This window comes from Ochotona curzoniae, unplaced genomic scaffold, assembly GCF_017591425.1.
Source record: "Ochotona curzoniae isolate NIBS_2020 unplaced genomic scaffold, NIBS_Ocur_1.0 contig_2318, whole genome shotgun sequence".
In the NCBI taxonomy this organism is placed as follows: domain Eukaryota; kingdom Metazoa; phylum Chordata; class Mammalia; order Lagomorpha; family Ochotonidae; genus Ochotona; species Ochotona curzoniae.
The window spans coordinates 5,463,861-6,040,576 of NW_024465419.1; the positions used below are offsets into that span (position 1 = coordinate 5,463,861).

The 576,716-nt window shown below is 38.9% G+C and overlaps 2 protein-coding genes, 1 non-coding gene and 1 pseudogene across 7 annotated transcripts; 3 read left to right on the top strand and 1 right to left on the bottom strand.

Moving 5' to 3' along the window:
• The first annotated feature begins 12,658 nt into the window (after positions 1 to 12,658).
• On the top strand, positions 12,659 to 82,348 carry PCMTD1 (protein-L-isoaspartate (D-aspartate) O-methyltransferase domain containing 1). 5 transcript variants are annotated; one of them, XM_040972580.1, is made up of 6 exons: positions 12,659 to 12,812; positions 42,208 to 42,638; positions 58,029 to 58,131; positions 70,558 to 70,729; positions 73,188 to 73,311; positions 79,259 to 82,348. In XM_040972580.1, the coding sequence occupies exons 2-6, from the start codon at positions 42,332 to 42,334 to the stop codon at positions 79,624 to 79,626; spliced, it is 1,074 nt and encodes a 357-aa protein (XP_040828514.1). In that variant the 5' UTR covers positions 12,659 to 12,812; positions 42,208 to 42,331; the 3' UTR covers positions 79,627 to 82,348. The 5 variants fall into 5 exon arrangements, with proteins under 5 accessions (XP_040828514.1, XP_040828519.1, XP_040828515.1 ...); XM_040972585.1 differs by lacking the exon at positions 42,208 to 42,638 and adding an exon at positions 64,151 to 64,342; XM_040972584.1 differs by lacking the exon at positions 12,659 to 12,812 and adding an exon at positions 64,151 to 64,342 and having other exon boundaries at positions 42,541 to 42,622.
• Positions 73,318 to 75,208, top strand: LOC121151281 (annotated as a pseudogene).
• Positions 82,349 to 88,358: 6,010 nt separating the features above from the next.
• On the top strand, positions 88,359 to 460,994 carry PXDNL (peroxidasin like). The gene is given in 29 exon segments (XM_040972689.1): positions 88,359 to 88,598; positions 221,571 to 221,642; positions 257,832 to 257,903; positions 280,401 to 280,472; positions 326,913 to 326,984; positions 338,468 to 338,613; positions 338,616 to 338,636; positions 340,491 to 340,608; positions 350,628 to 350,724; positions 350,726 to 350,807; positions 355,458 to 355,670; positions 363,940 to 364,056; positions 365,496 to 365,654; positions 375,917 to 375,966; positions 375,968 to 376,030; positions 377,726 to 377,882; positions 386,444 to 386,543; positions 388,206 to 388,387; positions 390,892 to 391,077; positions 391,080 to 391,311; positions 391,313 to 391,416; positions 391,419 to 391,610; positions 391,613 to 392,357; positions 421,345 to 421,479; positions 423,426 to 423,634; positions 444,408 to 444,522; positions 449,886 to 450,015; positions 460,061 to 460,174; positions 460,860 to 460,994. Coding segments are annotated over 29 exon segments (4,254 nt in total). The 5' UTR covers positions 88,359 to 88,434.
• LOC121151405 lies at positions 314,770 to 314,872 on the bottom strand. Its single transcript, XR_005883165.1, has one exon. It is a non-coding gene; the product is annotated as a U6 spliceosomal RNA (small nuclear RNA).
• Positions 460,995 to 576,716: the final 115,722 nt, after the last annotated feature.

The window sequence follows — 576,716 nt, forward strand, 5'->3', positions numbered from 1 at the left end:
CTGTTTTCTTATCAGCTGTTGAATGTCCTGTAAGTGAAAAGTCAGTGTTTTGCTGCACCTGAGACACCAGCATCTCACAAGAGCACCAAATCAAGTGCTGACTTTCTCACTTCCAATCCAACTCCTGCCAATACACCTAACAAACAGTGGAAGATGGATTCCCTGCCACTCAAGTGGGAGATAGGCTAGAGTTCTTGGCTTGTGGCTTCACCTTTGTCTAATTCCAGCCATGCTGACCATATGGGGAATGAACCAATGAATGGAGGAGTTCTTTTTCACTTTCTCTCTCTTTCTCTCTCGCTTTCTCTAACACTGCTTTTTAAGTAAATAGATAAATAAACCTCATGTTTTTAATAAGTATTTGGTGGATAAAAGCAGATGTGTCAAGAACATCTGATTATGTTGGCTTTATGAGAAGACACCCTCATAGCACAAGGAATGTTATGAAAAACTCAGTAGACTAAATAAGTTTCAGATCGCAATATAGCCTGGCCACAGAGGGTATAAATCTCAATTCAGAAACCTAGGGAATCAGGACTATTCAGTTTTTAAAAAATGTTTTCCTAATTAAGTTAGTTCTGACTTAGAGTCCATGTTCTGTGGAATTAGTGAAAAATTTTAATTTAAGCTACATTGTCAGATCTCTTTTCTCCAGAATAATGAAAATGTTTGGGGGTCTCACATGTGATCAAATCATGTGGGCATCGTGAGCCACCAGGTGTGAGATATGCACTGTCTCTTGGGGCACTGACCCTCTGCTTCTGGGGGAGCTGCTTATCGCATGCTATAATAGAGGGCATGAAGAAATGTGGTGAAGATGGAAACCCCAAGTAGAAAAATCCCATATCCCTGGGTATACCATGCATTAACTTGCCCTGAGGTTTTGTCATCTGCCTCTTGTGCTGCCTAATAAGCAAATTTTGTTGATTAATGGCCCATGGTCCTCTTCCAATCTTACTCTGAGAGGCTTCAGGAGGTTATTGTTACAAAAAGTCTTCTTTCCCCCTTTAAGAAACATTTCTACTTCACCAAGGCAAGAGTTCAGACACTAAAACAAGTTAAGGGGTAGGGGGAAGGTGTAGAATAAAAATATAAACTGGGGCTAGTGTTGTGGTGCAGCAAGTTGAGCCATTGTTTTTCTATCAGGCTGCTCTCCTCCCAATCCCGTTTCCTTTCCTTTAACTGGAAAGGCAGCAGGGGATAGTCCAAGCACTTGTCTCCTGGCTTCCTCCTATTTGGAGAGTGAACCTATGGATGGAAGATCTCTTTCTGTCACTTTGCATTTCAAATAAATACTCTTTAATAATAAACTACTCAGAGATCCAGCTAATCTTTCAGCCTTTTCATTAGAAACTAAGGGAAATTACTAAACAAAAAGTTCTTCAGTTTAAAGTATACAGCTGGGGGCATGGTAGATTAAGCTATCACCTGAAATGCCAGCATCACATACGAGTTCAAGTATTGATTGTTCTGCTTCTGATCCATCTCTCTCTGAATGTCCCTGGTAAGTCAGGAAAGAATGGCCCAAGTCATTGGGTCCCTGCACTCTTGTAAGAGGCCTCAATAAAAAATTGTGTTCCAGTGAAACACTGCTGACATTAGGAAGTAAAGCGATGAACCAAAGGAAAGAACTCTCTCTCTCTCCCCAACCTGCTTTTTAAATAAATATTTATTTTAAAATTGCTTATTTTGAAAGTCAATGTTACATAGAGAAAAGTACCAGAGAGAGATCTTCCACTCTCTGGCTCACTCCCCAGAGGGCCACAACAGCCAGCACCAGAGCAGGCATAAGCCAGGATCCAGGAGCTCTGTGTGGGTCTCCTGCTTGGGTGACAGGGCCTGAGCACTTAGGAGATCTTCTACTGCTTTTTCAAGATGATTAGTACAGGCTGAATCTGAAGTGCAGCAGCTGGGACATAAACTGGCATTCAGAAGAGATACCAACCTTGTAGGCGTTGGCTTTACTTACTGTGCCATAATGCTGGTCCCAGTAAAGAAATCTTAAACAACAACAGTGGTACTATATTTCCCACAAGTAAAAGAACAGTGTTATTTAATTCCTTTTAAATTCCTTGAGGTTTTTTTTTATAGGGGTCTAAATAAACACATTCCTGAAGAGAAATTAAATTGCTTTCATGTAGGAAGCATCTTGTCATGGATCCCTTTATCACACAGCCTTTTGAATAGGGTTCTGAGTTGTGGATCCAACAGGACACACTTCAGATAAACAGAGGAAAAGCTGAGTCACAGGACACTGCAAACGAAGAAGGCATAGAGAACATCACAGGGAGGGCCGCGTGAGAGCACTGTTCACTGGGATTACCAGAAAGAAAAGAGGAAAGCTGCAATGTATGTTGCTCATATTATGCACTGATTTATAGCTGCTCCTGGCAGCCAGGGCAGTGGAAGCAGTGAGTCAACCACTTGTGCTTTTTGGACTACATTTATCATTTAGTCATGACCTTTCAGATTGGACTACACTGAAAATTTTTCCAGAACGTTTGCTGTGGACCAGCTTCTGTAAGTATCTCCTTGAAAGGACAGAGAATTTAAATCACACTCTGATTTAGCTGGTTTTCTTATTAGGAGGAAAGCGTTGATTATCTGGCATAAAGCAAGTTTAGATTTTCTTTTATTTAAACATCTCCGGCCTTTCATCATGATGGATTTGTTGCCACAATTCCCATTTTCAACATCATTTTGAACTACCTATGTTATTTATTGGAATCTTCAAGAACATTCTACTTTAAAATCAGTTTTGATCTTCAAGTGCTTGAAACTACTGTGTTCATCAACATACTTACATCAGAAACAATCTATAAATATGAGCAATCATTTCAGTTCCCAGACTTTGTATTGGGTTTCTTTCCCTATGAAGAAACAGGGCTAGACATTTGGCATAGCAGACCGGCTGCCCCTTAGAAAACTCACATCCAATAAGCTAATAAAAGGGTTTAAGTCCCAGTTCTACATCTTGCTAATGCACACCCTGTGGGGAGCAGCAGATGATCTCATCCCTTGAAGGAGACTAGAATGAAGTTCCTGGAACCTGGCTTTGGCCTGGCCCGGTCCCAGTTGTTGAAAGCACTCGTAGGGTGAACCTGCAAACAGAAGTACTTTCTGATTTTGCCATCTCTCTCAGTCACTCTGCCCTTCAAGTGAAAACAAAACAAAAAATACAGTTGGGTTTACTGACAAAGGAATTCATTGTCTTTATTTCAGAGTTCAAATGCAATGCTTTTTTTTCTCCAAATATGCATGAAAAAATAAACATACTACCTTCCATTACACTGTTAATCACAGAGGTAAACTTTGAAACGGTTTGATCTCACAGTTATAGTTATACACAATATATTTCTTAGTTCTCACAGAAAGCACTGGAGTCATTTACAACTATGTAAAAAGAAAGAATAAATTTTGTCTCTTTATTGCCTGCAGCATCCAAATTCAATGACCACCCGTATCTGGTGGCGGGCTTCCTTTCCAGGCTTAGCTACTATCACCCTTTTTGCATTCTATGTTCTAGCTAAGTCAGATTAATTTCTGCTCTTTGAAATTTTGTCATAAATTATTCATGTCTGTGCTGCTCTTTGATATTCCCTGTCTCTAAAATAGTCATTCTCATTGTCTCTGTAATTTGAAAGTTCTATTTAAATTTCAAATCTTGACTCGAATTTGACTTCTGCCACAGAGCACTTTTATGAGGCAGCAACATTTTATTTGAGTCTTTACTATTATATCATGAATTAATTTTTGTCTCATGTTATTTAAATATGTTTCATTTCTTTAAGATTTATTTATTTATTTGAAGGTCAGAGTTACAGAGAGAGGACAGGAAAGACAGAGGGAGATTTTTCCATCCACTGATTCACTCCCCAAATGCCCATGATGGCTGGTGGGACTGGGCCAGACTAAAGCCAGAAGCCGGGGACTTCTTTGTGGTCTCCCACATGGGTTTGGGGGTTTATGCTGTTGGCCTGCTTTCCCAGGAACATTAGCAGAGAGCTGCCCTGGACACAGAGCAGTCAGGAGTCTGTCTTGGTATCCTGGGAATGTAACATAGCAGCCAGTGACTTTACTGTTTATGCCACAACATTAGCCACTGAATATAAGTTTTTTAAGATAGCAACTATTTATATATTATTATTATAATAAATATTGTTAGCATCCATTAGAGTGTCTCATGAAGTGTTCAATACATTTTAACATTTTTTAGAAAAAAAATATAATCTAGAAATCACATGAGTTAAGGTACTTTTATTTATAGTTTTTTTATATTTAGTTTACAAGCAGAATTTTTTTTAAGATTTATTTTATTTTTATTGGAAGGGTAGATTCACAGAGAGAAGGAAAGACAGAGAGAAAGATCTTCCATTTGCTGGCCTACTGCCCAAAGTGACTGTAAAATGGCCAGGTCCACAAGCAGAATTTTTAAAAGAGATTTATTTATTTGTAAGAGTTGTTGTGGGGGCAGGAGAAAGAAAGAGAGACATGGAGAGAGAGATTTTCTATCTTCTGATTCATTCCCCAGATGGACACATCAGCCCTGGCTGGATCAGGGTGAAGTCAAGGGCTTCTTCTGGTCTCCCAAGTGATGGCATTCACCCAAAAACTTGGTCCATGTTGCATTGCTTTACCATTCCCATTCACTGGGAACTGAACCAAAGGTGGAGCATTTGCACATGCACCAGGCCCCATATGGGAAGCAAGTATCTTGTCTAATGTAGTCACTTTCTTGCTATGCCACAATGCTGACCACCAAGCAGACTTTTTTTTTTTGTTTAAGATTTATTTACTTGAAAAACAAAAAGAGAAAAATCTTCCATATGCTCATTTACTTTTCTTCCTTCCTTCCTTCCTTCCTTCCTTTCTTTCTCTCTTTCTGTTACAGATTTATTTATACTGGAAAGGTGGATATACAGAGAGGAGGAAAGACAGAGAGGAAGATCTTCCATCCAAAATGGCTGGAGCTAAGCCAATCTGAAACCAGAAGCCAGGAGCTTCCTCTGGGTCTCCCATGTGGGCACAGGGTCCCAAGGCTTTGGGCTGTCCTCAACTGCTTTCCCAGGCCACAAGCAGGGAGCTGGATGGAAAGTGGGGATGCCGAGATTAGAACCGATGCCCATATGGGATCCTGGCACGTTCAAGGTGAGGACTTTATACTATCACGCTGGGCCCTCAGTTTAATTTTCAAATGCCTACAATATGCAGATTGGGCCAAGCCCAAAGCAGAAACCTGAAATACTATCTAATTTTCCAAGTGAGTGACAGAGATTCAGGTACCTGCTACCTTCCAGGTACATCAGTAGAAAGCTGGTTAAAAAGCAAGTAGCAGGATTCAACCTGGAATTCTGATATGGGATGCAGGCATCCCATGCAATGGTTTAATACTTGGTGCCACAACACCTGCTTCCAAGTTATAATTAACACTGGGAATTCCTATTAAACATGAGAAATTGACCAAATTTTATGTTCTGAATTTTTATTTGCTGGTATTCCATAACCTTATGTTTCATTTTCCATGTAATTCATTAAAACATAAGCTCCAAAAGGATAGAGGCCTTTCCTTTTCTGACTTGCTCAGTGCTGTATCCCACATGCCCAGCATATCTAAAACCTAATAAATACTTGTTGAATGAATAAATGAACCAGTCAACTATAATGTTTGTTCATGCTTTCACTCAGTCCTCTGTGGGACACCTGCTGTGAGACTATCAGTAGGCAAGGCTTTAGGCTCCTGTTAAACTTCTCGCTATTTATTTGTAAAGGCCTGTCAAGAATAAATATTAACAATGAAACACTGTTGTAAAAGAAGTAAACATCAGATAATATGAAGATACTGCAAAAATTCCATGGAAAATGATGTAAAAGGTAAGTTTACTTTGGTAAAAACCATCTTGAAATTTATGCAGAGTTTTTTTTTTTTCCCATAATACTTACCTTCCACAAACTTTTTGGAGATTCCTTATAGGCATGGCTTTCAAGATGTTTTGCACCTAAATAAATATATTTTAATTCCATCTCTGTGAATTTTTGTGAAGTGTATTAGTATAGGACAGTTAATACAAAATAGAACAGGATAGGAAGGATTAGCTGACTTAGCCTTTGTGAATTTCACTAAGTGGAGAAAGAGAATAGATGGAGTTTCATTTTCTTTTTTCCTTTCTTCATTCCTCCTTTTTCCCTTTCTACTTATTCTTAGCAGAGATGTAATCATTCATTTATGAAATATTACTTCTATGGCACCAGGTCATAAGAAATATAAAAATAGATATATTGTTAGTATTTTTCTATCTTAACAATTAGCAAAAGACTGTACCAATTTGAACATTGCTTGTCATTATTACTTTTCAAGTTTATAATAGAGAGCTGCTTATATCCAGGTCTCTAGAAGAAATTTTGGAATGAAGACAAATTTTAAAATAAATCTGAATCCAGTTGCAAAGTGTTGATTAGGGTTGTCTTTTCTTACATATTAATGAGTTTTGAAAATGGAACAACTTACTCTCTGTGTTTGTAAGTGCTTGAATATCCATGGCGAGAAAGCATCGCAGAACGAGAGGTAAAACTGGAACAGCATATCTGTCAATAAAACAGCAGTACGAGTCACTGTTTTTATCAACTGTTATAGTTTTTAAGTAAAATCAATTCCTTCCCTAAACAATTATTTCAATGAAAAAGAAAAAAAAATCATTACTGAGATCCAGGAAGTAAGCTGCTTGAAGATATAAATGTAGATATTTATAATAGGGAAATAATGTCAGCTTATTATACTTTTAATATTTTTGTAAGAAAGTTAAGATCTGATATGTGAACAGAAGACAGGTTCCAAAGGCAGCCATATACTCAGTTGGTAATTACTTAAATAACTAAGATCAAATAATTAGAGATCTATGTCACAATTTCTAAGTAGTTATTTCATATGCTCAGGATATTTAATACATTATCTTCCTAAACTAATAAGAGAAAAATACACAAACATTTAGTTATTAGATAATGAAAGGACTTGATTGATTTTATAATTCAAAATTTTCTTTCTTATTTTATAGAATCTACATCAATTTATTAAGAGAACAGATTATTGTATATACATCTCTTTAAAAAAAATTGGCCCATTTATTTACATTAGTATGCATGGACAATTAATCAAAACAACAAGGTAATTTCTTAGAGCTATTCACCTTAGGTAATTAAAAGGGTTGTTTGTATCTTTTCTTTTTTTTTTTTTTTTGAAAGATTTATTTATTTTTTTTATTACAAAGGAGCAGAGGCAGAGAGGAAGATCTTCCATCCAATGATTCACTCCCCAAGTGAGCGCAGTAGCCGGTGCTGTGCCTACCAGAAGCCAGGAGCCAGGAACTTCCTCCAGGTCTCCCACATGGGTGCAGGGTCCCAAGGCTTTAGGCCTTCCAGGACTGCTTTCCCAAGCCACAAGCAGGGAGCTGGATGGGAATTGGGGCTGCCGAGATTAGAATCGGTGCCCATATGGGATCCTGGCATGTTCAAGGGGAGGACTTTAGCCACTAGGCCACCATGCCGGACCCTATATCTTTTCTTTATTTTAATGGCCTCTCAGGCAGTAAAGAGACAGTTGATGTAGAAATTAGTAGTAGTTAAGGTCCATCATTAAAATTGTTCTTTTTTTTTAAACTGTTCTTTTAAAATAAGTTCTCACAAAGTATATTTAAATCAATTTCTAATTGGATGTATTCTACATAGACAGGCATATTATACTGGACAGGAATTTTTGAAGTATATAGTTCAAGAAGAATAAGATCAAAAGATTTGGGGAAAATATAATTTTATTACATAAAGATTAATTTATTAGAAAAGCCGAGAGACTTTTCATCTGCTGGTTCACTCCCTAAAAGACTACAACAAGCAGATCCGGACCAGGCTGAAGCCAGGAACATCAACCTGTTCTCTATAGAGATACTAGACACCTAAGCACCCCGGTCACCCTTCACTCCCTCCCGGGCACCTCAGCAGGAAGGTGAATCAGAAGCAGAATATTCAGAGTTCCAAGTAGCCCCCCAATATCTGATGCAGCATCTGAAGCAATGGCTTAAGCCTTAATACCAGAATGCCAGCTCTGAATACTTTTATTTTTAATTTCATATACAATCTATTATTTAATTATTTAAAATGCATGGTTATTAATTTTAAAAAGTCAAAAACAACTCTAAGTTAGGGGGGTGTGGTTTTTCATGTTTTATTTTCCATACATTTAGTGGAGAGAGTTGTAGGGCACAGAAAAGTGTGAACTTTTATGTTTGTTGTCTCAAAAGAGCTAAATTCTTTCAGGTTTCATTTTCTAAGAGGCCTATTATACAAGCATTTTAGGTGCAGTTTTTTTCATAGTTTCTGAAATTCTTAGGGAGTTTCAGATCATAACTAAGTATTTCTAGGAAACGACAGGCATATGATTTTGAAGTTGATATTTTGTTTGAGCTGTTTCAGAAAAGAAAAATAAAGAAATGCTATAAGATAACCGAAGAGCTATCCATAGCAGCAGTGATGCACAATTTAGGACAGTCTTGCAGTGGGGAAAGAACAACTTGTTGTCCTTTTGGTCACATCCATAAACATAGGTAGAGACTTTGACTATGAACCACAGCTGTAATAGCACAGCAACTTATGGTCCAACAAATGGAGAAAGACTCATAAAAGAAAGTTGGAGCAGGTTTTCAAAGAATTATTGCCATTTTTAAAGAAAATGTAAACACTGGAAAACTTGGAATGATACATTTTTGCAAAAGGAAAGCCTGTTTTCTATTAGATTCTTTATCTGTGAATCATGTCTATTTTACATAAAAATGAAGAATAAACCTGAAAAGTATGGTGAAGGGTTTCACCAACAATTCTCAAACTTTCGCATTAGTAGAATCATACAAAGGGTTTGTTAACACGGAATGTGTTTGAATTACCTATACTTTTAAATTCCCGAAGGTTTTGATGCCTCTTGTCTTAGGCCTTGCTTTGGGAACCAGTGATCTAGACTGAGCTGTGTTTTTCAGTTTTCTCAAGAAGGTAGCAACTCTTTGCTGTCAGAAAGCCTAATCCTGAGTTTGACTACAGTGTTTCTTACAACATGAAGTCATCTCCTGACAACAGTAAACATGGTACCAAACAAATGGACAAAGGTTGTCAGTATTTTGGAAACTCCTTTTTGTCTCTGCTCTCAGACTGTTTTCATGTCTTCAATTTACAAATTTTACAGATGCAAAGGTTTATCACTTCTCTAGAAATCAGAGGTTCTAAGAGTCTCAAGCTCCTTCCTTCATTTCCAAATGCCACAAAAACATTAGTGACTTGTACTACATGTCTGTGTTCCCTAAGCCCTCCTCTGTTGAAGACTAATCACCAACATAATACAGGAGGAGGGAGTATGGCTGCCAGGGAGGTAGTCAGTATAGGGTTCTGAAGATGAGTCTGCCCACAGTAAGAAGGTACTTTTCATGAAAGCAGACCCTCACCAGATACCAAGTATACAGGTCTCTTGATCTTGGACCTCCCAGTCTTGAGAAATGTGGAACAAAAACTTGTTTGTAAGCTACCCAGTTTATGGCATTTTGTTGTCACAGCCCTAGTAGACAAAGAGTTATCATCTTCCCCATAGATCAAATTTATTTGTTAAAAATCAATTACAGTTGATAACATTGTTTTTCAAACAAAAAGCTAAGTATAAGTGAAAGTAATTTTCTTTTGGATACAAAGTATTTCTCTTTTCACTGTTACTGGAGAGTGGTAACAGAAGCAATGGGTAGTACTGAAAATAATAAAAGGACAGAAAATGACAAAACAGTGAAGTCCATATTTATCGAGATTTAAGCTCCCCAGATGTTGCAGGGCAAATGAGAGATACAATAAGGACATTTTTCATTTTTCAATAAGGACATTTTCTAAGCCATCATGACTGGAATTAACACTGTAACCATAGCCAATGCCTGTAGTGCAACTCAGAGATACTCTGAGATACTTTGAGGCTGAAGCAGCAAGTAACAATGTCAGTGTTATGCACATGGTCTACTGGGACTGAGGGAATAGATCATATGTTTAACACAATTTAGCTTACTAAACATTGTCTGAATGACTTATGCATTCAAATAAAAAACACTTTAAATATGAAAAACTTAAACCTATACAGTTATTTTGAGTGAAGTGTAACATTGTTACACTGTAGCCATTTTCTACCTAATTACAAAATTGAAGCAACCTAGTATGAGTAATTAAGTTACAATAACAATTTTGATTGCTGTTGCCAGAATCAGACTTACTGCAACAATGGATAGAAAACTTGGGAATAAACTGGGGCTATGTAAATTAATCAAAGTGTAAGTAAGCCTCTTAGTAATCCTAAAAGATGGGCTATTAATATTTAGATTAATCTTTAAGGGCCCTGTGTTGTGGTGGAAACAGGCAATGGCTTAGACTGTGACATCAAGTCCATTGGAGTCTTGAGTATTTGAGTCCCTAAGCAAATACCTGGGCTCCTGCACCCCTTGGGAGGCTCACATGAAGCTTTTCCAGTGTTGAGCCAGAAGATGGAAGACATTTCTCAGTGAAATTCTGCCTCTTGAATAAATAAATTATAAAAAAATACCAGACACTGTACCAGGCCCTGGAAAAAATTAACGAACACAGAAGACATGCACCACACTTTATGACTGCACATGGATTCACTCTCAGAAAGAATATGCAAATGGTGCAAAATGGAGACACAGCTAGAAATGTTTTGAAAAGTGGAGATGGGATGGCACCAGGAGATGTGCCACTGGAAGCTGGAGTTAATAGTTGGCTTAATTGGTTCTCAGCAACTCTTTCACAGGAGTAGTACTTCATGTTGTTTATTGAAAATAATGTTTAGTAGCAGTCTTAGTCAAAAGTGACTTGTGTGGGGCCCACTACCTGCAATCCTGTGCCCATATCCTATATGAGCCCAGGCTCGAGTCCCAGATATTCCATTTCCAATCCAGCTCCCTCCTAATATGCCTGAGAAAGCAACAGAAGATGGCTCATGTGCTCAGCCACTGACACAATATGGGAGACCGTGATAGGGTTCTAAGCTACTGTACAGCCTTATTTAGTCCCAGCCATTGCTGCTATTTGGGGAGTGAACCAAGGGATGCGAATTCTGTCTCTTAGTAACTCTGCCTTTGAAGCAAGAAAATGAGTCATTTAAACAACTGTCTATGTTCAAATTTAATGCAGAAGTAACGGTTTAAACTCTGAAAAAATCCTGTCAGAAGTGAAAAAGAAAAAAAAAATTAAAAATTGAAGGTAAGGGAGAAAACAAAGGAATTCCTTTAAGAATTGTTTAATAATTTTACCCATCTTCCTAATCTGGATTCCCATTTGTACTTATTATGTTTATGGTAAAATAGCTCCGTTAAATGTTCTGTTTGGAACAGCAGAAACCTAATCCTGTAGGGCCAATATATGATCTCATCACAGGAGTGTCCCGGGCCCAGACAAGAGGGCCAAAAATGGGCTAGTCAACTTGTGAGCTACAGGGCTACTCCTGAAGAAGCCTGAACAGATTTTGCACAGCTCACAATTAAAATGTCCACGGGAAATGCACTCCTACTTTAAGCCCAAATAACGTTGAATGGCAGAGGCCCCCGGCAGCAGTTTTGTGTTGTGACTTGAATCTTCCACATGAGCGTGTTCCTTGCAAACACTTGTCCCCAGTCTTTAGGTGAGCAGTAATCTTGGTCTTATCTTAGATAACCTGCAAAGGTAGCCTACAACTGCTACTATTGTACCTGTAGCTGAAAACCAAAACACGAAGAGGACACACGCTAGCCAAGTGTCTCTGACTTACTACCAGAATGGGGCCGAGGGAGAAGCACACAGAGAAAGATCCACGAAAATGGGAGGCTGGGACAACAACTACTGCAACTAGGAGAGCCATATTACCTTTTCAGCTGGAACAATTACACGTCGTTTGCCAGGTGGACTTAATGTGGCAGGACTGGTATTGCTCCCACTCCCCTGACCCTGTGTCTCAGTTCCTCTTTCCAACCTTTCCTTCTTGTACTGGGCTGTGAGATGGCAAAGCAAGTCGGCAGGAACTCGCTCCGCGCAGTTTGTTAAAGGACGCGCACGTGCACCTGTGGGATGGCTCGGCCTACGCACACAAAGCTCTTTGCAGGTGCGCATCCAGGAACCGGGTCGAGAGGCCGAGTTGCCAAAGGAGCGTGTGCGACTGACCCCGGCGCGGGGAGAACTTGTGGACGATAAGCTAAGAGGATCTTAGAAAGTGGCAGCATCTGCGAAAAACCCCTGGCTCTCCAGATAAACCACTCGCAACAGCCATAAAAACATCGGCAGAGGAGCGGGACAGAGACATGACAACCCCAGACAGGATGAAGACCACCTCTCCAAGCTGTCTGCCACAGTCCAGACGCCAGGACGCAGACGGAGAGGCCAAGACCCTGATCTCGCGGGATCTTCTCGCCACAGTGGGCGGACGCCGGCCTCCCTCCAAAGCGTCGCGTTGTTTGGCTCCGGGGGCGGGGCTAGCCCGAGAGGGCGGAGCCAGGCGGGGGCGTCCCCGGGCCTTGTTGACTCGGGCGTCCTGGCGGGGCGGCCGACTCGGCCGCGGCGCTGTGCGCACGCGCAGTGCCGGCGGCGCCGGAGGCCGGGACGCTCGGGCGCTCCAGCCGCGGTCCGGGCCCCGCCCCTCCCCCCGGCCGCCGCGGCGGTGTTGTTGTGGTGGCGGCGGCCGGCTGCGGCGGAGCTCACCGGGGCTTGAGAGAGCCCGGGCCTGCGCGTCGCTGCGGTGGGCTGGACCGACCGCCCTGGCCCAGGTAATGCTCCTGTCCACGGGTTCGAGGTCGTGAGGGCTGGCGGGGCGCAGGGGAGCCGGGCGGGTGTTGTGGGGTCCCAGGGTCGGGGGACCGGGCGGTCAGGAATAGGGGGGACCCCGCAGTCGAGCAGCTGAGGGCCAGGTTGGAAGGTCCTCAGTCGGGGGACAGGACCGAGGAGTCAGGGAGTCGAAGGGGTTCCGGACGGGGCCTTGGGGTCGCGGACCGGGTTTAGGCAGGGGTGCAGGGGCGCAGGAACCGGGGCGCCCAGACCTCTGTTGGGTCCAGCAGCTTGGACCTGGGCTGTGCGACCACAGAGTCCCCGACGCTGGCGTCGTCAGGCCCCCGCGGGCCCCTCAGGGCCTCCTCAGATCCACACGGTGACTTAGTGTTGTTTTGGTTTTGACGGTAAAGAATGCAACCTACGTAGGCTCGGGGAAGCCTTGGGGGCTGGGAAGGCAATCAGGAGATCGGTGCAGGCGCTGATATTTTCTTTCCGACTCTTTCTGTTGTAAGCCTCTTTGCTCCTGTCTGTGCTTATGCGTTGCCTGTGGTATAAGCTTGGGGACCGCAGAGTAGAAACCGAGGGAGCAGTTTTGCAGATCCAAGATTGTGGTGTTAACTTACTTTGTTTTCGTAGTCCTCTTTTTAAAATCGAGAGACTGTAGCTATGTTTTTAACATTACACATCGAAGAAAGTCTACTTTTAGCAATAGGCTTTCACATTTCTTAATTATGAAAGTACTGCGTGCTTTTTAAGCAGGGGGAGAACATGAAGCAGGTAAACAATCAAGACTACTGCCCTCCCCCACTCCAGTGTTTCTCCTTGCTGACTCTCTGGCTAACCAATCTTTGCTCGCGCTGCTTAGCCAATCAGAACTTTTTCTGTGCATATAATGAGTATGCTTTAGAAATAAAACTCGGGCCGTATCGTTTTGTCAGCCAACAATAAATACGTCGCGGAGAGAGCCTACTTCCCTTGAAAACCGTTTCGCTATGTTTTCCTTGTTGCGGAACAGTTTTAGCTTTTAAAAGGGGCTGTAACGCAGTATCTTGAAAGGTTATGGCGGTGAAACTTTGAGAGTGTTCGCGGCCGTGCAGAACGTTTCATACTAAGCAGGTTGAGTAATATGTTTATACAGAGCTTATTGGTAGTTTACATGAAGCCGAATGACTTATAAAACAGGTTACTAAAATAGCTTACTTTTGTGTTTTCCAAAGTAAATTTAAATTCCATAAGGTCCATAAAAAACATTTAATTCTTAAACATGAAGTGGCAGAGGTGTGAAGGAGAGGGTAAAGTGGATAGTTACTTAGAAGTTTGTAAGCCTAAGGGGGAAAGAAAGTGCCATGGAATAGATATTTTGGTACTTAGATCACAGAGAATAGGCTGGAAGAGTGATACTGTGTTGCTTACTGTTAAGGAAGATTGGACGCCAGCAAAGGCTTCAAGTGTCCTGTGTGATGAAGAGCTGACTTCTTTGTTGATTTCATCACTGGCTTGTGTTTATTATAAATGTACTATGTGTTCATCTTGGTGCTAGCTTCCAGGGAAAACAGAACTGAGATAACCACAAATAGCAGCCTGATTCTAAACAAGATAAAACTTGCAACCAGGATAAAATGTGTAGCGTTTTAGTATTTGGGAGCTATGCTTAAAGGAAACAAAAATTATCCATGACTTCCTAGTTACTCTCTTGCTAATCATATGTTCTTGGTATTTTTCTTCTAACAACCTACGTGGTGTTCTCCCCATACTGTAGATTAGTAAGCAGAGTCTCTGAGAAATTTCTTACAGCTGCCCAGGATCCCAGCGCTTTTTCAGTGGTGATACTTGATTAAACTCAGGCACGCTTAATCAGAGAACCCTTGGGTTCCTGGCTCCCAGCAATGAAAATGATCTTATTTTTTTTTTAAAAAAATGTTCCTTATAAAATACAGGTCTAGACTCGTGTGCAGTGTAAATTGTCTAAGGGATAAACAGTGTGAGCCCAGGATGGTATCTTTTGATGAGATTTTTGGTGTAAATTAAAATATTAGGGCTGCTTGATCTTATGTTGTGCACCAAGAAAATGGAGGATTGTGTGGCTGTATGTACTGCTCATTCCTTGTATATTTAGGTACCATTGTAAATTGCTGCTTATTAAACACTTTGACGGATGACCTCATTTCGTTACGTACTACTATGAGGAATCTAACTGAAGTTCCTATATACTAGTATGCTGAAAAAGAATACAAAGAGAGCCCTGAAAAAGTGTAAAAATACCAGAATTTGCTTGTTTCACTTTCAGTATTTTAGTAGTCTCTTAAAAATATCTCATGGCACTTTAGAGTAAGTCATAATATTATGGTATAACATTCTCTTTTAGTTTTCCAGCAGATGTGACAACTATGTAGTTTAAGGAAATATTGCAAATACTGAAATGAAGAAGATGATTACTTAGAAACTTTCATGTAGGAAAAGACTCAAACAATGTTGGCAATTGTTAAGCGTGAAGTTGGGTTCAGATCTAAGAGTGTTTTATGTTAACCTTTGATTATTTCTTGGTTAGGGGTGTGAGTTTTGGGACAAAATGTTTTTATTGACTTTCTGTCTTTTGGGGGTGGGGTGGGGATGCGACTATAATGCTCTGAGTATGTATTTTCTCAGAAATTAATAATGGGCAGCTTGTTGGTGGTGGGAAGAAATAGGAAGTCTATTTTTGCAGTTTAACCTGAAAAAAAAGTCTTTTTTGGGGACCTGTCCTGAGTAGCTAGAAATAAGTACTTGGGTCCTGCATGTGATAACGTCGGTGTGATCACTGTAGTTTAAAAGCTGTTTGGCACCTAAAAACCAATTTGTGTTAAACAGCTGTTAGGAAATTACATAAAGGATCTGTTTTCTGGTAGTCTGTTTCTAAGGAGAAACTAAGGTCGAAGAGAGGGAAGAATAACCTGAGCCTCGATTCCCAAAATAGGCAGAGGGAGATTGGGAATTTTTTTCAGAGAATGGGTAATCAGTAAAGTGAAATGTGTGGATGGGTGTAAAGAAAAATCAAATTTTAAAAGTTATAGTTCTTTGAGATACTTAAGAAGTACCCAGTTCTGATTATTATTCTGTGTTAGTTGTGTCCTGCTGGGGGGTTGAGATGGAGCAATTAACATTTTTCAGTTACCTGTGAGTTCTCTAGACCTTTTATAATAATCACCTATTAGTACTATAAGTCAAGTCTAAAGTTACAAGGAGCTTTCCAGGAGCTGTAGTTTGTGAAGCACTTTGAAGAACTGTCTCTTCTGTGACTGTGTGCAAGCCAGCTGGTCCTTCTTGGCAGCCCTTGTTCATTCTCTCACTGTCTTAAGTTTAGGTGTTAGTTTGGGGTTAGTTCACATGTTCCTGTTTAAGCTGTGTTCTCACCTCTGGGGATTCCCAGGGAGACACACCCTTTCAAGTGCTTACTCCCTCTCTGTGGAAGCTATTTGGCCTCATTTTTTTCTTAAACTTGTTTTTGTATTCCTGGGTAAACACATCACCTTTGGGTATCACTTGGTTTTTTTGAATCAGTAAATCTGAAATTTAAATTTTTTATCTTTGTTAATTTATTTTTTTTCCTATTTCCTTTTTTATATTATTGACCTTAGCAATTATAGAAATTACAGATTTATGTATTTGAAAGGCAAACTCTTCAGATGCTTGTGATGTCTAAGGCTGAGCCAGGCCAAAGCTAGAAGTGGGACTCATTCGGGGTCTCCTGTGTGGGTGATAGAAACCCATCACCCATGTTGTCCTGGGCTGTGTAGTAGCAGCAAAGCTGGGACTCAGAACCTGGCACTCCAGTAAGGACACAAGTGTTCCTGATTCTGTCTCCTTTCTATTTCTCTAGCAGCCGTGTTTGCAATCAGACACATCTGTATTTTAGATTTTGCTATCCATTCATTGTTAATTATTGCTATTGATTGTCTTAAGGGAAATACAGTTCTGATCATGTTACTTGACTGGTGACAGACATACAAAGAAACCTCAGTACACTTATTGGGTACTTCCTGTGTCCACCATTCTTGTAAGTGCTTTGGTCTTGTTTTTTCATTTTTTTAAAGACTTATTTTGCACTTGAAAGTTACAGTTATGGATAGAGGAGGAGAGCTACAGTGAGAGTGAGCGAGAGTGAGAAAGATCTTCCATTCACTGATTGACTTCCCAAATGACTATGGACATAAAGGCCCAAGGACTTGGGCTATCCTCAGCTGCTTTTCCAGATCATTAGCTGGGATTAGAAGTGGAATAGCCGGAATGGGAACTGAAGGACATATGGGGTGCCACTGCCATAGTGAGAGGCTTAACCAGTTACACCATGGCACGAGCCCCTCATTGTGTCCTCATTATTATGTACTATTATCATTGCTTTACCCGATGAAGAAATTGCAGTTTCATGAGTTTGAAGCTGCTAGTGGGGTATAAGAGCTGAGATCTCAATGCTAAGCATGTGTTCTTTGCAAGTCTGTGGTATTCACTGCTATGCAGTTGCTGTGTGCTTGCTGATTGGCTCTGGAATAAAGTCCAGATATTTTCTATCTGTATTATTTGGCCTTAGTGCCCTTTAAAAATTTACTTTTTATATAGTCAGAGTTAAGTTTACATCCTTCCTGTTTTAGCATCTCCAGGAAGAATGTAAACCTAAGTTACGCTGTGCTTTCTGGTTTTTCATGCATTTTCATTTCTTCGAATTTTTTTCCTTTTTTCTTCCCTGGCATTGAAACCCAAGAGGCTGGCTTGTTGTATATTATGTTTCCTTCGAGAACTCCCACTTTCTAGCTTCCCTGTGTGTATTGGAATGGATTCTGCTTAACCTTGGGTTGGTACTCTTTCAGAATTTGTTTTTGCATACTCTAGAATTTATCATTGGATTGTATAACATTTAAAGGCAAAGAGCATGTTTTATTGTTCCTTAGAAAACAGGGATGATCAAGTGTGAAGATGATTCCTGGCAAACTGCTTGCTCTCATTGGCATCTGAGTTATGTTTGATTTCACCATTAGATTCTCAACACATGATTGCTTGTAGGAGTTAATTGAATATGTTTGTAATGCATCGGATTTTCTTGTTATATGTTGTCATATGTGTTCCATTTTGTAGATATTAGGTAGTTATGATACGTTTTTTGAAAAGTGATAAATTTTGTTGGTAACAAATTTTCTTGATAAATTTTCTTGATGCATAATTGAATTCTTGGTATTGTGTAAAAAATATCTAAAATTGACATTCTGATATATATATGTATATATATTTTTAATAATTTATGTATTTGGAAGAATGACAGGAAGAAAGAGAGAGACATCTTGTGTCTGTTCAGATTCTTCTTGGCCTTCCATCTGAGTATAGGATAGGGCACTTCTGGACCCTGCTTTCAGGCAAGGTGGATCAGTGAATTTTTTTTTCGACTAGCTGTTACACAGAAAGGTGGAGGCAGGTTAGAGTCCTGTATCGAGGTTCTGTTGGTAGGAAGGGAGTACACGATTCAGTGACTCACCTTGGGGAAGAAGAATTCTAGTTTTTGTATCCTGCCTTCGGGAAGAACAGGGAACTGCAGACAGCTGGCCAGGAACAGATCAGAACGGTGTTGTGCTTTTGAGGTCTCTGTGAAGTGTTGTTCTTCATTTCAAAGTAGTAAGCATACGAAAGCACCATCCTGGAGTGCTGCTTTCTGAACCCCGATGTGTGTTTCTTGATGCATTTTTCTAGTTTGATGATTATGGTTAAGCTGTTGGAGGGAAGAATGAGTACATGGAAAGACACATTCTAGAATCTGTAGTTGACATTTGAATTGGAAGTGTGGAGATGGCGGTGGTGATGAGTAGCAGTTTCTGTGACTGAGTTCTCTGCAAGATATATTGTTTTGCATAGATTTCTGCAGCTCAGTACTTCAAAGTAATATTTGATGTTTGGAAATTGGCCTCTGGGGCTGTGGTCTATGGTAGGGCTAGTTAGCACAGGAAACCTGTTCATGAGATGAGGTCTCTGTGTGTTATCAGGAAGAAAGGGCCACAGCCTATAATGCAGCATGTTTTATGTGGCCCTTAATTTTTGTGATATGAAATTAATGTATGTTCAAAGATTAGATTTAAACTACTGAAATAAATGAAGCTAAAACCCTTTGGCAGGGCTCTCTAATTCACACTTGCTCTTCAGGGTTTAGTAGGGTACTGGTTTTCAGCAGTTTCCTGTGAATTCTTTGAGACTTTCCTGCAAAAAGCAGCATAGTCATGCATCTTAAGAATATCAGAATTCTTGGGCTCGGCGTGGTGGCGCACGTGGTTAAGGTCCTCACCTTGCACGCCCGGGATCCCATATGGGCGCCGGTTCTAATCCTGGTGGTCCCGCTTCCCATCCAGCTCCCTGCCTGTGGCCTGGGAGAGCAGTTGAGGATGGCCCAAAGCTTTGGGACCCTGCACCCCATGTGGAAGACCCAGAAGAGGCTCCTGGCTTCGGATCGGCATAGCATCGGCCTTTGCGCTCACTTGGGGAGTGAATCATTGGACGGAAGATCTTCCTCTCTGTCTCTCCTTCTCTCTGTATATCTGCCTTTCCAATAAAAGTAAAAAATAAATCTTTAAAAAAAAAAGAATATCAGAATTCTTTAGAACAATAAGCAAATGGCAGGCTTTGAATTGTCAGGATCTTAGTGAATAACAAATGACTAAAGTGCCAGGGGAGATAGGTAAGCAAGTAATGCATGTTCTTTGAGTCCTTCAGACCAGGGGTTCTACAATACTGAGTGTCCTGTAGGCTCTGAATGGCTACTTCGTTCTGGAGCTGTTTTATTAGGTCTTTTCTAATAGCTTGTGTAAGATTTCTCTCTCAATAGATAGTGTGTTATAATAGAATGCTTTGTTTTTGTTATTTTAAAGCATTTTATTGTAAATATGTGTTTTGGCTTTTTTTCCTGCTAGGTCTAAAAACTATTTTGGGGGATTGCTGTGTATAGCTTCTGTTTGTATTTTGTGTTTGTGTTGTCTGAATCCTTATGATTTAGATTTTTGAAATCTGGTTTGTTCTGACCCATTTCTGTTAGGATTGTCTTTTGATCACTTGCACCTCACTGTGCATTGAACGTAACTAAAAAGTCATGTGCTTTGCTTTTCACTCATACATAGCAGTAGGAATCCATGTTAAAAATACTAGGAAAGTATGGAAAAAGAAGAAAAGAAACAGTCGAACAGGGATGTTACCACCCAGCGGGCAGTTAGACTCCTTTAATTTTGAGGGATCTTAATGAAGATACCGGTTAGAAAAATTCAGCTTGCTTTTTCTTTTTTTAGTTTAAAGATTTTTTTTTTTATTTTTATTATACAGACAGATTTACAGAAAGAAGGAAAGGCAGAGAAAAAGATCTTCCATCAGCTTGTTCACTTCCTAAATGGCTGCAATGGCCAGAGCTGAGCTGATCCAAAGCCAGGAGCCAGAAACTTCTTCTGGGTCTCGCATTCAAATGCAGGTCCCAAGGCCTTGGGCTGTCCTCCACTATTTTCCCAGGCCGTAAACAGGAAGCTAGATGTAAGTGGAGTAGCTGAGATACTGATGCCCATATGGGTCGTTGATTGTTGGAGGTAGAAGATTAGCCATTTCAGCCAATGCATCAGCCCCTCCCCCCAAATCCATCTTTATAATCCTTACTGACATGTGAGGTAAATAGATTTGATGGTTGAAGTGTGGACATGTGATGATTGTGTTTTCTCTGACTTGGAATCTTGTCTATTAAAAGTGGAGCTTTAGTGACCAAAGTTATGCTCAGGTCTGGTTTGATTCATGGGAGTTGGTCATGGCAGTTCCAGGTGTACTAGTGGATGCGTGTGTCTGTACACGTCTGTAGTAGCTGAAAAACAAATAGTGTAGAATTTTTGTTCTAATTGTGTATGCTTGTATCTGTGTAGTTCTTTACTAGGCCTGAAGCTGAGAAATGTAGTTCATAAAACAAACAGAAAAAACAGTGTGTTTTATAATATTAGAAGCATAATTTATTCTATTCTGTAACTTATTATTTTCAGGTCTCTTGTTTTCATTACAGTCACTTGAGGAGAGTAAATTTTAAAATTTCCAGTCAAACTTTATACTCATGTTAAGTTGGAATACATAAGGTGGTTATTACCATTTTGATTTCAAGAAAAGCATAGCAGTGGTGTGTAATGCTGTAACTTGAACTATAGCTTCATTCTAAAAGCGTTTATTTTTAGACCACTTTTCCCCTTCAACTATAGACATGTAGTGATCTGAACTTTGATTTTATTTTTCTCTTTCTCTGTGTAAGATTTGTTTAATTATTGGGGACAAGTTACAGAGAGAGAGAGAAAAGGAGAGACAGGTTTTCCACCTTCTGGTTCACTGCCAGCATTGACTCAGGCTGAAACCAGGAGCCATGAATTTCATCCAGGTGCCCCCTGTAGGTGACAGAGGCTCAGATACTTGGAGCCTTTTCTGCTGCTTCCCAGGCACATTAGCAGGAAATTGGACCAGAAGTAAAGCAGCCAGGACATCATTCATCATTCATCGCTGGTTTCGTAGGATGCCAGCATTGCAGGCAAGTTTCTCTTTTTACCTGCTTCACTGCAATACCATCCCCTTAACATTTATTCATGTGCAAAGCAGAGATTGGAAATGAAAAATTATAGTATTTCTGTGTTTATATAATAATACAAATATCTGTTGTAGCCACTCATATGATTGATTTGGCTCCAATGGAGGAAAATCACTGTGGCCTTAATGTAGTTGAACTGCTTCATTGTTTATAACAAACAGTAAGCTCTTTGTTGTTGTCAAACACTTGTTCAGTTATCATTGTGTATTTAATAATAACTGATTTATTGGCCTTTAGATAGTAGTTAATAAAGTGAACACAATTCACAATAATTGTGTTTAGTGGCCGTTGCAGTCCACAGCTCAAGAGGCACCTTTAACATAGACTGCAATATAGAGATGATGTTTTCTCTACTGCTTCAGGAAAAATCATGGTTTCTATGCTTCCTGGCAAAGTGAAGTCAAGATGAGACCCTAATATGTTGGTGCTGAACATTTTTGTTTAACTTTTCATTTTGCCAGATAGAAAGGCAAATATTGCACTTTTTTTGAGGGGGTGGTTACATGAATTAAGGGTCAGTGTGACTTCATTTTCTTGAATCTATTCTTTTTTGGTAAATAATTGTATTGGACTCCCTGGCGCACATGGGATTTGATTGGAGGTAAACCTGTAACTCAATGCCTATTTTGTCCCCTAAAGTTACTTGTTCTTCTTCCTTAGTTTCTCATCCTTGAAAATAATACGCTTAAATGGGATGCTGAAGACTTTTAGTGAGTTAACATGCTTAAAGTATTCTAAAGCTTAATACATAGGCTAAGTGCCTTATTAATGTTATACTAACAATAAAGGTGCTATTATTTTATAAATCATGGTCTAGTTTTTAGAGATTATGAGATCAGTTACTTGGCAGAGGGTGAGGGCCCTCATCCAGTAGCAATAACCATTTATAGCTGCCAAGGCAATGGTTCCACTGGCTAATCCTTCATCACCGAGTGCTGGCATCCCTTATGGGTGCCAGTTCCTGTCTCTACTGCTTCGTTTTTAACGCAGCTCCTGCTTGTGGTCTGAGAAAGCAGAGAAGAATGGTCCCTGGCCTTGGGACCTGTATTCATTTGGGAGGCCTGGGAAAAGTTCCTAGCTCTAGGCTCCTGGCTTTGGTTCAGGTCAGCTCTGGTCATTGCACCCATTTAGGGAGTGAACCAGCGGATGGAAGATCTTTGTCTTTCCTTCTTTCTATAATTGTGCCTTTCAATAAAATAAATCTTAAAAAAATTTTAATTATTTAAGTAGAGTTCAGACTTGGGACCTATGTTATCTCACGTACCTGTTTGGTAGGCAGCGAGTAAGGAATAAGATGGAAGAAAGATCCAGGAATAACAAGGAGAATGGTTATAGTACAGTCAGATAGGCTCTGGAACCACATTAGGCCCAGAAACGTTTATGTCTGTAAAATGAAACAAATGACTTAAATCATGGTTTCCCTAAAAGAAATGAGAGAATATTATAGTGAGAGGCCAAGGCATAGTTGTAAATTTATACTGTGTCTGCTGACCCCTGAGGTGTTCTTTATATTCAATTTCCATTAATGTTGTTCGTAGTGACTGAGTCATCAAGAAATGATTGAGTTACACTGGGTCTTTGCCAAGACTGGAACTAATGCAAAAGCAAGACTTTTTATTAATTTGCTTTTAAACTTTGGAGCTTAAAATGCATTTTTCAGTTATATAATATTAATTTATTTTACTTTAAGTGGTGCTAGATTAAAAAATATTTTACTAAATTTGGATATGTACATTTTTAAAATTTGATTCTTCAAAGCGAAGTAAATTGATACCCCAAGGTAAAGTTTATTGTTTAATAGTAAGGTAAGGCTTTGAGTTCAGAACTCATAAAAGATTTGATTCTTTTTCTTGCTGGTGCCTCAAAGCGTCTTAATAAAGGTCACTGTGTGCTTATTTCTTTAGTAACTTTTAGTGCCTTCTTTTCTAGGGAGCATTACTAAGATCAGTTTTTATTCTTACATGTTGTTGATTTTTTTTTTTTTTGGCTTTTCTATCTTTCCACTCTTTTTTCACTGATATCCCAAAAGTATTCACCTTCAGGGAATATCTCTTTGAAATATACTTTCTCTTGAGACCACCGTGGAATACTATTGCATTAAAGCTTTGGCAGTTATGAAACAGCTACCTATGTCCTGGTGGGGGCCAACAGCTAAAAGAGGTATGGACCATCTTACAATGGGCATTACTCAATTCTGAACTGGATTTACGCAATCAGTCAGAATGAGTCTGTGTGTCAACATACTGCTATCTAAAAAGTAAGGTCAGAAATTAGGAAAGAGTCCTTATTTAATTGCTCCCAGTGGTAGATTACAAATGCTGAAAACTTTTAGTGAAACTAGGTTCAAGGATTAAGGGTTGGTATCTTTTTTTTTTTTTAATTTCAAACCACATAGAATAATTGTCTAATTTGATAGGTACCATACAAAAGGAAGTAGTTTTATTTTCTGCACTGTTTCATTTAACACTTATTGAGTTTCAGAGTCTTTTAGGGTTCTTATTTATAATCATATTAAATGTCAGAGAGCCTTAGACTCTGCATGCATCAATTTTAAGGGAAAATTATGTCAAGTTTTGTTAAGGAATAGTAAGAGCATTTCTGTTGCCTGTATACTGGATGATATGTGGGAGAGTGGAGATGGATTTAGGCTGCAAATGTATATAGTCAGGAATGGATTGTTTCATTTCCTGTGGAGCAACATTTCGCTGAAGAGTAAAAGGTGAGTAAAATTGGAGTAGTGTGGTAGGTAAATAAGGATTCTCAGAGGACTGTTTCATAATGGCTGGAACTATAACCTTATATAGCAAAGGAAAACTATGTTTGCTAATGAGTAAGTTGGCAAATCAGCTTACTTCTAGATAGGAAGGTTATCCTGGATTATCCTGATGAGCCCAGTGTAATCACAAGGGTCCTAAAAATGGAAGACTGAGGCAGAGTGAGCAACCCAGGAAAGTGGGAAGTAAGGAGGGAGTCAGCCCTCCATTAATACCTTTAAATTTAAAAGGAAGGCCATAAGCCAAAGAAAGTAGATAGACACTGGACACCACGGTATAGGGATGCATGTTCTTTCTTAGAGATTCCTGAAAGGAGAAGTCTTGTGGACACCATAGTCTTTGCCTTCTGAGACATGTATGAAACTTTTGACCCAAGAAGCCTAAGGCTGTGTGGGCTTATGTGATGAAGTTTGAGTACTTTGTTAATAGCAGTATAGAAAATGGATATAAGTATAAATTGGCCTCCTTTGGAAAATGGTATTTTATGCAGTTTATTTATTTGAAAGAGTTACAGAGAGAAATATCTTCATCTCCTAGGAGAGAGAGATATCCATCGTCATTTGCTGGTTCGCTTCTCCAGTGATGACAGTAGTAAGGGGTTGGCCAGGTTGAGCCTCAGGAGCCTGGAACTCTGCCCAAGTCCCCACGTGAGTTCAGGGACCCAGGCACGTCTACTGTTGTTTTCCCAAGCAAGCCAGCAAGGGAACTGGATCAGAAGTTGAGCAACAAAGACTCAATCCAGCACCTAAGTTAAGTGGCAGCTTAACTTATTTGTACCACAGTGCTGGCCCCTGGAAAATGATTGCTAAGTAGTTATTCGCACTTCAACAAAATACTGAAATAATGTTTAGAACAAACCTGGTAAAATTAGCATTAATATGTTTAAATTTGAGTGTCCTTTGAGCCCAGCCAGATGGAATTATCTCATTTCTGAAGCTTCTTTCTTATAATAAAAGTAATATTTTGGACAGGTGATTCAAAATAGTATACAGGATACTGTTGATGCTGGGAGTAGGTCTGAAGATCATCTTGCTACAGAAATTAGTAAAAGTTGATAAGATGGTGAGTGACTGAAAAGGAATATACCAAGGAAATGAGGCTGATAGAAAGGAATGTTTGAAAGATGAGGTATCTGGTTTCAGAAAAACTAGATTTGAAGTGATGCTGGAAACCTCTCCCCTCCATGAAACTAATGTAGATATGTACTGAATGTGCTAGAAAGCTTGTGCCTAAGAGGATGATGACTGAGGGAGGAATGGAGAAACACATCCTTGCTTAAATCTCTGAGACAGTATGTTGGAGGAACAAAAGGACAAAGTTAACAGCTATTTAAATTTCTTTCCTAGGAGGCAGAAGCTGAGGTCCTTTCAGTTTGCTGCAAGGAATCTTTCCAGTAACTAAGAGCCTTTTCCTTGGGATGTTACACAAATTCTGAGGTATCAGTTGGAGTAAAGAAGATGATCACCCCATGTGCTCACTGTTACTACATGAAAATTCATCTCCTGTAGGCTTTCCAACAGGAGGGAAAAAGAGAAGAAAAAAAAAAGCCACACTTAATGTGGACACAACAGTTAACACAGATTACAAAAAAATGTTGACCTTGAGAACAGTTTTGTTCCTCTAAAACACATCTGCTTTCCCCTCCCGTGTGCACATGCCTTCAGAGGCTGTCTTTCTGTGTGTTAGTTGCATTGAGCATAATGTGATTATTTGCTATCATTCAGTATTGTTTTACTTGAAAATTATTTTTCTGTTTTGAATAGATAATAGAGTTATTGAGTTATTTGGTTTATGGATTTGACTTTTGCTTCCATGTTCCTGTAACTCTGGTCTTGCCCGGTTTCTTGAGTGGTTTTTGATGGTCTTTCCTTGTTTTCACAAGGCACAAGAGGCAGTGCTTATTCCTATTGTTTATCCCTGGCATCTGGTTGAAGAGAGTGGCTTTGCTATTGGCCTGTTTTTTTTTATCCCTTTGTGAATTTCCAATTTTAGTTTGCCTTCTGTATGTGAAATTTAAGGAGTTTTTCAGTAGTTTTAGCCCTTTTCTAGGTGTTAATCAGAAATTGTTGTGTATTAGGTTAAGCCACTGTCTACAACAGTGGCTTCCCAGTTGAGTGCAGGTTAGAGTCCTGCCTGCTCCACTTCTGATCCAGCCCCCTGCTAATGTGCCTGGTTTTTGAAGCATGTTCCCATTGCTTGTATTCCATTAGCCATTGCAAAATTGTTTTAGATCTAATTATGATAGATTCCGTTTGACTTTAAAGCATTCCTACTTTCATATTTTGGCTATTTCCTGCTTGCCTTTTTGTGTTTTTCACCTTGAAATGCACTGACTCAGATTAATGGTTCTATGTGTAGCTTTAGGAGATATTCCATAATTTCTGACTTATTTTATTGATATAAGGGTTTGTTGTTGTTTAATATACCATAGATAAAACAAGACATATTAGTCAGAAAATACCACTTTTTGTAACTTTCATTTTATGATGTGTTGAGAAGAAACTCATCCACGATGGTAACACTATAGACTCTGTCAATGTGATCTTGGGTGAGTTGTGGTTTGTTCCACAGATGGCAGTATAGACTAGCTGATTTCAGGATTTTCGTTCTTTCTTTAAAAAAAAGGATTTATTTATTTTTATTGGAAAGGCAGATCTACACAGAGGAGGAGAGACAGAGAGGAAGATCTTCCATCCGATGATTCACTCCCCAAGTGGCCCCAATGGCCAGAAATGAGCCTATCTGAAGCCAGGAGCCTGGAGCCTGTTACAGGATTCATATGCGGTTGCAGGGTCCCAAGGCTTTGGGCCATGCTCTACTGCTTTCCCAGGCCACAAGCTGGGAGCTGGAAGGGAAATGAAGCAGATGGGACATGAACTGATGCCCTTATGGGATGCTGGTGGGTACAAGGTGAGGATTTAGTCACTGAATCGTTGTGGTGGGACCATTAAAGTATATTGTTAAATTTAAGTTTAATGGAATATTTTCTCTTAGAACATAACTCATAATGAACACAAAATCACAAAATTTGACAGGATATTATAATTTGATATACTCCATTTGATAAATGATCCTTTCTAAGGCAGGGATGGTGAACTTTTTTCTTCTTTCTTGTCAAGGTCTATTTGGATATTTACAATGTCATTCATAAGCAATATATAAAAATATCAACTGAAATGTTAGACCAATAAAATTTTAAAGGTTTTATTTATTATTATTGGAAAGGAAGATATAAAGATAGGAAGAGAGACAGAAAGGAAGATCTTCCGTCTAATGGTTTACTCCCCAGGTGGCCACAATGGCTAGAGCTGAGCCAGTTCGAAGTCAGGAGCTCGGAGCTTCTTCTGGGTTTCCCACGCGGGTGCAAGGTCCCAACACCTTGGGCCGTTCTTGACTGCTTTCCCAGGCCACAAGCAGAGAGCTGAATGGGAAGCTGAGCCTCTGGCATTAGAACCAGTACCCATATGGAATCAGCATATTCAAGGCGAGAACTTTAGCCGCTAGGCTATTACTCTGGGCCTTACACTAAAACAAATTTTTTGAATTTCAAATCCCATGTGCAGTTGTCTTAGTACAGACAAATGATTTCATTGGAAAATCCACCTCTGTTCTAAAGTTTAACAGATAAATAAGATTATATTCCTATATAAATTCTGTTGGATTCTGACTTAAATTTTAACATTTTTTATATTGTCGCTCATCACCGTGACCTGTGTAGATTTAAAGTAGGTTACGTAGTTTCTGAGTTGAGGTTGATAAAAATTCATGAACTTTCCCTGTAGAGATACTGAATAAAGCTATAATAGCCAAGTAAGAAAACTAGAATAATTTTCCTTAGTAGTTTAATTTTTCATATTTTTTATAGTTTCTAAAAGATGTTGCAAGCCAAATTTCAATAAGTTTCTCTTTTGTTTAAGTTTTATTTGTTTTACTTGAAATAAAGAGAGAGAGAGAGATACAGACAGAGAAATGTCCCATTTCCTGGTTCACTCCCTGGACAGCTGCTATGATCATAGCTGAACTGGTTCAAAGTTGGGAGCCAGGAGACTTCTAGGGGTCTCCTACATGGGGACAGGGTTCCACGGCCTTAGCCTTGCCTCCATTAATAAACAGGGAGCTGGATCAGAAGTAGAGCAGCCAGGACTCAAGCCATATGGATATCTGTACTGCAAATCAAGGATTAGTCTGTTATGTCACCCACTAGCCCTCCAATTCTCTGTTTCTTTCTTTCTTTCTTTTTTTTTTTTTAACATTTATTTTTATTACAAAGTCAGATATACAGAGAGGAAGAGAGAGAGAGAGAGGAAGATCTTCCGTCTGATGAGTCACTCCCCAAGTGAGTGCAACAGATGGAGCTGTGCTGATCCAAAGCCAAGAGCCAGGAACTTCCTCTGGGTCTCCTACGCAGGTTCAGGGTCCCAAACCATTGGACTGTCCTCGACTGCTTTCCCAGGCCACAAGCAGGGAGCTGGATGGGAAGTGGAGCTGCCGGGATTAGAACTGGCACCCATATGGGATCCCGGTGCGTTCAAGGTGATGACTTTAGCCGCTAGGCCATGCCGCTGGGCCCCAATTCTCTGTTTCTGATGTGTGAATTTGGACACAACAGTTACTTAGTCTAAATTTATTGGTTCATGAAATGGAGAAATCTCTTCTACAATTCTCATCTCTTAAGAAAGGCTTTTAGGGCTGCCATTGTGTTGTGGCCCAGGGAACTAATCTGCTGCCTGTAGTGCTGGCATCCTGTTCGAGTCCTGGTTACTTTGCTTCCAGTTGGATATCACTATCTGCTAACACACTTGGGAAAGGAGCAAACTGTGACCTGACTGCGTGGATCCCCTGCCACCTCTGTGAAAGAGCAAAATGGAGGTACAGGCTCTCCAGTTATTAGGCCATTTGGGGAGTGAACCAGCAGATGCAAGATCTCTACCTCCTTTTTTGCTACTCACTTGAAAGTTTATTTTTTTTTAAAGATTTATTTTTATTATTTTTGATTGGAAAGGCGGATATACAGAGAGGAGAGACAGTGAGAAAGATCTTCCATCCGATGATTCACTTCCCAAGTGAGCCGCAACGGTCAATGCTATGTCGATCCAAAGCCAGGAGCTTCTTCCAGATCTCCCACGCGGGTGCAGGGTCCCAAAGCTTTGGGCCGTCCTCGACTGCTTTCCCAGGCCACAGGCAGGGAGCTGGAAGGGAAACGGGGCTGCTGGGATTAGAACCGGCGCCCATATGGGATCCCGGGCGTGCAAGGTGAGGACCTCAACCACTTGCGCCACCACGCCGGGCCCACTTGAAAGTTTTAAAACATTTTTTTTTTTAAAGATGGTTTGTGAATCCTCCTTACATGGATTTTTCATAGTTGTTGCAGTTTCTGGTGTGTAAGTGAGTAATCAGGTTTTACCTGTTAAATAAAGATATGAAAAGTAATGTTTGTGCTAAGCACTTAGATAAGTAACTAAATATAAGATAAGACTGTTTTTGAAATTTTTTTTGTTGAGAGGACGTTTAGCATGTTAAAGTATACTATTAATAAAACTAATTTTACTCTTGCAATTTGTCAATAGTTATAGTTTTTGATGAGCAGCACAATTAACATGAAATAATCCTTTATATGTTTAAAAGTTTCTGAATGTGTTTAGCCAATTTGAAAATAATTTCAAGGTAATTTTCTTGAAATAAGCTAGTCATTTGAACAAAGACTGTAGAGTGAAGCCATCCTTTGAAATACTGTCTGTAGCCTGCCTGTGTCCTACTCAACTTACTGGACCAGTGGTGAAGCTATGTTCAGTGCAACCTGCAGGGTATACATTAGAGTTCAGCAAGCTTTTACAAGCATTTTGGTTGCTCAGTTTGGGTAGTGTGTGCCATTTGAGCTTATTATAGACTCATGGACTCATTGATGGCAATTTGATTGTTTAAATCCTATCACTTTAATGCTCAAGCATTGTTATAATAATGACAATGACAGTTCTTTTTGAAAGAGTTATATAAATTTTTTGTGGATCCTTAGCAAAAGTAATAGATTTTTTTTTTCAGTAAATGCAATAAATGAAATGATGCAACATTTTTGTTTCAAAAGGGTTTCTCTGAGGTCTCAGTCTTCCACTTGTGGGTTCTATCTTGTAGTTTGTCACTTTTGATAATGTGAATTAATAATTACTGCATGGCATACGATCTTTTAGTAAGATTAAAATGTTGCTGTATCACATGAAAAATGTAGAACAAGGAATTTATTTTCATTTATATGATAAAACTAATACTTTCTGTCTTGCCTCTATTCTTTTGTGTTATGAAGTTACATGAGTTGGTGTTAGAACACTTAGGAAACTTACTTATGATACATATTATTGCTGTTTTGATTTTTGAAAAATGTTTGCGAGGCTGAGTTAGAGGGAGTCAGCTTCCGTCCTCCAGTACACTCTGAGTGCTCCTAAAGCTGACACTGGGTAGGTTGAAACCTTGGGAGGTGCTAGACCTCTACCGGGGTCTCCCATGTGGGTGGCAGCATCCAGATACTGTGGGCTTAGCAGGCAATCAAATGGGAAGTGGAGTAGAGAGTTGAAACCTAGCACCCTGAAATCTAGTCCAGGCATCTCAAGTGTCATCTGACTGCTTTGGCCAAAGTCCATCCTAGTGCTTTGTTTTACACAGCCTTTAGTAATGGCCATTCACGGATAGAGTGTCTTGATGCCATCTCGTAAGGCTAAAACTCTGTAGTTAACCTACCCTTTGTTCTTTGTGTAGTGAATAAGCAGGTGACAGCTTAATATGCTGCGCTACATACATGCTGCAAGTGTTTGGAATTACTTAAAGGAATTAGGGAGATAATTTTATTTAATGACCCAGTTTTGCGGATTTTAAAAGAGGCAAATAAAACCAGACATGATAATGCCTTAAAATCATATAGTGTGACAAGGCCTGTCGCTGCATCCCACAGTGTGTCACTAATGGAAACAGTGTTTTTTGATGTGATATGATTTGGTTCATTTTATGACATCCCAGTGGAAGAGGATAGATGAAAATCATCTGAATTGATGTGTGGCCCCCAGTTGTGCATTTATGCTTCAAAATATTCTTTATGTTTGAGTGCTCTTTGTGAAAATATAATATTTCAAACAAGCCCAACTTCAAAAGCCAGACCCAAGAGGAGGTAAAAGTGTGTTTGCTTTTCTTTTATGATTCCCTGTTGATTTCAATACATCCTAATATACATTGTCATTTAGCAAGAATATTTTGGTTTAGATTTTATTCCTGTGTAAAGAAAAGCTAAGCAACTATTTTTTTTTTAAGTTTTTCTAGGTTGTACATGCTACAAGGATATTAAAGAAGAAAAGTGTTAAGGATGGTTCATATGGTACCTCCTATATTTCTAGAAAATGAAGAGATTGTTAAACATTAATCTGCTGCTTCGAGGCAGCTATTCCTGAGATTGATTTTGTTAATGTAAAGATACATGGAACCATTGCGTGCTGGCAGTGCTTGCACTGTGTGGTTAGGGGAGTGTTTAGGGATGCATGTATATTTCTCAATACAGGCCTAAAGAGATCATGCACTGAATTTTTTGTAAGAGAGAGACAGTTTCAAGGTGCATGAAGTCCTGTAACTATAAAAAAATTTCAGCTTGAATTGCTTCATCTTGTCCTTTAAAAATTTTATATTTCTTTGTCAGTTGATCAAGCTGCTTCCTACTGTTTCTTCATCTTTGTGTTCACACTGTTCTCAAGCCTGGGAGGGTTAGAACATTAAAAGGATGAAGGGGGTGTGGGGACTGTTTCTGTGAATAGAGGTCTTAAAACTTGACAGATATCAAAATGTATGCGTCTAAGAAAACCTTCTTTTCTTACTTCAGCTGGAAATGTTCAAGTACAGGGGATGGGGAAGGAGACCAACGGTTTTAGATTTTGAGGTGGTTTAGCAGTTGAAATGATATGCTGATGAGATAAAAATGCCAGAATTCAAGGGAATATAGAAAAAAAAATGTACTTTCCCTTTGCTGCAGTCACTGGGTATGCTCAAATGTGGAAGGACGTCCCAAAGCAGACAAGTGGAACTTCTCAGTGTCTTATCCTTAGTAAGTCCTTAAGTAAGGACTTACTAACTGCTTGCCGAGACCATATGACTGTGATGAATATATTAAATGTGACATTATTTTCGTCTTCTGTGAGTTTATACTTTGAGCAAAAAGATGTGTGAAGCCAGAGACAACTGTACAAGACAGTTAATTTTTGCTAGGTTATGTAACAACTGCTCCCCTTCAACGGGGAAGAAAGTACAAGAGTAGGTGTTTGCTGCTGCCGAGGTGGAACTTAAACTCCATAAGAGGGTGGATGTCTGCGTGCTGCCTGAGTCCAGGTAAGGAGCTGGCCTTATGAAATGCCTGGCGAGTGTAGGAGGACAGCTGCTTAGCCATCTGGAAGCAAAGCAGCTTGCTCTGACTTGAAGTTGATTTTTTGTTAGTCTTTAGTGGTCAGTCCAGCTCTTTGCCCTTTCTTTCAACCTTTCCTGTCCCCTTAGCTGCTTTTTAGTAATTTCAGCTCAGAAGCAAAGAGTAAACAGAGGGACAAACTTACTGGCTGTATAGTTTCAGGCAAGTTAACTTGTGGTCTTCAATTCCTTATTTATAAAATGGGAATACTAATAACTATGTCATTAGTCTGTGAAGATGAAGATGAATAGTGTACTACATTTGAAGTTCTCAATACGAAAGTGTCCAATAAATACTTTCTTTCACTTGTGTGGCTATAACGTCACATTCTAAACTTCATTTTCAAGGACAGTCAAGGTGGGAGAGAAAACTGCTTTTAAATTTTTTTAAAGGTTTATTTATTTTTATTGGAAAGTCAGATATACCGAGAGGAGGAGAGACAGTGAGAAAGATCTTCCGTCTGATGATTCACTCCCCAAGTGAGCGCAAAGGCCGATGCCATGCCAATCCGAAGCCAGGAACTTCTTCTGGGTCTCCCACGCGGGTGCAGGGTCCCAAAGCCTTGGGCCGTCCTTGACTGCTTTCCCGGGCCACAGGCAGGGAGCTGGAAGGGAAGCAGGGCTGCTGGGATAGAACCGGCGCCCATGTGGGATCCCGGGCATGCAAGGCGAGGACCTTAACCACTGCGCCACTGCGCCAGGCCCCAGGCCCTGCTTCTTAAATTTGATGAAATTATCGCTTAAAGACCTTTGTAAGCAAGAACTATGGAACAGCAACGTGAATCCTGAAGTTTGAGGTGTCAAGAAGTAAAAAAATAGTAATGAAATGAATGGTCACACCTAAATTGACTACAAGACGATAATGTGAAATAATGACAACAAAGTATCTGCTGTGCTTTTGGGCATAAACTGGGCTAATAGGCCTGACACATTGGGTTTCTATTGTGTTTAGCTACTCAGGCGGTCTCTGAACTTTATTTTCGAAGGGTTTTAGAGCACAGTGCTAGGCATATAAGGTAGAAGGCACACGAGAAATCGCCCTAATTTGTTATTGTTGCTAAAAAATAAATTAGGGTTTATCTTTTCATTGGCCTTTGTCACCATAACGAAACACCTGAGATCTTCTGAGGTAGAGATTTGTTCAGCTTAGCTTTGAAAGTTCAAATTCTAAGTGTCATGGTGAATGCTTTAGCTCTGGCAAGTGGCCAGGGGCACAGTGTGGGCAGCAAAAGGCTGCTAGTGTGAGCCAGGAAGCCCAGAAAGAGGAAAGAAGAAAGAGACAGACTGGATGGGGTCCCATAGTCCCCTACCTCCCAGTAGCGTCACCCTGGGGCCAACCTTTTAATGGGTGGACCACTGTGGGGAACATTAAGTGTTTGAATTATTGCAGTGTTTGGCATTGATTATAGAGTTAAGTGATTAGTGAATTTTAGGCTGTTTTCTTTCTTTCACTTTTCTTTACTGATATATCATCATTTCCTTTAGCCCTAATATTAAGAGTAATTTTTTTTTTCAGGTAGATAATATTTCTATCGTCAGTAAGCAACCAGCACCACTTACACGACACAGGACCAAAACTCAGATTTCTAAGTACTTGTCTCGATATGCTCCTTATTTAAATAGGCATCACAGTTAATTTGTGTTGGAACGAACTGTTTGAGAACTGAATTAACAATATGAATATAATAGTAAAGTCAGAAGTTAGGAACATTCAAGACTTTTTTCATAGCCTATTAAGTAAGGACCTAATTGTGAACAGTATTTTTTTTTTTAAATTTTGCCTCCAAGTGGAAAACAACTGTGGTTCATGACTGCAGTAAGAACTTGAAGAACAGGAGGAACATTCTTTGTTCACATTCTAGCATTGTGTCTTTTCCTTTAAATAACTGATCTGCGGAGCTGGAGGAGCTCTTTCCCCAACGTGCCGAGAAAGGAGCAGCAAGGAGCAATTGGCTGCTTCCCCCGGGGTGCTAGGAGAGGAGGAAAGTGAGTCAGCATTCATTCTGTTTTCCTCCCACTCTGCTACATCTGTCTGCCATCTGTCTGCTTCCCACCTCCTTTGACTTGTCAGCATTTAGTCCTAGACAAGTCCGCCCTTTACTGCTTAAAAGACCCCATGATACTGAACAAGGCCTTCAGGGGTTGTTCCCTGAACCTCATAGTCTTAAGCCATAAATACAAAACTTGCAAGAATAGCAAGAAGTGTTTGCAACACTTCATAAATCACTTCAGGTGTGCATATGTGAATGTATCCTTTGTTTCCTAACTGCCACCACCTACACCGCCACCCCTGCCTATACTGTGAACTCCATGGAGAAAATGCCAAGGAGTGAAAGTGTGTCTTGAGTAAATACAGCGACTTCCTTCTCAGCATTCACTGCTTAAGCTGCTCAGTTCTTTATTCTGACAATTTCCTGCCTTTTTAATTTTCTCTAAAATTCCTTATTTTGCTTTCGCTGTTTACCGACTTGAACATTCCTATAATTACTTCTTTGTTGGAGAAAGATGACAGGAGTAGAGGGTAATAAAAGTTGTGATCAAAACAATTGAAATGCTCTGACATGGATGGCTGTTCTTAGATAAATGAAATATTCAGATGCGAGTTTGAAATGCAGGGAAATTAAACGTATGGATAATCTTAGGAAGCTTAGAATGTAGCCTTTTTAGTTCCTGGGTGAGAAAATGAGATTCATGAGGTTTGCCAGATTTGTATAGAAAAGTTATCTTTGAAGGGAGGGGCCAGTGTTGAGACCTAATAGCCCAATCTTCCACCTACAAATGCTGGCATCCCAAATGAGTGCCAGTTCATGACCAGGCTGCTGCACTTCCCATACAGCTCCCCGTTTGTGGTCTGGGAAAGCAATGGAGTTTCGCCCAAGTCCTTGAGACCCTGCACCTTCTGCGGCTTCAGATTGCACCTGGCTTCGGATTGGCTCAGCTGTGATCATTTTGGCCATTTGAAGAGTGTATCAGTGGATGAAAGATCTTTCTGTCTTTTTCTCTCAAAATCTGCCTTTCCAATAAAAATAAATAAATCTGAAAAGTTACCCTTAGGACTTCAGTTAGATCTTAATCTTTCTTTTTGTTTTATAGGTCTTAAATTATTAGAAAAGCAGATTTACAGAGAGATGGAAAGGCAGAGAAAGAGATCTTCCGAGTGCTGGTTCACTGCCCAAATGGCTGCAATGACTGGAGCTGAGCCCATCTGAAGTCAGGAACCTCCTCACTGGGACTCCTTCATGGAAATAGGAGCCCAAGGTCTTGGGTTATCTGCTGCTGCTTTCACAGGCCATAAGCAGAGAGCAGAATCAGAGTGGAGCGTCATGGGACACAAACCAGCATCCATGTGGGATGCCAGTACTGCAGGCCTAGGCTTAGTCTTTGCCACAATGCCAGCTCCTGCCTTTTTGTGTGTGTGTGTGTGTATGTATATATATATATATATATTTTTTTTTTTTTAACTTAGAAGAGTTACAGAATGTGAGGGAGAGAGAGAAAGAGAGATATCATTCTTCCATCTGCTGGTTCACTTCCAAAATGGCCTCAATGATGAGAGCTGAGCCGGTCTGAAGCCAGGTACCCTGAGCCTCTTCTGGATTTTCCACATGGGTACAGTAGTCTGAGCAGTTGGTTTTCGCAGGCACAGTAGCAGGGAGCTTGATAGGAAGTAGAGTACCTGGAACTTGATACCTTTGAGATGCTGGTACCACAAATGGAGCTATGCCATAGCAGTGGTCCAGTTTGATGACTGGGTCTGTGATACTTTTTCATAGCTGAGGTGGAATTAGCTCAGAATTGGTAAATGGCAGACATTTTCATCACTTTCATGACCTGGTGCTGTGTTGGCACTCAAAAAAATGTTTCTGTTTTCACCTACTTCAAAGGCAAGTGACTACCACACACAGACACACAGACACACACACACACGAGAGAGAGAGAAAGTCTTCCCTATGCTTGTTCACCCTTCGAATGCTCACAATAGCCAGGAATGTGCCAGGAGCATGGAGCTCTGTCCTGTTCTGCATGCTTGACCTGCGCCCAGGCACTAGTGCCATCACCTGCTGCTTGCTAGAATGCATTAATGGGGAGTTGGATGGGATGTGGAGTGCCCGAGAGCTGAACTTGCATTCCTGTATGGGATACAGGCATTCCAGGCAGCTACTTAACCTGGTGTGCAATCCCACCCTGTGCTGTCTTTTCAGTAATGTTTCCTGCATTCTCTTAAAAGTGATGTATATTTCAACTTAGGGATCATTATTATCAAAATACTGTTGTATTAAGGGCTTTAATTTACAAACTCCCCAGGCTTTCTTTAGTAAAAATTTTAAATAATAGATCCAGTATACCTGTTTTGTGTTAAAAATATGAGTGTAAATGGTCAGTTAATAATAAGAGACTTCGAATGCTTGGATTATGGAGGCTTTTCTTCAGAGTTTCCATAAGACCAAAATGTTTTATAATTAAAGCAGTGAACATTATACAAATATAATTTATAAAAACTAGGTTTTCCTCAGTTTTAGAAGTAATGCATATGATAAAATGAACTGTATCTTTGAAGTTCTGTGGTGTAAATTACTATGTGTTGATTTTCTTCTTTTTGCTCCTTGTATTTTTGCCCTGGACTGCTTTGTTAAATGTGTTTTTATCACTTAGGAAATTATTCCCAATGTGGTTTTTTAAATTGCACTTTTGATCTGTATATGTAACTCCCTTCATTTTACCTTTGCTTATATTTTTTTTCAAATCGTATGTGTCCGGTTTGGAAAGTGAGGTACCTAGGGCCTTGTAACCAAATGATGCAGCATCTGACTTCACTGTGTCCTCAGGCACACACTCCTGAGGGGACTCAGGCCATCAGCTCTTTCATAAGACGGTGACTGCCACCTCGGGCTCTTCTGTTCATCTTTACTGGAGTATAGCATTTACCCTCACTGCCTCCCAAACACAAGTGAAGTATACAGTTGTATTCTCCTTCTTCCACCATAGTTTTAGTTTTTCATTGATAACCTATTTATCTTTTCAAACTTGGCATATAATTGGCAATTATATGTGTTTCTGTCCTATAGTGTGATTTTTTAAAAAAAATTTTTTTAAAGATTTATTTATTTATTGGAAAGTCAGATATACAGAGAGGAGGAGAGAAAGAGAGGAAGATCTTCAGTCCGATGATTCACTCCCCAAGTGAGCACAACGGCTGATGCTATGTGGATCCGAAGCCAGGATCCAGGAACTTCTTCTGGGTCTCCCATGCAGGTGCAGGGTCCCAAAGCTCTGGGCTGTCCTCCACTGCTTTCCCAGGCCACAAGCAGGGAGCTGGAAGGGAAGCGGGGCTGCCGGGATTAGAACCGGCGCCCATATGGGATCCTGGTGTGTTCAAGGTGAGGACTTTAGCCGCTAGGCCACGCCCCCTGGCCCCAGTGTGATATTTTAATGTGTACTCACAACAGCAATTGATCAAATCACTGATTAATCAGACCAGAAAGACCCTGTTGAAATATAAAATCGTTTTACTGCAAATGTGTTTCTTTTTTGTATCTAACAGAAGCTTTGTACTTTTTAACACCTCTTTCCCACTACCCCCTTTCCCAAACTTGGGTAACATCATTCTCTCTAATTATATGGATTCAACTTTATTAGAATTCCACATATCGAGGGCCCAGCGCAACAGCGTAATGGTTAAAGTCCTCACCTTGAATGCACCAGGATCCCGTATGGGCATTGGTTCTAATCCCAGCAGCTCCACTTCCCATCCAGCTCCCTGATTGTGGCCTGGGAAAGCAGTCAAGGACGGCCCAAAGCCTTGGGACTCTGCACCCATGTGGGAGACCTGGAAAAGAAGTTCCTGCCTTCTGGCTTTGGATTGGTGCAGCACTGGCCATTGCTGCTGCTTGGGGAGTGAATTGAAGATCGTCCTCTCTGTCTCTCCTCCTCTCTGTACATCTGCCTTTCCAATAAAATAAATAATAAAATCTTAAAAAAAAGTTCCACATATCAGAGTCATGCAGTATTTCTTTTTCCGTGCCTAGCTTATTTTACTTAATACTATGTCCTGCAGATTCATCCATGTTGTTGCAAGTGGTTTTTCCCTTTTTTAAACTTAATATTTCACTATATACATTCACTGAATATCTCCATCTCTAGACAGATAACATATCTCTATATTTGTATAGATATATAAATTGATAACATTATCCTGATTCATTTATTTGAGGACAAACATCTTGATTGCTTCTTTATCATTGGCAGATGAGACCAGAGCTACAAATGAACATGGGCGTTCAAATGTCTTAACAGATTTCAACTTCTTTGAATATATATCCAGAAATTGGAGTTAGTAGATCTTTTTTTTTAAGATTTATTTTTTTTATTGCAAATTTAGATATACAGAGAGGAGGAGAGACAGAGAGGACGATCTTCTGTCCATTGATTCACTCCCCAAGTGACCGCAATGGTTGGTGCTGCGCCAATCCAAAGCCAGGAGCCAGGAACTTCCTCCAGGTCTCCCATGTGGGGGCAGGGTCCCAAGGCTTTGGGCCGTCCTCAACTGCTTTCCCAGGCCACAAGCAGGGAGCTGGATGGGAAGTGGAGCTGCCGGGATTAGAACTGGCGCTCATATGGGATCCTGGCGCGTTCAAGGTGAGGACTTTAGCCGCTAGGCCACGGCGCTGGGCCTGGAGTTAGTAAATCTTCTGATACTTTATTTTTGCTTTTGGGTAGAATGTTCTCCATCATGGCTGTACTGATTTATATTGCTACCAACAGTGTACAGGTTCACTCTTTATCACCTCTTTGCCAGCATTATCTTTCATCTTTTTTATTGAAACTATTCTAACAGGTAGAAAGTGGGTCTCATTATTTTAATTTGCATTTCCCTTGATGCCTGGGTGTTTTCTCAAAATACTCTTGTTCACCATTTGTTTATCTTCTTTTGAGGATGCTATCTTTAGATCCTTTTACCCATGTTGAATTGATTATTTGTTGTGATACATGAGTTCCTTTAATAATTTATATATTAGTCCGTTATATTTGCAGATACTTTTCTGTGTTGTCTCTTGTTTCTATATTTAATTTTTTTTTTTTTCATTTCAACGAGTGATCTTCTGTCTGCTGGTCCGCTCCCCAAATGGCTGCAAAGGTTGAAGTTGCATGAGGCTAAAGCCAAGAGCCAGGAACTTCATTGAGCCTCCCGTATACGAGGCAGGGCCAAGCCAGCACTTGGCATCCTTTGCTGCCCTCCTGGTTGCATTGACAGGAAGCTGGAGCAGAAGTGGAACAGCTGAGACTTGACTCATGCCCATATAAAATGCCAGTATTGCAGGTGTACCACAACACTGGCCCCTGCTATATGCTTGGGATGAATTGGCTCCATTAATGTAATATACCTTCTCTACTTCCTTTGATAGTTTTGACAGAAAATCTATTTTATCTTAATATCACCAAACTGGCTCCTTCCTACTTACCTGGAATCATTTTCTGTCCTTTTTGTGTATTGTGAAGATTAATGTCAGTCTACTGTAGACAAATTGTCACATCTTGTTTTTTATACATTCAACTGCTCTGTGTTGAGGAGAATTTACTCCATTAGCATTTGAAATAACGGTTGGTAGATATAAGGACTTTTGTGATTTTTGTTGTTGTTGTTCTTCCAATCTTGGTGACTTTCTGTGAGAATTCTATTTTTGTAGTTGTAAATCTACTTTTTTTGTGTGTTGTGTTTTTATTTTGTTTTGGAGATTTGCCAAAAGCCTAACAGGTCAGTGTACCAATATTTCTTCTACTTAGAGAATTCGTATCAGCAATCACAGGAAAGGATGAAGAAACCTAGACAGTCAGGGTGAGAGGCTGTGGGAGGACAGTCGCAGAAGTGCCGTGAGCTCCTTGATGCCGTGGTTATAATAACTCCATGGACACTGGAGATTTTGATTGCTTTTCTTTTTTTAAAGATTTATTTTTATTATTATTTTTTCATTGGAAAGGCGGATATACAGAGAGGAAGATCTTCTGTCCAGTGATTCACTCCCCAAGTGAGCGCAACGGCCGATACTATGCCGATCCAAAGCCAGGAGCCTCTTCCGGGTCTCCCATGCGGGTGCAGGGTCCCAAAGCTTTGGGCCGTCCTCGACTGCCTTCCCAGGCCACAGGCAGGGAGCTGGAAGGGAAGCGGGGCTGCCGGGATTAGAACCGGCGCCCACATGGGATCCCGGGCGTGCAAGGCGAGGACCTTTAACCACTTGCACCACTGCGCCGGGCCCTTGATTGCTTTTCTTAAGGTCAATAGTTGGTATATAACTTGCCAGTGAGGGATGTTGTAACTCTTATTTTTCGCATTGTATATTCCAATTCTTTCTTTTCTTTTCCTGATTTATATGTTAAGAACTTTAGATACAGATTTACTCAGTAACTACCATTGAATATAACTTAAATCGTGTGTTCATTATTTTATATAGAAAATTTTTGTTTACTTGTTGAATTCTAAAGAAGTTCAGTGTGTGTGTGTGTGTGTGTGAGAGAGAGAGAGAGAGAGAGAGAGAGAGAGAGAGAGAAAGAGGTGTTTCAGTGTTTAGGTTATTAGAGTTGTTAATAAAACTTTTTGCCTTGGTAAGTGTTGTGGTGTAGCAGGTAGACTAAGCTGCTGGTTGGGATGCCCACAACATATATTGGAGTCCTAGTTGGAACCTGGTGCTGGTTCTACTTCTGATCCAGTCCCCTGCTGAAGCACGCCTGGAAAGCAGTGCTTGGTGGCTTAAGTACTTAGTTTTTGCTGCCCACTGTGAGTCAATCCGATGGAGTGCCGTCACCTGACTTCTACCTTCAGTAGCCTTACAGCCTTCAGGACTGAACCAGCAAATGGAAAATTACTATTTGTATCACTTTCATCTAAATGCATCTCAACAAACAAACTAATTAACTTGTAGCCTCATTTATCAGAACAAAGTGTATCAAACAAAATCATCTTTTATGTTTGGGCATGGATATATTAAGCTTGTAGGTCCGTTCTGTTTTTTTTGGGGGGGGTTTGTTTTCAACATTAGGTTAATACTTTTCTTGGCATTAACATTCTAAGTTTATTTAGTGTATTTAATAATTATTGCTGCTTATGAAAAATTTTAAGTCATTCAGCTAGCTATTTGTTCAACTAGAATTATTGTACTACAAAGACGATGTAGCTTAATGATTGAGAGTGTGGTTTTTAATCTGAAATTCCTGGGGCAGATTCCAGGCTGTGTCATGTTCCATGGCGGCACAGTCCAATATGGTGACCACAAGTGAAATGTGGCTGTGGAACACTTCTAGTGTGGCATGGTTGATTGTCTGAATTTTAAGTTGCTGCCATAATGCGCCTCATAGAACAGCTGATTTACTTCTCTGGGCCCAGTTTCATCATCTGTACATGAAATTACATTTAAGCCACTTTTTGCGGTTTTATTTGTGCATTATAAATTGATATACATAAAGGTTTAACACAATACCTGGAGGAGATGTGCTTGAGAAGGAGTAGTTAATGATCACAACATGTTTATTTAATGAGCTGTTATTATTCTATTTTGAATATTAATTTAAACCTGTTTATTTTTTATTCTTTCCTTTCAGGATTAACTTATATTTGGAAATCAAGTGCAATATTAAAAGGAAAGCAAACCTCACTACATTGTTGGAAGCCATTTCTACTAATTATTTTAGATTTTAAAGTTTATGATTTGATTTGAATACTATCATGGGAGGAGCTGTGAGTGCTGGGGAAGATAATGATGACCTAATTGATAACTTAAAAGAAGCTCAGTATATCCGCACTGAAAGAGTGGAGCAAGCCTTCAGAGCGATTGATCGTGGAGATTATTATCTGGAAGGCTACAGAGACAATGCTTATAAAGACTTAGCCTGGAAGCATGGAAACATACACTTGTCAGCACCTTGCATTTATTCTGAAGTTATGGAGGCATTGAAACTTCAACCAGGATTGTCTTTTCTTAACCTGGGAAGTGGAACCGGATATTTAAGTACAATGGTGGGCTTAATTTTAGGTAATTTTATTTTTTGTAAAATTCTATTTTAAAAACTAAGATGATTTTGTATTACTTTATGATTATGGGTTTTGTAATATTGTATAAATATGTTTGGATGTATATATTCAATGTGGTTTTCTTCCTTACATAAGTAGAAATGCAAAGGAGCAGTAATCTTATCTTTGCTAGGTGTGACCCTCATAGTTACTCAGTTCCTACATGTGGACATAACTAGCCTTTAGAACTGTTTTCAGTAATTTTTCCTGCTGCAAGTCAGTTGTCTGTTGTTAAAACTGGGCAGCTGGTGGGCAAGAAACAAAGGAATGTTACATTTAATCTTTTTCTGGTTACATTTTCTGTGCTGACATGTAGGCGTAATGTTGGATAGCTAATGATACCCCCATTTTAAATAGTGAGTGTACTGTTTCCTTTGGACATGATTTGTAAAATGTAGAAGTATGTGGGTGGTGGGGCAAATGGAGGGATTAGAGAAGGACACAGTAGAGGGAAATATATGTTCATCAAACTGTCAATATAGTACTGCGTGTGTACTCTGCCAGGCATTTACCTGACGTGAGTATAGAGAAAAGGACAAAGGGCTTTTTTTGTTTGTTCGTTTGTGTTTGGTCCAGCACCCCCCTTTGAGTTTGTGGGGTATTTATGAAGGCTCAGTAATTGTTTAAATCACTTTACATGTAATAACTAAGTAAGTGTTCCCAATGTACATTATTAAACATTACATAGGCTAGTAAATGGAGATGTGGAGAAGAATTCAGTTGAAGTTAACATACCTACAAAGTGACAGCTTGAAAATATAGGATATGGATACAAAAAGAATGAATGGAGAAAATCTACCATAAGACAGTTACCTTGTTTGGAAGACAAACAGCCAAGAAGTTTACATCTCTCAGTGCCACCAGTGACTTTACCTCACACTGCTTTGTGTCATGTGTGATTGTAGAACCTTAAGGCCCATGTCATTGACTCCTGCCATTGAGTTCACAAATTACTAAACGAAGAAAACCCACCTCTCTCATATATTGTTATAGATGCCCTAGATGAAGTGTATTCCCATGTTTTGGGAATGAAGCTGATACAAAATTCATTCTAAAGTGATGAGGATTTTTAAATAAGGAATGATGATTACCTTCTCTAGAAAATAACTATCCCATTGTGCCCAGATGTTCTAATTCATTACTGTTAGTATTATTGATGCCCTTCTCATTCCCAAAGGTGTACCAATTTGGGTCACCACATTATGTGACTTTAAGGCATTTCCAGGATTGCAGTTCCCTGTTTTTGAATAATACCTAGCTTCTTCATTGTCTGAGTTGTGAAATCTGTAATTGCTTCATTGAAAAAGGAAGGTTGGAACTTTGGTTCCACAACTTTGGTTTCACAACAGTCTTGGATGCATAGTACCAGTAGTGGTGGTCTTTTGGCATAGCAGTTACAATGCTGCAGGAAACACAGAATGCCCAGTTTGCGTCTTGCCTCTGCTCTGATTCAGTTTCATGCCAGGGTGCACCCGTGGAGCCAGTAAAGTGATGGCTTAAGCATTAGAGTCTCTGCCACCCACTTGGGAGACATGGTTTGAGATCCAGGCTCATGGCTTTGGCTTGACCTAGCCCTGGCTGTGCTGGATATTTCCACAGGGAAGTGATAAATGTAAGATATTTTTCTCCATCTTTTTCTCTTTGGCTATCTCTTTCTTTTAATTGAAATGGAAATAAAAAGAAATTGTAGCAAAATACTCATTTTTTCAGTACATAAAATTTAGAAGCTTTTGTTTAAATGTGATGCTCTTTTCCCTTACTGAGACAAACTTTTCGACAGGTTGAAATTTGCAGACATTTCTTATATGCATTACCAGAGTGTCTGAAAAGTCATTCTGAGAGTTTGAGATAGTCTTCAATTTAGAACATATTTTGGGGGTAAATAGGTAGAGCTACTTCTTAAAAAAGAGAGGGTCGCATTTTTGGACATGGACATTTCTTAACTGTAGGGGTGTTAGGATTAGGTTCCATGTCTCATGTCAGGCATGGCCAACCTCCGTACACGTTTATGCTGTTTTTCACTTTTCTAGCACCTGCCAACTGTCTCTGTCTGAGAAGGTCCAGCCAAAGGCAGAGTGGGGTAATGTGTGTCATAATTAACAACCTTGCTAACATCAAGGTAGCATTCCCAGGATTCTTGCCCACTCGCAGTTCTCGAGAGGCAAGAGACCTGTGGCCAGATGCACTTGTAGGAAGGCTTCAAGTCTCACTGTTGTTTGAATACTGTTTATTCAAATTGTGGGCAACATGTGGAGATAGATCCTTGTGTAAATGATCCCCAGTGCCCTCGGTATTTTCCTCATATCAAGGACTCCAAGGAGGCATTTGTCTTTGGTTTATGTGCATGACTATGGCCCCAAATGAATATCTAATGGGAACGAGAACTGTACTGTAGTTTCAGATGTGCAAGATCACACATAGATTTAAGTCCTGGTATAGGACCAGAAGTCACTGTGGTACAACATGCTAAGCTGTCACTTATGGTGCTTGGCACCTCATATGATATTAACACTGCTTCAGGTTTGAGTTGTTCTACTTCCAGTGCAGCTTCTTACCAAAGCAGTGGAAGATGGACCAAGGGCTGCGCCCTTGCACCTGCATGAGAGACAGATGGAGTTTCTGGCTTCAGCCTGGCCCAGCTGTGACCATTTAGGACATTTGGGGAAAGAATCTGCAGATAGAATATTATCTGCTTCCTTTTCTGTCTCTTTGTGACTCTTTCAAATAAATAAATGCATTTTTTTGAATTTTGTGGTACAATTTCAAATAGATTGGGATCCCCCCACAACACCCACCCCCAGACAGAATTTCACCATGTTGCCACAATAGTATAGTCAATACATGCATTTTTAAAAGAGAAATATGCATTTGGCAAGAAAGGTAAAACATTCAGGATGGCAAAAAGAATGGTCCAAAAAACTGATTACAGCTAATTTTGAATCTGCCAGCCTTTCTGGAAGCCTAATCTTCCCGCCACCCTGTGTTTGGTTAGTGTTCTTGTGTGTTGTTATTCAAGGGAAAGAACAGATTTTTGAAAACGGCTTAGGACTCGATCCAAGGAAGGCTGCCTCTGATTTTCTGAGTGCACTGAGTCAGATTGGACGGCACTGCTTCACGGTGACCTTGTCTGCTGAGGCTTTCTTACTTTCACGACTCTCAGCCTTTCTGTCCCGCTTCCATGATGGCAACGGGAGGTGCTTGCTAGTTGGTGGGTCCTGTCCCAGTACATACTGAGAGTTTAATATGGAGGAATCTAGACTGGCAAGGGACCACAGGTAACACAGAGAGGAGAGATGCTCCCTGGACTGTGCCACCTTCCTTTACAGCAGCACGTGGGCTGTAATCCATGAGCTTTTGTTGTTCAGTAAGAAGTTAGGCTTTTCTGTAGGAAATTGTTTTAAGGTTAAGCTACTTTTGAGGAAGTTACTTGTAAATTTAATTTAACCTCATGGAGCATGAATTGTTTTGGTTCCTAAGGTATCTCAGACATCCTTTTAAAATTTATTTATTTATTTTAATTTCTTTTAAAGGTAAAGTGATTGAGATTTTCCATCTGCTTGTTCACTTCTCAGTTTGCTTGCAGCAGCCAGACTGCAGCCGGGAACCAGGAACTCAATGTAAACCTCCTACTTGGGTGGTGGCAGCGTAGGCACTTAAGTCATTGCCTGTTGTTTCCCAGAGTGAGCATTCACAGGAAGCCAGACTCTGTAGTGGAGTTAGACTGGAACCTGGACACTGCAGTGAGCGTCCCTAGTCCTGACTGCTGCAGCAAGAACCCATCTCAAAACATCCTGAATTTCAAATTGAAAATATTGTGTTCACCTTTTTTCATAGTTAATCTTCTTCTTAATGGATTCATTTTTCAGTTAATATTGTGTTCTTATTCTTAGGTAACTTTTTTGCAAAAGAGTGTGGGAAAAAAGTGATGTTCCAAAATCTGTACCTTACAAAATGGAATTAAATGTTTGATAATCTCTTTCAGATTCAAGTACATATGATTCTTTTCATTTGCTGTTGTTGCTTAAGTTATGGATTCATTCTCATTTTGTTAAATAACATGTAAAACGAACAGGCTTCTAAAGATCATGGTGATGTAGCACGTTTTACTACTGTTTGGTTTGCCTGCATCCCGGATTAGAGCATTGGTTCTCTGGCTACTCTGCTTTTGTTCCAACTCCCTCCCAGTGCATGTGAGAATCAGTAGATCATGGCTCAAGTGCATGTGGGAGAGCAGCACAGAGTTCCTGGCTCCTAGCTTTGACCTGGTCCAACCCTGGTTGCTGTAGGCATTTGTGTGAGCCAGCTGATGCAAGCTTGAATACTCTGTCACTCTACTTTTGAAGTAAAATACATAAATAAATCCTAAGAAAAACAGGCTCCTTTTAAAACCAAGAATGTGTCGCTTCATTCACTTTATGACTCTTGGTCTCTTAGCTAATTCCTAGATAGGAGTCACTCTAAGGAGACTGGCAGTGTCATTGTAGCACTGTGGGTGCTGATGTTTTGGCACTAAGCCTTCTGTCCTACGGATGAAGCAGTTTTCATGTCAGAAGCTTATTAGAAATATCCAAGGATACCTACAGCTATTGTATTTTCCAAGGGGACTGATCAGTTAAACTTCAGTACTTTAGAAACTTAATAAAAGTTATTTGGAAGGATGTTTATTATGATACAATTTTTTTGAGATCTGTGCATATGGTCTTTAAAACATTCATGAAAGTAAATTTTATCTCTTACCTTTATTTTTTTTTAAGATTTATTTATTTTTATTGCAAAGTCAGGTATATACAGAGAGGAGAAGAGACAGAGAGAAATATCTTCTGTTCGATGATTCATTCTACAAGTGACCGCAATGGCCCGTGCTGTGCCAGTCCGAAGCCAGGAGCCCAGATCCTCTTCCCAGTCTCCCACGCAGGTGTAGGGTCCCAAGGCTTTGGGCTGTCCTCGACTGCTTTCCCAGGCCACAAGCAGGGAGCTGGATGGGAGGTGGAGCTGCCGGGATTAGAACTGGCGCCCATAGGGATCCTGGCGCATTCAAGGTGAGGACTTTAGCCGCTAGGCCATGGCGCCGGCCCAGCTTTATATTTTTTCCCATGAACTTTTTGAAGTAACATTGCTGCCATCATGTTTGTTATTCTCTCTCTCTTTCAGTGAACAAAGCAGCATTTAATAAGGGTGTTAAAGATGGAATCCTGTGCAACATCAGGAGTGGGGCAGGGGCGGGGCCCCAAGAAAGGAAAGACCCCTATTTTCTCGCAGGATTGGACATGGGTTTTTAGCTAACCCTGTATTGCCTTCTCCAGGTGATAATGTTTTCTCTCTTCTGTGGACAGGAAGGCTTAGTCCCCTTCCCTCACATACCATAAAATTTACATATTTTTAAGAATGTAGCTCAGTTACGTTTAGTATATTTATAAAATTGGACACACAAGCTAAACTGCATCTACCCCAATCTCCTCTGTAACCCTAGCACCCAGTCATTTCCTTTTTCCAGTCAGTTCCAGTCATTTGCCCTTCCTGGACATCTCATAGAAATCCAATCATACAATGTGTGATCTTTTGCATCTGTCTTCTTCCACTTAGCAATAATTTAAAGGCTTTTCCATGGTATACCACACACTATTTATTATTGAATAATACTCCTTTATAATGATGTGTATCATGTTTTGTTTACCTATTCATCAGTTAATGGCATCGGTCAATGGACATTTGTGTTACCAGATTTTGACTGTTGTGAATTACGCTAGTGTGAGCCTGCTGTGAAGACTTTGGACAGTCTTCATCTGTCTGGATATATTAGGAGTGGAACCACTGGTCTATAGAGAAAATTTGTTGTTTGCCAGCATGGCTACCCCATTCTATACTTTCACCAGCATGAGAAGTTTCAGAGTCCCCACATATTTTTTTTAAAGATTTATCTGCTTTTATTGAAAAGACAGATTTGAGAAAAGGAGAGACAAAGAGAGAAATCTTCCATCCTTTGGTTCTCTGCCCTTATGGATGCAGCAGCTGGAGCTGAACTGATTCAAATCCAGGAGCCTGGAGCTTCTTCCCGGTCTCCCATGCGGGTGCAGGGTCTGAAGGCTTTGGACCATCCTCCACTGCTTTCCCAGGCCATAAGCAGGGAGCTGGATGGGAAGTGGAGCAGCTGGAACTAGAACTGGCGCCCACATGGGATTCCAGCTCTTGAAATGGAAGGATAAGCTAATTGAGCCATCACACCAGGCCCTTGGATTCTCCACATCTTCACTTGCTGTATGTGTTTTCACAGCCACTTCAGTGGATGTGAAGTGGTATCTCATCTTAAATCTCATCTTTCCTGGTGAACGATGTGGAGAATCTGTTATTGTTGTTGGCTGATTATCTTTGGTGAAATGCCTGTTCCAATCTTCCCAGTTTTTAGTTAGGTTGCTGGTGTTTTTGTTATTGAGTTGTAAATTGCTGTTTACTTGTTTTTGTGAAGGATTTATTTTGCAAAGTGGATGTGGGCTTATTCCTTTCTGGCAGCTGCTTTCTGCAGTTCCTCCCACTTCCTCTTGGCAGGAATGTGTGTCCCATAGGTGACCATGAGCAGGGCCATAGCATAGTGCTCGCCTGAACAGAACCACATGCTTCCTGCACATGTGGCCTGTGCTTGGTGAGGCTCCCCCGGCATGGTTGTGCCTTGCCTCCATGCTTGGTCACTGTGTGGCCCTTGTTAATGCCCACAGTGGTAGGGTAGTGCAGAGCTATGCCTGCTGCAGTGAAAGCTGTCAGTGTTCTTTACATACTCTGGATGTGAGCCTTTATCAGTAATACTTGTATGACTGTCCTCTCCCCCTTTTTTATGTTGTCTCAAGCACTTGTCTTTGAATGTCAGTTCCTCCTGTCCTCTTGCTCCTATTTATTCTATGCAAGTTCTATGGGAAATATTTTCTGTATTACAACAATTTTCAGTTTTTTCCTCTATCCTGTTTTTAAAAAATGTGATTTCTCTTCAGAGATTACAAAATCTGTTCTTGGTGTAGATTTATTTGGGTTCTTTGAGCAAACTGGAACATTGCTCCTGGGCACTGGCACAGTCCCAGCAGAAACACAACTCATCTGGAGAAAACAGCCTAACCGTGAAGATGCTGCACGTGCTCGTGTCCCATTGCGGCAGTCATCGCTCATGGCTGTCCTGGCCCTAACCCTAACTGCTCCTTTGCCGTGCTCTGCTCACGCTGACTGCTCCAGTGTCAGCACCTGTGATGCCAGCCTCAGTCTGTAGCATCCTGTACACAGACCTGCTTAGGAAACACCATTTTTCTTCTAAAAGAATCACATCTTATGCACTTGACTAAACTCCTCAACATTTAAGCTGTCATTTCTCAGTCCCAAACTACCATGCATCGTTTTGTAGTTAGACTCTGTGTAGAGGTGCCAGCATTGTTTTAGTTCTCTCTTTTTCTCACTCGTAGTAAATGTCGAGTAGAAATCATTATTCCTTCCTCTGCGTTCAGTTGACTTGTGTTTATGGATAATGGGACTACTGATTATTGCAAGTCAATAAAAAGTAATAAAAATAAACAAGGAAGTAGTACTGTTTGTAGACATATAAGTTTTTTTTTCTGGTTATATTTCCCCGTTCTGTTTTAGAAGATGCAAGAAAATTTCTCCAGTGATACAAAGTGTTAATCATTCTTTTAGTATCTGAGTTCGTATGTTTTTTATTTAATTTACTTATTTTACTTGAAAATCTGAATTACAGAAAAAAGGAGAGGCAGAGAGCCTTCTTCTACTGATTCATTTCCCAGATGGCTGCAGCAGCTAGAACTGGGCTGGTCCGACGCTGGGAGCCTAGTGCTTCTAGTGGGACTCCTGTGTGGGTGCAAGAGCCCAAGGACTTGGGCCAGCGTACACTGCTTTCACAGCCTGTTAACAGGGAGCTGAACTGGAAGTGGAAGAGCCAAGGACTTGGACCAGCTCCCATATAAGATGCTGGTGCCGCAGATGGAGGATTACCTTGTAAGACCACTGCTCCAGTGCCCTTGAGTTTATATCTTTGAGACTCTCTCTGACCTAGATTGTCTTTGTGGCAAATACTGCAAATTATGTCTTTGAGAATTAATCTACTTAAAATTTACTTATAATCTCCAAAATCCACATTAAATACAGTGATCATTTGTGAACTTGTACAGAGGAATGAAAATTTTTATTTGTCTTTCATTCTGCTTCCTGTCTGAGGTAGAGTAGCACTAGTGTGTTCTGCCTTCTTGCTTCAGCCTCGTACGGAAAAAGTCACAGGATAGAAATGAGAGGCACCAGGGCAGTACTTTGAGTTGACAAGATTTGAATCCAAATCTGGCATCAATTCATGGTAGTCTCAGCCAAGTCTCTAGCTTCTTAAACTCATTTTATCTTTTGCAAAATAAAAACAGACTACTAGAATGAGCTTTTAGTTTAAATGCAGTCTTTCTGAAATGGGCTGTAGCTCCATTCTGGTCTCCGGCATGGGCCCCTTCAGTAGTCACCACCGCCTCTCAGAGTGTGCATTGGCAAAATGGTTAAGTGGGGAGTAGATCTGCGACCCAGAAATTCAAAAATGTTTCTGTTGGGTGTGCGTGTCCCACTGTAGCTTAACTATTGTGCCAAATCCCTTCCCTGACTCTGTTTTGTGATGTATAAAATAACTTTTGACTCTTTATCTCGCAGTGTTAGAGCTGGCACCACTGAATTGCTTTATCTGTGATAGTCTTCAGGCTGGTTTGGCTGATGGGCTGAGAGCTTCAGAGTCCAGCCAGGGCTGCTTGGCTTGCTGGAGCTTTTGGTGCCCTTCCCTCTGGGTTCGGCTCACACAAGGCTAGCCCACCAGGCCTCCAGCATCCTTGGCTTTCAAGGATTCCTTTTGTTGGCTTTCAGATCTCTTTGTATCGCATTGAAAATGCTTTCTTTGTCCTGTTTGGAAAACATCTTTGGCTTTATTGGCCTGTAGTGAATGAAGGCTGGATCTTTCTTTTGTCTCCAAGTAAACTCCATATGGAGGGGGATTCGGATTTTTGGCTTTCAAGATCTGTCTGCTGAGCTGTGGACACATTTGATCTTCCAAGTTGCCCTCACAAGGTGGATTCTTAATATATGGTGCTGGCTTCTCCAGTGTACAAAGTTTGTAGAACTCCTTTTCTGTCTTTTTCAGTCTCTCTGTTTTCTCTCACAGGAGACAAAGTTCTTCCATGTTTTCTTTTCTTGGTAAAAGTTACTTTTTTCTTTCTTCTGAATTAATTACCCAAGGTAGGAACTTGAACTTTGGTCTTTCTAACTTTATTTTGTGAAATTGGTTATATAATCACAGTGCAGAGGTGTCAGTTGGCATATTTGGAAATATTGTCCTCTCCTTTTCTGTGTTATCCAGTTGCCTCCCTATTTAGCAGCAACTGCACAGAATCCTGAGAACTCCCCGGTTTTCTCGTAACACTCACATCATGTTTGTATGAATAACAGTTGACCTAAGGTCAGAAGTTTTTTGAGGAATACAAGGAAGCACTTACTGTGTTTTAAAATACTTCTATTAAATAGTTAAAATTAAGAAATTAATTTTGAGTAGATTGTGATTATCTGAGACTTTCTCCAATTGGAAAGCTGTATTACCTATTAACAAATAAAATAGATCCAGTCATATGCTTTTGTTTTTACTAATGTATTTTAAAATCAAGATGTGAGGATGTCTGTTTTGTACATATCATTTGCCTTACGTCTGGTGTAACCCTTTTAAGTTTGAGACCATAGCTACATTAAGACCCTATGTCAGCTCCTGTGTATACACAGTATCAGTGTATCCAATTAATCCTCTACCCTTGGAATTGTGCATCAGGTTTCTAAACTAAAAGAAGCATGGTGTAGCTGTAACTGCTGCTCCTCATTTGGTTGAGTGAATAAAATAAGCATTATGCTGGCCTGTCTTTTGGTACTTAGCATAAAACTTGCACTGGGATGAAAAAGCGGATGAAAATAGCCTCTAGGGAAAATTATCGTCTTAAAATGTAATTTGAATCAAGATCTGAAACTTTATATTAGCCTTTTAAACTATTCAATATGACATTATAGTTAAATACATTTGTTTCAGTTTATTGAATTTACTTTGATAGAAAGTCTCTATTGTAATGTTCCAGTGTACCAAAGAGGTATGCTAGAACATTATAAAAGAGACTTTTTTTCAAGTCACAAGTTGCTCTGAATGTATTAGACACAAAGATTAGCCAATGAGATGGATACATAATAATGAACTGAGTGTGCCATCTGTTCTTGATATTTGGACATTTAAGCATAATTTACTTAGCCAAGAGTCCATTCTCTGTCACTGTTAGAACCAAAGCTTTACAGTCTTATGTAAACGTATTTCTGAGGCTCCTGTGTAGTAAGAGTGCAGCCTTTACATACCTGTAGGGGGAGAGAGTCCTGGGAAGTGCAGTTTATTTTGTTAATCCTAGCACTTGTTTCATGAGCATTGTTGGTATTCCTTTCCTGAGCCTGTACAGGAAACAGAAGTGATTGATCTTGTTGATTTCAGAATGGATAAGCTCCTGTGGCATGACTCAGAAAAATTTTGATAATATCTTGAATATAACTTTTTCATTGTGACGATAGCATTTTAACAAGTGACTGCTCTTTTGAGAGACTTCTGTGAATATCAGGTTAATGGTTATGTAACTTTGCTGATTCCTTTTTCTTTCTAGCTCTATGTACCTTTGGACTGTTCACATTATACTGTATTCAGAGAAAAAGTAAAAGCTGTTCCTGTGTACGTTTTACCTTTAGTTGTCCTTCAAAAGTTACTTGCAGATCTTCCCAGAGGTGCCTTATCTTACAAAGCTAGAATTAATAACGAAATGTAGCTTACTGGAAGATATTTTTGCATTCCTTTCTGTAGTTTCATGGAAACTAAATAACTGATTCACCGACTCCCTCTTGTGGTAGATACTAAGCATAGCCACCATATTCATTTGTATTAGCTGTTGGTATTCCCTTACCAGTGAAAATGGAGTCGAATAATTCAAAGTAATTTTAAAAAATCATTTATTTTTATTGGAAAGGCAGATTTGCAGAGAAGAGAGAGAAAGAATGAGAGAGAGAGAAAGAGTTTGCTTGATTCTCTCTGCTGCTTCATTCATCAAGTGGTCCCAATGACCAGAGCTTACCTGATCCCAAGTCAGGAGCTTATTGCATGTCTTCCACATGGGTACAGAGATCTAAGGACTTAAGCCACCTCCGCTGACCCTTTAGGTCATAACCAGGGGCCTGGAGTGAAAATGGAACAGCTAGAACTAGAACTGACACACATATGGGATGCTGACATAGGCACCGTTTTAGTTTCTTATGCCAGGTTGCTGGCCCCAAAGCAGATTTTCAAAATTATTTTGATGGAGTTTTATAACAATTAGCAATTTGGCCAGTCCTGCTGTATCCCAGCGATGTGTTAGTATTACCTGAGCTCCTGGGCCACACCTGGAAAGTCAAATATAATTTAATTTGAAAAGTCCAAGTTTTTTTTTTTTCAAGATCTATTTTTAAATTTTTATTGGAAAGTCAGATTTACAGAGAGAAGTAGAGACAGAAAGATCTTCCATCTGCTGGTTCACTCCCCAAGTGGCTGCATTGGGTGCAGGATCCCAAGGGTTTGGGTCGTCCTCCACTGCTTTCCCAGGCCAGAAGCAGGGAGCTGAAAGGAAAGTGGAACAGATGGGATACAAACTGGCACCCGTATGGGATCCTGATGAATTCAAAGTGAGGACTTTAGCCACTAGGCTATTGTACCAGGTCCCAATATTGCTTTTACAGCCAATTTTGAAGGCATATCACAATATGTAGCAGTAGCTTGTTAATTGTCTTGGATTTTGTAGTGTATGAGGCACATAACTTGTCCATGATTTATGTAATTTTCCACAGGGATGCATTTTATACAGTAAGAATGGTCTCTGGTCTCAGATTACAAAGCGCTTGGTAGGATGAACTGGGAGTAGAAACCCAGACATCTGACCTGAAATTTATTTTCTTAACACATTATACTGTTTCACGTTGCCAGAGTCCTTAACCATAGAAGGATCTTGAATGATTTCATCTCTAGAGCTCCTCTAGTTTTTTTTTTTTTTTTTTTTTGAAGTAGTTTTTGCTTGCAGTTGTGTTCTGGAACTCAACCTTACCCAGTGTGCTAGAGACACAATGAACTTAGTTGAAACTTAAGTTGAAACTCACCTCTGGGTGATCTCCACCCCTTCAATCCCAGACTTTGAAACTGTGGAACTTAACAGGAGGCTGATGTGGATGTCAATAAGAAATACAGATATTCCATAGACACTTGATGCTGAAACCTAATAATTATTGATGGTTTATGTATAAGCTCTGGTTGTAGACTAACTGGTGGATGACAATTGGCTAGATTAGATCCAATTTTGAAAGAAGAATATCTCTAGTTTTTATTATAGTGGGATTTTATTATATTTGCTATTACTCTAATAGATTTTTCAACTTTAAAAATGATTTCTACTACACAGGATACATAGATACTTCCAAAGCAGTTTTTTTTATGAACTTTGATTTCTGTATGTTTCTGTTTTCTCTTTAGCTATTTATGGTGGTTATCAATTATTAGCATTTAAAAAAAATATGTTATAAACATCAAGCCTTTGTTTAATGAAAAAATCTTTTTTCATATTGTTGAATTTAAAATAATGCTGGAATCCATTGAATGTAAAAATCAGATGTGTACTTCATTTGGTCTGGTGACCTCAGCTTTTGGCAATAGCTCTGTTAGTTATTTGTTTTATTTATGTGCACATTTATGCTCATTTTTCATCCCTTATACTGATCCATTGTTTTTTGATTGAATTAATTATACATGCATATGATTAAAATACTTTTAGATTCCCTTCCTCAGAAGCCATTATGTGTATCTTTTCAGATTTACTCTTATTTCTTTGTTTTGTTTGATACAAATATCACATAAGTTGTAATAATCTGCCTTGAACCACATTTTACTCATATGGTTAATATGTTTTCATTTTATATCCTAAATAAATATTAGTTACATTGCTGTTTAAATTTTGCCTATTGTTAATGTTTTCCTTTTTAATATTTCAGTGTTATGACTCTTCAAATGAATAAGTAATGATAAAAGTATGCCTTTGTATTATTTTAAAACTTAACAAATCTATCTAAAAATAATAAGTGGTTTTGTTAGTAGATTAACATGTAGTGTACGTGCATATTTGTTTTATGAAACACCTTTGATATGCTACTGAAGTTATTTTTCATTATTTAGTTATCTATGTTAGGGTCGTTTAAGAAACAAAGTTCTGTGAAGAAACCTTAAGCAGTTTTCTTAAGCTCTGAACCTTGTTTCCTGAAGTTGCCCATTTACCTTTGGAAAATAAGCAAAAAAGGAGGAAGAAGAAGAGAACTGTGTCATCTATAAGTAAGGACAGAGAAGCAAGTACCTCTTGACTTAGAACTTTGAAAGTGCAGGCTGCTTTTAAGGAAGTTTGAAATGTGGAATAATAATGTGGTACCATTATTATTTGATCTATGCCATTATTGACCTTCACTGATCTCTGTGCAATCCTAGTTTTCATTTTTTGTAAAAATGATTAATTAGTATAACTGGATTATTAATGGATAATGGGAATATAAAATTTTGTCTGATGGGTTTGTATTCAGGGGATAGCCTTCAAAGGCTAGAAGGGAGATAGAATTCGTTTCATAGAATGGTCTCTTTGTTATTGTGTGCTTAATGCTAAATTAGTGTAATTCAGTTGGAATTTGTTTTAACAAACGATTTGGTTATTCCAAGAGTTTTGTGTTTACTGCTGTGGAAATCCAAGCTCTTAAAATATTCAGGTTCAATACTGTATTAAAAAGTTACGTTATTGTGTGTCCTAAGTTTATTTTTTGACAGTTAATTTTAAATGACATTTTCATTTTACTTTATGTATAGTAATAAGGAGTGATCAGAAGTCACAAGTGATTTGGGACTGAGTGTTTAGATGAAGGTTAACAGTTTGTAAGTACCAGAAGCAGGAGGAGATGCATTTTAAGTTTTATTCATCAGTGGAATTTGTTTTTAAGGAGGAAAACATTACAAAGCTAGTTAATTGTATCGATTGTGGTTTAATCAAGTGACTTTAAATAAATCTCCCTATCTGAATATATAGTTTCAAATAGAATCAGACTTGAAAAATAAATACTCATCCTGCATAATAAGATAGGAATATATACTTATTTTGGTTTAAAGATTGTTATCTGTACATTTTGGTTAAAATTTCATACGTACTTTCAGACCACAGACATCATTTTCCTGTGCCCTTTGTACCTTCAGACGTGGTAATTTATGACACTCATCTTTCGGCGGTGGTTGTTGTTAGGGTACCTAGTGGTTAGTAGAAACAGCTCCAATATACACTGCATTTTTTAATGACATTGGGAAGAAGAGTGTCCACACACGCGTGCGTGCACACACACACACATACACACACACTTTTCCTGGAATACTAATCTCTAACTTGAAATATCATATGGAAAACCTAGTTAGCTGAATTTCAGCAGTTGAAATGAAGCTAACTTAACTTGAAGATGGTATGTTATTTTTGTGTGGGTCATAGGCGAGGAAGTAGTAGCCTTAGTTTTTATATTCTTCTTGAACTGGATAACAGGATGGGGAAAACTGCAAGAGTGTTTGGGGGCTGAGAAACTTCTCTCTTATTGTCCTTTTCCTGGGTCTCTAGTTGCATGTAAAAAGAAGCACCAGTGGGAAATGTGAAGAATGATGAAACTCCAGACTTGATCAACCTTGGAGCCAGTGACTGACGGCCATGTTCTGCTGGACGCTGGGAAGTCCCAGAGGCCTAGGGTGTCATCTTGGCTCTCTAGGAATTTCACAGTTACTGGTTAGGAATGGGGAGGCTGGAGATGTATAACTCCTGTCTGTGGTTTGAGGGATCTCAAAATTATTGAACTTTTGCCAAATGACAATTGAGAAAAATAAAAAAAACTTATTCTTTGATTTAATTTCATTTGGAAAAAAATACATATGTATTAGCAGTCACATCCTATTGGATAAAACAGTTCCTTGGGGAAAACTGTAGTTGAGTTCAACCTATGTACTGTCACAATTTTTTGCTTATAAACTCGGGTAGCTTTGTGTGTGTGTGTGTTTTCCCCTTATATTAGAAAATGTAAATACCTATTTAATTTTTAAATCTGTGGCTAGTAGGTATTTGTCAAAAGCAAGCCCTCTTAATTTAAATGCTCCTGTGATAGATAAGTGAGCAGAAATTAAAAAAAAAATACTCTGTGTGAAGATCGTATTATTGATGTTCTCATGAAAATGCTGCTACGATTGCAGGTCCTTTTGGAGTAAATCACGGGATTGAGCTTCATTCAGATGTGGTGGAGTATGCCAAGGAAAAACTGGAGAGCTTCATCAAAAATAGTGATAGCTTTGATAAGTAAGTATTCTTATCTGCAGTTTCAGTTTGAAAGCATTTAGTAAGTAGGTATTAGTAACATGTCTGTTCTTGAACATGCTAGCTTATGATTAATCTCAAAATGATCAATTGAATACTACCCAACAAATCAGTGCATTATAAAATCAATGGGAGAAAAAATTCGATTATGTTCTGCTATAGTTTTTACCCTGTGTAATTCAACAGTTAATTATCAATGACCTGTAGTAGTTTTTATACTGCTGTCACTCTGTTAATGTTTCAAGATACTTTATACACATATATTCTTTTTTGAGATATAGAGATAGTCATAATTATTGTTTTGGAACTATGGATAGTAAGTTAATAAACCTATTCCCTCTATTTATAACATTAAGGGCGGGATCTGTTAGTATACAAATATTTTAAAATACTCTATTTCTTTGTAATTCCTTCAGAAGAACTGATTGTAGAAGTACAAGGTTATCTTGTAATTGGAGCACAGTTAAAAGTTTTTTTAGCAAGAGGTTGCCTAGAACTCAGTACACTTTCTTCTTAGGGAAAGTACCATAAAGGCTTTGGACCTTGGGCTGGCAAGTAAAGTGCTTGCTGTGTAATCTCGCTCAACTTCCGTGCTGATAACCCTAAGGGTTCTCATGCCTGAGTCCCTCCTGTAGTTTGTCTCACTTCTCTTGTATAACATCTGCTTTTAAAGAGAAAATGTCATAAAAGGGCTACAGAACACAAACTTGGGACACACTCAGAGTTCCAGCTAGGCATTTTTGAAGTGTGACCTCGGCCATCTTCAACCTCTGGCCATAATTGTCCAGGTGAAAAGCTTGGGAAATCTGGGCCCAAACTGAAGGCTCCTCTCTGTAGAGAGCAGGCTTGGAATTCAGTGCTAGGAGAGAAGTCAGAAAGACTACCCTTCTCCCCTGCCATTGCCAGTTGCACTTGGTTGGTTAAAGAATAGAAAGCTGGCACGCTGTAGCAAAGTCCTCAGTGTGGAGAGGAGGGCAAGGTGGTGTATGTGATGGGGTTCATAGAAACCTCGTGGGGGAGCTGGGAAATGCTTAGAGTTGTTCTGTCATTAGTGCATGTGTGCAGGTTAATTGAATTTCCTGCATCAGTTTGTTCATCACCATCCTTGTATGCTTGTCTTCATAATCAATGCTTAGTTTACATTGTGAATCATTTTTTTTAGTGTTTTCTGTGTTGATTCGTATTCTGTCTCTATGAAAAACATTTGACAGAAATAAGTTTCCAGCCTAAGATACATTTGGTAGGAAGTTGAGCTTCTATTTTAAGATCTTTATTGTTTTGTAAGGTTAACATCGTGGTGATTGCTTAAGATGTGAATGTGATTTTTTTTGTTTTTAAAGATTGATTTTTATTACAAAGTCAGGTATACAAAGAGGAGGAGAGACAGAGAGGAAGATCTTCCCTCTGATGATTCACTCCCCAAGTGAGCGCAACAGCTGGTACTGTGCCAATCCGAAGCCGGGAACCAGGAACTTCCTGGTGCAGGGTCCCAAGGCTTTGGGCCGTCCTCAACTGCTTTCTCAGACCACAAGCAGGGAGCTGGATGGGAAGTGGAGCTGGTGGTATTAGAACCAGCTCCCATATGGGATCCCAGCTGCTTCAAGGCGAGGTCTTTAGCTGCTAGGCCACCATGCTGGGCCCATGTGAATTTGTTTTAATTATTAAAATATCAGAGCTTATTCTGTTTCTTGAAATTTAGTAAGTATAGATGTTCTTTGAATTAATTAGTGAGGTTGTATCACCTGATAAGCCCAGCATAAGTTGATACTGCTGAGGGGAAAATGCATTGAATACACCTAGCCTACTGAATTTCCTAGCCTGACACCCAAGCGCACTAGGAAATGCCATTTGTTTCCCCAACATGATCACCCAGCTGCCTGTGTGCCACAGCTACAGCCCTGTCGCTGCCCGGCCTCTTGAGAGTATCAATCATATGTCACACTGCTAGCCTAGCAGATTGAGATTCAGAAATTAAATTTGGTTGTTATAGCATACAACTTTCTCACTGTTGTAGTATTAAAAAATTAAGTTTGAACCATCTTAAGTGAGGACTGTGTGTTTTGATGTTGAAGCTTAATGTATGCATGAGGACCAGTAATACTAGTAAGGGCACCTGTTTAAAGAATTAGTTGTAAATGCATTCCATCTGTTAATGCATGAGGACGGATAATTCAATTTCAGTTCTTACAACTGACATGCCGTACTGAAGGAAGAGAGTGTCTCAGTTTTTAAAAAATTTTCTACCATTATCTTCATGTAATTATGAAATCAGATTTTCTTTGGTTGTATTTCTTGATTTTTATGTTATAATTACTGCTTTATACAAGCTTGATATTCATAAAATGATGAGTCATAAGGTACAATTATAAAACTGATCTAAATGTTTTTGGAATGTTCAATGGTCTTGTTATTTTTGTTATATTCATTGAGCTTTACCAATAGTTTGAGATGGATTCTCACAGTAATTAACACTGAAGAAGACAGCCATGTAGACTGTTGTTCTCACTTTTGAAAGCAGTATTTTGAAGTATTACTTCTAGGTGTTTTGGGTTATAGAAGTAGTTTATTTTCAAAAAGCAGTAGATACAAGGAAAAAATACTTCATTTTTTGGTAAAAGAGTGGTTGGAAGTTTAGTAGTTTTACCTGATTCAATGAGCTGCTTTTGTTGTTCCTGTTACATTACTTGCTTTGGTTGAAACAATTTCATGATCATATTTTTCCTTCATGAAAACTTCTTTCCAATTTTTGTTGAAATTTGGAATAGCATTTCTCCTTATTTCAAACTTCAAAAAGTAAAAATATTATGTGTAAAACAGTTTTAAAATTCCATTTCTAAATGTCTTTATGTTGTAAATGGCTCAGAAAGATATTTTAATTAGCAAAACATAAAGAAAAATTATTTGATATTTGTGTTTCTTACTAGAGTCTTCCTGAAAGCTAAAATATCTCATCTCCCAGTCCTATTTGTTTGTTTGAATCTTTTTTTCCCCAGTCCTCCCAAAAGTCTTATGTTACTTATGAATTGAAGCACAATTTTAACATTTTCTTAGATACTTGTATAGTGAGTCATAGTGAATTCCCAAATGTAGTAATTGGTAGGTGGGGTAGAGTCTATGAACTAACCAACATTAGAATATGTAGTGTGAAATAAAATGGCCTTTTGAAAAGAACACACATTTTTGTATGTGTGTTAAGTTTGGTTCCTGTGTCCTGTAAATAGTATTCCTTCAGAAACAGTTATTCTTATCACCTTGTAATGTTTGTAGTTTTAAGGTTTTTGTGTTTTAGCACTGTATCAGCAAATGGAATAATTTACAGAAGCTATTCTGAATTTTCTATACGTGGAGATGGGAAGGAAGGGAGAGCGTTCTTTGGTTGCTTTTCTTGGGTATCTATGGTACACCTAAATGTACTGAAGTTCTCTTGTAAAACTGATCATTTCAGAGGTTTTCTAAAATATTGGCATACTTTTCCTACAAAGAGTCAAATAACAAATCATTTAGAGTTCCTGGGCTCAGTCATCTTTCTTGAAACCATTGTATTCCACCTGTGTTGTGGCAAAAGCAGTCTCAGATGCTGTGAACAGAAACAGACGTGGAAATGTTTCAGTAATGCTTGACTTACAAGGACACATTATAAGCAGCTCTTATGTCTACATACACACTCTCTGAAATATTAAAGATTTTATTTTATTTTCATTACAAAGTCAGATATACAGAGAGGAGGAGGAGAGACAGAGAGGAAGATCTTCTGCTCGATGAGCCACTCCCCAGTGAATGCAGCTCCCGGTGCTGTGCCGATCCGAAGCCAGGAGCCAGGAGCCAGGAGCTCTTCCAGGTTTCCCAGGGAGCTAGGTGGGAAGTGAGCTGCCGGGATTAGAACCGGTGATCATATGGGATCCTGGCGCGTTCAAGGCGAGGACTTTAGCTGCTAGGCCATGACACCAGGCCCTGAAATATCACTTTTAAAAATAAAAATTCATTATCACTCTGATCTAGATAAATCTGGGTCTTGCATTTGCTTATCATGTTTTTTTTCAAAATCCATATTTTCGATGGGTTTGCCTATAGTTTAAAGCATGTCTTACTCCTATGAGATGAGAAGGTTTAGGGAAGTTAAATGATCAATATCTGCACATATACAGTATAAATCTTATCAACCGTAGTTACTTGGAAGACTATATTAGATAAAGGAGCCCAAATTATAAACTTTTGTAAATACTTTGCAAATGCTCTGTTAGCATAACATGTATTTAGAGCTGTGCATGTTTATATGTATATGTGGTGATTGCGATGCCATGAATGTGTGCCTTGAAGAGCAGCATGTCCTTGCAAGGTGGCAGTAGGTCCTTCGGTCTAGTAGCTTCTTCCCTTCAAAGGAAAAACAGCTGTGTTTGGGGTCATGCTTCAGTACCAGTAGGCAGTAGGCAAATAAATGCAGTAGAATTATAAATTGGGAAATTTTATTCTATATGAATGGAATACCACTACTTCTATAATAGTTTTCCACAAAATAACTAATAATAGAAGTAATGAAAACAGTAGTGAGATGATTAAGAAGTGCCTAATATGCAGTGTCTGCTCTGAGTCTCATCAGTCTTTCTAAATACTTTGTTTTGTCTTAGTTTCTGGAGTCAATGCTGGTGTTCCTAATTCCCAGATGGGGAGAGTGAAAGACAGGCTGTGACCTGAGCCGGCAAGTCATCTTACTGCTTGCCTGCTCTGATAATATGAACATCGCTTTAGTCTAGTAGTCTAGTATTTCTTTCCACTCACTACCCAGGAATTGCAGCCCAGCACATTAGCCCCCAAATATGAATATTGAAGCAACGTTTTTACTTTCATTATTCATTTTCTTCAGATCCGACTTAAGGAATTGTGCTGGTGTGCTTAGATGCATTATAATATTTACATTAAAAAGCATACCTACTCTTCACTAATGAAATTTACTGAAAGCATGCATTTTTTTTTTTTTTTGATTAGGGGTAGTATTGCGTGAGAGGGAATATATTCAGGTTCACTTGAAGTTTCAAATTTTCCTTGTAAAATTGGAATAGTCTTTTTGCAGTTTAGAAGATTTATTTGATTCATGATGCTATCTTCTTATTTTAAATTTTAAGTTCCATTTTCATTTGTGTTTTGCATTTGAAAAGTAAGTACTTATATATTCTGTAAGGTTTTCCTCCCTACAGTAGTCTTATCTCATCTTTAAGGGGATTAAGATGTACTAAAAGCTTGGTTACATGGTCATTCTGTATTAAACATTATTTTAGATAGTTCTCAATTATTTGGCCACTTAATGATAGCATTTTTATATAAATGCAAGAGAGAAACTCATCCAAATAAGGAAATAGAATGGAAAAATCATCCAGTGGGGTTAACTACGTTTTTAGAAGAAAACATTGCCGAAGCATGAAGGCTTGCTTTTATGTAATATCCTTAGCATGTTCCCTGTTAAGTGATCGGAGGATGTTTATGTTCCTCTGATGCTGTTTTCAGTGAACAAGTGACTGTGTTTACCTCAACATATAGTCTAAGGAATGCTTGATTTAAGATTTTTTAAATGCATTTGGAAGAAAAAACACTTGAAAGGGTAAAAAGAAATAAACTTTAATTCAATAGCCTATCTGTAAGAGTAAATGCATGGTATATGTGTGTTTGGAGATCAAGAGTTATAACGTTACCCTTATGTTCCCCGCCTCATTGGGAAGTTTGGAAGTTTTGCCATGTTTTAACAAACTAGAAATGGCTTTTAAAACTTATTGCGTATTTTGACAAAATGTTTTACAAAAAGAAGTTTTCTGATTCGTTTGGCAGGTTGTTTTGGATGAGTTGTGAGAACAAGGTGGGATTCTTCCCATGTCCTTGACGTTTATTTATTGTTTTGGAGTAAAAGATTTCCGTGACAGTCTCCTGTGGCACATGATAAACTAGGTGTGCAAATTGTCAGCCCCCACTTCATCAGTGTATTGAAGGGGAATGTTGTTTTTTCTACTCTCAGTCAGCTCCTAGACCTAGACTATCCGTCTAAGAGGGAAGCTACAGGGCAAGGCTAGGTCACCCTGATCTCCTAGCAGCTTATCAAAAGAATTATATGGGCAAGTTGGAAAGGTCCCTGCTGTGAACGAAACCATCTGTCCATCTCAAGATGAAGATATTTCAACACACACCTATAAAGAGAACTACTGCTAAGGTAAGTGATTAGAATCCTGGTCTTGTTTTGCGCAAGTCTTCATGTTCTAAATCAAGATAACAATGTACTCTCTGTTTTCACATAGCTGATGGTTAGTAGACATTTTGTAGTACGTCAAGTATTTCTCATTCTGCTAAGAAATAATTGAATTGTCAGGATTAAGTCAAATAAATGATTTTAGGCTTGAAGGGGATGGATTTTCATTTTTGTGAACATTTCAGAACTGTTGAAATTTTGGAATATACATATAGCTTTTTGTTGTGGTGTAATATGATCTGGATGCTTGAGCCATTCCTATCAGATATCTGGTTTTGAAATTTTTCATCAAAGAATGTTTTATTTTGCCTACATACATAAAATTTCATGGAACTGTGAAAACATAAAAACTAGAGAAAGACACATGCATAGACCACATATGAAGTATCATTTCTTGTTGGCTTTTAGCCTTTTTCCCCCCATTATGGATTTTGTTTAGTGTGTGGTTGATATGAAAAGAGGAATTCAGATTTCCTTTTATTTTAAAGCTGATTTACATGTTACATGTATGAATTTATAAACAGTATAGTATCATTTTGTTATAAACTTTGAATTTTGCTCACTTATTGTTAGGGTTTTCCAGATTATAAGACACTATACTTCGTGGCTTATAGTGTGTCCTTTGCTTCTAAATATGTGTGAAAACTTACTTAAGTGAGACACATGGATACTTCACAAAATTTAAGAAAAGTAGAATTAAAAGATAAGTTTAGGACCCAGCGTGATAGCCTAGTGGCTGGAGTCCTCTCCTTGCACGCGCCAGGATCCCATATGTGTACTAGTTCTAATCCTGGCAGCTCCAATTCCCATCCAGCTCTCTGCTTTTGGCTTGGGAAAACAATCAAGGACTGGCCAAAGTCTTTAGACCCTGCCCCTGCATGGGAGACCTGGAGGAAGAGGCTCTGGGCTCCTGGCTTCAGATTGGCTCTGCTTCAGGCATTGCAGTCACTTGGGGAGTGAATCAATGGACAGAAGATCGTCCTCTCTGTCTCTCCTTCTCTTTGTATATCTTACTTTCCAATAAACAAATAAATCTTTAAAAAAATTTATTTTGGCACCAGATTTTTAAAAAGATTGCATAGTTTTGTCTTTTTATTTTAAAAAAAAATTATTTATTTGAAAGACACAGAGACAGAGGGAAAAATGCAGAAGTAGAGCACTCTTGGACCTGTTGATTCATTCCCCTGATGGTCATGACAGCCAGGTCTGGATAGGACAGAAGCCATCAGTCAGACATCTCTTTCCTGGTCTGTCAACTGGGTCCTGTGAGCCCATGTGCTTGGTCCCTCAGTGGCTACCTCCCTAGGTGCATTAACAGGAAGTTGAACTGGAGGCAGAGCAGCCGGAACTTGAGCAGGCTTTCTCTTGGGGATCCCAGTGTTATGATCAGTGGCTTAACCAACTCTTCCACAGTGCCAGTCATCAAGCAGAGTTTTTCAGTAATGCTCATTTTTCCTGAGCTTTGCAAAGTCCTATCTTGTGTATGGATTTCAAAATTTCAAAGTCAAAGGAATAAGAAAGTTTATTTTTTTCCCCCTACCCTGAAAGAATCTAGGCATTCTTTAATTCATCCATGATTTACTCAGCTTGATGATATGGTAGCACTGCATATTTCTTAAATAGTTACTTACACGTAAAAGCTTATTTGTAAACATTTACTGGAAAAGTTCTAATCATAGACTGGAAAAATATTAGTAGTGGAGTGTTGGATATTATGTAACCTGTTTGGTATGAATTTATTTTCATGGAATGCTTTCACAGTAGCAGGATGCAGAATGTTTAGCATTCTCAGTTGTGTACCTAGTTGATTTATAAGTAATTCATGATGATTTATATATTTAAAAATGAAGGCTGTGCAGTATAAGAGCTGATCATGAAGAAGAGCTAATGTATTATGAGTAGACAAGATGAATCCGGAGTTAAAGGTGTAATGAATTATCCCCAGATAATATGCTGTCTCTGGTAGACATATTCTTACTACTACTAAAAAAATACTCTTAACATTTCCTTGTAGTGTGCTTGGCATGCCTGAGTTCTCTACTGTGTTCTTGTGTTAGTGAGTGGCAATGTTTTAAAATACCATACCTGCCCTGAGTGTCTCAGTAACCACCATTCTCATATTTTAAAATCGTCCAGCTCTTTTTGATAGTCTTAAATTCATGTAAATTTTCAGATTTTTAGTATTTTGATTAAGTAACTTAAGTATGTTAAATACTGAAGACCTTATATATTTTTTAGTATGTATTTCATTTACATTAGGGGAAACTTGAAAAATCTGATTTTTTTTTCTATGTGGCAATAGATACAAGAAGATACTCATGTTTATCAGAAGGGAAAAGGTCCGAGTTTACTGGAACAATATAGGGAGGCTTATTTGAGATCATTAATTTTAAGACATTTGATTTATTCATTAAAGGCAAGGGTATGCTCTGCTTTTTATTATTTCAGTTTACCTTTATTTGTCATGTTGAGAATAAAATAATGTATTCTATATGAAGTTACAGTTGATAAACAGTTTAGTATATGTGAGCCTCATATCTTAGAAAATACTGATGGTATAATATTTCTTCTTCTGTTTCATTTTTTGGGAAGTTTGTCTTCTACCCTTAAGAAGGACAGTATTTCAAAGAGAAGGAAGGCTTTGAGGAAGTATTGGTAAATCCAGTTTATTTCCGTGAAGTAAATAGAAGAGAAGTTGCTTTTTATTGTTTTAGTGTGACTGCTGAAACAAAATATGAATTACTGAGGTAGTTTCATTTTTTGTGCTAAGTATTGAAACTCTTTGTGAGTTCTGTAGCACAGGTCAATCTGGATTTGCCACATTTTAAGGGGTCAGTATTTTCATGTGGCTAGTGAGTGGTTGTTCTCTTAAAAAAAAAGGTAGTATATTGTCATGGCTTTCTTTTTTAAGTTTTAATTTTTGAAATTCAGAGAGAGAGAGAATGAATGAAGTGAGTGAATGATGAATGAATAAATTTGCCGATTCACTACCCAGGTGACCACAACACAAGGGCTGGTCGAGGCTGAATCCAGGAACTTGATCAGGTCACCCATAACAGTGACGAGGATGTTTTGTCACGTTTCCCAGACCATTACCAAGGAGCTTGGTTAGGAAAGAGCAGTTGAGACATGAACCACTGTTCATGCGGGATGCCAGTATTGCATGCAGCAGCTTTACCCACTATGCCACAATACCAGTCCCGTCTTGTTTTCTTTAGCTCACAACTCATTTCTCTGATCCTTAGGCACCTATCATTTTCCTTCAGCCCTCAGTCTCGGGGAGTCATGTTCCTTTAGAGCAGTTACCAGATTATAAGTTACATTTCATTGATTGGAATTGCTTGCCACTCTATATTCTACCACATGGAGGTGTGTTGCCCACTGCATTCTTGATTATTACACACAGCTGGTACACAATAAACAGCTGAACTGAAGGAGTTGTGTGAGACAAGGTAACTTGCATGTAGTGACATATTTGATTTTATCAATAGGCACTGTATTCTTTCTAGTTCATTTTGCTGTGATGAAAATGTGTCAGATGCCATGAATTTGAGAAGGAGTTGTAGTTGCAAGTTTACCTGTGGTGGTGTTTACTTGGTAATAGTTCTCTGAAATGTAGGGAGATTTTAAGAAAATAAGTGTATTTCAAGTAAATTTAACATTTTTACCAGTGGAAAACATTTTTGGTTACTTAAATTTGCTGCCCACATTCATCCTGAAAATTAAAAGATAATGTAATTTATTATAAAATTATAATTTTTAAGATGAACTTTTATAAAAATGAAGATTTTACATAGATGTTTTTTAAAACTTAAAAAAAAAGAATGCTTATTGTGAACTGATAAATTTGGTATACTAATTTGTGATCCAAATTAATTGCTCAAAAGGCAAGAAATTGTATTTTGGTACAGTTTTAATCACTAAATTCTGTTATGGCCTGTATAACAGTAAAATTAAATATGAGTCCATCACCAAAACAGGTTTAGACTTTTGTGTATGTGTGACAGATAAAAGGAAGATTTCATTGTGAAACAGCCAGGTGTGGGCTCAGTGGAAGCTGGTAGCTGGGAGCTTCAGTTAGGTCTTCCACTTGGGTAGCAACGAACCAATCAGTTGGGCCATCCTCTTCTGCCTTTGCCTGACACTTAACAGGAAGTTAGATCAGAAGTGAAGCAACCGGAACACAGACTTGTGCCTGTATGGGTTGCAAGCATCAACGGTGACTTACTGGGCTGCAGCTCTGGTGGTTAGCATTGTTTTCTTTCTTTTTATGGCGGGACAGCTATAATGGGTGGGAACCATATAAGGTATATGAGAAATGATTACTGTGGCCCTGCCAGAGCAACTACAGGCAAGACTAAAAATTCAATAAATCTGTAGCAGACTGGTTTATAAGTGGCTAATTCTGTATGGTCCACAAATGATATTATAAATGTACAACTCACCCTTGGCAGCAAAATAGATGTTTATTCCTCCAGAATACCGGAGACTGGGACTTTATGAAAAAGGAAACTTATTTTGGCCTGTGTTTTCCAAGGCTGGAAATTGCAAGCTCAGGTGGCTGTGCCTGGTGAGGGCCTCGCAGTGTAAAGTAGCAGGAGCTTGTAGAGCAGGGAGCAGTGCATGCAAATAGGACAAATATATGGCGTGGCTTTATGTTCTAACAACTTGGTCCCTGGAGACCTAGATAAATATTAGTCACTTATTAACCTGGGCTCTTGAAAGCTGACCTTCTGAGATAGGTCTTAATCTCTTTGTAATTATTCCCACTAGTCCCTACCTCTTGAAGAGGCCACCATTTCTGAGCTCCATTACATGGGAGAGCAGGCTTGGAGCTGTGAGAGCCAGGCCATATTTAAACCGTAGTTGACATATAGAACCCTGTGTGGTGTGCCTGGGATTTAAGCTTATCTAATAGTAGAGAGTCCTATGTGGTGTGTTTGAGGTTAAACACAGTAAAGAGCATAAACACGGAGGAGAGCCCTGAAAAATTTGCACAGTGAAATAATGGGTCACAGAGTTCTCCAGAGTAGGGATGCAGAGATGAGCAGAAGGCCCATAATCCCCCTGCCCTTTTCTGCACCAACTCCTTGCTCTTTTCCATCAAACATGTCTTCTTTTAGTGTGTGTTGATAATGTATCTCTGTGTAGTGAATTTCAGTGGAAACTTACGATGTATGTAGAAAGCCTGCTGTTAATTGCCAGAGGAAAGACCATGTTTTAAACAAAGGAAAAATTATTGTGATTTAAGTCAGTGTCATTTTTCATTTTATGCCAAATGTGAATTTTCTTCATTCACAAGATTTTGCCGCTTGGTCACATTGACTACAACAGACTTAGAAGTAAACTGGTAGGAATTTTAAAAACTTATTAATGTACTGAGATTTTTGTGTGTGTGTCTTATGATCTGTTTTCCATTTTAATTAAAATGCAAGAAATAAATTAAAAGAATAAAAAGGATAGTTTGTAAAAGTGTAACACTCTGGACCATTAACCAGCATTGTAGTAGGGACAATGGCCTGAATAATGCGCTTTTGCTTTGAAACCACTTCCTTTCTCTTTGTGCTAGGGAGATCATAGAGGCCAGTCAGTAAATATAACAGTCATTCTGTTCTCCGTCCCAGTTCTATAATTTATTAGTCAAATTTTATTTAAAAAGATTTCCCCTAACTTAGTGTATATAGATCCAAGGTGTGTGATCAGGGCACTGCGTCACACGCTTGACAAAGCTCACCATTTTCCTCCTCAGCAGAAATGTCAACTAAGATGGGTGCTGCACAAATCTTTCTCATTTCCACCACTTCCCTATCGATTTCAGAAGTCACTGGAAGCAGGAGCTGTTATGATACTTCCCTTTTCATGTATAAATGTACAATTTGGAGACATCACAAGATTAGTGGTGTGGTGGGCTTTTCATTGTATGCATTTTTAGGCCTTAAGTGAGCTTTTAGTATGAAAAAAGATTGTTTTGAAAACATGTGTCTAGTACTATTGATAATGGAATAATGGGATTGGTCAGTGCTGAACTTAATGGTTGAATAATATTTCATAATCGTATTTCAGTCCTCTGAATTAATGTTGATAATTCAGTATTTCAAAGGACTGAGTTAATGGTATTTTTTTTAAAGATTTGATATTTTGTTTGAGTGCACTGAGTTGTATACATTTTTTCTGTGCAGATTTGAGTTCTGTGAACCAGCATTTGTGGTCGGTAATTGCCTCCAGATAGCATCTGACAGTCATCAGTATGATCGAATTTATTGTGGTGCCGGAGTCCAGAAAGACCATGAGAACTACATGAAAATCTTACTGAAAGTGGGAGGCATATTAGTCATGCCTATAGAAGATCAGGTAACATGCATTGTTGGACTTCGTTGAGCAGGGAGCAAACACGCTAGTTTAAAATTCAGATATGTTATTTGGTGACATGTACTTTTCTTTTTTGGGGGAGGGTTGTGTTTTGTTTTACTTGAAAGGTAGCATTACAGATAGAGTGGCAGAGACAGAAAGAGAGACAGACAGACAGACAAAGAGTGATCTTGCATCTACTGGTTCACTCCCAAGATCGCTGCAATGGCCACGCCTGGGCCAGGTTGAAATCAGGGACCTGGGAATTCATCCACGTCTTCCACTTGGTGGCAAGGGCCCAAACACTTGGACCATCCTCCATTACCTTCACAAGCACGTAGCAGCGAGCCAGAAGCATTGCAAGCAACTACTTAACACATTGCACCACTGCTAATTTTCTAGGATAGCTTTTCACATATCTGTCTGTATAGAGAACATATCACTGAAACACAGTTATTTATGCAAAATAGAAAAAGAAAAAAAATACTGCAGTGTGGGGGAGCAAATTGATACTTATGCCCAGCTCGTGCCTGGCAAGCTGCTGCCTTCTGCAGCAGTCCTGCCCTAAGAGGTGATCCGTTCAATGTCATGTTCTCTACCAGCTGTTCTTGCTAATACTCCTCAGTTTTAATATTGCACAAATCAGAAAAATCCTTTTTGTGCTTTGGTTTGAATGTTAACTTTGTTTATAAAACAAGGGAACTCTTTTGTTTTTGATGATTTTGACATAGTTGGCTAAGGTGCTAAGGGTCAAGGAAAGTAGGTAACAAGTGAGCTTTTAAAACTTCATTTTCAGTTAAGCTCATTTTCCAGCAAGTTATAAACATCGTTAAATTTAATTTTTCTTGCTAGGGAGTTAAGTATAATCAGTGACTGAAACACTGGTTTATTCAGAAAATGAGTGGAATCTTCAAAAGCAATTTACCTTGAATATGACAGCCCTTCAGAAAAGCTTACAGAAGATGGATTTTATGAAAAGACCATGTGAATTTGGAAAATTTTTTTGCACCAAAGTACACTTAGCTTTTATTTCTGTTTTTCCTTAGAAGTTTTGAAGTACCCTCTTATTTATAAAAGTAGTATTTTGAAGAAATATAATCTTTAATATTCACATTGTCCTGAATCTGAACTGTTGAAAATAGTTGTGGTTTATACAGTAGAAGTGGAATATTTTAAATGACTACAACCTAACATTGTAGCTGAAAAGTTTATATTTTTTGTAAGGTCAGTCTCTTAATAATCTATTGTGTTAGTCATTCACAGCTTAGTGGATGTTACGATTATTCTGTCCTGTGGTCTTTTGCAAAGTATGTGTCAGTGATTACAAAAGGTAGAGTATAAAAATAGTCATTAAAGGTACCAGTTTTGTGGCTTGACATGTTAAATAGGCACTTGCAAAGCTGACAATTCCATGTGAATGCCAGTTTGAGTGTTGGCTATGTTGCTTCTGAGCCAGCTCACTGCTGACGTTCCTGGAAAAGTGAGAACTTGCAGCTCAAGTAGTTGTGCCCATGCCATCCCGGCAGAGACCTGCTTGGAATTGCACACTCCTGGATTCCGCTTGGCTTAGCCTGGACCTTGGTGACTATTTGGGAAATGAATCAGCTGCTGGAAGATTTATTTCTTGTACACTCTTTTTTTTTTCCCTCAAGTTCTTCCTTTCAAGTAAATATATGTTTTTTGAAGATCACTAAAAAATATTCCTAGAAAAATGTTACTTCAGTGCTTTAAAGATTAGAATTTTCAGTTAAACAATCTGTTTTTCTTTGGTGATATATTTTTCAAATATTTATAGTAACACTTCAATTTTATTATGAATTTATGCTATACTTTTATATAAATACCAAGTACAACAGTGGACTGGATTTTTATAACACAAGTTATATGCTAATTCAGTTTGAACAAATTACTTAGTTAATATTGCTTTTTTCTAAAACAGTTAATGAATGTTTACTGAATTGGTAAAAATCTAGTTCCTCTATGACTGTACTTGTGAAATATCAAATTGTAATTAGAATAAGAATCTATTTCATTTTCAAAATGAAAGAGCATAAAATCAACTCATTGATAAAATAATCAAATATGGTTTTATTTGTGTAGTACTTTATCCAAATTACTAAGCATATCACTTCAGACATACTTTAGGAGGTAGTGGCATATGTGGAATATAGTGGTTTCTTTAGAAGCTGTCAGACTTAACCTAACAGTCAGGCTTATCGGTTGTTTTTGGGTATTCCATTTGCATTGAAATATCTGTTTTGGATGAAAAATATTTTATATTTTTTCTGTATTAATTTATAGACATACTTAAGTAGAACCAATTTGATTGCTTTTAAATGTAAGTGGTTATCTAGTTACATAGTTTGCTAAGTCAAAATGATTCCCTTAAAAGACAAATTTGACTTCAAGGTGGTTCTGTTGTCAGAATTAAGCTGTCCTTTTTCTTTATCCTTCCAATTAGTTAACACAGATTATGCGGACTGGACAAAATACTTGGGAAAGTAAAAATATCCTTGCTGTTTCATTTGCTCCACTTGTGCAGCCAAGTAAGAATGATAACGGCAAGCCTGATTCTGTGGGACTCCGTAAGTAGTCATTCCTAGTTTCTGATTGGATTGTGAATTAAAGTGTTCATCTTTTGTGGTTCATGAATTTATTCAACTTTGTTTTTGTTTGTTTGTAAGCCTTAAAATCATATACCAGACACTCTTAGCTGCCTTCATGGAAACAGGACAACAAGTGTCAGATAAATCTGAAAATGAACTTGTTAATCATGGCTCGTGCTGGCATGGAAGGTGGTTTGAGGGCAGCAGTAGTGAGAATAGTGCTGCGCTCCGGCCCCTTTTTCCCTCCATGGTTTGTCTCTGCCCCCTTGAGTAACTTGGCTCCGGGGGCTTCTCTCACCTTTGCCTGCACGATGCCCAGCAAGACCCCTTCTGATGGCCTTCGCTGAACAAGGCTGGGATGCCTCTCTCCACTCCGCCCGCAGTGGAAAGTTAAATTTGAAGAGGAGGGAAGAGAGGAATGTGGACGTGAAGAGAAGGCTCCACGTGGAGCTGAGGAACCAGACCCTAGCAGCTGTTTGGGAACTTGTCCTAGACAATTGCAAATCAAATGATGGGAAAATTGAGGGCTTAACAGCAGAATTTGTGAATTCAGCGTTTCTCAGTTTAATAAACGTAAGCTTGATCTCAGTTTCAAATCTTCCCAAGCTACATAAATTGAAAAAACTTGAGCTCAGTGACAATAGAATCTTTGGAGGTCTCGACATGTTAGCAGAAAAACTTCCAAACCTCACACATCTAAACTTGAGTGGAAATAAGTTGAAAGATAGTAGCACCTTGGAGCCCTTGAAAAAGTTGGATTGTCTAAAAAGCCTGGATCTGTTTAACTGTGAGGTCACTAACCTGAATGACTACCAAGAAGGCGTCTTCCGGCTCCTGCCCAGCTGACCTACCTAGACGGCTATGACCGAGAGGACCAGGAAGCTCCTGACGTGGATGGTGTGGATGAAGAGGAAGAAGATGAAGAAGGAGAGGATGAGGAAGACGAAGAGGATGGGGATGGTGAGGAGGAAGAATTTGATGAAGAGGAGGATGAAGGTGAAGACGAAGATGTAGATGGGGAAGAAGATAAGTCAGTGGAGAAGAATTGGGACATGATGGAGAAGTTGGTGAAGATGAGGATGAAGAGGAAGAACAAAGCAGGAAAGGTGAGAAGAGGAAGAAACAGAGGAGGAAGGAGAAGATGACTTAGACCCCAGGAAACTGTTCAGTATTGCTTGCATTGCTCAATGGATCTGGTAGCTTTGTTTTAAAAAGAGACAGAAACAAAAAAAAAGGTAGCTGTGATACAAACCCCAGGACACCCACCAACCGAGCCAACAAATAGCTCGTATGGCATTCCACCTTCCTCCAGGGAGTCCCTCTTGGTTACCTACCAGGAAGCCTGGTGACTCACCTCAACAGAATTCTGAGTGTTGTTAGATTTTTTGTGTAAAACTTTTTGTAGCGTGGGTAGCTATGATTGGCGAGTCAGCCATCTGTGGCTATCAGTTACACCTAGACTGTAACAGCATTTTTACTTTCTGTACAACAAAAAGCTTTGTAAATAAAATCTAAACAGTTTGGAAAAAAAAAATGGTTTGGGGACAGGTCATCTTGTGGGTCACAGCTTTTCTGCTGTGGCTGCATCTGAGTTATGGCTAGACTGCTAGGAAGAATGACCGAGCCAACAGTCAGTGGCAGCATTTTCCATATTGAGGCACTGACTTTTCCCACATTAGAGTACTGCTTTGGATCCTGGCTTGTCCACATCTGATCCAGCTGCCTGAGAAGACAGTGGAAGGTGGCCCTGCCACACCTGTGGTAGACTAGAATGGATTTCCTAACTGCTGGTTTTAACTTTGCCCGGACTTAACTGTTGTAGTCATTTGGAGTGTGAACCAACAGGAAGAAGATTTCTCTTTATCTCTCTGTGTCTATGCCCATCTCTCTGTTAATCTGCCTTTCAAATTAAATAAGCAAATACATAAAGTTAAGTAAATAAATGTGAAATTTTTACAATAAAAGAGCCAAAAGATAAAATTATTTTAGAATTATAACTGATGGCAATTTTGTATAAATTATACTACTTGGATAGAAATAATAAAAAAGTAATGAAAAAGCTTTCTGAACCAGTTGGCTTTGATAATGGCCTAACCATAAACATCAAATGTGTGTTTATAATGCATTCTTAGAGATATTTAAACAACTGTCTTTCTTTGTTTTTAACTGTAACATACAGAATTCTATTAGTAGAGTAGGATTCTAACTCTTTTTCTTGGTTGAGTTCCCTTTAGAAGAGTCTCCATTGTAAATAAGATTTCATATCACTGTAATTAATGGATGCAGTGGTTCATATGCTATGAAAGAGAAATTTCCATTCTCTCTCATTTTAACGATGTTAACATAAATAGATCTAAGTAATTACTCAGACTGTCACTGGTATGGTTTGAATGACGTTGTATAAATGTATGGAAAATAAAAGCCAGCTTAGTAGAACAGGATAAAATGAAGATTGAGGAGTGTAACATAAAAGAAATTATTCGTATTTGACAAATCTACAGATAAAGTGAGAAGTATTTATTTATTTATTTATTTATTTATTTATTTATTTATTTATTTATTTATGTTGTGATACAGTTCCATAGGCTCTGGGTTTTCCTTCCCCAGTCTTACCCCAGTTCTGTGTCCCGCACTGACTTGCCCTCTATAATTTCAATGCATCATCCTTCACAGTCATAAATCCATCATTCCACCATTTAAGTGTATCCTGACATTGTATGAAATGTTATTATGTCATTTGGGTAATCCAGGGTTGGCATGAGAAGAGGTTCGGGTGAGGACGAAATAGGACTAAACATGAGGGGTGATAGTGGGAGCTATGTGTCAGGTATATGGGCATTCAATATACCATCAACTCTATTTTTGTATGAACTTGAAGGTTCTACAATAAAAAGAAGTCATCATTTACCACCACTGATTTATGAATACAAGCCAGGAATTATGAGTTTCCAAAAGATAAGAGCTTTGTATTGTAATGTTCACACAGTGAAAGAAAAGGTTTAAAAATTGTTATTTGCCTAGATTGTATAAGATATTTGGAGGATAAAAACAGGTTTCCTTTTCTCTTAAAAAAAGTCAAACCAGATTTCTTTTCAGAAGACATTCTCTTAATTATAGGGAATTAAAATAGAAAAGAATGCTTATTCCAAAAAAAACCCCTTGTAATAATACATACATACATTCTTTGCCAAATATATCTTATAGAAATAAAATTTCTCATTAAACAGCCCATTGAAATGGAGTTAAAATTTTTTCTGATTAATCATTAATTTGAATCAGGTTGAAAGGTACTTTTTCTGTGTTTTTGCTGTATATAAGAAATTCTGAAAATAAGGATACATTGTCTAAGGTTCATAAACAAGGGAGACATCATAAATTGTAGAACTATTGGGGCCGGTGTTGGTGCATAGCAGCTTAAACCACTATTTGCTATGCAGAAATTCCATTTGGGTATCAGTTCAAGCCCTGGCTGTTCCACTTTCCATCCAGCTCCCTGCTAATGCTCCTGGGAAAGCAGCATAATGTGGCCCAAGTGCTTTGGCCTCTGTGACCCAATGGGACACCTGGGTGGAGTTAGAGGTTCCTGGCTTTTAAAATCTTTCTGTCCCACTCTCTGGTTCTTTCTCTTTCTCTGTGTGTAACTCTGCTCTTCAAATAAATAACTCTTCCAAACACACACACACACACACACACACACACACACAACTCTCCTACAAGCATTTTTCACTACCACACTTTGACAGATTGTAAGCAGTAACAATGGGCCTGCTCAGTTGCAGTTTTCTGAATGTGCATGACTAACAGCAGATGTGAGTTCTTGTGAGCAAATATGTAAAATACCACCTTCTCTGCCTGTCTTCCAAAAACTTCACAGTGGTGGCTCTATGTGCTAAACTATAGCACTAGTCCCAAGAAGATACGTTTATGGTGGGCCAGGAGGTCTATGCTAAGAAATCTCTGAATGGAACTTAAATGAGTCTTTCGAGAGCACTCTACTATAAGGTTCTAGGAAGCACTATCTGCTACTGAGCAGTGTGTCTGGCAGGTGACTGGGTATGGGTCACAGCTGCGCTTGGAGGACAGAGCACAGGATGTCATGCAGTCTGTGTCCCTGGGCACAGCTTGGCGCTGCCAGGGTCCTGTGGAGAGTACTAAGAGCAAACATGACTTCCTTGCTACTGGAGTTCACAGTCGAAAGGCAAAGATAGGCTCCTCACAAAAAGGCAGTGGTGACATCACACTCAAATCGTAGAGGGAAATTGTGAAGAGCAATGAAGACTGATAGTACTGCCCAAGTGAGAAGAGTTTTGTTTATTTTAAGATATTTATTAGGAAACTTCTTGGTAATGGTTTTGGAAACTAGGATATTATCTTCCCCCCAGTGAGAGATAGAGAATTTTGCCCTGTATGATGTGTGGGAGTAACTCCAGGGAAGAATGCGATTCTAGGAGTTATGAGTGTGTAACAATGAATGGTCAAAGATAGGAGAGATGTGTTTCAGCTCTCTGATGCATTTCATATAAGTTGTCAACGGTAACTAAAAAATTTATGGTGTTTCTTTGAGCTGCTCTGGTGTTTTTCATGGCTTGATTTCTGATAACCTTTTGCCATGAAACAGATCTCACATGTTGCTTTACCGAAGGCAGAAATGCTACTTCCTGAATACATCTCTCTCTGCCTGTCTCCCTCCCTTCCTTTCTCTCCCTTACCCTCCTTCTGTGTGTGTGTGTGTGTGTGTGTGTGTGTGTGTGTTAGAGCGTGTGAGTACATGTGATAGCTCATTTCAGTGTTCAAACTGTGACACCTGTTCCTTTGAGATTTTTGAATAACTGGAAAGATCTTTGGTTACTTAAACATTGAAGAACATCCCAGTAAAATGACAACAGAAGACTAAATCACTGAACAACCCAAAATGACAGGGCCAAATTACTACCTATTTGTATTAACCCTGAATGTACATGGCTTAAGCTTGTCCATTAAATGTCATAGATCAGTAGACTGGATTAAAAAACAAAACCCATCTGTTGCCTACAGGAGGCACATTTCACCAACAAAAATCAGTGGAAACTATATCATGAATTTTGATTTTTTTGTTGTTAGTTTCATCTCTTCAAAACACTTTCTTCTGATTAAATTCTTCAGTGACTCATAGATCATACAGTAGCATCATTTTCTTCCTGAAGGTTCTTGATTTTCTTTTTCATTTCCTCAGCAACACATTAGTCATTAGGTAGCATATTATTTAACTTCATAGTGTTGTTAATTTCTCTTTTCTTCCTGTTGCTGATTTTTAATTTAAGGGGATGTATAGTAACTGTGAAATGGAGGCTAACATATCCAGATGTGAGGATACAATGCAGTATGCATCTCTACTTCCAGACTAAAGATGGGCTCCCAAAGAAACTGTTTATGACAATAGGATGCTGGACTCTCTTCCATTATGCAAACTCACAGTAATAGACATATGACTGTGTATGAAGAACTATAGCAATGATATAGGGGATCTATGTGGGGGGAGTTGGGAAGGGGATAAGAGAAATCCCAGGGCCTATGAAACTGTATCATAAAATGATGATGATGATGATGAATAAAAGATTTAAAAAATTAAAACATATAAAGGATTATGCAGGGTAGTCTTGCCTGTTCTTTCCTTTGGTTATTTGATTCCAAACATCCTGTTTCCATATTTTTATTTGTCATTCCTGAACATTTGTTTATGTGTATTTGTGTGGCAAAGCACACACCTCCAGGCACTGGAATGCCAATCGGGCAGATCTAGGTTGCCTGCGATGTTTGTCAGATGAAAATCAAGAGGTTTTGTACTGGCCATGTCCATAACTTGCTAAGAAATGTTTTCTTCTGAGAAGAAATGAACATATATAATGCTTTATTTATGTTTTTCATGTGTGTGTGTTTGTGTTTTCAGCCCCCTGTGCTGTCAGGAACCTGCAGGACTTGGCCCGTATTTACATTCGACGTACACTTAGAAATTTCATAAATGATGAGATGCAGGCCAAGGGAATTCCTCAAAGGGCCCCACCCAAAAGGAAAAGAAAGAGAGTGAAACAGAGAATTAACACGTACGTCTTCGTGGGTAATCAGCTTATCCCTCAGCCTCTAGACAGTGAGGAGGATGAGAAGATGGAGGAAGACCACAAAGAGGAGGAGGACAAAGACCACAGTGAAGCCATTAAGCCAGAAGAGCCGCCTCAGAACTTACTGAGAGAGAAAATCATGAAACTACCCCTCCCTGAGTCATTAAAAGCTTACTTGACATATTTTAGAGACAAGTAACTTAGTTCAAGGAGAAAGAATACCTGCTGATAATTCCTTTAGTCTTGAACATGTAGCATTTGTTAGGAGTTAGAATTATTTCTTTCATCAGAGTAAATTACAGTGGAAAACAAAAGTATAACTTGTTTCTGTCATTAACAAAAATTATGTATCCAGTAATTAAGAAGAATCCCTTTTATAAAATCTATTTTTCTTTAAATCTTGGGGAAATTGCTGTTTTATCTGAGAGTGATTTGAAAGTGGAATGCAACCATAGCCAAGACCTTGTGTCCTATACATCCTTTTCTGACTCCTTACAGATTTATGGTGGTGAAGGCTGGGTGTAATTTTATATGAAGTATAAGTCATTGTTAAGCATATAAAACTGATTTGAATTGCAGTTATTTGCATTTCCTCTGTGAAAACTTTCTTATCTAGTAAGGAAATCAAAGGCTTTGTAGATCTATTTACCTTACTTTTTTGCAATCACTATTTCTGAGTTGCTGTAGATATATTCCGGGCAATACATGAGTGCAATAATAATAATGCAACATATCAAGTATTTAGCTTTAAAAAAAAATTCATGGAATTCAACAGCCCTGCAACTTTTGCTTTAGAACCTGTTGCCAGAAGACCTTGGCAGGGTGTTTATGTGTAGGGGAATATCTGCTTCTCTCATAGAGATTTCTAAGAGCACAGCAAATAGAAACTAATTAGAAAGTATACACTTAATACAATTCTTAGTTAATATGGACCCTTTACATTTTCAGTATTTAAAATTAATGAGGTCATTTTGACTCTCAAAGTTTTCAACGTCTGTTTAGGATTGTTTTCCTGTAGTTGACTATATAAAGTGTTCAGTGTAAAAGCTCCAGTGTTGTGTGTGACTCTTGATAGCATAGGCTCTTGATAGCGAGTGAGTGAGTAAGCACATGTGGCTGCCACTTTCCTGGACAGTTCGAGTTGCAGGGCTTGAGCAGGCCTGGGCAGCAGATGCACTTTAGTAAGTGAGATTTCCAGTTTATCTGAATATTTATCTCTGACAAGGAGGGCTGAGCTTACTACATACACTTTGGATCTTTCTAGTAAGATAAATATTCACATAAATCGTATGTAGACACCATTTGTTTTGAAAAATCCAGTTCAGAATCACAGTGTAAACTTTGGGACCTACACCAAGTTCATCTGACAACTCACTTTTTAATGTTTTTTGGTTTTTTTTTTTTTTTTTTGGTAGAATTATAATGGTTTTCTTTTACTTTTTTTTTTTTTTTGGCTTAATATGAAATTTACCTAGCAGGTAACAAGAAATCTTATTATAACTTTGTTTCTCTAGTAAGGCCTGCTAAGATAGTATTTTCTGTAACATGCCTCTTCCTGATACATACAGTATGTATTTTTAAAGGGAAAACTTGAGGATATTGCTTATTATCACAAGTATCATTATTATGATAGTTACTCAGATTTGCCTAAGCAAACCCAGTCATTGCATAGTCAATGAGGTTTTATTTCACCATTATGTTTCAAATATTGTTGCAAAAATCTCAGCTCCAGTAATCTCTACACATCTAGAAACAAGTGTTTGAAATAATATAAGCATGTCATTGCCCCAGATAACGGAGGATGTTTTCACGATATAGAAGAGTTTCAGGGAATGTACTACTTCTGGCGATGGGAAGTAGAAGTGGGGATAGCATTACATTTCATTCAGATGATTATCAAGGGTATGTTAAAGTCCCATCGTGTTTCCAGCTGGAAACGGTTTCATGTTGTTGTCATCTGTCAGAAATGTTTATTGTATTTTGAGCTATATGTCTGTTTTAGAAGTGTAGCCATAGATCTCTCCTGTTCACCTGTTTGTATCTAGAAAGCTTGGGGAGACTTCCCATCTTTTCTTATCCCTCATCACCCCAATTTTATTTGAGCTGTTGTCCAGATATGTACAAGCACATGTTCTTAAATGATGGCTTCACTATTTAGGAAAGAGTTTTTGTTGAGCATGTATTTGAAGATTGACTTTCATATTGTCTTTCATTCTCTTGATCTTGGTAAAGTGTACAGTAGATTTTTTCATGATCATTGAATACTTTTTTGTCATTGAAATTTATCTTTTCTGTTTTTAAGTGCATTCATTTTACAGTAGTGATGTTATCATTGAATTCAAATAAAGAAGTAGAAATAAAAAATGAGACCACATGTGAAAGACTTGTTATATACTAATGTAGATATATTAGAAGAAGAGTATTTTGGGATTGTGTTATTTTTACTGAATTCATGTTTATGAGGAGTTTAGAAAGTTTTTGTAAGTGGAGAAGATCAAATAAGGAAAAAGTTAAAATAGAAATGACAATATAGTCATGAACTATTACAGTCAGATTAGAAAATAGTTAATATCTAAGCCTTTGTTTGCATATGCGGAAATGGGTGTGGAGGGGTGGCATATTTTGCCTTAGTCACACAGCTAGTTAGGGGGCTTGAAGTAGCATCAGGTAAATGCCAACAGTTGTCAGTGACATCATACCTACCAAGAAGTCTGTACATCTCTACAGCTTGTTGATCAAACTATTTGGTTCTAATATTAAAAATATGATTAAGATAGCATACATGCATAATGGTTAAAGTAACATACAAGAATGTTGTGTTGATTTCTAGCTGTGTGAGATGATGAAAGTCAAGTCAAGCATGTGAAATCCTTGGAAGACATGGAAAAATATTTTAAATAAACAGTTGCATATAATCATCACTCTTCAATGGCCTGTCTTGTCTTTTTCTCTTTTTAATGTTAAACAGTTTGCATGCACTTAGGGGGTATATGCTGATCCAGGCTATTCAGTTACTTTCGTTTGGGCATCTAATTTTCTTTTGACTGTTGACACCTCTGAAGAATAGGGTCTTTTAAAGTAAAAGAAATAGTGAACCAGTGTGCATGTAGGTAGACATGTTTGTACCTGCTTTTCGGTTCAACTACTAGCATTGCCCCCATACATGAACCCCTTCCCAGCCTCCCTTCTCATCTCCTTTATGGGTCTGCCTTGTGTATGACTGTGACTTCCTTTTGCCTTTGCTACACATCATTTTGTATTTATAAACCCTGTATTACTGGATTACATTTGTACTAGAGTCACACTGAGCTGTGTGTGCTGCAGCTTGCTCATTCTGTATCACCTTCCTAACATCCATGTTAAATATGATAGCTTTGTTACATTCGTGGTGCTTGGTTTATTAATTTTTAAAAGATTTATTTCTGTACACGACTTCAGCGGTCCACTCCTTTGCAGAGTAGTGAATTTCGCCTGGGAGCAGACCCTAATAAAGCCCAGTTTTATAAATTAAAAAAAAAAAACATTTATTTTTGTAAATAAAATTATATAGAGAGAAATATCATGTCTTCCATATGCTGGTTCACTCCCCATTGGCCAAATGGTTGGACCTGACCCAGGCCCAAACCAAAGCGATGAACTCCCTCAGGTCTTTGGTGGGATGCAGGAGCCCTTCTGTGTTACTAGGAAGCTGGATAGGAGAAATAGAGCAGCTGAGACTTCCACCAATGCGCTGATAAGGAATGCTTGGGATGCCAGCTTTACAAGTGGTGGTTTGAGTGGCTCAAACTGAAGCCAGGAGCTTACAATTAAGTCCAGTTCTCCTTAAGTGCCTGGGCCAAAACAGTTGGGCCATTGCCTGTGGCTTCCCAAGGGATATGTTAGTGGGAAATTGAACTTCCAAGTTGAGCCAGAACTTAAATATAGAGACTTTGATATGGGATGTATGTGTCCAAAATTACGTCTTAACTGCAGCACCAAACACTTGTACCCCAGCATCTTACTTTTTTTACTTTGTTGATAAGAATGATTTTTTTTTTTTTTGGAATAGTCATTTTTTTTTCCTTCTTTGATTTGCAGTGCTGGCTTTGTCATAAACTTCATATTTATGCTGTGTGTCTAAATTTTCCATTTGTGTGTGCCTGTGCTAATATTACAGTTTGATTTACTGTAGATTTGTAATATTCTTGATCTGGTAAAATGTCTCTTCAGCTTACATTTCAGGAGTATTCTTTACTATTCCCTTGACTTCTAAAACTTATATAATTTGTATAAAAGAGGCAATAGGTTTATATCATGGAGTCTTCCAGTTTGTGAATATGGTACTTCTCTTATTTAACCCTTAGTAGTAAATAATTTGGCTATCAAGTCTGGTGTCTTTTGTTAGGTTTATTTATGCATGTCTCATGCTTTTTCAGTGTTGTATTCCATTTTGCTCTGCTTTTTAAAAGTTTTGTTTGTTTTTGAAAGCATGGCAGCAGATAGGTACATGAAACCTCACACACACACAAGATACGTTGATTTACTTCCCACTTGCCTGTAACAGCTTGGGCTGGGCCAACCTGAAGCCAGGACCCTTGGTCTCTGACATGGTGGCAGGGCCCCTTCTTCCTGTCCCTGTGACTCTAATGCCTCTAGTTAATGTTGCTTGGTCGAGCAGCAGCTGAGGCTGCGCCAGCCGTCCGCATTAGCTTCCCTTCTGGCTTGAACTCTTGTGTCCATCTTGTAACTTTCTTCACTGACATATTCAAATAAAGCATTGTGTGGCGTCCAGTGCATGGCATTGATTCCAGTTGATGGGTTGTCCCGAGTCAGTCTCTGAGGAGACCCACAGCCACTCCTGGGTGTGTCACAGGTGTTTTTGTCTGCCTTGAGGTTGTTGGTTTTGTACTCCCAGTCAGTAATTGATGGATTTGTTTTTCATTCAGTGGCAGAGATTTCTGAGGTTCTGAGATAAGTAATTTTGCACTTCTAGGAAAGTGTTTTACAAATGCTTTTTTTTTTTTTTTAACCTTTTAAGCTGTAAAAGAAGACAGCTCTATGGGTCTATGGGTCTCATCTTCATTCATCTTCATCTTTTGTGTCACAGACACCCACACAGAATCGTAGGAGTGGGAGTCTCCATCAGAAGAAATGTGTGTTCTTGTTGCATTGATAACCTAAGATGTCTGAACAATATCAAGCATGCATAAAATCTTGCTTTAAAGTAAATCTTATTCAGGGTTAATTTATTTAAAGAAAAAAATTAGGTTAAATTGCCACTTATAATGCTGATACCCCAAATTGCCATCAGTTCCATCCTGGCTGCTGCAGTTTCTTTATTTTAGTTTTGATGACTTTTCATAGTTGAGAAGGATGCATGCCCATGTGGACCACTGATTAGGGATTAGGGGAAAGTGGATGAACCGATTGTTTCCAACTTTTTTTTCCTTCCTGTATCTGCGGGAAGGGGGAAGAGAAAGGGAGAGGGTCATACTGAACATCCTTACTGAATACTGTTCCACTTGCGGTCCAGCTGTCTTCCAATGCAGCTAGAAAAGCAATGGAAGATGTCCCAATTCTTTGAGCCACTGCACCCACGTGGGAATCTTACATGAAGCTCCTGGCTTTGGCCTGGCCAAGGCCTGGGTGTTGCAGCCAATTGGGGAGTGAATCAGCTAATGGGAAATCTCTTTCTCTCTTCCCCTGTAACTCTGCCTTTCAAATAAATAAAATAAATAAAATGAAAATTTTAGTCCTCCTTCCTCATCACATTACTTAAATGTGACCATTTTGCCAAAAGATGGCAGTATTCACCTACAGTAGAATGTAAAGGGACTTTAAAAATATATATACTGCAGAGAGAAGCATGGGTTTATTTTTCCTTGTAAGGTTGATAGAATTTGACAAAGTTATCTCTCCACTAGTTAGATGGTTCTCCTGGTAGGGTCATCTGAGATTGATAAACCAAGTTTTAATTGTTTTTCAGTATTTTAATAATAAAAGCTGTATTTGAAAAAAGTTTTTAATAGCAAAGGTTTTTCTTAAGAATATGTGATAACAGAATGAGAGGAAAAAAAGAGTTTTAAGCTCACGGGGCATTCATTGAAGTCTGAGAGTTTGTACATACACCCCCAGAGAGGGGCAACCCACCTGGGTGGACCATGGCTGCTCTGAACTGCTGCTGAGAAGTTGTACTCTCAGGTCATCAGGGACCTGGTTCTTGCTTGCAGACAAGGTACCTGAAGAAGTTCTTGAAAAGTGGAATTCAAAGATTGGTTTATTTTGATGCCAGAATTATTTGATGCCCTGATAGTTTTTCTCAAGGTAGGGATTTCCCATGAACTTTGTAGGAGTTCTGTCACAGTGATTCAGGTTGCCTCCTTGTAAATGTAAATTTGTGATTTCAGGCATGTAATTTTAAATGTAAAAGATTAAAGAAAGGCGTCAGAAGTAGCTGTTATTAGACATGAGTAGAGCTCAGAGAAGGAAATGAAGCCCTGATTGGCAAGCAGAGTTTGGAGTCAAGATAGAATATGTGTGCCTAGATCGACCAATGAGAACTCTGCCTACCCTTTAGGATCTGGTACTGTTATCAGATAAAACGAACAAACAAACAAATAAAAGCTGGGCTGTAGGCTCTCTACAGCTCCCCACAGCTCCCCCTTTTTGTTTTATTAATCACGGACTGTGCCTGTCTTAGGTGTTCCGGAGTAGGCTCTCCTTACCCGTCATCAGCTAACCACCTGGCTCGTGGCGCCTGGCTTAGGTAGGTAGAGCCTTACCGGATACTTACCCGTCTTTGACTACCAGTCCATCATGTTAAACCATACCTCAGGGGATTCTTGTCTAGTCAAGGCCATGACAACCTTCACTAACAGCGCCTGTTGCTGCTGCTGTTGCTGAATGCGTCTGCATAGAGTGCGAATGGCCCAGGCTCTCAGATCATCACAAGCATGCATACACCAATCATTCCAGCCCACTGCTTAGCAAAGGATAGAACCTTTAACAACCGATTAGTCCATGGTTCCACAAAAGCAATTTCCACCTTGGTAGCATTAATGGTAAGAGTTTGTGTCCACAATTCGGCAAATTATCAAACTGAACAGACATTGGATATGATAAATGGTACATAAAATCCAAGCATTCCAAGGTCTGGATGTCACTGATTGTACTGAGTCCTCATAAGAAAAATTGTATCCCAGGAAGGTGTCATTGGTATAAGTCAGAAACAGATTGGACAAGTTCAGGCCAGGAGCCACCCTACAAGGGTGACAGTGCTCTGGCAGCCAGTCCAGTCTGGCGGCCATGACCATTGGTCCATACAACGAGGGAGGAGCTGACAAACTCCCAGTCACAGAATGGTTCCCGCATTGTGAGCGCGGGCAAAAAAGCAGGGTACCTGACCCATCAGGAGATGTGCCCATCCTCCTGAGCTGTTCCTCTGAAATCGTCCAATGGTCTGGTTCGCCAATAGGATGCAAGGTCTGGTCCCATTTGCCAATGGCCGGCTTTGAAAGCAAGCCAGTCCGTGCAATTGAATTGTCCGGTTTGTGGATGGCACTGTGGTGTTGTCCAGGGGCACCACCAGTAGTCCAATACTCGCATCAGTGTTGAAGATTGGGGGCAACATTGATGAACTATTGGTCACCAGTAATGGCACTGGCCATGCCTTCACGATCGCCCATAGTTGAAGCTGTTGGCTCAGTGTTCCGGGAGGCAGCAGTGTTACCAGCAGGATCACCGGCCCGAGCGTCCAGGGCTTCATCTTGGATGTTTTCTGGCATGGAGGCTCTCACCACTCTTGTTAGGCGCTCTGGTATCTACACAGGAACTTCGGAATCCTGCGGAAAAACACACTGCACCTCGCATCCGCCTCAACACCGGATGCGGGCCTTTCCACTGTTTAGTTAACACATCCTTCCATATCATTTATCTGCCACACATGATTTGGTAACAAACCTCGCGGATTCACACAAATATAAGGTTGAGAAAGAAAAGGAGCACAAGATTGACAAAATGAAAGTACTTTCTGCACCTGTACCGGCATTCCATTCTTCTTCAGTAGCTTCTGCAGTAACTCTGCATGTGTACTGAAGTTGAATTCCCCATATTGTCACCACTTCCGGTGAGCTTACTCTTGTCGCTATCCCGCGAACCTAGCGCACGCTTCCCGCTCAAGGCGGCTCCCTGAGTCTCTGCTCAGTTCCGTTTTACATTCCCCGCTCAAGGCGGCTCCCTGAGTCTCTGCTCAGCTCTGTTTCAAACTCCCCGCTTCTGCGGCTCCCTGAGTCTCTGCTCAGTTCCATTTCACACTCCCCGCTTCTGCGGCTCCCTGAGTCTCTGCTCAGCTCCATTTCACACTCCCCGCTTCTGCGGCTCCCTGAGTCTCTGCTCAGCTCCGTTTCACACTCCCCGCTTCTGCGGCTCCCTGAGTCTCTGCTCAGTCCGTTTTGCGCTCTCCGCTTCTGCGGCTCCGAGTCTCTTATCCACAGCTACGACTTACCTGTAGTTACACTTACCTATCCGAGTCACGGCACCAGATGTCGGGGTCCCTTGGCCAGCAAGTCAAACCCAGACACTCGTTGTCTTTGTGGAACCTTTATTGTAGAGATGACACAGCAAAACCGGTGCGCAGCGGCTGCATAAAGCTGTTCTGCAGTAATTCAATACATAATTAATCAACTGGAGCTTCAGAAAGACAGCTAGGGGCTAAGCGGCTGCAGCTTACACGAACTGTGCCGTGAAAACAACTTTAGAAGAGCCTGTGTGTTTATTTGCACGATGCTGCCTAAAGAGGCTTTTGCTCTGCCAAACTTCCCTTCCTGGTAGTCCTGCCTCCTTTGCCCTCCGCCCTGTAATGTGATCTCCCTCCGCCTGGATTGGCCAGGGGATGCCTCTTTTCTAGCAGCCGCTTTCAGCCACTGCTTAACTTAGCTAGCCAGCAGTGACCACCACCGCTGGGCTTGCTACGCTGGGCTACTGCAGCTGCCACCACTGCTCCCTTGCACGCAGCGCAGCGGATGGAGTCATGGAGCTCAGACTACTCTGCTTCGCCGCCTGCTGTCTCCTGGCGGTCTGCTTCCTGCAGGGGTTGCCCTGCCCCAGCCAGTGCCTGTGCCTTAAGAGCACCGTTGGCTGCATGTACTTGATGCTGGACCACGTTCCTCAGGCACCACAGCCGACCACAGTCCTGTAAGTTCACACAGACTTCTCTAAGCCCCATTCAGAAGCTCTCCAGGTCTTCTGTCGGAGCTGAATATCCCTTAGGTGTAGGATTCCTGATGTTGCCTCTGCCTGCATATTTGCAAGAGATTTTTAATTTCTCAAACAACTTCAAGGGTCTATTAGAAGGTGTGAGCAATGATAGGTAGTCGTGCTTACTCAGCATGCAGCTCTCTTTCCCAACATCTTCCAGAACTTTTCATTGAGAATTCTCACCTTTCTGTGTAAGTTCCTTTGCATTCTTTCCTCCCAGATCTTTGGGATTCAACTGAGTGAACACATCTCTTTCTCGTTTGGAAAGGATGATTTTAATTTCAGAGTGTGGTTCCAGTTGATTATCACTATTGAATTGTTGGGTTATTGTTAGCATGTTTCACCTAGGATGGACTCAAAGCAAGCTGACTGGCAAATGATTGTGTGACAACCTGAGTGCTTAAAAACATTATGTAACTACTTGGATGGATTGGTGTCCTTGGTTGTTATGGTTGAATAGCCCAAATTTAAGAAGCATCAGATCTGAATCCCATCCTACAACCTCTCTGTAGTCAAAGGGATAGTGAACCTGTGCCAACTAATGAATATTTAGATTAAATTAAATACAATCTATGAGATTGTTATTAGATGGGAAGGAAAATCCTTATTATATTTTTCAAGCTTTATCTCACAAGAGAAGAAAACGAAAAATGCTGAGAGATCACACAGATTTCAGGGGTTCTTGCCATGACACAGTGTGGGTGGAGGGCTTCATGTTCATAGAAGACAAGGCGGCTTTTTGTGGTTCACATCCTTTCTTGGGAAAAGGCAAACATGTTAAACCATCTAGAATTTGGAAATACAAATGTTTAAGATTAACACTGTCAGTTTTTCCAGTTGTAATCAGGCAATGAAGATTTTGTTGGGTAATGAAAAGTCCAAGTTGATGGTCTCTGCTTAGAATTACTTCAATGCTCCATTGATTTTCATGTTTATGGTGGGTTTTGTTAATTGCACATCCTTCCTATCACCAAAATAAGTCCTATGGTAAACATGGCATTGTTTATGGCGGGGGTCATTGCTTATGGCTGTGCAGCTACCCAGAGCCCAGGCCTTGAAGTACCTTCAGATGCAAAACCCTCACAGTCATATTGTGAGGATCCCTGCCTGGAAGAAGGTAGCACCATTGTAGAGAAAGGATAGCTTGTGTAATTAAGATAGCCAGCCTCCAACAGCAGCCTGAACTTTTGCTGCCTGTGTGCTTCAAAGAAGAGTGTAGTGCCCATTGGACACACACTTCCAAAGGGGATGAGCAGTGCTCGAAGGCTATTGCCAATGCAATTCTTTCTCTCACTCTCTTTATATATATACATATATATATATTTTTTTTTCTTGGAAAGGCAGATATATAGAGAGGAGAAGAGACAGAGAGGAAGATCTTCTGTCCACTGATTCACTCCCCAAGTTGCTGCAACAGCCAGATCTGAGCTCTAATCCAAAGCCAGAAGCCAGGAGCTTCTTCCAGGTCTCCATGCAGGTGCAGTGTCCCAAGGCTTTGGGCCATCCTGCACTGCTTTCACAGGCCACAAGCATGGATGGGAAATGAGACTTCTGGGACATGAAACAGCACCCATATGGGCTTACAAGGCAAGGAATTTAGCCACTAAGCTGTTGCGCTGGGACCTGCCAATGTGGTTCTAAGGAGACTTCCTCTATATGTGAAGTAAAATGAGGGCCTGCCTGTGAGTCAAGTGCCACCGCATAGGAAATGGGTGTTACCTTTGCTAAGTTCCCAACTTATTGATTTCCTAATCTGTAAAACAGGAGTGCCAGTAATGTTCCCTGTATGGATTAAATTGAAGATTAAATGAGTTTACACATTTTAACTGGTAAATTTCAACATGGTGGAAAATTTAGCCATTATTGCTTCAACGATAATGGACAAGAGTTTGTAACTGCCTCCAGGAACCATTCTGGCAAACTAATTTGAAGGAAGTAAGGGTAAAGACAAACTACTGTGTAAGGAGAATGGTGAATGGCAACTGGACTTCACTCTGCAGTCTATGGGGATGGCTGGGAGTGCGGGGGATAGTATGGGTGCCTCTTGCTCATGGAATAACCTGCTACCTAGCTAATTGGGATCTGTGGGGATTGAGATTCGTTATTCATTATTAATGATCTTATCATAATTTTCAAGAAATATGACAGTCATAGCTAAAATTCCCTTTAAAATATTCTCAGCTAATTAAGTTTTAAAGACCTAAAGACAAAAAATATCCAAGTCCTACCATGAATATTTGAGGTTGCTTGTAGCGCAGTATCTTCAGTTGGTGACCTCTGTGAGAGAAATGGTATGGAAGTTGAGAAATGCCTGTCTCCTGGTGTCCTTTTGGGAGAATCCACTGATGTAGGATGATAGATTTCTTAAAGATTTGTTTGTTAGTCTCCCTTGGCACAAGTGTGGTCTGGGACTGGCTGCACAAAGCCGGCCTAGACTCCAACACCATCTGGTGCTCTGGAGAACCAGGGTAGATGTGGGATGGACTAGGCTAGGTCTCATCCCCTACTGAGCCCTGTGTAAGCTGTGTGTGGGTACGGACAAGTCTTGGCTGGGCTGAAACATCTAACAGTAAGAACCAGATTGGGTTGAAGGCCAGTCAAGAAAGGCCACTGTTCCTACCAGGACAGGAGGTGAACTGAGTAGGGCTGGCTCATGGACCCACTGGTATGCGCAAAATCTGGCATTGGGAGAGGTTCTGATGGAGGAGCCTGGGCAACTCCTGTGGCAGGACACAGTCCCTGCAGGTAAGCACAAAAAGTATGATAGGAAACAGCCCAGAGCAGGCCATGGAAAGGTACCCACTGGCATACATTTGGCATAGGTCGGGGGCAGACCAGGCTGAACCAGTTCACATCACCCACTGGCGAATCTGAGCACCAGAACAGAGTGTGGGTCGAGCCAGGTTTGGTCACGACAAAAACAAGTGCACATTATGACATGCCAAGGTGAGGTGACCCGTACCAGATGTGGTGACAGCGTCCAACAGCACACATGAGAACCAGGGAGGGAGGGGGCACAGCCGGCAGGGGCAATATGGAAGGCTCCCCTGCTGGACGGCGACTTCCACTGGAGAGTGTGGGTTGCGATGGGGGCAAACCAGGCCAGGCAGGGCTATAACACCTGTGGGCCTCATGTGAACTAGGTCAGGGAAAAGCCAGACTGGGATGATTCTTCCGACTGGTGCAAGCAAAAATTAGAGTGGGTGAGGGTTGATTGCACTTTGCCGCAGCATCTGTTGGCAGATGCTGTGACTGGGGGCAAATTCTAACAAGCTAAATTCAGAACCACCTGGAGAGTGCATAATCCAGAAGTGGGAGTGGCCTAGAAGGAAAATAATGAGCTCTTCCCTCTTGTGTTACCACTCCCATTGGAGAGCATGAAAACCAGGGCAGGGCCAGGAGTGGCTAGACAGAAAGGCAACCAACAGCATGTGTGTGGGCTGGATAGTGGGGTTGGTTGGGTTGAACTAGGCTTCAATGTGCATAGACATGTATGAGGGCTGAATGGGATGTGGGACAGACTGGACTAGTCTGCTGCAAATACTGGCAAGCATGGGAACCAGGGCAGGGGGCAGGCCTGGTGAGGGTTATTGTGGGTCGCTCCAACTAGGCTGCAGCTCCCACTGGTTTATGTGAGGGCTGAGTATGTGCTGGGCAGAATCAGGCTGGACTGCAACACCCATTGGTTCCAGTGGAAGACAGGTCTGGAAACAGAACCAATCCAGCAATTGCAACCACCAACTGATTGGGGTGATGAACTGTACTGGGCCCTGTACTTGCAAGTACAGACAAGAATCTGGTCTGGGATCACCTCAGACAAAGTTTCTTTTGGGATCTCCCCAATCGGACTGCTCGACTCAGAACACATATCCTAGCATGGAATGCAAGTGCCAGAGCCGAGCCTCCTCAGAGGCTCAGATGGAGCAACGAAGAGCATAACCAGCTGCACATGGAGGATATGACAGTCTATTAGAACCTGCAGAGGATACCTGGCATCACAACAGAGGACAGAACAAATCAACTACCCCAGGCATATATTGGCAGTGAAAAACTGGGCAAACGGAGACTCTAAGGTGGACTATGTCAATCAGTGGATTCTGAAGCAACTTCATTGTGCTTAGAATGGCTAATTAGCAGCAATTCATAAGTGCTGAACTATCAAAACCACTTGATCGAGACCCTTGGAACATGCCTTACATTAGGGACCTGGGATGGGTAGGAGACTAGGTGGGGCTTCTCCTTTTATCTCCCCCTTTACCCCAGATCAAGGAAACAAACAATGTGGAAATAATAACCTTAACCACTTTCTTGTAGCCCTTGAACCTTTTTACCCTAATTATGTAAAGATTGTCAAAAATAAATCAAAAATAGCAAAAAATTTTATGTATGCATTTATTTATTTATTTATATTGGGAAGGCAGATTTAATGACAGAAAGACAGATAAATCTTCCATCTGCTGGTTTACTCTGCCTAGTGATTGCAATGATCAGAGCTGAACTGATCTGAAACCAGGAGCCAGGAGCCAGGAGCCAGGAGCCAAGAGTGAGGAGCTTCTTCTCGGTCTCCCATGCAGGTGCAGAGTTCCAAGGCTTTGGGCCATCATTTGCTGCTCTTCTAGGTCATAAGCCGAGATCTGATGGAAAGTGGAGCAGCTGGGGCATGAATTGGCACCTGAATAGATCCCAAGGCTTGACAAGCAGGATTAGGTAAATGATCTGCTGCCTTGGTTCCAACATAGGATGATATTTTGAAGTAAGCAGAGTCATGAAGAACCATGACCAACTTGGGCCTGATTAAAGCAATGATTCTGAAAAAAAAAAAACACAAAAAACAAAAAACAGTCCCCACCTATATCCAAATATATTGAAAGGCAGATGCTTGCTTATTTCCCTAGCAGCAGAATCGATGGTTTTTATTAAACCATACCTATATGCTTTGTCACCAAGTCATGCAAACAATGTCAGCAGCATACTTAGCTGTAAATGACTTCATGCTAAGAAAATGGTCATTAGTCTGTTTTATTGTTTTAATTTCCTATATGCTTTTTGCTCATATATATTTTGAAAATTTTAATCTCCAAACAAAAAATATTTTGCTCAGTCCTATGGAGGTACTTCGGAAAGTTTATGTAAAATCAAATTAAAAGATAGTCTTGGTGTGAAAAAGTTTTGGGAACTCATGTATGTGAACATTCTTCAAAGTTCATGGGGCAGCTGGCATTATGGTGTCATGGGTTAAGCTTGAAATACTAGTATCCCATTTGGGTGCAGGTTTGAATCTTGGCTGTTCCATTTCCCATCCAGCTCTCTGCTGGTTTTCCAGGGATAACAGAGAAGACAATCCAAGTGCTTGGGCCCAGGTTACCTATGTGGGAGATCTTGATGGAGTTTCAGACATCTTGTTTTGTCCAGTTGGAGAGCGAACCATGGATGGATGATCTCCGTCTCTCTCTATAACTCTGCCTTTCAAATAAATAAAAAAATAAATACTTGTTAAAAGCTCACGGAGAATGACCATCAAAAAAATTGCACGGATTTCAATTTTTTTTTTTTGCTACTAAAATGAACTTTTAATTCTATTTCTCAATGACCTTTTTAAAGTACACTCGTAGGTAATAAAATTTCACTGTGTTTAACAGTTGATTGCTGAAGGTTGCTTCAAGTTTTAGCTTTAGAAAAATGCAAAGCTGTTCTCCCAATGGTTAATTAGATTTCATCTGAAATGATAGCATATGCTTCCAAAATTTCATTTGCCAAATGACCTACTACCATATAGAAACTCCCACACTTCACATTCTCTCATTTTTTTTAGCCATTTAAGAACATTTACTTGAGGGAGGGAGGGAAGAAAAAGAGGAGAGGGAAAGAGAGAGAGGAGGAGAAAGAGAATACTCTTAGTGATTGATTCCCCACGTGTGTGTAATGACTAAACTAGGAGGCAGGGGAAATAATACTAATAGCCAAGAACAGCATCTAGGTCTCTCAGATGGGTGTCAGGAACCGAGTCACTTCTGCGACCACTGTTACCTCCCTGAATTAGCAGCAAGCTGTAGTCAGAAGCTGGACCAAAGAACTGAACTCAGGAATTCCATATGGGTTTTAAGGGTCTCCACTACTAACTCCCTCCCCAAAACCATGCAAGACAAACTATGCAGAGTTAGAATTTCCAAACAAAAAAATATCTTAGGTTGTACCTTCTGATCTCAGTTACCAGTTGAGTAATGTGGTGAGCTCAGGATTCTTAGGAATAAGAAGAAAGGCAGATGATCTCCGTAACTGAAAGTTGAATCTGGAAAACCATCTTGATTATAAGAGAAAATTATCCAAAGCTGTTTTAGTGACAAAAAGTTTAAATACAGAAGCATGTACACTGTGAAACTCTAAACATTTAAAGGTATTTCCTACATGTAGAAAACATGCCTTGCCCTTTAAATATTATAAAACCCTAGTGAATAGATAGGGCAGGGGAATGGGGAACTGACTTAGGATGGCATGAAAACAGTGTTTCTAAATGGTAACAGTTTCATTTTGTTCAAGGACAAAATAAGATTCCTTCAGTTCTTTCTGATTTCTGTTTCAGCTGTTGTTTTCTTCTCTTTAATTTAACCCTCAGAGGTTACTTTGAGCTTTGAAACATAATTTTTCTTAACATTCTTTTCTGACTGACAACTTCGTGGCTTTAAATGATCATTTGACAGTAGTGACTAGGCCAGACTCTTCTAGCTGTTTCCATCCATTTGACTTCATTGAAGTGAAACATGGTTAATCTGTGTCAAGATGCAAACTTAGCCAGTGGTGCCCTGGTAAGCAGACATGGTACTAAGTGTTGAAGTGCAATTCCTACTGACAGCCTCCTTAATCCTTTAGGGTATACAAACTACTGGAGTAGGAGAGCCCTATTCCAGGAGGAGTGGAAGTGGGGGTTCAAGTGCCTCACAACACTCATGACTTGTTCAGGCATGATTGTGGCAGAGGGGCTGGAAGAGGCAGTTCTGGAAGGAAGTCTGGGTGAGTGTTGATGACACCCAAACAGACTGGGTATAAGAACAGGTGAGAAGAGGCCAGGGTGAAGGAATAGAGGATGAAGATTGGGGGCTAATGGTAACCCCATCCCAGAGTGTGACCTGCCCTTGAGATTTGACAGTCATCTTTCAAGAAGAAAATATGTAAGAGCATTGGTTTATAAACTCAATGAATTCCATTGTATTGATTCTCCCATATATCCTAGATGTTAGGAGAAGTGGTTTGGGCACTTGGTGATGCCAGGATCCATGTCAGTAGTCTGCACATTTCCTCTAATAGCCATATAGTTGATATTGATTGAATAGCTCAAATAGAATGGTGATTTCTGCCCTGAGCTTTGTGTTTCAATTCTTATGGTAGATTCTATAAATGAGGTGAAGGAAATCCTGCTGGGAAAATGGCTTTTGGGAGACTAGCAGCAATAAAAAGCAGGAAAGCTGTGCTAGCTGAAGAGCTAGTACATAAGTGAAAAGTTGGGTAGCAGAGCAACTGTGGTTCAAGAAGAGCCATTTCTTATTCATACTCGTGGAATAAGATAACAGCCAACATTCTAGCTTCTAAAGTTGATGAGTAACGTACATGGTGAAATTGAGTGGCCAGCAAGGAGGAACATATATGAAGACTGGAGAAAATGTGCTAAGTTTTATTGAAATAGCCTCATGGAGAATTTAGGGATTCAGAAAAATTGTATGGTTAGGAAGAAGCTGTGGGCAAGAGAGGCAGTCTTGAGAGTCCCAGCCATGAGACTGTGTACAAACTAAACCCAAGGAAGGAGAGGTTTCCCAAGTAGTAGTTGCAGAATGAGACACAGTTACACACACACAGGTGAGAACTCTGGAAAGCCTTTGACCAAGGACAAATCGGAACCAAAGGACTGTAAGCTACAGTTGTGTAGGCTGTACACTGCACAACAACACACAGTGCTAAAAATGGTGCTGTGTGCAGCTGTGCAGCCCAGTGTTGCTGGCACAGAAAACAAGAGCCCTGGTGCTCTGTCAGGGGATACAAGTATCCCAGGAGGCTTCTCCCCATAGTGTCTAATAGCCACCCCTTCTGTGGAATGTTTAGGCGTTGTCTCTAGTAATTCTCCATCTAAGTAATTAAAAAGGGGTGTGTGTGTGGGGGGGAGTCGAAACTATGCAATCTTACTGTTTTATCTTTAGGCTTACTTTGAAATAAAATTAAATAAAGAAGCCTTGAACACAAGTCCAGCTTAGTTCTTCCTCATTGACTAACTAAATTTTGAAAAAAACAAACAGAACTAGAAACCTGTGTTTAACCTCCAATGCCACAGAGAGCTAATGATCAGATATAATAGACATACATAATCTTTTGTGCAAATGATTTCCAGGCATAAGAATACATCTTCAAATTCATCCACTCAGGCCACCTAGAATGTGAGCTCCATGAGTAAAAGAGGCAGTTGCCTGCATGGTTTGCAAAAATCCTATAGGCCCCAAAGATGGATTCCCCAGCAGCTTAACCAGGCCTGAATATGTTGTGATCTGCCCTGGGGTTAGATCAGCTCAGACTCCAGTGAAAGTTGTTCATCCTGCAAGAATGTTTTGCCCGTATCAATGGGACACGACCAAACAAGTAAATTTAGTTAGCGCCTACTAATGTCTAGCCTCTGATAGAGAAATCTCACAGGAGTGGGATTGTGGTTTGCACAGATGAGGCGAGGTTCAGACACCGGAAGCCTTAGTGAGTTTGTGCATGCTACTCTCTTGCCATCACTCCCCCTTTCCCACACGCGGCCTACTCTGGCTGGTCCTGCTCTTCTACCCTCACCCCCACAGGCATGAAATGCCTTTCCTGTCTGATCATGATCAGCGACCATGTCGTGTGGAAATAGAATTATGAACCTGTCTTCCTGACAGACTGAGTCCCTCCAGGGCAGAAAAGATAGGCATCATTTCAATGAACTCTTCGGGTCTGCCCACATGGGTCATGTTGATTGTGGGGACCAACCCCTTTGAGGCTCTTCTCCTCCTTCTCCTTTTCCTCCTCCTCTTTTAATAAATTTATTTGAAATTCAGAGATAGAGAAAAAGACACAGAGAGAATGAAATCCCAACTGCTAGTCTGCTCCTCGAATGCCTGCAACAGCCTGGAAAAGAAAGTGCGGGACTCAGTGCAGGTCTCTCACATGAACAGCAGGGATGCAATGACTTGAGTCATCACCTGTTGCCCTCTCCCTTGGCCCTTCAATGTGTAAAAGAGCAAGAACCTGGAATTGAGTGTGCAACTGAGTCTCCACCCCAGGCGCTCCACAGGGAAGGGGGATATCCCAAGTGGTATATTAATTATGCCCCATGACAGGCTGTTCTGGGACAGGAGTTGCTGCCTGCATGGCGATGACTCTAGCTGTGACCCTCTGCACTGCCTCGTTCATATGAGGACCAGTCTCTAGAGAATGTGTGGTGTGATCTGCAGGCATGCAGAGAAAAATATCACAAAGACAGACATCTCTGGGGGAAATGAAGTAAGGGAGCAAAGAGAATGAAATGCCAAGAATTCTGACAAATCGACATGAAATACTTGCGTGCTGATGTGATGTTTAATCTTGTAACGCTGTGCGGGTGGTAGTGGAGGGGGAGCCGGCGGGGAGACTTCCAAGGAGAGTTCTGTTTCTTGGATGGGGGTGGGAGTGGTTCTTGTTTTACACCAGGGGAGGCTGTTCAGTGCAGGAGTCAATGTTACATCAGGACTTGTTTCCTGCCTGGCTCAACCCGTGTTGTCAGAGATAGGCGAATTTTTGCTATGGCTTGTGTTTTGAACACTTCTAAAGACAGTAGAATTGAAGAGTTTTTCTCAAAGTGACTTTTGGAAGCAACCACCAAGTAGGGATTATCTCCTAGTCTCAAGGGACTCCTTACTACTACCACAGCTCCCAAGAAAGCTGTACCATCAAAGATTATACTTTGGAATTTACTTATGTACATGAAAGGCACAGTTACAGAGGGGGAGAGAGAAGGAGACAGAAAGCAAAATGAGAGCTCTGTCTTCCGTCTGCTGAAACACTTTCCAATTACCCACAACAGCCAGGACTGATGAGGTCGAAGTCAAGAGCTTGAAACTGCATCTAATTTTGCCTCGTGGGTGCAGGGGCCAATTTCTGTTGCTTTCCTTGGCAAATTAGCAGGGAGCTGGATTAGAAGCGAGGCAGCTGGGACTTAAACTAGCAGTCTTTTGGGATGCCATTTTCATGGTAGCTGCTGCTGTGCTACAATGCCAGCTCCCAATTATGCTTATAAACTTCCTAATAGCAGTTATAGTAATCATTATTTTATTTATTTAAATCTTACATTCATCCAGAAAGAATTTCAAGATGCCATTCTTAGTTAAGAGAGAAGGTAAAAATCTACTTTTTCTAAATCATTTATTTTTCATTTTTGTCCTTGTTTTATTTCTGATCATGTTTTTCTTTTACTATCATTCCCTTTGAACTTTTTGAACATAAAAAAAGACAAATGAAGTTCTATAAAAATAATGCGTTTTTCCTTCTAGGTGTGGTCTCAGCAGATTTATAAGCTATTACTGTATCCTACTCTGCTGGCTATCCAGGTTTTAACAAGAAGGGAGCCTATATAAAGAAATCTGCTATCCCAGAACAGGTCTGATAATAACTGAGACTGAAGGATGTTGTATTCATTGTTGAATTCCCCTTTGCGTTATCTAGTGAACTGGGAAGAGGTTGGTACTGATCTGAATGGAAGAGCAGGAAGCTAATACTACCCAACAGAACATATACGAACACTGTAGAAAGTTGCCTGGATTAGCAGGAATAAGCAGGTTGTGCAAAACTTGTGTATACTTCTGCACTTTGAAGGAAACAAGATCCACTCGAGGGCAGCAGAAAGTCATCTGGCTAAAGTTATCATGGCTTCAGTCCCTTGGTGCCCTCTTTCATTGTTGCCAGATGGCTTTTCCTGTGACGACCTTTGAGTTCCAAGCAGTTGTTTACAAAGGATGCCATTCTGAGTGATTTCATGTCACATCTGTGCCATTTGAACAGATCTCTCACCCACAGTCCTGGTCAACTTAGACCCCGCAGCTGTGAGCAGAACCCTAGTCACACTCAGAGCCACACGCAGAATAAATCCCATCTGAGACGTCTGCATAATTTATGTAAGAGGAAGGCTCTCAGTTCTCAAGTTCAAGTTGAGGGGCAGCAGATCCTGGTAGTTTCTTTGGTCCCAGAAACAGACTACCTGCTGTTGAGTTCCACTTTCACAATTTGTTGGCTGTATGTCCTTGCCAAAGTCACTTCAGCCTTTTGCATCAGTGTTCTCATTGATAGTATGTAGTATGTCTAAATGTCCACTGCTCCTGTGTATGCATAGTGCTGTATTCATTGCAGCTGTCATTTTAGTAAGCAATGGCATTTACACAGGTTTCTTGAAATTTGTCATTTAATGTCTCTTGAAGGAAAAAAAACGTTACTGCTGTTGAGAAAACACTAGAAAAACTTTCTCCTTTGGCATATCTTTACTAAGATTATGAGTACCTGAACTGAAGATTACTGCACAGGAATTGTTTTGACTGTTTTTCCCCAGACTTAAGTTTTGTGAGATGTGAGGAATACGGAGAAATGGAATTTGGAGCCTTGGAGTTTGAGTACGGCAGTTGCTCATTCCCTGAATTGTTTGGGCACTCATTTTGTTATCGTGATTGTCCTGTTCATATCTTAGTGTGGCTCTGTTGGCCCCACTAGGGTTTAGTAAGCAGCATTGTGTCACAGGAAGGGAGAAAGTGTCCTCCGTGTGTCTCCTGGTTATGGTACAGGAACAGGTCCTAGTTGTTCTATCTACGCATGGCAAACTTTTGAGCGAAGTTTCATAACATTTAAAACTACAGCTTGTAAATTGTAATTATTCCCCAGGTCCTTGTTTGGATTTATCAAGATGTTGGGATTTATGCTGCAGGAAAATGCTGTCCTCATCTTTCCCCTAGGGAGATGTGAGTAGGGAAGAAAACTCTTCAGATTTTGTTTTTGTGCTCACAACATCTGTAGAGCCTGGAGTTTCAGAGATGTTAAAAACATAAAGAGGTCTCCAGGGAGGGATAGTGCAGTAATCTAGAAAGGATCAGAATCTTCTGGAGGTCAGGAGGATACCCAGAAAAAGGGGTGTAGGTGAGGTAGAAGCTAAGTCACTCACTTTCGAGCTACAACTTTTTGAGTCCAGGAGAGGCATGAGCCAGTGTTAGTGTTTGTAGGAATAGGTTCATGGCATTAGGAAACCTGGTCTCCTGGCATGGATGTTTATATATCAGAGCATATATGTCAAGACTTGCAATTTGGAAACAGATGTCTCATCTGTTGGATAAGGTATTTGGGTCTTATGTCAGAGCTTGGTTGCTTTTTGGCTCTGGCTTCTAACTCCAGCTTTGTGCTAATATAGACCCTGGGAGGCAGCAATGATGGCACAAGTGATTGAATGCCTTCCAGTCACCTTTGGAAGACCTGGATTGAGTTCCTGGACCTCGGCTTTGGCCAACATTTAAGGAATAAATGAGTGAAGGAGAACACTTTGACTAAAATACATTTAAAAAAATCAAAATTGCAAAAAAAAACCACACTCTTCATTTCATAATCTACCAAAGTAACAGAGAAAAAGGGGGGAACTTTTAGGGTTGGGACCAGCATTTTAACGCAGCAGCTTAAGCTACCACATGTGGTATAAGAATACCATATCTCAGTGCTGGTTGGAGTCCTTGCTACTCTGCTTCCGACCCAGCTCCTGGCTGCTGATACACCTGGTTAAGTTGTGAATGCTGACCTGGCCTAAGTGTGTAAGCCCTTGGTGCGTTTGCGAGATCTGGTTGGAGTTCTAGGGCTCCAGGCTACAGCCTGGACCAGTTGGATTGTTGTAGCCATTTGAGTAATGAACTAATAATACATGCAAGTTTTTTGTCTCTCCCTAACACTTTATTCTTCAAATAAATAGATAGATGGATGAATAAATTTATTTTGAGAAAGACTATCATGATAGTTTTCCGAGTAACTTAATGTTTCTTTGAATATACACTCTTTGCAGTCTGACACACTGTACATCACCTGTCAGTTAGTAGCTGATCTGAGTACAGATGTACTTGGGAAAGCACATTTGTTCTCTTGCCCTTGCCCCTGGAACATAGTATACTTTCTTGAAAAATGAATTAAAAAAATAGCAACTCATGAGTTGTTCTTGTGCTTATGTCTAATTAAAGCATTTTGCCTTCTTTTAAGAAAGATCACATTTAATTATCCTTGAATAATCTCATAGACTTCAATATATTGGAGTCATTTTGAAAAAAAACAAGCATCTATTTTGAACTCTTCATGATTTGCCTTGTTGCACTTTAGATTTATGTTGTAAAGCTACACAGAGTGAAAATGTAGTAAGAAAAATTTGACAAAAATATTTTACATATTTTTGAAACAATAGTAGTGTATATTATCATTAATTTAAAAAATAACTCAATCTAGACATGTAAGCCTGTATTGATTTCCATTGGGAAATTTGTTCTTTGTTTTTAAACTCCAAACTCCATTATTTGTGTGCTCTTCTTTCTAAAACATGCAGCTTGAGTAGATTTAGCTTGTAAAGATAAACCTTTTGCTACTCAAGTTTGGTATGTGTTTCACGTGGGGCAGACATAAAATAGGAGAAGATAACTGCTTACAGTTTCTTTTGATGTGGCATTTTAAATTGCCCATGTGTGATCTCACGAAATATATACCTGTCTTCCTTTGATTCTAACGAAGTTTAAGACCTTATGTAAATCATTCAAGCTCCAAAGCCTCTAGATTTCTTTCCTTCCCTTCCTTTTCTTTTTATTTCCTTTCCTTTTTTTTTTTTTGTTTATTTCTCCCCTGTAATCTGTAACGTGAAAAGTGCCTGCTTTCTGCACTGGTGCTGCTAAATGACTGCTGGTAACTTGGCCTGAACACTCGCATCTTGTCCAGTCAGACCTTTGCCCATCATCTGTGCTTGGGGGAGAGGAAAACCAACTGACCTCCATTGTGGGCCATTCGGAGGACAGATCTTTTCCAGAAATGCTGACATGTATAAGGAGTCTTTGAAAAGTTTATGGAAAGTTTGTATTGTCTTTTAATTTCATTTTCCATTTAATTCCATTTTCCATGAATTTTGAGAAGCCCGCTCAATTATCACTCAAAGACAAAATACTATCTATCTCTATCTCTATCTCTAGCTCTATCTCTATCTCTATCTCTATCTCTATCTCTAGTACTCCAGTGAAGTAGATATCTTTGAAATATGTCTACTTATTTCACTGCCCAAAATGTCCACAACAGCTGGGGCCTAGCTCAAGATGAGAGTCAGGAACTCAATCCATCTCTTACCTGGGTGACAGGAGCCAAAAAAACTGAGATCAAAACTGAGCCAGGAAACTGAGATCAAAAGTGCAGCTGAAGGTCACTGTTATGGCACAACGAATTGGGCTGCCATCTGCAATGCTGTCAAACTGTGTGGGCTCTGGTTCAAGTCCTCCTGCTCCACTTCCAAGCCAGCACTCTGATGATGTGCTTGGGAAAGTAGAGGGAGACATTTGTTGTTAAAGATTAACTAATAACGTCAACCAGAATAACATTGACATTCATTTTGTTCGTTTGAATTAAGCTTTAAGATGTGCCTGCCCTCAAATGTCCTGGTTTTTCACTTATACAGTTGCGATCCTAGAAACATTGTCTTCTGAGGCACTACAATTATTTCAGTAAGCAGCAGGTGTTCGGTTCAGTTATCATTTGGGTATCTCTTCTGTATCATAGTACCTGATCTTGAGTCCCATCTCTGTTCTCTGTTCCAGTTTCCTGCTGATGTTCAACCCTGGGAGGCAGCGAGTGATGGTTCAGGTACTCAGGTCCCCATCACTGAAAAGGAAGAACAGGACCGAGTTTCTGGCTTTTAACTTCTATCTTTGGTCTGGTCCAACCCTGGCTGCTGGGGGCATTTGCAGAATGAAACAGTGGATCAGAGATCTCTCTTTGTGTTTCAAATAAATGAAATAAATAATAAAAGTCAAATTATTTCAGTAAATGAAAGACATATGCACACATTTTATTTATAAATATATTCAATGTTAACAGCAGTATATTTTTTTCCTAAAAAAGGACAGGAATTAAATGAATCACTTATTTTTAAATTGCTTTATACATTAGCATATTACATGTTTTTCCGTATGATTATCCTGTGGCTGTGAAATTTACAGCAACACTATAAAGGGAAGCAGTGCAGAACGAAGGTTCCTAACTACAAAGTAAAAATTTCGTGCCTCCTAATAAGTGTACCTCTGATGCCCGAACATGCTGTTTATTGTGTGTTCGGGCATTGCATTGTCTTTTATTATGAGATGCAATTTGCATTTGTTCTATGTAATGTTGATGTAATTAGGGGCAACACTTATGTGAAAGAGATGCAGGATGCTAAAAGACTGACTATGATAAGAGGAGTACATCAAGGGGGCTCTCTATCATATTTTCTATTTGTTGTTTATGAACTGTTGAAAAGCCCTAAGGTTGTTTTGCTCCTCACAATGATTCTTATATTGTTTCTATGACAAATGTGAACAAAGCCCACGGAATTCAGAAGTGAGGTTGTTGTGTGAGTATATTATGCTGATCTGGTTAAGAGTTCACTGAAACAACAAAAAAGCATAATGTGTTAAAGAAAAATAATTATATTTTGATTGCTAGCATATGCAATTTTGTTTTTCATATTGTTTATGGATTTTTAAAAACAAATTAACAAATATTAAAGTGATGTCTTGTTGAAAGTTAAATTATTTATCAACTATGACCACTTCTAGCTAGGCAAAAAAATGAGAAGGCCTCTTAAAGTTTCTGGTCTTATAAGACTTTTCAGTTTGCTAAACTAAGAATATGTTGAGCGGACATTTCTGGCTCTTGTTTCATTCCTGTTCTATCAACAGATGCATGCTAGGTTCCATTTTTCATTTGCTTTTTTTTAATAAAGGGAAAATAGGTAATCACAGTCTAGCTTACAGAAGAGAATATTATCATAATTATTTTGTAATTTCAATAACTTAGTTTCTAAATCTAAGGAATCTCATTAATTTTAGCACCAGTGATTTAAAGGATTTCCATTCCATTTTTGCCAATTCCTTTCCAGCGAGGCTACTTCTGGCCTTACCAAACAACAAGAATAGAGAACAAATACAATAGAGGCTCATCTATCTCAGAAATCCTATTTCCTCTGGGATTTCTCTCTGGTGCATAGAGATTGCCTTTCCCTAAAATTCAGATGGGAACATATTTTAGTAATGGCTTATCCTTAGCTGTCCTTTTGGCTGTTGAAGTGTACTCTATTTATCCCATACTGAAGATTGTAGACTATTATTTCTATATGATTTAGTTATCAGAAGACATGCTGCATAGGAAACATTGAAATACAAAGTATCCTATGTTGTTTTTTGGGCTCATGGAATGAACTCTGCCCAGTTTTAAAGGGATATGGATGATCTGGAAGCCCAGGCAAAACATCTAGTTAGGATAAGCTATTCCACTGCTGTCCTCTATTTCTTCCCTAAGAACATCTATTCTGAAATACTTTATTTTCTGTTAGTAGGCATTAAGATTTACTGGAATTAGCAACATGTGGAAGCATTTTCTACAGAGTGCAAGAGTTATGAGAGTGCCAGCCTATGCGTGCATACATCATGGTGAGCATAACAAAGCACTTCTCCTTGTTATGCTAGTGCTCTGTGTGGCTGCATGGTGCCAGCCTGTTCTGGTGCACCAACTCATTATGCTTTACCAACTTGGGGCTAATGAAAGTGTAATCAAGATCCAGTAGATCTTATACTAATCTATATGAATTGTTCATTTGTTGTGACTCTTCTGATCCAAGGTTAAACTGTACCCATGATTAGATAACAGTACATTTTTAGATTCAATTTTTAAAATAAAGCTATATACATATCTGAATATTGGTTATTGCTTGATCCAAGAATGCCATACTTATATAAGTTTGCTTTATTAATATTAAAATCTATGATAGTCCGGCTTCTTCAATTAAGTACAGAGGGAGGGCTCAGTAGGGAAATTGTCTGACATATTCAGGCCATTAATAAACTACGAATGCAAGTTTTCTGTCTGTAAGGAAAGTTTTTATGGAATAAGGCTGTGTTAACTCTAGAAGGTTTTTATTGAGTGAGCTTGGCTCTTTGACATACAGCATATCTTGAAGAAGTTGGCTGGAAGCTATACCTCCTAGAGTGAAATTCTTTTCCTTATTTAACATGCTGTGAAAGAGTGAGCATATGTTAGACAGCTTATTCAGTGTAGCTCAATAAATATGAGAAGAAATTGAAAAGCATCTGTCAATATTCTTGTGTGGGACAATTTATTCAGCAAATATTTGATCAGTGAGTACTTTGAGTTTTCTTCCCTGTAGTAAGAATGAGAGAGAACACGAAAAAATTCTGTAAGTAGCTGTACTTTAGAGAGGATGAAATCAAACTACAAAGGGTGGGAGAACTCTGTCAAAAATAGGGAGATAACAGCAGATACAGAGCAAGTGCAAAGAGCTTTTGGGGATAATGGAATTAAAATAAAGAAAATAAATGAAGCTTTATTTATTGGCATAAAATCCATCAGGTTCAAGATGTTTTGTGTCAATGGTATTAGCCATTTGGTCTATCTCCAAGAACTGAGGGTCCTGAGAACTTAATTGTGATTCATGGTTTTTTCACCAATATTAACAGAAGAAAGTGGAATGTTTTAAATTAATATTAACAGAAGAAAATGTTTTTATTTTAAATTAAGAAATAGAAAGATTCAGTAGGAGGCAAATCAGGACTGTAAGTTGAAAGCCTAAGGATTTCACATAAAAATCCTCATAAAGTTGACCTTATGACCACATTTGGTGAGAGGATTGAGCAGGAGGGTTGTTATGTTGGAGAAGAACTCCCTGGGGAAGCTCTTCTTGGCTTTTTTTTTAGGGGGGTGCTAAAGTGTTGAGAAAGTATTATTGTTTTATTTTTCATAAATTCACAGGCAAAATGTCTTAAGCAGCTCAATAACTACAATAACTACTGGCATGACCTTTGCTCTTGACCCATACATGCTTTTTTTTTTTTTGAAAGTATGATTTATAGAGAGAAAGATTCTCCATCTGCCAGTCCATTCCCCAAGTGGCTGCAACAGCTGGAGCTGAGCTAATCCAAAGCCAGAAGCCAGGAACCAGGAGCTGCTTCTGAGTCTCCCATGCAGTTGCACAGTCCCAAGACCTGGGCCATCCTCTACTGATATCTCAGGACAGAAGCAGGGAGCTGGATGGGAAGTGAAGCAGCTGGGACATGAACTGGTTCTTATATGGGATCTTGGTGATTGCAAGGCAAGGATTTACCATTTGGCTATCATGCCGTGCCTAACTCGTCTACTCTTGCCTCTTCCACCTCTTGGTAGCACATGGTTTGATGGTGATGTTCTTCAACACTAGTGAAGTCCTATTTTGCCTCCAATGATAATTCTTCAAGGATCCTTCAGCATCTTGAGCCTATTGGTTTAAAATTTCCACATAAATCTGTGCTCTTGTCCACAGCTGATCTGAGTGCAATGGTTTCAGTATCCATGGAGCAGGAAATTTTCTCCACTTAATTCTGAAGAAATCTGTACACTGGCACAACAGATTAAACTGAAGTTTTTTGTTTGTTTTAAGTATTTCCTTATTTTACTTAAAATTCAGAATTACCAGAGACATGGGGAAAACAGAAAGATCTTCCATCTGCAGATTCACTCCCCAATGAGTGCAATAGCCAGAGCCAAGCTGATCTGAAGTTGGGAGCTCGGAGCTTCTTCCCGGTCTTCCATTTGGGCAGAAGCTGAAGGACATGGACCATCCTCTGCTGCTTTCACTGGATTAGGAAGTAGAGCAGCTGGTACACAAACCAGCACCCAAATGGGATGCTGGTGCTGGCAGACAGGGGATTAGCCTGTTATGCCACTGCACCAGGCCCACACTGCATATTTGGATGCTAGCAACTCATGTAGTTTAAGTCCTGCCTGCTCTACTTCTGATCTAACTCCTGCTAATATGCCTGGGAGGATAGCAGAAGATGGCTCAGTGTTTTGATCCCTGTCTCCCACATGGGAGACCCAAATGGAGTTCCTGATCTGTAGATTCATACTAACCCAGGCCTGGCTATTATGGTCATTAGGGAAGTGAATTAGCTGATGGAAGATCTCTTTCTCTCTCTCCTTTTCTCTGTTTTACTCCCTCTCTGTCCACTCAAATAACTAACTAACTAACTAAATAAATAAACCCAAAAAAGTAATTGTGCAAGTATAACCCATTAATGTGTCTATGGTGTTGACTAATGTTTCAGCTATTAATAGCTCTCTTCAATTAGGGAATGCACAAGATTAACATTTCTCTTGCAAATTGATATGGATGGTTTGGCAGTATGGGCTTAGTTGTCAGCACCATCCTGTAACTTTTGAAACTGAGTGGGCAATTTGTAAATTGTTGATTCTTCTGGGACATGGTCCCATACATTTTGAAAAAGAATCCATGATTTCATCATTATCCTATACAACTTTTACCATCAACTCGGTGTTTGTTTTTAGTACTATTTTAAAAAATCCATTTATTTATTTGAAAGATAATTACAGACACACACACACAATGAGAGCGAGAGCGAGAGCGAGAGAGAATGAAACACAGAGGGAGTGAGATCTCTCACTTGCTGGTTTACCCCCTAAATGACTCTAATGTTTAGGCTGTGACAATCTGAAGCCAGGAGCCAAGAGCTTGTTTTGGGTCTCCCACATAGGTCCAGGGCCATATTCCACTGCTTTCCTAAATGCGTTATTATGGGGGCTGAATTGGATATAGAGTGTCCAGGACTAGAAGTGCACCCATATGAGATGCCAGTATTACAGGTATAAGTGGTACTTGCTGCAATACAGTGCTGGCCCTAATTTTACCACTATTAAATTTGTCTGATAGTGCCTCTAACCAAATATCGTTTGAACACATTTTGTTAGCAAGTTAATGTGAATTTATTTTGGTGTAATTTTTTTTTTAAAATGCATTTTCCATGAAAATTTAAAGACTTTATATGTCAGAACATAGTATTTCTCTTTTTGGTGGACTTTGAGAAATTGTATCTAGTTCATTGTCTTTAATTCTACTGAATTGGAGCCAAGCCCCTCTCCTCTCCTAGGGGTGCTGGTACTGCGTCAATCCCTGGAGGAGTCCTTGCAAACCAGGCAACCAGGCTCATTCCTAGCACATTTACTCCGAGGGCTCTGAATCCTTGGAGGAGTCCTGGTCCCTGAGGCCTTGGGTGAGTTCTTTGGCACCTGTGAGTTCATCTTGCTGTCTTTTCATCTGAGGCACCAGTGGGCAGAGGCAAGTACACTCTGCTGTGTTCTACCTGTTCCTCTGACTCACACAGCGTGGTTAGTAGTGCAGCAGTAGAAAATTGGAATACCTTTCCTGAGAAGGTGACAGCTAAGGATGCAACGACATGAGCTAAGGGAGAAGAGAGGGCAGATGGTGTGGGCAGGAGCAGCCTTGGCAAAGGCTTGAAGTGAAGACAGATCTTTATCTATTTCATCCCACTTCCCACGTGGCTATTTTTCTTACTCTGGAATGGAATATGATGTCAGGGGATAATACCTAAAAATGGGGATTTATTAGAGAGAAACAGTTGCCTTTTGAGCTTATGCCTGGCACAACCATCCTCTTTTTCCTTTGTCCACACAGAGGGGGCTCCAAACATCCATGGGTGAGTGAATTGACTGATTCTGCATATTTTCAGTGAGCTTTTTATAGACCCCTCCTGCTTTGCTTGGGATAAATGGACCCACTCAGTTTCCCCTAGAAATGTTTGTTGTTCTGAGATCCCTGGCATGGTGTGAATTTTCTTGGATGTTTGAGGATATTTTTTGAGGAACTGTGTGTTATTTTCATTTCGATGGCATTTTGAACTAACTACATCAGTGATCCTCAAGATTTTCTGTGCACGTCACTCACTGGAAGAGCTTGTTATAACATGTTCTGATTCACAGTCTTAGAAGGCCAGCAAATCTGCATTTGCAGTAAGTGCTCTGGTGAAAATAAGGCAATGAATCTAGAGACAACAAGTGAAAAGCAAGCGTCAAGATGTCACCTTCCACCCTATGACTGCTGAGTGACATCACTGCCCACCCTGAGTGTGCATGTGCAAGGGACCATGGCTGATCCAAATTGTAATGTTCTCATTGCCACAGATGGAAACAGAAATGAGACAGCCATTGTCTGGCAGCTTTCAGGTTGTCAATGACAAGCATCCTCATTAAAACAGACTATAAGAAGCAGAATTAATCTGCACACATAGTTGGTAGAAGCAGGAGCTTCATGCCATCAGCATTCAGCTTCCCGTGCTCCATTATGCTATCATGGCCTGGCTTTTTGGAGTGTGTGGCTCTCTGTAGGTGATGGAAAGGTGTCAATGATGGTGCAGATTCACTCCAGCCATCTCTTTATTACTGTACTCTGTTCTATTGCCTCCTACTAGAAAAGCAGACCTGTTGCTTTTACTGTCAGGGGTCCACCTGGGTGTGGAACTTCTTGCTAAGCTGCTCATGGAAGAAAGAAGTTCCCTCTCTGGCACTCCCTGTCAGGTTGGTATGGCCACCCTTTGTGAGAAAAGGAGGGCATACTAATTATACTATGAAGCTACGAATGTAAAATATGAATCTTTATTCAAATTTTGATCTTCTCAATGTTACTCCATTTAAAAATTCGTTTTTTTTTAATCTATTAAAGATTCATTTATTTTCCATTGTAAGTTGGCAGAGTCTTCAGGAGACATGTCAGAGGCAAGTCTGGGTGGCACCCCGAGATGGAGGAAACAAGGCAATGAAAGGCAATCTGTAGCAGGCAAGTTCTTAGGGTGAAAGTTTTCCAGACTTAAACAATCTCAGAACTGTAAATAGCAACACGCAGTGTGTTCTTTAGAAAGTAAAAGAGCATACTGTTGGAAAAGAAGAAGACTTGCAAGAACTGAATCATAAATAAAATATAGCTTCTGGCAGTAATTCGAATGCCAAAAGCAAGACATAAGAGCTATTTTCAGAATGATCATTATCTTCCATTTTAAAGTGAAGGCGTGGGAGACTGCAGAGAGCAAGCTGGATTTTGAGTTTTGCCTGCGTCAATTTGGATCTCAGCTCTTCCACTTCCAGCCCTGTCATCTTGGGCCAAATGCTGCTCTACATCCTGGAGCTGTTTCTTTCCCTGTAATAATAGCAGTCAACATACGAATGCTATGCATGTGAAACACATGCACAGAGAGCCTGGGCCCCATGAGCACCCTCAATCACAAAACTGCTGTGATTACTTTGTAATTCAGATAAAGGAGTGAGGAGGGGGTCAGGATGTTACACAGCAACATGTTTGGATGATTCCAGAAGGCAAGAATGGAGCTGAGGGACAAGGCCAGCCATGCTGATGAGGTAAAAAAAACTCTGTAGCTGTCCTCCAAATGTCATCACTCAAGGAATTTCATTTATTCATTTTCCCCAAGTGCTGATTTCAGGCTTTGAGCTTGTGAGCATTTACTAAAAACCCATGCCTTCATGTATGGCTCTGTTCTCTCTCTCTCTCAAGCTGGATAACACACACACAGAAAGAGAGAGAGAGAGAGAGAGAGAGAGAGAGAGAGAGAGAGAGAGAGAGAGAGATGGAGAGGGGGAAACAAAAGAGGGAGAGGAATAAAAAGTTTTACATTCATTCATTTACTCCATAAATGTTTCCAACAGCTGAGGTTGGATCATGCTGAACTCCAACTTGGTATCCCTGTTGGGCATCAAAGATGCAAGTATTTGTATTTGGGCCACTTTCCAATGCCTTCCCTGGTGTATTAGAATGGAGATGGATGGGGACTGGAGTAATTGAAACTTGAACCAGTGCCCCCAGAATAGGATGTCGTGGCTTAATCCATTCTACCACTACATTGATCTCTGGCTTTGTAGATTTCTTCCTTTATGTTTTCTCTGTAATCATCAATAAATTATTCTAGTGTGTGTGCACACAACTAGTGAAAACTGTGAGCTTGGTGCCTTCTAAACTTGTGATGAACAGTGTCAACAGAAACTTGAAGATTGAATATGAACTTGCAAAGTTTTACTGTTGTTTTCTATGAATGGTTGGTAATATATTGCTGAGAATTATTGGATCCTAGTGCAATTCTCAATACATGATGTGTATTAATATTTAACTGTCACTGCAATGTTACAGGCAAGATAATAGCATTACTGCTGCCTCTGAAATGGGGAGATGGGCTCAGAAAGATTCTGTGTCTTGCTCACGCTTATGCTGCTGCGTAAATGCTGGAAAATTGGAACTTATTTTCTCACCGTAGAAGGAAGCAGTGATATTTAACAGAAGCTTAGAGACTAGCATCTCAGATGAGGCTCTTCAGTAGGCTAGTAGAAACTGTGTTGTTAACAGACACTGCGTAGAGCTTTTAAAAATACTTTTTGCTCCAATATAGTCTTCTTTTTTAATTGCATTTTTCACAATCTTTTTCAGGTACTTTTGTGTTTATAAAATGGGCATGTAATTATAAAACACACATTGGAAATGAGAAGTTAAAGCATTTACTTTATATGTTTTCTATTTTCATATGAAATTTTTAAAGGTTTGAATCAGGACTTAGATAAATATGCAGTGAAACACATTATTATGAGTAGTGAAATTGCTAGCTGTAATGTTTCAAGATTGTTGTAAACTATGTGTAATTTTGAGGGAATCAGCAATATTAAGAGCATAACAATGTAAATGGAAGTGTTAAAGATTCTTAGACTTGTGAGATTGTAAGGAGGATATTAATGACAACTTCTGCAAAAGGTGACAAAGTGATTGCAATGCAAAAGAAACATGAGGAGGCTGTTCTGTAGCAGATCCATCCAGTATGGGCTCTGTGTCAACTTCTAGGTGCTTTTTGCTAATGCATCTAGGAGAGCTGTGGATGGTGACCCAAGTGCTTGGCCTTTTACTGCATGCGGGAGACCTAGAAGAAGCTTTGGGATCCAGGCTTTGGCCTGGTATAGGCGGTAATTGCAACCATTTTGGAAGTAAACCGCTAGATAAATGGAAGATCTTTCTGTCTCTCCCCTGCTCTCTCTGCAACTCTGCCTTTCAAATAAATTTTAAAAATAATTCTTTTTTTAAAAAAAGAAACGTGAGACTCAAATCTGAATTGTGGCACGTAGGGACTCCCAGCAAGAAAGTGAAGGGCCAGTGCACAGAAAGTTGTCAATATCAAGAAGGAGAGGATTCTTGCTAAAGAGACTTGATGGCCTTGCAGAAAGCGGGCCAGGGTGCTACCAGGACTTGGGGCCATGGTTTAATGAACCTCATAGGATTCTCACTACTATTGCAAAAGGTAATACATAGAGGAGACCCAGGGATGAGGCTCACGAGAGCCAGAGGATACTGGCAAGCTTGGCAAAGATAGGGAATCAGGTATATACGTCTCTTCTCATAGATGAACTGTAGAATGGAGACTAGCATACCAGAAAGTGAAAATACAATGCATATGCATCTCTACTCCCAAATAAAAGGAGGACTCCCAATGAAACTGTTAAATATAGTTTTTCAATAGGATGCTCAACTTTCTACCATTGCCCACATCTACAGTGCCAGGTAAACAGAATGATGGACTTGTGACTGTTGTTGAAAGATTATACTATTTTTACAATATAGAGGAAAATAATGGGTGAACAGGAATAGTGGGATGGAGGAGGGAATTGATGTGCATGTGGGACCATATCATGAAAAATCAATTAAATTAAAAATAAAAAAAAAAGATTCAGAGAACTGTGTTGCCCATGGACTTCAGAATTGTATTGTCTTCTTCATTTGAATAGTAGCAGTGGATGAGTGTGTTCAGTTGACTTTTTAATTTTTCCAGGTTGGTTAATTTCATGATAAGGTTAATAAACACTAGAACCACTGATTTTCTGCCTATTCTCCACATAGCTGCTTCTTGATGGAGAATTCAGTGTTAATGGCTCCCCGCCCCCTTTTAAACTGTGGAGTCTTTTGTTTTAGTAATCAGACCAGCCTGTAAATTTGCACTAGCGGCCTTTGTGCACGCATAGATGCTAATTTGTAAGCAACCTACCTAAGCAAATAACTATTGCATGAACATATGTTCAATGTAATTAATGCAAGAACCAAACCCATAGAGGCTGTGTTATTCTTATGTGTACGTTAGTTTGGGAAGGAAATATGTTGCTCTGAAACAAATAGCTCAGCATCCTCTTGCTTGGATCAATCCTATGCAGAGTTGATTGCCATAAGGATGTGAAAATATATTGTTGATCTTATTCTCAGATGTGAAAATGTATCATGACATGAAATGTATTTCTTGAAAATTTGGATAAATGTCATATAACAATATGGGAGATTTACTGCAAACATTTTCTGCTTCAATTGTAACTGGTTTCTTTTCTTTAAGATAAAATCATATGTGATCAAATAACAACAATTATGGTCTGTTCTTTCACATCTTCTCTATTTACTTAACTTTTTTGTAAAGCCTCTGTAATGAACTCACATAGCCAGAAGGCTTACATGGTCCAACCTTTTCTTTTTTAAAAAAAGATTTATTTATTTTTATTGGGAAGTCAGATTCATAGAAAGGAGACACACAGAGAAAGATCTTGCATCAGCTGGTTTACTCCCCAAGTGGCCACAATAGCCAGTGCTGGGCCTATCCAACGTTGGGATCCAGGAGCTTCTTCCAGGTCTCCCATACAGGTGCATGGTCCAGGGAGCTGGGTGGGAAGTTGAGTAGTCGGGATACAAACCAGTACCTATATGAGATCACAGCACATGCAAGATAAGGACTGTAGCCACTAGACTACCATGCCTGGCCCATGGTTCAACTTTTAAAAGTCCAATCAATCTAAGGTTGTTACTAGTTACATTTTCACCCCCAAGATAATTTATAAAAAGTAGCAACAAGAATGTTTTTCTGGAAGGTAATAATAATTGTGACCATTTAGGGCCCGGCACGATAGTCTAGTAAATAGAGTCCTCGCCTTGTATGTGCTGTGATTCCATTTGGGTGCTCGTTCTAATCCTGGCAGCCCTGCTTCTTGTCCAGCTCCCTGCCTGAGGCCTTGGAAAACAGTTGAGGACAGCCCAAAGCCTTGGGACCCTGTACCTGCGTGTGAGACCCAGAAGAGGCTCCAGGCTCCTGGCTTCAGATTGGTTTGGCACAGCTCTGGCTGTACAGCCACTTGGGGAGTGAATCAATGGATTGAAGATCTTCCTTTCTGTTCTCCTCCTCTCTGTATATCTGATTTCCAATAAAATAAAAATAAATCTTAAAAAAAAACCCTGACAATTTATAAAACATTTTCATTAACTGGTGGAACCATTGTAGGTGATGCTCCTCTTAATCGTAGTATGCTCAGTTCTATTGCCATTAAGTGAGAAATTGAATCATTTGTGCAGCACAAACTCACTACAGCTTGAAAACTCACTTAACAGTATGAATATTCTGAAATGAAAGAATTTCACTGTTTCATTTGCTAGTAAGCAAAATTACACAGTAATTCAATGTTTTCCCTATAAATTATAGTATAACAGGTTATAGAAAACATTCATTTCAAAATGCTATATTGAAATCACACGGATAATCTTTACTTAATACTTGCTTAAAGTTCTCCTCTATATTGTAACTATAGTTTCATTGCATCAGTATGTGCAGTCTCAAGATTTGCCTGAATATTAAGCTCAGCAGCAAAATACTAATTTTAAGTGACCATCTCTTGAAAGAAGAAAAGGCTACAAATCATTTTTTACATGTTGTATATAAAAATTCAAGGCATGAACAGTTTTGAATAACCAGTTACCAATACAGACCAATCATAAAAATGATATTAAAATTGCACCTTGTAAGAGAGCTTTGAAAAAAGTTCACAGGTTGTAGCATTAAGTGCAGTCACTAGCCTGGAGGTGGTGATCACTAATCTGTATCCAAGCGCTCAGGTTTGAGTCCTCATTCCCTCTCACTCTTAGCTTTCTGCTAATGAAGCTTTGGGTGGCAGTAGGTGATGGTTCAGGCACCTGAGTCCCTGTCACCCACATGGTACAGCTGAATTTATTTCATGGCTCCCGGTTTAAGCCTTCTCTCAGCCATGGACATTGTACACTTTTGGGAAATAGATGTGTGGATGTCTCACAATAAATGGAAAAGGTTGTGAGAAAATGGTATTTGAAGATAATGTAAATAGCTAGAGGGAAGGAACTTCTCAATGTGAAAAATTTTAAAATGCCGATTCTTAGAAGAATGTTAAGCCTAATAAGTGATGAATAAAAGCATTAAATCTTTTAAATGATTGCAAAGTGGTCTGGTTACATTGTACCTCTGGTTTATTCTTGGATGGACTTGGGTTACTGATCGGCCTGTTGAGTGTGTAGTTAATTGGACATGTCTCTTCTTCTCTTTCTTTCTTTCTTTCTTTTTTTTTTTAGATTTATTTATTTGTATTGGAAAGGCAGATCAGATTTATGCAGAGACGGAGAGCCAGAGAGAAAGATCTTTCATCCATTGTTTCACTCTGAAATAGCTTCAATGACCAGAGCTGAATACATCCAAGCCAGGAGCCAGGAGCTTCTTCCAGGTCTCCAATACTGATACTGGAACCCAAGGTTTCAGGCCATCCTTTCCTGCTTTCTTAAGCAGGGAGCTGGTTGGGAAGTGCAGCAGCCAGGACACAGATTGGTGCTCATATGAGATGCAATACTAGCAAGGTGAGGATTTAACCAGTAAGCAATTATGCCAGGCTGTGTGCATGTCTGCTTCTTTGCCTGTCTTTACCACATTCCTCTTCTGTACCACATGAGTACCATGCAGTGGGGTCCTAAGTGCAGGCTTACTGTGGGCCTGGCTGTCTCCCCAGCCATCTCCTTACACCCATCTCTGCGTCTCTGTGGCCAATGGGAGGAAACTTGTTAAGGATGGGGTGATGTGGTGTTTCATTCGATAAGCTCTGAAGTGAGAGGGAAAAGCTAGATTCCCAGCTACATTAATGGCCTTGACCTTGATTCTGAGAGAATAAACTGGCAGTGACAAAACCTGTACTTCATTGTTTGTTGTGAGGATTAGAAAAAAGAATACAGCTGGCCTTCTGCACTAACAGTATTTGGAAAAATAAAGAATGGCATCTTTACGGAGTGTGCACAGACTTTTGTCCTTATTATTCTCTAAGCAGTACAGTATAATAATTATTTGCATAGCATTTACATTGAATTAGGTGTTAAAAGTAATCTAGAGATGATTTAAAGTATCTTGGAAGTGTGCCTGGGTTCTATGCAAATACTGCATATTTAAATCCAGGAGACTTGAGCATCTGCAGATTTGGGGGCCTGGAACCAATGCTCAAGTGCCAGGGGTGACTGCATATGTAAGGGGCTGGCACAGTGTCTGTCACAGCACAGCAAGTCAAATGCCAGCAATTGCTTTTGTTTTCCAGTGTTTATGTTTGCATATATTGGCGATTAATCTCATTATCATCCTGCTGTTTGTAATCCAGTTCATTCTTTTCATATTCCAGGCTATACCTTGTTTCAAATTTTAGAATATCATTATGTTGCTGTTTGTGTTTAAGAAGGACGGATGTAGCAGGACTGAAGCAATGGCTCAACTGGCTAATCCTCTACCTCCATTGCCATCATCCCATATGGGTGCTGGTTCGTATCCTGGCTGTTCCACTTCCCATTCAGCTCTCTGCTTATGGCTTGGGAAAATAGAGGAGGATGACCCAAAGCCTTGAAATCCTACATCCATGTGTGAAACCCAGAGGATGCTTCTGGCTTCTGGTTTGGATCTGATCAGCTCTGGCTATAGTGACCATTTGGGCAATGAACCAGCAGACAGAAGATCTTTTCTTTTTGTCTCTCCTCTGTGTGAATCTGCCTTTCCAATAAAAAGAAATAAACCTTAAAAAAAAAAAAGAGGTGATGTAGCTTACCTCAAACCATCACTGGCACACGAGTGTGCAATAAATGCAATAGCTCATTATTTTGTCTCTGCCTGGTTCCATGGTAACATGAACATTGGTTTGGCCATCCTTGTCTCATTACAGAGCTGTGCCATCTGCTACAGTTCCACAGTCATTCAACCTCTAACTTCTCCTCCTGCCCTCCCATTGCGCAAAGTACCCACAGCCCAGATTCACTAGATTGTTCCGGGGTGAGACAAAGTAAGATCAGTTCTCACATTGTATTCCTCAACTCCCACCTGCCCTGAGCTGGTCCTTGAAAGGAGTTCCTGTAACCCTCAGAGTTGATCTTGACTTTTCCGATTGGTGACGTCCACAAGCTGTTGCCATGGGCCTGGCCCCTATCCCTGCTTCCAGGTCAACCAAATCTGTAGGTGCTGCTTTTATTCCAAGCTCTGCCACTCACCTAATTTGCTACCAGGAATTTCTTCCTAAATATGTAGATCAGAACCTTGAGAAACCTGTGGAGTTCTCTAACCACGTCACCCCACTAAATAAAAATACAGGTACAACTGGTTTATTTCCATCCAGGAAAAGGAGGACTGGGGGCCTGGTAGGACTCAAGCACCATGCAAGTTCACTTGGGCTTCCTCTTCTCCTTGTTCACACCCTTCCCTTGGTGTCTTCTGAATCCCACCACTTCCTCATTTGGTTCACAATCCCCTTATACTACTTGTCTCTGGGATATTTTCTAGTCTCTGATAGGCAATACTAAAATGCTCTGGATTTGTCTCTGTCAGCTTGTGTCTCTCTCCACCTCTGTCTGTGACTCTTCTGCATGCAGACTACCTTCCAATGGGCTGATATATTCGCAGCGTATCTTTTCCCTTAACTTTCCCTAGGCATCGTGGTGTCTGAAGGATAGCTTCTGATGTCTAGAGCAGTTTGCCTTCATCTCTGCTGCAGGCCTAAAGGTGATAGCAGCTGATAAAGTTGATCATGCTGGTATTTGTTGCAGTTATGTCAATTTTTCCCATGCATGACAAATTCCTTGTATAATAAGGACAGGGTATTCTTTCTAATTATCCCCATTCAATGCCTGTAACCCAGAGGATTCCACAGCATTTGTTTCCTAGGATTGGCCTTTGCCAGCTGCTGGGGATGGGTCATGTGTGACTGCACTGTTTCCTTTCTGTTCTTTGTAGCACTAACTTTTATCAGGAGCCCAGAATGTTGCTGGTGTCACTTGATGGGTTTGGCTGGACAGCTTTTTATTTTGGACATATTTTTGAAAACTGAAATGTGCGCCCATGGTTTAAATACTCCCATTAGTTCTGCTGTTGTTTTTGGCTTGCAGAGACAAGACTGAGAGTAGCCTGCTGTCGAATATGCACCACTGTGGTCCATATTTCAAAATCCTATGGCTAACGTCAAGTCCATGTCTGAGATGGAAGATGGGGCAGGCACCTTCTGTGGGGAGAAGTGTGGGATGCAACCGCAGTCCTTGCTGTAGAGATTTTTTTTCTTTAAATTTATTTTTTATGATGTTTACACAGTTGATTAGGGTGGGAAGGGGCGAGGACAAGGGGACAGTGGGTGAGACCACTATTTCCATACCTTCCTTATCTTCTTCCTGTGTCTAGGGTACGTGGAGAGACAAGGAGAGAAGCCACACCTGGTTTCCCAGCCACCTCAGAACCTGGGGATGCTGAACGGCCACATGATGCTATCCCAGGGCCCTGGTGTGGAACATGTCCTGAGGGTTCTGTTCTGCTCAAGAAGTTTCAGTAGTTCTGACATGATGTCACTTTTGCAGATCCAAGGATGAGGAAATCCTCCCAAGGTCTATTGGCTGATATAGATCACCCCAGAGTCTCCATTTGCCCAGAAATTTATGTCAAGCTTGGCAGTGGTTGTTGATCAATTTGTTCTGCCCTCATTCTCCGCTGTGGTACCAGATATCCTCTACAAGCTCCAGTGGACTTTCAAATCCTACATGTGATCTGAGTGTGTTGTCTACTGCTCCTTCTTCAGTAATTGAGGAGGCCACGTTCAGACACATGCACTCCACTGTCAGGTCACAGTTTCTGCCACTCTCCCCATGGTTGGGGTTCTGAGTCCAGCAGTTCAGTTGAGGGGACCCACAAAGAAATCTCATCTGAGGTGATACCACACTTGACTCTTGTGTATACCTACCAGAATGGGGTGCAGCTCATTCTGTCACCCACATAAGCCCATACACTCATACACACAGACTGGTAGTTGTAATTGCTAGGTCAGATCTTTCTCCAGCACTATCTCTTGATTCTCCCCTCTTATGCAAACCAATGGGTACTGTCGCCCAGCCCAACCCTTCCCATCACTAACTTGGCCCTCATGCATACAATTGAAAGCTGCCACCCAGTCAGTTAGTAACCTTTTTTGATCCTTGAGCTACTTGTTGGGGCAATGGCATGTGTGAACCATTTTTGTTAGTGTGTGTATAAGATGGGTTAAATGTTCTCATCTGCTCCTGAACCTCAAATCTCAATTCTGAGGAGCAGTCAGCATGTCTTCCTGTATAAGCTGCTAGTCACCAGTAAACTACATGGAAATGTTTGATGGAGTGAATGAACGAATCAATGAGCTTTGATGTGTCTCTACTAGAAAATGTGCAGTTCATTCCACAATTCCTCTGTGTCAGTGATGTGCATTTTTATTTGCTGTCTTGAGTGTATGTATGTGTATACATGTGTGTGCGCATGAGTGTATATATACGTATATATACACACATAAATACACATATGTAGAATGTACATATATGTATGCATATATAGATACATACACGTGGCATGGTGGTGGTTGCTGCATTGCTGCAGTTCTTGTGTTCACATAAGTGAATACACACACATGCATGTGTGCAAGCTGGAATCCATTGTGGCACTGTGAACTCTTTTTTTCTCTATGAAATTCTCCATCACTTGTTTTGCATGCTGAGAAAGCTGCTTCAGTCTTGCATCAGCATAATTATCTGAAAATGTAGAACCTTGTTTTAATGATCAAATTGTGATTTTTCTCATGATTTCTCTTTTTTCCAGATGTTGAACTTGCATATAAAGTAGAACATAATGAAGTCAACTTTTTATACTTTATTTATTCTTAATATAGCAGAAAGGAATTTGATAGGAAAGTTGAATTCTTATAAGGAGTCAATTATAAGCTTGCTGTGTGACTTTTGACAAGTCAGGTAAAGTCTCTTGGCAAGAGGAAGCACTCTTGGAATGGCAGGATAAGTATTTCCTAAGACCCGTTTCTTCATAAAATCAATATGTGCTTTGGGAAAAACTGAGAAAATAAGCCCTTTCTCCCAAACACTTGCAATATAAGTTCTGAAACTTAGGATTCTGAAAGGTAACCACTTACAGTCTAAGAAACATTTATGTAACCCAAATGCGGTCCCATGCACAGGGCAAAATATTGATGATTGTGCTGACCACACAATACAAAACCAGTAAAAACTGCAGTTTAAAAATGCATGCCTGCATTGACAGTCCTTCTAGCTGATGACATAATAAAATTTAAAAAATTAATTAAATATAACTGCCAAAGAAGAAGCCAAAGAAGTTACTGAGTGGATAAAAGTTGTGATGTATATGGAAGAATAAGAAGACACAAAATGGTTTTATTGCGTGATCACCAGTGATGTTCTCATCAAGTAGGTGGTCTGTATATGCATTCATGTGGAACAGATCTCTGTAGAGTCAAAATAACTTAGAACTACAGCAGAGGAGAGAGATAAACCTAGTAGACAATATGCATATTGGAGTATTGGACTCAGTAGAATTTGAAAAAGATTGGTGTCCAGTAGAAAATGAATGTGAACATATCCTCTGAGGAGACCCACACTCAGAAAAAAAAATAGTTATTGCTGTGATGCGAGACTTCAGTATACTATTAAGGTGATGCAAGACTTCAAGACACTATTAATGATTATGAAAATTGGCCAGCTCATTGTATCACAGTTTTTCACATTTCGAATTTTCTTAATAGTTTTGCTTTCCCCCGTCTCATTTTTCTTCACACTATTTTAAATTGTTAGCATTTTAATAGGTTTATTTATTTATTTGTTTGAGAGGCAGAATTTTAGATAGGAAATGTGACAGAGAGACAAAGATCTTTCATTCACTGACTCACTTCCAAAATGACCATAATGATTGCAAGTGGGCCATGAGCCAGAAACTCCATCTGGGGCTCTCACTGGAGTGGCAAGGGCTCATGTATTTGGGCCATCTTCCACTACTTCCCCAGGTGCATTAGCAGGGAACTGGATGGGAAGAGGGGTAGTTAGTACTGCCAGTTAGCAATCCAATTAGCACTGGATTGGCAGTGCAAATAGTACCCTGGTTTGCAGTCAGTGGTCTAAGTCACTGTGCCAAAATGCCAGCTCACAATTCTGTTTTATGATGCTTGCTTTGTTATGTAATTCATTACATATAATTCATTTCATTATTTAGGTGCAGAATGGCCTTGTGAAATTATCACAGTGTTGATTTTGAATGTAAGCATTGTGCACAAGCATAAGAAAAATGAGACCTCTTCAATAAATGAAAAGATGTCATTTTTGTACAGTTATAATTTTAGAAGATGAAATTTCTCAGAATCTCAGCTCTTTTGGTGACCTCATATGAGTCGGTGTCCTGTCACAGTATTTTATGGATTTTCTCCAGAGACTCGGTTTGCCCGTCACATTTTTGTGGCTTCAATTATAAAGCTGAGTCCAAACAATAAGTGACATATGCTAACATCTTTCACTTTTGACGTACTTATTTATTTATTTGCTTATAACTGTTATACCTGTGTGTCTGTCATTAATAGACCTGTTTAGGCTTCCAAACATATGATATTTTTGTTTTTCTTATAGTGTAAAGTGGCCCATGAAATGCTCTGTTGTCTTTATGTGCTGCTCAAATCTCATTTTAAAACATAACACAGGGCCTGCCCTGTGCAAATTAAGCTGCAACCTGCAGAGCCTGTATCCTGTTTGGTTGTGGATTCCGGCTCTGGCTGCTTCATTTCTGATTCAGCTCCCTGCTAAAAGTGGAAGAGAGTGGCTGAAGTGCACGGACCCCTGCATCTACATGGGAGACAAGGAAGAAGCTCTGAACTCCTACCTTCAGCCTGGTCCAGCTTTGGCCTTTGTGGTCATTTGGAAATAAACCATCAGATGGAAGATTCTTTCTCTAACTGCCTTTCAATAAATAAATAAATTGTTAAAAAATATGTAGCAAAATATTTCTAAGGAGTTTAAAATTCATTTTCAGTCACATTTTCAGTATTTTGAACTTCTGGGATTTTTTGATTATTGGGGATTTTCCTCTTTGGATTTCAACATTGTGGTGTTTGGGATTGTGTCTTTAGGGAGTATGGCCCAACTTGATGTGTAGATTCACTATTTCAAACCATTTAAGAAAATATTTTTCCAATCATTAACCAGCTACGATTATGAAACTTTATAGAAACTTTAGTGGTCTCAAACAAACAAGCAAACAAAAACACAGACTTTGCAAAATTTGTCCAGTAAACAGCACTGGACAAGCAAAAAGCAGTGACAACAAACCTAAGGAGTTGTTCTAATTTCCAGAGTGGCTAGACTGCAATATGTTAAATATTAAAGTTTTAAAAATATTAAATGGTAAACAGGAAGAAAAGAGGGATGGGGAGAGGAATGGAGGAAGGTAGAAAAGGAGGGTAGGGTAGAGAGAGATGGAGAGAAAGAGAGAGAGAGAGAATCCCCATCTCCTAGTTCACTTACCAAATGGCTACAATGAGCTGACGTAGGCTGAACTCAGGAACTGGAAACTGCATCTACGTCTCCCCCATGGACAGCAGGGAGCCAAGCACTTCGCGTTATTTTCTGCTGCTTTCCAGGTCACAAGCTAGAAGCTGATTGGAATGGAAGCCACCAAGAGTTGGCCCAGCCTTCTGACATGGGATGTCATATTAAGCCATGTGGTGACTTAACCATAAGTGGTGACTTTCTAGCTGTACCACAACTCAGGCCCCTTCTATGAACTTTTGATGCACACACACACACACACACACACACACATATACACACGTGTGTGTTTAGTGATATATGTATGAACTGCAATACAGATTCTTTTCACTACATGCTAGATAGCCCTCAGGCATTTAATTACAAATAGATCTACTTTCGTAAAGATATTTAATTTCATTACTGGTAAAAAAAAAATTTTGCTTGACTCTGATTAACTCACTTTAAGCTTGATATGGATTATAATTTGCATTTGCCTTCAATTTTAGTATACAATTTAAATTATTTGTTTTAAATTAACATTTTTAGGATATTTGAACTATATGTAGCTTTTTACATTCTGTGTTTTTGGTTTTATAAAAATTATATTTAAATGATGGGGTGGGTAAGGTGCACTGGTGAGAATGCCCACATCTAAGTTGCAGTGCCTGATTTGAGTCCCTGCTACTCTACTTCCAATCCAGCTACATGGTATTGAGCACCTCAGGAAGCAGCTCAAATTCTTGACATCCTGCCATCTATGTGGGAGACCTGAATGGAGTTTTAAGCTTCTGACTTTGGTCTAGCTTGGCCTGGCTATGACTGGCATTTCATCTGTGGAATGAATCAGTGGATGGAAGATCTCTCCCTCTTTCTTTCACTCTTTTCAACTCCCTGCCTTTAAAATAAGAAGAAAAAATATTTTAAAAATTCAAAGTTCATAGACTCTGTATAGTTACATTTATAAAGAGAAACTTAAAATCACTAAGAATAAGTACATGTCAAGATTGAGTTGGAAATAGAAAACTCAGCTTAAAAATAGAGCTCAAAAAGGGAAAAAGACAGTAAAAGAAAATTTTGAGGACATCTGCTTAAAAAATTTTGAATTCTTAAACAATGAGACAATAGATGTCTATCAAATATGACCATATGATGCTTTCAAAGAGAAAATTATACAGTCTTAAAGTATAATTACTAATCAAGATAATAAATATGAATCTACTGAACATTGAACATTACTAAAAATTTTTTTTTTTTTACCACAAAACAGTGAAAATTAACAAGAACATTTTCTTCATCAAGTCTATAATTTGATCCACTTGGATAAGATCCATTAAATTGTATATCTTGTATTGAATAAAGGTTCGTGAGAGTGCTTATGTCAAGTTGAAATTGCTCTTATCAGGCCCAGACAAAGCTAGAGTGAAGATAATTTTAAGGTGAGAACGCATGCTTGGCTGTCTGAAGGAAGTACTGCCTTAAGGACTTTTTAAAACCCTACAGAAAATTCCTTCTCTTCCTACAGGTGCCCCTTGACTCACATGTGTGCACAGATTTCTGCAGTAAAATTCATCTTTAACATTGTTTATGACTGCCTCCACTCTTATTGTCTCAACAGAACACAATCCCAGGAAAGGCACCTTCCACCATTAGCTCATACCCACGCTGCCCCCACTTACCTTAGGTCCCCAAGACCCATAAGCTTTGTATCCAAGCAGCGTTGATATACATTCTCCCCTGTTTTGTTGAATAAAACTTCCTTCTGCTTGGGCCACACGGAATACTCATCCCATTGCAGTGTTCTGCTCTTTCCTAACAACCACCTGTACTTGGAAGTGTCACTCTAACTGTCACTGCATTTAACAGGTTGAAGTGCTGATAGGAACGATGACGACAAATGACAGAATCGCTCATCTCCAGTTCCTGACACAGAAGCAGAAGGGACAGTTCTGGTGCTACTGGACCAGTAAGTGCCTTCCCGGATGAGACTCTGTCTGGCCAGGGTGGTGGAGTGCTCCTGGCTACCAGAAGCTGCTCCTGGAGGGCATTTTTTCATCCTTGTTGTCAGGAGGGCTACTTCTGGAAAGAATGGAATTCAGAAAAGTGCCTGCAACTTTTCATAGTCTGAAGAAGCTAACTCTTAATTTACATTCAGATTTATGTTTTTGTTTCTAGTGCTACATGTTTTAATGGCCAGTTTTCCAGGCTAGCTTGAGGTAGTGAAGTTATTTGTGACAGAAAAATATAGGTTTTGATTAAGAGAAGATATTAAAAAGTTACTAACAGATAACGTATTGAAATATAAATGACTAACATGTAGCAAAAAGTGATTTTTAAAAAATGTATTATTTTATTTTTATTGGAAAGTCAGATCTACGGAGAGGAAGAGAGACGGAGAGGAAGATCTTCCGTTGTTGATTCACTCCCCAAATGGACAAATAGCTGGAGCTGCACCAGTCTGAAGCCAGGAGCCAGGAACTTCTTCCTGGGTCTCTCACATGGGTGCAGGGTCGCAGGGTCCCTTTGGTCTGTCCTTGACTGCTTTCCCAGACCACAAACAAGGAGCTGTATGGGAAGCAGGGCCACCAGAATTAGAATCAGAGCCCATATGGGATTTCAGTGCATGAAAGCAAGAACTTTAGCTACTAGACAACTGCACTGGGCCCAAAGAATGATTTTTTTGTCCAGTATGTCCTGAAAATGGTGGATGATTTCTACATATTGAAGAAATACTCTTGGCATTTGAGGCTAGAATGTCTCAACATACAAAATAGATACAAAAAGACAAATCAAAGCTATCTAGAATGGAAAATCAAGATGATATCTTTCAATGCATGATGAAATGAGAATAAATTTTATATAATTTATTTTATGCTATTCATCTAAGTACATTTATAAAATATGAGGAAGCTATTAAAAGGAAACAAATATTTCTATGGGCATGAAGATTCATAAATAAATAATTCTAAACTTCATTTTTGCAGAAACTATTATCTTGCCAATATAGATCGAGAGAGAGTAATCTTAATTGTAGAGAGATTTAAGACAATTTGGAGTTATCTTCCTTTTTGATCAGTTAATATTCTAGAAATAAACATGTAAAAGTTAAAATATATTTTATCTACACAGATATTCCTTCAAAAGATGCTGACATATTTGATATTTGATATACATAATTATCTTAAACATATGTTGCAGTATTTTCTGGGATAATGATATTTTTTCATTTGTAACATGCCCTGATGATTCTCTATGTAAAATCCATTGCCTTTTCTGAGCCTAAATACTTCTAGAAATAGTTGTATTGGCAGTGGCTGCTATCTCAGCAAAAAGAGGTGTCTCCAAGCTGGGAAAGCTCCTAAGAACTACCGTGACTTCAGAAATTTGACCTATTTTGGTGTCGCTCTCAAAATAAAGCAGACGTATAACATCCTGGTTGTGATCACATAAATTAGCAATTTTGTTGATTAAAAAGGCAAACATGCATTTTATGAATTAAATCTGTGAACATTTTGTTTTGATTTTCTTACTCATCTACCACTTTTGGCACACCTTAAAGGACATGTCAACTTGGCTGACAATCTTTCTGCCCCATCACCACCAGGATTTTGCTACTTGAACATCTTATTATAAAGGCATCCTTGTCAAGATAGGAAGATGAGATGATTTGCATGGCGATTGGGTTTATGCCATCTCACTGCTTAGACATGCTGGGTGTGGGGGTCAGTTGTACTCTGTCCAGACCATGGATGTCAGGGACTGGCCTTGTGTGCTATAGAAGGAGAAGGGGTTGCTTCCCGTCACCCTTGAAAGTTTGTTGAAATAAACGGACAAGTGATGAGTTGGATGGTGGGAAGAGCTACATGAATTTGCTATGTGCACAAACACAGTCATAAAATGTAATCTGCTAGTAGCCTAACATTATTAAAAAAATTCACATTCCTGGGCCCGGAGCAGTGGCATAGTGGCTAAAGTCCTCACTTTAAATGGGCCAGGATCCCATATGGTTGCTGGTTCTAATCCCAGCAGCTCTGCTTCCCATCCAGCTCCCTGCTTGTGGCTTGGGAAAGCAATCAAGGACAGGCCAAAAGTCTTTGGATCCTGTACCCACGTGGGAAACCCAGATGAAGTTCCTGGCTCCTAGCTTCGGATCAGCTCAGCTCAGGCTGTTGTGGTCATTTGTGCTCACTTTATTTTTAAATTAATTACAGCATTTATTTACAGTCTTCGTTTAGAAGCATTATTGTACAAACAAAATGCCAGCATTCAGTCTTTCACATCTCGATATTCCACCCCGGGAGGTAGCTGCATGAAAACCATTGGAGCTTAAGACTAACATCAAGGTTGGCCCAGCACGCTGACAGAAGGCCTCCTCCAGCCCGCAGGAGTGCAGGGCTCGTCCTGCAGTATCCATACCTTACCACACCTCGGTAGGCATCAGCAGCGGGGGCTGCTGCTACTCAAAGGGTGCCGCATGAGTGATGGTGCGTCTCCCTTACAGCAACCCTTCACCAGACCTGTTAGGAGACTCCCCTCCGTATCAGTGTTCAGTCATTCAGGCGCTGCTTAAGGCTGACTCCCACTTTCATTTGCTCTCACTGGTATCGCTGTTGCTGTCGCTGTCACTGTTTGGGGCAGTTAGACTGTCTAGGGCTTCCTTTTGTTCCTGGGTGGTTGCAAATTCAGTTGATACTCTCTGGATGAGGCCCTCACAGACACCTGCTCAAGGCAGATGCCAGCTTCACCACCTCCACGGCCTGGGCGGGGCTTCTTGAGGTGTTTGCTTTGTCCATAAACTCATTCAGCAAGTCATTTCTAGGACTCTTATTCTGCTTCTTGAAAATCCCCAACATTTTCCAGGCTTCCTGTGTTCCCCCAGTCCTTAGAAACAGGATAGCTATGTAGTGAGAAAGACGGCCGTCCAGCCGGAAGCAGTCTGTCACATTCTGGATTTCATACGTGGGCTGGATGCCCGCAGCAGTCAGCAAACGCCAGCTGAAGCTCAACCAACGGGATATCTTCTTCTCTGTCTCTCTTCCTCTCTGTTTATCTGACTTTGCAATTAAAATAAATAAATCTTAAAAAAAAAATCTCATTCCTAGGGACGGTGTTATGGGAGAATGTACTAAGCCACTGCTGGTGATGCTGCACTGGCTTGTGTCCTAGCTGCTCCATTTCCCATCCAAGTTTGCCGTTAGTGTCCCAAGTGCTTGACTCTCTGCCGCTCCTATGGGAGACGCGATTGAACTGATTTCAGCTTGGCTCGATCCTAGCTGCTGTGACCGTTTGAAGAGAGAACCAGCAAGTGGATGGGCTCTCTGTTGCTGTCTCTGTCTCTCCCTCTCCTTGTGTCACTCTGTCCCTCAGATCAATGGATCTTCAGAAAAGAGAAATGTATACTGCCCTTTTCCATAGAGGAAGGAGAGAGTGGAGGTAAGGAAAGCATGGACACCATTGATGTCGCTTGGGGGATGGTAAATGGTATTTAGGGAAAATCAGTGAGTGTGGAGGACATAAAATGATCTGGGACAAATTCCTTTGGGCCTGCAACAGACAACAGTTCAGAAATAATTCTTTTGGGAACAACAATGCATGACAAAAGCCTGCCCAGCTGTGTTGACAGAGTGGTCTCTTTCTGAGACCTGAGTTCAGTGAATGAAAACTCAGGGACAGGAACAGACATCATATTTTAATTCCTTTATTAGACTAGAAAGTGAGGAGATGGCAGAGGAAAGTTTGTTTCAGCGTCTGTTACTCCCGTATTCCTTTAAAGTAAAATCAGCACACCAGGGCACCAGTTTCTGTCGCATTGTTGCTTGGCAATGGGCTCCCCCTGCTGGCTACTACCGTAAGAAAAAGAAATACTGTGAACACCAGGTGCTGCTCTTCGGAGAGTTTGATCAAAAAGGCCAGTGCCCAACTCCAGCTTCCTGTTCAGAAAGGAATGGAGGTTCTTACAGCCAAATCAGCGTAACTATGGTGTAAAGGAACGAGGTGTGGAATGTACCTTTGAGCGTGCACAACAGCAAGTCATGCTTGTGCTTCTGTCACATGTTCAAAGACAGCTGCTGATACTCCACGGACAGGTGTCATGTGACATGTGAACCAAAAGTTAACTCTCCCGGGAAGCCCACTGCACGTCTCAGCCACAATTTTGACTGCAGCTTGTTCTGTCTCTTATTAGGGAGACTAAAGTGACAGCTCAGATGATTTTTTAGCAAATGCATTTATTACGGGATAGCATATAACAATGCAACAGGTAGATAAACAACTGTGTGGGCTGTCAATATGTCAGGCAACTTGCTGCTGAAAAGGGGAAAGGGACTGCCTGGGGTCCGTGTTTCCACAGTCCCCGGTCTCCTTTACGAGGAGCTGCCGTAATTCAGTGTTGTGCTGTTATGTGCTCCAGGAACTTGTGTAGAGCAGGAGCCTAACAAATGCTTGCTGGATGAACGAGTGGTGTGTGCTCTTACTTCCCATGATACCAGCTGTCAAAAATGTGGTGCAACTTTCAAAGTTTGGGAAACTCAGCTCATTCTCAAAGAACCCTTTTCCATCCCGCAGAAGTCATAGCTGCTTCCTCTGGCTTGTGCTGACTTGATATCTGTGCCGCAGCTTCAGTGCTGTTTGTGGACAAACACAGCAACCCACCTCCAGTGGACAAACACACCCTCTCGTCTCAGCTTCTTGTGGCATTTGGTGCTTTGAGTATTCATCACACTGTTTCATTTATAGTTCATATTATTATTAGGGGCTGGAAGACAATGGAAATAAAAGTGCAATGGAATTTTCTGCTAACTTTCTGACTATCCCTGTACTGTATGCTTTATGACACCAGAAAATAGTTTGGCTGAATTTTTCTGTGTGAATCTTTTTGATGGTCAACAAAATAACTAACAGAACATATAGAAATAAGCCTCAGATCCCTAGTGGCTGGATAAATCAAGCTATATAACTTCAGAATTGAAGGTATGTATTGATTAATTAAGGCTAGATGTGTCTTTTATAAGCTGTGTCTAACAAAAGGAGCATGAATGTTAGTTGACTATATGCAAGAATCGAGGCTTATGGGGTTGATTGTAACATGGTCAGGTTTGAGGTCAATATGTCTTAGCCTTGCTTATTTTTGAAAAGATTTATTTATGCATTTGGAAGTCAGAGTTACAGAGAGAGGGAGAGACAGAGATATTTCATCTGCTGGTCCACTCCCCAGCTGACCACAATAGCCAGAGTTAGGTCTGGCCAGACATGAGCCAGGAGTTTAATTGGGTCTCCCCTTCAAACAGAAGGAACCCCGGTCATCTTCCAAGGCTTTTAGCAGGCTATTAGAAGGGAACTGATTCAGAAATGGAGCAGCTGGAACATGAATCAGTGACCGTAATGATTGACAGCATTGGGGGCATTGCCTTTGGTACTACAATACCAGCCCTTGACTTGTTTTCTTTTAAGCAATCTATTTATTTGAAAGGAGAAATTACAGATGAGGGATAGAGATAGAAACAGAAAAAAAAAAATCTTCCATCCAATGGTTCATTCCCACATTGGCTACAATGGCTGGAATTGGGCCAGGCCAAAATCAGTGGCTTAGAAATGCCGCATGGATTTTAGGTACTTTGTTCAATACCCATCGTGTGTTGGTTTCCTAGGAGTGTTATCAGGGCACTGGATCAAAAACAGAACAACCAAATATAAGGCTGGTGTTGCAGGTGGAGGTTTAATCCTCTGTATCACAACAGCCTTAAGCCTTGCTGATTTTCTGAAGATAAATTGTATAGTATATAAGAAAGGGGGTACAATCTTATAAGATACATATATAGTACAGTAGTTGGTATAGTAGAACACTTGAGCCCACCTGTTGTCTCACATAGTGAGAGGTAAAAGTGAGGGAGAGGCTTCCACATGTAACAACATAAAGAAACATTGTGGAATCCCATTTCTATGTAAAATGAAAACACAAAAGTTCAAAGTAAGAGACTTATGGAGTAGCGCTGTGGTTACTGGGTAAGGGAAGGAAAAAAACTGATGCCAGATAGCAGATAGGTAGGATGAGTAAACCTCAACATCCAATGTACACCATGAAGAGTATAGGTCATAATTGTATGTTGCCTTCATCCTCGCTCATTTAATTGTAAGCCTGCTTTTAAAATCTCTTTTGCTGAGCTTGCTTTTTAGCTGTTAAGATTTTCTCAGCAAGTTTTAGACCTCATTAGATGCCTACCTTACTTATTTTTCATTTTATGTCATTGTAAAGAGGTCTTCCAAATTAACTGCAGCTGAATTTCTCTCTTCTTTTCAATCCATGTGCTTCAGGCAAAAAAAAAAAATCATCAGTGATCCTTTTTGTAGGAGACATATATTATTAAGTATATCACTGAGTTGCTATTTCAGGATAATCATGTGTTATAGATCAGATTAAAAACATAAAAGAGATACTCTTCTTTTCAAGGGAAAAATATAGTTCTGAATAAAATTACATTGGTTTGAAAACATTTGAAATACATCCTCCTTTTTCTATTGCTTAGTGTAAAAACAGGGATTATTACAATTCCTATGATCTTTACTCTTTCATTGAGGACACTCTTTGCTAAGGTTCTATCTGATATTTGCTGTCTCATACTTGGGAAATCTTTGTGTACTAGTAGCTTACAGAAAAAAACGAGTGATCAGCATAACAGTATTTTAAAAAAGAAATTTCTAAAGAAAACCCAACTGATAGCATTTTACAGCTTTGGATAAACTTAAAGGGACAATAGAGGCAGGAACTGGACTATTCTGGCCATTATTTTCTGTTGGGTTTTGTGTGATCAGCAGAAGTCTCTCTGTAGAACAATGTTGTGCTCATTTAATGGCTGTGCTATTTCCTATTTGCTGTTCAGTTGTAAGTAGTCAAACACTCCCACTGTGAAGGCTCACGCTGTGGCTGGAGACAGCCAGGTGTTGGAATGTACCCGTTGGTCTTTGTCCAGAGCGAAGCCAGTGTCTCTGTCTTCATCTGAGAGTCCTACCTTATTGGTAGACTCTCTAACACACCCCTATGTTGTAATGTGGGAAGTTTTCATGGAACCACCAAGTTAACTTCCATGGACAGTCAAAGTCAAGTTGTCTGCCTTGTTTCCAAGTGGAATCTCTAGGGCTACCAGAGTTTGGTGCTTTACTGTAGTTGTAATACCTCTGACAGCGTGAAGGCAATTTTAAATCAGGTATGCACTGAGAAAATGAAGCACAAGGACAGTAAACCTTCCTTCGAAGGTGAGGGCATATCCAAACCCACTGGAACCCATCTGGCAGAAGATTGCAGGTGACAGCACATCGATTTTGCCCTTGATGCTGTAATACATGATCTGCAAGGAAATAGCCCTTTTCTGCCTGAGCTGCAATACAGAAGTAATGTACTTATCTTAGACAACAGAGAGGGGAACCTGGGGCTCAGGGAGTGGGAGAAAACAGTCTCACGTCTGAGAATCCATTTTCCTAAACCTCATTTTCCTTTTTACTTTATGGCATTGAGGGCTTTGGAGAATTATGAAAAAAAAGCGAAAGAAAAAGTAGAAATGTAAACCTCTTCTGTCATCTGCCCTAGTTGTTTTTTTTTTTTTTGTATGATTTATTCTTTATTGAGTCTGGGCATGACTGGAGGATTGAGTTTTGCATTAGGCCAAAAATTCTCATACATATGCCTTGTCATCAGCCCTTTGCAATCCATGGTCACTTGGAATGAAATAGGATCATCTAATACATGCCGTGAATTCCCAGCACTATGTAAAGCAAACATGCCAATTCATTTGTGTACAAGTCACAGAGAAGTCATTTACTGGAAATAGTGGTTAAAATATATAAAGAAAACTTAGAAATACCTTGATTGCAATAAAGCTGATAATGGAATCACTGAGAAAACTGGCATGTCTCAGTGTTTGATATTGAAACATGGTCCCCAATGGTGCTGTATGTCTAGAGTGCTCTGTGCTGTTGCATGCTGCATTTTATTAGTATTTCTAAGCTTTGTACTAATTAAGATGATTCTAGTTCTGTTTACATATTTAGTGTAGTGTGGCCAAAGCATTCTATTATCCAAAAATGTGCTCATGTGACCTACGATGAGCTCTCAATTTTTCTTGGCAAAAGAAAAACAATGATAATTCTATCTGAAAAAATCCTTGCAACTGTTTGCAAATTTTTTTTTTGTTTATAAGTACAAAAACTTTCTCTCTCTCCCCTCTTCCTCTGGTGTTTGTGTGTTTTGTAAACTAGTTCTAACATTTTCTCTGTGTAGACTTTATTTTTCCCTGCTATTAAAAGAGTTGCAAAGGACCAAAGCAATCACAGCTTTGTGTCCCAGGCCAGGGAAAAATTCCTGTGTCTCAACTGCATGTCTATTAGCAAAAATAAATTGTGTGTTCCCAGGCCTACTGTTTTTGAGAAGGTTGTCTATGCTAAGCAACCCAACTAAATGTTGGGTGGGTGGTACGGTAGGAAATGATTGTTCTTTCTGTTGGCTCTTGCATTGTGTTTCTGGGAAACTGATGCACCAGGTCAACTCCGGGTGACAATCCACATGGGGCCTCTCATTCATATTGAAATTCAGGAATGAGTTATGAACATGAATGTGACTTATGTTCCCGAAGGCTCTCACATGTGCTCTGCTCTGCATCATTTGTGGGCTTTCATGTAAGTGTTGTGATCAACAATAATATGTGCAAATATTGATTGAAGTAAATTAAAATGTTGAGATTTTAAAAATGAACTTTAAAAATTCTATTTCAATAACAAATAACTCAGGGTAACACGAGAGAGTCTTTCTTCACATGGGTCACTCTTCAAATGGCCACACAGAAGACTGGGCCAACATAAGCCAGGAACTGGAAAACCACATCCATATGTCCCTGATACGTGGTAGATGTCCATGCATTTGGGCCATCATCTACTGCCTTCCCAATTACATAGGGAGGTGGAGCGACAGGAAATGAAACAGCACTCAGATATGGAATGCTAATGTCCTGGTTGGCAGCTTAATGCCCCGTGTCACAGCTTCTGCCTCTAAAAACCATTTGGTACTGTGTTTTCCCTTCAGGCCTAAGAACACACTCTTCTAAAGGCAGTCTAGGGAAGAGGGAGGGAGAGGCACAGTGCATGTGATTGCAGTTAGTTCTGAATTTGTAAGTCATATATGCTTTATAGGGGAACAGTGTTTTGGCATAGCAGGTAAAGCCACTGTCTGCAAAACTGTTATCCCATATGGACACCAATTGCATCTGCCATCTCCTGATTTCACTCTCCAAATGGCTACAATGACTGTAGTTAGGCCCGTCCAGAATTAGGAACTGGAAATTTCTCCTGGGTCTTCCATGTGGGTGCAGGGACTCAAGGACTTGGGCAAGCTCCACTGCTTTCCAAGTTAGGGTACTGGGTCAGAAGTGAAGCAGCCAGTACTCAAACTTATGCCTATATGGAATATTGGCAATGCAGGTAGAAGCTCTGTTTGCTATGCCACAGCTCCAGCCCTCTGAAATGTTTTTACAGCTGAATTCAGCGTGTTGTGTTTTAACCTCAACTTTCATTAAACATATGTTACCCCTGTGGTGAATATCAGAGAAAATGGAAGATCTAGAAAGCATTGGACATAGCTTTGCTGGTGCTCCTGATGCCACAGCACTTCCCTGAGAGGCCTAACTTGAGCCTTGCTTTTGTTCAGAGCTTTAGAAAATGAAGCTAATAGTGTCTAAATTATCATCCCAGCTGTTTCTGTCTATAGGGTTTGAGGATCTTTTCCAAAGAGTGGTTCAAAGGTCAGCTGGGACCTGACACTTGGTGCCAAGGAGATGGAGATATCCTTCCAATGTCAAGATGCTGTCCTCATAAGGAGGGGCAGTGGAGGGACTGCAGGTGTTCTAATACATGCTCGCTCAAAGACACTCTACACTGGCAATGTACTAGAGACTGATTAGAAGAAAAAGAATTTTGAGGTATAATTATTCCTTGACAGCCATGAAGGAACTGGTTTTAAGACCTCAGACACTGAAATCTTTAAATGCTCAAATCTTTTTTAATATTTGCATGCGTCTTCTGATGTCCTCCCCAACACTTGCGACCATCTGGATTGCTTATATTGACTAGCACAATGAAGCTGCTATGTAGGTAGCTGTTTTACTGTGTTGTAAAGAGAAAAATTACAAGGGAGATAGTCTGAACATGTTCAGGAGAGTCACATCAGCACAGGCCTGATGACACACTCCACGATCCAGGTCATAGCAAGCTGCTCCAACAAGGAATATGGGAGAGAGACTGGAGGTGTCACACGGTGGGAGGCTGCACCTGAGTGTGTCATGCAACATGTCTGGTAAATTCAAGTTTTACTGTTAGGAGATTTCTGAAATTCTTTTAAAGGATTTCTTAAGCTCATGGTTGGTTGGGTCCATGAATTGGAGCATTCCATTGATAAGCAGCCTGTCATTTTGTTGACTGACAGGAAAAGTAAATGAGAAAAGAACTTTCTCATGTTATTCTGGAGATTGATTTACAAACAGCCTTTGTTTAAAGGTTACTTTAGAATTAAAATAATCATCAAATAGACCATGTCTCTCAAATAGATCACGAGGCACTTAATCCTTAAAACTTCTTACAGTGGCAGAGGTTCTTGTTGGAAAATGGTTTTATATAAACACAATGATTTTCAGATGTTCCCTGAAGTGATTTTTTCCCTTCCTGCTTGGCAATATTTAGTGTTAATGAATAATTTATGGCCCATAGATGAACATAATTAATTGGGTACCAAAATGTTTAAACTTATTTCAAAGAATTCACAGTGATTCTTTTTAAACTGCCATTGTTTTCCAAATTTTTGCTTAAACTTATTCTCTTGCATTAGAACTTTTAAAATCTAAATTCATGGTGACATTTGAGTGAAGTTAAAAGAGACAACTGAGAGTTTTAACTCAGACTAGGTTTTTCAATAAAATACATTGGAGTGGGCATTTAGCTTAGTACGTGACAAGCCTACGTTCCACTTTGAAGTGCCTGGGTTTGGTTCCAAGCTCCAGCTCTTGAATCTGGCTTCCTGTTAATGTAGACTCTGGGAGGCAGCAGGTGACGGCTCAAGCTAGCTGCGTCTCATCACTCATGTGGGAGGGTTGGACTGGGTTCCCAGCTCTGTACTCTTGGTCCGTGTGCTCCACTGGCTATTGTTGGCATCTGGAGATTAACCCAGCAGATGGCAGCCTTCTGTCTCTCAAAAAAAATACAGTTCTACAACTGTGATGAGAAGGCAGTCCAGGAGGTAGAAGGCAAAGCCAGGCCATAAGAAGAAGCCTGTGAGAGGTGGGGCTTCTAGCACACAGCTGGACTCCCTTGGCCTGGAGACTTCCTTTGCAGCTTTTGAGCTGTGACTGAGTTGGGAGCGATCCCAGATTGCACCTTGAGTTCATGTCCCAGAACAGAGGTTTGACCTACCCTGAGGACAAACCTCTCAGGATTCTGTTTCCATCGCATGGACCAGAAGAAAGACACAAAACAGCATTCTTTCGTACTCAGCATTCATTTGAAGGGAATCTCTAGAACTAGACACCAACATTAGTATCTGGAGAGTCAGTTCCTACTGCGTAGGGACAGCACACATCTAAGAGGACTTCAAAAGGCTTTTGGAAAATGGAATGAAAAGAGGTTTATTTTGGTATGAAAAGTTGAAATTCGTATCTATGCTGGGTCTTCATAATATTTATGCAAAAATATGTATGGAGAAAAAGGTAAGTATAAATTTCAACATTTTCTTACATCGACACAGACCCTTTTCATGTCATTTTCCAAAAACAAAGAGAAGCATTCCAGTATGTGAAAGTTACAGATAGTTCTTACTGCTTGACAGTTCTAATAGTAGCAATTCTGTAGTAGTGGTTGTGTTATTTGAAGAATCCTAGAATTGGAAGCCCTGGGGCCTCCATTAGCACACTATGTTGTTAGCATATGTGCTGTTGAAGCGAGCACAGCATATCACCTTTTGATGAAGGTATGTAAGTCGCCCTCACTGTGTACCACTCACAGGCACATAGTTACAAATATATGATTACTTTTTTTTCTGATGAAGATACTGAGATACCGAGAGGACAGAAGTGTGCTTTTGCTCCTCTGAGCTTGTTCAGGAAGTCTCAGTTCAGACAGCCCAGTTGCACCCCCTGAAATTAAGCTCTTACTCCTGCTATTTCTCAACAAGGTGACTTTTAAGCACAAATTACTTTTTGATTGTTGGGAATACCAGGTTGAATTCATTAAAAGTGTGGCCTGGGAACAGACCCAAGTTTCTGGCTATTGAGCTAAAAGGCAAGGCTGGTGTGACACCAGCTAATTTTACTTTAGCTCATGTTAAAGTGCAGTCTGGATGTGCTTCCGGTCAGCGAGAGCATCACCGTAGCTCAGCAACCTCCACCTGCTCCTCTTGCTGGCTCACACCTGGGTGGTCAGAGCCGTGTCCGCTCTCTGCCTTCCTCAGGTGCGCAGGGGTGAGGTTAATAGTCAACGTTCAGCTCGGATGCACACTTCCTTCCTACACAGCTTGAAGTTCAGGTAAGTTCTATGAAGGAGAACTGAAACTCTCAATGCTCTCAAGGAAGGCTTGTCCTTACTTTGATTTGACCAATTTGCTGTCACTCCAAAGTAGAGAAACAATGATCATTAACATCTGTGTACATTATTAGAGGAAGGAGAAAATTAATAATGAAATTATTTGGAACTGGTGGTCTGTGAATGTAAATATTTAGTATCAAGTGGAGATTACCGATTTATTTTGTATTTCATTTGCTTTGCTCACATTTGGAGTTAATTGAAGTAAGACAAAGCTTCAGCTTTTTTTTTTCTGAAAAAAAATGTCATTAACATAAAGAGAACAGATTTCATGTCATTCGCGGATTTAATTCTAAGAATGTAATGATACTTCCCTTCTCCTCCCTCCTAATTCCCTTCTTTTTTAATATTTGTGATACCATGTTTTAATTTACTTTATAATCAGAGGTTTAATTCTCCATGAAATAATGAAAGCAACACATAAGGAAGCAGAAAGACCACTGTTGTGCCTGAGTGCAGTCCCAAGGGCTGTAAACAAGAATTTAATTTCATGATGTCAATTTCCCTTGTAAATGTTAAATTTGTGTGTGTGTGTGTGATCTCTGTATTAGCTACCACAAGGCACAAGTAAGAGAAAATCTGTGATGTTTGTCTTTTTGGGTCAACCTTATTTCACTAAGAATAATGGTCTCCAGTTACAGTCAATTTGTTTCAAAAGACAGGATTTACTTTGTTTTTGTGACAGAGAGAGTTCTAGTTTCTAAGCTTCACTCACACAAACTAGATATGGGTGTCTTATTGCTGAGATTAAATTATTTTTTTCAGGTCCAGCATTGTAGTATAGCAGGTAAAGCTACTTCCTGTGACACTTACGTACCCTGTGGGTATAAGTTCACCTTCTGGTTGCTCCATTTTCTATCTAGCTCCTTGGAAATGGGCTTGGGAAAGCAATGTTGGATGGCTGAAGGGCTTAGGCACCTGCACCCATGTGGGAGAACCTGAAGAAGCTCTGAGCTTTGAACCAGATCAGATTTGGCTATTATAGCCATTTAGAAAATGAAACAGCAGAGAGATTTCTGTCTTCCCCGGCCTCTCTCTAACTCTGCCTGGAGTAAAAGTAATAAAAGTCTTTATTTTTCTAAATTATAAAAACCACTTTTCTCAATTTAGAATTTTTTTTTTTGCTATTTTTTCTTAGATCCTTTTAACCTATTGCAGTTTGCCCATTCCAATGTTAACTGGAAGATAGTTTAGATTAACAACAATAAAAAAAATTTTCATATTTGCCTTTTTAAAATTTAATTTACTCCGTCTTTCATGAACATCCTATTTTCTTTTATAATTTCACGCTCTATGAATAGTAAAGTTTCTTATAGCAGCTTTGCCATCTTGACCAATTTAAGAATTTCTGAAAAAAGATCTTCATTTTTGCTTTATATATGAATGTTGGCAACTCAATTTTATGAAAGTCTATCATAAGTGAACTCAAAAATTAGCAGGGTGTGGGAGAATTCATTTATGGCAATGATGCAATGTGGGCAGAAACTAAATGTAGTATATAAAATGGTTTGTATTACCAGCAAACATGGAATAACAAAGATTGAATAAGAAGAAACAAGCTTTTCTAGAAATGTCAGTGAGCGATCCAAGTTGGTGCCATTTACTTGTTCTCTCCCTCTCTCTGCCCCCTTTTTTATTTTAAATTGCAGAGGCAGAGAAGGAGAGAGAGGGGGATTAATATCTTCAGGGGCTGAGACTGGGCGAGGCTGAAACTGAGAACCAGGAATTCATGGCAGAAACTCAACTGTCTGAATGAACACCTGTTGTCTCATAGGGACTGTGTTAGCAGCAAGCTGTAGTCAGGATCAGGAGCACTGCGTTGAACACAGGCCAACTTCAATGTGATATGCAAGGATGCTAGCCAGCACCTTAACCACCGGGCTAAGTGCTGGTCCTTGAGCTGAGTTTTGAAGCAAAGTTGAGTTTACCTGTGAGTGAGGTTGCACAAGGCAGTGTTGGAAAGTAAAATGACAGTGACAATGAAAAGAAAAAAGGAAGGCACACAATTTTCCTGCAGCACTGTGTAGTACCATGTGTCTGTAGTACAAATATTTACTGGAGTTGAAAAGGTTTAGGATGCAGTTGTAGCATGTGGGGATCAGAAAACAGTTCCTGGAGGTTGATCCTCCCATCCAGAAAATCTTGTTTATTATACTTTTACAAGGGGATCTTCAAAAACGGAAATAGGTATTATGAAAAAAGCTGTGAATGGATTTCAAGGTTTGCTGCTGCAAAATTACTTCGTGTAACTTGTGGTAACATGTTGGAATAGGATGTAGTATGGGACACTAAGAAGGTGACATCAGTTTGTAAGAGCTTCTGTCAGAGCAACAGAAATCCTACTAAACTTGGCGCAAGGACAGGTATCAAGTTGATGTTGAAGCCTGAGTTGAAGAATGGTGACTCATGAACCAATGCTTTATGAAAGTTTTTTTTTTTCCCTTGGCGGGTGGAGGGGGCAAGGGCAGCTCCATGGTATAGCAGGCTAAACCTCCACCTGCAGTGCTGGCATCCTTTAGGGACACCAGTTCTGATCCAGCATTCTGCTTATGGCCTGGAAAACCAGTAAAGGATGATTCAAGTCCTTGGACCCTGTACATATGTGGAAAACCTAGGAGAAACTTCAGGCTCTTGCCTTTGAATTAGCCCAGTCTCAGTCATTTAAGGACTGCACTGGTATGGAAGATCTCTGTCTTTTTCCTTCTATCTATATAAATCTTAGAAAGTTTGTGGAACAGTACCTCCAAAGAGATTAGCAACTCATAAAAGGATAACTCACTTTAGCAAAGGACAAGATGACACTGAAAGTTAAGTGGTAGGGCATTCACATCAAGTTGTGAAAACTCATCTAGTCCTTGCCATGATTGTAAAGGATGTGCATTGTAACACAATGCACATTTCAGTTGATTAAGTTTATGTGGTTTTGAGTGAAAAACACCTTATAAAGAAAGATTTATCTATTTGAAAGAATTCCAGAGAAAGAAAGAAGAGGAAAGATATAGAGAGCAAGTGAGAGAGATCTTTCATCCACTGGATCACTATGCAGATGATGACAATGGCTAGGGCTTGGCCAGGCCAAAACCAGGAGCCAGGAACTTCTTCTCAGACCTCCACTTGGGCAGCAGTGGCCCAGGCACTTGGGCCGTTTTCTGATGCTTTTCCTAGGCTATTAGCAGGAAGGTGGATTGGAAGTGGAACAGCTGGTACAGAAACTGGCACCCACATGCGATGCAATCTGGCATCATAAGTGGTGGCTTAACCCTTCACGCTCCATTGACTGAAAAATTAGAACTTGTTCCCTACGGGTGCTAAACTGTATGTCCAGGTCAATCGCAGGCTATAGTAGAACTTTCAAAAGAAATCTAAACAAGTGGGTTTAAAAACCAACTTAAAGCCCATCTCTGAAGAATTGAAACAGGACATGACATGTGAATTTACTGATATGATCCTGAAGACAAATATAGCTGAAGCAGAAGCTGCCAGGAGGTGGGAGTGGTTCAGTTAGAGCAAAAGTCACGGCGATGTAGATTTTTGGATGTTCAAGGCATTTTGCTAGCTGACTTTCAGCAGGGCCAATGGAAGACAGCATCTGCCTCTTAGCAGACTGTTTTGAGAGTTAGCCAAAACTGTTGCAAGAAAACACACAGGCAGACCCCACCAGAGGGCACTTTCCCACTGCAGCCTGCTCACGTGTCTCCTCAAACAAGGACAGCTCTGTGTAGTAGTTTTGGGGAAGAACCACTAGGCATCTGTATTACAGTCCTCATTTGGGCTTTTGTTTTTGTTTTTGTTTTCTATTCTTAACATCCTTCTAGGCAATCAATTTTATTTGGTAAGAATAGAAAAGGCTGCATTTTGAATCCCTTCTTAATGGCTGGTAGGTTCACTCACAAGTGCCATGAACTTGGAAGAGCATGTGGTGTGTAGTGACGTTCATATTTTTTATTTTGTTCTTTTAATATCATATCTAGGAGCATCTTGAAGTCCCTAGATACAATCAGCTAACTGGCTGAATAATTGGTTATAATAGTTTATTTTTTATTTCTAATTTATTTTGAAATCTACAAATTAAAACAACATGTATTTATGGTGAACATATTTTGAGTTATATGACTATAAGTAGGATGGCTAGATTGAGCTAATTAGCATTTGTATACCTCACACACTTTTCACATTTTATGTGATGAGATCTGTTAAACTTCACAATTTCCAAGCATATAACACATTGCTATTAACAACAGTCACCATGCTGTACAACAGATCTTCTAACTATTCCTCACATAACCAGAACTTAATACCCTTTGGACAGTATTTCCCCAGTCTCTTTGTCCCCAGTATACATGTTTAATTTGGTGTTTTAAACATGGTACTCCAGGGGATTCACAATATTCTTTTTGCATTCTCAGATTTTTGGAGTCTTGATTCTGCCACATAATATAATTTTGAGTTGCTATAATGGCATGCTTGACTTAACAATGTCTTTTAATTTTCCTTGGAGCTTTCAAAGAGCTGAGGAGAAAACACTGTCTCTGCTTGATTTATGAGGTGTCAACCTAGAAAATACCAGATGGTTTTGTCTTGTATTTTTGTCTTATATTTAGGAGAAATATTTGTCTGAAATTGCCGGGCAAAATGCCCAACTTTACTGTCTGTGTTTTTTATTTCTCTCATATTAAGACAGTAAGATTATCATGCAAATATCTGTTGATGTTGCTAAGATGTAAATTCCTAAAGGATTAGAGATTATCTGCCCAGCCCGTTAGACCCTCATTTTAGTCCCTTACTCTCATGATCAAAATGTCGTTCTCATTTTTTCAAGAACCAGTGGGACTTAAATATACTGATTTATCTAGACCATAGAGGGAAAGGAATTTAGGGCATTAGAAGAATAGATTGTCTTCAACTACATTCTCTCATGTGCTTTAGTTATTGTTGATTGTTTTTCTTGGTAAATAATTTGAAAATTAGTTTGCTTGAACTCATTGTTAATCTATTCTTCCCCAACAACTAAAAAAATATATCTGCTTATTTAAAAGGCAGAGATAGGCAGGCACACATGGAGAGAGAGAGAGAGAGAGAGAGAGAGAGAGAGAGAGAGATCTTTCATCTGGGTCTCCTACATAGGTTGCAGGGGCTCAAGCACCTGGGGCATCTTTGGGGAGCTGAATTTAAAGTGGAATAGACAGGACTTGATTTAGTGCTTGGATGAGATGCTGCAGTAATAGACAGTGCCTTAACTCAGTGAAAAACAGGGCTAGCCTCATGAAAGTTTCTTCCAAGGCAAAAAATTTTGGAGCGTTAAGGCCCTAAATAAGTTCAGCAATAAGGAATATAGAAGATGTTATCATATTGATCTTTTAAAACTCCATAAGTGAGGGTTCACACTCAGGGCGGTTCAGCCTCCCTTTGCCAATGTGATGAGAACATCATTCCTTGGCTTGAAATGTGCATCTTCATTCAAGTGTGTTTGGCGTTAACTGTAGTAAACACATTTGAGCTGTTAATTAACATTGAATAAAATGGTCTCCTGCAGGTGTATTATTTAAAATTCACTGTGAGCTAAGCAAGCCTTCCTGCATTCCTTTCCAGGTTTTCCTTTATTTGTATTTCATTCTGCTTTGCTCCTTCATCCTTTTCTGAGATGAATTTCCTGTAAGTACAATCTCTATTTATAAACACATGGTATATAAATCTTTGTCTTTGTTCTAATCCTGTAAAAATAGAACATGTTCAACTGAGCACTATTGGATTCAACTTTGACAATGTCTTTAAGCCTTGGACTTCTGCATTATTTCTGAGAATGGAAAGGAGAGGAGGTGGAAGAAAGGACGTTGCCTGTCAACACTCTTCAGGGTGTGGTGTGTTCATTGTAGTCACAAATAACACTACTATAGGGGTTTCTCTATTCTTACAGCTTTAGATTTATTCTAAGACCTGATTTTTTTTCTTAAGGATTTACTTTGTTTTTATTTGAAAGGTAATTATAAAGAGAAGGAAAGACACATATATTCCATCCACTGGCAAACTCCTCAAATGGTTAAAATGGCCAGAGTTGAACCCATCCAAAGCAAGGATTGGGAGATTCTTCCAGGTTGCTCCTGTAGCTGCAGGGAGCTAGAGACCTGAGCCATCTATCCTCTGCTGCTTTCCCAGACCACAGGCAGGGAACTGAATCAGAAGTGGAGCAGCTGGCGCTTGAACTGACATCAGTTTGGGATGCTGGAACTGCTGCCAAAAGTTTAACCAACTATGCCACAGCAGATTCCATAGGAATAAATTCTAAAGCAGTGTTGCTATAAGTCATGCTCATGCCAGGGATAATCACTGAGGATCTACTCTGTGACAGGTGTTTCTTCCAGAACAAAAGAGAGAGAGAACTCAGACTCTGCTTTAAGGAGACAAACTACTCTACAAAAAGCCACAAGGTACCTGGGAGTTACAGTGAATGTAGAATGAGCTGTTACAACACCATTGGGATCCCATGTCTGTTTTTATTTATAGGTACACAGCTATTGCAGTCGTATATTTTTCTGTATTGTTTCATTAGAGGGCTCACCCTTAGAGAACAGACTCTTAGCTTGATCACCTTTGCATCCATGGCTGTAGGAGACACGTTGGCATGCACAGTAGATGACTGGCAAACAGTTCCTAGACTACCTGAGATCTAACCTGAGGCTCCAACATATGGCCTGTGGTTTGCTTAAACTCAGATTAAGTTAAAAGCAATGATTACTCGCCAGAGTGTGATATAATTAATATTGGTTTTAAAATCTGGAATGTGTAATGAAGGCCATAAAAGTAACTAAAATACAGGAAAGCTAATTACGTTGACTTTTTAAAGTAGACTTCACAATTCACAACAGCTTTAGGTGTACAGAAAAGTTGATTGGAGAGCACAGGCAGTTCCTGTGTGCACTATAGCCCCAAACGACCACTACCATGAACATCCTGTGTCAGAGCGGGCAGTTTGTTAGAATCCACCAAGCTCCTTTGACACAGCATTATAACCCCAAGTCCATGGTTTACATTAGCATTTTGCTTTGGGTACAATACCATGTTTTTCTTTGAAGATTTATATTTCAGAGAGAGAGAGAGAGAGAAAGGAGAAATAAACATAGATATTTCTCATTTTCTGGTTGAGCTTCCAAATGACCCAGTTGCCAGGGTTCGCAAGGTCAAAATCAGGATCCAGCTGAGTCTTCCATGTGAATGACAGGGACCTAAGCACAGGAGTCATCTAGTACTGCCTTCCTCTGAGCTTTAGTAGGGAGCTGCTTCAGAGGCAGGGCTGTTGAGTCTCTAGCCAACATGTGTTATGAAATGTTGGTGTTGCAGGCCGAGGCTTAAGCCACTGTGCCACATTGGGCCAGGTGTTGTAAATTCTGTGGCTTTGGACATGGAATCATACAGTGTTGTATTCATTGCAGATTAGAGTTTTTTTTTTTAATTTAGAAATACGTATTTAAGTTTTTTCATGTCTCTTTGTGGCTTGATAATTTATTTTTGTTTTAACTTTTGTCTGAATGTGCCATGGTTTTTGTTTTTATTAACCTGTTGTAGGTTGTCTTGGCTGTTTCCAAACTTTGACACATATGAAGAAACATCCTGTGTGCTGGTTTTATACAAAATTTATTGGGCCCGGTTTTGTGGTATAGCCTATAAAGTTGCTGCCTGAGATATCAGCATCCTATTAGGGCACTGATTTCAGTCCTGTTTCACTTCTGGTCTAATTCCCTGCCAAAGGTCTGGGAAAAGCAGCCCAGATGGCTCCTGCCACCCCTATGGAGACTGGTTGAAGCTCCTGGCTTCATTCTGGTTCAGCACTGGGCATTGTGATTATTTGGGGAGTGAACCAGTGGGTGAAACATCCTTGTCTCTATCTTTCCCTCTTTCTTTGTGACTTTGGATTTTAAATATTTATTTCTTTGGAAGGTACAATGACACAGAATTAGAGACAGAGAGGGGTTTTTCCTTCTGCTAGTTTGTCAGATGGCCACAACATCTGGAACTGGGTCAGCTAGAAGCCAGAATCCAGGTACCCTGCTTAGGTCATCCACGTGAGTGGCAGGGACTCAGGTACTTGAGCCATCATTTATTGCCTTCTAGGAACACTGGCCAGGAGCTTGGTTGGAGGCTGAGGAACTGGGGCTGCTATATGGTATACAGACATTGCAAATCTACCGCAGAACACTGCAGACTTCAAGAGCACTAGGTTTATGTAGGAATACTTTTAAAAAACCATTTTGGCAAAAATCAAGACATATGATTGCTGGATTATATAATAAGAAAATATTTAGTTTTACATAAAAAAAACCCTGCCACATATTTCAAAGTAACTATCATACTCCATTCTGGTGGTTAATTTTGTTTTACTTTTTTACTCAATGTCCTCATCAGCAGTCGTGATATTTAAGCAATGATTTGTGTTTAAGCTATTCTAATATATCTGTAGTGGTGTCTCATGGTTGCTTTAATTTTCAATGAGCTAATGGAATGATACTGAGTATCTCTTCACCTACTATTTATCATCTGTATATCATTTTGGCAAGGTGTTTGCTTAACTTTTTTGTCTATTTTCTGTTTTTCTTATTACTGAGTTTTAACTGGTCTTTGGTTGCTTTGGATAATCATCCTCTATCAGAATTTTTCTTCGCAAATATTTCATTCAATCAATGTCTTTTTCACATAGCAAAATGTGTTAATTTTAGTGAGGCACACTTTACCAACTATTGATTCATTAGTTTTGCTTTTAGTATTCTATATAAGAAGTAATTTCAAAAATCAAAATCATCTAAACCTTCAACGCTATCTTTTAGGAATAGGCTTTCATTTGCTATTTAGAGTAATAATTTAAAAAATTATTTTATTTTATTTGAAAGTCTGAGTTACAGAGAGAGATAGATAGAGAGAGAGAGAGAGAAATAAGAGATGGAAGGACACACAAAGAGATATTTGATCCTTTGATTCATTCCTCAAATGGCTGCAATAGCCAGATGGCACTGCACAGCAGACTGAGTGGTCTTTATAATACATATTAAGTCACTTGCTCACTGGAAACCCTCCAGTTGACTTGTTGTGGTCCTTACAATGGAATTTGCTTTGCTTCCTCTGGCCCATAGGCTTGCTTTGATTGGGCCCTTTCCATCTCCCATTTCCATTTTGCTCTGTCTTATTTTCTACTCCAGTGATTTAAGTTCTTCTTGTCTCCAGTTGCCATCTTCCTACCTGAAAAGCTCACACTTTCTTTCATCCTCCCACCTGCAAGGGCTGCTCTCGGGGTTTAGGCCTGCCAGGCTGCTACAGAATTCCTTTTTCAGGGAGACTTCCCTGGCACCCAAAGCCCATCCATCAGTGGTTATCTCATTCTTCATTGTAACATCTTTCTCTGCAGGAGTCTTCCTAGCACTATTCAATAACTTACAGTGTCTTATAAAGTTACCAACTTCCTTGTCGATCACCCATCCCTGAATCACCCTTGCATATGTTCTAAATACATGGGAGGAGTGGCGGGTCATGTTCCTTATTTCTTCCCCAGCACAAAGTTAAGTGTGTTGGCATGCTATGACTGTTTTTTGCAGAAAGGAATGAATGGTCACTTTAAAAAGCAAAGTATCAAACCTTCTGTAAATTCGGAGTTGCTATAAAATGTAGATGATACAATGGGATAAATGAAGCAGTTCACTTTATTCTCTGAGAAAAACATTTCTGTTTAAGTTTTCTTTTCATGGTTTTCAATCTATTTTTCCTTTGTTGCATGTAATGCGAATGATCACTCAAAGTATTTTCATTCAGATAAACATTGAACCCAGAGCCATGGTTCCCCAAGGTAATACCAGACTGCCACTGTCTTTAATCAGAGGCAGCATGGGACGCAATAGAACCTGTTCCTTAGCCCATAGAGAAATTCATCTCTCCAACTTCTTAAAAAGGGGATGGAGTGAGCAGCTAGAAGAGAGAAAGAGAGAGAGAGAGAGAATGTCCACTGATTCCCTCTTCGAATGGCCCTATCAGCTGGAGCTCACCCAGTAGTCAGAAACTCCATCCTTCTCACATGTGGGTCCCAGTGATCCAAGTAACTGTGTCATCATGTGATGCTTTATCAGGCACGTTAGCAGGAAGTTGGATTAGAAATGGAGGGCCAGGATTTGAACTGGCACTCCCATATGGGAGGCTGGTGTTGCCAACAGCAGCTTAAGCTGCCGCAACACAACACCGGTCCTGAGGTTGATTTTCTTTACAACTTTCTGCTTTATCTGTAAAAATTAATCATTTTCCATTAAAACCATGAACCAAAGAACTTTTTGTTGTTAGCAAACTATAAATTATTAGAATCATATTATGGGGACATTTGAATCAGCAGGCATTTTACTGTCAATATAACTAACATGTATCTTGCATCAATGGTTGAATAATAGGTTAAAAAAATAGCTGGGTAGCACAGAATTGACCTCTCTCTCTTGAAAATGTCCTCATATGGCAATAAAAGTCATTGTGAAGTGCTACATTCCACAGGGCTTTGAGAAGAAGCTATGGTAATACTTACCAGACTTGACTGTGGCTCAGATTTATTTAAGAACAGATGAAAAAAAAAAAAAAGAACAGATGAAATGTATAGTCTTTGTCTAAAAATAGAAACAGACTTTTTTCTTTTACAAGATAAAAATAGGAAATAAGCTTTATTGTTCATCATCAGCTCCATTAAGCTCAAGACACTCTTCTAAGCAATGATTACAGCTGATGTGTCATCGAATATCTTAATTTTCATCGTGAGATATTGCCTCACACAGAGAGAATTAAAAATGCAGACATCAGGTAAGTACGCAAAGTGAAAACAAGATTTATTTAACAGTGAGAGACAAAACCCATTCATGAGTGACTGTGGGCTTCCCCAGATGGAGTACTACCCATCATGGGTATGCATCTCCATGTGACCTTTAATACCCGTATAGTCATCATGGCATCTCTCCTTCTTGGTCCCGAGGGGACACAGGTGCATACTGGGAAGGTGAATGCTTGTGACTGACAGGTGGAGGTACCAGTACATTGCAGCGCTTTCCAGACTACCATCTCACACCTAACTAGCTGTCTGCTTATTCACCTCACATTACAGCCATTTAATCTATCCCCAAATAACTAAGTGTCCTGTGTATAATCTGGATGTACTTACAGGTAATAAATAAATGTTTCGGGGCTAGATTTGTGATGAAGTGTGTTACTCTATCGCCTATGATACTGGCATCACATGGGCAAAGGTTCGAGTCCTGGTCGTTCCCTTTCCCGTCTAGCTCTCAGCTCATGTATCAGAAAGCAGCACAAGCCTGGTCTTTTGTATTGGGCCTGGTTTGTCTGCGGCCATACCATCTGGACGCAGACAAACCAGGCCCGATCTCATCTGGATTGGGCCTGGTTTGGGCCTGAACACGCCCAATCTCATCGGGATTGGGCCTGGTTCACCCTCAACTACTGCAGCCATCTGAGGAGTGAACTGATGAGTGAATGGTCTCAGTCCTTATCTTTTATTTGAAAGGCAGATTTAAAGAGCAAAGGGGACTGGGGAGAGAGACAGATATCAATCTTCTTTTTTCTTTAAGATTTATTTTATTTTTGTTGGAAAGTCAGATATACAGAAAGGAGGAGAGACAGAGAGGAAGATCTTCCATCCAATGATTCACTCCCCAAGTGACCTCAACGGCTGATGCTGCACCAATCCGAAGCCGGGAACCAGGAACCTTGTCCAGGTCTCCCATGTGGGTGCAGGGTCCCAAGGCTTTGGGACCTCCTCGACTGCTTTCCCAGGCTACAAGTCAGGGAGCTGGAAGGGAAGTGGAGCTGCTGCGATTAGAACCAGTGACCATATGGGATCCTGGTGCGTTCAAGGCAAGGACTTTAGCCGCTGAGCCATGGGGCCGGGCCCAAGATATCAATCTTCTATACACTGGTTCATTCTCCAGACAACCATAACATTGGGATTGGGCCTGGCTGAAGGCAGGAGCTGAGAGCTTTTTCTGGGTCTCACATGTAGGTATAGAGCTCCAAGAACCCGGACCATCTTCTCTTGCTTTCCCAAATTATCAGAGAGCAAGGTCGATAGTGAAGCAGCTAGCACATGAATCGACACCCATATGGGGTGCTGATGTTGCAAGTGGGATCTTTTTTTTTTTTTAAAGATTTATTTATTGTTATTGTAAAGTCAGATATACATAGAGGAGGACAGAGAGGACAATTTTCCGTCCATTGATTCACTCCCAAAGTGACTGCAATGGCCAGGGCTGAGCTGATCTGAAGCCACGAGCCTGAAGCTTCTTCTGCGTATCCCACGTGGGTGCAGGATCCTAAGGCTTTGGTCAGTCCTCAACTGCTTTTCCAGGTCACAGTCAGGGAGCTGGATGAGAAGTGGGGCCGCTGGGACATGAACCAGCATCCATATGGGATCCTGGTGCATGCAAGGCGAGGACATTAGGTACTAGGCTACCATGCTGGGCCTGCAAGTGGTATTTTAAACCACTGTATCACAATGCCAAACATAATAGATAAATCATTAAGAAAAAAAAACCCTCAGAAGTAAATATTTAAAACAAAATGGATGAAAATTAAAAGCAGAAAGTCAAGGTTGTATCTGGAAATGAGTGTTGGCTTTCCCATTTGTTACCCAGTTACTTGATCCCGATAAAATTACTCCTATATACACACACTTTCAATGGAAATCTGTGCTCAGTGATTACCAAGGCTTGTTTGCTTTATGTTTGCAGTTATGGGAAATTTACACTGAGAGTCTTCATAAATAAGAAGCTTCTAGAGACACTTGGAATTTTAAGCACATCAAAAGTTAAATATTATCCTAAATATACTACAAGCATATAAATAAATGTGTCCATTTATGGCATTATTTTAATGTTTAATAATTTGATCAATGTAAGAAATATGTGAACTTTAAGAGAGCAAAGTCTTACTTTTGTATTTCCTGTTTTTTTATGCTTTCTCCAAAAATCAGAGTTCTTTTAAAAAAGAAAAATACTTCAGCAAAATACATTTGACAGAATTTATTTGATCAAAGAGTGCTTCATGAAATGGCTCACAGAGCAGGAAGAGGTACAAAGAATTCTGGTGAAGCAATGTGAGCAGTGAGCTTTAGCAGATGGAGCAAGGAAGCAAAGCAGGAATAGGACCTGATTGGCTACAACTCTGCGCACCTGCCTCAGTGCACATAGTGTGGTGGGAGGTCACAGGTGATTGGCTGTTTCTGGCTGAACCTGGTGTCTGTTTATTTGTTTTGAAAATCAACTACAAGACACATACTCAAGTGAAGTTTTGGATTCTAAACTAAGAGCTCTAGGTGCAACCGCATAATAATGGTCTCTTTATTTGCTCTATTTGCTTTAATAGCTTTATTGTCTGAAAATAAACTCTTGTCTTCCTGTAAGTGATCTTACAACAGCAGACAATTGTAAACATAAGCCACAAAGAGAAATTTTTATAGTATCTTGCATTAATGAGAATGTTAATAATATTTATTCTCCCCCCAGTGGGTTATACTACAAGTGGTTATGGGATCCTACCGTATACTTATAAGATGGAACCTTCTATATGCTTTTGCTTTGTTAATTCTTAGTGTACTTAGTTGCAAAATGATCTATGAATTAATAATAGTAAGCCTACAGGGGCTGATATTGTGGTGTAGCATCTCATAAGGGCATCTGTTTGCGTCCCATCTGTGCTGCTTCCTAACCAGCACTTTACAACTGGAATTGGGAAAACTTCAGATGATGGTTCAGCTACTTGGACTTCACACACGTGAGAGACCTAGATGGAGCTCCAGGCACCTGACTTCAATCTGGCCCAACCCAAGCTATTGAATTTGGGGACTGAACCATTAGATGAAAGCTCTCTGTCTATCTTTCTCTCTCTTTAAATATTTATTTATTTTTATTGTATACGCAGATTTACAGAGAGAAGGAGAGACAGAGAGAAAGATCTTCCATCTGCTGGTTCACTCCCCAAGTGGTCGCAACGGCCAGGACTAAGTCAATCTGAATCTATAAGTCAGGAGCTTCTTCCAGCTTTCCCATGTAAGTACAGGGTCCTAAGGCCACAGATATGGAACTGAATGAGAAGTGGATTAACCAGTATCCCCAATGGGATCCTGGAACATGCAAGGTAAAGATTTAGCCACTGAGCCAGCACACTATGCCCTCTCTCTAACTCTTTCAAATAAATCTTAAGAAAAGCAGAAGGCTACAAAATAATCCCATGCTTTTTGAGAAAAGCAACACTGTATAACATTTAGGATGAGCACTTGGGATTCTTAGGCAATCTGTTCTTAGTCTTACTTATTGAATTGTTCTTGTATTTCAGAAACAATTTATTTCTTGAGGCAAACTATTTCTTCCAATTTATGTTGCACTGATGTCAGTAATTCGTTTTCACCACTCTCATTCAATATGTCCTTAACAATCAGATATGGAATGAGGTCAGCCAACAATCATGAATATTCTGGCAAACTTGTGCCCACATGGAATGCTGAAGTGGTAGGTGGTGACTTACCCTGCTGTGTCACAAAGCAGCTCCCTGCCTGTCATATTTCAAACAAAGAAAATAGTACTAGAATATCAAAGATTTAAGACAGTTCAAACAAAGAAGATAGTACTACAATATCAAAGATTTAAAACAGATTTAAGACTGTTCCTATTTCACAATTAAAACTGTGGCTTAGATTGAACAAACGCATCAATGCTACATCATTAGTTACTGACCAAACTAAAACTCAGACACCATCATTGTTTAAATGATCAGCAGTCCCTTTCGGGACTCACCACATACTTATTAGAGAATCTGTATTTCACTTATGTATGAATGCTTATTGACGTTTGGGATGTCTTACTATCTATTAGCTACACTCACATTTACAAAGAGTAAAAAAACAGTTTAAAGAATATTTGGTTGAATATTCTCAATCAAAATTCTTCAGTTGTCCTTTCTCTGAAATGACTTATAAGACGTGCCTGGGAACACCTGGTAATACTGACATTATGGTAACTCATAGTAAATGGGACGTGGCACTTCAGGTGCCTGAGGTAGGGAATGTTCCCCTCCTCCAGGAATGGAGCATGGGAAGATGCTCCCACGATGAAATGAGAACAATGCCTTGACTTTGAATGTGTTCCTGTAAGCTTATAATCTGGAAGTGCTGCTTTGATTTTGTAGCTAAATTTGTCAAAGAGTGATAAAGTTGCTTTATGAGAAACAATTAGGATTTTCTTTGCATGCTTTTAAAAAATTTTTTTGTTTTATTTATTTGAAAGAAATATTTGCAGAGAAAAAGAGAAAAAAAGAGAAGAAGAAATTTCCATCTATTGGTTCATTCCTTCAATGGCCACATAAGCCAGGCCTGGACCAGGAGTTGGGAGCTTTATCTGAGGGTCTCAACAGGGGTGTCAGAACTCGGGCGATCTTCTGCTGCCTTCCTAGGTGTATTAGCAGGGAGCCATATTAGAAGTGGAGAAGCTAGGACGTTAACCCTGGCTCATCTGGGATGCTAGCATGGCAAACAGTGGCTTTACCAGCTATGCCACAGTGCAGGTCCCAAGAATTAGGATTTTCTAATCAGTTTTCTGAAGGTATTTTTTCTTCAAATATCACAGGGTACATCAAAGCTTTTATTTTTGATTATGATATTTTTGGCAATGAAAAGGTAAATTCTGTTTTCTCTCTCTGGATGACTAACACAGGCAATCACAATGGGAGTTACACTATTGATGAGGCCCTGATACTTTCAAAGTGTTGCTGTAAATATAAAGGGTGAAGAAGAACCCTTGGAAGGTGCTTGTTCTGAGGACCTTGTTGCAGATGGTCCTTGATTTTGGATATGCTACCTTTACAGTGATGAGAAAAATAGGAACTCCTTTGAATGTTGGATCTGGGTATTCTCCTGGGCTAGTACTATGTATTCAGTCCTCTCTGGTGAAGCTGGGTATTGGCGGGGAGCGTAGCTCCTGGTCAGCCCTGTGGTCATGAAGGGAACAAACCATGCTCTACAGTGTGCTGTGCACTATGATCTATGTTGGGTTCTGTGGAATGAATGAATCCCAACATTTTCAAACTACGATAGAGTTATCTGGACGTAATTTCATCAGAAGTTCAGCATTTGTGCATGATTGAATGGAAAAGACATCAAATACTCAAATGAGTAATATATGGAATTTTTTGGTGGGTATTCATGGATAGCAAGTAGAACAACTAAGAGTTGGGGGAGTCTGGTTTTGGGGTGTGATGAGCAAGTAGGGGAGGTGAATGGAGAAGCTGGGCAAGGCGTAAATTGAAATATGGCTTCTAATCAATGCAGAGACAATCAAGAAGTTAGAGCACGCAAGGATAGGGTGTGGAAAGGATGGACAGGGAGCTGTGGACTACAGACAATGCATTTTATCTCTCTCATCTTGACTAAGCTGATGTCCAGGGGCCAGGGGTGGGCTCACAGGAAGCCTGTTACTGCCTCTTCCTACTGTGGACTTTGTCCAGACATTGTGTCCCCTACAAACGCCCTTCCTGGCTTCTCTGGGCCAAGGGCTGCTCGCACAGGGCAGATACAGCTTTCAAGGGAATCGTTTGCAGGGAGAACACTCTCCTCCAGACAGACTCCTCCCTTGCCTTCTGCATTGTCAGTTGCTCATCTTTGGTTCATTCATATCCCAGGTGGCTGCACTGTGTAGGGGACATGAGAGTTTACAAAACACACAGCAGAGCGATCTGTGTTCATTCTCACTCTCCTTTCTCCTTCACCCCTGTTAAGCATAGGTGATCCCCACAGGCACTTGTCCTCTGAGACCCCATTTCTACACACTCTCCTTTCCCTGCCTCATCTAACTTCTGTGCCTCCAATCACTGACATAATTCTGCAGATTCCTCAAACATCCATATCTAACCCTAGCTATTCTTCTGAGATTGGGAGAAATATACCCAGCTTCCCTGTGGATTCCTTCACTGAGGTATCTCAAACCCAACATCCCCCACAATGCAGGGTAGCCTGCATTCCACCACTGTGGTACATTCTTTGTAGTCATGTGATCATCAGGTATATCCAGGGGTTGGCAATAGTGTTCCTGTTTGGTCCTTCCTTCTAATCTTTTTTGAACCCGCAGACATTCAATTCAATTCAGCAATTACTCTCTTTCATTGCATCTCCTCTATGCCCCACCCCACCCCCGCCTTGCCGACACTAAGTTTAAGAAGTTCCCACTTGGCTCTCTGCTACCAGCTTTATTTTTTACCCAATCTGTTCCTCTAGTTATCAACTGAAGTTAATTTCTGTAACAGTGAACCTGATCATGTTGCTTACTCCTTTAATATTTCCACAACTTCTGCTTGTCCACAGGGAAGAGACCCAGGAAACTCAGAGGACCTTGGGCTGGGTGCTGCTTCTCTGTCTGGTGCCACTTTGGGCACATCAGCATCCCAGCTCCTTATCTGCTCATTCCATCCCTGTCCATTGGCTCTCTGTTACTCCTGTAGCACTAGGCAAGTTTCTCTCCTGCAATCCTTTCCCTCTACTTGGAGCCACAGTCATACTGGATATTCTAGTCATTATCTTAATGTTTCTTATCTGTAACTGCTAGGCATACAGAAATTAGGAATTAAAGAGTACATCTAGAGTTAACTTTGATCAGTTGATCTCTCAAATTTCATTCTTTCAATCACATTCCTGTGTTTCTCTAAGTTAGCATCATGGTATAATCAGAAGAATGAGGACATTTTTGGAATGTGGTCCAGGAGGGAGACTAATTGACCTTCATAGATTTGTTCTAGATATTTGAATTGAGAGAACAGTTTTCCTCTCCTGTCTTCTGCTGTGCTTTTTTCCCCTCGCCTTTTCCCTCCCCTCACATTCTCTTCTTTTCTGCTTCCCTTTATTTTTTCTTTTTGGTACAAAAGAACTTCTAAATGGTATTGAAATTTAAGTTTATTTGCTGTAAAAACATTGAAATTTATGCTTATTTAGGGTTTTCAAGAAGTTCATGGAAAATGCATATTATTGGAGTCATTATGTGGAGCAGCAGGTTAAATCGTCCCTCGTGACGCCCACATCTCATAGCAGAGGGCCTGTTTGAGTCCTCCTGACCAATATGCTTCCGATGTGATTTTTCCTTTTGTGGCCTTAGATAACTGGCTTGACTGCCTTTCCTTGCCATGCAGAGGTGCCCCTTCAGGCCTGTGATCCTGGGGCCATGGTGGGACAGCTTGGAATGCAGTTCAGCCTTTTGTGTGTCTGTGCCGAGCTGCTGCATTCTCTCTGTGGTGCCTGGCCATGCTAAACGCTTGCTCTTATCTCACTTCCACGGCTGGCAGTGTGAAATTACTTGGGGTCAGTGAAGAGCTGGCAGCAATGGAGAAAAGCACTTGGACAAATAGCTCATGTGTGTCTTCGTACCCTAATCTGTCCTCAGAGTGACATTTGATGTTCTGAAATGTTTCACTAAAATATGTAGAAGTAAATAAAAGATATACCCAGTTTCCAGTGATTCATGACTAATTTCACTTGGATTTAGGTTTACAAAAGTATTAACTGATCGAATATTTGATTCACAGAATATTCAGAGTATTCACAAAATATCAGGATAGCAATTTACTCTTAAAAATTTGAATAACAAAAATAAAATACTATAAGAGTTCTTCAAGAGGTTTACCAAAAATGGAGTGAAAAGATTTCATTTTGGTGAAAAAGCTAAAAATGCACACATACTTTTCTGTTTTTAAAAAAGGGATTTATTTTTTATTGGAAAGGCATATCTACAGAGAGGAGACATAGAGAGAAAGATCCTGTGCCTGCCAGCCCACTCCCCAAGCGGCCACAATGGCCAGAGCTGAGCTGATCCAAAGCCAGGAGCCAGGAGAGTCTTCTGGGTCTCCAACGTGGGTGCAGGTTCCCAAGGATAGGGTGCATTTACATGAATTTTTGAAGACTATTCATATGCGTGGATCACAAATTTGTTTGTAGCAAGATAAAGTTATGTTTTGGCTTCATTTTCTATGAGGCTTTTGAAATATCTTTGTCCGTATAAACTCTTCAAAAGCATTCACATACTCACAAATGATTCACAGAAATGATATCATGTTTATGCCAAATAAATCTGGTTTATATATTTGTATGTAATAACTGACAGGGACATTAGGAAGATAGAAATAAATGCGAACCTCCCAGTTGTAAATATACTTCATAGTATCAGAAAAATCACCAAATATTAAATATAGCCTTTTAAAAAAGTTTACACACAAAGAAATAAATGTCCTACTAATTGGTTTAAGAACAATTTTGTTTATAAATTCCTCCCTTACTGAGTTGAAACTTTTTTTTTGTAGTTGGTGAGCTTTTCACACAAATGACAAGTTCAGGATCTTGTAGAATTAAAAACATCCAACTTTTAAAGTTATAAAATCAATAGAAGCACTCATGCAGAAAATCAGAATAAAAACACTCAAATAAATTCACAAAAAAGCAGAAATCTGTGCCCCTTGGCGTATCTGAGTTGTCACGATAGAAGTTGAAAAATAAGATGCCTCAAACCAACCTGTCTGTCTTTCAGTTTTCTGGCACTGTTGAAACGACATAATGCAACATACTTTTCAAAGGAATTCTATTAAAGCATATGACTGGAGCCAATATGATGGGTAAGCAAAGCGATGATGTGTGTGCCCTTTGGGGGAAATATCTGAAAATACAGGGGCTGGCAGACTGTTGCATTTTATCTGTGGCTGATACTTCTTGCTTTGCTTGGATGGCTGCCAATTTGGTGGGAAAGACAAAAACAAACAGGCTGGAAGGTGAGCAGTTGGGTTGAGGCAGCCTGTGTTTTCCATTCAACCTCTGATTGCTCAGGAAAATCAGTGCATCTCCTCCCTCCTAGATCATGGGGGAGGAGACCCTGTCTGCCAGGGCCAAGTACCTGGTATCCTCCCTTCAGATCCATGAGATTGTGTGTTGTGGTGTTCGGGTTTGTACAGGACAATTCCAGGCTGTTTCTCTTCTCTTTCAGCAATTGTTCTCACTGTCATTCCACACCACTCGGCTATGTAAACAAAGACAACTCATTAAAGAGAACTCGCTAAAGAGAACTGGAGATTTGCCTCTGATTTTTGTTGCTTAGACAGTAGTCAAATATTAGCTTTTTGTTACTATGATGAGATACTCAAGACAACTAACTTTATAAAGAGAAAAGGCTTTGAAAGTTCAAACAACATGATGCTGGCTTTATTTAGGGTTCCATGGTAGATGACATGGTGAGCCAGAAAGTGGAGAGTGGTTTTGCCCAAATTTGCTCTTTCAGTAGACCCCTCTGGTGAGGCCTTAGGCGGTACCTGAGAATCACCTTTAAGAGGTCATCTAGTGACCTACAGATCTCCCACAGGTCCTGCCTCCTGGAGGTTGTACCACAACTGCATAGCACCACCATGGAGAACAAGTTCTTATGTCTTTGGGGGAATGCCAAAACTAACATGTCAACCATAACAAGAAGTCATAATTTTAAAATATCCCCACTAATTTACTCCACAACTACAGTTTAAGAGAAAATGCATTCGCCTTGACTCTCCCTTTGCGGAGTTTTTAGAAGCCTATCTTACTGTTAGCAAGGCATTGAGCATGATGCTTCCGGAGGATTGCCTGATAGCCATTCTCCCAGCAGCATCCTTTTTTTTTTTTTTAAGATTTATTTTCATTTTTTTTTTTTATTGGAAAGGCAGATATACAGAAAGAAGGAAAGACAGAGAGAAAGATCTTCCATCATCTGGTTCACTCCCCAAGTTGTTGCAATGACTAGAGCTAAGTTGATCTAAAGCCAAGAGCCAGGACCCTCCTCCAGGTCTTCTACGTGGGTACAGGGTCCCAAGGCTTTGGGCCATTCTTGACTGCTATCCCAGGCCACAAGCAGGAACTAGCTGGGCAGTGGAGCAGCTGAGATAAGAACCTGTGCCCATATGGGATCCCGGTAGTTCTAAGGAGAGGATTTAGCCACTAGGCCACTCTGCTGAACCCCCAGTAGCATCCTTTAAGGAAACATAGCTGTAACCCAGACTTCTGTCCCCTCCATCTGCTGCTGCCTCTTGAATGTACCTGGTTAACGGAACCTATAGCAGCTCCATTTAGGAGTGCTGTTTGATGTTCTCTCAGCCTTTCTTGGTTCGGTTGCTCTGGGGCCAGCAGCTAGGCACAGGTACTGAGTGTGTGCATGCAACCTGCCAGCTTGTATTTCCAGTCTGCATCATGGCTATTGCTTTTTGTCGAGGAACCTATCAGGTGCTGTGACATCTTTTTTATACACCACAGGTTCATGCCTGAGACTTGTACAATACAAGACAGATGAAGAAGAGAAAAGCATAGAAATCAACTTCAGGGTGCCCACAGTGTGGTACAGAGAGCTAAGCTACCATCTGCTATGCCAGTATTCCATATGGGAATACAGTTCAACTCTTGCCTGCCTCTGTCTCTTACCCAGCTCTTTGTTAATGTACCTATGAAGGCAATGGAAGATGACCTAAATGTTTGGGCCCTTGCACTCCTGTGGAGCCTTCCATGAAGTTCCAGGCCTAGCCCCAGACAAGGTAGCCATTTGTGAATGGAAGATCCCTTCATCTTTCTTTCTCCCTCTGTAAATGTGTCTTTCAAATAAATAAAACACATCTTTAAAAATTAACTTCAAGTAAGTTTTATGCCTCACTAGAGTCTTCACATATGAAGGTACCCACTCACTATGATTGGAGGATGAAGGGGAATGTTATAATGCTAACAACTACGGGGAGAATTTAGCAAGCTTAGGAAGTGGTTTAAATGTGTCTTACAAAGTTCATGTTTTGGAATTTTCATCCCCAAAGTGATTACGTTATGCATGAGTCACTGTTATGGAGGTAGAATCATTGCAAGAATGAGTTTGCTATAAAATCAAGTTCATCTTCTCTCTCTCATATCACACACACACACACACACACACACACACACACACACACACACAAATAAATGAGAGGACAAGAAGGACAAAAACAATATACATGCACATATAAATAAGTATATATTCTTATCCTTCTACTCCCTATAGCAAGGTACTCTAAAGATGTCAGCCCATGGGTATCTTGTATAAATCACCCAGTCCCTGTTATTTTGTTACAGTCATACAGATGGCACCAAGAATGCTAGTTTGTTTAAATCACTTTTGGTGTTTCTGTATGTCACCATTCTGGTCCTCCAGTTGGGGCACATGAGAGGCTTGCTACCTCACGCAGGGGAAGGTTGGCTGCCTTCTGGGTAGTAGAAGTGCCTTCCTCAGTTTCCTTTAGCTTGAAATGCTCAGTGTTCCAAGAAGCCATATTTTGCTGCAATGCTCCCGGAACTCCGTCAGATGGTACCATGCATATAGCCACTTGTGCATCAGCAGGAATGGGAGCTGATAGGTTGAATCTTTCCCTTTTGCCCTCCAGAGGTACAGTTCTGAGAGGCCTTTGGAAAGCTCTTCCGAGTGCCTTGGCCCACTGCAGAATGTCTTCTCAGATTGGCTCTCCTCCTGTCCAGCTCACTCCTCCTCTTACACCTGCTGCCTGGGCTTGCATTCAAGAACAAGCTGCCCGCAGTCCCATTTTATCTCAAGCTCTGCTTTCAGGAGAGGCTTTACTATTACACCAAGTTGTGGAAGAGCAGAAATTAAGAGCAGCATTTTAAAAAGTGAGACAGATTCAGGTGGAAGGCTTCTTTTTTCTCACTGCATTTTTGTTATGGTGAATATGAAGCCTGTTATGAACGAGAGAACAAAACGTTATCATTGCTGATGCAGCTGAACAGCCTCGGGGTCCTGGACAGCTCCCCAGCCTTCTTAAAGGATGTAAATAACATGCTATCTGATTAAACCTGATTCTGACTTTCTGTCATTTGCAGGCAAAATAATTTGTAAATGATTCACTCAAACAAAGACTGGGACTTGCAAATATTGATTAATTTTTTTAAATTCTATATCTCCTTACCGATGCATGCTGTGAAGATCTTGCAGGAGCACAGGTGCAATAACTTTTGACCTGCCCTTGAATGTGCCTCATATTTTCCTGCTTCCCACATCATCATTTATTTTCTGTAATAAGAATTATATACCAAAAGAAAAACCCAAAAAACAGAGAAAGGAATGACACACATGCCAAGTTCTTATCCCATTGTTCTTAGGACTTAGGAAATATCTTTTATTTTTCACAGAGCTTTTTCCTCACTAGAGAGATGTTATCTTTCATTTCTTCAGTGTTGTTTCACTGCAAAGATGTAGAAGTTTGCAAAAATGCATAGCAAGAAGAAATTAGATAGCTACACCTCAGTTTAACTATTCTGTCTGATTGAAATTCAATTTCATTCTGTGGATTCAGCAAGAATAAAAAGAGCAATTATGTTTTGTGCATATGGGCATCTGAATACAAGTTGTTTTAGCATTGTGTCTTTGTTGAAAGGTGTGACAATGCGGCCAAAACCACAATGGCCCCAGGGTACAGCTGTCATAAAACATCTACTAAAAGGCAATTGCTTCATTAAATACAAAACTTTCCTTAGATTATTAGGCTCTTGCCAGATGGGAATTCCGTATTTCCGAGGCACTTGCATGGAATTTGTTTCTGACATTGTGAATGACTGAATCCCAAGATGGAGATTTTGTAACGGGGTTACAAATGCCAGTCTAGGAGTATTTGTGTGATCGCTAAGTGTCAAGCTGGTTTGAGGTTGAGCAGCTTACAGAGCCTGACACAGAGTATAGGTCATGCCAACACAGTAGGGGGTGGTCCATCAAAAAAACAGTCAAAACAAAGAAGTGTGAAGGGTGGGGCCGGGTGGGTGTGGTTACATCATGGGGGAACTGCCTTTGGAAGGGGCTAATGCTGATTTTTCAGAAATAATCCATTTCCCCTAGAGCAGGTTGTTATCATACAGAGCAAGCCTGGCCTCTCTCTGTCACAGACTTCCTGTCTCGCACACACTCTTATCCTGTGGCTTTGTCAAAAAGACCCTTCCAGAGGTCAGAAGAGGGCAGTGCCATGATCCTTAGTCTCCAGACTGGGAGCCGAATAAAAGAGCTTTTGGTGATAGCAACACAAAGCAGACCAACACAGTGTGGGTAAGCCAGTTCACTTTTCAGTTGTGTGTGTTGCTCAGGGAGGTTGCTGAAACCTGATTCAGGGCGCTGCTGTGTTGTCAGGTGACTAGGGCTCCTTTCCTTCCCAGGGGACATCAGAGAAATCCTTAAGCTCTGAATGTTTCAATGACCTCATTCATAAAATTGGAAAGTGAATGAAGATTCAGTCTTATTTTTTTAAAAGTATTTACTTATTTGAGAGGAAGAGCGAGTGAGTCCCCATTGGCTGATTCACTTTCCTAGATGCCTGAAGCAGCTGGGGCTGGGCCAGGCCAACACTGGGAACAGGAAATTCACTCTCGATTTTCCATGGGGCCGGCAGAAGCTCAACTATGTGAACTTTCCTGGGTCTACATTAGAAGGAAACTAGAATCTGGAATGGGGTGGATCTGAGAGCCAGGCACCTTGATATGTGATGGGAAGGTCTCCCTGCTCTGTTGCATGCCAGCCTGAAATCATTTCTGATGTCTCCTGCTGTGTTTAGTGTTATTCTTGTCCTTCCTTCTGCATGAGCAGGTTAGGGAGCTTTATTCTTTCGCTTGTAAAGCATACTTCCCAGGAGCATCTTTCTTTCAACTACAAACAAATGCCCCATTTCAAAGTATATATTGAACTTTTGACTGATATCAGGTACCTGGTCATATAATTTCATAGTAGGCCAAATGAGGTGGCATTTCCAAAGTAAGGAGAGTATCCAAGTAAAACATTTGAAGGACAATTTGCAAAAACATGGTCACAGCAAATATATGTTTGTATGTATGTATATAAACAGGAGTGCATGAAAAGGAAACAAACCGAACGAGTGATATTATCTTCTGGACCAGAAACAGCCAGCCTGGATGGAAGGTGTGTAGGTCTTGATGAGAAAATATTAAACGAATAAAAGTAACCAAGCTTTATTGTGTCTTTCAAAACTGCAACACTGAGCTTGTTGACATTATTGTGAGGTAGGGTAGAAGTATCTAGAAATGTATTCTTCCTTTACAGTACCTCTCATTCAAGCTTTCATTAAGTCACCATATGACATCTCATATTCTTCTAAGGATCAGTGGAGACTTTATCATGAGTTGGGGAAAATGGTAAAATTATCTTCAATTAGTGCTGGCCTTGTCATACATATCCTGACAGTAGAAACTTAGGAAAAGTTTTTAGGTTTTTTCCTGGAGTGGTTGGATACACTTTCTTGATAGTTCTTAGGATTCCTATGGTCCCGCATGTGGTACAGCGTGTCCAGCCTCTTCTGTCATGCCAGCATGCCAGCTGGGTGCCTGTTTGAGACCCGGGTGCTCCATTTCCAATCCAGCCTTTTGCTTATGTGCCTAGGAAAGCAGTGGAAGATTGTCTACATGTCTGGTTTTCTGAATCCACATGGAACCCCCTGAAGAAGCTCTAGGTTCCTGGCTGTGGCTTGGCCCAACCCTCGCCATTGCAGTTAATTTGACAACGAACCAGTGGATAGATTTCTGTCTCTCCTCTTTTCTGTGTAACTGCATTTCAAATAATAATTTTAAAATTAAAAATCTAAAAATAACATGAAATCCATGCATATTTTTTCCAAAATTTGTGTTTTTCACAAACCTTTTGAAGATCCCTTGCCTACCTGGACTTCAAATACTATTTTGCAACAAAAGAAACTTATCTTTGAATTGCATCTCCCACAAAGTTTTTGAAACATACTTGCATTCTTTCCTTGTTCATCCAGGAGACCTATTTTAGTTTGTATATAACAAATTTCATGTTTTTCTTTTGTTTTTAGCAATTATTTTTCCCATCTTGACTATCTTGGCCTCCTATGTACTATTTATCCTTGTATTGTTGTGTGCAAACATTACTCCTTTTGGGTTTTTCAGATACTCTCAGACTGATGTCATCGTATTAAATAGGGTTCAGTATTTAACAATCTTGATATTTAAACTTGAATATTTCCTCAACATTATACTGAAGAAACCTTTCTCTCTTTGGTGCTTTAAAAGAAAATAAAAAGCAGGGACATTTTTCCTGAGTGACTGAAGGATCTGTTTGCTACAGATACCATTAAACGGTTGGCAGTTTAGTAGCAATGCCTTAGTGCACTCCCGGAGATTCCATGAATGCTGCAAAGATGGTTAGGAATAACATGGCCATTTTGCCAGATCAGTGTGGTGATGTCTTAGATTCATTAACAGTGCACTGGAGCCACTGAGCAGCGATCAGTCCATGCAGCAAAGGGGGAATTCGCATGCACAGAAGAGTGTTTATTAAATCTAGCACAGCCCAGAGGATAACAGCAAAAAAGGGGCCCCATTTATTCCATAGTTATTATATACTTAATTGTCCTAGTTATAACACTCTAATCTTAACAAAGGGCTATCACTGTGCTATTTTGTTAAACATTAAAAGGCATTTTTGGGTGATACAGATGATCCTGTTTTTGCTGTTTTCCTTCATATGTAAGCTCCAAAAAATTCATTTTGTCACTTTCATTATAAGGATTTTGCAAGCATAATTGTATGGAGAATTAAGTGAACCAGAAAAAAGTTAAATTTATTTTTATAGTTTGCTTTAATCATAATAAAAACAAGTGACTTTATTGCTTGGATGTGACACCTAATATGGGAATATATTTCAATCCTAATTAAGATAAATATCCTACAATAGTAAATGCAGATTTTGTTAATCAGCACTTTTTTATACTACAAATAATTTCTTAGGGAAATGTATTTGCATTCATAGCAAAGTCTTTATATTTGCATTATATAAATATACAAATACATACATATGTGTTTACTTTGATGACAAAATGATAAACCCATTTTGATTAAACAAGTTTTTTAGCATGTTTGTTTACACTTTAATGAATTTTTCATGACGGAACAATTGGTCCTCAGCACACACAGGCCTACAGTTGTATCCTTAGAGCAGCTGCTATCACGGACCACAGCCGTGTGAGAACAGGTTGGCCACTTGCCTGACTAGGATGGTTGATATGAAGCTGCTGTCTCTGGGTGATGATTAAGGGTATTAAAAGTGTTTCATTCCATCCTCAAGTTCCCTGGTTTGGACTCAAAGTTAATATCTTCACTCTATATTCAGCCAGCTGCCTGCTATGATAAGATTGCCTAGGCATTTAGAAGTTCTTTATTTAAAAAAAAAAAAAGATGGGCATATCACACCTGAGATAAGAAATGCCTTGTGGTACTATGGATTTCAGCTGAAACATTTCAGTGTGGCTAGCCTGAGGACAGCTGTGCCTTGGCAATCCCTAGGTTCATGTTATAAATACCTCATTGAACATTTAAGCTTATTTAACAAGATCTTCTAAAGACAAAGGGACTATGCATTTCATACTAAGTCATTTAAAGGTAAATTTAAATCACAAAAGTTAAGTATGCAGAATTTTTAGATGATTGCATTTTGGAAGACAAAAATGACCTTAAAATAAATGCATATTAGTGGCTTCATTGTGATCCTTTGGTTTAATCTCTCAAACCTTTCACTTCTATGGCCTACGGTACATCATGAAGAATAATATTCAAAAATAATGCTCTGACACCCTCCGAAATTGTGAATAATTCAGAAATGTTATATTTTATTACTTATTATTCATAAGACATTGGTAAAAAAATTCAAAATAGAAATTTGATGGAATAATTCCACAGTTTGCTAGAAGTGCAATAAATCTGACTCTATTGTTTGCTGAACAGAATTTGCTGTTAAATTTACCATACAATGGAGATTAATTTTACTTATACTATGGAGATAGCACTGTTGCTATTTACTTTGTAAAAGTTAAGGAGATCTGTTTGTGTATTAATGTTGACACAGGTAGGCAAAATGTAAACAGTTATTCAGCAAATGTTTACTGAGTGATTGCTATCCCCAGATGCTTTTCTGGGTTCTTGAGAGACATTGGTGAACTAAACAGAAACATTCTTGTCCAGATGTGGCACGTATGCTAGCAGAGGGAGAAGGAAGATAAAGTAGACCAGTAATACATAAGCGTGTGTCCTAGCATTCTGGATGGAAGTAAGGCAGTCAGTGGTTCATAAGCAAAATCATGTAGCCAAGTTATTACTTTTTGACACATCATAAAATTATTTTTAAAATAAATTCTTTAAAAGGAGACGGTCTTACGTTTACTTGAAAAGGATGAAGAAAGTCATTTGCTTCTTCACAAACTTTACCATCAGAATATGTACTACACTTTGGGAAGCATAGTTCCTGCTAGCATCTTTGCTGGAACTCATAGAATACAAAGTCCTTTTCTAAAACAAAAGGCCACTTAACAGAAAGATGCTGACAAAAGAAATTAGAGAATAGAAGAAATGTAGTAGATTCTAGAAAGCAGAGTTCTTTGATTTCTGCTGTGTCTTCTTCCTTTTAATTATTTCTGGAATTTCATGACAAGCTTTCAACTGTATTAGAGTTTCAAAAACTTTACAATCTGAGGATAGGTTTTATGTATAACTGGAGCAACAGATCACACCTGACATGACTGAGAGACATGGGTCCCTTAGAATTTTGTCTAAGTTGTGTTGTTTGCAAACAGTGATGGTTTAGCCTTCTGCTTTGTTTTGTTTTGAAGTCTTATTTTTATTTAATGACCCTGACTAGGAATTCTAGTGCTATGCTGAATCAATATGGTGACATCTTTGTCTTACTCCTATTCTTGGAGGAAAATCTTCAGACTTTTCATCATGGAATGGATAACTGTGGGCGTGTTATCAGTGGCCTTTGTGCTGCTGAAATAGATCGAATTCTAAAAGAATGATATTCACTTCTTCCTTTCCTCCCTCTCTCCTTCTCCCCTTCGCTCCTTCTCTCATTATTTCTCTCTCCCTTCCACAATTGTTCTCTCTCCCTTTCTTTCTCAGGTAAAGGAGACATTTTCACATTTACTTTCTTGAAATGAAAGGAGAACTCCATGCTTTACATACATTTTATCAATGTACAATCAACGACAATATGTATTTCATCTTTTTACTGAGCATTTGAGTAGATGCTGAGAGGAGGCATACTAAAAACCTACATTTTTGAGGCTGATGTAGTGTAGTAGATTAAGCCACTGCTTGGGACACAGGTCTCCCCTTATTGGAGCATTGCTTCAAGTCCTGGCCACTCAGCTTCCAAGCCGATTTTCTTCTTTTTAAAAACTTTTTTTAATATTTCTTTTTTTACATTTTATTATCATTATCATTATCATCATTTTATGATACAGTTCCATAGGCTCCTGGTATTTCTCTTATCCCATCCCCAATTCCCCTCCACCACCTCGTTCCTCTATAACATTACTGAAGTATAGTTCTTCATACACAGTCATATGTCCATCATTGCAGGCATGGACAATGGCAGACAGTTCAGCATCCTGTTGTCAAGATATAGTAAACAGTTTCATTGGGAGTCCATCTTTGTCTGGAAGTAGAAATGAATACTACATTGTATCCTCACATCTGGATATGTTAGCCTCCATTTCACAGTTACTGTACATCCCCTCAATTGAAAAGTCATAGTACAAAATCAATAATAGAAAGAAAAATAGAAATTTACAAGGTCATGACATTGAATAACAAGCTACTAGATATGACAATCTCCATTACACAGCTACTATACATCCCCTTAAGTGAAAAGTCACAAAACAAAATCAGCATCAGGGAGAAAAAAGAAATTAGCAACACCACGAAGTTAAATAACATGCTACTAAATGACTAATGAGTAGCTGAAGAAATGAAAATCAAGAACCTACTTGCAGAAAATGATGCTACTTTATGATCTATGAGTCATTGAAGAATTTAATCAGAAGGTGTTTTGAAGGGATGAAACTAACAGAAAACAACAAAACCCGTGTGATATAGTTTCTGCTGATTTTTGTTGGTGGAATGTGTCTCTTCTAGGCAACAAATAGATGGGTTTGGTTTTTGAAATCCAATCTACTGATTTATGACGTTTGATTGAGCTTAAGCCATTTACATTCAGAGTTTAATATGTATGGTGGTACTTTGGTCCTGTCATTTTAGGAATAGGTTGTTCATTGGTTTAGTCTTCTGTTGTCATTTTATTGGGATGTTGTTCACATTTGCCTTTGGTTTTGTTTGGTGCTATTCCTCTTCTCTTTTAAGAGAACATCTTGCAGTATCATTTGTAGGGCAGGTTTGGAAGAGGCAAATTCTTCTGACTTTTCTTTACTGTAGAAAAATTTTATTTCAAAGACAAAAAAAAGCTTTGCTAGATATGTTGTCCTAGGCCAAAAATTCTTTTTCTTTTAGAATCAGGAATATGTCACTCCATTCTCTTCTTGCCTGTTGAGTTTCTGTGAGAGATCTCCTGTGAGCTTAATTGACATTCCTTTATACGTCAATTGATTTTTTTCACGTGCACATTTAAGGATCTTTTCCTTATGTTCAATTGAAGAGAGCTTGATAATCATGTGTTGTGGGGAAGATTGCTTTTGATCAAGCCTGTTGGGAGTTCTGTGCCCCTCCTGGATGTTGTTTCCCAATTATTTCTCTAGATTAGGAAAATTTTCCCTTATTATTTCATTAAATATATTTGTAAAACCAGTTTCTCTTTCTGCACCTTCTAGGACTCCCATAACTCTTATATTAGCTTCTTAATAGTGTCTTTCAATTCTTGAATACTTGTTTTGGCCTGATCCAGCTCTGCTTCCAGCTTTTTGTTTACTTCCCCCTGATGACAGGAAATATCTTCCAATTCTGAGATTCTTTCTTCTGCTTGCTTCGTTCTATTTTGAAGACTCTCCACTGTACTTTTAATTTGCTCTACTGTGTTCTTAATTTCTGAAATATCAAGCTTGATTTGCTTTATTGCTGCTGTTGCTTGTGTAAAATGTTCCTTAAATACTTCAAACTCTTGTATGTGCTCCTCATTGTTGATCAGAATGAGTTTTTAGAATGAGTTTTCTGAATTCTGTGTCCCCCATTTTCTCAATGTCTTCCTCAGTTAACTCTGAGGTTGGCAAAGGGTTTTGCTCCTTTGCAGGGGAGTTTTCAGTAATATTCATTGTACCTTTGTCTGTTCTTTTGCTCTTGATCATTGTACTTCTGGTTAGTAGAGTCTGCTCCTTGGGGCAGGTTTCTAAGCTGTGTCACCCACAGGTCTGCTGGTTGATTTTACTTATTGCAGTTGGTACACAACTCTTTGCTTGCAGCCCATTGTGACACTCCCTCCAGCAAGTTCCAGGTCTAGGATCTTATGTTAGATTTCCACAAAGAACTCTGTAGCCCCAACTCCTGGCTTACCACTCTCTACCTCCTGTGATACCATGTTGAGACTGCACCGTTGTCTGTACAACCTTTCTCCCACTTCCAGTTGGAGCAGGTCCCAGAATTAGAGAGACACCAGGTGTCCTATATAACTAGGTTGCTGGTGGCACTGATCTTGTCGGAACCTGTTGGCCAATAGGCTTTGGTGCCACATGGACCTATTTTGACCGGTACAATGCCACAGTCACTATTATTTCTCTGTGGGACCAGTGCAATCCATGGAACTCAGTGAATTATCGCAAGCGCAGTACATGTGCAGTTCACTGTTGTCCCCTGCAGTCCTAAAGCATTTGCCACAGTGTAGAAAATGGCACCTGATGTACCATTACTAGAGTTCTTGATCTGCTGGTCGTTAGATCTGAGGGCTACCCAGCCCTGTCTTGGGTGGAACCTGTAAAATGGCATGTTGCTTTAATTCACTGAGTCAGCAATGAATTCACTCCCAGCTCAGTGTATGCTCAGTCCTTTCTCTTGCCTTTGCCTCCTTACCCAAAATGGTGTCCAATTCAGCTCTTGCGGAATGACTGGGCTGTGAAATCCACTCTGTTCTCGCATTGCCCATCTGGGATCTGCTGCTCTGTCTCTGCTCCTGGTCAAATCAAACAGACCAGCAGAACAGACAGTTCTTTATCTGGGTTCACCTCCAAAGTTCCCAGTGAAAGTCCCTTCCCAGCTGGTTGCTGGTGGAATTCCGGCTGCTGGTGGAGTTCAGATTACTGTTAGCTGAATACCTGCTGTTAGCTGGAGTATCAGTCACTGCAACACTACATCATCATGTCTGCTGCTTTCCTGTGTCTGTCCAGGTACTCCTCTGCTGTTGTTCTGTCCTTTCCTATTTCTTGGAATGTGTTCTCTGCTTCATCCTGATTAAATGTTTCTCCTTATGTTTAAACGCGTCCTTACCCTATTATGCCATCTTGATTTTTTTCACCGGTTTTCTTCTAATTCATTTGGGAAAACAGCTGAAGATAAAAGTGTTTGAGTCCTTGCCACCTATGTGGGAGAACAAAATTTATTTCCAGACTTTTGTATACAGTTTGGCCACACCTGGCTGTTGTGGCCATTTGGGGAGTGTATCATGGGGTAGAATATCTTTCTTTTCCTCAGTCTAGCACTCAGTTCTTCAAATACATAAGTAAATCTTTAAGTAAACGAAAACAAATTTTTTACAAAACTAGAGTTGAAGAAACAAAATTATCAGGATGGGTATTTGACTGGAAGTTAAAATGTAAATTAAGATTCTGGCTCCCATTGTCAGCTGACGTAGACTTTGGGAAGTAGAACTGGTGACTTAAGTAGCTGATGGAGTCTCTGTCACCTACAAAGGAGACCTAGACTGTTTCTGGCTCCTGGCTTAAGTCAAGCCAAGTTCTGGCCATAATGTGCTCATTCAGTAAATGCACCCAGGTAGGATTCCTGCCTGTCTTTTTTGTCTCTGCCTCTAATAAAGCTTAAGATCCCTAAGCGTATCCCGTGATGAGCTTTTTTTTTTTTTAAAGCTCAGAAACTTGCAGCTATTTTTTTTTCTTTTTAAGATTATATATGTATATATATATACATATATATTAACATTATATACATATATACATACATATATACATATACATATTATATACATATATACATATTATATACATATATACATACATTAACATATATGTATATATATTTATTGAAAGACAGTAGAGAAGAGCGAGAGGGACACACACACAAACACACACACACAAGCACATCTAGTGATGGGTTCAGGTCCTAAACAACCACAATAGCTGGGACAAAATTAGGAGACAAGAACTGGCTGCTAGTCTCCTGTGTGGGCGACAGGAAGCCAAGAACTTGGGGCTTTGCTGCCTCTCAGATGTGTGAGGAAGAAGCAGAATGAATAACTGACACTTGAACCAGGTATGATGATGAAAATATAACCTCTCTCTATTTGAACTCATGATTCCACCTTACCTTAAAAAATGTGGAATTTTTTGGGCCCGGCGCAGTGGCGCAAGTGGTTAAAGGTCCTCGCCTTGCACGCCCGGGATCCCATATGGGCGCCGGTTCTAATCCCGGCAGCCCCGCTTCCCTTCCCGCTCCCTGCCTGTGGCCTGGGAAAGCAGTCGAGGACGGCCCAAAGCTTTGGGAACCTGCACCCGCGTGGGAGACCCGGAAGAGGCTCCTGGCTTCGGATCGGCATAGTATCGGCCCGTTGCGCTCACTTGGGGAGTGAATCATCGGATGGAAGATCTTCCTCTCTGTCTCTCCTCTCTGTATATCCGCCTTTCCAATGAAAAAATAATAAAAATAAATCTTTAAAAAAAATGTGGAATTTTTGTTAACTCCACAGATCAACAGTAGCTTCTTCTCTGATCTCAGTTCTCAGAAACATTGTCTCATTTCCATGTAACTGCTAATATAATCCTGCATATGAAATTACAAGTGTCAGTTTTTCAGCTTTCAATTTTTAGTTTCTTTTCTGAACATTCAGTTGTTCTTATGCCAAATCTTCATAGATGCAACAGACAAATATTCTCTGTAGCTGGACTAAACGAGGACAGCAAGGCAGTGTCTCGTCAGCAGGTGTTCCTTCTCCAGATAAAGTGAGACACTGTGTGGAGGGCATTCACAGAACCTGAGGCAAGGAGACTGGCAATCCCGAGGCAGAGTTATGTAACCTGCCGGGCTGCTGGGCAAGATCACATGTCCACTTAGTAAATGCACAAATGTCCAGAGAAATGACTTTGGATAACTGCTGTCAAGAACTCTGAAGAATGTTCACTCCTACTGTGCTCCAACACTTGACCCCATGCCTGAGCCTTTCTTTCCCTAAGGGTTTCTCTGGCCTGCCTGTGCCCCCTTATGCCATATCATGGTCAGGCTGCCAGCACAGGCTGCCAGAGCAGCTATTTACTGGGGTCTTAGGGCATCTGGCTGTAGGTTCAGGTACTGACAAAACACGCATATTATGAAAGCATTGCACATGGATTTCACAAGATTTTTTCTTGTACCGTGTAAACTCAACTTATCATTTTTCTACAATTTTTTGAAATATTCTTATTTTTATTTATTTATTTATTTGTAATTTTAAATCATTTTAAAGAAGATTTATTTATTTTTATTGGAAAGTCAAACATACAGAGGAAAGGAGAGACAGAGAGGAAGATATTCCATCTGGTGATTCACTCCCCAAGCGGCAGCAACAGCTGAAGCTGAGCCAAATTGAAGCCAGGAACCAGGGGCTTCCCCCAGGTCTCTCATGTGGATGCAGGGTCCCAAGGCTTTGGGATGTCCTTGACACTTTCCTAGGCAACAAACAGGGAGCTGGATGGGAAGTGAGGCTGCCAGGATTAGAACCAGTGCCCATATAGAATCCAGGTGCATGCAAGGCAAGGCAAGGCAAAGACTTTAGCCATTAGGGTATGACACTGCACCCTATTTATTTATGTTTTAAAGCTAGAAATATGTTCCTGCCTGTGGTTCAAAGAGTGATGAGTAGACTTACAGAATGATGTAGATATTAAGGGACAACATTGTCCATAATGCTGACTATTCATTAACACCTGAGATCTGTTTTTCAACTGTTTGAGTCTATAGATATTTCTCTACTTATGCAAATTTTACATGGATTACATTAGAAAATTTGTATGTTTCTGTTATCAAGTTTGTGCAACATAATTCTGGAAACAGTATTTTCTATTTTAATACATGTGAATACCATTTTGTGAATAAGTGCTTGCGTGTACACAGGTGATACTTTAAAATGGAATGAAGGTGGTTTGATGGGAACGGCTCAAGTGCCCTCAACACAGTGCTGGTGTAGAGATGGAAATGTTCTCAGGCCTGGTTTGATCAGATGTTGTGTACTCACACACGTCTTGGAGTTAGGCTAAGTCCCTTAGGGTATATGCACCAGTATTGCATTATTATTAATTAGCAACTACTAAAAACATTTAAGAAAGAAAAAAGAAAGTGTTCTTTGACAACTAAAAAGCCTTTAAGCCCAACTCGTAAGACAACTGAGCCTGGGCCCTGCTCTCACCCTTGTGAAATCACGTGACCTCTGCACAACTCTGCCCCATCATGATTTTGGAGGGGTTAGAACAAACAGACCCATCAGAAGTTCAGGACAAGGGATGCTCATGTGATACAATTCCCTTTTCGTTCCTGTAACATCATCTATAAACTCACAGATTCAGCACTTTGTCTACGAGGAAGAGAAAGAAAATTCTAGTGTTTTTCTCAGAAAGAAGAAAAGTCTGATGTGGGAACTGGTGGGTCAGTAGTAGTTATTCTAGGGATGATTTTACTGAGCTTAGGAAGATGAACAACCAATCTTCCTGGATCTCAGGGACCTCATCTGTAAGATTTAAATCATTTGAGAAAGCACCATCTGAGGATTTAAAAAACGGAATTAAAATGTTTGGTCTGATACAGAGAATTTTGAAATCTATGCATACAGGAGTCTATGTAAACTTCATTCCTCAGTGTAACGCATTTCTGTCTGTTAGATTTTTGAATGTTCTTTACTGATTCTAGTTACTCGGAAAAAGGGCCTCCGTTATCTTCTCTTCCCTATCTATGAACTCTCGCATTCATATTATGTGTTTGTTTTTTTCTTTTGAATTGAAGGCCTACATTCCTCATTCCTTATCTTCTTTTCTGCAGTGACAACTCTGTCGTTTGCAGTTTCCTATGCTTAAATTCACAAGCATATAGTTTCTTTTACATTTGTATTTCATCAACTCTGTTTCCCTTTCTTCATGCTTTGTTCAGCTTCAATTTCTCTTCACTTTCTTGCTACACAGCATGTGGTACCTGCCCATGGAAGATAACATGATAAACAGCCTACAGATGGAGCCTTCACAGAGCTGGGTTTTTCCTTCCTAGCCAGTTCCTGGACCCCTCCTACATGCTTGCAAGGCCTTGAGGTTCTTCTCTGTGCTGGACCTTTCCATGTGAGGCATGGTTACTGCTCATTGTGCTCTGACTTAACTATGTTCTCTCTTTCATCTGAATTCTGAGAGGATACGAAGTTGCTTTTGGTTGATGGGTTCCCGAGGACTGGTACAGGAAATGGGCCTTCTAGACATATGTGTTGATGAATTTTAATGAGTATGGGAGTGAGTAAATAACATGAAGGTTTTAATTTACATGTTCATGAATTTCTAGGCAAGTTACTTGTTGATTTTTGCTACATGACAGACCAAAGAATACTTAAGTGGATTCAGAATATGTGGCGTATATATCTAGTGGAATATAATTTAGTCTTAAAAAAAAGAGAAAATTAGGGCTATCAACACAGCATAAGCTAAGCTTCCACCTGTGCTGCCAAAATCCCATACAGATGTAGAATCATGCCTGGGCTGCTCCACTTATGATCCAGTTCCTTACTAAAGGTTTGGAAACACAGTGTGGCATGGCCTAGATGCTTAGGCACCTCACTCACCTGAGAGACCCAGTAGAAGCCCATGGCTTCTGTCTTTGGATTGACCTACGTCTGGTCTTTGTAGCTGTTTGGGCATTGAACCAGTGGATGGAAGATCTTTTTTTCCTCTCTCTGTAACTCTACTACTCTCTCTTGGTCACTCTATCTTTCAAATAAAAATAAATACAATCTTAAGAAAGAAGAAAATACTACTATCTGTCTAGAAAAAATTGGGCCTGGAAGACAGTAAGTGAGTGGAGGCAGCCATAGAAGTACAAGAACTGTGTTATTCCACTCACAGGATGTATCTAGAACAATCATATTCATAGAAGCAATGAGCAGAGTGGCAGTTGCCCAAGTTCCAGGCTGTGGAGCTTGAGTCATAGGGTAGGAAACGGGGAATCATTATTGAACAGGTATGAAATTTAAGTTACCTGGGATTAGCAACTCCGGAGATCTGCTAGTTTAATCAGCAATAAAGTATGTACACTTCACAAAAATGCAGATGTATTACTTGTAACATAAAACAAATAAATGAAATAATAAAGAGGCTAGAGCTCATGTTTAATATTCTTACCACAGGCAGATCAAAACAAAACTACAAAAGAGTGAAAAGAAGCTTTGGAAGGGATGGCTGTTTAGTATCTGGATGGTACTGCAACAGTGAATGCAACAATGAATGCAGACATCCAAACGCATCAAAAACACCAAAGTTGCATGATTTTTTTTTTTGCAACTATACCTCAATAAAAAACAATCTGGGCAGCAATGAGAGATTTAAAATGAGGACTTGCTGTCTATGCCTTCAATGTCACATCCACTTAAACAGCAGGATGATGGACTTGTGGTTGCTTCTAAACAGTTGTAGTAATTGTAATAATTATTGTAATAATGTAGGGGAAAACAGTGTGGGAGAGGAAAATGGGGAGGGTGGAAAGGGAAATCCCTGAGCTTATGGAACTGTATCACGAAAAAAAAATTTAAAAAATCTATGAAAATAGGTAATCATGCAACTGAAAATTAAGTCAAGAATATATTTCAATAAATGTAAATTGGCTTCAATAAATAAATATGAGTTTGCTTGTATGGTAAACTTATGATCCTGCGTTGGCCTGTGTCTCTATTAAAGGACTGTTTACTCCAGTGGCACAGAAATAGCAAAACAAACCTTCAGAAAGGCAGAGAAGCTCAGTTCTTATTGAAGTGGAATGATTCATAGAGATTTATTAAAATAGCATATTTAATACATCTGCTTGTGAGAACTAGTTTAAATTTCAGGCATCATAAGTAGCAGAACAGTCTGTGTATATTCAGTAATGGTGCCACTCTCCTTGGAAATGCTACACAGAGCAGAACCTATTGGAATGCAAGGGGTAACCTTCCCAGTGCTGACAGCCCTGATGACTGCCTTTGACAGGTTTTCATTACGCCTCCAGAATTGGAAAAGCACTATCAAGATCTGCTTGATAGTCTTGTTTGTGAGAGACTCTCAGAAAGTGGAATGCAAGGAATCTTTATTGAGTTCTGACAAATCCAAACTTCTAAAGTAAACTTTGAAATTTAAATGCATATTTTTTTAAATGGACTTCTTTGTGTACTTTATTTGCTTTTCTGGAGTTTATTCTGTAAACTCAACTTCAGAATCTCAAGGATGGATATTTAGCCTAGTGGTTAAGGTATTCATGTCTCACATGTCAGTGCTTGTGTTGCATTCTTGACTCTAGCTCTGGCTCCTGACTTCAGATTCCTGCTAGAGAGGAACGTGGGACACAGCAAGTGATGGCTCAAGTGATTGGCATCCTGTACCCCTGTGAGAGATTTAGACTGAGTTTTTAATTCCCGATTCATTCCTGGGTGTTATGCGCTTTAAGGGGGGATGACAGAATAGATAGGAGCTCTCTCTTTCTTTCCATTAAACAAATTTTAGAAATAATACAATAAGATTTTCAGCGATGTTCTTCCACTTACATATTGGGAAAACCATTACAATGGAAATAGCCATTGAAATAATTATGGTGTTTAACTAAAACGAAACTATTATGTTAGAATAAGAGTGGTCCACTTCATGTTTTGACCTGGTTGAAGTCTACTAGGAGAGTCTTTCCCACAGTCTACATGCATTGCTCTGTCTCTCGAAGCTCTTGCTTCCTCAGTGGAAATCCTGCTCTGTTAAGCTGCATTCCTCCAGTGAGCTAAGCAGACTACAAGTTCTTGGAGGGAAGGAATTTTACCTATTCCACCTGTATGCCTAATGTCAGTTTTGGAAAATCTTCAGCTAATCTCTTTTAAAGAAAATTTATTTAATTGAATGTAAAGATTTATATATAGAGAGATATCTTCTGTCTGTTGGTTTTCTCCCCAGATGTTTGCAAGCTAGAAACCAGGAGTTTTGTTCTGGTTTCTTTTATGGGTGGCAGGTGCTCAAACACTTGAGTCATCTTCCGTTGCTTTCCCCAGGCCATTACTAGGGAGCTGGATTGGAAGTGGAGCAATGGGGACATGAATTAGTACCTAAATGAGACACTGGCATTGTAGGCGGCAGCTCTGCTATGCCACAATGCCAAGCCCAGCTGTTGTCCTTTTGATATTGTTTCTGACGCTTTCATGTTTTTCATTCTATCTGAAAGTCCAACTAAGAATGTATACATATATGAAGCTCTCTTATTTAAAAATTGCACACATATGTATAAACATACACAAACCCTGCTGGTTTTATATATAAACATGAGATATAATATAGACATGAATACAGATATAGATATTAAATAATGTTTTCACTAGGAGGCCTTGTTTGAACCATTTATTCTGTCTTTGCCAGGGGAAAATAAATTCAATAAATATTTACAGATTTAAAGAATAAATGAATTAATTTCTCCATTCAGTTGTAGGGGATGAAGTAAAATATACTCATTTATTTCGTTGCAAATTTTTTTTAAGATTTATTTTGTTTTTGTTGGAAATTCGGATATACGGAGAGGAGGAGAACAGAGAGGAAGATCTCTCTTCCGCTGATTTATTCCCAAGCGGTCGCAATGGCCCGAGTTGAGTTGATCTGAAGCCAGGAGTCTGGAGCCTCTTCCAGGTCTCTTACATGGGTGCAAGGTTTCAAGGCTTTGGGCTGTCCTTGACTGCTTTCCAGGTCACAAACAGGGAGCTGGTTGGGAAGCATGGCTGCTGGGGTTAGAACATGTACCATATGGGATCCTGGCAAATGCAAGGCGAGAACTTTAGCCACTAGGTTATTGCACCAGGCCAGCAAGATTTTTTTTTGAAATCCTTTTAGAGTGTTTCATAATACATCTTTTGATTCTTTTTAGAAATACCCTCATTTTTTTTAAAGTGTTACAAATATAAATGAGTCATGACTCCTAATGCAGACAATATTCTCTTTTATACAAATTATCTCATTGGGTAAATTCCTATAAGATAGTGATTGGAGGGGCAAATATGTGGTCTATCAGTTAAGGCTGTGTACAGGACATCAGCAAGTAGTTTCAGTGTGCTTGGACTGGGTTCCGGTTCTGCTACAATTCTGGTCTCTTGCTTGTGTGCACACTAGGAGCATTCACAGTTATAGTTCAAGTGGTTGTGTACCTGGAGCCAACATGAGAGACCTCAGTCGAGTTCCTGGATCCTGGATTCCTCTTGGTTTAGCCCTAGATTTTTGTGTACCTGTGTACTGAGTTGGCAGCTAGAAGCTTTCTCTGTTCTATCGGGGATGGGGAAACTTTTTCCTATTAAAGACCATTTGCATATTTATAAGATTGCTTGCTGGCCTTATACAATTATCAACTTAAATGTAGCCTGTTTTAGATTTATTGAATTTCAAATCTCACTTCTCTTTGGTGTGGGCAGACCAAACGATTTTAAGAAGCTTGCACAGATCCTGGTCCAGTTGTTCTCCATCCCTGGATTCTATCTGTTGGTCTGTCTGTGTCTATCTCTTTTTGCCTCTCAAATAAATACAGTTTTAAATGTTATTAGTTGAATAGGCCATACATACATATTTAAAGATACATTTACTTATTTGAAAGGCAGCATGACACAGAGAGAGAGATAGAGGAGGAGAGAGAAAAAGAGAGAGATAGAGAGGAAGAAGCTGAGAGAGAGATAGAGAATCTTTCATCTGCTGGTTCACTCCCCAGACAGCTGCAACAGCTAGCACTGAGCCAGACTCCAGGCAGGAGCCCAGAACGCTGCAGGGATTTCCCACGTCTGTGGCAGAGATTAAAGTGCTTGGGCTGTCGTCTACTGCTTCTCTAAGGACATCATCAGGGAGCTGAATCAGAAATTAAGCAGCTAGCACTTGAACTGGTTCCTTGATACAGGATGTGGGTGTCATAGGTGCCACAACTCGGATCGCAGAAAAAAAACTGTTAAATAGAAAATTCTACAGAGTATGATTCTGAGTGTAGAATAGAAGTTAATATTAAGAGTAGATAGTACTTGTTGCCTCAAGTTTCTTACTGGGTGATGCAGTGCCTGGCTGACTGGGTTTGGGTGTCAGTGCTTTCGTCAAACTAATCAGACAAAAATGTTTTTGATACCACATTTTGAGATACCCAAGGCTCAATTTGGAAGAGTTTGCAAGTTGTGACATGTAAAAGAAAGAAGAGCAATGATAAAATCAAATCAAATTCTGGGATTTAGGGCAAAGATTATTATTCTGGCCTATTGAAATACATTAAAGTTCACCGGTAAATCAATGATCTGTTTACCATAAAGGCTGAATGTGGAGTTGTAGGGGAAATATTCCGATATGTTTCCTTTGGCTGCATTCTGTGCACAGCTGTTAATGGGAAATATTGTCATCCTCTGTGACAGGAAAACTCTCAAATGGAAGAATCTGTGCTGTGTGATTAAATTATACCGGTATGGAGCAAGTTTGATTAATGCACTCAATTTAAGTTACTTACAAAGCATGAAAATTAAAAGAAGTTCCTTGAGAGCTAAATCTGTAATGGCAAAATGCCACACATGGTTCAGCAGCATTGCTCACTGGGTACCTGATACTATTTGAACATTTAACCTTAGCTGATTAATGAAGACTTCAGTTGGCACTGGCTGTGGTAAAGTGCAGAAAGAAATGCTGCTGAGAAAATAGTTTTCTGGATCTAGACAGAGGAAATGTGATAATATGAATGAAGCAATAAAAAACACGGTGTTGGGTTAGGTCACTGGTCTAGTGGTTAAGGTACCACTCTCAAGTGTTGTGTCATATCAGGTTAGGTGGGTATGATTTCCAACTCTGGCTTCTGACTGCAGCTTCCTGCCAATGTAGACCCTTGGAGAGAGAAATGATGGCTCAAGTAATTGGGTTCCTGCTACCCACATATGAATCTGTATTGAATTCCTGGCTCCTCTCTTTGGCCTGGCCTAACCTTGCTGTCAGGCATTTAGAAGAATGGATTAGCTAGTAGCAATTCTTCTAATTCCCTCCATCTCAAAAAAAAAAAAAAAAAAAAAAAAGCAGGAGGAGGAGAAGAAGGAGAAAGAGAAAGAGAATGAGTCTACCTAGGTGCTAAATTATGGGGTCATCTTTTGTGGCCAAATGGATTATGTTGACATAGAAATCAGAGTCAAAAAACTTGTGCTTAGTTGCTATATTTCAAAATATATTTTGAAATTGTTTGAATAAACTTGAAATCTATGGAAAAAGTGGGTCCTGCTTTTGAAACTGCTATTTCAATCACAGCTGTGAGAACTTTAACCATCAGGTAGATTCTTGAAGATGTCAATTTGCTCTTGCTAACAGGTGTATGATATGAGAAATATTATTAAATAGTGTGCTAGATGCAGAAATGCACTTACATGTGTTAAAGTATTTTGCTCAATATCACAGTTAATAAACTATGCACCCTAAATACTATGCTAGAATATTTGTCTGGCTTGTCAGCAGAAGAATGTGTTACCTGGTTTGGATCTGCAAGTTCTAATAAAAACTGGGAGATTTATCTGCATGGTGCGTTTAATGCAAATTATCAACCCTGCAACTTCCTCAAAAAGTTTATTTTTCAAAACTCCACCACTATTCTCATTCAATTCCTACCTTAAATTAATTTCCTTGGTCTCTGATGTGCAAGGGTCACATTTCCACATCAGTTGTGGGCCAGGATGTTCCAATGGTTAAATGATAGCAGAGTCAATGCTGATAAGCAAATAAGTCATCCTGAATCTGGTCTGAAAGTTGGTTTTTCTTCTTTGAGCATGCTGGAGAAGAAAAATGAATAAAGTAGCACCACTTGCTGCTACAGAATTATGTCTCTTAGGCAAACTGACCATATTGTTTTGTAAAATTGAGAAAAAACAGTAGGAGGATAAATGATTCTTAAGGTGTACCTGGATTGGAAAGGAATATTCCTTTGTAAAATTTATTTGAGAGGCAGAAAGACATAGAGAGACAGGGAAAGAGAGAAACACACAAGGAAGTTCCACTTGGCAAAGACCGTCAATGACTGGATCAGAACAAAGGTGGAATCCAGGGACTTAACGACATGAGTTGTTGCTGTGATGTCTGAGTGTTGGCATTAGCAGAAGCCAGGGATCAGATTCAGATACCCTCAACTGGCATCTTGCTAGCTAGGATGAACACTCACCCTAACAGGAATATTCTTCATTAGTATGTTTCAACTTTTATTGGCAAATAGGTTGATTAGTTGATGAAGAGGCTAGGGAATCAGGAATTTAAAAACAACCCAAGATGAGGGCCAGCTGTTGTGGTACAGCATATTAGCCCACTGGTTGCAATATACACATTCCATATTGGAGTGCCTGTTTGAGTGCTAGCTACTCTGCTTCTGATTGCACATCTGAGAAAGCTTGCAGAAAAGCAATGGCTAATGATCTAAGTGATTGGGCCCCTCTCAATCATGTGGGAAGCCAGGATGTATTTCCTGGCTTCTGAGTTTAGTCTGGGTCAGACTCAAACTCAGCAACTGTGGCTAGTCGGGTTGTGAATCAGGAAATGGAAGATCTCTCCCTCTCACTTTCCCTCTCCCTCTTTCTGTGTCATTCTGCCCTTCAAATTCATAATAAAATAAAACAAGCTTAAAGATATGACCTCTGATAATTCTGGGCAGTCAGGGCTGGTAACCACCTCCATCTTTGAACCATTTAATTTGGTTCTTCTTACGAATTTTCGCTGTTATCCCAAGATTCCAGGTACCTGTAAGTCACACAGGAAGCCTTTGTTTCAGTGGGAGAGGGCAGCCACAGGGAAAGGGAGAGAAAGGGTAGAGGAAGATGGCCAGGAGAAGGCATGGAAGGCAGGGAGAGAGAGAGGGAGAGAGAGAAAGGTTTCCTGTCATAATGACAGGAGGGACTCTAAGGAACATGTGGTTGGGAGAAAAAGAGAGAGAGGAAGAATGAGGTGGGGGAGAAAGAAAGAGCGAGAAGGAGCAAGAAAGGGTGGCAAGCAGGCAGGAGTGTGCCTTTATGGCCGGGGCGGGTATCACAGGGCAGTAAGGGATTGGTGGATAGGGCTGTGGATGGGCCGCGAGGTATTGGTGGTAAGCAGTAACTAGGGGGAGGGGCTGCAAGGGATTGGTGGATAGAGCTGTCAAGTGCCATGAGGTTACACACAGCAGATTGGTAAAGAACAGGGTTGCAAGGAAAATGGCCCCAGTTCAAAAGGCAGGGGTCTTATCAATGATCAGGACTGATGTTTGAGTCATTTCTCAAAGTTCTAAACATTTAAAAGGATTGTACTTCTGAAATCTTATCTGAGAAACTTGGTCCTTGTCTTTCAATCAAGCTGTAAGAGAGCATCTCAACTTTCTTTGGTAGAAAAACACATTCAGAGTTGGAAAATTTTTGTTTGTTTAGCATCACAGAAGTTTGTTGGTCAAGAGAATCATCATTAATGTAAATCAATTCTATTGGTAGTCTTTAATTACCAAGGTACAGTGAAGCAGAACTGTAGAGGTGATATTCATTGCTTAAACAGCCATCAAAAACTAAAATCAGAGGATCACCTCATTGGTAAAGTGGAATAGAGTAATGACCTTATGCATTTTTTGTGTGTGTGTGTGAAAAGTAAACCTTGAAATGTCTGACTCATCTTCTGAAACAAGGGGAAAATCTTGACTGCAATGGAATACTGCATTCAATTTATTGTGGAATGATAGTTATCACAAACTATTCAAAACACTATTTGAAGACTTAGTTCTTATGAAAAAGGAGTTTATAATGCAGGTTTGGGGAAGTGTTTTTAGTGACTCATTGCTTGAAATGTCTATGTATTCAGAAATTCCTGCCTTGTTTATATCCTTAATATAATGTTATCTAGACTTGATGAAGATAAAAATGGTCCATGGAAATATATATCCATCCCTAGAAACTGAAAGTCTAATGATATTAAATTTGCATTGTCTTAGGTGGGAAACATATTTATGAATGTACTTTTAATCATACAGATTTAAGAAAAATATTTATTTTTTAGCAGCAGGAACTATTCTAGATAAGTAATTATCTTGAAAGCACATGTGATAGTAAAATCTGTTTCTTTCTCTTTATGTGTTTCTTCACACCACAGAAAACTACAAATACTTCAAAGAATTGATTAAATTTAGGTAAATTAATTTTGTTGCAAAAATTGCTGTTGATATCTATGCATGCTTTTTTGCTTGTTTAATAATTTGTGTTTACATGAGCTTTTGAAGATTGTTGTATGCTTTGATTTAAAAATTTTAAAAGATTTATTGACGTTTTGAAAGGCAGAATTATGAAGAGCAAAAGATACACACACAAACACACAGAGTCTTCCATCCACTAGCTCACTCCTCAAATGGTTGCATGTGGTCAAGGCCTGGCCAAGCTAGGCGTGGAGCATGGATCTCCATTGCGTCTTCTACAAGAGTAGCAGGGACCCAAGCATTGGGACACACACTACTGCTTTCCTGTGTGCATTAGCAGGAATCTGAATCAGAGGTTGAGCAACTGGGACTTGAAGGCCTTGAACTTGCATTCATATGGGGTGTCAGGTTGGAGGTATTATTTTTCCATGAACTACTTATTTTTGTATTTTTATTGGAAAGGCAGATATACAGAGAGAAGAAAATAGAGAAAGATCTTTCATCCAGGGGTTTACTCTCCAATAGGCTACAATAGCCAGAGCTGAGCTGTTCTGAAGCCAGGAGTCAGCAGCTTCCTTCGGGTCTCCTATACTGGTACAGGGTCCCAAGGCCTTGGGCCATCCTCTACTCTTTTCCCAGGCCACAGGCAGGGAGCCAGATGAGGAGTGGAGCAGACCAGATACAAACCAGTGCCCATATGGAATCCCAATGCATGCAAGGTGAAGATTTTAATCACTAGGCTATCACAGTGGCCCTCCATGAACTTTCTGATGTACTGTTGTTTATTTATGGGCACCCGTAAATATAATGAAGCCAGTAAACTTATTCGTGAATCTTTTTAGGACAAAAATAATTACCTTTTCCATTTCCTTATTTAGTTTTGGATGTATTCTTGTAAGTATAAATATAAATCTGATGGACTTTCTTCATTTACAATTTTTATTATATCTACATCTATATGTTTTTTTATTTCTGCTTTGAAAAGGCAAGAAAATCGCACAGACTTTTCACAGTAGATTGTGTAAGTGTGTGGTTATCTTATGCATATGCACACGTGGGTACATATTCATGCATGCATGATTGTGTGTGAATATTTTTATATGTGTCTATGTGGAATGTGGGTATACAAGTGTGTGTGCCCATATATTTCTTCTTGCACAGAGAAGATCATGAGCCTAAAATCATGACCAGCAAGAAGCAGGTTCTGTGTTCTGCTCTGTGCAGGAGCTCCTCCTATCTGAATCAGGGTCTTTGTCAGTGAGGGCTGCCACAATAAACACAGGTCAAACAGACCAGGCAGATCCAGTAGAAAAACGTTTCTCACAGTCTGGAGGATAGAATTTTGACATCACATTGCCAGCATGGCTGGGTTCTGGAGAGGACTCTCTCTTAACATGGGGACAATCACTTTCTCTTCGTGTACTCATGTAACAGAAAAGTCCTGTGTCTCTCTCTTCTTGCACTATCACCAGTTCATTGGATGAAGGGTACACCTTCTGACATTACTTAACCTTCACCATTCCTTTAGATAATCCCTGTTTCAGGTATAGGCATATGGGAGTGTAAAGCTTTAGCACATGTATTTTTGAAAGGGGTACAAATCAGCGTGTAGCAGTCAGGATCTCCTCAATTGTTAAGGAGAAACAAGAGCTGTTTCCATTGTTGTAGCGAAGGTACAGCATCAAGAATTGAAGTTGATCATGGCAAAGTAAAACATGTGGCATTTTCAATGTCATGCCTGAATTTGCACCTTTGTGTATTATTTCAAGAAATTGTGAGCTAAAGTTTTATTCACCTTTAAATGTACTTCTTTGTATGAGTTCTGTTCCTCAGGGAAGCCTTAAAGGCTGGTTGTCCAAACCACTAGCCTGTGAAGGATACTAAGTCAGAGTCAAGGGAACGTGGAGTTGGAGATCAAATAACCTTCCAATTATTGCTTTCCCCGGGCACTGAGTTCTTGAAGATTTTCAACTCTCATGTTCACTTGATTTCAGATTTGCTTTAGGTTTTTCTAGCAGAAGGAATTTCACATTTCCTTAAAATAACAAGTTGGGTCACTGAAGTTGAAAGTGAAGGGGAACAACACCCCAGTACAAATGGCTGCCGTCATTTGCTTGGGAGGGAATGTCTAATGAGCACTCCTTCCTTCATTACTGTCTCTAAGAAGATCACCTATTCAACACAATAATGCTGGGAGTAAGACAAAATATGTATCAAGGCATACAAATTTGTTACTGCAATGGCTTCCTGATATAATTAAAAATATGTGTATCTCTACTTCCAAATCAAAGATGAACTCCCAATGAAATTATAGTTATCTTTTTTGGTTTTTTTTCATTTCATTTTTAAAATTACTGATTACATTGCATTATGTGACACAGTTTTATAGGCACTGGGATTCCACCCACCCCTCCCCAAACCCTCCCCCCATGGTGCATTCCTCCACCTTGTTGCATTACCACAGTTCAAATTCACATGAGATTCTTTCATTGCAAGCATCTACCAAGCATAGAGTCCAGCATCTTATTGTCCAGATAAATTCAACGGCTTCTTGGGGAGACCATCTCTGGTCTGAAGGTAGAGCCGGCAGAGTATCATCCCTATTAATTAAAAGCCCCAACATAGCATTAGCAACAATTTATAACATTATGGAATTAATTGACATAGTATTGAGTAACCAATATGTTAAAAGAAAAAAAAATCAAGTTCTTAACTACATCCTGTGACTTCTTCATTGTCATTTCAATTTTAGTTTATATACAACTGGGTTCTATACACCTTAAAAAGGTTATAGATTATTATTCATCTGTCTCGTGTCTATTTTCATTATAGTATTTAGCATTTTATAGTGTTGAAGCATAATTTTGCTGAACTTGGCTGTTTTTCAGGTAGTCTAGACTGGCTTATAACTCTGACAAGACATATATCAACAGTTTAGGTGAACAGTTTTAGGAGGGGTGTGCAAAGAAATCTTCAGTACCCTAGTGAGGAGTAACTAATCTTTGTGTCCCACCTAGTAAGGTATAAGTGAATCCATGCTGACCATTTCCTGTCTGATTCTAAGCTTTCCTTGTTGTTCTCTATTTATTCTAGATTTTTTTGTTTGTTTGTTTTGAAGGGTTTCCGGAGCGATCCTGATGGTCATTGCCAGAGAGGGTAAGGACCCAAAGTTGGAACCTAGCAAGGAGAGAGAACTCCCCTCCCTATTCCAGAAGGAACTTTACTGCTCTTCTGTTTCTGTGGACTGCTCAGGGCTCCTGGCTGTTGTTCTGGATCCTGCGAGGAAGGATTTGGACTTCTTCTATCCCATGTGGTAGATCCAAATGGAGGTGGGTGACCTCAGAGTTCTCAGCCTCCGAAGGCTCTCCAATTCATTGTGGTCTGCTTGGCAGTCGGGTTGTAGTCCTCGGTGCTTGTACTGATAGTCCTTGGTGAGGATCTGGGAGTCTTCAGGGTTGGGATACAAGCCTCCTCCTGTCCACCCGCTCTACTCTGGGGATTCTCCCCACCCTCCACTCCACTCCATGCGTATAACCTCCTGTTAAGAGGTTGTCAGGATCACTCTTGGTTCCCCCCATATGCCTTTGTAGTTTTACTATTGTCTAATGCTGATTAGAGTTTGTTGTCCATAAGTTACCAGTTATGATCCTGATAGGCTTACTTCACATAATCCTCACACATTCTAGGGAGGTGGACGATTTCTCTGCTCTCCCTCCCTATTATGGAATAGCATAGGGCATTAAAAGTATATTAGGTTTTATAGTTCTTTGATGTAGATCATAAGCAGTCTGGCTTACATTGATTGTTCATTCATTGGTTACATCACAATATCTTATTGCATGTGAGATAGGCTGTTGGAGGTTGAGATAATATTACATTTTACAGGTACTATTTTTCATAGTGACATCATCTCATCTTAAATTAAGGCAAACATGTGGTTTCTAACCTTTTGGGATTGGCTCATTTCCCTTAGCATTATGGTTTCCAGTTGGAACCATTTGCCACAAAGAACTGCATCTTGTTTGTTTGTTTTTTTAATAGCTGAGTAGTATTCCATGGAGTAAAGGAACCATAGCTTTCTTATCCAGTGTTCTGCTCATGGGCATTTCGGTTGCTTCCAAGTTTTTGCAATTATTGATTGTGCTGCTATGAACATAGGGGTGCATGTTGGTTTCTCGTGTAATAGGTGTTTTGGATATATTCCTAGGAGTGCTATTGCTGGATCATATGGTATGCAGATTTTGAGTTGTTTGAGTGTTCTCCAGACTGATTTCCAAAGAAGCTGTACCAACCTGCAGCCCCACCAGCAGTGGAGTAGGGTTCCCTTTTCCCCACATCCTCACCAGCAAGTGTTGTTGGTGGATTTTTGAATGTGAGCCATTCTTACTGGTGTTAGGTGGTACCTCATCGATGTCTTAATTTGGATTTCCCTTATTGCCAGGGAGCTTGAGCATTTTTTCATATGTTTGTTTGCCTTTTGGGTTTGTTCCTTTGTGAAGTGTCTGCCCATTTCTTGAGTGGTTTGTTTGTTTTGGTGTTTTGATTGTTCTGGAGATCTTTGTATATTCTGGAGATTAACTCTCTGTCGCCTATGTAGTGTGCAAAGATTTTCTCCCATTCTGTGGTTTGTTTTACTTTGTTGATTGTTTCTCTTGCTGAACAGAAGCTTCTCAGTTTAATGTAGTCCCATTTGTTTATCTTGGTCTTGATTGCTAGTGCTTTTGGTGCCCTTTTTAGGAAGTCATGACCTACACCAACATCTTGCAGGTGTTTCCAACATTTTCTTCCAAAAGTTTGATGGTTTCTGGATGTAGGTTTAGGTCTTTTATCCATTTAGATTTGATCTTACTGCATGGTGAGAAATGCGGGTCTATCTTCTTGTTTCTGCAGGCTATTAACCAGTTGTCTCAACAGCATTTACTGAAGAGACATTCCCATTTGCATGGATTGTCATCTGTTTTTTTTTGTCAACGATTATTTGACTGTATCTGTGTGGGCTCCCTTCTGTTGTTTCTATTCTGCTCCATTGATCCCCCTTTCTATCTTTGTGCCAGTGCCCGGCTGTTTTGATAAGCACCGACCTATAGTATGTCCAGAGGTCCAGAACTGTGATTCCCCCTGTTAACTTTCTATTCTTCAGGATGGTTCTAGCTATTCATGTTTTTTTTGTGTGTGTGTTTACAGATAAGCCTCTGTATCATTTTTCTCAGTTCTATAAAGAATATTTTGGGTACTTTGATTGGGATTGCGTTGAATGTGTATATTGCTTTTGGTGGTATGGACATTTTAACGATATTGATTTTACCTATCCAGGAGCTTGGAATGTTTCTCCATCTTTTGAGGTCTTCCTCAATTTCATTTTTGAGTTTTTTGTAGTTTTCTTCAAAAAGGTCTCCTACATTTTTGATTAGGCTTATTCCTAGATATTTCATACTCTTCTCTATTATTTTGAAAGTACCCTGCTGGATAGATCTTTTTCCATCTTGGGGCTGTTTGCATACACAATGGCGGTTGATTTTTGTTCATTTATTTTATACCCTGCCACTCTACCAAACTCTCATATAAGTTCTAGCAGTCTCTGTATTGAGTCTTTTGGTTCCTCTATGTAAAGGATCATGTCATCCATGAATAGTGAAAGCTTGACTTCTTCATTTCCCATTTGAATTCCTTTGATTGCTTCTTCTTGTCTTATGGCCACTGCGAGTACCTCTAGAACTATATTGAATAGCAGTAGTGATAGCGGACCTCCTTGTCTGGCTCCAGATCTCAGTGGAAATGGCTGTAGTTTTTCTCCATTCAGTATGATACTGGCATTGGGTTTTTCATATATTGCTTTGATTATGTTGTGGATTGCTCCTTCTATGCCTACCTTAGGGTTTTTAGCATGAAGTGGTGTTTAGAGTTAAGAATAGAATGCTGGATTCTCTACCACTGTCGATACCTATGATGTCAGGACACATTTAAACAACAGAATGACGGACTTGTGACTGTTGTTGGGGGTCCAAACTATTATTACAATATAGGGGAAAGCAATGAGAGGAGAGGTTTTGGGGAGGGGAAGAGTAGAAATCCCAGAACCTATGGAATTGTATCATAAAACAAACACACAAATGAACATACTAAAAAGTGCTCTATGGTCAAACTCAGAATGAATTTACCAGCTTTTGATAACTGCTGATGTGATGTGGAATTGACAAACTTCTCCAAGTCTCAATTTCTTCATTTTTGTGAGAGAGATGATGACAGCTATTGCTACTTCTCCTGCTCATTCATTTTTACCAAAATGAAGCATCTGCTGTAGACCAGACACTTCTCAGGGTGTTGGGCAAAGGACAAGATCTCCACATCCCTCTTCTACATGAGTACAAGGTTCAGTGCACACAGAGGGATTCAGAAAGCACACGAGTATACAAATTAACTAATTAGGTAGCTTTTTCTGCAGAAAATAATAACTTTTCCACATATGAAATTCACAGTCTATTGATAATCTAAATGCACTTGTATTCATCCAGTCTTTGTAGAAGGAAAAATATTGAAAAAAAAACTATAAAATTGCTTGTTATCAGAGAGCTTGATTCCTTCAATTTTCCTTTGTATTGTAGAGTCTGATCTAATTTATTCTGTATACTTTCTCTGTTTGTGTTTTTATATTATCCCTTTCTCTGTTGGAAAGCAATAAAATGTGCTGTCCATTATCCTCTGGGAGGCATTTCTCATGATGACCGTGCTGAATGTGTTTAGTAGAGCTTTGTGAATCTGGACCTGTGCTCGGTGAGTGTGCTGTACAGTGGACTTCTACAGGACATCATTCTTCCAGGAGTGTCTACATCTTATTCTCACAGAACCTGCCTCTTACTGCCTTTGATCACCACAAAAGGTTTGTAGGTCATGTCATAGTTAATTGTTACAATTTTGAATTTTTTGATATTTTTTGATAATATGTTTTTGTTACTGCTTCTTCCCCTTTATCATTATGCTCCTTGGGGTGGGAAATTAGGAAGAAGTTATGTTATTAGAAAAAAATACATAACAGTCTATTTTTTTTTAAGAAAAAGACCCATTTATTTTAGTTTTATGTCATTGTTATCACACAATGACAGAAAACTCAAAGGTATCCTAAGTTCCCCCCTCTTGCTCCAACTTTCCATGATCTGAAGGGCTAATAGAGTGTACTTTTAAAAATTACTGTTTTAACTAGATCTGCTGCATAAATTGCCTGTGCATTGCCTCATCTCAGTCCTGTTCTGCAGTGTGTCCTGTTTGTTGTGCTTATGAATACTCTGAGGGGTCAAAAGAATGCTCTTTCTAGATCAGACGTTTTCAGGGTGTTATGGCCGTAGGCAGAACACTCTTTCTAAAACACTAATAAGATTATGTTATTCTCTTAGCTTCACATGAAAATGAATTCTAAATACCTGAGAGAGCTGCAGTGCTTTGTGTGGCTTCAAGCTAGCATGCCTCTGACTCTGTCCCTCTGCTTGCTTCCCATGCCTGATGTGCCCCCCTGGCCTGGGCAATGGGATTGTTATATTGAAAGTACCAGGGAAAAGTTTATCAGTAATATATGTTTCTGGGTATGTGTTGTGACACAGCAAACTAAACCACAACTTCAAGTCCTGTCTCTGCTTCTGATCCAGCTTTCTGCTAATACACATCCTGAGAGGCAGCAAGTATTTGAGTGCCTGCTACTCATGTGGGAGACCTGGATTTTATCTCAGGCTCTTAGCTTTGTCTTGTTTTTAAAGGCATTTGGGACGTGAACCAGTGGATGGGAGGGTCCCTCTTTCTCTTTCTCTCTCTCCTTCTGTCTCTCTTCTCCTCTCCTCTCCTCCCTAATTCCATTCCTTCCTACTTCCTTATGTTGCTTTAACTTCAGATTAAAAAAAATCCATAAATTAAAAAAAATTTGTCCTTTATAGTAGAAGTGTTTGGTTTTACTACATTCTCACTGAGCAGTAGTTTTTAATAACAAATATTACTATTATTTAAAACATTATCATATCATGTTAGATTTCATCACAAGTTGAGAAATTACATGTCTATTGTTATTAATGAAATTACCAATGTTTAAAGTCTACATTCATTTACACATATTTTACCACAAATTATCCCTCTAATAGGTTTATTTAATTTCTCATTAGGGTTTTGATATTTTTAATTGGTTTGTAAAAGACAACATGTCAAACATATCAATCTTTTGTAATTTATTATAATCATTTGACAATTACCTTTTCAAAGTTTTTATTTGGTGTGAAGTATCACATATTTTCAACATCTCACATATATATTTTCATGTAATCTTCTGTCATTTATTGTAGTTCCTTGTAAATCTGAATCGTTTTGCCATTCAAAACTTAAAAATTCCCTTATAACTTTATTATTTAATTTCAGGATATTTGTTTTAACTTTTCATTGATCTAGAGGTTACTTTGATGTTTCAGGTAAAGTGAGGTTTTCATTTAACTTTTTTCCCATTAGCTCTTGGTGAACTGCCATGTATGTAACACACCTTTGTTGTAAAAACCACAATTGTCTGCATCCATCCTGCTCAATGACTGTTAAAAATCCTGGTTTCAGAACCCAGTTGTCAAGTGGAACTCATTAACTCAGAAATCCTGATTGGAAGGGGAAGAACCACGAGCAATTACTGCTCTTGTGCTGGCTCTTGTTTCATCGCATGAAGTAATGAGGTGGCAGATGCTTCCCTCCTGTTGTTACCCTCATTCTTAGCCCACGGCCTTACTGAATCATTTTAGGCAGCAAGAAAGCATAGTTGAGGTTCCAGGTTTAAGTCAGTGCCAACCACGATCACGGACCATTTGCACATTATTGAGCATTCTAAAGAACTCTTTGAAAACAATTGTGCAGTAAACTTGGTTAGGATCCTCCTATTTTCCCAGATTGCTCGGGCCCTCATGCCGCTGGGGAGAGGAGTTGAAGTCGCAGACTACATATTCTTTCCTCTGCCTTATCGGAAAGGAAAGGGAGGGTGGCTGAGGAGGCTGATCTTCAGGTGTGCCACCCTTGGAAGGTAGCAAAAGTGACTGCACCTACTATGTGCAGAATACTTGTGAAATCTGAGTATTTAAACCAATGCTGAAATGCAGCAAGTCATTACATAATTTATGCAAAACTCATTGCTTCATGAAATATATGCTGCTATGAAAACTTAAGAGGAAAAGTAATAGAAGTGCACACAAAAAACCAGATACATCCATGTAAGTGAAAGTACAAAGTGATTGAAAAAAATCAAATAACAGCATGTCCATTTGCATGCATGAGGGGGCAGATTCTGAGGCCTTAAGGAAGAAGCCATGACTTTACGGATGTTTTAAAATGAGTGTTAAAGAGTTAGATGCATAAGGGCCCGGCACGGTGGCGCAAGTGGTTAAGGTCCTTGCCTTGCACGCCCGGGATCCCATATGGGCGCCGGTTCTATCCCGGCGGCCCCACTTCCCATCCACTCCCTGCCTGTGGCCCGGGAAAGCAGTCGAGGACGGCCCAAGGCTTTGGGACCCTGCACCCGCGTGGGAGACCCGGAAGAGGCTCCTGCCTTCGGATCGGCATAGCATCGGCCGTTGCGCTCACTTGGGGAGTGAATCATCGGACGGAAGATCTTCCTCTCTGTCCCTCCTCCTCTCTGTATATCCGCCTTTCCAATGAAAAAATAATAAAAAAAAAAAAAAAAAATCTTAAAAAAAGTTAGATGCATAAACATGTGTTGATATGCCCCTTTTCTTTTATAGATAACAAAAGGGAGGGATGTAAGGAGCTATCTGTCCCACCCTGGACCTGGTGCCATTTCTTCTTCTTCACGGCTCACAAAATTTGCACAAGTCCAGCCATCCACCAATCAGATGTAACTCGGCATTTCATGTGAGAATCCCACCCTCAATATCCCAGCCCCTTCCCCGACTCTGCCTGCTTACCAATCATTCTTAGGCAATCAGCTGTGACAGGCTCTGGCACCAATCCCCTGGCCTGCCCTCAATCCTTGTGGCCTCACCTGAATGGCATAAAGGCCTCCAGGTGCGACTCCTTCCGATTTCCCCTCCCCTTTCCTCTGAAGCTCTCCCACTACCTCAATCCCGTTCCTGCCCCGCTGAAATAAATCTCCTAAGAGACAAACAAACAAACAAAAAAGTGAAGTGTGTTGATAGGAGAAGGATGGAGATTGTGGAAGATGGAGAGAGATTCAGAGAGGTGAAAATGATGCGAGCACTGGTCCAATTAGAGTAAGGTAAGGTATTTCATGGGTTCAAAGAATGTTAAGGAAATAGTATGTTCTCAATAGGCAGGGATGACACTAAGAGGACCCAACTGTGGGAGGCTAAGTTAGTAGTTCTGTGGGAGACGGTTCCCTTTTATGGGGGTATTGGCAAACGTGGGGCTGTTACTTTGGTTGCCTTAGTACTTGGGGAGCATTAAGTGCCACTTTCGGCAGGAGGCCTTGTCAGTTGGGCAGCCTGCATGATATGGAATATGCCTGATTCTATACCCCCAACTTTCAGATTTCCAACCAAACATGAATCTTAGTGAAAATGCTGTGCATAGCAATCTAAACCTGGACCCCAACTTCAGTTTCCGTATGAGATTTCTAGTGTGACTAAGACGACGATGATGATATTTATAAACAAAGCAGGAGGCCACAGGATAAGGAGCAGAATTGTTCACACAGATTGGTGGGTACTTACTGAAAATACATCAAAATAGGGACCTTGTGATAACTCAACTGGCTAATCCTCTACCTTCAAGCACTAGTATCCCATAATGGTGCCAATTTGTGTCCTGGTTGCTCCACTTACCATCCAGTTCTTTATTTATGGGCTGGGAAACCAGTGGAGGATAATCCAAAGTCTTCAGACCCTGATGCTGTGTGGAGGACCTGGAAGAAGCTCCTGGCTTCTGGCGTTGGTCAGTCCAGCTCTGGCCATTGCCTCCATTTGGGTGATGAAGCAGTCAATGGAAGATTTTTCTCTCTGTGAATTTGCTTTTCCAATAACAATAAATAATAAAATATTTAAGAAAATCAAAATACTTTTACCTATATTGCTTTCTCAGAGGTGCATGACAAATATTGTGGTTTACAGCCTGTTTGCCATGAGGCAGCTGCTCGGGATGCTCTCTGACCTGAGCTGCAGTCTACAGAGTTCTTCACCTTGTGGGGACAGTTAACTTTCTGCAGTCAAGGGCTGAGGTCCTGTTTCCTATCTGGTTGTCTTCTGGGGATTATTTCAGCTCTCAGTGACAGCCCACTCTGTTCTTTGCCATGTGACCTTCTAGAAGAAATGGTCCTTTGCTGCTTTGTGGTGAGAAGGAAAATACCTCATTGCTTTGGATCTGACTTCCTCTTTGATTTGGGGTCAGATTTAAAGATGTCAAGTAATAAAATCAGGTCCACTGTTGATTAAGTTAGAGTAACTTATGAGTGACCTTAATTATCTCAGCAGGATTGCTTTTTTGAGTAATGTAATTGCAAAAGTGATATCCCAATTGCAGTCACAGGTTCCTTCCACACTGAAGGGGGGGGGGGACTGTGAACTTGTGGGCAACAGAGGCTAGGGCATCTGAAAACCATGGGCCCAAGCTTTCCAGCCTTCATCTCCTGCCTCTCAGGATACATTGGCAGGAAGCTGGATGGAAAGCAGAGTGACCAGGACTGGAACGAGCTTTCCAATATGGGATGAGGGCATCCCAAAGGGGGTCTTAACCTGCTGTGACCCGGCGTCTTCCGTCGTTTCCCTTAATTTGTGGGCAATTTACACACTCATTGCTATTGCATGTTTTGAAATCCAAGGACTCTTTTTTTTTTTTTGTGGCCTTGCTAAAATTTTATACTGCTTGAAAGCATAGGATATGGCTCATGGTGTTTTTTGTTTGTTGTTTGTTGTTGTTAAGGATGCAAAAAAGCTTGGGGAAGAGACCTAGAAACACCTTTTAATGGCTGTGCTTTTCTCCTTTTTAAAAAAATTGCTGCTGGAGACAAGTATACAAGGTGGAATGATCAAATCAGAGTTGCTAGCACATCAATCACCTCAAATATCCATCATTTCTGTCTGTGGGGAATCTGAGCATTTCTGGTTTTGCTATAAAACGTGTCCTACATTGTTGTTGATTGAAGTCACCTGCTTTGCTGCAGAGCGTGCAAAACTCTTCCCACTCTTACTGTGCTTTGCCGTCGAATTTGGTGGCATTTTCACTGTACCGCAGGATCTCACTCATTCCATCTTGCTGATTGAATTTGCTTATTAATATTTATGGTCCATTTTGATTGATCTTAGATGTTTTACATAAGCTATGATCTTCCTTATACACTAATGTAAGTTAGTAGTCATCCATAATTTGTGGTATCTGCTGTTTGGAGCAAAGGTATGTTCTTGTCTCTGTGGCACCTCTTTTTCTCTTTTCTTCTATTTTAAATTTCAGTTATATTTTTAAAAGTCTTTTTCTTTTATTTTTAACTCATCAATAAAATTGTACTAGTTTCAGTTACTTTTTCATTTTCTGTAACTTACTGTGATAACAGCCACCATGAAAAGATACCCACATTTTGATTAAGAAAAAGATTTTTTTCTTTTTATTTGAAAGGCATATTTGTAGAGATGATAAACAGAGATAAAGAGAGGAAGATAAAGAGAGAATCTTCCATCCACTGGTTCACTTCCCAGTAGCCAAAATGGCCACAGCTGAGTCAAGACCTTCTTTTGGGTCTCCCATGTGGGTGCTTGTGCACAATGATTTGAGCCACCATCCACTGCTTTCCCAGAACATAAACAGGGAACTGAATCTGAAGTGAGGCAAGCAGTACACAAACCTGCACCTAGATGAAATGCTGGTGCTGCAGGTGGAGGATTAGGCTGCTACCCTACCTTGCCAGCCCCCAAATACCTTATTACTAGTCCTGAATTACATATTGCAATGTGGTTAATAATAGGGACAATCTGCCTAGCAGTTCTGGGGATTTGTTATCCTGCACAATTGGAATTTTATGTTTGATAACACGCTACTCCCACTTTCCCTTTTCCTTGGACTCTGGCAATATCAAATACTGAGTTAATTTCTAAAATGTGTAAGAAATGCCTACAACGCAGTAGTGAAAAAAAAATTAGTAACTTGGTTCCAAAAATTGGCTAAAAACTTGAATAGATGTTCTCCAAAGAAGAAAAACAGATGACCAACATGTATATGAGAAGATGCGAATGTCATTGATTATCAGGGAAATACAAGTCACAACCACAATGAGATATGACCTCAAACTTACTAGGATGGTTAGTGTGTGTGTGTATATACATACTATATCTATGTCTCTCTCTCTGTATATATAGAGAGATATAGATATAGATATAGATAGATAAAGTGTCATTGGTGAGAATTTTGAGAAACTGGAACCCTTGTTCCATGTGCACTGTTATCAGTGGACGTAAAAAAAGGTACAACCATGAAGGAATCTCAAAAAAAAAAAAAATAGAACTACCCTATGGTCCAGAAATCCCACTGCTGAGTATTTACCTAAAAGAAAAACAGGGATCAGAACTGCCATGGTTCTTAATGTGTAAGTCCAATTGGCAGGACCTAGGAAGATGTTAGAACTGGAAACCGTTGGCTTTCTATACTAGCACAACTTCCCAGACTCTAAGCTAGGGCTGCATTGATCTGGGTGCAGCCTGGCCTGCTTGGTATACCCAGAACTGAGAACCACTTGACAATTCCAATCATGCAGACGCCCCACTGCCACATCTTTCTCATGTATCCTGTCTGTCTCTACCCATCATCTGTCATTGAGCGTTATCTGGTTAAGAGTAGAGACATTAGGAGAATGTAGCATGAGATATATGTGTACACACATGCAAAGGCCAGAATGCATGGGTTAACAAAGGAAAGTTGGAGCATAGCTGAGACAGAGCTAGGCTAGAGACGAGTGAGAGGCTCAGACTGTCACAGGTGTGCAGCAACTATCAAGTTAAGGCAAAGCTCTGTGGCCACAAGAGTGTCACAGATACATGAGGTGGGGCTTACTGTTTTGTGTGTGGTTTGAGGAAGCAGGGCTGGATGTATTGAATGTACAAGGGAGCCACACTCCTGTCAGGACAGCTAGACACTGACACCTGCTGCTCTCTGTTGCAAGGGAGCAGTGTGCAGGACAGCCAGGGCTTGTCTGCTGTTGAGTTGGTTGTGTTTGAGTTGACATGAACACTACACAAATCAGTAAGAGCTCTCCGACCTCTCTGCAGAGTTCTTTCTCACCCATGACAGGACATTGTGTCATTTCTTGTTGTTTTTGGTGTCATTTTTTGTTGTTCTGGTTTTTACATTTAAACAATGCACTGGTAGAAATTGGCTTGTAGTAGCAAAAACATCCAGAAATTTCCAAGTGTTTCAGGATTTAAAAACAAACAAAAATCCTTCTCTAATTAGATTTTTCTTTGTAACACTCTTGACTGTGTTACCGATATTTCAAGTGTTCTATATAGCTTTATGGTATTAACGTTTAGTGTGTTACAGCTGTGTCTGTACTGTACTTGTGAAGGTTAATGGACTGTGTCATAGCACTGGAATGGGAACATGACTCTCTTAGAGCTATCTCTGAATAGTCTAATCCAACATTGTTTGTGTTCTTTGTGGCTTTTCAGATTTAAAACACTTCTACAGTGAGTGCATGTTAACGGATTCCTACTGAAAAAGATGTCTTTAATGCGATAGAAAGCTACCTAATTTTATTATAATAGCAGAATTACATAGCTTTCACAATTAAGAGTGTCTAAGGTCTTGACGATGCATTAATGCCCTGTGGTAACAAAGAGCCATGCAAAGTTGCTATTCACAGACTATATGTTACCGTAATTTCTCATAAGTGTGGAAATGCTCCAAAACTGCGCTAGAGTTGTGCTTTCTTTGTACAAAATGCATTGTTTTAATAATGCTCTGTTCTGCCCTGTGAATGTGACCTTCCTTAAGCCAGACTGAGGAGGAAGAGGGCAGTGAGAGTGTGAGGTGCAGGATCTTTGGGCAAATGTGTAGAACCACCCACTGGTGCCCTACGGTCGAAAGCGGTATGGAGAGTCCCAGGGCCCTGTGGGTTGTGGGAGATGACTAACTGGGGCAGTTAGAGCAAGAATAGCAAGAGAATGTATAGACTTCACTTTGCAGCACATTAGGAATGACAATTGGGATGCCAGATGCTTATTTTCAATCTTGTGGGAAGAGAATGGGGAGAGAAAGATAAAAGGAATTTTGGCATGAAGCTTAAAGATGAGGGAAATGTCAGAGGAAAAAATTATGGAGAATGATTGTCCCATGGAAGTTATTCTATGAGTTATTGGTTCCAGTGAGGATTAGAATGCGAGAGAAAGGAGGGTTTGTGTCTTTGGGATATGGAGAAAGCTGTTTTCCGTGTTCTTACCAGGAGTTTTCCCTACTGAATGACAAACTTTGTACCTGCTTCAGATCTACCCCTAAAATGTGTACCAAAGTCCTGTTTTGAATCAGCAATTTCACCTGAGTGTATTAGCAACCGTTACAGTCACTTTTCACTTCCCCACACATTTCCATCGATAAACAGAAGGTCCACAGCTCCCTTATGTGTCCCAGTAGTATTTCTGGCTAAATTCAGGAACTCTGATCAATCAGGATTAAGTTGGACGTGGATGTAGGACGAGAGGAAATTCTACACTAAAAAAAAGCACAAAGAATACTAATTCCACAAAGAATACTAATGTGTTACACCTAATTAACTCTCTTAATCACTAATCTCCACAATAGTCCTGTGAGATGGCTGCAATTTAAGGGTGAGAAGATTGAGGTGCAGCAGCATTGATAACCTGCCCAAGATCACTCAACTGAAAGAGCAGCCATAAGTGGGAGCTGGACTGCTGGTCTGGTTTATTACCGTATTCTGCTGCCCCTGCAGGCAGAAGGGAGAGCATCACAGATGAGTGGACAGAGGGTTCCAGGGACTGGCTGGCTTTACCCCACTATTCAATAGAAATACTTTGATTTGGCACTAGGGTTTAGCTTCACAAAATAATATTTTGGGGAGTCTGTAAACATGTAAATAGCTTTAAAATGTGTGTAGTATAAAATATACCAAGAGTAACATTCCTCCTTACAAAAGCTTTCACCTATGGAGTTGTCAGTTGAGTCCTGTGTACAATTAGATAAGACCTTTATTTGTAAATCATTCATAAAACCTGATACTTGTAAGAAACAGCTAAATATAAAGCACTGTCCCTAGTTTTCTCTTATTTGAAGAAGACAGTTACGTTTCACACCCCAAGAGTCTTGGCTGCAGCCTCCTGCTCATCATGTACAAGGAATGCACGGTCATTTGGTGTCAAGGCAAGCAATTTTCATTTGCCTGGTGGCTTCTCCTGTGGAGCAAGTGTCTTCAGGTTGATGTCACAGTGGGAATCTAGAGACTTTGATGCTTTGTCGTAACAACTAGGAGGGAAATCATGACAGTTTCCCGTCAATGGAAAGAAAGTAAATACTATGATACATATGTCAAATTAAGCAGTGGAAACAGAGATAACCTGTGCATTTTATGGTGTATTATTCATGTGCAAATTTTCAAAGAGCAATAACTTCAAAATTAAATGGGACAAGTAGGGACATTTTGATACAGCAGGTTAAATTGCCATCTGTGACACCTGTACCTGGAATTAGAGCGCTAGTGTGCTGGTTTGAGTCCTGGCTACAATGTGAACCTTGAGGGGCAGTAAGCAAGTCTGCGGCATTCGGGTCCCTCCCATCCATGATTGCAGGTGTCTACCTGGTGTCCACCTGGCCCCGCCCTAGATGTTGTGGGCATTTTAGCATTGAAGTAGTAGACAGAATATTTCTCTGTTCTTTGTTTCTCTGTTTTCAAGTAAATGAAAATCAATGATGAATAGTTAGACAATAAAATGGAGCAATTCTTTGCAGGAAAAAATTTGGAATTCATCATCAGGGACAACTCTTGTCCTTTCATTAGAAACAACTTTTTGACTTTGATGAAGCTGTTCAGGCAGGAAGCATAACATGAACTTAGCTTCTGAAGTTAATGTGTACTTATAAAAGCACACTTGTCAGGCCATTGTTCTATGCCATGAAAGAGAATTCTATTACCAGGCTTTGTAGTATCATCTAAGTGTGTATAGGCTGCAGTATATTCTAAAGATCTCTCCCTAGAGGTCACATGTGAAGCCCTAATGCACAGCCAACTATCTAGTGCCTAACTTCTCAGAAGAAACCATGTAAATTAAGTTAAATGGATGCCTATAGACACAGGATGGGGATGATAATAATAGTAGATATTAGTTATTTAGTATGAGGTGCTGGCCATTTTACAAGGTTGGCAACTCCGATTCCCAGATACAAATGAGGTATCGAATGTTTTGTTCAAGATCGTACTAGACCATGACTTCTAAGTTGGGGATAGGTTTTGTTTTTAAGATTTATTTTATTTTTATTGGAAAGGTGATTTATAGAGAGAATGAGAGACACAGAGAGAAAGATCTTCCATCTGATGGTTCACTTCCCAAAATGGATCCTGTGGCTGAGCTGATCCAAAGCCAGGAGCTAGAAGTTTCTTCTGGGTCTCTCACTTGGGTGCATGGGTTCAAAGACTTGGGTTGTCCTCTGCTGCATCCCCAGGTGACATAATCAGGCAGCTGGATGGTAACTAGACTAGCTGAGATATGAACCAGAGCCCATATGGGATGTCAGAACTTGCAGCCATTTGAGCTATCACACTGGTCCCCTGGGATATATATATAAAATTTATTATAAATTATGAATAATTTACTTATTTTCATTTTATTTGAACGTGGAAGAGATAAAAAAATAGATAGCAATTTCCCATTCTGTTTAATTTTCCAAGTACTCACAACTACCAAGACTGGGCTGGTTGAATATAAAAGCTAAAACCTCTCCATCTTCATTTCCTAAGTAGATATCAGGGCACAAGTATGTGGGCTCTTTTCTGCTCAATTTTTGGGCACATTAGTAGCTGGATCAGAAGTAGAGCAGCTGGGACTTAACTAGCACTCTAATATAGGCTACTGGGGTTGAAACCTGCAGCCTTATTTTGAGACAGTTTCTTTAAGTTCTGAGCTTTGAAGCTCTCTGACCCGATCATGCCACTCAGGACATTCTCTGGAGTTCATCAAGAGATTCCTGATGAACGACGTCCTGGATCTAGCCGCCATATGAACTATGACCCAGCTGCTCTGATGGTTTAATGCAGCTACCAAATACTTTATGTATCAATTCTCATTATGGAATGATAGATTAGTGTACTTCCTGAAAACAGTTATAATTGATCTAAATCCTATTTTATTTAGAGCAAGCATTTTATATAAAGTAGCAGTACATGTTCTTTTCAAATTTTTATACAGCAATTCACATTAATTTTAAGACCGACATTTTACAAATAAAGGTCATTTGTTTTATAAATAAATGTTAAAGTCAAACTTCAAAAAAGTTTACTCAGTTCATTTTTAACTCTTTAACACATAAGTCGATTCATACAGGAGCCAACAATTTTCCTACATGCTGGAAATGAAGTTCAATACCAAGTTTTCTAAGCAAGGTTTACAACAATGTTGGAATGAGTTGTTTCAGGCACCGTAGCTGTTGATGAACTGTGTGGTTCTGAAAGTCTTTATGTTTTTAGATAGGTCAACCTTCCTTATTTTCTTCAAACAATTGGAGAACTTTTTTCTTTTCCTGATTGTATTGGGCTAAAAGAGAGAAGTGACAACTGGACTTAAGAAATGTGTGTAATATGTTATAAAGCTTGCCTATTGTATAGAATCAGGAGAGTCAAGAGACTCAGGGTGGATCATGGCTCTAAACAATGGATAGTCATTTGATTATTTGGCACCATGAATGCTTACCAAGTATTTCCTACAATTCAAAACAATTCATCAAAACAAGTGAGAAAAGTAATCAGAAACAAAGTAGAGGCTTGCCAGCAGACTGTTTAAATCTAAATTAGCGCTTCAGGTAAACAATTGTGTTTGTGTCTTGCAGCTACCATGGCCAGACATGTGTTTCAGGTCCAGCCAAGAGAATCAGCCTTAGTTCTCCCTGCTGCCTTTATTTGTTTAGGAATTGAGTCCCACTTTCAATTTTATGTGAGCCCTGAGGTGTTTTTTTTTTTTTTTTTATTAATCCCCAACTGTCAGAGAAAAGTTTGATGGCATTACTTGTTGGTTCTTGCTCCACCCCCCATCTAATCAAAGAGTATTATATAGCCAACGGATATGCAATTGAGCCAAATAATACATAGCAACGACACAGACTATGAAAGCAGGCCAATCTTAACAGTTCAAAAAGCAAATTTAGATTTGAGAGATAGAGGCACAAGGGAAAAAATTACATGGCCGCCTATGGTTTGGTAAATCTGGCAGATTGAGGAGGCTGATGATAATGGAGGGAGAACGGGGCAGTTTCTGGTACAGAAGTGAAATAGAGTGGGCTAATGGTCAAAGGTGACTTCATTCTGAGATGCCCAGGGAAGATAGGTGTTTGTGAGAGAGCAGCAACTAAGACAGGTGAAGGAATTAATGAATTTAGAAAACACAGACACAGTACTCATAGTCCTTAAAGATAGCATCACTATTAAAGACATCAACAACATTAATAATAAGATGTATTTACAGTAACGTTATCATTTATATCTATTAATCCATTTAATTATCTTAATCTTATTTTATGGAGAAACAATTGGCTTTGAGCTGTTAGCAAGCTGTTCCACACATAGATTAAACGAAGAATGGAAAATATTACAAGAGATAAAAGGGGTTAAGAATCTATTTAACAGATTTTTAGAAAATCTTTTGTATCGACAATTGGACTAGCGATGCACCAAGAAACTATTGATTGGGAAGACCAGAGTCTAATGAAAAATGACTCATTTGTAAGAGCAAGCTTGTTCCAACAGTACAAAATAAATGCTTTGAAGGAGGGCTGAAGTATTTAGAAATGCTGGTCCATGTATAATGGTTGGCAGTTGGTAGTCAAAATCTGATGTGTTTCCTATGGATTCCTGGAACATTGCATGGGAGAAGACCTCCAGATCAATAACCGCCTATGTCCTGTAGGGGGCGTGTGCGAGTCCAATGAAGCAGTAAAGTGTTAGCAGTTCTTAGCCTGGCCAGTCAGCCCTTCAATAGGCGGTTATTGAGTCCTTTGTCCAAGTACTACTAACCTGCTCAGAGTGAAACAACAGACTCAGGTCGCAAATCCAGATTTGCCTCTTTACAAAGCATTTATTTATTTCACAGCTCTGCAACGTTTTCTGACACTGCGGACAAATTTAGATTTTTCTCTGGGAGTAAGTTCCCGTACTCCCTTGATCTGGAGGTCTTCTCCCATGCAACGTTCCAGGAATCCATAGGAAACACATCAGATGTGTGTTTGGGATGCCTGGATCCTATGTTGGGGTGCCTGCAGTTGAGTCTGGCTCTACTCTCAGTTCCGGTTTCTTAGTAATCTCTCTGATGGAAGGCCATACAGGAAGGTCAAGTACTTGAGCCTATGCCATCCATGCGGGAGGCTTGGATTGAGTTTCTGCCTTGTGAGTTAGACCTGCCTGTTTCAAGCATTTTGGGAGGGAACCAGCAGATAGGAAACCTTTATTCTTTCTATCTCTTTGTCTTTGAAATGAAAAGGTCCATACAAATATCTAAAACAAGGATCGTGGAAATAAAATCCATCTTCTGCCAGACTTTTGTTATCCAGCCTTTGTTGAAATATCACAGTCTTGACTTCTGTGTGCTTCAAAATATCATGCATTTTATTGGGCAACCTTGGCTTAGAAACTGCAAATGTTTACACAGCTGAAATCTGTCTCCCCAGAGCTGATGATCCTGCTTGTCTTTTGGAATAAAGCCATAAGCATATTTTTTATTATAACCACATTGTTCAAATTTATCAAAAGTATTTGTTCCTTGTAGAAACGTTGAAAAGTATAACCAAGAATAAAACAAAATTAAATTAACTTATATCCCTGCCTTGTACAAAAAGTCACTATTAATACCTAGTATTTGTTCCTTAAGATTTTCCTGTGTGTGCTTGTAAACACATTCAGCTGTGAAATTGGAATGAACTCTGAGTGCCTACACTATTTCAGAATGACATCTTTTGTTGTAAACATTTCCACACATCATTAAATTTTCTTCAAAAGTGTGGGTTTTAAAGTGCTCTTAATAGCCCTCATGTTTTGTTCCAATTTTATTTACTTTATTTGTAAGGGACAGAGAATGAGAGTGAGATGGAGAGGTAGAGAGAGAGAAGAGAGGCAAATACAGAGAAAGATTGCCAATCTGCTGGTTCACTCCTCAAATGCTTACCGGTGGCTGGAGACAGTAACTCCGTCTGTGTCATCTGTGTGGGTGACAGAAATCCAAACACAGGAACCCGAGTGTTAGCTGGAAGCTTGAGCCAGGAGTGGAGATTGCAGCCCAGTGTCTCCAATGTGGGATGTGGGTCTCCAAAGAGTCTTAACTGCTCCATCAAATGGCTGCCTCTAGCCCAAACTGTTAAAGTGTCGTATTGCACAGTCAGTCCTCTGCCTTCTCAGGTTCAAACACCTGTTGCTTCAACCAACCAAAGCTATTTATATATAAAAAGTAGTCTACTGAAAATGTTCATGCATTCTAGTCATTATTCCCTAAACACTGTAGTGTAATAACTAGCTATTTGTATAATATCTATATTGCATGGGGTATTAGTCTGTGGGTGATTTAAAGTATGTGAAAACTGTGTTTGTTATATGTAACTGCCACCACAGTGTATTTAAGGAGTAACTGTGGATTTTGACATTCCCTGATCTGCCAAGAGATGATCATATTTGTTCCCTTAATTTACTGATTCTGAATTGAGACAAACATACACAGAGATCACTTGATGTATTTGAAGCAAATGAGCATTTAATTCCTACTTATTTTAAAGTTGAACTTGCCTAAATTTAAAAAATTGTTTATCCTCTACAATGCTTTTTCTGCCTTTCACCATTTGAATCTCCCCTAAATGTAATCAAATTTGCTTGTAATCAAATTTGCAGTATCAACAAATACTGTTGATTGATGTAGAAAAATTTCAGAGAAAATCAGAATTATGTTTTGTACAGCATACAATAGGGGATAGTATAGAATTCTGTACTTTAATAATTAATTCATTTTACTGCATTAGTGTTTCATTAATGGATATTGGCTAATCACAACTTTATACATAATCAATTACTTTTAGTTTACAGGCCCTCACTAATTACTTGGTACATAATCCTCAACAAATAGTAATCAATAACAAAAACAAATCATAAAGATGTTTTTCTTTATTCTAGACTTCTACAATTTATAATTTAGAATGTGTGGCATTATTCCAAGTGTTACCTACAAGATGATTCTGAAAGCAACAAATGACCTTTTCCACAAAGCTTCAGGTTATTTGTAAATTTGACATTTTCTTCGACTACTCTGCATTAAAAAGAGATCGGGCCACACAGGAATGAAGACATAGGGTTTCAGCACTCTTGCAGAAGCCTCCTTCTTGGATGAAGCCACCCCATTGCTTTGTTTCTTTTTTTTTTTTTTTAAGATTTATTTATTTATTAGAAAGTCAGATATACAGAGGAGAGACAAAGAGGAAGATCTTCCGTCTGATGATTCACTCCCCAAGTGAGCACAATGGCTGATCCTATGCGGATCCGAAGCCAGGATCCAGGAACTTCCTCCAGGCCTCCCACAAGGGTGCAGGGTCCCAAAGCTTTGGGCCGTCCTTGACTGCTTTCCCAGGCCATTAGCAGGGAGCTGGAAGGGAAGCGGGGCTGCCGGGACTAGAACCGGCACCCATATGGGATCCTGGGGCATTCAAGGTGAGGACTTTAGCTGCTAGGCCATGCCGCTGGGCCCTCCATTGCTTTGTTTCTAATTACCAGCTTCTGCTCAAACTTGTACCTGGTCTTTGTTAGATAATTAACTAAGGCTACTTCTATTGTGGTCACTACATTAGTCAGACTACAACATGACTGTTAAATTGATTTGATTTGCAAAAATTAACTCATTCCTATGAAAAGCAGGCTGCTTTTTGGCAATCACTGTTTTAAACTATAAATTTTTTCAAATAATCCACTTAAATTTGTTTTCAGAGATTAAAGTCAAGCTCATTTACACTCCAAATGTCACTTGTAAGATTCATATACCTTAGTCAACTTGTAAAAATTCATTTTCTCTCTGTATGTTTTATTTTGGGTAATTTCTATAGCTATGATTTCTAGTGCACCGTCGTTTTACTCTGCAATGTTTATAATACTGTTAAAATCATCCAATGCATTTCTTTTTATTGCAGCTATTATGGTTTGATTTCTAGAAATTTGATCTTAATACCCTCACACTAAGATCTTTATCTATACAATTCTGACTTAGTGTTTGTGCTACTAATATTAATATCTCTACTGGTTGTGAACCACTTTGAATTGACTGATTTTTCTCCTTCTAGGGGTATGTAGACATTTGGAAACTGTTGACCCTTTGGTTCCTGGCCCTGTATGATTCCCCCACATACCTGTGCTGATGTGTACACTGCTCAACACTTGAGAGGGCTCCTTCCTTGTCCTTGGGCTCCTCTCTGATATTCTATACTGAAAACTCTAGATGTTTTCATTTCATTCTCCTCAACTCATGGGACCTGCTGGAGTTTGCCTAGATTCCACCTTCCCGCATCTTACACAGGTCTACACACTTTGCCAAGATAGTGTAGTAAGCTAATCATAGGGCTAATCTTAATTGTTCCTCTGTCTCAAGAGTTATCGTCTTATTACAAGCTCTTTAGAGCCAATGTCTCCTGCATTTTGCCTGTTTTTTTTTTTTTTTTTTGCACTACTATCATTTCAAATGGGAAGGGAAATGTGTACCTGTCCCTGTTACTATTTTCGATAGAGTAGCAATTTGGATTTCCATCTTGAATTTCCCGCTTGTAAATTGCAGATTCTTGATTGATATATTACCTTTTTACCCTTTCTAATGATTTATTCTTTTATATTTATGTTTTTTTATATTTGGTCCGGTTACACTTTTTGGAAATATTGATATGTTTTGATTTATCTCTACCATATTTTCCGTATTCTGTTTCTTAACCTTTATGTATGTATATAGATTTAGAAATCATCTAAATTACTAAATTTTAATTTGAGTTCTAATTATTTTTCTTATCAATTTTGGTAGTTTAGAATGTATGTTTGTATCTCATGATTAACTAGAAATTTTAGCATATGTCTAATATATGGATCTCAATAAAATCAATATTTTTATCTTCCTCCTCAATAAAAGATCTCTACATTTAATTCTAAGAAACTCGTCTTAATATATATTTTATGCTACTGTGCATTTCAAAAAATATTGCCTCCTTATTGCTTGTTTTGAATACTCAGTATGTTTTAGATATATCACAAGTGACCTGGGTTATCACAGGAGGTTTTCCAAATCAAGGTGATATTTCATTCTGAAAGGTGTTCATCTTTTACTACAAAACACACTGCCTCCTTAAGTGATGATATTTTATAGTGATCACTGCAAAAATGTCTACTTCTGGTCTTAAAATCATGATTTTTACCTCTAAAATTCATGAACAGTTCCAAAGTCAACAGCAAATTTCTTCCTTTTTAAAAAAAGATTTATTTATTTTTATTGGAAAGGCAGTTATACAGAGAGGAGGAGAGACAGAGAGGAAGATCTTCCGTCCAATGATTCACTTCCGAAGTGGCCACAATGGCTAGTACTGCACTAATCTGAAGCCAGGAGCCAGGAACTTCTTTCCGGGTCTCCCACACGGGTGCGGGGTCCCAAGGCGTTGTGCCTTCCTTGACTGCTTTCCCAGGCCACAAGCAGGGAGCTGGATGGAAAGTGGAGCTGCCGGGAGTAGAACTGGTGCCCATATGGGATCCTGGCACACTCAAGGCAAAGACTTTAGCCTCTGTGCTATTGTGTCAGGCCCAACAGCAAATTTCAAAGCAGTTATTCCCAAGTGTCTTGAGAACAGATGGTGATTAAAAGGCAGATGTATTTATTGTGTATTTGTAATGTAATTTTTAATTTTTAAAATATATTATTTATTTCAAGGAAAATTGGTTTGGGGGAGAGCGAGAGAAAGGGGAAAAGAGAGACAAGAGGGAACAAGAATCTTCCATCCACTGACTGATTCCCCAAATTGCCACATTGGCCAGGGATATGCCAGACTGAACCTGGAACTCCATTTGGGTCTCTCATTTGGGTAGCAGAGCCCCAAGTACTTCAGTCATCTTCTTTTTTCTCAGACACATTCTCAGGGAACTGACTGGAAGCACAACTGTCAAGACTGGAAACTTCCCTCTAGTGTGGGATGTTGGCATGGCAAGCAGCAGTTTATCCTGCTGTTTCACAACACTGACTTGTAATATACATCTCTCATTTTAAACATCAAAGGAAAGTTATTTTAGAAGTTTTGCCATCGATATTTATTTAGCTTTTCTCCCATTTTGCTTGTAAAATATTAGCGTTGTTCTTCTGAACAAAACTTCTTAGTTTGTGTTTTTCTACACGGTCCACTCTAACGCTTCACTTAAACACAGTCATGCCTGAGGAGAGAGACTACCTGTGCCTCTGGGAATTGAATGCTGTACCTGCTTCTCAGAACTGCACACCTGAAGGTCACATCAGGTTTGCACCCTCTGCTTAATGGCTCTCCTCTCCCTGATGGACTTCATAAAAAACAATTTCTTATTTGTTTACATTTATCTCCTTGTGGCTTTTCTGAGAAACATAGTTTTGTGGCTCCTGCCTTATGGTTTAACAAAATCAAAATCAGACTTGGTTAAAATTTATTTATTTATTTATTTATATTGGAAAAGCAGATATGCAGGGAGGAGAGACAGAAATATCTTTTGTCCTCTGGCTTGTTCCGCACGTGGCTGCTATGGCCAGGATCCAGGAGCTTCTTCTGGGTCTCCCACTTGTGTGCAATGTCCCAAGGCATTCAGTCATCCTCTACAGATTTCCCAGGCCACAAGCAGGATGGAATGTACAGCATCTGAGATATGAACTGGCACTCATATGGGATCTCAGTGCATGCAAAATGAGGATTTAGCCATGGAGTCATCGTCCCGGGCTTCTTGCCTATTATTTGGAAGCAGAAGCAGTGACATTTCAGCGCTTTACAACTTCTTTGTTCATGATAGAAACATGAATTTTTCTATTGATTGTAAGCCACTCATGACTGTTAACACACAGTCAAATGTGTGCGAGATGAGGAAGAGATAAAATCAGTGTGCGGAATTCTGGCACACAGGGGATAGGAGCAGTGGTCCCAGTGACCAGAGCTGTCTGGAGTTTCTCATCAGGGATTCCTAAAGAATTAGCATTTACCTGCACTAAGGGCAAAGGGAATAGGATTGGAGTGTGCATGAGCATGTGGGGGAGGTGGCTGATGCTGTCATTTTCAGGGATCAGTCTGCAGTGACTAGGCATTGTGTTGCTGAAGAACAATTTCCTTAGCTTACAGTTGTGCTAAGAGTTTATCTGGAGTGTGAACAGAGACGAGTGTTAGTAGATGATAACATATTTTTTTTCTTTTAAAAAAAGATTGATTGATTTTATCAGAAATGCAGATATACAGAGAAAATAAGAGAGAAAGATCTTGTGGCCACTGCTTCACTCCCCAAGTGGACCCAACAGCCAAAGATGATCTGAAGCCGGGAGTTTCCTTGGGGTCTCTCATGCGGACATGGTATGACAAGGCTCTGGGCCGCTCTCCTCTGCCCTCATGGACCACAAGCAGGGAGCTGGAAGGGAAGTGGAGCTGCCTGGACATGAACTAGCACCTGCATGGAATCCTGGTGCATGCAAGGCAAGGATTTAGTTGTTCCCTCAGGTCTGAAGCACTGACAGGTATCTGTGCTCTCTGGCACTTGTGACCGGTCATTTATTGTTGCCTTTCCAGGACTAGATTGTGCAGCACTTGCCCGAGGAAGAGAAATTCAAAATTCAGGGTGCAGTTTGTAGTAAATATGGATTGCTTTTGTATCATGGTGACAACTGTAGTTTTAGAAATGAGGGATGTCTGGGCAGCGAAACTCCAGCTACTTAAAGTCAATTGCTTGAAGGTTGCTCATGGACTCAGATGTCAATGATATCTATAAAAGCTGGATTTGTCATGTTTTTCACCTAAAATTTAACTTTCAAAATCTTTGGCTTATTCTATTGTGAAATATCTCTTGACATCTTGCTATACTATGTAGTGATTGTGTTTTTCTTTCTTCATAGCAACAAAATTATGCTGTAGTAATAATTACCATCTTAAGGACTATTACTTACCTTAACGGTTAAGATCCCCACATCCTCTATCAGACAGAGCAGATGGCTCTAATGCCTGGCCCTTGACTCCAGCTTCTCGCCAATGCAGGCCTTGGGAGCTACCAGTGATGACTCAGTGACTGGGTCCTTGCTATCTGATATGGGAGACCTGGGTTAAGTTTCCAAGTCCTGGCTTTGGCCCTGACTCCGATCCAGCTGCTGTGAGCATTTGAGGAGTAAATACCTCTCTTCCTGCCTCTCTGCCTCCCAAATAAATTTTATTTTTTAAAAATACTAGCAGAGTACAGGGTGACAGCAATTTTATACCTAATTGCTAGTTTTGCCAAGAGTTCCACTTAGCACAAGGCTAGATACAGTTCATTCTCCCCCAAGGCAGACATTCCACAGAAGTTAAAAGGATTTGACAGGGGCATGCTGCTGACGAACAGCAGGTTTTCATCTAATATCAAGCTTCTTTTTGCTCCATCACACCTTATCAGCCATGAAGAATTTAGAAGTGATAAAGAATTATGTACACAACACCATGCCCTTCTTTACCCATGTTATGATCTTGTCACAAATCCCTCACAACAAAAAATAATGTGTGCCTATCTAATGTCTACATATGAAGTGAATATGGCAAAATGGTTAAAACTTATATTTAAAAACAAAAACAGATTTCTAAGAAAGAGATATTACTCTTCATGTAAGTATTCTGCGTGAAGCAAGACATTTTCATAGTTCTATTCATTGCTAACAAATTTGTTTGCTGAGTTAGGGAATATATTGGAAGATCTGGTATATTTTATGTTATCAAAGTGTCCAAGGATGTGTTTCTCTATAATGTGTTGAAAAGTATTGTTTTATATATGTTTAAGAAATCTCATTCACAAGATTAGCATGTGTTTGTCTTGGATTCTGAGGTCTAGGGGATTGTGTTAAGTTTAATGCTGCCTGTATAGACATCTTGCTCCTGATAAATATTTTTCCATCCTTGGTTAATTAAATCAAAGTGTGTATGTGTGTGTACATGCATGTGAATAATATGCATGCATGTGGTCCATGAAAGTGATAAGAGCCTGCACATCAACAACCTGTAGGGACCCCTGAAGTTAGCCCTGCCAGATCTCATCAACCATTTTCTAATCAAGAGACTAAATGATGCTGTAAATTATGACTTGGAAAGGAAGTTGGAAATGTTTCCAAAGCCTAAATAAGCAATTATAATCATTCCATCATTCCAGACATACAATAAAACTGCTGACTAGAAATTACAATGAATTGTACAGTATTCTTTTGCTCATTAGGAAATATTTCTTTTGAAATAGGTCATAAGGAACATTCTTTCCTTTTAATTACTAGATGCAAGCAATAATGTGCTCTAATGGAAAAATGTGTCAATCAAAGTCAGAAGATCTGAAATCTAGTTTAACTCTGTGAGGTTCTTCAAACATATTTTTTTGAAGTTTGAAACTACATACATGATTAACAAACTTTTTTTCAGAATATTATTGAAGGGATTGTTCTTTGGTTAACATGAATAAGAAAATAAATTGATATCTTAATATACTGACTCATGAGTATTTATAAATTCATTGATTTTGTACTCTGAACAACTTGAGTATGGAGGTCTTATTGTATTATTCATTTTCATTAATATTTATTATTCTTGGAAGAATCCACATGCATCCACATGCATTTGTCCTTTCCATCTACAACCTTTATCCATCCATCACTTGTCAACACATATTTAGCCACTCTCTATGGCATACATAAAGCTTTAGTTTATGGAATTTCTAATCAAGTAATCTTTCTAGAAATATCTGGACCCTTTGGTAAGAATGTGTCAAAAAGAACCTTTGTATCACATGTTATTTAGATGATGAGGCGGTTTTGATAGAAGACACTAATATTTCTTGTATTAACAGCATTTTTAATGAAATCATTAATCAGATCAAAAATGTGTGTTTGATTTCATATTACATGAATTGTATGCAGGAGAACGATTGGAACTGAGCCAATCCAAAGCCAGGAGCCTCTTCTGGGTCTCCCACATGGGCTGTCCTTGACTGCTTTCCCAGGCCAAGAGCAGGGAGCTGGAAGGGAAGTGGGGCACCAGGATTAGAACCGGCGCCCATATGGGATCCTGGGCGTGCAAGGGGAGGACCTTAACCACTGCGCCACCGCGCCAGGCCCCACCTCACTGCTCTTAAAGGACTCCGTGGATAGCTGTGTTTGAGGGAGGCAGAGACGCTGACATTAGACAAGTACAGTGTAGTAAATGTGATCGTAGCAGAACTTACAATAATCTGGTAGCATTATGTGTTGTGGCACATGCTAGGTACTATCTGAGGGCTGTGCATGAATTTTCACATTTTTAAAGATTCATTTTATTTACTTATTTATTATTGAAAAGATATACAGAGAGGAAGATCTTTCATCCATTAATTCACTCCCCAAGTGGCTGCAATGGCCGTAGCTGCACTGATCCAAAGCCAGGAGCCAGGAGCCTCTTCTGGGTCTTCCACGCAAGAGTCCCAAGGCTTTGACTATTTTTGACTATTTTCCCAGGCCACAAGCAGTGAGCTGAATGGGAAGCGGGGCTGCCGGGATTAGAACCTGGAGCCATATGGGATCCCAGAATGTGCAAGGCAAGGACTTTAGCTGATAGACTACCATGCCAGGCCCCAAATGTCACGTTTAATACTGACATCAGTATCCCTGTTTTGTAACAAGGAAGCTTGACCTGTCCAAAGTCAGGTGCTGAGGAGAGGCTGACTGAGGTCCGAGCAGGTGCTCTTCCCTGATGCAGAGGCCTGTACTTCTCCCCATTGTGCTGAATGGCTCCCATTGTAAAGGCCATGGAGAGCAAGGCTATCCCAGAAAGCCATGCTCTGAGAATGCTTTCCTGAGGAAAGGGATCGGAGGTTAACTGACAGTGTATTGGAGTGGCAGATGGTACAATGCTGCTGACTGTTCCTTCTGACCTTTTGTGAGGCAACTCCCAGAGTAGTACTATGCCCTTGAGTTCACTGTGGATGTGTATTTGTGGGGTGGTGGTGGTGTTGAGAAGGGAGAGGAAAGGAAAGGCATTGTGGGAAAGAAACAGCATGAACACATGCACAGCAAGGCTGTAAGACAGAATGACCAGTGTGTGATGACACAGTTTGGTTTCTTGTGCCTTAGATAGCCTTGGAAGGAGTGGGGGAGGTCAGGAGGTAGGGCTGGGAAGGAGCCCTGCTCACAGACTCAGCATCTATTGTACAGGGGCCACAGGTCTCACTCCTGTCATGCCCAGGATCATCACATAAGCAGATCAAAGAGTCAGTTAGAGAATGCTTCTGGTTTCCCCAGGAGTCTCAGGAAAAGAAGTCAAGATCTGTGTGATACAAGATAGAAGTAAAACTGAGATTGGTCTCAGTGATTCTGAAACATTCAATTCTTCCTTTAGACTTTTTGATGGCTTAAGCTCAAACGGCCTTGTCCTGTGGGATGTACTGGGATTGACCTTCCCTCCTAGGCATGGGGTCATTCCAAAGAGCCTAGCTTAACACAAAGCAGGGTCTTAGACAATGGATATTTTGTACTGTGTGTTAAAAAACTTAATACAATGTGTTAACGAATTAATAGGAAGAGCTAACCCCTATTACTATGAAATACATTTTCACCAAACTGAAACAGTTAGCATTGTTTTAACATTCAGGAAGCTATGCTTTACTTTTGTAAGAAAATTCACTTGGGACTTTTTATTCCCAAATAAAAGAGATTTCTTTATATAATATGGTGCTTTATAATACCAGAGTGAAATTTTGCTGCTGAATGTTATTTGTTATTTGTTATGTGTAAGTGTATAAGCCTCAGGGACACAGTTCAGCACTCAGCCTATTCCTCTTCCTGTGACGCGCAGGACCCATTAAACCACCCTTGAACTCATTTCTCTGACCCGAAGGGGGGTCTACCCATTAGTGACACCTGCTGGAAGGACCAGCTTTGCAAAGGATACAGAATTCTGGACTGCACTGACCTGTGGTAGGTGTGGCTGTCCTGTGTGCGTGGCCTCAGTTTCTTTGTAACACACTGCACGTCAGGTGGAATGAGGTAGGTAGTGCCTGCTTTATTAGCAGTCATCTTTGAGATCCATTCACACTGGCTGCTTTGTTTTGCTTTGAATAGAATGCAATGTCCTGGGTCTTCGTTTCTTCAGCTCTAAGACCAGCCCATCGGCCTACATCATGAGAAGATGTAGAACATTGGCTAGGAAGGTATGGGAGAGGTACTGATCCTCCCTGCTCCCATGCTATTGTTCTTCATTTCTCACAAGGAAAGTCAGAGAGAGCTGTAGGCAGCTTCTACAGAAGTTTTTCAAGGTCATAAAAAATGAGAAATTAAAGGACGGGCATTCTTTTGGTCTTTATATGCATGCACACTGGCCGTTGGTACCTCCCAATTTTCACATTCTATGACACCTGATGGAGTTCAATGCTGAGTTCAAGTAGCTGCTTTCCTGATCCAAAGGATTCTGTGGACAAGCACTTCAGTGGAGAGAGCTCCCTTCTGCTTGTGTAATCTCTGAGCTTGAGAGGGTGTGAAATCCATTTCTGGAGAAGAGTGAAGATCAAGGCAAGGGATTTCACTGAGGAGCAAACTGAAGAGCAGGGGAATGTTATTGAAGAACTGCTGAGAAGTTGTTCTGGCATCTTCTGGGAATCCTTTAGAGTATTTTTATTTATGTATAAGCACTGTATCCATTGTTGGAGATTGGTAGATAAGCATCAAATATGTGTGCAAAAGTAAACAAAGGAGCCAACATTGCTGCATATCTGGTTAAGTCACCTTCTGTAACACCTGTATCACATATGGGTGCTAGTTTGAATCCTGGCTATTCCACTTCAGATCCAACTACCTGTTAGTGCATCTGGAAAAGCAGCAGAAGGTAGTCAAGTGCTTGGGCTCCTCACGCCCATGTGGAAGATCCATAAAATGCTTCTGGTTCCTGACTTTGACGTGGCATAACCCCAGCTATTTTGGCCATTTGGGAAGTACACCAATGGATAGAATCTCCCCCTCTTCCTCTTCTAGTCCCTCTCTCTGCCCCTCACCTCACTGTCCTCCCTTCATCTATCTCCCATACCTCTTCCCTCCTCTCTCTTTCTTTCAAGATAATAAACAAATATTTAAAGAAAAGAAAAAAAATCATTCACGATCTTTTGCCTAGGTGAATTTCCTATGAGATCTGAATCCCTCTCTCCCTCTTTTGACTCCAAAGTCCCCGCATAGACTTTGTCTGACCAATAGGTTCTTGTCAGGGATCAGAGGGTGTGTGTGTGTGTGTGGAGAGAGAGAGAGAGAGAGAGAGAGAGAGAGAGAGAGAGAGAGAGAGAGAAAGGGGGAGAAGGAGAGATGGAAATAAAAATGAAGGGATTGGCATGTACAGTTTGGGTATTGGCAGCTATGATGTCTTGGGGCAGGTTATAGGATGCAATTTGAGAGCAAGTATGTCCTAAAAACAAAAATCTCTCTTTCTTGTGGGACTCCAGTCTTTTCCTTTTTCTCTCAACTGGAGAGGTGAGGCCGCCTGCATTGTGGAACATCATTCTAAGCCTCCTGGCTTAATTGTTGAAACAGAGGCAATATTTAGACTGGGCTTTGGCCTAAACCTGAGTTGCTTAAGTAACCTGGCCTGGCATGGTTGACACACACAAAGAAAGTATTTCTCCATGTTAATATTGGGCTGCTGAGCAGCAGCAGAAAACAGAACCCCAATTTCTGGATATCTGGCATACGGAAGGCAGGACATACAGCAGTGCTGGGGTGGGAGGGACTGCTGCATTGTCCTCCTTTGAAGTTGAATTGGGGATCAGGCAGAGTGGGCACTAAGTGTGTCCTCCATCTGCTCTGCTTCAGGCCTGGAATATCTATTTCCAAAACAGAAAGATAGAGAAGGCTTTTGTTTGGGGGCAGCAAGGAGAGCTGGAGGAAATCAGATTCTTTCCCTGATTGAATGGCTGAGGCAGAAGTTAGAATGGCAATGTCTCTACATGATGGATGGGGTGGCAGGTGAGCACAGAGGCTGAAGTCAGGTGACAGACACAGGGCTTGGCCATACAGTCTTCTCTGTTCTCCCCTTCCAAGGAGACACTTGCAACAGGTGTACACAGATTTGAGCTCCTTCCGAAAAAAACACATTTCCCATGAGCTGGAGGCATCTTGCTCCCTCCCTGTGGAAGCTCAGGAGTTGAGGAAAGGACTTCGTTCTGCACATCATGTTTTTTCACCATCAGTGTGACCTAATCACATCTCTACCTTCCGCAGGAATGCTTTTTTGGCTCAGATATGGACCTGCTTGATCTTTCTTTTTTGTTTTATTTTCTCATGAAGGTAGGCTTCCTGCCAGAATAAATAGCTCTCAGTTCTGAGAGAAGCAAGCAGCACACACAGATACCAACCTGCTCAATGACACCTTAGAAGTTCAGTGGACTTATGCTCTCTGAGTCCGAGATTCCTAGCTGTACTGGGTAGACAAAATGAAGATGAAGATCATTTTCAGCTTGGGACATTATGAGGAGACCCTCACCACACTGGGGTCAGATAAGTTGCTATCACCTTCTGAAAGGAGGTCAAAGTTGGATCTTATATCTTAATAATGTTATGAGTTCAGTCCTAGAACTTGGCTAATTCTAGAGGAACACATTCATTTTACAACCTAACCTGGACCCCACCACCTGATCTGACACAGTATTTAATATCATCTTTAATTTGGATTCTTGAGATTATTTTGTGATTAGGGCACATTTAGAAAATTGCCTTTTATATGCTTATTTATTTAATATTAATATAAATGCAGCAGTGCACTCTTGCCTATTGATACATTCCATGATGTTTTGCAGACGCATGAAAGTACAGGTGGTAGGTACTTAATCCTGTGTCTATCATGTTTTTCCCAGTGCAGACCTACTTATGATAAAATGGAGTTTATGACTCTAGCCTAGAGAGCATCAGTAACTAACAATACAGTAGAATAATTATAAAAGCATATTGTACTTGAAGTTGTTTACGACTTATACATTATTTATATCTGGAATTTTCCATTAATAGATACAGATCATGGTTAACTCTCAGTAACCAAAACTATGGAAAATCAAACTGCAACTAGGTGAGGGAGATTAGTGTGTGCTCTGAAATGTACCAGGAACTTCAGGGTCTGTGAAAGCCAGGGCCTCTGGCATGCTCTGCCAGCATTTTGCTCTGGATCTTCCCACCTGTGCAAAGTAATTATTCCACTGAACTCCATGTACCAAAGGCAAGGCTGTATCATGAGCTAATGTGGGTCAGGTGTGTGTTGTTACTGAAAAGACTACGTGGGCTGTGATACTTGTTTTGGGACTGATTTTCACACTGCTGTCTGTCCATGTTTGACCTTCATTGAGTGGAGCCATTGTGAGCTGTTTTTGCCAGAATAATTGTCTATATTGAGCTTGAGATCAACTCATGTCTTATTGGTTAGAAACATTGATTCCAAACTTCTTTTTCTGAAGAGCAAGGAACAGTTTTTCCTCAGCCTTTCAGCTTTGACTGGAGGAGAGCAGGGGAGATAGATGGGCAGGTAAACTATCCATGTTACTGCCCTTAGTAAGTGCCCTTTTTATGTTAGTTCATTGAGTTCCAATGAATGATAAATGGGATGACAATTGTGCTCAGTTGTGGTTGTTATTATTGTAAATATTATTTGTATTATCTATATCAGAGTGGGATGCAAGAAGTATGACAATTTTATTCCACATTAAAGGAAGTTTTAAATAAATGATAGATTTTTTTTGTATCAGGGACCTTATGAGTGACTCATTTTGAGTAAAAGAGTGGCAGTGTGGGAATATGCACTGTATCTTTGCACATACTTGTTTACACAGGAAACAGTGCTACTGAAATTTGGTGGTTATTAGAATTCTAGTAAGTTGATATTAAAGTATATTCTTACCCTATTGTATGTGTTTCCTCATATAGCACTCTGTATGCAATTTCAAAGTGCAGGGATTAACATGTGAATGGATGGGGCTAGCATTGTAGCACAGCATGGTAAACTGCCACTTGGTTTGCTAGCATCCCAAGTGAGTGCTGGCTCAGGTCCTGGCTGCTTTATCTCTAGTCCAGTTCCCTGGCAATGCTCATAAGAAAGCAGTAGATGGTGACTCCAATGCTTGAACTCCTGCAGCCACATAGGAGACCAAATTAAGCTCCTGGATCCTGGCATCTACTCATCCCTGGCTATTGTGGTCATTTTAAGAGTGAACCTGCAGAGGAGTATCTTTTTCTCTTTCTGTAACTCTTTCAAATAAACAAATACATGTTTTAAAAAGCAAAAGAAATAGTACCTTTCAACTAACTAAATGCTTTTTAAAAATTAAATAAATTGAACAGGAAAACCTCTCCCTAAATTTTCAGTTCATAATACACTGAAGTGCTTAATGTGGTCTTACGCAGCAGCCAAAGGTCATGTGTTGAGATACAAATTGGAGCAGGGTTGGATATGCTTAACTACAACTTCAGTCATTTGAAGCAAGTCTGTGGGTCTCTGATTCCACTTGGATTCTTAGGAAGAGATCCCAGGAAATGCTTCTGTCCTGAAAACAGCGCATGGTGGAACAATACCTCATTGAATGTTCTTTGATCCAAGGAGAATTCTGATGGGATAGCATGTTTTATTTACCCATGAAGGAATGCAAGGAGAGAATTCTGGCAGTAAACACACTTAATTAACTTGACTTACAAATCAATCCAGCAATAAATTTAAATTTATAATTTGGTGATTAGTTCCAGTGTCTTACTGCAGGATTTCAATGAATTAGATCGCTGCTTTAACATATCTGGTTGTGAATAAATTTGCAATTGTCATTATTTTATAAAGCTGAGGATGCACACACCCTATGATCTAGCAATTCCAATTCCAGATATTTACCCTAGAGAAACACTTTGTCCTGTGCACAAGGAGACCAACACACACATTTATTGCAATATTGCTGGTGAATGAGTATGCAAAAAATTGGAGACAATCTTAAAAGTTTGGTTAGTGAGCAAATATATAAGATATGTGTTCTCTGTCTGCCTTGTGGACTTCTGTAGAGGAATCAAGGATAAATATTGAGATCTTCATGTGAAACAAAGGACCCCATGAGTACCGCTTGGGGAGTGAACCATGGGAAGAATGTAGTTTTACGAGGACCAGGAAAGCTTTAAGAACCCTGTAAACTTTGGAGCCATTTTTGTAAATTTAAAGATACTATGTATTTTTCTTTTACCTCCACATTGTATTTATTTTCAAAATTTCTCTCTCTCTGTATTTCATCTTATATTTATTTGTACTTACACGTACACATGGTGAAAATCATACAAGTGGTTATACTTATGGAGAGGAGGCAAAGCTAATATTAAAATGGTATTTTAAGAGGGTTTATTTTAACATATATGTTTCTACATACATTTTGACTGATAAAAATAGAATTTTGTGGGATTAAGAATATAAAAATATAAATAGTTAATTTTGGATATGGACCAAAAGGATTGTTATTTTCTCACTTGTACTTTTCTGATTTTTTTCAAAAACTTCAAACTGAAAGAAATCAAATAATGTATCCCTTAATTTTACTTTCTTTATGTATTGTTGGAACTTGGTCATGATGAGATGACTAGGATCTGTGGTTTAATTTGAAAGGAAAGTTCTTGTGATTATCAATTGTATCTGCCCTTTTTAAAAAAGGGAAATCAATGGTTCTGGGTATTTGGATTCACATGACTCCATTTTTATTTTGTAAGGAGGAATGATATGATATACCTTGAAAAGTTTCCTTAAAACATGATCTTTAAGCAGGGCATTCCACCTAACAAGGACACATAATCACTGGGCTATTTAAGGTTTTTTATGAAAAAATAAGAGCTCTTATGAAGTTGTGCATGTTCTGCCAAGGTGAAGTCAAGAGAAACATAAAATGATAGGATTCTGAGGTTAATCTCATGAAGATGCGTGAATCAAGTGGTGGGAGAAAGAACAACTTCTAAGTTTACAAGTTGCACATGAATTTTCAACTATATACCAGACAATAACATAGTTGGCACCTATTTCATGGTGAGAATGTGCAGAGAAATTGGTTCTCTCTCACTGAAGTGACAATCTGGGCACACCAGTACCGAAGTCCACTATTTGTGCACAACCTGTGTGTGTTCAGCTGTGGTCTCACAGATAGTATGCATTCCAGGGTTATGACAATATGATTTTTATTCCTCCTGGAGCTGTTGTGCTCAATTTTGTATCCTAATTATTATTATTATATGTAACACTTATTTTACAAATTGATGTGTTAATCAAAGGACATGTTGGTTGTAGAGAAGCATCTTTCTCAAGATAGTTGTTTCATTGCCTTGCTTTCGTATTCTTTGGAAAGCTGTAATATTCCAAGGAAGAGTGAACTAACTCAAAGCTTTGGCTAAACTCAAGAATGGGTGTTATGTTGAATTGAGAGGTAACATTTGATGTGTAAATATTATGTAACAAACAAAATACACTCAGCTGGCCTGTTGTTATATAGAGAGTTTGTTTTGCTTTTGAACAAAAGTGGTGCAAAGCAAATTGTTGGTCTGAGTACTGCAAAGTGCTCCCCAGGTGTCTCCAAAATCTGGAACCCTGCATTTGTGTGCTAACGTGGGGCACCAAAGATGCAAAATCTGCCATAAACAAAAAATCTATGATCAGTGTGTGACATGCATTTGTACTATTTTAATGGGAATCAACATATTGTAATGTTCTCCTCTTTTCACGTTCCCAGAGACTTGCAATTCAACAGACTAAGGGAGATTCCAGCTGCTGCCTTCAAGAAACTCAAGAATTTGAAGACCCTGTAAGTACATGCTGCTTACCATGACAAGCTTGTAGCTTTGTGATTCACAGTGAAAAGTCATTTAGAGAGTAAAGAAGAGTGTAACCTTGCTGGTGGTCTCATAACCAGCAACACAGGCAATACGTGCACTTTTTTTTACCACCTTCTGAATTTGGGAGATATTCCTATTATCTAATTGTCGCCTAGCAAAGCTTTTTGGGATGAAGAAATAGAGAATGACCACATAGCTTACCCGTGGTTTCTTTGGTGAGAAAGCACTAGAAATGGTATGAAAACCCATGGGTTCCTGAATTTCAAAACCTATTTGCTTTTCTTTATGCTGCTGAATCTTTTTATTTGTGATGATGTAAAAGTCCTCTAAAACTGTATAAATGGAAAAGTAAAACTTTCCAGCTAAGCATTGATTAAAAACAAAAATTCATGTGGAAGAAGCTCATGATTCCTGGCTTCGGACTGGCTCAGCCCTGGCAGATGCAGCTGCCTGGGTAGACAGAGTAAATAAATAAATAAATAAGTAAGTAAATAAATAAATAAATCTTAAAAACATATTCACCTAACAGATACCCATTCATTGACTCCTGTATGCTCAGCAATAATTTAGCTTGGGTCTGACACCAAATGCATGTGAGCTTGGAGTGCTATAATTATAGCCTGACCTTGTAGGAGAAGTCAGTGAAGAAAACCCAGCAGTAACATATAGGTGTCTTATTTTTTAAATTATCCTTATTGTATTTTAAAGGTAGAGAAAAGGACAGGGCAGGGGAGAATGTAAGGGAGAGGAGAAAAAGAGAGTGAGAAAGAGAAACTGAGATCGTCCTTCCACTGGTTTACTCTCCAGTGACCACGACAGTTATAGCTGGGCCTGACTGAAGCATTAAGAGCCAGGATCTGCATCTAGATGACCCATATGGATGGCAATAGTCATCAGCTGCTGTTAGGCATAGCCAAAGCTGGAGCCTCTTCTAGGTCTCCCGAGTGCATGCAGGGACCCAAGTACTTCCACTGATTTCTTAGGAGCATTGATAGGAACTGGAGTGGAAGTGGAACATCTGGGACTGAAACCAGCATCCAAAGTGGAGGTGTCATAGGTGGCAGCTTAACTAGTTATTTAACAATGCCAGTGCCAAAAATCATGAAAAGCATTAATAGTGCTTAATTTAAAAACCATTCTATGTTGCAGTGAGGTTAATCTTAGAGTGGGGGCTTCAATACTCAAGCGCTAGAACCACATAGGCACAGATCATATTCTCATACGTGACTTAGCAATCTTTTCAACTTGGCTGAACTTTGGCCACGTTCAGGGTGGGTTATCCCTTCTGATGCCAGAGGTCATGGCTTCACACTTATACTTTTAAAAAAATTATTTTATTTTGATAATCTTTACATAGTTGATTAAGGCACAAAGGATCACAGACTTGTGCTTTTATTATCTGATTTCTTTCCAATGAGTGAATACACATGTTTATCACAGTGTGTCTAGTTAGCATAATGTCAGAATATGAGAAAGCAAGAACCATGGCATTACTTCTTTATTTAAAAATAAAGCAACAGCTATCAAAATGTAACGGACACACTGGTTTCCCAGAGTTCTGGTGGGCATACAAGTTATTGTTTTATTCACCTGGAGACTCCAATTTAGGATTTCTTTGGTAGGGATCAAAACTCTGCATTTTGGTAAATTACTACATGGGGATATGACACTTGGGAATAGCGTTATTTGTGTCTTGTACTTTCTATTGAGATATGTAGATAACACACTAACCAAATGTCTTGTTCATTTATCACATGGCTCATGTTATCGACTTTTCATTAGCAATAGTTACCATTTAATTTTTAAAGATTATGACAAACTGATGATTTTTGTTGGAGTTAGACTGCATTTTGGAGTTGTCATGTACAAGGCTCCTTCAAAATGTTCTTGGAAAATGGAATTTAAAAATTTATTTTGATACAACAAGATTTTGAAATTCATGTATATGGACATGCATATTCAGAAAAATCTATCATTTTTTTAAGAAGAGTATTTCCATTTATTTATTTGAAAGGCAAAGTGATGGGGTGGTAAGAGAAAGATGGAAGTTCCACCTGGTGGTTCACTCCACAAATGCCTTCTTTCAACAGCCAGGAATGGTCCAGGTTGAAGACAGGAGCCAGGTACTTCATCTGGACCTCCAACATGGTGCCAGGAACCTGAGTACTGGGCCATCATTGGCTGCCTCCCAGCTGCGCTATCAGAACATTGTATCAGAAACAGTAGTGTGACTTGATCTCAGGCACTTCAAGATGAGCTACAGGCATCCCAAGTGATGGCTTAAACCACTGCTTCACAATACCCCATCAGGTTTATTTTTAAATATATTTTAATTCTATTATCCATAAGCTTTTTGAAGCAATCTTGTACAAAACATAGATTTTTAATTAATACTTCTCTTCATTTGGTAGGTTGTGCCTATTATTAACTTATGTTTAAATAATATTATTGCAAACCACAATGAAGTAGTGAGCAATTGTAGTATTAATTACAAGATTCATTTGCTGTTGTTGCATTACATATGTTACCTCTTTTCTTTGCTGCTACATTCCTATGGTACGTTTATGATGTCCATTTCGCAGTTAAGAAGACTGAGGCTCCAAGTTTCAGACAATTAGAAGGGGCAGGGGGGATTCATTCATAGTTTGTTCTCTGATCTGTATGATTTCCCCAGCTGCATTCAGGAAAGCTATTCTTTTTTTTTTTTTTTGATGTAACAGATGGCAGCTGACTTAAATAGTAAGCTGAGAGAGAGAGAGAGAGAGAGAGAGAGAGAGAGAGAGAGAGAGAAAGGAGGACCAGGTTTGCTGTTTAGAAAATGAGCTAAGAAATGAGACTTTGGAAACTCCTGAGACTGCAGAATACTTGTGCTAGAACAGTTGAGTAAGACCCAAGGGTCTTTGCTAATGTATTGTAAAGGAAAAAGAATGCAAGTGCCAAATCTTTAAAAATAGAGTTAAATTTTTCATGGAGGAATATTAAGATTTTTGATCATGTGGCTCTTATTCCAACACAGCAATACAAAAGAAATCAAGTCTGCTGCTTTTACTGGTGCTTTTATTTCCCTGGCTGCCTCTGTACTAAATTTCATGGCAGCTCATCTGTTTTCTTGAAGTTTCAAACAAATAATAACCGCATCACTCCTAGATGGTAGAAGGGAGTTTTTGTTTTTTCTTCCTGAGTTAGCATTCTTGTTTTAACACACACAGCTTGCTAAGAGGCTTATTTAAACAACACACATAGAAATGCTGTGTATTTCTGAAACCTAGAAGCCTCAGGGTAAACTCAATTATCTATTATCTAAAGACCAGGGATTTTGCCCCAAAAGTGCAGCCAAGTGAAGCTCTATAGAATTCTGACTCATCAGGGAACTGCAGCTTTCCCATCCCTGGATGAAACTGATAACAGTGATAGGCTTGGTAAATGGGTTCAAGTTCAATGGTGAGTGACACAGTTATGCTGATGGAAAGCGTGATGATACCTAAAGGAACAGCAACAGTTAGCACATGTCAAGGACAAAGGATTGGACTAAAGCACAGAAATTAAACAAGTGCATTCTGTCACTTAAATGATGCTTGTCAAACGCTGAACTCTGGCTCGGGTGGATCCCTCAGGTTTACCTGCATTCTTGCACAAGCAAGTCCTGGACAAAGGCAGGAGAGAATTGTTTCCACTCCTTCAAATGGCTTCGTGAAGCTTGGCAAGTTGTTTAACTCTCTTAGCCATCAATCAATTAAAAATATACCCTAAACCTGAAAAAGCAGTGGAATGATCTTTTTATAGTTTTACCTAAATCATTTGCTAATATTTTGCCACAATTGTTATTCTCTATACACAATTGTATATGAACATGTGTATAATTATCCATGTGTATATATGTGTGTATATACATGCATATATATATGTATTATAACCTAGACAATTAATTTCCTATCTTGTCATGATGCACAAATTATCAGGTGACGTCCCTTTTTTTCCTTTTATTTTGTTAATATTTACCTAGTTGAATAGGGTACAAAGGGTCGAGGGTTGCAGGAAAGTGGGTAAGACCATTGTTTCCACTTTTTTGTGTGTGTGTGTGTGTGTGTATTTGGGGTAAAGAGAAAGATTAAAGGAGAAACCCCACCAGACCTCCCACCCCATCCCACGGTCCCCGACATGGGACATGCTCCAAGGGCACTGCTCAAGTGGTTTCAATAGTTCAACAGTTCTGAATTGCTGCCAATCTCGCCATTTCAAGCACAAAGAAATTTCTCCAGAATCCACTGGCTGACATAGTCCACCCTAAAACAAGGACACGTTCTCAGATGATCACAACATAATTTCTAAAAGATCTATTTATTTTATTTGAAATTCAGAATCACAGAAAGAGGGGAAGAGAGAGAAAGAAATCTTTCATCCACCGATTCACTCCCCAAATGTCTGTTAGGGCCAGAACTGGGCCAAGGGTGTGTGGCTGACAAAGTGCTAGTGGAAAGAATCCAGGCCAAGCAGAGGACTCCCAGCTGACAGTTTACTCCAAGATCGTTGCATATGCATATAGGCTATCATCTCATGAACGTCATTCTGTATCCGTGAGCCCCGTCGCTGCTCTGCTCCAGGTGCTGCACCGTGTGAAGGAGCATCTCCTACCCAATACATTGAGATGTTACTCAATGGCTTTCCCATCTTTCAAAGAATGCTTCACTCTTTTTTTAAAAAAAGATTTGTTTCATTTTTTTATTGGAAAGTCAGATATATAGAAAGGAGGAGAGACAGAGAGGAAGACCTTCCATTCACTGACTCACTCCCAAGTGGCCTTAATGGCTGGAGCTGAGCTGATCTGAAGCCAGGAGCCAGGAGCCTCTTCTGGGTCTCCCACGCAGGTGCAAGGTCCCAAGTCTTTGGGTTGTCCTCAACTGCTTTCCCAGGCCACAAGCAGGGAGCTGGATGGGAAGTGAGCTGCCGGGATTAGAACTGGTGTCCATACGGATCCTTGCACATACAAGGCGAGGACTTCAGCCACTAAGCTACTGCACCATGCCCTCAAAGAATGTTTCACTATTAAACAGATCACTGGTAATATTATTTCTAAAGGTAAAATGTCTAATATAAATTTAAAATAGGAAACAACCAAAAAATTAATAATAATGTATACAAAATCGCAATACTAAACATATTGAGTACTTTAAAAAGTTATTTGCAGACAAAATTATGAAAAAAATGCATAGATAAAAGGCGTAGACAGTACAATTCCTTGCTTCCTTCAGCATGTGGGAAACTTTTGCATTCCTTGATGCTCCTTGTCCTGTGGCTGTACTGTTCCATATTCTGCGTCAAACTCTCTTTTTAAATGCCCCTTTCCTTTAAGTCTGTGCTATTCCCCTCTGCCTCTGTCGTGCTGGGACACTCGTGGTTTGATATGCGGCCAAATAATCCAGGGCAACCTCCCCCCAACACCCTTAATTCAGTCAGTTACTTACTGATTTGTTTTCTTTACAATGTAACAACTAGAGATTCCACAAATTAGGACCTGAGATTTTTTTTGGATGGCCAATATTCAGCTCCTTATTGAAAAATAAAAGTTTGTTATTATTAGTAGCTTTCAGGGTGCAGAGATTAGGAAGAGCAGTAATTGCAGTAATAATAACTCTAAGAGTAGCATATATTTAAAGACATCCTAATTATGAATTATAAAGGGAAGAATGACACTTGAAAAAGGCTGCAAGCCATGTGACTATGGGAGCTATCACTGTATTAAGAAACAGTATACGTAACCCCAAGCATCATATCCCTGAGAATCAAATATTAAATATATCGATAGTGCTTCTCTTAATACTAAAAAAAATAATAAAAATGTAAAATGAAATATTTAGATTAACATTTAATATCAAGGAACAAATACTAATGAAAAGGAATAAAGAAAGCCAATGTTACAAAGACATAGTTCTAAGCATTTTTCATCTATATACTCAATAAACCCTGGGCAATACTAGCTCCATCTCTATTTTGGAGCTGCAGATCATAAAACACAGAGAATCTGGCAAATTTGCTCAGTGCAGTAGAAAAATCAAGTGGCAGACCTGTGCTGAGAGCTAGCCCAGAAGCCCTGACGTCAAAGTTTACATTCCCAGCCACCCAGTAATCCTGTCCATGAAATGCTGATCTCTGTCATGGGGAAACTCCAACTTCTGCAGCTGTAAAGTGATAATGTCAGACATTACTGTAATCTACAAATGTAGAACTTCTTCTACTTTCTCAGTCTTGCCAAGTGCCCGGAATAAGAGTTGCCTTGCTCAGTGAACGGGTGTAGGAGCTCTGGAGGCCTTGGGAAGACTGCGGCCGTGTAATCCTGACTCCTACCTTCGCAGAGAAGTTGTCTTGCCCATCTTTGTGCAGTTTTCCCTGCATCCACCTTACTGTCACATGCTGCTGTGTCATTGTGGATAAAAATAGCAAAAATTACTGGAATATGCACCAGGGAAATTCAACCATAAATGTCTGTACAGAGGCCCTGCCTGATAGGTATGGCCCAGACATGGACTCTGGTCTGTAAAGAATCCTTGGAGTCCTTGTATCGGTTGCTTTGGTCTTTTTTTTTTTTTTTTAAGACTTATGAAAATGTATATTATGAAAAAAGTATAAATAAGTTTTGAAATACTCTGTATCAAAATAAATTTATTCCTACAAAAAAGTTTGTATATTATACCATTTCATGACATTCTGAAGATCAAAAGGAGACAGGGAGCTACTGAATGGTTACCGGAGCCGGGGAGGGGAAGGACACACTATAGAGGAAAAACCCCAGGAAATTCTACCTCGAGAGCAGCTAGGTGGCCATCATGGTTATACAATTGGCAGTCACACAAAATGACACTGTGTCTGTGTCAGTTTTTTTTTTGTTTGTTTGTTTGTTTGTTTTGGTTGCTTTGGTCTTTATCCTCCTCTGAATTCCAGAATTCTCTGAGCAGGAGGGTGTAACTTGTCATTTCTAAAAAGGAAATTCCAAAATGATGAAAACTCTAGAAACCATGAATTTCTCCTAAGAGTCATAGTTCTGGTTTGTAAATTGAAGATAATTTTGAGAACTTTTTGAAGATAGTTAAAAGTGGTTATGACTGAAGAAAGGTAGATTCTACCATTTGGGTAGCATATCTGTGTTTTTAAGCCTGCTGGTGTTCACACACATTCTCCTTCCTTGGGCATCTTTATTCTCTCCTCTTCAGCTATGCTGAATCAGTCTGGGCCTCTCCCTCTCCCCTTCACTTCTTTCCTCCATTCCTCCCCTCCTTTTTTCCTTTCTTCTTCCATTTCTTCCTTTCCTCATTTTCTTCCTCCCTATTTCTTTCCTTCTTATTTGAAAGGCAAAGAGACAGAGAGGAGAAACAGAAAGAGGGTGGAGAGAGAGAAGGAAGAGGAGAGACAGAGAGAGACACCAGGGTTGGGGCAAGCTGAAGCCAGGGCTTGGGTGACCTGAAACCAGGAGCTGGGGAAGCAATCTGAATTTTCCACATGGTTGGAAAGGACCTTACTGTTTGAGCCATCCTGTATCTCCCAGGGTGCGCATTTGCCGGAAGCTGGGCGTTGTGGAGCAGAAATGGGACTCATGCTCATGCACTCTGACATGAGATAGGAGCATCCTAACCCTGGGATCCTTTGGATACTACGTGTGTCCTAGACCACAGCCCTTTCCTGCACCAGGATGAGGCTCCAGGGACTGTCCCCTCTCTGAGTCAGCAATTTGCCCTTTCCTATTGTACTTTTTACAAAAACTCAGGAGGGGAGCCCCAGAAAGTTCATGGAATTACATTTCAAGGAAAAAACTATGCCTGGATTAAAAAGTGTACCACAACAAAGTTATCTTTTAATTCCTCTTTTCACTGACATGCTGAAATCCTCTCTTATCCCAGTATGAGGTATGATGGCTAAATTTACATCCACCTAAATGGGCCACGAATTGCCTGGGAATGTGGTAAGACATTTATTCTGGGTGTGTCTGTGAGGATGTTTCCAAAAGAGATTGGCCTCTGAACTGATTGGACCGTGTTAAGCAGATGGTCCTCCCCAGCATGTGCAGCTGTCATCCAAGCTGTTGAGGGCCTGAAGTGAACAAACTAGCCGAGAACAGTCCGCCCCATCCTCCGACTGCTGAGCTGCAAGGTAGATCTCCCTCCACCCTGGGCTCTCCTCATTCTCATGGCTTCCACCTGAATCTCTGGCTCTCAGACCTTCACATTATACTGTTGAATCTCCTGCATTTTCAGCTTTCAGATGTCTGATCATTGAATTTCTTGACCTCTATAACCACAGTTCCTTCATAAATCTTACTAGCTCAGGCTCTTTGAAGAATCCTGCCTAGTGAACTGGTTCTCCTCTACCTGCAGATGCAAGTCATCACCTTGGTCTTCTCATTCCTAGCCTAACTGAACTTCTGGCAATTTTCTAGTATCTCTTGTCCTCTCTGTCCTCTATGCTCACTGTCTGGCATTGATGGACTTGGTGCATGGAGCCAATAATCATACACCTGGGCTACTGCCTGATGGTCAATACCCAGCTTATTAACAGCATCAGACTTTGAAATACAGAAGATCACTTGGGGCATAGGGTCTGGTAGGTTTTGTGTTGCCTGGCCTGGGTCCTTGGGCCCACCTGCACAGTGGGTGCCAGGTCCATGAGTTCTGGGGCAAAGGGTCCAGCGTGTCCCAGACCACTTGGCTTAGGACCTTGGGCCCACCTGTACAATTGGTACCAGATTGATGAGCCCTGGGGGTAGAGGATCTAGCAGGTCCTGGCTCGTCTGACCCAAGCCCTTAGGGTGTCTATGAGGACTGGTCCTTCTCAGTGGACAAGACAGGTTCTGTATGGCTGGCCCAGAACCACATAGAGGATACAGCAGCCCATTGGTGCCTGCAGAGGACATCTGGGATTATAGCAGAGGAAGAAGAACAGAACAAATTGGACAACCATCCCAGCCAAATGATGAGAGCAAAAATCTGGTTGAATGGAGACTGAAAGATAAACTATGTCAGCCAATGTATATTACAAGAGTTTCCTTATCCTTGGATTGGCAAGATTGAGAGCACTTCAGAACTCTCAAAACCACCTGGGCAGAATCCTCAGAATATGTGCCACATCAGGATTCTGGGTTCATATCAGATGGCTGTTCCCCATCCCAGGTCCTGGGGCGGTTGGGAGGCTGGGCATGGCTCATTCCTTTATCTCCTCCCTTTCCCCAGAAAGAGGAGGAGGAAGTAGGAACTTTGGAAACAATGATCACACCCACTTTTCCCTCTCTCAATCCTTTCTATCTTGATCAACTATGTAAACATCATCAAAAATAAAAATTAAAAATGTAGTTTGCATTTGAGATGATTGCTGATTAAGGATGTACATCTCTCGTTTTAATATATCTGTGTTCTTGGGCCTTTGTTGCTACTTAAAATTTTTTCTTTTTTACAGTTGTATTTATTTGTTTCAAAGTTGGAAGACAGAGAAGGATACAAGCACATATGCATGAATACATACACTTTATGTATATACATACATACACACATATATATATATCGAGAGAGAGAAAGAGGTTTTTCATTTCATGGTTCGCTCTCCAAATGTTATGACTGTCAGGTCGGGGCCAAGCCTGGGCCAATAGCCTGGAACTCCATCTGAGTCTCCCACGTAGGCGATGGTGTGCCAAGTATCTGGGCCATCTTTGGCCCTGTTCCTAGTTGTTTTAGCAGGGTGCGGGATCAGAATTGGAGCTACTTGAACTGGCACTCACATGGGAAGCTGCTGTTGCTCCTTTTTTCCTTCATCACTACCGTCTTTATAGTTTGATTGATTTTTGTATTATACCGTGATGGTGTCTTTGTTTCATTTTCTGTAATGTAATTTTACTTATTTGTATGGAATTATAATACATGTCCTAAATTTATCATGACCTAGTTTGAAATGATATCAACTTAATTTCCAAAGTATACAAAAACAGTGCTACTGTATAGCTCTGTCACCCCCACTTCCATGTTGTCATTGTTAAATTTATATTTTTGTAAATTTTGTGCCCATGAACATCATCAATGTTGCATACCTTTACACTTTAGTACAAGAAATGGAAAGTTATATCTAAAAAATAATTCTTCCTTTGATATTTATCTGTATCATTACTTTTACTGGAGCTCTCTCTCTTTTTTTTTTTTTTATTAATTAGAGTTATTGTCTAGTGTCCTTTGATTTCAGCCTGAAGGAAAATTCCTTTAGCATTTTTCATGGGCCATTTCTACAAAATATGAAATCTTGTGGCTCTTGTTTATCTGAAAATGTCTCCATGTGGGTACAAGGTCCCAAGGCTTTGGGTCATCCTTGACTGCTTTCCCAGGCCATAAGCAGGGAGTTGGGAGGACAGAGCAAGGTGAGGATTTACTCATTTTGTCCTTGCCCTGAGCCTACAGATAATAATATTTCGATGAGTGGATTTTTGCCTTTATTTTTTTTGGAGTTTGCTAAGTGTCTTGTATGTTGAAATTTCTAACAAATTTGGGAAATTTTTGGCTGTTATTTCTCCAGTGTGGTCTCTTTCTTTTGGAATTCCCATCACTTACATATTGCTGTTTTGTTTTATTTTTTGGTGGTCCACCAGTTTCTTAGGTTCTGTTGATTTTTCTTTATTCCTCAGGCTGAATAATTTGATCTAGGTATTTTCAGGCTTACTGACTCTTTTTTCCTGCCCAGATGTGTCATTGAAACCTTGAGGGAGTAATTTTTATGCAGTTGTATTTTCTCTGCTCTGATCCGTCTAGTTCCTTTATGTAATTCTTGTCTGTGTTAATGTCCTGTATGTGGCCATGTGTTGTTCTCCCAGTTTCCTTTATTTCTTTGTCTGCTTTCCTTTAGCTCTTTTCAGTATATCTAACAGAGTTGACTTGAAAATCTTTGTCTAGTGACCTCAACCTCAACCCAGGGATGGGTTCTGTTTAGTTCTTCTGTGGATTGCCCAAGTTTTCTTATTTCTTTGCATGCTTCCTAATTTTTGTTGAAACATGGATATGTTGAGTATAAAATGTAAATCTGTTGAGGGCCAAATTCTTTCCCTTCCTCAGGAATTCTTACTGTTTCCTATGGTCTGTTTAGGTGTCCTTTGTTAGTGACCTGGCTAAGCTCACCTTGAGTAGTCTGTTCTTGGTAACTTACAGCTTTTGAGGATTTTTGGTCTTTTTTTGTTGTTGTTGTTGTTTTTGTTTTTGTTCTCAGCTAGTGATTGGGCAAAGTCTTCCTTGGCAGTAGGTGCCGAAACGAAAAAAACAAAAAACAAAACAACAACAACAACAAAACAAGGAAAAAGTGAGGGGGCAGGAAGTAACTCTTTTCCTGCTCACCAGATCATTACCGCCCTGCCTTAGCCATGGCTTTCTGTTTGTGTTGAGTCAAATTGTCAGTATAAACTTAGGGTCCTCTCAGGTCTTCCTAAACCTGTACTGCATCCTTAGTATGTTTACAGCTACTTAAATTTCCCAGTGTGTACCGCATTTCTGCATATTCTGGTTTTCTAAAGAAATCCTCTCCTCGGCTTTCTCCCGCAGAGCTTTGCCGCTCTGTGGTGTGTGCTTCCACTGGAGCCTTCTGGCCCTGGGGGCTGTGCAGTATTGATTTGTTCTAAAATGGTTTTGAAGCTTGACTGCTGCTGTTCTTCCCTGAGCGGCTTTTAAGTTAGGTTAACAAAGACCATCACCTTATGTCATCCTTCAGGTAGGCTCTGACAGTTGAGAACACACATGTTCTTGGAGAGACTCTGAGTAAAAGGTCTGCTTGGCTCCTTCCAGGATCAGGGTCCAGGTCCTGCTCTGTGGATGTGACCCTCCTCTTCAAATTTGCCTCTGACTCTGTCTGGGGATGGAACAAGGACAAGCAAAAGCACCATAAAGCTGTCTCGCTATTTACAAATTTTCTTGTTTTACTGCAGGAGCCATTGAGTTTTTCACAGTGCGATGAAGTTCTGACAGTTATTGCTTGATTTTGCAATGTTTCTGTGAAGGGTCTTTGGAGCTATTTACTGCTACATTTTTTGTTGCCCTCACCTCATCTCCTTGTGTCTTTTATTGATGGTATTTTATTTACTTAACATTTGTCTCCCACTAGTGCATAATTGATAGTAAATGTTTATTCATAGACCACATGGATATAACTGTCTAATATAGTTATGCTGATATCTTAAAAAGTACTAACAAATTGGATAATATTTCATAATAATGAAAAGTAGCTGATGTATCATGCAATCTCACCTATGTGTTTTTCAAAGTATCTTAATTTTTTCTTTAGAGATCATATTCTGAAATTCATCTCTTCAACTTGGTAACCACTGGTGACCTGTTAGTATTCATATTTATGCAAAATAACTAGAAACCAAAAAAAGAGAAAAATTTAGTATGTTATAACTTCTACTTGTACATTTGGCAACATATATCATTATTATTATTTTCATGAAAAAAGCATCATTTGTGATTAGAAACATCAAATACAGTTTTTTTGAATAATTGTGTTTGCTTTGTTGGTGTTAATGTGTGTGTTCAACATGCTCTTGTAAGTTTGTCAGTGTGTTACTTTCAGAGGACATGGATGCAACGGCAAGGGGCAGGGTTAGCTCCCGACAAAAGAGCTGATGTGACCGGAATGCTTGAGGTTGTTCACACAGACACAGCATGAGTGATGGCAGCTTGATTCATTCATGTGGCTCACATTTTAAATATTTGATAATTTGCAGTGACTTGTCCTTCCAAGCTCATTTTACTTAATATAATGACTTGAGGGCCAGCACTGGGGCTTAATGGATTAAACAGCTGCTTCTGGCATTGGTATCCCATATTGGGGTCCTGGCTACTTCACTTCTAATTCAGATTTCTACTAATAATCCTAGAGAGTTGAAGATGAAGACCCAAACTCTTGGACCCCTGTCACCCATTTGGGAAGTCAGGATGGAATTCCAGGCACCCAACTTCAGTCTGGCCTAGTGCTGGCTGTTGCTGCTATTCTGCTAGTGAACTAACCGATGAAACATCTCTCTCTATGTCTCTCTCTCCTTTCTCTTTCACCTCTCTCTTCCCTCCCTCCCTTTCCTTTGAATCTCTGCTTTTCAAAGAAATAAACATGCTTATTAAAAATACAATTAACCCCATGCTGTTGCAAGTGACAAGAATCATTATTTTTTGTGAGTAAATAATACCCCATTGAGTTTAATTACCACATTTTCTTCATCTCTCCATCAGTTGATGGACACGTGGGTTGCTTTCATTTCCTGGCTATTGTGAATAACCAAGGAAGGGAATGCAAATATCTCTTCAACAAACTGATTTTGTTTTTCTTGAATTTATGCTCAAGAGTGGGATTGGTGGATTAGGTGGTAATTATATTTTCAGTTTTCTTGAGGAGCTTCCCTGCTGTTTTCCCCAATGACTGTATTAGTTTATATTCCCACCTACAACCTTGCCTTTTCTCCACAGCGTCACTGTCTCTTGTTATCATTTACATTTGTTATAAAAGCCATTATAAATTGCATGATGTGATGTCTTTTTGTTGTTTGATTTGTATTTCTCTGCCAATTAATGGTATTGAGCATTTTTTCATGTACTTATTGGCCATTTGTAGCTCTTCCTTGAGAAATGTCCATTCAGATTCATTACCCACTTTTAAATTGGATTGACTTTTCCTCTGCTCATGAGTTGAGCAGCATTTGTTTTCTGATGTTAGCCCTTTGACAGATGTATAGTTTATGATGATGATTGATTGCTGCATGGGCTTACTCATATATGGAATATAAGCAGGTTTGAGAGTAGCTGGTGATTTTGGAATTTGAGAATGAAATGGTGATTGCCAGATTCTGGAAAGAAGTGGGAAGGAAGGATTTATGCTAAGTTACATAGAGACAGGAGAAATAAGCTTGGCTCTTTTGTTGATAAATAGGTGACTATAGATAGTAACAATGTACTATTTCCATAGTTACACAAATGTGTGTGTGTGTGTGTGTGTGTGAGAGAGAGAGAGAGAGAGAGAGAGATGCATTTTCAAGCTAATATAGAGGATCTTGAATGTTTCAAACAAAAGAGATGAGTTTTATGTGATAGCTATGGCCATCCTGAATTCCACATTACACATGCTATACATGTATTAAGAATCACATGGAACCTCTACGTATGTCCAGATTTAATGTGTTAGGTAACAATAACAAAGACATATTATATAGATAATAAAAATTGCTTCATTGGTTCAAAATAACAAACTGACTTTTGGAAGTGGCTATATTTACATCTTTCTAGATCAACTATTTTGAATGTTTGCAAACAACTTAGGCAACTTTGCCAAATCCAATTTTAAACACACACACACACACACACACAAACACAAACAGAGATATTGAGAGAGAGGGAGAGAAAGAGAGAAATTTTCCACCTGTTGGTCACTTCCCCAAATGATTGGAAGAGTTTGGGGCCAAACAAGGCTGAAATCAGGATTCTGGGACTGCATTTGGGTCTCCTATGTGGGAAACAGGGATCCAAGCACTTCTGCTCTCTGCTGTTTTCCCAGGCGTTTGTCAAGGAGCTGGATTGGAAGTAGACCAGTTTTCACAGGTGGCAGGTTAAGCTGCTATGCCACAATAGTTCCTATCACACATGCTATTAAATCAAAATTCGAGACATAAGATTTGTATGTCTGCTTGATGGTTCTATACAGAATATGTTTCTCCCAGGAAAAGTACTCCAGGGAGAAGAACTGAGGCAGCAGTTTTGTGAAAGTTAAAATAGTCAAGGACACAGGGGCTGTGCCAGTCAAACCGGGAATCTCTGCATAGCAGAATGTGGGCTGCGGCCGCAACCATGGCCTCATGATTGAATGAGCTTTCAGGAAAATGGTTTGAGGGAAGCATGGCTTGTTAACAGTAACAGAATTACTGTATGTCAGAATAAAAAAATATCGCTGAAGAGATGTTGAGTCTTGTGAAAGGGTATATAGAAAATGTAATTTAACTGGCAAGGTTATTTTGGTATTAAGACACATGAAATCTATGAATTTGTATTTTTATAGATAGGAGTTGGATAGGCAGGAAGTTAGAAATACAACTGTGATTTGTACATTTTATGTGTTTATTTTGGCTATTATGTATAAAACATTTTCTTTTATTGTCTCCTGATTAATTGGTGCTGATGAATAGAGTGCTTTTAGCAAAAGCATAAAGTTAGGTCTTAAATTACATGTTTTGGTTGATTCTTTGGAGGTATATGGCATGCATTTGGCTACAAAGGGCCTTCTTTCTGGCATGATACAACAAAGTCCTAATTTGCCCATTATTTTGGGGAGGCTCAAAGGCTACAGTAGGATGTTCAAAGAAACCTTTATGTCTTTAACTGGATGCTCAGTAAATCTGGCTATTAACAGGAGAGCAACAGAATTCCAGATTGGTTTCCTCTATTGAGTATATAAGAAAACTGTATTTTGAATAAACTTTTAAAAATAGCAATTATTGAACTTTAGCCAGGAGTCATTTCAGTGCTAATTTTCTTCTTTATTCCTCTTTTTTTTTTCCAAGTGGCCAAAACTTACCTCTTTTATCTAACTTAACCCGATTTCTCATTAGAGAGCTCCAATCATGTACTATTGGGTTCTGATCAAAAGTATTTCCCACCTATGATATTTTTTATAAACCTTCCAATCAGTGGATAAAATGTGGACACTAATGTTTTTCACAGTCTATGCCAATAATTTTGTCTATCAAAAAGAAATAGCTATGCATTTTCACTTTATTGTTGAAGAGTTATTCCATTTGTAAGTGTGTGTGTGTGAGAGAGAGAGAGAGAGAGAGAGAGGGAGAGAGAGAGAGAGAGAGAGAGAGAGAGAGAGAGAGAGAGAGAAGACAGACCTACACAGAGATAGAAAGAGAACCTCCATCTGCTGGTTCACTTTCAAGAGTCACACACCAGTATTAGCCAGAAAAAGGTGGGACTTGAGAGTTAAATCTAGATTTTGCACGTGCATGGCAGGTTGTCCTCCACTGCTTTTCCCAAGTGTGTTATCAGGGAGCTGGATCATAAGTGGAGCAGCTGGGACATGAATAGGCATACATGTAAAATGTCAGAATTGCAGACAGCAGCTTTACCTGTTACACCACAGAGCTGACCTTTGCATTTTTATTTTATAGTTTCAATTTAAATTAATCTTAATAAGTACTTATTGGCAGTTGTAACATGACTGAAATAGTCAGTGTGATTTTGACCTGCTTGTTATTGCTTGAGGAATAATTATTTACTAAAATTTACCTTTGTAAGTGTTTCATAATGAACTTTTTAGATTTTTTTTTATTGGAAAAGCAGATTGGCAGAGAGAAGGAGAGACTGGTAGTTGATCTCTCTTATAGTTATGCATTCAGATTTGTGATTTTAATTATTATTTAACATCTGAGTTTATGCCTATTTAAAAAGAAAGCTTTATTAATAAGATACATGAAAAGCTATGAAGGAGTGATAATGCTCATCAAATAAAAACAGTTGAGGGAGGCTCTGGGGAGGGTCCCTGTTCTGCAGAGGGATTGCATATGTTTCTCCTCCATCTGCATGCCTTCCCTTTACTCAGTGCCCACCAGGGATCCTGGCACGCTCAAGGCGAGGACTTTAGCTGCTAGGCCACGGTGCCAGGCCCTAAAATCTATTTTAAAACAGAGATGCTTGATATATATTTGCCTTTCTACTAGCTTTTAAAATCTGAAGCTAACATCACAGGAAAAAACTTTTTATTTATTTCACAGATTGGTGATAGTATAAAAATGTGATGCATAGGTCAGCCTGTACTAAATTTCAGGGATAAATCATACTATTATTGAGCAATCTAACTTCACATTTTTTAGCAGTTTACAAAAATAGCAATATGTTGTCCTGAGGAAGTACACAACAGTGATTTATTTAGCTGACCAAAGAAACTATTTTTGTATCTATAAATGGTTGCATCCTAAGAAAGGCTGAACAGGAATTACGCAATTGTTAAGGTTACTGGATGGATTCGCTTTTTGTAATATCCAGCATTCCAAGAAAATTCAGGGAAAATGTTCACTGTTTATTAAATGAAATCACAATAGGAATGAACATTGGCATTTACAGTTAATTTGGAAATTCATTTGTTGTTCACTTTATTGAGAGCTTTTAGACAAAGTCTAAAAGGATTAGAGGGTTAGCAGATTCATGAAACTTTCAAAAATACAGAAAATTTCCAACTATTCCTCAGAGCTTTGGCTGCAAGCCATGATGTCTGAGCTATTATTTTAACTTTGATAACATATTTCTTCCAAATCACTTGTTGTAGCAACTTTGTTGCATTCAAAACCTCTTTTACAAATGTTCCATTAAAAGCGCAAGAAGTCTCGCTCATACATTTAGCTTAGTGGTTGACAGCAGTTTGGGTACCTGCAGCCCATGGAAGAGTACCAGGCTCAGCTAGTCAGCTCTGTCCCCGAACTCCAGCTCCAGCTACCGCAGAGCCTGGAAGGCAGGGATGAGAACTCCAGTATGCACGTCACTACCACCCTTGGAGGAAACCAGCAACCAGTGTCTGGCTTCCAGCTTTGGCCTGGCCTCCTTGACTATTGCAGGTATTGGAGATTATTGGGGTGTGAGCCACTGGATGGGAGCTCCTGCTCTGATTCCTTGTTTCTCTAACATTTTACACACACACACACACACACACACACACACACACACATACACACACATACACACACACACACATATACTCATTTAAAAATATACTACAGGTTTTCACATCCACATGTTTGAAATCTGATAGATATTATATAGCTCATACTTTGCTTCCCAGTCTAAGCATGGTTCCTGAAGTCAGCGCTTCAGTCTTTGTGAAAGCAAACTGAGACCCAGGAGGCGTGACATTCTTGTCACGGGAACCACAGATCGTGGAGCATTTTCCAAGGTCCAGGCTCTGTTGTACTCTCAGCCTTAGACAGCCTTATAGCGGAACATGCTGTTATTTCTCATTTTGTACAAACTTGAGTCTGCACACATCCCAGGCATGAAGTTCCAACAATTTGAACTCACTGCCTCTCTATATGAATTACAGGTTGAGCATCTTTACGAGGAAAGCAGAAACAAAAATTTGCTACAAAACATGGTAACTGCATGACTCAAGATATAGACTGTGGTACATTTCAAAGGTTTCAGAAATTTTGGATTAGGGGCATAAACTGACATCTGTGCAAGTATTCCTAACTTTGGAAAAGTTCAAACTCTGAAACACTTCTGCTGCCAAGCATTTCAGACAAGGCATACTTTTCAGAGTCATGCTTTGTACACCTGCTTTTTGCACACAGGAGCAACAGGAAGCAGCTTCAATGGGAGGCCACCTTTTAAGATATGAGTCCCAGGTACTGTGAAGCTCACTTCACAGGGAGCTGTGAAAGGTAACTAAAATAGGGCGCACCTGTGGGTAGCTGGAGATTACTGTTTTCTTTAAAAGCAGGTAAAGTTTTCCACAGAAGCACAGTAAAACTTTTAGGGGCCTGAATGTGAGATCCATCCTGATTCTACACTCATCAATCCATCAGGCATATTCTTATTCAATTTTTAATTTATTATTTAGTTTACTAACGTCCATGGAAAAAAAAAATCTCTTCTGAATGCCAGCACCTGCTGACTTCCAGGTTGTAAGCTTTTGCTATTCAGACTTTGCTTTGTGTTGCCTATTTCTGGCCCCTTCCCTGCGTGGTCATCTCCGGAGCTTTTGCCCTTTACCTTCATTCCTGCTGTTGCCACAGGGAAAACCCAGGTGACCAGTAGCTTCTATAGAGGAGCAGCACCTGGCGCCACAAAAGGCCATTTCTGTTGTTCAATGACTCCGTGGAGAGCTGCAACTTGGCAGCCAAAAAAAGTATCAGGATACTTTAAAGGGCTGGGATTTTCTTCTAAGCACATTTCACATCCACTTGCAGATCTCTGAATGTGAATTTGACTCTGGTGGAAGACTCTTACCAATGAATGTTTGTAGGCATGGGTGTGCCTGTGTGAGTGTGTCCACATGTTTGTGTTCTATAGTAGGGTCAGATGGACACTACAAAGAGCACCTTTCAAACCTCTTGGCTATCTCTTCCTACTCTGTTGTTGCTAAGACAGGTAGATCAACGTTAGACATTTCATCAACTCATGGATCATTTCTTAAAAAATGATTGTGCTTGTTTTGTTTAAAAAGAACACATTTTTCTTTTGAGGGAGCTGTAGATCCACTCTATCCACCTTAGTTCATTTCATCTATTTTCTTTATTTCAAAAGTGTTGTAATTATTTGGTGGGAAGAATGACAGAGAAAAAGAAGAAAGAGAGAGATTCCATCCACTGGTTCACTGCTAGATGTATGTAGTGGTTGGGTTGAGGTCAAAGCCAAGAGCTCAAAGTTTGCAATGTGAGTGGCAGGAAGCCAGTGGCTTGAGCCATTGTCTGCTGCCTTTCAAGGTCAGGAATAGTAGAAAGCTGGTATCAGAAGGCAAGGCAAGGAATCAACTCATTTGCTCCAAGAATACCTTACCAAGCTTCCTCATTGGTGTGTTAAATGCTCACACTTTCCCCATCTTAGTTATTTACTGGGATCTTTAAATTGGTTACCAAGTCAACACTAGAAAGGTTAATAGGAGACAGGCAAGCAGAGTTTTATGACTTCTTAAAAAGGATTGATTTTATTTGTTTGAAAGGCACAGTTACACAGGGGAAAACAGGAGACAGAGGACTGCAGGGAGGCAGAGAGGGAGGAATGGGAGTTTCTTTCTTTGGTTCATTCCCCAAATGGCCTCAATGGCTAGGGAGTAGGGGAGTAGGCAGAAGCCTGAAGCTTGGAGCTCCTTCTGGGTCTCCCACAAGGCTGCAGGAGTCCAGGCACTTGGGACAATTTTTTTTCTCTTTTCCCAAGCAACTTAATAGGGAGCTGGGTCAGAACAGTATCAGCCAAGGCTTCAACAGGGACCCATAAACGATGCCTTCATTGTAGACAGCACCTTAATGAGTAATGTTTACATATTTTAGACCAAGAATGATTAAGTTTTATGAAGAAACGGCAAGACACAGGTGTTTGGGTATGGGTAGTCCCTAGGTACTGTGGAGAAGCTTGTGAAGATGATGCAGGATGAGAGTGATTTAGCAAGTTTATGGTGTCTACTGTGCATCAATCTCCAGTCACTATGATCAAGTTTGCCATCCTGTGTTGCCACAGGGATGCCTGGATCTCACATGAATGCTTGTTAACTTGCTACAGGTGGAACAAGATTGTTCAGCTCTGTTACTTTCTGCAACTGCTTCCTCTCAAATGCCTTCAGATAAAAAGCAATTCAAATAGCTGTATTTTGCGGTATCATTTTCTTGTTTTCTTCACTTGCAATAAACCAGCTTGTAATTTTCAGAAAAATGAAACATCATCTGTCAACCAGGAATAAATCTCATCAGTCAGAATCAGTTGCCTTATAATATTTGGTGTATTGATTTTTATCATTTCTGTCCTGGAGGTCACAATCTCCTCAAAGTCATATTCCTTTAGGTTTCCTAGTCACTAGGTGGTGGGTGATGGAACCATGGCTGATTCTAAATTTTTGTCATTTTGAATGGTACTACTATAAACATGATAGTGCAGTTTATCTCTTTAACATATGTGTTCAAATCTTTTTGGTATATACCAGTGGAGGGGTTGTTGGATCAAATGGCAGGCCTACTTTCAGTTTTGCTTTTCCACAAAGGAAGCACTAATTTATAATCCCACTGTACGGTATATGTGTTCCCCTTTGTCCACACCCTTGCCACTATTGGTTACTCTTTGCGCTTTGGAATTTAGTCATTCTAAGAGGGTGAGTTAATGTTTGCTTGTGGTTTCAATTTGAAATTCCTCAAAAGCTAGTAGAGTTGAACATTTATTCATGTTTTTTGGCTCGCTTTCTTTCTTTCTTGCTTTCTTTCTTTCTTTCTTTCTTTCTTTCTTTCTTTCTTTCTTCCTTCCTTCCTTCCTTCCTCCCTCCCTCCCTCCCTCCCTCCCTCCCTCCCTCCCTCCCTCCCTCCCTCCTTCCCTGCCTTCCTTCCTTCCTTCCTTCCTTCCTTCCCTGCCTTCCTTCCTTCCTTCCTTTCTTTCTTCTAGTTGCCTATTGAAGTCATCTGCCTATTTTTCAGCTTATTGTTTGGCTTTATGCTGATTCTTAAGTTGCTAAAATTAACCCCTTCTCAAATAGATGGTTTTCAAAAATTTTTCTCATTCTATAGGATGTCACTTTACATTATTGATTGCTTCCTTTGCTTTGCAAAAGACTTCGGAGTTTGACAAAGTCCCAGTTATTTAATTTTGTTTTTATTGCTTGTGCAAGAAAAAAAAAGATGCTTGGACAAAAACGCTATTATTTTTTGTAGGGTTATTTTGTAACTTGTAACAGATGAATCAGTTTATTAATTCTATTGGCTTTTTTGTGGTGTGCTTAGTTTTTTCCATGTATTGCACCTTGCCACCTACAAATATGGATAGTTTTTCTCTTTTCCAATTTGGATGCTGTTACTTCTTTCTTCTTTGCAATTGCTCTCTGTAAATCTTCTAGTACTATCTTGAATAAAAGTAGAAAAATTAGATATCCTTATTTTGTTTCAGATATGAAGGGAAATGCCCTCATTTTTTGCCCATATGATATTGTGTGTTTGTGATATACAGTCTTTATAAATTGTAAGGGATGTTCCTAATATAACTAATATGTGGACAGTTTTTAATGATGAAGTGTTGTTGTAATTATTGTATGATTTCTCTGTGTCTAGTAAGTTAACCAGATGGTTTTTAATCTTCATTTTATTAATAATAATTTTGATGTTTATTGATTTGTGAATGTTGAATCATCTTTGCATTTCTGGGATTAATCCTACTTTATCATCCTGATGCTTTTTCTTTTAATATGGCTTTGAATTCAACTTGCTAGTATTTTGTTGGGTACCATTGCATCTATCTTCATTAAGGACATCAGCCCATTGTTTTATTTTAGCATCAGGTCTTTGGTTTTAGTACTAAGCTAATGAGCATTTCATGAAAGGAGTTTGGCAGAGTTCCATCTTGTTGAATATTTTGGAATAGTTAGAAGAGTATTGGAGGTAAAGGACTTGTCTGCTCTTGTCAGGACTGTTCTGGTATGCTCTGGACTGGTCTGGACTTGTCTATTCTGATCTGGACTGATTTGGGTTTATGTATTCTGGTCTGCACTGTTCTGGTCTAGACTGATCTGGTCTGGCCTATGCTAGTATGGACTATTCTAGTCTGATCTGGATTGGTATGTTCTCATCTACTCTGGTCAGGACTGTTGTGGTCTGATCTAGACTGGTCTGATCTGGTCCAGGCTGGTTTGGTCTCATGTACTCTGGTCCTCAGTGTTCTCTGGACTGCTCTGGTCTGGTCTATTTAGACATGGACTGTCTGGTCTGGATTGCTATGTTCTCATCTACTCTGGTCAGGACTATTGCGGTCTGATATGGACTCACCTGAACTGGTTAGTTCTGATCTGGACTGCTGTAATTTGTTCCAGTTTGATCTTTTGTTTGTTTTTGGAATGTTCTCATATTGTCTGAACTGTTTAGAACTATTCTGCACTGTTATGATCTGGACTGGTTTGTCTCATCTGCAACGGTCTGGTCAGGTGTCAGTGGGTCTGGTCTCATCTGCACTAGTCTGGTCTCATGTATTCTGCTCTCTACTTTTCTGGTCTGGTTTGGACTGTACTGGACTTTCTGGAATGGACTGGGTTAGTCTGTTCATATTAGGACTGTTCTGGTCCCATTTGATCTGGTCTGAACCATTCTTGTCTGGATTGGTCCTGTCTAGACTGGTCTGGTCTCATTTGGACAGGTCTGGCCTGGCCTAGATTGTTGTGGGGGCGGGGTCTAACCTGGTCTATTCTTATCTGCACTGTTCTGGTCTGGTCTTGACTGGTCTGATGTTGTCAAATTTCTTCTGGATTGATCTGGACTGGACTCTGTTCTAGACTGGACTGGACTTATCTGGTCTGGTCTTTTACGCTTTGCACTGGTCTGGTCTGGTTCAGACTGTTCTGCCAGGTCTTGTCTGGTCTTGAGTGGTGTGATTGGGTCTGAACTGGTCTCTTCTCATCAACCTGTTTTGCATTATTATGATGTGGTTTGGAATGGGCCAGTCTGATTTGCTCTGGACTGGTCTGGTCTGGAGTGTTTTGCACTGATCCAGTCTGGTCTAGAATGGTATGTTAGGGTCTGGACTGGTCTGATCTAACACACTCTGGTCAGAACTGTTCTGGTCTGGTTGGTTTCATCTACCTTGATCTGGATTATTCTGCTTTGGTCTGTTCGGATATGGTCTTATGTACCCTGTTCTGGAGTGTTTTGTCTGTTCTGGACTGGTCTGGTTTCTTATGAACTGTTCTTGTCTCATCTACACTGTTCAAGATTGTTCAAGTCTATTCTTGACGGGTCTGATCTGGTTTGGGCTGCTCTGGACTGGTCTGGTCTTCAAGGGTTTGGTCTTGTCCATTCTAGACTGGACTCTTGTGGTCTCATCTAATCTTGACTGGACTAGTCTGGTCTGATCAGTACTGATCTGTGTTGAGCTGGTCTGGACTGATCTGTTCTCATCTGCTCTGGTCTGGAGTGTTGTGGTCTTGACTGAATTGGGCTGTTTCAATCTAGTGTGGACTTTTCTGGTCTAGTCTGTAATGGTCTGGAGTTTTCTGGACTATGGTGGCCTGGTCTAGACTGATCTGCTCTGTACCAGTCTGGTCTGCCTTGGTCTGTCTTATCTACTTTGTTTTGATCTCATCTATTCTGCTATGGACTGTTCTGCTCTGATATGGACTGTTCTGGTCTCAGGTACTCTCTTCTGGAACTTTCTGGTCACCTTCCCTCCATTACTCTGCCATTGGCTCCATTCAGGGGCTATCTTGATTCTTAAAGCAACTCGAATTCAGAAATAGGTAGCATATGGTGGCTGGGATAGTCAACCTGCAGTGCAGACCAGGGATGTATGAAGGGTACTGAATTGAGCCCCCAAATGCTCAGGCACAAAACAAAGGCATCTCATTTTGAGAGACACAAGAAATCACAGACTGAAAATCCTGAAAGGATGAACCCTGCTACTTTTCTGAGATCCCATGTTACAACAGCTGCACATAAAAGTACAGAACGCAGTAAGTGGTTATGGAGGTGTTGGGGTTTGGACTAGATACCACCACCACTTCATTAGGCATCATCTGTGATGTCATCCTTACAATTTACTTCAAAATAGTATTTCTTTATTTTGAAGGCTAAAATGAAGAAATCCTTTTGGAAAAAAATAAACACATATATGCGTCCGTTCCTGTAATACAGATACAAGCAAGTTTGTAAGTATTGCAAAAAGTTTTTGGGAAATAAAATTAAAGAATAGCAGGGTTCATCCTTTCAGGATTTTCAGTCTGTGATTTCTTGTGTCTCTCAAAATGAGATGCCTTTGTTTTGTGCCTGAGCATTTGGCCCTTTATTAGGCCTAGCACTGAAGTTTTCAGTGATGGTCCTTGCTACCATTACCATGAGTGTTCATAAACTGTAGACAGGTAGAATTAGCATGGGGGTAAGCAATGCGTGCAGAGGGCTGGTCTAAAACTCATACCAAGAGTTTCCATTCATAAAAAACACCTTTGTTCTACTGCAGGTTGCAGAGCAGAGAATGCTCATTATCAGTGGTCTCCTCCAGGAGATTTTGTTATAAAAATATTTGAATATGCCAGTGATGAAGGTTTTGAGTAGACAATGGAGCTTCCTCACTTAACCAGAAGCAATCAAATCAGATTGAATTCCTTTCTCTGTATGCTTTCTCCTCCCTTCTTTTTCCAGACTCTTTAAGATTGTATTCTCTTCTTTAAACTAGAGGAACTGAGTTTGCTGTAATTGTGAGATACACAGGAATATTTCAAGAGAAAACCTGATTTAGCATGTCATCAGAAGAATGAATGGTTTCGTGTCCATTATACCTTCAGTGGTACTCAGCAGGAAGGTAGTCACTATTGTTGAACTGCTCTTTCATAGAGAATTTGGGAATAAGAAACAAAACAGCTTCTTCTTATGTTAAGAATGGGCAAAAACTATGTTTTTGAAAAATAGTGACAGCACATTCACTCATGTTTTAAAAATACAAGTTAGATGGAAAGAGTTTGTGAGCACAGAAATGTTATTTCATGCTGTCCTGCTACAAGAGATTTGTAGTCTGTAACATAGAGGTCAACTTGGAAGTCGCAAGCAGAAAACCACTGAACATTTTCAATTGAAGTCACAGGAAAAGGCATGAAATCTGTATTTGAATTTCTAGGAACATAACAGGATGTGATGCTTCTTGAATAATAAAATGGAATAAAGAATGCACAACTAATAATAGACTAAATGTTTTTATTCAAAGATGATTCATAATTTAGAAAATTATAATCTCCTTTATTGAGAAATTTATATCTCCCATCATATGTCATTTTGTTTCTATCCCAAAATAATCTCTTTCACTAAAAAGCTGAAATATTTCTAGATTGTTTTGTTCTCCAAAGAACCATATGTCTACTTGATATTTTTGGATGCATTTATATATTTCTTACATTCTTTTACTATATAATACTTTATAAGATACAGGCAGATCATCCTTATTTTCATAAAACCTATTTCATAATACAACACAAATGTGAGAAATTCTAAAATCCATTTTATTCTTAAAAAGCTCATTTTGTGTTTGAAAGGCAGATTGACAGAAAGAGGGAGACAGAAATCTTCCTTTTGCGGATTCCCTCTCCATAAGGCCGCACTGACAAGGGCTGGACCAGACTGAAGCTGTATGCCAGAATCTCCATCCTGGTCTTCCCTGTGTGTAGCAGGGACACACAAACTTGGGTCTCATTCTGATGCTTTCCCAGGTGCATTAGCAAAGAGTTGCACCAGACAGAAAAACTGGGACATCATTAGACATGCTGATGGGGATGCTTGTGTCCTATGAAGGTGGCTTAACCAGCTGTGCCCACACTTTAGTCCCTAAAACTTATCTAAGAAAATTTAATATTTACTATTTATGATGAATTAATACCTATAGTAAAGTGACATGACAAATTATGAATGGAATAATATAAAATAAATTATAAGAGATTAGTTGATGTTGCTATTTATTGATTTTAGATTTTGTAATTTTGGGAGAAAATATTTTTAAAGACATATGATGAAGTTTGGGTGTATTTTTAGACTTTAGAATTTATTTGATGGGCAGACGTTGAGAGAGAGAGAAAGAGAGAAAGGGAGTGAATGCTATCAGCACTATTATCTTATTACCTACTGGTTCATCCCTGCAGATGCCCACAACAGGTTGAACCAGACCAGGTGGAAGCCAGATTGGAAATGCAACCCAAGAGTCCCATGTGGGTGGCATAAACCCAATCATCTGAGCCATGATTTCTGTCTCCAAAGACCTGCATTAACAGGAATCTTTAGCCAAGATCCAGAGCATTGAAACAAACATATCCATTCTGATGTGGGATGCAGGTGTCTTAATTGCTAGATGCCTGCCCCCAAGAAAGCAATTTGTGAGGTATTTGTTCTTTGACAGGCTATTCGAACATAACTCTTCACTCACGTGGCAGGCAGTATATGTGGTAAGTCATGGAAATCAATGCACTTCCTCCTGCTTAGCCTGAAAGCCTAAAACGGGGGAGATTGGGACACGATTACCATGAAATGGGATATTTTGAATTACTGTTGGTACTATATTAAAGGATAGTAGTGATCTTCTAGTTCTATCCTTGCTTACTTATTAGTGAATATCATCTGTGTAGAATCCTTTGATATAATGCTGCATAAGGCAAATCAATGAGACTCTGCTGTCACAGAGTTTGCATTTCAGTGGGTGGAATTGACAAACAAGCAAATACATGTTTTATACATAATAAAATAAGTCTACATTGTGCTTTATTCTATGCAGCTATTAGAAAAAGGGGAGGTGGAGGTGCTGACGAAGTGATTGTTAGAAAATGTCAGCCATCCATGAGGAGTTGCTGATTCACCGTGCACAAGAAAGTTCTTTCATTGGACTTGGTGGTGTATCCATACTAGTGCCAGTTTGAGTCCTGACTTTATATCCTGTGATCCACTTCCTGCTTATGTACCTGGGAAAGCAGTAGAAGATGACTGAGTATTTGGGCCTCTGCTACCCACACGGGAGACCTAGGTGAAGTTCCAGGCTCCTGGCTGCAGTCTGGCCCCACCATGGCTATGGTGACCATTTGTGGAGGATTTTTCTCTTTCTAACTCTGCCTTCCAAATAGCTACAAAATATCTTGCAAACGATAAGATTAATCCCAATTATGTCAGCAATGTCCCTTTCCTTTGGCACAGTCAGTGGGCAGTATCTATGCATATGGTGAAATATCAGTCACATTATTTACTTTCACTTATACTTTTGTGATATCAATAATATTATTTGTACCAAGTGAGTGCAAGTGTTATTATTTGCACTCATGGTGTAAGTAAAGATTTTCCATATACAAGCTAGTTACTAATCCATGGACTTTGAATTAATCTAAAGAGATTTTCTTATATAGGCCTTGTCTCACCAGAAAAGTTAAAGTTGGGAGTAGTGGACACATGCTCCCATTCTGCTGAAAGATGAAACTCAGCAAGCTATGAACTGCTTGGGCAGAGAGGTGGGCTCTATGTTTGAGAGCTTCAGTCTTCCAACTACAATATCCTAAATCCTGACAACAATCTCTGTGGGTTTGGAAAATGACGCTGGGCTCCATAGAGAATTCTGCTGGCTGGCACCTGGATTCCATCCTATAAGACCCTTAGCAGAGGATCTGATGGAGCTCTGCCTTGCCTTGTGAGCCAAGGACACAGAGGAATAAGAATTGTTTTCAGAAACTGAGTTGATGGAAATTTGCTACATAGAAAAAGAAAATGAGTGCATAAATTTATCTTTCTTCATCTAGTCACTTTAGGAACACCTAAAATAGTCCTCTCTTAGATGCCTTCCAGGAATACTTTGATATAAATAGAGGAGATGTTCTATTTATTAATAACAAGTCCTTGGAGCTGAATTCTACTAGTATTAGAATAGAAAATAATTCATTTTTAAAGTTTCACTTATGATATTTTTTATACTACTATAAATAAAACAATAACCCTGATTCATTAAAAATGTATTTCATCTGAGTCCAGGAGATAAACTGTGATAATTATGTGTGAAGATCTTACAAACAAGCTAACTCTGTGTAGAATTCATGCAATGGTGCCAGTATCATGGTGTGTGTCTGGTCTGGCCATGGTGGCAGGGACTGGGAACAGAGCAGAACTGGTTAAGCTGGGATTTTTCTCACAGTGAGCAGCAGTAAAAATTTGTATCTAAGGCAACCACTGTGAGGAATTGCAATGTTGGGTAAGCTTGTGCATTCTTTATTCTTCCCTTTGATTAAATTGAAAGTATTCCTGGTTGCTAGAACTGAGTGTTGAATAATTGAGAGCTTATTAAAGAACACCAATTAAATATGACTTTGGTATTGATCCTCTTGGGTGAACAGTGTCAAATGACTGAAATCTAGGGCTTTGAGAATATGCTGCATGACAAACAGTAAAACAGGAAAATCACTTGTACCTCCAAGGGGCCAAGGGCAGTGACTGCTCAACTGTAGTGACTGTTCTCTTGTGATATCAAGAACTTTTCTCAGTACAGAAGAGTTTTAGAACTTCTCTCAATCCCCAGATGAGCAAGATGAAATGAAAGACATTGTAGCACAGTTAAATAGCCACCTGTAATATTGGATGCTGGTACCCCATATCAGAGTGTTGGCTTGAGTCTCAGCTGCTCCACTTCTGATCCAGTTCCATACCAATGTGCCTGGTAATGCAACAGAAGATAGACCTTCCTACTCATGTGGGAAACATAACTAGGGTTTGCACCTCTTGGTTTCTGTCTGGGCAGCCTTGGCCATTGCATCCTTTTAGGGGAATAAGCCAGCATACAGGGATTCTCTTTCTCTTCTCTCCTCCTGTTTCTTTTGCTCTGCTTTTTCAAATAAGTAAGTAGATAAATAAAATTATGTATAAAAAAGACATTGATAGCAGTGAGAAGACACCCAGGTGTATATTTTTTTTAGAAACTATAGTCCTGGTTCTTGCTGCTCTGCTTCCATTGAGGACCCCCATATTCGCCCACTATTCCTACATGTTCTCCCTTACACCCATGCTTATGATATGTCTCATGCTTGTTTGCCATTTCCTGCTGACTTTGTTTACCTCAAGTTTGCAACCTAGCTGGTAGTAGCAAAGTGGGTTGAGAGTCATGATGAACACAATTCACCGAGGAATCAAAAATAACTGCATTTCCTCTATGTCACCTTTGTTGCGATTATTGAAAGCTTGAGACTCTTGAAGAAGAAAATCATCTGAGTTACTTCTAGTAGTGTCAATTTCTCCTTAAAGGTTATCTGGGGTGCTGGGCAGCCGCAGAGTCTTGAGCCTGTGTGTAGACAATCATCTCAGAGACTCAGAAAAGTGCTGCTAACTGTGCTCTTCATCTTCCCTGGGTCTGCTGCATCCATGAAATTCGTTGTCACTGGAGTGCTCGGTTAGGAAACATATTCTATAATACACCTAAGTTTGGTTTATCAGAAGGAAAAATATCCCAGACACACATACTAAAATCACCTAAATGGAGAGAGAGGTGAGTTCTTCTTGAGGTGCATGGCGTTTTTCAGGTAGAACAGAATTTTCAGGGTCTTGGGGGTTGCATGCAAGCAACAGAACTGCACTTCTACTGCATCAATTGGGTGCTTGTTCTGTGATTGTCCAAATGGGCACACACCACACATATAAAATATACCCAGGCTGCAAAAGCATCTTGAAATAAACATTCAAACTACCTTATTATTATGTTTATATTAATTCAACTTTGGAATGATCATAAATGGATATACTAGATTAAATACATATATTCTGATTAATTTTAGCATGTTTCTTTTTACTTCTTGGTCACATGGCGGCTAGAAATTAAAAATCACCTATGTGACTTTCATCTGTGATTCACACTGTGTTTCTTCATGGCAGCTCAGCTCCAGGAAGCTGATTGCTGTAAGAACCCTGATCTTGAAAGTTTAGTGTAAGAACTTAAGTGTATGGTTTAAAAGTTTGTTGTATTTACTTTTTGGTTGCTTGTTTTGCCAAAATATGAAAAAAGTCTGAGCATAAAAACATTCCTCTGTGTTCACATAGAAGTATGTATACTCATGCGCCCATGCAACTCAGAAAAGAAAAATGTTGTGAATACCCAGAGATGGTACAATAGTTGATGTGTGTGTGTGTGTGTATGTGTGTGTGTGTGTGTTATCCAAAATTAGAATTCTAAAGGCTTGTCTTGAAATAACGAAGATTTCAAACTCCTTAGAAACCTAAATTTATAAGCTAATTTTAAAATACTAGTATCAGGATTTTGGAAATTGAATAATAAACTCATCATATGATTTTGGTGTGGATTTCTTAAAACAGCTCTGTTACATTGACTGTATTATGAGAAATGCAGTCCTTTTGTATTATTTAGTGCTATTATGTGTGAGATATAAATGTATTGTAATGTGGAAGGGAGAAGGGAGGAGGTAAAATAGCATGGACAGCATAAGATATGATTACAAAATGGAGATATATTCAACTGAGAAATCACTAGAAACACTAAAGAAACATAACGAGATATTTGTGTGCAGCATTGGTATTCAAAAGTCAATAATAAAAAATCAGAAATACTTTTGGTGCAGGGGTTAAGCTGCTGCTTAGAACACTTGCATCTCATATCCTTGTGTCTGTTTTAGTCCCTGCTATTCCGTTTCCAATCAGCTTCTTGCTACTGCAGGAAGCAGGTATGGCTCAGGTACTTTGGCTTCTGTGAAACTTACATGCTTCTTGGGTCGTGGTGTCAGCCTGGCCCAGCTCTGACTGTGCCTGCTATTGTGAGCATTTAGGGAGTGAACTGGTAGATGAAAGAGCAATCCCTTTCCCATTCTCACACACATTCTTATACTGCTTTTTGCATAAATAAATGTAAAATATACATTCTTAAATGATTCAATTTACATTGCAGTATAGATAGAATGATTCATTTTCATACTTGGCATTTCTCCTAGTTGAAGTTTTGTGTGACATTTGGAAAGCTCTATTTTACTCATACTTTGATAAATGTACAAGTGTGCCAGAAGCTTTCATCTTTTCCAATAGCCACTTGTTGGTTTTCAACAAACAATCTGAACCACGTAGCACACAGCTGTATAATATGAGGCTGCAGTACCTACCAGCGCACATGAGATCCAGGCGGAGGGTGGGTAGTGTAAGCTGGGTAAAGAGGCTTTGAGGGGCTCCCCTGCTGGGCTACTGCTTCCACTGGTGAGCGTGAGAAATGGGACTGGTGGGGGAGAGGGCAGACCAGGCCAGACAGGGCTTTAACACCTGTTGGCCTGCCCACAAACTGGGTTAGGCAGAGAGCCAGGCTGGGCTAGCCAACTGGATCCACCAGTGTGTGCATGAGCCGGAGTAAATGCAGTCTGATTGGGCTTTGCCGCAGCATCAGGTGGCAAGTGCTGGGACCATGGTTAGAAATCCTTTTCTTTTCAAATGAGAATTTTATTTTATTTATATAAAAGTTGAAGTGACAGGGAGAAAAGTAGAGACAGAGACAAGGAGAAATTCTATCCTCTAGTTCATTACCGAAATAGCCACAGTGGCTAAGGCAGGACAAGATCAGGAACTCAGCTTGGGTCTCCCACATGGGTGACATGGGCTCAAGCACCTAGATCTTTTTTGTTGCCCTCCTAGGCATATCAACAGGGAACTAGATGGGAAGTGGTGAATCCTGGGAGTTGAACCTAAGCTCTGATATTGGATGCTGGCATTGCAGGCTAAAGCTTAATCAGCTGTGCCACAATACTAGCCATATAATTTCTTCAATTTCTTTAATAATAGCATAATATTTTTATGCTTGGAAAAATGTATTTGCCACTGTGTGCCCTTATGTATCAGAGACAATATTAGGATACACTGTGCCTTCAGATTTCTATAAACTTGTGTGGATTTTAGGTAAAAGTTGTATTAGGTATTTTTATGCCCTCAGTTTCAGCAATCTGATTCACAAATTTTGAATGCATTTATTTATGAAAAATAAGACAAAATTAATATAGATGACAGTTTCCATAATTATTTAACCAAAGTATTTCTAGTAAAAGTTGCTTACCATTAAAACTTTCATAAGGATACTGATGAAAAACATGATGCATAGAATAATTTTAGCAAGAAATATGTATTTGCGATTTGAAAATACATTCAGTGGTTAACTATTTTAATCCCTTTGTTTCTTGTCATCAACACATGTTTCAAAGAAAACCAATGAGTAAAATTGTTTGACATTGTTTATTAGTTTACCTGCATTTATGCTGAATTACAATGTAAAGGCAAAATTCACAAAGACAAATCTAGTGTAGTTTTTGTAAATTTTGTATTTGTATTTGCTGAAATGCAGATAACTATATAAGAATATTCAGAAGTGTCTTACATACTGTAGAAAAAGCATGATATGTAGTGACTGTTCCCAACCTGTGGTTTTGAGAGTCAGACATGCAAGTCCGCACTTGATCTTAGCCAAAAGGCCAAGAAGCAATAATCTTTCATTTCTTTCTGTTTCAAATGAATCAGCGTCTCCATTGTTGACATCAATCTTGGGAGAATTAAGGTAACGGTGACTCAAATTGTTTCCTGTGGTCCAAAGGAATTTGGAGATATTTACCCATAAGTTTTACATCTTATACACACATCACATCTTGTAACAATAAAGAAGAGATCTCAAAAGTTCATAGAATTGCATATTATGAAAAAGCTATGTGTAGATTTTAAGAATGGCATCAAAATTACTTTATCTTCTAAGTCCATTTCCACAATTACAGTTGTGTTTCATATACATATATAAAATCCTCCACATATTTTTCTTATATTTAATTACGTTAGAGGCACAATAATCACTCTTTAAGTGAAAATATTTGCATGACCTAAACGAAGTAAGACAACAATGAGAAAAGTAAAGAGAGTAACCAAAGGACAGATTTTCTGAGGACAATATGTGTGAGGTAGCAACTCACATTGAACAGCCAGATTGCTTTCAGGCAGTTTGAAAATTCCTTGAACACATGGTGGACTATAAAGTTTACAGCATCATGCAGTGGAGCCAAGAAGAATCCATGAAAATTGGCTTTGTTTCTGTACAGCACCAACTCTACTGTGTGCCTCAGGTGGACTGCTCTGATTGGCAATGAATTGAATACTGCATGGGTACACATGGTAGGAGTGGCTTGGGTAGCATTGCTTGGAAGGCAGACAGTGGTTTCAGATGTACTTTGGGGAATTCCTCAGTGAAGCCTCTGAAAGGCTTAGAAAGAGACAAGGCTGTGTGGGAAATTATGTATAATGACCAAAGCAACCACCTGCTACCTTGGCCCAAATACTTCTGTTTTCCTAATCAGTAATACAAGATGAAAAGAAAGCACAAAACAGTTTACAACATCCTATGAATGAATGCTGCAGCATTTGAGACTGACCATAGGCTCCCAAGAGCTGTTGGGATTTGAGATATTGAGAATATTTCAGAAGCATGCATGCCAGTCCAATTAGCAGACTTTGCTCATGCATTTCCACTTGTCATAATAATGTAAATTTCAAAGAAATTTTATATATATTGTAGTCTCCCTTGGCACAAAAATAGGACTGGGATTGGATGCACTGAGCCTGGCTAGACTCCAACACCCTCTGGTGTCCTGGAGGACCAGGGCAGATGTGGGATGGACTAGGCAAGGTCTCAACCCCTACTGAACCATGTGTGAGCCATATGTGGGTATGGACAAACCATGGCTGGGCTGAAACATCCAACATCAAGGACCAGTTTGGGTTGAAGGCCAGTCGGGAAAAGCCACTGTTCCTGCTATGACAGGAAGTGGACTGAGTAGAGCTGGCTCTGGACACACTGGTATGTGCAAAATCTGGCATTGGGAGAGGTTCTGATGGAGGAGCCTGGGCAACTCCTCTGGCAGGACACAGACCCGGCAGGTAAGCGCAAGAAACATGATAGGAAATAGCCCAAAAAAGGCCATGGAAAGTTACCCACGGGCATATATTTGGCATGGGTCAGGAGCAGACCAGGCTGAATCTGTTTACATCATCCACTGGCAAATCCAAACACCAGAACAGTGTGGGTCGAGCCAGATTCAGTCATGACAAAGACCAGTGCACAATATGGAATGCCAAGGTGAGGTTGCCTGTATGGAATGTGACCGCAGTGCCCAACCAGCACGCATGGGGGTGGAGCTGGCAGGGGGAATAAGGGGTGGTTCCTTTGCTGGACAGCTACTCCTGCTGGAGAGCATGGGCTGGGATGGGGGCAGACCAGACTAAGCAGGGCTACAACACCTGTGGGCCTCATGTGGACTAGATCAGGGAAAAGTCAGGCTGGGCTGATTATTCCTACTGGTGCAAACACAATTAGAGTGGGTGAGGGTTGTTTGGGCTTAGCCCCAGCATCAACTGGCAGAAGCTGGCACTGGGGGCTAGTTCTGTCAAGTCAAACCACAGAACTACCTGGAGAGAGCACAATCTGGGAGTGAGAGAGACCTGGGAGGGAAATAGTGGGCTCCTCCCTCTTGGGTTACCACTTCCACAGGAGGGCACGAAAACCAGGAAAGGGGCTGGGGTGGAATGGAGTGTGGGACAGATTGGACTAGTCTGCTACAAATACTGGCAAACCAGGGTAGGGGGCGGGCTTGGTGGGGGTTATTGTGGGTCGCTCCAACTACACTGCAGCTCCCACTGGTTTATGTGAGGGCTGAGTATGTGCTGGGCAGAACCAGGCTGGACTGCAACACCCATTGTTTCCTGTGGAAGTCAGGGCTGAAAACAGAACCAACCCATCGATCCCAACCACCAGCTGATCAGGGCGATGGACTGTGCCAGGCCCTATACTTGCGTGTACATTCAAGAATCTGGTTTGAGAATACCTCAGACAAAGTTTCTTTGGAGATCTCCCCAATTGAAATGCTGGACTCAGAACCCTAACCAAGAAAAGAGAGAAGACAGAACAGGTCAATCAACCATCTCAGCTGTATGTTAGCAGTGAAATACAGGGCAAACAGTGAGTCTATGATGGACTATGTTAATCAGTGGATTCTTCAAAGAACTCATAGTGCGTGGAGTGGCAAGATTGGCAGCGATTCATAGCTGTTAACTGTCAAAACCACTTGAGTAAGAACCTCGGAGCATACCCTACATCTGGGACCTGGGGAGGGTGGGAAATTGGGTGGGCCTTCCCCCCTTTAAACATGAAGGAAACAATATAGAAATAATAGTCTTACCCACTTTCCTATAGCCCTTGTACCTTTTTACCCTAAATAACTATGTAAACATTGTCAAAAATATAATAAAAAAAGAAATTTTATATATATTATCAGGAAAAGAAACTCTACTTTTCCTTCGCCAGAGTACTCTGCAAAGCCTCTAAATTTCTGAAAGGTGATTTTCCATAACTTATTTCACTGTTCAAATTCAATTTATTTCTGCCATCTGTTATTTCTCCCTGGGTTTTTTTAGAAGTCATATTTGGACTATTTGATAGTACTGTGACAAGAGCCTCACATCTTACGGTATAATTGATTCTCAGTTTGACAGTTCAACAAATAAACAATGAGAGTCTATTGTAGGCCAATAGCTGTGATATTTATTGTTTGAAGGAAAATGCTTAAACCGGAACGTTCAAAACTCTCCATCTGTTTGTTTAGGAAGCTATTCATTTGTAATAATGACTATGCCGATCATTTTCATTTTAGATGATATACTTTAGAAAAGAAGTCTTAACTGTGGTCTGTAAGTGTTCTTTTAGAGCAGTTTGGGGGTAATTGAAGAAATATAAATTACTCTTCAAGAGTGTTTTGTAACAAGCTAATGTATTAATATAGCTTTTCCAAATGGAAAATAATAAATTTCTAAATGTAGAATCCTTTGTCACTAAATATTTTTTTTCTGTTCTATAAAACACTTCATTTAGCAATGTTGTTACAGTTTTTTACAGCATCTGTTTTTCATTTTGCAATCGTTGCTTGCTTTTTTTCAGTCTCTTGAACAACAATCAAATTAGAAAGATTGCCAGAAATGCTTTTGAAGCACTTGAAAACCTGCTGTATCTGTAAGTAATAAGAAAAATGAACAATGGCTTATGATGTTGACAGATTATTTTTCCATTTTGTTTGCGTTGACTGATGCAATTTTTCACTTTCTTGAGAAACACTGTTTATCATTACACAAAAATCATACAAGAACATTTCCAAGTGTAGTAAATTATTGATTTTAGATTGTGTATTGGAAAGCATGTGAATATTAAGCACATTTCTGTTCCCCAATCTTTCCACAGAAATTATAAACCAGAGAAAGAAAAAACCAAGAAATTTGCTCAATATTTTATATCCAAATCTAAAGATTTATTATTTTCAACAAATTCCATATATTGAAAAGAAGCTTTGTGTCAGTAACTGAACTATCCAAGACCTTGGAAAACCACTGAACACATTAGAATTAGGAACTCTTGTGAACCTGGGGAAGGTAGAAATATTGGACAAATGAACTCACAAATATGACACTGACAAAAGTTATGCTATTGATATATTATTGGTATATATAATACAGGTATTTTAAGTCTGGTTTGATGAAGAAAACAATTCATGAGGATAATTAAATGTCTGAAGGTTTAGGTGAAAGGCTGCAGAAAGAAATTGCAAAAACATGACAGGAGTAAATGCTAACATTTTTTGAACAGAACATTAAGGAGGGAAGTCATATCTTTAACAAACATTTTCACTTGTGAATTCATTAAGTATTCTGTTTTAAAAAGTTATCTCTTTAAAAAATGATGTCATCTCAAACTTTTGCTCTGATCTAATCTACACAACTGTAGCCTCTTCCTGAGCCACTCAAATCCCTGTTACAATCTGTCCCAAGAGTCTTATCTGTAGTTCCTTATATTCAACCAAGATGGTCCAGTCTAACATGGAAAGCCTCCCGGCTTTTTATGACCTAGACCTTAAGTTCTTTGTGTTCATGTTGAGGCTATACTCTTCCACATATGGCCAAATAATGTTCATATGCATGCTCATATTTATAGTAGGACAATAGAGGTATCCCTTTAATGTAAGGATTTTTTGTCTCTTAGATATATACCTATTAGTGCGATTGCTGTATCGCATGACAGTTCATTTAGACTGAATTCATTCCCATTAACAAAATTTTTCCTTTGTTCGTATCCTCACATCATTTGTTACTTTCCATACTTTTGCTAATAGTAATTATAACAGGAATGAAGTTGTTCGTAGTTTTGATTCACATTCCCTGCTACCTACTGATATTGGACATTCATTTCAGACATTTGTTGTCCAATGGTATTTCTTTGAAAGTCGTCTAAGTTCTTTGCTCATTTACTAACCAGATTTATTGCCTTATTGTTGCTGAGTTTTTGGGTTCCTATAAACTCTGCATTGAGATAAATAACTTCCAAATATTTTCTACTCTTCTGTCAGATGTCTCTTGACTCTACTGTTTCCTTTGCTATGTTGAATTGCTGGCATAGTTTTGGGTCTTATCCAGGTGCATCACCTACACCAACATTTGAAGTATTTACTGCATGATTTCCTCTAGAAATTTTGTAGTTTCAGATCTTTGATTTATACAGTTTTAAAGACTGGTTATTTATTTATTTGAAAGGCATAATGTCAGGGAGAGAGAGAGAGAGAGAGAGAGAGAGAGAGAGAGAGAGAACCATCTGCTGCATATTTTAGGATCATTAGCTGGCAGCTGGATTTAGATCTAGCTTGATGTGATTTTTATATATGATGAGTGGGATGGATCTATTTTCTTATTTACATGAATACTTATTTAATTTTGCTAGCACTCTTTATTGGAAAAAATCTCTGGGTCTGGCGCAATAGCATAGTCATTAAAGTCCTCGCCTTGAACACGCCAGGATCTCATATGGTTCCCGGTTCTAATCCCGGCCAACCTGTTTCCCACCCAGCTTCCTGCCTGTGGCCTGGGAAACAGTCAAGGACAGCCCAAAGCTTTGGGGCCCTGCACCCGCGTGGGAGACCTGGAAGAGCTTCTGGCTCCTGGCTTCGGATCGGCTCAGCTGCAGACATTGTGCTCACTTGGGGAGTGAACCATCCAAAGGAAGATCTTCTCAGTCTCTCCTCCTCTCTGTATATCTGTCTTTCCAATAAAAATAAATAAATCTTTTAAAATTTTTTTCCTTTCTTCAGTGTATCTTCTTGACACTTTTGTCACAAACAGTTGACTGTACATTTGTGGGTAAATTTCTGGCTTCTCTGGCTTCCTTGGTCTTTTTTTTCCTATTTATTTAGTTTTTTTTTTTATTACATTGTATTATGTGACACAGTTTTATAGGTACTGGGATTCCCCCTACCCTTCTCCTAACCCTCCCCTCATGGTGGATTCCTCCCCCTTGTTGTGTAACCACAGTTTTTAAAAATTTATTTTAAAAGAGTTATAGAGAAAAAAAAAAGACAGGGAGCAAGAGAGTTATATTCCATTTGCTGTTCACTTCTCAGATGATCACAAATGTCAATACTGGGCCAGGTTGAAGCCAGTTTTCAACTACATATCCCACACGTGTGGCAGGAGCCCAGCACTTGGGCTATCTTCCACTGCCTTTCCCAGGCCATCGCAGGGAGCTGGATCAGAAGTGGAACATCTGAGACTTGAACCAGCACTTATATGTGATGCCAGCACCGCAGGCAGAGGCTGCGGACAACACCATGGTGTTGTCTTATTCTGATACACTGACCTATGAGTTTATTTTTATAGAGGGAATATGCTGTTTTAGAATGGTTTGAAATAAAGCCATGTCTTGCTTCCTGTTTATTTTTTTTTATAAGGATTGCTTTCACATTCTGGGTCTATTCTTATTCTCTATGAATCGGATTTTCTAAGTATGTTAAGATGACCATTGATGTTTTGATAGGAATTGCTTTGAATTTGTAGATTGCTTGAAGTAGATTGGGTATTTTTCCAATACATGAACAAGAAAAAGCTTTCTGATTTGTGTGTGTCTTCATTGATTTCTTCCATCAATGCTTTATAGTTTGCATGTAGAGATCTTTCGTTTCTTTGATTGAGTATATTGCTAAATATTTAAATTTCTGTGAGTAAGATTTTTCTTTTGGTTTCATCAAGATAATTATTGGAATATGAAATGTAACCTTTTGTGTAGGTCGATTTTTGCATCCGTGACTCCACTGAGCTTTTTGATGGAGTGTACGTTTTTCCATGTAGTAGGCGAATATAGATATTTTGGCTATTTTTCCAAAAAAAGATGGCTCCAAAGTCTTTTATTTCTTTTCTTTTCCTAATTGCTCTTGCTAATATTTCCAGTGCTATATGAATACTAATGGTGAAAGTAAACATCTTTATCTTGTTCCAAATTTGAGTATTCTTGTGTTGGGTGTGTATATATTTATGATTGCCTTATCTTTCTCTTTTGTGTATCTCTTTTGTAGGTGGAATTTTCACTCTCAAGTGTTTTAATTCTGATTTCTATGATTTATTATTTATTTGTTATTTGTAACATAGAACTTCTTTCAAGAATTCTTGTAAGGCTCGTCTAATGGTGATGAATTCATTCCATTTTGACTGCTGTGAAGTCCCTTATTTATCCTTCAGTTCTAAAGGGTATCTCTCTGGGCTTTCAGTATTCTTGGATGGAAGTTCTTTTCTTTCCCTTCAAAACCCCATGTTTATCATTCTATTCACTCAGGCTTTTGGATATCTACTGAGAAGTCTGCTGTTAGGCTGCTGCAGTTTCCTTTATATGAAATGTGATGTTTTTCCATCACTGTCTTTAAGATTTTCTATTTATCCTTAACTTTTGACAGTTTAACTATGATATGATATGGTGTAAGTCTTTTTAATTTGTGTCTGGTTGGGGTTCTTTGAACTTCCTGTGTCTGAATGTCCATATCTCTATCTAGATGTAAGAAGTTATCAACTACTTTTTCATTAAGCAGGTTGTCAGTGACTTATTCTCATCTCCTTCAGGTATCCCTGTAATGTTAACACTTGTTCATTTAATGACATCTCATGTAGACATCATCAATCATTTTTAGTTTTTTCTTTTTTACTTTTGTCTTTATTTCTAATGCTTTTTCTTCATAATTAAAATTCTTCCTTCCATCTTATCTCTGCTGTTGTTAATACTCTCAATTTTTTAAATTTCACTTATCTAAATTTTTAGCTCCAAAATTTCTGATTGTGTTAATGACTGGTATCATTTTGTTGAATTTCTCATTCATACTATACATTGTTTTTCTCATTACTTTTATCATGTTTTGTGTGTTTCTGCACTGATGCTTGTGTATTTGGAATAATAGTTCATACTTCTTCATTACGTAGTTTATATTAAAAAAATTTGTTCAGCTGTAGTTTGGGGGTTCCTCTTTGGATTCTAGATTCTAGAGTGTGTCCAGAGAATCTGGAGTCATTTCTTGAGCTGTATTCACTGTCAGTTGTGTCTCAGGATGCCTTGTTGTCTTGTCTGCAGTGGTTTATGAAATGACTTTAAGGTATGTGCACATCCCAATGTTTGTATCCTGAGGCTGTAACGGTGTCAGTTATTACACTTAGGTTTATGGTGGCCACAGCCACATCTTGGAGTTTGTGCCCTGTCAGGAACAGATATAGAGCAATGAAATTCAGATAGGGTCTTCTCTGGTCCTACAGGAAGTAGCCTGGTGACTCTAGACTATGTAGTTCTGAGAGTGCCAAACTTAGAATTAAAGGACCCAGAGGGCACCTTGTCCATGTTCCACAGATTAATCACAGGTTCTGTGGGACATTGTGTATTGGCAGTTGAAAACATTGATTGGTGGGATATGGATAGGAACTTAGGTAGGCCCAAATGGGGTGATCACCGGACTTACAATATTAAAAAACACAGACCCAGAGCTACAAGATGCAGTGAGGCTCTAATATAGATATCCTAGGGTGAGTGGAGATTATGCTGGGGATTGTGAACTGGCAGCTACCAACTTGAAGAAATAGAACATAGTACCCGCCAATGGTACAAGTTCCTTCAGCAATTTTAGCACACATAGCCACAACCCCAGAGCTTTAGGACACACAAGAGACCAACTCTAGTGTCCCCAGAGCATGCAAGGGTGATGCTTGTGTCCTGACTACTTGGAGTCACAGAATGGAACTGCTTCATCTTTGGTTCTCTGGACTCGTGCATCAGCCTCTGGTGCTGAGCTCAGGAAGCAGAGAGGAGCTTCTTTCCCTGATCACCTGGAATGAGCATACACATCTCTTGAGCTTGTGTAAAGCAATCTCACAGCTGTGGAATGAAGGGGATCATGCCTTCTGCCAAATGAAATAACCTGGTTCTGCGGCTTTCTGATGCCAGTGGGACTTCTCGCTGTCGCCTAGTACAGAATGGAGTTATGGGAAGAGGTGATATGGGCTCGTTTTATTGGAGTAAAGCAATCACTCAGAACCCAGTCAAATCCCTAGAGCAGATTTTGAAGCCAATGAGGACTTTGGAAATCTCTTCCAGTAATGGCTTTTTAATCTACTCTGATGAGAGGGGTCAAAGAAATTTCTGCTGACTTTTTCTGGCAAGATAGTGTCCTCCCCTGATAGAAGGCTGGAGTAGAGGCTGGGGTGTGCTTTGTTCCTCTCTCTGTGCAGCCTTTTTGAATCTTTGTAATATTCCTTATTATTTCTTTACTGAAACCTCTTTGTCAGTCTCTTGTACAGATGGTACTTTTCTTTGTTTTTCTACACCTCTCTGTGACACAGATCAGTGCAGGGTCCTCTATTGAGCCATCTTGGATCTTGGTGAATTAATTATTCCTAGGAAAGAGAAAAGATGCTGTTAAGTGCCTCTGCTTTTTAGGTGACATGCATATTCATTATTTATAGTGTGCCTTTCCCACAGATTTTAAGTGCTTATGTTACATGAAGTAGTTACAGTGCTTGGATATGCAGGAGAATAATTTTTAAGAGAGTAAATATACCACATAATTGCAGCTTTGCAATGACAAACATCAAGGATAGTGATCTTTTTCTCCAAGATGAAAGTCATATCTGAATGCATCTGAAATTCCAACGCATTTTGGTTCAAAGCATATCCTCGGTTCCCTTGGGCAAGAACAAATTGAAATGTCTTGGGACAAATTTTGCTTTCAGATCCTCAAGAAAAATTACAATGGTTTGAGGATATGCTGGGAATGGTGGTTCATCTAAGGTTAGCTGAATTTGGAAGTTAGAATGCAAGAGAGAATTTAGAGTAAAACGTTACTTTTTTGGTTTAGCAGACCAAAGCATTTTTGGCATTCATGATTTTTAACCGAGCTTAAGTTAATCCAATGATAAACTCTAAAATAAAACTTACTTATTCAGAAATATCTTGGCATCCAATAGATGATCTTGCTATTTACGGGCATTTATGAATACCAATCATGATACAAAAATTGATAATTGTCTTTTACTCCTGGACATTAATAATTGAACTAATTTAAAAAATTGTCCTGGGGAGTAAAAATATGCTGCATATCTGCATACTTGGTATAAACTGGGTATTATTCACTAACATTTAAAGAGAAAAATTTATGCCACAGTTGATTCTGAGATTCTGTTTCTGGCTGTGGTTCCAGTGTCCTAATTTTAATTTATTCTTTGAATTACAGCTTCTTATTCTTTCTATTCCAGCTCTGGACTTGTTTGTCCTCATGAATTTCTGCTACTGCACTTTGTTTCCTCTGAGCAATCTCATTTAATTATTGTTGGTTGAATATCTTACTTGCCACTGTGTGCTTACTCTCAGTTTTTCCCATTTTTTTTTCTCAATCCTCTTTGGATTTATTGGGAGTTTGTCCTATTGTTTTTTTCTATATATGCATAAAATATTCTACTGGGCTAGGAGGTGCCATTGCAAAATCTGACCTTTGGAAGTGTAAGCTAGAGGAACACATTTGAAATCTAGATATTTTCAATCCTTGAGGTTTAATGAGAATCTTACAAAATGAGTGAAATTTCTGTGTCATTGCTATTATATATTCTCACTTAAACTTCTACAGTATAATGAATTACTGTGGAGCTTAGTGGCTTAAAAAATAAAGTGTTGCTATTTCTCATGATTGAAATGTTGGTGGATATTTGTTCTTTTGGTCCAGGCTGGGTTCAAATCTTCTGATTTAGGGTGAGTTCCATCATATATCTGGCAGTTAGCTAGCATCAGCTGAGAAGCAAGTCTTCTCCATGTGATCTGTCTGTCTTTAGTAAACAGATTGTGTTTGCTTATGCTATGATCTTACCCTTAGGGTAACTGAGGATGAGGGCTTTTCAAAGCTTGTTTGTATCATATTTCCTAGTGGTTTATTTAGCCAATGCAGCCACTTGGCCAAGATCTGATTCAAGTGTTGGAGCCCTTTGGTGGATTCAAATAACAAAACTGTCTTGCCAATGGTAGTGAGCCAAGAAAAGAGGATAGGGCCCACTGCGATAGCCTAGTGGCTAAATTCTTGTCTTGCATGTGCTGGGATACCCTATGGGTGCTGGTTCATGTCCTGGATGTTCCTCTTCCCATTCAGCTCCCTGATTGTGGTTTGGAAAAGCAATAGAGGATGGCCCAAAATCTTGGGACCCTGTACTCATGTAGGAGACCCGGGGAGGCTCCTGGCTTTAGATTAGCTTAGCTTTGGCCATTGTGGCCACTTGAGATATGTCTCTACTACTCTTTTTACTTAAGCCTTTCCAATAAAAATGGATAGTTTCTAAAAGAAAGGGGGTTATATTGTGGATATATTTTCATCTACCACAAGCACATAGGACTAAGGGTACTGAGAGTTGACATGCAGGTTGCACATGCAGCCTGCCTTAGTCTCCAGGGTGAAATTCTGCAGTTGATAAAGTAGCTCACTTGGAGGGGAGTTCATGTATGTTCTTGGAAACATAGGGTTGTGCACAGTTTACACTCAATGGAAAGAGTAAAGCTTTTGCTTATTTTTTTAAGGAAGATTATGAGAAAAGCCAGGAACAGTTTTTATTTGGGGGGGGCACTGGCAAGTATGTTTCAATGACTGGATGACAGATTTTGAATGCAGCATGACAAAAATATATTGAGGTTAACAAAACCCAAATGGTGCAGAATTTGTGTTTCCAATCATTTGACTTAATGTATCTACCTTTTATGTGCCTCTGCTCACTCCAAGAAAACCCTAATTTCTACCACTGTACTTACAGTCTTTTTTTTTTAAAAGCCACTCCAGCTAAACATTAAAACCATTCACTTCTGTACCACATGTAATTGCATGTTATGGTCTCCCTTGTTGACTGGCTCATCATCTTGGTCACTTTGATGTTAGTGGTAGTCTGTTGATTTACTTTCTTGTGTTCACTTCATAGATTACTTCAGGCATATATCTTTCCTACATTTTGTTCTTTTTCACACTTTGCATATCTCTCTGGTTAAACATATCTGTCTCCATGGAATTAGTCATTGTCTAGATGCTTCTGGCTCTCAGATCTTTATTTCTAGCCCAAATTTCTCTTATGTTTCCAAGTGCACATACACGAGATTGCTTTACTCAATATTTCCACTGACATGTCCCACAGGAATTCAAATTTAACATGACAAATTTAATTTATTATTATTATCTCTCCAAACTTCTTGTTTTTCTTTCAAACTAAGTTCTTGTTTGGGAAAATGATGTCAGACTTATACAATCATGGAAACGAAACATCTAAAACTTGAATCGACCTGATTACACTTCTTTTCCCATTGCTTCTAGTTAGTAATCAATTCTCATATATTTTACATTAATGGCATTCACATCTGGTCCTCTTACCCATCCCTACTGTGTGATCTTACCTTTGATCCTTGTTATTCAAACCCCTTATGATTACAAAACCCAAATTTTCTGTCCAAGTGTTTCCCCATCTGAATCACTGAGAAATAGACAGCTTTGCCAAACAAAGACTAAACTGTGCTACTCTTTTTAGAACCCTTGCTTGGCTCTACATTGCTTTTGGGAGGAAGTAGATTCTGCTAACTCTAAATACTAGTTTCCGCTTTGTAATGTCTTTGGCACTTTGGATAATCATCTTGAGCATATCTACTTTATGGCTCACACTGAGGAGTCAATGTAATGCCCCCTGAGAAATCCTCTTTGGCTCATTCAGTCTCTGTGCACAATGTCTGTTGTTTCATTCCATCCTTGCAACATTTTTCTCCGTGTGAAAATGAAATACAGCATTATTTATAATACTGATCTGTAGTGTTGACATATAATCATATTGCCAGCATGCATTTTGAATTTTATAGATTTATTTAATTTATTTTTTTATGTAGGGTAACGAGTGATAGAAAGGGGGAGGGAGAGAGAGAGGGAGAGATTGATTTTTCATCCATAGATTCACCTTCCAAATCTCAAGTGCCTTTGATATCTGGGGCTAGCACAGGCTGAAGCATAGCCAGGAACTGATTCCAAAACTTCATGTGGGTAACTCAGAACCTACTACTTGAGCCATCACCTGCTGTTTCCTGGAGCATTAACAGGAATCTGTGACAGGAAACAGATCCAGAGCTCAAATCCTGCACTTGGCTACAAGATGTAGGAATATCTTCAATGCTATACCAAAATGCTTATACTTGCTAAAATATTTTGACTAGGAAATGCATTTTTCATCCATTGGTTTATCTATCCAACTCTCAACTCTTCAAACAATCAAAGGATTCATTCATTTATCATTTGTCTAGCCATTCATATTTCTCTGTATTCCTCCATCCATCCATTCATCCAATAATTGAGTAGAAATATAATATTTCTACTCAATAATAATATAATATATTATATATAATTGTAATAATATAATTGAGTAATAATATAATTGATGGTAATATAGTAGATCCTTGCTATGTTGTAATGAGCAAAAAAGATATGATTCTTATTTTTTCTGACTCTGTAGACTTACATAGAAGGTGGGAAATAATTTTTCTTTCGAGCTTAACATTTTATGGGTAATTATAGTGCACCATGTGTTGAGAATCAGTGATAAACAGAATGAAGTTCAGGAAGCCTGAGGAGAGTAAACGTAACTACCACTACCACAGAGACATACAGAATCACAACAGGTTACTATAAACAAGTGATTATTCACCACCAAATTGGACAGTATTGAAGAACTGGATGAATATCTAGAAAGATACAATCTACTAAGACTGAATGAGAAGAAATAGAAACTATGAAGAAACTAAAGAGTAATGAAATTGAATCAGCAATAAAGCCTTTCATCAAAGAAAACATTTCATCGAATGGCTTTTCAAACTTTTAAAGAACTAATATCAATCTTTTTGAAACACGTTAAAAAAAGCTCAGAAAAGGTCATGTTCTCTATCTCATTTTAGTGAATCAGTGTTACCCTAATATAAATGCTGGACAAAGACACTATTGGAAAAGAAAATACATGCTAATATTCTTGTTGAACATGAATGCTTTTTATTCAGACACTTTGATGTCTGATTGAAGCTTTTATGAATTTCCCACAGAGATAACTCATTTCATCTTTTTTTTCCTTGTGCGTGTGCATTTATGAAGCCATCTGGTGATACAAGCTCAACCTGACAGATGAATGTGGTCATTAGTGCTCTGCCCTAGCCAAAATGACCAAGGCAATGGGAAATCGTGTTCTCTGGAGAGTTCCCTCACCCTTTCTGCCTTTCTTTGATTTCAATTCACTTGAGATCACATTCTCCAAATCAACCACATCTGCCTGTCATTTACTCACCAGCGAAAGGTCCCTAGTGAAAGAACCCTTTGTGAGTTTGAGAAAAGGGAGGAAGGAGTGGATTGAGCATACTTTGGGTGATATACTTCCTAATTATGCAAAAGAATGTCCCTGGGTTTTGCCATTTATTATAAATCTGTTTCCTGAACAGCCAACAATCCATATCTTCCAGGCAACTTACAGAATATTTCCCCAATCAGAAGCGCTCTTCGTATTTAAACATAATTTGTTATTTTCTGTCCTTCTATGATTTCAGTTCTTATTTTGTCATGTAGCTGTTATATTCTCTTCTGCAATCAAAAAGCTTATTTGAGATAAAAATATTATCAGTGAGTGTCTCTTCCAGGCAATATCTACTACAGTCACTGCTACTAAGAAGTTTTAAATAATTGACAATAGAAATTATCTTTATTTAAACCCATATACTGGGCAATTTGGAAGGCCACTATATGCAAAAGTTTAATATGCAGATGAGTGGAAACAATTAAAAAAAAAACTTGAATTGACTTTGGTAGATTCCAGAAAACAGCATTTAATATTACCAGAGTGATGACTTCTATCATTTATTCATTCCATTTTTTTAACAAAGGTATATTACATAGAGAAATATAATCAACTTTTTATACAGCTTTAATAAATGGTAAATAAAGCAAAACTATAGCACAGTGTATGATTAAGATATTAGCATTGACATAGTCAAAGATATTACTGTTACTGAAAATCATTCATGTTGATCTTTTATGGCCATCGCCACTTCTCTCAGTACTAACCTCTTTTTAAACCCAGGCAACCACTAAGTTATTTTTCACTGCCATAATTTTATGACTTTAGTATTGCTGCATAAGTGGAAATTGTTTCCATACAACTTTGATTTTTTTCACTAAGTTTAATTTTGTGGAGACTCATCTAATTTGTGTCATAAAAATAGTTTATTACCTTTCCAAGTGGTGTTACATTCCATGATAGGCATATGCCACATGTGTTTATCCATTCACCTATTGAAACTCTGTATTATTTCCAGTTCCTGGCTATTAGGGGTAAAAGCAATGCATGCAAATTTTTGTATGAACATAATTTTTGCTTTTAGGAAAAATACCCAGAATTATAATAGCTGAATTATGTGTTAGTTGCACATTTAGTCTTTAAAGAAATTGCCAAGTTGTTTTTGTTAGGTTGTGGTATCATTCTGTATTCTAACCGGTAGCAATTTATATTCCCACAAGTTTTTGTTGCTCTTTGCCAATATTTTTCAAAGTCAATATATTTTTATTTTAGTCATTCAGATACATGCATAGTAATATCTCACATGGTTTAAATTTAAATGGTGTTGAACATCTTCCATGTACTTATTTGCCATCTGTGTTTCCTTTTCTGTTTATGTCTGTGAGTGCATTCTGTCTATTTTCTAAACAGATTGAGGGTTTTTTTTAATATTATAAGTTTTGAGAATTTACATATTGAAGAGTTTTGCCCTTTGTCAGATATTTGATTTTTGAATATTTCATCCCAGTTTATTTTTCACTTCCCTTACAGAATATCTGGAAGGGAAAATATTATCATTTTGATAAAATCCAATTCATCAAGCTTTTGCTGTCAAGCCTCAGCCTTGTGTGCTGACCACAGCTTCAGAAAGCTTGCCTCTGATTTTTTTTCTAAAATGTTTAATGGGTCTACAGTTTATATTTAATGTTATGATTAACCTAGAGTTTATATTTTGTATGTTGGTGAAACTTAAGTGAAGGGTCACCATTTTTGACATAAATGTCCAAATGTCATAACTAAAAAATAAATTTGTTATTAGAAGATCACACAGTAATATCAAGTGAAAATATTTCTGGAATGATTAATATACATTGTTTAAAAGAATTTTGTTTCACTGTATTAAATTGTTGGGCAAGTTTTCTAGACCTCAAAAATGGGGTATTTGCATAATGATCAAGCAGTATAAGTGGTGATATAATTTTAGTTTTCATTTTCTTTTATTGTTTAGAGTTTATGGAAAATAATGAATTAACACCTTCTTAAATAATGCAGAGTGTTAGGTTGGGTATAGGCTAGACATCAGCTTCTCTATAAGTTCAATGAGAATAGAAATAGCTTCAGCCCAAATTTTGTGCATCTCAATACTATTGAATGGAAGGCAGGGAATATGCCACGTGTCCATCACCCACACAATGCAATGTGCCTTATCAGGAAGCAGGAATTGAGAGTGGAGTCAGGACTGGAAGCCCATCATGCTAATACATAATGCAGGATTCTCAATGGTTGCTTAACTGGCTGTATCAAATGCCTCCCACTGCTTCACTTCTTTTCCTTTAAAGTTATATTTGTTTATGTTTACTGAAAGGCAGAAAGGGTGGGGAGTGGGCAGGGATACTGAGAGATTTTCCATTCATTGTTTCACTCTCCAGGTAGCTACAAAAGCCAGTGGAGGGCCAGGCAGTGTCCTAGAGCCAGGAATTCTACTTTTGTTACCTACATGACAGAGGGAGACTGAAATATTTGAATCAACTGCTGCCTTTCAAAGTGTGTCAGCAGGAAGTAGGATTACAATGAAGTATCCGGGCCTTGAACTGGCACTCAGATATGTGACAGGTCTAACCTACAACCTACTGCTGCTGTTTCTATTCTTTATTAATGCATAAAATATGAGTTTGTTTAAAATAAAATTAAAAAATAATTTGGTATCTTATGAATAAGCTAGCATTTTTACAAGCCAAAAGAGGAACATATTCTAAATATTCAACTGTAAGGTAACAGCATTACCCAAAAAGTGGTCCAGTTTTAAATAATTATTGCCAGTCTTGAGGCAGTCACTAAGTATATTCTTTTTATTTAAATCAATTACATTGCATTACGTGACACAGTTTTATAGGTATTGGGATTCCCCCACCCCTCCCCCCATGGTGGATTCCTCCCCCTTGTTGCTTTACCACAGTTCAAGTTCAGTTGAGATTCTTTCATTGCAAGCATATACCAAGCATAGAGTCCAGCATCTTATTATCCAAACAAATTCAACGGCTTGTTGGAGAGACCATCTCTGGTCTGAAGGTAGAGCCGGCAAAGTATCATCCCTATCAATTAAAAGCCCCGACATAACATCATCTACAATCGATAATGTTATGAAATTGACATAGTATTGCGTAACCAACATATTTTAAAAAATGCAAGTTCTTTACCACATCCTGTGACTCCTTTGTTGACATTTCAATTTTAGTTTATACACAACCAGGTTCTATACACCTTAAAATGGCTATAGATTACTATTCAGCTGTCTTGTGTCAATTTTCATTATAGTATTTAGCATTATATAGCGTTGAAGCATACTTTTGTTGAACTTGGCTTTTTTTTTTTTTTCGGGTAGTCTAGACTGGCTTATAACTCTAACAAGACATATGTTAACAGTTTAGGTGCAGAACAGTTTTAGGAGCGTGTGCAGAGAAATCCTCAATACCCTAGTGAGGAGTAACCAATCTGTGTCCTTAGTGAGGTATGTGAATCTACCCTGGCCATTTGCTATCTGATTCCAGGCTTTTCTTGTTGTCCTCTATCTATTCTAGAGTTTTGTTTGTTTGTTTGTTTTGAGGGGTTTCTGGAATGATCCGGATGGTCATTGCAAGAGAGATGGGGACCCAAGGTTGGAACCAAGCGAGGACCAGAGAAAGCTCCTCTCCTGAGTCCCCAAGGAAGTTTACTGTTCTGTTTCTGCGGACCGCTCAGGGCTCCTGGCTGTTGTCCTGACGCCCTTGGATCCTGCGAAGAAGGATTTGGAATTCTTTCATCCCATGTGGTGGATCCAAGCGGGAGTAGATGACCTCAGAGTTCTTTAATATCCTATGTTATCCCATAGTGGGGAGGGAGAGCGGAGAAATATTTCATCTCCCTAGAATGTGTAAGGTAGATGTGAAATATAACCTACCAGGATCATAACAGATAACTCACAGACAACAGACTCAAATCAGCATTAGACAATATTTAAACTGCAAAGACATATGAGGGGAATTAAGAGCAGTCCTGACAACCTCTTAACAGGAGGTCATATGCACAGAGCAGGGGGGTGGACCCCAGAGTGGAGCAGGGGTACAGGAGGAGGCTTGTATCCCAACCCTGAAGACTCATGAATTCTCGCCAAGGACCATCAGTACGAGCACCAAGGACAACATCCCAACTGCCAAGGAAACCACAGGGAGTTGGAGTGCCTTCGGAGACCAAGAACTAAATATATTCTTAAAGGAAAACATTACTGTAAATGACTTACAAACCTTGAAATATAGATACTGACAGTGGATTAAAAATAATGAGATCTATCCATTCTTTGACACAAGTTAAAATCAGAGTGGTTATGTTAATTTCAGATAAAGAAGACATTAGAACAAGAAACCAGGGATAAAGTGGAGCATTGCATAATGATGTACATTCTGCTACAGTTTGCATATAGATCCCCAATTTTCAGGTGTTGTACATTCAATCCCCCAAACAGCAGCATTGAGAGATGGGCGTCTAAGAGGCTCTACCTTTCTGATTAGGCCTTAATAGGTATTCATTAATTCCTGTTGAACCAGGGGATTAATTCAGGAAGTTTCTGAAAATAGGCTATGTTTGGTCCCTTTCCCCCGTCCACACCTCTGCTTTTGTCTTGCTTCCCCCAATGGGATGATGGAACATGAGGCCCATTCCAGTTGTGGGCTCCATGACCTAGGCTTGATTGCATGAAGTAAATTACTGGACATTAGATAAATCACCCAATCTCAGAGGGTTTCTTTCTTTGCTTGTTTTTATAACCAGAAAAACAGGTGAAGACATGGTCCATTCTCCAAATATAGCATACTACTTAATGTACATGTATTTAAAGTAGGAAATCAAAATATATGAAGCAGATAGAACTGCTAGAGGAAATAGATGATCCCTTTGTTACAATTGGAGACATCAATACACATCTATCAATAATGGTTTGATAAAACAGGAAGAACATCAGTGAGGACAAGGATGAATTAAACAGCTCCATTGATCGACAGTCTATTGGGATTTATAGAATGCTGCATGTTTCTCAAGCACGCATGATGTATTCACCCCAGTAAACAATCTTGTAGATTACAAACACATGTCAACAAATCTAGAATAGAACCTACAAGAAGTGGATTTGCCAACCACAAAGGAATTAAAGTAGAAACTAATAACTAAACAATAGCTAGTAGATTCCCAAATGTTTGTGGATTAAACAGAACACTTGAAGGTAACACATCGATCAAAAAATATGTCTCTGGAAAAAAAAATCAAAGTTTCTTGGGTTAAATGAGAGTAAAAGCACAATTTATGTAAATGTATGGAATGCAGGATACGCAATGCTTTCTAGGATTTTCATAATGTTGAATGCAAATATTTGAAAAGTAGAAAAGCATAAAATCAGTTATCCAGGCTTTCTCCTTTAAGAAATAAGAAAATTAGAGGAGCATCCACCTAAAGCAAGTAGATAAAATATGTAATGAAAAATAGAATGTAAATAAGTAAGTAGAAGTAAAAAAAAATAGAGAAATTTGGAAAGATAAAATACTGGTTCGTCAAAGTGATTAATAAAGCTAATAAAATTCCAATGAAACTTATGAACAACAACAAAAAGAAAGTATAGATTCTGAATATTAACAAAGGCACGGAAACATCCCCAGTGAATAATAAAAATTCAGAGGGCAACCAAGTATTATTAACAACCCTATGCTCACGAATTTGGTAACTCCTAGTGTGAGAGATCCAATCTACCAAACTCACACACATGAAAGAATACAAATCATCTAGATAGGCACATGCTTTTTCAATATTTTGCATCAATAATTAACAGCTTTTCAAAGCTGAAAGCACCAGACCTAAGATGATTTCACAGGAGAATTCTAAACATTTACAGAAAAACGATACCACTTCTCAACATTCTCTTCCAGAGAATCAGAGGCAGAAGCATCATTCATGTGCTGAGGCCAACATTATCCTCCCACCCAAGCCAGGCAAATGTATTATAAGACACAAGCTACAGACCAATAACTCTCAGGAATATGTGTACCAGTATCCACAATAAAACATTTGCTAATAAATTTCTGAAACATATAAAAAGAACTAAACATTTAACCTGGTAGAATTTGTGCCCAGATATGCAAAAGTGGTTCAATTTTTTTTTAAATCAATGAATGGAATGTATTACAGGCTAGATTGAAGAAAAATAAGGCTTGTGTCTAATGTTATAAAAAAAATTTGATAAAGGCCCAGTGCAGAAGCCTAGTGGCTGAAGTTCCCGCTCTGCACATGTTGGGATCCTATGTGGGTGCCAGTTCTAGTCCCGATGGCCCCTCTTCTCATCCAGCTCCCTGATTGTGGCCTGGAAAAGCAGTCGAGAAAGGCCCAAAGTTCTGGGTCCCTGCACCTTTGTGGGAGACCCAGGGGAGGCTCCTGGCTCCTGCCTTCACATTGGCTCAGTTCCAACCATTGCGGGCTTTTGGGGAGTGAATCATCAGCTGGAAGATCTTCCTCTCTTTCTTTTTCTCTGGATATCTAACTTTCCAAAAAAAAAAATCTTTAAAAAATATTTGATGAGTTGCAATACCCAACTCTGAACAAAGTAGAAAGAAAGTGAAGTTTCTTGATTTTGTAAAAGGCCATCTAGCACAAACCACCACACTTAAAGTGAGGACTGTAATGCTAGCCCACGAAGATAAAACAAGGCAAAGACAGCTCCGCTTCTCTAGTCACTATTGTACAGGAAATCTGAATAATTCAGGAAATAACATTAAAAAAAGAAATGAAACTACCGTTATTGGTAGAAGACATGATGGCTTACCCAGAAAACCCTAAGGAAACAAGAGCAGACCTTCTGGAATTAAGATGTGGTAATAACACAATGTGAAGTATGCAAGAGATAATTCCCTTTCTATACACAAAATTTCACCAATAATTTTGGCATTCATGGAATAGATTTATCTGAGTGTATTTGAAAAAGTATTGTGCAATTCTAAATGTTTAATTTTCTCATTTATTGTTTTTATTAACCAACACTCCTCTGAAAGATCTCTTCCTCTGCTCACCCCTCCTCCTGTTTGTTCCCTTGCCCCTCGGCTTTCTTCTCTTCTCTCTGTACTCAGGGATTTAAAAATTGTATGCTTTATAAACAGTTTCATCAACACTGTTACTTATTCTCAAAGACACAAATACAGCCAGTGAGAGCCCCTCCAAGCAACTCTTTTTTCTTTTTGACATGATCCTTTCAGACTTGAATGTGTTCAATAAAATGCTGCCCGTGTATAATAACTCTTGTTGCCTAGGATGCACAAACAGACATTACTTCAAAGAACCTTGTTTTCTGTGAAACATAGCGTTTTAAAACTAAAAGATTAATAGCAGGTATCCTGTTGAATCTTAGGGGACAGTATTATATCTTTTTAAAATTCATGTATGGCAGCCTGAGCTGATTAAGACAGCTACCCAGGCCCCTTAATCTCCCCTTGAAAGGTGGGGTAAAGAAGCTAACACATTATCTCAGCAAGCGTTTCTCAACATTTCATAGTCAAATCTAGATGGGCTTTTTGAGACTCAAAAGTTGAATACCTATCTGTTTTCTGTGTCCCATATTAAGAATGATTAAAGGTCACATTTTTATCGTTCTGAATTTAGGAATCTGAAGAAAATCGTTAATGCGTTAGGACAAAACCTAGTAAGTTAAATCTGTTATTAAGAAAAATGTTAAATAATATTATACAACATTTAATCTCAAAACATGAAAGAAAAATTTTAAAGTAGTATCATTATCCATGATAAAGAGAATATAAATGAACTTGATTTATTTTAAAAAGTTGCATATTCTTAAAAGCAATGCAATTCTGTAAAGATTCATTTTCTTATTTGAAAGAATAATAGAGACACAGAGGGATCCATCTGCCAGATCACTTGATGGATGCCAGTGAAGGACAGGGGTGGGCCAGGAAGGAGACGAGTCCTGGTCTCGTGTGTGGGCAGCAGAGGCCCAACTAGATGGGCCGTCTTCTGCTGTCCTCCCAGGCGCATTGACCGGCACTTGAATGGACATTCTAATATTGGATGCAGGTGTCACACGGAGTGGCTTAACCTCCTCACCAAAAGACCAGTCCAAAGCAATACAAATAAATAAATAATGTTAGTACATAATTGTCTTATAAATTTTTGACAATATAGGAAAGTACAAGACAGAAAAGAAAATTATGTAAAATCCTGGATAGGCTACCACCATCAACATTTTAGGTATAATTTTTCTTTATTGAGAACACAGATATGTTATACAATTTTTCACAGTCCTATTGATTATTTATGTACAGTCTCTGAAAAAATCTCACTGCAACCTTTTGGCTATTTTGTTTTGATTTTTTAATTGGTGCTACATTTACTTCCTTTACATAATCTGAATTTAAGCTCTATCTGATGTATCGGCTGGAAATATTTTATGCTGTTCTTAATGCATTTTGTTCTTGCTTTATTTGAAAGATGGAGAGATAGAAAGGGCGAGTGATATACAGATCAGCCATCTGCTAGTTTACTTTCCAGCAGTTTTCAATAGTTGAGACTTTTTAAGTCCAGGAGTGAAACTCATTCAAGATCTTTTACGCACAAGGGCCATCGCTGCTCCCTCATGATCAGTATGAGGGTGCTAGACACGAACCAAGGAATTCTAACATTAAATATGGGTGTTTCAAAGTGATATCCTAACAGCAATGCCAAATACCCAATCTAATTCACAGAAGTCCTTAATTTTAATGTAAGCTTTATCCATTTTTACTTTCGTTGCTTTTGCTTTTGGTGTCATAGTGAAGAATTTCCAAATAGAATGTAATAAAAATTTATCTAACATTTACTCCTAAGTGGTTTTTGTTCTTTGTTCGTTTGTTTCTTTGCTTTTTACAGTTTTAGGTCTTACATGTAGATATTTGATCCACTTTTATATAGGATAAGATAATGTTCCAACATGCTTCTTTTACATTTGGATATTCAGTTTCCACTATACTTCTTGTTGAAGTTTGTCTTTTCTCCAGAGTGCATTTTTTTTCAAGTTTTAATTTTTTAATTTTTTTTATTGGAAAGGCGGATATACAGAGAGGAGAGACAGAGAGGAAGATCTTCCGTCCAATGATTCACTCCCCAAGTCAGCGCAACGGCCGATGCTATGCCAATCCGAAGCCAGGAGCCTCTTCCGGGTCTCCCACGCGGGTGCAGGGTCCCAAAGCTTTTGTCTGTCCTTGACTTCTTTCCCAGGCCACAGGCAGGGAGCTGGAAGGGAAGCGGGGCTGCCGGGATTAGAACCGGCGCCCATATGGGATCCCGGGCGTGCAAGGTGAGGACCTTAACCACTTGCGCCATCGCACCGGGCCCCAGCGTGCATTTTTTTAAAAATTCATTTATTATTTTTATTACAAAGTCAGATATACAAAGAGGAGGAGAGATAGAGAGGAAGATCTTCTGTCAGATGAGTCACTTCCCAAGTGAGCGCAATGGATGGTGCTGCGCCGATCCGGAGCCAGGAGACTTTAGCCTAGGCCAGGCCGCTGGGCCCCTCCTGGTTCTGTATTTTTGACACCGTGGAGCATATATGTGATTCATTTTTGGCCTTAGCATTCCATTGTTCTATTTATCTCATTGGTTGTATTCATTGTTTTGATTATTATATTTGTCAAAGTTTTGAAATAAGAAAATGTGAGATCTTCAACTTTGCTCTTTTTCAAGATTGTTTTGATTATTTGCTGTCTCCTCAGATGACATCTGAATTTTAGAATTTGGTTTTCTATGGTTGTTCCTGGGGCTATTCATCTCTGAATAGCTTCAATATCTTAAAAATTTTAAGTATTTGATAAACACGGGGTAAGTTTTCATTCATTTCTATTTAACTTCTTAGAGCAATAGTTTTCAATCTTGACTGTCTAAGTTTTTTGTTATTTTGGTTAAGTTTCTTTCTAGTTGGTTTCTTTTTTTATGCTCATAAATGAAATGATTAAGAAAGTATATTCTTGGAATTATATCTGCAGCCAACTTAAATTTCTAAAATAAGTACTTTGAAACATTGTGACTTTGTATTTTTTTTTTTTAAAGATTTATTTTTATTATTTTTTCATTGGAAAGGCGGATATACAGAGAGGAGAGACAGAGAGGAAGATCTTCCGTCCGATGATTCACTCCCCAAGTGAGCGCAACGGGCCGATACTATGCCGATCCGAAGCCAGGAGCCTCTTCCGGGTCTCCCACGCGGGTGCAGGTTCCCAAAGCTTTTTGGGCCGTCCTCGACTGCCTTCCCAGGCCACAAGCAGGGAGCTGGAAGGGAAGCGGGGCTGCCGGGACTAGAACCGGTGCCCATATGGGATCCCGGGCGTGCAAGGCGAGGACTTAACCACTTGCGCCACCGCGCCGGGCCCGACTTTGTATTTTTATTTGACATTCAAATGCAGTATCAACTGATTTCCCTTAATTTCACTTTTAAAATATTCGTAGATATTTTTCTTACATTGATTAAGCTTGGTATGTAATAATCATTTTGTTGTTAATGCATTGCAATTTTGCCTTTTTGATTCCTTCTTTGATATCAGTCTTCTATGAGGTATCTTGTGCTAGTAAAGTGCCTCCTCCTAGTTGTTCAAGTCTTTTCTTCAATTGCCCAGAGTCAGGCATCTGTCTGTGAGGTGCTCCTTGGGACTATTCCTTGCTTTTTCTTGTTGTATCACTTCCTAGCCCTCCTCATATTCTCATGTGAGAGGCCCCCACCACTGTGCTGCCCAGAGGACTCCAGAGCTTACCTTGCTGCCGCTTTGAGAAGTTGATGTTACTGATGCACTCTTTCTCTAGGTTACGTCACAGCTCATATTTGTCAGACTGTTCTTGTTGAGCTAGAGCCTGAGCTGAAAGGAAGCTGCAGTTAACAACTGGAGTGGGAAGTGAGCCAACATACTCTCATGTTGATGCTTTCTGTCTGCACCACCATTCCCAAAGTCTGCCCTTTGAGGAATTTTGATGTATCACCAGGTGACTTTGATGTCTTCAGATCATGGGAAAGCACATTCCAGAGGATGACAGAAATGTCAGGAATTCTTATGGGCTTAAACTCTGGGAGACACAAAGAGAGAAGAAACAGTCTCACTTGCATGCCTTCTCAAACATTGGAGATGAAGTATCCTTGCCATCTTGGGGTTGAAAAATTACAAAGTGCTCACATGTCATGCACATTGTTTCCATCGGTAACATTAGAAGTAACATTGTATTTTTCAATCCATTCAGAATATCCCTTTTTGTAGATTTCTAACAGTCACTAGAGGATCAAAGTAGTTTTATGAGCTATTAAGATGTTTTATTTCTGTATAATGATTTCTATATGGATACACACTGACTACATAAGTATAACTCTCCTTTGAATACATTGAGTCTACTGAATTTTAAAATATTATTCACAACCAGTACGTAGATTTTTCACTTTGTCTCTCCTTTTCTCTGTAAAACTCCCTTTCAAGTTAAAAAAGGTAAGTAAATTTTAAAAATTACTGCTTACAGACTTTTTTTCCTCAGAGAAATTGCAACCCGATACCTATGAATGCAATGATCATAATTTCTCCATTTTTACTCTGAGTTTCTTATGTATTTGGACCAAAGATGCCTTTGAGAGTGCGAATAGAACTGTAGAACACTTCCCAGGCAATTAAATGTATTTAAACTATCTCAGGGTTGCCACATATTTTTAGAAAAATCTATGAACACCTACTAAAGCACTTTACTTTTTCTAAGTCCCCGTTTGAAACATGCAGTATCCATATCATGTCTTGTGTAATTTAGTAGAATTTTATGTGTTTTTCAGGTACCTTTACAAGAATGAAATTTATGTACTAGATAGACAAGCATTTAAAGGCCTCATATTGTTGGAACAGCTGTAAGTCATAGAAACATCCATATTGCATTGCTGGTGCTTGCAATTCAAATAGAAAAGAATTTAAATGCCCATAGGTGGTAGTTGAACAATTATTTTAGGCCTTGTCATGTAGATCTAATGATTGAATATTTTGTCATTTGTTGGATAGAAACTAGAACAAATGAGTTGGCATGGAGGCAGGCAGACCCCTCAGCTGGAATCCTTGTTCATTCTGTTATTGTTATTCTTCGTGTGACTTTGGACACATTAGCCTCGCTAAACTGCTATTTCCAACTCTGAAATGCAGATCATTCTGTTGTGAGGGTTGAGCATCTACAAGAAAAAAAAAACTAACTTACCACTTGTCACAAAACAGGCATTTTATAGAAAGTGGTTTGTAGTTGTGATTATGTCAATTCATGAAGCAACCTCAGACATTTAACTGGTATGGAAACTTCTGCAACATGAGATCTAACTAACCTCTCATATTATAGATCTAACTAAAGTTGGGGTTAATTTAGTGACTTGCACAAAATTAAACTTTGTGGTACTGGTACAACTCAGACCTGATCCTGCCTCAGTGTACTTTACAGAATTTGACAATTAATGTAAATTCAGATGTGAGGATACAATGCAGTATGCATCTCTATTTCCAGACAAAGATGGACTTGCAATGAAACTGTTTACTATATCTTCACAATAGGATGTTGGAGTTTCTGCTATTGTCCATGCCCACACTGATGGACATGTGACTGTGTATGAAGAACTATGTTATAGTAATGATATAGGGGGAAGGGAATTGGTGACGGGATAAGGGAAATCCCAGGACTTATAGAACTGTATCATAAAATGATAATAATAAAAAGAAGCAAAAAAAGAGAAAATATTTTAAAAATATATAAATCTCAGATTTGCCTATGAGAATTGTAGGGTTAAATATCAATTATTCAAGACCAGAAAATTGTCTGTTACATGACTACTGAACAGCTTGATGCTTTATTCAAATATTTCTTGCAGCCATGTGAGTCTGCAGCAGAAATACCAGTTAGGAATAAGATTTTTCCTATTGATAACAACTGCTGGGATTATTTTTCTAAGTCCAGATATGTGTAGGACGTGTTTTGTTTTTCAATTGTCTGTGTTGATATAGGATTCCCACATATAGAAACATTTGGCTCCCGAGTTGATCTCCACTGGCATCATGGTTTCTTTATTTCATAAAGATATTTGTCATCATTTCATTTTCTTCTTACTTTCTTAAAGAGTATGTGTTTATCTGAAAGGCAGAGTTACACAGAGATGAAGCGATTACATAGAGAGATCTTCCATCTGCTGGTTCACTCCCCAAATAGGTCTCCTATATGGGTGCAGAGGCCAGAGACTTGACCCATCTTCCACTACCTTTACACATGCATTAATATGGCACTTGATCAGAAGTGGAACAGCCAGGATTTGATCCACAGTTCATATGGGATGTCAGCATCTCAGGGAGTGGCTCAATCCAATGTGCCACAACACTGGCCCCTGCAATCACCTCTATCCTCAACACACTTCAAAATTTCCAAGAAAATCATTAGGATAACATATTAAAGTATGTAATCAAATGTGTATTTAAAACATAATTATTTCTGCTTTGCTGCATTAACTTTTTTATGACTAACAAGCTATTTCTGTGGAAAAGTGCTTCATTCTTTGCTCTACATTGGGTGATGTTTTGGATAATTTTCATCTTATTGCAGAACCATTACATAAATCTTTCAAGTGTAAATACATTAGTAACAGCAACAAACAAAATCCCTACCAGTGTGTGGACACGTGGTGTATTTACACATGGTTTATAATATTAGCACATGAAAAGCTTTAATTGCCTCTTAGAATGCACACAATTCTCATTAGTAATTGTGTTACTTTTGTTAGTATTTAATTGTCTTACTAATCTTGAGTAATGCTAATGTTTAAAGCATTTCTGCCTTTTCTTTTTAAGCAAGATACCATACTATGAGGAATCTCTGTTCTAAGAGGATTTTTGGGTATTCAAAAATGTATAATCACTAATCCTTGGAATTTTTCATAGTTTTACTCATAGCTCTGCAATCCAGGTTTATTTTAGTGTATCTCTATGAGACTAAAGTTGAACTTGAGGTGCCTGAGATTTTGTTCTTCAAGGTCTAGTTACATTGCTTTTATTTTTATGATTCTTACTGTACCTAATCCTGTTTTTTGGATTAAATTTCTTTTTGAGGAAGGCAGGACAGTCTGATCAATGATGTTATAGGTTTTGACAACTGTAGGGTCTGGCGATGTTAGTTCTGTGGTGCTTACTCACATTAATATAAAAATAGCCTGCTGAAATTTCTTATATCCTTCAGGACACAGCCTTCAACACTTAAACAGTGGAAATAGGAAGTGAGAAAGGGGTACCGAGAAAGGGTTTGTTCACTTCATTCTGTTTTTGATCTTTTTGTCACTTGAAAATGTGATGAATTACATTGCACTTCATGGATAACTGCTCATTGTTGCATTAGATTACTTATACTTCTTTTGGCTATATCAAGGGGAATTTTGCGACTAAACAAAATGGTGGGCTAAAACACAAGTATGATCTTTGTATTAATAAGTCTCAGTTATCCCTGAAGAATTCTTTGTGTGCATGTTGCTAGGCAGAGGATGGTGTAGGGAGGATAATAGAATTATAACTACTGAATTTTTGGAGACAAAAATAGTACAGTCTTATATTAGAAGAGTGTGTTTTAAAATAAACAAACTTCCTGGGATGTAATGAACATTGTGGAATGTAAGCATTTTTTATTAAAGCGTTAAGTTTCTCTTGTATTGATATGTATCCTGTTAGTAGAATATCTGTGAAGGAAAATAGTATTTCAAAATACATTTTCTGCTCTGTCATTGAGACAGAGGACTGCTTGATGATGTTACTTTTCATAGCAAGCATTACAGATATGATCTTAAAAATTGTGACTTAGTAAAACTGTGTTAATCACTCATTTTACTGAAAGTAATATGAGTGTCACTTGCCTTTATTCTGCAGATACAACAAATAGTTGCTTTCCTTTGCGAAAGAGTTTTCTTCCTTCTTTCCTGCATAGTAGATAAGAAATATCTCTTCATTGAGAATTATACCTTCCATCCACCTTTCTCACCCAAACACTGAAATGACACATAATTTTTCATTTTAGTCAATCCTTCTGTTTCCTCTTCGATCTGTAACTTTGCATTCCTTACTTCGTTTTCTCATCCGATATTTTCCCATGTACAAATGGTGTATTACACTTACTATATCCTTGTTATGATAACAGAACATTTCCAGATCTGTGTAAAGTTATTATGTACTGCTTTGTATCTTAAATATATATTTTTTTATTTCACTGTCTTCTACAATTACAGATAGAATCAGAGTTGCATCCCTGAGCATGCAACTGTAGAAATCTCATAGATCTGAGTTTGACTTGAATTAGAAAATGTTGAATATTTATCTACTATTTGATATTTACAATTTCATTTTATGATTCAAAATGTTGATTTTCCTTTAGTATTTTAAAAATCAGGATAATACTAGTAACTGGTTGTGATTATCTGCACATCCTTTTGTGGAGGAAACACTTGGCAGGGGTGGGTGCTCAAATAATAAGGCCTAGTATCATTCTTACTGTACTCAAAACTCTTTTCATTATTATTTCAAAACTTTTTTTTGTAAATTTTTAAATATATTTTTAAATTAGGGGTATGGCAGAAATACTTAAGGTTTTTTTTGTTTGTTTGTTTTTGTTTTTAAGAATAGAAACGTATAGAGGGAAGGAGAGACAGAGAATGAGAGAGATAACTCCAATCTATCGGTTCATGCACAAATGCACATTACATACAAAGACGGAACCTACTGAAGCAAATCTAGCAGTTTAACCTGGAGCTCCTTTATCAATATCCCTGAGTCTAGTGCTCCCAGGTCAGCATTAGCAGGAAGCTGCGATCAAGAGCTGGAACCAAGATGGAATCCAAGCACTTAGATGTGAGACGGGGGTGTTTGCTGCTAAGGCAAATGCTTGCTTTGCTTTATGTTAAAAATTGAGAGGGAGAGACAGAGAGATAAAGAGAGAGAGGAAGGGAGAGATAAAGAGAGAGAGAGAGAAAGGGGGGAGAGAGAGAAAAACTTGTGTAGTTTTAACTGCAAACTTAAATTTAACCAGTGACACAAGTATCATTAATTTAATCTGGTTGACCATTGTTGATTTTTCTAGTTTGTTTTTAAAAATCCTATAGTTTCAGTTTTTAGTTTGAGTCATAACTGGCTGAAAGTATGTACAACTGTAATATTTTAAAGCAGATTTAATTATTTTAAATAGTGAGATTTATGAATATACTAGTTGAAAAAAATTTATTAGGTGCCTTTTGTCATTACTTTAAAAAAATTCAGATGCTTAATTAAAATTTTGTAGGCATCAACAGCTGTAGGAACTGCAATAGTTCTACTACTTTTGAATAGGTAGAGTGCACACACATGCTGAATGTGGAGACCAATGGGGTAACAGGTAAAACTTCTCTTGCTCCTCCATTGTCTGGAGAAACAGAGCCATTGTGTGTTTGTTTTGTTGATGGTCTTCATGCAGAGACCTCAGAGCTAGTTTGTTCAACAAGGAGCTGTTAGAAGTGGCACCTGAAACACGGTCTAGAGTTCAGGCTTTAGCTGGGGAGCTGGGATGGGGGAGGAAACAGGTACCTTGATGAAGGTTGTCCTGAAGCACAGATGCTTGTGTCTTTCCATAAACAGCTGCGTCTTACCTACTGGGAGAGAAGACTAGGACATAAAGCAAAAACTGGAAAGACTCAGGTTTCATGCAACTGGTCTGGGAGAAGAAAGTTTAATGTTTGTTGGATGGAAAAATGTCTTAGTTCAGGTTGCTGTGGCAAATCGCCATAGGCCTGGTAGCTTAATCAACAAACCTTTATTTCTCACAATTCTGGAATCTGGCAAGCTGGGACATCTTGAGAGTATGTGGAGGGGGTGTCTTTTCCTGTTTTGTTTTGTTTCTTTCTGTGTTCTCACTTGTGTGAAGTCTCCTTGTTGCTGTACAAGGGCACTGATCCCAGCACAATGACTCCACCTCTGGGACCTCATCCACACTTAATGAACTCTCAAAGGCCTCACCTCCAATTACCATTACTGACGGGTAGGATTTCAATGTGTGAATTTTGGAGGCCCCTAATATTTACTCTTTTTTTCTCTGCCTGAGCAGCAAGAAGTAAGTAATATCCAGCAAACAGAAATTTGTAATTCCTTTCATCCATTCAGTAGTTATTAGGTAGGCAAACCACCCTAGAGTTAAAATAGCACAAAAAGCTAATAACATTGAAGGGAAGAATAAACAAATTCAACCCTCATCTTTCAATATTTGGCAGAATGAGCAGATAGCCAGCCAATAAACAGATAGAAAACCAGAATAACACTATTAAATATCTTTGGCTAATTGATATTAACATTGTACAACACACAAAACCAAGATCAAAATAATATTTCCAAGTTCTGTGAAAATTAAAAAAATATTTAGATGTGCTAAGAAACCCACAAATCAAAGCAAAAATCTCAAGAAAAACTAAATATTTTGAGCAGAATAAAAAGGAGAAGAAAATGAAGGCTTTGCAATGTGCCTACATTGCAAATTATATAGAAATTGAATGAAGGGGTCACCACGATGGCTTAGTTTGCAAATCCTGACTGCTGGCTCTGACATCCAATATGGGGATTGGTTCATGACCCAGCAGCTCACTGCTTATGACTGGGACAGCAGCAGAGTTTGGCCCAATGTCTTGGAACCCTGCACACACGCGGAGACCTTGAAGAAACTCCTGACTCTTGGATCTTGGTTCTTGCCTTTGGATCAGTTGAACTCTGGCCATTGTGGCCATTGTGGCCATTTGGGGAGTGAACCAGAGGATGGAAAAATCTTTCTGTCTTTTTTTGTGTAAGTCTGCTTTGACAATAAAAATAACTAAATCTTTAAAAAGAAATCAAATTAAATCTTTAAATTTGAAAAAAATAAATATTTGAAATCAATGATGCCTCAAAAATCTAAAAAGAACAAGTAAGGTGAAGACAAAGCAAGCAGAAGAAAAACCCAACAGAGATAAAAGTTGCCATCAAGACATAAACACGTATCAATAGAGCAAAATCTGCAAGGCACACTCTGAGATCAGTAGCATTGTTAGTTCTCATCCCAACAACTCAGTGAGTGGCACAAGGAGGAACAAATGATCAATATTAAGGAAATGATGGGTGCATACCTACAGACATGATAGACATTAAAATGGGAAAACAGAAACTTCTGGAGCAATTTTCTGCTGGTAACTTTCACTGTGGATGAAATAAAAATGCAAAGGTTTGGCTGATACTATTTATTAAGAAAGAGATGAATTACACAGTTGTGTAACTCTTAGCTAAATTATATTTGTTGTTAAAGCATTTAGAGTTACAAATAAGACAAAATTGGAGGCCAAGCTGCCTTCATTAATGAATTCTAACAAATATATAAGGAAGTGAAAAATCCAATACTACAAAAACTGCTTTAGAAAACATTGAAGGGATAATTCCTAACTTGTTTTGTGAGCTGGAGTCCCCTTATGACATGAAAATCAGACACAATGAAGTAATATCATTATATTTCTCATTAATATAAGATTACTTAAATTAAATGTTAGAAAATTGAGTCTGGCACAAGTCCACTTAGTTTCAGGATTGCTGCTTAGCTTCATAGGTGAAAACCAAAATTATATGTCATTGTCCAGAGTGAAGGAAAAGAAGCAATATCTGTGTATACTTAGAAATGCATATGTGATAAAGCTCAGCATCCATTCATGATAGCCATTTTCATCATATTAAGAATAAACAGAGACTTCCTCAGCCTGGTGAAAGATCTCTCAAAGAAGTCCTTAACTAAATCACAGTGATTTTTTTCTTTCCATTCCAAGCACGATGAAATCTCTTCAGAATCCACTGGCTGACATAGTTCACTTTAGAGTCTCTGTTTGCATCAATTTGTTCTGTCCTCTGTTGTGGTACCAGGTGTCCTTTGCAGGTTCCAATGGACTGCCATATCCTTCATGTGCACCTGAATATGATGTCCACTGCTCCATATGAGCCACTGAGGAGGCTAAGCTTTGACTAGTGCATGTCATGGTCAGACCATGGAACCTGCAATTTTCTGAATGGTTGAGATTCTGAGTCCATGGCAGTGTAACTTGTAAGGTTGAGAGGAAGATACAGATGCCTGCTAACATGACTTCTTGTCGGCCTTTGAATGCAGATTCAAACCAATGGACTAAGGAGGGAGAAGGAATAGAAGACATACAGATTGGGAGGAAAGAAGAAAACCTCTATGAATCTATATGAGATTCTCAGAGATCTGCAAAAATGACCCAGTAATTATGAATAAGCTCAGTAAGGCCATAAGTTGCTATATCGTCTTAGAAAACCTACTGAATTTATATATATACCAATGGAAATTTGGACACTGGTGTTGAAATCAGTACCTTATCAAAACTAAGAGCTTTAGGGATATATTTATTGAAATATGTACAATGTCTTTATATTATATTATTATATATTATATTTACATTATTTATCAAGCCTTCTATGACAAACTATCGTATGCTGGGTAGCTCAGAAGAGTAGACATACATTCTTCCACGTTTCTGGAGTCCAGGAATCTGAAAAATCAAGGTTTTGGCATAATGAGAGCCTTCCCAGAGGCTCTTAGCAAGGGTCAGAAACATCAGGCCCATGTAATGTGTAAGTCTCACCAAATCATTTGTTTTGGACCTGACAAAGTAATAAAACATAGCAAGCTGACCTTTAAACCAATAATGTTGCTATCAATTGATGTTATAGATGTTGTTTTATGCATTTAAATGGTCCTTCCCGGAAAAGGTTCCCCACCCCTGTGCAGTAATGATTTTCCTTTCTTCTTCCTGTTTCTGGAGACAATAGGTACTTGGTTTGTGGTCATATCACTATAAAATACACCTGTGTTCCTGCCCCAGTATCTTCTGTGCATGTCTGTCTTCCATGGGTAAGGTATTTGGATTTAGCGCCCACCTGGATAATCTAGGATAGTATCCTCATCTCAGATCAATAAAATAAATCTCAGAACATCAGTTTACCTATGCTGTGGGGACAACAGAAATATGTTGCAGGTATTTTTGGGTAGCACTGTAATGTCTGGATGTATCACAAATTGGTTATCTACTCATCGACTGCTAGATAGCTGAGTTGCTCCCAGTTTGGAGCCATTATGAAGATGTTATAATCAGCTGAAAAGTAGTCCGTGTGGGGAAATCTGTTTTCATTCCTTCGGGAGAATCAATGTCTAAATGTGGAATTATTGTGTCCTCCTCTTAATGTTTAACTTTCCGAGAAGCTGCCAAACTGTATTTCAAAATGATTCTATCATTCTGAATTACTACCAGCAAGGTATGAGAGTTCCAACTGCAATAGTTTTCCCAGCAGCTACTGCATTCAGCTGCTTTAAAATGAACAGCATATATATATGCTGTTCATATATATATGTGTGTGTGTTTTCATATTTATATATTCATATATATATGGATTTTGTTTTGTTTTGAAGTAAGAGTCCTGTGAATTTTGATTGCTATTGCATTGAATCAGCATTTTGAATACTGATGAACAAATGCACTACTGATGTGTTCAGGCCAGATAGAATGATGAGCTTATCTTTCGTAGAATCATATCAAAGCAAAAGCTTTCACCAGCTAAGTAGTTTGGGAGAAGTCAAAGTACATTTCTGGCTGGTCAGCATCATGTGTCCTTTCTCAGGACTATGGCTGTGAAAGTGGATGTGCAGTTATTATAAACTCCAACTGGAATTCCTCTCCTGAACACCAGGAAAAGTTCGTTTCCAGCACCTTTGCAGAAAGTATTCCCAAATTCTTTAATGTTGCTTTCCAACCAGTTCTGCGGCAGTTGAGATAAATGTAATGAGACAACGGTAACATGATAACCAGATGAGAGAAATTCCATCTGCTCACAGGGCTCTCTGTGTCCCATTCCTGTTCCTCAGTGTCATGGTCCCACCCAAGCCTTACCCTGATGGGGTCTCATTTTGGCTTCTACATGAAAGGAGCAATTTAAAGCTCTTCACTTTTCCCTTGTACAATTCTGGATAAAATCTATATGAATCTGTATGATATAAACAGTGATCTTTGAAGACACCCAATTTGTTCTTCAGTACAAATGAAAATGGGGAACAGATACATTCTCTGTTATACTTTGCTGCTCTCCAAGGTGTTCTGAAAAAGCTCCAATACCCCACTGAGGAACAGACCAACGTAGGTGGAAATGTGGCCCTCATCCCCTCTGTTGTTTGTGGCTGACTGGGATCAGAGGGATGCAGGCGGCTCATGTCCAGCTCCAAGCACTGCTGGAGTTTGTCTACAGAGAATACAATAGATAACTCCCAATGTGTTTAGAGGTGATTCTGAAAAAAAAAAAACTGATCTAAATCTGAGTTTTTTAAAATCAGATTTCTTTTTCCTACTTATGTTACAAGAGGAGATGTGAAATTAGCCAAAACTTTCATCTGCTTTTTAGTAGTACACTCTTGTGATCTGAACCAGAGAGTCCCCAGCCTGAGGGCCGTTGCAATCAACCAGGAGCCCCTAAAAATAGCATTGCCTTTCTACCTCCTCCTCATAATAGAGCAGAATTGCAGTAGGATGGGTGGGGCTTGGAGTGGTTGCTTTCCAGTTTCCCTAGGAGATTGCAGTGTACAGCCAAGGATAACCATCCTGACCTCTGCCTTAGTATTAATACCCTGGAGGCCTTACCCTAGTCCCAACTAGGATTTATGCCTTATTTTGTTCTTCTCATAACCATTTCTAGTAGCTTATGAGCTCTATGACAAAATATCTCACTTTATCTGCCTTAAAAGCTATACTAAGTACCAGCTGAGTAAGCACGTAACACTTGGACTTTCCATGGGTTATTTTTAAAGTTAAAATCAGGTGTCTGAGAACAGAAATCTTCTCTTAGTCTCAGCCTCTGCACTGGGGAAAGATCTTTCTCAAGCATATGGTTTGCTCCTGATATAACTGCATGAAAGTTTCAAGCAAAAGTTTCCCAGGGACCAGAAACCAGAAACTGTTTAATTTTGTAATAAATCTTGTTTGGCCAGCAGAAGCCTTAGACAGACAGATGTAATATTTGTAATATATTACCAAGTAAGAAGCATCCAAATTCTCAAAGAATCATGTCTTAAAAAACCATCTTGGAATATTAAACCAACTCCACGCCAGGATTGTTCTAGGCACCTTTCTTCCCTCTGCACTCTGCCTTGCGTCATATGGGAGAGGACTTTGAAGAATTTGTGGAAGAATAGATTTGAAAGACAAGCTTATGTTAGTACAAACTACAAATCTGAAATTCAAGTATAAAGAGTTCTTCAAACTGAAAATACGTATTCTGAAAAAATTACATAGAGTGTCAAAATGTTTTGTGCCAAAATAAACTTAATGATTCTCTTCCCCAAACCTGTGGAGATACCCTCCTTTTCTGCCTCTGGATTCTGTGCATCCTTCCCCACTCTTTCTCCCTCCTTCATGATCTGTTGGGATATGCTCCAGCTTGTCTGACCAGAAAGAGCATGCTTCAGCCAACATTCTTATCTAGACATTTTCCCCCTCTTCCCTCTAGTTATATCACAAAGCTTAAATTAACTTGTAAGTAATAGTACACTTAGTTTTTGCTGTCTTCAGAAAAACGATCATGGTAATTTGTAATCTAGATTCAGCGTATAAGCCCTGGACCAAGATTTCAGTTTCTTCATTTCTGAGTCCTATGTCTTTTGTTTTTAGTTTAGATTTTGTGTTAGATAATAGCACAAAAATGTCTTCTCAGTTTCAAACTCATATTTGTCCACTATGCTTATTAAGGGAAAAAAAATGGTTTTATCAGCTAGACCTAACACTTTCTGGCTCTGACTGCAAGGTTCCTCAAATGGTACAATGTGTGGTCCAGGAAGTGAAGTCACCAGCTATAACATCATTACCCTCTACAGGCACTGGTGCAAGTGTCTGCTGTTCCACTTAAATCCAGTCCCTGCTAATGTATGTGCGAGAGCAGTGGACGATGGTCCAAAGATCTGGTCTCCTGCTACTACTGTGGAAGACCTAGGTAGAGTTCCAGGTTCCTGAATTTGCCTTGGCCTGCTCCCTGCACCAGACATTGTAACCATTTGGGTAATTAAACAGTTGGTAGAAGACCCTTCTTTCTCTCTATCTCTCTCTCACTCTACTTGTGTGTCTTTTTCTCTCTTATTCTGTCTTTCAACTCAATAAAATAAGACCTAGGGAAAGAAAAGATGGGCGTTTTACTGTAACCCATGCAATCCTCCCATGTACTTTAAAACCATCCCTGTCTCACTTTCAGTACTCAACAAAACAAATGCTCCTTAAGTAGCCATTATACTGCATTGTTTAAGGAATAATGGTGAGGAAGAACAAGGCTGTCCATGTTTGGTGCAGGTGCCATGTTTTGCAGATATCTTATCTGTAGGTGTGAGCCCATGGGGACAGAGGGCTGGCTGTGTTTCCAAGCTAAAGATGCTGACTCAGACAGTCTGTGTGGGGCCTGATTTCTGCTCTGTAAGAAGCTCTGGAACTGTTGGTCCACATCCCATGGAGAATTAACAAACTGCCCAAAGTTTTGATTTTTCTCTTTACATGTTTTCAATTTAATCTAATCTTCTTCACTTGAAACTTATCAAAAGAGAAATTCAAAGCCAAAAACTGGGACAAATATTTGGTGAAATTTGTAAGACCCTGCTTGGGATGCCTGCAGCCTGTGCTGGAGGGCTTGGATTCCAGCGCTGGTTCTGTTTTCGATTCCAACTTCCTGCTCTTGCTGATCCTAGAAGGCATTGAGTGATGTCAACAGGAGTTGGATCTCTGCCAACTACATGGGCAATCTTAACTGACATGTGGATTCTGGATTTTGGCCAAGCCTAGGTCTGATTATTCCTGGCATGATGAGTTCAAGCAGCAGATGGAAGATTTCTTTTTGCCTCTGGAATTTCTCTTTGTCTCTTAGTATTTCTCATAAATTGAAAAATAAATGAAAAAAAAAAAGATATTGGGACCAGCCCTGCAACACAATGAGGTAAACTGTGGCTCATGATGCTGACATTCCATTCCAGAGAGCTAGTTTGAACTCTGGCTGCTGTGCTTTTTAGAACCCAGCATGTTGCTAATGTTTCTGAGAAAACAGAAGAAGGCAGTCCCCGGGCTTGGGCCACTACCACCCATCATTCATCCGCTTGGAGTTCCAGGTTGCTGTCTTTGACCTGGCCAAGCCTTAGCTGTTGTCGACATTTGAGATGTGAACTAGTGGATGGAAGCTCACTTGTCTGTCTGTATCTCTTTGTCATTCTTTTTTCAACTAAATAAATGTTAAGGAAATAATGTGGTAGGGTAGTACCATAACAGTACTAACCCTGTGTATTTATGACAGGCCTCTTTGTTAATGCACTGTCCTTATAAAATGAAATTGAATTCTCTGGCAACTTACAGGTAAATGTTGCTGTTCTAAAGGGTAAAGGAGAGGAAACCCAGCCTCTGAAGGCGATGTAGACTTGTTCATTGCTGCATGGGTAAAGCCTGATGGAGTAAAACATGAAGTGATATCTTTTGATCATGAGTTTTGGGTCCTCATGAGAATATCCTTAGGTAAATATAACAAAATAAAAATAATAGGATTCTGTTTTAGCAGTCTTTCTGTTTTCTGTTCAGGTTGACTCTCAAGTTGGTAATGACAAAACATGTTTATAGAGTCAACACTTTAATGGGATCACTACTATCGGGTCACCTTCTGAGAAGACAACCTTGAGTCATCGATAGGTCAGGACCACTCTGGCTTATCTGTATTCTGTACTATAAGCCTTTCAAACCCCACGGCCTCAGTTATCATAGTACCTTGATCTGCACAAAAAATGACAGCAAAGCTTTCCAAGCCACTGTTGCAAAATTCAGCCACGAGAAGTTAAACATCCAAGTTTAAACACTTAAATAGGAGGCTGCACTGAAGACTTGCTTCTTGGGATTTTTTTTATCTGGAAGTGGATGGTGACAGTGGGGGAAGCACTTTATTTTGATTCTAGTGATGCTGTGTGTCATCTACTGAGAGAAGTGAGAAATTGTCTCAGCTCTCTTGGTTTAATTTTTAATGTTATTTTATCTCATCTTATGTTATTTCCTTTAGAAGCATAGAGATAGAGGGAGAAAGAGATGGAGAGCAAGAGCCGAAGCATGCATGAGTATGTGAGAGAGAGAGGCAAAGAGAGAGAGAGAGGTGATAGGGTTCCAAACCTGTGTGCCGTATTCTGCTGCTTTTTCCAGGACATTAGCCAGAATCTGGACCATAATCATAGTAGTCGGGACAATAACTGGGCTCCATACGGGATGTTGGCATTGCAGCAGGTAGCCCCATCTGCTGTGCAGAACCCTGACTCCTGGGAATCTGCTTTATGCTAAGTGTTTTCTAAGTCACAGAAATCAACAAGGGGATAACAACAAAAAATTAATGTTCTAGGCACAAGAGTCCTACACGGATAACAGAGATGGTTGTAGCACTACATGACAAGGCTTGTGGGTGAGGTATGGTATCATACCAGTGAAGGTGAGGCCTCCATGGGGTCACGGAATGAAAGGAGGGAAGGAACTTTCACATAGAGGGCAGAGGCAGAGGCTCCAGGGCATGAACTGAGTTGACAGATTTTGTTCAAGGAAGTGAAGGACTGATCGGGTCAACCTGCGGGATTGGAGGAGAATGGCACACTGTCAGCAGGGTGGGCAGTCGGTGTTCGCATAGCAGCAACACAGGCTCTACTGTGAGCAAGAGACACGCTGGGGACTTTGCTGAACAATGATAGATCTGATTCGTTTGAAATGATCATTTGGATTTCTGCTTAATATGAAAAAGGATGAGATATAGAGGCCTGGAAAGTGGAGGGGTAGGAAGTCGTGGTTCCTTGGTGGATATGTGTTGGATATAGTGCCAGTAGGATGTTCTGTAGGGTAGCAGGGAAATTAAGAATGATGCCGATGTTCTTGGTCTAGATGGTTGTTTCCTAACAGAAGGCTTTGGGGTTTTGCACCCTTTGGATCACTTGATGTTGAACTGGGTTGGGAAATGCCACAGGCATTGTACCAGTAAATACCAGGTTTGCTGCTAACATTCTACAATGCATGCAACATCCACAACAGCTAAGGGTGTCAATAGTGTCTGGCTACAAAGAATGGTTTTCATTTGCTGAAGTGTGAAGGGGTATAAATCGTGAGGCTGTAAGGAGAAACCAGTCACTCAGTTTGGACATGTTAGGCTAGAAGCACTGTTAAAAGCAGATACATAATTAGCTGTTTTTGGTTCTATGCATCTGGAATTCGTGGTGGGGTCTCTTTCGGAGGTTAACCTTTGGGAGTCAGCTTTGCATGGATGATGAGAATGACCACACTTGCACACAGAGGCCAGCAGAGACCGAGTGCATGGCTCTCCAGTCTACTACAGCTCTGGAGATGGAGGTGAGTAGCAGACAGCACTAGAGAGTTGTAAATGGCACGTGAATTATGAGAACACAAGACGAGTCCTCCAGAGCCCAACAAACAGTGCTTTCAGGTCTGAGGCAGTTATCAAGTATGTTCAATGTTATTGACAAGTCAGGGAGCAGGTGGATGGAAATAGCATTAGATGTTGCTGACTGGCTCCCAGCTACTATCCTCCAGGTATAAGTGCAGGCAAAAGGCAGGCTGAGTTGGCCTCCAGACACACTCTGAGGGAGGAACAGATGACGCCAGCTAGGGTGGTTGGAATCATGTACGTAAAGGAGTAAAATTTCCCCAAAACCTGAAAAATATTCTCATGTACTTTTCTCCATTGTGTTTTTATTTATACAACTAGGATGCAAGTAATGTTAATGTACACATGGATATTTACCAGGCTGTTTTGTAAAGTGTACATTGGGAATAATGTCACTAATTATATAATACCATATAGATGTGTAACAGTTTCGTTGCCAGAACAACGCACCATAAATTAGCATCCGCAGCGTACATCAGTCTGTGGATCAGAATTACCATGTGGGCCTCACTTGGCTGAAGCTGAGCTGCTGGCTGTGTTGTGGTCATCTCTGGATGCTCAGAGGAGGGATCTACTTTCTGTTCACTTGAGCTGTTGGCAGGACTAGTTCCATTTGTTGTGAAAACTATCAGACAAGGGCTGTACCCAATTCCTAGAGTCACCTGCAGTGCCGTCTTCAACCCAGCAGTGCTTTCAGTTCCTGCTGCTGCTGTTGCACCACAGCTCCCTGAAGGACTCTGCCACTTCCTTTTCCTGTGTTTAAGTGCTGCTGTGATCAGCTGGATCCCTCCCAAGAGAATCTCGCCTCCCACAAGTTCTTCACCTTAAAGTCCCCTTGTCATGTTATGTAACAAACTCATGGGTTCTAAAGATGTATGCAAAGTCATCTTTAAGAGGCCTTTTTTTTTTTGCCTACAGTGGTAATATTAAATGTTTTTAATACATTACTTATTTGGAAAACAGAATGACTCAGGGTGAAATTGCCCATAGCTTTCTGACTCTAGGTAGCAGAACACATTTCTCCCAGTCTTCTTCTCCCTTAAGCCATTCCCTCAGCTCTCAGGACCATGGGAGAACTGCTGCTTTTATTCCCAGGGTAACTTTGTAAAATAGCATAAGGATGAGTCACATGACCATTCTTACTGCTGTTTTACCCACCTGTTGTAATATTCCAATGGCTCTTTAGTGCTTTGATACCTCATGTCTCTTTCTTTCCCAAACCATCTTGCCCAGAAACCAGCAGATCAGACAGAAAGGGAGTCTGGGCACAAGAAATTAAACTCCTCAGGTAAGATTTGACAGGTGCATATCTGGGCCATTTTCCAGTGATTTCTCAGGCGTATTAACTTGGAGCTGGATCTGAAGTAGAGCACTGGAACTCAAACAAGCATTCCATGTAGTGTCTTCACCTACTGTGTCATCATGCCACCTCCTGTGAAATATCTACAATCAAGAATGGGTGCTGTGTTCCAGTGGATGGTGAAGTGGCTTAGCACAACCACTTGGAGCACCAGCATCCTGTATTGAAGTCCTGCCTTTGTTCTCAATCCAACTTCCTGCTCATGTTCCTTGGAGACAACAGAGGATGGCCCAAGTGCAGGGTCCTGCTCCTTCTGTGGGAGACCTGCATGGAACTGGCTGACGCAGGTCTGGCCATTGTGGTCATTTGGAGAGTGAAACAGTGGATGGAGGATTCTCTCTGTTTCTGCCTGTTATTCTCTTTCCAACAAACAAATAAAATAAGGTTCACATTCAGAAAATGTGTAGCCTCTCCAGCTACTGACCGGAGCCTGGTGCTTTATGACATCTCTGGGGACAGTGAAGGATCGCACTGGGTAGCTGTGTCTAGGAAAGGGGCTCACACATGTAGAGTGCCTGGTACAGTGGCTGCAATCTGTACGTGCCGGAAAGTGTCTGCTCTTCTCCTCCAAGTCTTAGGGGAGGGAGAGTGCACCAGACATGAGGAAGATGGGTGTGGAGAGCAGAAGTAGAGTAGAGTGGAAGCAGGTAGGGCTGGTGAACACTGAAAATTTGAACAACTTAACCCTGGTGAGCAGAAAGGAGGGCTGAAGGAGAGAAGTTATAAGCTCCCACTAACCTGGTAATCTTTTAGGTCTTTCTTAGGACTGTCAGCTCCTGAGAGGTGCTGAAAACCAGATTTGCATGTTCGCAAAGATGATCACAGCCTTTTAATAAATGGGCTGCATGTATGTAAATGGAGAAGAAAAAAGGGCAAAGAGAGATAAGGAGCAAATACTTACTGGGGCTGGAGAACAGAAACCCAGGGTGTGAGAGGCTCCAGCCACACGTCTGGGTGTGCAACAGAGTTCAGGAGGATGATCTTGGGTGAGGTGTGAGAGCGCAGGCTGGAGGGGCCTGCCAGACACCAAGTGGATAGCTGTCAGCTGGAAATGTGCGTCTTCCTTGCAGGAAAACCAGGGATGTTAATGAGTGTACAGATGCAGAGGTGAGGGAGAAGGCATTGTTATTGGCAGCAGTGCCTTTGAAAGCCAATGGAACCAATGTCCAGCGCTGTGGACACTCACTCGTGTCATGGGAAAGTTTGCAGGGAAGGACTGTGTATCTGCAAACGGGGAGCCAGAGTGACAGGAAGCAGAACTACTTAGAGACAGAAATAGACTCAGCGGGAGGAGGCTGCACGGAGAGACGTTAAAATAGACAACGCTGTGTATCCCAGAAATGGAAATTTTCTTGAACTGCTGGGACGTTTGTCCTCACGTCCCTTCTAGATATATTTATAACTCCAGCTCTCTTCTGTTGCATAAAACCTAAGATACTATGAGCTTAAGAGGCTGGGTATCTACCCGGACACTGAACCTGTAGGTGGCCTCTCAAATGAGATAAAAAGAACTCTAGGATCGCTCAGTTGCCTCCAGGTTTAAGCAGGGTTGCTTCTGACACCCGCCGTCGGCTCACTGTCGCCTGCAGGTGGCACTGTTAACGCACAGTTCCAGCCTTACCAGCCCCACAGGCAGCCATCACAGCCAAGACTTTGTTCACCTGTCTTGATTTGAACATTCGGAGTGTTTGGAATCGCTGGACACATGTGGGGAGTACTCATAGGACAGATTATGGTGAAGTGAAGGTATAAGCTGTTTTAATGACATTTTAAAAGTTTTATTGAGATAAATTATGCAATAATTTTTCAAACAAGGAATATCTGAATTAAATGTACACATATACACATATATTATACATAGCTATATATTTTAAAAGATGTGTGTGTGTGTGTGTGTGTGTATAAAGAGGGAAGACACAAAGATAAATGGTTTATTCCATCAAATTCTCATAATGAGCTGGGGAGTGACAGGCTGAAGTCAAGATCTATACCTCCTTCCGCTATGGGTGGCAGGGATCCAACTACTGCTGGCTGCCAAGGTACGGTTTCCTGCTATGCAGCAGCAGGAAGCTAAGATCAATAATAATGCAGCCATTCTTCAAATTCATGTGCTCAGATACAAAATATGGACACCTATAGAATTAAAAAAAATGTTATTTATTTCAAAGGCAGAGTGACAGAAAGATAAAGAGAGAAAATAGGTATGTCAATCCATTAGTCCATTCCCTAACTGGCTGGAGCAGCTGTGTTTGTGCTGGAAGTCACACACCTAGAAGTTCACTTGTTGCCTTTCCAGGAGCTTTGGCAGGAAGCCAGATCAGAAGCAGAGCACCTAGGACTCAAGCCTGCATTTCACCATAGGATCTTGGCAGTAAAAGCAGTAGCTTAAAAGCCACGAGGCATCTTAAGTATGCCATCAAATGTCTGCAAATTTGGATGGTGGTCCATCCGCTTTCACTTCTCAACTAGAATAAAGGAGCATGCAATCCTATATACTGCATAATTTTCTGGGTTGTTTTACTGCTTTTTTTTTCACAACTCTGTACAACCAAGGTTTGTGACTTCAGTCTACACATTTTACCAGACAATAGGAGTGTTCACTGGCCTGTGTTCTGTTATGCAAGGAATGTAGCCTGAACACTCTAGGGTTCCCATAGCATCCTGTTGAGAGGTCACCGTCTGCATTTTGGGTCAATACTTAATGACTGAATCTTGATTTTACTTCTGTCAAAAGGGCTTCATATTTAGGATTTTTTAAAAACTGAAATAAAAAATTGAGTAAAGAGGAAGTTACATAACAATATCAAAATGTCCATGGAGACATAATTAAAAGATAAGTATGTTGGGTATAAAAAAATAGGGTTTTTAAAAGAATTATTTAGTTGAAATGCAGAGAGACAGAGAAGGAAGAGGGGAGAGAGAGAGAAAAATCTTCCATCTGCTGGTTTAGTTCTCAAAAGACCACAAAAACCAGGGTTGAGCCAGGCCAACACAGAATCGTGGAATTCCTTCCGAGTCTCCGACGTAATTGAGCCATCTGTGGTGCTTTCTTGAGCATCTGAGCAGGGAATTAGATTCGAAGCCATTATGCTGAGCAGGGTTCCAAGAAATTTGAAATGAGTGTATATAAGAAGTTCATAGAATTGCACATATTATTGAAAAAATGCATTTCCAACATTTTTTTTATATCCAAAGAAACTTATCTGTAAAATCCACTTTCCATGAACTTTCTATGTCCCTTGTGTTAAATTGGTCGCATCCAAGTTTGAATGACGAAGATGAAGAGGTGGAAAGAGAAGTGATGATATGATGCTATGCATCGCAAATACTGAGTGGCTGGACTTTCCAAGATGTTTTAAATGCTTTTTTTCTGTTTTGTTAGGAGTTTTTCCAGGCAGTTTATTTTTAATATAGATTTATTGAGATGTGTTTTCCATAATGTAAGAACTATTCATTTAAGATAATATATAATTTTATTTTTAAAAAATGATAATGTTATTAAAAATCATGGGTAGGTCAGAAAACATAAATGGTCTTCATGAAGCCTTTCTGTACTTTTTGTGTGACAAGAGATCAAGAGCTGGTCCTCTGTGTCAATGGGTTCCACCTCCATGTAGCCAAACCCGCTCAGATTAAAATGCTTGGGGAAAAAAAATTGAATCTGTAATGAATGTGTGCAGACTTCATCTTTTCATTATTCTCATAGAGAATAGCCATTCACACAGCATTTACACTGTGTTAGGTATTGTTAGTCATTTAGAGATGGATTAAAGAAGATGAGAGGGAAGGTGTGAGAAGGTTATACCCAAATACTGCACCAGGTTATGTAAGCGACTTGAGCACCTGCAAATGTAGGCATCCCTGGCACCAAGGATCCTGAAGGGCAGCTGCACACGGAGACTTATTCCTTTCTTTTCTTTTTCTTTTTTTTTTTTTTGGATGGAGCTGACATGTAAACTCAGAGAGCTGTTTTTAGAAAGTGAAAAGCAGTGTTTGCTTGAAAATAGCTCTACCTCCTTTGTAGCTCTCAGTCTTCTGGGACAGTGGAGCCTCTGCCAGAGCCGTCCAACCTTCCTCTGTTTCTGCCAGGCAGGCTGTGCAGCCATTTCTGTGTTTGCTAAACTTGACTTTAGTTTGGCATTTAGTTTGAAACTTTTACATTTGTGGCCTAAACTTACTCAAAAGTTTGCAGATCACAGCAATATACTGGGTTGGAAAACTCCCAAGAGCTATTTGCTATGAAATTCTACTGTTTCTATTTCGATAAAGAAACAGTGACCACATAGTGGTATTTGACGATTTCCTGTGCTATCAATAGGCACAAAGAAAGGGAAGAAGTGATTCACTGGCACATTCACACTGTTTGAAAGGCACATTTTGAAACACAAATGAAGAATCCATTAGGGGAAATGTTTTATATGAATCATTTAATTAATTAATTAATTAATTAATTAATTAATTAATTTACTGGTTTATGGCGGCATCGTGAGAAATGTTCACATCCAAAATTGAAACCAAGTGTTACACATTTATGGAATAGCCTTGACTCCTTACTATAAGTGTGAAGATTTTTCCTGAATGTTGATGGTTGTGATGATTTCTCCAAAGTTCACGGGGGAAGCGAGTGTTTGAGCCAATGGTTAAGACTCTAATCAAGAGACCTGAGCCCTCCTTTGGAGTGCCTGGGTCTGATATCAGCTCAGCCTCCTAACTTCCATTTCCCAGGAGGCAGCAATAAAGAGTTGGCTGAAGTGTCTGGGATTCTGCTTCCCACAGGGGAGATCCTCATTGAGTTTCAGATTGCCGGCGTCAGCTTGGCCCGTCCTGGCCATTGCAGGCATCCGGGTATTCAACCAGTGAATAGAAGTCTCCCCTTCTCTCCAGAAATTCCTTAGAATCCCACCTGGTTGTTCCCCGAGCTTGTGGCATCCTTTGCGGTCTACCCTGAATCTGGGATCCTTTGCTTCACTGGAGAGCTTCTTTTCTAACTTGGGATGGTAGTAGCTTTCTCTGAGACATTAATTCTCTGGTGGATGAAAAAAATGTGGATTTCCAATTTTTTTTTTTGTCCTGGTTTCTGAACAGTTTCCAGGATGCCCTACCCTATCTTTATTACCCGCAGCTGGAGAGAACGCGTCCTGCAGCACTTTCTCAGCTCGTGCCTTGGTGTTCTTGCTAGCCTCTTGATCTGCATTTTGTAAGGAACCAAACCCCAGATCGAGCTCTTCCACACTTCAACTGCCTCTCTTCTCCTTCCCTTCCTTTTCTCCAGCTTTCAGAAAACCTTAATTGCTCTTGGACTCAGGCAATGCCTTTGTACCCCTTTCCTGGGAGTGCTTTAAGAAGTTAGTACATAATAGAATTAAAAGATAATGATACATTTCTCCAAACAAATTTTGCCATCCATGCATTTGGGCTGGCTTTAAAATGCTCATGGGCCCAGCACGATAGCATAGTGGTTAAAGTTCTCACCTTGAACGCTCCGGGATCTCATATGGTTTCTGGTTCTAATCCCGGCCAACCTGTTTCCCACCCAGCTCCCTGCTTGTGGCCTAGAAATATGGTCACTTGGGGAGTGAAACATTGGAAGGAAAATCTTCCTCTCTGTCTCTCCTTCTCTCTGTATATTTGCCTTTCCAATAAAAATAAATAAATCTTATAAAAAGTTCATGAAACATTTGTACTCAGGAAAGCATGGATTTTAAAATTATTTGTGTTGGGATAAAATTATATTTTACTTCCTTTGTCCATGAACTTTGTGAAGAAATTTTGGACATATTCAAACCTTAAAGTGTTTGCCTTTTACCATTTTAGAATTAAAATTACTAATTGCTGTGTCTCCTTGTATTTCTGATCTACTCAAAATAATGATAATCAAATCTTTGTACTTTTTCTGCTTTAAGTCAAACCATCGTTGACCTAAACCATTTGTAACCATCTGTGGTTTTCTTCTCTTTCTTGTCCCTTTAGTCTTTTTGTTTGGGCCTCTTCTTCCTCTGCTTCTTTCATCCATGCTTCTTTTCATGTTACAGCATCTACATTTTTCACTAACGTATTTTCCTACCTTGATTTTTCCTATCCTGTCCATTCTTTTTATCTCGGTCAGATATAAATTCAGCCAACGTCCTGCTTCATGAATATTTGAAGGTACTTCAAAAATGTTGTAGGGAAATGGGATTGAAAGATAAATTTATTTTGATCAATGATATTTTGAAATTCACAGTTTTTCAGCATACACATTCTTAGTGATTTTTTTTGAAGGTCCCACTATGTGTGGATTTCAAATGGTTTTAACAAAAAATATAAATAAATAAACTTACTTTTTAATTCCATTTTCCACTAACTTAAAAAAAATTATTTATTTTTATTTAAAAGGTAGATTTTACTGAAAGAATGGAGATAGGATCAGGTGATTCCATTTGCTGGGTACGCCCCCCTAACCCCCACTGCCCATAATGGGCTGCAACAGCTGGTGCTGAACCAATTGCAAGCCCGGAGCTAGGAGCTTCTTTCAGGTCTCTCATGTAGGTACAGGGATTCAAGAACTTGAATTATTTTCTATTGCTTTCCCAGACCATAAACAGATAGCAGGGTCAGAAGTGGAGCCATCAGGACAAAAACTGGCCCGAGGAAGGGATCTGGGTGCCACGGGCAGAGTCTGATGAGCCTGCTGCATCACTGCGCTGAACTTACCCAGAGAAAGTCTATGTCATTTGCTCCAGGCCACTGTGCAGATCGTGCGAGATTTCCCCTCCCCAACATTAACCTGTCAGTCATCTACTGCCAAAGTGCAGACAATCCTCTAGTGATGTTAGTGTGTTGTTTTTTTTTTTTTCCTGGTATGATTTCTGTTGTTTTCCATCAACTTCTTATGTCCCAGATAACTAGAGGTCATAGTAAAGTTGGTCACTTTTTATCAATTTTTGTTGTCAAGTCATATGCTGTCTCCGGGTACTGATGTTGTTCCATGTGCATGGCTCTTGATTCTTCGTGAATTAAGTGCCCAGCTCACTTGAAATGAGAGCCTGCCATTGGTCTCTCATTTATACTTTAAAAAGCTGAACATGTTCAAGAAGCTTGTGGTGAAAAAACAAACAATATACATGATTGGAATGTGAAGGAACACAGAGCAACCAGGAGACTCTCAGGATATCTTTCCTGGTAGACACAGCCTCACCTGGTATGAGGATAAAAGCAATTTATTAAAGCTGGAATTAATCAAAATCCAAATTACATTTCTGCTGATTTTTCACCCAAATATGTGGAGTAGACAGAGAACAAAACAACACTTTGCCTTCAGCTGTTAATTTAGAAAAGCTAAAAACATAGTCATTAATATTTTATTGATTGGACGATGATCTTCACAAACTGGAGGCAATAGTTACAATGTCCTAGGCTACAATTAATCTCAGCTTTTCCTCTGCAAGGTAGTAGAAATTGTGTCACCAGTTAGGATGAGAACAAGTCGATATAAAGTTGTCCCTTGATAAAACTTATAAAAAACAATTGCACATAAAAATGTATTATCACTCATCTTTGATGTGCCGTAGAAAGCTAGGGTGATGAATTTTATTTTGTACAAGTGTTTTAGAAATAATAAGTTGACTGCTCTGGCAAAGAAGCTGGAGCAAATCTTAGAGCGAGAAACAGGCAAATGCATCCAAAAGATGTAGGAAGCATTTCATTGTGCATTTCTTTAGCTCCCTGAGCACCGTCACAGATGCAGCACTTCAAAAAGTATTTGGAAAATAGAAGTTTTTGTTGCAATTTTCTGAAATTCATGCATATGAGAGATATTTAGAAAGTTCATAAAAATGTACAGCATGGAAAATCTTATGCATAGATTTTAAGCTATTTTGCACAAAATCGGCATTTTTCAATCTCATTTTCTATGAACTTCTAGAAGTGCTGTCAAATATCTCCAGGTTGTTGGTTTCACATTTGAGTGCAATCAAAGCACTGCACAGTAAATGAGTCCTGTGGTGTGAATAGGCTGTGACTCCTGAGGTCAGGCAGACATCAAAAGTTAATCCCCAAAGTCTCTCCAGCAGTGGCAGAGTGGCCATCTAGGGTGTCTAGGAGATGGGCAACAGGGCGGCCCTTACATTACCTGAACTATGTCCTTGGAAAGTAGATCTCCAGAGAGTTTTGTGGTTCTAAAAGCCTGAACTGTGCCTACTACTTACTTTCTATTTCTTGGATAACTCTGTGGACACTCCGTTATGTCTCTCTATAAAATCCAGATTAAAACTATCAGTACAATTTATGCTTTCTTGAAAGAATACTCAAATATCTAAAATGTTTTAATAAATTATGATTATGGAGTGGGATTTATATGTTACTGTTTTAAAACAAATTTTCCACTGGTACTTGAATTAAAAACCATCTGGGGATTTTCTGAAAGGTAAGTGGGTCCCAACCAACCCAAATGAAATCACAATTTCGTAGTGGGTACCTGATATCCACTTTTTTTTTTTTTTAAGAAAAGCTCTCCAGACAATTACAATGTTCAATCTGTGTTGCGCATCCATAATGAAAGGGTATATGGAATGAAAATGAATCCTGAAGATTGTATTTGTTCCTATTTTTCTTCAAAGAAAATAGAAGGCAGAATATATAAAAACAAAATAAAAGCCAGATAATTAGAGCTTTCTGATAATTGAGGTTAGTGATCAGCATGAGGAGAGGCAATGAGACTCCAACTACGTGGTGCTGAACTTTCTCCTTGTCAGACTTTGGCATTGAAGTCAGGCTTTGGAGGCATTTTAACTCTTTTTAGCGCTGTGCACCTCTGCGTCCTGCATAATTCACACAGCTTAATTGATCCGCACGCAGAAAAGAGTTGAAGTGGCTAGGGCTTCCCTATTAAGGAGTGACTTACAATGTGGCCAAAGGCAAGAACAGAAATGACTGTACCTGGGGCAAGTTATACTACTGCTTTGTGTCTCTCATCTCATTCTGGCAAATGAGAATCATAAGGGACTCTCTGGGGAATGCTGGAATTTGAAAACTAATTTTATCTAGAAATGTATTGGTGTAGAGTATCAATTTAAAGGAAAATGAAGAACCATGAAAAAATTCTAATTATTTTTCACGGTGGATTTTCTGACTATCAATCCTTCCACTTTGAAGGGGAAATAGAAATGAAAGTATATTCTTGGAAAGGCTGTAATTTGTGTCTGTCAGAGCCAAGATTCTCATAAAGGCTCAGGCTTAAATGCCAGTTTATCTGCTCTGTGGGACAAGAGAAAATTAACTTCTCTCGAGAGTGGGCTTGAACTTATATTTCTAATCAAAAGTGGCTGTGCTGTATTTTCACAATGGAGTTCTCCTTTACACCTTGTGTATATGCATAAATTGAAGCATTATAATGGATTTCATTGAAGTTATGTCATATTATTACTCATCTTAGAAAGATATTTATACTTTAGGTTGTTTTTCCAAAACTTATTATTTTAAATAAGTTTTGATGAAATACTTTCAGTCCTAAGCCGGAAAAACCAACCAAAGTTGAAGACATATTCTTTTTATTATTTTATTATAGAAAAGACTGTGTCTTCTTATGCCTCACTTACAATCTTATGCTCATATTTCGTATATCCGTGGCTGAACGATGTGAGAATTTTTAAAAAGTATCAGAAGTATCAAGCCCAGCATAATGAATCAATGGTTAAAATGCTTTCCTTGCATATATGGGATCCCATATGGGTATTGGTTCATATCCTGGCTACACCACTTCCCTTCTCGTTCCCTGCTTGTGGCCCAAGAAAGCAGTAGAGAATGGCCCAGAGCCTCGGGGCCCTGTTCCTGCTTGAGAGACCTGGAAGGGTCCTGGCTCCTGGCTTCGGATTGGCACAGCTCTGACCTTTGCGGCTACTTGGGAAGTGATCAGCATATGGATGATCACTATCTTTACCATCTTCTCTCCGTAAACTTGCCTTTGAAATAGAGGTAAATACATCTTTTACTTTATTAATTAATTTTGCATAGTTCAATAGGGTGTGAAGGGTTGGGGCTAGAGGAAAGTGGGTGAGACCTTTATTTCCACATTCTCTATTTTCCTTCTTATATCTGGTGGGAGGGGAGAGATAAGGGGAAAAGCCACACCCAGTCTATCAATCATCCTAGGATCCCCAATGAAAGGTATGCTCTGAAGGTCCTGCTCAAGTGGTTTTGATGGTGGAACCATTCTGAATTGCAGTGGATCTTGCCACTCTAATCATGATGAAACCTCTCCAGAATCCACTGGCTGACATAATTCAATTTACAGTCTTCGTTTGGCCAGATAGTCCCGGCCAACAATTGACTGGGGTAGTTCATCAATTTGTTCTGTTCTCTGTCCTTTGTTATGGCACCAGGTGCCCTCTGCAGGTTTTAGTGTACTTCCATATCCTCCATGTGCATCTGAATATGTTGTCCACTGCTCCATGTAAGCCATTGAAGAGGCTCAGTTCTGACACGTGCAGTCCACAGTCCGACCATGGAATCTGCAATTCTCTCCATGGTTGGGGTTCTGAGTCCAGCAGTTTAGTTGGGAGGGAATCACCAAAGAAACCTCATCTGAGGTGATTCCAGACCTGTTTCTTGTGTTTGCCAATACAGGGTCTGGCACAGTCTGTCACCCAATTCAGCCTACACATACACGGGTAGTTCCAATTGCTGGGTCAGTTGTGTCTCCAGCCCTGTCTTCTACACAAATCAGTGAGTGTTCCAGTCCAGCCCACTCTTGTCCACCACACCCTCGACTCCTATGCCAACCCGTGGGAGCTGTAGCATAGTTGGAGCGACCCCCAATAGCTCCCAACAGGCCCACTCCCTGTCCTGGTTTCCGTGCTTGCCAGCATGTAGAACAGACTGGTCTAGTCTGTCTCACTTTCCATTTGGTTCTCTTCCATGTCAATGGGTATTGAAGACTAGTTCATCCCAACCAGCCCCACTATCCAGTGCACACTGGTGGCAGCGGATGCCACTCTATCTAGCCATGCCTGCCCCTAGTCTTGGTTCTCATGCTCACCAGTGGAAGTGTCAAACCAAGAGGGAAATACCCACTGTTTCCCTAATGGGCCCACTTCCACTCCCAGTTCTTGCATTTCGAGGTGGTTCTGCTCTTTAGCTTGGCAGAATTTGCCACCTCCATGCCAGAATCTACTATCTTATGTTGAGGTAAAGCCCAACCAACCCACACCCAGTCTGGCTTATGCATGCACCCGAAAGGACAGTCAGCCTAGCCCAGCTTTCCCCTAACCTAGCTCACACGCAGGTCAACAGATGTTGTAGCCCTTCCTGGCTTGGACTGCCTGTTATCCCAGCTATCATGCTTACCTGTGAGAATAGTGGTCTAGCATGTTGGTCCCCACAGCCCCACTACTAGGTACGCCCCATCCCCCGCCGGATCACACATGTGTGAATTAAAAGCTCTCCCCACCCACCAGAGTCCCAAGTTCCTGGTGCCTTATTCCTCCACATACTCAAGATCCAGACCCATTGAAGTTCTCCAGGCCTGGTCCACCAGCACACCAGGGCAGTATGTTGACCTGGAGCTTTCCCCTCCACTCTCCTTACCTCGCCAAGGACCAAACACATGGGAAAATCCCCAGGTTCATGCTACCTGCCTAGAGGTGAGCTCGCAGATCCCCGCATACCCACTGGTGCTATACACCCAGTTCTTCCTCCCCTAGTATCCACAGGTGCCCCACAGACTCCCTGTCATCCCTGTCGTTAGATTGCTGGGGTGGGAATGGCCAAATACATTTTTTTTTCAAGTGCCGAAAATATATTAAGTGAGTATTTCAAAATTTTTCAAAATTTCAAATAAGGATAAAAAGGTGGGAAATCAGTGTAAATGTAACATCAAGGTTCATAATTCTTATTTGCCAGCTTGTCCTAGGTTTGTTTTTCTAAGTTTAACTTATGTTTATTTGAAGTGCAGAACAACAGGGATAGAGAGAGATTCTCCAGCCAGCAGGCTACCCTCTAAATCCTTGTGTGCCACAGTTAGGTCTCGAGAGGTCTTCCATATGGGTGACAGGTACACAAGTACTTGGAACCGTGATCTACTGCCTCCCAGGTGAATTACCAGGAAATTGGATTGGAAGAGAGGCCAGGTTGCATTCCAGGCACCCATCTATGGGGTGAGGGTTCTCAAATGGTGGTTTAATCAGATCTGCCATGATACCTGCTCATATTTTCTGTTTTTTTGTCAGACACTGAGCTGGTGCACCCAAATAAGTTTTGAATGAATGCTGAATAAAGAAATGACTAAATGAAATACAAATAAGGCCTAGAATGGGCAAGAAGGTCAGAGAATGCATATAAACTTTTTTAAAAAGCTGTATTTATTCTTATTGGAAAGTCAGATATGCATAGAGGAGGACAGACAGAGAGGACCATCTTTCATCCATTGATTCACTCCCCAAGTGGCTGCAACAGCCTGAGCTGAGCTGATCCGAAGCCAGGAGCCAAGAGCTTCTTCAAGGTCTTCCATACAGGCACAGGGTCCCAAGACTTTGGGTCATTCTATACCGTTTTCCTAGGCCACATGCAGGGAGGAGGAAGGGAAGTGGAACAGCTGGGACAAGAGCTGGCACACAGTTGGGATCCCAGCACATGCAAGGCGAGGACTTTAGCCACTAGACTATCACACTGGGCAAAGAACTTATATGGGCTTTAAATGGAGTCTTAAATGATGTGAAGATAATCTCCCAGTGGAAAACTGATCAAGGCACCTTACCTGATACAGAATGTGAAGAGTCATCAGAGGAACAGATCTTGCAGGATCTGTGTGTCAGAACAGTGGGAAGACCAAGTAAGAGGATTTTGAGAATGCCACCAAGGATCATGTGATCAAGCTCATTGAATTTAATAGCTGCAAAAGTGGGCCTATAAACCAAGTTTTAGAAATCCCTGGGAGATTTTGTTACAGTGCAGCAAGTTTAGCTGCCACTTGTGATGCTGATTCAAATTCTGCTTGCTCCACTACCATTCTAACTCCCGACTGATGGGTTTCAGAAAGTAGTAGAAGACGTGCCAAGTGCCTGGGTCCCTGCTGCCCACATGAGAAATCCTGGATGGGGTTCCAGGCTCCTGGGTTTATCCTCAGCCAATCCCAGCTGCTGTGATCATTTGGGGGAATGAACCAGGGATGCAAGATCTTTCTCGCCTCTCTACCTCTGTTTTGGTAACCCTTCCTTCCAAATGAACAATATTGTATATATATATATAATAGTTTATAATAGGTATTTATATTATAAATATTATTTAAAGGCATAGTCCTGTGTGTGATCATTTAGGGAGTGTTACATTTAAGGATTGAGTGTTAATGGGGAAGATCAGAGTAATAAGAAATGGATCCAAGGAACTTCATGTGTTATCAACAAGGGAGGGCAAAAGAGATTGAGAAGCTGTGACAGCAAAGTAAGGATCAGGTGGAAACTAAAAGCTGAGTGCCTTCTCTTGTGTCACTCCTCCCAACATGGCCTTCCATATTGAGTCCAGTGAGTCATTTACCTCCTGAGTTTTTAATTGTAACATAGGAAGTATGTCTCTGCATGAATACCCATGAAATAATTTATTCTGCTCCTTTTAAGATCTTTGGGTTATACACAGCATCCCATATGAGCTGTGGTTCACATCCTGGCTGCTCCACTTCTGGTATCTTCCTGTTAATGACCTGGGAAAGTGATTAGAAAATAGACCCATGGTTTGTGGCTGCTGTCCCAAGGTGGGAGCCTTGGAATAGGCTCCTGACTCCAAGCTTTTGCCAGACCCAGCCCTGGTACTGTGGCCTTTTGTGGAGTTGAAAGTACAAGTTTTTTTTTCTCTCTCCTCTTCTTTGCCTTTCTCTGCAATTATCAAATATATAAATAAATATAATTTTAATAGCTTACACCCAATGATCAGAATGCCCTAGATGTTCAAATTCTTTTTGACTTACCTACTTCTCCCTCTCTTCAGCTGGCACCAGACTCTGCTTCTTACATTAGGATTCTAAATTCCCTGGAGGATGAGGCTTACCCCAGGAGCAGGTGTGATATTCTGGCTTCACACTGTTGCTTTAGAATCGAGAGTGGTGTTAGGTCTAGCTGATTTCTTTATTTTTTCACTGTTTATTTCTGAGCCTAAAATAGTGGCGTGCTGCTGCAAAACAAAGTTTGTGTTAGTGTGTTACATCTGTGTGTAGACTATCATACAAGCTTTGCACACATAGCAGCAATGATCTGAAGCAAAGATTTGGCTTGTTCTCACAAGCAACTTTTCTTCACTATTGTTGGCTCCTGGAGAACAGTGTGAGGATTTGATTTTTTCATTTTTTCATGCTGTGTTTATTTGAAGTCTGGACTCTCCACTGAGTCCCAGATTGTGATATAAATGACTGGGACTCAGCTTGCATGGCAGTGTATGTGGGCAATGGTTTATATATAAGTGGAGGATGTTTGTTTGAAGTTCTGACTACTAGAAGGTTGGCAGCCTACACTGATTAATACTCAGCCCTTCTTTGTCCCATAGATTGGAAGGAATTTAGGTCCTAGCATCAGAAGACACTACTAGAAAACATGGCATATTATAAATAAATATATCATAAAATGCAAATTATATGAATTTTCATAATGCTTCACACTCCTGGATATTTCATGTGTAGCAATATGGCATGTTCTGCTATATAGGGAATTCACAGTATAAAAGAAAAGGGCAAGGATTATAATTTGTAAATAGGTTACACTGACTAAAACAATGAATTTATCTCCAGAACGGTATTTATTAATAATTCCATGCAACCGTCATTATGATTGTGTCTTCAAACCTTTCTCTATTTTACTGTCTTCTGTTAAATGCTCATCTACTCTTAGCTTATTTCTGTGCTTCCAGTTGAGATAGAAGCAATTTATTCTCAATGCAAGGCTAATAGGCCCAGGATTTCAAATAGCAAACAACCTCCTAGTGAGGAACAGAGCTCTATGCACTTCTTCAATTACAGGAAGCTTGTCTAGTCATGGCTGACTTTCCTCCTGTAATCTGTCTGGGATTTAAATTCAGAAATGGAATAGAAAATAGAACCACAGTTATGGGCACAGAGAAAAACAATATTCACACTGGGCAGCTTCAGTCAAAGTGGATTCTTGTTTTCTCTGAAGTGTGAGGGCCCAGGTGACAAACATGTTTGGAAATTGGATTTATGGGTTCAATGGAGAGGGTGTTCCGGCCTAGAACATTCAGAAAATTGTGAGATTTGGATGTTGGTAACAGTTTTGTGGATCCAACTGAAATATAACATTCACAATGTATAAATTTAGAAGGTGAATTTGAATTGCCAAAGCTAGCTTAAAACTAAAGGAGGAAGTATCCACATATGTAAGGAGTGGTTCATAGTTTGGTATTCTCTCTCATTATTGCGCAGATATACTTGCCAAAATTGTTTTATTTTTAAAGATATTTTATTTATCAATCTCAAAATATTTCCATTTATTTTGAAGAGAAAGAGAGAGAGATTGGTTCACTCTATGAATGACCACAGCAGTTGGGGCTGGACTAAGCCAATCAAGATGCTCAGAATTTTGTAGGTAAGTGGCAGAAACCAAACTACTTGAACCATCAGCGATGCCATTCAGGATGAATATTAGCAAGAAACTGCAGTTGACAGGAAGCAGGAATTGGCAGCAGAGATGGAACTCAAACCCAGGTTTTTGATGTGGGATATGGGTACTCAATCTTATTTGCCAGGCTGAGAGTCAGAGAGAGAGAGAGACGTTTTCCATGCATTGGTTTACTCTTCACATACCTGCAATAGACAGGGCTCAAACAGGAAGAAGCCAGGAGCTTGGAATTCAATCTAGAACAACCGATGGGGGTGGCAGAAATGCAAGTACTGGAGTTACAACTGCTGCATCCGTTGTTAACATTGGTGGGAAGTTACAGGCGCCAAAATTTGAACTCAGGTGCTTTCATATGGAATGTATCACAGGCGATACCCTAACTGCTGCACCAAATGCCCATCCTGTAGTAAACTTCTCAATACTGTGCCTCCAGTGTGTTTCTTTTGTGTAACTTTTATTACCTTTTTTTTCCCCTATAAATGAATACTATGGTTACCTGGTCATTAAAACAAGGCAGAGAAGGTCATGTTTGTGTGCAGACTAAGAGGTCTTATAACCCCTTGCTCAATATGACTTAGTTTCCCCAGCTGCTCAGACATGGGCTTCCACCTTCTCCTCAAGTCAGCATCTGCCAAGTCTTTAAATGATGGACACTAGGGACAAAGGTATAGAATTTTGCTGGCTGTATGGCTCACACACCAGGCAAAGCCTTGACTTCCTTCTCTCCCATTTTCGGTCTTCTTTCAGCTGAATCAGGCCCAGTTTGCCTGGATCGGGAGTCCACTTTGGTTATGAGCTACTCACAGCTTTTTTTGTATTATCCTCTGGTGTTTTCCTAGGTGTATCAGCAGAGAGTTGAAGGAGATGTAGAGCAGTTGAGATTTCAGTTGGTAGTATGTGATGCTGAAGCCAATGCTGATGTTGCAGGCTGCTTAACTTGCTGCACCACAGTGCCAGCCCATGGAGCTTTGTTGTGCTGAACTTCCTAATGTTATGTTGTTTGATCACATTTCTGTGAAAATTTCAGAGGGTAGAGGAGATACATATCACTCATTAGACAGAGATCCCCCCTGGTACATTCAGTCATCTCCCTGGAATTAATCTTGCCTGTCTCCTTTTTAAAAAGTGTATCTACACTTCATAGGTAAGAAAGGCTCATTGAATATTTCTTTTTTCTGCACTTTGGAATTTCTTATATATTTCTTTGCATCCTATATTACTTAGAATTCTCATAATTTAGATCATATCAAGTTTACTACTATTTTAACATTTATTTGTTTTGAAACTCACTTACACACACACACATAGAGACACAGAGAGAGTATATCTTCCAAGGGTTAATTCGTTCTGAAAGTTCCCACAACAGTTAGGGCTGACAGGGACGATCAATTGTATCCAGGTCTTCCACAGGGATGACAGGAGTACAAATACTTGGGTTGCTGGATCAGAAGTGGAATGGCTGGGACTTGAACTGGCACTCCCATATGAGATGCAGGTATTGCAGGCAGCAGCTTAGCCCACTGCATGAAAATACCCTTCCTTCATTTCTGACCTTTTACTTTATCCTTCATCTGTCTTTTTCTTCTCTCTATTGGACCTAATCTTGTTCTTTTTCCTTCACACCATGAGTTCTAATATTTTCACCTTGTGCTGTCTTTCTCTGAAATATCCTCTACTTTTTTCAGTCTCAAAGTTTTAGTAGAGATATAAATTGTCTGTAATACCCCATTTGGGAGATTTTTAGGGAAATGGTCTTGGAAGGAGGCATCTGACCTGAAGAATATTATTCATTGTCATGATGTCATAAAATTACGGTGCATGAAGGGAATGTAAGATTATAAAGTTATTCCATGGTGTTCAAATTTCACTAACATTTTTTGCAAGTAACTTGCTAGGTGACGGAGTTGTAGCCTCCAGGGCTTAGATGAAATATGCTGGTGGATGGGCGAATTTACTTTTTTCCTTGTTGTGCTTTTCTAATGTTTCTTTTCAAGCTTATTGTGTCCACGAGAGGGGTGGTCCACATTCTCCTTTGTATTTCTTCATGTTCCCACGAACTTCCTCAGGGCAAAGGGAGCAGATTGAATTGGTGGTGATTGATATTCCTGCACTGGAAGATTGGCTAGTGATTGATACTCCTGTGGCTGCCTGGCTCTGTGGAGAAGTATGATGATGTGACAGAGTCATGCTGTCACTAACCTGTCTGCCCACATTCATGCATCAGACAGTCTCACTGTTTATTTCTTCATTTAAAATTTGTCTTTGATATAAAGAGAACAGATTTAGTGCATTTCATAGAGTACCTGGACGATGACCAGACTTTCTTTTCTCCCACACTATCCTAAACATCTCTTCGTAGATGCCCTAATTTCATCAGTATTTGCAAAGATAAAGTTTTAATCCACTCTATATTCACAGCTTCATTAGCGACTAATCATAATATTCAATAAGTAAAAACTAGGATGATCACAATTCCACATGGCTAAAACCAACAGTCATATCCAAAAGTTCGATTTCCTTTTTTTTCTCTTTTCGAATTTCCTATTGTCTGTTAAATATCAGAGAAAACATATGCTTGGTGCACTGTTGAAATGGATTGTTTCATTTCAAGCTGCAGCCATTTCTTTGCAAAAGATAAAATTTCATTTTTATGGCCAGGTATCCAGTCATCAATTGATGGACACTTGAAATGATACCTATTTTAGCTTTTATTAATTGAAAAATATAGAACATTTCTTTAATTTTCCCTTATCCTTGAGCAGGGCACATGCTGATCTTCTCTGTAGAGTTATTTTAGTGTATGTGCTGCAGAAATGAGCACAGTCTGATGGTTAAGAAGCTTTGGAGTGTACTGCCCCACACCTGTGCAAATGGCCCAGAGAAGGAGGATCCCAGGAGGCCTATTTGCAAGCAGCTGTAGGATGCTTCTCTTGCATTTCATCTCCAAATCACCTTTGTCCATTCCATGTTGTCTCAGTGTCCTGCCTGGGCGACAGAAACTGGAAAGCATTACTAGCTGCATCTCTGTGGACTGTTCATCATTGTGTATATTTCCTTCCATTAACACTGGTTTCCAATCAAGTGTCTTGGAAGCCTGTCATGTTTCAAGGAAGGAACTGAATCATTTTTATACAAAATAGGTGATGTTTAATCACCCTGAGATGAGGATTAATCACCTTAATGATATGAAGGGAATGAGAAGCACTTTCTGCCAAAGCTTATTATCGTACCACTGCTTTATCCTGCCCCTGTGAGAGGGTAATGCAGTTTAATGGTGTATTTTACTCTCAGGACTGTATCCACAGCACACTTCACTTGTACATCCTTCAATCCATTTCTTCTTCCGTCTTTTAAATGTCACTCTTGGAACCTCAGAGTGTACTCTGTCCATTTGTCCACCTTTCACCAGATGGTATCCATATTTTGCAGTGTTCTTAATACTGGTTCTCTGAGCTCCCTTTAACTATTCCTAAATCAGATATGAACCAACACCTGCTTCTTTCATTATTCATGGGCAACCACAGGACAGTTTACATCTACCCTTTAGAATTATCTCCTTTTCTTCTGTTCTTACACATTTATTGCTGTAATTTATGGCAATCCCTTTCCCCAGTGGCTCCTCCTTAACCTGGATGCTGAAAGCCTCTTCATCCTTCAAGATTCAGTGCAAACACTGATTACTCCATAAAAATTTCCTGTGTTTTATCTTGTTCATTGAATCACTGAGCCCAGGATGCTTATACTATCCCTTGACATTCTTATGCCCTTGAACAATCCTGTGATGCCCCGTGTCGAAGTCCTCTATCTTCTTGGTGTCTTCTACAACAGTTTCTACAGCCATTATACACTTCCAACAATGTGAAGGAAACTTGCCTAATGAGAGGGATGGCTGTGTCATGGTCTAGGATTTCTGTGTTGCCACAATTCTTTGTCTCTCGCAGTCTGATATAATGTTTGTGCTCTGAAACCTATGTATTCCAGCTACTTCAATGCTGGAGTCTTCCTAATTTGTATACAATTAAAAAAATGTATTTGAAATGGAACAGAGAAGAGGTGGTGGAGGGAGGGAGAGAAAAGAGAGTCTTTCTGCTGACCTGAAAGGCTAGGCTGGTTGCTGGGAATCTTACACTGAAAATACTAACCAGGGACAAGCGTCAGGGATAGCAGTGAAGGCGCTGCTTGTGAGGGTTGTGGGGCGGGCAGCGTGGTAACCTAGTGGCTAACGTCCTCCCCTTGAACACAGTGGGATCCCAAATGGGCACTGGTGGGAGACCCAGAAGAGGCTCCAGGCTCCTGGCTTCAGATTGGCTAAGTTCCAGCCATTACAGCTGCTGGGGGAATGAATTAGCGGATGGATGATCTTCCTCTCTGTCTTACCTCCTCTCTGTATAATAAACCTTAAAAAAAAAAACACGGCTTGAGGGTCCAGTTTGGTATTCTAGTGGCCAATTCCTTACTTTGCTCACGCCAGGATACCATATGGGCACCAGTTCTAATCCCGGCAGCCCCAGTTCCCATCCAGCTCCCTGCTTGTGGCCTGGGAAAGCAGTCAAGGACAGTCCAAAGCCTTGGGATCCTGCACCCACATAGGAGACCTGGAGGAAGCGCCTGGATCCTGGCTTCGGATTGGCACAGCTCTGTCCATTGCAGCTGCTTTGGGAGTGAATCAGCGGATGAAAGATCTTCCTCTTTTTCTCTCCTCCTGTCTATATATCCAACTTGCCAATAAAAATAAAATGAGTCTTAAAAAAATACACTGTTTGGGAAGCCTGCATTTCATTTAAAGTCCATGGTTGGCGTCCTGATTGTTTCTACCTTCTTGCTAAGTCACACTCTGGAAAACAGCAATGATTGCTCACGTGTTTGGCTATCTGACACACACGTGGAACACCTGGATTGAAGTACAGTCTACTGAGTTCAGTCTGACCCAGCTCTTGTAGCCGCAGACAATTGGGGTAGCACACTGGTGGGTGGATGATTCTTTTTATTTCTCCATGATTTTCAAACAAAATAATATTAAAAATTAAAACAAAAGTGCTAACCTTAGAACTTCATTTCCATTACTTACATTTTGACTGCTCTTACAGGATTATTAAACTGTGTGTCAAATCTAGCCATTTATTTCAGGTTTAACTCCTTTTGTGTGTAGGTTTTATGAGCTGTCAGCCCTCTGTACTTGCAGGTTTTGTATCCAGATATCAAATCAATTCTGGATTGAAAATATTTGGAAAAAAGAAAGTATTTGTTCTGAAAATTTATGAACTTTTACCCTGTTACTCTTTGAATACTACAGTATAGCTAATATGTATGTATGCTTGCATTGTGTTAGTTATTGTAACTCAAAAAGAATTAAGCTACCTGGGGATATTTCTATAGGTTAGATGCAAACATTACAGTTTTATATAAAGAACTTAAACCCCAGGAAAACTGGAGATTGACTGCAGTTACTTTACTTATATGCCCTATTGTGTGACCTTTTTGTCCTTCACATTCAAATATGAATCATTCCTGTTCATTTATTTGCACCTTGTATTCTATTGTGTTGATGAAGCCCATAAAACCACACGGCCCTACTGTGTTGAATCACGATAAGTCTGTCTCAAATCTTGGATATATCCCCACATTATTCAGACATTTTTTTCTAAATCTGGTGTTAGGCTGGAGGAAATCTAAGGGAGTATGATTTTATAGAGCCTGGAGAAATTAGTTTCTCAGTGGGATCAATGCTGTCCATGGGTCAATTTTGCTGAAAATGAAAGCTTGACAATGGCTTTGCAATGATGATGGAACAGAACAGAATTCCTCCTCTACTGGCTCTGACGCTTCCAGTGTGCCCTGCTCTCTTTGTATCTATTCTCCATATTTTTCCTAGGCAACTTTACCTTCAATTTTCCTTAAACCCTGTGCTAAATGTCTCTTGGGTATTATCTATTATCTTGAATCAACCTTTGATGTAAGTAATTTTGTCATTGTTCAGATCTTATTCACACGTTCTATTGATTGCCTTCTGCATTTCTGAGCTCCTAGGAGGTGGGTTGTATTGCTAAATAGGACATATAACATCCTTGCCCTTGATTAAATTGCCTTCTAGTAGAGAAGATAAACAGTAAAGCCAGCAAAGAAGCATTTTTCATGACTTGTGTTATCTATTGAGAATATTTAAAAATACATCTATCTGAGCAAGAACAGGGGAAGGTGAACTTTAAGAATGCCAGGATGGGAATATGTGCAATAGACAGGATCGGGAAGGATTCTTAGAGCAAATAACCTTTGGGTAAAGACTTGAGGAGAGAAAGTAGCCCCATTTGCTTTGAGAGGCTTCCTACACACAGAGGTTCAGCCATTACAAACTCCCTAGTGGGGCATGTGTTTGGTCTGTTTGGAAGAAAGCTGAAGCAAATACACAGGGCCTTGAAGATCTGCAGACGTATTTGGAGCCTGTTCTTTGTGATGGGCTTTTCTTCTAAGTGAGAAATTGAGGGTTTTAAATAAACAGTGTACCACTAAAATGATACTTTTTTTTTAATGATCACTCTGACTTCTATATCTTTTGCATTCTTTTAAAAATTATTTTTAGGAAAAGATGTTGATTTAAATGGCAAATAAGAGAGAAAGATGGAGACAGAAAGACAGACAGAGACAGTCATAAAGACAGTATCTTCCATGTATTGGTTCACTGCTTAGATGGCTGCAAATGCCAAGGCTGGAATAGGTTGAAACCTGCAGCCGAGAACTTTGGCATTGTCTCCCACATGTTTGGCTGGGACCCAAGTACTAGGGCTCTCTTCCATTCCCTTGATGGATGATGTGACAGGAAAGCGGGTGGGAATCAGAGCACTCCTGCACTCCAATCAGCTCAGGTGCTGGAGTGACAAGCAGCACTACACCACAGTATAGAATCTATCATTGTTGAATTGACAAAACTGTGAACATCTGTGTTATACACCATGATGTCTTGATATATGTGTAACTGTTGAAATGAATAAATCAAACCTATTAATACATGCACTATTGTCCCTATTTATTTCTTCTTTCTCGTAGTGATGTGAAACCTACTCAGCTAGGAAGGTTCAGCCTACAGCATCCTGTGGCCTGACAACAGGAGGACCAGGGAAGTCACTGTGGGAGTTTGTTAGCTAGCTACTAGGCCAGAGAGCGGTAATACAGGTTTTAAATGAAAGTACACTCTGGGTCTGCTGTGAAACTACCCATTAGAATGGAAGCATTGGAGACAGAAGTCATAGATGTTTTTCGAGATTCTTGGCTAAATCACTAGAAGGAATTCTTATCAGCTGAGGTGGCAGAGACTATAGGTAAAAGGGCTGTTGAGCAATATTTAAATGCAGTTTTTCCATTGTTTTCCTGAGATAGCTACTGAACAGCCTTTGGACAAGCAGGATGAATGGTGGGGAGAAGTCTGTAAGAAGAGATGAGAGCTGGTCACTGTGTCCAGGGTATTCAGTGAGGGCCTGGTTGTGGCGGTGGATGAACCCACCATCTTTAAGTTGTGCTTTTGATATTACCCATTCCTTTTGGTCCTCTGCAGAGTCTCCCTCAATTTGCTACAACACATCTTTGCTTATTTGCCATCTTTATGTGTTTGAAGATCTGCAGTAGCTCTTTTACTTTCATCTTCCTTCTCTTATTCTCACCGATTTTCCAATCCTCGGTTCACATTACTGTTTTCAGTATTTGTAAAATGAAAGTGTCAATAGTAATCCAAATTTTCTAACTCTTGTAATGTATCATGCTTGCTTTAAGGTGAAGTTCAAGCTTTCTTAGCACCAGGGAAATGTTCCAGAGATCCCCACTTGACTCAATCTTGGCATCACCCCCAAGTCCCCACACTGCTGTCTAACTCATGCACTTACTGTTCTGGGAAAGAGTTGTTGTGTATTTGCAGTCTTCTATTTTACACACATACTTGTCTTCTCATTTCATGAACTTATTTTTAGACTTAGGTAAGAACAGTTTGACTAGAATCTGTTCTCTCTGTACTGCTATTGTTTATCTTTAAATCTGATGTTGCTACTTTGTGCTATCTCAATGTTCCTTGTATAGCATTATCATAATACAGATCCTACTAGACTGTGGTTATTGATTTCTTGTCCCTTACCTCTTTCCTGACTCTACATTCTGAGAAGGTCAAGTATCTTGTCTTACACTTCCTAGGCACTCCATTAAGTGCTTTTTAATGTTTGAGGATACTGAGAGATCACAGAGGAGGAAAGCTAATCCTGATGTGAGCAGTCACCAAGACTTTAATGGAAAAAAGAGTCCTTTGAATTGATCATAAGTGAGTGAGAAAACACTTTGAGCATCAGATGTTATGGAACAAACTAGAGGAGGCTGAAATTAGCATTCTTAGATGGAGGGGTATTATACTCCTCCAACTAAGGGAGGAGGGTTGCCAGAAATGTTTGAAAAGCTTTGAATTTTTACCAGACGACTTTACTGATCATTGTTTAAGGGGATGGTAAAATAAATATCTTTTTTTTTGAAAAAAATTATCACTCAATATGATTTGAATAAAAAGAAAAGGATGCCTCTGAATGGACATTTTATGGTTTTTAGGCAGAGAATATAAGTTGAAATGAAAGTGTGAAAAACTTTCTTATGCTCAGACTAGATCTAAACTGTCTTGAAAATATGACTTTACCATAAATATTCTAATTTGGGTTTGGAATATTTTCTGAGGATTGAAACTTGTACAATATGATTTTTATTCTTTACTCATTAAAAATATGATAACGTCTTTCCATTCCCATTGACTCCAGCATAGCCTGGCAGTAAGAAACTAGACTTTTCTCTTGAATCTGGTGAAATATGATAATTCAGTTATTCAGTTCATTTTTCCTTTAAAATCATTTAAGATAATTTAGCATGGTCTGAAGTAAAAATCTCCACTCAGATGCTTAATTAATTCTTAAACTCTGGCAGGTCATTTTTGGTTAATATTTTGCAGTGAAGCTCTGGAATGGGTATTTGTTCTCATCCGACTTATCTGGGAAGTTGGAATAATAAAGATGCCTCTGGTGCATAATAATCCTCCTGTGAGTATAGACACAGAGTAGTGCAGACTTCAGCTCAGCAGTCACAGGAGGGCTCCTTCCTGAGGTCACCTTCACGTGCAGGGTTGCTGAGCCCTGATTGTCTTCAATGTCCTCTTAAATGTCTGCTTCATGTTCCAATTCTCTTAGCTTATTTTGCACGTGCAGTCAGAGATAGAGACACACAGACGCACACACCTGGTCCAACTTCAGTTTTCGAGAGCACTCCTTATTTTCCATATGATTTTAGAACTTTTGAGGAAATCAAAAGCAGTTACTCTTTAAAAAAAGGCTGGGAATATCGAACTTACATTTTTTGTTGATTGCGCAGTTAGATACAGATAAATATAGTGTTCTTCTCCAGTCTTTGCTTTGCATGAGAGTGGGGTTGCCAAGGTGATGGCTTGGCACAGTGGATTTGTTTTTATGTGGCTCAGTGAGTTCATGCTGAAAGCTAAATCAATATCAGCAACTTCTCACCCTGAGAATCATTTTCACTCTATTATTTTTGTTGTCATTCTCTGGCCCCACATTTTAGCTCTGCACCTTTTAACAAGGTTGGGAAGATTTTCATTCTCGTTTTGGTGGCCTCATACCATGGGGGTGGTTTTGTAGGTAAAAATTTACTTAGGACGGAGCTGTCAAGCATGTCACTGCACCCAGAGATCTGTAATTCTAACATAATTAAGTGGAAGGAGGTGGAGTCTTTAAGAAAGCCTGGGCAGGATTTGCTGGATTTCCTCTATGTTTCTGGTGTCCGTTAGGTTTTAGAAGATATGATTAACCATGCAGTGATTTGGATCTCACAAAAGTTAGGCTCGTGTCCAAGTCTGGCATAGTTTTTCCCCAAGGAAATGTATTTTCTCATGGAGTGTTGGCCAATAATAAATCAGAAAGTTTTTTTTCAATTAGGATTCATAACTACTTTTCTTATTTTATTCTGCTTCAGCCTGCTTTCTGTTACTACACTGAATACCACTGACTGGGTAGTTTATAAAGACTAATTCAGCTTACTGATCTGAGGGACGTGAGGTTCAGAAGGCTGCAGCCCTTTCTGCTGGTGGGGGCTCTGCAGAGCCTAAGGCAGTGCAGGGCATCACATGGAGAGACAGAATGTCTTGTTGTGAAGCTTTCCTCCTTTTCTTAAAAAGTCACAGTTCAATCAAAGCAAAGCCCTAAATTTTGCTCTTATTTAACTATTTCTATCTCTTAATGTTCTCACCACAGAATACTGTAGTTGAATTTCTATTTCTACCTTCTGAATGCCTTCACAACAGATATAGTTTCTACATGAACTTTGGTGGGGATTTTTCTTACTGCGGCAAATACCGTAGAAGACACTAAGAATCTCATTCATTATCTCAGCCTTGTACTTGAAAAGATGATGTGCATGCAAAAATATCGACTGGGCACTCATTTGCTCAATGAGCTAACAAATTCTGCAAGTTTAATGTGTCAGTCTTTATGCTAGGAAATCATATGGGATATGGAAATTAGCTTAAACTGCATATGATTTCTGTCCTCATAAATGCTTGATACTAGTAAAGGAAGATAAAAAAGATAATATAATCACACAAATAATAGAAGATTTTAAAAATATAGTATTAACAGCCTGTAAAGGATGGCATAGCAAGAAGTTTACAAAAGACTTCCCAAAGCAAAGATCATAAATGAAATTCAAAGATAGGAAAAGGATTCACTGTGCAGTTTGAGGTGGAAAAGATTACCCAGCTAAGAAGGAAATAAAGCTAAGTGGATGGCAAGTGGAAGACTCGGGGTGGGGAGGAAATGCTAGAACTGAAATGAGAGAGCAAAACAGGAACAGAGGAGGCTGAAGAAGCAAGAGCAGGCAATTAAAAAGATTAACTAATTAATTAATTAAAGATTAATCTTATATATATCTTACATATAAGATTAAAGATTAATTTTAAATATATCTTATATATAAGATTAAAGATTAATCTTAAAAGGTTAAAGATCTATCTATCTATCTAGTTATCTATCTATCTATCTATCATGTACATATACCACAAAAATCTAAAGCCAAGGAAGATTCTGACGGAATACTTCTATAGGGATGAGGGTCAATGGATATGGATAGGTTTGTTCTGGAATGGTGGATGGAAGGAGAAATGATCAATGAACAGATATTTGGGAAATAAAATCAGATTATTTTGACTCGGATACGACCCGAGGAATGAGGGAGAAGCAGGTGCCAATGCTAGTCTTTTATTTGTATAAAAGGATGTATGATCATTCAAAAAACATAGATCACAAGGACAGAGAGAAAGCTGGAATAGTATGGACTGGATTTCAGACATGTTGTCACATATAGCCTTTTGCATATCAGAGACTGAAAAGTCATTGGATGTACAGGTTAACTTCTTAGTGATAAGCCTGCGTTGAAGATCCTCTGCGTAGGAGAAGGAATTTAGGACCTGGTGTGAAAAACATCACCTAGAAAGGCTGTGTATGAATCAACCTGGAATGACAACGCTGATGATTTTCTGCTTTCTTTGGATGTAGAGATAGTTGCTGATCCATTTATGTCTCAACTTTTGAAGCAATTTAAGTAGATTTAAAATCCTTTAAAGTGATCATCCACATTTATCTACCTGTGATAGGCGTCCAAAAATGTCAGTGTTATCTACTGCTTCATAAAAAATAAGGTTGTAAGAGAGGAAGAATATGCTATATCACCAAGGTTCAGAAAGCAGTGGAAATCAAAGCTTTCTTTGACATTGTCAAGGCCATCACATAAATCAAACAAACCTAACTTAAGAAGTGTTACTGCTTTGAGTTGGTTTGAAATAAAAAAAAAATTAAAATTTCAAGAAGTTTGACATAATACTTACGCTGCCTGTGCTATAAACCAACAGACTTGCTGGGTTGTCTTATTTACCAGAAAGAGCAAAATCTATTTTTGTTTGTTTTCCACATTCATTAGTAGTGAATTCAAGTACCAGTTGCTCATCCTACTGATTGAAGACCTGCAGGAGGGTTCCCATGGGTGAGTTTGGAATTGAGTAGATTTATTCTAAGGAATCAGTGCTGGAATGAAAACACCACTGAGATTTGTGATCACTAGGCTTCAGGGGCGCATTCTAGAATTTTTCAGATAGTTACTAAATGTAACGTGCTACCTATAAAAGATGTAAAGGTGAAAATCAATACCCATCAATACCTTAGTTATGATGGCAATGCAAATCATAAATTCAACTTGTGAAGAAATACACCTATAGGAGCTCTTCTGTTGGATCAACTCTTGTATGCTATTTTAATCTTAAAATTGGCTTTTAGGTTTCTAGGCTAAGGACAGCAGTTCCCATCTCTACGGAAACATCTTCCTTCTGGTTCTAGGAACTCAGGGACCTGTGTAGACTGTGGAGACTGTACCTTTGACAGATGATGGCCCAAGGCTCGTGCCAATTGAAAATGTTTAAGCTATCTGCAATTATTCTTTAGAAGGAAAATATAAGTATCAAAGAATTGTAAAACTTACAGAAGGAGGAATAAGCAGGTACCTGGGTCATTTTTAATGCAGTTGGATAAATCACCGACTTGGCTTGTGTCTGTTTTTTTCAACGGGCTTTTTCTGTTCTGTGTTTGGAGTGCGATGCTCTCTTCCAGTTAAAAGCTCCATGCCTTCAAAAGAAGAAAGGTATTGAAATGAGCAAACGGAGGGGTGGCTTCCTGCACTAAGAGCATGGGTTTTTGCAGAGTCGGGACTTGTATTTACCATTGATTTGGTTGCTTTACTTCCCGTTGTGAAGCACACAGTAGCCTTTGCTCTTGGGGTGTCTAACTCAGTTGAGTTGCAGTAGGTTGTCTTTTCTTTATATGCTCTGCATATCAGCTGAGCAGGTGAGCAGCTGTGTTCTTCACCACTAGAGAAACTGTAGGCGCAGGTGTTAAGAGATGCATCTATCAAAACTAAAATCTCTGTAGAGGCATTTATAAGTTGGATGAAGAATGAACGATTTAATCTCTCTTTGCCACATTTTCTTAATTAAATGATGGGAGTATTTATACAATCGATCAGTTCTGAGGATGAAAGATGAAAAATTAATGGAAATCATGTAAAAATAATAAATGTATGCTTTTTCATATTAAACTTGAAGTTCTCATCAACAACTATTCTCATTCATTGTAAAATGCTACTTATAGTCTCTGATACTGAGCTTTATAAAACATGCAGAGCATGGAATCCAATAGCATGAATACTTTATTTCATCTAGGAAGAGCTTACACTGGACAACTTTGCCACAGTCACTGATGCTTCTGTCTGTCATCTTTCCAAAGTCTTCTCAAGCTTCCTCCTCTATAACTTCCTAAGCTTTTCCAGGCTCTACTTCATCACTTCATTCTTTGGAAAGCCAAGTATAAATGTTAATATGGAAAAAAAGTTAATGGGGGCTTTGAGGGGTGGTGTGTTTGTGTGTGTAACTTCAAATGACCAGGGGGAATTGTTCTTTTCAATTACAAATGCTATTATCCCAGTGTTATCACTTTGGCTTGATCAAGACCGCTAACATGGATACCAATTTTCCAACAGAGGGAGGGCACAGCACTGACTGTTGGCTACAACTCAGGCAGCTTGAACTGACTGTTCTTTTTCAACAACATTCTTTTCATTTTACCAGTATTATGATTAGTATGCTTTCTACAATTATGATCTAGTCAGTTAGAAGCCTGGGAATGAAGTAAACATGTTCATTTTCCTTAGCTATTTTAATTTTATTCTTTCAGAAACATTTCTAATTGTGGTTAACTGCATGTATTTTATTGAAACATACAAAATGTGAAGCATCTTTAATTTGAATATTCTTTAAGTGAAGTGATATAACTTCACATTGACAAAGCCCTTTTTACTATGTCCTGTAACATCGACATAATGTCCTCTGCCCCACTCAGTGGTAAACTTCATTTGCTTTTTCCTTATTTCGGGCGCTTTCTACAATAAGTCTGTGTGTTCTCCCAACTGTGGCTACTGAATTCATGGAGATGATTTGAAAAGAAGTGTTACGAAGTCTGGTGCAAGATATATCTTAAAGTTTTTATAGAGAAAGAAGCTGCCTTATCTGTGGCTCCTACTGTTTATTACATAAAGATTTGCTTTACAGAGGTCTGCTCAGCCCTGTGCTTTGAAAGCATGAGTCTTCATTTCATCTTTGGTTTTCTGAAAGAAATGCAAACCCTTCTGGCTTCGGTTGAACTCCTTGAAGATGAGGATTCCCAGAGTGGAAGCTTTGGAAAAATCCCATGAATCAATCTCCTAGAGGAAGGGTGAAATGGTCTCATCATTAAGGGTTCAATGTAAGACATATTAGTCCTCATCCATTTCCAACATTATAACTAGTTAATTTCAGATATTCATCGTGTTCCATCAAACATGTACTTTCTTACACCTTCTAAACAGGAGCATTCTTGTAAACAAATATGTTGCCATTTGTGTCTCTTCTAGTGCCTTCAATTTACATTTATTCTTGCTTCACCAACTTTCAGTGCTCAAATGAGTAAAAGAATCATTTCACCAGCAACTTAGCACCTCCTTACTCAAGATCTCTCCTTGAGAAAAGGGGAAGCATCATGTTCCTATTTGAACCCCTTTTGGGATTCCATTTGGAATCAAAATTATGAAGCCCCAACAAAATCTAAAATATCTGAGTTTCCAATTTCTGAATTTAATGATTTAAGTTTGCAGCAAGTGACATTCACCATTTCAGATGAAACTTTTGATAATTCTTAAATAGTCTGTGTGTTTCTCTAGCACAGGCGATAACCAGTTTGATTTTTTTTTTTCCCTTTCAGGTATATTCATTTCAACAATCTAGAAGCACTACATCCAGAGGCCTTTGAAGACCTTCCGAAATCACAGCCACTGTAAGTGTTGACCCTTCATTTGTCCTTGTGTGTGTGTGTGTGTGTGTGTGTGTGTGTATTCACCGTTTGTATAGTATATTGGACTGTTTTGGATATCAGGGCACTTTTCTGTTCACTTAGGAAGTGGAGTAAACCCATAATAATCTGTAATTTGAAATCCATGGAGAAAATATTAACAACCAAGTTAAAAAGAGGGTAACAGAAAGGCAAAAGAGATGAACACAGATGAATTCTAATCACTTGGAATGCTTGATAGAATCCGGCATAGTTGGGCAGAAATATACCTTATTACCTAGAAATCTCACTTCTTGTTCCATTCTTTAAGACTTGAATATGTCCCATAAAACACAATTCCCCAATTCATATGCCAATGGCATTCCTATTGGTGGAGAGAGGGGGTGTCTTTGGGAAGCAATTAGAGTCAACAATGCTTTAAGGATGTAACTCTCTAACTGGTTTTTGTAAGAGGAGCATTTTATTACTATGAAGTGAGCACATTTCATGTATTCCACAATGCAGAATTAGGAGCATGGTTCTGCTTCCAACTCTACCCTCCCTCTTGTCTGCATCCACCTCCCACCCTCTTCTTTCCTTAGTTTTATTCTTTTTAAGACATTTTGACAATGGCATACTTTCATTTCAGCTTGCAATCACAAGCTTAACACTCAACTGGGTAGAGATTTCAACAAACAACACCCAAGTACAAAAACACCCTCCTATTTCTTAAGTGTGTAGACACCAGCTGTAAAAAAAAAATCAGATTTCAAGATGTCAATCTCACTCATATAGAATATATTTGCTATATATATTCCATGTATGTTACCATGGAAAAAAGGAAAATAAGATATTTTGGGGATAGGAGAGGCTGGCTTATTTCACCAAGCAGAATGGTTTCCAGTTACATCCTTTTTGTTGTAAAAGACAGCGTTTTTCTATTTTTATGGATGAATAATATTCCATAGTGAATTTATACTACATTTTCTTTATCTACTAATGTGCTGATTGATTCTGTATCTAATATAGTATGTATTGAGCTGTAATAAAGATGACTGTGTATGTATCTCCAATCCTGATTTCTGTTTGGGTTAATTCTTTGGAGTGGAATGATTGGGTCGTGTGGAAGATTTGTTTGAAATGTTGAAAAGTCACCAAACTATCCTCCATAATGATTATACTTACATTCCCAATAAAGGTGAATTAGGGTACATTTCCCCCACATTCTTGTCCGCATTTATTGTCTTTTTCATTTTCAGGTTATATTCACTCTAACCAGGGTGAATTGATACCTTGCTGTAGATTTAACTTACATTTCCCAGATGCTTAGAGATCCTTTTTCCATAATTTGATTGGCTTGCAAAAAATCAGTTGACTACAGATGTGTGGGTTAATTTCTGTGGCATCTGTTCTGTTCCTTTGATGTCCATGCCTCTTTCTCTGCCAGTACTAGGATGTTTTGATTAAAATGGCCCAGCAGTGCATCTTGAAGTCTGATATTGTGATGCCATCAGCTTTGTTTCTGTTGATTGAATTAGCTATACAGAATCTTTTGAGTTTCCATCTGAATTGCCACATTATACACTCCACCACGATAAGATGCAGTAAGAGGACACTGACATAATGCCAAGTAGATGACACTGCCTTGCACTTAAACTACCTGACCTCTAGAGCCATGAGCCAGAAAAGCGTAAGTTCTTTATTGCTGATTTGGTCTTGCTTATATGAGCAAATGGACTAAGGAGCATAAACAACAACAATAATAACAAATAAATAAAATAAAACAAAAAACCCTCTGTTCTTGGGCTTTTTCAGAAACATTATTTTTTTCTGATAGATACATAGTTGGAAGTGACCCAAATCTCCAACAAGAAAATAGAAAAATAACCCTACCATTTAATAAAAAATAGAATACTACACAATAGCACAAAAATCATAAACATTTTAAAATATCCACATACTATAGTCAGTGTAGTTATATTTGATTTTGATAAGAAATTCAAAAGCAGATAGCATAAGTATATGCAGCATTTGGAAAGTGAATGATGGCTACACTGGGAATGGCAGGTGAGAGCTTCTGCTATCCTGGCAGTTTTGTTTTGCTTTTCCTGGACAGTTATTGCATGGTTGTGTTCACCAGTGGGAAGGCAGCATTCACTATCTATATGATGCATAATTTCCCTGATAAATGTAGTATTTCAATAAAGTTTTGCTGGATACACAATGACAGGAATATTGGATGAAGATACTTCAGTTCCCCTAATACTGCCTTTTATGTTTATTGTGTCTTTGGATAAATCTACATCATTGTGTTTTTCCTGAAAAGACTGAAAATGCAAGCTTACATAGACTTAATCAGAACTCTACTTTCCTTCCCTCTACTCTAGCCCAACACTGCTTTCCCCACCCTCAATTCTGAATTAGAAATTTTAAAGTTCAAAATTTGATGACCTTAATGAACTAAATATGGATCAGTAAAGAAGAAAGATAAGATGATTAGTTTACTTTCCCATACAGTTTCTTCAATCCATTGACACATAGAAGCACAGGAATGGTAATGCATAATATTATGAGTTTATTTTTGTTTTTATTTTGTTTCTGCTGGGGGCACATGATGGTGGGCAGGGAGCAGGTTGTTGGAGCACCCTGTCTGTTCTGACATGTGTGAGCAGGGAGCCCTTCAAAGACCGCCATGGTTTATGACATGTACTACAGTGGAGGTGTATGGCCATAATGACTATTTACTTCCAGAAAACGGGGGCATTGCTTTAACATAGAGAAATATTTTCTTGATGATTCAGAGCTACTTTTTCTTACACTGCGAATGATGGCAGTGGCCATAGGGACACGCAAGCCCCCTTATAGTTCCAGCAGGAAAGTGCAAGTCTCCGTGGTTGTGGCCAAGGTTGTACAATGTCATGTTCTAATTCTTGGCAGGTGCATGTAATCAGCTGAGAGCACTAAAACTGGACAGGGATATAATTGCACAGAAGTGGAGTCAAGTCCCTCAGCAAATCTAGGACACACTGGACAGGGAGTTGTGCGGCAGAAGTAGGAGTGCGTGAGCAGTCACTGACTCCTGAGTCAAGGAAGGCTTGGAAAGACAGCTGTGGTGATGCAGTGAGGGCCGTAGTTTGTGACTGGCAGGTACTGTCCTGGCGTTGGGTGAGGGAATGAAGGGGGATGTCTCCAACTCCTCATGGGAATGTGCCTTGGCTTCTATCATGGGGGTGGCAGGATCTACCCCACTTCGCTTGAGACAACCAGCTTATGCAGTACATGTGTGGTACATGTAGTACATCTGCCCCCTAAGGCAGGTAGATTCTGATAGAAACTCCTTTGTTAAGATGACCTCACAATGCTGCACCCTCGCCTTCTATGGGTTGGGAAGACAATATATGTCCCTCCCCTGGAACCAAGCTACCATATATTATGACAGCTTCCCTTGTTGATTTTCAAAGCCCATATATATATGCAGATCCCACTGTAGCTAGGATTTCTGACATACAGGGTCTTTGAAGACAGGGTTGGTTGACACTCTCCCACTCACCATTTCCCTTGCAATGGTGGAAGCCCAAAACCTACCATGAGGCCAAGATCACAACTGACTGTGCATTTGGTTCTCTTATTTTGCCATCTCAGTTTTCTCTGGCCTGTTGGGCCACTGTGCTCTCTTTGCTGAACTCTAGTGTACTTCAACAGGTTCTCACCTCAAAATGTATATATTTACTTGCTATTTTGGTTCGTGGAATTTATGTGGGCACCTTTTTGGAACCATCTTGGCTATCAGAATTTGTGGTCGCCAGGACGGATACTTCACAAGTTCTTTCAATCTCAAGACTCAAGTCCATTTTAGCTCTGAATGTTTCTTTTGAATTATTTATTTGAGTAATTCCTCTCCTCGCCACTTCATTTTTTCTGTTCCCTTTTTTAAAGCATGTCTTTAAGTTTTCTTTTTTAATATCTACTCTCTGGTAATTTTGCATTATAATCTGGTCAAATTCTTAATACTATTTTACTTACTAAGAATTATATCTAGCTTCATATTTAACCCTGTCTCCCAGCATCTCAATCTTATTTTAGTTACATATTCAAATATCTCACTTGCCTTGAATATGTCTGTTTTTAACAAAATATTTTCTCTCTGATTGGAGATTTTGATTGGAAACTTGATGGGAAATGGCAGATATATATTTCTAAAATATAGAGGGATAAAATCTTTGTCTTTAGACCCAATTGCACACAAAATGTAGTACATTTTAAAAAGTATCATTTGTTTTCATCTCTTTAAAGAAGAAGATAAAATGTCTATATACACAAAAATATCTATGTGTAAGACTGTTCTGCTCACTCAAGCAATGAGCCCAATACAGGGCAGGCGGCTCTGCACCTTTCTCTGCTATGTGAACAGAAACCTGGATATGGAAATTCTGATGCTGTAATCCAGGTCAATTTTTCTCCAATAGATAAGGCTTACCTTGAAAGATGACAAACTTATTGCTTTGCTCGTCAAAGAAATCTATGTACATTTGGTAGATTCACATGAGTTGAAATGTACAAGCTAATTTATAACTTGCTGTTCAGGTAGAAAACTGAAGTAGTATCAAACATTACAGAATCTGTGCTTTTTGGCTAATAATTATTTGGTGGTGTTGAAGAACATTACAACTTTGCCGTTTTCACTAGAGCCATTTGCACATTTTGTGTTGGGGAGAAGATAAGCATCCTTGGTGAATCCAGTTTCTCTTGATTGTTACACTGACATTATCTAGCAATAGTTTATATTCTGCATACCCCCTGTTGTCTCATTAATGATTCCATCCTCAGCATTGAACAGAAAGCTACCTAAAGAGGAAGAAAACTCTTGGTATTCTATGTCTAGGAAGGGTATGCATGGTTCCTTGCCATCATGGTTCAGTAATCCATGAAGTGTTGAATACGGGTGTAGGGTCAGTGAGACTGGGCAAGGCTGTCTTGGCTCAGCTACATGTCACCAGAGCCCAGCCCTGCTCAGGAAGGTTGTTCCAGGAGCAGCAACTGAGCAGAGAGTCTTCTCTATTTCCCAGAACCCCACTGGATTTTCACAGAATTTTCACGAAACAGCAACTTAAACCTCAGAAACCAAAATTGGCTTTCTTTCTTCAGAGCCATAAACCCATTTTTAAATTGCTCCCCCCTTTTGATAGTATGCATATTTCTGACAGGAAAAGATAAAAACATTTTTTTTAACAAAATTCCATGCAGAAGATCTTGCTAAAATATTTTTGGACCAAGCATCTTTGAAAAGATATCAGTAACAAATAAACATATCAATGTTTCAATCCAGAAAGACATGCTTTTTAAATTGTTGTGGGAATTATATAGTGATTATATAGATAATTATAAAAAATATCATAAAGAATTTTTTGTTTTGAACTTTAGGAAAGTTGAAAAGAAGGGGACAAAGGGATCTATAGGTGTATACATTTGTACATTTGTGAAATAGTACTGTTTAACAATAGTGTGGTTTTATATATTTATGCTTTTAAAGATTTATTATTAGAAAGGCAGAGTTACAAGAAGAGCGGAGAATAAGTGGATGTGTGTGTTTGTGCATGTGAAAGAGAGAGAAAGAGAGAGACAGAGAGAGAGTTCTTCCATCCTCTGGCTCACATGCTAAACAGCCACAGAAACCAGGACTGGGGCAGGCTGACACCAGGATTCTGAACTCGGTCCACGTTTACCATCTGGGCAGGTACCAAAGCGCTTGAGCTCTCTTCTGCTGCTTTTTCAGGGAGCTGAACTGGACGCAAAGTTGCCAAGACTGAAGCTGGCATCCATATGGAATGCCAGTGATATGTAGCACCTTAAGATGCTACAACAAAATGTAGGCCCCCAGTAGTACAAGTTCAGTGTTGCCACTTAGTATTCCAGAAGCTAGATACTGATAATCATTATTATAATGCTTTCATTTTATAAATGAAAAGATGAGGTTTAGAACAATTTAATCTGTTTGAAATTAAACATCTGTAGAAACAGTGAAATAGTAAAAATGACCTGGTTTGAGACCATCCTAAAAATGCTATGAAGTAAGTGCTGAAATACTATTAGGATAGTTTATCTTCATTTACAAATGATTAAGAAAAGCAATTCAACAATGATTTTCAAATGTTTACATACCATGTTTCAAAATTCTGTGATTATTGAAATACTTTATTTTTCTCCTGATTGATTTGGTTTGTTAATTAGTTTGGGTCTGCTTGTTTTGGAAAATAAATGATAATTTTCAAATCCAGTTATTTATATAATTTCAGGCCTTTTAGATACATTTATGATATGAACACATCTGTTTTTTTAAATCATTGTTATCATGTTGAACCTCACTGTAAACTAATGGAATATGCTCACAGTCTAGCAAAAACAAATCAGGTCCCAATTGTTTGAAATCCATGGTTTTCCATGTTCAACTGCAATATGCTACAAACTATTTATCATAAAATTCTGTTCCAGTGTTCCTTGGCATAAAGCAATTGCACTGCCATTAGGCCTGTGGGTACTACGACTTAATGTGACACCTGTTTGTACATTATCAATGAAAAAAGTATTCAGTAATGCTTAACTGTGGTAAGTAAACTCTATTAGTGAGGGCTGTGATGGGAGGTAGTTTGGCTCCTGTGAGGGTGCATTGCTCTATGGGAAAGAGATTGGGCATAGCTATAAACAGGCAAGAGCAAGCAGGGCAAAAATAAATTTACAGGCAAGGAGCAGAGCATGGTTAGTGGGTGGAAAATGATCAAGAGGAAACATCAAGAATCAGGGAGATTCGGGCCCGGCACGGTGGCGCAAGTGGTTAAGTCCTCGCCTTGCACGCCCGGGATCCCATATGGGCGCCGGTTCTAATCCCGGCAGCCCCGCTTCCCTTCCAGCTCCCTGCCTGTGGCCTGGGAAAGCAGTCGAGGACGGCCCAAGGCTTTGGGAACCTGCACCCGCGTGGGAGACCCAGAAGAGGCTCCTGGCTTCGGATCGGCATAGTATCGGCCCGTTGCGCTCACTTGGGGAGTGAATCATCGGACGGAAGATCTTCCTCTCTGTCTCTCCTCTTTGTATATCCGCCTTTCCAATGAAAAAAATAATAAAAATAAATCTTTAAAAAAAAAAAAAAGAATCAGGGAGATTCAGGCCTTTTCACTGAACACGGTCCATGAAGATCAGACAATTACCAGCTCCCTTACCTGGGGGTGGCAAGAGAGGAGAAATTCCATTAGATTCTGAGGATAGGAACTCTGACTCAACTGACTTTACAAAAGTTTTACTCAAACTACACGTTTCAGAGAAGACATGAAATCCAAAAGTCAGATTAATTTTGGAACAGATCTTGGGGATTGAGCAGAGGTGGATTGTTGTTGACATGGTATAATGCCTCCCAACACAATTTCTACTCTGGTCATTCTTTTTGAATTTGCAGCAGGCAAGCATCCATTGTATACCTACACTGCCATAAAATGCTTAAATAGCAGAATGTTGGACTTGTGACTGTGGCTGAAAGACTATGCTACTATAACGATAAGGAGGAACACGGTATGGGGGAACTAGAGAAGGTGGAGGAGGAAATCCCTGTGCCTGTGGAACTGTATCATGAGAAACAAAAATAATGCCAAAAGAATGACTTTAGAAAATTGAAACAGGAAAGATCTAGCAAAAACACACATCTTTCCAGATGTATGTGTGTAAAAAAATTTTTTTTTTTCTCTGAACCGTGACAAGAACGTTTTTTCTTTCAGATAATTTTCACCAGTTTTTATTTGGAGCCGTTTTATTGTGTAGACCATATTTACATATTTGGATAATTACACAAAGCACCAATGCTGTTAATGGCCTTAGCAGAGGCTCATGCTAATATTTGCCAGTAAGACAAGTTTAAAGACTGGCAGGTACAACATTATCACATAAGTGTCAATATAAAGTTGTGTGATAAAGGAAGCTGGATATTTTTAGCACGATGGGCATGATAATTTATATGCTTGGTGGCTGTGGTGCTGATTAAGCTGTAATTAAAATTCTCCTCATCCCATTGGAGTTTTTAATAGAAGCTTCCTCTAACAATTGGCAGAGTCATTTTGGAGACATCTTGCTGGTGACTCAGAGCACCTGCATACAGGCTATTTCATTCTTCAGTTCAACTTTGAAAGTGGACCAAAACACCATTTAATTCTTGATCTGTATTTATTTGAAGAGGAAGAGAAATCTAACTTCGGGCTAATTCCACAAACACATGTGTTGGTTGAGAATGGACTTGGTCAAAGTAGGAGACTCAATCTACAGCTCCCACTGACTGGCAGCAACTGAATTTCAAGAATCATTGCTGCTGCCCCCTAGAATCATCTGGTGGTCTTCTGGCTTACTCAAGCCACTTTATTTAAACCCCAAGTTGGTAAAATAATTACAAGAAAAAAAAACACACAACACTGCCTAGAAAACAGGGCTGCTAATCTATGACTTAGCTTTGACATGGGGGAATGAATCAGAGTAGAACTTACAAAGTGACTGGTTGTAACTGATTGGGAACATTTTGTAAGAGATATAAGTTGCTTACTTAGGTCCATTTCCTTGAATCTGCAGGAAGATTATGTGCAGATTAAAATTTATTAGTTATTTTTCTGTTTTTTTTATCTTTTCTATTTTCATGTGCTTCTGGTTGAAATGTGCACTCAGAGAATATAGTGTGCAGGCCATCTGTAGCTAGTGATTTTCCAGTCCTAATACTTCTGGTTCTAAGGAGAGGAGGTGATATGGCCATGGCAGCATCCAGGAAGCCATAGTAATGTTGGATCGGCTGGGTGAACAGGCAGGAAAGACAAAGCATGAGCTAGGTCCCCTCTGCCCCTCACCAGCACTGGAGCCCCAGAAATACACTTTTTATCATTAGCTATGGGCATTAGCTGAGGATCAAGATATGAGAGGTACCAGATGAATGGTTGGTGAGTTGGCAACATAAAAAAATGAATGGTTGGTAATCAGAAAAATAACCAAATAGGGGCATCATTAAGCCAAACAAAGGATGGCTACTAGGCTGAATTATGAGAGTTCCTGGTGAAAAGCAGATGCCCAGCTTCCTTCATGCTAACTGGTGGGCACTGGGTGGGGAACCTACACAGCTGCCTTTTGTTTTGGAACACACTTTTGCTACCACTGTTCTGCTGCTGTGTGCCTAGACATGAACAAGAGATTGTTAAGATGAACCAAAACAGTGGACAATGTAAATTCATGTTCACTGAATACCTGGAAATAAGGCTTGAAATGGTTGTACTTAAAGGGTTGCAGATAAACAAGGGACATTTCTGTTATCCCTTCCTCATTTTTCTAAGTCTGTGCTCCCTACTTGCTTGGGAACACTCACAGCAGACACACGTGGTGGTGTCTCACAGTCTTCTTTGGGGGAAGTGTCCTTTGAGTTTGAACTCACAGATGCCCTGGCTGATGGCTGTTTTCTTCTTCTTCACTTTCTCCTTTCTTTTGGCATGATGTTCGTAATTCTTGTCAGAAATGATCATATTACAGCCATTTGGAGATAACAGACCCTTCTATGTCACTTTTTAAAAAAAGATTCAATTTATTTTCATTGGAAAAGCAGATTTACAGATGGAAGGAAGTAAGAGAGAAAGATCTTCCATCTACTGGTTCACTCCCCAGATGGGTGCAATAGCTGGATCTGAGACAACCTGAAGCTTGGAGCCTGAAGCCAGGAGCTTCTTCCAGGACTCCCACATGGGTGCAGGGTCCCTAGGCTTTGGGCCGTCCTCCACTGCTTTCCCATGTCCTAAGCAGAAAGCTGGACATGAAATGGAACAGTTGGGGCAGTAACTAGCTCTCTTATGGGATCCTAGTTCTTGCAAGGGGAGGATTAGCTATTTGAGCCATCACACCAGGCCCCCAAATCACATTTTAAACTATATATTGGGAGTGCAAATTGCTGATAGATTTGGCAACAGGATCACAAGATTCTTCATAGTTATACTAGAGTGTTACTTTCCAAATGTAAAGGAATTACCCATTGGTAAGTCAAAATAGATGTGCCACAGTTGTTTTATTTATGTTTTTCATTCCAACTGTGGATAAATATCTGAACTAAAGTTGACAGTGAAATTAAGAAAAAAATAAGTTTTGTGTCATGTTATTATAAGAAAACACAAGCACGAGGACCTGGCAGGACCTGGGGGCCTTTCTTTGCAAGGCCTAGGAGTGAGCCATGACAGCCTCTGGAAGTGGCACATGCACTGCGGGTTCCGAGCCTGTGAAGGAATTTCCATCAAGCAGCCTAATTTTTACCTAAGCCAGAGGAATGTCATCATGATAGGGAAATGATGACTTAACATTTTAATTATCATGACTTCTTTTTCTAAAAGTATACCAGAAATTGAACTCTTAAAAGGATTAAATCTCTACGTGGTTTTTTTCAGGAACTTTTTGGGGACCTTCTCATACACTCTGAAAAGTTTTTAAAATTATAGATGTTTTAGTTGATTGAAGTCACATACAGCATTCCTTATTACAATAAGGTGCTCAGCAATATAACCCTCTTTCCTGTCAAATATGTTCAGAGTACCCTTTTATCTCTGGAGTTTTCTTGCATGCAGTGTGACCCAATTACCACCGCAGGCAGACAGACTTGTGACTGCTTCTCACCCAGGGCTCTGTTTTTAACCCTCAGGAGAGATAAAAGGAATCAGTAATGATTTTTTTTTGCTCTTTTGCAATGCAGACGTTTTGAAAAAGAGAGCATTATAAGCCATCAGTCGCAATTATATTTGGTGAGAAAAAAAAATGCTAGAAAAGATGAGAGGGATCAGTGACTACCTGTATACCTAAATGAGCAAGTTCAGCAAGGAGGCTGGAGGCTTCCTGTTAGCATCTGAAGGTGACCATTCAAGGCATTACATTTTAACCAAGCCTGCTCCCATGGTCAGCCTGTATCCTGATGGCAAGTTGCAAAGGCTGGGAAGGTGTGTCCTGCAGGATCGTAGGAGGAAAGGGCCAATGGCCTGGACTGTCTGCATGGATCAGGCACTGGTGCCTTCACAAGCCTCCCGTGAGCTGTTGCGCCTCTATCATTCCTTTAAAGTCCTCTCTATGAAAAAAGTTAAAATACCACAACTAAATCACAAGGACTGTTCGTTAATGGAAAACACGGGTATTTCACTACTGGCGGTTTTAGTTCCTAGTTTACTGTTAAGCAAAAATGTGCTCATTTTATGTCATGCTAATTATTTATAACCACTTTTCATGTTGTAAAATGACTTTTAAACTATATTAATATGGAAATGTATTCTCTCTGTTCTAGATAGGCGTGACTAAGTAATTCGTGAAAACTTAATTGTTAAGATCGGTGAAGAGAAATCCCGCCGTCAAAATGTGAAGGGTGGAGGGGCATTAGAGAAAACATTTCCACTCTAATTAATTAATCTAGCAATTAATAGACACTCAACAGTTGCGATTCTTGCCTGCTTATGTAGGCGTCTGCACTCCAACGCTCTCGTTTGTGACTGCGATGTGCTACGGCTGAGGGAACTACTGCAAGGTTATGCTCAACTTGGCCAGTCGCAGGCGAGTGCCACCTGTGAACATCCAGCAAGACTCCAGGGGCGCTCGGTTGCCTCCATCCCGTGGAGGAGTTCAGCTGTGGTACGTGATGTTCTCTGTGAGTATCAAAAGGGAATGCCGTTAATCTGTTCTCTTTCTGTGAAGATCTATTACAGGAAGCTGCGTATGGAAGAGGATCTAAAGGGATTCAGTCAGAAATGAACCCAACCTCCATTCTCTATTTTTTGGGGGGGGAGTGTTTGCAGAAGCAAGGACGCGCCTTGCATATCATGTAATTCAATCTTTGCAGTTTCAGAAAAGAAATACTAAAAGAAGTTGGTTTTCTTTCATTTTCTTGATTTAGACTTCAGGAGGTAGTGTCCAGAATGAAGTTCTCCATACTTATAATTCACTGTCACTTAGTGTTAGTCATCAACAATTTTGATTTTTCGATGGCAGATTGATTACTAATACCAACTGCATTTTAAAATCCCTGAATAAATCCGTTACATTTTGTTTTTTAAAGATTTATTTATTTATTGGAAAACCAGAGTAACAGAGAAAGGCAGAGAGAAAGATAAATGTTTTATCCATGAATTTAGTTCCTAAACATCTTACATGAGACTTGGTCAGGTAAGAACGACAAGCCAAGAATGTCCTTGGCGTCTGCCACACAGCTGCAGGGATCTGGATCTGAAGTGGAGCAGCTGGGACTCAAACCTGCACTTGCAAGGGGTGGAGGCAGCAGCTTTCCCAGCTATGCTACAACGCTGGCCTGCTTGGCTTGTTTATCCATGTACAGTAAGAAAATGAATATTACTAGAGTATTAAAAATCAGTCTTAATATCTAAATGTTTAAACAATACAAAAGTCTGATTTAATGAGAGAAACTCATTTGATGACCTTAAGTTACTTACTGTGGCTTTTGGGGATATTACTTTATTTGGAGTTTCTAATGAAAATAAAACATATACCTCCGCATATATATTCAAATTGAATTAATTAAATTAAATTAAATTAAATAATTGAACACATATGTGTGCACACATGCTTGTGGATGTGTGTGGTCATTCAACTTCTTACAAATTCACTTAGATGATTTCGAAGGGAATAAATGTGCTTTTTAATGCCTGCAGTCGGCAAGGCATTTAAAAATGTCTTTAAACAAATGATTGGATAAAACTGTATTAAAATAATTCATTTAAATTCAAACTGAGAAGAAAACTGCTTGTTCTTCATTTTCAAGTGTCTCAAACTTGTCTGTGTGGTTCCCATCTTCATTACCAACTTGTAGCTCAGACAAAACTAAATTTTCCCTGCACAATATAAGTCTTTTCATTTTTACTCTTAATTTAATAATTTACTTACTTTTTTGAGATGTTTTCATTTTACATTATAGTCAAAGACATAAAGGAAGTACTACATAAGTTCATTAAATAAAATGTAAAAATATTATAGTCCAACAATGAAATAGGCAATGGTTGTAAACAATAATCAAATTAAAACTGTTTGATCTCACTCATAAATTTAAATTTAAATAGTCAAAATTGTTCAAACTCTAATAGTAGGGAATTTCTATCGATTTGTTTGGTAAAGATTTAAAATAAAGTTTGGTGAAAGACTGTACTATATAGGGGCTCGGTATCATGTCTCCATGGCTAAACCTTCATCTTGCCAGCGCCAGGATCCCATATGGGTGCTGGTTCATGTCTCAACTGCTCCACTTCCCATCCACCTCCCTGCTTATGGCCTGGGAAAGCAGTAATGGATGGTGCAAAGACTTCTGACACTCCACCCACATGAGAGACCCAGAAGTAGCTCCTGTCTCCTTGCTTTGGATTAGCTTATCTCGAGCCAGTGTGGTCATTTGGGGAGTGGATGGGGAGTGAACCAGTGGACAGATCTTTCTCTCTGTCCCTAACTCTCTTCATAAATCTGATCTGGCTTTCCAACTAGAATGGATAAATCTTTTTTTTTTTTAATGTACTGTATATGTCTTAACTCATGTCCTGGCTTTCTTCACGTGCCGAGCAGAAGGAATTCCCAAACCTAGGATTTCCTGGATACATAACAAGTAATTGCTAGGCATGTGCATGCACTGCCATAGTCCGGTTTCTGATTTCAGCCATGTCTTTTCAAACTTTATCCCTATGGAGAAGAAATGACTATGAGGATTTTGAGATAATTATGTGTTTTTCTTTCTATCCAGAAGACTTTTTAAAAACAATTATGTTTCTGTACTTCACTGTTTCTCAAAGTGACTCAAATAAGTTTAGGAAGAAACATTATATTGGTTAGCAAATTAATTTTGTTTCTGCATTAAATCTGATGAACTCATCCATGCAAATTTAGATATAAAATGACATTTCATATTTAACATTGCAACTTTCCTATAGTAAAAAGTATTAGATAAAGTCAGTGAATTCATCATCAAGAATGTGGAAGATTATTTACCCTTGATTTATTTTATTTTTATTGCACTCTTTATTACAGATTATCTGCAAGTCTTAGAGTGTATAAAATAATTATAACCGATTATGAAAAAGTTAAAAATTATATGAAAGGGATGGAGAGGCAATGTGTAATAAATGTGCTGTTTGCCTATTATATGTCAGAAATAGTACTTGAGTAATTATATTATTGAAAACTAGCATGATTTTAATGTATCTCTTCCACTCTTACACAGCATTTACTTAATTTTCTTCTGTACTGTGAATAATCAATTCTGATTTTTTGTGCTCATCTTTGTGACACATCCGAGATATTACAGTTTTTTATACTTTATGCATATAATTTGGATTTCTAATTTTAACTGAAAATTCAGCTATGCTTGTATAAAAAGGCTTCTAATTCTTGCAGAAAATTAATAAGTGCAAGTTAAAAATAGCTTGAATAGATGGCAATCATGAATACTATTAAATTTGGAATCTAGTCCAGGAGAAATGCTTCCATTGAGAGAAGACTCCAATTTGTTTGCATTCAATTTGTTCAATTTGTTCAATGGCACCTGAAGACAAGAGACTGCTGTGATTACATTTTAAATCTAGCTAGTCTTCTTATGCTTACTTTGGAAATGATGTGTTCAAGATTGCTAAGGTACTGATTGGTACTTAGAAAGGGTTATGTTCATGTGAAAGAAAATGAGCAAATGAAAAAATGAAGGGACCAAATGAAGGAAAGGTAATGTATAGGCAGAAGTATCTGTTAAAATAATAACGATTTCAATCCAGTGTTTTAGTATGGTGGGTTATGTAACTGCCTGAGATATTTATATCTCATATGGACACTGATTTAAATACTAGCTGCTCCGCTTGCAATAAAGCTCCCTGCTGATGCGTTTGAGAAAGCAGCAGAGAATGGTCCAAGTGTTGTAGCCATTTGGGGGGGTGAACCAATGAATAGATGATCTTTCTTTCTCTCTCCCTCTCTCTCTCTCTCACTGTGTCTGCTTTTTAAATAAAGTATAAACCAAAGTTTTAAAGAAAAATTGAAAATGAAAGAGAAGAGGTTATGATAAATGTGTAACAAGGACAAATATCCTTAACTTACTGACGATTTTCAGTAGGTATTATCAGAAGATAATACAAACTTTGAAAATGGGTAGGATATAGAATAAAGTATGACAGATAATTTGAAACAAAAATCTATTTTACTAAGTTAAGAAAAATACAATGCAAACTCAATACAGTCCCATCACTGTCCTTTAATTCCCTGCAGGAGACAGCTCTTATGTTGACTCTAAGGTGCTTGTAGGAGTGAGTGAGGAATCGATTAGATACAATCAAAGATAGAATTAGAAGTTTAGAGTGCAGATTTATAAGAATAGCCAATATCTCAAAATGGTCAGGTACACAGAAATTTCAATGCAAATTTCAATGCAAAAACAGAAAATATCCAAAAGGAGTTCCAGAAAAAGCGGTTATAAAGAGACACCACAAGCAGTGTTTGAGAGGTAAGAACAGAAAAACTTCCAGAAATGAAAGACACAATATTTCAAACTAAGAATTATATTACTTCTGAAACAAAATTTTAACCCAAAATATTTATCTGGTGTACTGTGATCACAACACTGAAAAAGATAAAAACCTTTTGTCCTGGAGTAATTTGCAGATTTCTTTCTTTCTTTCTTTCTTTCTTTCTTTCTTTCTTTCTTTCTTTCTTTCTTTCTTTCTTTCTTTCTTTCTTTCTTTCTTTCTTTCTTTCTTTCTTTCTTTCTTTTTTTTAAAGATTTATTTTTATTATTTTTTTATTGGAAAGGCGGATATACAGAGAGGAGAGACAGAGAGGAAGATCTTCCATCCGATGATTCACTGCCTAAGTGAGCGCAACGGGCCGATACTATGCCAATCCGAAGCCAGGAGCCTCTTCCGGGTCTCCCACTCAGGTGCAGGGTCCCAAAGCTTTGGGCTGTCCTCGACTGCTTTCCTGGGCCACAGGCAGGGAGCTGGAAAGGAAGCGGGGCCATTGGGATAGAACCGGCGCCCATATGGGATCCCGGGCGTGCAAGGCGAGGACCTTTAACCACTTGCGCCACCGCGCCGGGCCCTCTTTTTTTTTTTTTAAGATTTATTTATTTATTGGAAAGTCAGATATACAGAGAGGAGGAGAGACAGAGAGGAAGATCTTCTGTCCGATGATTCACTCCCGAAGTGAGCGCAACGGCCGAATCTATGCCGATTCAAAGCCAGGATCCAGGAACTTCTTCTGGGTATCCCACACAGGTGCAGGTTTCCAAAGCTTTGGGCTGTCCTCGACTGCTTTCCCGGGCCACAGGCAGGGAGCTGGATGGGAAGTGGAGCTGCTGGGATTAGAACCAGTGCCCATATGGGATCCAGGAGCATTCAAGGCGAGGACCGCTATGCCACGCTGCCGGGCCCTATCTTTTTATTTATTTATAATTTTTTTTCAGATTACTTTCAAATGTGTAGCAATTGCACTTATTATGAACTTCAGATCAGAAACAAGTCAATGAAATGGGTTAAGAAAAAGTAAATCATTCAGTTTTATGTCCAAGTAAATTTTCTTAAAAGACAAAAGCTTTTGAGAACGAAGTCAATTTAGCTCTGGAATATTGTCTGGAAGAACTATAAGTAGATGCTAAATCCACAGTAAGAGGTATTATGCAAAAAGCAAGGGTGAATAAAATAATTTTTACATTATTGATAAATATAAATTGTGACTTACAGGATTTAGAATTTTAAAGTCAGGCAAAAATCACAGATTAAAGAATTTAATAAAAGAACTTTACAGAGAAAAGATATAATTAAATCATTTTGCATGCCACAATTTGAGAAGACGGGCGTTTCCTTGAACTTAGTTGCTAATAGTTCATTTAAAGGAGCAGGTATTTGCTTAGCAGTTTAGATACACACATTTCACATTATGTGGGTCCACATCTGACTCCATTCCTGACTCCACCTCATGATAATGTAGGTCCTGGTGGGAAAAAGTGGCTCAGGCCGCTGGGATCCTACCGCTCACTGGAACATCAGATTGCTATCCTTCACCTCTGGCCCAGACTTATCTAATAAGGATACTTAAACTGTCATCCAGGAGCTGTGAAGCTGTCTCCAAAACTGATGAAAACATCTCTTAAAATCTTGTTAAAATTATAATGAACACTAATGAATGGGAGTATTCTTTCCTATCAAAGGGATTAAAGATGGAAAAGAAAACTGGATCAACTTAAGCCAAGAGAAGAAAGACCAGATTTAAAAAAGCTAGAATAAAAACTTAGAAAAGAGAAACATGAAATAACTCATCAGATATAAATTGAAACATGTCAGTAAAAGCAGTAAATAGCTTATCAAACAATATAAGGCTGGATGACAAAACCAATTTGTATGCTCTCTCTTTTCTTAAAGATTTATTTTATGTTTTTAATTGAAACACAGTTACAGAGAAAAAAGGAGAGAGATGCACGTGTGCGAGACAGAGAGCAATTGATCCTTCATCCACTAGTTCCTTCTCCAAATGATCACCATACTGAGATCTGGGACAATTTGAAGCCAGGAGCCTATAGCTTCTTCCTACATGATGTAGGAGCCAAAGCATTGGAGACACCTCTGCTGCTTTCCCAAGAAGTAAACAGGAGCTGGATCAGAAGTAGGGCAGCCAGGATACAAATCAGTGCCTCTGTGGAATGCCATTGTTACAGCTGGAGATAGCCTACTGCATGGCAGAGCCAGCACTTGTATGCTCTTTAAAAGAGGTAATTTTTAGACATTATGACATTGGGAGATGTGAGGTTGAGACAATTAGATGTAATGATGGAATGGTACTTAATAAAATAAATTAGTCCAGCAATACTGATGTCAACTAAAATCAACTTCAAGGCAACTGTATACCATAGATCATGAGTGGAACATACATGAACCTTTCTTGGTATGCCTGACAATACAGCTGCTAAAAACCAAAATTATATCATAAGAATAAATTGACACCCAGGCCCCTCCAGACCCCCATCCCAGAGGCTCACAGATCTAGCACCCACCTCACAGGAGGATGACTTGGGATCCACTAGATCCTCACTCCCCAGAGTTCATGGCCCTGGCACCCACCACATAGATGGGCACGGCGACCTGAACCAGGAGACTAGGGCCTCTCTGCACCCCCACCCCTGGGGCTCATGGATCAGCACCCACCACACAGGCTGGCCCAAGGACCCTGGCCAGGCAATTCAAGCGCTGCCTGATCCCCACCTTTGGGGCTCATGGACCCGGCACCTACCACATAGGCAGGCTCAAGGACCTGGGCCAGGAGACTCAGTCTCTGCCAGACCCCACCAATCCTGGGGCTCTCAGAGCCAGCACTCATGGCTCAGGCAGGCTCAAGTAACCAGGCCAGGTGATCTGGACTCTTTCTGATCCCCTACCCTAGTGCTTAGGGAGCTGGCACCCACCATGCAGGTGGGACCCATATCTGCACCAGGCAACCAAGCCCCACAAGAACCCCACAACAGGGGTTCACAGCACCCACCATGCAGTCAAGCCCAATAATCCTGGGCCAGGTGAATTGAGCCTTGACAGACCCCTATCCCTGGGGTTCACAGATCCAGCTCAATGTGAAGATGGGCCCAAGGACCTGAGACAGATGACCCAGGACCTGCCATCCTGGGGCTCACGAACGCAGCACCCACCACACAGGTGAGCTAAAGTCCTGGGCAAGATGACCTGGAATCCATCAGATCCCACTATCCTTAGGTCTCATGGATTTGGCATCCATAGCACAGGTGGGCCCAAAGGACCCAGGCCGGGCAACCCAGGCCATACTAGATTCCCCAACCCTGGGATTCATAGATCCAATATGCGCCTTGGACGCAGGGGCAAGAACCGAGGACAGGTGAACATGGCCCTTGGAGTTAGTGGACCTGGCATCCACCATGCTGGTAGGCTCAAGGACCTAGCCATATTAATCAGGCCTTTTTGAACCCCACACCTGGAGCTCATGGACCTAATACCCACCTTGCAGGCAGGCTGAAGGGCCTGGACCAGCTGAACTGGGCTCAACCAGGCCCCTCTCCATCCTTGGGGCTCATGGACCCTTCATGCACCACCCCCAGACTAGCATGGTTCATCTTACCTTGGTTTCTACTGCTGAGTGTTTCAATCTGCTTTTGTCCAATTTGTCCCCAGTTCCAGCTTATGCTGGTTAGTATGGCAGCCCATCCTTGCCCAGTCAGCCCCCCTGTTCTGGCTCCTGTGTAAACTGGCTGGTGTTGTGCCCCAACGCAGACCTTCTTGCACCCCATTCTGGTTTTCAGATTTGCCAGTGGATATTATGAACTGGCTTGGTCCACCTGGTCCAGACCTGATCCACATGTATGCTGGTGACAACTGTAACCTGCCCTAGTTTGGGCTGTTCTTTGCCTTGATTCTTGCGCTTACCTGTGGGGACTGCAATACACAAGAGTTCTGCAAGCTCTTCTATCCAATCTCCTAGTGGCAGATCTCGGGCACACCAGTGGCCCCTTGGCCCAGTTTGGCTTTGTATACCTCTTGTCCTGACAGGAACAGCGTCCTTACCCAATTGGCCCACATTCTTTCTGGTCCTTACTTCTGGGTGTTACAGCTCAGCTACACCTGGTCCATACCCTGACAGAGCTCTCATGTGCTTCAGCAGGAACCAAGACCTAGTCCAGCCTTTTCTACACCCACCCTGACTCTCACGCCTATCACTGGGTGATAGAGTTTAGCCCAGTCTGGAGCTCCCCAGACCCAGTCCACACCCATGCCAAGGGAGATTGCAGCCTAATTCAATGACTCCATTCTGGCTCTCATGGTCACTGTGGCATCTGACGGGTCTTGTGTATCCTAACCCTTGTCGTTGGGCTTGCTGAGAAGTGGATGCTGGGTCCTAGAGCTCCAGGGGTGGGGTTCTGGCAGGGCTCAGGTTGTCTTGCCCAGGTTCTTTGGCCCACCTTCATGGTGGCTGCCAAGTCCAGGAGCCCGGGAGTTGGAGGTCTGGCCAGATGTGGGCCCAACTGTGAGAACGGTTCTCCTCAGTGGAAAGGATGGAGCATTGGATAGCTGGCCATGGTGCACATAGAGGATATGGTAGCCCATTTAGGCCTGCAGAGGACATCTGGTACCATAACAGAGGAAGGAGAACAGAACAAATTGGACAACTATCCAAGACAAACAATGACAGCAAATATCTGGGCAAATGGTGACTAAGGTCAACTGTGTCGCCCAATGGATATGGGAAAGGATTTCTCATCCATAGATTTGGCAAGATTGAGAACATTTCAAAACTATCGTATCCACCTGGGCAGAACTCTCAGAGCCTGTACCCTATTGGGACCCTGGGTTGATATTGGGTGGCCATTCCCTACACTCAGATCCTATGGTGGTTGAAAGACTGGAAATGGGTTCTCTCCTTATATCTCCCCTCCCCCCAGAAATAGGAAGATAATAGAAAGTTTGGAAACATTGATCACACCCACTTTTCTCTAACTTTCAATCCTTCCCATCCTGATCAACTATGTAAACATCATCTAAAATATTTTAAAAAAAGAGTAAATAAAAAATAAATTGACACAAACGTAACTCTAGCAAGAAATATTAGTGCTACTATTTCAGAAAAAATTAGAAGGGATTTTTAAACATAGCTAGAATCTGGATGATAGACACAGGGACTTCAAGAATGTCATGAAAAAATGAAATTAAAAATTGTGAAATCTGTATTTTTTCATAAAATAATGTTTTTCATTAACTTGAAATATAGATTTTTAAGAACTTCTTGTATCAGATAAAATTATCATATTCCATATTTCTAATTATAACATTCAGGTTTCAGAAAGCAGTTAATAAATCCTGACTGCGTTAATTATCCTAATGGGGGTTTGTTGATATTCATTAAGCCAAATGCATTATCTTCAAGATCTTCCAAGAAAAATAACAGTGTTTAAAATTTGCAAACCTTTTTATTTTTAAAATATTATTTATTTATTATTTTAATTGGAAATGCAGGTTTAAATAGAGAAGTGAAAGAAAAATTTTCTATCTTCTGGGTTACTCCCCGAATGGACGCAATACTGTAGCTGAGCCAATTGGAAGCCAGAAGCCTCTTTTGTATCTCTTGCTTTGCTGTAGGGTCCCAAGTCATTGGGCTATGCTGCACTGCTTTTCTGGCCATAGTAGGCATCTGGGTGGGAAGTGGAGCAGCCAGGTCTCAAATGGGTTCCCATATGGGACGTGGGCACTTGGAGGAGGAGGATTAGCTAGTTAAGCCAGTTGAGCCAACACACTTGCCCCATGAACCTTCGTGTTTCACATGAGATTGCTACCCACTTTGCAAGAAACTATGTGTAAAATAAACATCTGTCTTCTTGAATCTTTTGAAGAAGCATCATGATTTATGAGCAAACAAGTTTTATGAGCATAATGAAGATCTGACAACAGAGGGAAATAACCAGAAAAAAGGGGATAATGCATTTTTAAATTTATGGGCAGAGTTTGCTGCTGTCCATTTTATATCATTTTTAAAATAGTGCATTTCAGTGGGTTTTGTTGCACTGCCTAGCCAGATGACACATAGCTGTCAACATCTGGCAGCCCTTGAAAATTGGGTGTGGAGTTTGAGAATAAGCTTTTAGGAAAATAGAAAATAAATCATGTGAAATGGATTTCATTGTTGTTAGCATATCAATATTTGTGGCATATTATTGTTAGATAATTTTTGGAGTGTGTTTGTGATAACTAAGCAGCCAAGTATTATAGGAGACATCTGAATTTGGGCAATTGCTTTCTTTTTTCTTCCCATGCTATGTACAATATATGACTTTGGCAGCTTATATTTGTAGGGAAAACCATTATCTATTCACATCGCCTTACATAGCTGCAGTTAACCTTTTAAATACAGTATCTTCAGGTTCTCATTTGAGTAGTTGGTATTTTCTCTTCATGTCAGGCTTTTCCCACCTGGTGATTGAAGGACGACAAATCTCATCAATCTGTCTACTGTTCTCGCTTTTCTGTGCTAAAAAGCAATAAAAAAGGCCCTTGTCTGCTCCTTCCAGAGCCATTATGACAAACATTATTAAATGAGAAGGATTATTTATTTGTTTTTTTACATGATTTATTGTTTTTACATATGCAAGAATAGATTGAGGTGTGTTGCAGTATTTGTGTATTTGGTGGCTGACTTGTAGTTGATGTTAATAAAAATGCATTGAGTGATGGATGATGAGAGGGATAGATTTCCTTTTTCTATGGTTAAAATATTCATTAGCATTAAAGCTGAACATTAATCTGTATCTCTTACATAGTCATTAAATATTTTTAAAATATTCATTTACAGACACACACACACACACACACACACACACACACACACACACCCCTTCTCTTTTGGTTTACTAACCAAATGACTGCAATGACCTGAGTTGAGTCAGTCCAAAGCCAGGATCCTGGATCTTCTTTCTGAGTCTCCCACTGCAGGGACCCAAGAACTGGGCACATCCTCCACTGCTTTCTGAGGTCATAAGCAGGGAACTAGATCCAAAGTGAGGCAGTGAGGATATGAACTGACACCCATAAAGAATGCTGGCACCACAGCTAGAGGATTATCCTGTTACGCCACCACACTGGCCCCAGTCATCAGATATCTTTAACAAAGAAAGCAATTTTGTGGAATTAATTTAGGGAAGAATTTGTAAAAATTACTGGTATATATTAATGTGAATGGCTTTGAGTTTGTTGCTAAAATGAACTCATTTTAACTCTCAATTATTTGTGATTATAGGTACATTCTGATACTCCTTGTTTAAATCTATTGATACTTAATGAATTATCCATTGTATTGATAAATGGCAGTTTTCTACTTTTATATTCAGAGTTATCCACATCAAGTAAAAAATGAAAGGGCCAAATATCCAATAGGTGGTAACTGGAATGCACTTATTTAATGCTGAGTCATATGAGTATACTGGGCTGTAAGATATGTTGGCTTGAATACAAATATTTATTTTACATTTTACCAGAGTATAGAACACACTGACTGACTCACAGGAAACATTTGAAAAGGTTACATTAAAAAATAGTAATTCAAAGACTTGAAAACGTACTAAAGTCTCCTTCAGATGTAAGGGATTGAGTCAATGTCTGAATTCATGTTGTCCATGGCAAATATTGTAGTGTCCTGTCCTTCTATAGAGTGACTCAGTGTTCAGGAAGTAATCTCTAAAATGATAAGGGCACAACAGGGTTGTGAATTTAAATAATTTAAATTATTTCTATAAAAATGTTAATAAATCAATGAATCTACTCCCAAGGAACAGGTTTTTTTTCTACTTGTTAAATTCTTCCTTTAGTGGAAGGTTAAAGTTGTGATTATAAAGTAAAGTGGAAGCGTTATTGCAAAAACTGAAAGAAAAATAAAAAAGGAAAAAAGAGGAAGGGGAAAGAGGAAAGAAGGCAGGAAGAGTAAGGTACAAGGTATCATTATGTTCTTAAAGCTATAAGCACGAAATATATTAAATTTACTCATTTTATATAAATAAAAATGTATAAAACTAAAAAGTTCTATATTCTCTATATTATTAGAAGTTTTAAATATAAGAGTTGTTCAGTAATCAATAACATGTATTTACAGTCACTCCTTGGAGCTGGAATATGACACTCAGCTTAACATGTTCGATGATGGGACACTCATGATGCGAAATGCCCAAGAGTCAGACCAAGGAGTATATCAGTGTAAATCAGTGTATGGCTAGAAACTCGGCCGGTGAGGCCCAGAGCCACAGTGCTGTGCTCCAATATTCCAGCCTTCCAGGTAAAGCTTGCGATTTTCTGCCTGATGTTAAGAAAATTGCACCAATTCTCCTTCAGCAATTTGCATGAGAAAATGACCCGATGGCGCTTCTTCAAAGTGAGATTTTGGTCATTGACTGTGATTTTCCTCATCTTGTTGTACAGACGCAGGAGAAAATTTCTCTTGAAGTCAATTATAATTTTCTGCCTGAGTTCTGTTCTTGCAACAAATGTGATTCTGAGGCTTTGCTCTTGTCTTTATGCTTCCCTGCATGCCTGTAAGAGTCAACTAGTGGCATTCAAACAATGGCTTCACTCTTCAGAAATCTTTCATTGCCTAATTCCTCAGGAATTCATTCAACAAACATTTACTGAAGGGCAACTGAGCCAGCCACTGAGGACCACATGGTTAATGAGCACATGCTTTAGACTTTTTATATTTGCTTTGTCAGAATTTCAATGTCTCATATAAACCAGACACAGTGACTGACACTTTTTCATTAATATTATTTTGAGATAATGGTCATATATTTTTTCTTATTCAGCTTAAACTCTATTAGATTATAGCTCATGGATCGACAAAATTATATATTTTTATGATGCGTAAAAGAGGGCATACGAGCTTAAAACCAGAGGTATGCCCATAAATGCTTAAAAATTGGCTCTTAGCAGGAAAAACTGACTTTTGACATTTTCTATATTCTATGGCATGAACAATCCAGAGCATGGTCATTGTGTAGTAACTGGGGTGCTGTCATTGAATGCTGAGCTGGGAAGGTACAAAAGCTCATTAATACACAGTAATCTCACCTTGTAACAAAACAGACAGTAGCAATATCAAGACCATGAATGATAGAATGTAGTCAAATAATTAGAAGTAATGAATTTCTGATTTTGTTAACCTCAATCCTAAAGCATTTATTTATGATTTTGTATGGTTTATTTTTAATGGCATATGTTTTAAATATCCATTTGCAAGATATTTGAAATTTGAAAGTTTGGTCTCAATAGCCAGCTCCAACAAACCCCTCAAGTCTTGGATGAGAAACAATAGCAGTAGAGGTGACACTGGTGTAGTTGGTGGAGCTTAATGATGTCAATAATTAAGTGGGAAACTCGAGACTGATTGGGAGGGGAGCATGTGGGACAAAATTGGACAGCTGTGTTCATTCAGGAACAATGAAACTCAAGCTGAAAGCAAGACCATATTGGTAGAAAGACAAATAAGTAAGATTGAAACACAACTTTAGGAGAAAGGGAAGCATTAAAGAAGACAGAGAGGGCTATATTCAAGAAATGCAAACTGAAGCAGATATTAAGGGCACCTGTTAGGTGAAGCCCGTGGTCCACAGTGGAGTAGTTAGGTTCCATAGCTGCCTCCTGTCTCTAACTTCTTGCTAATGCAGACTCTTACAGGCAACTGTGAGGCCACAAGAACATGGGACTCCGTGGCCCAAGTAGGAAATTTGTATTGAGTTTCTGGCCCCTAACTTCAGGATGTTCTGTTGATGACATCTGGAGAATGAAACAACAGAGGGAGAGCTCTTTCTCTCTCTCTCTCCCATGCTTCCCTCAAATATATATTTCTTTTCAGTCAAACAAAGAGGCAGCAGAAACTTTTAAGGGTATTGAACTGATAGTTTGCACATAGGTGATACGGTCAGACGAGGTCAGAGCATTCAGACTCATCATGACTGTATTCTTGGGGTGACCAGAATGAGTTTTACAAAGATGTCTGTGGAGATAGCCCAGAGGTCAAGGAGGAAGTCCCTGAAGGTAAGACTGTCAGTCGCCTGTTTGTCATGTTTTAGACAGTGGTTGCAGCACTGAATAGTGTCTGAACAAATAGAGAAGATGCACTGAGTTGAGTGATACTTCAGGAGAAAATGGAATCTGAGTTGGAAACTGAGCAACGTGGGAAGCATTCTAACAGTTCACATGTGCTTTTCAGTTTACCAGCTCATAAGCTCCTTTTCCTCTCTAGGTCAAGTTTGACACTGCACCCAGGGGTTTTCTAACTTGGCTTTCAGGCTATCACTGCTCTCGTCCTTTCTAGTCTTTTATTCCTGCCTCGTGTGTTGTGTCATTTTAGCTACTCTCCCTTTTCTTCTATCTTCCTGTAATCTGAAATACCTCAATCATGTTTTTTTCCTCCTTCCTCTGAGAGCCCATGAAATTTAAAGATAATCCCAAGTATTCAATATTAAAAATTAATGTAAAATTTGGGCTGGCTATGTGATAAAGTAGGCTAAGCCTCACCTGCTGTACCAGCATCTGGTATACAAGTGCTTTGTGTTCTGGCTGATTCATTTCAAGTCAAGCTTGCTGCTAATGACCTGGGAAAGCAACAGAGAATGGCCCAGACCTCGGAACCACTGTAGCCCGTGCAAGACCTGGAAGAAGCTTCAAGCTCCTGGCTTCAGATCAGCTCAGCTCAGCTACAGACATTGCAATTGTTTGGGGAGTGAACCAGCAAATGGCAGATCTCTTTCCTTGTCTCTTCTCCCTGTAAGTCCACCTTTCAAGTAGAAATAAGACAAATTCTAAAAAATAACCACTGTAAAATGCATTTTCGTTACTGACATCTTTCTTGCAATTTTAGATGACACCACCTTTCCTTCCAACTGATCTTCACACATAAATCCTCAGCCCGCTAGTGTAGTTGCCCATGTTGAGGCATTTCATCATGTGTTTGCTGTTACAAAATATAACTCACTGGTTATTATCAGGTACTCTACATCTTACCTTTCCTCCCTCAGCTCTCTACAGATTGAGTTCCAGCAGGTATCTGATCCACCTCCTTTCCATTTACATTGCTGTTGACTAATCTTGAACACACTTCTTATTTCAAACATTTGGTAGCCTCTCCTCTATGGTCCCTTTCCTCCTGTGTCTGTTCCTTTAGCATTTCATCCTAGTTCATCTTCCGTGTCTTCAGGAAAACATATGGGATTTTTATAAAGGAAATAAGTTTGCTTTGACTCATAGTACTGGGATCTGATTTTGAATGGTTACGTCCAGAAGAGGTTTCCTACTGGTTTGTATCATGACACCATGGGTGAAATTGAAGAAGACCAAGCAAACACATGTGAAACAAGGAGAGGACAAATGAGACTGACTAACTGCATAAACAGTCACCAGTGATCACTAATCAAGTTCTGCAAAAATATATTTGTTAATATATTCGTAGAGCTGTGGTCCCTTGACCCAAATAACTGAAAATATGCTACTGTATCTCAGCACTGACTTATTCCTAAGTACTCAGTATTTCACCATATGGGTGGGTGGGGATCAACAATACAGAAGTCACAGCATGATTATACTTAAGTGTAAGATGAGTGCTTCCAAGATGTATTATAATTATATAGACTTGTTTACCCTCTCTTTTTCTAGCTAGACAATGAGCAAACAGGAAAGATGTGTATCTTGTTCATAGCTTATGTTCCCACTATTTTTCCACTATTATACTAAAGAAAATTCAGTACTGTATTAATTGAATGAAATCACAAGTTTTTTGTTTGTTTATTTAATTGGACAAAATCAATTCTATCTACTCTCCAGGGCATGTTCTGCAATTAAGGAGCCCCAGAACGTAAATTGAAACGATGGGTATTAACCCTAGAAGTATTTAGATTCTGCTTGAGAATGTCATGACACAAAGAACCTGTTATGAATTAGCAAGAGTGGAACACCTATGCAAATCTAAATTTTCTATTTATAAGCAGCCTTGGTGAATCAAAGTGTGATATGTTTAGCTGAAAATAACTGAAAATTACATTAGAAATGGCATAACTGCACTGTGATGCACAATGTACTTCAAAATGTTCACAGAAAATGGATTAGAAAGATGGTTTATTTTGGAGCTAACATTTTTTGGAATACATTTGTAAAAGGAGTCCTCATAAAGTTCATTGAGAATATATGTTTCAAAATAGTTTTGAAGCCAAATGAACTTATCCCATTGTTCTATTTCTCATGAATGTATTAGTGCATTAGTGTATGTGTGCTTATTTGTGTAGGTATTGGTATGGCATGAGGATGTGTGTGAAAGGCTGTGTGAAATCTGTACAGAGTTGTCATAGTCTCCAATGAACAGATGGCATTTGTCTGTCTTTCTCTTTGATCTTTGAAATGTAGGCCTATTTTTTCACCTCACGATTGTCTCCAATTGGTTATGAGGTGGTTCCTAAAATCTAGCTCATGCCCAAATTCCAAACAGGAAGTAGAAGACAGAATATTAACTTGGTAGACTATATTATTTTGTTTGTTACAGAAACTCACCTTTCCTGATGATAACTGCTTAAATCTTATTGGTGGAACTTTCTTTCTTTTTCCAATGTGTAGTGTGTGTTTGTGTGTGCGTGTGTGTGGGTGGCATTAAAAAGGGAATAATTTTGAATGGGAACATTTGAATATTTAGCTTCTGAAATGGAGAATAGGTGTTTGGTGAGCACACTGACATATTTACAATATATTGACAAATGGTCTTAAAAATATATATTTATATCAAATCTATATTTTTAACCTTAATTCTTTAGGACTTGATGTGTGCATATACTGTTGCACTATAAAGATAATTGTGAACACGACACTAGTTTTAAAATATAATGCAGGATAAGTAATCCTTTAACTGTTATTGTCTGTTCATTGTTTTGTCCCTTTTTACTCCTAGCCAAACCAAGTTTTCTAATGGCCACAGGCCAACCACATCCTCATGTAACATGGACCAGAGCTGAAGGACAGGATCTGGATGGATCCAGGCACATAGTAACATCTGGGGGACTTCACCTACCGAACATCGTACTACAAGATCAGGGTCCACTCACCTGCCATGCCAGCAATAACCAAGGCTCTGTTCAAGCCACAGCAAACATAATTGTACAAGGTAGGGAGCAGAAGGTCATGATTGAAATGTTCCTCTTGCTATATTATGAAAAGTAATGTCATGTACATCAGAGGAGAGATATTTTTATTTGCCGTTTTCATTTATTTATTTTTCTTGATGCAATAGAACTTTCAAAGCTAATCTGTTTCAAGTTATAAGATGATATTTTTTGTCATTTCAATCTTTATCCAAATGCCAACATCAACCATTAGTGATAAAAGAGATGAATCATTAATCCAGCGGTAAACTGTCAAAAGGTATTTGTGCAGCAGAATATTTTGCAGGAAAAGGAAAGACGCTTCATCTATGAATATGAAAAGGCTGTGCACCCAAGTTCAGAGCCACTTACCAAGCTGTCTGCTCAACATAGCTTGAGGATATGCAGAGTGCTGTCATCAGTACCTGGACCATCGAGCAACAGCAATAACAACACTGTTTTATACCCGGGAAGCAAATTAATATGCATAAGCATGCTGTTGTTCTTTTGTTCTTAACTGGAACTTCCCCTTTCCTTCTAGTGTGTGTGTGTGAGAGAGTATGTGCATGTGTGTAGGAGCTAAATCCTCTTCTAGACTAAGAAGTTTAGTAAACAGAAGAACATATGTTACCAAGAGTGATGTTAGAAGTTCAGTACCACTCAAAGCAGTTTTTTAAACAAGTTGACAAGGGTAAAATGATTTACAAGGATTCATTTTAAAATTCCCCTTGGAACCATTTATAGATTTATGCAGGATATTATCTATCAAAATCCTGGATGGGTGCTGAGAATGATAAAAATTTAGAATTATGTTTAGAATTATGGAGCTGTTCATCTCAGTGCGACACCAGTGAGGGGCTGTCAGGGTGTAAGTGGTGTTGTCATGCAAAAGACAGAGGACCTCGGCCAGTTTCTGTATTCTACAGGAAATATTCTCTGAATTGGACTGTTTAGCATCAACTCCTTAATTAGCAAAAGATAAAAAATTTTCTCATTTCCACTAACATATCTGAAGAAAAAATACATTTTCCACTAAAAATGCTTGTATAAAAAAATACATTCTTCTTGCTCTGAAACGAAGATATACAAATGAAATTTTTTCCATTGGCATCTGACAATTCTTAGGAGAAATTATTATTTTTTTACTAGTTATGTTCTTTATATTATATACATTTATTTACTATTTCTGATATATTTATATTTTTATATATTTAAAATTTTTGTTTTTGATAATATTTACATAGTTGATAAGGGTGGGAAGGATTGAAAGTTAGGGAAAAGTGGGTGTGGTCATTGTTTCCAAATTTTCTATTTCTTCTTCCTGTTTCTGTGAGGGGGAAGCTATAAGGGGAGGCACCTTTCAACCACCACAGCACCTAGAGATGGGGAATGGTCACTCATTATCAACCAGAGGTCCCAGTGTGACACATGCTCTGGGAGTTGTACCTAGGTGGTTTTGATAGTTCTTAAATGCTCTCTATCTGGACAATCCAATGATGAAGAAATCCCTTTCAATGTTCATTGGCTGACATTGTTGAGCTTAGACTCTGTGTTCGACCAGATTTTTGTTGTCATTGTTTGGCAAAGGTAGTTGTTTAATTTGTTCTTTTCTCCTTCTTCTGCTATGGTGCCAAATGTCCTCTGCAGGCCCCAAGGGGCTACCATATCCTCTATGTGCACAATGTCCATCCTTTACACTGAAGAGGACCAGTTCTCACAGCTGAACCCAATGATGTTGGCCAGAAGACCCAGGACTTGCCCAAACCCTGTCCCCGGGCCTTTCAGACCCACTGTGTAGGCAGCTCCAAGGACCCAGGCAAGGCAAACCCAGCCCTGTGGGACTCCCCAAACCCTGCTGCTTATGGACCAGTCATGCACAGCACAGGTGGACCCAAGAAAATTTCCTTTATTTATTTAGTAAAAATATTTATTTATTTTTATTGGAAATTCAGATTTACAGAAAGAAGGAGAAGCAGGGAGAAAGATCTTCCATCCACTGGTTCACTCTCCAAGTAGCCACAACCACCAGAGCTGAGTTGATCCAAAGGCAGAAGCTTCTTCTTGATCTCCCACGAAGATGCAGGGTCCCAAGGCTTTAGGCTCAACTCTACTGCTTTTCCAGGCCACAGGCAGAGAGTTGGAAGGGAAATGGAGTGGCCAGGGTATGTAATTCCAGCGCACACAAGTCGAGGATGTCAGCCACTAGGTTATGGCCCTGGGCACAGGAAATTACTTTGAAACATTCAAATATTGTTTATAGATTTTCCATGTGGTGAGATTGAAAAATGTACTGAAAATAGTGTTTTTTGCGGGGATGTATGTGTCTGGTATTAGTTAATGCTGAATGTCTTTGTTCATGGTTTTGTTTTTTACAAATACAATGCCTAATCATAGATTTCCCCTTTAACAGTCTCCTTTATTTCACACTGTTGTTCTGTTTTTCAGCTGCTTCTTTTTCTTTTAAATGTCATTTCATGTTATGACACAGTTTCATAGGCTCTGGGATTCCCCTAACTCCTCCCCCCATGGTGGATTCCTCCACATTGTTGCAGTATTACAGCTCAAATCCAGTCATGATTCCTTCATTGCAAGCATGTACCATTCATAGAGTCCAGCATCTTATTGTCCAGATAAATTCAACAGTTTCTTGGGGAGACCATTTCTGGTCTGAAAGCAGAGCTGGCAGAATATCATCCCATCGAATGAAAAGCCACAATATAACATCAACAATTTACAACATTATGGAGTTAATTAACATGGTATTGAGTGACCAATATGTTAGAAAATGCAAGTTCTTAACCATATCCTGTGACTACTTCATTGACATTTCAATTTTAGCTTATATACAGTCAGCTGATATACACCCTAAAATGGCTGTAGGGTACTATTCAGCTGTCTCATGTCTGTTTTCATTTTTGTATATAGCAGTTTATAGTATTGAAGCGTAATTTTTACTGAACTTGGCAATAGTTAGGATAGTCCAAACAAGGGCTTATAAGTCTAACAAGGCATATGTCAACAATTGAGGCACAGAGCAGTTTTAGGAGGGGTGTGCAGAGAAGTCTTCAATACCTTAGTGAGGAGCAACTAATTTTTGTGTCCTACCTAGTAAGGTATATGTGAGTCCAAGCTGACCATTTCCTGTCTGGTTCTAACCATTCGTTATTGGTCTCTGTCTGTCTAAACTAATTTGGCGGGGGGCAGTGAGGGGCTCCGGAGCCACCCTGATGGTCATTGCAAGAGAGGGTGGGGATCCAAAGTTGGAACTGAGTAATGACCAGAGAAACCTCCCCTCCCAAGTCGCAAAGGAAGTTTACTGTTCTGTTTCTGAGGACTGCTCAGGGCTCCTGGTTGTTGTTCTGATGACATCAGATCCTGTGAGGAAGGATCTGGGCTTCTTCCATCCCATGTGGGAGATCCAATAGGGAATAAATGACCTCAGACTTCTAGGCCTATGAGGGCACTCCAATTCCCTGTGGTCTGGTGCCCGTACTGATTATCCTTGGAGAGGATCTGGGAGTCTCTAGGTTTGGGATACAAGCCTCCTCCTGTCTGCCTGCTCCACTCTGGGATTCCTCTCCTCTGCTCTGTTCATATGACCTCCTGTTAAGAGGTTGTCAGGATCACTCTTGATTCCCCATCTTGCATATTGTACTTCTTTCAGTTTGCTCATGAGTAATAAAACAAGTGGTGTTTAATTTGATTCGATGATAACACTTGCTATCCTGCTTGTTTTTCCCAACTCAATGTGCTAACACTTTCCTTTTCCAGTCAACTTGCCACAGAATGTGCATCTACTTGTACTCTGTCTCTTGTCCTCACAACTGGTATTGGCATCAATTGCCATCTCTGTGTCAACATTTCTCATTGGTCTCATTATCCTATGACTTTGCCTACACTAAATATTGCAATTTGTATCTTCTTATTGTCATCTCTATAAGTAATCTATCCATTTTTAGCTCTTAATAAAAAAGGATTTATGTATTTATTTTGAGCCTGGGGCAATGGCTCAATGGCTGAATCCTCACCTTGCAAGTGCCAGGATCCCATATGCCCTGGTGCATGTCTCAGATGCTCTACTTCCCATCCTGCTCCTTGTTTATGACCTTGGAAAGAAGCAGAGGATGGCTTTCCTATATGGGAACTAGGGAAGAGGCTCCTGTCTCCTGAAACCAGATCAGCTCAACTCTGGCCATTGTGGCCATTTGGGAGTGAACCAGGAAATGGAAGATCTTTTTCTCTCCTTCACTCCATAAATTTAATCCGCCTTTCCAATAAAAATAAACACTTCTTTAAAAAGATTCATTTGTTTTACTTGAAAGTCAGAGACTTTAAGCACTTATATCCTATTCAGCTAGAGATACTTTGTGGGTTCCCATTTATTTGTGCCCCTTCCTCCAACCTCAGGAGGTTCTCCGACATGGGGAAGAAAGGAATCAATTTCAGCTACCCACGTGAAACTGCTTTATATTTCCAAGAGTCAAAGAACTGGCTGCTATCTAGATAACAGTACTTTGAATAGCAGGGGATGCATATTTATAGGGTACAGGAAATGTATGTGAATCTCTGGGTGGAATATTCAACTTATGTTTGGGAATGGGAGGATTGACTTCCAGAAATTGAGAACTCATTTTCTTTCTCTTTTTTAATGGTAACTTCTGTAGATTTCTGTGCAAACGTAAGTGATCATGCTATCATAGCATTAGGGGGGTGATACTTTACTTTGCTAATGTATAATAGTGCCGATATATTGGTGCTAGATGTCTTGTTGCATCCAGCTGATTTAAATTAATATCTAAATCCTATTCTTCTAAAGCCACTTCCTGATATTTGGAGCTATGGCTTGCCAAGTACTATTGCACTTGGGTCCCTGCAATCCACAACTTCTAAGCTCTTGACTTTGGCCAGACCCAGCCTTTAGCTATTGCAGCCATTTTTTTTTTTTAAAGATTTATTTTTGTTATTTTTTTTATTGGAAAGGCGGATATACAGAGAGGAGATACAGAGAGGAAGATCTTCCATCCGATGATTCACTCCCCAAGTGAGCCGCAACGGGTCGATACTATGCCGATCCGAAGCCAGGAGCCTCTTCCGGGTCTCCCACGCGGGTGCAGGGTCCCAAAGCTTTGGGCCGTCCTCAACTGCCTTCCCAGGCCACAGGCAGGGAGCTGGAAGGGAAGCGGGGCTGCCGGGATTAGAACCGGCGCCCATATGGGATCCCGGGCATGCAAGGCGAGGACTTAACCACTTGCGCCACCGCGCCGGGCCATATTGCAGCCATTTTTAAAGTGAACCAATAGATAGAAAATCTATCGGTTTGTCTGCTTCTCTATCTTGCTAATGAATTAAAAAATAAAAATAACTTAAAAAATGCTTTCTCTGTGAGTCACAAAAGTCATGAGTAGCCAGAGAGTTAACATACACACCCACAAATATATACATGTGCACACGTATCTTACAATGTGCAGGTCATTTTCATTTTTCCTCCCTTTGGCTATTACAATTTCTGTAACAATCCAGCCAGATGGTCATTTTAATTCTGGAACAAACAAACTTATCAAGTGCTTAAACTTTTCCATTCACTGTAGGAATGTGAACTTCTACTTTTTATTTTAAGAAAATTGAGATTACTTGAAATAAAGCAATGCCTTTCTCCTGGACTTGGATAACAGTGAATTTTAACTAACATTAAAAAAATGGAAATCAAATTGTACAATACTGGAAGCTGACTAAATTGCTGACCCTAACTGCTACCTGCTTTTTATTACAATGCTCTTTTACTATATAATGAATCTTTTTCCCCTTTTATGTAGAAATATTTTCACTCTTTTCATGTGATTCCTTGTAGTTGTAGGGATTAGTGCCCTATTCCTGAAAGAAATGAGGCTGTGGGTTGAGTGATCCAGACTCTTACGTAGTCTCTGCCTTTTACAAGTTCTGACTGAGAAAAATTCCATTCTACCTCCCCTGACATGAGTTTTTGTATGTGAGATGATGAGGCTGAGCATATAAATCTGTAGATAGTTGCCAACTGCATTTTTCTAGAATTTTATTACAAATAGTTTCTAGACATTTCTGAGAGTTTTCTTACGTTTGCATGAGTTTACAATTCATTTTATACTGTACTGTCTAATCTCATGTGTTAGATTTATTTCCTTTCATTTCCTGTTTTATTTATTCATTTGAAATGAAGAGTTGAAAGAGAGAAAAGGAAGGAAGGAAGAAGGGATTGGTTGCAAAGAGAGAAAGAGATAGAAACAGAGAACTCCATATCCACTGGTTCACTTCCCCAAATAGCTGCAATAGCCCAAGTTTAGCCAGGCTGAAGCTAGAAGCCGAACTCCATCGGAGTCTCCTTCATGGGGGATAGAACGTCTTGTGCTCCCTAGGCATATTAGAAGGAAGCAGGCTAAGAAACTGCGACAAGGATTTGAACTTGCAAGTACATATGTGATGTTGGAATCACAGTTGGTTTAAGACACTGCACACATGCCAGCCCAGAAGCCTCTTAAAAAATATCTTTATTGACTACATGAAGTACTGAACTTTAACCAAATATGTCTTGCAAATAGTGTTTGTTGTATCATGTTTCTTGTATTGCCAGGTGACAGGTGGGGACAAAGGAAATAATATTACAATGTATCCTAGTCTTTATTCCAAGTTTCTGTCCCCACACAGATTTCAAGCCATAGGCATAAACACAGTGTACATTGAGATATAGATTTATTTTAAAAGGAAAGAGAATGGATGTACACTCATAATTAAGAGTGAGCCAACCCCAGTGGAGAGATATCTGAGTCAGTCACACTGCTAGCAAAGAAGGAAAGAGGGCGGAGACCAGAGAGGGATTCCCAAGCATAGTCAAGGGCAAAAACAATCTGCCTCTTTGAGGACATAGTGAGTGGTGCCCTAATTAAATATGAGTCTTGATGGAGTGCAGTGTGTCTGAGGCTGTTTTGGATTTTCATGAAGCCTCCACACAGTTTGACTTCCAAATGGTCATCTTCTGTTCTCCAAAGTCTCATATTTCCTGGACCTGGATGAAGAAATAGATGCATCATGGCAAAGTGGGCATTTTAGATTGGCAAGTAAACAGAGTCATAATGAACGGAAAGTAGAAATTTCAGTTCACTTGTCTTTATTGGTGCCCCTACCTGGTTCCTATATGTCAGGGGGAGTTTGGCAAAGACATAGGAATCCAGAGATGTTAAGTCATTTGGAAAATCTTTTAAAAATACAGCTACCTGGATATTACTTGGCCTTTTAAAATTATTTTTTGTACATATTTATTAAAATATAAGCAAGATCCCTTCATATAAGTTCTGCAAGACTCCTTAATAGTTTCATGGAGAGAAGGAATTACACGTAAAAATTAGAAAAGGTATGCATAATTTGTACAGATTATTCATTTCCCTTGAACACTGTGAAAACTCCCAATGTACATAGCTTATAGCTCTTTATCTTTTATATGAAATCAACTAAAAAAGATCTAATTATTTAGACTGATTTTTTTACTTATATGCAACTTTTTTGAAGTATAATTTAATGTATTTTAGGAATATTTATCTTAAGCAGCTTATTTTTCCTTCGGAGCTTGACAGAGCAAACCTGTTTTGAGTGCTAATCTGCATATGCAAACTTGGAGGAAAGTTATTTTGTTAATGGTTCAGATATGATCTTCACCTTTAAATATGTTTATCGCAGCTGTTGGTATCAACTAGAAGAATCTAATGATATTGTCACTGGCAGCCACTGATCCTTCTCAATTCTTTTTCAAGAAAAAAGAGAGAGGAAAGCAGGGTCAGAAAAACATTGCTTATTGAAGTTCATTTTGAAGAAGAATGAATCAAGAAAGAAAACGTGTAGTATGATGATGATGGCAATACCATCATGATAAAGATCTGTAACTGAAGTCTGAGAGTGCAAACCTTTGGGCTCCTTGATCATGTGCCTGTGAACTAGACTTTTTGCCACTAATCTGAGCTCCCATTTTATCAGGACACTTTAAACGCAAGTTCAACCTCCAAGTGGGCGCTTTCTGGTGGGGCCCAGCACAGGGTACGGGCCTTTAGCTTCTCACCAGGTGGAGGGCCTTGGTGGCACTGCCTTAGTGACTTATTTGTAATTATCTGCCTGGCAATATTAATGCTGAGAAACAGTTCCTTGTTATTTCCTACTGGTTTTCTACTTTGTAAACTTAGATATGTCTACTTTGCATTTTTTTCCAGCATGTACAAACATACATAAGCACCTATAAGTTGTTAATATTCTTGATCATCCTGCTCTCCTTAGCTCCTCCACAATTCACAATAATCCCCAAGGATCAAGTTGTGCTAGAAGATCATGCTGTGGAATTTCTTTGTGAAGCAGAACAAAGTCCAAATCCAGTAATTGTCTGGACAAAAGGAGGTATTTGCACATTTAAACATAATTGCAGGAAGAAATAAATACCTTCTTTATATTTTGGAGATTAAAAATATAGTTAAAACTATACAAAAGGCTTGAGTGTTTAGTCCACTTTAGTTTACCAGCAAATGAAAAAGCTCTTCCTCTTTGTTTCAAATAAATACATCTTTTAAAATGAAATCATTAGAAAGTTCAGCAGTTTCAAATATTTTTTCAAAGTGCTGGAGGATCTCTATGAGTACAAGATGAAATCATGCGTAAAGTGAAACCATAAGTGAAGCATGACCATGCTAAGTGAGACTCTCAAAAAGTTGAGGTTTGTAGTGGGTGTGTGTGGGATGCAGGTCCTGGCAGGTAGTCTAAGCCCCCGACCCTGAGAGACCAGGTCATTCCAGCATCTTAAAAGGTATTACAAAACAAGATGGAAAATTGGCTGGTGACAGTTTCTCAAATTTCTTCTTGACTTTGAACCCTAAGTTCTAAGTTCAGTTATTAGTTTAGATTTGAAATACATCCACATTTGTGAATTTCCTTGGTTGGCATATTCCCATGAGTTATTACAAGATTTCAGAAGAACACACTGTGGAAAGGAGGTGGAGTTAGGATCCCCATAGCCTAGATTCACATCATTGCTCCTGAATTTTCTAGGGATAAGAACTTTAGGCAAATTAGTTTGGTCAAATAAGTCTTTGTACTGCAGGTGTTGATGTTTCCTATTTGTGGAGTGTGGGAGGGGATTGCTTTGGATCCATTTAAACCTTTAAATGTTTAGAATAATAACAGCAAATTGTGTGCACTCAGTAAAGATTGTTATTTTTCCTTCTTTAATAAGGTATTCAATAAGAAGCAAATTTTCATTGAAACAGTTGAGAATGACATTGTCATTTAATTACTAGTGATCACAGAAAATACTGTTGAGAAGGATACAGCAGCTTAATAGATACAAGAATTAGTGATTGTATTTATTTATTTGTTTGCTTATTCTTCTTATTATTTTCTATGAGGTGTATCAGAATGAGTTTGAAAAAGCATCATTCTTGTTTTTCTGGGACTCCGCACTTAGCGTTTATTTTTTTTTCTGTAATGTTTTTTTTCTAAATATTGCCACATGTTTACCAGATGTTGGAGAGAGATTTGAAAGTTTAAATTTTAACTGTTGTAAGACTTTGAAGGGAATAAAAGGAGTCGGGGGAACTCCTTAAGATATTAAACTGTGTTGCTGAAGATTCCCTGCAAAACAGTAGCAGAAGTTGGAAGCAGATCAAAATCAAACTGTGTTTTGGGGGTTCCAAATTAGGGAGGAGAGATCACAGTACCTGCTAACCCCAGGAATTCATGAAAGGCTTATTTCAACTTGTCACTCGGGACAACCATGTGATTCTGGTTTCAGCAACTGGGGCAATGCAGACACACTTCAATGAGCTCTCTTTCCTTCGTTGCAAGGGGGCAACTCTCCTTTGCAGGCCGAGGTACCATTCTCTCCTCTGGAACTTTGAGAATTGACCATGCAGTACAGCATGGCCAAAGCCAATATGAATGTCAAGCAATCAATCCACTGCCGGTGAAAAAAGTGTCTGTCTGGCTGACCATAATGCCCAAAGGTATAAACACTGCCATGTGTTTTCCAATCCTGAAGGTATCACCTCTTTGTTGTTCACACACTTAGCAAGTAGCTTGTAATGTATTTTTTTAATTGATAGAAAAAATATTTTAATTTGATGCTCTTCTTCTGATGAATATTTTATACACCATGTTTGGGAATTTTACTTCTGTTCATGGTAATTAGGATTGTGTTATTAAAATTGTGATCTGCTTTCTTACAAAATTTTTACAATTAATTAGTTCACTTCCCATGCATAGATGAAATCACAGAAAGGCATGGTGTCTTTTTTTTTTTTTTAAAGATTTGTTTATTTATTGGAAAGTCAGATATACAGAGAGGAGGAGAGGCAGAGAGGAAGATCTTCCTTCCGATGATTCACTCCCCAAGTGACCACAACGGCCGATGCTATGCCGATCCGAAGCCAGGAGCCTCTTCTGGGTCTCCCACGTGGGTGCAGGGTCACAAGGCTTTGGGCTGTCCTCGACTGCTTTCCCAGGCCAGAAGTAGGGAGCTGGACGGGAAGTGGAGCTGCTAGGATTAGAACTGGAGCCCATATGGGATCCTGGTGAGTTCAAGGCAAGGACTTTAGCCGCTAGGCCACGCTGCCGGGCCCAGACATGGTGTCTTGTGCTTGGTGGAATGACTCTTGCTTTACCTTGATGCCCTTATTTATTTATTTTTATGCTCTAGGGTGAGGAAATGTGGTGCTGACATTCTGCTTCAGGGTCAACTCTGGAAAACTTGTACTTTTGTGGGAATGGAAGAGTGACTGAGGTCGTGGGAATGTATAGTGGGTGGAATGGTTTTGTCTCTGACATTATAAACAACAATCCTTTCCACCAAATATCTTCCCCCCAGTAATACTTTGAAGAACCTGTACCTCTTTCCTTGGGAAAAGCAACATTTAAAACATTTTGGGAGGATGTTAATTGCTTAAGTGTTCCTAAGTTTTATATCCTAGGATGTCTTATTTTGTTTAAGATGTCTCAGACTTGAATTTTGTGATATATTTTTTTACTATGTATTTTGAATGAAATATGTATGTGTGTGTGTGTGTGTGTATGTGTGTGAAAGAGAGAGAAAGAGAGAGAGAGAGAGAGAGAGAGAGAGAGAGAGAGAGAGAGAGAATCAGAGGTTGCACCAGAGTTAAAGAAACAGAGTTCCTATCAGTTTAGTTCTTCCCCTGGTTCCTCCTCAAAAGTCTATAGTGGCTGTGACTGGTCTGGGAATGCGGTTAGGGTCTGGGATCATAATCAATTCCTGCACTAAGTAAGAGTTCAAGTGGAAGCAGGAGTCAGGTGCCGGAGGCTGCTATCAAACCTAGACACTCGGGTATGGGAGGGAGACCTGGTAACGCATCACTGGACTACATGCCTGCAGCTCTAAGTGGCTCCTGTGCCTTGCTGCTTCTTTCCTTGGGGGAACCCCACATTCCATGTATGTTACAGTACTTCTCAAGGTATGCTATATGGATCACTAGCGAAATGGGTCCTCAGGATCTTTTCATGGCATTTTCAATATCAAAACAGTCTCTCAATAGTATCAACATGTTATTTGCTAGATTGTTGGCTTAATATTTGCCTTGATAGTGCAAAAGTCAATTGAGAATGCTTCCTTCTAATGCCATGATTTTATTTTTCATGCTTGTATTTTTTTATTCAATTAAATGCAAATCTTTTTTAAAAAATTAGTAATGTGGAAAAATTTAAGTCCTGAAATCGATTTAGGAGGAGATAGAAATCTATACAGATTATAGGAGGGAGAAGATAAATTGCCTTAGATGAGAGCAGAGCAGACACTCACTTTGCACTGTGACAGTTGCACAAAACATTAATTATCCTGTAAACAACATGGGAGAAAGTTCTTTCTTCAGTAACAGTACATGGGCAGGGGTTTTCCCACAAAATCATCACATTTTTTCAAATAGCCATTTTAGTACTATTTATATCACTTGAAGTAATAGAAAATGGTGTGAACTGTATAGGGATAATACTGATAACAAAATCCCAAGAATTTATTAAAAGTAAAAGATGCAAACTATCTCTCATATAGATACAAGAATACATGAATGTAAATAAACATTAATAATGATGAGTGTAAACATGCAATTATGGATCATAATGAGCCCAGTGGCACATTAAAGATGCTAGTTGTAGTCTTGAAATTCAAGAATGATTCAATGGTAGGAAAGCTATTAATATATTGTACTGCATTACTGGATTTAGTTGGGGGAATCATGATCCTTTTCACAGATACTAAAGTGACATATATTAAAGTCAGGATTCATTCTCATTAAATTACATAGTTCCGAATAGGCATTTCTTTTACATGATAAAAGAGAGCAACTGAGCTCATATGACAGAATCTTGCTAGTAGAGAAGTGATATAATGACTGCACTAACGAAGGGAATAGTCTAGAAATTTCCACTATTACCACTGTCGTGTAATATAGTTGGAATAAAAATTCATTAAAATTAGTTCAGAGGCATAAGAAATAATAACCAGGAAAATTCTGAGAAAGAGCTATCTTGAAAAAGGACTTAATCATACTAAATAATGAAATACATAATATATCCATAGTAATTAAAATAGAAAATGTGTTAAATTAATTTTGACTTACATTCATGATTTTTTGAGTGGACATGAGAGATAGGGTTGCTTTTTATTTCTAATGGATTTTTAGAATCCATCTTGTTTTAAGTATTATGGAACATGTATTTAGTGTAAATTACCCAGAGAATATATTAAAACAATATGTAATCTACAAATACATCCAATTTCATCTGGGAGTATAATGTGTGAAAAAAGTTGGCATTTACTCTCCAGCAAGGAAAAATCAGTAACTCTCATTACCCTGTAAAGAACCTTGAGCTCCTGGCAAGCAGGTTGAGTTCTGGAGACCTCTCTCCCAGATAGCACATGGGCTGGAGTGGCCTTTCCTTTCTGACTCACTCCAACTGCATCGTTAGGATAGCGTGGATGGGCAGTTTCCAGGAGTCTCCTGTACTTGATTCAGAGATAATTTTGACATTTCCCCTCCCATTACCCGGTTCCCTGATGTGTGAAATCCAGTTTAAGTCATTAACCTTTACATCTCTTAACAAAGTTCACATGGTGGGGTTTTGTACCAAGTCAGATGTGAATTCAGGGGAATGACCTGAAAGATGGTTAAAGCCACCACCTTTTATGAACACCACCTAGCCATGAGGGCAGTACTATGTACCAACAGCTATGACAACACTGCCTGGTTCTCAGCGGAGCCTCTGCACACACTATTTGCTGTCAGGTCAAGTCACTAAGTGAGCAGATATCCAGTGACAGAAATAAGGGTTTTTCTTCCCTCCTGGAAGACACCTTCAGTTTCATAGAAGCTGATGCACCTCTTCATTTCCAAGGACAATGAAGGGTATCTGCCCATCCCAGCATTGCACCACCACAAGGAAACGTACTTCCTGTCTTCCAGACTATGCTGTTTGGTCGTGGCAGACAGCTGCTGCTGTCTTCAGGAAGCTCTGTAGGGAGGGGGACTGTTCCATCTGCTGTGGACCACTGCACTTCAAAGCTGGCACACACTCAACTTTCTCCCTCTGCCACAGACCTTAACAGCAATACTGGGACTACTGGACATATCCTCTCATCTCTTGTTACCTTTGATTTCAGACACATTCTTGTCTCACGTGTTGCCTAAGGGTTCTATTTTGGTTCAGAAGTGTAACTTCTGGGAAGGGTGTCTCGCTTGGGATGACTGCAGCACATCCAGCTTCACTTCCAACTTTCTGCCAACACCCTAGGAAGCAGCAGGCGAGGGCTCAAGTGTCTGAGTCCTTGACACCACATGGGAGACTCAAATTGAGCTCCCAACTTTTTGCCTTGATCTGGCCTAATCACAGTTGTCATGGGCATTTTAAGGAATGAAGCAGTAGACACAAGATCTCTAGCTTTGCCTGTCTCTCTAACTCTTTGTGTCCCTTGCAAACAAATAATTTAAATCAGTAAAAACAAACAAACAAACAAACAAAAACCAAAAAACCCCCACTTTTTTTCTTTGAAGGTTAAACCTTAGATATTTCAAAATGTGTGTACTTTTACATCAATTTTAATTTCAAATATGTTTTCCTAAGAAGTTCATGCTGAGTTAGTATGAAGAATCAATAGGGCAGTGTGGGTTTTGGACTATGTATTGGGGCCCGGGATAGCTGGAGTATAAACAGCGTTTCTGGATTCTGAGCACTCGATTATGATGTTCCTACATAACTAGCAGAGGGCATTGCCACAGAGTTATTATTTATAAAGAAACTTTTCTTTCAGACTTTAATTTTACCTTTTGAAAATTTTGACATCCTTATTTCTGCCACTGTACCAGGCTACAAAGAATCTTTCCATTTGTGTTCATGTCACAAATCCAATGAAATGACTTGCCGTTATACATATGGAGCATTAAAAAGGACTATTAAGACCTTTTCAAGTGTGCTCTTTTATGTTTTTGATATATGGAAAGGACAGAGTTCTCTAGCTGAATGACATTGATTTATGAATATGTCTTGCATCCAGATGTTCAGTAATTATAAGCCCTTTTTGGAGAACTCTCTGATTCAAATTTTATTTTTACCACATAACTTCCACAGCAGGACAGTTTATAAAGCCATGACTAAAATTCAGATAAACTGAGCCACAGCAAATAGATCCTTCTTATGTTTTATTGTCATGATGTTCTGACTCAGTTTCCCCTTCTAATAAATATTCAGAGATATTATTATTTCAAAAAACAATATCAGGGTTGCTCATTTACAATGCTGTAACCATACTTGAATTCATAATATCTTCATTGACATTTCCCTTAACTTTGGGCCAAAGCCAAGAGCCAGAAACTCCCACATGGATAGCAGGGGTCGAAGAACTTGACCTGTCATCCACTGTCTCTTGGGTGCGTTAGCAGAAATCTAGATCTGACTCAAACCAGCATTCCGATATGAAGTTTGAGGTTTCAAACAGCAGCTTAACCCATTGTACAAGTTAATAAAATTTCTGCAAACACTCAATAATTTACAGGTTTTTTTCATGAATCTAATTATCTGTATAAGTAAGCTCCCAAGAATATAGTTATTGGTTTGTTTGATAATTGCATACACACATATGATTTACATGTATATATGCACATACACACATATATGTACATATGCATGAAATCACACACATACATAGATATGAATGAATATGTATATTCATTCAAATATGTATTCATATGTATGAATATGTATATATTCATTCAAATATATTTATACACACACACATGTATTTTTTTCATTCTATTTGAATGGCAACAGATACACTAACATGGTCTGAAACGCTCACAGCAGAAGGAATTGGACCAGCTAAACCCAGGAGTCTGAGACAGTCTGGTTTTCTCATGTGGTGATGAGACCCCAGTGCTTAACCCATCATCTTCTATATCTAAAGGTGTATGCTAACATAAGGCTGTATTTGGGAAGAAGCCAAGCTAGAACCCAGACACTTTAATATAGGGTATAGGAAACCAAAAAGAAATCTTCACCATTTCCTCAAATACCTGATATAACTTACTTAACGTTTTAACAGAATTTTCAAACTCTTCCCAACCCATTATGCCGATTTGAAGCCAGGAGCCATGAGCTTCTTCCAGGTCACCCATGTGGGTGCAGTGTCCCAAGACCTTTGGCCATCCTCTACTGCTTTCCCAGGCCCCAAGCCAGGAGCTGGAAGTGGAGCAGTCAGGACATGAACTGGTACCCATATAGGATCACAGCAGCGTATGCAAGCCATAGATGTTAGCTGCTAGGCTATCCCACCGTGAAGGTCCCTGGTATTTTTGCCCCGTAATATTTCATGTAGCATATTTAAAATATATGTTTGTTTATTTTAAAGGAAGAGTTACAGAAATATCAACCTTCTATTTCCATCTGCTAGTTCAAGCTTGAACTGGACACAAGTGTCAGGGCTGGGTCAGGGCAAAGCTAGGACCTTGAAAGCCATCTGGGTCTATTATATAAGTTTCAAGGGTCCAAGCACATGGCTTTCTTCAACCACTTTTCCAGTTGCCTAACAGGGAACTGAATGAAAAGTTGAGCAGCCAGGACTCAAATAGGCTTCCCTATGGGATACAGGCATGGCAAGGGAGGCCTTAAGTCACAGTAAAATGCCTGTCTTCTCTCGTAATTTCAACATGCATTTCTGTAAATCACCGATGAGTTTAACCAATTTATATGTCTGAATGTGTCATACATGTATGTCATATTTGTCGTATTTGCTAGTCATATTTTCATTGCCAAAATTTTCAGGCTCTTTATTGTAGATATTGCTTCTTCAGTATATACATGCTTTACATACATTTTCTTCAGTTTATTTATTGTCTTCTCATTTTACAGATGAATGTAAAACAAAATCAAGTCTAGCTTATCAAAATCTTCTTCAATGAATTGCCTTTATGCAGCAAACCTTGGTGTTAGATTCCAAACATTTCTCCTGCATGTAAGTTTTTCTGTTTTGAGTTGATTTTGTGTCACGTGTGAGACTTAGGCCAATGTGTATTCTTCTGCCAAAGGTTATGGAATTCTTCTGGCATTATTTGTGGAAAACTTCCCCTTGAATTACTATGTATGATCGCCAGTGTCACTGGACATACTGTGGTTTAGATTCTCTACTCTTCTCTATTGACATATATGCACATACCCCTTCCTCAAAGCCATAGAGTCTTACGTTTTATAGCTATGTGTTTAGTCTGAAAATCCACTAGAGTGATCTTTCTCACTTGATTCTTTGTTAAGTATTTTAGAATTATCTTGTATTCATTTATGAACAAGATTTTACTGAATTTTATTAGAAGTTGTGTTAAATCAGTATATCTACTCAAGAAGAAAGCTTTGCCATCTAGAAACTTCCAATCTATGAATGTGTGCGTATTCATTTTTAAGATTTTTCTTACATCAATATTTTGTAGTTTTCAGCATGCAAATGTTGCACATGTGTTGTTTAGGTTGCTTCTTAAATATCCCTTGTTTTTCAGCCATGATAAATGCTATTGATTATTTAACACTTCTGTGTGAATTTGCTCATCAACTGCACACACACACACACACATAATTTTTTTGCTAATTTGTTTTGGATTTATCTTGTGTCTTGTGAATTTGTTGAATACATTTCAGGTATTTTTAAGATTTTTATATTTTCTCTAAAGGCAATAATGTTCTCTGTGTAGCAAAACAGCTTTTAAATTTTTTTTTCCTGTTGAATCTGTTGGCCTTTTATGTCCTTTGTGTGCTGTATTGCACTGACAAGTGTCCAGCACTTTGTTGAGTGAGATTGGAGAGGCAGGCACCTCTTCTCATTCACTGTCTGAGGAGAAAGCAATTACTCCTCTTCACTTACTGTAGATTTTGTTCCTCTGTGTTCTGCTTTCAAATCTATTGTTTCTCTTCTGTCCCTGTTTTTGTTTTTTTTTTTTTTCTGAAAGTTTCAGATTGTAAAAGAATTTGAGCATTTAAGAAGCTTTGAATCTTGGCATAAACCTTACCTGGCCACTCTATCTAAACATTTCCAGACGGTGAATTTCACCTGTCAACACTTTGTTAATGTTTTTGGGTATGCATATGTAAGATTGATTAAAAATATTTTTGACTTTGCATTATCTTTAATTTTCAAATTAGAGTTCTAAAAAGTAATTTAAAAAATCTCTTGCTTTATTTTAAAGAAGGGATTGTGTTAAATTTTTATCATTTATTTCAAACACAGGGCAGGACTCTCCAGTAAAATGATTTTCATTCTTTGGGGGTATCTTTTTGAGATTTTTAAAGTTTCTGAGATTAATTTTTTAATAGTTATTGAATTTGCCTATTTTTAATTATGTGGGTTGTGATTTTTCTGTTTTTAAGTCTATTTTAAATTTTTATATTGAATTTTGAATTTTTATGGTATAATTTGGTGGAGTCTTGGATCCCAGCCCCTAAACTCCCACCCCCTGACTGATTTTCCCCATGTTGTTACAATAGTGTAGTCCTTCATAAGGAGTTACAATTCCATCAGTTTGTTACTTAAGTGTGTCCCAACATTGATGATACAGACAATATCAGACAATCCAGCATCCAATTTTCTAGATATGTCCAACAGTTCCATTTGAAGTCCATCTTTGATTTGGAAGTTGGGATGCATGTTGCGTTGTAGCTCCACATCTGGATACGGTGCTCTCTATTACTCCATCACTATACATTCCCTTCAGCGAGAAGCCCACAAATAAGGTCAACAACAGGTGTGAAGTCAAAAGAAAAAGAAGAAAAAAAATACAGCACCATGGAATCGAAAACAATGAGCCACTGAATAACCAGTGCATGGGTGATGAAAAGAAAACACAAAAGCCTAGTGCTGGTAGAGAAGCAGAGAAGATCAAAGGAACAGATAGAAACACCAGAAGGGAGCCCACACATGTATAGCCCACTGATCTTCGACAAGAAAACTGAAAACAATCCAGGGAAAACGTCTGTTCTCATCCACAAATGCTGTTGGCACAACTAGATAGCAGCTTGCAGAATTAAGAAGCAAGACCTGCACCTGTCACATTATTCAAAAACCAGCTCTAAATAGTTGAAGGACCTAGTTCTACACCCAGAAACCATCAAGCTATTAAAGGAAGGTATAGGAAGCACTCTCCAAGACATAGGAACAGGGAGACTTCTTAGAAAAGATGCCAAAAGCACAGGCAGTCAAAGACAAAATAAACAAATGGGACTACATCAAACTAAAAGGCGTCTGTACAGCAAAGGAAACAATTAACATAGTTTAGAAGCAGCCAACGAATGGGAGAAAATTTTTGCACATTACACAAGTGATAGGGGACTAATATCCAGGATTTACAAAGAGCTTCAGTAACCCAGTGACAGTAAAAAAACAAACAAACAAACAAAACAAACAAACAAACAAAAACCCCTGTGATAAAATGAAAAGATGCTCAGGCTCCCTAGCCATCAGGGAGATACAAATGAAAACCACACTGAGGTGCCACTTAACTCCCATGACTGTGATTGTTTGTGCTTTTTAAGGAAACATTCCTTAAGAATTCAATGTTTATGTCTTAGCCAGAAACAAGTTTGATGTTACCAATTAGTGTTATTTTATACTTAGCAAGAGCTATTGAGCAAGAATAATGGAAGGCCTATATTTAAAACTCAGCTGCTAAAATACTTGCAGCAGTATTTTAAGAAGTTTCTGAAGCAGCCAGGATTGTGGTATAGTGGGTAAAGCCACTGTCTGTGATGCCAGCTTCCAAAACAGGTGCTGGTCTAAGCCATGCCTGCTCTTCTTTTGCTTCACCTCACTTGTAACGTCCATGGGAAAAATAGAAGAAAGTCTTCCAAATCCTTAGGTGCCTGTAATCCTGAGCTCCTGGGAGACCAGGAGCTTCAGTGGGGCTCAGCCCTGGCAATTGCAGCCATTTGGGATGTGGATCAATAAATGGAAGATCTTGCTGTATGACTCTGCCTCACCGTCTTCTCTGTGTGATCACACATTTCAAACAAATAAAAATAAACGAGTGTTTTAGAAGAACTTTGTGTGAAAATGGAATCAAAAAGTAAGTTTGGTGTGGCCATTATGGTACAGCAAGCAAAACCTGTGTTGGGGGATTCCCATATCCTGTATTGGGGCACTGGTTCAAGTTCTGACTGCCTTGCATCTGATCTAGCTTCCTGCTCATGTGCCCTGGGAGGCAGCAGGTAGTGGTTCAAGTCCCTGGGATACTACCTCTCATCTTGCGACCCCAGGTGAGATTCCTAGTTGCTGGCTTCTGTCTGGGCCAGTCCTAGTTGTTGTGGGCAGTTTGAGAGTAAAGAACTGGATGAATGCTCTCTTTGTATGTGTGCTTTGTGTATGTTAGTTTGTCTTTCACATAGATGAAAATAAATGAACGTCACATTTTGAAAAAAATAATAAAATTTAACTTGGTCCAAAAAGATTAAAATTTTGCGTGGTGTTTCCATTAAACACACTTCCCACGAGCTCCTGAAACCCCTTTAAATTACAAATGTGGTTAAAGCTGCAGTATAATCCCCTTACTCATCTTCATTCTTTTCCTGCTCTGCACTTTCTGTTCTACGGCTTAGTCAATATTTGTTGTTTATTTTAGAGGTGAATGTGGCTAGCCTGTGTTAGATCCAGAATTCTGCAGTTTGATGGGGCTGGTAACTGTTGACAAAATTGGTTCTGTTATGAGAGGTGCATGTGATTTCTTTTCCCCAGATCTCCCAGTGTTTGCTCAGATTCCTCAGGACACAATTATTGAGGCTGGAAAAAAACATAAACATCTCCTGTCATGCTCTCGGAGAGCTGCAGCCCATAATTACATGGAACAAGGTAAGATGTCAGGTGCAAGTACAGTAGCGGTGAGAACACTGGCAGATGTATTGACCCCCTGAAAGGAAGTTAATGATTCGCACGTTGATTTATTGCTATGATTTTCACTTGCAAGTAAGACTTCTTAATACTGTGGCGTGTTTATTTTTTGCTCTTTACTTTTTCTTTTAAAGTGACTGCTTCTGATTTGCACTCAAGGGTTTGGTAATGTTTAGCTTTTGTCGTGTGCTTGATAATGATAATAATAATAATAAAAAACAACTTGATAGGCCCAAATTCCTAAAGGGAAAATTGCTGCTATCATATATAAATTAAAAGCTTCAGTGGCTAGTGAGAAGCCACTCTAGATTAATAACTAAGAGGTAGATTAAAAGTAGCTCATTAGCTGAAATCAGGCAGAAATGAAAAGCTTGATAATAAAGGGGCATGGAAAGGAAAAATACTTCAAAGTTTAAAACCTGAATGGCTTTAACGAAACAGTATCTTTTTATTTATGCAACTTTCTTCTTTAGGTTCATTGAGCCTAGGCTTTCAAGAACATGAAATTGTTGATCTCACATTCTATCACAACGTCACTGAAGGGTATTTTCTGGAGAAATATGATAAACAACAACATTGGTGAGGAATTTCCAACTAGTTTCTTGAAACTGTTGTCTCACTGTTGCTGTTACTGCATAGCACCAGGGCCTTGCACTGTTGTGGGCTTGCTTCTTTTTTCAAATCTCTGTAAAAAATAAATTTAAACCAGGGGTTGCCAAACTTGAGCCTTAAAGCTCGTGCCCTCCAACATAGTCTGAATATTTTCAGCCAAACCTTTGTTTACTTAACATTGTACATTTATATTAAAAAGGAAATTTGACAAGTACACCTTTTTAAAGTACACATTTTAAAGTTACTGTTCTTTATTTTTAAGGGTTATTTTATTTATTCGTTCAAATACCCTTTCATCCTTTCACACGACTTACAAAGAGAGGAGAAATACGGACACAGAGTTTTATTTTTCCTCTGCTATTTTTAACTTCTCAGGTGGATGCGAAGGCTAGGGTGGGACCAGCAACGAGCCAGGAATCTAGAACTACACTCAGATCTCCCACGTGAGTGGTATAAGCTAGCTCCTGCCACTTTCCCAGGAGCACTAGTGAGGAGGTGGACCGAAAACAGGCCCTAACGCAGTCGGGGGCTTAACCGCCCATGCCGTAATGTCGCTCCCTCAGAATTTCAGTAACAACATCAGCTTGTAGCCATTTTCAGCAAAATATCTGAGAGTGCGGTTTCCAAAAGGTGGCATCAAACCACCTATTGATAGGATGCTGAATACTCTTACAACAGATATTTTACATGCATTACCATCCTCAACTTCATAGCAAGCAACTCCCATTCACAATTTGGGAAAGGTTATGGCTCTGGATACCTCCCTACAAGCAATCAATTCCACCCTATGTAAACAGAGATAATGTCTATGGAGAATTTTATCTGATTGTTCCAGACTCTCAACAGCAAATACCGAGCTGTAAGTGTAGCCAGAGGGCTATGACATTTAAGTGTGGAGGGGAAGAGAGGCAGAAATAATTTGTGAAAATGTTTTGCTGATGCTACAAAGTGGAACAAAGGAAACGAAATGGAAAAAAATTGCAAATACCGTATTCTTCTAGTTAGCTTTCTTTCTTTAAATGACAACCCTCTTTCACTTTCTAGGCAGGTGTACAGATCACAGAGAGTGGTAAGTTCCATGTTGACAGTGGAGGCACACTCACCGTTTATGATGTGGGACAAGCTGACCAAGGAAGGCAGGAATCTGTGGCTCAGAATTCATTTGGTCTTGTTGCAGCCAGTATGTCTCTTAGAGTCTCTGGTGGGTAATTATAGATTCTTTTACAACATGCAAAGGCATGTCTTTGAACAGATTTTACTTCTGTATCTTGGCTGATTAAACTCACTGCTCATGTTCTCTTATTTATTCATTCTAGTTAAATGTGTTCATACTGAATGAAAGCTATTTTATTATTTAAAATCTAAGCTCTTAAATATAAGCTACATTAGTGCGCATGAAGGCAAAATTAATGTCAGCCCCAGATACAAGCCACATTTTAAATGTATATTATGTTTTCTTAGAAATTGAAAAATATACCTTATGAGATGTATTCAGCTGCTTTTAAGGCATAAAAAATTCAATATCTGGAAGAAGTTGTAGCTGCTACATTATTGTCACTGCTTTGTGCCTTTTATCTAGACCTGGTTACATAACTCAAACTCTGTGGATTGATTCTATACAGTGAATTTGAAAAATTTTTAGCCATAGTTTTGCTTTAAAAAAATCTGTTTTTCAGTTATTTAATTTATATTGGAATTAAGGCAGGCCACCTGTAGAAGACTGGTTTACACTGAACTTTCCATTCAGTGAGTCTATTCAAAGCAAATGGTAGTTTAAAAAAAGTAAAAATGGTGAGAGCAAATTTTTGAAATTCATGTGTAGTTTTTTTTTTTTTAAATAGTATGTTTTTTTTTCGATAAACTTTTGCAGGCCTCTAAAACAGGTTGTGTTGGAGCCTGCTCCACTTTCTTTAGGAGATTCACTCAGGTAACACGCAATGTGCTGCCTGTGGGGGCTGATGTCAGAGCTATTTTTGCCTCTTTGCACAGGAATTTAGATTTTAAAAAAATGTATATATGAAAGGCAGACTGACAGAAGGAGAGGCCTACGTCTACTGGTCCACTGCTCACTAGCTGCACTAGGAAGAGCTGGGCCAGCTAGAAATGAGGAGACCAGACCTCCAGGTGGCTTACCTGTTGCCCTACCAGGTGTATTAGCAGGATATTAGCTGCATACGCAGTAGTTGAGACTCAAAGCTGTGGTAAGCATGTATCTATCAAGTAACTTTAAATTATGTGAAAGCAAAAATTGAAAGGAGAGGGAAAGGAAAGAGAGGGTATTGAAAGAGAGGGAAATATGGCTATCTTATTAGAATTATAGCTTTGAAGTACATGAAATTTTTTCTATTTATATTTTAATACTTTAAAAAAAAGAGAGAGAAGAAGCTGCAGCCCCATATGGGATGCCCATATTGCCAGTAGTGGCTTAGCAGTGCTACAGTGCCAGCCCCAGGGTTTTGAAGGTTTTTTCTGCTAGCAGTTAAGATAAATACACTTAGCTAAGAGCGTTGTAGTGCTGCCCTGGGCTTTGCCTGTCTTTCAAGTCTCCATGGACACAGGACGATTTCATAAATAAAATTTTGTAAATTTATTTTTTTCTTTATTTTTCCAGCTATTGAAATCTACAAAAGAAATTGAGTAACACATCAATGATGAATATTTTGCTTATTAAATCATACCCTTAATGATAGTTCCACTTTCCTATCGTATCAATAGTTTCATGCTCTCCCCATTGCATATTCTTCTGAAATATCAAACTTATAACTTTCTTGTGTATGAATATTTTTGAACGAATGTGTATTTCCAGTTGTGATGTGTCAGCCTTCATCCAGTTATGCACTTTATGGTGGAAAATATATTCTCCATATATGTACTCTTAATTTTCTAATAGTGTCATTTAGTAACTAGCAAATATTTATTCTAATAGTTAGAAATTCTTCATTATATAGAATTTCCTGATGCTACAAAAATCTGAGTCACATTCTGTTATTTATTCTCTGTGAGTGGCTGCCTTGCTGATTTAAAATCTATGGTAGTTGAGCTCCTTTTTATAAATTTATGGGCTCTCTTCCTGCTCTTCAACAATTTATGAGACCTGTGAAAAAAATATTCTTGAAACATCTTGAAAAAATGTTATTGTAAAATTTAATCACTATATTTTAAAAGTTCCAGAAATCCATATCATTGAACAAATCTTTCTTTCCTGTTTTGCTCTTTCATACGCACAAAAACACCATTGTCACAGAAAAAAATCTAAACCCCATTCACTTAGCTAACGGAAATAATATAATTATCATTTTATGTAGCATGTTTAAAGGAAAATTCAGATGAAAATATGTGAATATACTAGATTTTCAAGGAGTAGCGAGTATAGTATTCTGTTTCTTGTATAAAAAACACAAAATCAATCTATGGAGATTTTGTAATGCAACAAACCGTAAGTTAGTGAACCAAGAATCTTGTCCTTCTCCACCTTATTTAGCGTGGGGCATTTATTTATCAATCAAGTCCATGTGTGTAGGGAACTGTTCCTTCTTGTGGCTTCCAGTTCAGTTATGTAATGATACAACTACACTTGCTTTATAAAAGATGTGCTTCATTACCTGATAGTTCATGAAGATCTTTTATGACACCAAAAGAAAAAAGTGTTTCTATGGTTGTAATTTATTCAATAAGCTCTTTGTTTTCTTAGATTTAATACCTTTTAAATAGTTTGAATACCTTGAAGCTTTATTGGAAACCAAACCTAATATTTAACGTCTTTAATGTATTTCATATTGACAGAAAACATTTATATCTTGTATTTCTTTCTTTCTAGGTAATATGTATCATCTGAATTTTGCACCTTTAATTTTATATTATATTGAAAGTTTGCTTCTTGTTCAAGAATGATTTGCTTTAATACCTCCTTCATTTGTTGACATACTATGAAATATTGTGAAGTACAACTGTTTTTTGCTTGTGAAATGGTTTGGTTTAACCGAGCAAGTAAGATATCTATCTTAAACATTAGAAGTGTGAGATAGTTAGGTGGAGAACTTTGGTTAATTCGTCAGACTATTCTGATATGAAACACTTTGTATAATTCATTAACTTATAAACAGATCTAATTCCTTATTTTTCTTACTAACGTGGAGGTGGGCACTCTCATAAGTTCCTCTTGGTGTGTAATGTCTGTTTCTCTGGTAGAATCCTATTGTACTACCATGGGTAGTGAGGAAACATTTATGACACATCTGTCTGGGAGGATATAAACATTTCTTTTTACCTAAATATTTTGGAGGCAAACACACACACACACACACACACACACACACACACACACACACACACACACACACTAAAAGCTAGAGCAGTAGAGACATGATGAGAGAAAATGAGAGAAAGAGACAGGGAAGTGGGGTGGAGGAAGAGGGAACGAGCTCTCCCAACTGCTGGTTCACTTCCTGAGTGTTGAGCACAGCGAGGGGGCAGACGACAGGCTAAGAAGTTCAATCCAGATTTCTTGTAGAAGTGGCTGGAACCTGACTACTTAAGCCATCATTGGTGCCTCCTAGGGTTCATGTCAGCAGGAAGCAGAAATCAATCAGGAGGCAGGACCAGGGATCACGCGGTATATTCCAAGGTGTGATGCAGACATTCTAACATCAGACTATACACCTTCTGCTACTTGATGCACATTTCGCCACTTGGGATTTTTAATATATAGACAAGATAAAAAGTGTGAAGGCAGCACAAAATTTATTAAATGACAAATCTGAAGCACAATAATCACGAGCATGCTGTTTCTAAGTGACACAGTAATTAATTTAAAGCTAAGCAGTGATTCTGGGTTTTTTCATGTCTGGTGTACATTTCATTTGGCAGTCCTTCAAACTGTGTGTAAGAAATGCTGAGCACACTGTGAAATGAACTCATAGCCAGCACTGTGACTCTGACATTCATATGGGTTCAAGTCCTGCTTGCTCCAATTCTACTGTCACTTCTTGTTAATCTACTCGGTAAAGCAGAGGAAGTGATCCAGGTAGTTGGGCTCCTGGCACTCACTTCAGAGACCCATATGGGGTCTCTGGCCTCTGACCCTGGCATGAACCAGCGCTTGCTGTCCCTTGCTGTTGTGGAGCAAATCAGAAGGTTGAAGATCTCTTTCTCTTTATCTCTCACGCTGCCTTTAAACACACACACACACACACACACACACACACACACACACACACACACACATTAATGAAATGAACTCCTTGTCCTCTCTACAAGTCCTTGTATCCCCCAGCATCCCTTTAATGCCATCAGCAGAGTGCAAGCGGGAATCCTGGACTCCTGCTGGTTTCTTCTGCCTTCCTGCCTGCTCACTCTTGCATCTCCAGGGTTCCTCCCAAGCGCTGCCTTGTGCCCCAGTCTCCTGCTTCTACTGTTCATCCTCTGATCCATTTTAATTCAGCATTTGCAATAACTTTTAGGGTTATGGGCTGGCTTAAGATACTTCCACTTCAATGTATCCTCAACCGAGTATATTATTTTTGAAGTGGATGGAATGAGAATTCGTGATTGCATTAGCTGCCTTTAAGTTAGTAGGCTCTTTACTATGAGCTAATTAAGTAGCCTCAAATTTACATAAATATTGACTAATAAAAATAAGTCAATATTCTTGAGTGTTCCAAATTCTCTAGTTGTATATCAATTAGCATATTCATTTTTATAGCTTCTAGTCATTTTTTGAATTTATGAGTAAATAATTCACTGACTAGCTGACATTTTAATTTTTTTTTTAATTTGTATTTTTAGGTTATCTGTTGCTAGACTACTGGGATCGTTGTGCCATTCTCAATGGACTAATTTAGAATGGTGCCAAACATTTTGAATCAATTATCTTTGCTTAAACCTGCAATGGAATGAAACTGAAAACTAAATTGTTTTCATTTACTGTATTTGTCAGAGGCGACATACACACAGAGACTGGTAGAGACCTCATCTTTCAATTCATTTCCCCAAGTACTTGCCATGGCCAGGCCTGCACCAGAACTGGAAATTTGACCCACTGACCACCAGTGGGTTATGGAAACCCAACCACCTGTCTTGCTCTCTACAGTCTGTGTTAGCAAGAGGCGAGGACCAGGAGCTAGAAATGGGAATTGAACGTAAGTGTTCCGATATGAGATTATCCCAGTAATTGCTTAAGTTGTAATTTTACTCCATTTTTAATTTTACTCTATTTGCTAATGAACTAAACATGGTATTGTTAAATTATGTATTAGTTAATAGATAACCTGTCAATAGTGTTCACTTGGCCACGATTTAATAATATAATGAATGAGAAAATAATTTTATTTCTCTGAGCAACAGTATCTATCTAGTTTGTAGGAATAAGCATCTTACACATTTGACCGTATTGAATATATCCTCTCTCATTTTATAGTCAAAGTCTACAATGAACACTTACCTTTTTTTAAAAAGATTTATTTATTTTTATTGGAAAGTCATATATACAGAGAGGAGGAGAGACAGAAAGAAATATCTTCTGTCCAATGGTTCACTCCGCAAGTGGCTGCAATGGCTGGAGCTGAGCTGATCCGAAGCCAAGAGCCAGGAAACCTACCAGGTCTTCCACCAGGATGCAGGGTCCCAAAGCTTTGGGCCATCCTTGACTGCTTTCCCAGGCCACAAGCAGGGAGCTGGATGGGAAGCAGGGTTGCCGGGATTAGAACCAGCACCAATATGGGATCTTGGTGTGTTGAAGGTGAGGCCCTTAACCCACTACCCTATTGCGCCGGGCGGGCCCGAACACTTACTTTTATCCTGAATAATGCCAGGTGCTCTCCAAATATTAGGAATCATTTTCTGTGTCAGAAAAGAGCTCCCTCCCCCCAGATTTTTGATCGAGTGTTTGGACTATTTAGAAATTATAAGGAAAATATATAATCAAAATAGCATAAGTTTAAACACCAAAACCCTTAAAAGCTATGTAGATGGCACTGCTCCCTTTCGATGCTCTCAGCATGACAGGGAGAGCCTTTATTTGTTTAATGATGCAGAATGAAGAGTCTGACAGATTCATTGCTGTTGAGAGAAACTGATTTCCCAAAAACAGCCATTACTGTCAGTTCGTATGCTGGAGAAGTGAGTCTGGTTTCCGAGGACAAGCCTTGCACTGTCAGCACTGGTGTTACCCTTTAAGGGGAAGATTGAATATGATAAGGCTTGTTTAGTTATGATAGGCACTTCATCTTGCTAAGTTTTCCTACAAAATGAAATAAAAATTTCAAAATCCTGTTGTTAATTGTAAGAAAGTATGTGTTTGTGGAGGTGCAGGTGTTTTGCAAAGAAGGTGACAGTATCGCCAAGCCAATATTCCTGTCCCTCCTCAGGGCACTCATGATCACAGCCAGGCCCGGGACGTGCGTATACGGAGCCAGGGACAATTGCAGGGCCAACCTGCCCTTGCCTGCGGTTTCACCTTCATTGTTTTACTTCTGTGGGAAAGGCAGAGTCGCATAGAAACATGGTTGGGATTGAAGGCAGATAGTTGCCACAGAATTCTTTTTTAAATGCATTTATTTACTTACTTGAAAGATTTATAGAAACAGAGGGAAAGAGAAAGAAAGAGATAGAGAGCAAGAGCAAGCAAGAGAGAGAGATCTTCTATCTATTGGTTCATTCCTCACGGGGCTGTCATGTCTTGCACTAGGCCAGGCCAGCAACCAGGAGCTTCACCCAGGTCCCACGTGGTGGCAGGGGTCCACACACTTGACCTGTTTTTACTCTCTATTGGAGAGAGCTGGATCGGAAGTGGAGTAGTTGGAACATGAACTTGCAGCTGTGTCTTACACCTGGACTGAAGGTGGTGGTTTTGCCGTTTATGTTACAGTCTGAGCCTCCACCAACATCCCTTTGCATGTGCTTATTGTAAATCTCCCAAGGTCATTGTTTTTCTAATATTAACAGTGAAACTTAACCAGGGACAATGATCTATTTCTCCTGTTCCTTTGCAGAATTTTGCACAGAAAGATGGGAAATATGCTCCTAATTTTCTGATCACCGATTCTGATAATTTAAACAGGTGGTTTTTGAGCCAACTGCCACACTAACAGTGCTGATGACTGCAGTGTGCGCCTGAGAAGCCCAAAGCTGTTCTGAACATGCCACCTTTCCTGTTAGTCTTACAAAGAACGCAACAGCAAGGCTATGTTATAAATATGTTAAAAATAAAACTGCCAATAAATGAAAGTCAGATTAGCATGTTAAGTGACACTTCCCTGTATTTTATGTATAAAATACACTTCAAAAGTTTGCAACAAAATAGAATTGAAATATATTTATATTAGTGGAAAAATGTTTGAAATCCATTTAAATTCTCTCAAATTCTCTCAACACATGTTTTCTTTAAACTTTGTGAAGATCATTAAATCACTTGCCATATTCTTTCTGCACAGAAATCAACTTATCTTTGTTTCTACTTGCCTTCTGTGATACTTTCATACTCCATTGTCCCTCTCAGTTCTTGTCCTAAAGCTTTCCTTTTCTTTTTTTTTTTTTTTTTTTGTTTTTCAACTCAAATAGTTACTTGTTTTTGTTTCATTTGAGTAGCAGGGAGACAAAGGAGAGACAGAGGGGGAGACAGAGAGACATTTTCCATCCACTGGTTGCCTCCCTGCAGGCCTGCAGTCACTGCACTGGGGTGGATCACAGCCAGGGGCTCAGCGCAGAGCTCTTCCGTGGGTGACGGCAGGTGAAGTTCTTGCCCTGTCATCTGCTGCCTCTCACAGTGTTGAGGAACAGGAAGCCGGGATCTGAAGGAGGACTGAGATTTGAACCTAGGCGTGCTAATCTGGGTTGCATGCATCCCAAGAAATGTTTCAACTGCTGTTCCCAGTGCCGACCCAGCGTTTCTTTTTCATAATGTGTAAAGCACATAGCTTCCTAGGATTCTGTAGATTTTCAGCTCTCATTTTCCCTAGAAGACATTTTTTTTTCAAACTCCAATTTTGAAGCTGGCTTTACTTTCCCTTCCGATACTTACAAAGTACTTAGAAGTTTCTATTTTAAATGTCACACATTTTAAAAATTCTTTTCTGAAAAATGAATAAAATACTGTAGATTTACTTGATAATTTTTCTTATACAAGCTTTTAAATCTTTATTCATAATACCCCCCCCCTTTTTTTTTTGCATTTGTGTCAGGGTTAACCATAAACTGTCAAATGGAGGACGTTCGCTGTGCTGGACCTAATCAAATCTAGTTTAAGTGAATAGCTTCAATTGTCTACGATAATCCAACTTTGCAGAAATCTGACATGTTGAACAGCTATAGAAACAGTATAGATTATTTTTCACTGAAGTTTTACTGAGAGTTCATGTCTTGCTTCCGGAAACCTCTGAGGAATGTGATAAAATTTACTTTGTTTTAGTGTTTAACATTAAAGCAAGGTGGCTGTAGAGATAGGCGTTTCATACTTTCCCCAAGATGATAAATTGCTAACAAACTGGGATCCCATTTGAATTGGTGCTGTAAAATGGGAAATATTTCACATGGCTTTGCTAGTTTTCTGAATTCTTTCATTCTTTAAATAACATTGCTGTTGCCAGTGGAAGCTTTGCTTTGGGATAATTACCTACTTCTCTGAAATGGACATAATCATTTAGAAATTGTATAACATTTTTATTGGCTTAAAAGTTTTCATTTTAAAAATATAATGCCATTTATAGCATATAATTTCTAACTTCAAGGTCCGTTTGATATTTTTAATCATGGAATTGATTTTCAAAGCAACACAGGGTAAACAAGCTGGCGATGACTTTGTGGAATCATCTATTCTTGATGCTGTACAGAGGGTCGACGGTGCAATTAATTCTACAAGAAAATATTTGCACAGTAAGAATCTATCTTATTTTGATTGATAGATTATTTTCATTTATGCTCAACTTTGTTTTTATCATCTGTGTAAATCACAACAGGTAAAATGCATAAAATTGTGAAAAGTTGTCTTATCTCTTTACGTATATGACAGCAGAGAAGCAGAGATCAAGCTCCCATTTTCTTATTTACTTGTTCAAAGCCACAAACAGCTGATAATGGAAGCCTTCAATAGCTAGTAATGGGTCAGTCTGAATCCAGTATCCCCACAAATCAATATAGGTCTTGCATGTGGGTGGGAAGAATTCAATAACTTCAGCTATCACCTACTGCCTCCCAGTAGGTGGAAATTAGCAAAATAGCAGTAAGCTGGAATTGGGAGCAAAGCTAAAATTGAATCCAGATACTCTGAATGAGATATGGACTTCCAAATTGATGTCTTAACTAGTTGGCCTATCTCCCACCCCAAGAGTATGCGGTCTAGTCCTTGTGTACATGCCTTGTGTACCATGTAGCCTCACTGTCAGTCTAGCCTCACAAGGAAGAAACATTTTCCCTCATAGACCCTAATCACTGGCATGGATCTATTCCAAACAGTTCAAAAGTAGGTGTCAGGCAATGGGGTGGTTTTACATTAGGATCCACCAAACAATGAAAGACTTGTAGCTCCTGCTGAGTCTGTAAATTGAAAATCATGACCATATATTTGACATACATGGGTATCCTACAGGTTAATGAGTTGTTTAAAATCAGTTGTATTTTGCTTTATTTTAATTAGCTTTGAGATTCCCTCAAGTTAGTGCAATCTTCAAGTTAGTACAATCTTCAATCTTCAGATTTGAGTTTCCTTCAAATTAGTACACACTTTTTTACATTTACAAAACTAATGTACATATATTAACAGATGATTGTTTTCATAACCGAATGAATGTATATATCCCATATTCCACTTCTTGTCAAAAATATTCTTAAAATTAAGTATTGTTTCACTTGCTACCCATCTGTTAAAAGCATAGCCTGGTGGTCATGAACCTGGGTTTCAGAGTCACATAGTCTATCTGTATACTTATTGTGAATATTTTCCAAGTTACTTGCTGTCTTTATATTAGACAAGGGATCCAACATATTTGTATCTTGGGCTTTTTGTCTATAAACTTGGAATAACAACAAATCTGCATTATGAATTTCTTTGATAGAAAGAAGAAAATACTATAGACAAGGTAAAGTTGGGCATTTAACCATATAAAGACACAGAGGTGGTGAGAAAATGGACTGATGCCTTGTTGAAGCTCTCAGGAGGCTGTGCACCGAGAATTCAGATGTCACAAGGAGGAGAATTTCTAGGTAGTCCCATTCCTGGAAAAGGCAGATAGAAAATGCTGGCACCTGCAAATAGAGTTTTTGTCCCTAAAGTCCATGAAGCTTATAAACCCTGCATAGATACTGTTTGTTCTAGAAAATTTTGGTGCATATCATTAATTCATTAAAAACATACTTCTGGAGTTTAACACTGTGATTGGCTTTTAGCATGCACCTGGTAACAACCTGGGAAGGAACCCACTATTTTGGTGTGGAGCTTACATTCTAGAGATTGGCTCCTGGAACAATTGGCAAAAGCTTCTTAAAGGTGCCACACAGGTAAGCTTTATGGATTCTGAAGTATTGATTTGCAAAGATTCATGTCTATTGTCATTTGCAGAAAACCTCACACCGCTAGTGACCTACTGATCCAGTTTCGGTATCCACGTGACCCGTATAACGTGGAGATGGTGAGAGCAGGGGAAATTTTTGAGCAGATGCTGTAGCTGATCCAGGACCATGTGAGGCAAGGGCTCAGTGTGGATCTGGAAGGCAGAGGTCAGCCAGGACGCTTCTGAGCTAAGCCTGCTTTCCCTAGCACTGCTGAACTGTTTCTTTTTTTCCTCCAGAATGCCATGTTACTTACTAACTAATTACAATCTTACCAAAAAAATGCAGACGTCTTCCAGGGGAACACATTCAAATGTAGAAATTATAAATGCATATTCAAACTTGCTTCAACTTTTGCCAGTTATAGGATCATTGAACAAATTAGCAGGACCTATTTTATGTGAATTTGTCTAATTCAAAAGATATTACTACCGCCTGTAGAGATGGATTTCATCTCTGTAGGAATATATTTGCATCTATCTTTGGGATCATTCAGGTCATTCGGTGAATGTACTTGAACCTTCTTCCACAGCGTACAGCACTGACATTCCTCCTCACTCTGAGCAGGTTCTGGTGCATCTTTTTCCAAAATCAGACATCTGCTTGGTAAATGTCAACTGAGACAATACACGTAGTGTACAGATTTTCTCAGTCTTTCTTTTCAAGATGAAAAGAAGGACTGTGGTTCTTTGTTGTGTACTATCTGCCTTGTGAGTGGAATAAATTTTGTAGACTTGCCCTTTCTTTATTGTTTTATTTATTCAGGAAATAAACTCAACAATTGGATGGGAAATCTATCTGCATGCTTGACCCAATCCTTATCTCTTGTGTGCAATGATTTCAAAGCAATCTGACAATCGCTTGTTTTCCATTATGTATTCAGTTTTCAAAATGCCTTTGAATAAAAATATCCAGGGATACTTTCATGTTAGCCCATGTTGGCACTTCAATTTAACTTCTGGATACTTGATGTTGAATCCTGCCAGACGTTAAGTTAGTCGTGGGCCCGTCTTCCCACTGCTTCCTTCACTTCTAGTTAAAGCGATGTATAGATCTATCTGATCATCTTTTGTGCTTTACTCATATAACTCTGTGAGAATAGATGATTTTCAGAAATAACTTAATCTTATGTCAAATAGAAAATATAAAACAATAATTATCTACAGAGACTTTGAGTTATTCTTAAGGTTCATTATCAAACTCAATGTATCTTCTCACCTGAAGGGTACAAGAGCATTAACTATTTTTTTTCTCAAGGGAAAAATGCTGTGCATTTTTACGTATCTGTAAAATTAAAGATGCTTTTCTCCTGGCATACAGAAATATGCTTGAATACTCAAGATTAAGATACCCAAAGATCTAGACATGGTCACAGGACAGATGGTCCTGTTGTGATTGGCCAATTCTGATGATCATATGCATCACTTAGTGAATTGTCTCTGCAGTATTGGGAGGAAATGCAGGGAGTTTTGAGCACCATTAAATGTTGAAGCGCTTCCTGCATTGTGTTGCCTGGCATAACAGTTTGTAATAAGGTTGAAAAGTACTGTTTAATCCCACCTTGTCTAGTTAGGTGTAGGTTAATATTCACATAAGTTGCATTGACACATGCTTGATCTGGTCCTGTGGGATGACAAAATCCACAAAATTTCTGAAACAAGAACACCATTAAAAAACAATAGCAACAAGACAGTCCCATAGGAGTTTTAAAAATCTCTACCAATATTACATGATGTTTCTAGTTAGAAGGATCCTGGCACATGTTTTTTGTTCTATCTTGTTAATTCCAGCCATTAGCCACAGCCCCTAAGGTTACACATTATTAGTTTGAATATACTGTCTTTTGGAACTGTGGTTTAATGTTTCCATGATTTTGAGAGTACCTTAAATTTTTTCTTGAAAAATTCAATTAAGTGATCCTTACTCTTAGTGCAAAATTGTCAAATCTGTACATAACTGTTTTCAATTTTTTTTCAAAAGGACTTCTAATCTAACCATTCCCCACCTTTGTGTTAGAGTGTGTCATCACGAATTAATGGAATGCTATTGGGAGAGTAATTAGCCAGATTACCCAAAAGTTCTTGTCTAGTGTGTATGTCAGTGGAATTACAGAGAAAATCATTTAAGCTGTGAGCAGAAAAGAGTTCATTGGAGTGGCACAAGTCAAGAGCAAGGTAATGCTCAAGTTAAAAATATCAGACTATGCAAGTAATGACAAATGACAAGTTTTATGTGGTTTGCTTTTAGGGCAATCATATGTGTTCATTAGGCTTCTGGGAAGTCCTGGGAAGGTTATGCATATGCAAATAGGGGCATGGATGCATATTACCTATGCGAGCATGCAGGTCTTATGGATGGTACCTGATTTCCAAGATTCCTTAAGAATGAAGGTTTAACATGATAATGAGGTAAGTTTTGGATTGCTATAATACCAAGATGTAACTGGGAGAATTCCAGCCAGCCACAGAGAAGAGGGTGTGGAGTTCGTTCGGCAAGATGAGCCATTGAACTGTCTTTATCCATCTACAAAATCTTCTGATTATTCACAGCTCTGATGTATTCAAGGTTAGGCTATTTTCACAGGCTTTGTAGACTATTTTCATAGGACTTGCACATCAGGGAGAGCTGTTCCTGGAACAGCTTCCTCACTGCTGTTGCGCTCCATGTTTCAGAATTCTGCTGCAATGACCTGGTGTCCCCGTACTACCCCAACCTCATCGCCAGTCTATCAGGATGCACAGCCCACAGGCGTCGACCCAATTGCTCTGACACGTGCTTCCACCTCAAGTACCGAACTGCAGACCGCACATGCAACAACTTTTGGAGGCCTGAGTGGGGTGCAGCGCACAGCCTTCGTGCGCTGCTGCATATGAGAATGGTCTGGACTCACTGCGTGGTGCTGGGGGCCACCGGAGCTCAGGCCGCTGTCCACTCCCGCCGGCCAGTCTGGTGTCCACCGAGCTGGCAGGCACACTGACCGTAAGCCTCAACAACAGGTACACGCATATGTTCACGCAGTCAGGCCAGTTTCTAGACCACGATTTGGACCATGCTGTGCCAGCACTGAGCACCTCGCGCTTCTCCCACGGGAAGACCTCCGTGCCTCCCTATTGCCTTTCCAAAAGACAATCCTAGGGCTGATCGAGTAGCCTGCATGTTCTTTTTGCGCTCCAGCCCAGCATGTGGCAGCGGCATGCCTCCCTGATGATGAACTCATTGTATGCCCGGGACCAGATCAACCAGCTTACAGCCTACATAGACGCTTCTAACATCTACGGGAGCTTGGAACAGGAATCCCAACTTCTCAGAGACCACTCCAGGCCTGGGGGACTGCTGAGAATTGGCCTACGGTGGGTTCCCTCTGGAAAGCACCTGCTCCCTTTTGCCACGGACTCCCGATAGAGTGCACCACCGGTGATCAGGACCAAATCAGCCTCTGCTTCCTGGCTGGCGACTACCGCGCCAACCAGCAACTGGCGCTTACAGCGATGCACACCCTTGGGCTCCGTGACCACAACCGGGTGGCCATGGAGCTGTCTATGCTTAACCTGCACTGGAATGGGGACGCTGTGTACCAAGAGGCCAGGAAGGTAGTGGGCGCTGAGCTGCAACACATTACCTATCAGCACTGGCTGCCCACGGTCCTGGGGTACCCTGGCATGCGACTGCTACGGAAGTACCGTGGTTATGACCCCAACGTGAACGCAGGCATCTTCAATGCCTTTGCCACAGCAGCCTTTTGGTTTGGCCACACGTTGATCAACCCCCTTCTGTTTCGGCTAAACGACACATTTGGAGAGATTCCCAAAGGCCACTTGCCACTGCACATAGCGTTCTTCACTCCTTCCCGAATCCTAAAGGAGGGTAGGATCGACCCCCTGCTCCGAGGCCTGTTCGGGGCCTCTGCGAAGGCCCGGGAGCCCTCTAGGTCGCTCAGCCTGGAGCTCACCGAGAGGCTCTTTGCTGCTGAGCACGCTGTGGCCCTGGATCTGGCTGCCACCAACATCCAAAGGGGCCGTGACCATGGCATCCCACCCTATGGTGATTTCAGAGTTTTCTGCGACTTGACTTCTGTGGAGACTTTTCAGGATCTTCAGTATGAAATTAAAGACCCAGAGATTCGACGGAAACTGAAAAAGTAAGTGTGCATATGAAGTCTGGTTTCAAACCATTTCCTGTGAGGGGCTTAAGTGTTGAAGGATATTTTGCATGGACAGAATCCACTTTCTTATGAATTGGGGTCTGGAAACCTTGTTATTAAGATAGGGGTTCTAAGAGGCTGACATTTCCGTCTTGTAAATGCTATAATATTGTTGCGTCTGGTTAACTTGCCTTCCCCTTCTCATCTTCCATTATTCCCACAAGGCCTTTGTGCCGATATGATGCATGGTCCTAATGAGCTGGTCCATTGTACAGGCTTCCTTAGCTGGAACAAAATAGTAAAAATGAATTTACGTACAAATATCCATGTCAAAAGAACACAGAGTTCCAGGTTTGTCATTGGAAAACAAGCTGGAGTCTTTTCACTGTGTCTTTAATAGCTTTTAGGGGATGACCAACATTATTTTTCATGTATCTAAGCTCCAGCTGTTTTTTGTATCTTAGAATATCTCATCATCTTTTTTCCTGCAGTAGCTTAAATATAGAGGGCAAACATCGTATGGACTATTAGATTCAGTGCCATGGCATCTTTCCAAGAAGGTTAAAATTATTTGTAAATGATGGAGCCTATTGCAAAACTAGCCCACTTTTTCTTGTAAAACTGTAAGTACTTTAATTCCGTGACAGTTTGTCCATATCTCTGTGGAATATAAAACTGGAATTGGGGCTATTATTGTGATAAAGTAGATTAAACTGCTGCTTGTGATATAAGCTTCCCATATCAAAGGGCCAGTTTGGGTCTTGGTTGTTGTCTTGGTTGTTCTGCCACTAATTCAGCTTCCGGCTGAAGTGGCTGGGATGGCAACAGCAGATGCATGGGGGAGATATGGAGGGAGTCCCTGGCTCCTGGCTTGGTCCATGCCCAATGCCCTGCGGCCTGCTGTGGCCCTTGGATTGAAGATTTTCTCTCATCTGTGGATCAGCTTTTCTTTCCCATCTCTGTCTTGCCCTATCACTCCATTTTTCAAATGAATAAATAAGACTTTAAAACATCTGTGATAGTGTATAATGTAGTAATTAAAAACACTAATATCATGCAAGTTCAAAAAAGTTTCTATTGGAAAGGACATGAATTTGGGATTCATATAAAATGGATTCAAATCTTCATCCCATGATCTCTTCCCAGGTAGGGCCTATGGCAGGTACTAAACCACTTTGAACCTCAGAATAGCCAGAAAATGAGAAAGAAGTGCACCTCAGGTTTGCTTAATTATTAACTTGTATAAAACATATCAGGTTCCTATCCTAGTTCCTGCTATATCACAAGTCATCCATCAATGTTGGCTTTAGATAGTTTTTTTTTTCTATTCTGACATTATTATTTCATTCACAAGGGCTATTCCTGTGTTGCACACTTGCTAAATGGAGCCTCTGTGTGAAGCCTGGGGACCTTTGATGCATGAATCAACAGTGCAATAGCAGAGAGCTTGACAGTATGCAGGACGGGCAGGAAGCTGCTGTGATCCGTGTGAAACGGGCTTGACAGAGGTGGGAAAGAAATACTGTCATAGCACAGAGCAGAGGATTGAGGTGCAGGAAGGGTTAATAGCAAGCAGCTGATCAAAGATGCCATTTGATCTGTCATGGAATTTTCTTAGTGCAAAAAGCTAGATGATGTGAGATGGTGAGCAAGGGCCTGGTATAAAGGAGTGGGCCCAAGAGGGAGAAGGAAAGAACCGAGAGGAGGCACAGTTCAAAGGATTTTGTGGGCTGGACAAGGGAATTTGGTCTTCACTCAAGGTCTAACTAAAGCAGACTAGTTACCTAAGGGGCAGACATTTCTCCAAAAGAGGACCCAGCAGGAATTTGGAAGATGTGCCATGAGGAAGGGAGGAGAGCAAAAAGATGCCATCGTAACTAGAGAAGTGCAGGTGAAGCATAAGGGTGGCTTAGACAGCTTTGTGGCAGTAATACAGTCCCACTGGGACTTTAAATCTTTCCTATGGGCTGACTGGTTAGACTGAGTAAATCTTGTACAATTTCTGTAAGTCCCACTTCACAACTGGCAAATCCACTGCAAATTGTTGAGTGCCAAGAATGTTTCCACTTAAAACATTGCCTGTCCCCAAAACTCCCTAAATCCTGTGGCTCTAGTGTGAGATGGAGTATCCTCTGCTGACAGCTGCTCATTGTGTCTGCCTCTCTCCATCCCCAGCCTCCCTCCTCTTGCTTCCCCGAAGCTTTTGGAATCCTGACCCACCCTAAGCAGTGTGTCGTTTTCCTTGCTTTTTGCTCAGACTATCATGTTTGCCTGCCTTTCCCTTGGATTCGCATCCAATCTGTGAAGTATCAGCCTCAGATTCATTCTGCTTTGAGCATAAAATAAATACACTGGGATTATGTTTTTTTTTTCAGTGTTGACCTTGAAATCTGTAGATTGCACTTTCCTGGAAGCTGATTACTCTGATGAAGATCTCAGTGCTTTAAATATCCTAATTTACATAGCATGAATGCATTTCAACATATTCATGGAAAAAATTGAGATAAAAGCAAAGCTTATTATGGTTCAATGCATTCTGAAATCCATGCAGTATTTTTGTAATGCACTTACAAGGTTTTGACAACCCCTCTTATATCTTTACTCTGTCAAGTTACATCTTTGCTTATTTGTATTACTTTTAAGTATGGTTTTATAGATTTCTTTCTAAGCCTCACTGTTCAGTTTACAAGAATTAACAAAATACATAATGACCTATAGTATTAGACACTGCATATCCTATGCAGTCCCAATAGACTGAGTGATAATCGGCAAAATCAGGGAATCATAAAACTAACTCATATCCATATTTTTCATATTTTGACTTTATGTAAATGAGAGTAAATTAAGTTTACCAACTTGTATAAAAGATAAAAGTGTATTTTCTTACTATCTTGGGCATGAATTGTTAACAATAGTTCTAAATTACCTATCCTAACGTGAGCTGTGCCCACACTGAATCTTTCATCTTTCATCAACAAGTTTGTCTTGTTACGGGAATAAGATTGTGCTGTATAAGCAGTGGTATGAATACAGATTCCCTCCATATGTTTTTATTCTTCCCCTGTAGTTTTTAGTTATGTAATATATTCCTAATTGTCAACAATTTTTGACTCTTCTGACAAGCCTTCCCAAGTATCCCTATTTTTTTCTTTAGTTATGTTTTTACTTGCAAAGTGAAAAGGGAGAGATAAAGAGAGAGAGACAGAGAGAGAGAGAGAGAGAGCACATCATCTGTTGGTCTGTTGGTCTATTTGTCAAATTCCAGCAGTAGCAAGCACTGCACCAGTCCAAAGAAGGTTAATCCAGGACTCCTGCATGAATGACAGACCCAAGTTCCTGATGCGTTGGCTGATGCCTCCCTGGGTCTGCCTTTCCAGGAAGCTGTAATTAAGAGCAGAGCTGGAATTTTCCCATATCAGTTTATGGGATGGGGATGTTTCAAACCATGTCTTAGATATTGCACTAAACCCCCATTTTTTTTTTTACCTGTTGCAGGGATAACCACTCATCTCTTTTATATAAAATAAATCTCTATTTTGCATGCTACTTATTTAAGTGGTGAGGCTAGACTCACAAGCAGAGCTCTGCTAAGTGAGGGTAGGGACCACATGGCATCTGAGATGACTGCTTGGCAGCTAGAAGCTGTAATGCATGCAGCAATAGGAGTGAGGGGCAATGGTCTGTAAGGATTCTGATGGAGGAAGAGTTTTTTAAAATAGCAACATAAGACCAGGCATTGTGCAACAAATGGTTAAACTGCTGCCTATGATATCCGCATCCCATATCAGAGACCTGGTTCAAGTCCTAAGTATCCTTCTTCTGATTCAGCATCCTGCTAATAAGACTAGGAAAGTAATAGAAGGTAGTCCCAAGTGCTTGAGCCCCTACCAACCAGTTTAGGGACCATGGTAAATTGTGCATTATAAATAAAACTGTGACTTGATCTAAAACATTCTATGACACACAAATAAGCTTATCTTCAATGCATTTTTCATGAATTAAAAAATTATTTATTTTTATTGGAAGTCAGATATACAGAGAGGAGGAGAGACAGAGAGAAATATCTTCTGTCTGATGATTCACTCCCCAAGTGACTGCAATGGCCAGTGCTGTGCCGATCCGAAGCCAGGAGCCAGAAACTTCCTCCAGTTCTCCCATACATGTGCAGGGTCCCAAAGTTTTGGGCCATCTTTGACTGCTTTCCCAGGCCACAAGCAGGGAGCTGGATGGGAACTGGGGCGGCTCGGAGTAGGACCAACGCCCTTATGGGATCCCAGGGCATGTTCAAGGGGAGGACTTTAATCTCTAGGCCATGGAGCCGGGCCCTGAATTCTTTATATATTTATAAATAGTTTCTTCAAAATTTTACTTATATAAACATTTACAAAATGTATATACATCTATGAATACATATATTTTTCTTTCATGTTCCATGTGTTAATTTTTTCAATGCTAGACAGATAAAAAGACACAGTTATTGTTGGAAAGAAAGAAGCAACACGTTCATTCTAGAGTTGTGCGGAAAGATACGAGTTCTATGTGGCTATTTGGAATGTGGTTGATTGATAGCAGTTCCATTCATTATGGACTCCGATTTCAGAGAGGGGTGGCTTTAGACAGAAGACCTTGCAAATTTGCTTTTTGTTACTGCTCTGGCATTTATATAATTATGTGTGAAATTATGTATACATCCAGAAAGTCATCATGTGGCACATTTTGAATATGATCTTTGTTTGATAATTATTTTGAAATAGAAATAAATTATTAAATAAGAAGTAGAAGAACTAATTTCAATGTGCTATCTCTGAATTTTTTTAAATCCCCTTTTATGTGTGTTTCTCCACTTCCCTCCCCTCCCCTCCCCTTCCCTCTCCTCCCCTCCCCTCCCCTCCCCTCCCTCCCCCTCCCCTCCCCTCCCCTCCCCTTCCCTCCCCTTCCCTTCCCTTCCCTTCCCTTCCCTTCTCTTTCCTTCCTTTTCCTCCCCCCCCCCCCTTGTTCCTTCCCGTTGCCTGGACTTGGCTAGAGGCTTGTTTTCTCCTGCAGAGGCTCAAGGACTGGGAAAAGGGTTCACCAGCCACAGGTATATCCCTAGAGAAGATGCTATACAGAAATACCCAAGACTGGGAAATTTCTAAAGAACAGAAATTTGGATTACACAATTCTGGAGACTATGTCTAAGACAGAGGTGCTAAGCTGTCTTTGCTTCTGTGATGGGTCTTTGAATGCTGTGTACTCGTTACACAAAAAGGACAGATGGCCAGAGGGCCAGCCTGTGTGTGAAGCCTTCATAGTCCCATGAATCACCTCCTATGGGCCTCACCTCTGAATACCATCACCTTATGGATTCAATTTCAAACAAAGATATTGGGAGGAAACATTCACATTCGAGCAAAGAGCCTGCTAGATTTGAGCCGACTGAGGAAGTTCATTTCCTCGTGAGAAATGATGGGTTGCATGTGACTTTCAGGCCTGTGACACAAAGGGGAAGTGAAAAGCTCTGCATCCTCCTGTTTTAAGGAGCATTTTCGTAGAATGAACTTAAGGTCCACCCACCCCAAGGTTATGAAGACCTGTGACAGAGGCTGAAGCTTTTGCCCTAAATGACATCTGTGTGGAACCCGGAAACCTGATGGACAAGGCCACAGAAAAGGTCCGTCAGAGGCAGGTGCACTCCAGGGAGCCTTAGGTTTGACTCTCCAAGGTCCTTTCTCCCGGGTGCAAAACGTTTATTGAAAGGATTTGTGAAATTTGCTGCAGACTCCTTATCGTCTTCTAGAACCTCAGTAATTGTTTTGTTCTTTATGTTCAAAAATGTTTTATGTTTTAAAAAGTTTGCTTCAGTTGAGAACTGGAAGAAAATCAATTATTGTTTTTTCACAGTATTATTCTTGCTCTGGAGAATCACACATATCATTTCTTTTTCTTCTTCCAAAAACATATAATGAACGAACTGTGATGGTCAATTATCTGTGAAGTTGTGAGCATAAACCATCAAACAAAGAGAGCCTGTTTTTAAAGGCATTTTTGAGTCCTCTTTTGAAAATATATTGTGTTACTTTCTTGGGAGTATGTTTAATTTTGATCTTCAGCAAGGACAAGTTATCTGTTATCTATTATTCCAACGTTGTAGTCTTTGAAAAAAAACTTGAATTAAAATATTTACGTACAAGATACGCAAATATTTTATTATATAATTGCTTCACTTGGTATTCCTCTCTCTCTGTTTCCTCTCTTTCCAACATAGATTTCTGCCAAACTTTGCAATGATTCCTTCCCCAACTTGAATTTTGCAACTAGATCTTCCAGTCAGATCTTCCAGTCACAGAATCTCTCCCCTTCCTGTCTTCAGAATTCCTTAATCCATTCTTCCCTTAAGTGTTTCTCAGCTTTCCTGTTTGTTACTGTCTTTGAGCAGGACCTTCATTAGCATCATCCCTTCACCTTGACTGAATGGTACCGATAGGCAGAAGTCTCTGCAGTTGCTATTAAATGTTGTTCATTAAACATTTCCTGTGAGACCGTTCACAAATAGGTAGATGTTCTGAATGGTTTTTAACAGAAGAATGGAAACACAGAAAGGAAAATGCACACAAGGCCCTGCACGTGTGTTTCGAGGACACATCGTTTTCGGGTAACCACCTGAACGTGGCTGCTGCATTGATTTTGCACATCCCTACCCACCCTAAACACACACCTTCTCCTGAGGGTCTAAGACTGTGAAATGGGTGCTTTTCCATCAAATAGCCCTAGCTAGATGCTCCATTAGCTGCAATGAGGAACCCTAAACTTGAAAATACGATTACCTGTCATATAAGCAACAATTCTTGGTTCTTCTGTTCTTATAAGCTTCTATTTGTTTTTAAAGATTTATTTATTTTTTACAAAGTCAGATATACAGAGAGGAGGAGAGACAGAGAGGAAGATCTTCCGTCCGATGATTCACTCCCCAAGTGAGCGCAACAGCAGATGCTATGCCAATCCAAAGCCAGGATCCAGGAACTTCTTCCAGGTATCCCACATGGGTGCAGAGTCCCAAAGCATTGGGTCGTCCTCGACTGCTTTCCCAGGCCACAAGCAGGGAGCTGGATGGGAAGTGGAGCTGTCGGCACTAGAACCGGCGCCCATATGGGATCTTGGCGCGCTCAAGGCGAGAACTTTAGCCGCTAGGCTATGGTGCCGGGCCCCAGCTTCTATTTTTTTAAAACTCTTCATACCTTGGAGTTAACTATCAGAAAAAAATGTATTTTTGTTTTGAAGATTTCTTTAGTTACCTAAAATTGGAGAGAGAGAAAAAGAGAAAGGAAGAGAGATCCTGCATTCTTCCGTCTGCTAGTACACTTCCCAGGTGGTAGCAATGGCCAGGCTGAAGCCTAGAGTCTCTTCGAGGTCTCCCACATGTGTGGCAGCAGCCCAGTCACTTGGCCATCTTCTGTTGCTCTTCCTAGACCATAAGCCAGGAGCTGGAATTGAAATGGACTAGCCAGGAATTTAACAGACATTCATATAGGATGCTAATGTTGCAGGCCACAGCCTCAGTTGTATTCCACAATCCTGGCCACAAACATCCTGTAATTTTTGATTTTTAATTAAAGATTTTTTTTTTTTTGTATTTCAAAGGCACATTGTGTGTATGTGTTGTGTGTATGTATGTGTATATGAGAAAGAGAGAGAGAGAGAATCTTCCTTCTGTTGATTTATTCCCCAAATGGTTTCAGCAAGTGGGTTGGGACAGGGACAAGTCAGCAGCCAGGAATTTCACCCAGGCCTGCCATGTGCGTGTCAGGAACCCAGTACTTGGGCTGTCATCTGCTGCCTCCCAGCTGCATTAACAAGAGGAGGCAGAATTCAGTCCCAAGCGCTCTGAATAACAAATGTGGTTGTGCCCAGGATCTTAACATACTGAGCTACACTGCCCAGTTCACATGATTCGTTTTGTTCTTGACTGTGAGCCGTATTGTTTGTGCAAATTCACAAATATTCATCTTTTCAGGCACAGAGGCAGATATATAATTTTCAGATCTTATTTATTCTGAGTAATTTTGCCATGCACTTTCCCATGCAAATCTTTTTGTGGCTATATTCTTCTATTTCTCTTGCATAAAAACCTAGTAGTGTAATTTCTAGGTCACTTTGTATTTCTATATTTAACTTTATAAGAAACTGCCAAATTGTTACTTAAACTGATTACAATATTAGTCAATTTTACTGGTGGTGCAGAAGAATTTATTTTTGCTTAATACTTTTTTCCCCCTGTCTGTTCCTCAGGTTGAGAATTCTCTATTGATCCTTCTTTCATTTTCATGAAATCTTCCTTCTGTCATCTTCAATCTGCTCTCACATGTGTCAGGTGATATTTCCATTTTGGTTATTGTAGTAGTTCTAGAATTTACATTTTTATATAGTTCCAAACTCTCCTTTGACATTTGCCTAAGTGTAAGTCAGTAAGAACATACCTTCTTTAATTTTTTGAAATGCATTAACAGTAGCATTTTTCACATTCTTTTCTGATAAAGTCCACTTCACAGCCGTTATTTCCGCATTGGTTACTATCGTCTATAAGTTTTCTCAACTTTGAATTCAATTTTTTTTGTTTGTCTCCAACCTGCTTCATAACGTCTAAGTGCACAGCAATGACCAATTTCCATTTTGTTGATTTTTTTGCTTATGCTTTGTCTGGGCAGACTTGTGTAAAGGCCAAAGCGTGAACTTCAGTTCTGCTGTTTTTACTGCATTCTACTGCGCAGATCTTGAAAGGCTTGATTTTTAGAGTCTGTTAGAGTGGGTTTTTTTTTCTAAGAATAGAGTGTACCTAGGACTTGGTCTATTGCCCTCACTTTCAACTACCCAGGGTTGTTCTCTGACAGTTGTTATTCAGATGGTAATTGGTGTTCTTGTTGAGATCCAGTTCGTGCTGCAGTTGCTCTCTGTGCATCTCAGGTACAGTTATGCATTATTTGAGGACAGAGACCATGAACACTTTGCTATTAGGCAATGCCCTGTTGTTCAAACATCATAGAGCGCATGTGTGTAAACATGGCCAGCAGAACCTACTTTGCACTTAGCCTATGGGGTATAACCTACTACTTCTAGGATGAAAATCTGCGTAGCACTGTGATGCAATGTTATTTGTGTGTCTAATTATACCCAGAGAAAAAAAGGTACCTTATAAACACTTTTGGTATTCGATGCAGTGGTTTGTATGGTGCTTGGGTTACCCATGTACCACATATGACTGCCTGGATCATGTCCTGGCTATTCCACTTCTCATTTGGCTTCCTGCTGATGAATACACTGGGAGGCAGCAGGTGGTGACTCAGGTATTTGGATTCATGTAAACCATGTGGAGATTCAAGTTGAGTTGTGGGATCAAAGTTCCAGCTTCTGGGGTATTTGGGGAATATGGGGAAGAAGCAGCAGATGCATGATCTCTTTTCTCTCTTTTTGCCAAATAGTATAAATGAAAGCTAAGTAGGTAATAAGAATTTTCATCCCTCTATAATATGATATGACCACTACCCGATATGTGGTTCCTCGTTGTATTTATTATTATTACCTAGTTCACAATAGTAATCCTTCTTGCTATGTGTTGGCTAGGCCAGCTCTCTCCAGGAATGGTGGAGACCCCAAGTTGTGGATCTGCCCGGTGCCCCACACGGGCCTTGCCCCTGTTCTAGGTATATCCACTGCTCATAACGTGGAGGAGAGCTTCCTGATGCAGCAGTACTGGAAATTCTAGCTTGCTGTACAGAGGTGACAGAAAAAATCCCAAATAGGAAGCTCGGGCCTTGCCAGAAGTTCTGCCAGTCCCTTTTGAGGAGCTGCTCAGTCTCTTCAGCCATTTTGCCAGAGTTTGAAAATCTTGTTTTCATATATTTGGTCCTGTTTCCTGATGATTTGTAAAGGGAAGGGTAGTCTTCTTTCTGTAGACAGAATATAATATATAGTCTCTCTTTGAAAGATTTGCTTTTTGTTTTATTTGAAAGGCAAAGATATAGAGAGAAGGAGAGACAGAGATATTTTCCATTCATTGAATCAGTCCCCAAATGCCTGTAACAGCCAGAGCTGAGTTGCTGTGGTTAGCAGCCAGGAGCTTATCTCAAGTCTCCCATTTGGGTGCTGGGGCACAAGGGCTTGGATTATCATTTCCTGCTTTCTTAGACTATAAGCAGGGAGCTGGATTGGAAGTAGAAGAAGCAGGACAGGAACCCGCACCCATATGGGATCTGGCACTATATGCAGAGGCTCAGCCTACTGTGCCATAGCCCCTATATATTACTTATTAAGTGTTTTTTTTTTGCCTGAAATTTTTGCTCCAGTGCAACTTTTTGAAGAAAAAAAAATACTTTCTGGCTGTAGTTTAAGGCTCTCCCTGTCTTAACCTGGTTGTTTCCTGTTTCTTCTTGCTATACATTGTTTCCTTTGTATAGAGTTGAGTCTGTTGTAAAGTAAATCATTTGTAGATCAGCTTATTCATCTTAAAATACAGTCAGTGCAACTGTTTACAAGCACAACCTCCGTTTTAAGCCAAGAGCCTTGGGAGGAAAAGAACTTCCCTCAAGCACATTCTCTCCTTCCTCACTGGTTATGCGAGGTTCTTCATTAAGTATTGGAAGTGTCAGGAGTGTAGGATTTTGCCACAAGGAGGACAAAGGACCTGATGCAGCTTATTCACCAGTACTGTTTATTAAAGGATACTCCTGAAATGTTTATTCTGCAACGTTGCAATGAGAAACAAGGAGACCGATTTTTGGAGCAGAATGGAGAGCAGGTGAGGCACTTCTCTTTCTGTGTTGCACACAGTCCCTTATCTCTTCTTTGGCTAGCTGCTTCCCAACGAAGGCGGTTCTTCCGAGAATTCTGCCTTCCCTCCTATCTGTGTATTTGTCACAAGGAAATGCAGTTTCTTCTGAGCAATTCCTGCTTAAGACTAGTTATTTGATGACACCCCAAGAGATGGGTCTCACTAAGAGAAGGAATAGCAAAAAACGTCTTGAATTTCTGAATTTATTTTGTTTGTATTTTTAAGTGTGTTGGTTTCTGTGGCCTTAGTATTGAGGTTTGAACTATGCAAATCATTTGCATTTTCAATATACCTAAATAAGGAATTAAAATAAGTACAAAAAAAACACTTAAAAGTATAATTTGTGATTGTTAACCTGAACATGAAAACCAATCTGAAACCTGGCTCTCATTTGGGAACTCTGATTTGAATTTGAGGATCAGAGTTGAGACACAGTGGGGATTAGGCCACAGCCCGCTGGCATCAGAGCTGTAGTTGGAGTCCCAGCTACTCCAATTCAAATCCAGTTCCCCGCTAATGAACTTGCAAGTGCTTGAGCCTGCACACCCCATGAGAGATTCAGATGGGAGTCTTGGCTTCTGGCTCTCGGCTTTGGACTGCCTAGTTCTGCTTCTTGTGGTCATTTGGGAAGTAAAGCAGAAAGTGGGTGATTTCTCTCTTTCTCTCTCTCTCTCTCTCTCTCTCTCTCTCTCTCTTACACACACACACACACACACACACAATGCCCTTAAAATAAATAAATAACTCTTTAAAAATAAAATAAAGCTGGAAGTTCTAGCAGTGAATTTTTTTTTTTTTTTACATTGTAAGAATTGTCTGAGCAAGGACATTCCCAGTAGATAATCACTTTCGGCTGAGCCAAGTCTGCTGCCTTTGATTTATCAGCCAACCTCCTCTATAAACTATTGTGATTTAGTGTCAGATATAATAGATAGGACTCTGTCATGATAGACAAGTGAGTGTCATAATGAAGTGATTCTGGCATAAACATCCATCAGCATATTCAAGACTAAAGCCCAACCAAACGGTTCAAAACTGAAACTGCAAATAGGAACAAGTCAAGTTTTTGTTTCTGTGGGAAAACAGGGTTAATTCTGATTCCTGTACTAACATATAAGGGGTTAACTCCCCACTTTAGTCAAACTGATGCTTCTGTACAGCACGGAATGTTGAGGTACAGCCCTTGGTTGTCATTTGGAAACACATGTAGCTTCGCTCACCTATCAGGAAGGTCTTTAAGGGCAAGGAACCTTCTGAGTTTTTATGTTGCAGGCCCCAGGAACTTGTACCTTGCCTGCTGAGTCTGTGCCATCCGGGAAGCTTAGGTTAACACAAGGAGAAGAAAGAAACTGCAGCTTAGCTATCTCCATCACAAATCATATCTGAATGAATCTCAGTTAAATTCTCCCTTCTTTCATGAACTATAGGGGGTCTGGTGCAGCAATTTCCCTAGTGGTAGCCCTGCTTATAGCCAATCTATAGAATCCATTTATTCCTCAGCCAAGTGGAGCTAGGATCCATTAGTGTCAGTACTTATAGGAAGACAAGCAGAGGTAGCCATACATTAGCTATAATCTTAGATAATCTTCCCTTGCAGATCCAAAAAAGGAGCAGTGGGTAGTTACGGAGCTGTTCTTGTAACAGCCCCATTACCTGATGGCATGGGGTACATGGATTAAAGGGTGGTAAGTTAACTACTCTGAAAGTGAATTGAAGTCAAGTTGGGTCTCATTAGGTAGTGGTAGATTTTCTTTCTCAAGATTTTGCAATGATTTTATTTTTCCTCTGCTGAAACAGAAAGGAGGACAGAAGGAGAAGCCACCGGTTTCTTATTCCAATGAGTCTCATTATGGTATCCTCTGCTGCTTATGTCATGGCTGATTACACTATGCACTGTTTTTCTACCATTTGAAACAAAATTATATCATTGTCTTTGAGAAATGTGTATGAACTTATTTTCATCTACTTAAGGAGCAAAAAGGGTAGAGAGAGCTGCAGAGATTTCCATCCATTTGGTTGCTAACCCACCCCTGCCTGCATGCCCTCAGTAGCTAGAACTGGGTCAGAACAAAGGCTGGGATTCCATCTGCATTGCCATGTGGGTGGTAGGGACAGGAGTATTTGGATCACTGCCTCTTGTCTTCCAGGAGCATTAACAGGAGGCTGGGCACCCTGCATTGTGATCAAAGCTTGAACTAGCACTCTGAGATGGGATGGGGCTTGATGTGCTCCTCTAAGCACCTGCTGCAGGATGCTTCATACTGAAGCTCTGAATCCTTACTACCTCTCCCGTTATTTATTTTTAATAATTATTTGTACACATTAAAATTCTTTGTTTCCTTTTGTAGTAAATTATGAATTCCATTTTTGTAATAGCTTTACTTCAGTAAATCCATGTATTTAAATTTCCTTAATGCCTTAACTACACTTTTGTAAGCAGGATTGAGGAAAGGGTGATACAGCAGGCTGCAGAAATGTTGCTTTGTGTTTTGTTACTTCTAACTGGCCAGGGTAGTTGAATACAAACTGTCAAGCTGTGTTTTATCACCCAGCATTGACAAGGGTGCCTGCACAGACACCCTTGAGGAGGTGTATACACGTGGAGTTTTTGAAACATGTGACAGTACAAACACATTGTAAGCTCTCTAAAGAATGTCAGATGGGCCTGCTGGCAAAGGCACTAAGGAATCCTGTTACTGGCTTTATGAGAAATATCCTCTGGAGTAGTTACTTGGTATATAAACATAATCCCCCCAGCTACAGTCATTCCTTCTACAGCAAAACTATATACACAGCTACTGCCAGACACCCTCAACTACAGCCATACACCCTCAGCCACAGCCAACTACAGACATGAATCTCAGATATACCTATACCCACTCAGCTATAACCATATACCCCAGTTTACAGTCTTAACTCCACAGCTACAGCCATATGCCTGACACCTACAGAATAAACCCCCAACAACTTTTTAACCATACACTCGATACATTCATATACTCTACAACTATAAGCCTCTCCTCTGTAGCCACAGATGTCCATTCACACAAACAATCATATCCCTACACCTATAGCCATATCTACCACAGCTGTAGTCACATGTCTCAGAGCTAAGGCTACACCCCCTACAGCTGCAACCGTAACCACACAATAACAGCCAAATTCTCTACACCTACAGGCATGCCAACCATGGTTAAAATCATGTTTGCTATGTCAATAATCATGCCCCTCCACAATCACAGTCTGCTCCTGCACAGCTACTAGCAGTTACTCACAGTTGCAGTCAGACCTTCATCAGCTACAAGTGCAACTTGACCCTTTGTCTCCCCATCCGGACTCAGATATTTTTATTTTCCTTGTCTTAGTACCTATTTCTCAGGGTGGCTGAGGCAGCTGCATCTTTCTATCTTGTGAAGTAGCCACTGAACAACTCCTGTGTCTATTTCACGCCTATGATCTCTTTCTTAGTGAGTAAGGATATGGCCGGGTGAGAGTCTCATTCCGTTTGCAGACTGGTGGGCAGGCCGGGGGTATCCAAACCTGTGTAACATTCAAGACAAGAATGCTATTCTCTAGGACAATTTTAAGGATGAAAGAAAGAATTAGGAATACTAAGACTTTGAACTTAGAGCAAATGTTCTTCAAGACTCAATATTCCTCCGACAGAATCTGAGAAAATGACAGCTGTATGCCACTTCATGTAAGTGCTTGTCACACAGACACAGGTACTTACTTGTTGTCTGAGGTCATGTTTTCATAATAAATGTAGAATAGCTTCCACAGAGATTGAGAAGCCAAAAATATTTCCTGTGTAGCTCAAGTTCATGTCCTGGCTGCTTCTACTTCCCATCCAGCTCCATGCTTGTGACCTGGGAGAGCAGTCAAGGATGGGCCAAAACCGTGGGACCCTGCACCCATATGGGAAACCCAGAGGAAGTTTCTGGCTCCTGGTTCTGTGTTGGCTGAGCTCTGGCCATTGTGGCCACATGGAAAGTGAATCAGTGGATGGAAGATCTTTCTGTCTCTACTTCTCTCTATATATCTCATCTTCCAATAAAAAAAATAAAATAAAAATAAAATGGAATAAGATGGAAAATAAGATGGAAGTAACCCTTATCTTGTTGACTTTTTAGACTGTGTAGTTGTGATAATACTAATCTAAGATGAATGATACTTCTACATATTAGAGTGGTGTTGGTGACACAAAAAGGGATGCTTTGTAACTTATGTATGTTCTCATTTTGTAGACAATTTAATAATACCTTTGTGTTTTAACTTTGAAATATATTTGCTGTTTAAACATTGATTTATTTATCTGAAAGAGTTACAGAGAGGAAGAGACAGAGCAAGAGGGAGAGGAAAAGAGAGAGAGATATTCTTGTCAACAGTCCAATTCCTAAAATGGATTCATCAGCTGGGCCAGAAAGTAGCCAGATAACTGAAATCCCATCTGGGTGTCCCTTGTGGAGACCATCTTCCACTGCTTTCTCAAGTGCATGACAGAGAGCTGGATTGGAAGTGAAGCAGCTATAACTTGAACCACAGCTCATATGGGATGCCAGCACAGAATCTGGCAGGTTAACACTCAGTACTGTGATGTCAGCCCCTGTTTCTTGATGATCTAACACAAATGGAATGCGCTGTGCTATGTATTTTCTGTATATAGTGTGCCCCAGTCACATTTTCACTTTGTGGGATTTAACCTCATGAACTGTTAACTTTCCCCATGGTGCTCTGGTGATAATTAACTTTCTTTAAGCATTCTTTAGTTGAAAGCCAGAGAGAGAGAATCAGAACAGGTTCCTATCCATCAGCTCACTCCTCAAATGTCTAAAGCTGGACTGAGGCCAAAGCTTGGAGCTTAGGATGCAGCCCAGGTCTCTCATGTGAAAAGAAGAACCTGAGTAGTTGAGCCATCGTTTCTGCCTCCCGGGGTCTCCAGGAAGTATGAGCAAGAAGTAGGTGGTGTATCTAGTCCAGATATTCCTATATGGGATCTGGATATCTTAATGTCACAGCCATCAATCCAACTATTCACCCTGAAACATACAAATGTTAACTTGAATCTGTGTATGTTTGCTTTCAGCCACTGTATTACTTATTCTTTTTAAGATTTATTTATTTTTATTGGAAAGTTAAATATACAGAGAGGAGGAAGACAGAGAGGAAGATCTTTCATCCAATGGTTCACTCCCCAAGTGACTGCAATGGATGGAGCTGAGCAAATCCAAAGCTAGGAGCCAGGAGCTTCTTCCTCCAGGCCTCCCACACAGGTGCAAGGTCCTAAGTTGGGCCGTCCTCAACTATTTTCCCAGGGCACAAGCAGAGATCTGATGGGAAGCAGGGCCACCGGGATTAGAACCATTGCCCATATAGGATTCCAGCACATGCAAGGTGGGGACCTTTGCCACTACACAATCGTGCTGGGCCCTGTATTACTTCTTGACTGTGAAAATGAATTGTCACAAACTGGGTGTCTTAATAGAGACCTACTATCTTGTAGTTCTAGAGCTCCAACATCTATAGTGGGTTATCAGTGACCTAACATCATGTCTACAGTGCTCTCTGGGGCTTTTGGAAAATGTTTCCATACTTTTCAACTACTACAGAATGTTCTTACTCTTTGGCTGCAAGCTCCCTTCTCATTCTCCTTAACCTTTCACACTTTTAGGAATACTCATTTTTTTTTTTTTTTTTTTACAAAGTCAGATATACAGAGAGGAAGAGAGACAGAGAGGAAGATCTTCTGTCTGATGATTCACTCCCCAAGTGAGCGCAACAACCAGAGCTGCGCCGATCTGAAGCCAGGAACCAGGAACCACTTCCAGGTATCCCTCATGGGTGCAGGGTCCCAAAGCTTTGGGCCATCCTTGACTGCTTTCCCAGGCCACAAGCAGGGAGCTGGATGGGAGCTGCTGGGATTAGAACCGGCACCCATATAGGATTCTGGCGCGTTCAAGGCTAGGGCTTTAGCCACTAGGCCATGCTGCCGGGCCCAGGAATACTCATTCTTATGTTGGCCAGTCACAGAGAATCCACCAGGATCCCTGTCCTACCACCTGCCCTGACTGCCGTTTATGCAATATTTCTTATATCATTTCTCTTGGGTTTTTGGCTGAGTGACCAAGACTGGTTAGTAGCAATTTTTCTCATCAGAGTATTTACTTTGCAAAGGGAAGGACTCTATCTTTTAAGCGGGAGTCCCAAAGGCCTTTGGAGGAGGTGATGATGTTTTCTTGCTGTGTGACTGCAATGTACTGCAAGTGGAAGCAGTGTTTTGCCTTTGTGCACAAACCAGGGCGCATTTCTGTGCTAGTCTGGGTGGAAGGTCTCAGGATTGGAGCTCAGCGCCAAGTAATAGAGACACAAAAAGCTCAGGTATTAGGCCATGGGGGTGCGCATTACAGCGTGTTTCCTTCTCATAATAGAGCCTTTTGTTGTCTTTTCTAGAGTGTGATTTCTCATCCCTATAATGAGCGTTATCAGAGTAGTCAAGTATCTCATGCTTTTACTGAGAAAATAAATCAGTCTAAAGTGTTTCAACCACTTAGTGGAAGAAATGCATGGTACTTCTATGCGTGCATCTGAATGTCATATTTAAGTGAATCTACTTTTGTCTCCAATCGTGAGTAGTATTGACTCAGGAATATTAAGAAAGTGATTTTAAGAAAAGGTGAAAAACCCGTCTCTCTGTAGGCAGCAATTATTTTCTTAGTCTTTCACAGCAGTGTGACATTTGCATGAAAAGTATATGCAGAATGCAAACACAGAAGATTGACTTTAAATTATGCAAAATTCTCAACAGCAATGTGCAACTCAATGTTTTCTTTAGCTCAGGAAGTATATTTTCAAATGACTGTAATTGAGAGTAATCTCATTTGTGTGCTCTTTAGCTTGCTCTTTATATTAAAATTGAGAAACTTTTACATTAATTTTTATAACTACCAATTTCTCCTAATCTCCCTGGAAATGGCACCATTGTCACTGTACAAAATTGCATCAGCTTGTTATCTCATTTAAGCAAATAGAAATTCTAAACCTTGAGGTTGCATTTTCTGTACTTACTGAGTAGAAATGAGCAAAGAAGCCAATAAGATTTTATGTGCTTATGCAGGAAGAAAACAGTAATAATCATTGAGCTCAATTTGTAAAAATAACACAGAAAATACACCAAAGCTTGTAGGTATAAGAAAATAATTATATTACCATATTTTTAAGGCTTTACCTATTTATTTAAAAGGCAGAGTGACAGGGCCTGGCACGGTAGCCAAATGGCTAAAATTTTCATTTTGCACACACCGTGATACCATATGGGTGCTAGTTGTAATCCTGGCAGACCCACTTTTCATCCAGCTCCCTTCTTGTGGCCTGGAAAAGCAATGGAAGATGGCCTAAAGCCTTTGGACCTGCACCCATGTGGGAGATCTGGAAGAGGTTCCAAGCTCCTGGTTCGGATTGGCGCAGCTCTGGTTGTTGTGGTCACTTTGGGAGTGAATGGAAGTTCTTCCTCTCTCTCTCTTTTCCTCTCTGTGTATCTAACTTTTTAATAAACAAACAGATAAATAAATCAATGGCAGAGTGACAAAGAAAGGCAGGGAGAGACAAAGAGACAAAGAGGTTCTACATTTACTGGTTTATTTCCCAAATGGCTCCACTGGCTAGGCTGAAGCCAAGAGCTTGGATTTCCCTTTGGATCTCCTATATGTGTTTCATGATTGCAAATTCTAGGACTGTTGTGTATTACCTTCTTAGGTGCATTAGTAAGGAGCTGACTGGCAAATAGAGCAGCCAAGTCTTGAAACAACACTCTAATATGATTTCTGGACTCTCAGGGAGCAGTGGAACTTGTTGAGCTGCAATCCTGGTGAACAAATATTACACTTACCTCACCCATAATCGACAGGAAGGCAGTGAAGACTATTAGAAATGCATGAATATACGATGTGGACATTTTCTGAACCTGGGGAAATTGCATGTCAGATCTGGGTTTCCACAATGTATACAGAGCTCTTTAATGACTAAAACATTCTCCTTGGCGAATTCTTACAAGCCTCAGGCAGATAAAACCTAGTGTGAATAGTTTAAACGATTTTTAAATATTGACTTAAGACAATAATTCTATTCTGCATAATGTTAGCTGTCCTTGCTTCATTTGGATGGTGTGGATCGTCTCTATTTCTGATTATCTTGGAGTATTTCTTAATAAACTTTTTTAGTTAGAACAAATTGTTTTTGACATGACTTCTTTATTCAACGAAGGCAAAAGCTTGTTTTAAACTTTTAACTACGTGACATAGTATTTGAAGCTACAATGAGAATATATAAAGAGTTGTATTAGGTATAATATCAGAATGTTTTCTGCCTGTTCTATTAATTTAAAATGCAATATAAATGCAACTTTAAATAGAAAATGATGTATCCTAAAAAGTGCTTGACACATAGTCTATTTTCTATGACATTTTGACACAAAAGGGATTTCTTGATAAATAATTCAGTTAAGTACCCTCAGGTTTGCTTAAAATATTTGAAGAAGAATTAAAATGGGGACTGGTACAATAGCTCAATTGGCTAATCCTCTGCCTTCAAGCACAGGAACTCCATATGGATACTGGTTCAAGTCCCAGTAGCTCTACTTCCCATCCAGATCCCTGCTTGTGGCCTGGGAAAGTAGTATGGAATGGCCCAAAGTCTTGGGTCCTTGCACCTGTATGGGAAACCCAGAAGAAGCTCCTGGTTCCTGCCTTTGGATTGCCTCAGCTCCAGCCATTGTATCCATTTGAGGGGTGAATCTTTGGATGGAAGATATTTCTCTTTGTCTCTCCTTCTTTGTGTAAATCTGTCTTTCCAACAGAAATAACTACATCTTTAAAATAGAATTAAAATATAAAGAATAGTTGTAGGCCCAAACAAGGTATAAGAAAATGCCGTGAGGCAGGTGTTTGGCATTGTGGTTAAGATGTCATGTGTTCTGTCTGCTTCTCACCTTAGAGTGCCTGAATTTGAGTTCTGGCTTAAATTTTAACTGTATCTTCTAGTCTCCTGCTATAGTGCACCCAGGGGGGCAACAGATTATAGCTCCAGTGCTTGGGTCACTATGAAACTTGGACTGATTTGGCCTGCTTTGACTTAGTCCTACCATTGTGGACATTTAGGGAACGAACCAGTGATGGGGGAACACTTTCTCCCTCTCTTTGAAATACAATAATAAATACAATTTAAAAAACAAACACAGAAATAAAGGGCTGTTCTCACATGCTAGAATGGACTCAAAGTAAGAACTGAGGGAAATAACAAACCCATGGTGTCTTGGCGGAATAATTACTACTCACAGATATTGGACTTAGGACTTTGGAGCTCGAGTTTTATGACTTGCGTGGGATAAAGAGACAGGGCCAACAGCCTATGGTAGGGCTGAAGCAGAAATCTCTGCAGAACTCTGTGCAAAGAACCATCCTCATTGTTGTAATGGAGAAAGAAACTGAAAACTCCTCACCAGAACAGAGGAAGCAGAAAAACTCATCAGTGTTGGAGGCTAGAATTATAGATAGTTTGAAATGTAAATGCAGCCCTATATTACATGGGGAACAAATCTGAGTTTATTCCACCACCACTGTTCTAGAAAGACAAAATGATAAATCAGCAAGAAAAGTAGTTCTGGGGCACAAGAACCCCTTGTGATCTGGCAACAGGACCAGGTATGCAGAGCTCCACAACCAGTGTGCCTGGGCACACTCCTGAAGAATTCCATTCCTCTCCACAAAAATAAAAATCAAGTAAAGTGAAATAAAAAAAGATTTTAAGAATATCTAAGAATATCTAAATCATACAAGAGGCTGTAAAGTAAAATACATCTAATATAGCCAAATAAAAGAGTGAATGGAAATCACATTGAAAGGCAAGGAAAATGCACTCAAAAACATGCTTTTGAATACCCGAATTTTAATACATGATAATATTGAAATGTACATTTTGATAGATAAATTAAATATAGCTCAATAAAGAATTAGCTGGAAGATGAATCTAAAGCAATCACTAAGCTTATTATGGAGATAGCTTAAAAAGATGCATGAGAGATGAAAAGATGTGAAGAAAAGTCTAAACCTTTTAAATATTTGTACAAGTTCTAAGAACCATAAAACAGGTATTTGTAACAGTATAGAAGATTCAACTGGAAGGATCAGCAGTGGAAGAGTTACAATAGTCAGGAACATTTGCATCTTTAAATTTGCTGAACAGTGGCAGTACAAATGCACCTTGTGCTAGCCATCTAATGCAGGAAGTAGGACCTATATATTTGAAACCTCTATGAGCTAAAGCAAATGAAATTATGGAAATAACCACAAGATGTTCAGCCTTTGTGAGCAGATATTTATTTCTTATTCACTTTAGGTTTCTAACTCTAATTGGAATGGACAAATAATAAAAAGAAATAAAGTAGAAAGCTGAAAACTAAAAGCAATTAAATAAGACATGTAAGAGCTGTAAGCCAAAGAAATAACAGACTTACAAGAAATTGTATTTTGTGAAAATGATTTTGAAATCCTTAAAGAATTATTTTAATTGATCCTAAGTTAACTGTGAAACCGGTATCAAGTCTGAGCTCATAAACATTGTAAAATAATCAGACTTGCTTTTAAATTATCTCTTGATTAAAATTAGACTTTTTTTTTCAAATTGGAAAGAAATCATTATGATATAGCATGTATAAAAAAATCAAAACTTGCTAAATTTACTAACAGTTTGCTAGTAGTTTGCTAGTAGTTAGCCTTATGATAGAACCAACAAAATTTGATCCTGATGCCCTGATACCTGATATCCCTTTTTTGGAAAGGGAGCAATTTTTTAAAAGATTGATTTATTTTTATTGCAAAATCAGATTTACAGAGAGAAGTAGACACAGAGAGAAAGATCTTTCATCTGCTTGTTCACTCTCCAATTGGCCACAACAGCCAGAGCTGAGCAGATCTGAAGCGAGGAGCCAAGAGCCTCTTCTGGGTCTCTCATGTGGGTGTAGGACCCCAAGAATTCGTGCTGTCTTCTACTGCTTTCCCAGGCCACAAGCAGGGAACTAGATGGGAAGTGGAGCAGCCAGATCATGAACTGACATGGCATCTCAGTGTATACAAGGTGAGTACTTTAGTCACTAGGTTACTGCACCGGGCCCAGAGGACTAAGTATTAAATGTGTTACCCTTGTGTCTACTCATACACATACTGACACTATGAAACAACCAAAAAGCAACATTTTCTTCCATCTGCATTTTTTTTACATCATTAATCACTGTCTGAGGCTCATAGTTCAATCTATTTCAGTAATATAAATGCATATGGGAGTGGTATATATGTGTATATATATATATACTGCACCAGGCCCGGAATGGAATAATATTTTAGCTAATTGTTTACATGAGAAGCAAACATGGTGAAGTGTGTGGAAGTTTGTGTGTGCGTGAGAGAGGGAGCGACAGAGAGAGAGAGAGATCTCAAGTGCTGCTTCACTTCTTAATTGACCTGAGTGATGAGATCTGGGGAGTGCTGATATCAGGGTCTGGGAATTCAACCCAGGTCTCTCATTTGGATGGCTTGGACTCAGCTACTTGGCCTGTGCTTTGCTGGTTTCTAAGTTTTGCTTCACCAGGAAGCTGGAGTGAAGCCTTTAGTTGAACAAGGGACTTTAACATGAGATTAAGCTTCTTAACCAATATCTGGACCACTAGACGAAATGTTTCCCTGGAAAAAAGTAGTTTTTGAATGTATTTATCAGTCAAATCATTAGAAGTGATATTGTAGACCCATGTGATTCAGAGATGCTAATTTTAGAAATATTACCCTGATAAAGATCAAAATAAGGCCTCACACTAAATTAGACAAGTAGAAAAATCCATTTCAGAGGATGTTGAGAAGATGGTAAAACTGGAAGTACATTCAGTTTTAAAACATCTTCCCATGCTAGTCATTTATGCAATTATTTGTTAAATTAATAGTTATTATTTCTACTTTGTACAAGCTATTTATTTAGTAAATGACATGCAACAAATAAAACTGTAATTAATGACTAAAACATTGATGTGTCCCTCTGAGACAAGTTCCCTTTCCTTGTTGCTGTGACAAATAATGCTGAACTTGCGATTCATGCTTTCACACTGACTTGTCAATATGATTTCCATGAAAGATGTTTTTACTCATTTTTGCCTTAGTCTATTTTAATATGCCCTATCACTATAGTAAACAGGAGACAGATTTCCCATCATTTTGGATAGGATTCCTAATGGAGTAATACAGGAGGAGGTAGACATTGACTGCAAGGTCTGTGCAGTGTCTCAGGTTGGTTTGATTGGGGAGGAGGTCCTCACTCGGGGTAGCATTTGCATATGAGGGAAGACCTTAGTTCATTTAAGAAAATAACAGATTCTGAAATCACGATACATTTTACAGAGTGCAAGAAATTTAGACAGCACCAAATCCAAATAGCTTCTCAGGTTGGAAAACTCGAATCTAATTCATAGATCAAATGTATATAAAATATTTATCACTCCTTTACTATGTAGGAAGCTTTGTCTCTAGTCTATATACTCCATATTATCTACAATGTTTTCTATTTTATTGTCTGCATATCATCTATTAACATCTTTTTAAAAAAAAAATTTATTTTTTTATTGGAAAGGCAGATGTACAGAGAGCAGGAGAGACAGAGAAAAAAGATCTTCCATCCAATGCTTCACTCCCCAAGTAACCGCAATGGCCAGTGCTGCGCTGATCCAAAGCCAGGAGCCAGGAACTTCTTTCTGAGTATCCCACGCCGGTGCAGGGTCCCAATGCCCTGGGTGGTCCTTGACTGCTTTCCCAGGCCACAAGCAGGGAGCTGGATAGGAAGTGGAGCTGCTGGGATTAGAACCAGCATCCATATGGGATCCTGGTGCGTTCAAGGCGAGGACCTTAACTACTACACTATCACGCCGGGCATGACATCTATCTATCTATTATTAATTGATAGACTTGCCTTGAGTCGACATTTGGCACAACCGTTATGTGGTTGCCTGGGAGGCCTGCATTCCAAATTGGCATGCCAGCATTCAAGGTTTTGCTTGGATTCTGATTCAGTTTCCTGCTAATTTGTACCCTGACATGTAGAAAGTTACGGCTCAGACACTTGGCAACCTGTAACCCCTGCGGGAGAACCAGATCCCAGTCCTCCTTTGGTCGTTCTGGGCATTTGGCGACTGATGGCCATAGATAGGATCTCTCTCTGCAAGTTTTTCAAATACATAAATAAAAGGATTTAAATGCAAATGATTTTTATATTTGCAACTTTCATGAGCAGCATTTCTGCCTGTGCACTCAGAGAAGCAGTCCTCAGGGTCTACTGTGAGGTCTGTTCCCATCTCCATGCAGCCTGGGTGCATCTGTTTCTTGATTTTGATGCCACTGCATTCTTTTGTATTGCTATATTTAGTTTCTTCTTCCACCCACACTGCTGACTTTCTAAACTTTGTCTTTTCCCCTTTCTTCTAACTGATTACAACATACAATTTGATTATTTTTGCTACTAAACATGATTATGGATTTCTGTATTCTGCACTTTGCTTTTAAAAATCTGATGACAATCACATTTTTAACTGTATTAAATGTCATTAAGTGGCACAGATTATTTTCTTCCTGTAAAGTAGTAAGAAAGAATGGTTCTTCTTGCAACAAAAGAAAAAATTGGGCAATCTTGTGTTTTTGTTCATAAGAAAGAAAATCACTTCATTAATGCCATTCTAGTAATTTATTTACCTTTCAGTATCATTTCCATTGCTGAACTGAAGTCCCATTAAGTATAGAGCCTTGTGTATAAATCTGTACAATGTATTCATTTTAATAGTGGGTGAATTTTTAAAAAATAAAAGATGTAATGTCAATAAAATCTTTCAGTAAAAACTTGTAGTTTTGAGATGAACTTTTGCTAGCAAAAACCCTGAGGGATTCTGCTTCCCAGTAGACTCCTTATTCTTTCTGCTGCTTCCTTGATCACACATTAAGCATGAAGTTACTTTGCATCTCACTAGTCGGGTACGGTGTTCTCATTGTTTTAATTCTTGTGTCATGAAAAGTCATTTACTTCTCTCAAATTAGGTAGTTATTCTGAGGCAGAAGACATTTTATTTTGTGAGCACACAAGGGCATTTACCGTTTTCTCAAGGACATGTTTCAAATATGTTTTTAAAAAGCTACTAAATGATCACATTTGTTGAGAAAATTCAGATGTGTTCCAGTAATGTTTCCACAAGGACGCCTTATCACAAAGTACCACCTCTCCATGTTTATGGAAGAGGCTTTTATTTGTTTCATTAAAATCATACATTGCTGTGTTATCTCTCTTTAACTTTTTGGAACCAGGTATTTGTAAAAACCCAAAAACATTCCATCCAGGACCTCTGCCCTTGTGTCTGTGAGCCATGCAGCTGAATCCAAGTTTTTATTATTATCCGTCCTTCTGAAGCCGCCTTTAAGTCAAACTGTCATTATGAAATTAGATATGGATTGACACTGTGGTCTTTGTGGCACGAAATAGCTCATTTCAAGGTCTGTAAATCTTTTCTTTGTACATCAAAATAGCAACAGAAACATTACTTTTAACATTGTTAGAGTGCTTACTCTTATTATAAAGGTGTAATGGGAAAAGTTAATAGTTAAATTTAAACACAGTGAGCGATTGCATTATCCAAGCCAGACGACATTTTATGATGTGTTTACACAAACCTGCTTCGCTTGGACCACTCTAAGGGTTCTCTTTCAGGACCATCGTGGCCAAAGCTACTGGGACCCTCACGTCTTGACCCTCCCCGAAACACAAAGAGGAACTGGTCCATATTTCCATCCCCAATAATGGGAACAGTGACTCAGGAATTCAGCTTAGGGTTTATGGCCCTTTAATTATCACAATAACCCTTAGATGGCATTATCATTTGTCTGCAATTTTATTTTTATGTGTTTGAGGCACACAGAGAGAGGCAGGGGGTGGAGAGGGAGAGAGAATAGACAGGCAGGTGGGTAGCTATATAGCTAGACAATGATGGATAGAAAAATATAGACTTATCAATAGTCTATCCATGAGCAGATAGATGACAGAACTCTGCTGATCTCAGCAAGCAATGAAAATGGGAAGGACCAGACCAGGCTGAAGCCGGGAGCAGGGGATTCAATCTGAGTCTCACAAGTAAATGGCAGGGACCCATTATTTGTGTCATCACTGCTTCACTGCTAGGTCTGCATCAGCAGGAAGCTTGAACCAGAGACCCAACAAGTATATGTACCTAGTAGGAAATTTAGGTGCCTTAATCACCAGGCCAAATTCCAACTCTGGATTATTGTTTGTATGGAATGCATATTGTTAAATATTAAGTTTGGCAAAAAGATTGGAACTGATGTATTCTTACAAACATAGGCCACACATTTTAAAAAATATTTATTTATATAAAAAGAGCAGATATCATATTTTATATATACAGTTTACATAGTGATAGCCATTGCCCTTTTCCCCATGCTCTCATTCTTCCCTTCTGATTGTTCTTTTACTTTATGTGTTCACATACTTTCAATTTACAAACATAAGCTTAATTCTCCATCATATAAATAATTCATCCAGTAATAACTAGAAGCACCATGGTGCCTCAGGATCACACACTAGGGCTGTAAACAGCAATTAAACCTCAAGACATGAATTTTACTCACCTGTGTTATATTTTTGTACTCTATATATTAGTTGCCTTGAATCAAAGAAAGCATTGTAATTTTTTGCTTTTTTGGTGGTGGTTGGAGGATGCTGGTTATCTCACCAGTCATAATGGCTGCTATTTGCATTCATTCTGTTGTGAAAGACAGAATTGTGTTCCGTTTGACTGCTGAATGGTATTCCAGTGTGTATATGTATCACATTTACTTTATCCAATCGACAGTTGATTGGCTGATTCCATATCTTACTTTTGTGGGCTGGGCTGTTGTAAATATGGGAATGCAAATACTTCTTATCATGCTTGCATTTCCTTTGGATATATTTCTCTAAGTGTGATGGCTGGCACACACCACGGGTCAATTTTACAGATTTCTGAGGAATCACCATACTGCCTTCCATATTGGCTGTATAAATTTATAATCCTCAGCATCCACAGTGTATTGAGGTGCTTTCTTCTCCACATCTTTGCCAGTAGGTTTTTAATTTTATTATTAGTTTTTAAAATTTTTGCATGATAACCACACAGTATCGTGAAACCTCACTGTGATCTCTGTTTTTATATGTCGTTAAAAAAGTCTGGTGTTGGACTGGCAATATTGGTCAGTGGCTAATTCTTCAATTTGTAAGCACCAGAATTCCATATGAGTGCCAGTTTGCCCAGCTGTTACACTTCCCTTCCATCTCCCTGCTTGTATCCTGGGAAGGCGCTAGAGAATGGCCCAAAGCCTTGGCAGGCTTGGTAATAACATAGGGGGAGATAATGGGGTAAGGGAACTTGGAGTAATAAAATAGTAACGATAAAAACAAAACATTGGCTAATGTCTTCAGGATTAAATTTAAAAGAATGAATAAGAGAATATAGCTGTCGTGACATATTCAAAATTGTATTGAAAAATACAACACTTCTTCCAACTTTATTTGTAAGAATTTGAAATATATATTTAGAAAACTTAATTGCAATGTTAATGAGAGAACACAAATAAGTGTGATGAAAGTTATACAATGTATTATGAAAAAAATAGTATAAATTCGAAGCCGGTAATTAGAGAATAGCTGCAAAAGTTGAGATAACTTTCACTCTCACTAGTGGAAAGAGTCAAAAAAGTGGATATGTTGGTACTTACCAAACTGGTATATCCGCAGTGATTCTGAGATCTTAATATTGCCTATTTGAGGCATCAGCAGCTGATTTTTAAATTAGCTTGACTGAGCAGATGGCCAAGAGGATCCCCTAGAGTGATCTGATGCACCAGTTAGGAATACTTTTTATGAAGTGTTTAGTGCTAAAGACAGTATAACACTAAGTTAACAACTAAACTGGAAGTAGCATAGCATTACTTAGAGTAGAATGGAATATAATACGATACAGGAGAGCATCACAGAATTGGAAAGAACCATACAGAAAGTCTCATAAATCTGTCTATCTATTTATCTATCCATCTATATATCTATGTAAGAGCTATAGAATCACTATTGAGTAGTGAAACATTTTCTGTAAGTGTACTCTACCCGTTGACAAGCCAGCTATTGAGCAGGACCTCTATCCTTGTGGCTATGCCTCTAAAATATAAATAATAACAAATAAACATTAAGAAATACTTCAAAGGAAGAAAGCTTTCAGAACACCTGCCCCACCCACCTAAAAAATCTAATTGAGGCTAAGGAAACAACCATGCAACACTCAATTTGCAATTAAACAAATGTCCAACTTAAAGTATGTGGAGACAGAAAAGCCTGTGTAATCATCAAAATTTAGAAAGGAGTGTGTGGAGTTGTGGCATATCAGGTAAAGCTGCTGCTTGTGACTCCAGCGTACCAGTTGGTTGCTGGTTCTTGTCCTGGTTGCTGCACTTTTGATTTTGCTTGCTGTTAATGGCTTGGGAAAAATAGCTAAAGATGAATAGAGTAGTTGGACCACTGCAGTCACATGGGTTGCCCAGAAGACACTCTTCTCTTGTGGCTTCATCCTGTGCAGCCACAACTGTTGCAATCATCTGGGGAGTGGGACAGTGGGATGAAAATACTGTCTCTTTGCTCTATCTAGTTCTGTCTTTTAAACAAATAGAAATTAGAAATTGAAGAGAAAAGAAAATAACTATGGCACAAATATAAAGATGAAAAGAACAAAGAATACAGAAGTTGATGCTTAGTTTGTGTGTTTTTTACATGCTCCTGAACAAGTGAATTGGATAGTTTTTTTATTAACATAAACATATACTCTCCTATATATAAATGTAATTATTCTCCTTATGTTTATTGGGGCATTTAAATGATCTTGGACAGGACATAATTCTGTTTCTGGTTTTACATGAACGCTTCCTTCATTTTATTACTCCAACTGTGAAATAGGAATAATATTTGTTTTTCTGTTTAGCATGGATAAAATAAAAGAATGCTGCAAAGTCACAAGTTGAAGTCTACCTCATGTCATGTCCAGTCTCTAGCCTGTACTTTCTATCTCTGTTCCAGGTTATATAGCAGTCCAGGTGACATTGACCTGTGGCCAGCCGTGATGGTGGAAGACGTGATCCCTGGCACAAGAGAGGGACCAACACTCATGTGCCTGTTGGTCATCCAGTTTCAACAGCTAAGAGATGGAGATAGGTGAGGGAGTATCTGTTTTACTTCTCAGTGTTAATAAAGATATTGCTTTGCTCAAAATACTGGCCTTTAATGCTATGATTTTAACTTATTGACTACAGTAACAGCATTCTTTTTTTTTTTTTCTTGTCAATCTCTATTAAGAAAAAAAGAAATAGTCTTGGAAGGTGTTAGAAGGCAGTGGCTAAAGAAGTGCATATCAATCTCACAAACCTGTGTTCTAATATGAGCATCTTTGTTTAGACCTGCTGAACTCCCAGGATAGTGTCCTTGTATATAAAGTGTGTGAAACAATGGGATTTCATAGGTCTAGGGCAGCCCTGACTGATGTTGAGAGGAGCTGAAGGCACCCCAAGACTCCTGCCAGCACTCACAGAGAAGAATAACTGGGCTGAGAAGACCTTCTTCCAAAAGTACCCAATGAGGCCTTTGACTAGAGGAAACAGAATTGAGACATCACATAAAATGTGTTGGCTTACACGCAACATGTTTAAAGTAAGCAAATTATGAAATTATGGAGGACAGCTGCTGGAAAGTATGAGTCATATAGTCTCTTCACTGCTGCAAGTTTAACCCGGATGAGAAGCTGGAAAATCCAGACCTCAACAGCTGCCACATGCTCTTCAGGAACAAGTGTGTGCCTGCATGTTGGACCTTTTGAATTATGGATAAAGCTTAGGTGGTGTTAAGACCCAGGATTTTTATGAAACTTCTGGCTACTTCAACCTTGTGTTTTCACAAAGATGATTTATGCAAGACTTGGAACACAGCCTAAAATTTAGTTTTTAATTCAAATTCCACCAAAACAAATACTTCAGTCAATTTTTTCTTCTAAGTGTCATCCATGCCTATGTTATAAATAACATAGCTAAATATTTGCTCTTTTTTGGCAATTGTCAAGCATTAATGTTATATTTCATGAAATGAATTGTTATAGATTATTTTAATACAGGATTTCTTACCTGATATTATGAGATTAAGGTATTCAATTGACAATAGTTGAAGAACATATGAAATCAAGGGTTGAACCAATTGAAGGAGCCTCCAGGTTTGATGTTGGTGGGTATTATCTTCTCCATGTATATTAATTTGTGTGTATTATTTTTTACACACTGGTTGCCTTACCTATTGAGATGTGTTCCTCTCACCAGTCTGGGTCTCAGAACTCCAGAATCAAGAAATCAACAAGGTTGGTTCCTGCGAGGGCTTCTCTTCCCAGCTAAATCTGCACACCTCCGCCTGTGTCTTTACGTGGTCTTCCTTTTGCCTGCACCCACAATCCCTATCCTCCCAAGGCCATCAGTTATGTTGAATTAGGTTCCAACACAATGTTCTTATGCTTATTACCTCTTTGAAGGCCTTACCTCTAAAAATGGACACATACTGAATTCTGTTTAATACTGTTTAATTTTCTATTATTTCCCCAGCAGGAAGCAGGAGTCTGGCATGCAGCATTTGAATATTTATCAAGTGAATGAAAATTGTGATTCATTTTAATAGTCCATGTTAAAGGTCATTTTTTAATTTAAATCTGAGTGATTCTTTTAAGTGGTCAGTAGATAGAACTGAGTATATGTTAACAATCATAAGTAATATTTTCTCCTAGACAAATATGTTAGAATTATAATGCTAAGATAATCTGTTGAACAGTTTCTGGAACTTAAAATTTTAAGTGTGCTTGTTTTTATACAACTTCACAAAACTTTGCGTTATTTTGTGGAAGTAACAGGCAGTGATAGTTTTGAAGCATAGAGTTTTGGGACATTATAAATATTGAAAGGAATTCAAGGAATTCAAGGAATCCAATCCTCAATTGGAAATCAAGCATAGTATTTTCAATGTACTTCTTCTGTTGTGAACTCATTGTCCCTTCTAATCACTCTGCTCAGTGTGTACCTGACCTCTGAGGACACAGATGGTGGACACTGGCTTTTGTTGTTTACTACCAGGTTCTGGTATGAAAATCCTGGTGTGTTCACCTCTGCTCAACTCACACAGCTAAAGCAGGTGTCCCTGGGACGTGTGCTTTGTGATGCTGGTGATGCCATCCAGCAAGTCCAGGCAGATGTCTTTGTCAAAGCAGAATACCCACAGGGTTACCTGAGCTGCAGTGACATCCTGAAGATGGATTTGCGAGTGTAGCAAGAATGCTGTGAAGGTCAGTCATGCCATACTTACATATTTTTCTGCATGCACTTGTGTCTGTGTTTGTGTGTGTACATGTGTTAATTCCAGTTATTTAAAGACACACAAAAAGTAGCAACATACAATTCTTCCTTTCAGAAATTGATGGAAATTTCTGGTGTGTATGCTAGGAAAGATAGAGGCTACCCAGTCAATCAATCGACCTCTTTCATTTCACATGAACTTTGGCAGAGTGTAAGGAGGGCAGCCGACTGAACAGAACTCTTGTGTTTTGTGTTGCGGTACCAGAGATGCAGCCCCAGTGATTTGGTGATGAAATTTTCCATGATCCTTTGGGCAGAGAGAAAAGAAAAAAAACAGACTAACATGGTTAACTCAGACTTTTCATTCTCCTTAATATGTTGTGAACATGTTCATTGGAAGCAGGAAGAAGTCTGAAGAAAATTAGGTGGAAAGTTTTCCTTGATGACTTCAGTAATTTGTGACATCTGCACTATCAGCTGTTATGATCTAAACTCCTTCATAAACATCTATCCTCAAACTATCCCTTAGGTAGTTAGTGTTTTATTCTTTAAGATTGGGGAAAACTTGGTTGAAAACATTTAAATGTTTCTGTCAAAATCAAAAATGAATAAATAGTAGATCTGGCAGCAGAGAGAATTGCCTTCTGACACCTAGACATGAGCAGATGGTGAGATGTGTGTACAGTGAGTATACATGGTCAGAGGAGGGTCATTGTGGCAGCTGAAGCACAGACACCTGTGGCCTTCTGCCATCTCCTCTGGAGTCTGCAGGCCTGGGGCAGCTGCAAGGATGCCAGTGGAAGGACTGTCACGGAAGTAGCACTTGGATAGTCTCAGACAGGGGAGGAAACTGTTAAGCCATGGAGTTCCAGAGGTCCAGAATGAATATTAGAAATAAAACAGAATTGCTAATCCAAAAAGAGAGTGACCTGGGAGCTTTCATCATCATTTTCCTTGTGATTACAGATTATGAGGTGAAGAAAGTATCAACTTAGTTCCGTTGAAGAATGAAAAATTTGTAGTTTGCCAAAATACAGGAAGCATGGAAGTTACATGGAAACCATGTGGACTGGAGTTAGCATCTCTCCTGTCACTCCTTCAGTGTCTCTCATTCTGCACATGGGGTTCACCAAGCAGAGGAAAACAGCATAGCTCTGATGGGCCCTGAAGAAAGCAACCATAACACGCAAGGAGGCAGTGACTCCAGAGAGGCAAGGGCTGTGGTTCTCTTTTCCTTATGAATGTTGTGTCTTACTGTTGATTGTACTCAATATATGATAGGAGGTTCATGCAAAACTTGTCACATATGAGTTTTTGAAGGTGGACATTATTATTCCTATTTTACATGTGAGAAAAGCTAGACTACTAAAAGCCAAGTGTGTTTGCATGTTTATTCATTTAGATGTTGCTCTTCCATCTGCTGGTTCACTCCCTAAATGGCCACAATAGTATGATTTTGGTCAGGTTAAAATTTGGAATCAGGAGCTTCTTCCAGATCATCTACATGGGTGCAATGGGCCAAACACTATGTCTGTCTTCCACTGCTTTCCGAAGCACATTAACAAGGAGCTGGATTGAAAGTAAAGCAACCAGGACTTGATCCTCCGGCCATATGAAATACCAGTGGCACAAGAGATTCTTATTTTAAAGACATTTGTCCCAAATCATTGAGGGGAGGCTAATTTAGAGTGTCTCAAAATATCTTGAAGCTAGTTAGCCAGTAGTAAATATGTTCGGTGAAGTTGTATTAGTTTTCCTGATGATATTCACATTCATTTGATGCTGTGTTTAACCCACTGTTTGGGATGCCAATATACCGTATTTGAGTGGTTGGATTTAATTTCTTGGTTTGATTTCAACTTTCTGCTAATGTGTGACTTGGAATGAGGTACACTCTAAAAGGGGCTCAAATACTTGGCTCACTGAAACCTATGTGGGAGATCCATATGAAATTACTGGTTCTTGAATTCAGCCTGGTTCAATCACAGCTATTGTAAATATATAGAGGGAGGCAACCAGTAGAAGAAAGAGCTATGCCTGTCCATTTGTCTCTGCTTTTATGTCTCTGTGTTTCAAGTAAAATGGAATGGGATGGATTGGAATGGAAATGGAAGGGAAAGGAATGGAAGGAAAAGAAAGGAAAGGAGAGAAGAGATTGTTAATCCTCTAAAGCATGTCTCTTGCTTCTACAGTGATGTTTAAAGGTCACGTCAGAAGTAAATTCAATGGATATACATATTAAGGGTTTTTAAAAGTTCATGGAATATATGTATTATTAAAAAGAAACCTATGCATGGATTTCAAAGATCTTCTGACAGAATAAACTTTTCTGTTAATTCTATTGTCCAAGAACCTTTTTTAAACGTCTTCAAATATCTTTTGGTTAGTCTAATATACAATAATGGATCTGTTTGTATTTGAGAAATATTATAAGTGAAGAAGTATATATTATTACATGTTTGAGCAAGAAAGTTTCAGGAATCAAAAGATGTAGCTTAAATAATAGGCTTTAGGGAGAGAGTATGCAGAGTAGCAGTTAAGACCCTATGTCACACCTCAAAGTGCCTATGTCGGATTCCTTGCTCCAACTGCTAACTCCACGATCCTGCTATGGCTGACCCTTGGAGGCAACGGTGATCGCTCAAGTTTTTGGGTTCTTGCCAGCCACATGAGGACCTCGATTGACTTCCCATCTCTGGATTCTGTTATTGTGGGTCTGATGAACGTTTTGTGGCGTGATAAAGCAAATGGATGTGCCTTCGACTCTCATGCGTTCCTCCTCATCTTTCTGTACTTTCCAAATATTTGTTTCCTTTTATAAAAATGACTTAATGTAGAGATGTTCAACAATTGCTCAAAAGTGAACCAGTGAACTATAATCACAGCCAGGATTTATTCCATCTGCCAGTTAATAGAAACCGGATTAGTTTGTAGATGTGTCTGTTAGTTTCAAGTAGATCATATACATTTTTAATAGTCTGAACTATTGCAGACCAGAGCAGCTTATATCAGTCAAATTGTGTTCCACTCCTGAGACTTGAAGTTGGAAATTTCAGAATGAGAAAGAAAGAGGGACAGAGAGTGAGAAATTTCAGAGAGAGAGAGAGAGAGAGAGAGAAAACAGATGAGAAAGCTACAAGGACTTAGAAATCGTTATCTTTACTGATCAGCACACTTGTCTTTGTAATGTCTTCATGTTGAAGAAATCTTACTCCCACTTGCTGTCTTATTTTTGGGTTAAAATAACAACGTTTAAGTGATTTAACTTATATTAGCCTTGAAAAAAATAAATAGCTCTGTTATGGATTTATGTGATTGTTTGAAGAAGCCATGGTGGCTGTTTTTCTTAGCATGAAAGGTATTCATTAAACTGGCCCTCAGGTCTTCACGATACTTGAATTAAGCATTTGATCTTCAACAATATTATGACTTTAGTTCTGTTTCTCATGACTGGCAGGCTGTTGGTCAATAACGATTATATATCAGAATTCAGTTTTTAACTACTATATTTTGATAATCATGGGAACATTTTTCTGATTGAAAAAGCAAATGGAAATTAATTGTCAATATGTTTAAAATAATTAAAACGTAGATATCATTAAGTTTAAGATAACTAATTTGTTACTTTTTATAGGTATACTGTAATAAAAAATGGCTCTTGTGTTACAAAATGAATATGGGCTTCCTGTCCATTGGCTTTGGGCTTATGCATTTGTGGGTGAAGAAATTGTATACAGCTTGGTTTGGGAATGGGATTTGATTTCATTTTTCTTATTTTCCATTGCACTTTGTGAAGAATCTTTTCTTCTACTTTTTTAGCAATAAATTTTATATTTATCTTCACTGAATATGGAAGTATTTCCAGAACATCCAGCTGTTATTTTCCCGCTCTGTCCTAAATTCCATTCTGCCATCTATTTATGCTTGCTTTATAGCTGTGTACCCTTCCCCCAAATCATTTCACATATCTGTGCATAATTAACTCTTGTAGCTAGCACTTGGCACTTAATGGATTTGTTTGTATATAACCATCATTTGTTCATCCCTGCTTTATATGTCAGTGCCTGCATTTCCACAGGCTAGATTCTTAAAGTATTACTAAAGCTAAGTTGCTGTGTTAAAGAGTGTATAGACACTTTAATTACAATTTTCATCAGATTTATTTCTGCAAAGGCAAGCTTTACAAATCCATGAACAATTATATGAATACCCAGTTTTTCACTTAGCCACACATTGGTGTTACAGCTCTTGTTCTGTTAGCTTAGAGTGTGGAAACCTAATTTTCTAGAGTGTTTTTAAGTTTACATTTTCTGTTACTCTGCAGAAGCAATTTTTTATGTTATTGGTTTGGGGGGTTTACCTTCCTCTGCATTGCATATTGTGTTTGCTCTTTTTCTTTCAATAGAACGTCTGGCAGATTCTGGATATTGAATGAATTGATTCAATTTTATCACTTAGCAAAGCACTAGCATATTTGCTTTTTTTTTTTAAAAAAGATTTATTTATTTTTATTGCAAAGTCAGATATACAGAGAGGAAGAGAGAGAAGAAGATATTCTGTCCAATGATGGTTTACTCCCCAAGTGGCTGCAACAGCTGGAACTGAGCCAATCTGAAGCCAGGAACTTGGCAGCCTCTTGTGGGTCACTCACATGGGTGCTGGGTCTCAAGGCTTTGGGCTGTCCTTGACTGCTTTTCCAGGCCACAAGCAGGGAGCTGGATGGGAAATAGGGTTGCCAGGGTTAGAACTGGTGCCCATATGGGTGCCCGGTACACTCAAGGTAAGGACTTTAGCCACTAGGCTACTGTGGCAGGCCAGACATTTGCTCTTTTTTTTTTTTTTTTAAGATTTATTTATTTTATTGGAAAGGCAGATATACAGAGAGGAGGAGAGGCAGAGAGGAAGATCTTCCATCCGATGATTCACTTCCCAAGTGACTGCAACAGCCAGTGCTGAGCCGTTCCAAAGCCAGGAGCCAGGAACTTCTTTCCAGATTTCCCACGTGGGTGCAGGGTCCCCATGCTTTGGGGCCTCCTCGACCACATTCCCAGGCCAGAAGCGGGGAGTTGGATGGGAAGTAGAGCTACTGAGATTAGAACCAGCACCCATGTGGGATCCCAGCATGTTCAAGGCGAGGACCTTAACCATTATGCTATCGCAGGGCCCGACATTTGCTCTTTATGATGCAGGTTTCTGCTTAGTGAAGCAGGTCTCCTCTCTTCATGTGACTGATTTCTAGTAGAGACCAGTGCTACATTTGGCTCATACTTTTTTGCTCCCTGTATAGTGCCTACTCAAATGTCTTCATGCACAACCACTAATCTAAGATCTTACATTAATTCAGTCATTTCACCTTACTTGGAAATTTCCACCAACAGATTAGCCTTGCTGATTTCTTCCATTACATGTCTATATATTATATATATATGATATAACATATGCATTTGAACACATAGAAATATTTTCTTTTTAAAAAAGAGATTTATTTATTTTTATTTCAAAGTGAGATTTACAGAGAGAAGGAGACATACACACAGAAAAAGTGAGAGAGAGAGACCTCTCAACTGTTCACTCCCCGAATGGCCACAATAGTCAGAGCTGAGCCAGTCTGAAACCAGGAACTGGGAGCTTCTTCTGGGTCTCCCACAATGGTACAGATCCTGCTGCCTTTTGAGGCAGTTAGCAGGAAAATGGATCAGAAGTGGAGCAACTGGGACATGAATCGGCACCCATATGGGATGTTGGCACTTGAAATCAAAGGATTAGCTTGTTGAGCCATGGCACCTGACCCTGGAAAGATGTTCATATATGTTGGTTGTGTACATGTAGGGTTGTGTATTTGTGAAGATGAGTACTTACATATATATCTGTATACTTTATTAAAGTCTAGAAGTACAAGTGTAGGTGAGTATATTTATGTGTACACATGTAGAGGTATATATATGGGCATATACATACATGTTTACACTTGTATAGATATGTTCATAGACAAATAACTACATGTATAGCCATGTGCATGGACATACATAAAAAAGCATGCACATATATGTAGGTGTATGAGTACACACAAGTAGAGGTATATGTGTGCTGTGCCTACATATAGGTGTACATGAATCTGTGTGCATATAGATCTAGGTATGTACATGAAAAGATGGGAAGTTCTCATTTTCACTGCTCATCACTTCTTTTTCTTTCTTTAAAAAAATCTTTTATTTTTCCTTTTCCTGAAGTGGTCTATTCTGTTTCATGCTTTAGTTTTTGCCTCAGAGTAGTATGTTCAAACTCTCTATTTTGTGTGAAATGTACTCTTCTTTTTGATGCACAAGTATGTTTTTCTCCATGAAAAGTAAAGGTCACCCCAGTTACACAGGATTCTTAGAATGTGGCAGTTTGTTCTGGTTGTCTGTGAGTTCTCCTGCTCTGATACTTTGTTCTTGCACTGCAGTTCGTTGTAAGGTTAGTAAGGTTAGTTGCCAACCTCTCCTTTCCTGTGTAAATATGTTTCTTCTATTATTTTAAAATTTTTAATAGAAAGAGGGAGAGACAGAGCAAGAGGATTGAGTGGCATCTTTAATCCGCTGGCTTAGCCTGCAAATGGCCACAATGGCCTGGGTTGGGCCAAGATAAATCCAGTGAGTGGTGGGAGCTCGGTTATTTAGCCATACTCTTGCTTTTTCTCCTGCTCTAGCCAGGAATTAGGTCAGAGGTGGAGAAGCCCTTTCTCAAGCCAATGACCACGTATGGCACTGCAGTGGTGACTTAACCCATTTCTCTACAACATTCATCCATTCTAATTCTTACTAATGAAACTTTAAAACATCTTGGTTAGTCTGCTTTCCCTCAGCATTTCAGAATTAGATCAGAATATGCCTAGATGTGTTTTTTCTGTCAATCCAAACTCAAATATAACGAATAATTCCAACTGAGAGGTTTGAATTTTTCTTCAACAAAGGGAAATTTCTGGCTCTTTCTTGCTTACTTTTTGATTATCTGTAGTAGCTTCTCAAAATATCCTTCATTTGAATGCTTAATTTCCATGATCCATCGTCAAAAAACTCTTTTCATTCCCTTTATTTCCTTTCACATCTTTGTAAAATGTACTTATGCTATTTACACGTGACCAAAACCACTCACCAGTCTCAACAGGAATTGTCTTCCTTGTAAATTTGCCTATGTAATTTCTCAGTTCCAACATCATCTCTCCGAGTTTAAGATGTCTTGTTTTTCAGCATCAGTACTGCTCTTGGGTTATTGGCGTTAACTGGACTCAGATGCCCTTCGCTCAACTGTGTCCTGTGAAGAATGTTTTAAATGTGGCATCTCTGACTCTTCTCTCTGGCTGTTCCACTCCTTGAATGAACACCTATGGATCATGGGGGTGTGGATGAGATTGTCTAGAAATCACCACCATGGCAGAAAGCCAGAGGAAAAATGCTAGGCTTGCTGAGATGGACATGATGTAAACTTTTCCAGGCTGAGGATATATTCAGTTCCTCCTTTGCCTTGTGAGACCTGGAGACACCTGACAAGCTCTGAATGTATAAGTTCCCCTGGCAACCCAAGAAATGAGATCATCAGGTACTTCCAGACATGAACTGTGCTTAGTCCTCAGCTGTCCAGGGGTTGGGGTCTTTGTCAGAGAATTCTTTGCCCAGTCTTCCTCATGGCCTTAGGGTTCCTCTGTTCTGTGTAAGCTGTGGTTTCTATGTCCCCATCCATCGTGTCCATGTGGAAGGGTCCTGGGAGTGCTGACCCTCAGAGGGCTCTTCTTCCCAAATCCTGTTCTGCTTTGCATCTGCCTGCTGCAGGGCCAGTAGAGAGCATTCATCTGTGAGGTCCATGCCAGTACTCCTCTTCTTGTTCTTGCTGTGCTGAGTTCTGGTGAAAGTCTATAAACCCTTTTGCAGAAACTTCTTTACAACAATTTTCTCTGTGATGGCGTTTTCCAGTATACTGGGTTGTCTGAAGGTTACTAAAGTCCCTGTTTAACTGGATCACACATACTGTGGTGAGTGCTAAAAATAAACCTGTACAAACTGTGAGAAAACTGGTTTGGATCTAAAGCTAACAGATGACCTGGATTTTAGTTGTAAAACACTGATTTCTTTGAAGATGGAAAGAGATTCTATAACAAACCTCAAGAGTGACTGCAGGGGGGGAAAACAAACCACCACCACAACAACAAAACATCATAGTATGGAGCGGTTGTTGATCTGTCCTTTTCTGTGTCGTCTGTCCCTTTCTGTCCTCTTGTTTGAGAAGTGAGATATAAACTCCATGGACTTGGGCGCGGTTTTTTAATTCAAAGCTCATGTTCATTTCATTTCAAGGCACTTTATTAGAATTTGTGTTTGCTGCACAATTTCATTTGGCTTTTTTTTTCCGCTCATGGGGAAAGCATGAGAAAGTGCTAACCCCCTCTGCGATGCTCCCATGTCTGTCTTCACATCTGGCTGTCTTCCCTTCAGTGAATCTTTTCATTTGCATTGAGGAGAATTCCTTGGAGTCCCTAAGGACTTCTCTTAGGTAATCTGGAGTTACTTCATTATTCTAATGTTTCATTAAGTTCTCTCACAACACTGTACTTTACTTAAGTTTGTTTTTTAAGTTTTCTGTCAAGAAGAAAGAAGAGTTAGCACGCTATATACCAATTTCTCTTTCCTTTGAAAGAATAAATATGCAGGCCTTGTGTTAAAAAAAGAATACAAATAAATAATTTCCCAACAATCAAGGGAGCTTCTTCCCTAAGCATCCTATCTCTAAAGTTCTGCTGTCACCAACTTTTTGCATTTGCTTAATCAGTTTTTTTCTCCATCAATAGGTTTTTTTTTTAAGATTTATTTTTATTATTTTTTAATGGAAAGGTGGATATACAGAGAGGAGAGACAGAGAGGAAGATCTTCCATCCGATGATTCACTCCCCAAGTGAGCGCAATGTCCGATGCTATGCCGATCCAAAGCCAGGAGCCTCTTCCGGGTCTCCCACGCAGGTGCAGGTTCCCAAAGCTTTGGTCTGTCCTCGACTGCTTTCCCTGGCCACAGGCAGGGAGCTGGAAGGGAAGCGGGGCTGTGGGGATAGAACCTGCACCTATATGGGATGCCGGGTGTGCAAGGCAAGGACCTTAACCACTTTTGCCACCACACCGGGCCCCATCAACAGGTTTTTAAAGCATAGATTGAAAGAGCTGTTGTGTACTCTGTCTGTTTACAAGTCTAATTTTACAAATGTGGCAAATCTGATCAAACATGTGTGAGCAATTAAGCATATACCCATCTAAAGGCCACCTGATGTCATCTACTTGGTTAATCTCCTTCAGGACCAGTTTTTGGTATCCCCTGTATTGTTTGCACTACTTTAGTTTTGTCTCTGGGTCACCCAGAAGTGTACTGGAAGAGACACTGAGAATCTTGGAATTTACACAGGCATCACTTAAGAATGATAACAGTAAATGTAGAAAAATGGCAAAGACAAGGTGAGATCCACCGCCTAATACTGAAAATAACTGTACATGGGTTGGGTGGATATCCTTCATGTAAGTCATTTAAGAGCGTGCGAGAGTACTTACTGTACTCATGATTTAGTCCTTCAATACAACATTTTAGAAAATTTGGCAAGGGAGATGGGAAACAAATAACATTCTGATTTAAATCATAGTTTTCAACAACTGCTTTACCTACTATTTTATTAGGAATTTTTATTCTTTCTGAACACACGAGATAATGCTATTCAATTGACAGTGTGTTTTCATACAATGAGAAAACGGAACTTAAAGAAAAACATCAAGAAACAAGAGATTAGTTTGGGAGATGATTATCAGATGAATCCCTTTTTTTTTTAAATTTGGAATTGTTATTCTTTTATCAAGTAAAAAAGCAATAACTAAATGTCATAGGTAAGGCTGAGGAAACAGTACATTTCCACTGACGCTTTGGATAAAAGTGTGAGACACAAAGAAGTTCAAACAGAGCCTGAGCTAGTGAAATTGTCTTTTAAGTAGCAAGTTTTAAGAATCTTTATTAGCTTGATTAGATTTTGAAGCATAGGGAAGCAAGAAAAAATATGATGCAGATTCTAAATAGGTAATTAACAAAAGATCACAATTAAGATTGGTAAATGAAATAATTAATGAATAGATTAAAAACTATATGAAAACCAAGAATGTAATTTTGCCAGTATATTAAATAAACTAAGGGACTGGTGGTGCAGTTTGTGAAGCTGTTGCTTGCAACACTAGCAGGCTGTATCAAATGCTGCTGGGGTCATGGCTCCTTCTTCCAGCCCAGCTTCCTGCCGATGCACCTGGGATGCACTCCGGTCCCTAGCACCCATAAGAAAGACCTCCTTGCAGTTTCTGGCTCTTGGCTAGGCCGGGTCCAGATTTTGCTGATCTAACAAAATGATCTGTTAAGACAATTTCAGGGGTGAATTAAAGGGAACACTTCTTTCTGTTTTCCATTCTTTCTGTCACATTCCTTTCAAATAAACAAATAAATATATATTTTTAAAAAATACATTTTCTGAAAAATTTAAAGTTTCATATCACCTAGGATATTTGATAAGATGTAAAATACTTAATGTTAAATTTCTAGGTTCTCTTCCTATCTTAAATTACTCACAGAGTTTTCAAAGGAAGAAGTAAAACATACACATACAAACAATATTATTTTAATGTTTAAGAAAAGTTTGAAATAGGATGATGAATTTACATTGAGATGGTTATTAGCAGAATTTGGAATCATTTTTTCTTAAATTGTAACATTATTTTTAAAAAAGATTTATTTATTTTTATCTGAGATTTTTATACAGAGAGTAGGAAAGGATAGATAGATTTTCTATCCACTGGTTCACTGTTTTAATGACCACAAGGGCTACAGCCAAGCTACCCAAAGCCAGGAGCTTCTTCCAGGACTCCCACATAGAGACCCAAGGACTTCAGCTATCCTATTGCTTACTGAGGACATACGCAAGGAACTGGATCAGAAGTGGAGCATCTGGGGCTCAAACCAACATCTATATGGGATGCTAGTGTTGCAGGTGGAGAATTATAGAGCTAAGCCACCGTGCCAACCCTTTTAAGCTTTTTTTGTTTGTTTTTAATCATATCATTTAATCTGACAGCTATTTTTTCTTTTATTTTGCTTTCTAAAGTTTCTTCTATCTCTATTTCACCTATGCTACAGGTGGTCCAACACAACATTCAAAGCAAATGCACACTATGACATTTTTTTTTCAAAAATTTCAAAAATGTTTGTACCATATAAACTCATATTAAATTGTTTAATATATATGAACATGATCTGATTTGATGCACTAAGAAGTGTACAACACCAGTTTTACAAGAACCCCTATCAGAACAGTAGCATACATTATTCTAAAATTGAGGCAAGAATAAACATCACATTTATGATGGAATTTGTGGGGAAGAATGATTGAATTACTCCTATTTGATACAAGTTTATGATCTTGTTCCAAAGAAGTCAGAAAATCAAAAATGGATAAGCATTTTTGTAAAGGGGCAAGACAATATTGAACTTGAAGCCCATTTTAGTCAAATGGCACCCATACGAAATGTCAGCATTAGAGGCAACAGCTTTACCTCATATGCCACAGTACTGGCCCTGAACTCACCAATATTAAACACCGAAATTAATATATATATCAAAATGATGACAAAATGAGGAACTGCCCTTAACAAAGTGGTTTCAAAGATAATATTCAAGCATCTTGTTAAAACACTTCAAGGAGTCTTCCAAGGTTATGACAGGACAAACAATGTCCATGCATGACATTGAAGACAGACCCAGTCAAAGCAATGATTGCTAAAAGGAGAAAAACGTCCAGTCAAAACAAAAGCAGAACAAAGGTCATGGCAATGTTCTTCAGGATGCTCAAGGTTGTTTGTTGGTCAGATTTCTGTAATGTTGGATGACAGTAGCATCTGCTTAATTTTGACAATATTCTGAGAAAGTTAGCCAAGCTTTAAAAGTCAAAACCTAAAAGAGGTTCAGTAAAGAGACGTTATACACCACTACAATGTTCCCAGTCATTGCTCTCAAACCAGGGCAAGGGTAGGCATTTGGTCTTGCATTGAAGTCACTGGTTGAGAAGCTCCCATACCATATTGGGTGCTTGGATCGAAGTCCTCTCTCTATGCCCAATTCTGGTTTCCTCCTAATATACATGATTAGAGAAAGCAGATGAACATTCAAGTACTAGTTCCCTATACACACATAGGAGACCTGGATTCGGTTCTGGAAACCCAGCTTTGCTTTGCAGTCCTGGCTGTTGCATGTGGGGAGTAAAGCAGCTGGCGAGAGCATTCTCCTCCAGCTGTCTGCCTGTCTCTGTCTCTTCAGTAAATAAATATTTTAAAAATAAAATGTTAAACTAAATTTTTAATGAATCTTTTAAAATAAATAGTTAAGTATTTAAATGTTTTTGGTGAGATTTTCAGTGTGAAATCTCGAAATGCTTACTTTGCAGACCTCATTTTTCTCCTCTTGACTTCTTTATGTTCCTAATATTAAGAAATATTTCAAGATTATTATTTTTATTCAGTTAATTAAAAGAAGTCTGTCTTGTATCTTCCTTGAAATGTCTAAATCCTCAGAACCCTTGGTTTCCTTAGTGATGAACCAAAAGAACAGTATCAATGCTTATGAAAGTACCTTGAACCCAATGCAGTGTAACCTGAGAAATAAAATATATAGCTGATTTTATTCCCTTGAATTTTGAAGGTTCCTTTTTTTTATTGGAAGGGCGGATATACAGAGAGGAGAGACAGAGAGGAAGATCTTCCCTCTGATGATTCACTCCCCAAGTGAGCGCAATGTCCGATGCTATGCCGATCCGAAGCTAGGAGCCTCTTCCGTGTCTCCCACGCAGGTGCAGGGTCCTAAAGCCTTGGGCCGTCCTCGACTGCTTTCCTGGGCCACAGGCAGGGAGCTGGAAGGGAAGCAGGGCTGCTGGGGATAGAACCGGCGCCCACATTTGATCCCAGGAGTGCAAGGTGAGGACCTTAACCACTGCGCCACCGCGCCAGGCCCCTGAAGGTTCCTTTTAAGAAGCCTTATTATAGAATGTTGACCTTCCTTTTAAGAATTTTATGCTAACAGATTTCAAATATAACAATGTTGATATTTTAATATGAATTTAACGTACTTTTAAGTATCAGCTAATCAATAGATGGAGAGTCTTTGCATAATGCAGTAAAATATTAAAGATGCAATTAAGAACTATCTGCAAATCCTTATTTCCAATCTAGTTATTTTAGCAGATTTTATAATTGCTACATGTAATATGATTTATTTGAATATCAATCTCAATGTGATTGGCTTTCAATTTGTTTTAAATGTACACATTTACACCTGACACAGGTGTTACTTTTCCTTAGAGAGGTGGTATGGTAAGATACCATATTACTTGATGAATTAAAACTATCTTCCAATAATTTCTCAGTTAACAGATATATATTAACAACTGGGACTTATGGAACCATCTGGTATTGTAATTTTAGCTGCATGTTTAACATTAAGTTATGTCCTTAAAGCATCAAGTAATTGTAAATACAATACATTTTATGTACAAATGTAAATATATTTAGGTTTACTCATCACTTTCTTCAAATAAATTGTGCTTATGTCTGTAAGCTAATGAAAGTTTAATTTCTTCCATAAGAGACTAATTTTATTACCGTCGTATTTCTTGATGCTATGACTGTTTCATGCTCAACATAAAAAGGCCTTCGAAGTATTACTAAAGAAGTAGAATTTCAGCAACTCTTATAAAGCTTTAATGATCCAATTAAGTCGCACTGTGTTCTTGCGTTTGTTTCTGAGAGGAGTTGCTATTTTTAATAGAACAGCACAAGTGCCTCTTCCACTCTCCTTGCTTCTGTGGGTACCAGCATTTTGTAAGAAAAACTTGTTGAAATCAAGGTGAGAAGAAGCAATGCAGCAGCTAAAATAACACTGTATCCTTAGAATATGAAATGAGGTGAATGTTCAGAGTACTTAGAGTTAATGAATCAGTCTTGCTTACAATGTAGTTTTCACATCGCGAATAGGCACTTCCTTTCACAATAAAAACAAAAATCCACTTAGAAGTCCTGAGGATAAGTTTTCCTCCAAACACGGTATCTGCACTCAGGTACAACCTCTGCTATTAAAGAAATATTCCTTCTGTATCAGATCTAGGTAATTCATAAAAATATTTCTTTAGTTGTTGAATTATTAAAATGGATCAGTACTAGAAATCTGTCTACCACATACAAGAGATCTTCAAAAATCTCATGAAAAAATATGTAGCAAGAAAAACTGTGCTTTTGAATTTAAAAATTTTTTCATCAAAATTAACATTTTTTATGTCATTTTCATGGAATTATCCAAGTAGTATAAGTGAATACATTTTAGTATAGAACAAAAATTTGTAAAGATTTATTTATGTTTTTTTATTGTAAAGTCAGATACACAGTGAGGAGGAGAGACAAGAGGAAGATCTTCCATACGAGAGTTTACTCTTCAAGTGATCACAACAGCCGGAGTTGTGTCAATCTGAAGCCCGGAGCCTCTTCCTGGTTTCCCACATGGGTGCAGGGTCCCAAGGCTTTGGGCTATCCTTGACTGCTTTGCTGGACCACAAGCAGGGAGCTGGATGGAAAGTGGAGCTGCTGGGATTAGAACCGGTGCCCATATGGGATCCCAGCACTTTCAAGGCTGTCAAGTCTGTACTAGCGTGTAAAGCGAGGACTTTAGCCTCTAGGCTAACCTCGCTGGGCCCTAGAACAACGTTTTAAAATACTTTGTATGCTAATTGTATACGAATATTACTGGACAGTTAACACTGATAATTTTTGAAATCTATCTTAAAATATAGTCCCATGGAAAATAAAATATCCACTAAAAGGGATATCCTACAGATCTTTAGGAGAGAGTGACTAAAGAAAATGTTAAAAATCAAAAACAAAAATTAAAGAGATAATGAGGCCTGTCACGCTGAATTTTAAGATACTTGTTGGAAGTTGGCGATTCTTAAAGCATCTAAAGCCCTTGACTCTACATGGTCAGCGAAAGGCACAGCTTCTAAGAATAGTGAGAATGAGCAAATATGACGTATAAGTCAAGACAAGTCAGGGACACAAAGTGTTGGACTCAGGGAGGGCAACGTTGCTTTAATGTTAAATGTTTAATGTTTAAAGAAAACGTCCTAAGTAAGTTTGCAAACACTCATTTTGGAAACAGCTTAGTATTTCACTCAGTACAGTTTAACAACACTGTGCTTGAGAATTACTAGTGTGGCTAACTCATAAATGACTTATCAACATTGTACTCTATCAATTGAGATTATTTGCTTTCAAAGATGCATTAAGAATTCGAGAAAAGTTATAAACTAGATCACAAAACACTAGAATTATGCTCAATTGATGTTTGCACTTTGTAATTTGATCACATGTTATTTTTCAAGAGTACAATTAAACTTCAGTGGGCTACTTAAATTACAACATTATATAGAAAAATGCATGGGAAATCGAGATGAGTATTGAAACTTATTTATAATCTTTATTATTGAATATCTTTGTTATTCAAAAGGAAATAATTGAAAAACAAACTTAGACAACAGAGAAAATACAGCTAAATAAATACAGTCACTAGGAAATCATAATTTCAATATAAACAGAACTTATGAATGAATCTAACAGTTGATGTTAAAAGTAAAGGAAGGGGGCCGGCATGGTAGCCTAGCGGTTAAAATTTTCGCTGTGAACACCCCGGGATCCCTTATGGGCGCTGGTTCTAATCCTGGCAGCTCCACTTCCCATCCAGCTCCATGCTTGTGGCCTGGGGAAGGCAGTTGAGGATGGCCTAAAGCTTTGGGATCCTGCACCTGTGTGGGAGACCCAGAGGAAGCTCCTGGTTCCTTGCTTCAGCTCAGTGCAGCCCTGACTGTTGCGATCACTTGGGGAGTGAATCATGGGACAGAATATCTTCCTACTCACACCTACTCAGAGTGGTGCATTCTTACTAAATGCTTTACTTGTATGTATTTATTTCTCTCTAGCCTTCCACGGGATAAGTTGGATTTTCACCCTTATATACTGAGAGCAAAGCAGTCAGAGGTGTGTTGGACTCATGTTAGATCTAGGCCAGGTGTTTGACAATACTTTTGAGCTGATCTAAGTTATAGTTAACCTCTTCCTTTCATCTTGGATCAATGCATTCATTCATTTAGAAAACAAACAACAGCTCATTATAGTAATCTCTTCAATATACACAGGAGATGGGTTCTAGGACCAGTAAAGAAACCAGATGTGGAGATGTTCAAGTCCAGTTATAAAACAGCACAGTATTTGTATATAACCTGTGCTTGTCCTTCAGTATTGTTTCAATTGCGTTTAGATGACTTACGATACCTAATAGTCCGAAGATGGCATGTGAACAACAGCTACACGCTATGATTTAGAGGAAAAAATACAGAAAAAATGTCTTTACCTTTTTAGTACAGGTGCACTTCTTTTCAAATATTTCAATCTACAGTTGATTGAAAAGAAGAAATTAGAACCTATGGCTTTGGAGCAGCACTCTCTAACTTTGTGCAAGCCAGGAATGCAGCCGTTGTCCTTGGGACTTGTGCTTTGCCAACTGCCTTTTGTAGTGCAGCTGTGAAGGGGCTAATCTCTTTAGACTGACCACAGATTTTAGTTTTGTGTGTTCTGTTAAGAAACTGCAGGAGATGAAACAAGGTAATGTGATCTTCCTACGTCTTAGTTTCTTTGTGCAACACTGAAGATAATCGTGTCAAAGACAGCTTATGGTTAAGTTTTGAATAAAAACCTAGGTAAAGTCTAAGAACAGGGCTTAAACATGTGTATGTACATATATGCAAACACGAAAAGGTAGACATTAAACACTGACCCTCATTCCCCCCCCCCGCCCCAACACACGCTTGCTTGCTGGGAAGCTGCCTTTAGGTGTCTTAACACACAAACAACCCATTGTATCATTTACCTGCTTGTTGCATAGCAACTTGCTATAAAGTGAAAGCTGTCTTTACTAAAATCTCCTGAGCTAACTTTTAATGGTCTTGGATAAGCCAGATAAAACTAGCCTATAGCCAAAATTGTTTGTATGTCCAGTATTAATTCAGGCTGGCTGGAAGATTACCTTGTGGTTCTTTATAAGGTGACATGACATATTCTGGTCATATTTTAGCAGCCATCTTTGACCATGTGACACATGCACTAGTATGGTCTACTGATGCACATGATCAAGGAACTCCCCATCCTGTTTACGCTGCACCTACCATGTCCCTTCACTTTATTGTGACCCATTTGCCTTAAGTATGTAAGTTCCTGAACTCTGTACTGAATAGGGAGATAGGTGTCAGCTCTGTTGTTACTTGCCAATCCCCTTACGACTTTCTAATATTAACATTCCTATTTCTCCAAAAATTTACCAACATCTTAGTAGTAGAATGAAAATGCATGGGCCTGGCATTCAACAATGGAAATATAGAAATAGATGTCTATGCATACAAGTATTAATATCAAATGGTTATGCACGGGCATAAAGCCAGAGCAGTTCCATAATGAACATACAGTTTACATTCAGATGTTATTTGCCCAAGAACTACTCGGCGATCAAGGACACTCGGCTGCTTTGTCAGCCATGAGGCATAAATACCAACGTGAATTAAAAAAATAAAAAGCAGGGATAAAGCACATCACTGCCACACCGAGAAAGAGCAGTGTCATCCTGCACAGCATGGGAGACTGTGTCCACGGGGCTGGTGCTCAGTACCTCTGATGTCACACACACTGCTGGGGGATTGGGGCAGGTGACCTTGTTCTTTCTATTGGTGTTTTGTAGTCAGACATTTTGAAGTTCTGTCTTTTTATTTTCTTTTTAAAAAATGTTATTTACTTTATTATTTTATGATGCAGTTCCCTGGGCTCTGTGATTTCCCTTCTCTTCTCACCAAAGCCCTCCCTACCAATGATGTCCCCCAAGTCATTACAATAGTAGAATCCATCAATTAATCAGATATAAGTCCATGATTCTGCTAAAGTGTATCCTGACATTGTACGTACGCACAATTGCACAGACTCCAGAACACTATTGTCAAGATACATTTAACAGTTTCATTGAGAGTCATCTTGGATTTGAAAACAGAGATTCACACTGCATTGTATCTTCACATCTGGGTATGATAGTCTTTGTTACACAGTTGCTACACATCCCCTTAAATGAAAAGCCATAAAACAAAATCAAAACAGGAAGAAAAATAGAAAATTGAAAACAACATGAAATTAAATAACATGCTACTGAAGGACTAATGTGTTGCTGAAGAAATGAAAAAGAAAATGAAAATCCTCTTGAAGCAAACAGTGCTACTGTGTGACCTATGAGAATGAAGAAATTGATAAGAAAAAAAACACAGTTTTTAAGAAGTAAAAATAAAAACAAAAATGTGAAACCTCCTGAGATGTAACAAAAACAGTATTGAAAGGGCTATTGATCCTGTATTTTGCATGAAGGCTGCCTTATATTAGAAAGAACATACAACATATTTTCTGTCTTTCTATAAAGGAAAAAAGAACCAATGAGAATTGACCTGAAGCCTTTCTATGTATACATATCTATATCTATCTATATGTACATATTTTTCCCTAGTTTATTTGAAATGACATGGGAGACTCTTGACTTACCTGGAAATGCAGTGTTGCATTAAATAACGCATTTACCTCAGGGACAAGGCCTGATTCAGTTTTATTTTCCATAAAGTACCTTATCAGATATGTGAATTCAATAAGTTTTCTTTAATTGTGTATTGACAGAAGAGTGGGTTATTAAGAAATTGAAAAACAACAGGCTGTTACATGATTGAAACTAGCTTTAGTTACATTATCTTTAATACTATTTTCTCTTGTCCAGATAAGCATGGATTATGGATTATTGATAGAATATCAGAGTGAAGTAGCAGGGTAATAGTCAGTTGACATTGTGGATCCCTTAGAATTATGGGCAGTATTATCTGAAATGTCTTGACTTCCTCACTTTGAAAGTAATAACAGCAACAACAACAACAACAACATTTGTTAAAGCATGAAGTTGTTAGCCACGGTATGCTTTCATCACCCTCATTCTATTCTGTTACTGAGTAACTCTGGGTTCCAAGTAACTGAAGATCTTCATGCTGCTTCAATTTCTAAAAAGTAATTTGAGAGTGTTTGACCAAAGTGGGAAAGAGGAAGAGACACCCCAGAGACAGTTCTTTGAAAAAACAAACTTTAAGGTCACATTATTATCTTTTACTACAACTGAATAAAACATTTTTGGAAATTTAAGTCTATCAGAGAAATGAGATCACTTCCAAGTGTGGAAACTAAAAAAAATGGTAAAAGCAACAGTTAAGAGAAATCATTGTCATGACCAATATTCTGGGCATGTCACTGTCATCATTTTGATATATATTAATTTTGGTGTTTAATATTGATGAGTTCAGAGCCAGCACTATGGCATATGAGGTAAAGCTGTTGGCTGTAATGCTGACATTCTGTATGGGTGCCTGTTTGTGTCTCAGCTGCTCCACTTTTCATTCAGCTTCCGACTGATGGCACAGGAAAGGCAGCAAGAGGTGGCAAAGTGCTTGGGACTCTGTTACCTGTGTAGAAGACTCAGCCAACGCTCCTGGTCCTGAGCTTGTGGCTACTGTGACCATTGTGGGCATCTGGGAAGTGAGCAAGCAGATGGAGGAGCTCTCTCCTCTCTATTGCTTTCAAATAAAAATGAATAAATAAATAATTTTTGGTGACTGCATATTGATTAATAAAGCCAAGATTTTCCATTTTGTCTGAATTTATAATATTTGCATTTTATTGTTTTATTTTAAAATAACTTTAAATTTCATATTCACATTGGCTTAATAATGCCTTAAGGCATATGAACCTTAAACTTTGGATAAAGTAAAGGCTCATACTATCTTTAGCTATTAACAAATAGCCTGGTAGGAGACCAATACAAAAAGCAGTAGAATAATTCTTCCTTACCAACCAAGTTATTCTCTCTGTTGGAACATTTTATATTTGATTGCAGAATGTGACATAGTTTAATCAGGTCTATTTTTTATGTCATTATCAAGGTTTTTGTTTTGTTTTGTTTTTTTTGAGCTTTGTGTTTATTAGTTTTGCTTCAGGGAAGAACAATTCCTACATTCCTCTCTGAAAGTTTTAAGATATCTTACTCTGCTACTTTCATTTTTTTTTTAAGATTTATTTATTTTTATTGGAAAGGCAGATGTACAGAGAGGAGAAGAGACAGAGAGGAAGATCTTCTGTCTGATGATTTACTCCCCAAGTGAGCGCAATGGCCGGTGCTGCACCAATGCAAAGCCAGGAGCCAGGAACTTCCTCCAGGTCTCCCATATGGGTGCAGGGTCCCAAGGCTTTGGCCTGTCCTCGACTGCTTTCCCGGGCCACAGCAGGGAGCTAGGTAGCAAGTGGAACAGCCAGGGCACAAACTGGCATTCATATAGTATTCCAGCACTTGCAAGGCGAAGATTTAGCCTCTTCACCACCATGCTGGGTACAAAGCAATGTTACTTTAACTATATGCTGTTGCACTATAGAGCTCATGTTTAAAAATGTATTCCTGTTGCTGTTCTTGTTTTGTTTTTTGTTTTTCCTCTCACTATTGAGAAATCACCAGGACCAAGAACTTGGCTTTCCATTTCATGTCCTTCTGTTGTGTCTACTTTTCTCCCCACAGACTGCAGGGATAGGGGAGAGCCTGGATCATTCACTGCAGAATCTCAAAACATATCCTCCACTCAATACACTTATCCTGGGAAGAGACAAGCAGACTTAAGTGATCTAATCAACAGGTGTGTATAACAACATCTCAATTCTTAGAGAGTTCTGAATTTAGACTTGCTTTGGCTTTATCATTTGAGGCTGTTCTAGATACCAGAATTGTTTGGCATCTTCATCTGTTTCCTCTGGCCTGGCCATCGCACAATACCTGGCCTATGCACTTTCTTTTTTTTTTTTTTTTTTTTTTTTTTTTTTTTTTATTGTTGCTTACACTGTATTGTGTAGTACAGTTTTATAGGCGCTGGGGATTCCCCCCACCCCTCCCCATACCCCTCCCCCCATGGTGGATTCCTCCACCTTGTTGCATAACCATAGTTCAAGTTCAGTTGAGATTCATTGCTTGCAAACACATGCCTAGCATAAAGTTCAGCGTCTTATTGTCCAGATAAGTTCAGTGGCCTCCTGGGGAGACCTTCTATGGTCTGAAGATAGGTCTAACAGAGTAAAGATCCGGTCGGTTAAAAGCCCCAACAAGGCCTCAGTATCAATATACAACATTATGGAATTAATTGACATAGTATTGGGTAAACAATATGTTAAAAATAATGCAAGTTCCATTCTTCGAAACATCTGGGTTGGGACAGCATCAATGACACGTTCAAAAAAATAACAAACAACCAAACAATAAATTACAGGTTAAATCAAGGCGAACATGTGGTATCTAATCTTTTGGGATTCACTCATTTCCCTTAGCATTATAGTTTCCAGTTGTGCCCATTTAGCCACAAAGAACTGCATTTTGTTTTTTTTAACAGCTGAGTAGTATTCCATGGAGTAGATGAACCAAAGCTTTCTTATCCAATCTTCTATTGATGGGCATTTCGGTTGCTTCCATGTTTTTGCAATTACTGATTGTGCTGCAATGAACATGGGGATGCATGTTGGTTTGTCGTAAAACAGGTGTTTTGGATATATTCCTAGGAGTGCTATTGCTGGGTCATATGGCATGCAGATTCCGAGTTGTTTGAGTGTTCTCCAGACTGATTTCCATAAAGGCTGTACCAATTTGCAGCTCCACCAGCAGTGGAGTAGGGTTCCCTTTTCCCCGCATCCTCGCCAGCAAGCGTCTATGCACTTTCTAAACAGGAGTTTCCAGTTGTGGAGGCTCAGGAGTATGGTCCTGGTGTTTAGTGAGCTCTAGTGAGAGCCTCTGTCTGCATCATGACATGGTAGATGACAGACTGGCTAGAGATCACATGGTAAGTCAAAGAGCATGAGGGATTCACAGGATTGGATCCTTCTATTTATAACAACTGACTCCAGGTATGTAACAAGAATCCCACGATAGAATCCCTGGTGACTTCGCACTGGACGCAGACTCTCATGGCTCCCACCACCTGTTAGCACTACCCTACAGGGAAGCAAGTTTCCAGCACTATAAACTTTTGCAGATATCCTGACATCATATGTAAACAAAAACAACGTATTTACATCTATGATTAACAGAAAGGGAAAACTGAAAATTCTGTAGTATGTTTGGGTTCAATTTTACTCTGGAAGAGCATAATGGAGCATCCTTGCCAATAGATTTTGCTCAATAAAATAAAGAAAATTGTACACCATAAATTATATTTTGATCCCTTAAATCACATTATGAGTAGAGATTTTTAAGGTTTTATTGTGATACTATGAAACAGCATACTGTTTATATAAAAAGTAATCATATATCATATTTACCAAAACAGTTGACTTTTACAATCAGGGCCTAAGTTGTGACTAAAATGGAATGTGTTTTTAACTCTTCAAAAAATTCTAGCTTTATTCCCTTGAATTATCTTATGGTTATTTTTTTTAATAAAAACAAACACTAGCTTGATGTGTATTTACCTCATTTGCTATAAATGTTTTATTGTTTTAAATGTTTAAATGTCTAAATGTGAGCTTTGAGCCAGAAAGACAGAGGCAAGGATATATTTCCCTCCTACAGGATAGTTCCAAGATTCCCCCAGTGCTGGTGTTAGGTCAGCGCTGGCGCCATGGGGTTGAAGATGCAATGTAAGTCTCTCCCACAGATACACAGGAAGCCAGTTATCTAAGCCGTGCTGTCACCACTGTCTTGCATCCTTACATTGGCAGGAAGCTAGACTCAAGAGACGGATTTAGGAGTCAGGCCCAGACCATGCTGATGTGGGCTGTGGGCTTCTCAACAATTGAGTAACTGCCTCCTCTTACTCTTTGTGTATTCACTGAGAAAAGAAATTGCATCAGAAATGAAACAGCCAAGAGTAGAACTGGTGCTCCTGTGTAACCTGCCAGCAAAACCACAATCAACTCAGCACACTATGCCATAATACTGCCTAAAGCTTTCCTTTAACAGTCCTCTTTATTCACTTTTAATCATAAAATGAGCCTGCCTTTCAAGACACTGTGCAATAATTAAAGTTAGGGCAACTTAATTTATATTTTTTCTTTTCTTACTAACAATATCCCAACTTTCACATCTTCAATAGTTTTAAATGCAGAAAAATCCATAGTGTCTATTTTTTTAAAAGATACCCTCCCTAACTGTCCTTTTGAAACCTCTCTTTTTCCTGTACGTCTTCTAAACGTGATTCTATCAGACTTTAAATGATCTTACAGCAGTAGTGGTCAGGAGCAAGGATTCTTGTTTTGTTGTAATGTTCAGTGGCATCCTAGATTAGTAATTTGGTGGCTGCCCACTGGGGGCACAACAACAACCTTCTAAAATGCAGCATTCTCATCTCAAGGATGGTCAATGTGTTCATGCACTTTTGAGTGATTTTTGCGACATACTGTGCTCTCTCGCATTCACACTTTTGCCTGGTAGAGAGCAGCTGCCACCTGCTAGGAACCTGAGGTTGATAAAAAACAGGTTTCTCTTTAAACTTCTTGACCTACCCAGGTTCTCTGCCCAAAGAAAAAAGTTTTGCATTTTAATTTATTTGTTTATTCATTAATTCATTAATTTCTTGGAGAAAAAAAATTGTGAATTTATTCTTCCTACTATGAAATTTCTTGTTTTTTCTAAAATCAAGAATAAAACAAGACAGAATATTTTTTAATGAAAGAACCCATTTTTCTTGACAACTTAGGTAATTTTCCCTTGTGTTAATAGTATTATTTTCACAAAAATTGTTGCTTTTATTGTGAAAAAGGGTAAACTAAGAATATCAATAGTTGTTACGCTGAAACTTCATTCTTTTAAGTATAGGTGATTCTCCCCACTCACATACTGTACTCACATAAGAATACAGGTAACTCTTAGGTCTGAACACATTTTGTAATTTTCTGAGATAGCGTATAGTACTTTTTAATGTTTAAAATATATTTTACATGCTGTCAACATCTTTATTTCAATTTGTTAATTTTTATTTTGTGAAAGCAATTGAAATTAGACCTATCCTCTTAGCATATTTTAAATGTATAGTAACATATTGATTATCTAGTAATCTATCAGTAATATTTGGGTTCTTTCTATATTTCGGTGCTGCTGAATTTTACCACAGTGAACATGATATGCAGATATGTCTTTGGGGATCTTAATTGCAAGTCTTTTGGACAAATACAGAAAAGTCAGATTTGTGTTAAATATATCTCGGCAATAGAAAGCTGGACTTTCTACCGTTGTCTATATCTACAGTGTCTTGATTCACTTAGATAGCAGAATGCCGGATGTGACTGTTGCTGACGGATCATACTATCGTAGTATAGGAGAAGTCAGTGTGGGGGAGGGAAGGAGAAATGCAGAGGGTGGAATGTGAAATCCATGCACCTATTTAACTGTATCATGAAAAATAAATTTTTAAAAAAATACATTTAAAAAGTACAGGACTGAAAAAAGTTTCAACTGCTAGGCAATTTATAGTCAATCTCTCTTACTGCCTCTTTCCTTTGGGCTGTCATTCTGATTTGCGAATAAAGACATAAATCTTTAAAAACATTAATTATATCTCAATGAAGCATACAAATGCAGTCTTGTTGATACCGATCTAATGTTGTACTTGCTTTTCTTCCTAATGTACACATGGTTTGTTTGGCTTGTGTATTGATGTCTTTTCTGAGATAATGTGAGAAGTCTGATTATAACATCATTGTATTCTACATAAGTTCTATCGATCCATCCATCTTAACAGAAAAACAAATGTAAAAGAGGTACCCAATGCATACTCACTGAACAGTGAAATCCATCGAGGATCTGATGTTATAGCACCAGTAACTCACACGTGCCTGTACTTGATATTTAAATCTTGTTTACATCCACATACACTCATCCAGGCTTCTTTGATCAGGCACTGGTGAATTGCAGCATAGAATAATATTAAAATAAATATATCCATCATCTTCATCACTATTATAAAATTCTTACAATTCTGACCAACACTTGTAACTTAGATTCAATTTTAGAACAGAACTGCCAAGAAGATTGGCTCATGCCCATTGCGGATTCACTGGGCCTCCAGTCAAGTAATATTTGTGACCAAGCCACTGCTTTTGATAACTTCTGTGCTTTTCCAATATTTACCTTTTCTCAACTCCTTTTCTGATATAAGCTCCATAATATGTCTTTGATTTTGAAATTGTTTTATCAAGACACAGGATGTGTCTTATTCAACAAAAGAAAATGTATTTCAAATAGAACAAAGCAGAACAATATTGAAAGTCACAAGGGTTCCGTCCCAAGGATCAACTTTTCAAAAATTTCAAACACAGTATTGAAAACTTGAGACACAAATACTGTGACAGATAAATTAGAAATCTGTGTAAATGGATTTTAGCAGTGCATCCCATTTGCAGATGTATGGAACTTCGTTTTGTTTTTCCCCAACTAGTTTGTCACCTCTGCTTTCTAAGAGCTTCAGTTAAGCTCTAAAAAACGTATCAAATGCAATGTGAGGCATTTTTATTTCATTTTATTATCAACAAACCTGAGCTGCTTTGCATCAGACTTAAGATTAGATTTTTGTCAGACATGAGATAATCTTCATTTACTTCTTGCCATGCATGTGTAATACAACAAGCAAGTTTCCACCTGGGTACTGTATCTTAGGTAATGTGTAATTTGTCACTGAGTTTTCACCATGTAAAGTGGAATGTACAATTTATTAGCAGAAGATTCACTTTGAGATATAAATACTATGTCAACTACATATGACATATATACAATATGACATTCTGTTTCCTGCGTCAGAAATGCTTTCTTATCATTTTAAATAAATTACATGAAGCAGATGTGACATGCTAGATTGTCCTCTCATGGGTTATTTAACTTTAATTTCTAATTCTAGTCATACTCTATCATGGTACTAATCACAATGATTGTATAATCTGAATGTCTAAGGAATATTCACTGATTTTAAAAAACTCCCCATGCAATTTTATTTCTCAGCACTTTGTTTACTTCTTGTGTTTATAGGCAAACAGATAACTTGTCTGTGGATGGAGACACTACAAATGTGACACTTAGGGGAAAAACAAATTTTGCTCAGGATTTCAGTCGCTTTGCAGTGGAAATTTAAAATACCATCACAGAACGTAAAGATCAGGTTTGTTTTTTCCCAGGTAACATGTTCTCATTGTAAAGACAAGAATAACTATATTTGAGTAATCTATCTGTAACTCCTCCAAGTTGTAGCACAAACCTTGGACAACAACCACATTTGCAGAATAGTTCATAAAGCTAATAGAAAAAAAATTGAAATTTGTGCGTAATTTTTCATAATGTGCATTTTTCCATGATTTTTAAACTCCTATTGCATGGATAAGCTTTTTGATCAGTGGAAACTTGTGTTTTAATTATCTTTTGAGAGTCAAAGAAGTGAGACAGAGAACTCCCCATTTAGTAGTTCATTCCCTGAAATCTGGGAGTAGTCCAGTGCTGAAGTCAGGAGTCAGCAGTTCAGTTCATGTCATCCATATGATGGAAGGATTCTGATTATTTGAATCATTAGTGGTCCTTCATATGATCTGAATTAACAGGAAAGTGGAGTCAGTAGCTAGACTCAGCCACCAAACCGAGGCATTTTGTTGTGTCCTCTTTTTCTTTAACTAAAATCCTAAAAAAAAATTAATATTTTTTAATTTTTTAATTATTTATTTTTATTTATTTAATTTTCATGTCATAGGCTCTGGGATTCCCCCATCCCTTCCCCATGACCTCCCGCCATGATGGATTACTCCATATTGTTGCAGTATTACAGTTCAAATCCAGTCATGGTTCCTATGTTGCAAGCATGTACCATTCATAGAGTCCAGCATCCAGCATTTTATTGTCCAGATAAATTCAACAGTTTCTTGGGGAAACCATCTCTGGTCTGAAAGCAGAGCTGGCAGAATATCATCCTGTCCAGTGAAAAGCCACAACATAATATCAACAATTTACAACATTATGGAGTTAATTGACAATGGTACTGAGTGATAAATATGTTAGAAAATGCAAGTTTTTAACCACATCCTGTGACTGCTTCATTGACATTTCAATTTTAGTTTATATACACCAGCTGCTATACACCTTACACTGAATTTGGCAGATTTATGATAGTCCCAATCCAGCTTATAACTCTAACTAGTCATATGTTAACAATTGAGGTGCAAAGCAGTTTTAGGAGGGGTGTTCAGAGAAATCTTCAATACCTTAGTGAGGAGTAACTAATCTTTGTGTGTGCTACTTAGTAAGATATATGTGAGTCCAATTTAAAATCTTAAATTCTTAACTACTAGGCGATATGTACATCTCCCCAGCTTATATTTTTTTGAAGATTTATTTATCAGAAAGAGTTACAAATGTGTGGTGGAGGAGAGGGGGAAATACAAAGGAAAGAAAGAAAGAAAAAGAAAGGAAGGAAAATGGAAGTTTCCATTTAATGTTTCATTCACAAAATTGCTCAACAGTCAGGACTGGACCAGGCCAAAAGCAAAAGCCTGGAACGCTTTCTCACTCTCCCACAAGGGGAGCAGTGACTTCAAAACTTGTACGACTTGATTCTGCTTTCTGAGGCTTATTAGGAAGGAGTAGAATTGGAAATGGAGATGTCAGATTTCAAGCCAGAACGCCTATATGATGCCAGTACAACATGTGGCAGCTTAATTAGCTACAGTACAATGCTGGTGCCCCCAAATTGTGCTTTAATTTTTTTTTTGTCTCTGAGCTTTTTCAGGTCTCCTCATGTAAGGAATTTCATTGTAGGAGGTTGGAATTTGAGGAAGAATTGCTTAGGAAATTCACAGTGATGCTAACAATTGCATGTTTTCTTTTGATGGCAATGCCTCCAGTGCTTAGGAGCTGGGGTGGCTGCAGGTGATCTGCTTGATGTCGCTGCCTTCTTCACCAGCAGATGACAGAACAGCTGTGAGTTTGGTGCTTGTCCTACCTATACAAGATGGAGAAACTTTCTAACAGTATACACACCGTGTCCACTTCTGCTCTTAATTTTTTTTAGAGTCAATGAGGCATCTCAGGGATTTCTTTTTCTTACATGACAAAGTGACACTTCAAAACAAAATCCCAGGACTCCTCCATATAATTCATTATCCTCTCAGTTGCTTTGGCTCCGACCTTCTTTTTCTCTACAATTTGGAAACGATTGAACAAAGGAGTTTGACTTAGAAATGTCAGTATGAAGGTTTTTATTCAAGAATGGAAGTCTGATTTCTTTCAAGGCATGGTGCCAAGCCATCTCCTTCTTAGATATTCATATCATTTTTTTAAACTCCCTAACATCAAAAGAGCAAGCACTGCAGGAGTCTAGGGCCAGCCCAGCATCTGCTACGAAAAAGCTCTGTCTTCATCAGTTTTCTGACCTGCACAACGTATTTAATTACTCAGAGCAAATGCCTTTTTCCAATATTCAGAGCTTTCTTGAAGATCAAATGAAATTAAATAGCAGAAGCACTTTGTGAACCGTGACCTTCTTAAACTGTTTCTGCCCCTTCAGAAGCAAACATAGATCCTCCTATTCAGAGATGTGCTATTCCCTGCTATGTGTTTGCAATTGAGGGGCTTGCCCCAGAGGAATAGCTGGCTGCAGCTGTGGTCTACATCCTACATCAATGTGCTGGTCCAGTGCAGAACTCCCATCATGCCATCACTTGCCATATTTGAATCTCAACCTGATTCTGCAGCATGCAAATCATCAGTTTTAAAAACTCACTCTTAAAATTGCTTGGAAGAGGCCCAGCATGGTAGCCTGGCTACTGAAATCTTCACTTTGCACATGCCGGGATCCCATATGGGCACCAGTTCTATTTTCAGCATCTCAACTCCCCATCCAGCTCCCTGCTTGTGACATGGGAAAGTAGTCGAGAATGGTCCAAAGCCTTGGGACCCTTTACCAGGAAGAGGCTCCAGGCTCCTGGCTTTGGGTTGGCTCATCTCTGACTGTTGTGATTGTTTGGGGAGTGAATCAATGGATGGAAGATATTGCTCTCTGTCTCTCATCTCTGTATATCTGTCTTTCCAATAAAAATAAAATAAATCTTAAAATAATACGTGGGAAACATTGCATGACCTGGACTCTGGCACCACTGAATCAGGCAATATTATTTCATTTGCTGTTAATTGAAAGTGTGCCAGAAAAGGGAGATGTGAGAATGAATGAAAGAGCATTCAGCACTGGGTTAGAGAATGTAAGCCCCAGAAATTCTGACATTGTTTCATCCACCATATAATCAACTATTTTTTCACTTATTCTTTTCGTATATAGCTGGAGTCAATCAATCCATCCATTCAGATTGGTTTACATACTGACTGTAATATTTTTGTCTTTGATATGCCCTTCAGAGAATAAAGCATCCTAGACACTCAATGGCAGTAGATGCCCTTCTGAGTGCCCAAACAACTTCCACTGTTAGCATCTATCAGTAAACTCACCAAGATAACTTTTTTTCATCCACTGAAGTGTTTGTCTCTTCCCACTCAATTGAACTTTCCTATTGCCTTGGGCTATTTCATTGGAAGATTCTAAGTGTTTGATGCTTATTCATGCTTTAAAACAATATTTTTTTCTGCTTTTTTTTGTGTGTATCATGAGAAGTTAGCTCTGGATTATCAGTAGTGTGAGGGGGAGCAATAGACTGAGCAAGGCTGAAAGAGTGAGATTACATGTCCTAAAGTTTAATACACAGGTAGCTGGGCCACAGAGCAGGTAAGAGGTTACTTTGCAAACACTGAATGACCGTGTATATCTTTTAGCTACTGATAATATGATCTTAGACATAGGATATCCTAAGGAATTTACTGTTTTGATTTAATAGTATATATTAAAATTATAATGACTTAAAACTCATAAACATATTTATCAGTGTTATAAAAAAACCAATACACGATTTGAAAATGAAATTATATAATTCTGTTTAAAATGCCATCAAAAAGAGGGATACTTAGGACAAAATTAACAAAAAGAAGATCATTAACCCTGATTCGTATGAAACACAGACAGAATGGGAAAGTAATCCATGGAAGATTTTATATTGTTAAGATAACTTTTGTAACTGTGTAACTCCAAAATCTATTATGTCATGCCCTGAATCCTAATATGACAGATTGTCACTGTGTATGTACTTTGGACCTCTAAAGAGCTAGATAAATTTACAGGAAGCCCTTTTCTTGACCAAACTATCAAGTCTGTGGTATTTTGTTATGTTAGTCCTAGCGTATCAATATATCATTTTTACAGAAATGGAAAAATCAAGGCCAGGATCTAGGAGAATAATTGAGAGGTGAAGTGTGACTGCATTGTGGAACATCCTGTCTGGCTCAGGGGCCCGAGCATTTTGTTCCTTTGAGGCCTTCTTTGACTCCATGAGGCTCACTGGCATTTATAGGGCAATCTGTGCTACCCAAAATTATTAATTTTATCCAAAATTATCCTCCAAGTTGACACATGAAATTACTTGTCATAGTGTTTTGATAGGTGTATGGCTTCAACATTCAATCACCTGTTTCTGGTAAACAGATCTTGGTACCACATGTCATTTAATCATTAATTCTTAGATTCCAGCAAAGTGGCTGCCCTGTAGCCCAGTTCTTCAGCTGCATCACCGATCTTCAGTTTGTCTAATTTTCCTTGTTGTAAGGATGGGAATGACGATGGGATGTGAGCCTTTTACATGTTGCAGCTAAAGCTAGACTTCATTATTTTTCTGGAGACAGACACATTTATTTGTATGTTAAGCTGAGGAAACCAGAGATGTGTCGAACAGAGGCTCACACTTCTTGTTAGAGAGATAGCTCTGCAGATTTATTGGTGGTGAACATCTTGAGATGAATCTTAAGAAGACAAAATAAGAGTATTGAGTTTTCTTTTTTTAAAAAAAGATATACTTTACTTTTATCGGAAAGGCAGATATACAGAGAGGAGAGACAGAGAGAAAGATCTTCCGACCGATGATTCACTCCCCAAGTGAGCACAACGGCCGATACTATGCCAATCCGAAGCCAGGAGCCTCTTCCGTGTCTCCCACACCGGGTCTCCCACGCGGGTGCAGGGTCCCAAAGCTTTGGGCCGTCCTTGACTGCTTTCCCGGGCCACAGGCAGGGAGCTGGATGGGAAGTGGGGCTGCCGGGATTAGAACCAGCGCCCATATGGGATCCCAGGGTGTACAAGGCGATTTTAACCACTGCGCCACCACGCCGGGCCCGAGTATTGAGTTTTCTTACATTGAATCATATAATTTCTTCCATTGAATTGACTTTACAATTCAAGCTTACCTTTCCATTATATGTTTGCATTTTCTCAGCAACATGAATGAGTCAATAGGGAACTTCCTTCAGTTTCTCTGAAATTGCTTCCACACAGATACCAAGGCAGAAACTTACAGGATGTTATCTGGGCCAAAACCGCAGAAAGCAGCCTGGTCGTTTTTGTAATTATGATCAGTTTTTCCCCTTTCAATGGTGTTTTATAGAGTGACCTAGCCAAGGTTAATCCTTAATTAGATAGAGCTTGATAAAATGTGTTACAGTAGTAATGTCTAATTGCGGGGTCTGTAGCAGTAAGAATTAATTTCTCAATCATGTTTCCTATTCCTTGGAGCTCAAACTGTGTTTCCATAGTTTTTAAATGCTCAGAACCAGAGTAAAGAGCAACCTTTTCTGGAATATGCTTCTCTTGTGGTAGAAAGAAGTAGGTGATGTCAGGACTTTTTTTTTTTTTAATAGTTTCATATATATATATATAATTTATAGTGGTTATAACTAACATTGTTTCCACTTGTGAGTCGTTGCCTTGCATGAGCTATCTCCAGATATTGAAAACTTACACCTTCAAGAGAGAGGCGTCTTATTCCAGAGCAAGAGGTCTGGGGGCAGGTGGTTAATGAAGAAAGTTACACATTGTATAAAAGCAAAAAATGCAAGCTATCTAAAGTGAGGTAGCTGTGTAAAAACTTTGCTAATAAAATTGAGTGGACCTCTGAAGCAAATGACCACTTCATAGACTGACCTTAGTTTTTAAAATCACGTCAGTAAAAACTTAATACAATATGATGACTGGATTGTAGACTGTATCCTCTAAACATATTTCCATAATTTTAAATAGCATTTTTAAATGGCAAGGTGTCTCCCTGGGTCAATCTGATAAAAATTATAAGCTGTTTGGTAATTCACCTTCCTGACTGGAGTTCTAAGGTAGTTTTAATGGCTAGATTTTCTTAAGTGGATCTCCACAACCACTTTGAAAATGCATTTTAAGATTTATTTTATTTGAGGCATGCACATATAAACACACACACAGAAGGAGAAAAGAGACAAAATCTCTCATTTCTTGGTTCATACCCAAATGATCGTAGTGACTGGGGTTAAACAAACACAAAGACAGGATCCAAAAATGCAGTTTGTGTCTCCCATGTGGGACCCTCACAGGGTCTGCATTGATGGGGAGCTGGAATCAGGAGTGGGACCAGCGCTGGAGCCTAGTTCCTTCAGTGTCCTATACAAATATCCAAATCAACTTCTACTTAACATGCCAATGATGTGCCAACTGCTGCAATTGCTTTATATTAAGCAAGACAAAGCAAAATAAAACAAAACAAAAACTTCAAGGACACACCTGAAGTGCCTCTGCCAGAATGCCAAGGCAGGGCAGCTTGAAGAACAGAACTGGCTAGAAGAGTTGAGTCATGGTATCAACAGGCTTTGTTCCTTCCGGTGATGGAGGGGAAGGATAAATTAATAGCTCTCTCTTACTTCTGCTGTTTCATTGGTGGCCTTTGGTGAGCTTTGGTGGTCTCCACTTTATCTTCTCGTGGCCTCTTCCCTGGGTGCATATAGATCTGTGTTCAAATTCTCTTTTCATGAAGACATTCTACTTGAGTGTGACTTCATCTTGACTGAATATCTCTGCAATGTCTATTTGTAGCTGTATTCTCTGATACATAGTTTGAACTTGAAGAGCCAAGTATTTTGGATTAGGATGGGATATAACTCAATACAGAACAGTAACCGTGGAGAGAAGGATCCAATACAGATCAGACGAGAATGATATTATTTCTTATGTTGCCTCTGACACAATAGCTTTCTTGGAGAAGGTTCAGCAGAATGCGCCTTTTAATGAAGCTACTAAACTTGCCAGTCTAGCTAATACATTTTAGAGAAGCTAATACATTACAGAGAACTGTTGAATAAATCAGGCCAAAATTTTATATGACATTGTATAAGATGAGGCCTCTATTCCTGGAAAGATAGTCTTGATGTACTTGTGATTGTTTTTTATCATATGTACAGCTAATTCCCTGGATAACGTGGATTGAAAGAAACACATGCATGCGTGTGTGTGTGTGTGTGCATCCACTCACACACACATGTACACACATGATGACTAAGCTTGGGGGACAGATGGAAACAGACTGACCAGAGAACATTGTCGTCTTTCTGGATAATTTTTGCTCATGTCATTTTTCCACCTTTGGAGATGAGGGAATGGAAAATGAAAAAAAAGTTTCAACAAAAAAGTTAGTTTCCTCTAGCAAGAGGATTAAGGAAGAGGCAGACTATTAAGTAGAAAATTTACTTTTAATAAGATTGATTTATATTCATTTATTTATCCATTTATTTGAAAGGCAGAGTGACAGAGAGGCAGAAGTATTTTATCTACTTGTTCACCCCCAAAGTGCTTACATTAGACAGATCCAGGCCAAATAGAAGTTATAGAAAAGACTTTTTTAAAAAAGATTTATTTATTTATTGGAAAGTCAGATATACAGAGACGAGGAGAGACAGAGAGGAATATCTTCCATCCGATGGTTCACTCCCCAATTGAGCACAACAGCCGATGCTATTCCGATCCAAAGCCAGGATCCAGGAACTTCTTCTGGGTCTCCCACACGGGTGCAGGGTCCCAAGGCTTTGGGCTGTCCTCGACTGCTTTCCCAGGCCACAAGCAGGGAGCTGGATGGGAAGTGGAGCTGTCGGCACTAGAACCAGCGCCCATATGGGATCCTGGCGTGTTCAAGGCGAGGACCTTAGCCACTAGGTCTTTTGCACAGAGGTGAGCATCCAGGCACCTGAGCCATCTTGTGTGCTGCTTTTCTATGAGTCACCTTCTGCTGCATTCACCAGGCTTGGATCAGCACAGCAGCAGTGTCCCTCAAACTAGCCCTCCAGCATGGAGTGTTGGCATCAGAGGAGACAGCATAACTTACTGTGGCATAAGACTGGCCTCTCTTAACATATTATTTCTGTTTTTCACTATATGCTCTAGAAAGCACTTTGATGAAGTCACTGCGATTTTTGAACTTAATGGAAACAAGAACTTTGCAGCCATCTGTGTTCTTTTTTTCTTCAACCACATCCAGCCAATACTTTTATGTGCTGATAAAATGGCTCTAACAACTCCCTCCTTCCCTGGGTTCTCACTTCCAGTTCCTTGGCTTTCATTCCCAACTAACACTGACAGATCCTTCATATACAGTGATCACCGATGATGTTGGTCCCTTACCATAGAGACTGCATTAAATTCATTTATATGAACTATAAGACCCTGCTTTCATCTGCTGCCCACTCCTTCAGTTTCCCTACCATCTCTCTGTGTCCATTGTTACCTGCTGTGGTTCCCTGCTTGGACACATACATTTTCCCAGTTTCCTGAAATGTTCGTTTTTCTCCTTGTTCTCCTGAAAGACTTAATCATGTTTCATGACAGAAGTGATTTTTTCTCATGTTAAGCGTGTCAGTCTGCTCAGGCAGGGTGTGAATCGTGGCTTAAACAATAGTCATCTGTTTTCTCACAGTTCTGGAGGCTGGAAGCGCATGCTCAAGGCTTTGGCAGAGTTGTGGCCTCCCAGGCTGCTCTGCCTGGCTGGCAGGTGTCTCCTCCTTGTGCTCTCACCTGGGATTTCTTCTATGTCCATTCTTGGTGTCACTTTCTCTTCTGGTGATGATACTAGTGATATTGAACAATAGTCCCATGGTTAGGCCTTTGTTTAACCTTAATTAACTCCATAAAGGTTGTATTGCCAAGCACAGTCACACTCAGCCTTCACATTGGAAGAGACAGTTCTCTGTCGTAAAGGAAGTCTCCTTTACTCCCTGAGCAGAATTGGATATAACTTATTGTCTATTCCTTTGGTTTCAGAACAAGCTTGTTTTATTGCTATGACATTTTTTTCCCTATCAAATAGCAAGCTCTTTGAAACCCTGGCCCCAGGTTACTTGTCATTTGTTCTTAAAAATATAATAAAAATTACTTTACTTATTGAGAGATAGAGAAAGAGAGCGGGGAGAGAGAAAGGAGAGTGAGCTTCTATCTATTGGTTCCCTTCAAAAATGGATGCTACGATCAAAGCTGGATCAGATCAAAGTTAGGAGCCAGGAGCATCAGCTATGTCTCCCTTGTGGATGATGGGAGCATACTCAGGCTTTCTTCTGCTCCTTTCCCAAGTTCATTACCAGGGATCTGGATTAGAAGTGGAGCAGCTGGGATTCTGTCGCCTGAATAGGATACTGGTATTGCAAATTTTACCCACTACACCACAACAGAGTTCCTCAATTTTTCAACTCAATATTTGTCTGTTTTACAGTTTTACTTATTTATTTGGAAGGCAGTAGTTACAATAAGAAGACGATGGCAGGGACCTACTTTCTGGATCAAAAGTGGAGCAGCCCAGAACGCAAACTGGTGCCTACAGGGGATGTTAGCTTCATAGACTGAGGCTTCACCTGCTGCAGAATGCCAGCCCTCCAACCTCATGTTTGCTACATGAAGCATGTCAGTGATGATAACTCAAGAAACAGAAAAAAATAACAGTATCCATTAGCAGAATTAATGTTTAGATATGTTTATTGAAATCATTTTCTAAATATGCAGTGTCGATTTTTTGGCTTCACTTCTCCTTTCCTTAGAAATGTATTCCTTCAGATGCGATGTACACAGTCAATATTTTACCATACTTAAATAATTACTGGTTTAAGCATTAGATGATTCTGATTCATAGTATTTTGGGGGAAAATGTTAAGGAAAATGATGCAGGCCTTGAAGTTTCTTTGCCTTTGAGGTCTGTGCGTACAGAATAGAATGTTTCATCAAACCACCTTATTTATCAGGTTTTGTGCTACCTGTTTCAATTTCCACTTTTCTTTTTCCCCCTTTCTTTCAGGTAAACAAGCTGGAGGTGCGCCTGAGGCTGGTAGGATGTATAGACAATAAAGGGATTCAAAGGAAGGACCAAGAACGCTGGAAGAGAGAAGACTGCATTAGCTGCGCCTGTGAGGTATGTGAGGCCAGGTGCCTCAGCATCCTTCTCTTTTTATGCTCCTCTTGCTAGTCATTTAGAGGAAACACATCTGAAATATTAAAGAGGGGAAAAAAAGTATCCTTTTCAAAATAGATTCCGAGAATTTTTAAAATTGTTCTTTGAAAGGAGGAGAAAAAAGGGAGGGAGGAAGGGAGAGGAAGTTGCTATACATCACAGAAGTAAACTGAAGCAGACCAGGGCTTGAGTTCATTGCCATTTTCTGCAGTCAGGCTCACTCCACATGTTGGCCAATCGCACTTGGCAAAATGCAGAATTCTGCAGAAATATAACCAAGTGTTATTGGATCCACCGAAATAAAACTGCTCAGTATTGCTTATGGGAAGCTTCTTTTTGAACAGAGCTGGTTCTCCCTAGGGTTCTGGAAATCACGAAGCTCCTGAGGTTTACTATAGGTTGTATAGCTACAGATTATGTTTTATTGAGTGGTACTTCTTCGTATGGCTCTTCCAGGTTTCTGCTACAAATAGGCAGACTCTGAAAGAAGCAACAGAAAACACCTGAATGTGTTGGCTGTACTGGGGACATTTTTAAAGCTATATTGCGGTGATCACCCTATCATATTAGATAGAATGGAAAGCCTGTCACTTTATTGATTTTACTATGAGAAACATGGGAATGATATTTTAATTTGGCTTTTCAGAGTAGCCAAGTGACACGTGTGGTGCAAATGTGTCCCCCAGCTCAGTGCCCCAATCCAGAGCTGGTGAAAGGAGCCTGTTGTCCAGTTTGTAAGAGAAAGCAAGGAATGTGTGCTGATGCCCCATAGAAACGCTGAGATGGGATGTGCTCCAGAGCTCAGAATGGCAAATTGCTCAGGAAGAGATGCTTCGGACTTCAACACTTTTGACCTGTGGTCACAAGAGTGAGTGGAGTAGACACCACTGATCAAGAGCGAGATAGTCCATTTTAATATTAATTACCCTGATACTCCATTATCTTTTCATTTTCTAACATACCTTGAAATCCTACTAAGGATCCCACAGGGCATAGGATTTATTTTAAGAAAGATTTCTTACTGTCAGCTGTCAGGTTTTATTATTATTGCTGTTGTTGGTTGCTGGTGACTGCAGTTCAACATCTAAAATAACTTTCACTAAAATATTGTTGAAGCACACAACAACAGAAAATATATATATATTAAAGGTTTCATGTTTGCGTCTGATTTTTCTTCTCTTTCAAAAATGAAAAAGAATAATTATACAGGCAAAAAACTGTTCATATTTATGGGTTATTATGTGATATTTTCTTACATTTGTACATCATGAGATACTCAATTTGGTTTAATATATCTGTCCTTTCAGGCATGTAACATTTCATTATAGTGGAAGGCACCCAAAATCCTCTTCCAGGTTTTTTTTTCAAAAGAGAGAAATATATAGTACATTATCTTTAGTCATCCTACCGTGTAATAGAACCTCGGAATGTCTTACTTGTGTTTAGCTGTAATCTAGTATTTGTCAATCAACCCTTCTCTATTCCTTCCTCCTTACTTCCCTCTTCAGCCTCCAGGAGCCTGCATTATATTTTTATCCACTTTGAGATTCTGTAAGGCCACCTAACTTTCACACTCCCTCTGTGAGTGAAGACACAACTTATTTGCCGATGTGCTTTGTTTATTACACTTAACGACTTTCTGTTTGTCCAAGATGTTACAGTGGGCTAGGATTTATCAGTGTGATGGTGGAGTGATACTATGCCCTGAGTACACACTACATTTATTGACATTTAGCATACATATTTGATAGATAAAATATTGCTACTGCCATTTTGAAATTTGTTTTATACTTTCATTTCTCCCCATCTTTACACTCTTTTTTTTTCTCCTCTTGCTCAAGTGATTTTCTTTAGTGGTATAGCTTGATTCCTTGCTTATTATTTTTTATAGTTTTGTTACAAGTTCTTGCTTTGTGATTGCCATGAGGCTTAAAAACTTCTTTTCGCTAACAAGCTATCTTAAAAGAATAGCATCTGAGCCACTATTATAAAGAGAAAAAGACAAACAAAAACAGATGGCTAAAGGATCTCCACCCAAAACTCTACATTTGTGCCTCATTGTGAGCTTTTGCTCTTAAATTAGACTTTCCTTGCTACTGGTCTGTTAATGCATTTTAATGCAGCAATTACAATCTTTTAGTCTTCACTGTAAAGATATGAATGATCTGCATGCAAGTATACAATGTTACTGAGTTCGGAATTCATTTTGTAGTAACTCCACTGAATTTCTTCCTTCTGATATTTTGTTCTTGTTTGTTAGGGTTTCTTTCAATTTGCAGCAATTTCTCTAGCATTATTTTTTTTAAAGATTTAATAATTTTTAATTGGAAAGTCAGATACACATAGAGGAAGAGAGACAGAAAGAATAATCTTCCGTCCATTGGTTCATTCCCCAAGTGGACACAATGGCCTGATCTGAGTCAATCTTAAGTCGATCTCAAGCAGGTGCAGGGTCCCAGGGATTTGGGCTGTCCTCAGCTGCCACAAGCAAGGAAATGTACGGAAAGTTGGGCCCGTGGGACATGGACTCTTGCCCAGACAGTAGGACTTTAGCCACTAGGCTATCATGCCCAGCCTAACATTTTCTGTAAGACAGGCTTGGTGGTGATAAATTTTCCAGAGTTATGTTTTCACTGGATTGTCTTTATCGTCTTTATTTTTCAGTGATGTCTGAAGAATTTTTTTTTTTTTTTGCATGATACAGTAATCTTATCTGGCATTTTCCCTTCAGTACTGTAACGATCTTAGCCTATTCCTTGACTTGTAAGGGTTTTTTCTGACCATTCTGGAGTCACATGACTTGGGACGCTTTCATTTGCTATCTGCCTCATTTCTGTTGCAATGGTGAGTCTTTCCTTTATTGCTTTGGAGAGCTTGACTATTCATCTTGGGATAGGCTTAGTTGGATTTTCTCTCACTAGTAACCTCTGGCATTTCTGTACCACAACAAGTGTTTTCTAGAACTTCAGAGTGAATTCTACCTCTTAAGGCATTCTCAGCTCCTCATTACAACTCATTAACTCTGGTATTTATTGTTTTCATGTTATTGGTGTTTTCATGATAACTAAGCTTTCTTCAGGATAAGTTTACTGCAACAAGCTGAAACTCCAGACAAAGGAAGTCCTTTATTCCAGCAGGCTAGTGGTCATGGGATTGGAGCAGAGGCAGAGGGAGAAAGGGGTGAAGGCACAGGTTGCGGCCCATTTTCTGCCCTCCAGGTGAATGTTGGAGCATTCCACCTGGTTCTGAGGGAATGGTCAATGGGGGCTGTGGGTGGGGCCTAAGGGATTGGTCCCTAAGATTGTTGAAGCTGCAGGGGATTGGTAGGTGGGGAGGGATTAGGGAAAGGGGCTGCAAGGGACTGGTGGGTGGGCTTGTCAGGTTATAGCAAATTGCTGGGGGAGGGGCAGGCTTTTGAGATTACAGTGGGTTGGTGAGCAACAGGGATGGTTCAAAGTTTGTGAGCCACAGGAAGGGGAAGAAGGTGTCCAAAGTGGCATGGGGTCCACAATGGCAGGGTCTCATCAATCACAGGGACAATATTTGAGCCACTGACAATATTTGCGGACTGGTTTTTTGTTTTTTGTTTTTACTTTGATCTCACTCAATCTTATTTTCTGATGTAGTCTATTTCCCTTTTAATTTTACTTGCTATAACTTTCAAGGATTTCTGCTTGATTTTATTTAATCACTTCCATCCTTCTATCAAATCTCTGTTAGAATACTGAAGCAGTTCTTCATTCCCTAGAATTTGTTGAGTTTATTCACAGCAGATATTTTACAATCTGCGTCTGTGTATTTGACATTTCCAGGTCTGAGATCGATTCCTGACACCTCCTTTTGTTCTTTAGGTGGCATCCTGGCTCCCTGGAACTTATGAATGAGTGTTGGCGTATGACATTTCTGTGCAATAATGGAGTAATTATGATAATTCAGCTTCATTTCTAGCTGTCTTCTAGAAATTCTAAGTAGTTGACTTATTTTCTTTGAGATTATGGGGATAATTTGCTCCAACTAAAATTCTACCCCCTCCTTCTATTTTATTTTTAATTTCATGATCCAGTTCCATAGGCTCTGGTATTTCCATTACCTCCTCTCCAAATTGCCTCCCCCACCTTATTTCTGCCATATTATTACAATGCAATAGTGTAAGGCCCAGCCGGCGTGATTGAGGTGTGGCCTAGAAGGAGGCTGAGAAGGGTGGCTGATAAGTCAGGTTCCTCCTCAGATAGCAGTGACATAGGAATCCACCATGGTCAAAGGGAACCTATGACGCACTAAAAGGCACATTCCTTTGTCCCCCAAATACTATCTCCACAGCCCCCTAATAAAAGTACCCCTTCATGAGCCCTGAGTGTGACTTTTCTGGCCCACTGTCTGTACTGGACCAGTGGACCTTGCCCAGGAGTGTTCCCAGTACAACTTGTTTTAAGCTGAGATGTATTCTGTGTGGATTTCTGGTTCTGAACATGAACTCCAACTTTACATATAGTCCTTCATAAGCAGACACGAGTCCATCATTCTGCTGGTTAAGTGAGTCCTGACATTGCTGGCATGTTTTTACTAATTAAACTTTGTAATATTGTCCGAACTAAAAATTTGCCCCATAGTTTTAGTTGATGTATTGTCCAATTGTATCTAAAAAAGGGATATTCTGTCCTCCCTAAAACCTTTCTCTTAGGCTTGGAGTAAGAGAAGACCACTTTTCTTGTGTCTCTGAATGCCACACTGCTAGAACACATCCAGTACTCTCAGTGCATCAATACCATTTGTGCTCTGGGGCCAGCACCCACACCCCTTTGCTGAACTCTGTTCTACTACAGTCTGTCATTGGGATGGGCTCACAACCCGATGGGGCATCTGTCACCCACTGGTGATGTTGACTAGAATGTAAGACTCCTCAACAGCGATAATGTTACTTTACCAGATGGTGAAGCAGGTCCAGAAGCTCTATCTGCAGGCATTGGCCTAGGAATGGGAATCATTCTAATTTGGTAAATACCGTGTTTTATCACCTTGCACTGAGTCCCCTAGCAGTCCAGTGATTCCTTGCTGTTTGCTTAATTTGTAGGAGGTATGATGGAAGCCCCTTGCCCCTGTTACTGTTTATGTAGGTAGGCCACTTCTATGCTTTAAACTCATCAAATCCTGTTGAGTCCTAGGGATACATATTAGATCTATGAGAACCTAATAATGATATTTACTAAAAGATTTTTGTTTCAATAAGGTGTAAGTTTCTACCTGATACCAGTGCAAGTCTAGAAACTTTGACTAGCGATATTTTCCCTGTGACAGAAACCATTGGTGTCTGTTTAGTTCTGAACCCTATGAGTCAGGCAAGGAGTCCCAAGACACAGTCGTATGTCCCCAGATTCAAGTATAGCAAAGACAGCTGTCTGTACTTCTAGACTGCCCAAGGCTGGTCACACTTGGACTCAGAACCACAGGTCTTTATGAAGTTCCCAGGGGTATCTGGAAGGCTCACTAAAGTTCAGTAGTGAAGCCTTACAAAATGAGTCCAAGCCATTGAACTACAGGTACCCCTGATGTCCTGTAGGTTTACAGGCAAAGTCTGTGAACATCATCTGGGGGTTGGAGGTTTCACCAGGTTTATAAGATTTGTTTATTTGAGAGGCAGAGTTACAGAGAAATGCAGAGAAATGCAGAGAGGGAAATCTTCCATTTGCTGATTCACTTGCCAAATGGCTCAACACCCACACTGTATCAGTCTGAAATCAGGAACCTGGATCCCTGTTAAGTATCTCATGTGGAACCAAGGACACAGTGCTTGTATAATCTTCCACTGCTTTCTTGGGCACATTAGCAGGTGCTGGATTGGAAGTAGAGCAATTGAAACTCGAATCTGCATTAACCAACCCCTATAGTTTTGCTTCTGGCTAGTGGTTGGGGTAGGTGCAGCAGAGGCTGCCAATTTCAAGCTTGCTCCACAGGTATGACCTGTGGTCCAGGTTTGGTGGGGGCCTCTGCCTGATTTAGTTTTTCTATAGTATATGTAACTGCAATTAGTTTGTTCTCCCACCTCTCCCCATTGACAGGCATCTCCAGCTGAGGGAAGGGAAAACACTCCTTTCCTTCTTCCTGTTTTTAGTGAGACTTTACTTATGATCCTGTGGTCCCTCTGCTTGCAAGGTTCCTAGCAAAGTGATTTGGTGTATACAAAGCTAATCAAATGTATGTCCCTACAGGTAGCTGGTGGCTGGAGGCTTATACTTGGCCACCATCTTAGTTCCCCTGATAATCTTGCGAAACATCTGATAATTTACAGTTGCAAAAAATGGAAATAAATTCCAGATGTTTTATATGTGGTGGCTTTTAAATCTCCAGAAAGGTAAAATGAATATACAGAAACATGGTCTGTTACTCAAAAATACTATAAAATTATTGTGAATTATTGTGAATACAATACAAACAGCACATGATGATAACGTTAACTTTTTCAAGTTTGGACTTTTCACCATTTTCATTTACCATTTCATTTTCTCATTGTGTTTGGATCATTAAATAAAAACAGATATTAAGAAATACTACATGTTGGTTGGTACAGCCTCTATGGATATCAGTATAGAAAACAAACAACTGAAAATCCTCATACCATATGATCCAGCAATAGCACTCCTAGGAACACATCCAAAACACCTGTTACACCAGAAACCAACATGCACCCCTATGTTCATAGCAGCACAATCAATAATTGCAAAAACTCGGAAGCAACCGAAATGCCCATCAGCAGAAGACTTAATAAGAAAGCTATGGTTTATCTACTCCATGGAATACTACTCAGCTATTAAAAAAATGCATTTCTTCATAGTCAAATGGGCCCAATTTGAAATCATTATGCTAAGGGAAATGAGCCAATCCCAAAAGGTTAGATACCATATGTTTGCTTTAGTTTAAGATGAAATGATGTCAATACTAAAAATAGTACCTGTGAATTGTAACATTATTACATCCTCAAACAGCCTGTATCACAGACAATAAGATATTGTACTATAACCAATGAACCAATAATCAATGAGAGACTGCTTATGAACAACATCAAAAAACTGAAAAGCCTGCTATGCTTTTAATGCCCCATGTTATTCTGCAATGGGCCGGGAGAGCAGAGAAATCTCCCACTTTCCTAGAGTCTGTGAGGAAAATGTTAAATATAATCTATGAAGATTGTAACGGTAACTTATAGACAGCAGACTCGAATCTGCAATAGACATTAGCAAAAACCATAAAGATATACAGTGGGATCCAAGAGCGATCCTGACAGCCCCTTAACAGGAGGTCATATGCACAGAGCAGGAGGGGACCCCAGAGGGGAACAATAGGATGGGAGGAGGCTTGTATCCCAACCCTGGAGACTCCCAGTACCTCACCAAGCACTATGATTATGGGCACTAAGGACCATGTCTCAACTGCCCAGGAGACCACAAGGAATTGGAGTGCCCTCATAGGCCAAGAACTCTGAGGTCATCCATTCCTTATTGGATCCCCCACACAGGATGGAAGAAGCCCAGATCCTTCCTCAGAGAATCTAATGTCATTAGAACAACAACCAGGAGCCCTGAGCAGTCCTCAGAAACAAAAGAACAGTAAACTTCCTTTGGGACTCAGGAGAGGAGCTTTTTCTGGTCCTCACTTAGTTCCAACTTTGGCTCCCCACCCTCTCTTGCTATGAGCATCAGGCTCACTATGGAGTCCCCAATATTAGATCAGATAGATAGAGACCAATAAGAAAAGCTTAGAACATACTGGAAAAAGTCAGCTTGGACTCCCATATACCTTACTACACAGGACACAAAGATCAGTTGCTCCTCATTAAGGTATTGAAGATTTCTCTGCACACCCCTCCTATAACTGTTCTGCTCCTCATTTGTTAACATATGGCTTATTAGAGTTATAAGCCTGTTTGGACTATTGTAACATTCGCGAAGTTCAGTAAAAATCACTCTTAAAAAATACTGCAGGTCTCAATAAAATGGATCTGGATTTGATTGACCAAATTTCAAAAGCTGCATGTGAATTACTAAGACAAATTAAAAATTCAATCACCTTATAGCCATGGCTTTGATTTAATCACACAGATTATTTTTTGTCTTATATATTTTGCCACATAATATTTACTATTTTTTAACTTTCTTGTTTTTTAAATAATTAATTCATACTGAAAGTCCAAGCAGTTCTCACATAGGACCACTGCAGTGTATTTCTGCAGTTCAAGTGTTATTCTTACTTACGGCTTTATGGTGTGACTATGGGTTATCTGAGTTATCTTTGTGCTTTTGCAATTTGCTATATGTGAGTGCATGTTTGAAACATGAGTATGACAACATTTTTCCCTACTGCTTTAGTTTATTCCATTGTAACTCAAAGCATACTTGTGACATTTTGGTAAATCACATCTTACCAGGAAATATGCTTGAACTAAAGTTTGATGATGTTTTTTGTGTGTGATAGTCTTCTGATCTGGAGCACAAAAGTCGTTACTATTCACACGTACTTTTCTTTCACAGGTAAGTGAATGCATTTCTGGAGTCATTTTTTCCCCATTTTCACCAAGCTGAGAAAAACACAGAACTGCAGTCAGGCCGAAATATTTGTATAAAGAGGGTAGAAAAACATATTATTTCATTATATTAGTTTTATTTTAAATTTTACTTTTATTTTTCCTATACTTTCTACTCACAAATTGTCAGACAGACATGAAACAATGGGATCTGAAATTAGTGGGGCCTTGGTAACTTTTCTGTACAATTGATTGCTGAGAAAAGTCAACTCTGCATTACACTTTTCATTTTGTCTAGTTGGTATTTTACACATTACATTATCTTAAAACAACACAATCAAAACAGAAACCCAACAAGATGATACCTAGTATAAAGAATTTTTCCAGAAGTTTGTAAATAAAAAAAAAATGTTTTAAAACACACACGGCATGGATTTGGAAATAATTTTACATCAAGATTTGTTTATAGTTTGATTTTATTTCTCCATAAACGTTTGGACTTTCCCTCAAACATAAATTTGTATTGAAAAAGAAATTAGAAGGAAATTAGGTTATACCTAAAACTGAAAAGAAAAAAAAACTATATTTAAACTTTTGCAAAGCAGTTATAGTTGTCAGTATGATTTAGCAATGACTCTCAGTGTCTCTGAGATCATCTAACTGGTATTTTTAGCCTCTGAGATTCCCTCTCTGCAGTAAATGTAGAGCCACGACCCAGGACTCTTATGCATAGTATCTCATTCTACATATTCTGGATAAAGTAGCAATGAGAAATATGGGAGAAAAATCTTAGACCTCTTTGTAAGAAAATATTCTTCCATTTCTGCTGTCCTTCTATATTAGCAGTGGCAGGTTATAAAAACCCACAGTGGGAAGGAAAATGACTCAAGGAGAACCTGCTTTTGCTAACCTCCTTGGAGTCAACTGTCCATGTGGATGTTACTGCTATTGTCAATGGCCTAGACTTTGAAATGACATGTATAAAAATCAGAGGGCCAATCTTACGGCCTTCATTTTCTGCAATGGCTATGGGCTATGAAGCCACATGTTGAAAGTCAATTTCTATGTTTGGAAAAAAAATCACACAGCATCTTTTGTTCTCAGATTTTGAAAAAATACGCAGTAAAAGATGTGCTTCTAATCAAAGTGTTTGGGTTACAGATGAAGACAGAAAAGAGTCATGCAGTACAATTTATTGAATGGTGTCTGATTATTCAGCACATGTATTAAATGCATTATGAATCCATCAGTTAAGTAGTTAGCAATTACGCTGCTTCAAGCATGTAAAAAATCTTGACAATGAAAATATGTATCTTCAATGTACACCACCATTTTATATGTGTACATGTTGATGAAAACAAAACATTCACCTCTCCTTCCCCACATTAGTACTCTGCTTTGGGCCTTCAGTTGCTCTCTTCTGCTTGTCATAAAATCCACTTCTGCTTCTTCAAGAAACTCACTATTGTTGTGGTTATTATGTTAAAAGCCTTATCTATGTTTTTATAAAAAATTGAAAATGAAAATTCTTTACATGTTCTCTCTGGCTTACTCAATTCTTTGCAAAAATGCTTTGTGTCCAATAAAGTTAACAAAAAAAAAAATACTTCTCCTAATAAATATATCCCCTTCTTAGCTTGCCTTGGAAAAGATGCTAATCATTATTTATTAAAATAACATTCCAGGCCCAGCACAATAGTGTAATGGTTAAGGTGTTCACCTCGAATGCAAAGCATCGCATACGGGCACAGGTTCTAATCCCGGCAGCTCCACTTCCCATCCAGCTCCCTGCTTGTGGATTGGGAAAACAGTCAAGCACATCCCAAAGCCTTGGGAACCTGCATCCCATGGGAGACCTGGAGGAAGTTCCTGGCTCCTGGCTTTGGATTGGTGCAACACCGGGAGTTGCGCTCACTTGGAGAGTGATTCATTGGACGGAAGATCTTCCTCTCTGTCTCTTCTCCTCTCTGTACATTTGCCTTTCCAATAAAATAAATAGATCTTGAAAAAATAATATTCTATAGCATTACATTTTCTGCAACACGAGAATACCTTTTTATTTTAATTTTATTTGCACATTCCTTATTTCTAATTAACAAGGGATGCTATATAACATTTTGATGTGCTCAATAATGATGCTGTTGCATTAAATGGATGCTAAAATAATTAAACACAAGGCCTGATGTGATAGCCTAGTGGCTAAGTCCTTTCCTTGCATCCGCTGAAATCCTATGTAGCCGGTGGTTTGAATTTCCATCCAGCTCCCTGCTTGCAGCTTAGGAAAACAGTGGAAGGTTGCCCAACATTTTGGCACCATGCACCCATATGGGAGACTCCAACAAGTCTCCTGGCTTCAGATTGGCTTAGCTCTGGCTTTTGCAGCCATTTGGAGAGTGAACCAGCAGATGGAAGTAAGATCTTTCTGCCTCTTCTCTCTGTAAATTTGCCCTTCCACTAAAAATATTTTTTTAAAGAAGAATGTTATTAGACACACAATATATGTGCCACTAACAAATATGTATTCTCTAAGTTAATTTTGCTGACCAAGGATGAATTTTTTCTATGTTCTAGTCACAGCTTGAGCTTCTTGTATAAGCAAAGAAGCTGTCTTAAAGTATGAGCCAGTGACATTTTGTTTCACAACAAATGAATACTCCTTTGTTCTCACAAAATGAGCTTTAGGCAAGATGATGGCTTGTTTTGTAACACACACACACACACACACAATGTTATTAAGGAATGGTCAAGTATCATAAGAAGAAGCAATTTGATCTAGCACAGTTAGAAGCTGTGTGTCATTATATTTACAGCTAGGAAGTTACAGCGGGCATCATACCATGCTGGCTACAGGATTGCCTGTGGCAGAAACAAAGTGGTTCAGATTCCAGAAACCTGAGCTGACCTTTAAAGAAGAAGTCATGCTGACTGCACCCTAGGCAATGTTCCAAGTTCCCAGGTGCTCCACAGGCAGTGCAAGAGTGGTAGTTTCAAAACCAGCTGTAATTTTGGGAGACCACCCACAACACTCTCACCACCTTCAAATTCTATTTGAAAGGAAGTGATAATATTCATCAAACCAATGATAATTTTGATTTTGGTCATCTTAATATGTGATATGAAAAAGCTGAAGAATGGGGCCTTGTTGATATAAAGCCACAGTGACCTGATGGCTTCAATTATTCAAAACTTGGGATTATGAACATGAGCGAACGTTCTCTTTGATAGTGTTAATGAATCATTAGATTTGCCAACATCATTATCAACAACAAAATCAAACATGCAAGTGATGTACTGGGGATGGAACCCCAAATTATCTAGAGAGTAGAACGACAAGGCAAGTGTACATGTGCAAGGGGGTGAAATAGTTCCCAGGCCTGCTCCTTTCCAAAAAAGAAAATCAACATGAATGCTAGACTTTGAGTTTGTCTGTGATCTGAGCCTGAAACAGAAATCCACTGATATACATGCGGTCAGTCACCAGTGACCATTAAATCTACAAATGAGTAGAAGGAATCAATATTCAATAATCTAGCATTCAGAAAACAGAGTGAAATACAGGCAAGGGCAATTTCTAATATGTTTGTTTTCAGATATCTCGGTAAAATTCAGATTTGAGTGATTCAGCCTATGGAATCTGTTTTCCTGCTTATTGCACATTCTTAATATACTTTTTAATTTAGTTTGCTTTTTGATGATGAGTACATAGTAAAAGGACAGATGCCTTTGTGGACCACTGATTAGGGTGGAAAGGTTTAAGGAATGGGAGAAAGATGATGGGGCAATTGTTTGTATTATTTTTTCTTTCTGTATCTGAGAAAGTGGAAAAGAAAATTGGAGATGTCTTCTCCCAGCAGCCTAGCCACATCAGTATCCAAGGATATGGGATGGCTACTCAATGTCACCGTACAGTCACCAGTGAGGAACATGTTCCAATGGCACTGAGTAGTTCTGATTTGTTGCTGATTTCATTGTTCCAAAGTTGAGGGAATCCTTGCAAGGTCCATTGACTGACACAGCCCAACTTAGAATTTCCATTCACCCATTTACTTGCTGTCAAAACTTGGCCAGGAGAACTGTTCTATTTGTTCTGCCATCCATGGTACTAGATGTCCTCTGCTGGCCTCAATGATTTGTCATGTCCCCCATGTGCAGCTGGACATGCTGTTACTGTACAGACGTCAACAACTAGGGACACCCAATTCTGATGCAGGTACTCTACAATCAGACCACAGATTCCGTGATTTTCTCCATGACTGGAATTCTGAGTCCAGCAGTCCAGTTGGAGGTCCCCCCCAAAATCCTAACCAGAGGTGACCCCAGACCTGACTCCTGTGTTTGCCAGCCTTTCCAGTGTTTGACTCATTCCGTCACCCACTTCAGCCTACATACAAATGGTGGTTGCAGTTGCTGGATCAGTTCTGTTTCCTGTCCCATTTCATATTCAAACCAATGGATGCTGTGGCACAGCTCATCCCTGCCCACCACACATTCTGCCCTCCAGCACACCAGTGGGAACTGCAGCCTAGTATTAGCGATCCCAAAAAACTTTTATGTAAAGAATTGATACAGATGTGATAATACACTTACCAGACAATAAAACCAGTGATCTACTTTATAATGATGTAATTTAAAGTTTGTATCTTTTATTGCATGACATCAAAATCAGAAATAGTTTCAACACTTCCAAGAGTAGGGTTATGATATTAGATAGTATAAACATCCCATATGTATTTGATAGTAAATTTTAAAACATGAAGCTTTCTGTTTGGGGGCTGGTTCAGTAATTGATTCACTTTAATTTACCTAAAAATCTAAACCTTAGACTGGTTTATCATCTTGGATTTACATATAGCAAAACCTAATGACGTTTTTGGTGTACTGTACTCACTTCAGCTATAAAATGAGAATCAAATTGAAAGTAAAAGAGTAGACAGATATGTCAAGATGTATTTTGATTAGTTTATGAAAACAAAAATCGCAAGAGTGCTCTGGAGACCCTACTAGCTTCCGATAGAATAGATATTAAAAGAGAAGTTACTAGAAACAAGGGGAAAGTTTTATTATGATAAAAAAGAGATAAGCCCATCACAAAGGAATCACAGTTGCAGAAATCTGTGTATGTAAAAGCAAAATTTCTAAAGTGTTTGAGAGAAACAGGCTCAATGTAAGAAGTAGCTGACATTTAATAAGACTAATTAGATTTTAATGCCGCACATTCAATAATAGAACAACTGGGCAAAGGTCAAAAGAATATTAAAACTTTAAAGATGCTATACACAAAGTAGAAATATAATATATTAAAACATTTTACCCAACTGCATTGCATTATGATATCCCATCTGAAGTACACACGGAAGATTCTCCAGGATAGATCATATTCTCAGACACACACACACACACACACACACACACACACACCTTGGTCATTTAACATAGCTGAAACCATACTCTCTCATCCAAGTGCTAACTAGCTTTTGAAATCAGATGAAATCAGGCACTTTCTTGATGGCATGGCTATAGATATGAAATTATAGTCTCATTCTCTGTCATTTCTCTCTCTTTTATAAAATCATTCTTACATGTTTGACATGACATCTCTTAGTAGTTGTGATTTTTATTTACTCGTTGATTGCTAATGATGAGCATTTTGTATATAGTTATTAGTTACTTATCTGCTTTATATAGAAAGCAGTGTCTTCAAATCCTTTGTTCTTTTGGAATTTTTGAATGATTTTATTTGAACAAGGTATGCAAAGGATCCGTCTATTCATTTTATCTGATGCTCAGTCTGGCATTGAATTTGCAGCTCTGGGCTTCACTTCCTATAATGACATATAGTTATTTGAGGAGACATTGCGAACAATCAGCACTGCGAGATTGTCACACATTAGTTGTATTTTCCATTCCTCCATGTTTTATAATCGGAATGTCCAACAGCCATAGTTTTAATGATAGCATTGTACAAAGAAACCATCAGGTCTTAAGCTTTCTTTGGTGGTAGAACTTTTGTTGATCTGTCCTGATTTTTTACTTCTTCATTATTCTGTCCCAGTGAACTGTATATATTTTGGACTTTACTTGTTTCTTTTAGGTTATGCATTTTTTACCATACAATTGTGCTAGGTACTTTCTCACATTCCTCTGAATTTTGTAGTATCAGTTGTAATGACTGCTTTCTTATTTCTCAATTTAGTTATTTGCGTCTTAATTATTCTGGCAACAGTTTGTAGGTTTGTTTAGGTTTTAAAAGGCACAACTCAGTTTGCTGCTTTTTCCTACTCTATTTCATTCATTTCTCGTTTTATATTTACTATTTTCTTCCTCTCATTAATGTTGGGCTTGATTTGTTCTTTTTATAATTCTTTGAGAAGGAGTGCTGATTTACTTGAGATCCTCCTTTGTTGCTGATGAAGATATTTATTATAAACATCAATCTTATTATATTGTTAACATCTATCAATCAATAAACATTGATCAATCTTTACTGCATATCCAGTAACAAATATTTGTCGATGTTCACAATGGATTAAAATGAACAATCAATGACTGAAAACTATTGGAGACATTTGAATATATGGAAGAGTTTTCTAAGCGTATTGGTAAATACATGGTAAGTATATAAAGATATAACCAGAAAATGACTAAATATTGTGACAATAAAAAGTGAAACAAAGCATTACAAACTTATGAATTGTAGCTCAGTATGCGCCTATGGCAAAATTTAGTGCTAAAAATGCACATTAATAATGAAAACAAACCGCAAGTCATTAATCTAACATTCCACGTTAGGAAAATGGAAAATGATGAGCAGGATTTAATGAAGTAAAGCATAGGGAAACAAACAAAACAGTAAAAAAAAAAACACCAAAACTGTTCATTTGGAAAGATTAATTTAACTGACAGGCTTCAGCTAAATTAACTGTGAAGTGATAACGAGGCAGGGAGGAAGGAAAAGAGATTACCACTAACAAGAACTAAGCAAAATCAGTGCTGATGCAACAGATAAATGAAATATTACTAGAGGTTAAGAAGGTTTGGCAGGGTTTAGGCTGTAGAAGGAATTTGGTTAAAATAAAAGCAGAAACTGACTTTGACTAATCAATTGTGACAAAAACATTCTACTAATGTGATGTTAATAAAAATAAAAACTAAAAGGAAATCATTCACCAGTGAAGTCATGTGAGCTTGGAATTTTTTTTTTTTCATTTTGGACAGTTTTTTAATTTACCAATCCAAGTTTTTATTTTTTGACTATTCAGATTTTCTATTTTCACTCTCCCTCTCTTTCTTTTAAGATTTATTTATTTTTAGTGGAAAGGTAGATCAGGTTTACAGAGAGGGGAGATAAAGAGAAAGATTTTCATCTAGTGGTTCACTCCACAAAGGACCACAACGACCAGAGCTGAGATAACCCAAAGCCAGGAACCAAGAGAGCAGGGACCCAAGGCTTTGGGCTGTCCTCTACTGCTTTCCCAGGCCAAAAGCAGGGAACTGGATGGGGAGTGGAGCAGCTGACACATGAACCAGTGCCATATAGATCCTAGCACTTGCAGATGAGGATTTAGCTATTGAGTTATCACCCCAGGCCTTCTCTTTCCTCTGAAATAGGTGATAGTGGTATACATATTTTAATTTGTCCTTTTTATTTGTTTACAGAATTTTTGGCATACATTTATGCATAACATTACTATGAAGTAGAAATAGCACAATAAAATTTATAAAATTACTTAATTTATATGAAATTAAATGCTTTTAAAAATTTAACAAAAATATTTATGAATAAAATAATTGAAGGAACTGCAAAATGTTTGCTTTGGAAATAATGCACTATTCAATAAAATAAGGAAATCTTAAATAAAGACATCCCATGTTTCTAGATAAAAGAATAACTACTACGGCAATGGCAAATGTAAGCAAGACGTTCAGGCAGAAAATCGCAATTAACATGGAAGAAACTCGTGATGTATACTCAGTGCAGAGTGAGTAAACCACTTTGGTTACCATAAATACATATGTAAGGGGAACGCTAGGGGACGGAGATGGTTTCTGCTCCTCAGATTCTTGAACGCCAATATTGGAAGTTGCAATTTAAGATTCACTAAGGCACCAAAATCTTTAGCAAATTCTTTCACAAGCAAGTGAAATTATCTAGTGCTTTAAGAACTTCAGTATGGAGAAATTGTGCGCATTTTATTAGAGAATGAGGAACCTGGAAATTGAAAACCACATAATCTTAAATATATCCTGGAAGTCACAATCATGATTAAGTTAGAATGTTCTCTTTTGTACACTCTGCTGTCCAAAGTGGCAGCCACTATTCAAATATTTATGAATTTGAATTCATTAAATGATATGAAGTTTTAGTGCCCAATAGATAACCATGGCCAATGACTGCACCTTGGGCAGCATGAGCAAAGAATATGTCTTTCAAAAAAGATCTGTTGGGGCCGGCGTCATAGCCTAGTGGTTAAGGTCCTTGCTTGCACACGCTGGCATCCCACATGGGTCCCAGTTCATGTCCTGGTAGTCCCACTTCTCATTCAGTTCCCTGCGTGTGGCCTCAGAAAGCAGTAAAGGACAGTACAAAGCTTTGGGACCCTGCATCCTTATGAGAGACCCAGATGCTCCACATCAGCTCAGCTCCGGCCATTGCAGCCACTTGGGGAGTGAATCATCGGACAGAACATTTTCTTCTCTGTTTCCTCCTCTCTGTATTTCTACTTGACTTTCCAATAAAAAATAAATAAATCTAAAAAAAAGAAATCTATTTATTTTTATTTTAAACGCAGGTTTTTAAGAAGGAAAGAAAGAGATCTTTTACCTGTTGTTTCACTCCCTAAATAGCCTCAACAACCAGAGCTAAGCTAATCCAAAGGTAGGATCCAGAACCTTTGTCTTGGCCTTCCACATGGGTGCAGGGGCCCAAGGCTTCCTGCCATCTTCTGCAGCTGTCTAGGTCATACGCAAATGAGCTGAATTGGAAGTGAAGCAGCCATGATGTGAACACGAGCCTACATGGGGATGCAGACATCACAGGGTAGAGGATTAGCCTGCGAGTCACCAGGCTGGTACCAGACAAATGTGTAATGACTGGGCTGACTTCTCTGACATCATCTTGCTGTTTCCTTCAATGTTTGAACTTTGAAGCTGTTCTAGTCATTTTATTAGAATAGCATAACCTGCACAGAATTCTCCCCCTTCAGCCATTTCAGTTTATATTGGCCAATGTCAACCTATCTGGTCAATTCTAAGTGCACATGAATGTTGGAATATAAGTTACCTTTTGTTGCTTCTGCAGTAGGAATATTACATATGATAAAGGGCTTATAAATGATTGTTGGTCAGAGGCCATTTGCTGTCTGCCATAAGTATATCGGTTTCTATATGTCAGAGTTATTATAATAGTGAATAAATTATTCAAAATTTTTAATCCTATTCCACAATACCAGCCAAAAATTGGCAAGATATACAAGTTAAGCATGTTACACTGGCTTTGAAATACACTTTTACTGTATCAGGAAAGAGTTAAGAAACATAAGATGTTTTTCAGATTTTTATTGTGGAAGAAAGATAGCATTTCAGCTGTCTTCATTCTATCTATCCTCAAGATTATCAAATAAGAACATATCATTGCCAATGGGAGACAGATTAAACTGAATACCTAAATACTAATAGTTGATTTTTGATTTCAAATGGATCTAATCATTTTGAATTTTTGATATATTATTCAAATGCAGAAGTTATTAGGCTTTTATATTATGAAAAATTGGGAAAGCCACTACTGAAAATAATTATTTGACATGCATATATAATTTATAATACAATCAAATCTATTCTGCTATTAGTAGATCATAATATCAACCTGAAATATACTTTCTGTATGCAGCCCTAAATATATATGTTGAATAATAAACGGTGTACTTCATTGAAGTTCTTTGCTGTGTATTCATCCATCCACTGCTGGCTGTGAGGTTTCCTAGTGTTGTTTGCTTCTGGACTCCGTTCTGCCATTGACTGTAGTGTCTATCCTGGTGAGGGAAGCCTTCACCATAGCTTGCAATGGGGCTCCATCTTGACCTTGTTGGGTGAAGGCCCTGTTTTTCACTTTCATGTGGACTCATTTTTTCTGTTTGGCATTTATATGCAACAGCTTCACACATTTCCTAAGAGAAATCTCATGAGTTTGACATGAAATTACATTGACTTGACAGGTAAATTTATGCAAATGATATTTTCTGACAGCAACTCCCTGCACATTTGAATGCACAATGTCTTGCATTTCCTTAAGAATTTTCTCCTGTTTCCTGGTGGCACTGAACTTTTCCCCTGCTAAGTATGCCCTGTGTCTTCCATTAGGTGAATTCCTCAAGATATTAAGTTCTTGTTGCTATGATCCAATAGATGCCCCTAAAGGTAAAAATTCTGTTGCTAGTGGCTGATAAAAACGCAAATGATTTTGTACTGATCATGGGGCTAAAAACACCTCCAATTCTTTAACTCACTCTATCGATTTGGTTTTATATTCATTGAAGTAGTTAGACAAATCACTGTATATTGAGTGTTAAAGATTTTGATTTCTCCTTCCTGAATCCATGCTTTCTGTCTTTTTTTGTCTTATACATTTATTTATTTGAAATAAATAGAATTAATTTATTTATTTTATGACACAATTCCAAAGGCTCTGGAATTTCTCCTTCCCCATTCACCTATTTCCCCTCTTTTCTTACAATAATATATTCTTTCACAAAAAGTCATAAGCCCATTGTTCTGCTACTTAAGTACATGCTGACATTGTAGGTATGGAAAATGAGAGTCTGGTTTTCTATTATCAAGATATATGTAACACTTTCTTTGGGATTTCATATTTGGTTTGAAAGTAGAGATACATACTGCCTGGTATCTTCGCATCTTGATGTGATAGTCTATATCTTTCTTTCCAAATGATTTTTCATTGCTTTAGTGATTACAATCTTCAACCTAATGTTCAATAGAAATAGTTATGCAGTATCTTCATCTTTTTTTTTTTTAAAGATTTATTTATTTTTGTCGCAATAGCAGATCCACAGAGAAGGAGAGACAGAGAGAAAGATCTATCCACTGGCTTACTCCCAAGGGGCCACAATGGCCTGAGCTGAGCTGATCCTGAGACAGGAGTCAGGAGCTTCCTTTGTGTCTTCCATGTGGCTGCAGGCTGCCAAGGCTTTGAGTCATCCTCTACTCCTTTTCCAGGGCACAAGCAGGGAGCTGGAAGGACGGTGGAGCAGCCAAGACATGAACCAGTGCCTATATGGGATCCTGGTGCTTGTAAGGCAAATGTTTTGCCATCAGGCCATCATGCTGGTCCAGATTTTTCATCTTAGCCCTGAATGTAAACGGAATTATTTCTGACATTTCACATTGAAGATTGATTTTTGCTTCCAAACCCACTCAAAAATTTCAAGAAGGAATGAGAAGTGAGAGAGTGGAACAAATAAGTCTCCTATTCTTTGGTTCATTCTGCAAATGCCAGTGATGGCTGAGGTGGGCTATGAATTAGAAAATAATTGTAAATTTCCAGCATAGATAACAGGAGCCCAACCACCCTCACCACTGTTTCTCAACATATACACTAGTTGGGAGTTAGAAACAGAAACTAAAAGTAGGAGAACCTTGGCATACAGCTCCAGCATACTGACATTGCAATTGGCCTCATAGCTTCAAGGCTAAATGTTCCCAACTACCAAATTCACTTGATTGTCATGTTGATAGTGTAAGATAGGTAAGGAAATTATGTGTATTTTGCAGTTGAGTATACCAAGGCTCAGAATAGTTGAATGATGCATCTAAGATCACTCCTAATTGCAAAGCTAGTGAACTTCGGCCTGAGCCCTTACCAGCTGCTCGTGCTATTTCCCTAGGAAATCTCAAAGCAGCTGCCTCCCAGACAAGGCAAGCAGTGCATGTTTAAATGCGGCAGATGTGCAGTACCAAGGTGTTTACTGATTCCCTTAGTTGCCCAGACAACTTCTGAGTTTATAGTTTAGACATGCGCTGTAGAAAAAAAATGTTTCAATGTGTTGCTAGCTCCAGAGTTAAATCATGCTTTTCAGGATGGGGGGAAAGCATTGCTAAATTTTCACATAGGATGCTGCTGCTGCGTGTTGCAGAAGGGTGCTGAGTGGACTGTTTGTAATGAATTGAAAATTTTTCCATCCTTCCAGTCTGATGCTTGGTGCTATAGCAGAACCTCTGCTAAAGAAAGCAAGTTGTTTACTTGGAGGCCTACAGGCATATTATGAGCTTATCTTCCAGTAGTTCTAATTATGATTTTATAAAACACTAAAAGGCAGAAGGATGGGGCTTTGTAATTCTTTTAATGAAAATTAGTTATTCGTGTTTATTAAATCTTAACCAACCAATTCAGATATTGCTTTTTCCATTTATTATATAATTTTAAAATTCAAAGTCAGCTGTTATGCCTCATCTCCATTCTTTTCATCTTTAAGCCTGCTGCCACTCTCTTCTCTGGAGTGGTGATGTGGCATATATGCTGATGGCATATATGCTGAGGCATTGTGATTACTCAGTCTGCGTGTTCCCTCGGTCTCACTCAGAGACCTTGTCTGTTTTGTGACACACACTCAGTATTCTACAACCTGACATTTCCAAGGTTTGTATTTCTGTTTCTAAATCAAACAAAATAAAGAAAAACTAAACAACAGGTTGAATAGTGTCAACAATATAGAGAGACATAGCTTAGATTTCTTCACAACATCCCAAACAATACAAGCTTTACCTTGAAAAAGAAAACTATTAGACTATGGTCTCTGAACAAGTGAAAAATAAACCATGCAAATGGATGTAGGCAGGTTAAAATGGGTCCCTCTGACTTCTGCAATATTGTTCTGAGCACAAAAGAAAGTATGCAAATGTAAGAAAAGAAATGAAAACTAAGTGTAAGTCCTTGAGCATCTTTTGTTGTCCTGATAAGGAAGTGCTGCTACTAAACTCTTCGGTCTCTCTGGCATTAGAACCAGTGAGCTGTGCAGATCTCACAAGGACCACAGGAAAATTAAATTGAATAATATGCACTTTTGAAAAGAGATGTAAGAATAAACAATTGATGTGAAATAGTAGAATAAAGTGACATTGTGGAAAACAGCATTGAAAGGAGCTTTAATGTCAGGCATATTGAAAGATGATACAGTCATAAACATGATTTAAAATAGGAATTAAAAGAGGCACTTAAACTATTGTCAGGCTGTTTTCACTTACCATCATGACTATGAACATGACCGTCAATTTGCATCATTAAGTCACTGTGAATACATGTACATTTTAAGGAAAACTTTGCGTTTTTGTTACCTGACTCGTTCTGAGCTTCCCCTCTCACTGACTTAGCATTCAACACAGCTGTGTTTGCTGAGAGAGCTCAAGCAATCCAGTGTCAAGGCAGCATCGTAGTGACGCATCAGAAGGTAAGACCATGAAAACATGCTCTCTCCCGCTTCTTTTTCCAGCACCTCTGGAGTCTCAGGCATATTCATTAACTTTCTGTGGTTTTCTTGTTTTGAAAAGAAATAAAATAGTATCTGCCTCCTAGAGCCACTTTGACAAATTACAGATTTAAAATTCTAAGTAAGCATCGGCATGGAATGTCAGTCAGTTTTCTGTTACCTAAGATAAGATTAAGACAGTGGGAGAAATGAGGGAATCTGGTTCATTTTGTGTCACAGTTTTGGAAGCTCACAGTTTAAAATCAGGCAGACTTCATAGGTTTGGTTGTCTGGTTTGGCCAGGGTATGGTAGAGGAAGAGGGAATGAAGAAGGATTACATGTGAGAAGCTCTGTCCAATTCAGACTTTATAAAGAATGCTATTATGGAACTACTCTCCAAGCACATGCCACCAGTAACTGGGGGGATCTCTCATTAGGCTGACAAACACCATGACTGAATTCAACTTCTATATTAGAATAATAAATGTATTAATTGTCTATGCAAGTTCAGGAGTCTTATCCTATGCAAATGATCACAAGTAATAATATGATATTCTTTTATTGTTGAAAATAATAAATCTAAATATAAATGGCTTTTCTTTTACTCACTACTTCTACAAGAAAGCATTTATTTACACAAACCTATGTCAATTAAATAGGATCATTCTTAAATTAATCTTTGATATCCTAATAATAAATATTACAAAAAGTAGACTATAGTAGTGCCAAAATCAAAATTTAAATGATGTATCTGCCATTTATAAGTAGTGATACAGATTTTTAATTCTTTCTATAAATAAATTAGAACCTAGATTATTTAGTTGATTGAAAAGCAGAATTCGAGATTAAGAAAAAAAAAAGGGGGAGAGAGAGTGAGATCTTCCATCCACTGGCTAATTTCTCAAATGGCCAAAATGCTCAGTGCTGGACCGGGGCTGGGCCAGGCTGAAGCCGGAAGCTTAGATTTTCATTTGGGTCTCCCATATGAGTGCAGGTGCCCAATCAACTGTCATCCTCCAACGCTTTCCCAGGCACAATGGGAAGTAGGGACATTGAGCACAAGTGGAATAGCCAACATTCATTTCTGGGCCCAAAAGGAATGCCAACATCATAGGGAATGACTGTTCACTTCCTACAATGCCAGCCTTAGCCATTATATTGTTTAACAAAAGATTTTGCTGTCTTTTAGATGAGAAATAAATATAGACACAATTACACAAGCATGCACATACATTCTGTGTCTCACAGATTTGAATGCTAAAGTAGTAAATAAAATGATGATGGGATTAATTATAGCGCCCTGTCATTGCTGTGTGTAGGTGCCCTGTACACCAAGTTAGGGACAGGACAGGATGTGGGCAAATAGTATCTTATTTGTTGTATGCAGAAAGATTGCTAAGGGAATCTAGGGGCTAAGACACTCTACCTGCTTCACACATGAGATACCTGTCTGGGAGCTAGCCTGGCAAAGGTCTTGGGTGGCCTTCCCAACCAGGTTAATATGAGTGAGACCCTTCACCTACCCATATTAGTGAGAGCCAAGCCTGGGAGTCGGGCTGGATGGGATGCTCTGTCCAGGAATGGGCTGCCTGAATCACATGCATGCCTCCGACTAACAGGATCTCCTATCTCAGGAAATAGAGCCCAAGGACTTGTGGTCTGAGCTCAGAGCACATGTTGCATGAGTGGCCATCTCCATTGCCGTTTCACATGTAAGGATGAAGAACATACCCAAGAACACATGGAAAATTTATCAATAGGCCAATTTGAAACTTTTTTTTATATTTACTTTAAAATACTGAGATAATCCAAGAAAGAATTAATGCTTAATTTTTAGAAGCAATTTTTGGGACCATCACCCCATATAGACACACGATTTGTGTCCTGGCCACTCAACTTCCAACTCAGCTCTGTGAAAAGTTGCAGGAGGCGGTCCAAGTGCTTGTGCTCCTGCTGTCCACCTGGGGGAAGCAGATGAGGCTCCTGTCTCTCGGCTTCGGTTTGGCTCAGACAAAGCCATGGAGAGCCAGTGAGGGGAAGTTCTCTCTGCACCGCTGATTTTCAAATAAAGAAATGAAGCCTTGTTTTCAAAAACTAATTTCCTCAAAATATTGTCTGCATTTCAAATATAACAACAGCAACAACAACCAAAAAAAACCCTTGCTTTCAGAAGAAATTAGACTTTTATGATGAACTCTTCTGCATATCATTCGTGATTCTTCAAAGTTCAAGAATAGAAAAAGAAATCTCATGATAATTACAATTCAAGCATTGGTCTTTTGTGTGTGTGTGTGTGGGGGGTTCATCTCCTAGGAGATGGTTCTTTATTATTATTATTATTATTATTGTTATTATTATTATTATTTGATACAACGTAGTTAGCAGGGCCTCTCCCCTCCCCCTCCCCCAAATTCCCTCCCTTTCCCTCAGTTCTTCGTCTAGGTTTATAATGTGTGTCCATCACGAATTTTCCCAAATCCATCATGCTCCCACGGGATTGTCTCCCAGCCTTGTAGGAGAATAACTTTTCATTGTAGTTTAATTCTTGTATCCTGGGGCCCTAATGTAGGCACCGTGAGGATTAGGTCTTTGTTGTTTATGGGCAGTACCAATAATAGTTATAAGTGGACACTGACTATCTTAGGTGGTTATAAACAATCCACCTCTTGTGGATGGCAGATTAATGAATTACATCACAAGTTCTTGTTACATTACGTACAAGTAAGTATGAAGTGACACTGATTAACAGAGTGAGATTCACATATGATATTTCTGGATTTGACATCATATTATATTATATTAGAGCAAACATAAGATATTTGAACTTTTGGGATTGGCTCATTTCCCCTAGCATAATAGTTTGGCCCATTTGGCCACAAAGTAATGCATTCCATTTTTTTTTTAATTGCCAAGTAGTATTCCATAGTAGATGAACCACAGTTTCTTTATCCAGTCCTCTGTTGATGGGCATTTAAGTTGCTTCCATGTTCTTGTGATTGTTGATTGTGCTGCAATAAACATTGGGGTACATGTTGCTTTGCCATATAACAAGTATTTTCAACAACTGGCCTTTGCACATTCTAAATCCTCATCGTCAAGATGTAAGACATGTGTGCAATTATTCTTAATTATTTTTGTTCATTGTTTTGATATGTATTGTATTTTAGAACTTGGAGACTGTAACAATTACACCATGAGAAGTTTTTTAACAGCACACTCAATTTGATCCACAGGACAATTTGTGTGAGAAATCACTGCTATTATTCATTCCAGAAAGATATGAGAAACACACTGTGTATTTATGCTTAGAACCAATAAGTAATTATTAGCACTTTCAAATCTAATGCATGAATACTTCAACTTATCCTTAGAAATTATCAATTAAATGAAATTGAATTTGGCCTGTGTTCTTATTAAGCATTGTAGAAACCATAACTCATTAAGGTGGACTTTCTTATAACAAATTGATGTTCAGTGGGTTCCTGCAGTATATCTATTTGCAAGTAAATAATGCTTTTTAACATCATTTGTTAATCTATTGAAAGATAATTTTTGGATGTCTCACTACAAAAACAAGTTTCAATGTAAATAGGATCAAACTTACAAATGAATGCTACTTATAGGTGAGTTAAACTCAATTTCGTCTGGAAAGAAGTAATAGGAGGATACAAGGAAAATTAATGTAATTTGAAAACTCCATTTTCTAAAGCACAATTTGGTGGAAATTATTTTATTTTCAAATTATATCAAATTGTATATAACAGATCAATCAATATCGGTGTTATTGTTTTTGCTTGATGATATGCTGAAAGTAAGATACAAATGTGTTCTTTATGAATTTTAGAATCTAACAAGTCAAGAAGAAAGTTCTGGTTTAGACATAAGCAATCTGCATAACTGTATTTTTTTCCTGCACCAGGTATAATTAAGGAAAAATAAACTGTTTTTTATCTCTAAACTCTAAAATCTGCATTTTTCGGGACAGTTGATAAAACTTTCACAAAAAAATGTCAGTGAATATGCCAGGGTTTTCATGCCACATTGTCTTTATCGTAGTTTGTGGACTTTGTCCTGAGGTTGGAGTATTATAAATGACGAAGATGCCATCCACCATTCTTGTTATGGCTTTTCAGTTGGGGGGATGTTTAGTGACCATGTAGTGGAGACTGACAGATGTTAGGATACTGGGCAGTGTGCATCTATCTGGATAGAGGATGGACTCCCAGTGAAACTGTTGGATGTGTCTTGACAATGGGATGCTAGAATCTCCGCCATTGTCCATGCCCACAATGCTGGGCTTGTGACTCTTTATGAGGAACTATGCAGTTGTAATGATATGGGAGAACTCAGCATGGGGTGGGTGGGATAGACTAGGGAAGGGGGTAAGGGACGTTCCAGGGTTTATGGAACTGTATCACAAAATGATGATGATTTTGATGATGATGATGATAAAGGGTTGTGGCTGTGTTTCAATGAAACTATTTTTACAAAATAGGACCTAGGACCCAGGAGTGACAAACAATAAAACAGCTCAAAGATACATTCATGTCAGTGGCCTCTATCTTTTGCTTTTTCCTAAACACTTTATGTGAGTCTCTCTCTTACTGGTTGAAGGATAGATAGGCTTCCAGTTCATTTGACAGCCTTCCAATGTGTCACTATTTCAGTATCTCCTCAATATCTGGCCTAGTTCACTATGCCTTACATCTTAGACACCCTTGCTTCTTTACATTGCTCCGTTTCCTGTGCTAGATTGGCCATCTCCATCTGGAGTTTAGATCAAGCAGTTGTTTTAGGCTCAGTGTCACGGTGCTCTTTCTAATTCTTCATATTTTCATTAAGATATTCTTTCATTGCTATAACCAAATATTGATTCCATTCTGAATTTCAAAAGTACATTTTTTTTGAAGTTATTTTATTTTATTTTAAAGGTAGAGTTACAGAGAGAGAGGGATCTTCCATCCACTGGCTAATTCCCGGAATGGCCACAAGGATCTGAGCTGGTACATTGTGAAGCCAAGAACCAGGAGCTTCTTGCATTTCAACCACATGAGTATGGGGACTTAAGACCTTGAGCCATCTCCTGGTGTCCCAGCCACATTGTCAGGGAACTGAATTGGAAATAGAGCAACGAGTCTTAAACTGGTGTCCATATGAGATGTGGTGCTACAGGCAGAGGCTTTATGTGCTATACCACAGTATCGGGCCCCAGGAGTAAATTCTTTCTTTTTTTTTTTATTTTTCAAAGATTTACGTGTTTATTTTTTTCTTATTGTGAAGTCAGATATACGGAGAGGAGGAGTGCTTCCATCTGTCGTTTCACTCCCCAAGTAGCTGCAATGGCCAGAGTTCCAGTGATCCGAAGCCAGGAGCCTCTTCCAGGCTTCCCATGTGGATGAAGGGTCCCAAGGATTTGGATCATCCTTGACTGCTTTCCCAGGCTACAAATAGGAAGCTCGATGAGAAGTGGGGCTGCTGGATTAGAGCTGGTGCCCTTACGGTTCCCTGTGCGCATGACACGAGGACTTTAGCTACTAGGCCACTGCACTAGGCCCTCCCAGGATTAAATTCTTAACTAATCTATTACTATTTCTACTAATTAGTATCACCACCATAATTATAACTACCACTGTCATGGCCACTGTTTATCACCCACGGTATTTCAGACTATTCTTGAAGAAAACTAATATACCTTACATGTTCACATGTCAGAAAGCCAGGCAGTAATATCACTTACCTGGTTGACAAGGAAGGGCTTTATTTAGAAAAGCTTAAGTGAATTCCACAAGTGTATACAAACAGTTGATAATGGAAATACTTTATTTAAGTCAATTTATGGATTATATTTATGAATGCCAAGTGCTTCAACTATTTCACTTAATGTTAATCTTGATTTATAAAAAAAAAAGTCCAAGAAGTCACATTTGTTTGTGAAATGCATAATTGAGAATATTTAAAATATTTGAAAATTTTTTTGCTAACTGAATTCGAGGCTTCTTGAAGTTTGTGAATTATACTAATTTATGAATTCCCCTGAGACATACACACATATGTGTTAAATAAGGTAGAAAGCAAGAAGTACTGATTACAGTTCTGAGTTTATTTGAAAAACACTAAGTATTTTGGAAGATTAGAGCAGAAACTCTACTAGATCGGCAGATATGAGAGAAAAAAAACCATGCACATTTGTTGGAAAACTGTCAGAAAATTACAGTAAATTTAAAAGTAGATTTATATTATCAAAATATATGAGATATGAAATAGTTTCCCAAAATAATGAATCTAATGAATTAACTGAAAACAAGAACATTTACTTATTCAATGTTTCTTTTGTCTTCAATGACAACGGGAGCTTCACTGATTCATTCTCTGCCTTGAAGTTTTTTCTGCCTTGTGACCAACAGGACATCTTTGAGAGAAAGAGGCCGAAACCGTCATTCGCATTCATTCTCTACAGGGATCACACACACACAATCTGTTTCATTAGGCACATTATCTGACATCCTGAGAAAAAGGCCACAGATGCAGAATCAACAAGGCCGTTAATGAGATCCACACATTGTTGGTACAAATATAAAGAGGCATTGGTAATGCCAAACAGTACAGCTGTGCTGACATGCATCTTTCTGGAATACCCCTTCAAAGAAATCTGCAGGGCGAGCTCCAGGCTGTAGTATCCAATAATCCTCATTTATATTCTGTGTTCAACTGAAGCTCCATTCAGGAAGAACTCAGTCTGCACATTATTCAGCTCTAACTCCAAACCTTACTCGGAAACTACTAACTGCTAAGGGAAATCTCTACCAAGATGTTTGACAATCCCACTGAATAACACATTTCCAAAATGAAACTCAAATGAGGCCCAAACCAACCAACACTCTGTTGTTGATTTTTTCCGATTAGTTGTATCAACTGCATTCTTCTGGTCAGTCAATCTGACAATTTCTCGCTCTCTTTCTTCCCTTCCACTGCTCATTTTATCTTCACTTCTTCCATTTAATAATTTTCAAAGTTCTATACATTTTACTTTTGAGATGGTTCCCAAACTTAAACTCTTTGTTTTCTTCCCGATTTAGCTGCTCCACTTTAATTGCTCTGACGAGACTATGAAAATAGTTTCATATCTGGGGCATCATAGCTACACCTTCCCTGGATTTTAATCAACTAAAACATTGATAAAAACTTTACAACTTGTTCAGATTCACTCATTGTACAGCCTTCCTTCTGCCAAGCAATGATGTGCAAAATTATGAATCCACTGCATAGCACAAGGGGACCATTAGTTCTGTCCCATACAGGCAACATGTCAGAGTATGCAACTAAACTCTTCCATGTTCCTGAACTTTCTCTGAGTATTTCTGAGTTTATAATAATTGCAGATTATTTTTCCCATAAAATTGATGAGAATGTTGGTCATCAAAACTCCATATACCAAAAGGTGATCATTAGCACAAGGGCTTAAGACTCCAGTTAGTACATCTGCATCTCCGCGTGGAGTGCCTGGGTTTGATTCCTGGGTCTGACCCTGAATCCAGATCCCCGGTAATACACACTCTTGGATGAGAACAAAGGATAGCCCAATGATTTGGGCTGCTCCATCCCATTAAAAAAATCAAAATGTACTTCCTGGTCTTAAATTGACCCCGTATCTGCTAATGGGAACATTTGGAAGGTAAACCAGCAGATAGAAGAAAAGAAAAAGGCATTGACACAGACACAGACACAGAGCAGAAGGCAGTGTGAAAATAAAGGCAGAATTTTATGTTATGCAATCTCAAAGCCAAAAATTCACAGAGCAGTGGGAATTCAGAGGGAGATTAAAGACAGCTCACTCAGAGCCTTCGGAGTTAGCACAACACTGCCAGCAGTTTGACTTCGAATTCTGCACATTCCTTCGACTCAAGATCCCTGAGAAAATGTTTGTGTTGTTCAAGCAATTCATTTAATGGTTATTTGTTCCAAATAGGCACCAGAAACTCATAGAGTGTAAAAGTTTGAAAAAATAAAGGTTGTTCAAATACAGGAAAATCATTGATATTCCAGGCTCATGTATGTGGCATAGCTTAGTATGTGGTTCAGATTCTGATTTTGCTTCCCACATCAAGACCTGTCCAACTGTGTAATCCAAACTTTGTTGTGCACACTCTGTTGTCAGTAACCCTGCCAAAATTCCCGAAGTGCTTGGGGATCTGCTTAAGCCCCATCCTTTTACGTATCACATACCTTCATGCCACAATGTGAGTACCGAGTCACTCTTCTATCTGTTGGCTCTCCATACTAGAGAGTACTGATTCTGTTTCCTGTATGGCACAAAGGAATGGGATGCACACTGTGGAATTAACAGTATTAAAAGTAGTTTTAGCTACTGGGGAACAAGAAATGGAAAGAAGCCCTGAAAATGCACACTGCTTCTCGTCCATTTTTGTTCTACTCTGAGGTGTAGGAACAGCCCATCTATGAAATCTGCTGTTTTGAAAATAACCCTGAGGGATTAGCCAGCTTTCATCTTTGCTTGCTTTGCTTCTGGTTTATGTTATGTTCACGATTCTGGGTTTGTAGTGACTCTTTACTCTTGGTAGGAGGGTATAAAGACCAGGGGATGGTATGTGATTGATCTGTAGCTTCACACCAATTCCGTACAGCAGTGGCTAAAGTCAAAATTCTGCTTTGGAATTTCTTAGGACTGCTGAATGTTTTACTTCTGTCTCAATGAGTGTATTTCTCTCAACACAAAGTGAATAGCCTAATATCAGTATATATTTAGTCCAGGGAATTTGGAAGCAATTTCCCCTTCTGTAGATTACAATTCAAAGGGATTTGTATCCAGCCAGTTGTCTTGTTGATTTCCTCTTTCTCAATATTTTGCCTAATTGTTGACTGAACTCACCTTAAATTCCTCTGAAAACAAGAAACTGTCATATTTAGAACAAGTGTTTTCCTTGTGTATATAAAACATCTTATAAAGCATAGCATATACTTGATACATGTATGTTCAAATTCTAATTTCCTATTGAATTGTTCCTCAGCTACTTAGTTTTTTGAAGTCATGTTTTCTTTTTTGCATAATGTGAATAACTCACATCTTATGTGATTTACATAGGAATTCAATTATTAATGCTGCTAAACATACATTAAATTAGACGCACTCAGCACACTGTGAATTGTAACTGTGTTGTAAACGCTTGACAGCTTAAATGCTTTCAATAAGCAATTATGTGAGAGTTGGAATAGAAACACTAGACAAGTACCATGAGCACCTTTAATTATCAATATATGATTCAATTCAATTCCTACACACATCAAGCAGGAGTTTTTCAGTTGATGGTCTCAAGATGAAGCAAAAATAAAATTTGAATTATTTAAATCATGTCCACAAAAGAAATGGTAAAATGGAAGAAGACAGTGTGTTTTAAACAACAAGGTAGAATACAGTCTAATAAACTCCTGGATGACTTAGATTTCAACAATAGAGAAATTTTAGATGATCTACAACTGAGCAAATCTATCCACTCTTGCAATAGAATCTGCTTTATAAAAGTTGATATGATTTATTTATCAGACTGAATCTTAAATTCACTTAAATTTATACTTAGTATAAAAAGTGCCCTGAGAAAGTTAAATTAGGTATTACCTCAACTCAGAAGAGCCTAATAATCCTTATCCTAGGAGACCTGTGGTTAGTTCACAGCTCCCATCAATTACTGGAATTTCTAATACCACCTCTACACTGACAGGTACTATTATTTCTCCATCTCTCTTCCTGAAAGAGATTGTCTTTTCATTTTCTTCTAAACCTTCAATTTCATTACTGAGCATCATGCGCTGACATGCTTGATGTTTATTTGACTAAACATATAATGTTTCATATGAACTCTATACATAAAATAATTTTCTCTTACTAGTCACAATGAATTCTCATATTTTGCCTTTATAACCATTTTAAAAAGAAAGAATAGAAAAGGAGACAGTTTTAAACACTTACCAACAGTTATTTCTAAATTTTATGGTAAGTATATGTAACTATCTATTGGATATTGAAGGATCTAAAGATCTTTATGGTCTGGGCTGGACAGCTGCATATATTTCTTATTGCAGTTCTAATCAGACGCTTACCTAAAATGCATAGATTGACTCTCAAGGCCACTTTACATGGATATCAAATTCAACAATTTTATTTTGTTGTAGTTATTTTTCTTCACATACCTTGTTTAAAAGACAGTAGTCTTTTTGATAGAAAAGCAATGACTGTATGCCTGTGAACTGTGAGTCTAACATATTTCATCTTAGATTGCTATAGAACTTGCATTCTATGGGTACATACGTGTCTACATCTACGTACAGACAAAGTTATAAGTCAACTAATTAAAAAAAATTCAAGTGTATGTGTGAAGTATAAAACATTTAACTTTTCAGTTTGCAAAATGGAGTTACCTAAAAGGACAGCTTAAATGATTTGAAATGTTGTGTGTGTTTATTTTCCTGAGTTTTTATGAAGTGTATTTTTGGTTCTGCTAATTATGATAAAGAAACATTTTTTTTTTAAATCAGAAATCTTAGAAGAGAGAATCTGATTACATATATAAAATAGTTTATATAGATGTACAAACTTTGAGAAAAAATATTATCAAATAGAATCTCACAATGTGTATAGTACATACCCAAGGATATTTATTTCAAATATGCAATGCTCAAAAAAATCACGTGATAGCCTAGCAGCTAAAGTCCTTGCCTTGCAAGCACCAGGATCCCATATGGGTACCGGTTCTAATCCTAGCCTCCCTGTTTCCCATCCAGCTCTCTGCTTGTGGCCTGGCAAAGCAGTCAAGAACAGCTCAAAGCTTTGGAAACCTGCACCCATATGAGAGACATGGAAGAGGCTCCTGACTCCTGGCTTCGGATTGGCTCTGCTCCAGTCAATATAGCCACTTGGGGAGTGAAGCATCAGGTGGGATGGAAGATCTTCCTCTTTGTGTATCTGACTATGCAATAAAAAAAAAAATAATCTTTAACAAAAGGTGATAAAGTAATTCGTCACTCACTCATGATTTTCAAACTGTTTTACTTAGTAATCAAGCAAAGGTTACGCAAGCTGATAGACTGCATTTATACAAAAAAGGCTCTAGGTGACATCGCTCAAAGTGGTAAGAAACTGGAAGCTTTCCTACAAAAATGAACAACAAAGCAAGGATGCTCCTGAGTATTATTATTTTACCATATCATTCTAGATGTTTCTGTTAGTCATTTCAGTGAGACAAAAAGTAAGTAGTAAAAATAAAATTTGTAAGAGGAAAAATTAATCCATGTTCACAGATAACATTTTTCAAGATAAAAAATCAAGATAGTTGACAAAAAGAACTTCAGGAAGCAATGATCGATTATGCAGAATATAAAGTTAATAAACACAGTGATTTCTCTATATAACAGAAATAAGTCAAATTTGAAATAAATTTCATTTACATTAGCACTGCAGTGAAATGCAGGTATAAGTTCATGAACTATGTGCAGAACCCATACCAGGAGAGCTATAAATATAATGAAGAAATTTAAAAATAAAGAAGTAGGAATATATTCCATATCCCATAATGTCAAGATGTCAATTCTTCCCATTATACCTAGAGATTCAATTCAGTCTCAATCAATGTTTCAGGGCAAGATGGTATCTAAGTAATGTACTTCAGTATTTTTCTCTACACAGGGATGTCAATTTAAACAGCTATTAATTCATCAAGACATCTCCATAATGCTCAAGAAGCCAGATTAGAGACCATGGGACCTGGGTGCTTGATTTTAATATAATGAGGCAATATATTGAACAGAAAAAGGAAGAGAAGGGTCGTCACACTACATATCACCCAGCCCAAAGTAATACATTTTGGAGAGACACACCTGCCTTCCCAGCTTGCAGAAAGAGTAAGCGTGAACTGCAAATCTCTGACTTGAATGCCAGTACAGCAACATGCACCCTCTACCGATGACATGCCCCCTCTACCCACTGCTTAGTAAATGCAGTCAGACCATTGGGATCCCTAGGTGACTCGGGCTTGGTGGTGAAGTTAGAATCCTGGCACCAACGGTAAGAACAAGAAAAGAAAAAAAAAAACTGGTAAGCTGAATTTCTTTGAAATTAACACATTCTCAAATTGTAAAATACTAGAATGAAAAAAATCAAGCTACATATCTACAGTGTTTATATTTTAAAATTCTTATAAAGGAATGTTATGCGAAACCCGTAACCAACAGAAACAATGCAGTTCATCTAAACCACAGGACACAGACCTTAACAAATAGCTTATTAAAGAGACACAGAGATGATAACAAACGGTGCAAAAATAATCTACATTATGTATCATTAAGAGAATACAAATGAAGGGTAGTCATTGAATCAGCTTCCTGGGTGACATACGTCCCGTGTGGGTGTCCTTGGGATCCTGTTCCAACTTTGCCTCCACATCTGATTCCAGCATCTGGCTAATGTGTCTCGGAGGTAGCAGATGATGCAGGGTTGAGGATGGGAAGCAAGTTAAAGGATTTATCTGTATGTTCCATTCCATTTTCCTCTGAATCTAGAAATGTTCTGAAGAAATATTTTTTTGTTTGTTGATTTGTTTCTAAAATAGAAATTTTATAGGAGATTTTGAAAATTTTTTTAAATTTATTTATTTTTTAAATTTTATTGTTGTTTACATTGAACAATATAAACAGTGTTTCCAGAGTTGGTATCTAATTTCCGATTACATAACTCTGCATATTTACAGCTCAATAAGTGTTTTGATGAGAGAACTAAACTGTTTATTTGTATTCCTTCATCCCATCAGTATAGATTCCCACCAGAGTTTACATTTAGTTGGGCTGTGAAAAATCCTGTGGCACAGGTTAATACATATCTCTCCTTTGGCTGGCTGGCTGGCTGGCTTTCTATACAAGTAGAGAGTGCCTTTATTAAATCACTGTTCTACAGAGAAAAAACCCTTTTAGAATAAAAATCACTTGTTCTTTTGTTTGTTTTCATGAATGAGAACAAATCCATTAGATCTGGCTTGTTGAAGTACTGTAGAATTCTTTACTAAATGAGTTTGTTCGCATTCCTCTTTTGTTATCAAAAATAAAAATAAAATCTATCTTTCCTAAATAGAATATAAGAAGCATGAGTTATCTAGTACTGGATTTGTGTATGTGTTGGTGAGTTTTGTAGCTAATTACTCACCACAAAAAAATCTCTCAAATTCTACACATTCATGAATACCAGCTTTCTGTACTGTACAGAAATGGACTATCTGCTGTAAGAGAGAATGGAAACTGAACTAAATTCCAAACCTAACTCACACCAAACCAAAGTAAAAGTACAGCACCAGCGAAAGTAGTATTTGTACATTCCAGACAATGCAGGTTCTACAAAACAAGCTGCAAACATCAGGAATTCACCCAGGAAAACTCCCGGGAACTAAATGTTTGTGAAAGCTTTGACCTAATGTCATAAGGTTTACAAAGTTTTAGTTAATAGAAAGATTAACACGTGATCTAATGTTTCATAAGAATTCTAGTTTTATTAGATGATAAACATACTTTTTTCCTGTTTCTTTTTTCTTCTATCAATATGCCCACTTCTTTTTTTCTTCAATTTTCAAGAAAACATACCTTTAATCCACTCTGTAATAATATGCTTTATGCATCATTAATCATCATATTCAACAAGTTAAAACAAAGACCATAGTTCTTAACAAACATTAAGAGGAGATATGTTGAGAAAATATGATTCTTCAAAAAGTTTCAGTAAAAAAAAAAAAGCAACTTTTGTGCTTTTTTTCTGGCAATGTTGTATATGGAATCATGTCACTGAACATTATATTAAATTTATATATTTGATGCTGTGAATATAAACACATTTCCTAATATGATAAATTGATTCAATACACTTGTAATGCAATACAGATGGCTATTATTCCTTTGAGAATTGCAAAAGTACATTTTAGCTACTTTAAATTGCTAAATTGTCATAAAATCAAACAAGCATAAATTCTGTCAAAATAATGTTTGTTATACAAAATAAAAATCTCAGAGCTTTAACATGTCAATAAACTTGGATTTTTAAAAATACACCAGCACATAACAACATATGGAAACAAAGAAAAAGGTTGTGGGAAACTGTGTTTAAAACATTCCAGGTAACTGAATTAAAATTTATTGCACTGAAGAATATATACTTCAGGTAGCAGGTCACCACATAATTATCCATTTTGAAGTGATTTTAATTAATTATCTAAGTAAATGTGAATAAAATACCATTGTAATACTGATAGAAATATATAAAGGAAAAGATGTTTAGAAAGAACTTACTTTAATAGATTGGAAGGATGGCACATGTCTGGAGAACTTATTACGAAATTACATGTTGGACTTATAAAATGGTTTAGCTTTGATGAGGAGAGGAGGACAGGAGCAGGGACAGGCCACAGGCGAGTGCAGCTCATTGCTGAGGTGAGCAGACAGGATGCACAGCGAAACGGTCATTACCTTATTTTCCGAGCTTTGTCAGTATGTGGAAGTTTACGTATCAAAAGCTAAGTATTATGAGAGAAAATTAATTTTCTCAAATGTTTAAGATTATAATACACACTTAGAACAACAATGTGGTATGGAGTAAGCTCCTGCCTTATTCCATGCATTCTTTGCCCCAAATATATTTGCGGTATCTCCCAAAAGTGCTTTGTTGTAATTATCTTACACTCACCAAATGACTGTACAAAGTCAATGTGAGATAATTAAAATTGCTTATTTATCTAAGCACTTATTTAATTTCTTTACACATCAATGCATTTAAATAGATTGTTCACTAATTCACACAGAATCACAGATATTCCTAATAGTGTAATTAAAATTTGTCCTTTTTTGCTTGAATCCTTTTTATTATTATTTACTCCCACATCAAAATAATGTCACTTTTCTCCTAGGTTATTTGAGTAATAATTTTGTGTATATCCCTCATTTTCTGATAAATAACTACATATTTATAGATAGTGGTGCTTTTTAAGTGAATATAGATTTCAACTATGTTTTTTTTTTTAAAGATTTATTTTTATTATTTTTTCATTGGAAAGGCAGATATACAGAGAGGAGAGACAGAGAGGAAGATCTTCCGTCCGATGATTCACTCCCCAAGTGAGCGCAACGGACCGATACTATGCCGATCCGAAGCCAGGAGCCTCTTCCGGGTCTCCCACACGGGTGCAGGGTCCCAAAGCTTTGGGCCGTCCTGGACTGCTTTCCCAGGCCACAGGCAGGGAGCTGGAAGGGAAGCGGGGCTGCCGGGATTAGAACCGGCGCCCATATGGGATCCCGGGCGTGCAAGGCGAGGACCTTTAACCACTTGCGCCACCGCGCCGGGCCCTCAACTATGTTTTAATAATATTATATTAAGTGCACACATTCCCCTACACTTTTTTTCTCTCTTGTTTGCTAGGATGATGAGACACTTCATAGGAATGATTCCAACTCACTGATTCTAATTTATTCTTTGAAAAAGCTAAATAATAAACTTTTTGAATATTTGTGTATTATGTGATAGGCAGAATGACAAAGAGGCATTAATCAGAGGAGGAGGGAAGGGGGAAGGGAAGCAGAGAGGAGAGAGAGAGAGAGAATTTTTCATCTGCTAATTCACTCCCCAGTTGACCACAGCAGCAGGTTTAGACTAGGCTGAAACCAAGATGGCAGGGACCAAAGTACTTGAACCATTGTCCATTGCCTTTCCAGTTGCCTTAACTAAGAGCTGGACTGGAAAGCAGATCACCCAGGACTCAAACCAGTGTCCTGATTTTGAATTGTAGCATCCCAATTGAAAGCTTTACCACAATCTGAATCCATATATATGTTGATGTGGATATATCAAGGAATTTTCATCAAATCCTCAAATAACGTAAATTAGTTTCTTTGAAAAATGTGTATTAATAAACATTGTTTTCTGCATATTTTTGCATAATTATCCTTACATTTCAAGGGTTATCCTGTGAGATAACAGAGAATTTGAATTTTGCAGGCAAGAAGTTTCTTAAAAAAAAAAACTCTTTCTTGGGCAATTGAACTGGATAGCATCATATCTAATTTGCCACCACACACTGATGGTGCTGCTTTTGTCTCCAGCATATTTTACAAGTCTGCCATGTGAGATATTTCCATTTCATTCTCCCAGAATCTACAACTGGAAAGTGAAGGGCTATCACAAGAAGTTTCTGAGGGCCAGGTTATCTCCTGATACCTTTCAGGATACTTTGGTGAAATGATTTAATGTATGATTACATCTCTCTTCCAGAAGGACTGAGAAATAGTTTGTCAGTTATTATATACCTCTGTCCTGGAGATTGGAACTCTGGGAACCCATTTGATGTTCAAATATTTTTTTGAATATTGATCCCACCAAATAAAGATTATTCTTTATTATTTTAATCCTGTGCTTCCAGAATCTGTGTCCTTTGTTCTGTATATATGTCTGATCTCTGTGACCACAGATTATCATGAATCAGGACTTTCTGTTTTCTCATTCAGTGCCTTCACTTTTCTGCCTACACTTTTCATCTCTTATGCCATTTTTTAAAAAGATGTATTTGCTTTTATTGGAAATGAAGATTTACAGAGAGACGGAGATAGATAAAGAGCTGTCTGCTGGTACACTCCCCCACTGGCCGCAATGGGTGGAACTGAGCTTATCTGAAGTCAGGAGCCAACATCCTCCTCAGCATCTCCCATGTGGTGCAGAGTCCCAGTGCCATGGGCCAGGCTTTGCTGCTTTCCCAGGTCACAAGCAGAGAGCTAGATAAGAAGTGCAGTAGCTGGGACACAAACAGGAATCCGTATGGGATCCGGTGTGTACAAGGTGAACCATCATGCTTGATCTTTTTTAAGTCTTTGTGTAACAATTTAAATAGGCTAGTCTCACCCAATGCTTGCAGATATTTAACTACCAAAATCTTTAGGTTAACAGCTAATGGATTAAGGGTTGAGATTTGATCTAACTTGAAGTCTTGAAAGTGAATCCTTAAGTCATTGGGGGTGATTCTCAGAAGGTACTCTGGAGAGAGGACTGGTGATTTCAGTTGAGTTCAGCCCAACTTCTCCCTGTGCCGCGTGTCTCACCATTTACTTCTTTCACAGATACTTCATTCTCATCAGACAAGAGGATAATGGTGTTTCTGTTTTATTGGACTCCATCCTTCCAAATTGTAGGCCAAGATGTTTTCTTCCTCCTTTTGTGATTGTTTTCAGATATCTCAGTTAAAATGATGAAAAAGTTAACACTCTCGGACTTCACATATTTTGTCTACATTTATATGTCTCAATAGTGAGTCATTTTCTTACACTTATTTTATTATTGTGGTTGAGTTCAGATATGTTCTCATGTCAGAGCCACATTCTACTCAGTGCTTCTCCTTGAACGTGGGCAGGACCAGGGGCTTATTTGTAATCAGTGGAATATGACAAAGATGATGGATGCCACTCCTATTGGTCCTGAAAAAGCAAAATGCCATGACAAAGAGAACCTGTGGCAAGAGTTGGAGAGCAGCTTCCTGTCAATAGCAAATAAACCAACTGGACCTTGGTGCAACCTTTGAGGATATGACTTTGCCAACTACCTGAAGGATTTAGAAAGGGTAGAATCTGCAGATAAGGTTCAGTTCCATCCCACCTGTGCTAATCCCATACACCTGTGAGAAGACAATGTATGTCATTTATGCCATCCGGTTTCTATAGTGACACACCAATATAAAACAATCAGTGCTTTTTGAAGAGCTTCTTTTTGTTTTATTGTATTTTCTAAGTTCTATTTTTGAATAATTTATTTAGTTGGCAAAGTTATATACAGCTGTGAGATACCATGCAATGTTGTTATACTTGTCTGCATTGTGTTATGTTTAAATCAGGACAAACATATTTATCTCCTCAAACTTTTACCTTTACAGTGAAAAACTTTCCAAATCTCATCTTTCTCTGTGTGTGTGTGTGTGTGTGTGTATGTGCATTGCTGTGCCATAGAACACAAGAACTTCTTTCTATGGGATTGTAATTAGTGCTGACTAATCATTTCCTATTCCTCTCACTAATCTTTCCCAAATCTGATAACCACCATTGAGGTCTCAAGCTGAATGAAATTAAAGTTGGTAGATTCTGCACGTGTTTTCCTCTAAGTTAGCTATTTCATTTAACATAATGACCTTGAATTGCATCCCTAGTATTATGAACTACATTACCATGTCTTGTTTATGTTTTACTAGCATTCTGGCACAAGGAACTGAGTCTCGATCTAGTGAAATTGTTTTGAAGATTTTCTTGCAATTTACATTTATATCTCATATACTTTTTATACCCTAAATAACAGATATTATTACTGAAGAAACTAAGTTAATTTTTTCCATGCCAGTGTTATTACTGTTACTATATTTGTATACGTCTTTCATTTTCCATTTATAATTACATATTTGATAAATTCAGGCGCATACTTTGTAGCTATCATTGATTGATTAATTGATTGGTTGGTTGGTGATGTTTGCCTAACGATATGTAGTAGTCCCTGATGGAGATCTGGGTTTCTGGATTTGGCCTGACAAAGCCTGGCTAAATTTGGAGCATTTAGTTAGTAAACAGTACATGGGATATTTCTATATGTCTCTTTTTCTACTTTCATAACATATAAACTAAAACAGTTACAAGCTATATAAATCATTACTAAGGATAGAGTTACTGAGGTGATGCCATATACATAACTTTAAGCGAAATTGTTTGCATTTAATTAGAAGAGACTTTAGGTTGAGATTGGAGAGGCAAACGGGGCCCAGACAATGATGACAGCAGCATATCACACTAAAACAATCAGTTTTATTCTACAGATAGATGATCAAAATTAGTGGAGTGTGGATCAATAAAGTTTGTTCCTCATTTTTGAAAAATCATTCTGGATGTTGCATCAAAAATTACTTTTAAATGGACAAGAGTGTGCTTAGTGTCTGTTCGAAAACTACTACTACTAAAAAGGGCTGTAGGAAAGTGGCCCCATTACAAATGACTTTGTGATCAAATATGGTTAAGAGTGAAGAACGAGGGGCATGTGTTAAGTTGCAATACAGTCAGCCATCATTTGCTGGAATCCCTTCTACTCCACTTTTGATACAGTTTCCTGCCTATTCATCCGGGGAGGCAGCAGGTGATGGTTAGCAACAAGTCCTAACACCTATATGGGAGAGCCAGAACAATTTCTAGTTCCTGGCTTTGGCTTGGCTCAGCACTAGGCATCTGAGAAGTGAAACAGCAGGCAGAAAATCTGTGACTGTGTGTGTCTATTTCTCTCCCTTACACTTATATGAGAATACATTTATAAACAGAATAAAAGGGAGCTGACGTTTCAGCATAGCAGGTTAAGTCTCTCCCTGTCATGTCAGGATAGGCACTGGTCACTGTGGCTCTTTAGGGAGTGAACCAAAAACAAAAGCGCTCCCTCTTTCTCTCTCTCTCTCGTGTGTGTGTGCTTCCTTTTTTCTCTGTGGTTCTGGTTTTCAAGTGAAATAGAAAATAAATCATTAAAAAAAGAGTAAAGTACAATGTATAAATTTTAGCCTACTCATACACTAAGTTGAGAAATTCTGAAAAGAGAAGCTTTTATTTTTTTAGAAAGGTGGTGTTGATTTAAATTTTGATTTTTTCATAAACCAACTAGAATATGAATAAAAAGTAGGAGAAATATAGAACCTCAAGGGAAAGATCAGATCTGGAGGTACATATTTGGTAGTCATTTATACCAGTGATACTCATTAAATTGTAGAGGAAATGTGTAGGCTGTAATGGACAGCTGATCAAATGTAATGCAATATTCAGATGTAAGAAAAGAGGAAATAGTAACCAAGTGTATTTTTTCAAATTGAATGAAATACAATGTTTTCAGTTGAAATACAAACAATTAACTGTTAAGATTCTACTGTATCAATCATTACTAAGGGCATGATTAAAATGACTAATTGTAAAATATGAAATCATTCAATTTGAAGAACAGAAAGCTTACAAGGGCATGGAGGAAAAAATATTCAAAATGATGGTGGTATGAAAATGCATTGCCGTGTTTTGCAGGAGATGTGAAATACTTTCAGTGCGTTTTGTTGTGAAAAGGAATGGGAAATGAAGTGGTAAATGGAAGATACTGGAGGGTTAAGGGTATGCTTTGGATAGAAGAATGTAGTTTCATTAACTTTCCATTCTGATCTGGGTGATTTGGAAAAAGAGAAATTGATGATGTGGTAAAGGGAAGAAATAATTTCAAGAGTTAGGCTTTAGGAAGATAAAAGAAAGTTGAAACAATCCACAAGAAAAAGGGTTCTCCTTAGATTGGACAATATCCACACAGATCAGACTTATTAACAGGACCATTTCAAGTTGGATAGTAGAAAGATGTGGTAATTTTCTTCTTACAGCCACTATTTTCTAAGAGAAAAAGAATTGAAGGTCACCTACTAAAAGTGAATAATGAAGAAGGGTTTTCATAGATTTGAGGAAGATAGGAAGGGGATGAAATAGAACAGTGAGCAGTGGAATTGTTAAGGAAGATTAATAGGGTTTTGGGAACAGTGTGTGGGATGTTGATGTTGAAGAACCCCACTGATTGTGATGTCATAAAAGTCATGCAAAAATAGGGGTAGTTTTGGCAAACACACTTACTTGTACTTAGCATTACCAATTGTTATAGAGAAAATCTATTCATTTCTTTATACATTCATGATGTTTATAATGAAGTATAGATGTTGAAATGCTAATCACACTTGGAAAACAGAAAATAAATGTTCACCAGTCCTCATGAAGTTATATTGACAGCAAATCCCAGAAATTCACTTTGGATTGACCCTGTTATTTTTTGTAATATATATTTTTTGCCCTGTGAAATATTTAGGATACACATATATAAATATATCAATATAGTGTTAATGCATAAATACATTATCAATATCTAAACATGTAGAAGTTGAGTTTTAGTAGAAAGAGGATTATAACATAACATTCAATTGAAATGAACTCCAATTGGCATTTGGAATACGCTCAGAGAGAACAAATGCAGGAGGATGAATGTGCACAGAGCAAATGGAGACACTATAAATGAATTGGAGGAGACAAATAGCCTGGGACAGTGCAGGCACAATTTAGTGTTAAAGCTGTAGTCAGAACTGTCCCCGTTTCCCCATGAAGTTCTGGTGGTTATTCTCATTGGTAACCCAGAGGAGAGAAGAAGAACTTGATTAGATTTTTCACACACTGTGGTAGAGATATAAGCATCCCCTCCATCAAAAAGGAGGAAGGGAAAGATCTTTCCTAAATAACCTTAGTAATCTCAGGTAGAGATTTGGGTTTTATTATTTAAGAAGAAATTGTCAGATCAGCAGCATTAGTGTGTTACATGTGGATCATGGTGGACCAGTGTTGTGGCACAGTGAGTTAAATCAACACCTGCAAAGCCAGAAGCTCATATGGAAGCACTGATTGGAGTCTCAGTTGTTCTATTTCTGATCCAGCCCCTTGCTCACATCCCTGGGAAGACAAAGGATGGTAGGCCAAGAATGTGAGCCCCTGGCACCCTGATGGAATACAAGAATGGATCTGCTCGCTATTGCCTTTTCTGGCATGGACCTAGCTGTTCTGCCTATCTCTCAATCTCTCTCTCTCAATCTCATTTTCTCTCTCTCTCTTCTCTCAATTTCTTTCTCTTTCTCATTTCCCCCCTCTCTTTTTAAAATATATTTTTATTTTTGTTTTTGAATTATGTGATACAATTTCATATAGGCTGGGATTCCCCCCCAACCTACCACCACCTGACAGATTTTCCCCATTATACTACAAGGGTGTAGTCCTTTATATGCAATCATAATTCTATCAGTCTCTTATTTAATTGTACCCCGACGTTGTTGGTACAGACAATGTCAGGCAGTCCAACATCCCATTGTCTACACATTTCCAACAGTTTCATTGGAAATCCATCTTTCATCTGAAAGCAGGGATGCATGTCCCATTGTTCCCCCATATCTGTTTATGATAGATCCCAGTACTCCATCACTATACATTTCCATAATTGAGAAGCCATGAAACCAGGTCAACAACTGGTATGAGTTAGAACAGCCACAACAGCCACAACAGTAACAACAACATCAAAACAAAGTACAGCACCATGAAAAACCAACACATGAGTGACAAAAAGGAAACACAAAAGTCTCTTGGAAAAATGATGCCACCGTGTAATCCATGAGCCAGTGATGAATTCGACAAGAGAAATTGTTTGAAATAAACAAAACTGAAATAAAAAAAAAACCAGCAAAACACATGGCCAAAAAAGGAAACAAAGACTATGGATTGGATAGTTGAAATTACACTTTCCGTGTCGATTTTCTTATATAAGAAAGAATATATGGTATTTGTTCTTTTGTGCTTGACTCATTTCACTGAGCAAAATGGTCTCTAGTTGAGACTGCCTGGTTGTAAATAGTATAATTTCATTCTTCTTAATAGCTGAATAATATTCCATGGAGTAGATGCACCACCGTTTCTTTAACCACTTTTCTTTGGACACACATCTGGATTGTTTCCATGTCTTTGCTGTTGTAGATTGTGCTCCTGCAAATACAGAATTAGAGATCCCCTTCTCATATGCAGACTTCACTCTATTGGTTATATTCCTAGGAGCAGGATAGCTGGGTCATATGGCAGGTTTATTTGCAATTCTCCAAGCACTCTCCATACTGATTTCCACATTGGCTGTACTATCCTACACTCCCACCAGCGGTGAAGGAGGGTGCCTTTCTCCCCACATCCATGCCAGCATGTGTTAGTTGAGTTCTGAATGTAAGTCAGTAGTGGCTAAAGTCCTCCCCCTTTTTTTAGCTCTTCTTCCCCCCCGCCAAAAAAAAAACAAACCTTTAAAACCTATAGATCATCTGAAATTGTGAAACTTCTTGTTACTTCTAGGCAAAATTTCCTGCACCTCTATTTTTTACCTTTCTACTACAATAACTATATATTGACATCTGTGTTTTTTTTCCTCTTGCAAATTCTTTACTGCTGTATGAAATTTTGTTTTGTTTTGTTTTGTTTTTTCACTAATGGTAGCTTGACTAACATGTCAAATTTAAGTACTGGCTGCATTAGAAAAAATATTTTAATTCTGGATAGAAGAGCAGTTTTGATAATATGAAATAGCTTTTACTTAGAACTTGGTAGGATGGGATGATCTGCCTCTTGGGAAAAATGATACAGTAATAACTGTGGGGTAGTTACAGGGTAACTATTTGTTAAGCAAAACAAATGCATTCATGATTTTATTTTCTGTCTTTGATTACCAGATGATTTTCTCTAATATTTATTGTGATTGTTCAAAATATTGATATTTATTATATTAATCTAATGTTTCAGATATTCATAGATCTTCTCTCACTAATTGGTAGGTCTTAGTATTTAAAGATACAATTCTGATTCATAATTTAATTATATAAATTATTTAAATAGATTATCTGGTACTTAAAGCTTTAAATTCTTGTTAAGTATCTTACTACTGTCTTCAACCAGAACTAAATAGCCTATGATCATCTTATGAAATATATAAATGTTTTATATTATATTGTAATTTTTCATCTTAGACTTATGTAATTAAGTATGTTAGAGCCACTGTCTCAGGCCGTATCTGTCACATACCCTGAGTTCAGGATGCCAATATGGGGGTGAATCTAAGAAATGGCTCACCTGCACACTGTGTTTCCTCTAGAGTTTTGTGTTTTGTGTTTGGGAAGTGTAGAGGGTAGTTCTGCAAAATGTGAACATCTGTCCCTGTTTCTCTACAGTCAAAAAGCTCTCAAGGAAGAGACTTGTCCTTTTTTCCTGATTCTGAATGAGCATTGATTATTTTATCTGAATCACTTTACTCCTATCTCTCTCAACAGAGTGATTCAGGTAATGTAAATTGTTTCAATTTCTTTAGCTGACAGGATTAATTCCGGAATGAGCAGTTGGCCAGATATAAGCCAATAAGACATAACGATGTTTGTGAGGGTCCTCTGGGTAGCTGTGCCTCGAATCTTGAAGAGCTGCAGAAAGTCAATTCTCCCTTTCTCTGGCTTTGAATAGATGTGAAACATCCAAGAAAAAAATCCCACACACAAAAGGGGAAGAATGAAATAACTGTAGAGACACTGAACTCATCTAATCAAATCCCATGTCTCTGTATTTTTTTTAAATTTTCTTTTCTAGTAGCTTAAAGAGTTTTAGGTGATCCTATTTCTCATTGATTTCTTAAATGGCTTTTCTAATTTCGTATTTGTTAATTTGAAGAAGAGGGCAACAGGTGAATTCATAGAGTTTATACACAGGAAAGAAAATTTGCTTTTTTTTAAAAAGTTTTCTTTTTTCTTTACTTTCTTTCTGCTTTCTTTTTTTCAGAATTCAAGTGGCAGCTGGGAGTTCAACGCAATGGCAGGAATCCAATCATTTGAGTCACTGTTTACCTCTACAATCTTCCTTAGCAGGAAGCTGGAGTCAGAAGCAAAATTCAGAATGAGAATTGTACCTATGTCCATCATGGATGTTGATCTGCATGCCACATTCTTTGTTGTATCTTCTGGCTGTGGAATTAAGGTGATGTTGGCCTCATAGAAGGGGCGTGGTAGGACTCCCTCCATTTTAGGTCCTTTGAATAGGTTAAGAACAATTGAAATTAGTTCTTCTTTAAAGGTTTGGTAGAATTCAGCACTGAAACATCAGGTCCTGGGCTTTTCTTTGTTGAGAGTCTCTTTAGTAGTGAGTAAATCTATCTTGGTTATATTTGGTAATGATTATTTCTGTGGTTGATATTTATTATAACTTTTTATATTAAGTTTTATTTATTTGTGTCTCTTTTTTTTTTTTTTGGTCAGTTGGACTAGTTGTGTATTGACTTTTATTTAATGCACTCATTTCACTTATCCTTTGTATTTTTGCTTCAATTTCATTTACTAATTCTCTAATTTTAATTATTTCTTTTCTCCTATTAATTTTGGATTTAATTCATTCTTATCTAGGTTATTGAGATGCATTAATAGATCATTTAATTAATATGTTTCAAATTTCTGTATTCAGCTATTCATTGTTGTAAACATTCCTCTTAAAATTTCTCTCTCTCTTTTATCCTACAAGTTCTGATATGTTGTGTTGCTATTCTTTTTTTTTTTAATATTTCTCATTTGATTTCTTCTATGTCCCACTGTTGATTCAGAAACAAATTGTTCAGTTGTTAAGTGCTTAAATATTTTCATGCAGCTATTGAAGTTATTATTTCCAGTTTCATTCCATTGTGGACAGGAAAGCTACATGATGTGACTTTAATTTTACTTGAATTTGTTGAGAAATGCCTTATAGCCTAGCATGTGGTTTATCCCAGAGAAAATTCTATACACTGATGAAAATAATGTATGTCTGGCAGCTATAAGGTGCAATTTTCATTTTCTGTAGATATCCATTCCAGTTGACCCATAACAGAGATTTCCTCTGTTATTTCTTCATTGATTTTCTCGTTATTGTTCCCATTGAAAAAAGTCAGTCATTGAAATCCCCCATGATTATTGTTTTGGAGACTATTCCTCTTTACATAACCTTTAAATAACCAGACACCCTGGATAAATGCATATACATGAATTGTAGTGACATCTTCTTGTTGAATTGACCCTTAATATTACTTAATGTTCTTTTTTCTCTTTTAGCAGTTATTGTGTTATGTCTACTTTTGTCTAAAATTCTGATGTACATCTTTTAATTGGCTGATTTAGGTAATTACATTCAAGGATGTTTTTGATAAAAAATTATCTGGTCTCGTCATTTTTTTTCATAAATATCCCTATTGTTTGCTTTTGATCTTCTTTACTTATTGATTATGAGATTTTCTGCCTTCACTTCCTTGTACAATATAAATTAAAATAAAACCAATAAGGGACCTGCATGGAAGTAAGCTTTGTGTATTCATTTGAGATGATGAAACATTAGGACTACTCGTCTGAGATTTTATATTTATGCTATGTTTATCTTATCAAATACAACAAGCAAGAATACTACATACATAGATAAATGCAAGAACCACATAAATAAATCACAGTGAATTTTGTCAAATATGATACAACAAGACGAAAGAAGTCACTTTTACAAAGTGACAGCATATGTTATTTAGGCAAAATTGCTCTGTGGAAAATGGGGTAATCACTGTAAAGTGCTTTGGCCTGTGCTTTACTGTTCTTTTTTCTTTCTACATGCTGCTCGTGATGGCTGAGTCGCAGCTCACCATTTCTAACTATGCATTTAAGACAATTATTGCATATGATTATGGCAGAATGAGAATTTGGAAGCAACCTCCAGAATGATAATGTCGATTTGCCAAAAATATCTGACAGATTACTTTCAAATTTCTTTCATCAGAGGGATAATGCTATTCTTTAAATCATGGTTATTTTGAATCCATAGATACATAAAGCCTGACTTAATCCTAACATTGTCCTTTCTGTTTTATTGTAATCAATTCTTCAACAGATAATAAACAGCATAGTCTTACATTAAGTTCTATGACTATTAGAAATTTATACATAATCTTTTTCTTTCAACTGATCTGTATCTACCTTGGCATTTTTACTTGCTCTTCAAGGAATGATATGTATTTGATATTTCACAAATCTATTATCTTTCCACTGTTATTATTCAATGCTTAACATTAATAGATGTTTTTAATTAAATTCTGTAGAATTGACACATGAGAAGCTTTAAACTGAAATATCTGCTTCAGGCTTCCCACAAGATACTGGCTTTGCCCTTCTCCTGCTGTGCCTGCAGCCTGCCTCTACAGAGAGGTTTATGACTGCCAGCACTCAGCAAGTTCAGAGAGCAGAGACTGAACCTGTCCAGAGAACTTTATATTAGCCCATCTCTGAGGTCTGAGAGGTGTCAGAATATATTTATATTCTATGTGATGCTTTGGTAATTCATTATTTTTCTCTCATTACAGTAAGGTTAAATTGGGGGGAATTTTTTGTTACCTAAATTTTGTCTAAAGAAAGCAGGTAGCTCAAATTCTACTGTGTATTGATTTACTTAAAATATTTTATTAATTTAGCTTTTTAGAGGAGGTACATTACGATACATGAATGCATATACTTCATTAAAATGTGAACCAAAATGTTTAGGATGTACTGAACAATGTAAGTCCCTTAAAAGTGAAGTACTATGCTAGAAAGAATAAAAATAGCAACTAAAACAAACAAATCGCCGACAGAGAGAGGTTAATGCACAACAAATGAACTTAGTCTTTTTTTAATTATCACTAACACGTAACTAAAAATAATTTCCTTAAAAAGAGGAGAGATCAAAGGATGGGTGTTCTGTGGTGCATTGAGGTAAACTGCCACCTGGGCCATGAGTATCACATACCAGAGCACCTGAGATTGAGTCCTGGATCTGCATCCAGTAAACCTCGTTCATGTGAATCCTGGGAGGCAGAACATGGCTGACGCGCACCATGGCCAACAATGTGAGGCTGATGGAGTCCCTTGCTCCTGAGTTTGGTTTAGCCTACTCCTATCAGTAGTAGGTATGAATCAGCAGGCTAAAGATTGATTATCCTTCTATTTCTCTATTGACAGATTGATCAATTAATCTTTCTGCCACTCTACCTTTCAGATACATAAAAAAATTCTAGAAAGATGAGAAATCAACTTTAAAATTGTATCAGAGAGTACTTGCATCTATTTCTTTGTGCTGAGAGAACACTAAAGATATTTATGGTGTTAGTACATCAATTCATGATACTAATGACTTTTGGCATTAATGGCAGGGAATGATGTGAACCAAACTTATTAAGAAATTATGTGGTACTGAGCCTGGTGCAACAGCATAGTGGTTAAAATCCTTGCCTTGCACACGCTGCGATACCATACTGGGCACCAGTTCTAATCCTGGCAGCTCCACTTCCCATCCAGCTCCCTGCTTGTGGCCTGGGAAGGCAATGGAGGACGGCCCAAAGCCTTGGGACACTGCACCTGCATGGGAGACCCAGAAGAGCTCCTGGCTCCTGGCTTTGGATTGGCTCAGCTCCAGCTGTTGCAGCTGCTTGAGAAGTAAACCATTAGATGGAAGATCTTCCTCTCTGTCTCTCCTCCTCTCTGTATATCTGCCTTTCCAATGAAAATAAATAAATCTTAAAAAAAAAAGAAGAAGAAGCTATATGGTAGTATTTAGTGTTCTGGAATACTGTACCTCACTTACTAACTTTGCTCATGATTTAATTGGATCATGTGGTTCTTTATATCATGTCCATGAAAAATAAGAAAAAGAAGAAAAACCCATCAAGAGTCAAGTTAACATCTCAGAAAAGTACTGGAATGCTAAGGCGGTAGCTAGATCTGCTGTTTTCAAAATAGATTCATGCATACACCACTAATCTATGCAGACTAAAATGACAAGCCTTTCTTATGTTGGAGAAAACACCATTGTAGTAAGAAATGGCACAGCATCTCCAAAAGGAAATGAATAATTGCGAATAGCTACGGATAAAATCGCCCTGAAAAGTATCTCATGGCCTTTTTGGCTTCTGGGAGAATGATAAATATGAGTTCACTGAAACAATCAATTATTCTAACTTGTAATGCAAGGGTTTTCTGAGAATGGAGTAAAAATATGAAACAATGAATATTCCATCAGTCTTAACTTTTTGTTGATAAACAACAAACATAAATAAAATACACCATTACATGAGCGTACTGCATCCCCATTATCTTCTGATTAGTTGTCTCATTCAACACTGGAATGAAAAACTAAAGTATCTTTTCTTAATCAGATATTGAAAAAAATCAGTTCAAAAGATTGGTTTAATCATGCAGATGACTATGCACTGGTAATGACTTTCAGTAGAAATAAGGCATGGACTCCATGATTATTCATTTGAGAAAAGTGAGGAACAAGGGTGTGGAAAATACTATCACAGAAATTCACATAATTTCCCCTCACAAAACGTGATGATCAACACCAGTGTTTGGAATTTTACTGCTCATTGAGAGAAACCATAATTTCACAAATGGTAAAATCAATTGACATCAAATTTCTACTATGAAACTTCATGCTGTGTGTGCATTGTAATTGTGAAAATTCCAAAGGAAAGCGGCAGGATGGTGTGTGTTAGACCCTACGACTTGTCCTTAGGGATAGTATCAAGCATAAATGTTCTTAGGATGCTATTGTTATGGGGTCAGAAGCAGATTCTGTAACCATGGGGGTAATGATGTGGGTCAAACAATATATGCAAATGAGACAATGATAGTGGACAGAAGTTTACCCACACCTGGGCCACAACTCAAGCCAATCTATTAACTTATTCTTATTATTATCACTATTATGCAGTTTCACAAAAGTGTACCAATATTAAGAGAACAGCATACTCAATTTTTTGTTACTGTTGTTATTACTGTCATTTGAATACAATGCTGGGCAAAGATCATACAAGGACAAAATCCTGTTTATTTCAGGGAAGATGATGGGGATACAGAAAGATCTTTCAGCTCTGCCCAAACACCTGGATAACCGGTTGAGAAGAACATTAACACTACTGTTGTTGATTCATCTCATAGATAGCGGCATGACACAGGTAGCTCTCATTCGGCCCACGGCTTACAGGGAATGTTAACTACTCTGCCTTTTTAAATATGTGACTAGAGAACTAGTTCCAATTTATGGAGAAGAAAATGATAGGCAATGGAGCTTCTGTGTTCTACCTGACTATAAAGCAAGATGACGTATAAGATTCTGTGATGGGAAATAGATTGTGACCGCTTACTTGGTATGTCAAGTTTGGTTTGTTTTTGAACATAGCAATACAGATGAAAATTGAACATGCGTAACTGATCAGTGATGAATACTGGTCAGTACATGGGATTGAATTTGGAAATGGCTTTATTACCTTGATATTATAGATCAGCACTTTTCTGGAAGTTGTTTATTTATTTATTTATTACCTGGTTTTCTATAATAAAGCAAATTCTGTCCATACCATGTGAGAATGACAATTTTAGACAGTTTCATGACATACTCAAATGTATATGTATTTGGGAATTAAATACAGCTAATTGAAAGTCTTGTAAATTATGAAACAGTTGGAAGTACAGACCTTGTTCCCCCTAATAGCACAAACCATGTGAATGCTCAACTGTGAGTGATTGCTGAGTCTGTACTTTGCTGTATCATGGTCTTGCCTTGGTTACAGACTGAGGCCAAATTAGAAGGTTTACGACTGTGCTGAGGAAGAATCCCTAGTGTGGCCTCGTGAAAGACTTTTCCACGAAAGTGAACCTAGATGGAAATAAAACTGGGGGCATCCATAAAACTTAAAATGAATGACCCAGTTATTCTAAAAACATTAAGATGTATCTACTGCTATTACCCACTGATGTATTGATTTTGTCGAAAGTCTTAATATTTCCCTTCTGTTTCCCTTTCTCACACTGCTTCCTGTGACTTCCTAAATGATTGCAGCTAAAACACTCCTTCACTCTAGCTCCTCAAACAGTGCTGCCCCTCCATTTTCGCGCTGTCACTCCAAGCTTACCACTAACAGTATTTGTGTCTCCACTTCTTTTTGTTACTTCATTATCCTGGCATGTCGTTAAATCCTTTTTTCCTGCTTAGATCTTGAGGTACCTTTATCATTTCTCTGTTTCAAATGCTTCTAAATCACTCACTTCTCTCTTAGTAAATGTATGGGATAGAATTTAATCCTGGGGATTTTGCCAAGCCCCTGCAATGTCAGAGAACACTGCAATATTCTTTTAGAGTCTCACTCAAAATCATGACTACACATTTCAAATGGATACATACCTGTGCCCATCAGTCTGATTCTGCTCCCTTGTATCTAAAATGGATATTAAATAATTTGAATTTCCTATGCTTTTAAAATATGGTTGCCTTTCACTTGTGACTGGTATCATTTAATAGAAAAAACATAAATTATCCTTCACATTTTCTCTTTCCTTCTTTACCACCTAACCAACAGTTTGTTGGCATATATCCCATCATCCTTTCATGCTGGTTACAATCAATAAACTGCCAAAGATCCATCCTTCTCTGAATGTTTAGTTCTCGTCTAAATCTTTTGTCATTAATCTCTCTTTTCATTTTTCATTTTCTTTCATTTTAGAATTACACTATGAATGGAAAGTCTCTTGTGTGACACTTTTACTCAACACACATGCCTTGTTATTTCATCACCATTCTACTTCACTTAATGAAAGAATAGGACTCTGTGTGTGTGTGTTTCCCCTTCAATGCATACATGCACATAGAGGGAAAGCTTTAATCTCAACCTTCTCCAATCAGGCTATGATCTTATCTTTGACCTTGAACATCAAACCCAGCAGTGACTTCTGTTGAACTTTATCAACCCAGTTTTTCAGTATTTCTCATAGTTGAACATGCCTTTCCATATTGAGCTCTATCTTCAATGAATTTCTCTAGAAATAAAAATATCCAGCATTTCCTTGCACAAAGTGTTTGATCAGCTACTTTTTGTCTTCATTTTTCTCTGATTCTTCTTAATTTTATCTTTAAAATGTTATAGCATTTGCTCCCAAACCTCTTAATTGTGTCTACCTACCTATGGTGTCTATGTCTCAATGCTTTCATGGCTTTAAGCAAACCTTTTGTCATTAACTCTTAAATATATTCCTTAGCCCTGACTTTTCTCCGTAACCCAATGCATATTTCAAACTGTGTCTTTGACAATACCATTTGGATGTTTAATAAGCACTTCAAACTTAACATGCTCAAAATAGAATTTTAACAACCATATGTCTCAAATTCTAAATTTTGGAGAAATACATCAATAGTAATTGATTTCTCTTCCACCCTCAAAGCCCAGCATCAATTCATCAGCAAGTCTTTTTTACTCTGAGACTGAAATACATCTTGTGTCTGACCATTTCTCAGTACCACCGCATTTCTTTGCCTTAATGGAGTCCCTGCCAACTGTCACCTGATTGATTGCATCTTTATCTCACTAGTTTTTATTCTAGCTCTTTAAGGTCAGCTTTTCACACAGCAATCATTAGAGAGACTTTTTTTTTAATGTGATCATGACACAACCTGTTTATAACTCTCTCCTGGTTTTCAATCCCAAACATTTATCCTTGCCTGAAAGTGTCTTCACAGACCAGTGTATAGGTGTATCTCCAGCCTTCCTCTCTTTAATTCACTGTGTTCTGGCCTGGCCTTCTGAATTTCAGGCCCCTAAGTACATTGCACTTGGTCCTAATTCACAGTTGATCTTTCTCTCCAGACATCACTCTTTCTTAACCTTTCTAGTTCTTGCTCTATGCCTTTTTCAAAGGGTTTGCTTCATCGAAGTCCTGAAAGAGAAAGCTCAGTGACTATTCCATTAGTTTCTGTTAAATCTCTCCTCAAGCCATAATTGAACAATATCCCAGTTAGCACATGGGTAGTTTGTCCTCTTGTGTAGGCTTCATATTGATGTGAAGGATGCTTCTTGGCTCTTTGTGTTTTAATTTTAATGTGAATTAGATGACAATGTAGAGGCGACATGAGCATCAAGAAGATGTCTTCAGAAATTAGGATCCTACCAGATGTGAAGAAGAGGAGAAATAGTTTCAGAAGCAAATTCAGCAATAAATAAATTCAAGTTTGATCAACATGTGAAGCAATCTGCTTAGAAATCTTCACATTTGATGCAGACACATTCATATGTCCTATAGGCCTTGTAAATCACAGAGCATGGTTTTCACAACAGTTAGTGTTATCACTTAATGAAACAGACAAGAATTAGGATCAATAGCCTAATATCTCTGTCTTACAGGAATAGTTCTGGGAATTATGACTTGTATGGAATACTATAATTGTTAGTGGATAAGAACTGAATATATCAATTCTAGAATAAGTATAATACAGTATCAACATCATAATAAAATGAAATTTATTAGATGATATGTCTGTGTTACTAAATAGCATATATATTTAGTATTGTGATATTTGCTATACTTACTATAATTTGGTAGAAACAAAATTTATTTTTCATAATTTAAAAATTTGCACATTAATTACCTTCACACTCAAGATTGAAAAGTACAAAGTAATTAACCTTCACTAACACTCTAGATTTCTTTAGAAAATTGATGCAAATTGTGTTTTGAAAAAAATATGAATGGCTTCAAATATTTTGTTTTGAAATAAACATTCACTTCTACAGATTTTTTGGAGTGGCTTTTGTATCATAAAATTTGAAATTATTTAGGCTTTGTTAATTATTTATGAGCTTAACAACTAGGAGAATTTTTTTCACTAGACATTTGGGCATTTCCAAAATTGACTAAATTTATGTGTATAGCAAAATTTTCACTGACACAATTTGATAAATTGTATTATATTTATAAGTAGAGTAATGTTGTAAGCAGAATTGAATGATGAACTTGTTCTTCCACTGCAGTAAATTATAGTAATTAAAATTACTCTTAAAAGATCCTTCACTCTGAATAAAAGCCTCCTTAGTGAGACTACAAATACTCAAATCCTCATTTAACTTTTTTCACTTGGTTTAATCTTCACAAATAAATTCTTGTGGAATAGTAGTAAGAGTGATGCACTTTGTATTTCAAGACAGACTGTAATGGCAGACCTGATGCAGTAGTTAAGTGGTTGTTTGGGAGAGTGGAATTCCAAGTTGGAGCCTAACTCAAGCCTCCTCTTCCTCTGCTCCTGATGTTAGCTTCTTGCTGACATGCATTCTGAGTGGCATCAAGTGAAGGGGCACGTAACTGGGTAATCACCATCCAGTGAGGGAGATCTGGATTGATCTGGACTCAGTCATGGATATGGGGCGTGGAGGAGAGAGTGGAGGTCATTTGGAGAGTCAACCAGCAAAAGGAAGATAGCTTTCCATCTATCTCTCTTCTTTTTAAAACAAGTTAAATAAAGAAGTTTTTCTTTTTAACTAGAATGTAGACACTCATGTTGGCATCACTCTCATGTGTGAATCTTAATTCCTGTTTCCCTTACTGAAAGACATCGTTAATCCTTCGCCTCCCTCTATCTCCTGACTACTTCCTACCTAATATGGCTCCAAGACTTCTTTGACTCTCAAAAAGTAGAATTGTTTTATATATGTTTTCTTACCTTTCTGTGTAAATTTCATTGAAGCTGATCATGACTGTTTAATGAACCATGTTTAGTTCCAAAGTACATTCTTGATAAGGATCTGATTTTCCACAATTGTGAAATCAACCTTCTCATCTTTTAAGTATGTTGTGGGTACTAAGGAACCACTGTTGTGAAATGAAGAAGTTAATATGAATAAACCCAAACAACTGAAATCAGACCAATTATTTACTGCAGAGACTGGTCCTTTTAAATTGATCTCTTTCAGATCAATGCCTATATTCAAAACATTACAAAATGTAAATATTCTGAAAAGAGGTTCCTAATGATTGTAATTGAAAAGTCGGATGGCAAAATATTGATATATCTTTCAATTGAATAGGTTGAGATATTTTTCCTGAGGAGTTCAAATTGATTTTCAGTAGGAAATTGGGCAGTGAGTTCCCATAAGTTCTTGAGAAACGCAACAAAAAGACATTCTACTTTAATTAAAAAGCCAAAGGATGTATTTTCTTAAAATATGCCTTCAAAATTCCAGGCCTATTTTCAATTGGTCAGCACTCCCAAGTTCCCACCACCATTCACAGAATATTCACAGATGCTGAACAATACTACAAATAGGACAAACTGTATCATCCAGTTGTTGAGATTCTATAAATTGAGCAGATGAGTTTAACACGGAGCACACAGCACAAGAAAGGCAAGCTGCATGACTTCTAGGTGGCAAACATTGTGGGAACTGTAGCAAACCTAAATGTTCCACTATAGACTTGAATACAGAAGAATGCTCTCCTTCAGTAATTGTCTGAACAGTTCTTATATTTAAAACATTGCCTGATTCACAGAAGGACGCTATATTTATAGATTGACTGAATAAATGAGTGTGGAACTGCATTCCAAACATTTTGAACAAAAATTATATATGAAATCCCATAATTCTTCTAAAATAACTTGGAAAACATTCACTGAATCTTACCTTCTCCTTTTTTCTTCACCTATTTGTACCCTATGCTAATAAAGACATGTGTATTTTTTAATATCTGCTGAATCAATTTCAAGACTTCTCAAAACTTGTGTCTAAATAATGAATATTGGAAAAAGTCAATATTGAGTGAGGGCATAAAAGATTTCAGAAACACGCACGTGTGCACAAGAACAGGTGAACAAAGCAAGGGCGAAGGCAGTAAGACTTCACATGAAGAGTGTAGAGTGATCAGCAAGAGAACTTGACAAACACATTGCTCCTTTTGAAATGTTTATTTGCTGTTGTCTGCATTTTTGCTATTTTCCTATTAAAATATCATTATGCATAACAAGCGTTTGAAATTTGTGAAATCATGTGCACATGGGAATTTGAATAAATTCTTGAAGTTAATAACATATCTCAGGCAAAATGGTCACAAGATCAAATGCAGCTCTTGAACTATCAAAATTATTAAAGTGGTATGAAAAATAAAGATGAACTTTAAAATAGTAAATAAACTAACAAATTCATTAAAATTCTCAACTAAAGGACAGGTTGAAAGAAAATTAAAATTTTGAAGCTATGCCTTAAGGGATAATTTCACTTGAGTAGGGGAAAAGATGAATTATTTTGAATTCACAGATCCCTTTAATATCATTTTGAAGCAGTAGAAGAATACAGCAGCACTCACACTGTATTTGACATGTTACTGCTCTCAGATTACCGCAATTTATTCTGTATGCTTAATCTGCGGTTACCCCGATTTTCATTAATAATGCTGTTAATGTTTTAGTCAGACGAGAATATTAAGTTAGATCAGAATATTCCCATAAGTATCACTGATCAAAAATGGAGATTCATTGGATCTAGTTATTATATTACTTACATAATTTTCAGTGAGTAGTTGAAGACAATTATGAAAATTCTAAAATCAACAACAGTCTGTAAACCCTTTCCATTTCTACAGTCATGATAGTTTGGACAAGTTGTACTTCAAACGTAAGGGGAATCCTGAAGCATACAATGCAAATTTTAAAACAATTGTACTTTACGTTATTCAAGAATATCATATTATATATGAAAACCAATAATAAGAGAAATAACTCAAACCTTTATCTCTGTGATCCAAAGATTATTAGGCTTTTTTTTTCTGTTTTCCTGTTATCTTCTCAATTCTCAGGGCTTGCGGTTATCCTTTATAGCACTCAATCAAGTTTATATATAACACAGAAGCATAAGTGATCATGTCTGAGCGACTTGGACTGGGCTAGGCCAGTAGCAGAAGCTGAGAGCACATTTCAGTTGACTCATTTGGGTAGCTAGGACCGAATTGTTTCAGCCATTATTACTCACAGTCTGAATTGATGAGGGGCTGGCGTCAGAAGCCAGAGTCCAAATTGACTGCAAGCATTCTGATGGGAAGCATAAGTATCTTCGCAACCTATCTAAATGTCCCCCATCCTTATCAAATATGTTCAGTGTAGGAGTTAATCAGAGTACTTACCTGAGATTTAAACTGACTTATTATATGTCTTGTTCTAGATATTCAAATTTTCTTTTCATGTCCTTTATTATTTCAATGATCAGAGGCACAGGTGTTTATTAGAGGCAGCTTTGGATGATTGTATTTAATTACGTTGAGATTTCATGCAGTCATTATCACATCTTCCAATTTATACAACACATTTGTGGTTATAGTTTTTTAAAAAAGTAAATGTGGCAGACTTACGGTTCCAAACTTTTCTTTAATGAGTTTATAGGGTCTATAAGTGTGCAAAACTTACCTTTCTATTGAATTTACTATCTGCACGTCAATATGAATAGGCAGGGGCCGGCACAATAGCTTCGTGGCTAAATCCCTACCTTGGAGGTACTGGAATCCCATATGGGCGCCTGTTCATATTCCAGCTGCTCCATTTCCCATCCAGCTCCTTGCTTGTGGCCTGGCAGGGCAGTCAAGCACAGTTCTTGGAACCTTGCATCAGTGTGGGAGAACCAGAAGAAACTCCTGACTCCTGGTTTCAGATTAGCTCAACTCTGGCAATTGCAGCCACTTGGAGAGTGAACCAGTGGAAGGAAGATCTTTCTGTATCTGTTTTTCTCTTTAGATCTATCTTTCCACTAAAAATAAGTAAATGTTAAAAAATAAATAATTCATTAAAAATGTACAGCCAATCTTTTTTTTTTTTCTTAAGAATAGCATGCTTCACATGTCACTGGTGTTTGTAATTTTGGTCCTTCATTTATGTATTTATTCATAAGTTATTGTCCACTTGTAGTTACTCTATATCCTTACATGGGGACTCAGGCTCACTCCTTTACTGTCCTTCCTTAGAGTTTGCAAATACAACTACAACGACAGGGTAGTATGGATAGCCTATTCTTTGTGACTTCAATGTGCTGGTCTTCTTCATTCATAAACCTTAGAGATTGTCACTGCCTGTGAGATAATTTTCCTGTCTCTGAGGCCATTCTAGTTGTGAGATAAACAACTATGAAAATTGTTAGTTATGGAAGGACCTAAAACTTTTCAAGAAACTAATGGGATTCTGTTAAGTGAAAAAAATAAGGTTATTCTATATATTACCAATCCCAGCCACATTATGTATGGGCAAATACACAATAAATGTGACTATAAATGTGTATATCTAATTTTATCTATACTGTAACTATATATATATAATTTTATACATGCTTTTAATTTAAATTTGTTAATTTAACAATTTAAAATTGTTAATTGTTAATAACTTAATTTTCAAATTGTTAATTTTAATGATTATAAATAAGACAGGCACAATTGTAGCTGTTATAGTACTGAACATAAAGAAAACAAATATACAAGTAGAGAAAAAAATTCAGAATTTTGAGTTAAAGTAAATGCTCTTTATTTAATTTAAAACATGTATTTTGTCTTCAAATATTAAAAAGGAATGTATTTGAATTCTTTTTTTGCTGTATACATTTTTAGAAAACTAATAAGGGTGTTGCATACAATGCATACATAAACAGACACACATAGCATAAACATTGCACACATAAGTATTATGTGAGAGAGGGAGAGAGCAATTAAACTTAAATATTGAAAACATTGATTCTTAAAATAATTTTCTGTGTATGGCAGTTGGCTAGAAGTGATATGGTATAACTAGGCAGTAGCACTTGGGCCAGCTGAATTCTTGACAGTGCCACAATACAAGGTTTCCCTCATTATTTCTGATTTTGACATGCTCACCTCCCCCAGAATGCAACACTAGCTCATACAACGACTTCAGTAGGAGCTACCACATTGATAATATGGAACTCATTTTGGTAAAATTTTATTCACTTATTTTAAAAGTCAGAGTTATATGTAGAGATGGAAAGGCAGAGAGAGAGAAATCTTCTAACCACTGGTTCACTCACCCGGCTGCCACAGTTGACAACACTAGGTCAGAATGGAGGTAAGAAGCAGGAGTTTCATCTAGGCCTCTCGAATGGATGACAAAGGCTCAGCTACAAGAGTCCAGAAGTGGGACATCTTCTACTGCTTTTCCAAGGCTGTTACAGGGAACTGGATCAGTAATGGAGCAGTTGGGACATGATATTGGCATTGCAGGTTGTGGTTTTACCTGGTACAATACAATGCTGGCCTGTAACCATGTGGAGTTTAGATTTCATATGAAGCTGTATTAAAAACTCCAGAGGACTTTGCCAATGATACAGTCCCCCCATGTTTGTTTATTCAATTAGTGAACCACCTGCGTCCCATAAAAGAGGTCTCAGAATAAGGCAGGTCTCTTTATCCACACACCACACTTGGAAGTACTACATGGACTTTCTCATGATGGGTATTATTTTGTGTGAATACATGTTTGCTTTCTCTTCTTTTTTTTTTAAAGATTTATTTTTATTATATTTTAATTGGAAAGGTGGATATACAGAGAGGAGCGCAACAGTCGATGCTATGCCGGTCCGAAGCCAGGAGCCTCTTCTGGGTCTCCCACGCGGGTGCAGGGTCCCAAAGCCTTGGGCCGTCCTCGACTGCTTTCCCGGGCCACAGGCAGTGAGCTGGAAGGGAAGCGGGGTTGCCGGGATTAGAACCGGCGCCCATATGGGATCCTGGGCATGCAAGGCGAGGACCTTAACCACTGTGCCACCGCACCAGGCCCTGCTTTCTCTTTTTAAAAATAAGTCCTGTAGTTACAATTTTACTTGTTTTATGTTAATGGTGAGTGTTTCCTTTTCCCCTTTCTCCTGAATTTTAAGTCTTTCACTTGTAACTTTGTGGAGAGTTATTTCCAAAGAAACAGATTTTTAAAAAGGAAATGACAAAAGACCAAATTTCCTTGTTTGTTTTTTTCTGTTTTTCAAATAAGTTCATATTTTTACAAAAGAGTATCTTCCACAAAAAAAAAGCTGTTTTATTATTGGCATTTGGCCTGTTCATTCATTGGAGTGTTTTTTAGTTTTTACATGTTGGAAAAGCCTGTGAGATGCAGTGGATGGAAAAGGAATGAGCATTTATAATATTTTTCTGAAAGGCTATTCACAAAAAGAGATAGGAATTAGTGAGACATACTCAAATGACATAAAAATGCCATTGTTTTCATGCACATGTATTTTTCAAATGCGCTAAAGAGATTTGATCATTTTCATTAATTAACAAGTTGCCAGACCCTTTGGTTACAGTGTTTAAAAATGAAAGCTCCCTCATAACCTACATGTTGACTTTTTTTAAAGATTGGTTTATTTTTATTGGCAGAGCAGAGTTACAACGATGATATACTGAGAAAAAGATCCTCCACCTGCCGGTTCACTTCCCTGGTGGCCACAGTGGCCAGAGCTGAGCCAGTCAGAAGCCAGGAGCCAGGAGCCAGGAGGTTCTTCTGGATCTCCCACACAGGTGCAAGGTCCAAGGCTTTGTGGTGTCCTACACTGCGTCCCCAGGCCAGAAGCAGGGAGCTGGATTGAAACTGAAACAGCCCACATGAGATCCTGCAAGTAAGGCAAAGACTTAAGCCACCAGGCTACCATGCCATGCCATCTGCTTGTTGGTTTTTAAAATTCATTTTTTATATAACTATTTACAAAGAAGCATGCACAAAGTATAAAAGAAACAAAGCAAGTACAATTTAAATCCACCTAAAAGATATTTATTCATCTGAAATAGATTAAAATTGATAAAATTAACTTTTGTAGTATCTTTCTTCATCTTTTTACTCATCAGTCCACTATTTCTATTACCTAGGCATATTCACACAGGAAACATCATAACAATAGTCTAAAGTAGAAAAAATTGTGAGACCTGTATCTAAATATATAGAAGTGATTTAAGTAAATTGTTTTCTGACTTATTTATTTCTTCAAGAAACATGAAGTTGTTAAAGCACAAGGTTGTGTAGTAGTGAGAACTCAGTGATGAAAACACGGGTTAAGTTTTAGGTTGTCCTTTGCATTCCATTACTATACTTTGCATAGTAATGTGGGTTCAAATCTGGTAAACACCTCTGAGAAAACTCATCACATAAAGCATGGAACTGAAGCAGGATGGGACTGCTGTGTCCTTCACTGGCCAGACAGGAAGCTAGAAACCATGCCTGCTGCAGTGAGGTCATGATCCAAATCATTTAGGTGTCACATGAATCAAAATAACCGGCAGATAAATGATGCTAAGAAAAACAGTGATATCAAAGAAAAGACCATGCACTATGACTGAAGCTATTTGAAATCAAATGTCTCCTATCTGCCTTACCAGTGCCCAGAACAAAGACGTCGCTTCATTGCAGAAACATGCGTTCTCTTTGTGTACATATTTCTAACAAAAAACTGGTGGTACTATCAAAAACACTTGGTAAATGGGAATACAATTACACAAAGGATACATTGAGATTCACAACTTCTGTTCAAATTTGTGGAATACATTTTAAATATTCAAAAGCATACAAAGATGTTATGTCATCACTGGCCAAAGCCCAAGCATACTCTATAAGGCCAGGCACGGGTTTGAATTATAACTAAATGACAATTAAAGCATTTGCTGTGAACTTTCAGATTTGGTACCAGCATCCTGATGCCGAAGCATGCATTTGAATTTATTGAGTCCCAACTGCCCTGCTGTAGCTCACTACGTATGCACTTGGGCAGGCAGTAGATGATCATCGAGAATGCTGACCCCTGCTATGTGGGAGACAGCCAGGTGGCTGGCTTTGATTTGGCATAGTTCCAGCTATTCATGGAGCCAACCAGTACCTGAAAGATCATTTTTGATTTCTCTCACTTTCCCATGTCACTACACTTTTCAAATATATAAAAGAAAATCTCAAAAGAATAAGCTTTCAGATTTGATGCTCATTTTTGCAAGCATCTACTGTTGTCTTATGTTTTTTTACCAGTTTATTTTAATTGGATTATAATAATAATGATTGATATGATGTTATCATAGACCTTGCCCATGGATATTAGAGAACAAATATTGCTCACTTCAAACTGAAAACCTGAAATGGATAAGAATTTTTAAGATAAGGCATTGCCCAGGCCTAGCACGGTGCTCTAGCAGCTAAAGTCCTCACCTTGAATGCACAGGAATCCCATATGGGCGCTAGTTCTAATCCCGGCAGCTCCACTTCCCATCCAGCTTCCATCATTTTGGGACCCTGCACCCACATGGGAGACCTGGAGGAAATTCCTGGCTCCTAGCTTTGGATTGGCGTAACACCGGCCATTGTGGTCACTTGGGGAGTGAATCATCAGATGGAAGATCTTCCTCTCTGTCTCTCCTCCTCTCTGTGTATCTACTTTTGCAAGGAAAAATAAATGAATCTTAAAAAAAAAAATTAGGCATTGCAGGGGATCGTGCCTGCTTCTTCACACAGTGAAGTATGATGACTATACTCCTGTCTTTTGCCAAAATAAGATTCTTAACCTTGATCTCATTTCCTCCTGCTTCTCTAGAAAGTTCTTTGCGCAGAGTTTTCATTCTTCGGTTGTTGTTAACCTCAGCCTTTCACTTCTCACATCAATAAATGCCGTCAAGCCTTAGCCATCTTATTAGAAAGACAGTGCTGATTCAAACTCTGCAAACTAAGCAACTAAACTAAAACTCACACTGATTTCAACTTATTTGCGCTTCAAGTGATGCTTGAAGTATTTCCTTGATTAAAACTAACAGCAAGTTTTGTCTGCCGACTTACCTCCGGTATCTGCTGATTCAATTCATCTACTAATGATTGATTCCTTTCTCCTTTTCTCAAATTTACTTTATCTACTCTAGGGGAGGTGACACCTTAAGAAACTACACAATGTTACATGCTGTGTATTGTCTGTATTCCTTTAGATGTCACTCCACTCAAATCCATGGAGTTACTCTATTCTGGATGGTAATTTATTAGTTCTTTATCTTGGGATTTGGCTTGAATCTTTCTAGTCTTAAGGTCCTCTTCCTTATAATTGGAGATTCTATCAACTTGCATGTGCACATTATCATTGAGTAGTACATTGATGCCCATATGTTTATAGAAGGAAAATGAAGCAATATCATATAAAAGGGAGCAGCATGTATCATTTAGGAATAATAATGTGAAAAATCATAATGTCTCAAACTTAAATGTAAGGATACAATGTGGATAAGAGCAAGTATTATTTCTTTTTTTTTATTGTTGTTAACATTGTATTATGTGATACAGTTTTATAGGCACTGGGGGTTCCCCTCACCCCTCCCATACCCCTCCCCCCATGGTGGATTCCTCCACCCTGATGCATAACCACAGCTCAAGTTCAGTTGAGATTCATTCCTTGCAAACACATATCTAGCATAAAGTCCAGCGTCTTATTGTCCAGATAAGTTCAGTGGCCTCTTGGGGAGACCTTCTCTAGTCTGAAGATAGGGCTAACAGAGTAAAGATCCGGTCAATTAAAAGCCCCAACAAAACCTCAGTATCAATATACAACATTATGGAATTAGTTGACATAGTATTGGGTAAACAATATGTTAAAAATAATGCAAGTTCCGTTCTTCGAAACATCTGGGTTGAGACAGTATCAATGACAGGTTCAAAAAATAACCAACAACCAAACAAAAATTACAAGTTAAATCAAGGCAAACATGTGGTATCTAATCTTCTCTAGACACTTTGTGAAATAACTATAAAGTCACAGAGGATGGGTATAAGGGGTTCACTTACATCCTAGTAATGCTACATGGCTATAGTCTGCATGTGTTGTGCAGAAAGGCTGCGTCTCTGACTCTGGACAGATAGCTATCTGTTTATCTATCTATCAGATATCTATCTCTAGAGAGACAGAGTCTTGGCTAACTTTTCTATTAAGATATTTGAATGTGTCAGTGTGATGATGGGGTCACTTTAGTGTTGGCTTGTTAGTTGATAAACAGGTTAATTGATATCCCTGTGTAGACATGTATACTTGCAAGCTTCCCATGGGTAGTAAAGCCAGGAGGCTCCTATCTGCCCTGGGACAGCACAGAGAACAGAAACCAAGATCCTACCCACCCGAGTGTCGGAGCCCAGTCTCTTACCCAGTCGTAACAGCTGTCCCTAAGACATAAACTCGGGGAAATATATCAGAGTATAAAATTAGAATCGTGTGAGGAGCTGCAGATTGGCTTAGTATTTACTTATGTTGAGCAATTTGATTAATCAACATTTGTGCCCCTCCCTCACCATGGACAGATCCAGGACTGAGATAGATGTTGGTAAATTTTATACCTTGAGCTAAAAAATCCAGAAATTATGTGAGACAGAAGGACAAAGCTGGTTTGTGTACACTGGAACTGATTCCTTCATTTAGAAAATGATATATCTTCATTTGAATACGATTTAAAGGGATTACTTGATTTTTTCAAACTATAATGAGCAATCGTGTAGCAGATTGCTTATCCTAGACTTAGATAATTTCATTTTTTTGTTTATGACACATCAACTTGCACTGAAAATATTTTAATCAGTATACATTTTTTTGCTTTAATTATAGGAATTTAGAGTAATGACTTTTTGTGTTCTTTCCTACATTTCTTTTTTTTTTTTAACCAAAAGAATGAATTAGTTAAAACCCTTTTAAAGAGAAATATGGGTCTGGTATTATGGCATGCTGGGTTAATGTAATGCTTTGTGTCGATAACATCCCATATAGGATGGAGCGCTTTTAGAGTCTTGGTTGGTCGGCTTCTGATTCATTCGCCTGTTGATGTATCTGGGGAGGTAGAGGATTATGGTTCAAGCAGCTGGTCCCATGTTACCCATGCAGAAGACCTAGATGAAGTCTGCTACTGACTTCTGCTTGGCCCAGATCTGTTTTTATAGACAATTGGGAACTGTACCAGCATTTGGGAAGGCAAGATCTCTTTTACCTGGTTCTTCTTTCTCTCTGTGCATTCTATCTTTAAAATGAATACAGAAATCTTAAAAATAAAGGAAAGCTATTCCAAGACTTTAGATTTCATCCCATAGGGCATATGGATCCTATACTCCTTGTTTGGGAACAGTTGAACCAAAGGAAAGAAACACCATTTATAGTGCTTGCTGGCATTCTTGCTGATTTTGTTACCGTCACGATTCTCCTCACCATGATTCACCTCTCCTCTATCATCAGAGGAAAAAATAAGAGACAACACTAACAATTGCATTTTGCCTTTTAGTGTTTATGAAGGCTTTTACATTATTGGTAATAAGCCATTTTGTGTGGATGATGATGAGAGTAACTAATTCAATGAAAATTTGAAAATCTTACCTCATTTTTAAACTTTCCTTTCTGTTTTTCCTTGTAGAAGTTGAAGTTGCTCAGTTGTGGCCAGCAGCACCACTCTGATCTGTTCACTGCCATGTCACTGGTATCTCACAGTCATTACCAATCAAGCTTTGGAGCCTCTATATTTTCCATTTTCATACTTTCCCACAAAATCGATTTGTTTTTACATTCCATATGAAAAATCAGAATGCTTTCAAGATATTAGTTTTAAACTGGTTTGTAACCATTATTAGGAGTCCAACATTTTCTTAAAGTCCCTAATTTTTTAAAGATAATTTATTTGAAAGGCAGAGTGACAAACATAGTACGGGAGAGGGGAGAAAAGGAGAGCTCTTCCATTTGCTGGTTCACTCCCTAATGACTGCAGTTGTAAGGACTGGTTCAAGCAGAAGCAAGGAGGCACGAACCGCATTTGGGTCTGCCACAATATATAGCAACAGCTCAGGGACTTGAGCCATCACCTGCTGCCTCCCTAGATTACCCATAACAGGAAGTCATGAGGAGTTTGTGGCAGCATTCCATCCTAGGTTCTCTAATATGAAACTGATTATCCCAAGTGGCAACTGCTCCAGAACATCCTTCACATTGAACTATATGAATTACTGAAAAACAAGTTGAACTTTAAAAATCTTCTCAAGTATATTTTTGGAAAATAGTTATTTTTTCTGAAAGAAGTGCTCATAGTATACCTAGATATCTACAAATTGAAACACTTGAACCAATGGATCTTCAAGCATAGCGAAATAAATATAGAAGAAACTGTTAGCAGATTTGTGTCTAGTGCAATATGTATAATCTCATGATAAAAAACTGGTAAAATTTCATGATGAAGTTTGAAATTGAAGCAAAACTTAGGTAAGCAATTAATTGTGTTACACAATAAGGTTCAGATTTGTGACTTGCCTTGAAGGTGTAAAAATTTTAAAATATTCACATGGATTTTTTTTTAGTAATGTGCTTTTCAATAATCCTCATGCAGACAGACGTGCATCCCTCATCTCCTGCCAAGCAATGAGCTTCACACTGTTGCACTAGTTCAGTCAGATCATTGCCTGATGAAGCCGCTGGACTTAGACCCCTCAGAACTGTGAACTAGAGTGACCCCCTTTACAACATTATCCTGCCAGTACTTTATGTTATGGTGAACATAAAGGAAACTAATATTTTAAAAAGCTGATGCTAACAATTTTCACAATAATTATGAAAATGTGCAGCCAGCTTCGGAACTGGATCAAGGCAGTTTCAAAAGTTAGAAAAGCTTATAGGAATGTGCTAGAGAAATCCTTAATTGCTTCAAATGGAAACTGGATAATTCCACTGAAGGCTGAGAAAACAAAAACTAGAAAAACATGAGTAAGTGACCATGATCAGCATACTGATAGAAACATGGGTGCCCATGGCCTCTATTACTCAAGGCCATTCATGTTTCACAATGGTAAATGACTTAGCTTCATCACATCTGTGGCCAAAGAGATTGTGAACAGCAGAACATAAAAGAGGTGGTTAATTAATCTGGAAGGGGAAGCGTCAGAGCCACAAAGCATTCAGCTGCAATCAGGCCACCTTTAGCAGCACGTAGAGAAATTAAAAAAATAAAGGCATGATTTAATATAGGGATTATAATTAAAAGCAAAGTGTGCAGTGAAAGAAGATAAAAATTGTGTAGTTTAAAATATAAATTATAATTAAAAGGGAAATGGCAAAAAAAATTGGGCAAAAAATCTGTGGTTTTCAACCTGTGCAAATACTGGACAATAAGGAATTTCGGATTGAGTGGTCTTGGGCTAAGCATATTAGTATGACTAGTAAGACTAATCGTGACAGTGTGGCAAAATTCCTAAAGACAATTGAGAGATGTTGGAGTTCTAAAAAAGTAGAGTTTTTGCTTGTTTGTTTTTGCAGAGCAGTCCCAGTGATTCACCAGAATCATGCCAGGACTCTTCCCCAGATGCCAGTGCAGCATTCTGGTTGCAGAAACAATAACTCAAATAATCCCAGACAAGTCATAGATAGCAGTTGTTGATGTTATCTGCATACTGGCGGCTTCTATATCTGTACAGAATAAGGGAATTATGATCATACTGGAGGCTGACTTCAAGATTTCTAACAAACGATTAGGAGGTTAAAAGAAATGTGCTGCAAGATAAAGTACGTGCAGTGAGCCCTTGGTGGAGTAATACCTAAGAAAACCTTGGAAGTAATGCTAAGTAGAGATCCAGAGACTAAGCAAAAATAAATGTGCGGTATTCCCCAGATAAATCTGGAAGCAGCATGCTTCACAAGCTTTAGAAAGCTGCAGCTATTACTGTACCCACTCCCCATAAAAGCAGCGAGATAAGTCCGCAAAGCTACATGGATTAAACAGAGATCGCAGAACTTCAGAGCAATGCCCACAGAATCTACAATCACCGCCAGCCTTGCAAAGCCATAAGCCTGAAATTCCACCCGGTGGGAACATATCAATGCAGGATAGAAAGGCCACAGAAGTGGGGTGTCTGCCAAACTTAGTGCTTCAACCCCTGGATTAGTGTACATAATGTACTTAAGTTGGAGACTTGTGCAGAGGTATGACGGGCTAATTCTCTGACTGCAAGTACTAGCTAGTACCCTATATGGGTGCCACTTTGTGTCATGGCTCCTCCAGTTCTGATCCAGCACTTTACTGATAGCCTGGGAAAGAAGCTAAAACTTCAGGCCCTGAACCCATGCAAGAGGCTAGAAGGAAGCATCTGGCCCCTGAATTCAGATCAGCTCATCCCTGATCATTAAAGCCAATAACAGTTAACCAGTGGGTGGAAAACTTTTATGTCTCCTCTCTTGAAAAAGCAGTTATTCAAATAAAAATAAATAAATCTTTTACAAAAAAAAATACATGTTAAAGTTGGGTTTTTAGGGCTTAATATATGCCCTGTTGGGTATAGTCTTACTCTGGTCCAAATGTTCCTTTCTATTCTCTGTTTTTTGAATAAAAGGACATATCCTGTGTTTATTTTGTCATTATTTCAGAGAAGTATGTCACTATTTTTTTGATCATATTGTACTAACATTCAGAGAAATTTTCCTGAGTTTCAGAACTATTTTTATATTTTGAAATAATGCTGGACTGAGATAAGATTTTGGAATTATTGATTCTGGAATGAGTGTAAGATGCATGTGTGAAGGAGCCAGAAGCTGGATTGCTATAGATTGAAGATGATTAGTGCATCTAAGTAAATTCATACAAGCTTATTTCAGTATATATGAACAGGATCCAGTTTTATACAATGAAAAGGACAAGACATCAATTACAAAATAGTCCAGATTAGGGTAATACAAATTCTGTTATAAAATGATGAACAAAGACAACAAATTAAAGGTTAAGCTTTGAAATATGATCAAAATTATTGAGACCTATAAATTTATGGCATCAATGTTCCATGTAACATTTTTTAAGCATATATAGTTGATTTAAGTAAGGGATAGGAATTTGTTGAGTTGAAGACCACAACTGCAGATCATTCAGATCAATTTGTGAGGGAAATTCTAGTATTGTTGATGTTTTAATTCAGGACAACAAAATAACCAACCCTGCTAGTATCTCCAATGTTTCACTTTATATAATTCTAACCAAAACTAAATAGGAATTAGCTTTCTTCTCTACAGATGCATCCAATGATATGAGTGGGACACACAAAAAAAAGACATAAATGCAAATTTTTTAATGGAGTCAAGATCCTGAGGCATTTCTCTAAGAATTGCAGAACTTGAAACATGACTTTACCAGTATGATCTTTAAATGAAAGCACAATCAATACACTGCTACCTGGAGATGGAAGTGAATCAAGTGAAACAGTCAGATTCATCTAGAACAAAGGTCATGTCAGTGAACTGGGTGTGACAAGATCCTCAAGCATTTGCTTATTGAATTTCTGTGACATAAAACCAATACTATTCACTTTTTAAGCATCTGTTCTGGAGAAATTATCCAGGTTTTAGAAAAAAAAAGTGCTCAGGAAAAAATTTCTCCATGAAAATCCTTCTGCTCTCTCTTCACATCAAACACTGGCAATTTTGTGAAGTTTCAATAGGAAAACTCTAGTCATCAAATGTACTCACTTGATTTATTGCCTTTTTGACTTTTAATCTTAAAAAAAATCTGTAAAGGGCAACTCTTTTTCTTTAGTTCATAATGTGAAAAAAAATGCATTGATACAACTAAATTCCCAAGACTCTGAGTTCTTAGGTATAGACTAAGTAGCTGATATCATTTATAAAATGAAATGTGTCTCCTCTAGGCAACAAATAGATATTGTTTTAATCCAGTCTACTAATCTATAATGACTTTTTGTTGATGAGTTTAAGGCATTTACTTCCAGGGTTAATACAAATAGGTGATAACTTGGTTCTGTCATTTTAGCAATGGGATGTTCATTGATTTAGTCTTCTGTTGTTATTGTACTGGGATGTTCTTGATATTTACCTTTGGGTTTGGTGGGTACTATTCCTTTTCTCTGTTAAGGGAACAGCTTTAATTATCATTTGTAGGGCAGGTTTGGAAGAGGCATATTCATTTAACTTTTCTTTACTGTGGAAGAATTTTATTTCATTTTTAAGGACAAAGGAGAACTTTGCTGGATATATTACTCTGAGGTGACAAGTTTTGCTTTTAGAGTCTGGAATATGTTGCTCCATTCTCTTTTGACTTACAGAGTTTCCTCTAAGAGGTCTCCTGTGAGTTTAATTGGCATTCCTTTATATGTCAGTTGATTTTTTTTCACATGCACATTTAAGGCTCTTTTCCTTATGTTCATTTGAAGAGAGCTTGATGATCATGTGTCATCATGAAGATAGCTATTGGTCAACCCTGTTGGGTGTTCTGTATCCCTCTTGGATGTTGTTTCCCAATTCTTTTTCTGGATTAGGGTATTTCATTAAATACATTTTAAACCCAGCTTCTATTTCTGCACCTTATGCAACTCCCATAACTCTTATATTTGGCCCTTATTAGTGTCTTCAATTCTTGAATGCTTTTTTGGCCTGATCTAGCTCTGCATCCAGCTTTTTGTTTCCCCCTGTTGACAGAAACTATTTTCTAATTTTGAGATTCTTTCTTCTGTCTCCTTTATTCTAATTTGGAGACTCTCCACTGTACTTTTAATTTGCTCCACTGTATTCTTCATTTCTGATATATCAGGTTTCATTTGATTAATTTCCAGTGTGAAATATTCCTTAAATTCCTTGAATGCCTGCTTTACGTGCTTGTCATTGTTGATAAGAAGTTTTATAACAAGTGTCTTGAATTCTGTTTCCCCCATTTTCTGAATGTATTCCTCAGTGAACTCTGAGGTTGGCAAAGGGTTTTGCTCCTTTGCAAGGGTGTCTTCAATAATATTTATTGTGCCCCTGTATCTTCTTTTGCTCTTGGTCATTGTACTTCTGGTTATCAGATTCTTCTCTTGGGGCAGGTTTGTAAGCTGTGTCACCCACAGGTCTACAGTTTGATTTTACTATTGCAGTTGGTACACGGTTCTTTGTAGTCAGTTGTGTCACTCCCTTCAGCGAGTTCTAGGTGTGGATTCGTATATTAGATTTTCACTACAGTCTTCATAGCCCCAGCTCCTGGCTCAGCAGTCTCCACATCCTGTGATACTGTGCTGAGGCTGCACCATTGTCTGTACAATATTTGTCCCGCTTCTGGTTGGAGCAGGTCCCAGGATTAGGGAGACACCAGGTGTCCTACCTAGTTAGGTTGTTGCTGGGACTCACCTTGCCTGAACATGTTAGTCGTTAGGTCTGAGGGCCACACAGACTTAATTTGATTCTTACAATGCTGCAGTCAGTATTATTTTCCTGGCATATCAGTCACTGCGACACCACACTGCTGTTTTTGCTGATTTCCTGTGTCTGTCAGTCTCCAGGTACCCCCTCTGCTATTGTTCTGTCCTTTCCTGTTTCCTGGAATGTGCCCTCTCTGCTTCACACTGGCTAACATTTCTCTCTCTGTTCAAACGTGTCCTTACCCTGTTCTGCCATCTTGAGGCTTCTCTTTGCTTCTTTTCTGATAATCCTTATTCATCCTTTTCAAATGTCCTCACCCTTTCCCACCATCTTTCTCTCCAAAATAAGATTTTAAAAGTACACATAGATGCTCTAAGCCCTACAGATTGTTATAAATTTGACACAGTGTAAAAACAGAGGGAATTTTGACATACATAAAATATATGAAATCATATATATATGAAATTATAGTAACCAGAAGTGAATGAAACTTAAGAAATGGTATATATGGTACTATAAAGTGTAAATGTCAAAATGTACTAAAATAGGTTGTGTGAAAGAGGTGATATGAGTATGTGAGGAAAGAACTGTTTACCAAAATTCACAAGGGCTGCTGTTATTAGCTGTATCTTAAAAAATACAATCTTACTGAAATTACACAAAAATGTGCTGAAAAAACAGTGTTGAAATAGAATGCTAAGAATCATAAAATAGATGTTAGCTTGAGAAAATAATTTCCTTTGTATTAAAATATATTTTACAGATGAACAACGTGTTACTAGTCACAACTAAGCATCATAAGCTAAAAAATTACATTTGCAATCGATTCTCACAGTTATCCAAATATATAAAGAAAAAAGCTGTACCTTACAAAGCAGAGAAATGGGGCAATCATCCAATAATGATGACTTCTCTAAATGATTAGTACATACACACTTATAATACAAAGCTGCCCATTTTACTAGAAACTTGGGAAATGCAAAATAATACTACGATGGCAAGCAGTTTAAAAGTGATTTACTTTTAAAATTAAGATGTGACAATAACAATTATAGCAAGTACTATTAAAGATAGAGATGTCGCATTGTTCCAGCAGGAGAGTCATTGTTTCAATAACTTAGGAAAAAAAAAAACCTGCCTTCATCTAAAAAGCTGAAGATCGGCTTATGCTGTAACAGAAAATTTTAGATATTTCCCTCAATATAATTGCTGTTTACGAATACATGGAAGAACGCACAAATGCCCTGATGATCGGGAATAACACTAAACATTTCACAACCATACATGAGAATGTGATACAAGGAATAAAGTGAATCAACTACTGTGTCATGGATAAATTCTAAGCATTAGACTTATGAAACAAACAAACAGAAACCAGTTTCAATCTGATGATTACAATTCTTCAGTTCAAAGGTAGGGTCAGGATTTCATAAAACCTCTGGTTTTATTTTGTTTTTTTCGTGTGTGTGTGTGTGTGTGTGTGTGTGTGCCATTTAAAAAATATTATCATATGAACTATAAATATTTATGTAGTGCATGTGTCAATTTGATGCACCTATTCCATGTGTGCTGAACAGTCAAGTTAGCATATCATTAAAAAAAGATGTGCACAACTACAGACATATATATATTTTACACCAATGGGAGAGTGAAAAGGAGAGTGATGTCTCCCATTTGTTGTCTGAATTTGCTGGTTCCTTTCTCAAGGACCCACAAAGCAGAACTTCATCTGAGTCTCCCTCTGGTGACAGAGCTACAATTACGTAAGCCATTACATGCTGCACCTTTCTGGATGAGCTGCAAACATATTGCATATGGGACTCATTTTGAGGCATTATTCTGATAGGGGTGCAAAAGGTCTCAAGAGATACCTAAACTGCTATGCCAAATTCCTACCATCAAAAAATTTGCACAAACACTCAGTTTTACACATTTTTTAATACAGAATGATATAAGTATATTCAATGTGTGATGATTAGATCAAAATTATAAACATTGTTATCTTCTTATGTCATAATTGGGATCTTTGATATTCTCCCTTCCATGCGCTCATACCACATAAGATAAGTTTTATGAACTCATTTAACATGCTATAAAGTTCATGTGCTTGTTGTATATAATTCAATGGGTAATAAAGTATGGAGAGAACTGGGAACATATCATTATCATCGAAGGTTGGGATATTTTTCTCACTCCAAAAGGAACCTTGTACATCCATTCAATTGTTATTTTTCAATTTTAATTTTAAAATATTGTTTTCATAGCTGAGAAGAATGCATATCTGTGTGGGTCTTCGATCAGGGTGAGGAGGTTCACTCCCCAAGTGGCTGCAACAGCCAGAGCTGAGACAATCTGAAGCCAGGAGCTTCTTCCAGGTCTCCCACATTGGTGCAGAGTCCCAAGGATTTAGGCTTCAATTTACTGTTTGCCCAGGCCACAAACAGGGAGTTGGAAGGGAATTGGAGCAGTTGGGACATGAACTGGTACCCATATGGGATCTCAATGTGTGCAAGGGGAGAATTTTAGCTGCAAGGCTACCATACCACGTGCTGCAATAGTTTTTTCATAATGTTTAATTCTGAGTTCTTTACATGTTCTAGGTGGACAAGCAGTTGGCAAAAAATGTGTCCCATTTACAGCGACATTGTCTTTGCTAGAGTAAATATATATGCTATGCTTTTGGTGTCATAACCAACAATTCTACACTGATGGCAAACTGATCCTACATATTAGACTTAATGCCTAGACTCATAATTCGTACTCATCTGTCCACATACACACTGTTATGCCATTATTACAGTGTTTTGATTTTGGCACCTCAGATTGTTTATTTCAAGATTCTTATAAGTATGCTGGTTTTCTTGACTTCATATGAATTTCAATTGGTCAACTTCCTGAGCAGTTCTAGTTGGGATTTTGGTGCAACTTTGTTGATATATTTTCACCTATGAACGTGAGATATCTTTTCAAATTATTAAGACATATTTCTTCACAAATTATTCATTATTAGTTTTTAATAATGAAATTGATCATCATACCTTGTGTTCTTTTTTTCTGAAAGTATATATTAGTTCTAATAATCTTTCAGTGAGCATTGGAGGTTGTATATATAAAATATTGCATCATTGACACATGTTGGTTATTTTGCTGAAGTACATTGTAAATTGGAAGTGGAGATAGAAAAATGCCTTCACCTTCTTCCTGGTGTGGAATAGAAGGATTTAGTGTTTTAACAGTTGCAGCTTTTGCTGTGGACTTTCATCTATGTTCTCTGTCACATTGAAGAAGATTATATCTATACCCTTTTCACTGAGTTCTTTTTTTCTTTTTCTGGTAAAGAAGATTTACAGAGAAAAGAATAAACAGATCTTTCATGCACTGGTTCACTTTACAAATGGCCTCAAAGCACTAGCTGAGCTGAGCTGACTCAATGCCAGGAGCCAGGAACCTCAGGCCAGAAGCTTGTTGTTGCTCTTTTCCCACATGCATGCAGGGGTCCAAGGACTTCAGCCATCCTAGGCTGCCATCCAACACCAAATATTCTAGGTATTGAAACTTGTAAAACTGGACTTTGAAATTTTTAATGTGTGTAGCTATTCACTAAATTTGAATGAGTCATTTTCACCTGTTGGGACCTGGAATGGTTGGTTTATATGGGAACCGAATACTCTTAGCAAGTGTAGTAATTTATGTTCCCACAGCAGGATAAGCACCTCCCCACACATACAAAAACATAGTTTGACCTTAGCAAGAGACACAACTAAACATTTCTTTTGATTCAAGAGAGAAAATTTGTACATTCGGTGTTTCAGTGGTGAGAGGAATAGAGGAAGAATGATTAATTAGACTCAACTACACAAGCTTGTTATACATTATACACTGCTTTGGCAAACTCGACACGTTGTATAATTGGTGAATAACTAGTTGATTAGTGTCAACTCACTTTTTAAAGTATACATCAGTGTATCACAATTAAACTGTAATATTTTCAGCCACATGATGCAATATTTTTGGTAATGAAAGTGTATATTTAAAATTGCAGTATAGTTGCCTAGGAAATGAAATGATTATGAAAGCTAGGGAGTCAAATTGTATGCTGACCTAAGAATCATTGTACAATTCAGAAAATTAAATATCAAACTTACAGGTATGTCAAGCAGGCCTATCTAAAAACAGCTTACTTGGCTTTTGGAATAAGAGTTGTGCCTAAAAGACAATGAAGATATAAATCTGTAAGTTGGAATTTCTATCAAAACTTGCTGTAGGTGTAAAGGCCAGTGACACAGAAACTGTGTCTTTACTCTTAAATTGTTATAAATTATGAGCAAAGCTTCCAATATCCCAAAGAAGGGCCTTCCCAGTCAAAAGTCACTGTATCCAAGACAGCTACGAAACAGAAGGACCCCATCATATATTTGCTGCGGTCAACAGAAGCAATTTATCTATCAGGAATAAATTTTACTTTAAGTGGCATTTCCTAGTATCATGTACCACTAATTTCTAGACTATATTGCATGCAAAACCTTCTATTCCATGTACGGTATAGGTATCGATTAAATCTATTGGTTAGCTAATGGTAAGTCATCTTTGTTATCTGAAAATAAATACACTTTCTAATAATGTATTATATTTTGTTTAATAGTAGTTTGATTTGGTTGTTTATCTTTGTTCTCTTTTGGCCACCCTGCAATCAAGTGTAATTTATTCATGGTATTCATTTCTTACACATTATTATCAAGCTCTTTTAACTGTATCATTTGTAAAAATGTTATGTAGTATTTATCTGCTCTGTAAGTTTTCTTAAACTTATTTTATTTCATGACTTTATAGATATGGACTATAATAGAAAGTCCAGCATCTTATTGTCAAAATACATTTAACAGTTTCCTTGGGAGCCCATCTTTTATTCAGGAGAGATGCATACTGCAATGTATTTTCACTTCATGGTATACTTGCCTCCATTATACAGTTCCTCTAGATAAATTTATACCTACAATGTCATGATGCATTAAATGGAAGAATGATGGGCTTGCGGCTGTTGCTGAAGGACTATATTCACTTGCTATAATGGAAAACAGGCGGGAGGAAGGAGGAAGAGGAAATCCATGAGTCTAAGGAACTATATCATGAATAAAAAATGTAAAAATTTGTTTTATTTATTCTTTTTTTATTATTATTTTTACCTTTTTTTATTGGAAAGCCAGATATACAGAGAGGAGGAGAGACAGAAAGAAAAAAAATTTGGAAATTTTTGCTAAAATGATCTGTAAAGTCAATACCATCAAAACTAAAATCTCAGACAGAAATTTATGTGGGAGTAATTTTTTTGTCTTACCTCTTGAACTATTAAATTCGTATATGAGGTCACTATTGTTTAAGGTATTAATATTTGGAGACAAATATTTTGGGAGCTAATCAAGGAAGTTGAAGCACTTAATACCCCTTGCCCCTCACTCACACACACACACACAAACAAACACACACCTTCAGTGTGTAATAAGGCAGCCATTTAATAAGACAGTAAGAGAATGGTCAGTACACACAAAATCATTTCACACTTTGATGGTTTGATCCTGGTTTAAGTGTGGGAGAAATCAAACACCAATTAATTAGGTCATTCATTCTATAATACTTTGTTCTAGTAGTCTAAACAAATCTAGGTAACTGAAACATTGTGTCTAGTGTCCATATGGAACAGTAAAACCTACATAGCCAGGAGCAGTCTGAAAAAGAACAGTTCTCACACTACCTGATTTAGCCACTTAGTATAATTATTGCGCTTTAAATGTGCCTGCCTCAGATCCAGCTCCTTGCCAATGAGCCTGGAAAAGCAACAGAAAATGGCTTAAGTGTTTGGTCCCCTGTAACCCACTTGGGAGACACAGATGGAATTCCTTACTCCTGATTTGGGCATGAATCAGCCTAGTTGTTATCACCATTAATGGAGTGAACTAGCACATCAAAAATCTGTCTCTCAATCTCTGTCTGTAACTCTGCCATTCAAATAGATAAATATTTTCAATGTTAAAATTATTTATTATAAGCTAAAATAACAGTGATAATCCAGTGCTGGCAAAACAATAAATACATAGGCATATCAAACAGAATAAAAACTGCAGAAATAGATCCACAATAAACATGGCACACTAATTTTAACACATGAAGATAGAATAATCTTCTAAGCAAATTGCACAGAAAACATTAAAATGTCTATATACAAACAAAAAAAGCCATACAAATGTATACCTTTTGCATACTGGCTCCCGTTGTTTATAAATCTAACTGTGCAATGTGAAATGATAAGATATAGAAAAAGCTGCATTTCTGAGGATTAATGATAGACATGAAGCCGCAGAGTGAAAGAATGACCCAAGAAGGAAAAACTTGGCAATATGATTGAAAAAACAGAAATGAACAAACTGGGAGTATATATTTGCAAAACACACATATAGAAGTCTCATGTCAAAAATATAAACTTCAAAATTCAACAGTAGGAAATAACAAGCCCAATTAAAAAATAGTCAAGAGAGTTGAACATACTTTCTATCAAAGAAGATATATGAATACTAAACAAAGCTATGAGGAAATATTCAACCTTTGTCTGTAGGGAACTGCAAAACAGAATAATAAGACATGGCTTTGTGCCTATACCGTGGTTAGTATCCAAGATATTGGCAATATAAAATGGTAGTGGGGAATGTGAGAAAGGAGAACTGAGTCACTGACAGCGTGAATGCAAATGGCACAGTTACTTGGGAAGGGTACATGGCTATTCTTAAACAGCAGTCATATCATATGCTGGAGAAGTTATCCTCAAAGGTACTTACTAGTTATAAAAAGTTGTCAATAAAACAGTGCTAGATGCTGATTTTTACAGTAGAATTAGTTGAAATTACTCAGCACATGAAGCACCACAAATGTTACTCAAGAGGCCAATTGACTAACTGTAGAATATCTGTACAGTGAAACATTAATTCAGCCAGAAAGATAAATTAGTTTTAAACTATAGTAAATGTATTTTTATCTTTAATACAAATTGTTACATGATAACTTGTCTGAAAATTCTATATATCATATAATTTTAATTCCAAGTGTTCCATAGAATGAAGAACTGCACAGAAACTGAAACTAGATTAATAGCAGACAAGGGTTTGAGTTGAGAGAGGGGAAAAAAAAAGATATTTATTTTGTAGTGAAACTCTATGGTAGTATGTTGCTATAGGGTGATACTCTACTGGTAGATAAATTTATCACTAAATTTTTCAAAAGTCACAGTTATTTCTAGCACAAACAGTATACCTTAATATATGTAATTCAATAAATGTTTTTGAGGAAATGTGACAAAATATGTGATAAAACATATGACCCACCAAATATGACGCAGCTCATATTGAAAAATGTGAGAAACATCCCCACTGATGAAAGGGGGGGACACACTGTGGCTCAAATAACTTTGAAAATAAGTGTGTTGTCTGTGGGCAAGAAGCTAAGACTACTAATGCTATTGTGGTTGATATTAAGTAAATTAGCTATTCTGAAACAATTGTATCTGTGTATTAGAGTTAAATAGTTGAGAAATTGATTGTGAGTAGTGAAAGTGAGATTTATCACAGTTGAGCTGCAGGGTTACACACAAGTAAAGGAGGGTGCTTGATTGGGATACATAGTAATGGATACCAGTATCCGGTACCTCTCACCAATGAGATAGTCAGAAATCCTGGGAGACCAGGGTGGGTACAGTGGCCTAAGCAGTTTGGACTCAAATCCATCTACATTTGAGATACTGCAATTGTAGACAGCAGGTTAAAATACTGTACCACAATACTATCCCAGTTTGCTCCATTACTAATCCATCTCCCTGCTAATGTGGGTGGGGAAGCAGAAGAAACTGTATCAAGTACTCAGACCCCAGCACACCGATGGGAGACCTAGAAGAAGCTCCTGGCTCCTGACTTTGGGCCTGGCCAGCCCCAAACATTGTGACCATCTGGGAATTTGACCAGTGGATGGAAGATTTTTCTCTCTGTCTCTTTGTAACTTTGCCTTTCAAAGAAATGGATAATTCTTTAAGGTAAAAATTGTGCTTTCCTCAACTATTTCCTGAAATGTCAATTGTGTTTCAATTTATCTGCTGTTTTTAATGTTTTTAAATTATTTATTGTATTTATTTGAAAGGTACAGTTACAGAGGGGGAGAGATTCAGAAAACTTCGATCCACTGGTTCATGTCTCATAGCCAGTCTCCTGTACTAATGCTAAGATTTACTTTATTAGTAGTGACAGTCAACATCCAGCAACACCATTGTTTTCACTCTGAACATGCATTTCTTTTCTACAATGGGAGTTAGCTCTTAATGCCCTTCTTTTTTGTCTCTGTCTTCCAGTTTCTGATGTCCTTGTGATTTAGCTTAATTTTTAAAGATTTGCATATTTATTTGAGAATTAGAATTACAAATATAAGGAGAAAGGGATTTTCCATCCTTTGGTTAATTTCCAAAGCAAGCCCAGAACCAGGCACATCACCGGATTCTCCCATGAGGGTGGCAGGATCTCAATCACTTACACATCTTCTGTTACTTTCCTCAGGCCATTAGCAAGAATCTTGGTCAGCAGTGGAGCATCAGGGACACTAACCGCTGCCCAAATGGAATGACAGCATCACAGCTGTCAGCTTTACCCAGTAGGCCACAATCCTGACCCCTCTGTCCTTGTTTCTATTGAAGCCTGCTGTCTATTGAAGAAATCATCTCAATGATCTCCAACCTATGTTTTTATTTACCATATTCACTTATTATTTCACGACTCAAAAGTCCCTCTCCTCTGCACACATACTTTTTTTTATTAAGTACATTGCATTATGTGACACAATTTTATAGGCACTGGGAGTCTCCCTACCCCTTCCCAAACCCTCCCCGCATGGTGGATTTCTCCACCTTGTTGCATTACCACAGTTCAAATTCAGTTGAGGTTCTTTCATTGCAAGCATATACCAAGCATAGAGTCCAGCATCTTATTGTCCAGATAAGTCCAATGGCTTCTTAGAGACCTTCTCTGGTCTGAAGGTAGAGCCAGCAGAGTATCATCCCGATCAATTAAAAGCTCCAACATGACATCAGCAACAACTTATAATGTTAAGGAATTAATTGACATAGTATTGAGTAACCAATATGTTAAGAAAAAATGCAAGTTCCCAACCACACCCTGTGACTTCTTCATTGACATTTCAATTTTAGTTTATATATAACTGGATTCTGTATACTTTAAAGTGGCTTTGGATTACTACTTAGCTGTCTCGTGCTAATTTCATTATAGTATTTAGCATTTTATAGTGTTGAAGCATGATTTTGCTGAACCTGGCTATTGTTTGGGCAGTCTAGACTGGCTTATAACTCCAACGAGACATATGTCAACAGTTTTAGGAAAGGTGTGCAGAGAAATCTTCAATACCCTAGTGAGGAGTAACTGATCTTTGTGTCCCACTTAGTGAGGTGTAAGTGAATCCATGCTGACACATAACTTTCTGATCACTCATTTATTATTCTTAGCGTGGGCAATCTCTTTGATTAACCCATCCTTTTTCACTTGAAATGTAAAGAATACACCTTAATCTCTTTTAGCATGGCATTTTTTTCCCTCAATTTGCTGCTCTTTACTGTGCCCGAGATCTTATACCAAGTGCTTTACCAACACCGTCTTACTTAACACACACACATTTCTAATGTGGTGTTCTTCTTGGAGGTTTAGATGCAGCAGCATTAGAGCAGAGATGACACCTAAGTTATAAATCCAAGTGCTTACCCCCTTTATGCTAATGCTGCTGACTAAAATATCATTACATTGTTTGAAATTTATGTAGTGGTGTTGTCTTGAACTAATTAATGTCAGAATTATCTTACAGAAGAAGCAAATAGAAGCCTGAAATGAACAGTTACATCCTTGACTAATATAGTCTAGCTCTGCTGTGAAAGATACAATAAAAAAATGTGAACTAACAATGACTATTCATTCGTCCTTCTAGATGCCCCTTAGCTCATCTTCACCCTGTTCTGGATGGCTGAGGCATCTGTGTGACATCAGCTGGTTTTTCCCTTTGTGACCACTTACTGGATTGAGCAACAGCTGAGAATATGACAGGGACAGAATAAGGTGAGACTGTTGTTTTGTTTGTTTTTTTTTTAAAAGATTTATTTATTTTTACTGAGAGGCTGAGGTTTTTATTTTCTAAAATTCTTTTCTTTGAGATTTCCCTGGATTTGCTTCATTGTCAATCAAAAGTTACAACATAATTTAAATAAGAAATAAGCTTCAACAGTGGGAGCTTTCTTAGTGGTTTGCAATATATAAATATATAAAAATTGATTCTAATGGGGTCTGCACAAATGCATACTAAGGTAATACTCCCAATGTAAGTTCCAACATCCCATGTGGGAACTGTTTTGTGTCCCAGCTGCTCCACTTTCCATCAAGCTCCCTGATTGTTCGCCAAGGATGATCTAAAGCTTTGGTCTTCTACACCGTTACAGGAGACCCAGAAGAAGCACATGACTCCTGGATTCAGACTGGCTCAGTTTCAGCTGTTGCAGGCATTTGAGGAGTGAATCAGTGAATGAAAAATCTTTGTTTTTTTTTTCCTTCTCTGTAAAAATTTGCCTTTCAAATAAAAATAAAAAGTAAACCTTCAAAAAAAATCTGGTTAGCAATTGATTCTGTCTTCATGAAAACAAGATAATAGATTAAGAAAAAAAAAATCTCCTTGCTAATGCAGAACTGTTATTGTTGTCTTTGCATGCGGAAAACTCAGAAAAACAGGAAAAAAAAATAAGCATTGCCCTTAAAAAGTAGCTCATCTTTTAAATGTTAAATCCTATAAAATTTTTAATCCTGGAGATATTTTTTTCATTTGTTTATATTGATTGTACAACTATTTATAGTGAGGTATACAACTGCATGGTATACATTTCATATACTTTTATATCAGGGAATATATAGGTGTCCGTTCCACTAACCTAGGTGCAGAACTTGCCATGTCCAGGTAGGAAACCTCAAAGCCAATATTCAATATTGCCTAAACCAAGAGCTCCAAACAACACTTTTCTTAGCTTTTGACTTCAAACATGCAAAATTATTCTTTAAATAAATTTTCTGCTAAAAATTTTATTCGTAACTATTTCTATTTCCTTGATGTATACCATATATGTGGATTAACGTCTCTGTTTTATAGAGAATTAGATTGTTTACACATTTTGCAAATGTGGATGACACTTGTATGTGAATTCTTTTATGTATAATTTTCAGACATAAACACTCATTCTTCAAATGAAAGTACAGAATCAACTTGGGACCATGGGATTGACTTTCGCAGATAGTGCCAAGCAGCTTATCAGTAGGAAGACCCAATAATATGTGAAATTTGCTATCTCTCCACTTCCTTGCCTTGTTGTATTTAGTACTGCATCTTATCTTTTAAAAGATTTATTTATTATTATTATTGCAAAGTCAGCTATACAGAGAGGAGGAGAGACAGGAAGATCTTCCCTCCAATGATTCACTCCCCAAGCGGCTACAAGGGCTGGTGCAGTGCCGATCTGAAGTCAGGAGCCAGGAACCTCCTCCGGATCTCCCATGAGGATGCAGGGTATCAAGGCTTTGGATCAACCTCAACTGTTTTCACAGGCCACAAACAAGAAGGCAGATGGGAAGCAGGGCTGCTAGGATCAAAATGAGTGCCCCTAGGGGATCCCAGTGCATTCAAGGTGAGATCACCATGCTGGGCCCTGCATCTCATTTTTACTTAAACTATTCCGATATAATAATAATATTTTATTCTGATTTTAGTTTTGATTTTTAAACGTAAGTTTTCTGTACAATACTAATTGATCTTAGGAGTTTCATGAGTTTTCTGAAGATACATCCTCAAGTGAATATATTTTAAAGTATATGTTCCATAAGCTCCATTTACCACTCTCCTAATGGAGTCATATTGACTTTTTTAAAAAAAAGTATTTTTAAAATATTTATTGCAAATTCAGATGTACAGAGAGGAGGAAAGATGGAGAGGTAGATTTTCCATCCAATGATTTACTCTCCAGGTCACCACAATGGCCAGAGTGGAGCCAATCTGAAGCCAGGAGCCAGGAATTTCTTCCAGGTCTCCCACATGGGTACAGAACCCCAAGACTTTGGTCCATGCTTGACTGCCTTCCTACACCACAAGCAGGGAGCTGGATGGGAAGTGGGGCTGCCAGGATTAGAACTGGCACCCATATGGGATCAATCGCTAGGCTACCACACTACCGACTTTTGAAGTTTATTTTAAAGTCTATCGCTGCTTGACAGCAAACACTTTCCTATCTCTTGGTTTACTTTCCAGATTTCCATAAGGTCTGAGGCTGTGCCAGGCCAATACCAGCAAGAGGAGTTCATCAAGGTCTCTGTATGAATGAAAGGGGCCCAAGCACTTGGATCAGCTTTGAGACAGGAACTGGTGCCCATATAGAATGTTGGCACTTCAAGTGGGTTTATGCATTAAGCCATGCCACCAGCTCCCATTATTTTTTGCAATATATGCAAAAATTTTAATGTGCAAGTGGCTCATTTTGATCTTTCATGGTTGATGCATTTTGTGTACTCTTTACGCAATTTTTGCCTGCTCTAAGCTAAGTAGTGTATTTTTGGCATGTTGTAGGCTTCTGAATTTGACAGACTATTTTGTAAGCAAGTAAAACAAGAACTGGCTGATTGTGTGGCAAAAGCTAAAGTGAAAAACAGCAATTTGAACATTGGTGCTCCCCTAATAGCTCCTTACAGCAAATATGAAGTTAACATAAACTGAAAGAATAAAAATAGAGAGGGGTTAGAAACTGTCACTTCCACTTTACTAGAAGGCTGTTGAACAGAGAAAAGGCAAGCTTAACCAGAAGATTTATTTTTAAAAACTACAAATAGCATCACTGACTTATATTATCTGTTTGCCCCACCAGCCAGTCAGTCTACAAGGCAGCAGAAGGCTAAGGCATCCTCCGCTTCCTGCATTCTTGAATTTCCAATAATGAAACACTGTCTCTGACTTAGCAACATGACAGCCCTTGACATGCCAGAAGCAAACACTCTACGGATGCACTTCCCTCTTTAAGATGTTATATAGGGTCAGGATCATAAATCATTGAGTAGGGTAGATCTTTGAAATTAGTTTGGGTCAATTTGAACTACTTGTGCCAAACCAATTTCTTACCTTTCATTGAAAACAGCAAGAAGTTACAGCCGGTGAATGGGATCCTTTGGAAAGGCTGCCTTCTTTAAGTTCATACCACCTAGTGTGTCATTCTGATTGCCATTGAGATTAAGATTTTGCACAGAATGCGGGATGGGTGTTACCAATTGGAAATGATCCACACATGTGAGCTATTTGCCCTACTGCCTGAGAAGCAGTGGACATTCCTTCGGAATTAACCCTTACACCTCTGAGTGTATTCAGTTTAAAGTAAATTAGAAGCTAAGGATTTCAAATTCGAAGTGGAAAACTTTAAATTCAAAAATAAAGAGAAACTATGTGCAATTTGCATACAAATTGTGTACAAATGCATGTGCAAATTAAGCTGCACAACTCATATATCATAGGAAGTTATACGGTTTTAGGATTGCTGACTTGACGGTGAATATATACCACATACTTACTCATTGATGGACTTCAGATAACTAAGATTTCTTGTCTGTCTTATTGTTTCCACATATAAAATTTTGACAACATTATCAATATTATAGATGAGGCAGTGAGGTATTTATATTTTTTGAGTTCCTATTTGCTATATTTTTATTAGTGAAAAATAATAAATTTCAAGTAAGTATGCTAAAAGAATACAAAATGTAGAACTGAAAGGAAAAAAATCAGGTAAGAAAGCATAGCTTTTATCCACTGAATAGAGGCTGACTCAAAACAGAAGTATTTCACTGTTTAAAAAAAAAAAATCTGTGTCTGTTGTTCAGTGTCGTAAAGGTCCAGTTCTAGTGATGCCTTTTGGTCAACCCTGATGGAAGTATCCCAATTTGTAGAAATGTGACTGATTTGGAAATCATTTCCATAGATTCCTCATCCCGAAAGTGGCATTATGCTTGTGGGAAAAAGAAAACATCCTTTAGGCTTTTAATTCCTTGACAGAAGCGACAGAGAGCGGTGAGCTATATGCGGAACAGTCTCTGACATTCCGGATGGTAGTAATGCCTGGAGAGTCATCTCTCATTTAAAAATAAGACATGTGCACAGTTTTTCACATTTAGAAAAAAAAATGGCTGCAAAATCGTTCAGAACAACTGTTCTGTTGGGATCTAAAATTTTTTACTATCATAACATAAATAAACTGAATATTTATGTTGTCATTTCTGGTTCATATTATTATTTTATGAGTTTGCAATGATTGAGACATAGAAAAAAAGAAAAAACTGTTATCTGCTTGTTCACTTCCCAAATACCTGGAAGGCTAAGGTTGAACCAGGGTAAAGCCAGGATCTGTGTCCTCAGTCTGTTCCGGTCTGCTGTGAGATTGGCAGGGACCCACCCTTCAAGGAGAATCATCCCGTTCGGCCTCCTAAGATGCTTATTAGCAGAAAATTGAAATCAGGAGCAAATGTGGAAACCAAATGAGGGCTCCCGTCTAAGGACTATCAGCCTCCCAAGGAATGTCTCAACCACTGCAAAAACTGCCCACCCCGATGTCATGTTTCAATATACCAAATTAATTTACACTTATTAAAAATAGGTATTTTGTTTGTGTGACTAAATTATGCAATGTACCTCAAATGCTGCCTTTACTTGGAGATACATTCCTAGAAGTTGTGATCATTGTTGTTTTCTTTCTATTTTTAAGGAAATTTATTTTATTTTTATTAGAAAGTCAGATATATGGAGAGGAGGAGAGACAGAAAGGAAGATCTTCTGTCTGTTGATTCACTCCCTAAGAGGCTGCAATGGCCGGAGCTGCTCCAATCCTAAGCTAGAAGCCAGGAGCCTCTTCTGGGTCTCCCATGCGGTTATAAGGTCCCAAGGCTTTGGGCCTTCATTGACTGATTTCCCAGGCCACAGGCAGGGAGCTGGATGCAAAGCGGAGCTGCTAGGATTAGAATGGCACCTATATGGGATCCTAGTGCTTGCAAGGCGAGGACTTTATCCGCTAGGCTACCGTGCCAGTCCCAAATCATTGTTGTTTTCTTAAGCATATGTTATCTTCTTAGAACTAACATAAATAACTAAATCAAATGCAAATTACTAAGCACAGAAATATGAATCCCATTTTTTAGTAAAAAATTAATAATATACTTTGGGTAACCAAATAAAGCAAATATATGAACTCATTTGTAACAGCACAAATTTGCTCAGCCTATGAAATATTGAATAATCCTGTGATAAAGTGAATTAGAAAGAGTTGTTGTGATTCATTGACGGGTAGAGAAGTCAAAATAGAATAGAAGAGATGCATATAGTATATAAGGAATTGTGAAAATAGATTTGTAGAAACACAAGGTGATTTAGAGGGGAAATTCATACCATGCACCACATGGAGCATTTGCAGAGATGACAGTAATGAGGATCTGAATTGGAAAATGAGGAGTATTAAGCTAGAGAAGGTAGCTGGGTATTAAAGTACAGATGTCAAAGCTTCAAAAACATATCTAAAAGTGAATTGAATAAGGCATAGTACAGCCATTTTGTTTGCTTGTTTGTAAGTTCATCCAGGCGTAGTGCTGAATGCATTGAAGAAATACCCAGAGCAGGAAAAGCCTTTGGGAATCTGTGGCAAAGCCGAGTTGCAGCAGTCAGACCTCCCAGAAAACTCGCTGCCTGGTTACCAGGAGGGCAGTTACAAAACAGCACCTGGATGCAAACCGTCCCCTAACCCAGGAGAAGTTCATCCAATCCTGGCAATGTAGTCTTAGAAGGGCTCAGTCGTTTCTAGCTAGTTGCTAGTATCTAGAGACAAGAGTTCACATTCATTTTTATTATTATTTAACATTACGATGAATCCATTTTTATTCTTGTCAGTTTGTTTTCGAACATCTACCCTCAGTCTATTTCTTCCATTTCCAAATGCTAACTCAAATCACACTCTTACTTACACAAAAATTACTTAGAACAAGCCAAATTCAATTGTTAATGTTTGATTTTTCTCACCATAGGGGAAAAAAGCAATTTCAAATAGTTCGTGTACTAGGATCCTACCTTGCATTGGTACTTTCACATATTACTCCTGACATTTAGAATTAAGTTAACTTGTGCATAGCAGAAAATTCATGATTGCAGTATGTGTGATACCTACACAGTAATCAAAGACTCAGACCCATTAATCTTTCTGCTCAGCCATCCTCAGGGTCACCATTTTTTCCCAGACAACTGTCAACATTCTCTCCAGCATGCCAGTATTTCAAACTACAGGAGGAAGCAACTCAGACAAGATTGTGCAATCCAGCCTCAACACTTACTGCAAGCAAAGTTCTAAAAGCTTCGCCACAAATAGACCTAAATCCTGTTGCTAAATAAACGAAAACACTGTCCCATACAAGAGAGGGAATTTCCTATAAAAAGTGGATTATTAAGGAGGGAAAAGGAATACTCTTCCTTTAAACAATTCCTTCTTCTAGAATAGGAAGACTGACCTTTAAGAAACAATCAAAAATACTACACTTCTGTTTGGATGTACTAGTTTTTCCCTATTATGAGTGTGCGTATGTGTATTTTTTTTCCAGATCTACAATGCCTTCCAGAGTAGTTTTGTTCATTTGGTCACGGACTCTCCTGGGATTTTGCTGATTTCATAGTTGTCCTCTGTTTTGATGGCCTGTATATTTTTGAAAAGTACTGGACAGGTAGCTGCTACAATTTCCATCAATTTGAGTTTTCCTGGTGTTTTTCCCTAGGTTAAGCTGCACGTTTGTGGGGGGAAGACAACAGAGCTCTGCATATTTCTCAATGTGTTGTCAACATGATTTATCATTGATTAATATTGAGCTTTACAATGGGTTTCTCCACTGAAAAGTAAATTTCCCAATTTGTATTTTCTTGAATTTAAGATTAACTTATTTTACTTGAAAGGCTCTGTGTGTGTGTAACAGAGAGACAATCTTTCATTTGTTGGGTCACTCCTTCAAATGTCTGCAATGGCCAGGGCTGGACCAAGTCAAAGTCAGATTCCAGAGGTTTGTCTGTGTATTCCATGTGGGTGACAGGAGTCCAAGCACTGGAGCATTAGCCATTGTACTCCCTGAGCAAGGAGCTGGTTTGGATGCCAGAGTGATGCTACTGTCCAATGCAGCATCTTAGCTCACTGTGCAACCCTCACCACTGTTTATCCATTTCTGTACTATACTATTTGTAAACAAGTCTGGAAATAAAACTCAGTCTTAGACGTTACTCTGACTTCTTGACAGGTTTGTACTTAAATAAACCATTCAAAATATTCTATTCAAGATTTAACCTTTCTCTGTTTATTTCTCTATCTAATACTTTTAAAAACATACTGTAGGCTGACAGACATTTATTTTATGCTTTGGGAGATCACCTAACAATATTTCCTTTGTTTAGTCACTCAAATATTTCTAGCTTTGGCCAATGAGAGATACTGTGCTGTGTTCCTGGGTTGCTTTCAACTTTTTGTATCATTTCATGTTTAGCACTTTTCCTCCTAGAATTACAAAAGACTCTAGTCCCATTTTGTACAATTCATAATTTTAATTCCTAAAATTGACCATTCATCCCAACACATGGCAATTCTTTTACTTAATGAAGGGTAATATGGCTGCGTGCAATGGCACAATAACTTGCCTTTTAAGCGTTGGGCATCTACGACACAAAGTGGTGCCCATATGGCATACTGACTTCATCAGCTGCACTGCAATCTTAGTGCCTAAGAGGCTGATTTTTACTTGCATAATTTTGTGTGGACCATGAAGGATGTATAAACATCCAAATGACTCTTGGCAGAAAAAGAGATTCCCTACTTCATAGTTAAATTATCTTACAAACTGCCAGCAAAATATACAGATAATCTCACATATATTATCATATATGTGATATATTCTAGATTATCATATAATATGCATGATGATAATGACCAAATAATAAATATGGTAAATTAATGATATCACTTTATCTAATAAGTGTAAACATGAAATGATAAATGAATGATACAGATGAGCTAATAAATATAACATACATAATATTATATTATATATATTATCTGATTTTTAAAAAAGATTTATTTTTATTATTTTTTATTGGAAAGGCGGATATACAGAGAGGAGAGACAGAGAGGAAGATCTTCCGTCCGATGATTCACTCCCCAAGTGAGCGCAATGGGCCTATACTATGCCGATCCAAAGCCAGGAGCCTCTTCCGGGTCTCCCACGCGGGTGCAGGGTCCCAAAGCTTTGGGCCGTCCTCGACTGCTTTCCCAGGCCACAGGCACGGAGCTGGAAGGGAAGCGGGGCTGCTGGGATAGAACTGGCGCCCATATGGGATCCCGGGCGTGCAAGGCGAGGACCTTAACCACTTGCGCCACCGCGCTGGGCCCTATTATCTGATTTAAAAACACACCTTTGGTTAAGTTCTAGAAAACTATGATTTTCAGAAAATGAGATTTATGCAAATATTTCTTGGTTCATGTCAAAGGATGTCCAATACAATTAGAAAACAATTTTGATAATCATCTTTGTGCTTTCTGGTACAATGTTTTCCAAAAGCTGTGTACAATCTTCACATTTCAATATTTCCTCTTTGCTCATATTCATAATAACATTCTGAGAGTCATAGTTTTTCCCTATGTATTTGCTATTCTAAGTTTTTCACATTTATACTTTTTGTTATTTTCTCTACTAGGAATGACTGTATTTTACTTTCATGAGCATTTATGTATCACAGATTCATGTTAGTGAATTGGTGACAGAACAAAAAATATTTTAGTGACATAGACAGAAATATAATAGAATTAAACAGTGAAATATGGATGTGAAAATAGGCTGCCCAAGAGGAACGGTGCTTAAACAACCTAAAGTTAATAGGGACCCATTAACCTACTAGGCATGCTTATTACTATTCTCAGGTGCAAGTTGCACAATAAGAATTCAGTGTAGATAAGTATCATGTACAACAATAAGCGAATGAGCAAACTAAGGCCAAAAAAAAAAATGAGAGAGATGAGTATTCCAAAGCATTAGCAGCCTGGGAATGTACGGCAGAATCAGCTTTTTCTCTGAGGACCCAATGCGGGTCCCCCAGGCACTGCCAGGCATCAGGCAAGTGATAGATGAGGCGATTCCCAGTACACATAGACACACTGTGGAATGTTTATAAGCTATAATGCATGCGACTTTCTTTCTGCCAGAGGAGTTGTGAACCTTGTAACAGACTGGCAGGCACTGTAGGCATAGAGACATCTTAAGTTAGGAAAATTCATTGAGAAAAACTGATCCTTCTGTGTCTGTGCTCTCTGAATGTGTGCTTTGTGGCAGTGAACTATGCCATGGTGTGCAAAATTTCTTCATTAACTGCAGGGCTGTACTCACATACAAGCTATTATTATAATTATTAAGGAGACTCTATAGTCTATTTCCTTCCATTTGTAAAGATAATAGTTTCCAAAATCATGTTATTCAAATGTCACCATGACATAACACATTTTCTTTTGTGCTATCATAAACAATCATATGATATAGAAAATTAAACATCACAGCTGGGTTTCAAGCATATTTTCCTTGTATTTGTTCAACGTGAGTCAGGGATGATGTTCATTGTGGTAATGACCACTCTGTAACTTTGACATATCCTGTATGGGCACCGGTTCTAATCCCAGCAGTTCCACTTCCCATCCAGCTCCCTGCTTGTGGCCTGGGAAGGCAGTTGAGGACAACCCAATGCTTTGGGACCCTGCACCCACGTGGGAGACCCGGAAGAGGTTCCTGGTTCCCAGCTTTGGATCATCGCAGTACGGCTGTTGCGGCTCACTTGGGGAGTGAATCATCAGATGGAAGATCTTCCTCTCTGTCTCTCCTCCTCTCTGTATATCTGACTTTGTAATAAAAATGAATAAATCTTAAAAAAAAAGAAAAACCACTGGTTAAATTATTCTAAATAATACGAGGAAGCTAAGTCACAGGGACATATTTCCCTAAAGAAAATTTATTTTCCAGCTGGGATTATCCTGACACAGCCCTGTTTTATATTATCAGTCCATATGCAGTTATCAGTTTTTAGTTCCAGTGGTAAAGCACACGAACTGGCATAACTTCCCAAAGAAAAGAAGTTTGTTTTGGCATAGAGTTCTGACGGTCTCTGGTAAAAAACATATTCATGAGATCTTTAATAGTGCACAGTGTGAAAGAAGCTATTATATGAGATAAACGAATAAGAGCTAGATGTGATTAATTATGTCGTAGTACAATTAAATTCCAGTAGTTGATAAATGCAACATTAAAAAGATAAAGTAAAAAAGAGAGATGAAAAGTAATCCAATCAGTTCTATTCCTGATAAAGAATTCCACACTTTTAACAGAATCATTAATGTCAAGAAAATGTAAGGATTCCCAATGAATAAGTGTCAGTCAATAACGACAGAGAAAACAATGCTTATGTAGAGGCCTAAATGACAAAAAGATAGGCCTCCCTTTTATTTCCAGAGAAATATAGTTAATGTAGAAAACTGTATTGTTCAAAAGCCATGAGGGTTTTTTTTATAGAAGTAGATACTAATATAGAGATACTGATGTGCTGCACAGATTTGATATTAAGAGTTTTTGCTCACATAGTTATAACTAGATATTCTTAAATAGATATAATCTGAAGGGCAAATGTAACAAGTATCCAAAAAGGTCAGCTTCCATTCAGCGTCAGCTATGCAGGAAGAATTTTCTTGAATGTGACTCAGGCATTTGTTCTAGTCAGGTCTTCAACTGCTGGGATGAGATCCAGCCACATTAGCAAGGAGAATTTGCTTAGTTCTGTCTACTAGCACAGTAAAACAATATGGAAATTCACATCACTGTTGAAAATTGATAATGACTTAGTATGAAATGAAAATCTATTGTATCAATTATCTATTGATTGTTTATATGGAGAATTTTGACTAACAATATTGACAGTATAAGAGTAAGAGAGAGAGAGAGAGAGAATTTTACATCCGATGGCTCATTTCTAACCTGACCACAACAGGCAGGCATTATTCAAGCTAATATCAAGAACTTGAAATGTTGGATGGCAAGGGGCCTAAGCATGTGCACCATCTATTGTTGTTCATTAGCAGGGTACTGAATCAGAACTGTAGCAGCTGGGACCTGAACCTGCACCCACACAGATGCTGCTCAAAGTGCTATATGACAATGACGATCATTGTAGATGATCTTTTTAAAACTCATAGGAAGTAACAAGTTTCAAGTAGATATAAATACTCTCATGAACTAATGTGAATAGATACATTAATGTATCGATTTGATATATTCTTATAATTCTGGAGTTCTGGATGGAAAAAGATTGAACTATTGCTTTTAGAAAGGATACATATTTATTTGAAAGGCAGAGTTACAGAGAGGAAGATAGAAAGAAATCTTTGATCCACTGGTTCAATCCCCAAATGGCTGCAAAGGTCACATGTGGGTTGGGCCTAAATAAGGTGCAAGGGACGTCTTCCAGGTCTTCCACATGGGTACGGCAGCCCATGAGCTTGGGACATCTTCTGATACTTTCCCAAAAACATTGAGCTGGACTGAAACTGGAGCAACCAGGACTCTAATCAGGTCATACATGGAATACCAGCACTGAATGGAAGCAGCTTTCCTGGCCACACCACAGCACTGACTTCAAGTATTTCTTTTTTTTCTAATAAACTATTAAAAGTGATTATGAAATTGAGTTCAAGTTCATGTATTATTCACTTAAATAGCAGAATGATGAATTTGCTACTGTTGCTGAAGCACTATACTATTATGGTATCAGGGGAAAGCAATAGGGTTGGGGTAGGGTAAATGCTTCATTAATTATAGGAGACACAGGTTTACTTTCTGTAGGTTAAACAGAGTATACTGTTGAAATTAAAGTGAGCCTAAAATGTGTCTTTTGTCAAGGAGCTCTTAACAATCACAATTTCCTAGGTGTCAGAAAAGATTGAGATGAAAAATGCAACAGAAAACAAATCTTCCACCTTGCACTTTTTGATTGTTTTTGTGCGATATCAGAATTGTGAAATGTTTCTTCTTGCTAACAGGGATTTCATCTCCTCGGACATTCCACTTGAGTGGTCCTAAAAACCAGTATGAATCATGATAGTTACACTGGGTGTTTTAATAACTCGATACAGAATATACTTGATGTGAAGAGACCCAGTAGTAAAGCCAGTAGGAATTAACGGTTTCCTTACAAGCCTCTGGCAATTTTCAATAGACTAAGCTAATTAAATCTCCCAGCTCAGGTTGGATTTGCTTATTTTATGAGAGGACATGGTATGGAGGCTGTCTTTGGAATGAACCTATAAAGATTTTCTTTGCCTGTTGGCCTTTCAAAGCCAGTATCTTAACGACTCAAAGCTTAACATTTTTGTAATATGATTTGAGAATATAAAGCTTTTTAAACTAAATGCAAGGCAACACTTGTGTCCTCATTCTGTTGTATGAGAATCGAGGTATGAAGTGATGTGAAAATGAAGACTGCATCCTTGATCCAGAAAGCTTTATAACCCATAGGAGAATGAAGAAAGAAGTAAATGATTCATACCTATCCAATTAGTAAGTTTGTTGTTATGTTTTAAAAATGATATGAGGTATATAGAACCCAGTTGAATATAAACCAAAATTGAAATGTCTATGAAGAAGTCACAGGATGTAGTTAAGAACCTGCATTTTCCTATTAACACATTGGTTAATCAATACCATGTCAATTAATGCCATACTGTTGTAAATTGTTGCCGATGTTATGTTGGGGCTTTTAATTGATTGGGATGATACTTTGCTGGCTTTACCTTCAGACCAGAGATGGTCTCCCCAAGAAGCCATTGAACTTATCTGGACAATAAGATGCTGGACTCTATGCTTGGAATATGCTTGCAATGAAAAAACCTCAACTGAATTTGAACTGTGGTAAAGCAACAAGGGGGAGGAATCCACCATGGGGGGAGGATTCGGGAAGGGGTAGGGGGAAATCCCAGTGCTTATAACACTGTGTCACATAATGTAATGCAATTAATAAAAAATATGATGTGATAGATCAAATATTGATCCAGAGATGAATTGCTGGGGCACAAGTAAAGGTATGGATAGATACTTACCTGCTGTTTTAGCTAAAGCTGAGGTCCATTCCTTTATGCAATCTGCAGTTTTGGATTCCTTAATTGTAGCGGAGGTGGCACTCTCTTTCTCTGGCCGAGTAGTACCATGATCTTTGATTAATGGCTAGGCTGAAGTGACTTCCTGTGCTAAATAATATTATATGAGAAGAACATAGCTCACATTGCACAAAGAAAAGTATCCCACTCAAACATTACCTCTGGATTAGTGCCACAGTTGAAAGAGTTCTGTGTTTCTTCACCAATTTGCACTTTTCTCAGATGATGCCTTCATTATTTCCAAAAATGTGTTTGTTTATCAATAAGAGTTACAGACAGAATGACAGCAAGAGCCATAACAAGGAAGTTTGTATATAAAAGAGAGAGGGAAAGATGGAAATAGTGCTTCATTAAATACTGCTTTGTGATCTGCAAAATGACATTGATCTGATGACAAGATTGATATTTAGATTCTGCCAAGTGTCATATCTGTAGAAATAAAAGCTAGACAACTGTTGCTTGTTTTATAATAAGACAAGATTTATTCAGTGGTCTGGAAACTGTCTAAAGACTGCCCAAAGTTTTCCTGCTGGCTGCACTGCAATGCAATGTTCAAGACTCTGGATGAGAGCTGGAAGCTTATCAAGTCACTCCTCTGCAAAAGAAAGGGAAAACAAGATATTATTTCAAAGGAAAATAAGGCTATGTCTAAAAATGTGAGTTACTTAATTTGTACCATGTGAGCTGACTGTAACAAATAAATGTTATGTTAGTATCTTGTATGGCTTTCATCTGAGTATGAGATGATTTTTACCTGGCAATTTGATTAAAATAATGCATTTATAAGGCCATCGTTCTAAGAATCAGAAAATTACACTTTCCATCTTTGCTTCTTAAGAATGATTTATGATCTGGAGGAGACCCGGAAGAGGCTCCTGACTTCGGATGTCTTAGCTTGGTCCGTTGCACTCACTTGGGGAGTGAATCATCAGACGGAAGATCTTCCTCTCTGTATATACGCCTTTCCAATAAAAATAAAATAACTCTTTTAAAAAAAGATGATTTATTTATTTTTATTTTTATTTATTTTATTTTATTTAAAAAAAAGACAACTTCCTTATGTTGGTTCATTCCCCAAATGGCCAAGACTGCTGGAGCTGGGTCCAGTAGACTCTTCTGGATCTCCTCTGAGGGTACCTGGGCCTAAAGACAGGTGTCATTTTCCTCTGCATTCCATTACGTACTAGCACAGAGCTGCATTGACACTGGTACAGCCAAGGTTCTAACCAGCACCAGCATGAAACACCAGCTCTGTAGGTGAAGGATTAGCCTAATTTACCACAGCACTAGCCCCTCTTTACCTGCCTTTTTATTCAGTTTTTTCTGTCAACTCTTCCTGCTGAGATTTATTTTAGAAAATATTAGAAAAAGCACCAAAAATTACACCTAGTAAATAGGAAATGCACTGCTACTTCTACGGTGTCAAATTTTTTTTAGCCATCACTTTTATGTTATGGTCAGTATGGGGTCTTAGATAGAAATCAAGGCTTTCGTTTTCTTGGTGTCCTTGTGAATTATTTAATTTTTTGCTTTTATTTTGTGTGTTATAGATTTGTGTCATTGGTTAATACTTCAAGCTATCATTCTTGATTCATAATTTTCCATTTCCAATGCACTGGCCAGGTACAGCTGATTATTATTTTTCCCTGGAATTTGCTATTAAAATAATGTGATTATGAGATCAACCCAGTACATAGGACGACATTTAAGGTGAGATGTTATAATAAAAATGAGGACAAAGTCTATGTGTTGCACTCCATAAGCGGTGATAAAGAAGTTATTTTGTTCTTTCTTACTTCTTATTGGAGAGAAATTTTACACTGCAACATTTTACTCAGTAGTACATTACCGCAATGTCTTTTAATTGCCATTACTGATTTGGTCTTAGTTGATGTTCTCTATATCTAGTAATTCAACAACAGCATAAACTGAATACTGTCTGTAAAAATCCTTAAGAACACAGATAGTCACCAAAACTGATTAAGAGACTTGGATGCATTTTGTTTCTATCCTAGAATGGAGGCTATTTAAAAGATTCCATAGCAATTTTCTTTGTTAATCACAAACCTTCTTTTGTTTTGCTTTTATTATTATTATCATTATTATTTCTTGTTAATCTGATATCCAAAACAGCAGCAAAAGATCCTGACATTGCGTTTAACTATGTGAGGTCACAATGTGAGGAGTGAATTTGTAAATTAGAACTCAACCAAATACGTGAAAAGACATGGCAGGATTCCTCAAAATCACTATACTATTGTTAATACAGTCATCAATATAGGTCATCCTTTAAAAGTATAATGTACAACAGACTATGTGGCAGTGAGTATACTGGACAGAAAACATACAATAAAAGACATAATAGAACCTTAATTAAAACACACACTGTTAGCTAGCAAAACTTGGTAGTCAAATTTTGGAAGAACATTCATTTGGCTTGAAGTGGAAAGAGCTGTGTACCTGTGCTGATTATATGAGTTGTTCACACTGTTAGATTGGATTTATAAGTGTTTTGTATGAGAGCCAAAATGTTGCAATAAAAGAAAAAGAGAGAAAATGATGTATGAGGAGACAGAGTTATGCTGCAATAAGTAAAACGATTGAAAGCTTCACTTTCAACCCAGCTTCCTGTTACTGGTTGGGGAAAAGCAGAAGATGGCCCAAGTGCTTGGAACCCTGTGTTCAGAGAAGCTGCTGGGACCTGGTTTTGGCCTGGCCAACCCTGGCTGTGGCAGCCATCTGGGAAAGTGAACCAGTGGCTAGAATATCTCACGCTCTCTCGTTTTCTCTTTGTAATTCTGGCTTGAAAATAGGTTAAATATATAAACAAATAAATACACACACATACATACATGATTTTTAATAAAAGAAAATGATATACGCAATGGAATATAATGTAAAAATACATCATTTAGAAACAAAAGAAAAATACTTCAAATGCATGAAATTTTCCAGTAAGTAAATATATTCACAAATGCTAATTTATTTAGAAGATACTTGCCTTGGTGAATGTGTAATCAGGGAAAACGAAAAGTCTAATTTGGGCAATATAATTAAACCTATTTTAAGGTATATGGTATAATGTAAATTTCTCAAAGTGTAATGTTTTGACTACTATTGTGCAAATAATATATTAAAATTGAAGAATTTTAGGACAATTGGAAAAAAAGAAACTATGATCATTCCTATAGTCTGAAATCATTCTCATGTATTTACTATAGAATAATTCTGTTACAGATTTTTTTCTGGTGTAGATTGGTATTTTCTCAAACTATGTTTTGTTTTCTGTGTGTTTGTGTGTTTTAGTTGCCCAGGGAAAATACCAGGAATAACAAAGTGAGACTTCTTATATTGCCCTTTGACTAAGTCATCACTCAGAATCTAACGAATTAATAGATCTGTGGCTTTACAGAATTGTTACAAACCCTGTTTTTAACCCAACCACTTACTATTTGGGTTGTGTGCAAGCAACTTAAATGCTCTGTGTCAGCATATTTCTGAATGGAATTTAGAGGAAATAGGGATGCTTAACTAGCCAATCTGTTGTTTGGGGACTATACAATAACAGCAGAACTGTGACTGGCAAAAAAAAAAAGGGAGGGGGAGATAAAATGATTACTAGGAATGATAGAATGAGCTATTTAAAATAAATATTAATTTGCAGTGCCACCCAGAAGAACTGGCTCACTCCTTCTAAAATTCATTGTTCCAATTGGAAGATTATGGTGTATTGTAGGGAGTCTGAATTTCATCCCATGTTGCATCTGTTCAGGAACACACATTGCAGAACCAAATACAAGAATAGGTACAAAGCTCCTGAAGAAGCTAAAAGACCAAGAAAGAACACCTTTCTGGCAATACCAATCCTAGTCTATCTTTTTGTTAATGGGTAGCCTATACCTTTTTCTTCACACAGATCCCTATACCCTCCCACAGCTCTACCTTCAAAATAGAAGTAGATTAATTCAGAGCTGAGCCCACATGACTGAGTCACAATCTTATCTTGTATCCCCCTCTGGTGGGTGCAAATGATAATTGAGCCTCCAAGAAGATAATGCCAGCAACACTTAGTAAAAAACGTGGCTCTCCAGCCTGCCTGGCTTTATTGAGGCTGAATGAGGCAATATAAGATGGATTAGGGGATGGACTGTTTGTTTCTCTCTATCCTTGTCAGCAGGATTCAACAAGGAACTAAGAGTCCACCACCTGTAATAGCAAAGTGATATGATCCGGGCTTCTGGTTCTTTTCCTTTTGATGAGGCCTGGGTTTGCAAGGACGTAAGCTCAGAGTGACTATCACTCAGAGTCACAGATCCTGCTGCTGCGGGGCAAGTGTTTGCAGGACTGGGAGAAACTGAGCATCCTTCCCATCTAAATGAATGAGGTGTTGTGAATCAGAATACCGTAGAACCAGGTAAGAGATGGTGACTGTACCAATCCACCAAAAGTCCATCACACTTCTTTACGAAGGTTGTTTGCTTGAAAAGACAGAATGAAAAAAGATGAAAAAGGAAGGAAGGAAGGAAGGAAGGAAGGAAGGAAAGAAAGAAAGAAAGAAAGAAAGAAAGAAAGAAAGAAAGAAAGAAAGAAAGAAAGAAAGAAAGAGAGAGAAAGATAGATAGATAGAAAGAAAGAAAGAAAGAAAGAAAGAAAGAAAGAAAGAAAGAAAGAAAGCAAGCAACAATAGGGTTGAAAGCTTCATCTTTTAATTTTTCAAATACCCGTAATACAGGGTAAGATCACTCATCTTAGAAAGGATCAGCGTAAGCTAAGTTCAAGAGAAAAAACATAATGTCAGCTGCTACTGAAACCATGATGTTTGAGTTATACAACAAGGATATCAAAGTAGCTCTGAGCTAGACTACCCGAAAAACAGCCAGGTTCTGCAAAATCAGGCTTCAACACTATGAACTGCTAAATACTGAAATTAAAATAGACATGAGACAGCTGAATAGTAATCTATAGCCATTTTAAGGTGTATAGAACCCAGCTGTATATAAACTAATAATTGTAATGTCAATGTAGAAGTCATAGGATGTGGTTCAGAACTTGTACTCTTTTTTTTGTTGTTGTTGTTGTTTTCTCTCTCTCTCTTTGAACATGCTGGTTACACAATATCATATCAACTAATTCTGGTACGTTATAAATTGTTACTGATGTAATGTCGGGGCTTTCAATTGATTGGGATGATACTCTTTCGGCTGTACCTTCAGACCAGAGACTGTCTCCCCATGAAACTGATGAACTTATCTGCACAATAAGATGCTGGACTCTATGTTTTGTAGATGCTCACAAGGAAAAAAAATCTCAACTGAATTTGATCTGTGGTAATGCAACAAGATGGAAGAATCCACCATGGGCGGGGGGAGCGGGTTTTGGGGAAGGGAGGGGGGAATCCCAGTGCCTGTAAAACTGTGTCTCATGATGCAATGTAATAAAAAAAAAAAAATGTGGGAAAATCTGGGGATTTTTGGACCAATGACAAAAAAGCTTTGCATATTTTCATCATTGCAATTCCAGAAGCAAGAAGGGGGGCAGCTTGCTGGAGAAGAGTTAGAAGAAATAATGGATAAGAGCTTCAAATATGATGAGACATATAATCAATACTCAAGTAATTCTGGAAATCCCACACAGAATATACCTCCCAAAACCCTGTGTCAGGGCATATCACAATTAAATTTCTGAAACCGAAGGCAAATCAAAAAACCTGACAGTGTCTGAAAAAAATAATCAATTATGTACTGCAGAATAAGCTGAATAAATGCTAACTGTTCTTATAGTAGTAACCATGCTATTTTTCCTTTTATGCTAATATGATTTTTTTTCTATATTTAAGAACTAAGTTCTATTATGTAAAAAAAAAAAAAGAACAACTCACTCTGCAAAGTTGGTACTCTTCATGCTATTTTAATGGTTCTGGGAGGGACTGAGACTAAACAAAGCCGTATCTTTGACACCTCATTCTAGATAATATTTTCCATGCTCACTTACAGAACTCCAAGTAAATGATATAGGGATCCAGGGCAGAATGTTGGGGGCACTAACTATTTCCTGCCCTGTGATTGGCCCTTTGCCCTGATTGGTATGCCTTGGTTATCTTTAAGCTGATTGGACAAGTTTGACATATAAGCCAGGGGCTTGGCGGGGGAGGGGCTGGAGTGTAACGGAATTAACGGTCATAACGGTCATAGCGGTCACAACGGAGATAACGGTCACAGCGGAAGATTGGAATAAAGCGCCTTGGAGACTCTCTCAAGTGTCGGGTGATTTCTTCCGTGGGACGGGAGGACCCCCCGATAGCAGAAGTCTGTATTGAGTAACTTTCATGTGTGCTGGCTGCCCCTGGGACATAAGGCGTCTGGTCCCCCACTTCAGGGAGCCTGGGGATGGGGGCATTTGGGGGTACAGGCGCATGGGCCTGGGCTGACTTGGGGCTTCACATCCAGGTAGATAGGGCAAGTCTGGGGATCTCCCCACCTGTGTGGTCTGTGAATTAATCAGGGAGGAAGGTAAGAAGATGTGTGAGAGGGAAGATCACTGAGGGAGTATGGCGCAGGCATGGATTAATTTCTGAGGGGTTCCGATTGACAAAACCCCTGTGCTTGCAGGTGAGTGAGGTGGATGAGACTGAGCTGTTTGGAACAAGGAAGCCATAGGACTTTCATGTAGCAGAAAGATGCACCAGCTAGTGTGAGAGATCTCAGCTGGACACATCTGGTTATCATGGCTCACAGCTTATCATGACCCAGTGATGTACACTAAAGCTATGGCTGATGCTTACCTGGCAGGGCTGGATCACAATACCACTAGTGAGGATTGGAACAGGGGATGAGTATTGCTAGGCTGGATCATGACACTAACCATCATGCAGATTCTGGGGGCAGATACTCCGGGGCATATGTTGGTCCACCTCTGTAGAATTGCAACTTCTGCTGGTTGGCTTAAGAGCTAGGTAGTGATGTGCTAAGCTAGGCATCACCATGGAATCCTCCAACACTTACGGGTACTGAGATTCAGAACAGGCTTGGCAGGTCCAGGTTGTGACACCTGCAGGCACACTGAAGCACGGGATGTGGGGCAGATCAGTCTGTTACAGCCACCATCTGATACTAAGGCTGGAAAGAAGGAGCAGGCTATGACGGGTAAGGTCCTAGCACTTGATGGCACATGTGAGATCTGGGTGAGGGTGTGGGCCTCATGCAAGAACTTTGAAAATTCCCCCTGATGGGCCATAATTCCCAATGTAGACATGTGATTCAAACTTGGTTGTTGTTTGGGTCAAGTAAGACAACTACACACATCAGTGTTTATGTTGGTTCTGGGAGTCAGATATGGCAGGGCCAACCTTAACCCATTGGCAGGTGCAGGAGCCAGGCTGTAGTGTGGGTCATTTTGGACTATGATTTTACACCTACTAGCTTGCATGAGCCAGGGATGGGAGCAGGCTGAGTAAGGCTGCACACCCACCAGGAATGGTTGGACAAGAGCAGCCCAAGCCAGGTCATGCTGTAGTATCAGCCAGCAAAGACCAAGATGGGGTATAGGTTTTGCCAAGCTGGGTCAGAGCAATCACTGGCAAGATCTGTAACTGGGAACAGACCAGGTTGGGGAACTAACAGGATACTTCAACTGGGTTGTGGTTCCTGCTGGGCTGGGCTAGTTCTTTGCCCCTTTGAACCAGGTGAGAGCTATGCCTGGATGCCAATCATGTGGGGAGAGGCTGCAGCAGTCAACAGTAAGAACTGTAATGGGTGTGGGCCAGTTGGGTAAGACCACTGTTATTGCCAGGACACGAGGTAGACTATGTCTGACTAGGTCAAGGACCCATCACTATGAACAGATTTGCCCCTGGGAGGAGACCTAATGGAGGAGCTTGGGAAAATCCTCAGTCAGGATGCAGTTCCTATAGGTGAGGATGCAGAATCAAGGCTGGGAACAGCCCAAACCAGGCCAGGTTATGCTAGCTGCTGGTGTATGTGTTGGGCAAGTCTAGGAGAGGCCATGCTGAGTCAGGCTATAGCACCACTGGCAGATTTGAGAATAAGGAATAGATGCAGGCCAGGGTAGGTTGGACCACATCAGCTATTTCACATTAGAATGGGGACTGGGTGATGCCTGGGTTGGGATAGGCTGCAGCACTCACCAGCATGAGCTGGAACTGGGGGCAGGCCTGGCTATGCTACAGCACACACCACCAGCAAATGCTGAGGTGAGGCAGGTCATGCCAGAATGGGCCACAGCACACACCAGCACATGTGAGACCAGGGATTAGGGAATGCGAGCCCAGTAGGAAGCAGGGGCTCACCTGCTGGGCTATCTGCCCACTTTTAACTTTGGGAGCTGGGATTACGAGCAGACCAGGCTTGGCAGGGCTATAATATCTGTTGTCTTGCATGTGAGCTGGGTTAAGGAGGAGAGCCAGGCTGGCTAACCAAGCATACTCACTGGTCCATACATGAACAAGAATGATCACAGGCTGGGTGGGGTTTGCTGCAGCATAAGCTGGCAAGTGCTGAGACTGGGATAAATTATGTCAAGCTAGACTGTAGAATCACCCAGAAAGCACAAGATCCAAGACTGGGAGTGGGCCCAGTAGGGAAACTGGGCACCTCCTCCTCACAGGAGGAGTTGCAACTGTCATTGGTGAGCATGAGAATCCAGACTGTGGTGGGCTTGGCTAGATAAGAGGTGGCACCCACCAGCATCAGTGTGGGCTGGGTAGTGGGATTGGTTGTGTTGATCTAGGCTTCAATGCCCACTGATGCGTATGAAAACTGAATAGGATGTGGGACAGACTAGACCAGTCTGCTGCATATACCATGGGTACCAGGACTGGATGTGAGCTTGGTGGGAGTTACTGGGCATTTCTCTGACTAGGTTGTAGCTCCTGCTGGTGTATGTGAGGGTCAAGTATGTGGTAGGCTGGGCTGGGCTGTAACATCAATTGGTTTTCATGGGAGACTGGGCTGGAGACAGAACTGACCCAGCAATTGCCACTAGCCATGTGTGCATAGGCTAATGTGGGTGACAGAGCCAGATCCAGCACTGGCAAACACACACAAGAGTCAAATCTGGGATCACTCCAGAGACGAATTCTTTAGGGATTCCCCCAATTGAAGCACTGGACACAACATTTCATCCATGGAGAGATTTGCAGAATCTACCTGTGGACTGGCTGTGGAGTGCTGTGTCAGAGCTGGGCCTACTCAGTGGCTTAGAGCAGTGGACAGCATATCCAGATGCACATGGAGGCTAGGGCAATACATTGGGGCCTGCAGAGGGCATCTGGTACCATAACAGAGGAAGAAGGGCAGAAGAAATTGACAAAATACCCCAGCCAAGTGTTGGCAGCAAAGATTCTGGTGAATGGAGACTATATTAGCCAATGGACCTTGGAAGCATTTTCTTTATTTTTGGAACCATGAGATCAACAGCATATCAGAACTATCAAAGCAACCTAAGCAGAACTCTTGTTGCATGCTCCATACCAGGGACCCTGGGATGACATCAGGTGGCTGTTCCCTATCCCTAAGTATCTTCTATCCGAGCCACAGCACCAATTATCGGGGGTCCTGCCGTCCCGCAGAAGAAATCACCCGACACTTGAGAGAGTCTCCAAGGCGCTTTATTCCGATCTTCTGTTGTGTCCATTATGACGGTTAATTCCATTACGCTTCTGCCCCTCCCCTGCCAAGCCCCTGGCTTACATGTCAAACTTGTTCAATCAGCTTAAAGATACCAAGGCACACCAATCAGGGCAAAGGGCCAATCACAGGGCAGGAAATGGTCAGTGTCCCCAACACCGAAGTACTGAGGTGGTTGGGATGCTGAATGTACCTTTTCCCCTTTTCTCCCCCTCCCTGCAGATGCAGCAAGATTAAAAAAAAAAATGTGGAAACAATAGTCTTACCCACTTTCTCCTAACCCTCAACATTTCCCACCTGAATCAACTATGTAAACACCATCAAAAATATAATTCAAAAAGTGAATGAAATATGATTTAATGCTAATATTAATTGTATTCCAATTCCCTAGCTAAATTAGTAAACACTGCTTTTTGATGCTAGTTATGCTTTTGGAAAGTTAATTAGGGGTACATGACAACAACATTTCCTATACCAAAGCCATAAAAATAAAACAGTGGAATTAATGCATATCATTTGAATACATATTTTACATAGGTGGATGAATTTCATTTAATAAAAAAAAGAAGAGGGCCCAGCGCGGTGGTGCAAGTGGTTAAAGGTCCTCGCCTTGCACGCCCGGGATCCCATATGGGTGCCGGTTCTAATCCCAGCAGCCCCGCTTCCCTTCCAGCTCCCTGCCTGTGGCCTGGGAAAGCAGTCGAGGACGGCCCAAGGCTTTGGGAACCTGCACCCGCGTGGGAGACCCGGAAGAGGCTCCTGGCTTCGGATCAGCATAGTATCGGCCGTTGCGCTCACTTGGGGAGTGAATCATCGGACGGAAGATCTTCCTCTCTTTCTCTCCTCTCTGTATATCCGCCTTTCCAATGAAAAAAATAATAAAAAATAAATCTTTAAAAAAAAAAGAAGAAGAAAAGAAATGAATGACACAGGAGCACCACATGATCATTCCTTGGTATGTATGAATGAAGAGTCATGGGATCCACCTTGGTACAAAAATTTGGATGTCAAGTCCCTTATATAAAATGACACAATAATCACATGTGCTCTAAATACTTGATTCTGTATACTGTAAATCATCTCTGGATAACTTGAAATTCCAAATACATTGTAAATGGCATGCAAATGATTGTTGTGCTGTATTGTGAAGGGAATAAAGAAAAGAAAATAAGCCTATATAGATTCTGAACAGACCTGATTTTGGGAGAATATTTTCAACAAAGTGTTGGTTGAATGCACAAATGAGAACTCCATGGAAATTGATGTCAACATTATCAGGAGGCTCAGATATGAGTGCCTATTCCAGAAGAAATATCTGTTTGACTTATCATAAGGGATGCTTGAAGAATATTTATTTTCTTACTGCATTTATGTTCTAAATGTTTTTTGATAAGATCTTTTATTACAAGTTATATACAGGATTCTGCTGCTAGCTTGGATGAAGAACCATTCATTTCAAAACATTACAGCAAATGCATTCTGAGCATGTATACTGAGATTACTGAGGAAGGCCAGATGCATTTAGCACACTGGAGTCTCTAAACCTTGGTATTTATGTCAAAGTCATTTTCTCCTTGCATGAAATGCATTACTGATGCTTTGTAACAGTGTCAAATGGCCTGCCAAATTCAAGGGTAGTTTCTTTTCATTTGTTTTGTTACTAGACCAAATCTGTGGGATCTGACCCACTGTCAACTATGTTTTCAGAGCCACTTCTTGACAGATTTATGATAAATAATATGGCATGCATTGAGATGTTATTTAAAAAGTAAAGGGAGGATGTGCTTGGTATTAACTCCTTTGCACAAAGACATCAGAAATGCCTTGGTGGTCCTGGTGCAGTGACCTAGAGGCTAAAGGCCTCTCTTCATGCATTCTGGGATCGATATAGGCGCTGGTTCTAATTCCAGTAGCCCTGTTTCCCATCCAGCTCCCTGCTTGTGGCCTGGGAAAGCAGAGGAGGATGGCCCAAAGCTTTGGGATCCTGCACCTTTGTGGGAGACCCAGATGAAGCTCCTGGCTCCTGTTGTGGTCATTTAGGGAGTGAATCATCGGACGGAAGATCTTCCTCTCTGTCTCTCGTCCTCTCTGTAAATAAGACTTTGCAATCAAAAATAAAATTAATTTTAATAAGTGAAATGCCTTGGTAATTACACACCCACAAATACACACCCTTTGTGTTAAGAAAATAATTGATTAATTCAAATTCTTCTATATCTTTTTAAGCCTCAAATGCTGTTAAGAGCAAAAATTACATTTTTAAGACTTTGAAAAATAAATACAAATTAGTGAGCAGGACTATGGCAAAGCACAAATGTCTTCACTAAACAGCAGCAAAAAGAGTTGCAAAATTACTTGGTGAGGCATAGGTCTTGCCAAAGAATAACTGACATGATTCCTGTTATTTCTAACTAAGTAATTCAGGGAAATTTGAGAAGCTGAGTAAATTTAAAATAAAAAACAAATGAACATGTGAAAGAGCTTGGCACTCAGCTATGGGCTATTACCTTACAAAGACTGGATGTTGAGTCTGGTATCTGCAGTATAGCTTCACAAAAGAGCCACATCTTTGATCCTTAATTGATAATAGAAATAATTTCATATTTATGGGCAGAAAATTGGTTATTATCAAGATTCCTAGAAGTTGCTTCCTCAATAAAACTATTTTCTCAGAATTTGCTTGGTGAGTTTTAATAAACAGTTGCATCCCTATGAGTCCAAAATAATTTTATACTGGAAAAATCTGAATTTCAGATCACTTTAAAAATGCCATTTGTGTTTCATATCATTACAAAAGTATAGTTTCCACAACCATGGGTTCTGCATCCAAGGCCTTAATAATCTATCCACCAAAAAATAGAAAAATATCTTAAGTGTGTACAACATGTACAGCATTTAATTTTTGGCCATTGTTCTCTAAACCATACAATACAGCAACTACTTATCAAACATTTACATTGTGGAATGCAATATAAGTAGCCTAGAAATGACTTAAAAGTGTATAATCACATTATATATTGGCTATATGGAAATGCTGCACTATCTTGCATAAGATTATGGGCACTCACAAATTTTAATGTCTAAATTCCTGGAATGAAGACTTTTCAACACCATGTGTCTGACCTACTGAGCTGCCACATCTCCAAGATACTTAAATATCAAACATTTGTCATTCAGGTTTCAAGTTAAGTGTTCAATTTTACTGTCTGCATTAAAAAAAGGAAACACGTTCTTATTGATTATTGCATGTATTTAATGTAAGTGAGATCTATTATCACTAAGCAATAAAGTTTAATTCCTATATACTTTCATAAATATGCATTTAATATTCCAAAAGAAAGAACATAAATTTCAAATGAAAACTAGTATGGTTAGAATAAAACACATAGAGATCAAGCTCAGTATATCCTGAGTATAGCTTCCGCTCTGTTTTGTTGTGCCCTCTATTCTCCACTTTATCCCAGCTACTCTGATATATGATATACGATATATCTTGATTGTTACTGCCTTGTTCAAATAATAATAATAATAAGAAGAATCAAATGTAATTTGCATGAACATAATTTTCAATTTTAATTTCTAGAAAATGTGATAGTGAACATTTATGTTTTGCATTTTTCAGTGAATGGACATATTTTATTCTTGCTGTTCCATAATCTCATTTTTCAAGATGTTAATTCTAGATAATCATCTGCAAAAATAAGCTTTGTTGTTTCACATATGACAAATCAGGATAAAGCATACAAGCATGCAATGATCTCCAAATGTGTATACCTAACTGAATTCAACTCACAACCTGTCACCTACATCAATTTCACTGACTTTCTAGTTTGAGATGTTTTACAACCATGTATTTTTTTTAAAATTAATCTTATCAATACCACGTTTGATTTTCTCAGTAGGAATAGGAATTAAAACAAAATTTTGTCAATAGAATGAAGTTACTATAAAACATGAAACATATTTGGAAATTTTCTAATCAGGAAGTAGCAGAAATTCTGACTTGTTAGATTGTCTCCTTTCTGCCTCTGTGGAAAGTATGTGCCCTTTCTGTTATTTTGCATGTCCTTCAAAGCATTAATAAATAAATTAATTTTTTTATTCAAAAGTCAGGAGAGAAGACAGAGAGAAAACGCTTCCATCTGCTGGCTGAATCTCCAGGTGACCTCAATGGCCAGAGGAGTTGAGCTGATCTGAAGCCAGATGCCAGAAGCTTAATCCAGTTCTCTCATTCAGGTACAGGGTCCCAACCTTTGGGTCATCCTCCACTACTTTTCCAGGCTTTAAACAGTGAGATAAATGGGAAGCAGAGCAGCTGGGATATGCACAGGTTCCCATATGTTATCTTGGCACATATGAGGCAAGGATTTTAGCCACTAGTCTATCAAATTAGGCCTTAGAAGCATAAATGTTAGAGTTAATATCAACAAATGACATTTCATACCCGGTATAGTATTGACATTACTGCTCAGCAAGATCGAATTTCTTGGATACAGGGAAGAAAATTTCATTACACGGTTGGAAAAAAATAGGAACTTGAAGGAATGAATTCTGGAAATGCTTTCTAGGAAACGAAACAAAACAAAACAAAAACTACACACAATATCTTTTCAATTAAAATCACATTGATATAATAAGTTAAATTAAAACCCAAGCAAAAAACTCCAAAAACAAATTCTTGGGTTGTTTAAGACATCAGGTTTTATTTATTTTCACTTATTTCAAAGCAGAGAGAGGCAAAAGTTTTCCAAATGCAGTTTCACTTCATAAATGCCCACAAAAGCTCAGACCATTCCATGCTGGAGACAAGATCTGGGAACTCCACCTCGTGCATGGCAGGGACCCAAATACTTGAGCATTAATCTGTTGGGTGTAGAGTTGGGACTTGTATTTTGAACTTTGATACTACAATAAGGAATATGAGTATATCAAGCCATGTCTTAATCACTGTGTTACTGGCTGCTCTAGGGGTTTTTGTTTTTGTTTTGTTTTGTTTCTTCCCTCTGAAAATTGTTTCTAGAGGTGGTGTTGTGGTACATGGAGTTGAATCACCACTTGCAATGCTGGCATATCACTACAGAGTGCCAGTGCACTGACTCCAGCCTTTTCTGTGCTTTAGATCCAGCTCCCTGCTAATGTTTCTGGAAAGGGAGTAGGACACTGAGTGCTTTGCACCCTGTCATCCTTGTAGCAGACTAGAATGGAGTCCTGGACCCAGGCTTGGGCCTGGTTTAGACACAGATGTTACTGGCATCTGAAGAATGGACTAGAGAATGAATTGATCTTTATTTCTCTCTGTCCATGTTTGTGTTTCCCTCTGAGTGCAGTTCAACTTTCTAAAAAATTGCCTTTTGTGGCAGAGTGTCTGCAGATCTCTGCCTCCCTAGCCCATATGGGAGGCCATAGGAACATAGCACATTGTGCCCTTGGCTAACAGACCCCAACATGACCTGTTCACTAGGCATGCAACAACAGCAATGGGCTGCACCCCAGTCTCTCTTCCCTTCTCTGCTAGAACTTGCTTTGTCAACAACTCTAGGAAGTTGAATGTTGCATTCATCCTGCTTTTCAGCAGGTAACCCAGTCTGCCCTGAGATGCAACTTCCTGTGCTTCCTGACCTTTAACATTATTGGAGGGCCTAGAGAGATAAACGTATCAGCTAGCCAATTTCAATGTTGTTGTTGGCTGGAAGTACTGTCGGGACCACCCTTTTAAGACCTCGTCTTGAACACTCCAGGATGTCATATGGCTGCTGGTTCTAATCCCAGCAGCTCTGCTTCTCATCCAGCTCCCTTCTTGTGGCCTTGGATAATCAGTCGAGGAAAACCCAAAGCCTTGAGACCCTGCACCTGCATGGGAGACCCAGAAGAGGCTCTGGGCTCCTGGATTTAGATTGGCACAGCTCCAGAGGTTGCGGTCACTTAGGGGGTGAATCAGTGGCCAGAAGATCTTCCTCCCTGTCTCTTCTCCTTTCTATAATCTGATTTTACAATAAAATTAAATAAATCTTTAAAAATAATAAAATAAAAATGTAAAAACCTTTCTTAGTTATAGAAGATTTTAAGTATGTTCACCATAATGAATTGCTTGTCACCACTTTCATGAAAAGGAAAACAACCTGAATGTATGCGCAATTAAGAATGAGACTTCAACATGTATAATCTGCGTTTTCCTCTGGATGCTTCACTTCGGAGAGATACTTGGCCTCTGTCTTCTTGGATGTAGTGTGGAGTGTCAGTAAACAAATACGCTTGGATTTTAGGAGCTTTCCTCCGTGCCTTGGAGAAAGAAACAGAGATGAAAAGCTGAGGTTGGAAGAAAAGGAGATTGAATCTTTGTACTTAATAAGGAAAAAAAAAATGCCCATTTTTTTTTTGTTTTTGTTACTCCAAATCAGAGAGGAGGAAGGCAGAGAGAAAGAACTTCCGACTGATGATTCACCCCCCAAGTGACCACAGCAGCTGAATTTGAGCCGATCCGAAGCTAGCAGCCAGAAACTTCTTTTAGGACTCCCATGTGGGTGTAGGATCCTAAGATTTTGGGCCATCCTCAACTGCTGTTCCAGGCCACAAGCCAGGACCTGGATGAGAAGTGGGGCTACTGGGATTTGAACTGGCACCCATATGGGATCCTCATGTGTACAAGGCAAGGACTGTAGCAGCTAGGCCACCATACCACACATTAATAATTTAAAATTTTTTTTAATTTTACTTTAAAATTGAGTACAAGGAGAAAATAGGCAAGACAGAGCAATCTCCCATCTTCTGGTTCACTCCGCAAGTAGCTGCAATAGCCAGAGCTGGATCAGTCCAAAGCTGGGACTCAGGACTTTTTTGGGTTTCCCATGTGAGTGCAAGGTGGCAAAATTTGGGGCCATTCTCCACTGCTTTCCTGGGTCATCAGCAGAGTTGGATTAAAAGTGGGGTAGCCAGGAGTAGACCAGACACTTTTTTGCAATGCCCTCACCATAGGCATATGATTACCCTACTACAACACCAAATCAACCAACACTCAAGACTTCTACTAATGATCTCAATTTTTTCAGATGATAACCTGGATGTACATATAGCATTTAAGAGAAAAATATAAATACCTATCATACATTTATGTTCTTTTAGCAAAACCAATCTGAATATAAAAGAAGTTCTATCAGGCAATAAAAAAGGAAAGGTGTCAAGAAAGGGCTTTAGTGTATTTAAAAAGAAAAATCATAGCATTATTAGTATATAACTCTGTCTTCCCAGGTCTCTACCGCTTCTCTTACTCACAAAATCATGGTCGGTACTAAAATAAAAATCCTCTGTTCTCTTTGATTTATGTTCTTGTGTAAAACGGTGCTTTGCCATTCCTGCCATGTTTTTCAATGGATGTCTTCACAGGAGTTTATGAATCCTCTGTTGCTTCCCTTTTCTCACCTGCTGGGAACCAGTATTTCCCACCCTGGGAATCTGAGTGAAATAGTTGCCTATTCCATTCCCTCTTCTACCCTTCCCAAGTGAGAGAAATTTCAAAATGGCAAAGTGTTTGAGTTTTCAGCCAAACGTTTGTGAGAAAATTGCTATCCTTTGACATTACAGTTTCATCAGACAGCAATCATAGCTGTGTTCCTTGAGTCTAGTGTCAAGGCATGTTTTGTGAAGTTGATCTTTGTGTATTTATTTACAGTAGCTTCACTGAGATGGGGCTGCTGCACACCCTGAACACTAAGCATGTTACGCCGATTGTCATCCCTTTTAGGACTTGCCCTTCCCCAGCCAGTTGGAGACTCTTTGACAAGGTCAAGATTTTTCTCTCTGACTAACTCTTCTATTACAATGAGGTGTCTTGGATTTTTGGCTCTTTCAAAATGAAGTTTAAGGGAGAGTTTCATATCTAAGCTTCTCAAACATGTTTGAATGACCTTTAGATCCAGGCTGAGATGCCAAATCTGGATGACATGGCAAAAAAGAAGAAAAAGCACATTAATCAAGTGTCCTAGACATGTAAGTGGATATTTTCAAAAGTTGAAGGAGAATGTCATTAAAAAATGTGTTTATATTGGTGCTAATTTAATTGGAAATTCCATGGGTACAGCGATACCTTGGAATAAGCCACTGTTAGGGACACTTGTGCCTGGGAACAAGTCCTACTTCTGCCTCTATCCCAGCTCCATGATGGGCAATGGGTAAGGACTCAAATACTGAGACACCTGTGTCTATATTGAACATTCAAATAAAGCTCCTGAATTCAGACCTCTGCCTGACCAAGCCACAGCTGTTTTGAGCATTTGGGAAGTGAATCATCAAATGAAAGCTCTCTCTTGTTATCTCTCTCTCTTCTGCCATCCCCATAGACTTTAAAATAGTATTTAAATCCATGGAAATGATGGGTCTTACAAAATGTAAAATATGAAAAAAGAAATCATGAATTCCAACATAGTATTGAGATAAAATAAAATTATATAAATTGCGTAAGTAAAAACTTCCAGTTTGAAGTATCCTCACATAATATTTTTCACAGGAGGGGTGGGCATTGTGACACAGTGGGCTATACTGCTTGAAATGGTTATTTCCCAGAATAAAGTGCTGTTTTAAGACCCAGCACCTCTGCTCCAGATCCAGTTTCCTACTAATGCATCCTGGAAGACAGAGATGGTGGCTCTGGTTCGTGTGCATGTCCCATACATGTGAATTTGGATGGGACACCTGGAGTCAAAGTGGCCTTGTCCTGGCTGCAGTGGATATTGGGGAAATGGGTCACCAAACAGAAGATCTCTTTCCATCACTCTGCTTTTTAAGCAGGTGAAACAAAATTAAAAATGCATATGAGGATAGAGATAGAAATCTTAACTTGGTAAGCAGGCATTTGGAATGTTATCTTATGAATACCTTCATAATATTATATTCTTTTTCCAAACTTTATGATGTTTGTCACAAATAATGCTTCATGTGATATGAACAAATATTCTCTTATTTTCAAGAAAAACAACATTCATGTATACATATATAGTATTCATATATAAAATGAATATGTCAGCACACTTTAAATTCAATGTGTACTCATTAAATATGCAATTTTCTATTTTATTAAAATATTTTAAAATAAGAAAACAAAAATATTTTATTATATTGTAGAACATTTGAAATATGATTTGATTATTTTAGACAAGAGTCATTCTACTTATTTCTCATTCACCTTCAGCTACACAATGTTACTCTGAGGGTAAAGTTAAAGACTAATCATGGAATGACTGCTTCTCTTCGCCAAGCAGTATTTTTTAATGTACTATTAGAGACAAGTTTATGTTTCGGCAGTTAATTTGCATTCTCTGTAGTGATGTAAAAAGCATGTCCATTTTTTTCTAATATGAGTTTAGGTAGTTAATGGAATCATTTGCCACTAGCCTTGGCTCTAGAACATGGGCACAATCTTTGTGTGGTTTCCGTAGCATATTATAAATACTTTGGCTCTTAGGCCCATGTTCCCTGACTCCCCATTACTGGTGTAATTTGGTACATGATCTGCCCATTCCCATGCTAATGGATACTGTGCTCTTCGTGAAGACGGAGCATCCACTTAGCCTCATTTCAACAGTTATAGATTTATTTTGTGAGGTAGTTAAAATAATATGCTTGCTTTCCAAAGACACCATTTGGGTCACAGATAGGCACTGAAGTGAAATAATTCCAATACTCAAGTTAAGACTGCAAATTTCATGGCATTTTCTGGTATTGACTCACTATGATTTAAACACAAAAATAACAGTGCAAGAGGGCACCTGGCACTGTTATTGCTTCTATACTCTTGGTGAACGCCTCAATTCTGTAAATACAGTCTATAAGTTAGCTTTAGGTTAAGGATGAACCATCTCCCACACAAGGCTCTGCCTGGTCCATGTTGGATGCAGAGGTAGCTGTGGATCTGCTAAAGTCCAGGCAACTCAGATGAACTTACTGTTAAACCAAATGAGTCAGAGGAGTGCAAATTGTGTCATCAGCCTGCACAGCAATGAGGACTGACACCTGTTAACCACACGTCAGTTAATAGTACAGGAACATTAATTAGAGTCTGCCAGGATGCATTGCGCACATGCATCTTTGAAATGAGTCAGTACCTACTTTGATTTTCCCTGTGTTGCCCTGTAATCACTCCAAATCAACATGTTTCTAGTAGGATTTTCCTATAAAGCTTACATCATAGTTATGAACTGATCTATGAAACAGATGGGAAACCACTAAATCATTTTAGGTCCATGAAATTTAAAAAATAAGTTCATTTATTCATTTTTACTATATTTGAAAGGCGGAGAGACAGATAAACAGGCAGAAATTGCTTTTACTTCTGTTGGTTCATTTCTCCAAATTCCTGTAAGGGCTAGGCCTGGCCAGCATCTAGAATTCAAATAGGGACTGTCAAATGGATTCTAGGGACTGAAGGGCTAAACTAGTCAGGCTGTCTTCTCAACATGCATTTACAGGAAATTGTGGCGTAAATGAAGGGGGCAGACTTAACAGGTAACTCTTATATGGAATCTAGGTTTGTTAAGCAGTGCTACCTGCCTGCATTATTAGACCTATAGACTTGGGTAGCTCAAAATTTCCCGAGTGTGGCTTCACCATTGAAGCAATTAAATGCAAAATCAGTAATTTTTAGGTTTTTTTTCCCAAAATGTTTCCTAGAGTTTTATATCATTAGAATCAATTACTTTGCTGAGCAGAGTTGGGGAAGTAATGCATGTAATCAATTGAGACATTTTAAAAATAACTTACATTGGGGATGGTTTGATGCATCCCATATGCAGGCTGGTTTATGTCTGGCATGCTCAGCTTCCAAACCAGCTCCCTGCTTAAGGTCTGGGAAAACGGCATGTCCTTAGGACTTTGCATCGATGAGAGAGACCCGGATCAGC

Excerpts from the sequence above, each read along its gene's own strand:
- PCMTD1 (XM_040972580.1), top strand. The coding sequence starts at position 42,332 with ATGGGAGGAGCTGTGAGTGCTGGGGAAGATAATGATGACCTAATTGAT. Across the intron at positions 58,132-70,557 it reads AATAGTGATAGCTTTGATAA|ATTTGAGTTCTGTGAACCAG; the intron begins GTAAGTATTCTT and ends TTTTCTGTGCAG. Across the intron at positions 70,730-73,187 it reads TCATGCCTATAGAAGATCAG|TTAACACAGATTATGCGGAC; the intron begins GTAACATGCATT and ends CCTTCCAATTAG.